Source organism: Mesoplodon bidens, assembly GCF_964165515.1.
Source record: "Mesoplodon bidens genome assembly, chromosome: 1".
NCBI lineage: Eukaryota > Metazoa > Chordata > Mammalia > Artiodactyla > Ziphiidae > Mesoplodon > Mesoplodon bidens.
The window spans coordinates 27,582,627-28,126,615 of record NC_138176.1 but is presented as its reverse complement, the minus strand read 5'-3'; the positions used below and the strand labels follow the sequence as shown (position 1 = coordinate 28,126,615).

Here is a 543,989-nt window from a genome sequence, read left to right as displayed (position 1 = left end):
ACTTAGTTCTAGCCCCTGCCCTCAAGAAGCACACACTTGGGTGGCCTTCCCCCTCTGGTAGCCCTCCTCTACTTCGGCTGATGCCTCGTTTCCACAGGCCACGTACCAGGGCCCCACGAACTGCATCCCTAGAAGTAGGCCGGGGTCTCACACGGGGTGTAAACCACAGTCCTAGCAATGAGCTGGCATTTTAGGCGTTTGGGGAGGTTGCAGTCCTCTAGATCCTGAATCCATAACTCCCCAGTCATGTATCAGCAAGTGTTAAAGCTATTAGTCACCACGCAAGGGCAAGTGGATTCTCCAAGGTCATCCAGGAGCCCTTTCCCACACCACCGATTGCATTCACAAGGCCACCAATTTGAAGCTAGAGCTTAGAAGAATCTACTGAAGTCTAGACATGCTGTCCTGCACAGGCCCCTCTAGTCACACGTGGCTTTGGGGCATTGGAAATGTGACTAGTCCAAATCGAGGTGTGCTGTGTGAAAAACCCACCAGATTTTGAAGACTTATAAAAGAAAAAGAATGTGAACTATCTTATTAATAGTTTTATATTAATTCCATATTGAAGTGATAAGATTTTTGATACACTGGCCTAAATATACTTTAATGTAACTGCTAGAAAGGTTAAAATTATACATGTGACTTGAATTTGTGGCCCACATTATTTTTTCTACTGGACAGCATTGGGGGAGGCAGTAAGATTGGGAAGTGAGGGAGGAATATGCCTATCCCTGTCTGTATCCTGTACCCCAAATCCTAACAGGATTTGAGGGGTTTATTTTGTATTTACATCTTAAGATCCATTTTCAGAAGCAAGAATGAATGAGAAATCGACTCTTGAAATTATTCAACACCCAGCATAGGCAAGGAGAGACAGGAGAGCAACGACATTGCATTATGTCACTGCAGAAGCATCATGTAACAAGGTCAGACCGGAATCTGGCTTTGCCCTAGAATTACTTTTTGATCTTAGCAAAACAACAACAAAAAACCCCACCTATCTTGGCCTTTTAGTGTTCTCAGTCTGTAGTGGAGATAATGCCTCTGCCTTACTTTCGAGGGATAAATGAGATGATCCCTGTAAAATGCTTTGAACTCCTCTAAGAAAATTCTCAATAATAGTTACAGGTCAAATCCTTTTACAAAAAATACCCTACAAAAGGAAGAAAAAAAAAAAAAAGGTACAACAAAGGCTTTGTGTAGAAAAAGATTTCCAAACCCCAGCCAGTGGTTTACTTATTAAAAGCAATATTTGACACATTTCAGTACAACTAAAGAATTTAGACCATCTCTTAGAAATCATTATAAAGAAATCTACTGATTTCATACTGTTAGAAGGCTGTTGAGGTAGGAATGCTGAGTATTGAGGTAATATCATCAACTCAACACTTATTGATTTTGCTACAGTTGTGCACTGTGAGCCACTCTGAAAGGGAGAGATGACTATAGCGTATGGTTCCTACATTTTGTGTTCATATTTGTATTAAACACGTTTGTAATTTCTTACTGTCTATTTTTTAACCGTTCCTTTACACAGAGTAAAACTAAGTAGTTCATCCACACTGTACCTAGTTTTTAGTGGAAGACTTGAAAGCACAGAAAATTATTTAATTAACCCAACATAAATCAAGTCAGTATTAAAATCCACAATCACACAAATGCAACTTATTCTTTACCCCCATGTTGCCCTCATTGTTGGAGAAATTAAACCATCATTTAAAATGATAAAATCACCATCTTCCACACTGTTTAAGCTAGAATTTATGGTTTGCTGATTTACAAAATAAGCCAAGGTACTCACTAGGCAGAAAGGCAAAGCCAAAATGGAAAATTGGCATATATTCTATTATTTGGTAGTGATGTGTATCCCTAAATTCCTGAGCTTAAAAAAAAAAAAAACCCTACAGTTTAGTCTCAGCTCAGAGAAGCAGCTAGAATTTTTCATCAACCCTCCCTCCCCCACAAAACAAAACAAATCCAATGTGGGGTTTAAACCAAACTTGGAAAAAACTACATCACAAAAAGCACTTTTAAAATTCTTTTTGGAGACAGGTTATTTTAAAAAATCAGCTGGATGGGAATTCCATGGCGGTCCAGTGGTTAGGACTCCATGCTTTCACTGCCAAGGGCTGGGTTTGATCCCTGGTTGGGGAACTAAGATCCCACAAGCCTCATGGAATAGCCAAAAAAAAAAAAAGGATAAAAAATCAGCTGGGGCTGAAAAGATGGTTGGTAACAAAAGTAAATGCATATCTTCATGGGGAACCTGAATAATGTTTTATTATCAAAGAAAATAGATAATGTTAATAGCCAGAAAAGAAAATAGAAAGAGTACACTGGACTTCAAAACATCTTCCAGAAAAGTCATCAACTCCCTTGAAGTTCAAATCCAGGAACCAATCATAGTGAAATAATATGGGGGGGGTGAAATTTACCTTGTTTTTATAAGGCATTTTATTTTAAATTTTTTAAATTTGCATACTAATAAGTAAACTGAAAACATTGGACTACTTTTAACTTAGAATGCCAAAAACATGGAATTCATAATATTTTAAAACATAAGACTCAATATGAATTTTTTTCTTTTTTTCATTGAAGTATAGTTGATTTACAATATTAGTTTTAGACGTACAGCGTAGTGATTCAATATTTTTATATAATATATTTCACTTAAAGTTATTATAGAACTTCCCTGGTGGCACAGTGGTTAAGAATCCGCCTGCCAGTGCAGGGAACACAGGTTCGAGCCCTGGTCCGGGAAGATTCCACATGCCGCAGAGCAACTAAGCCCACATGCCACAACTACTGAAGCCCATGACCCTGGAGCCCGGGCTCCCCAACGAGAGAAGCCACCGCGGTGAGAAGCCTGCACACCGCAACCAAGAGTAGCTCCCACTCGCCGCAACTAGAGAAAGCTTGCGTGCAGCAAGGAGGACCCAACACAGCCAAAAATAAATAAAATTAAATTTAAAAAAAACTTCCAAAAAATAGTTATTATAAAATATTGCCTATATTCCCTATGCTGTATGATATATGAGACAATATGAATTTCACACTGGGAATTTAGAAATACTAATATTAGTTTACTTTTAGAGAGAATTTTTAAGTACAGATATAAAGTTCTTTGTGTATGTCCATGTAACTGACATGCATAGTAGTGATTATTGTTATAGGTAATGTATCATATGTGTTTAAGACTGTGGAAAGGCTAGAATTGTGTGTTCCGTCCATTCTTATAAACATAGGTGACAATCTCAGACAGGAGCCTGTTCCCACATCCAGTACTCCTGCACCCACATGCCCCTTAGGTAAGTCCTCAGGGCCCCAGCCTTTAACTTTAAAGGCAGATTTAGTAGGGGAATTATTCTGAGGTGAATGAGAGAGAGTGAGATGATTTTATGAATGACAATTTTCAATGTCATACGTTGGCTCAGACACTTACCATTATTCCTTTATAATAATAATAGCTTATATTTATTGATCACTTACTATATTTCAGGAACTATCATAAGAGCCTTCCATGTATTGTCTCACATATTCATATCAACAACCACATAAGGAAGATACTATTAACCCATTACTATTAACCCAGAAGATGAAACTGAGGCCTATGGTCACGTTTCCTAAATGACAGAGCAGGTATCAAATCTAAACAGTCTAACCCCAAAGCTTGTACTCTGAACTGTGCCTTCACCATACACAGCAGAAAATGGAATAGGAATAAGGCATTGAATTCAAGGTCCTCTAGGATCCCTTACAACTAATATAGACACACCTAGTAATATACTTTACTTCTGACCATCAGGCAGGTCTGATATCTAAATAAAGGCTGCTTCTAAACAATTAAAGTAGATCCTGCATGTCTCAGTTACTTTTTAAGGGTTAACCATGTAGAACCTACAGCCTCTTATGCTTTTCATAATCTTTTTGCAAAACTTTAAAAGGATTTGTAGGAACTAATATATCTTGCAAAAGAATATATAACTAAAGTTTAGTAATTCCTTCATTTTGCTTCAGCTTCAATTTCGTATGTTAAATTTAAGTAACAATGTGTGTATGGTATGTATTATGAGCCTTTTTTGTAAATTTGTCCCTACCTATATATATTCAAAGTGAGACTTCGTAGAATGATGTTAATAATGGTTATTTTTAGGTAATGGAATTTTGGGATTTTACTTTGTACTTTTCTGTATTGCTTGATTTTTTTTTAATAAGCATGTATCACCTTTACAAAATCAATAAATTCTCTCAAAAAGAAGAATAGAGTTGTCATGCATCCAAACACACCATGCAACAAGAAAGTTGGAGATTTGAAGCCTAGATCATTGCCAGAGTTTTTAACTAGCCACCTAAGTTTCTTCAAACTTTATTTATTCCATTAAAATGTGTATCATGCAATAGTGAAATAATGAACAAAGTAGAGTATTAGAAAGAAGAAATAAGAGGCCTAACAATGAATACAAAAACATTTGAGGCTCTCATAAATAGAAGGATCAAGTCTAAAGTGTTGTTTTCAGAAATTACCAGGTTGGTAGTTTATATTCTGAAATCCTGTTAGAAACACAACCAAGATCTGCTCTGTTTTTCTATGAATCCACTATCTTTGTCCTATTCAAAGATAAAATATTTTAATTTCATATGAAACAATTTAAAGTATTGTTTAAAAATTGTTACTTTATGCAGAAAAGACTAGAAGGAAATATGTCCAGATGCTAGAAATGGATGCTGATGAGAGGTGGAGTTATGGGAAGTTCTTTCTGCTGTTGGTTTACACTTTTCTGCATTTTCTAAATGTTCTGCAATGAGCATATATTACATAGATAATCAGTTTTTCTTTCTTTTTTTTTGAATTTATTTTTTTATACAGCAGGTTTTTATTAGTTATCTATTTTATACATATTAATGCATATATGTCAATCCCAATCTCCCAATTCATCCCACCACTACCCGCTTTCCCCCCTTGATGTCCATACGTTTGTTCTCTACATCTGTGTCTCTATTTCTGCCTTGCAAACAGGTTTGTCTGTACCATTTATAGACAATCAGGGTTTTTTTAGGTTCTTTTTTTAAAAAAATATTTATTTATTTATTTGCTTATTTATTTATTTATTTATTTAGCCGCACCGGGTCTTAGTTGTGGCACGCAGGATCTTCATTGCCGCATGCAGGATCTTCACTACAGTGTTGCAGGAACTTTAATTGCAGCATGCGGGAGCTTTAGTTGCAGCATGCGGACTCTTAGTTGCAACATGCGGGATCTAGTTCCCTGTCCAGGGATCGAACCTGGACCCCTCGCATTGGGAGCATGGAGTCTTAACCATTGGACCGCTAGGGAAGTCCCCATAATCAGTTTTTTCTTTAAAGAAAAAACCTAAGAGGTGTTTACACATAAATGTAAGAAATAATTAATTCAATATAATTTAATTAAGCTAATTAATTTTAATATTTTTAAAAGTTCATTTTACAAATCTCTCACACAGAAGAATTCCAAATAATTTGTTATACTTCACCTTCAAGGAGGTGGAGCATAACTACCCCCCCCAAAACACACACACACACACACACACACACGCACATTCCTAAGAGGACTGCATGTGGTGACTTCCTTCCAAAGAATACAATATGGAAAGAGGAGGAAAGAGTAACTTTACAGTGGAGAAGGCTGACAAACACTATTTCAGCCAGGCAATCAACACCTGTTCAACATCAACAGTGGTAAGTCACATTGATAGTAGGTACCCTTGATATACTGTGATGAAAATGGTACTTTACCTCTGTGGTCATCCTCCCCAAAAACCATAATCCCAGTCTAATGAGAAAAACATCAGACAAATCCAAATTGAAGGATGGTCTACAAAATTACCTGACCAGTCAGTCCTCCTCAAAAATGTCAAGATCATCAAAAACAAGGAAAGTCTGAGAAATTGTCACAGCCAAGAGGAACCAAAAGGGATATGACAAATAAATGTAATGTGGTATCCTAGAGCAGAAAAGAGAAAGGACACTAGGTAAAAACGAAGGAAACCTGGTTAGTCCATTAATCATTACAAACGCACAATACTGATGTAAAATGTTGATAATGGTAGTGTATAAGAACTCTCTGTTTGGGCTTCACAGTTTTTCTGTAAATCTAAATATATTATACAAAATAAAGGTTTTTTAAAAAGTTTATTTTAGCCTTCTGTGACTTTTTACAAAAAATCTTTGCAAAACCTGTAATGCACATGAAGGCAGTGTGTTTACCAAGTTACAGAGATTTGCAATATTATGAAACCCTATCCTGTCATCCCAAATGCAAAGGAAAAAAGTAAAAATAATGTCCCATAAATCATCTCCAACAAAAATTAAACTGCTACTTAAGATTTCTAGTTATCCAAATTTACAGCTATACTAGAAAGATTCATTTTCCAAAGGGTAAGATGTCATTCTAAGATACTGTCCTGACTTTACAACTGTGAGAAACAGACATTTCCAAGCACCAATTTATGTATATGTTATACACACATGTACACAAAATTTAAGGACCACATGGCAAGTAAGGTAAGGGGGTGGGCAAGACAGAAATATAAAATGTAACAGTAGGGATAAAAAAGCAGATTTCTCGATTTGCCAGTTAAGTAATGTTATCATTAGTATGAGATAGCCTTCTTATGTCAATAGGTGGTGTTCAAAGAGATTTTGAACAAAATGTAGAGCACGCCATCAGCATTAGGATCTAAGATAATTCATGGGATATCAGAATTTGTGAGTTTTCTGATCTCTGTCAGGACACTGAGTCATTTGGCAACAGATGATGGAAGATATAAAATTTGAAAATGAAGGGAACTACAAAATCTTGTGAAATTTTCATGATTATCTGGGGATTTCTTTGAATACATACATAAAATAAAGTTAACCACTGAGATAAAATATATACAAATATGAGTTCTTTTTCAAGAAAATAATGATAAGTTCTAGGGAAAAAAAATTCTCTTAAGCATCTTCAGTTCTTCTGGAAGAAAGTACCATGTCAAATATGAAATTCTTATTTCTGCTCTATAATTATTACTATTAAAGAATGCCTAACTTCAGGTAAATTTTTTCATTTGAGACATTCATTCCACTGACTGAAACCACAGTGTATAATTTATTTATCTTGTCCTAGGTTTGGGGTCCTGTTAAAAATGTGAAAAACACAAAAGACAACTTTTCTGGAATATCATTCAATTACATTATTTTGAACTGATAGTGGGTTGTGTTCAGTTGTTAAATATAAACAAAAGTTTGGATGTGAATGGAATAAAGATAGGTCTTATTTAATTGGGGGATTTTTACTTTAGTTTTAAAAAACGTGTGTATATATATATATATATATATATATATATATATATATATACACACACACACACACACACACTAAGTAAAGAGAATTATGACCTTTAGACCCATATTTAACTGTTATCCTTTGAGAACCTATGTCACTGCTTCTAAAGAATTATACACTCTATATAATGTGCTTTTCCCCCTTTCTTATGGCAGCTGTTTCAAACCCAAATGGAAAGGTGGATGAGAAAAATGCCCTACATTTAAAACCTACCATGAAGAGAAAAGCAGGAAGAAGTCCAAGCTAGCCCCTGGGGATCTTCCCAGGTTCAGCAGATTGACCTGAAAAAGGAGTACAGCTTGAGCTCTTCTTCCTTAGCAGCACAACCACCGGTCAGAGGTTTCCAAACACATGGAGTTTAGCGAGACCACCTGCTCCTAACACAGGAAAACGGCCACTGGACCACCAACTCTGTTGCCTCAAGTCAACACCAGCTCCCCTTCACAACAGATGACAGGCTTTCCACTAGCAGCATCTCCCGGTAAAAGAGTGAGCAAAGAGAAATTAAACTTCACGTCTGTGATAGAAGCTCATGAATTAGGAGTGAAATGGACAGATGAAAAACCCGAAACTGAAGTCAGTCTGAAAGTAGAACCAAGCAGTAATTGCACAGATATCAGCCTTGCTGAGACAGAGCGAGGAGCTCAAATCCCCACTTGGCCACGGCATGGGCCTCCAGGTGCTATGGAGTAAGAAGTAGAAAGGAACTTCTGCCCAGGTGCTCATGCCTTCCTCAAGCATGACCAATCTCAGTGGGTGTGTGGTACAACCCAGGAGGCGTAATCTATAATCTCTCAATGCAAATCAAAACTATAATGAGGTACCACCTCACACCAGTCAGAATGGCCATCATTAAAAAGCTTACAACTAGGGAATTCCCTGGCGGTCCAGTGGTTAGGACTCCACGCTTTCACTGCCAAGGGCCTGGGTTCAATCCCTGGTCAGGGAACTAAAATCCCACCAGCCATGGTACGGCCAAAAGAAAAATGTCTACAAATAATAAATGCTGGAAAGGGTGTGGAGAAAAGGGAACCCTCTACATTGTTGGTGGGAATGTAAAAAATTGGTGCAGCCATTATGGAAAACAGTATGGAGCTTCCTTAAAAAACTAAAAACAGAGTTGCCATATGATCCAGCAATCCCACTCCTGGACATCTATCTGGAGAAAACTCTTAATTTGAAAAGATACATGCACCCAAATGTTCATAGCGGCACTATTTAGACATGAAAGCAACCTAAATGTCCTCTGACAGATGAAAGGATGAAGAAGATGTGGGGTGTGTGTATGTGTGTGTGTGTGTGTGTGTATACACACACACACACACACATACATACACAGTGGAATACTACTTAGCCATCAAAAAGAATGAAAGAATGCTATTTGTAACAACATGGATGGACCTAGAGATTATCATACTAAGTGAAGTAAGTCAGACAAAAATATCATATGATATCACTTATATGTAGAATCTAAAAAAATGATACAAATGAACTTACTTACAAAACAGAAACAGACTCACAGACATAGAAGACAAACTTATGGTTACCAAAGGGGAAAGAGGGAGGGAGGGATAAATTAGGAGTTTGGGATTAGCAGATACAAACTACTATATACAAAAAAGGTAAACAACAAGGTCCTACTGTATAGCATGGGGAACTATATTCAATATCCATAATGGATATGGATTATTCAATAAACCATAATGGAGAAGAATATGAATATATATATATATATATGAATCACTTTGCTGTATACCAGAAACTAACACAACACTGTAAATCAACTATACTTCAATTTTTAAAAATCTATTTCTCAAGATCTCCACCACTCAGACCATGCAACAGAAGGAGAGGAATCACTATGATCGGGCCCCACAGCTTGCCTAGCTCTCCCAAGAGTTGATGTCAACCGAAGTTCAAGTTTCCCTGATTTGAGTCCTTAGTCATGTATGAGATAGCCTGTTGAATTGGTGTTCAGTTAAAGGTGTATAAAGCAATATTTAATATTTTGTAGATTAAGAGAATTAAAATGAATATCAGCTATTAGAAGGAAATTCTCAATTCAGTATCCTATGTTAACCCACATAGGGAAATCAATGAACAATGGAATTTTAAATGTTGAAGTGGATGGGATCCATGATGAGATGAAGAAGAAGTAACTAAAAGTCTTGGCATCACACAACTTCCATAATGTCAGATTTTTGAAAACTATAAACCCATATTCCTTTGGGTAATTTTTTTAAGTTTTAAAGATTTTAGAAAATAAAAATTTTTAATTTTTTCAAGAGCCTTCCATGTTACAATTAAAATCCATGTTACTTATTCAGCAGTACCCATGATAGAGTCCTAGAAACAACCTGAGAAGAAACAAGAATAGAATAGACAGAGAATAGAAATGTTTGGAACAAATGTATTCCAAACTGTTTAAATACATCATGGGATATCCATAGAATAGAATAGTAAGCAGCTGTGAAAAAGAATGAGGGAGATCAGATCAGATGCATTGTTACAGAAGGATCTCTAATATACATTAAGTGAAAAAAGCAAAACGCAGAGTGTGGATAATATATTGCCATGGGGGGGGGTCAGTGGGAAACTATATTTGCCTGCTTTGACTTTTTGTGTGCCAAATCTCTCTGGAGAAATACACAAAACCTAGTACCAGTGTTTGCTTCTAAGGAGGAGAAATGGGTGGATAAGGGACAGGGTTTTTTTTTTTTTTTTACTATACACTATTTTATACCTTTTGAAGTTTAAACTATTAACTATTTGTATTACCTATTGAATAATAAGCATTATCTCTAAAAAAAGGTAAAAGAGTATTTTCAAGCATATTTTGGGAATAGTGAAAGAAATTGCCACTACCTTGCAGTGGCACTACAATGAAGAAGGGGGTGGGGGGAATAAGCAATATGTTAACTAGGATGTCAGAAGGTAGATCAAAATTAACATGCAGATTGTGAAAATATGACAATTACTGACAGAAGGAAAAAGAATAAAGTCCTCATTGCATTTAAGTAAGCAGGGATATGTTAGGAAAAAAAGACTAAACAGAGATAAAATGCTGGAAATTAAAAAATTATAAAAGTCATTTGTGAAACAAACTTCAGAATGTTGTAATCATAGTAAAATGTATAAAGAGATTTTCAAATGAACCCCATTAGATCCAGAAATCAGTAAAAACAATTTCTCTTTCTTAAAATGCTTACACAAACACACCCCTAACACACACATTAAGACACACACTGTAAGCAGCCTACGAGACCATTAAGACAATTCTAGACTTTTATAGCTATTCTTTTTTAGGGGTCATTCTTTGCATTTTTACTGCCCTAAATTTACCTCTTCAAGTCACAGCAATGAAGAATTGAGCTTTCTTTCTTTTTTAGTTTTATTTCCAACCGAATCTTTTGTACATTTCTGGAATTTAAGCCACCTATGTTACCGCTACTTATCTATAACACCATTGCTTTGAGGGATTAAAGCAGGTTTCTTGTAATACACTTAGATCAAGAGTTATCTGAGTTGAGAAGAATATCCTGTTTGTGTTAAGGATGGGGAATCTTTATTTTTTTATTTTTTATTTATTTATTTTGATCTTGAGTTGTTTTGATTTCCCCTGAGAGCAGTAATCTTCAGCAAGTGATATTTTTAAAAAGCCCACACACCACAAAACATTCCAAGTGATTTTAACTCCTGAATGAGGTTGGGCTACCTGAGTGATTCTCTCTCTTCTCTTCTTTGGCAGAAAGGATTAGAAACCTCCACAGAACTTGCTCTCTATTAAAGTGGAGTGCTGTGCATTCATTGGCAAGAGGTGAATTGTTTTCAGATTACATGCGAAAGAGTGTGTGTGTTTCTTTCCCACATCAAAGACTTGGATGGAAGCAGTTCTGAGTATTGCCAGGGATGCAAGAATTGGTGCTAAAGTGATTAACAAAATTGCTTTCTTGCAAAAGAAGCACAAAACATTACCTAGGGATTAGAGGAGGAGAGGGCAAGATTAAAGGTGATGTTGAATTTTGGGTGGAATATCTTATCCATCTTTTTCAAATCATGCTTCAAGGATTCTGTGGCCCCTCCTTAAGGAAACTTGAACAAATCAAAGTCTCTCTTTCTCAAGTTTTGTACACGGGGCGCTGACAAGGTAAAATTAAAACTACTAACATGTGGGAACAGATGTATATGTATGACTGATTCACTTTGTTATAAAGCAGAAACTAATTAAAAAAAAAAAAAAGAGAAATCTAGAAACAATAAATGCTGGAGAGGGTGTGGAGAAAAGGGAACACTCTTGCACTGCTGGTGGGAATGTGAATTGGTACAGCCGCTATGGAGAACAGTATGGAGGTTCCTTAAAAAACTACAAATAGAACTACCATATGACCCAGCAATCCCACTACTAGGCATATACCCTGAGGAAATCATAATTCAAAGAGAGACATGTACCAAAATGTTCATTGCAGCTCTATTCACAATAGCCCGGAGATAGAAACAACCTAAGTGTCCATCATCCGATGAATGGATAAAGAAGATGTGGCACATATATACAATGGAATATTGCTCAGCCATAAAAAGAAACGAAACTGAGCTATTTGTAATGAGGTGGATAGACCTAGAGTCTGTCATACAGAGTGAAGTTAGTCAGAAAGAGAAAGACAAATACCGTATGCTAACACATATATACGGAATTTAAAAAAAAAATGTCATGAAGAACCTAGGGGCAAAACGGGAATGAAGACGCAGACCTACTTGAGAATGGACTTGAGGATATGGGGAGGGGGAAGGGTGGGCTGTGACAAGGCGAAAGAGAGGCATGGACGTGTATACACTACCAAACGTCAGGTAGATAGATAGTGGGAAGCAGCCGCAGAGCACAGGGAGATCAGCTCGGTGCTTTGTGACCGCCTGGAGGGGTGGGATGGGGAGGGTGGGAGGGAGGGAGATGCATGAGGGAAGGGATGTGGGAACAGATGTATATGTATGACTGATTCACTTTGTTATAAAGCAGAAACTAATTAAAAAAATGAATAAATAAACTTAAAAAAAAAAAAAAAAAAAAAAAACTACTAACATAAGCGGCACTTACTTGTGACTTCCGTATCTTTATCTCACACCACAAATATGTTTTGAATGTATTTTATTCAGCACACACCAGCAACTCCATTGATCATAGATTATTTCATTTGTAATTGGTTTGTGTGTCCACCTGTTGGACTTAAATGCTAGAGTTCTATAGAATTTCTGAAGTTGTTCGGTTTTAGTGAATCTTGACTTGATTAGTATACATTCCTTTTTAAACATAGCTTTCACAGTCGAAACCTTCACCTAACCAAAATGTAAAAAAAAAAAAAAAAAAAAAGCCATAGAACCTATATTCTACATAGTGAAGGGAAGATCATACAGCAAACCTCACAATTCCTAGTTTAGGACATTATTTTAAGGGGTCTCTCTGAAATGCCCTATGACATTCTTTGTCACTTAGCATTTTTTTCATCTCTTTCAGAAACTGAATGTAGGCCTCCCTTCTTCCAAGAAGTCCTCCTGACTTTAGAGTCCCAATCAGAGTCAGACAGAAACATATAGGTACATGTAACTGTTCTGGTATGAATAAAGGTTTTCTTCCTTTAAAACATTAAGTCCAAAAAAGGAATGAAGCAATTATATGGACAGTTAGAAAAAACATGAAGTTGAGTGTAATAAGCAAAATAAATTCAGAGCAGTATATACAGTATGATACCATTTATGAAAAAAATCTAACACAAAAAACAATATCATAATTCTTTAGGGACCATATACATGCATGTAAAAGTAAAAAATTGGAACAGAATTATATACCTCAAACTCATGGTAGTGGCTGCCTCTGGGAAGGAAGGTAGGAGGTTTGGGGGCCATGATGAAAGGGAATTTTAGCTACATCTGTAATGTTTATTTCTTTTAAAATTTCTCTTTAAAAAATTAAGATGATTCACTTACACGCAGTTAAGGCATGTGAAGTGTCACTGAAATTCTGGTCTAAAAGACATGCATTGCATGTAGGGTTTTTTTGGTCTGATACAATGTCTCACTTTCTTTATAACAATAAAACCTGTTTCAAATTGATTAAATAATTCAGGATGGTTGTGGCCTCTTCCTCTCCCACAATACCATCCTCATAAACTAGTGTACTGTGGAGGTGGAATTTATCTTTGTGTGTGTTCTGTAAAGAGTAAGAACACACCGCTGATTCTCGGTAAAAAGAATCAATAGATGAATAAATAAATAAGCGTTGTTTGCTTGCTGCCCTGCATGCAATAGTTTGTGGACATTTTCGTTTTGAAGTTGTTTCTTGAGGTTGCCTGTGTGACTTCTTCGCTTTCAGGAACTTGTTGAGAACAATCATTTTTTATCTGTCTTTCCTTTGGGGTCCTGTAAGGTCACTGGACATAAGATAGCTGTGAAATTTGACATTGTTCCAATTTAAATGCTTTACTCCAGCAAGTGCAAGACTGTGGATGCTTCGGTGTGGATTGCCACGGCCAGGCTGTTCCTGAGACTCGCCAGCCCTCCAGGCTTCAAAGCCTGCCATCCTTGATCTCACTAAAGAATGTTTTTGAATTCTATGTCCATCTAGTGGTTGCCTGCAAAGATCTACTTGGCTTTTTCTTTCTTCCTTTTCTTTCACACTTGATCAGTGAGATTCTGTTTGTGATGGGGGTTTTGCCCCCCTTGGTCTTTAATTCTTTCACAGGTGGTTTCAAAGTGTCTATCCTTAGCCCCTGCTTTCTATAAACAAGCAGGAATTCATGAACCGCAGTTACTGATGGCTGTCCTCACGGAGCAATTCTCCTCTTACTTTGAAAACAGGCTGTTTTGTGGACAGTAAAGTACAGTTCTTTTTCGTAGATGAGATTAGAGGCTTGAGGGGAGGCTAGAGGGAGGGGAGTTTTTTCCTTTCTCTTTTTTTATTTTATTTTTTAACTGGAGAGCCTTTGTGATGTAACTCGTTTTAGCAAATTCAAGAACTTTACTTATTTTATACACAGTTGCACCTTTGGTTAAAGATGACATGGCACTAAGTAGAAGATGCTGGGAATTGCTGATTTGCTCATTAATTCCAACATCTCCAGCATCCCAGGTGTAAGGTTAGGAGTTGAAGGTCAGGTGGTGACAGAGCTAATGTGGTTGCGTATCCAAGGGATCATATTATATCAATTCTACCTAAGAATTTTGATGTGCCATGGGGGTTGACATTTTCTGTCATTAAATATTCTTCAACAATATCATTTTAATGGCTGCATAGCATTCCACTGAATAAGATGTACCATAATTTACTCAACCAGTTCCCTATTGTTGGAAACAGGTGTTTCCAATGTTTTGGCATTATAAAGAGCACTCCATATTCACATTGTTGAATTTGCTGATAAATTCCTAACAGTGATACTGCTGGGTCATAGGGCATATACATTTGTTAAAGCTTTGAAGATCAGCATCCATTTTAAAATTCAGTTAAAAAGGAGGGATTGAAGGACAGAAAGAATTGCTACTGCAGCTACACACTTAAGACCACAAGCAAACTACTACTTAATCAGTGGAGAAATTCCCTCACACAATGTAAGGAGTGCACATTGTCTGTTAGCCCTCCAGCAATTCGTCTTTCACCATTGACCTACACTGAAACCTTCAGCTTAGGAAAAGAATGTAGAAGCCTCTTACAGGAAGGCTTGATTCAGTGGTACTCAGGGTCCTATAATAGTCTTTGTGTGAGCACTTTCCTCACTGTAGTTCACTACTGGATCCAAGACCAAGCTAAGTCTTTTTCACTTTGCTCATTACTGAAATATGATGCTATCTGTGGGGTGGAAACTGCAGTATTTAAGAGTACTCAGGAATAACACAATCGAGAAAATAAGTTCAAGAGGAGGAATCATTCAGGAATAAATGACAAGGGGATAGCTTTCTCCGTTCTGAACTGCCTAATTATTAGTTGGTACAGCCTATGCCTCCACAGAGCCTTGAACTTGGAAATCCTGGACAATCTTTAGTTATGTTGCTCGCTTGCTCACAGACCTTTGCCACCCTAGGCTTCGTTGTCAGTACAAACCCCTTCACCTCGCCTCAGTATTCTGGTTTACCCTGACCTCTTTCCAGCCTTAGTGCCCCAGCATGAAACCTTCCGTTCCATCCAAACTGAAACTATTTGCTGTATTCCAAACAAGCAGTGTATACTGTGGAAGGACTTTTGGATTTGGTCCAGATAATCTGGACTTGAGCCCTGGCTCTGCCATTGCTTTATTAGGTGACCTTGGGCAAAACAATCTTACTGAGGCTCAGTTTCATCATCTGTAAAATAGGGATGACAAAGCCTAATTCACTGTGTTATTATGTATACGTTAAACTAGAAAACAGCACGTAAAAGAAGTTGCAATGCAGAGCGTGCGGGGAGTGTTTGATAGGTGACATGAATATCTTGTTTATCCTGGCCTCTGAGCATGTGCTCCCACCTGTTCTCTTTCTGGAAAAGTTCTCTTGAATCCGAATCCCACCCACCCATCAAAGCAAATTCATGTTTCAAGCTCTCCCATGAAAATTCTTAGCACTCCTTGGCTAGACTATTCATTCGGCAGGCCAATCCTTCTAAATGGACTCTCTCCTGGGACAATTTTCAGGAGGTCCTGATAACAATTTTGCCCCAACACTAATCATAATTAACGTATAGTACTTTACTGCTTACAACAAGCTATAAGGTCAACGAAATGGATATTATTGTTATTATCATCCCTATTTCTCAGAGACTCAGAGAGGTCAAGTGATTTGTCAAAGGGCACAAAGCTAGTGTATGGGGCTTCCCTGGTGGCGCAGTGGTTGAGAGTCCGCCTGCCGATGCAGGGGACACGGGTTCGTGCCCCGGTCCGGGAAGATCCCACATGCCGTGGAGCGGCTGGGCCCGTGAGCCATGGCCACTGAGCCTGCGCGTCCGGAGCCTGTGCTCTGCAACGGGAGAGGCCACAGCAGTGAGAGGCCCGCATACCACAAAAAAAAAAAAAAAAAAAAAGCTAGTGTATGGCAGAACTGAAAACTGAACTCAACTCGACTGATTGCAAAGCTCATGCACTTGACCTCACACAATGAAACCTACCTCCTTATTTAACTGTTAATGGACATTTGTCCCTCTGTGAAGTAATATTATTATTGAATCTTAGGTCCTTGCCTATGAAGAAAATGGTGGTGTTCTTGGGTATAGTAACCACCTAAAGAAACTTATTTAATGTTTTCAGAGGCGTGAAAGACATGCACATGATATGCCAGTTCTTGGGGATATGTTCCAGGTCAAAACTTTGTGTAAATTATTTCCCTGGGACTCAGAACGAAAGCTGGGCCTTTGGTGGGAAGACATCCTTTCCCTTATACACCAAGTAATCACAACTCAGAGCAGCCCTCTTAGAAATGGTTCACCCTTGGGACTTCCCTGGTGGTTCAGAGGTTAAGAATCTGCCTTTCAATGCAGGGAACGTGGGTTCGATCCCCGGTAGAAATAAGATCCCACATGTCATGGGGCAACTAAGCCCACGCCGCCACTACTGAGCCCACACGCCTCAATTAGAGAGCCCTTGCAACGCAATGAAAGATGGCGCGAGCCACAACAAAGATCCCATGTGCCTCAACTGAGACCCGATGCAACCAAGTAAATTAATTAATTAATTATTTTTTAAAAAAGAAGTGGTTCTCCCACTGCACTTGCTACCTCTTAGTTGCCCTTCTGCACCACCCCTCAAGGCTCGAGGGCTTCCGCTCAAGGGAACCATAGGTGATCCTGCTTAGAAGAGATTCTAAGGGTCATCCTATCACTACATGGTCCTCCAGCACACCAACATATCTCCTTAGCTACACATTTCATTCTGTGACAGCTCAGCAGACATTCTGCAGATTTAGGGAAGGTGTGAGTCCACAGACACCAAAGCAGAGCCATGTCTTCAGCTACCTCAGTCACTGAGTGAGCTACTGCCTTCTGTCCAGAGTGTCGGTCTTACCTGTTGTCAGTAAAAATCCCTGAAAGCCACATGAATCTTGATTTAACTGTTACCCTCGATTATGTTAATAACAGTTGCTTAAACTCATCTCTACCCTGCCCCCACCTTGGACACGTGGGCATTAAAGTTAAATTTGCTGAGTTGCTTCCAGATTTGTTCAATATACATGTATTGAGAACTACTTCCCAGGTACCTTGCTAGGCACTGGGGGATAAAAAGGTTGGGGATAGAATCTTCTTATTAAAAAAAATTTTTTTTATTGAAGTATAGTTGATTTACAATGTTATGTTAGTTTCTGGTGTACAGCAAAATGATTCAGTTTTATATATATATATATATATATATATATATATATATATATATTCTTTTTCATTATAGGTTATTACAAGATATTGAATATACTTCCCTGTGCTGTACAGGAGGACTTCGTTGTTTATCTACTTTATGTATAGTCATTTGTATCTGCTAATCCCAAATTCCTAATTTTTCCCTCCCTAGAATCTTCTCATTTTTCTCAACCCAGTTTCCACTGAAAGCCCCGCTTTGTCACAACCAACAAGCATCAGATCAGCAATGAACCCCAAGTCACACAGAGACTGTTCATGTTTGCAATCTCGGTGTTTTCTGAAACCAACATTAGCATAAATGTTAACACAGCAATGACTTAATTATACTCTAATTACTCTGAGCCAAAAACGGGAGTTTGATCTCAAGTCACATACTATTTTGGTAGATTGTTACATATAACGCCAGGCATAATATGCCTTCATTTTTACCCACGTCGTCTGGTGAAGCCCTCTCTCCCTTTTCATGATGTTGCTACCTCTAATTTTCCCACACCCACCATTCTGTCTCAAACACTAAGACCTCAAAAATCTCTCCTCCAAAGATCTTAACCTCAAGACTTAAACGTTTTCCCTTATTTCTCAACAGTACCCACCTCTCCCTAGAAGTTCTTTGGCATAACATCAACTCAGTCAAATGAAATAAACAAATATTTACAAAGTGAGGAAGGAGGGAAAGATGGGGAGGGGGACAGCTGTGATTACTGACCCATCCTGCCCCAGCTTTCCCTCACTAAGAGTGTCTTTGGTTACAAGCTCAAAACGGCAGTTAAGATAAAAGTCTAGTTTCTTATGCTTTCCTAGAGACCAGCAATGAACAATTGGGATTTGAAAATTTTTTTAAATACCATTTACAATAGCACCAAAAAATATAAATACTTAGGTATAAAATCTAACAAAACATGTACAGGATCTATATGTAGAAAACTACAGAGCACTGATGAAAGAAATAAAAGAAGATCTAAATAAATGGAGAGAGATTCCATCTTAGAAAGTCAGTATACAAAAACCAATTGCTTTCCTATATACCGGGAATGAACAATTGGAATCTGAAATTTTAAAAAAGATACCATTTAAAAGTCTTGTATCTTAGAGTCATTCAGTTCAGGTGATTAGCACATTAGCTTGGTGGCTTAGCAATTTCAACTTGACTATGTCCTGTCGTCAGAAATCCTGGGATTACTGAGACCTTTCATGTAGTGGCCCAGATCACATCTTAAATTTTGAGTCAAAGCTGTCTTTTGAGGGATCCTAACCATCCCTGGATTCCTCTGAGGTACTATTTGTCAAGCCTTTTTTTTTTCCTCCAAACCTCTTTCATTTAGGCAGCCACATCTTCCCTACAGGCTCCCATTCCTCATTTTCAAACTTCCCTGCCTCTCTTGCCTCCAACTGGTTACTGAACTTTGGTCTGACACTTCCAAAGGCACCTCCAACCTCCAGCAAGTCATCCTGCCCTGTGTACTGTTTCCCAGGTAAAGTCTGGCTTCTCTATTCCTCACTCTTCTCCACCTCCGTCTCCTCCCGTGCTTTTCCCCAGGGTACAGGTCAGTCCTTCAAGAGTGTACTTACCATGTTTAAATCGTTTTCTCGGAAACAAATATTTGCATATGCAAACCCCACATTGGCCATATGGTTTTTCCTACTTCCCAGCCAGAGGAACTCTCAATTTCATATATATTTTGGGAAATGAAGTTTTCCCCAGATGGTCTCTCCAAAGCACCAAAGCAAGGTCAGGGTTTAGGCATTCCTTCAAAGGTTCTGGGCAGAGGTTAGAATTACTCATGTTTTCTTGGTCCCATCAGCAGTTATTTCATCAGTGCACCTGATAATGGGATACAACCTGGCTCTTTCTGAGCTAAAAACACACCAGAGTTTAAGGGAGATGTTGAACCATAAACTGGTATCTTCAGGGAAGGGAGAAAACCTGTCCAGTTGCTCAAATAATTTTAAACCAAATCCCCTAAGAATACTTCCACAGGGAGAGAAAAAGAGTTTGAATATTAGAAAGATGATGAACCAGGTGTGCTGAAAAGGTTTCTTAGTCATTCTTAGCCCTAGAAGGGGATGGGGGGGTGGCCCACATCTCTACTGGGAAACATATTTCCCCCTTTTAAATCAGGAAAGAAAAAAACAACAACATAGCCCCAAATAGAGAATGTTTTCTTTTGTAACTGGAAGCAAACATCACTGATGGCTTTAACAGCTGCCTGCCAACATGGCCTGAGAAGCAGGCAAGCTCAAACATTTTTTGAGATCAACACATGTACAGACATACAGTATATTAGGTCAAGTTATAAATCCAGGAATAAAAGAACAAATAAACAAGTTTCAGCTTTCTCTAGGCTTTGAGTCCAATACCAGCTAAATTAGACTCTGAAGCAGAGAAATCTAGCTTCCAAGAAGGCAGGTCTCCCAGGAGTTCAAGTCAAACCTCCCTCTGGTAGGAAAAGAAGGTGCTGTTGTAGATTAACTGGCTGATGGCTGACCAGGTCCAGGCTGATGGCCCTGCCTAGCAGGGGCTTCCCTGTGTCTTAGCCTAGCAGACCCTGAGGATGTCTGCCATTGACTTGATCTTTGACCCCAGTAAATCATTTAATATGCCATGCGCCTTTGTCCATATGTTCATGTTTGGTGTAATTTGGATGAGAATTCCAGCAAGTCTGGGTGTGCCACCCATTAGGGCTAAATCTTTCCCTTTGGAGCTTCTAGGAAGAGCCTTCTGGACAGCTGCATTGCAGAGAACCAGGGTGTCTGGACAAACCAAATTGAAATGCCTACAGATGGTGAGACCAGCCTTGCCTTAACTGCGACTGAAAAGCAAAAGAACAAATTTGTTCTTTGGTTACCAAAACTGAGACAAGACTTTTGTGATAGTTTTGCCTTAGGGCAAGAAACCCACTAGAGAGTCATAGGTGGGAAATACTTGATTATTCTCCCAATCCCACCACTATACTAGTAAAATGACCTTGAGCAATTCACTTAGGCCAAGGTTGTTCACACATTAATTGGTCATGAAATAAATGAAATAGATTAGAACTAAATATTTTTTAATGAAGCCAAGTTGAATAGAATAGAAAATATCAGTCCTTAGTTCACAATAAGTTAACCCCTATTGTATGTGTGTGTGGATGCATGTTTCCTGGGGTCATGATGAATAATACATTTCTTACTGTGGGCAACAAACATAACAGCTTCTTAGTGGCTTAGACTGTAGACAGTGGCTTAGACTGTAGGCTTTTGATTTCCTCTTCTATCGAGTGAAAATCATTCATTTTATACATATACGTATATATACATAGATATTCATACACACACACACATATACATGTATAATGAGCACCACAGTTTGTCAGGCACAGTGGTATGTGACATATACAGGTACGACAAGGCCTTGTCCTCATGGAGCCTCAGCTAGTGGGGGAGCCAGTCATAAAGTAATTACCTAATTATTTAACTACCATTGTGTGAAGAGAGTGTGTAACACCAGGTTCCTAACCTGGGCTGCAGGATCAGGGCCAGCCTTCTTAGGAAGTGACAAAGAAGGAGGCAGAGAGTGATGCAGGCAAATAATGGGGGTGGAGGAAGCATTCCAGGCAGAAGGACCAGCAAGTGTGAGAAGACCCTGAAGAAGAAGGAACAGTGTCAGTTCTACCTCAGAGATTTCTATGAAGACCACAGGAGATGACCGTGGAAACACTTTGTAAACGATGGAGTGTTGTTCAAATGTGACAGATTATTATTAAAACAATGAATATAAACATGCCTTAAAGATGAGTTTCGTTTCAGCAGGTGGCCCCGGGGCTAGGGTCACCCTGAGCTGGGATGCTGGCACTGTGAGGCTAAGCAGACTCCTGGGCCCACACTGCCACAAGCTGGCCAGAAACTGGATTCCCATGGCAGGTACCACGGGGCTGGTGTGGGCCACCAACTGGGGCTGATTCTGGACTGGGTGCCCTACTTCAACGGCAAGTTTAAGAAGAAAAATTAATGAAAACGAACCCCCTCAGACCCCTCCTCTGGTATCTAGTGGTGCTGCCTCCTTCCACCTGAGTCTGGAGCAGCCCAAGCTCCTGGGGTGGACCGACCTCAAGGAAGTCCACAGCGCAACGGAGACTTTCTAGAGTTTTGGTGTGTGGATGCACATAGCATTAAACCTTGGTCTGAAACCTGCCCACCTGGACGAGCTCATGCTGGGGCTTGGTTACCTTGACTGAAGGCCCAGGGGCTCAGCTGACCCGGGGATCCTTTCAACTCCAAATCTAGGAGTTTTCCCAATGGCTGGCAGAAAATGTTTGATTATTTAAGATGTTCAGTGGATAATACCTGCACAATGTTTTTATCTATCACTGCCTTAACAAGTTACCCCATGACTTAGTGACTTAAAACAACAAACATTCATTATGTCACAGTAAAAAAAAAAAAAAAAAAAAAAAAGAGCTTAGTTACCTTTATTAATCTGTTCAGTGACTAGTTGAATACTGCTCAGTGTCAGATATTGTTCTAGATTTTGGGGTTACAGTAGTAAATAAGACAGGACTGTGGGCTTCCCTAGTGGCACAGTGGTTGAGAGTTCACCTGCCGATGTAGGGGACACAGGTTTGTGCCCTGGTCTGGGAGGATCCCACATGCCGTGGAGCGGCTGGGCCTGTGAGCCATGGTCGCTGAGCCTGCACGTCCGGAGCCTGTGCTCCGCAACAGGAGAGGCCACAACAGTGAGAGGCCTGTGTACCGCAAAAAAAAAAAAAAAAAAAAAAAAAAATCCACCTGCCAATGCAGGGGACCTGGGTTCGAGCCCTGGTCTGGGAAGATCCCACATGCCATGGAGCAACTAAGCCTGTGCGCCACAACTACTGAGCCTGATCTCTGGAGCCTGCGAGCCACAACTACTGAGCCTGCGTGCCACAATTACTGAAGCCCACGCGCCTAGAGCCCATGCTCCACAACAAGAGAAGCCTCCACAGTGAGAAGTCCGCACAATGCAATGAAGAGTGGCCCCTGCTCACTGCAGCTAGAGAAAGCCTGTGTGCAACAACGAAGACCCAATGCAGCCAAAAATAAAATTTATTAAAAAAAAAAAAAGATAGGACGGCTGCCCTGGAAAGGTTCCCTTTCAGAGAGACAGACACTAAACGCAACAGTAATTTCAGAGAGCGGTAAAGTGGGGCAGAGGAGTAGAGAACAATGGAGGTAGACAAGAAGGCAGGGCTCTCGGAGGGGGTGATGACCAGCTCTGAATAAAATGAGATCTGCCAGGGCTTCCCTGGTGGCGCAGTGGTTGAGAGTCCACCTGCCGATGCAGAGGACGCGGGTTCGTGCCCTGGTCCAGGAAGATCCCACGTGCCGCGGAGCAGCTAGGCCCGTGAGCCATGGCCGCTGAGCCTGCGCATCCAGAGCCTGTGCTCCGCAACGGGAGAGGCCACAGCAGTGAGAGGCCTGCGTACCACACAAAAAAAAAAATAATAAATTAGATCTGCCACTTTCTGATGATGTGACCTTGGATACCACCTAACATTTCAGGACTCAGTTTCCTCACCTGTTAAATAAGGATACTTGTACCCATCTCTTGGGACTTCCCTGAGGATTATCTTGCCTGAGACAAGGAACTCCAGGCCTCCAGTACAAAGCTGAGCTGGCATTAAGAGACACTTCATTGCTAGATAATTGAGTGTCTACTGATCTGGTGCTCAAGATATTAGGAATATGTTTAAAAAGATATAGAATGACAAGGAGGAGAAAGTAGGTCTTCTATTTTCAGACCAGGCTGGACAAGTCCCTCAGATGGTGTCATTAGTGATCTTCCACTCTGTGCCAGTTGGGTCCTCTGGGAAGCAGATGCTGAGACAGTGAGGTGTGCGAGCAGTGTGGGGTGGGGGACCATGGTGTCTGCGAAAGGGAGAAGAGGGAAGAGCGGCCCTGGGCAGGAAAAGGCTCTAGAGGAAAGATTGCTGGTTAGAGGAGTCTTACACTGCACAGAAGAGGCCAGGCCTCGCACCCCTGCTATGCTCAGCCATTAGCCAGCGCTGTGAAGAACATGGTTTCAGCTCCAAAGAGCAGCCACATGGTAAGTTCCTCCTTGAAGGGAGATCTGGGTGGTGCACCTCCATAACTGCCACAAACTCCCAGTCTCACACCGAAGACTTTTTGCTGTCAAAGGAACAGTGCTTCCTTGGGAGAGGAAAATGAGGTTTATCCTGACTTGGGGAAGGCTACACAAAGGAAAAGCACTCCAAGGGTCAGAGAACCCTAGGCCTGATTTTATGATACTCTGCGTCCATTAGGATGCCTTTGACCACAAGTTACAGAAAACTCAACTCAAAATGACTTGAACAATAAAGAACATTTATGGGACTTCCCTGGTGGTCCAGTGGTTAAGAATCCACCTTCCAGGGCTTCCCCGGTGGCGCAGTGGTTGAGAGTCTGCCTGCTGATGCAGGGGACATGGGTTCGTGCCCTGGTCTGGGAGGATCCCGCATGCCACGGAGCGGCTGGGTCCGTTAGCCATGGCCACTGGGCCTGCCCGTCCGGAGCCTGTGCTCCACAACGGGAGAGGCCACAACAGTGAGAGTCCCGCGTACCACAAAAAAAAAAAAAAAAGAATCCACCTTCCAATGCAGGGGATGCGCGTTTGATCCCTGGTCGGGGAACTAAGATCCCACATGCTGAGGTGCAACTAAGCCCACGCACCACAACTACAAAGCCTGTGAGCCGCAGCTAGGGAGAAGACTGGGCGCTGCAATGAAAGATCCCACATGACCCAACTAAGACCTGACACAGCCATAAATAAATAAATAAATATTGGCTTGGTTCAAGATGGTGGAGTAGAAGGACGTGTGCTCACTCCCTCCTGCGAGAGCACCGGCATCACAACGAACTGCTGAACAGTCATTGACAAGAAGACACTGGAACTCACCAGAAAAGATACCCCACATCCAAAGACAAAGGAGAAGCTGCAATGAGACAGTAGGAGGGGCACAATCACAATAAAATCAAATCCCATAACTGCTGGCTGGGTGACTCACAAACTGGAGAACACTTATACCACAGAAGTCCACCCACTGGAGTGAAGGTTCTGAGCCCCACACCAGGCTTCCCAACCTGGGGGTCCGGCAATGGGAGGAGGAATTCCTAGAGAATCAGACTTTGAAGGCTAGCGGGATTTGATTGCAGGACTTTGACAGGACTGGGGGAAACAGACTCCACTCTTGGAGAGCACACACAAAGTAGTGTGGTCATCGGAACCCAAGGGAAGGAGCAGTGACCCCATAGAAGACTGAACCACAACTACCTGCTAGTGTTGGAGGGTCTCCTGCAGAGGTGGGGGGTGGCTGTGGCTTACCGAGGGGACAAGGACACTGGCAGCAAAAGTTCTGGGAAGTACTCCTTGGCATGAGCCCTTCCAGAGTCCGCAATTAGTCCCATGAAAGAGCTGAGTAGGCTCCAGTGCTGGGTCGCCTCAGGCTAAACAACCAACAGGGAGGGAACCCAGCCCTACCCATCAGCAAACTGAGCGGATTAAAGTTTTCCTGAGCTCTGCCCACCAGAGCAACACCCAGCTCTACCCACCACCAGTCCCTCCCATCAGGAAGATTGCACAAGCCTCTTAGATAGCCTCATCCACCAGAGGGCAGGCAGCAGAAGCAAGAAGAACAATTCTGCAGCCTGTGGAATGAAAACCACATTCACAGAAAGATAGACAAAATGAAAAGGCAGAGGACTATGTACCAGACGAAGGAACAACATAAAACCCCAGAAAACAACTAAGTGAAGTGAAGATAGGCAACCTTCCAGAAAAAGAATTCAGAATAATGATAGTGAAGATGATCCAGGACCTCAGAAAAAGAATGGAGGCAAAGATGGAGAAGATGCAAGAAATGTTTAACAAAGACCTAGAAGAATTAAAGAGGAAACACCGAGAAGAATTAAAGAACAAACAAACAGAGATGATGAACAATACAATAACTGAAATGAAAAATACACTAGAAGGAATCAAGAGCAGAATAACTGAGGCAGAAGAATGGATAAGTGACCTGGAAGATACAATGGTGGAATTCACTGCTGCGGAACAGAATAAAGAAAAAAAAATGAAAGGAAATGAAGACAGCCTAAGACACATCTGGGACAACATTAAATGCAACAACATTTGCATTATAGGGGTCCCAGAAGGAGAAGAGAGAGAGAAAGGACCCCAGAAAATATCTGAAGAGATTATAGTCAAAAACTTCCCCAACATGGGAAAGGAAATAGCCACCCAAGTCCAGGAAGCACATAGAGTCCCAGGCAGGATATACCCAAGGAGAAACACACTGAGACACATAGTAATCAAACTGACAAAAATTAAAGACAAAGAAAAATTACTGAAAGCAACAAGGGAAAAATGACAAGTAACATACAAGAGAACTCCCATAAGTTTAACAGCTGATTTCTCAGCAGAAACTCTACATATATTAAATATATTTATAGATAAATATATTTATCATGAAAGGGAAGAATCTGCAACTAAGATTACTCTACCTGGCAAGGATCTCATTCAGATTCAATGGAGAAATCAAAAGCTTTACAGACAAGCAAAATCTAAGAGAATTCAGCACCACCAAACCAGTTCTACAACAAATGCTAAAGGAACTCCTCTAAGTGGGAAACACGAGAAGAAAAGGACCTACAAAAACAAACCCATAACAATTAACATTAAAATGGTAATAGGAACATATATATCGATAATTACCTCAAACGTGAATGGATTAAATGCTTCAACCAAAACACAGAGGCTCGCCGAACAGATACAAAAACAAGACCAATATATAGGCTGTCTACAAGAGACCCACTTCAGACCTAGGGACACACACAGACTGAAAGTGAGGGGATGGAAAAAGATATTCCATGCAAATGGAAATCAAAAGAAAGCTGGAGTAGCGATACTCATATCAGATAAAATAGACTTTGAAATAAAAAATCTTACAAGAGACAAGGAAAGGACTTCCCTGGTGGCACAGTGGTTGAGAGTCCACCTGCCCATGCTGGGGACACGGGTTCGTGCCCCAGTCCGGGAAGATCCCACATGCCGCGGAGCAGCTGGACCTGTGAGCCATGGCCCCTGAGCCTGTGCATCCAGAGCCTGTGCTCCGCAACGGGAGAGGCCACAACGGTGAGAGGCCCACATACCGCGCAAAAAAAAAAAAAAAAAAGAGACAAGGAAGGACACTACATAATGATCAAGGGATCAATCCAATAAGAAGATATAACAATTATAAATATATGTGCACCCAACATAGGAGCACCTCAATATATAAGGCAACTGCTAACAGGTAGAAAAGAGGAAATCAACAGTAACACAATAATAGTGGGGGACTTTAACACCTCACTTACACCAATGGACAGATCATCCAGACAGAAAATTAATAAGGAAACACAAGCTTTAAATGACACAAGAGACCAGATAGATTTAATTGATATTTATAGGACATTTCATCCAAAAACAGCAGATTACACTTTCTTCTCAAGTGCACATGGAACATTCTCCAGGATAGATCACATCTTGGGTCACAAATCAAGCCTTGGTAAATTTAAGAATACTGAAATCATATCAAGCATCTTTTCTGACCACAATGCTATGAGATTCGAAATCAATTACAGGGAATAAAAAGCATAAAAAACACAAACACATGGAGGCTAAACAATATGTTACTAAATAACCAAAACATCACTGAAAAAAATAAAAGAGAAAATCAAAAAATACCTAGAGACAAATGACAACAAAAACACGATGATCCAAAACCTATGGGATACAGCAAAAGCAGTTCTAAGAGGGAAATTTATAGCAATACAATTCTACCTCAAGAAACAAGAAAAATCTCAAACAATCTAACCTTACACCTAAAGGAACTAGAGAAAGAAGAACAAACAAAACCCAAAGTTAGTAGAAGGAGAGAAGTCATAAAGATCAGAGCAGAAATAAATGAAACAGAAACAAAGAAAATGATAGCAAAGATCAATAAAACTAAAAGCTGGTTCTTTGAGAAGATAAACAAAATTGATAAACCATTAGCCAGACCCATCAAGAAAAAAAAGGGAGAGGACTCAAATCAATAAAATTAGAATGAAAAAGGAGAAGTTTCAACGCACACCGCAAAAATACAAAGCATCCTAAGAGACTGCTACAAGCAACTCTATGCCAATAAAATGGACAACCTGGAAGAAATGGACAATTTTTTGAAAGGTATAACCTTCCAAGACTGAACCAGGAAGAAACAGAAAATATGAACAGAACAATCACAAGTAATGAAATTGAAACTGTGATTAAAAATCTTCCAACAAACAAAAGTCCAGGACCAGATGGCTTCACAGGTGAATTCTATCAAACATTTAGAGAAGAGCTAACACCCATCCTTCTCAAACTCTTCCAAAAAGCTGCAGAAGAAGGAACACTCCCAAACTCATTCTACGAAGCCACCATCACTCTGATACCAAAACCGGACAGAGAAACTACAAAAAAAGAAAATTACAGACCAATATCACTGATGAATATAGATGCAAAAATCCTCAACAAAAACTAGCAAAGAGAATCCAACAGCACATTAAAAGGATCATACACCATGATCTAGTGGGATTTATCCCAGGGATGCAAGGATTCTTCAGTATATGCAAATCAATCAATGCGATACACCATATTAACTAATTGAAGAATAAAAACTATATGATCTTCTCAATAGATGCAGAAAAAGCTTTTGACAAAATTCAACACCCATTTATGATAAAAACACTCCAGAAGCGGGGCATAGAGGGAATCTAACTCAACATAATAAAGGTCGTATATGACAAACCACAGCAAACATCATTCTCAATGGTGAAAAACTGAAAGCATTTCTTCTAAGATCAGGAAGAAGACAAGGATGTCTACTCTCGCCACTATTATTCAACATAGCTTTAGAAGTCCTAGCTACGGCAATCAGAGAACAAAAAGAAATAAAAGGAATACAAATTGGAAAAGAAGAAGTAAAACTGTCACTGTTTGCTGATGACATGATACTATAATAGAGAATCCTAAAGATGCCCCCAGAAAACTACTAGAGCTAATCACTGAATTTGGTAAAGTTGCAGGATACAAAATTAATGCACAGAAATCTCTTGCATTCCTATACATTAACAATGAAAGATCAGAAAGAGAAATTAAGGAAACAATCCCATTCACCATTGCCAGAAAAAGAATAAAATACCTAGGAATAAACCTACCTAAGGAGGAACAAGAACTGTACTCAGAAAACTATAAGACACTGATGAAGGAAATCAAAGATGACACAAACAGATGGAGAGATATACCATGTTCTTGGATTGGAAGAGTCAATATTGTGAAAATGACTATACTACCCAAAGCAATCTACAAATTCAATGCAATCCCTATCAAATTACCAGAGGCATTTTTTTACAGAACTAGCACAAAATACCTTAAAATTTCTATGGAGACACAAAACATCCTAAATAGCCAAAGCAGTCTGGAGGGAAAAAAATGGAGCTGGAGGAAGCAGACTCCCTGACTTCAGACTATACTACAAAGCCACAGTAATCAAGACCATATGGTAATGGCACAAAAACAGAAATATAGATCAGTGGAACAGGATAGAAAGCCCAGAGATAAACCCATGCACCTATGGCCAACTAATCTATGACAAAAGAGGCAAGGATATACAATGGAGAAAAGACAGTCTCTTCAATAAGTGGTGCTGGGAAAACTGGACAGCTACATGTAAAAGAATGAAATTAGAACAATCCCTAACACCATATACAAAAATAAACTCAAAATGGATTAAAGACCTAAATGTAATACTGGACACTATAAAACAGAGGAAAACATAGGACAAACACTCTTTGACATAAATCACAGCAAGATCTTTTTTGATCCACCTCCTAGAGTAATTGAAAAAACAAAAATAAACAAATGGGACCTAATGAAACTTCAAAGCTTTTGCACAGCAAAGGAAACTACAAACAAGACAAAAAGACAACCCTCAGAATGGGAGAAAATATTTGCAAATGAATCAACGGACAAAGGATTAATCTCCAAAATATATATACAGCTCATGCAGCTCAATATTAAAAAAACAAACAACCCAGTCAAAAGATGGGCAGAAGACCTAAATAGACATTTCTCCAAAGAAGACATACAGATGGCAAAGAAGCACATGAAAAGCTGCTCAACGTCACTGATTATTAGAGGAATGCAAATCAAAACTACAATGAGGTATCACCTCACACCATTTAGAATCGGCATCATCAGAAAATCTACAAACAATAAATGCTGGAGAGGGTGTGGAGAAAAGGGAACCCTCTTGCACTGTTGGTGGGAATGTAAATTGATACAGCCACTATGGAGAACAGTATGGAGGTTCCTTAAACAACTAAAAATAGAATTACCATATGACCCAGCAATCCCACTACTGGGCATATACCCAGAGAATACCATAATTCAAAAAGACACATGCATCCAATGTTCATTGCAGCACTATTTACAATAGCCAGGTCATAGAAGCAACCTAAATGCCCATTGACAGATGAATGGATAAAGAAGATGTGGTACATATATACAATGGAATATTACTCAGCCATAAAAAGGAATGAAATTGTGTCATTTGTAGAGACGTGGATGGATCTAGAGACTGTCATACAGAGTGAAGTAAGTCAGAAAGAGAAAAACAAATATCGTATATTAATACATATATGTGGAACCTAGAAAAATGGTACAGATGAACCGGTTTGCAGGGCAGAAATAGAGACACAGATGTAGAGAACAAATGTATGGACACCAAGGGGGGAAAGTGGAGGGAGGGTGGTGGTGGTGGTGGGATGAATTGGGAGATTGGGATTGACATGTATACACTAATATGTATAAAATAGATAACTAATAAGAACCTGCTGTATAAAAAATAAATAAAATACAATTCAAAAAATAAATACATAAATATTTTTTAAAAGATCATTTATAATCTCATACAGTAAGTCTGGAAGAAGGAGGGCCCCAGGGTTGTTTAATTTAGAATTCAATGATGTCATCATCACATCGTCATTTTGGATGAAGCATTTTTCAATTCTGACATCCTCAGCATGTCACGACTGTCTCCATTAGCACCCTTCATGATTCCAAGATTGCTGCTGCAGTTCTAGGCATCTCAGGTGGACAAGATAAGATCTAGCAGAAGACAGGCCCTATCTTCCCATGTGTCTTTTTTTACCAGGGAATTCTTCTCAGAAGCCCCCCCCCACCCAGTGGACCTATCCTCATATCCCATTGGCCAGAATCTCATCTTATACCCACCTGTACTCAAATCACCAGTAAGACCAATGGGATTGCCATGACCTGCACACCTGGTGGGTCTGCAGACCTGGGATAATGAAGTTAAGAAAGTTCTTTTATTTTTAATACATGACTTTATATACATATATATGTATACACTCACTTATATACACATATATACATCAACTATGTTGAAATACAATCCTCACGCTAATATATAACTTTTTTAACTGAAAAAAATATTGATCCTTAACTTTTTAAAAATTGTGATTGAGAGCTGAGGGCCAGACTCCAGGGAGGAGATGCACCAGCCCCAAGTGACAGGCGGAGCCCCGATGACATTGGAACAGCCCTGGGGCTAAGTGGAGGTGAGAAACAGACTCAGGGAGATTTGGGCTGTGCCTGGGTTCCACAGCCAGCAAGTGACTGAGGCATCACTTCATCCAGTTCTTCTGACTTTAAACCCTTCTGCTCTCTCAAGTGTCGGGTGCCTGCCACAGGTCATTCATAAGGATGTTAATCATTTAGAAGGATGGGAGCTTTCCCTACCTGGAGAATGCTTTTTCCTGAACTCATTGAAAGTCTTTTTTTTTTTTTGTGCGGTACGCGGGCCTCTCACTGGTGTGGCCTCTCCCATTGCGGAGCACAGGCTCCGGACGCGCAGGCTCAGCGGCCATGGCTCATGGGCCCAGCCGCTTCGCAGCAATGTGGGATCTTCCCGGACCGGGGCACGAACCCGGTGTCCCCCGCATTGGCAGGCGGACTCTCAACCACTGTGCCACCAAGGAAGCCCTGAAAGTCTCTTTGATTTGCCCAAGAAGCAAGAAAATAAATTCTACACTAAGTGGGAAAATATTCTGCTTGAATAACATATTTATAAGCTCTGGGTGCTGTATCAAATTCCCCACATTGTGGAGAAGCCTGCTGCCTGCTCCCAGTGGCAGAGTATGTGGTTGCCTATATAGTGTGTTTTAAAGTTTGCTAGAAAAAGCTTCCTGCCTCTAAGTATGTTGCCTTGGACTCTGCCATTACAGAATGTAACTTAGTGTTAAATAATTTTGTCCTCTATGTTCTTGTGATAGGGGTGAGAACCTCTTTTAAAATCAGAATACTCCTAAGGTGATTTTCAGCTAGAACTGTGTTTGACTTGGTAACAGAGTCTGGATTGAGTTTACCAGGTGTAGCAGATGCTGCTAGTACCTCACCCATGTCTGTCTATAGGCTTCTCACTGCTACTGAAAATATCCCCAGTCTTTGTCCCAGGGCTTTTTCAGGCTGTGGAAGTATGTTTGGCCTGTGCATACGGCAAGCCAGTGTGCTGGAGAATTAATGGCCGGCAAAAGTAGCCTTCCCCCAAGGATGGATGGGATTTCATGGGTGCATACTCTGACCCCCTCTCCCCTTGGTGGGATAATTCTGGTTATGTGTGCTACATGGTCTCTGGAACTTCCTCAATGGGACTAATCTCCAGTTTCCCACTGTGGTAACTGAAGAGATGACACACCATTTTTGCCTTCCTTCCCTTCCCTGTGTCACTTCCCATCTCCCTACTGGTGTTTCCTGGGATTATTTCCCAAATAAACGACAGCTGAATTCTTGTCTGAGGGCTGCTTCTGCGGAAACCCAAACCTAGACACCAAGAAACAGTAGGAAGGCACAGTTCACAAAGCATGAAGGATCCAGGCTGCTTCTTCCGTCTCCACCATCTTGAGTCTGTGGTTTTCAATGTCATGGTGGCAAGAGAGCTGCTGCCTCTCCAGGCATTAGGTCCAGGTTTCAGGCAGGAAATAGGAGAAGACACCGAAAGCCAAGACAGAGACCAAGACCTCCTCCATCAGAGGTTTTGCCAAGACACAGACCAAGACCTCCTCCATCAGAGGTTTTGCCAAGACAGAGACCAAGACCTCCTCCATCAGAGGTTTTGCCATTTTAAACAGGAAAGTTTACCTTCTCCAGAAAGTTCTGCCTGCACTTTTTGTCCGAATTGTGTCACCCCAGCTCCCACTGTTAGGGGAAACACTGACTGAAACCGCCTGCCCTGGCCAGGCAAGATAGTAGCCACTTCCATGAGTTATCTTAGAACAGGAGGTCCTGGTTAGGAACGCGGAACTAACAAGCTACCACCAACCAGAAGAACTTGGGAGAGGTCGAAAGGAGAGAGGAAATGCCAGTCCATATGTCCTACCAACCTCCCAGAGTCCTTCTTGCTGGAATCCATCTTGGCTGAGTGATGCACTTGCCACCAGGAAGGACCCTGAGTCAGAATGATCGGCCAGAGACAACCCAGGAACTAATCCCATTACCGTAAACCGGAGACTGCAAGCCACGTAGCAGAGCAGTTCTCCTGGGTTCCCTTACCCTGCTGCTCTCCCCCTAGGCACCCTTTCCCAATAAAGTCTCTTGCTTTGTTAGCAAAAAAAAAAAAAAAAAAAAAAAAAAATGTGATTGAATACACATAACGTAAAATTTAGTATCTTAACCATTTTCAAATGTATAGTTCAATGGCCTTAAGTCCATTCACATTGATGTGGTACCAACACCACCATCTATCCACAGAACTCTCTTCATTTTACAAAACTGAAACTCTGTACCTATTTTTTAGAGGAGACAGCACAGCTCCTCACTCTCCACAGCACCCACTGCTGGGCTCCACCACAACTGAGGGCAGCCAAGGGACTAGCCAAGGGCCCTTTTCACCACAGCCTTTCTTAATGGGCCTCCAGCCTTCTCGGCTGGGCTCAGCTCTGGCGTGGGGGGCTGGGGGCACTCATGCTGTTACCACTGTTGGGCCACCCATGCTAGATACTCACCCTGGGGCTGTCACTCTCAGCTCCAAGCTGCTCGCCCTGGTTTGCCCTCCTGGCTCCCTCCCTACGTGCCTATTAATCAATAACTGCCCCCCAGCCCCTAGCAACCATCATTCAACTTTCTATCTCTATGTATCTGACTACTCTAGATACTTCATATAAGTGGAATCATACAATATTTATCCCTTTGTATCTGGTTTATTTCACTTAACATGTCTTCAGTTTCATGCATATTGTAGCATGTATCAGAGTTTCTTTCCATTTATTTTTATTTTATTTATTTATTTTTTAAATTTATTTATTTATTTATTTTTGGCTCCGTTGGGTCTTCGTTGCGGTGCGCAGGCTTCTCATTGCGGTGGCTTCTCTTGTTGCAGAGCACTGGCTCTAGGCACACAGGCTTCGTTAGTTGTGGCACAGGGGCTCAGTAGTTGTGGCTCGCGGGCTCTAGAGTGCAGGCTCAGTAGTTGTGGTGCATGGGATTAGTTGCTCCATGGCGTGTGGGATCTTCCTGAACCAGGGCTCAAACCCATGTCCCCTGCATTGGCAGAAGGATTCTTAACCACTGCGCAAACCAGGGAAGTCCCTTTATAACAACTTTAAATGGAGTATAATCTACAAAAATACTGAATCACTATGCTGTACACCTGAAACTAATATAATATTGTAAATCAACTACACTTCAATTTTTTTTAAGTAAAAGGATTTCCTTAACTCCATCATCCCAGGCCTATAGAAATAAGTATTCTCTTCTTTGGCCTCCTGAAGCACTTATTTCAACTTGCAAGTATGGCCCACATTGTACTGTAGAGTACAGTACAGTACTGTAGCAGATTTCACACATGACTATCCGCCTACCATCTCCCCAGCTCCAAGCCTCCTTCCCCCAGAGAAATAGTAAACTGTGAGCTATTTAAGAGACAGTATCTAAATGTATGCACAGTGCGGTGCTCAAGAATGTAGGCTCAGGGCCTCCCTGGTGGCGCAGTGGTTGAGAGTCCGCCTGCCGATGCAGGGGATACGGGTTCGTGCCCCGGTCTGGGAGGATCCCATGTGCCGCGGAGCGGCTGGGCCCGTGAGCCATGGCCGCTGAGCCTGCGCGTCCGGAGCCTGTGCCCCGCAACGGGAGAGGCCACAACAGTGAGAGGCCCGCGTACCGCAAAAAAAAAAAAAAAAAAAAAAAAAAAAAAAGAATGTAGGCTCAGAGTTCAGACAGACCTGACGAGGAAGCCGCTTACTAATTATATGACCTTAGGTTCTTTACTTAACCTTTCTAAGCTTCTGTTTATCTGTAAAATAGGGATAATAATACAACCCGCACCTCACAAGGTTGTTGTAAGGATTGAGACAATGCCTGCAAAGTATTTAGGATAGTGCTTGGCACAAAGTAAGAACTCAATAAAAGTTTGCAGATATTTTATACTGGAAAAAATAAAACCAACATCAACACCCCCCCACCCCCAACTGGAAGAAAAATTATATGGTGTTTTTTCTAGGGCAGGGATGGGCAGGCTTCAGCTACTTTGGTTCTTCTTCATTCAAAATACCCTACTGGCAGCACTGCCCTGAGCCACAGTCTCTTGTGGAAGGAAGGGATTGACCAGTAAGCGGGTGACCCGAGAGGGTTCCAGAATCACCAAGTTACTTTCCCCTCCCCAGCTCTGAGGGTTCTGTGCTGCTTCTGCTCAGGACTTGCCAGTCCTCCACCTCTTCCCTTCTTTTTTCCCATCCCTCCCTCCCACTTCAAACCCTGGGAAAAAAATAAAGAAAAGCACACCAACCAAGGAGCCTTTTCACTTCATTGTGTTTTCCAGCTAGACCTGAACAGACATCGATCAATTCAGCCCGCTCTCACCCTCCCTCTTCTCTTCTCTCATGTCCTCTTTGTTTTTTTTTTTTTTCCTCTCAGACTGTGTCTTCAGGCTTAGGAAAAAGCAGTTACCTCCCAGCAGCATGAGGATACAAGAAGCTTCAGTTGCCAGTAGCAAACACAACGTGATTGCAACATGTCCCCCTGGCCCTTGGCGCTTAGAAAGGCCAAGAAGCAATGGAACCCATTTGGATTCTCTGAGAAACTCCTCAGCTTGACCACCTCTGTCCCAACCCAGGCTCAGCTGCAACGAGTCACACAGAAAACCTCAATCTCCCACTTCTCTAGCAAAGAACCTTCTGAAGTCCACCCCCATCCCCAGACAAGAGGTTTTCATTCCAAGTTTGAGGAAATCTGGCCAGTTGGACCTGGAATCAACGAAGATGAAGACGGAATACACCTTTTCCATTTCAAAGCAGCCTAGTGGGATTTTGTTTTTTTCCAACAGGGTGACTCCAAACTGGCAGGACTTTCAAAGCAACAATTTCCATGTCCCCAGCCCTCACTAAAGAAAAATTTCCTGGTTAGCTTGGCATGTGTGGAGGTTTTGGTGTGCAAGTGAGAAACATTTAACAAATAGTTAAACCTGAGCTATGAATCAAATTAGTCTAAACAAGATTCTCCCCCATCCCCATGCTGTACGAGTTACCCTACTTAATTCCTACCCTAGATATATATTCAAAAATAACTACTATTTATCAAGTACCCAGTAAGTACCAGGAACTGAACTAAGTGTTTTACTTACTTATATTGACTTATTTTATCTTTACAACTATGCAAGACAGAAATTTGATTTATTGTTTCCTCTGTGAAGAACAGACAGGTTAAGTAATTTCCCCAAACTCAATGCAGTTCATAAGTGGCAGAACTAGAGTTCAAATCTCATCTCCATCACAATAACATGGATGAATCTCAAAATCATCAATGCAGAGTGAAAGAAGCCGGGGGCGGGGACAGGGGAGAGTATTTACTGTATGATTCCATGCCTATAAAATTACAGAATATACAAACTAATCTATAGTGATAGAAAGCACATCAGTGATTGTCTGGGATGGGGTGGAGGGAAGGGGCACAAAGAATTACGAATCCTTTGTAATCTTTGAATTACAAAGGGGCACAAAGAAACTTTTGGGGATGATGGAAACGTTTGTAATCTTGATTGTGGTGATATTTTCACAGGTGTACACTTATATCAAAACTGATCAAATTGTGCACTTCAAATATGTGCAGGTTAGTGTACTTCAATCAAGTTAGAAAAAAGTACCCCCCAAAATCCCATTGCTTAAATTGTTTCCACAAATATATTTACTCTTTGATATAATTGATATTATAGGGCCTAGCCTGACTCCGGTTCAGATTTTCATGCTGTTGTCTCTGGGTCCTGCTGGGGTGAGAGTACCGAGCTATTACTGGCTCTTTTCACAAGAAACTCCAGTTGCCAGGATTGTGATTCTAAAAACCTTTTGCTCCACTCACAGTTAGACATAATATAATGTCAGTGTGATTCTAGTGATGATCTAAAGCAGCAGTTCTCAACCTTTTTGGTCTCAGGACCCTTTGACATTCTTGAAAAGTGTTGAAGATCCCAAAGAACTTTTGCTTATGTGGGTTATATCTACCAATATTTACCATATTAGAAATTGAAATCGAGAACTTCTATAGATAGTTAATTCATGCTTTAAATAATAAACTCATTACGTATAACATAAATGACATATATTTATTAAATAACTATATTTTCCCAAAAAATGAGTGAAAGGAGTAGAATTGTTTTGCATTTTTGTAAATCTATTTAATTTCTGGCTTCGTAGAAGACATAATTCTCATATTTGTTTTTTTATTTAATCTGTTGCAATATCACATAATTCTGGAAAATTCCACCATATACTGGTGAGGGAATAAGAGTGAAATAGGCAAATAAAATCTTAGTATTATTATGAAAATAATTTTGACCTTGTGGACCCCTGAAAGAACCTGGAGGACCCACGGGTCCCCAGAGCATGCTTTGAGAATTGCCAATCTAAAGTGTTCAAAACCATAAAGTACTTATTCCAGTTCTTATGTTCCCACCTCCATTATTTTACCTCTCCTCCCCAAGACCCTGTGAAATCCTGAGAGACAGAGGAAGAATCTGGGGCGCAGAGAAGCATCAAATGGAAGGTTGTACTAGTAACTCTCCTTCAAAGTCCTTTCCACCCCTGTGAGTCTGAGGCATGGGCTATTTTTCTTTTAAACAAAATCAAGAGAGCCAAAAGCTCAGCAGGGACTAGAAGCACAGGATGCAGGGACTAAAGCGCAACAATGAAAACATCACAGAGTTTCCTTATGAGCCCCTCACAGAAAGAGAAACAGCTGCCTCCTCTCTGATTTACCCCATAGAAGGTGTCAGAAGAAGAACCTGGAGTCCTGAAGACATTTCAGACAGATCTCTGCTCTTACCTGTTCCCTAAACAAGGGCCTGCGGGGGCTAAACCAGCTCTGGTCCAAACCCTTAATCCAGATCAAAACTTTGCCCCCTGCCAGGGGGCAGCGGACAGGCCATGAGCTTAGGAGTCAATCAATGGGAGTGTGAACATTGTTTCTCCTTCTTACTAGCCACGTAATCTTGAGTACAACTTTGAACTTGGGTTCAACTTTTCTGAACCTCAGCTTCTTCATCTGTAAAAGGGGAATATCTATCATATCTCTCTGAAGGGATTATTGTGCAGATTCAATGAGATAACAATATATGTAAGAGTTCCAACAGAGCACCTGGCACGTGACAGAGGCTTACTCTTAGTGACTGTTGCATTTTTGCAGAAAAGCAAAGGGCAAGATGGAAATATCACAGCTTCCAGCACCAGATAAGCCTAGGTTCGAATCCTAACACTGGCTTTGGGCAAATCATTTCACCCACCTTGTAGAGTTTTTGTGAGGACTGATTGAAACAGTGTCTATAAATTGCCTGGCATCTAGCCCATGCCCTATAGAAGGTCATTATTATTATTATTGAACACTTGCAGCTGTGGCTACAGGGTCATTGATTTCCAGGGGGAACCCCTCATCCTCAGGAGGAGCTCCTTTGTGGTCCAGCCCTTCGCATCCCTGGAAACAGGTGAGGATGGCTGGCTCTCAGTCAGTCCTGATAGGACTTTTCCAAAAGAGTTAACCCAGTCTTCACTTGACACTTCCCGTCTCCTAAATATCCACCAACTGGGGATGTTGCGCAGAGGCCACAAAATAATAGGAGAGTTAATGTCTCCCAAGACAGAGGGAGCATAGTCACTGCATGTAAAAACCAGCTGGTACAGAAGAGAAGCTGTACATGAGCTCAGGATTCAAACTCAGATTCAAATCCTGGCTCTACCACGTATTTGCTAACAGCAAGGTCTACGGCAAATGACTTAGCCTTTGTAAAGCCAGTGTCTCATGTGTTATTGGGAATAATGATAATACCGGTACTAAACATAAAGAGCATTTAAAATAGCGTACATAGAAAATATTGATAAATTTCACCTATTATTATCACTACCTTCTATTGTTGTTACAGTGGTGTTCCAGTATTTTTTTTTTTTTTTTTTTTTTTTTTTTGCGGTACGCGGGCCTCTCACTGCTGTGGCCTCTCCCGCTGCAGAGCACAGGCTCCGGACGCGCAGGCCCAGCGGCCATGGCTCACGGGCCCAGCCGCTCCGCGGCACGTGGGATCCTCCCAGATCGGGGCACGAACCCGCGTCCCCTGCATCGGCAGGCGGACTCTCAACCACTGCGCCACCAGGGAAGCCCTCCAGTATTTTTTAAACGACACAATATGTAGCTCATATTCCCACCTAGACCGTAAGATCACGGAGGGGCAGCACGGTTTTGGAAGAAATTTCCTGTTTTCATTTTATGTACTTTCAGAAGTTTCTTTAGCAAGTACTAACGACTAAGATGACATGGAAAACTTAGCAACGAGGAGGAGGAGAAATTCTAAAGCTCAAGCTGAGCCCAGCCCCATCAGAAAGTACTAGTCCCAAGCCTCAAAGGACTAGACCATGTGACTGTGGTGCGCTTGCACACTAGGATAGTGGAACTAGGAAATCCCGCCTGAGAGAACCAATCAATCAGAAGGCACTCGGGTGAGACCGTTTTTTCTGCTGCTGAGACCACTCTGAGCCCTGAGGAGCTGCATGCCCTGCTTAAAGTCACACAGGGCCCCTGGTGCCTGCACAGTAAGGCTCTTCCTTGAGGAGGGGCCCGGAAAAGAGTTGAGAAAGTGGGAGGAGAAGCGGGGGAGTAGCAGTAGCAGAGCTGTAGAAAGGTTGGGAGGAGAGCAAAGATGGGGAGGCGGTGTCAGGGCCAGCCCCAGAAGTAGAATGCCTGTGGGGTGAGTGTGGGGCAAGATGAGAGGGTGTGAAGAAAAGATTGCACGGGTGACTGGTGGTTCTGGAACCTGTGCAGAAGGGTCTCCTACTCTCTTCTCCAGTGTGGGCTTGAAAAGGATAAGGCATGATTATTGAGAGCTCACTGAATGCTACTTTATATACCTTTAATCCTATGAGGGAGGTTGAGTAATTTGCTCATAATTCCACAGTTATTAATTGACGCAGCCAAATTTCAACCTCAGATCTGACTCCTAGATCCCCCTGACTCCTAGATCTTCTGCGAGATGAGCCGAAGGGCCTTCCCAGCTCCACATCTGTACAAGGGATGCACTGAGAGAAAAGACAAGGGAAGAGGAAAAGGATGGCAGTAGGGGGAGATGAGGGAAGAAGAGAGTAATCAAGATACGGAAAAGAAGGGAAGAGTTTGAGAACAGGAGGGAGATAGGAAAAGCGAAGAAGAGACTGGAAAAGGATAAAGAGTGAGGAGGAAGGGGAAGCGTCAAGGGGGAGCAATAGGAAAGGAGGAATCAGGAGAGGAGAAAAGATGGAACCATGGTGGAACAGGGGGTTAAGCCAGAGGAAGAGGAAGAGGGATTGGGGGTGGGGTCTTAGAGGAGTCAGAATCACCTGGAGTATAAGCCTCGGAGCTGAAGGAACAAGGGTTGGAGTTTAGTAGGGGTTTGTGGTTTGTTTTTTTCTTGCTGCGAAAGTATGGAGTGTGGAGCTGTCAACAGGCTAGTCAGCTCAGCCAGAGTGTCTGATGGAGGGAAGTTGGAACCGAGGTCAGACGCCTTATGGCCTGTACTGTGGTGTCTCTTAGCTGAGGCTGGGTTGCCATGTTCAGCTTACTGGTGTAACAAATGTGTGTATGCACATAGCACCCTCTTCTAGAGTCACCAGCAGTTTGAGCTGAAGTTCTTCTTCTTATTTTTTTTAATATTTATTTCTTTATTTATTTATTTTGGCTGCGCCGGGTCTTAGTTGCAGCACACAGGATCTTTGTTTCGGCATGAGGGATCTTTAGTTGCAGCATGCGAACTCTTAGTTATGACATGCATGCAGTATCTAGTTCCCTGACCAGGGATCGAACCCAGGCCCCCTGCATTGGAAGCGTGGATTCCTACCCACTGGACCACCAGGGAAGTCCCTGAGCTGAAGTTCTCTTCCCTTTGCGGGAAACCAAGCTGTGGTTTTTCAGTTTAATTAAAAAAAAAGTATTTTGTTACTAATGTAATGATTTCACAATGTGTTTATTTTCATTTTTTCTCTAAAGATCTGGACAGATCCTGTGTTTGATCGTAAACACTGTAGACTAGGAAGGGCAGATTTTTCTTTTCCTTCTCGGGTTTTTGCTGAGGCCCTGGGCTTCAGTCTGTAAAAGCAAAGTTATTGGAAGAAGAGGGCATACCAGAAAGGAAAGAGCAATGGAATATAATTCAGCAACAAAAAGGAATGAAAGAATTGTTACATGTTATGAGATGGATGAACCTTGCACACATTATGCTAAGTGAAAAAGCCAGGGACAAAAGACCATATACTGTATGATTCCATTTCTATGAAATGTCAAGCATAGGCAAATTCATAGAGACAAAAAATAGATTAGTGGTTGCCTAGAGGTAGGGGAGGATGTGGGGAATGAGGGAGACTGCTAAAAGTTTTGGAATTTCTTTCTGGGGTGATGAAAATGTTCTAAAATTGATTGTGGTGATGGTGCACAACTCCATTTAATTTTAATATATTAAAAACATTGAACTGTACACTTTAAATGGATGGATTGTATGGAATGTGAATTATATCTGAATAAAGCTGTTACCAAAAAGAAAAAGAAAGGAAAGGAAAAGAAAAAGGAGAGAGCAAGGAAGTAGAGGTGGAAAGTATTCTATATCTATTGTAGGGGGCATAGAATGGATCAGTCTAGCTAGCATTTAAGGAAGCAGTTAGGAATAAAGCTGAGGCCCAGTAACAAAGGGCCTAGAACTTCATGTCAAAGAGTTTGCACTTGGTCTTATAGCCCTGAGCTGTCCAATATGGTAGCTACTAGCCATATATGGCTACTGAGCACTTAAAATGCAGCTGTTGCAAATGGAGGTGTGCTGTAGGTATAAGATGCACACCAGATTTTGAAGACTTAGTATGAATGAAAGAATGTAAAGCCTCATTAATAATTTTAAATTGATTACATGTTGAAATAATATTTTTGAAATATTGGGTTAAATAAAATACATTATTAATCTTACTTTTTAGAATCATGTTTATTTTACTTTTTAACATGGCTACTAGAAAATACATATGTGGCTCACATTACATTTCTATCAGACAGCGCTGTTATAGATAGTGGGAAGCCACTGAGTGTTCTTGAGTCAGAACAAGGGTTGGCAAATGTTTTCTGTAAGGGGCCAGATGGTAAATATTTTAGGACTTGAGAGCCGTACAGTCTCTGTCACAACTACTCAGTGCTGCCATTGAAGTATAAAAGCAGCTATAGACAATGCGTAAGCAAATAAGCGTAGTTGCATCCCAATACAACTTTATTTATGGATGCTGAAATTTGAATCTCATATAATTTTCACAGGTCATGAAATATTATTCTTATTTGGATTTTTTTCCCCAGTCATTTAAAAATGTAAAAGCCATTCTTAGCCTGTGGGCCATACAAAAACAGGCAGTGAAAGGGATTTGGCCCATGGACGATAGTTTACCCACCTCCGAGTTAGAGTTAAGCTGAAGTCTCTGAAAATCTCTTGCACCCACTGACACCATTGGTGCTCTCCCCACACACAAGCACACAGTGCTTGGAAAATTCCTTCTCCTTTGCAAGCAGCATGGATTCACATAACATTTGATCTGGAAGGGACGGTAGGGATCATGTCCTCCTACTTTCTCATATTACTTTTGAGGAAACTGAGTCTCAAAGAGGTAAACTCACGTAAACAAGGTCACATTGCAGTGAAGAGGTTCCAAATAATGGGAGCTATTGCAAGACTATTAGGCAGCAGCTGGCAAAAAAAAGAAGGGTCTAAGGTCAGACTGAGTACCTAGGTCCCATTCAGGGACTCTGCATTCTAGCTCATCCATCTATCCACTCATCAATTCTTTCATTCATCACTTATTTCTTGAGACAGTCTGGGTGCCAGGCCCTATGTGAGGCTCTGGGGAACCAGACACAAATTAATTTGGTCACTAGCCTTGAGGAACTCATAGTATAGAAAAAAGATATTTTAAGACATATATCCTGGAAGGATAAGGGTGAGGACCTCTGAGGAGTTATGGCCCAAGCAATGATCAGAAGGCCAAGCAGGACCTAGCTAAGTGAAGGAGAAGGTGGGAAGAGTGTCCTAGGAAAAAGGAACAGCATATGCAAAGGCGTGGAGATGACGGTGCTCAAAGTATTCAGGGAACTGTAAGTAGATCACAGGCGTGGAGCATTAAGTAGGAGATGAAAGTGGGAGGGGTGAGCCTGGAGGTCAGTAGGACCCAGAACATGGAGATCCTCTGTATGAAGTTAAGAAACTTCGTCTTGATCACATTAGGTGGTGAGGAAACGCAGAGAAGTTTTAAACAGTGAAGTAACACAGTCAGACTGAGCTTTAGAAAAATCACATTGGCAGTTTGCCAGGCAGAGAGGAGAGAAAAAGATTCCATGTGGAGGGAATGGCCTGTGCAGGGACTGGAAGAATGCAAGGACCAGTAACATGAGTGATCTGGTGTGACTCAAGCATGCAGTGCATGACAAGGAGTGAGAAGAGATAAGCCTAGGAAAGAAATTGTACAGATGGTGGAAGGTCTTCAGATTCAGGCTGGGGAGTTTGGATCTGATTCTTCAGGTACCAGGAAGAGGTAAGTCTGTCATGGGAATAAGTGGGAAGGTAGAACATGGACTTAAGGTCAAGTTTTCCTAGCCCTGCCATTTATTAGTTAAGCCTCAGAGGTATAGCAGAGATAATAAAGCGATGAGCATTAGGCAAAATAACGTATAAAAAGTACGCATCACTTTTTAAGAGCCTGACACACAATAAGCACTCAAAATATTAACTCTAAAACCTATATGGGACAGGTCACATCAAAGGGCTCTCAGCTCCTATGTGAAGGAGGCTCTGGAGTGCGATACCCCTGACCTCCTATTTTTTTAACTCTGGCTAACTTTCCATTTTTTATGTGGAAAAATCATTGTGGGACCACAACTACACATTTTAGGAGAGTTCTTTTTAAGAAGCTCAGAGGAATTCATACACCTGCCTCTGGCATTATGCATAGATTTCTCTAAAGCAGAGCACAGAAAGCCAGCAGCTGAACTTGAGAGTGCTGGGCAGTCTCTCCAGGACCTGGTGTCAAACTTTGGGTTTGTATAGTCCTCCCAACCCCGAGTTTCTGCGAATTTCATATTCATTTTAACATGGCCTATATGTGCAGAATAGTTTATATATCAAACATGAGAAAGGAAAAATATTTTATGTATATATTTATAAATGCATACAAAAGCTCATCAGATCCCAGTAACTGGTCTTCTCCAGGATAGGTAATTGTGTGCATAGAAACAGAGGTTGGGGGACTTCCCTGGTGGCGCAGTGGTGAAGAATCCGCCTGCCAATGCAGGGGACACGGGCTCGAGCCCTGATCCAGGAAGATCCCACATGCCACGGAGCAACTAAGCCCGTGAGCCACAACTACTGAAGCCCGCATGCCTAGAGCCTGTGCTCCGCAACTAGAGAAGCCACCGCAATGAGAAGCCCACACACGGCAACGAAGAGTAGCCCCTGCTCGCCGCAACTAGAGAAAGCCCTTGGGCAGCAACAAAGACACAACACAGCCAAAAATAAATAAATAATAATAATAACAAAATTAAGTGGATATTATGATAACGCCCATCCTCTAACAGTGTTCCTATGATGATTTAAATGCAATAATGTTTGTTTAGGAAAAAAGAAAAGAAAGGAAAAGAAACAGAGGTTGGGGGGACACTTACTTCCTACTCTTTTGAACTTTTTTTTTTTTTTTTTTTTGCGGTATGTGGGCCTCTCACTGTTGTGGCCTCTCCCGTTGCGGAGCACAGGCTCCGGATGCGCAGGCTCAACGGCCATGGCTCACGGGCCCAACCGCTCCGCGGCATGTGGGATCTTCCAGACCGGGGCACGTACCCGTGTCCCCTGCATCAGCAGGCGGACTCTCAACCACTGCGCCACCAGGGAAGCCCTCTTTGGAACTTTTTGAAGAACCATGGATGTGTATTAGCTATTTAAACAAATTAAATTTTAAAACTATAAAAGCACTTCTGCTTGCCTAGGACAGAGGTATACCAGATGCACTGCTTGCCTATGACAGAGGTATACCAGATGCACTGTTTGCTTAACCTCCAGTTTTACCTTCCAGTGCCTTGTTTAGTCCGAAGTCAGAGCAGTGAATGAGAAGGTGACAGTCTTGGTTTCTATCCCTCACTGCAGGGCTTAGAACATTTCTGTGACCCAGGCCTCCCAGCTGGGGAATGGGGAGAGTGGCACTCGCCACATTTCCCACAGGGGTAGCATTGAGAACTGGCTATCTACTGGTAAAGGATTTCAGGATCTGGGAATGAAAGAGAATAGATTAACACAAAATACTCTTGCTTTTTAATCCCACATAGTTCTAGGGAAATCTAATATAAAGGCTTCAGATCCATTTACACTTGCTGCCCTAAAGACGAATGTTAGTAACATTGACAGTTGTCATTTTCTTTGTAAACCTACTTGGTGACTGGGAGCTACAGGAATCTTGCTATATGAGCCTGCTCTCTTTGAACAACAAAGTCTCAGTCTGACCTACCTGAAACAGACAGGAAACCTGCCCACCTGAATTACAGGTCTCAGCTGAGAAGCAAGGTTTGGTATCCACACAGTCTACCTGAATAGCATTTGCCTAACTGGGTCTAGTGACTGTGGCTTATCTTTCAATGAGGTTCTCCCTTCCTACCCTCTGTAGTGCCCTCATCCAGGGTGGGATGCACAGAAGGCATTTAACAAAGGATGGCTGAACTAATGGCTGGCTGGCTGCTTGGCTGACTTGGGAGTGCCCTCACTTTACAGACAGGGAAACAGAGGCACAGAGAAAGGCACTGCCTTGAATCAGTTCCATTATGTAAGGAATCACTGGTTGAGGCAGGAGTCCCAGTTCATCTCTTCTCTTCTACTCATCTGAACAGCTCATCTCTTCTACTCTCTGAACAGAGAATGCTTGGGAAACTCCTACATTTCCATCTTCAAAGTCAAGGAAATAAGAGAAGCAGTTGTAAAACAAGACCTGAATCTAGACAATCCAAGTAAATGACTAAGCCCCCATCCTTCCCCAGATCTGTTTCCCCATCCGTAAAATAAAATAATGGTATAGGTAGGGTGATTGCTCAGGTGTTCCCTCTACTCTGTACACAGAGCCCTATGTACACCAACCACCTGGGACTATCTCTTCCTCCAAGTAGTATTCTTTAATTCCTTGAGTTTCTCAAGAGTTTCAAGGGGGCGCTGTGAATCTCGTTACCGGGCAGCCAGCAGGCTCTCCCTTCCTCGGAGCTGCCCAGCTGCTCCATCTCCCTGCTGGTAACCAAGCCCTTGTCTGCCTTTCGAGCCACCCAGCCCTTTCTTATTGTTGCTGTCTGTTTCCATTTGCTCCTTTTATTCTCCAGGTTTTCCTTGACTCTGATGTTTTTCCCCCTGCTGCACAACAAGCCCTTCTGATCTCTGTGAAAGGCAAACCCGTGTCATTCTTCCAAATCATCATTGTATGACATGTTTTTATATCAGCCGGACAAAGGAGCTATTTGATCAGGGGGTATGGTGTGTGATTGTAAGAAATTCAGCTAGTCGGTGGCAACCATTGTTCCCCAAGCGGCTCCCTGACCCCATTCTGTTCCAGGAAAAACTCCCTGAGAGTGGCCTCTATTCATGGAGTCACACCAGTCCCCAGCCGCGCTCCAGGAGCGCGCTCAGTTCCTAGCGCTGTCACCGATAGCTGCCCGGGCCACCCTTTAACTCTTTCATCAGCATTAGGTTTCCAACCCCACAGCTGTTATCACGGCCGTGAGCTCAGGGGGTTAGAGATATAGGCATGCTCTCTGCTCTCCCTCTTATCTGGGAGAAATTCAACCTTCCTTTGAAATGGTCATTTGGAAATTACCCGTCTGCTGCTTTCAGCACAGCAGGCCTGGCTAGCACGCCTGGCCCTCCTCGGTTTTCCCCCAAGGACAGCCTCCCCAGGTCTGCCAACTCACAGGCCCTGCTGCTCCGCTCTGGGCCTCCTGGTTTGGAGTCTGGTGGTATCCCATGACTGTTTCTGATTGCCTGAGGTGGGGCCCCCGAGTCTTTGGCAGATTGTTAATTAGCCCCCTAAGGATGAGGAAATACTTCCACACACTAACAAGTATTACTTGCTTGGTCTTCCCTTCCCTCCAATACATGTGGGGACCCTATATGTGTAAGGCTTTGTATTGGGTAGTGTAGGAGAGACAGAACTATATAAAAATTGGCGCTGAGAACTCAACGCATCAGGGAAAACGAGACAAGTAGACATGTATCTGCAGAAACATCCATAATATTTTCTCATAATTAACGCTGTGCCATTAAAACAGTGTGAGATATACCCAAACTCTCCTGACCTAACTGCTTGGCACACAAGCTACTCAACTTGTTGGAGTGCTCAAAACCACATACAGTTGGGAGCTATGTACCTTTCAAAAGATCCACACACTTAGCTCCCTAAGTGTGTGGATCTTAGCATTACACATCTGCAGAACAGCACAGAGAACACTGGAAGATTCTGTGAAGCATCTTAAAACCTAATAGCTTTGGGATTTTCCTTATTATCACTATACAGAGACTAGACATGGAGGAACTCACACAAAGCCAGTGGCTGAGCAAACACTCAAACCTAGAGCCTGTGGTTCATTTCTCCCCTGGTTCATTTTTTTCATTCAATAAGTTCTGCTTTTCTCCAAGAAGCTGGCAATAGATCAGACTGTTGCCAGTTCTCTCTAACTTCTATCAGGGTGTCAAGGAGCTCAAAGCCAATAAATGTGCCAACTCAAGAGTCTAGAATCCTAGTTATAAAGCAGAAACTAACACACCATTGTAAAGCAATTATACTCCAATAAAGATGTTAAAAAATTAATTAATTAATTTAAAAGAAAAAGAGTCTAGAATCCTAAATGAGGCTCCTCCTTGGCCATATCCCCCATCAGTGTTTCTGTGCCTTGAGCCAATAGAATGGCCTTTCCAGTAAGAGAATCTTAGTCTGGCTCCTCCATCTCAATTCCCTTTTGGCCCCAGGGCAACACCCACAGTGCAATAGCTACAGTATTAACGGCTATCCATAGTGACCAAATAATTTGTTTTCCAAAGTACTAATTCAGGTTACAACATAGATGAACCTTGGAAACATTATGCTAAGTGAAAGAAGCCTGACCCAAAAGGCCACACATTACATGAATCCAAATATATGAAATGTCAAGAATAGGTAAATCTCTAGGGATAGAAAGTAGATTAGCAGTTTCCAGGGGGCTGGGAGGAGGGAGGGAATGGAGAGTGACCGCTGATGGGTACAAGGTTTCTTTTTAGGGTGATGAAGATGCTCTGGAATTAGATAGTGGTGATAACTGCACAACTTTGCCAATATACTAAAAACCATGGAATTAAATAGTGGTGATAATTGCACAACTTTGTCCATTTACTAAAAACCATGGAATTAGATAGTGGTGATAATTGCACAACTTTGTCAATATACAAAAAAAACACAGAATTGTATGCTTTAAAGGGGTAAATTTTGTGGCATGTGAATTATACCTCGACAAAAAAGAAAAAAGAAAACTTGGGGGGAGGGTAATGCCACCTAAAAAAGAGAGTTTGTCATCCAAACCAGGATCAAGACACTCTGAGGTATTAATAATTACTCTAGGGAAAATATGAATAAGCCAGGATGTATGGTCAGTTCATCTAGAGACAATGAACTTGATCCCTGTGTGCCACCTCCCTTTACACCTTCCCCAAGGGGCCTAAGAATGGCCTAGAGTCGATTCAGTCCAGGATTCCCTGGCCACCATGGCCCCAAGGACTATGTGAATTCATGTTCTCATTCTTCTTAGCTTTTCTGCTCCTGAATCCCCCAAGCCATTTGAGATTCTGTTTCTTCTTCTTCTTCCATTTATTTATTTATTTATTTATTTATGACTGCGTTGGGTCTTCGTTTTGTGTGAGGGCTTTCTCTGGTTGTGGTGAGTGGGGGCTACTCTTCGTTGTGGTGCGCGGGCTTCTCATTGCAGTGACTTCTCTTGTTGCGGAGCACGGACGGGCTCTAGGCACACGGGCTTCAGTAGTTGTAGCACATGGGCTCAGTAGTTGTGGCTTGTGGGCTCTAGAGCACAGGCTCGGTAGTTGTGGTGCACGGGCTTAGTTGCTCCGTGGTATGTGGGATCTTCCCAGCTCGAACCTGTGTCCCTGCCAATCCCCTGCATTGGCAGGCGATTCTTAACCACTACGCCACCCGGGAAGCCCTCTGTTTCTTCTTGAATGTCCCTCCTCTTTTGTAATAAGCTTTAAAGGTTTTCTCTACTGTGACATTGGACCTCTTCCTACTCACCCAAGATTCATCCACTCATCAATTCATTCAGTTATCAGACAGTTAGATGGTACCCCCTGTGCCAGGCAGTCAGTATAGGGGCCAAGGAACATAGATTAAAAAGTCAAGTTTCCTTCCTTCCAGGAGTTCACTTTCTACTGAGAAGGTTGACATTAAAGTGAAAAGAAGTAGAACCACTTTTGAGATAGAAGAGTGTATTGGGTAGAGGGAGGCCCAAAGGAGCAGTGAGTTAACTCTTCCCAAAGCTGGGGGTGTCTAGATGCCCCCCACTTGATTCCCCAGAGGGACTAGGAATGGGCCTACTTGTGGTATCGCACACGAGGAAAGCAGCTTTTTCTGCTCTTGGTTTCCTCTCCCGTTTCCCCACTCCCTCATGGTGCCTGGTCCTTGGTGGGCCCTCAGCCCCTGCAGCACACTGGGACACTACCTTCTGCAGCTCTGGAGCCTCTTTCCTGGGAGTGACCTAAACTCCAACTCAGACTCCCATTCTCTGGATGTCATCTGGATCTTTCCTTCCTAAGTGTACTGTGTTCTTGCCCACTTTTCTGCCCACTCACAAAGGCTTATAAGGTTAAGCCTCTTGACCAGGGTCACACAGCTGGTTAGTAACAAAAGCCAGGCTAGAACCCAGGTTTAGTCCTCGAAGTGAAGTCCTTCTGAGCTTCCAATGAGGGGTTTTATTTTCCTAACAAAGTGCCTGTAACCTGAAGAGGGAAACCCCAGTCAATCTTAAGTCAGTTTTTTGTTTTGTTTTGTTTTCTATGTTTTTGCTTTAGCCGTCAACCTAGGCCATTCCAGGGGTGGTCATAAGTAAGTGATTAGCGACCACTCACCCCTCAGGGGGGCATGTCAAGGTCTCAGCACAAACATCAAGCTGGAACTTCTGACTACTCACAGCCTGTCTGTGTAATCCCCGTCCCTGTGCCATGCAGCTCAGAACCCACATGCCAATGGTGCTTCTAACTAGGCAGAAGGAGCAATGGGATTTGTTCCCACTTAATACAGAAGGTTCACACTTGGAGGAGTCTAAGGCAGAAAATCTAGGAAGTTAAGAGCTTGGGTTTTAAACGCCAACAGATATGGGTTTAAAGTGAAAGAAGGGGGCTTCCCTGGTGGCGCAGTGGTTGAGAGTCCGCCTGCCGATGCAGGGGACACGGGTTCGTGCCCCGGTCCGGGAAGATCCCACATGCCACGGAGCGGCTGGGCCCATGAGCCACGGCCACTTAACCTGCGCATCCAGAGCCTGTGCTCCGCGACGGAAGAGGGCACAACAGTGAGAGGCCCGCGTACCACAAAAAATAAATAAATAAATAAAAATAAAAGACCTGTATCACTAGACTCTCCCACAGAAGTACAAAGAGATAAGTTTAGAAAGTTGTAGCCAGACTTGAATTTTATCCTGTGGGCAAGTGGAAACAGGGGAGATTTTTGAGCACGCAGGTGACTTGAAACAATCTTTGGCTTTGTTTAGAAATTTTTGTTTTGGCTGCTTTGTAGTAGGAAGACTGCAGAATGAGCCCTAACGTTTTGGGGGCTGGGGAGCGGGTCCTGGCCTGCCTCTGCTCTGGCACCCGAGAGGGAGAAGTGGGTTTCCTCCCCACTTTTTGCATGTGCTTCCAGTTCACCCCAATGTCACACAGGTTCTGAGGGACTTTCAAAGACTCCAGAATCAGAATTTTATCTTTAACAAAACAGGGCTGAGGTGAATTCCTCTCAAAATTCTTATTGTCAGTAGTATTCAAAACTGGTATTGATCTTGGAATCCAGACTCCTGAATTTTTTTTTAATCCACACTTTTTAAATTTAATTAATTTATTTATTTTTGGCTGCATTGGGTCTTCGTTGCAGTGTGCAGGCTTCTCATTGCAGTGGCTTCTCTCGTTGCAGAGTACCGGCTCTAGGCGTGCGGGCTTCAGTAGTTGTGGCATGTGGCCTCAATAGTTGTGGCTCGAGGGCTCAGTAGTTGTGGCTCATGGGCTTTGTTGCTCCATGGCGTGTGGGATCTTCCTGGACCAGGGCTCGAACCCACTTCCCCTACATTGGCAGGTGGATTCTTAACCACTGCACCACCAGGGAAGCCCCAGACTCCTGAATTTTACCTCTGACTCCTGGTTAATCAGCTGTATGACCTTGGGCAAGTAAGTTTCTATTCCTTAATGCCTCTTCCTTTCAGCCAGGGGGGGAACTCTTCCCTCCCAGAAGTTCCCTAGCACCATGTTGGTGCCTGTCTTAGGTAACTTTTTCCATTACATTCTGCTCTGCATTGTTAGTCATTGGCGTGCTTTGCAGATTGGAAAGACTAGAGTCAACAGATCTGGCTTCAAATCCTGGGTCAGCCACTGACCAGCTGTGTGGCTTGGAGACATTATTTAACCTTGCTCAAGTCTAATTTCCCCCTCTGTAAATTTGGAATATTGATACCTAGCACATTGAGTCATTAGAAGGTCCATAGAAAGAATAATTGAAATAAAGTATGTAAACACTGCCTGAAACATTAGGCACTCACTAAAGAATATTTATGTGAACACACTACACACACACACACACACACACACGAGTGCACTGTGGTCCTGGTACCTAAGCACTTTGCTTAAAACATTTATGAATATGGACTCAATAACAATGTTGATATTGCATTTATGCCTTGATTTTCTTATTTTTAAAAGATAATACTATCTGACTCATCCTCACAGAACAGTTGGAATAAAATTGAAAAGCACACTCATTTTTAATTGCCTGTTTGATATCTGACCATCATTTGTATATGCAGTTTCTCCTACTAGGCTGTAAACTCCCCAGAAACAGGAACAAAATAATTGCTTTCCCTGTGGATGAGAGGTGGAGTGGAGCCTAGGGCTCGGTGCCTGGCAGTGGAAAGAATCTTTTTTAAGCCCCACATTTCACATGGAGCCTGTCCCCATGTTGGGAGGTGCCCCCCTCACTACCCATTCTCAGTTGTCACCTTTGCTGACCACACAGGCTCAACATAGGCATCACAAAAGTTGACTTCAAGTTTGTCCTTGAACATGATATCCTTAGTTTCTTAGTCCAAGCCCCAGTCACTAATGGCAGCCAGCAGCCTGACCTCCAGATGCCCAGATGTTGGGGAAGCGAGCAGGGACCAGCGGGGTCTGTCTACCCACGGGGCAGAACCAGTGCTTGGTGCTGACCCCAAAGGATAGTCATCTTGGAAGTCTGATCTAGAGAGGCCGCAGGTGAAGGGCAAGGCCACAGCCTCTGACTAAGCTCCTAGCCTTCAACACAGCAAAATGACTCCTCAGAGCCCAAAGCTGCCTGCCACTCGGCAGTACCACACGACGACAGCCCAGCCCCCGGGACCCAGCCCAACCACCTTACCTTTTCCCCTTTCCCAGCTCGGATCAACTTCAAGGCTCCTCTGAAACGGAAACATTCTGCTGGGTTGGGATTCGCTGTCCACCTTCAGAGCCACACCAGAGCAGCCTAGTAGCTTAGCTAAGAGCCAAGTGTCTCAGCCACTTGGAGGGCCAGGAGCTGTTCTGGAGGTGGGAGAAAAGATTCCCTGTTGGCTCCCAGAATACTCAAAGTCCTTGGCCCTCTGAGGTTCCTTCTAACCTACGTTTAAACCCTTAGAGGCAGGCAGGGAGGGGGGTGAGCTTGGGATAATCCACTCGGCCCACTGAGGGCTTCTTCTTCAGGGCTCTGGGCTCCTGGGCAGAAGGGGGAGGAATCCTTCTAACAACAAGACTAGCATTTATTGAGCACTTCCTCTGTGCCCAGCACTGCTCCGAGTACTTTGTCTGTGTTACCGTTTTGGGCCTCCACCTCTAAGTAGGCATTATCATGAATCCTATTTTACAAATGAGGAGACTGAGCCCCAGAGCAGTGAAATCACTTTCACAAGGTCACCAGGATCCAAACTGGAGAAAGGACCACTCACAGCATTTGCGTGGTCACACGATGGCTTGAGGGGGAAAAAGAGTTTATTTGGACGTTAACTGGGGTTCTTGGGCTCTAATAAGGGATTTGAAGACTTCAGAGCCTGGAGAAGCAGAAGATGCTTTAGCACTTCAGAGTCCAAAAGCGCTGGGGAGATCTTAGGTTAACCGCTAACTAGCTCTATCACTTGGGGCAAATTGCTTAACTCCTGTTAGCCTTAGTTTCCCCAACGGTAAAATGGCACTGGTCATACTGACCTTACTGGGCTATTGTGAGGATGAGAAATAACACATGCAGCTCCCTGGCACCTGATGCGTGCTCAGTAAATGGTAACTGAGGCTCTTACTCTTCCCTCCCCTCCCTTGGATGTCCTGGCAGGCCTGCCACTGACCAACCCAGCGGCCCCTGGAGTAAGTGGAAGCAGCTGGGAGGGGGGCGGGGAGGAGGGGAGGGGGCCGCTTAAGGAACTGCAGACCAGCCCTGAGGGCCTCACAGGGGATATTGGCCCTAGCCACAGGTGCACCAATTACTCTCCCCTGGAAAGCCTGGGGGTGCAGTTCCCCCTCGTTTTCCCATTCGGCTCTGCTGACCTCTGGGTCTGCAGCAGGCGGTGGCAGCTTCCCTGCACCAGTCCGCTGGCTGGTCGTTGGTCTTCAGGTTTCACAGCCTCCCTGAGGCTCCCGGTGCTTTGCAAGTTTTCCCTCCCTTTCCCGGCGGCCGCTTCCCAGTTAGCCTGGGAGCCTCTCCGTGGCAGCTCAGGTTTCATTCCTGGGAGCTTTGTTCCAAATGGAAGTTTCTGGTTGGGATAATCCCTGGGTGTGAGTGGTCAGTGCAGGAAGAGATGGGAGCCTCTCTGAGAGGCTGTGGGAACAGGCCCGCTTGTCCAGGTGCTGAGGAGGGAGAGAGCTCGGTACCTTCCCAGCGGGGCCGAGGGGGTGGCCTGAGCCCACCCAGCCCTTCCTCTCTGGAGGCTCCTTGCCACCATCTTGCCCTGGAGGCGCAGAGGGCCCTGCCGGGCTCAGGCCCCCATCTCCCTCACCACCTGCCCGAGTGGGGATGTCGGGCACAAAGGGTGAACCTGAGGGGGTCCCGACCCCTGAGCCGCCCACAGCAGGTATCGTTTACATCTGTTCTATGAAATACCCCCCTATATATACAGATTTTCCTCAGAAAATAAGGTTCTGCCGCTAAAAATTTTTTGAAAATAATCTAGGTCAAACCTTTCACCTCCTAGATGACGACACTAAGGTTCAGAAAAGACAAATTACTCTGAGGATTCCACAGCTGCTCATCCTCAGCTCCTATCTTCTCTGTGAGGGCTTCTACGATTCAGCCAGTGGAGCACCTGGTGCTAACCCACTGTTGTCCACGCCCCGTGGTGCGGCAACCACAGGTTTACACGTCTGCGAACCCCTATACCTGGGGGTGGCCTGAAGGAGGGGCCGTGCCTTGTCCTCTTGAGCTCCAGCGACTCAATACTCTGTGCACGGGACTGAGCTGGGGCTGAGAGGAGTCAAGCTGAGCTCCATCTGGAGGATCTCCCACCCGACGGCCTCAGAGCCAGCATGGCCTCAACCCCAAGCCATCTGCCCTCCTCCCCGGACCCCTTTCCTCGCCCAACTCCTGCTCTTCCTCTGTCTCGGCCTTTCCCATACCTCGTCAGAGTTGACTGTCTAACGGCGCTGGAAGGGAAGCTTCGGGAGTCAGGGGTCCGTCTCACGTGCTCACCGTTGCGTCCCAACACTTGCTTTAATGCCTGGCGTAGAGGAAGAGGAAGTGCCCAGTGGGTTGGTCATGTATCCGTGTGAGGCCCTGGGGAAGGGAAGAGGCCGGAGCACAGATAAGAAGTCTTGAGTGCTGATGCTCTGTGTTCTCCGTGTGCCTCTCTCCTTGAATTCTTCCCAACTCCAGACATCTTGAACTTCATTCTCCCCCCAGCTCGCTGCTTTGGGGGTTGGGAGAGGGAGGCAAGGCTGGGTCCGAGGAGCAGGGCGGGAAGGACCTGCACAAGGGCCTCAGGGGTGAGCAGGAAGCCTTGCAGAACAACAGCGTCTCTGCGCCCTCGCTTCTCCCAGGTCTCCGGGGCCCAGGCCTTTGGCGGGCACACCTGCTCCGGTGAGTGGAGGGAGAGCGAGGTCAGATTTATGTGCTTGAAGGGCGTGCCCTTTATCTCACTCAGCTTCCTGGCTACCTCGGGCCCAGGAACACAGCCCCCTGGAGATTCGCCCGCCCTCCGGGCTCGTCATGGTGCTGCTTGGATATCATCATGGTGCACACCTGGGCTCCCAGAGCCTTAGCTCAACTGGCCCGACCCCTCCCCCAGAGCCCGTCCCCACGGCAGACACCATGTATGAGGAGCCCTTGTTAGGACACCCTGCAAGACCCCTTACACACTCCTTGTGACAACTCTATAGGGTGGAGCATGTTCCCCATTTTGCAGGTAAGGAAATGGAGGCCTGGAAAGGTTCACACAGTCAGGAAGTAAGTAGCAGGGCCAGGATTTAACTTACTTCCATCTGATTCCAAAGCCACAGCTGATTTCTGGCTGCTCCCAGCGCCATTCCTCTGAATTCCTTCTCTGACTTTCCTGAGGCCTCGGGGGTGGGGTTGAGGGGTGCCTCATTAGTGTCAGTGGTCAGTGCACGCTCCAAGGATGTGGGGGGAGCGAGAGGCGGCTCCCTTCCCTTCCTCTCCCTTCCCTTCCCTCTGTCTGCTTTTTTTTTTTTTTTTTTTTTGCGGTACGCGGGCCTCTCACTGTTGTGGCCTCTCCCGTTGCGGAGCACAGGCTCCGGACGCGCAGGCTCAGCGGCCGTGGCTCACGGGCCCAGCCGCTCCGCGGCATGTGGGATCCTCCCGGACCGGGGCACGAACCCGTGTCCCCTGCATCGGCAGGCGGACTCTCAACCGCTGCGCCACCAGGGAAGCCCCCTCTGTCTGCTTTTGATGAAACTGCCCCCACCTGGAGGCCTGCTTCCGGCGCAAGCTCCTGGAGAGGGTCCTCCACCCACACAGGACCCTCCCCTCCCTCACACACCTGTGCACACTTCCGTTCTTACCGGGCTCCCCGAGGCAAAAATAACCATTCCAGACACTGCACGCTTAGGCCCTGACTCTCCTCACTCAGCACCAACCTTTAGCCTTTCGGTCACGGCTCACCTTGTCTCCAGCTTTTATCCAGAGCCCCAGCTCCCTGTCATGCCTGGCTTAGGAGTGGCCCCAGGAGCCACCTCTCCCTCCCCGGACGGCTAGCGCCTCCTCTCAGGAAGCCCCTCTTCTACTCTACCCAGGACCCTCCACCCCGCCAGGGAGGACTGAGCCTGGCTTAATGGAAGTCACTGGAACTTGAACCCAAGGCACAGAAGTCAGCCCCAGCCCTCAGAAGCCTAAGACCCAACAATACTGACCCGGCTCCCCTATCAGAACTGCGATCAGGCAGACCCTACATGGTGTATTACCCACGATGAATGTTTTATGAGTTTGCTCTTCATTACTGAGGGCTGCAGGAGGCAGGGAGGGGGAGGTGATACAAAAAAGCCCAGGGAGAGACTGGGCAGGGAGACAAGGTGGGAGGGCATGAAATGGCCCAGTGTAGGTTGTGATGGGACAGGGGGATTTCTCTATGAAGAAAGATTTAGCAAGAGTTGGTCACGTTTGTCCAATTGACATGATTTAAATGTCGGTGGCTGGAAACAAGGAGGAGCCCAAGAAGGTAGAGGTTTGAGCCTGCGTGTTTGGGAGCTGTGTGCCTGTGGGCAGACAGAGGGACAGCTGGAATTTGGTGTTGGCCCTGGCTACTCCCACCGTTGAAAGTCACTGGCTGGTTCTCCAGGCAGTTGGCTTGGGTATCAGGGCCCAGTGCCCCAGCTCCTCGGGGGCTCACCGTTCTGCTGCTCCCAGGCTCAAGGCCCAGGCGTTTTCTGGTCCTCTGAGCTCAAGGTAGGAGGAGGCTGCAAACAGTGCTGAGTTCTGTGCAGGCTTCTTCCTACTCCCTCAAAGCAGTGTCCAGGCCAAACCCTTGTTTGAGCACCTTCGGCCAGGCCCAAGCTAGAGCCCATCTGATCCTTCATGACTGGGGGTCTGGCCTTAATCTCCAAGTGCCAAAGCTTGGGACCTCGCTTGGCATAGGTTCATGCCCTGACTCTCCTCCCCCCATGTCCTCCCCGACCATACGCAGCCAAGGAAGGGAGGGAAAAGGAACGCAGATCCCCAGACCGATCCAGTGGCCGCAACTTGTTTCACTAACATCTGCCATCTGCATTGTTTCATCTAGCATCTGCCAGCCAGGAGGAGGGGAGAATACATGAGGGTGAGCCCTAGGGCCTGCGCAGATGGACAGTTAGTCCTTCAGGGTCAGCAAGAGACCCAGATGGGGAAGGGGGGCAATCAGAGGGACCCTACTGGCACAACCTCCTGCAGTAACGTGGGACTTGGGGATCCCTCGGAGTTCTTGCCAGCTCCCCATCTGTCTTGCTACCACTTACTCCTCCTCTCTCCAGCTCCTAATTCCCCTTCACTCTCTCCTGTTAAATCCTCTGGTTGCTATGGAAACCCAGCGGTGGGGAAGGAAGCAGAATTTTGGGAGTTTCTGAGACGTCCATCCCAACAGGCTCTCTTAGATGCTCCTTTGTCCAGTTTAGGAGACACTTATTTCGGCTTGAGAAAAAGGAGGTGAGCTTGTGCCAGATAGGCTTGGACCCTCTTTTAGTAAGACTGTGATGTCCAGATGGGCTTAGAGCATCACCCATCCCAGGACCATCCTCAAGTCTCCCTGACCTTCAGGCATTTCCTAAATCCTGACCCAAGTCCCGGAGGCAGAGAACCCCCAATGCACCTTCTCCATTCAACAGCCTCCACATCTACTCTCATTTTATTAGTTGATTACCAATGTTTACTGAACACCTACGATGTGCCAGGCACTCTTCTAGTCACTGGATATTCATCATAAGCCAAGTCAAAGTCCCTGCTCTCTTGGGAGGAATAGGCCAACCAAAAATGAGTAGATAAATAAAAAACAAGATAATGTCAGATGTTAATAAGTGTAATAAAGAAAAGAGAGCAGAGGATGACAGCAGAGACCTACAACGTGAGCAGTCAGCCCTCCAGCAACCTAAAGGAAAAGCATTGCAAGCAGAGAGAACAGCAGTGCAAAGGCTCTGAAGCATATAGGAGCCCGGCTTGTTTGAGAAGCTGGAAGGAGGTGTGGCCGGGGTGCAGCGGACGGAAGGGAGAGAGGTTAAGCCATACAGTTAGATAGGCAGACAGGGCCCAGAGCATGGAGGAGACCTTGCAGGCCATGGAAAGGAGTCTGAATTTAATTCTAGATATGGCAGAAGTAACATGACCAGATTTATGTTTTGGAAATTCTGGCTACTGAGTACAGAAAGGATTGTAGAGGGATATGAGAGGAAGAGCAGTTAGGGGGCTGTTGCCATAAGCCAGACAAGAGGTGACGATGACTTGGAGCAGGGAGGTGGCAGTAGATAAACAGAAGAGTAGATGGACTAGATTTGAGTAGTGTTCCAGAGGTAAAGGCGGCAGGATGAGAGGCAGGGGGAGGCTGAAAGAAGAGTCAAGGAGACCCCCAGGTGAAACCAACAACCCTCTTGTTTGCTGGCTGCTTCCTCTTGGCCCTGAGATTGGCCAGGGATAGGAGGGAAGGGAGACAGTTGATGACAGTAAAACTCTACCCAAAGCCCACTTAAAGCTTTGGGCTCAGAAAGTGGTGTATTTTTCCTATATCATCAGGACACACATCCTCTTGGTTTTCCTCCTACCTACCTCATAGGCCACAATATTTGCTGCTTCCCCCCCTTCACCCTGACCTCTAAATGTTTGGAGGATACCAAGGCTCAGGCTTGGCTCTCTCCTCTTCTTTGGCTACGCTCACTCCCTAGGAAATCCATTCCATCCCCTGGCTTTAAAAGTTGTGAGTTGAATACTCCCAAATTTACATCTTCACATGAGACCTCTCCCTTGAATTCCAGACTCACATACAACTGCCTACTCAACATCTCCACTTGAATATTTATTTAGTCAGCTCAGACTTAACATGTCCAAAATAAAACTCCTACTCTTCCCCTCAAAATCTGCCCCTTCTAGAAATCTTCTCCATCTCAATAAAGGGCCTCTCCATCCTTTCAGTCGCTCAGGCTAGAAACTTTGGAAACCCCTAGACTCTTCTTTTTCTCTCACAAACCACATCCAAACCATCAGCACATCCCTACTTGCAAAAAGTGTCCCAAATTCCAATCGCTTCTCACCACCTCCAATGCCCTATCATCCCTCGCCAAGATTACTGCAAAAACTTCATAACTAGTCTCCCTTACCCCGCTACTGTCTATTCTCAACACAGCAGCCAAAGCAATCTTGTTATTAACAAAACTTAATACAGATCATGTCACTCTAGTGCTCAAAACCCCACAATGCTTTGCTGTCTCATTCAGGCTCAAGACTAAAGTCTTTTCAATTGGCTCTACATGATCTGCCCTCATCACCACTACTTATATGTCTCACCTGAGCTTCCATCATTCTCCCCACCCCACTACGCTCATACTACACACACTACACCTGTATCCTGCCTTCACTCTGCTCTAACCACACTGGCCTCCCTCCTCTTCCCCTGATGCTATAAGCTTGTACTCGCTGGTCCCTCTACCTGGATGACTCCTCGCCCAGATAGGTGCATGCCTTACTGCCATCAGGTGTCTGCTCCAGCATTAAGTTTTCAGTGAGGCCTTCTATGACCACCTTACTTAAAATTGCTACCACCTTACCCCACCTTCCACACTCATTCCCCCTATTTTTCTCTGTAGTGGTTGCCAGGGTCTGATAAACTATACACTCTTTGTTCTAACCCCGCCCACAGCCTCCTGCTACAACTTGAGCTCCATCATGACAGAGTTTTTGTCACTTATTTCCTGCTTTGTCCCCTCTACCCAGAACAGAGCCTGGCACATAATAGGCACTCAATAAATAGTGACTGAATAAATGAATTAGAGAAAGACCTGCAGTCCTCAAGAGGCAGCCTGGGTCCGCGAGTTAAGACCTGATCTTTCATACCAGCTTTCATGCTGGCTGTGTGACTTCTGGGCCTCGGGTTGTCTATCTGTAGATGGTGGAGAACTCCTGGGGTCCTTTGCTACAGCAGCTTTCTAGGAAGATGCTTGGCCATAGCCTCACCTGTTGCCATTCAGCTGAGGGTAGCAGGTAGGGATGGACAGGACCTGGTGGAGTGAGAGGAGAGACCTCTAGTGCATCCTTTCTAGTCAAGGCTTGGGTGGAGTCATCACTGGCTTTGAAATGAAAAGCGAGGTTCTGGCTTGGATTTGGCTGGGCTCTGGCAGCCCTGGGAGAGGGAGGAATGGGTGAAGAGGTCCAGGCCCCCCTGCTGAGTGGGGACTAGTAGAGGCCTGGCCACTAGGCCTGGGATCCTCCCCATGGAGAGTTGTCCCTGTGAGGGCCTCGTGGGGACCACTACTGTAAGAAGAGAAGGAGAGGGGACGTGGGGAATCAGGGTGAAGTCAGAACTGGGGAGAAGGGAGGACTGGAGAGGGCCTTCTGCGTGGGTCACCTGGGCCTGCACACAGATCCTCAGATCCACCAGAAGGCCAGGTCTCCACGCACACCTCAGCCGGCCCCCAGGGTCCTCACAGCCAGCACCCACTCCTAGACAGAGTGGCAGGCCTTTTGGCTGAGGAAAGCCCAGTCCTCCTCCCTTTTCTCGGCCTTGCAACAGCTCCCTGCTTGTTTTCCCCGAAATAAATGGGCTGAGCATATTGGGCCGGCAATAACCCCTTGAAATCAGTTGTTATCACAGTTAACAACCAGTTTGGCTTCAGTTCAGGCTGTTAACTATCAAACCACTAAGTGCCGGTAATGATTGATTCTTGGCCAGTTGCAGCTTGAGTGGGCTGTAAAACCCCATTAGCGAGGGCTCTGTGGAGGCAGCAACGCAAAGATAAACAAGGTGGTGGGTGCTCCGGCCCAGCGCAGCCCCACTGCTCTGGGCTCAGCTCCCCAGGGTCCCTGGCTGGGGGTCCTGCTGGGAGTCAACCCCTTCCCAAAGCCTCAGGTCACCTCAAGGACAAGATCACCACCCTCCTGTCCACCTCTACTCCCGCATCAGTCATCTCTCCCTTCTCCATGAGGCAGGTCCGGCTCTCTGGACAACCCACCTCTTCTCTGTCGTCGCAGCCGTGGCACAGTTCCACCCCACCACCCTGGAGTACTCAGGCACCCCCAGCCTGTGGGCTTCAGGGTAGCTTTGGCTTAGCCAGTGACCACCCTGGCCCAGCCTGGCCCCACTTTGTGGCCAGGATCACAGGCAGGGAGAGTCGGACATTCCATCCACCCCCCAGACTCCCTCCTACCCTGTGGTTTCCCCCAGGAATTGCTCTCAAACAAATGAAATGTGGGTAATTACTGGGCTGGGGGCTGGACAGGCGGCCGTGCAGATGAAAGCGTTTCCTGGACGGTCTCTTCATTTGCATGGCATCAGAAGCTGCTCAGAAGGTGTGACTTTTCCCACAGTGAGACCCCAGCTCCTTGCACAATAAAGCCAGGCTGCTCACCCAGAATTAATTAAAGGGGGAGGGGAGGGGATGGAGCAGAAGAGGAGGCACTAAGAGCTGGGGGAGCTGGAAGAGAGATGCCTAGAGCCCCCTCCCCACATCCTCCGTATCTATGCACCAGGAGAAACCTGCTCTGTCCAGAGCCCTGAACCCCCATAGCGGGCCAGAAGAGGCCCCATGGTACCTCAACCTCTCCAAGGCTTCCCACTGAGCCCTGGGATTCCTGATCCATCTGGATGGCCTGAGCCTGGGATTTGTGGCTGCAACTCTGGGAGGCCCACGTGGTTAGGAAGCCTTGGGTTGCCCTCCACCCAAAGGACCAGAGGCCCAGAGGGAAGAGGTTTCTGGATTCGTCCAGTAACTGTGCTATGGGACCAGCCCAAAGAAGGCAGTGGAAGCAACCAGAATGAGAGCTCAGGTATGATGACTGGGCCAGCTCCGACCTCAGGAGACCTGCTGCCTCTGGGCTTGGGCTCTCTTCCGGGTGGTGTGATGCCAATCTCACCAGTCCACCTCCAAGAACCCACCCCTCCACCCACCACAGGCCAGTCCTCTTGCCCACGCCACGAATGACCTGCTCTACCATTGTCATAGCATGACCTGGTCTTCCTTCATCCATAGCAGTCCTTCCTCACAGGCTAGTCCTTCTGACTTACCACCTGCTGCATCTCCCCCTGGCCAGAGTTTGAGTTCTGCTCTAGGCCTGTGAGCTTCCCTTCCCGGCCAATGCCAGTTCCTCTCCCTCTAGGCCTGGTCTCTCCAAGGTTGGCAGCCTCTCCCTGGACCACAGTCCCCTGGGCTCTGTTGCAGCGCCTGAGCGCAGCACCTTCTGCTCATAGCTTTCTAACCAGATATCCCAAAGTTAACACTTGTTTCATGTCACAACTGTCAACACCAGCCTTGGCAGCCCCCCTCCAACATACCTCCCCCTTGGACCCCGGCAGCTGCTCTTTTCTTTCATTTTCTGGAGCCTGGTACTCAGAAAGAACTAGCTCTGGCATCTCTGATCTGTCTCCCACACAGACCGAGGCATACACAGAAAGGCACTTTTTAAAGGACCCACTGAATCCATGATTACAACTCCGGTCCTAGCAAAGTCATCATTTCTGGCCCAGAGGTGGCCTGGGGAAGTGTTAGCAATGACTCCTATTAAAAGCCCATGTCTGAGAGGTCCCAGGACCAGCTAAGAGCCTCTTCTTGCTCCTTTCCCTGCTTCTGTCCTCCCAAGAAAACCCCTCCAGCGACGATAGGGACGGCCAACAGGTGTGGATCCTTAGGTAGAAGGGATGCTGCAGTCAAAGCTGCTGCCTGATTTGCTGCATCTCTCAGCCGCCTGCCAGCTGGGGCAGCACGGGGGGAGGGGGCTGACCCCAGGAGGACTCACTCTCCAACACACATTTTTAATACGCCAGTTAAATAAATATTTCAGTCATTTAATAGCAACTAATACCCAACCACCCTCCACTGACACCCGCCCTTGAAAGATCTGAAGTTCAGGCTTTTTCCTCCCTGCCCCTACCTGGGGGTGCAGTGGAGCCCCTGGCGGCCTAGCAGTCTTGCCCTGCAGCTGCTAGGGTCTCAGGAGCGCCTCTGCGGGACTAGAAAAAGCCCCCCACCCCCAGGAAACCCCCGCCGGAATCCCAGTCTAGGCCACTCACTGGCCTTCCTGAGAGTTAAGAAGTCAGACGCCACAGCCAAGTGGAATACAAAAATAGAGCCTCTCTTTTGTTTAAAAAAACAACAAAAAACCCAACGGCAAACAATTATCAACAACTAGGGCCCAGGGCTCCCCCAGCTCCTCCCCAGCCTTCAGTAGCGCAGACCTCATCCTGCACCAGAGGAAACCTCCGGCGCTGGGAGCGGCGGGGAGGGGCCGGGCAGGGCCTATCGGGGCTCGGGGGCCCAAGTCCTCTGGCTGCCGCGCAGACTGCGCGTGAAGGGCGGGTAGTTGAGGAACTCGAAGCGCAGGCTCTGCTCTGTGGTGTGATGGCCGCGGGGCAGTCGCTTCATGAAGTGGACCTCGCGCTGGTGCTGCCGAGTCTTGGAGCCCTTGCGGGGCCGACCCTTGCGCGTGAAGGCCATGTACCAGCCCTCGTACTTGGCGTTCTGCAGGGCCGTGTAGTTGTTCTCCAGCACGATCTCCGTGAACACACAATCCTTGCCTTTGCCGTTGCTCTGCAGGTAGGGGGGGCCAGACACGGTGTCACCGGGCTCTGTCCAGAACCCGCCCCCATCAGAGGCAGAGGGGAGGCGGCCCCAGACAGCAGGTGGGTACCCCAGCAGATGGCAGGGTGGGCAGCCCCACCCCCTGCCCGGGCACCCGCTCTCTAATCCCTGACAACTCGCAGCCCACCCGGCAACTTCCTGTCCTCCTGGGTAGCAGTGACACATGGCTGTCTACCAAGGGGCTGGGCCCCAACACAGAGAGGCAGAGAGGGGGCCCAGCCCCTGCCTACCCTGGCCTCCTGCCCACCAGTCTGGCCCAAGCTGCTAGCACCCGTTTCCCCACCTGCCCCCCTCAGCCCCTCAGGATGCCGGCCTGCAGCCCCAGGGCTGCCACCCTATGGGGGAAGGAAGGCCGGTGAGGAGATGCTGAGCCCCAAGCCCCAGAAGCCCAGGAAGCGGGGAGCTCGAGGCTGTAGAGGAGCCGTGACTAATGGGGCCATTTCAGAGCTCCGCCGAGGGGCTGGGCCTGCGGCTTACTGAACATTCCAAATGCTGGTACCATGTAATTGGACATAATAGCAAAGCAATTTGGCGATTTGTTAAAAAGATATATGGAATTTACCAACCCCCCCCCGCCCCTTTCCTAGCCTGTCTTCTTCCTCCTTTGCTTTTATAGCTTTTCATCTCTCAGCTTCCTCCTCCCTCACCTCCCCCACCATCCAATCACTAGGTAACCCCAAGGTGGCCCTCTTTCTCTGCCCACCTCGTTGGGATCCTGGAGGAGCTCAGCCAGCCCAGCCTGCTCCCCAGGCCCCAGCCGCCCCCTCCCTTCCTTCTAAGACCTCACCTTGGCAATCAGCTTCCCCTTCTTGTTCATGCAGATGTAGAGGCCTGTCTCAGCTCCTCGGACTCGAACCCGGCTCCCAAAGGTGTCCGTCTCCACAATGAGCTTTGCTGTCAGGGAATGGGGTGGGGGGAGAGTGGTTATTAGCAGCTCCCTGACCCCCAGTGCTCCATGTCCCCATCCCAGCTGGCCCATCCCAGAAGCAACTGCTCCAAGAGCCAGGTACCCACGCCGTGGGCTCCAGCCACTAACAGGCTGTGCAACCCTGGGAAAGTCAAGTCTCCTTTCTGGGCTTCAGACCGACCCCTTACCTGGGTTTACAGAAGGGGGGTGGATGAGATCATGGCATATGAACTGGTTTCTGCAGAGGGGTCTTGGAGCCATCAAACTGAAAAGACCCTCTTTTAAAACCAGACTGAAAACTTTTATGTCGAGGCTTCAAGTGAATTTTAATTTGACTAGAATTCCGCTTCTAATCAAAGATCTCTGAGGATTCTTCCAACTCAGAATATTATATGCACATGCCTCACAGATCATTACAAACATCCGGGGTGCAGTGGTGACCTCCACTCCTGAGGCCCAACATAAAAGCACTGTCTCTTGTTTCTGGTGCCTCGGGTTCTAACCCACAGCCTTGGCCACACCACCCTGCCCCTGCTCTGCTGAGAAGCTGATGGGGATGAGACAGCTCTCCCTCCACCCACAGCCCATGGCCGCGGCTGCCTTCCCAGAACCTCAGACACCAGCTGGGAAGATGCTGTCCCTTCCCCACGCTTCCCAGTCACCCCAGTCCCCAGCCCCAGTGTTCAGAAATCAACAACTCAATCATCTTTGCTCTCACCCTCCAGCAGCGCTGGGCTTCTCAGCCCAGTGACCAAACACTTTCTGTAGGTGAGGAGGAGAGAAGATCAGGTGCGCTTGCCTCTCACTGAGAGCCAGGAGACAGGGAGCGGGTTCTGTGCCTTCTTCCCACTGCCCTCTCCCCTTAGACAGCCAGCTTGCCACAGAAGCCCCGGTCCCTGTCCAGTCTCTGCACAACTCCTCCCTCTGAGGCTGTCACCAGGAAGGGAGTGGGGGCCGACCTAGCTGTTCGGGATGGGACGGAAGGGGCTGGGTCTCCTGCCCTCCCTACTGCAGCATTTTCCCTCCTTGAGAAAGAGGTCTGGGTACCCCCAGGTCTGCCTCCCAGCCTGTACTGACAAGGTGGCACCTCCTCTGCCCCTGAAACTAATGGGAGGTGACGGGCACAGGTCAGCAAGGCAGCCCTCACTGCCCAGCCTGTGACTACCTGCCCCCCTTCACAGAAGCACAGAGCTGGGACCCCAGTCTGGCTCCAAGTCAGCCAGGGAGATGCAGCTGTCACCTCCCCTCCCACCCACCTCCTCTTGGACCCAGCCAGTCTGCTCACCCCGCTCCTGGTCCGCCTTCCAGGGCAAGGAGCAACTACTGTTAAGGGCCAGGAAGGACACCGACTGGAGGAGAGGGGAGGGGATTCCATTCTGAGGATTCTGGCCAAACAGGGCAGATAGGGGTGGAGCCCACTGTCCCTTCCTGGGGCCCATAAGGAAGCAACTGGGACTTCTCTGCTGTTCTCTCTCCCCCAGACTCTTCCTGTCCTGGCTATACACCCTAAGCCTTTGCTCTTGGGCCCTCCAGCTCCTGCTCACCAGGCAGGGACCAGGGAAACTGGGAAGCCTCCTATAATTGTAAGGAGAGAAGTGGGCATCAGACCTCTGATGTCTGAAGAGGAATTCCCCCAGGAGCAGCTTAGCCTCTTCTTCCCTCCCCAAAACCCAAGGATGCTGGACCATTTGTTCCAATGGGAGCAAACCCAGGAGGAGCCAGGCATTCATTCCCTTTCCTTGGAAGCCGAGAAGGGCAGCAAGTAGCCAGTTTGGAGGGACAAAGGGACGGTAGGCTGGCCCTGCCAGCCCAGCGGGGGAGCTCGGCCACCGGGCAGGCCACCCCCAGCCCCACCCCACCGCAGAAAGCCCCCACTCTCCTTCCTGGATGGATCTGGGGAGCTGGGGCCGAAGTTTACGGCAGCTTTCCCGACTGGGCTTTTGGAAAGCTTAACATTTTCAAACCTATTCTTCCACCCCAGTGACAGATTTATCCCAGGAAAATTATGTCTCCTTCTCCAGCTTTGAAGGGAAGTCAGCTACGTCGATGCAGAAAAAATGCAGCGAGACATACTCGATCCCCCAAACTGGCTCGAGAAGAGGAGAAAGTATTCAGGAAATGTTAAAAAAGGTGAAAGTAAGAAGAGTTTTAATCGCTCTGCCAGACGCGGGGGTCTCTCCAGAGATTCATAGAGAACAATCTTGAACCTCTTTTTTAACATTTACAGACTTGCAACTCCTTTCAAACTCCACATCTGAAAAAAAGCCTCGTTCTTTTTCTGTTTTATATCATTCTTCATTTTTCTTCTTAGCTCTTAAAACGCCTCACCTTTTTATTACATTTTAATAGAGTCTTCCCCTCTCCTTTCATGCTTGTTTAACTTGGTCATTATTTAAAGGTTTTTAAACTCACAATAATCGCTCTCTAAAAACAACACCAGCAGCCCAGAGGGCTTGCTTTTCTCTTGGTACATCCAGGACTCTGGAAATTGGCCTTGTTTCAAGGAAGGAATATTGAATGCTTTAGAAATCAATCAGTCCTCAGCCTCTCCACCTCGCAGTAGCTCCCTGTACTCACCACCCCACCGGCAGCCAGGAGCCCCACTCTGACTGACCGCCTGGGTTCCTGGACAAGTGCAGAGGGGAGGGCCCTTTTCCTAGCCTAGTCCCCATGTGTAACTGACCCTCCTGATCAAAGTATTTAAAGGTTCACAGCAACACCCCCCCAAGCTGGGAGAGCTGAAGGGATTTCTCTCCCTTCTCTTTCCCACTCTCCTTTTGTGGGCCCTGGCGACATATCCTCTTTCAAGAGCTTCCCTTAAACCTGGGCCCCCTCCCCCTGAACCCTCTGCCTCCACCTGCAGTGGGGAGGGGTATGAAAGGGGGAGGTGGAAAAGGAGATTCCTGGATTCATTCATCTGCTGGGCAGGGAAGGGGCACCTGTGGGCCGAGTACTCCCCGAGGTCCCTTCCCCAACCCTCTCTTCTCCAGCTGACCCCCAAGATGCGTTTTCGCCTTAACTCCTTCCCTTCTGAGCTGGGGAGAGTGCAGGCCTCTGGCCAGCGCAGATGTGACTGGTAGGTCCAGTCATAGCAGGGCAGCCTGGGGAAGAGGGGCCCGTTCCACAGGCTACCTTTACCCCACTGCAGCGCAGCTCGCCTTACCAAAGGGGTCCCCGTCTTCTGCCATGGCGTTGATGCGCTTGTTGGCCAGGACCTGCACGTGCTTCCCGCTGGTGCGGCTGTAGAGTTGGTAGGTCCGGATGAGACGGCGGCTGAGCTGATCCGTCACCAGGCTCTGCTCCCTCACATGCTGTGTAAAATTAGGTGAGGACTGAACAGTTACCTTTAGGAAATTGAAAAATACACAACACGCCATTATAATGCTACTCTGCCCAGGGGCCCAAGTGGCCCCCATCACCCGGCACCTCCCTCCACTGCCCCAGGCAGCCGGCTGGGGTCCCCCCAACATACCAGCTCAGGCCACCCGCCCCCCACCCCCACCCAGGAAAGTCGGACAGACCCAGCCTAGCATGGATGAGCCCGGGATGGAGAAGCATCTGGACCCACCTGTTGGGAAACACCCTGGGACTCCCGGCCAGCTCGGAACAGGGAAGCGAGCTCCCTGCCCAGCGCAGGCCCCCCGCCCGGGCCTTCCTAGAAGAGCAGGGCGCTTTTAAGTCGGGAGGCAGCGCTGCCCGACCCCTGACATTTATAAAGACAAATACACGGAGCAAATGTTGAGACCGCAGAGGACCTAGGCACCTGATCCTTCGGCCAGTCCCGCCGCAAGCCTCCCCAGAGAGCCGCGGAGAGGGTCCCTGAGACAGTCACCGTACCTCTGACAACGAACGCCCCCGAGCCCCGAATGCCTCCATCCTCGGCGGCCCGATGTGGCTGCCCGCAGAGTTCCCCATCCACCCCCACCTGGCTGGGAGGCGTGGGAGACAGAGCTGGACTCCGAGACCTCGGGTTCTAGCCTCGCCACTCGCTGGCTGTGTGACCTTAGGCAGGCGCTACCTCTCTGTTCCTTAGTTCCCTCCTCGGGGTAGTTAGGGGTTGCATTTCTAAGGTGCCTTCCAGCCCGCCGCGCGGCCGCAGGGTCGGTCCTCTTGCCCCTGCCCGACCTTGCCCCCCGGCGTCCCCCGCCGGCTCCGGCCCCCGCCTCCGCGCAGCGCGCCTTACCTGGGCTTGGAGGCAGAGAACCAGCAAGTGCAACAGCCTGTAGGAGACAAAAGCGGGCGGGGAGAGAGGGGCGCAGGGTGAGCGGCGGGCGGGCGGGCGCGCGGCCGGGGGCGCGGGGCGGCGGTACTCACAGGCAGCTCAGCGCCGAGCGGGGGCTGCCCATGGCGCGCGGCCGGGGAGCACGCACAGCCCCGGCGGGATCACGCCGGTGCGCGGGAGGCCGCAGACAGACGAGCCGAGGGCGGCGGCGGCGGAGGAAGGCTCGAGGGCGGGAGCCCGGGCGATCCCGACGCGGCTCCGCAGGTCCCAGGGAATGTCGAGCTCGCCGCGCCGCGCCGAGTGCCTCTGCGCCGCAGCCGGAGCCGGTGGCCGCTGGCTGCTGAGGAGCCGGAGCGGGAGGGAGGGTAACGGGCCGGCAGGGGGGGGTGGGTAAGTGGGAAGGGAGGGGGAGGGTGGGGGCGGGGGGCGCCGCACCGGGCGTGAGGGGGGAGCGCGGGGCGGGCGGCCGGAGCCCGCAGCCCCCGGCTGGGAGCGGGGGCCGGGACCCAGCCCGGGGCGGGGGCGGGGCGGACCGGGGCGGGGCGGCCGGCGGGTATGGGATTGGGGGTCTGGGCGAGGGGAGGGGTCTGGGGACCGTCTGGACGGGCGGGGGCGGCCGGTGTGGGCGCCTCCCCCCAACCCCGGCCTGTCCCCTGACGCGCTCTTGGGGTCCAGGCGGTCGGGGATGGGGGGGCGCCTCGGGCCTCCCGCCCCGTGGAGTCCCGAGACCCTCGGCTGGAGCTTCCTGGACCGCCGGTGAGCCCGAGTGGGAAGGTGCCCGGTCTCCACTTACGCCTCAGGCTATACGGTGGTTCTCTGAGCCGCCTACTGTGTGCTTCGCTTGGGCCCGCCGCCTGCAAGTGGCCGCTAACACTGGAGTGAACTGCTGTGCGCTCGTCTCTGGCAGTGCATTGCTTGCGTCGGGGACCCGACACCCACTCCCATCTCTCGGCTGAGTACCCCGCCTTGCCGGTCTCTCCTGTCTCGCTCAGTCTCCAAGAAGGCCCTGAGATGGAGAAACATCTTCTCCTCCCCTTCCTGCCCCCATTATCACCATCACCCCTGCCCCTGTACCCACCCCCGCCCCCATACACACTAGCCTGAAGCTTGAGAGGAACCACAGCCAACTATATGGGAGAGCCCAGAGGTCCCTGGTAAGACCCAGAGTCACTGCCACCACCCTCACCACCACCCCCACCCCCGCAAAACAGCAGGCAGAGGGCGCAAAAAAAACTGCTTCCGCTGCTTTTCCTGGGGAAGGGGAAGGGACTTAGATCCAGGTTGCCCAGGCTTTTTCTCTCAGAGTCCCAATATTTGTGCATTGAACAGGTATTTACACACCTACTGTGTACTAGACATGGACTGCTGGCTTTGTGTCAACTGTGGGGGAGGGGGAGTATCAAGAAGGTAAGGAGTCGTCTAAGCCTTTCCCAGCCGCTCATTGCTTCCCTCCAGGGGCTTTGGGAAACCCTGAGCCATGGTGCTTCTTTGAGAGCAGCCTGGGTGGGCAGAGGTGCCCTGGGACAGATACTTCTGAGAAGCAGGTGGAGTCCCTGATGCTTTGCCCAGCTGCTGGCCTCGCCCAAGACCTCCCCTGCCCTACTGCCCGGGCCATGTCCTTGGGGATTGGGCTGGAGGGGTTGGGGTGGTCCCAGGAAGCCGTTAGTCCAGAGGCAGTAGGCAGCACAGCGAAGTTCTGCCTACCTCCCCTTTCTCTGTGGCCTACCTTTCCCACTCCCAGCCATAACGCTAACACTGAGTGAGGTCTAGATGGGAAAACAGAGTCAGAAGACTTGTCCCAAGATCTCATCCCTCCCCAGAGAAGTAGACTTCCTGAGCCCACCTGTTACCCGCCTCCGGGAGTCTGTTCCCGCAACTGGCTCTTGCCCACACAGACTGCCAGGCAAGGACCATGTCTTACTAGCTCAGAAGTTGCAGATCATGGCAGAGAGCTGGGCAGGGGTTGTTCTGCAATTAGTATTCGATGAATGAATAATGGGGAAACTGGCTGAGCATTTAGACCTCAGGGCATGTGGGTCCTCTGCGGGGAGGCTTGCCTTCACCACCCTCCCAACAGATAACAATCATAAGCACCACCATTTACTGAGCACTTGTATTTGCTAAGCGCTGGGTTTGCACCATCTTCTCTCAACCCCACTGGGAGGTGGGCCCACTGGGGGAAGACAGGTGAGGTGGGCTCCAGTGCCCACAGCCCAGACCAGCACATTTCCTTCATTTGAGCGCCTCTGTCTTAGAGGTTGCCAGCCACTTGTTGGGTGTCTAACTCCCCAGCTGCACCACTTCAAGCAGGCAAGATGTTCACCGTCTTAACCTCATGCCCTGCACATAGTAGGCCCTTGAAAATGTTTCTTTGTATGAACTAGACAATGAGTGGAGAGATGGGGAGCAAAGCATGAGAAGGGCCTCCTCCTCGCCAGGAACCCAGCCCTCTGAAGACAGTCTGATGGAACAGCAGCGAGCAGGACCCAGACAGGGGTCAGGGCATCCAGCCCATCCTTAGTGCGCACAGTCCTGGAGTCACAACCTGAGTCACTCTGGGCGCCTGTCCTTCCCCAGACAGTCCAACCTGTCTCCACCAACCCTGGTTTGGAGCCCCAGAAGGTTTTGAAGGAGCTGGGCTGAACCTCAATGATCTTAATCCACCCTCCTCCCTCTCCCCCAGAGGTGAGCAATCCAGGGCCTAGAAGTGTGGAGGTCAGGGTTTGAGTCCTACACCTTAACCTCCACCAAGGGGCCTGTACAGACCAGAATTCCTTTATATTTGGAGAATTTCCCCCAACTGGACCTTCGTCGATTTCGGGGGATTCTTCTCATCTCCCCAAAAGTCCCTGTCTCTAGAAGGAGGGGGGCGGCAATAGGGACACCTCCGCATCAGGCGGCGGGTACTGCCAGGGCACACCCCCGTGAGTGACAGATGCAAATATTCCATCGGGGCCCCAGCAGGCCGCTCTCTCCTCCCTTGCTCTCTTACTCGCCTCCCGGCCAGCTCGCTCCTTCCTTTATCTTATCAAAGCCCCGTAATTACAATTGCTATTTTGTTTCCTCGAATCTGCAATCAGAGCTCCCTGGCCCTGATGAGGGAGTGCCTGTCAACCTGATCGCTGAGTGACAGCCGGCCACCTTTCCCGGCCGCCTCCACACTCCGCAAACACAAATACACACACACACACACAAACACACACACACAGTGTCCATCGCCTCCTGCAAACACAAACACACACCTCTCGCCAACACAAATAGCCCCTCTAAACACACACCTTCAGCTTCTTTCCAAGTGCATCGGTCGCCCCCCCAGCACAACCCCGGGCCCCTCAAATCCACACCAACCGGCCGGGGCCGCCCGGACCGCCGCTCGCTCAAACACGCGTCTCCCGCGCCCGGCGTTCAAAGCGCCGCAGACCCTCCGCCGACCGTTCAAATGTAAATCGCGGAGACAGTGTTAAGCACTTTAGGCCCCGGTCTGGGAGTCGTCCCACTTCACCCCCCAAATACAGTCCCGCCCCTCCTCCAAGAGTCTGCAAACCCCGGCGTAAGCCTTCATCCCTCAGCTCTCAGGGGCCAAAGTGAATTGGCAACTCTCCTACTGTGCGCTGAGAGGGCAGAAAGGGGGATCGAGGAGAGGCGGGGTCGGGGAAGGAGAAAAAACAATTCCCAGCTCTGTCCGCCGGGCGCCCCGTCGGGCCGGGATACTCCTGGACGAAGCAGATGTGGATTGGGCCCCCACCGCGGACAGGAGAGCGCTCGGCGCCGGCCGGGGCCGCGGGAAAGACCCACCAAGAAACCAGCAAAGGCGTACAATGAGCGATCAGCCGCGTCGCGGGGGGTAAATATTTGGGCGGGGCCACGCACAGGGGGTAGATATGTCTGCTGGAGAGGCTTCCCGCGAGGGATGACTCTTCGCTGCACTCAGCCAGGTTACTGCGCCTTCAACCATGCACGTGCCAAGGACTTGTGGAGGCTATAGACGAGAGGAGGAAGGGAAGGGTTCTAACAGGAGCCCTTCCAATGCGTGAATGAACGAACGAACGAATGAAGTCTGCCTTAGTCGCCCAGACCACTGGCGGGGCACGTAGGACCCTGCACCGCGGCGTACCCCTAAGAGCCCCTAGAGAGGCGGCGCGGGAAACCGCACGGCCACAGGCGGTTTCAACCTCGCCCACCAGAGGGCGCCAGCTCCACCTTCCCCTCTACCTCCTGACCCCGTGCCGCGGGTAGGTGAATGGTTCCGTTCTGGCTGCCCCCTCCACCCCGGTTCCTGGTGGAAGCACTTCAAGAAAGTCCTGGAGAAGAGAAAGGGGCCTGCGACCCTGATCACCGCAACACAGAGAGGGATCATCTTCCCTTATCCTCAACTTGAGGAAAAAACCAGGTTAAAAATCGGACCTGTTTGGTCCTCACCACAGGGAGAAGGGAAACTCCTCCAGGGCTGTGTTGAGGGAGTGCTTTTCAGTGTTGTGGGAAACACTCTCCAAAGTTTACCACACCTGCCCCAATACCAGCCTCTTCGGGTTGTCTAGGGACCCCTCCCACTTGTTCACTCCTTTGCCCAGGGGCCGGTGTGGGAGGGAGTGGAGGGAGTGGGCCGGGTCCCACCAGGCACTGTTCTCTGTCCCTCCTCAGCATGTCTGGCCCCAGGCTGTCTCATGAGGTAACCCTTTGTTTGTTTGTTTATGGGGTACGGAGACCGCCCCTCCCACCCCCCAATCGACACAGCTGCTGAACTGCTGACCTCAGACTTGGTCATATACACACTCATGCTCACACCAGGTACATCCCTTTCTCTTCCTGGCACAGCAGCAGCCAAGCCCTAGAACCACCTTATTTCAGGCACCAGAGACCACCTCCCCACCCCCCCACAGACCAGGCAGAGGGCTGGGGGGCAGGAACCCCTTAGCCCAGGAGGCTGAATCCCAGGGGCTCCTCTCTACCCCCATATGCCAGGCCACCCAGATTCTGGTTTCCCTGTCACCCAATCTGGCCAGCCCCCTCCATCTGGCCCCTGGAATCAGGTTTCTAAGGGCCCAGGCTGGCTCAGAAATGGCCTGCATGCCTGCAAGGAGGAGCAAAGATTGGCCTCTACCCTACCCCTCACAGGCCCTCTCAGGGCTTGAGCCCCCTCATGGGGCTAGGGATGCACATTCCTCGTGCTGCTTAAGCCCCCTTATCTGTCCCCCTGCCCATCAGCCTGAGTGCTGACAGAGGCCCAGACCCCTTGTTTTGATGCTGATAACCTCCTGGGACGGCCCTCCCCCACCTTTAAGGACTGGGAACGAGCCTGGTGTTGGGAGGTCCTCTTCTAGGAAGGCATTTGGGGCCCAGGCCTGGGCTAGTCCCAGGGCCCTGGGAAGAGCAGGATCCCACATTTCCTCACCCTCCCCCAGGCCCAGGGCCACCCTTTGTGCTGCCACAGTGCCACCTGGTGGTCCCTAGGGGAATGCCACCCCAGCAGGGAAAGAAGCCACACAAATGAGTTGCAGAAAAAACTCCACACCACTTTATTTCAACCTTTATCCAAAAATGTAAAAAATGTTAAAAATGTGTAGTCCTGAGCTTCAGATGCTGACCTCCAACCTCATAGGCAAGTGGGGAGAGAGGGTCAGGATGGAACTTCAGAGTTCCTCCCACTCCTGAAGAAAAGGGAAGCTCTGGATGTGATACAGGATTAGAACACCAGGGCACTATGGAGAATGGGACCCCCTCTCTCCTAGCACCAAACCAAACCCCACCCACGCCACCCCACCACTACCCATCCTCTTCAATGGAAAAGACACAAAATTCTTGAAACTTGTACAGGAACCTGGTGCATGGTGCATGTGGCAGGCAGCTAGCTGACCTGAAGAGAGCAAACAAGGGGTCAGCATCTAGGTCCATATCTGCTCCTCCTGTCCCCTCCCAGGCCCTGCTGGGCATGCCTCCCACCCAACTCACCAGGGAGGGTTAGAACCTGCCCCCCTGCTTCTTGGCAGGCAGGATGGGGCACAACTCAGCTTCCTCCTCCTCACTGCCCTCTTCTTCGCTCTCCTCCTCAGAAACATCATTGCTTATAGTAACTGGTAGAGACAACACAAGCAGTAAAGGGAGGAAGAGGAGTTAAAGCCACACCCCCTTCATACTACAGGTCATTTATTCATGCCCTGTGGCTCTAGGCTTGTAGGGACCCTGACCTCCCAGAACTTATGGTCTAGGTGGGAAAAACCTCAGATACTAAACTAGGTAACAAAGAGCCAAAGGAGTCCACATCACTGGAGCTGAAAAAGCTGAGACAGGTTCCATGAAGAACGGCTTGAGTAGGACAGTTAAGTGGAGGGCACAGCATACTGGGTCTGTATGGGAACCGCACTGAGAGATAAGGCTGGGGTTGGGTAGGAGTCCTGATGGAGAGTCTACTAGAGGCAAAGGAGAAGACTCTCACCAATCTGGTGCCGCCCAGTGATCCGCACAGGGCCAGAACCTGACTTCAGGCGGAAGGTTACAGGTGGTTGGAGCTGGAAGTCATCCAAACTGAGCTGGGAGGAAGACAAGGATGAAGGCCTGGCCCACCCCATCTTGTGAGAAATCCTGAAGTCCTCAATTCCTATCTCCCAATCCCCCAAGGTATGGCCAGGGAACTCACCATGGGTTGGCAGGACAACTTGAGGTTGGCCACAGGGACTGCGATCTCCTGGTGGTCATGATTCCGGGCCACGACTTCTATCACATTACACTCATCTGTGGCCCCCTCGGTGAGGCAGAGCTGGGAAGGGTACACAGGGCCTCGGAGTCTCCCCAGTGAGGGGGGAGACCACAAACGGAGGCATGCACCCTACAACTTGCCCAGCCTCAGGGGTCCCTGGATCACCTGGCCAGGGCACCCCCATGTGGGCGTTAAGCAGAGGAGGTGACTCCCAGTAAAGCGGGGGAGGGGAAGAGACACGCGGGTAGAGGCCCGCTCAGGTCAACCTATTCCCCGCCACCCCCCTTACCCGCCCCTTACCATGGTCAAAGCCAGCACGTGCTCCGCATCATCCTCCTCCTCTACCTTGAAGGTGAAAGAGCGGGTGTGGCCTGAGAGCTCACAGCCTGGAAGAGAGTACAGGGTGGGTGTGCGGGGGCGTTTCTCCGAATCCCGTTCACGTGCAGCCATGGACTGACCGGCCATTCACACGCCCGCTCCTCAGGAAAACCTGGAGCGCTCAGCCCGGACCCAGCCCAGCACGACTGGGGCACGGGCCTGGCTACCCTCTTCCGCTCCAACTGCCGCGTGAGAGGCCCCCTCCGCCCCCACCCACGTCCTGCACCCATCTGCCTTCCTGTTCCTCAGCCCTGCCTCTGCCCCCGCACCACCCTCAGCTCCTCCTTTCCTCAATACCGAAGAAAAAACTGTCCATAGTGACCGGGGCAGGGACTCGCAGACCACCGACCGCCCCGGCCCGGGCTCGGCTCTCCTGACTCAAAAAGGCCAAGGCGGCTGCAGCGCCGGCGGCCATGCTGCAAGGGCCGTCTGCGGCTCCGCCCCCGACACGTACAAAGCCGGTGACTCGCGGGGGTTCCGGCCCCGCCTATTAAAGGAGACGCTCGCGAGGCGCCCCCGGTCCGGGGCTCCAACAGCCCAGTCTCGTTCAGGAGCCTCAGACCTGTTGCGTCTGTGAGACCGCAGAGAGCAAGTAACATCACAGAAGCATCAACTTCGGACTAATGTCCTTGCTCACTTCAAGACTTTCTGAGGGCGGTTCCTGCCTCCATTTTCTCTAGTTCTGCACTCTGTCTAGTGTCCCCCTCTCCCAATCCAGGGTAAGCTTCCGTTAAAGAAGTTATCTGAGAATGGAAACCTTTCCAATTCCCCCAGCAAAGGCGAGATACAGTGCAGTTTTTTTCCTATAAAAGCGAATACGCTCAGATTTGCCTTCCCTTCAAGGGAACCGAGGAGCCTGAAAGAAGACTTTCAGCTCTGGGTACTTTGTATCCCAACCACTCCATCCTCTCCTGGATATACTCCCTGCTCTAACAACCCTTCAGCTCACTATCCAGATGGTGGCGTATCTTCACTGAACTTCAGATGCTGGCTGGATGCTGGTGCTTGCTAGCACAGGACGTTAGCTCAAGCGTGGGACTAATTGCTTATCCTGACAGAGGCTGGCTAGTCCAGGAACATCTTTCTTAGACTACCGCCTCATAATTTGGGTTACGCCCCCAACTTTCACCTTCTGACCAAATTATCAGGCAACTGTGTTCCTTATTCTATTAGGTGGCAGGAACTCATTCAAACTAGCTGCCCTCATTTACCCCCAGGTTATAATTGTGGCAAGAGGGTGGCTTAGCCAAAGCCAGTCTACTTTTTTTTTGTTTTGCCTTGAGGAAAATATGGAAGGCAATCTTTTAGTGGAGATGGAAGTGGGAGAGAACTGCCTTTAAGATCCAGTCCCTAACTTGGAACAGCTGTGGAAAGGAGGAACACCTGCTCGGGAATGCAAGGGCAGGAGAAAAGGTAGGAGGCAGAAACAGGAAGGAGGTTTACACAGTACACGACCACACATATTCACTTCAAGTTTTATTTTGCCTCTTGTATGGTCTTCAGATGGTTTTACAGTTCATTTTCTACAGAAACTGAGCTGTGATCTAAACAATCAATGGAATACCACCCAACCGTAATAAATAGTCGTAACAACAGAAGATACATAGCACTGAACAATCCTAGCGGCGTGGACATGTTTCATAGTTAGCTCTGTGACCAGAACACCAGCCAAACTTATTAAAAGCCAAGATAAAGCTGCAGCAAACTTGCTAAAAATCCTGATTCCACAGGATGACGACCATGGAATGAATATTCCCTCCAGATAAAATGCTAGAACTGTCCACTAGTGTACAAAATGTAAAGAGAAGACCAAATGACATTAAGCCGTTTTAAACAGTATCTTGTAGAGAACTTCCCTTCATCTCAGCCCTTGAAAACGCAAACTTGGTTCCCGTTGTCCAGCATACCTTATGTATCCTGCTATCAGTTGCAGGTTTCTAACCCTGAATGTGAAGAGGCCTCCTTCGTTCATCTCACCCATTCACACTCACAGGCTTTGGTTGAAAGTCACTAGGTACAATGCTTTAAAAGACTCTTTTCAAAGCCCACACTGATGGAAATCTATGAAAGAAAATATGTTTTAAATTTCCTTCTTCTTGACCCTCCCTGCTCTCAGCTCAAAGTTAAATTGCTGACACAAAACTGCAGGGAAGCAAGATAACAAAATACTGTTACCAATCTATGGAGAAGCCAGCCAGCCTTGATTAAAAAAAAATGAATCCTGAAGAGATTACTTGCTAGCCTCATGCTCAGAACCCTTAAACACACCAAATCTAAATTAAAATACTTGAAAGCTTTCAGAACCTGTGGTTAAAGAGAAAAGGGTAACCGTAAGTCATTGGTTAAAGTGTGCTCACTCTTTTAAATTTGATACAAACATGCAAGAACTAAAGACTGATTTAATAAAACCAGCAGTAACAGGTCTTGAAATTAAACGACAACTGACCTGTGCGCAAATGGGATCAATCAGTCCCTGAACCCTACTTGCCAGAAGTCAAAACTAACATTTCACATGCTGACCTGAATTGAGGATAATTTCCACAAGTGACTGCACTTTGCAACAGACTGAGTCCTATGAAGTTAGGCGCTGGTACCCAAAGTGGTCACGGCCTAGCCCTAGGTGGGAGGCACTTCGAAAATAAAACTTCTAAAAAAACAAAGACAAAAGTAAAGAAAATACACTTTCCACTGATTTACATATTCAAAGTGCCATCTTGAATCACACCCTTTCATTTTCAAAAGGAAAATTACAAAAACAGTAAACACAAAGGATAGTCAGGTTACAGCTAATTTAGTTTATATACAAAATAATTTACAAGTTTGTCACTTTTAGGCTTTTGCCACAACAACTGCACATTTGTCCCTACAAAGCACAATATGCCTGAACCGATAATGGTCACAAGAGACAACTGGCCAAGGCTTTACAAAAAGCAGAAAAACCGCCCAAACTGAAATCATTTATTCAGCTTAAACTATGCCATAACCATCCCACTTGGACTCTCCACCCTGAAGCCTCTGAAACCAAATCTTTCTCATCTTTGCCATGTCCCCAAAGAATGAGGTACACTGCATTTAATAAGCCGAGGAGGATGACAAATGATTTTGATTACTCTTAGGCGAGAAATGCAACCACACTGGATGCAGAAAACAGTGCTGACTACATTTATTGAAGACCCCCTCCCTACAAGCCCACATAAGAGGTCTCAGCACCTAACACAAGACCCAATAAGGAGGCCCACATCTCTTTCATACAGGATTTACAGCAATACTATCTTTATCCAACCAGCGAGTAGTCTCTAAGCATGATGAGTGAGTTTTACATAGTCCTCTTTGTTTCCGATCTGAATTAGCCGCTCTGTTGCCGCTCCAGAGGCTGAGCTGTATGAAGACCCCAACCACCACCCACCAGGTGAAGTGAAGAGACTTCCCAACAGTTCATAGTGCCAACAAACATCACAGGCTCCGACCAAGTATAACCACATCCTTTGGAAATCCTTCCATTTTTGCAATTTCAAAACAGCCTAACTTGCTGTAAAATTCCAAAATTCTTTTATCATCAGGTCTCACTTCACAGAAAGCCCCTCGAGAGCCTAGGGGAAAAAAAAAATCAAAATATAAATGTCACTTAATTCGTAGAATTATGAATATGAATTGTAATTAATCTCTAATATATTTCAAAAAGATCATAGTACTGGCTTATCTGTACCAGCCCCTAAATTTCATACACTTTTTTTTTTTTTTTTTTTAAGAAGATGTTGTGGGTAGGAGTTTATTGATTTATTTATTTATTTTTGCTGTGTTGGGTCTTCGTTTCTGTGCGAGGGCTTTCTCTAGTTGTGGCAAGCGGGGGCCACTCTTCATCGCGGTGCGCAGGCCTCTCACTATCGCGGCCTCTCTTTTTGCGGAGCGCAGGCTCCAGACGCGCAGGCTCAGTACTTGTGGCTCACGGGCCTAGTTGCTCTGCGGCATGTGGGATCTTCCCAGACCAGGGCTCGAACCCGTGTCCCCTGCATTAGCAGGCAGATTCTCAACCACTGCGCCACCAGGGAAGCCCTTTCATACACTTTTTAAAATTTATATCAAGTCAATATTTATATTCATCAATACTGCAGTGGTAACTACCTTAAAGTGATGGATATGTTAACTAGCTTTAATATGGTGATTATTTCACAATGTATTTCAAGTCATCAAATTGTACACCTTAAATATATACAATTCTTAATTGTCAAATATACTTCAAAAAATATATATTTTTTTGCATGGTGAGTAACACTCTTCCCCAGAAAGAAAATCTTTTGGCAAAAAGGTTATAAGAAACCTGAAGGTAAAGAATACCTCTGTTGAATGTTATAATATATTTATGTAAAGTATCTTTAAGGGACCCACAGAGCCTTTTCCAGCCTATGTCGCAAGCCAATACAACCAGAATGTGTTTTATATGTTAAAGACATACCTCATACACCTGCATGATTCAGTTCCAAGCACAACACTGAGAATTATAATTTCATCGAACAGAGCTGTTTAAATTATCCTACAAAGGGGACACCACTGAATCAAATGATATAAAGATGCAAAAAAGTGCATCCTCTCACACATCAAGAACCCTCTAATTAGTGCTCAACAAGCTGCCCATTTTTGTATTGCCAAAGGCTAAAAAGTTGTTTTTGTTTTGTGTTGTTTTTGTTTTTACAGCTTTAAAAGGTTGTTTAAAAAAAGAACATGCAGGGCTTCCCTGGTGGCGCAGTGGTTGAGAGTCCACCTGCCGATGCAGGGGACACGGGTTCGTGCCCCGGTCTGGTAAGATCCCACATGCCGCGGAGCGGCTAGGCCTGTGAGCCGTGGCCGCTGAGCCTGTGCTCCGCAACGCGAGAGGCCACAACAGTGAGAGGCCCGTGTACCGGAAAAAAAAAAAGAACATGCAACGGAACACTGTTATGTTGCCTTTTTAAAGCCCAGAATACTCAATATCTGGCCCTTTACAGAAAAAGTTTTCATACCATTAAGGTACAGCAAAGTATTTTTGAAGGTTTAAGTAACAAACTCAAAAAACATCAGCGACTCTGCATTCCTAAATGAAGTCTTCCCGAGGTTCGTTTAATTTTCAACTATCATTTATAAGTCTCCTAGCAAAATAAACGTACACTTCTCATTTAATTGGGGCTCAAAATAAGCATTCATAGTGTAAAAGAGCAGTATTTTTCAATGATTAATACACATCCAATTCTTGTAGCACTAATAATTCAAAAGCAAAACCATAAACGGTGGAGAAGGGAATGTAAATTCACTTCTTTCCTTTTATCCTAAAATAGAGTCCTGTCCCGACATAGCCCAAATACCAGCAACTCTACGAATATGTACTCACCATTAGCCTTCAGTGAAGACAGGAGGCAAGCCATCATGCTTTTGGCTACACTTGGATCAGTTACTTTTTTGTGAATATCCATCTTTATCAGAGAAGGGAAGTTGGCAAGGAAAGTTTCTGGCAACACCTCCTGCTCTTCATGGAAACTCAACATAATTTTCTGTAAAATTTAGCAAGAATCTCTTGACTTTCAGTAGCTACTCATTATGAATCCATATATCCCAACTACAGAACTCAGTAACAGAAAAAGGAAAGCAATATTCAGTAACTCTTCTGGTAATTATAAAATTACCACATGCAGAATTAATTAGCTTATAATTCTAGCTGAAGCGTTTTTATTTTTTTCAAAGTTTGTCTAAATGTAATGTGGTATACTTATACTGGATTGGATCCTGGCACAGATAAAGGACATTAGTGGAAAAACTGGTAAGTAAGGTGAGCAGTTTATAGCAATGTACCGAAGTTGGTTTCTCATACTAGGACAAATGTAGAAAATGGGTGAAGGGTATACTGGAGCTCTGTATTATCTTTGTAACTTCTGTACATCTAAAATTATTCAAAATAAAAAATAAATAATTCAAAATAAAACAATTTTTTAAAAGTTTGTATTGCACAAAAATGTGAATGTATTTAACAGTACTGAACTGTACACTAAAAAATATGGTTAAAACAGTAAATTTTATGCTATGTATGCTTTACCACAATTTTTACAGAAAAGTTTGTAAGAGACACACTGGTTTTTCTTCATAGGTTCCTACGCTGAGAACTGTCAGATATGGAAAAGCAACACCTCAACAGCTCAATCACCAGCATGCTGCAGTCATGTCGATGAAATCCCAAGTCAGGGAGCCTACTCCAACCCAGCCTCCTACTACATAGAGACAATGTCACAAATACGAGTCCAAGTACATTCCCTACAAGTATTTATTGAAAATAAAAATTATCCTCAAGAAGAAACTATTTTTGAAGTTCATTCCTATTAGTTTTTAATTACCATGAGAAATGCATTATTGAGAAAGTAAGTCAGCTTCATTAGCACGCAAATGAGAGATTTTTAATTACCTGAACTTGCCCTAAGTACCCAAAGAAGAGACCATAACATCCTTAAGTTTGGTGCTTCAAAACAGAAAGGGAGGGAGAAAGAAGGTTCTTTAATTGTCTACGTTGTGCTTTTACTTGAGAAAGTATTACAACAATGCTTCCAAATCAAAAACTGTAGGGAACAGTGGAAAATACCATGCTAATAAGAATAAGCCCTAAGAATTCTGCTCTGTGAGAAATTCAGTAAGCACTGGGATTTTAAGATGTATCTGCTTGCTTTTTTAATAAGTATTTTATTTTCTAAAAAATTACCATTGTATAATTCTAAATCTGTGTATTACCTCAGCCTCAGAGAGTTCTTTGTCACCATTTGGTTTGGTATACTTCTCCTGCATGAAGGGAATCCAGGAAATTTTACATTTTTTAATGAAGGGGGTCACATCCACAGTGCCCAGGGCATAACCACATATGCCATCTTCATCTTCTAGGACAAAACAGTAATCCAGGCTGAGGGAAAGCAGCCCTCCTACTAACCTGCTCACAAGAAAAGAGACCAGAGTGAGTTAAGTTACTAACACAAAACGTTAGAATTCAGTGATGTAAGGCCCAATACACTCGAATGACAATGCGTGTAAACTGCATTTGATGTAAATACAAACTGGAAATATACACATATTAATGCTCAGATTTTATTACAACTGAAGTAGGACTTCTAAAAAACTCTATTTCCAGTCAGCACCTCCCCTCAACCTGATAAACCTGGCTATGAAATGTCTACTCCCAAATCCAACAAATCCGAATACTTCATCACATACTTGTCTCCAATAAGGTCAGGCTGACTTTGAAAAGGTAAACCAACTCCATCGTCATACATTTCTCTGCAAATCTTGTACACGGAAGCCTGAAAATATAATCTAGTTAAGCAACACATCAAGAAAAATGGCAACAGCATTTAACAACAATATGACTCATAAGTCAGAATGGACTTCTAGAAGAGGGAGTAACAAAACGTTTGGCTTGTCATAAATATCACCTCTGCTTTGTTAAATAGAAATTTATTGAGTCATATTTGTAAAGCCAGTAGAAAACAGCATGGTTATAGTAAACAGTGAGAACTGCTTTGCAGGAGATAGTTTTAGACAGTAAGTAGTGGATTCAAAATCCAGCAAACTATGAGGCTGAGTCTCTCTCAGTTTTCTATACATCCCAAATGTTTAAAACATGTTATTGTCTTTAAGCAGGCATGCTTTTTATTTCTATAGCTGATTATCAAGCAGCCTGTAAGCACTTCACAACTGAAAACTGCAGAAAATATATAGGAGAACATCAGCTGAGAACAACAGATCATTCAGACATCGTTCAGTAATTCCAACTCTGAATACATTTCATGTTTTTTTTTTAAAAGAACTGACATGAGATGTTGAGTCTAAACTCCTTCAGCTCTTCTTTAAACATCCCATGTTCAATGTTTTAGTTAAACTTTCTCCATCTAAAGTTTTAAGACATAAAACTGATACTTTTAACCAGGGAGTTCAAAGGAAAGGATTAAGTGTTCACCATAACCATACACCAAGTTGACAGGTAGATGATTACCTCATCTTTAGGAAAGTATGGTCTGATAGTATAAACTTTGGAGGTTGGAGTCAGTGGGGGTGGTTGAAAAAAGAGGTCATTTGCCCCATCAATTGGCAGCAAACGCTGTGGGAAGAAAAAAAAGGGAGATGATTAGTGCTGGGAAGATATTTACTTTTAATGAGTGTGCACTGCAGATTACCAACTTAACATTAACTGGCTACTGCAGGCAGACCTAAAGAAGAGGGGTGTGCTATGCTTTACTAATAAAAACACCTCTTTGCTGAGGGAGGGGAGTGCTTCTGAATAGAAGTTACCCAAACTGAGTTACATAGATTTAGTGGCATACTACTGGGGATTTAAATATACAGTAAAAAAAAAAATTCTATTCCGATTATGACAAATCTATTTTTTAAACCAATCTTATATCGACCATCTCTCACTAAAAGATGGCAGAACAGACTGTCAGGAGGAGAGGTTTGGTCTGAAGAGGGTTATCTGTCCAGGAGACGCTTTATCCCCAAAGCAATGCGCTTCAGTTTGCTGTGCGCAGCAGAGCACCTGTTGGGGGGAGAAAAGCAGAGCGCCTGAAAGTCCATGAACAAACTCCAGCACCAAGTAAACTGCGCATTTTGTTCCAAGTTTCATTCCTGGACTGTTCTTTCAAGTACAAGTATTACTTATAAAATAATTGGGAAAATACCCAAAAGCCCTTTCACCATTCATTTGCATAATCACTCGTCCTTTTTGCTCATGGAGTTTCCATTGGCAGACAAGCATGCGCGCATTGTGCATTGCGGGCGCAGATTAAAATGCTGTGCGACCTGCAAAGAAACAATGTGAAGTGTATACCTAGAGCCGCTGCGCTTCGCAGGCGCGGGGGGGAATTGGCAGCATCTCCTTCAGAAATTACTGTGAAAGAGGAGGAAAATTTGATTTAAAATCCAGCTATGTAACTAATTGAATTTGGGACTAGAAAGCCTTCGGCAGACCAATCCTTCCAGCCATCTGATGCGCAACATAAGGTTTCTCATAAGACAAAGAAAACGTCAATTCAGTTGTGAATTCATATTGATACCTGGAACTCTCCTGCTAGACCACCTCTAAAGGCCCAGGGTTCTTGGTCTCCAATTAAGAACTGTGCTGAAGAATGACTACGACACCCTGTTGAGATCAGATCCAAGCGGAGAACGTTACGAGAAAGGGGATTTCCTGGGGTCTCAAACGTCCAACAAACTAACAAACACTTTGTGGAAATAGCTCTCTAACAATAATAATCCAGGGTTTCAGGACAAGGCTGTGATAATAATTTTTTTTAATTTGTAATGGAATTTCAACACTGATGTTCCTTCCTCTGATCAATGAATAATCACTGTTCTAGTGAAAGAGTTCTACCCTTTCTTAAATTATTGGAAGGAAAAAGTGTCAAGTTTGTCTGGGCCACGCTTATATATTCCCTACGTACAGCTGTAAAAATCAAGGCAGCTGCTTGCTCTGTAGCAAAATTACAGTAACTTTAAAGTGAAATGAAGTGAGATTGATGAGACATTTTATTATCACAGCCCATGAAGGAATTAAACTTGTCTGAAGTCACATTTTACATTTTGAGGAAGGGTACAGGGAAGGGAAAAAGGGGGGAAAAGGGGTTAATCTTGTCAGAAAACTAAGGTCAGCAGAATAAGTAAAAGAAATTATTCAGTAAGTTGACAATGAAATGCAATGAGTACTTTTTTTTTTTTTTTCTGACAAGGGCAATCCAAATTCAGACTTGGCTAGTAACAATATCAGTCTGACAGATTCTGAGAACTAAGGAGAGCCAACTGATGCTCCTAATTTGTCCACAGCTAAAACATACTTTTCTTGAAAGTATGACAGTATCTGGCTCCTCTGATCAACCACTATAATCTTTGCAGCGCACTTAGCTCACACATGGAGTGGCAGGCTTTGAGGCCCAAAAGTCAGCATTTAAGGTCACCACTTAACCAACTCCACAGGCAATAAAGGAAGCTAATAATAAGAGATAATTAAAAGCAAATTATAATTGCCTTCCATAGGCAATAAAGGCATAAGGTAATTAAAAGATAATTTGGAGGCCAAATCAAAATCACCTGCCTAGTCTTCTGACAAGATAAAGCAGCGCAATATAGTTCTTTTCCAATTGAAGACAGCATTCTACCTCCTGTTCAAGTTAACAGTCTCATCAGTACAATACATAGTGTGCTAGTCAGACAGTCCCAAAGCAAACCAATTTTTTTGTTGACAATTCAGGCCCATTAAGAGATTATATCCAGGGTTGTCATTTTTCAGGGGTAGGGGTACTTAAAAATATATATATATAATGTAGTATTTGTAAAATAAATATGAAATAGGGTCAAAATTTAGGTTATGAAGAGAACCTGCCCCATTCCATAGCTCAGTGTAAACTTACACTGCAGGAAAAAACTACACGTCTAAAACTTTAAGATGAGCCAATTTCCCCTACCCCCCACTTTGAGACTACAACATAACTAGCACTTCCAACTATTACAATAAAAAGCTGCATGTACGAAGAGCTGTATAAATGAAAACATGGTTAATGCCTCAGTCGCTGCGCAAACGTGACTTCAGTTCATGCCTACTGCCCTTAAATCTACCTGAGCTACCTCACAGAACCTTTTAAGTTAAACTAATTAATCATGACGCGCTGTGAACATCTGCCGCTGTCCATCCAATAGTAGTAGAACTTGTGCTGAGGATTCTCCCATCTGTACACAATGGGGAAGAAGATAATAGAAGTCGTTAGTAATCAAAAGTACTGCATAGCCACATTCTTTAAAGGACTGAATGCCAGCTGGACTGGAGACTAGAGGAAAACAAAGGGTACTAATCAGTAACTCCCTGAAATTACTACAGAACCATGAAAATACTCTCTTTGTCGTGAGCTGTTGTAAAGCTATGTGGATGCCTAGATGATTATTTAAAGCTTCTAAGATGCTCTGACCTTGAGATCGTACAACAGCTATATACAATCTGGGAAAGCTGCCCCCATAACTGCACAGTACAGAGGTAAAGCCTGAGAGGAAAAAGCAGCAATACTGTATATAATCAAGAATTTTTAGTAATTCTTGAATTAAAAGCTGAGTATCAAATGTTTTAAGCAGCACTTTCTCAAATTTAATAATCCGGATTGCAAGTTGGAAACTTAAGAACTTCAATCCCTATAAGGGTTAATTATATCCTCGTGGCCAAAAGCCTGGAAGGCAAATGCCATCATCCAACAATCAAAAGAGGTTTTTCCTAAGCCTAAAGGCAGACGTGTATCATAGAAAAGAGGTATCTTGGAGCCTTTTAACAAGAGGAGGTCAAAATTCTCTTTTACCTGTTGTGCTACATATACAGGAACCCAAAATTCTCCATTTTCTTTTTCCCCAATTTATTTATTTTTTATTTTTGGCCGTGCCTCATGGCTTGCGGGTAGTGCCCGGACTAGAGATCAAGCCCATGCCCCCTACAATGGAAGTGTGGAATCCTAACCACTGGACAGCCAGGGAATTCCCTCTACTTTCAAATTAACAATGAGAGACTATTTTTAGCTGCTAATTAGTTGTATCACAGGAACATTTTTTTTTATATTTAAGAGTCCAAAAGTATATATGCAGAAAGTGAGAAATCTCTTTGCTACTACTCCTGAGTTACTCTAAGCTCACAGTGTTTCACACTTCTATTTCACAGCCAAGAGTATGTAACCCATCATAGTATTTGTGACTACTATGAAAACTATGACATGTCAGTTAGCCTTGCTGCCTGCTATGTGCTATGCATAAGTCCATTAGATATTCCTTATAGCTGGACTGAAAACCTGGAAATGAAATGAGATCCCTGGAGAAACTTGGCCATGCTGGTGCTTTTTACCAAGTTTGAGAATTTAAAAAAAAAAAAAAAAAAAAAAAAATTCACTGTTTTCAAAAGAGAAGTCCATTTAATGAAGCAGAGTTTTCAGAGGATTGCAATTTTTATCCCCTGCTAAAACCAATTACTTGGTAGAGGCATAAAGAAAAAGCTCTGTGAAATAATACCAAGTAGCACCAGAATAGCCTACCACTAAAGCTCGCATGCGCACAGGGGTGGGAGGATGGCTTCCTCTTTCCAGGCCCCCTTAGGTCATTTCAGCAATTCTTCTATTAAACACAGCATTAATGTCATCAAGACACAGCAAGCAGCAGAGAGCTTACAGAGTCACAATTCATAGTGTCTCATCTCCAAATCAGATAAAAGTGGTATACACGGTTCCATCCAGGAAGCATTCAGTCAGAACAAGTTAAAGTCAGTACTTTCTGACACATTTTCAAGATATTTATGCTGAATTAGCCCAAGGGAGAAAAATCATCGTGCTCAGTATACTTAGTGAGGCTTGCACCTCAAGTCTGTAACAATGGGTACACCTCTGAAATCTAGGCAAAGAATTTAAACACAGTTGGAAGTTCGTCAATTCCCTGTATGTTTTTCTCCCTGTGGGATAATGTCTTTTTCTTTTTAAGGGACAATATATCTGAGGAGAAGAGATTACTCCTGGTATACCTACCTAACCACTGTACAAAAGACTTCACCATAGACATTATACTCTTGATATCCCAAACATAGGAGTACATGTCATAAAGGATTGTCCTGTTGGCACAATTGGAGAGCCGAGTGAACATGCCCATCACTAGTCCGCACATCTCCTCAAACTTGGCTGCCCGCGACCGCCATTCTTCAATCTATTGAGGATCAATAAAAACACTCAAAAAATGGAAAGTTTAACAATCTAAAACACAGTTTATAAACTAAGCTGTTTATGTTATCAGGTACCTGCAAATTTATACTAAAAATTAAAGAATCAATGAGCTTAAACTTTTAAAGACAAACAGTAAAAGTTTGTCTCCCCAAACTGACAAATATTCCTAAAATAATCAATTTTGACTTTCCTTCATTCTTAACTACTATAAGGTCAAACTAAGGAACTGTATATATCAGATTCAGAAGAGTCCGTACCTACTTTACAGAACACATTCTACGATGTGGTCAGTTCTCATTTAAGACCTCCCCTGTATCAACAGCATGGGGACCCATCCAGGCTAGAGAAACAGGTAAATTAAGCATACTCACTTTTTCAGAGTCTTTTCCTTTACAATTGACACTGACAACACTGCTGTTTGCTCGAAGCCACTGGAACTCCCGTAACATCTGCGCTCCTTTGGGTCCATGCTCATAAGGAAGGTAAAATAGGTCAGCAAGTAACTGCAAATCCTCCAGAGTCACTGGTTCTGCAGTGTACAAAGGCTTCTCATTTGGACCAGGCACAAACTGCTCCTTGTTTGTCTGTTCATCAGTCTGCATCGGGGCAATATCACTAATGCAATCTTCCTGCATAGACATCTCTGGGGATTTTGATTCAGCTATGCTCTCTTTATCAGTGTCCATTGGTTTCAATTCCTCCGCCATTTTAGCTTCAACAATTTCAGTTAGTATTTGATTGTCATTCTTATGGTCTGTTTCTTCCTGTTTTTCCACTACCATGTCCATGGGTTCCTCATCTGACTGTTTCTTTTCCTCTTCCTTGGTCAAAGCTGTAGGCTCACCACTCAAGGCTGCTCCCTGGCTCATAATGGGCTCCTGGTAAACGGTTGTAACTACAGTTGTGGCATTTAAAGAGGGTGCTGCAACTAGAGGAGTCCCATCTACTACATTTGCTTTAGCCCCACTGTGTGCAACTTGCCTACCTATAAAAACAAATTGACAGAAAGATAATCAGAATTAGAAACAGAACAAATTAGATCTAGATAAATGTTTTCTTCTTATCTCTAACTAAGAGCCTCAATTTGAGATTCCAAATAATTTGAGCCCCAAGAAAAGCACAATTTCTCTAAACCACTGGGAGGTGGGGAAAGGAAGAGAGGAGGGGAAACACAGATCATAAACATGGCAACACCTATTACTTTTTTTTTTTTTTTTTTTTTGGCGGTACGCGGGCCTCTCACTGTTGTGGCCTCTCCCGTTGCGGAGCACAGGCTCCGGACGTGCAGGCTCAGCGGCCATGGCTCACGGGCCTAGCAGCTACACGGCATGTGGGATCTTCCCGGACCGGGGCACGAACCCGTGTCCCCTGCATCGGCAGGCAGACTCTCAACCACTGCGCCACCAGGGAAGCCCTTTCTTCTCTTTTGAAGCTCTGTATTTAAAAACTACTTCAAAAAAAGATATCTTAAAAACAAATTAGCAGGCTTCCCTAGTGGCGCAGTGGTTGAGAATCTGCCTGCCAATGCAGGGGACATGGGTTCGATCTCTGGTCCAGGAAGATCCCACATGCTGCAGAGCAGCTAAAGCCCATGCGCCGCAACTACTGAGCCTGTGCTCTAGAGCCCGTGAGCCACAACTACTGAGCCTGCGTGCCACAACTACTGAAGCCCACGCAACTAGAGCCCGTGCTCCGCAACAAGAGAAGCCACCACAATGAGAAGCCCGCGCACTGCAACGAAGAGTAGCCTCCGCTCACCACAACTAGAGGAAGCCGGCACGCAGCAACAAAGACCCAACACAGCCAAAAATAAATAAATAAAATAAATATATATATGTATATATATAAAAATTAGCATTCCGTCAAAATAAAAGCTATTTAAGACCAAAAGTAAAATTTAAAAAACCTTATCCTCTAGATTCCTAAATTTCATTTTGCTTGGCAGGCCTATAAGAAGACACATCACAAATGTTCTTTACTTTATGTCTCAAACAATGTGATCCAACCCCCTTACAAAGGAAGGCCAAACTCACTGCTGTACTGATGAGGTACGCCAAACTCCTGCAACCATTCTGTTAAAGCTAACTTTAGAGCCATCTGTGGACTATAGAGTACATCAGTTTCTATATCTTCATCACTGCCTTCATTTTCTAACTTTATCTGGATCGACACAGTACTGTCTTCACTATCAGCTGCAAAAAAAAGAGAAAGAGCACAAAAACAGTTTTCATTACAAAACACTAATTGTTACAGTAAAACCAGAAAAGCAAAGAACTGGAACAAGAACAAACCTTAAGCATAATATGCAAACACAACCAAGACCCTTCACTGAACCACTTCACCTAGAATAGTCATCTAAATGCATTGCTAAATGTAAAATTCTAATTGAAATAATAAACATTTACTTTAGAATCACTGGACAAGTCAGTCATAAATGTCCACTTATTATCAATTATTGGGAATACAAGGTTAAAGGCACTATACTTCCCATAAAGAAAAGATTCCCTACCCTTCAGGGGCTTATAACTTAAAAAGGCAAATAATTATGAAAAAATAATGGGCAAATTAATAAATGCATTGAGGGGAGAAGAGAAAATTGATGGAGAGCCCACATATGAGCACAGATAATAAGCATATAATGAAGAACCAGGGTAGTGGTAGAAAGAATTAAGTCTGAACTCTCTTTGGCTTGGTATTCAAATCCCACTATTCTTAGCTTTCCTTCTTACCTCCCTGCACACAGGCCAGCCTGGCTAATGTCCACCAGTCGTTAATGTGCTTCATGCTCTGCCTTAAAAGAGGTAGATACTAACAGCCATGTATACAGAGAGGATTGAGATTATATCCCTAACTCTGTGTTTTTTACTGGGGAGAGGAGGGTGACAATGACTGAGCCTTGAAGGGAAGCATTAATTCAATAAACAGAACTGGAAGTAGGGGTACAGAATTGAGAAACAGAACACAACTTTCAACTACATACCACTAAGCACCATAATGTGACATTTCAATACCCCCCAATGGGCCAAAATTCAGGTAACTTGAAATTTTCAGTGTCTAGTATTTTCATCTCTAGCCCACCAACCCTTTAATGCCCAGCAGACTTTACGCATACTTCGACCCAGTGTAAGTAACTCCTCTTCTATGAAATCATTTACCAGCACTTTTGCTTAGCAGAAGTAATCACTGCCTCCTGTGTTCTCCCTAGCACTCTGTAGATAATTATCTCAGCATTTATCATTCTATAGTACAGTTGCCTATCTGCTTTATCTAACACCAGACTAAATTCTTTCAAAGCAGGGACTATTTTATTCTTTGCATCCTTAGTGTCTGATAAATAGGTGTTTAAATGTTAGTGAATAAACAACTAGTCAGCATTCTCCTACTTGGAACTCAATTAGGAATTTTTCATAAATAATAAACATTTACTTTAGAATCACTGGACAAGTCAGTCATAAATGTCCACTTATTATCAATTATTGGGAATGCAAGGTTAAAGGCACTATACTTCCCATAAAGAAAAGATTCCCTACCCCAATGTCTAAAATGAGAATATGTTTCATAAATGTAAGCTGAAATTATATATTAAGTAACTCAGAGGAGAATATTTAGCCATCTAAAATACACCATTTAATAAAATCACCTGAAACACAAATTCAATCAGAATTATTCAAGGGATAACAGGAACACTAAAAGACTACCTTGTCTAGTTACTCAGACTTCAAAGGCTGAGTCACATTTTAAAAACAGAGAACTGAGGCCAAGAAGTTATTAAGTAACTTGCGCAAAGGCAGTCCAAGCAGCCCTTTTTCTATCATATACATCTCATTCACAGGACTAAACACCACCTTAAAAAAATCCTCTTAAACCTTGATGACAAAAGAATGCATACTTGCCAATGGTTCTACTTAATCCCAACTCTCCTCCCAAAGTCAAGAATTAAGTCATCTACTTACTCATCACTACATCTTTCCTCACTCCATTCATGTTTGATTTGTACCAGGTGGCAAGGGTGTGGATAGCAACATAGTTGGCTTCAAATTCACAATTTGGATTAGTCAAGACTCCTTTTAACCGTGGGATCAGTTCTGTAGATCTTCCTTTGTATGGGCCCAGAAATAGTCTCTTCTGATCATAATCATTAGCATGAATGTTATCCCAGATTACTGGAGCTCTCTTAATAATCTTAGAAACCTCTTCAATGGACTCTACTGGAATTTCTTTAGAAACAACTTTGGGACCTAGAAATAACGATCACCATTTATTAAAAGACCCTCATACAAGAGAGTGGCATGGACATATATACACTACCAAACGTAAAACAGATCGCTAGTGGGAAGCAGCCGCATAGCACAGGGGAGATCACCTTGGTGCTTTGTGACCACCTAGAGGGGTGAGTAGGGAGGGTGGGAAGGAGGGAGATGCGAGAGGGAAGAGATATGGGGATATATGTATACATATAGCTGATTCACTTTGTTATAAAGCAGAAACTAACACACCATTGTAAAGCAATTATAATAAAAATGTTTCAATAAATAAATTAAATAAATAAATAAATCCTCAGAGGAAATTTTTAAACAGAAACAACAAAGACTCTCATACATGGTTCTTCAAAATACACTGCATATAATTTTTTATTTTCCTTGTTATATTTCCTAACAATTTTTCTTTTTAAAACAACACAGCAGTATGTCCTTTTACTCAGCTTTATTCCCCTTGCCCTACATTTCCTCAGATCAGATTCCCAGAAATAGAACTAGTGGTTAAAAGGCAGGAATATTTAAGGTTTGGGTAACTTTCCTCAAAGTGACACATCAATAAGAAAGAAATTTCCATGATAACCATTTTTTACCATTATAATATATCCTCAATTAGACAAAGTCTAATTAACCTAAACCCTGGGAGGATTTCTGCCCTTAATTCTTAGAATGAAAGCTAATACAGCTCATTGATTACTGTCAATCTAGCATTACAGCTTTCATTTTATAAAATACAACATTCTCCTAGTGCTGGGATCAATACCTGTTAGCCCAGATCCCTACAGATCTACTGTTTATCAGTAACTGATATTCAGACTCACTGAAAAATCCTCAAAGATTTTTTTTTTAACATCTGTATTGGAGTATAATTGCTTTACAATGGTGTGTTAGTTTCTGCTTTATAAAACCTCAAAGATGTTTTTTTTTTTTTTTTTTTTTTTTATTTATTTATTTATTTTTTTGCGATACACGGGCCTCTCACTGTTGCGGCCTCCCCCGTGGCGGAGCACAGGCTCCGGACGCGCAGGCCCAGCGGCCATGGCTCACGGGCCCAGCCGCTCCGCGGCATGTGGGATCCTCCCAGACCGGGGCACGAACCCGCGTCCCCCGCATCGGCAGGCGGACTCCCAACCACTGCGCCACCAGGGAAGCCCCCTCAAAGATGTTTTTAATACTAAGTGAAGAATGTGTACTTTATAAAAGAAAGAGAATTAATAACAAAATATTCTGGTTAAGGCTCAGTTTTTTTTTTGTTTTTTTTTTGCGCTACACGGGCCTCTCACTGTTGTGGCCTCTCCTCGTGCGGAGCACTGGCTTCGGACGTGCAGGCCCAGCGGCCATGGCTCACGGGCCCAGCCGCTCCGCGGCATGTGGGATCTTCCCGGACTGGGGCATGAACCCATGTCCCCTGCATCGGCAGGTGGACTCTCAACCACTGCGCCACCAGGGAAGCCCAAGGCTCAGCTTTTTAAAAGTATCCAATTTGGGGCTTCCCTGGTGGCGCAGTGGTTCAGAATCCACCTGCCAAAGCAAGGGACACGGGTTTCCAGGAAGATCCCACATGCCGCGGAGCAACTAAGCCCATGCGCCACAACTACTGAGCCTGCGCTCTAGAGCCCGCGAGCCTAGAGCCTGTGCTCCGCAACAAGAGAAACCACCGTGATGAGAAGCCTGCACGATGCAACGAAGTGCAGCTCCCCCTTGCCGCAATTAGAGAAAGCCCGCATGCAGCAACCAAGACCCAACGCAGCCAAAAATAAAAATAAACTTTAAAAATAAATAAAAGTATCCAATTAACCAGAACAACCAACTCCCAAGTCCTAGTTAATTAAAAGTTTTACTGTCTAAATCTTTTTAAGACTTACCTGTCCACAGCACCTCAATTCCAGGTAGGAGCTTTTCACCCACAGTCCTTAAATAAGGAGACTGAGACACATTTGGATAACAGAAAGTGCCACAATATTCTGAATGTAGGGGGAAAAATTAATCAGTAAAACAGTCAGGAGTGAAATGGTCATAAGTTTTTGAATAGGGATAAAAATGTCTACCAATTCTAAATTATTTTCATCCAAATGATAAAAGGCCTCCATGTTATGTCCCGAAAGAAGTAAACTCAAGTGGGTAGTTCATTTATGACTCAACTTAAAAAAAAAAAAAAAAAAGAATCAAATCATAAAATCTGATATTCTTCCTCCAGTATTAGGACAGATCAATCCTTATGGTCCTATGGTCACCAGAAATACAAGTTTACTAAAGAAATAATTAGAATTTTTAGCATTTTCTACATAATTCTGAATTGCCTACATTTCTCAGTTACGATCAGAGGCCAAATAGACTGGATTCATAATATCATAATAGAAAGAATGCAGTATTAGGCCCCTGGTTATTAGTACTCAACTACAATTGATCGTAATTTGCAGTGAATTAAGTAATTACCAAGTATGATCTTATTAAACACTGAGTATTCACATAGTATCAGACCACTGAGATAAGGTTCATGGCTCACAATACTCTAAGATAGACATATACACAGTTAAATAAATTCAGTCTAAAATTTCTTAGAACTTTTTAAACTCTTCCTGAACAAGAAGTCAAGCCTAGGGAATTTTTCTTATAGGCTGAATTTTGAGAGGCAAAAAAAGAGAAAAAACATTTTCAATGGAAGGAACCAGGGAGAGATGAGAGGGGGAAAAAAAGGAAAAGGGGGAAAAAATTATTAAGCTTTCTATGCTGACTACTGGAAGTTAAGAGCCCAGATGGGAGTGGGAGGAATGAAAAGGGATACAGATATTCAAGGGCAGAAAAAAGGAACAAGTAGGAGGATATGAAAAGTGACTAAGTTAAAAGCAATGTAAATTTGCTTTTTTCTAGCTTTCATTTTTATAATACTATCCCCTCCTCTAATCCTGAACATGTAATGTTCATATACTTCCAGTACCAAAAAAATGCATAAAATCTTTTGCCTATTCAGTTGTCATTTATTAATCCCTAAAATCTCTCCAATTTAAGATGTGCAGAAATATCTTCTAGAAAAAGAATTCCTACCTTTATATACCAAAGGGAGAGGGGACAACACAATAAAGCCCATACATGGTCTTTTGAAAGTTATATATTTCAAGAAGACTAGTTAAATATAAAGCTATTATATACAATACCTGTGGGACAGAAGAGGAAAGTTTCTGGCTCTCCTAGGTACTGATAAATTTCATTTGTGATGGAGACCTGGGCATGAGCAAAAGAACTGAATACCTCTTTGTCAGCTGCACACATATTATGGTCAATATCATCAAAAAGCAAGGCAAATGACCTGCATCCAAACTGAGAAACCTAGGAAAAGAAAAAAAAAAAAACAAGATGCTTTACCAGCTCATCTTACAGAGTAAAAAACAAAGGATTTCAAATATTAAAGTATATACTTAATAGTTATACTTAAAAGTCAAATATTTTCCTTAGTAGAATGTTCAATGCCAAGCCATTGCCTTTATATTTTCTATGTTAAACAGCTAGACAGTTTGGGGACCCATTTTTTCATTTGGGTTTGAATGCAATATGCCAATATGTCTAACAAAGCTTCTATAACGCAGCTTATCCTTCTACCTCCTTCACTGCCAACTACAGAAAACCAAACAGAAAAAAAAAAAACCCAACCGTGAACAATAAATAAACTCTAAGACATGACAAACCCAAGTCACCTGTTCCAGTCAAGATATACTGATGCTAATTAATTTCTTTGCACATAAATCTAAGCCATCAATCAGAAAGACCAACATAGTAGAATATGATCAAATAGGTAAATAACCTTTTAAAAGCTTATTCACAGAAATTTAACTACTTTAACTTTTTTTTTTTTTTTTTGGCCGTACCATACGGCTTGTGGGATCTTAGTTCCCGGAAAAGAGACTGAATCTGGCCCCAGCAGTGAAAGCACCAAGTCCTAACCCCTGGACCGCTAGGAACCTCCCAAACTACTTTAAATTTTTTACCAGCCATTTTAATGCCACCAATAATATAATTTTTATTTTTTAAAGGCCACACTGCACGGCAAGCGGGATTTCTTAGTTCCCTGACCAGGGATCGAACCTGCACCCCCGCGCATTGGATGCGTGGAGTCTTCACCACTGGACCACCAGGGAAATCCAATATAAACTTTTGCTTAAAGAAACATATATAGGGGACATCCCTAGCGGTCCAGTGGTGAAGACTCCGCGCTTCCAATGCAGGGGGTGCAGGTTTAATCCCTGGTAGGGAACTAAGATCCCGCATACCACAAGGCCAAAAAAAAAAAAAAAAAAAAAAAAAAGAAAGAAACATATATATATTTTAAAAAACAGCACACTTACTTTACCAAAAAACATGTGCAGCTTTTATGTTAAGCAGAATTTAGACTCCAATCAGGTTCACCAACAGCTTACACGTTTACCTAGTTTTTCTTCTCATTTTGGAAAACTAGCCAATCATGTCCGAACTAAATTTATATCTCTTGTCCATATAACTGAGTGAACCTATTTCTATAACCTCACTCAGAAATTCAGTCAGGCACCCAACAGAGTTTCTGGAAATGTGACTCTGGACCACTCAGAATTTCCTGGAATCTGAGGTAAGTCTCCACCTCAAGTCTATATTAAGAATCTCTGGGAATGGAGCCTATAAGAACCCCCCCCCTTTTTTTTTTTTTTTTGCGGTATGCGGGCCTCTCACTGTTTTGGCCTCTCCCGTTGTGGAGCACAGGCTCCGGACGCGCAGGCTCAGCGGCCATGGCTCACGGGCCCAGCCGCTCCGCGGCATGTGGGATCCTCCCGGACCAGGGCACGAACCCGTGTCCCCTGCATCGGCAGGCGGACTCTCAAGCACTGCGCCACCAGGGAAGCCCTATCTGTTTTAAGGCAGTGCTTATGCAAACTGAAGTTTGAGAAGCAATGGTACCTCCAGTAAAGCTCTTTTGACTCACTTTAGAAAATATTCCTCTTATCAAAAGAGTTAAAGTAAAAAAATTTGTACAGAAACAAAGAAGTACTACGAATTTGGTTTCCTTTTTACATCATAAAAGCAACTCAGAAAACTTTTAGGGAAAAATAATGAAAAAGTAAGGAAATTACCTGGTCCAGTTTGCGTTTCAATGTAGATACTTCCTTGGGGTTAGAAAAGGTAATATCCAATCCAGGTGAGATAGCGTAGATGAACTCTATCTCATATTCCCGTGCAGCAGAGATGAGAGTCATAAGTTGCTCTAAAGAATAGAGTCCATGATTTAAGAAAGCACCACAAAAACTAAAAGAGCCTTCACCTTTAAACTGAAGGTTATTTTCTCCAATTTTCAATGAGTCAAGAAAAAAAAAAAAGTCCCTTAAATTCTACAAAATTGTCAGGTCCAATGTGACAATACATAATGGCACAAACCTGATGTGATTTAACGTCACCCTGAACTCAATAAAAGCACTGCCATTTCTCAAAAATACTGAATTAAGCATCAATTCTCTTACTGAATACAAAACATTTTTATTTCCTATAATATTTGAGAGGTATGCTTTCATTTTTGCTGTCTCTGTACAACTGGAATTCCTAAATAAATACATCTACATATAGCAACTTTATAATTTGGAAAAAAAGAAAAATGTGTTCTTAAGAACCAGGGTTAAGTGATGGCCTTAACAATCTTGACATCTTTGTAACTACAAGAAAAATATTCATCACAGTTTTAAGTCTCTAAAATGGGAAAGACAATTTTCCTAAGTAAACTGACATTCCATAATGTCATAATTCCATAATTCCTAAGTAAACTGACTATTCCATACCACAGGATATATCTTTAAATAACTTTCAGTGGTATCTCAAGATAGTCATTTGACTATATTTTGATATTAAATTTCATTACCAGCATCACCAGAAAATAATCACGTTGAAGACACTTAAGTTATATAGAGTAGTAAACAACAACACTAGATCGAGTTTTAATTGCTTTTCATATTTTAAGAAAACTTTCTGCCTTCAGTGCCTTGACTGGGCTCTGTAACCAAATATCTTGTTAGCTACCATTTAATTCCAGGTATGAAAATGTTCCCCCATTCACTCAAGTCCCCAAAGAAAAGCACCACTTGTCTAATTTACTTCTCTTAATTATGAACTTTATGTAACTAACTCGACATAAGAACACATGTAACAAGGATAGTTCAGGATGGTTTTTCACTTCAGTATAGGCCCAGACTAGGGTGAGGCCCTTCATTTTAAATAAAGACAGGACCAGTAACAGAAATCAAGTGGTCAAGACCAAGCCATACTTGAGCCTGAAGCAAAAGGATCAGTAGTACTAACCCTATCTTTATTTAAATTTTGGTATTTTGTTTGTGGATTTTTTGCATTAGTTCTGGTTTTAAAAATGGATAATAAAGTATTATTCATCTTGATTATTGATTTTTGGAGTCCTTTAAAATTTGCACTGCCGGCAGGCCCCTCACTTGCCTTGCCCTAGGCCTAGCCCTGCTTCAGCACCTCTTTGTCTAATGGCCCACTGTTTAGTCCACTGGCAGAAGTTAAAAAGTACAATTTATGACCACAGAACAGGTGAAGTAAGACTGGTATACCTGAAAATCACACCATGGCTACACACTGTTAGAGCTACTCTTTCAATATGCACTAACACACAGAGTTACCATATAAAAGAAAACTACCTACAAAGTGAAAGTGGAATACTTAATTCTTGTACAACTACATTTAAAATATAGTTGTTTTCTTCATGTACTCAGAATTTATGGATTAAAAAGAAAAAGATTACCAGCTTCCTCCACTGAATACATCTCTCGCCAAAACATCCTATGTTTGTAGTCATCTTTTGGAGCATACAAATATGTATTTAATTCCCATTTCTGGAGCCTTAAGAGAAGAAAAAATTACACGTATATAAACAGGCAACATGTATAACCTGTAAATCTCACTTTATTTCCTTTTCTTGGAGCAGCTCCGTCTCTTAAAAAGCTAATATTCTGGGGCAGTAGCTTTTAACCTTTTTGTAATCCAGTGGAGTTGTAAAAAATTAAATATTATAAGGAATGTCAACATATTATAAACAGTCTTAAATAAAAATACAACAGCTCTGAGTAAGACAGATGAGCCCAAAACCTATCCAGCTTTCCCAGGAAAGTTTGAGAACCACTGGCTTAGGTGAAGAAGAGGAAAAAGACCAAGGTAAAGTAACTTCTACAACTGAGAAATCATCAAAGGGCACCTGGCCTATTCAGTGTATTTCCTCGAACAAAAGGAAATGTTAAAAAAAAAAAAAAAAAAAAAAAGGAAATGTTAATCGTTTAAGACTCTCCTTCACGTAATAAAAAAATTACCTTCTAAAGAGTTCTTTTCTCTGCTCCATAACCCATGGTCTTCCATAAAATCCTAGATACAAAGTAAGAATGAAATTATAAGAATGTGATAAACTATCTACTGAGAAAAGCAGGTTACAATACATACAACACCACTTTGTAAAAAATATGTACAATAGACAAAGATCTGAAGGATGTTTAGTAAAACATTAAGGTGTTTCAGGGCGATATTTTAAAGTGATTTTAATTCCCTTTTTGCTTAGGTAAATTTTCTGGTTTTTCTACCATGAACACATTATTTATACGATAAAGTCATCTAAAAATAGCTAAACATCATCTCTTTTCACTGCCAAAAAAGACCAAATATATTTAAATCTAACTTTAAAAAAAATTATCTCAATCTTACAGTGGGGAAAGGGGAAGCAAAGTAACCACAAACTGCTAATAATAACAATTACTACCTAGAAGGAGAGTTAAACCCACTTTTAGAGGGGGAAGGGGCGAAAACAAGTAAGGTAGGGAAAAAACCAGGGACAGAATTAGAAAAGAATCTGATTGATCTAATTTTATGATGGCTTTTTTTTTTTTTTGGTTCCCAAAATTATAAAAGGGACCCAAAAAATGCCTTAAACTACACTCAACAAATTCAACATTGGAACTGGCCCAAACAGGAAACTCTCAAGCAATCTCAATTCCAGAGCAAATGTATAAACAACTGAAAATTCAAGAACGTGACTCACTCCAGAGTATCCTAGATGGGGGCAAAGCAATAGTAATGCACACTGCAAGAAACAGAACTGCAGAATGATGACTTAAGTAGTGGTATAAGTACCAAACTGGTATTTAGAGCTGCGGCTTGTGCTAATCACACCTTACAGCTTGCCTAACCTTTATTTCCAACCTGTCTCAGTCTAATCATCTGCAAGAGGTAAGGACAACCTCCCAGGAATATCATAAAAATGGTTCAAATTGTGTTTTGAACACATAATGTTCCTTACGCGCGCGCACACACACACACACACACACACACAGTTTAAGAAACTAACTCAAAAACCAAACTTTCTGAACAGTAGTAAGCTCCACTCTAGATAGAATAGTTACTCTGCACCACAAAGACAATGACAGGCCAAAGAAAAATTCGTTACATACTAATATATGAAACTGTGGCACTTTCAATCTGGACAATTCAATGGTTACTCTCTTACAGGTGATTTAAAGTATTAGGTGAATTTCACAAGTCTTTATAGCTTTCCTACAACACTCTGCATTATCATTTTTCTCTTAAAGTAGTAGGCATTAAACTTCCCTTTAGAGCTGCTTCAACACGAAAAAAAAATTTTTTTTTCAAGTGACTAACACTTTAATCTTCAGAAATCCTAACTTTGCTCTTTGAGAGTAAGGTTCATGGTTTTAGTTAATTGGCACCGCAAAGAGGAAGTAGTGCTGTTACACATGAGTTAAAATCAACAAAGGTCTGTCCACAGACCGTGCAACACTATTCACTTCATTAAACTGAACCTAAGATGAACTGGGGACTTTGGTGATTATGATGTGTCAGTGCAGTTCATACTTGGTTTTGAAAAAAGTCTTTAAAAAAAAAAACAACACTCAGGGTAGACGTTTTTAGCAAAACTTTTGTTTCACTTTTATATATGTATACATATTATATATGTGTGTGCGTTTGTTGGACTGTGATGTAAAATGTACTTTTTAGATCAAAAAAGTTTGCAGGCCACTGTAGTTAAATTATACTGGCAAATAAAAGCAAATTAACCTCAAAAATAAATAATAAATAAATAAATAAAATCAACAAAGGTTTGTGAGGGAAAGAAAAGCAAAACAAACACCAAAAAAATATCAGGTGCTCAGTCACCAAGAAAACATACTAGAGAATTGAAAGGAGAAAAGACAACAGATAAGACAATTTTAAGTAAACTAGTTCCGTTTTAATACTATTCTGAAAAACAAACCAACTGATCTAAACCACAACTAACTTTTCTCCATAATTACTGAAGGTGTAATAGACAGGCAAGTTTCCTTAGATTCACTTTAGTCTAGCTCTAAAATTTCTAATCCCCCAGCACTCCTTTCCCACCCTCCACCCCAAGATCTTACATAACAAAGTACAGATTCTAGCCCTATATATACATCAATGGATAAATCAAACAAAGCAATCATGTTTTCATAAACACTGACTCCAGTCAAATACACAGGCAGTTTTCCATTCTGTTTTCCCGAAAATTCTGCAAGACAGTTAACTTTGCTGAGCCGTTTCATTCCTTATGGTAGCTGCCAATTAGTATGTTCTCTCCTACAATCAAACTTTATCTAATGTAGTATAACCACCACCCATCTTTCAAATGAATACTCCGTGAGTACCAAAGCTCTCAGCCAAGAGGACAATGCTTCTTTCCTTTTCCACATCTTTCTGTTTTTTTCATAAAGACCAGTATTTTTTAGTGTTACTCCTATGCACACCACATATAGGGGAGAACTAATAAAGTATACAGCTAAGAAACCCTGGGTCACCCAAAATACTTCAGAGAGTTCAAATACATGCTGTACTCCAGGAAAGAGCAATAATGAAACTGATTCATGCTTCTCTTAGAATGCACAGCCCAACATTTGTTCATTACATTCATAAACTGTGATACAATCTTCTGGTCATTTTCCCCAACCACCAAAAAAGTCCATCATTCCTTTTAAATGGAAATGGGAAGGAAGTGAAAAGGGAATTTTTACACCTCTTCTGCAGTCACTAAAATTCCGTATCTCAAATACTATTAAAATCAAAGCTTCATCCCTCAGAGGCAAGGCACAGTAGTTGGCAAAGGGCAATTTTCTAGGCTGCAAATCAATCTTCAAAGGATGGGGGGTTCTGGACTGGCCAGCAAAAAAACAAACAAAAACACAAGAACAAACAAAAAAACACAAGAACAAACAAAAATTCTAAGCAGAAAGGAATTTGTAAAACTGTAAGACGACAGTGCTTCTCTTCACTCCAGCAATACAACTAGCACACCTGTACGGGTAGTCTTTTTTCAAAGAGTGGGGACAACAAAACTAAACACATCTCTCCATTTGAACACAAAACACCCTAGGGAATAACATCCCAAGGTACAAAGACGTAAAACTCAGAGCCTAAGACTAGGCTCCTTACACCGCCTCCATTGGAGCATGCCTGGCTCCAAGCCCGAGGCGGGTGGGGTCAGGCTTGTTAATAGCCGGGAGGGAATTCGACGCCGTTTCAGAACGCGAGAAAAGACCTGCCCATCCTCTCGCCTCTTCCCTCATTTCAGCAGGGTCAAATTTCAGACCCAAGGGAATAACCCCCTTTTAGAGCCCCCTCCCCCCCGCAAAAAAAGAAAGAACGTATTACTATGGGGTGGAAAGGGAGGGAGGACGCTCTTGCCCAGCCCGCGCCACAGCGCTCACCTTCCACCACGCCACAGAGGAACCTCCGAGCCCCTCCTGCCGCCCCGGCCACCGCTGCTCCCCCGGCCCCGGTTGGGTTGTCTTCTCCAGGGGCTGGAGCTGCCTGCGGCTCCAACGATGCGCCCGCGGAGGCGGCAGGGTTGGAGTTGAGCTCGCTCTCCCGCTCCTCCAGCGCCGCCTGGCTCTCCTTCTGCACCATCCTCCTGCCCCCGGCCGCCGCCACCTCTGCAGGTCTTCCTTGGCCTCCGTCCGTTGGGCCGCCGGCCCGGAGAGCCCCAGAAACGGCCTCGGCTCTAAGCGCGCGCCCCTCCGCTCTTTCCCCTCCCCCTCTGCCCTTCCCCCTCCCTCGCCGCAGGGACCCTAATGCCCGGATGAGAAGGGCGGCGGCACCAGCGCGAGCCCTTTGTCAGCCGCAGCCTGAGCCTTAGCTGGGGAGCCGGAAGCCTAAGCAGAGAGCGAGGCTGCGACCTCTCGTTCCCTGGAGGCAGATGGCCAAGGCTCCTTTTCTCGTTCTCAGTTAGCTTCTGCTGCCCTTCCGATAATCCTCGTTCTCCCGCTGCCTCCTCCCGAAGCCCCTGGATCTCCTCTGCTGCTGCCCCTACCTCCCGCTTCCTGTTTATCCGCACTGCGCCTGCGCCGGAGACCGGCTCAGACCGGTCCCCTCAACCCGACTCCCCCTCCTTCTTTTGGGCCAGCCTATTGAGCTTCATTCGGTAGGGGGAAGTAGAACAGACAAGACGCGAAAAGCGGAAGGTAATGAAGGCAGTGGAATGTACCATTTGTATGCTCGCCACCCTCCAGAACGAGCCAGACTCCCTGGAACGGACCATTACCCCACCCGAAGAAGGGGAGAATGGGAGGAGGCTGGGTTGGGGCAATAAGGATGTGGATAGGGCGGGGGTGGGTGAAAAAGAGAGGTGTTTACTCTCTCAATGCGCAGGCGCGGAAATCAAGCCTCTAGTTCTTAAAGAGACAGGAAGAAACTGACCTACTTTCTACTGAGATTCTTCTGACAGGTTGGTTCATTACATCAGCCGGATCCAGGCTCGGTTTTATGAAGACAACACTCCAAGAAGCTCAGCTCATTCCTCTGCCTTGAAACATTTTCCCCTACCTCCAGCTTAGCGCTAACCCCTTTTAAAAATTGAATCATTCCTACATTCCTTCATTCAGCAGACACCTATGGAGCTTGACCCGTGCTGGCCTCTTGGACCACTATGAGCTCACGGCATGGTGGTGCAGACTAGCGAGTACACACATAATACCCACACGGTGTACCCAAGTGTTGTGGGAGTTCAGAGGAGGGACCGACTTCATCTTCCTTTGGGGAGAGGCAGCGGCCATGGCTTCACTTTCGAGCTGGGTCATAAAGGTTAAATAGCAGTTAGCCAGGTTGAGTAGGGGGGAAGAGAAGAGAGCACTCTAGGCAAGTAGAGTACAAATGTAGGAAGGGGCGAAAAGGCCTGGCCTGTTTGGGAATGGGGAGTGTGAAGTGTGTGTAAAGGAGAAGTGGGACCCCTTGGGCTTCAGCATAAACATCATTTCCTGTGGAAGCCTTCCCTGAGCCCTAGATGGGCTTGGGTCCCCTTGCTATGTGTTCTCAGGGCTCCCTTTGGTTCTGTCATAATGCACTTGTTGGCTGAGAGATCTGTGGCTACATGTGAGGTATAAATGTGAAATAAGCATCTCAGTCTCATTCTGATTGTTAAGACTTAGCATTGTCCATCTTACACTTGAATCTCATATTAGACTCCTCCAGCGCTACCCCAACTTGTAGCTCCATGGACTCTTATAGTCCCTCTTCTTTTTAGTCATGGAGTGTTAAGATGGGGGTTAGGAGCAAGTATTTTCTTAGGGGACCCCCTGTGATGACAGTTGGGGGCCATAGCAGCTTCACTGGATATTGTGGTCCTTTGGGGGATTTGGGAGCTGTCATTCCAGCTGACCACAGCCCTCAGTCTCATGACACTTTCTTCTCTGCTTCACACTTTACACTGTGGCAACTTCAGTCATCAGCCACAATTTCATCTACTCTCCATAGCCAACACTCTGGGGTCTATGACCCAGGCAAGATGCACCTTCCGTATCTGTACTTCTCAAACTTGAAGGGCAATTCTTGCCACACACTTTCTCTCTGTACCACACCTCTACTCGCCCAACACGTACAGCAGGAATCAGAGCCTAGTAGGCCTACGATAAACATTTGAGATATGAACAAGATAGGGTCCTGCTCTCACAGAGCTTACATTCTGCTTGTGGAAACAGTAACAAATTCAGTACACACACAGGAACTCAGTTTGTGATAAGTGCTATGAAGGGAGGAAATCTAGTGATATGATGAAGAGTAACCACAGCAAGGAAGAGTCTTCTTCAGATGGAAGAATAAGTAATAATCTAGTTAAGCAATGATAGTGGCTTAGACTAGGAACAGCAATGGAGAGAGATGGTGCACCTTTGATGGCGGAATTAGTGATTTTTTTTTTCCGGCCCCACCACGCGGCTTCTGGGATCTTAGTTCCCCAACCAGGGATCCAGGGATTGAACCTGGCCCTGGGCAGTGAAAGCACCGTGTCCTAACCACTGGACACCACCCCCCCAGGGAATTCCCCAGGATTGGTGATGAACTAAAGGGGAGTAGAGGGAAAGTGAGTGAGAGGAAGAAAGGAAGACTCTTACATTTTGACCTGAGCAACTAGGTAGATGGTTTATTGAGATGGCGAGGACTGGGAAGGCATGAATCAAAGCTCCATTTTGAACATGTTAAGTATGACCATTACAGATCCACATGGATATGTCAAATAGGCAATTGGATATATGGGTCTTGGAGCTCAGAGGAGAATTCTGGGGATAAAAACTTAGGAGTCGCCTGCATACAGATAGTGTTTAAAGCCATGGGATTGGATGTGATATGGAAAAGAGGCTCAGGTCTCAGCTGTGGGGCCCAATGTTTAATATTCCAGTTGAGAAGGATGAGTCATCAAGGGAGGGCTGAGAAGGGATGGCCAGAAAGGTAAAAGGAAAACCAGGAGAGTATGAAATACTGGAAGGCAATAAAGAAGAGTGTTTTGAGATGGGGCAGCTAACAACATTCAGAATCCAACCAGTGGCCAGAAAAAAATGATCAGAATGCCAACCTCCTGTTTTTTTCTGATTTCCTAGAAATTCTGGGGTACTTCTCATTTCCTAGAAATTCTCAGCTTCAGACTTCAATTTCCCTTAAGCTTGGATCTACCCTAAAATATAGAGACTGTCTCCATACCTAACCCAGTTATATACATACACTCACCATGTCCATTTATCCAAATCTTACAGTTATTCATACAATTACAGAATGCCTATTATGTGCCAGGCCCCAGGATAGGATGGGGAGGGGGGAAAAAAAACCTAGTCTGGGCACTCAAGGAGCCCTCAGGTGCTTACAATATATCGAAAAAGACAATCACTCAAATAAATATACTTAAATATAGAGTTACAAACTGAGAAGTACCATGAAGGAAAAGTATAGGGCAACATGAGAGCCTGTCACAGTGTCACCTTTTCTGGATTATGCATGACATGCACAGCATCCATCTTTCACACACAAATTTTTATTGTGCCCCAAGGCCACCCTGAACAGAGACTTGAGGGATTGGGTCCAGTAGTATCAATCAAGTATCAATCCTTGTATAAACTCACCAGGTGACCTTGAGCAAGTCCTCTCCACTCTTTGGGCCTTTTTCCTCTTCTGTACAATGGAAGGCTGAGAGGTTGACTAGATCACAGGTTCTTAACTTAGGGCCCATGGATGGGCTTCAGGGACGCAAAAATATATGGAAAAGTGTGTTTTTTTTTTCTTCTTCTAGACAGTGGGCCCACAACTTTAATTAGATCCTTCAGAGGGGTTGTGACCCAAAGAAACCCAAGGACCTAAGGAGCAGACAGTTGTGTGATAATGTGAGCAGTGAAACCAGATGACAAAATGATGGACTCTGGAAGTAAGTTTTGCTTCTTGGACACCCATACCCTTCCCTTGACCTTGTCAACGTGTACAGTGTTGGGAGAGAAGGCCTGATCCCCCTCCTATGGATAGTGAAGCTTAATCATCACATAATGGTGCCCTAGAGAAAGGATGGGAGCAACTTACCATTGGCAGCCCCTCTCCAGGGGCAGAACAAAGAAAGGTTCCCACCCCGCACAGGAAGTTTCTATTACCCCTTGTGTCACCTGCTCCACGGTGACCTGCCCTGGGTCCACTTCATCTGCTCCCCCATCATTCTTGGCTGCAGTATAGACACAAATGTACCTCCGTACTAGAGGCAAGGTTGGGATGTTTATACAAAGGAACTTTCATTAGAAACTAAAGGGAATTCCCCTCTCAAAAGAAAGCACTTTGAAATTAACTAAGATGTCTGTAAATTAGAAATTCTGGATTGACTTGTAAGAATGTTTAGCCAAAAGACAGCTTGCTTGGCATAGTCTTCAGTACATCAATCACCTTTCTCTTCCTTGTCTCCTCTAAGGATGTGGGAGGGAGATTCGGGGGCCTCTCTGAGGTCCAGTAGGTTTCCAACCCTTCCAGAACCTGTGTCTTGATCTCCTGCCAAGGGTTGGCCATACTATAGGAAAGGAAGCATTTTCTCTGGAATCCAAAAGGCTGTATGAATTATGGGTTGTGAGTTATGTGCGGGGTAGGAGAGACAAAAAGGCAGACAGAGCCGGTGCATAGCCATTGTGTTTTATTGGATCTGGTGTACTTCTTATTTTACAAAAATTACAGAGGAACCAAAAATGCAAAGCAGTCAACAGTGTTCTGATAGGAAAGGGGGCTCCCTGGGGACCCTCCCCCTCAGATCACAGCTGACTGGGAGAGTGAGCTAAATGGGACAAGCAGATATATTAAGGGGTGGCGGCACGGCAGGGGTGCTGACAGTGGGGTGGGACCTGGGTCCTATGGTCCCTGCCTTCAAGGTGTGCTCAGGGGCATCTCTGGGTAGATTGAATAGAGCAAGAGGAGATTCTGGGTGGGCAATTAGGAGGCTATGTTGGGGCAGGAATAGAGCCTGGGTATATCACAGAGTCTAATAAATGCCCCCACACTGGGTTCAAATCTATGCCTGCCTCCTTCCTTCCTTTTTCTTCTAAGGCATCCACTGTGTGGTCCCTGACTTACTCTATGCCTCCAAGTCTAGAGGAAATGGCAGATGAAAACTTAAGTTGCAGCCATCAGAGAGGGTAGGCTGAAACTTTGGCAGGTATCAGCCAAGACAGCTCCCACCTATCTTCCCTCTGCTGCCACCACCACTACACAAACAGGAAGGGAGGAGAGGAGGGAATTCCAGGGATGAGCCAAACACCAGGATCCCAGACTCTCCTGGGATACTTGGAAATTTTCTGGGGTATTTCCAAGGAAACAAGGTCTTCTGAAGAGGCTGGAAATTCATATTCTGACAGCTTGGAATGGCAGACCTGTAGAGCTCAAAGCTATAGCCTGGCATGCTCTCACTGATAATCCCCAGGCCCTTCTGTTCTCTACCCCAGCTACCTCCTAGGACCTAAGCACTGGCTCAGGCCTAAGATTACTCCCTCTACATTCTTGTCCACCTCCTACAGGGCTCTCAAAGGCCCTGGTCTGAAAGGCCAGTCAGTGACAAGGACAGAACAGCCTTTCTGATAAGGGAGTCTTAGGGGAAATGGTTATGAGATCAGGGATGGGGGAAGCACCATAGCAGGAGACATTTTGTCTAGCGTTGTGGTTTCTCAAGTGGGGGTGGAAGGGGGAGGACCACTCAATTCCTATAGCAGGGGCACCCTCAGCACTGAGTTTCAGGCAGGAAGGGGGAGCTGTTGGGAGTTGGGAACACCCCACAGATACACTCTGCCCACTCTATAGCCCCCTCAGCTCCAGCAATCTGGACCACTGAATCCCCAGGCTCTTGGATTCCTATAGCCCCCAGGGTAGAGCTAGGATGAGGACAGACCTGGGAAGAGAAGGGTGAGGTCCGCCTGGACTAGGGCTACAGCAAGGTCCCCCCAGAACAACTGACCCCCTCTCCTGGAGAGCTAGATGACATTGTCAAAGAGCTGCATGGACCTCATGATGTTCTCGTCCTGTAGCCATGGTGGGAGAGAGGCAGATTGGAGAGAAAGAAAAAGAGCTTATCAGAGACAGGGAGAAGGACACTGACTCAGAAATGGGGACATTCAGAGACAGAGAGAGGCAGTGAGGAAGGAGACACCCAGAGAGGTGGGGAAGGGACAGGCCTCCCCAAGTTATGAAGGAAAAAGATTCAGAGGTGGCGGTGAGTTAGGGAAATAGTACTCTGCCCAAAGGAGCCTTCTCTTACATCATTGAATCAGGCCCTGAGTCCAGACCAGGGAAATGTAGAGGGCAGGGCCCTGTACCTTTTGACAAGATTCAATGAATTCCTCAATAGTCACCACGCCATCTTTGTTCCTGTCCATCTTCTGCAGAAAGGTAGTCAGGCAGGGAAAACAGGAGGGATGACAGGAGAGAGGCAGGCAGAACTCAGGTAAGTTCCCTTCTGGGACCTCACCTCCTTCCCTTCACTCTAAAACCCAGCCTACCCAGTCCCAGGCACCTGGAAGAAGCTCTCCACGTGTTCCCTTGGGGCCTCCTCCCGGAGTGCAGGATATGTATACTTGCCCATCATGTCATAGATGGACTTCATGATATCAAGCATTTCCTGTTAGGCCGAGAGAGAAGAGGATTCCTCCTCAGAGCCTCCAGCCTCCAAACTAGAAGGCCTAGAGCCTAGGGCAGACCCCACCCCTTGCTGGTGATGTATATGTGGGTCACATTTCCCTCCTATGGGCCCTTTACACCTCCCCACACACATACAACCCCTCCAGCTGTTCAGTTGCCTTGTACCTCCTTGGTGATGCAGCCATCCTTGTTGAGGTCATACAGGTTGAAGGCCCAGTTCAGCCTGTCATCTGTGGTTCCCCGAAGAATCACTGACAAACCAGCCACAAAGTCCTAGGAAGGAGGCAGGGGAAAATGGGTCTTCTGATACCTTTCACCCAACCCTCTCTCTGGGTTTGGCCTGGCCCTGAAGCCCCAGGAAACATGCTTCCCTGGCCCACAGTCTCCAGCTCACCTCAAAACTGACTGAGCCATCATGGTTGGTGTCAAAGGCATTGAAGAGAAAAGTGGCATATGTGCTGGAGTCTGCAGGATAAGTGTGGATGAGTACGCTTGGCTTCCAGACAGGAGAGGACTTCCTACCTCCCTACCTCTATGGGGCTCCTCAAACCCCATTCACTTGGCATTTCCAGCCCTCTCCCCAAGTCAGCCTAGAGATGGACAGCTGCTTCCTCTCAGGACTTGTCCCCTCACCTCCTTGAGGAAAGAACTGGGAGTAAATCTGCTTGAAGTTCTCTTCATTGACAATTCCGCTGGGACATTCCTAGGGGTAGCGTAGGGAAGGAAACCAGACTGAAGGAAGAGACAAAACCCCCTTCCACTCACCGCGCCTCCCCCACCATGTTCCCACCCAACCCTCCCTGTCCAGAGACTCCCAGAGAGAGGGGAAATCTTTGTGTCTCCAGGGGGCTCACCATGTAGCTCTTCTCCCGGAGGGAAGACTTCTCCCAAGAGCACAAATAAAAAGCACAGAACTGACAGACCAATCTACAGGCTCCACCCCTTCTCAAACCAGCAGGAACCCCTATCCAGAAGTTCGGTCTGTGGTGGAAGGGGAGCTGTCCCTTCTCCTCCCCTCCCCTGTCACTCCTCAAAGCCTCCAGGCCAACCTTTCAGAAAAGTCCTGGATAGGCCCTGCCCCTCCCCAGTTTGGTTCAGCTTTGCACTCACGTTTTTGAAACCCCGGTACAGGACCTGCAGCTCCTTGCGCGTGAACTTGGTTTGCTCCTGCAGCTGCTCCAGACCCTCGGGCCGGTGACACACGGTGGACAGTTCAAACTCATCCTCCACGCTGTCTGCGGGGTGGGGGCGGTTGGGGGGGGACAGCCGCGCCTCAGGCCTGTCCCCCACGACCCCTCTTCAAAATCACTGAACCATCCATCCCCCCATATCCGACGCCGGAGACCAGCCTGCCAGTTCCCTGGACCCAGAGCCAAGGACATCAAGGCAAGGAAAGAAGATGCTGGTCGGCTTCGAGGTATATCAGCGGGCCCAGGCCAAGGCCAGGCCTGGCCCCAGAGCCCGGGGTCTGAGTCAGCGCTGGCCTCTGGGCCCTTGATCCCTGGTTGGAGGGAAAGGCCCCCAGCCCCGTCTTCGTCCCAGGAGGCCAGGAGTAGGAAAATTGGGTTGGAGAGGGGGCTTCTGAGGGTTCGAGCTCTGGGCCTCCCCTTACCAACTCAGATCCGCCCAGTCTCACCCTTGCCCCGCCCAGATCCTTCCCTCCAGCCAAGCCCCGCCCATCCCAGCCATGCCCGAGCCATGCCCCGCCCAGCTCCAGCCAAGCCCCCTCCACACCCCACTCCTGCCACAGCCCTAGTGTGCCTTAGAGAAGGCCACCACCCCTGGCCCCGTATCAGCCCCGCCCCTGTTCCCAACATCCAGTCCCCAGGCAGTTGCCCCCACCCCAGGCTCCCGAAGTCCCCCGCCCCCGCCCCCACCAGGAGAGTAAGTCACCTGGGTCCAGCGGGCGGGGTCTGTGGGGGCGGAAGGAGGCTGGGGCGGCTAATGCTGAAGGGAGCGAACTGTCACCGAGAAAGCGGAGGACCCGGCCAGCTGCACACACCTCGCCCCTCACACTCACAGCAAATCTCACAGACCTGCGTGTTACAGTGCACACACCCCAGCCCCCCACGCGCACAGAGGCACACGTAACGAATGAGCACAGACACACACGAATCGGACCCCGCGCACATCCCCCTGCCCTTTTTCCGAATCGACCCCCATTGTGGGACCCAGCAGAATCAAACACAACGACCTTCTCAAATAATGAGTACAAACCGGGCCTTTATAGCTTGCAAAGATGCAGTATGTATAATCCTGTGAGGTGGACAAAGCCCAAATGAGGAAACTGAAGCCTACAGACAAAGCGAGGTCACTCAACTGGGGACCAGGCTGGTACTAGGAAACTCAAGTATCCTGGCATCTGGAGGAAGGCGGGCTCCATCATTACACTTGCATCCATCTAGTCAAGGCACTGGTGACCTACATCTCAAGGCCCAAAACATGCCCTGGAGCGGGGAGGGCGGCCAGACACTAACCCCAGCTAAGCCACGCACAGACCCTCACAGCCGCCTGGTCCTACCCCTGCCACACTGGCCACACTCACACAGGCTCAGAGTGGCCTCAGCCTGTCACATTGACCACGCCCAAACACCCAGATCCTGCCCATTTCGCACACCCAGATGGCCCACACACTCAGGCCCCGCCTCCAAACTGACCACGCCCACACATTCCGCTCTGCGCTGCGTAGCTACGCCCCCTCACACTCCTGGTCAGTCAGTGCCTAGCCCACCTCCGCCACATTGGTCACGCCCCCACACACGCAGGCCGGCTCCCCTCACACCGGTCACACCCCGACACATACTGGCCCCACCCCCGGAAGCACAGGAGAGGCACTTGCTTTCACTGACTGAGGGCAGGGCTTGGGGCCCGCAGCAAGGCAGCAGCTTGAGGAACCGCTGCTTCAGCGCTTTTTTAGTGGGCCCTGGAGGGTGGCCTGGGAAGAGAGAAGACCCCAGGAAGGTACATTAACCCCACTGTCCCTCTGTTCCCTGTACCCTCCCCACCATCACAGATCAACCCCGGCTGGGGGCGGGTGTTGGGGGAAAATGGGGGGTGGGTAATGGTGAGAGTAGCTGGGGCCAGTTAGAGGAGTCCAGTGGGTTTCACAGGCATGGAAAGTCCACCAAGGTGGCTCGGCACCTTGTATAAAGGGACACAGCTGGGAACAGCGAGGTGGCCGGGGGGGAAGTAACATTGGCCTCAGTCTCTGTTGGCCCAGTGTCCTTGGCTCCAGTGCTACAGCTGGACCTCTGAGGGTGATGTCCAACCCGGGGGCTGCCTGCCTCTCTCACACACACACAGTGACAGGTGTGTATACATAGTATGATAAATCAGAGTGATGGATACCACACAAGGACCGCTTGATACCTAGTACCTCATTCATACCCAGTGGCCTCCCAACACATGCACACACACACACAGACATACACACTTTGACCTAGTACTTCTTAATACAAACATATACAAATGTGACTGACCTGGCAAAAACATGACAGACATACATTAGGAACCATACAGGCCATCTTACACACAGCATGATCAAACCACACAAGAACAGTGACCCTGGGACATCACATCACAGTGTGGTCACCATGACATATCAAGGTCACCACACACATGCCCATATCATATTGTGACCTAGGTGGCCATGGCACGCAGATACCTAAGACTGCACCTCACCCACAGAACCTGCATTTGCCCTGGGTACACCCCCACCTTTCTTGCCTGTAACCCCTCATTCCAAGGCACCTAGAATCTTCCTGCCAGCAGAACAGAGTTCTCAGAGAACTCATCCACCCTTAAAGTGTGTCCCTTCCCAGTCTTTTCCAGTATGGCTTACTCTTTGAAGGTGAAATTATAGCAAGCTTTGAGGCAATGACAGACCTTGGAGATGAGTATTTTGTTGTAATGTGGGACTACCCAGAGCCCACTGATCACAGTTCCCCTCACTTCCTCTTATTTACACATGTGTCCTACGGCTCTAATTGTATCCCAGGGAGACCCTCCAAGTTCCTGTTTTGTGTCTGTCTCCTGGCTGCACCCACCTCCAGACTCCAGGGCCAGAGCTCACTGGACCTGGCATACTGACTGAAGCTGGCCTCAGTCCATTCCTGGAGGGGCCCAGTTTCCTTTAGTTGTAGATTGGCACCTCAGCTCCCTTGCAGGCCCTGCCTCCCAAGCCGGCTCCACCCTCAGGAAGATGCTGTGCTCCCAGAAGGGAACTGCTTGACGTCAGCGCCTCCTCTCCCTCCCATTTGTCCTCTCTCCCCAGGAGCTATGGAGAGGTGGGGGGGAGGCAGTGAGCTGGGTGAGGGATCGATGGCGGCCTGGCCTCTGGCCCAGGGCTCCATTAGCCTGGACTTTGGTTTCCCGAAGCCGATTGTGCCTGGGGCCTCTGGTGGTGTAGTAGCCTCTGGACTGGGGGATGGCTACCCCCACCTCTCCCAACCTCCCCCTCTTCACACATCCCCCCATCTGGTCCCCTGCCTGCTCCAAGGACTCAGTCTCCTCTAGGCTCCTCTGAAGGTGGGAAGAGAAAGGGGGTGCCTTCAGCAGACAGGATGCCTCCCCCCTTCCCACCAATAGTCTAAAGGGGATGGAAAGTTAGAGCCCGACTGACTTCATCTTTTCAGGACTGGATGAATCCCAGTTCATCTAGGACCAATCCCTGCGACCCACCCGACCCCACCCCAATAAATCAGCAGAGGATGGAGGGTAGACTAGGAGTTTTCTGCTCTTATGGAATCCTAGAGCAGGCAATTCACGGACCTTCTTCCCTAGCTCCTTTCACATTTTTTCAGTTCTCCCAGGTGTCTACCCTGCAGTCCTCTTATCATGGTTCTTGCCTGTTTTCCTGTAGCCATGCTATGGAGCTGCACAGGTCTCGGCATGAAGAAGAGGGAGAGGCTAAAACTCCCTGGGGAGGCAGAACATGTTCCCCTCTCTACCTCCAGTATCACTCTCCCCACCTGACTTTTGGGTTGGGTGGAGAATTGCCTTCCCACTTCCCACTCTAGACTCTGGAGCCCATTCTGCCCTTAGATCCTGAGAGGACCTGGGAGAGGCAAGGCGGCTTGGGAGGCAGGGTCCCTGATCTGATCCACCCCTCACTCTCCTACCAGATTTGTCTATGAATGTCTCATTCACAGTGATCCCATTCCTGTCCCTCCAGAACCCACCCCATCCCTAGCCTTGGGTATGGAGCTGGTATATCATCAGGGAACTCTGGGAATAGCCACACACACAATCAGATGCCCAAAGAGGCTCAGCCACACACTCTGTGCCCCTCAGGCACAGTCACATCTGCCATCTCATAAAGCGACACACTCTGTCACTCAGACACATTAAATCACACCCCTGTCACATACACAGGCTCAAGTAGTCATACGTTTTGTCCTTTCTCACACACGTGAACACACAGCCACACCCCCTGTATCTCTCACACACTGAGTCCACACACACCCTGTAACCCACGCCTGCAAGGATGGAGGTGTGGTGAGTCACACACATCTTCAGAGCCGTTGTGGGTCCCTGGCCCCAAAAGGGACTCCCCAGAAGTCTGGTGTTATCTCAGGACCCCTGGAACCTCCTTCCTCTATTCCTGTCTCCAGACTTTTTCTCTTTTCCCCCAGTTTCCCCTTATCCTCAATCCCAGTCCCCCTATGCTGTACCCCCTCATCACCTCCCTGGCTCCTGGTCCTCTCTCTCTTCACCTCCCTCAGACACCCAATCCCCCAGATTCCCTCCTCGCCTCCCCCAGATCCACTCCTTGAGTCCCCCTCTTTGCCTCTCCCAGATGTCCTGTTCCCCCAACTCCTCTCCTCCCCTCCCCCAGATGTCCCATCCCATCACTAACCTGCTTACCCCTGCAGCCCTCACCCCAGTCATAAAGTCAGAGTAATCTTCTCCCCAGCCCTGCGGGCCACAGTCCTTGTAGCCAGCAGGCCAGACATGCCCAGACACCTGGGTTACCTTCCAAGGAGACAGGCTCAAAGAGGCCAAACTGCTCCAGGACCTTGACAAACAGGGCGAGGACCACAAGCACAGCGACCATCTCCAGGCCTTCCAGGTTCATGGTGGGCCGGGGGCATGGCCCCGCAGGCTGAGGCTGGCCCTCCCTACTCACACTTCCTCCCCCTCAGGCTCCCCAGCCTGAGTAGGACTGCCCGCAGTCTCCCTCCCCCTCTCGCTCCCCGGATCTCCTCCCTCTCCCCCTCCCCCCGCCTCCCCACAGGCCTCCCAGCCACAGCCTCCAAGCCACAGCCTCTTCCTCTTCACGGGGCCACTCCTGCCTATGGATTGGTATCTCCTCTGGAGCTTTTGGTGTGAAGGCTATGGGCCAGGCCAGGCCAGAGTAGGGGGGCAGTGCCCTGCCTCTGCCCCTGAGACAGCTTCCCTCAGACACCCTGTGGCTACTCTGTGCCAAAGAGAGGGGGCAGAGGGAAGACCTGTGCTTAGAGAGAAGGCAGGGAAGGGCAGGGTGTGTGTGTGCGTGTGTGTGAAACTAGGAGCTGCACATGCATACGTAATAGATGTGTGGGTCAGAATATGTTATGGGTGTCTGAGTGTCTTCTTGTGTGTATATTCCTGTATGTGTATGGAAAGTATGTATACCTCCTCTTACGTGTGTCTGTGTGTGTTTACACATGATTGTGCACCTGTCTTAGGGGTGTGTGTGGTGTATATGGGTATGTAACCATACCCATATGTGTGTGTGAGAGTGTACTGGAGTATTTCTGAGTGTTGTATGGGGTGTGAGGTATCTGTATTTTAGCAGGGTTGTGGCATGTGGGTCTGAAGATTGGTAGTATGGATGTGTCATATAATTAGGAGTATGGGTCTATGGTGGTTGTGTAATTGTATCTGCATGAAAGTGTATGAGAATATAAGGGAGGAGAAGGTGGTGACCTCTCCAGTCAGGAGGACACCACCACCATCATCGATAGCGGTTGCCATGGAGACTGAGAGGCGGGAAGCACTCTCTTCCCACAGGCCACAGGGAAACTGAGGCCCAAGGGAGAGAGGATTAGGTCCAGTAGCCTGGGCAGGAAAATAGCCCCTTAGCCCTGTCATGACCCTCTGGGGAGGGGACTTACTGCAGCTGCCTTTGGGACCCAGAGAATCAAGCTCCTTGGGAGAGGAGGGATGTGCTCTTCCTTTCCTCCTGGCAGGGGCCTCACCCAGGAGCTGCCAAAACCCTCCCTGTTCTTTGGGAATCTTTACTGAGCTGATGGAGAAACCCAGAGTAGGAGGGAAATCGGAACCTTCCAAGGGAGCCACACAGCCCCACTGTATTCCTGGAGCCCCTCCCCCATCTTCCGGTCTCCCTCAAGGTGGTGGTGATGGCAGCGGTGGTGTCTGTAGTGGGGCGGGGAGAGGCTTGCAGAACCAGGGAGCCAGAAGATAGTCTCTGGGTTACTGCCACAGCTGGCTAGGGATTGAGCACTCAGTATGTGCTAGATAATGGGCTATGTGCTTACAGACATTATCACACTGAATTTTCACAATAAACCTATGAAGGAGGTACTGTTATCCCCATATTATGGGTGGGAAAACTAGACAAAAGTAGCTTAAGAAAATCTCCAAGATCAATAAGTGTCAGAGCTCAATTTTAACCCAGCCTGACTCAGCCTGTGCTCTAAACCACCACGCTACACTGGCTCCTTTCATAGACAGCTTGCCCACACAGGAGGCCCAGTTTAGGGGGATTAACCCAAGGGACCCTTGCCACCTCGTCCAGCTCTGGGATGTGTTTCAGCCTCAGTTGTAGGGTGGGGGTGGGGATGGGGGCTAGTCCCTACTGCTTCATTTGAGGTCCACGGATCTGCAGTTCTACATGGCCACCACTGGGGGGTCAGGCATCCATCTCACACCGTATCTTACCCCTTCCCGCTCCACCAACCCTTCCAACATCCTTGGGAAGGAGGGTATGCCTCTGGCAGGCTTGGTCCTCTGCTTGTCCCCCCTCTCTCCCCCAGGAAGAAGTCAACTCAGGGACTGTCTTTGGCTTCTCACAGCTTTGGAGGTTACAGGTTTACAGATGAAATGAGCAAGCATCTCCCTCTCACTGTCCAAAATCCATACCTGGCATTTAATACCCTTCCCCCACCCTCATCGGCAGATCCCTTTTTTTGAGCCAGTTTCGCCTCCTCACTGTCCCCCAATCACACCAAACTCAGTGCTGTCTCTGTGGCTTTGCTCCTGCTATTCCCTCTGCCTGGAATGAACTCCCTTTTGCTCTCCTATCCTACAGTTCTTACCTGTCCTTTAGAGACAGCTTAAATTCCCTTCCCTTCAGAGCCTCCAGCCCTCAGCAGGCCCCAGATACCTGAAATTCTACGATAGCCCATTGGGCCCTCAAAACTCAGCACCTAAGTCTGTAATGTTATCAGTGGGAACAGTAAAAGGAGGCAGCGTAGCATGGTAGGTAACAGTGTGGGCCAGGGTGCCAGACTCCCTGGGTTCAAATCCCAGCTCTGCCCCTTGGAATTAACTGGGAAAGTTCTTAATCGCTGTGTGCCTCGGTTTCCACCTCAAATGGTTGCTGGGCCCTCCTAAATGAACTAATACACGGAAAGCTGTTAGAATAATTCCTAGCACAGAGTAATTGCTTATAATTGTTTACTGCCACTATTAATAGTATTATATTGCCCCTTACATATCTTAGCAATTTAAAGCATTTCCACAAACACTGTTATTTCCATGTCTTCTCATGACAACCCCATGAGGTAGGCAGAGTGAATAGTATTGTGCCCATTTCACAGATGAGGTAAATGAGGCCCAGAAAGGTAAAGGAACTTGCTCAAGGTCACCTAGCTAAGAGGAGATGTTGCAAATTTGAACTCAGGTCTTTCTGGATCAGTCCTGTTCCCTCAATTAGATTCCAAGCTCCTAGAGGGCAAAGATGTTAAAAAATTGGACCTATACAAATTTTTTGGGTTTTTTTTTTTTTTTTTTTTTTTTGCGGTACGTGGGCCTCTCACTGTTGTGGCCTCTCCCGTTGCGGAGCACAGGCTCCAGACGCGCAGTCTCAGTGGCCATGGCTCACGGGCCTAGCCGCTCTGTGGCATGTGGGATCTTCCCGGACCGGGGCACGAACCCGTGTCCCCTGCATCGGCAGGCAGACTCTCAACCACTGCGCCACCAGGGAAGCCCAGACCTATACAAATTGAATGCCAGGCTCTGAGCTGGTGCCTGTGGAACAAAGGTGAACCAAACTGGGTTCTGGCTCTCCTGGGCAGGGAGAGACAGCCCACTGACAGAACTATAACGTATCTACTCATTCAAAAAATATTTGTTGTGTGCCTACTACGTGGTAGGAACTGTTCAAAGCAGGCCATGAAATGAGCTCTAGTCTTCTAACTGGAAGCCCAGGAAAAACCTGCAGAGGGTATTTTTTGAGCTGGTTCTTAAATGTCTTAAATGGCTAAAATGTCAACAGTCTACCTTAACAAAAGGACCAACATTTACTGAGCATGTTTTGTGTCCTTGACACTTTACACATGTTATCTCATTTAGTCCCCATAATAGACCTGAGGGGTAGGGTCTATTATTCCTGCGTTTACAGCTGAAATGGTCAGATTGAGTAGCTGTATACCCATTTTGCAGATGAAGGAACTGAAGCTCAGAGAAGTGATTGTCCCAAGATAACACAGATGATAAAGGATAGATAGAGACTTGAACCAGAACCAGTGATCTGCCAGCTCCCTCAGGCTGTCTCTCCAACGTGTGTGGAGGTGTCAAGGAATCCTGAGTGACTGCAGCTTAGTTCGTATCGGGGGAGCTATGAGTGATAAGCCCAGAAAGGGGCAGATTCCATGGAGCCTCGAATGCCAAGCCAGGCTATTTGATTGGAAAGAGGCAGAACAGCAGCATCTCCTTGCTCTCTGCTGCTGATTCACAGGTGGACAGATTGACAGCCGTTTAGCCGGTTGCCCTGTCTGCAGACCCTCCTCTTCCTTCTCTCACCCTCACCCTCAACCTTCAGAGACCTTGACCCAGCCTCACAGGACTCAAGGTCCTAAATCAACCAGGCCTCTGGTGAGAGGACCTGATAGGAGTGAAAGAGCAAGTTGTTTTTCAGGCTCTCTCTCCCCCCCCACTCAGAGACCTCTCAAGTCTCTGGGCTCTGTGAGAAGGTTGCCCAGGTCTGTCCTCCCCAGGCATCCCTGTGCCACTTTGCTCTTCACCCAGAGGAGTGAAGTCTTAAGGAAAACACTTCAGGCAGAGTGAGGGCTGAAGGGAAAACTATCTTGAAGCATTAGGTGAGCCCTCCCTTAGATCCCTCAAATCTCACCACGGAGATACACCTATCATTTAGCTATTTACCTCCCGAAGTTCAAACCCAGAGAAATACTGCCTAATGAAGGGGGCCCATAGTATGTAACTGTCCCACTTTCCCGTCTGCCCTTGCTCCCCTAGTGAAGAACCCAACCAGTAAAGACCCTTCTGTGAGCCCTCCAGCCCCACTCCATCCCCAGCCAGGCCAGAAGACAGAGCAGCCCCCAGCTGCATCAGGTAATTAATGACCTCCCTAGGCCTTGGGGCTATTTTAGGGCCTGGAAGTCACGCCTGCTATGATTGAGAGCGGGCCCCGCCTGGCTCCAGCCATCTGTCACTTGAGACAGGCCCAAGCAGGGGGCTTGGAGGACACATGCTTCCCAAGAGACATCCAAGCATGGCTTTGGCTCAGCCCCATCTCCTCTCCTTCTGGGAGCACATTGTAAGGAGAGGCCTGCTTATACTCCAGGGGCTCAAGGGGATACTGTGCAGAGAGCCAGAGAACTACAGATCCCAGAATGCCAGCAGGCTAGGATGTTTTGGTCTCCCCAGGTCAGGTGGGGTGGAGATGCTGGGTTCTGTGGGCCCTGCCCAGGCAGATCTAAGGAAACCCAAGTGGAGGTGTGCATAATCTCAGCAGTGCCATGATATGATACCCACAATCCATGTCATAAATTGCACAAATCCCACACCAAGGTACAACCTTATGAAGTCTATACAGCTAACTTAGTGTGACTCAGGAACCCCCACCCGAACTCTAAAGCATAGAACTCCAGGTACATGCAGCCTTAGTGTCACAGAATTCCAGGGATACATAACCCTAGGGGTGGACAGCCCCAGTGATCACAACCCCATTGAGGCACAAACCCCCTTAATACAGACTCCCAGAGATAGACAAAACGGTGACATACAATCCTTATGCCACACAAGTCTATCCATCCATCATGCATAAACTCACTGGCTGAATTCATGTTGGTCCACTCCCACCTCAGGATTTTTTCCTTCTGCACACTGCCCCTAGTCATCTTAAGATCCCATTAAACTAAGCAATTCGGTAAAGAGCTTTGCCTTTTCCCTGCTCTGCTGCAAGCTTCCTCCCTTCATCCCTGTGAGGGGCCTTGCCCCTTACATCCACCTGCTTGAGGCCCCCACCTCTGCTCTCAGTAAGGAGCCCTGCCCCCTCTTCCACCATTGTGAGGGACCATGATGCCCCTTCTCCTTTCCTCTTTGAAGACCCCTATGTCCTTCATCTTCTCTTTAAGGGACCCTATCCCAAGCTCCACTTCTTGGAGTGGAGTCTTGCCCTTTAAATTCTTTTCTTTGAAGGATCCTGCCCCTTCCATCTCTGTGAGGGGCCCTTTCTCTCCCCACCTCTGTAAGGCTCCTATCCCACTTCGCTTACTTTTTGAGGGGTCCAGCCCTTTCCTCCCTTCCTCATACCTGGCGACAGCGACCCAGTCACCAGCTGGTAGAGGGATCGCGCTGCCTGCCCCAACGGGCTCCGGCACCTGCGGGGGCATCTGTTCATGGTCCTGCGGTGAGCACAGAGGTCAAGCTCCGCCCCCAAGGCCCGGGGCGTTCTGATCTCCGCCCCCAACGGAGTGGGCCCTGCGTGGGCGGCGCGGGAGGGCCGGACCCGTAGGACCAGGATCTCAGGCAATAGAGCCTCGTTCCGCTTCCCGTCTTCTCCCGGCCACACGAGGGGAACTCACCCTGGACCCAGCGCCTGAAGCACCCGCCCCCCAAATTCCCAGACTCGGGTGGGGCGGGGCCGGGGGGGAGGGGCGGCAGGACTCTCCCTCACAGCCTTCTCTGGGAATATTTTCTGAATTTCCGGTGGGGAAGGGGGCACCCACGGTTTTTGAAAAAGGAGCTGGAGAGGGAATGAACATATCTTTCATTGCCCCTCTTCATCCCCTCACTCTCTGCCTGTCACACCCCTCCTCTTCCCATTTTGACACAGAGATGCGAAGGGGTTAGAGGACCTAGTTGTCATGGCAACTCCCCACACTTCCATACTTCCTGGACCAATGGGCGCGAGAGTAGGAGGGAAGAGGAGGAACTGACCAGTGTATTGGAGTGACAAAGGGGCGGCAGGGACGTGCCCTACTGGTCTCTGTCGTCTGGCTCTGAATATCTTTTTCTTGTAACTGTCTTGTGTCCCTGTGTCCTGGTCCGGCGGGTTCACACTCTCCCCTCATATGCCGATTGTCTGCCAGATGCATCGAGGAGAAGACCCCCTACCCACAGTCCTGGCCCTGGACTCATCCCTATCTGGTTATACCCAAAGTGAACCCTTCCAGGACCCAATAACGCCTTTAAACTTCTGACAGAGCCTATGAGGATCCCACTCTTCCGGCTGGGATCCCGTATTTTTGGCTGAAAATCCTACATTTACGAGGCGAGAGTCACCCCTGAACTCCATGGAACCTTGCCACTTGATTTAGCAACATCCTCATCTGGAATCAGCTCCGCAAGCATGGCTCCTCTAAAACCACACGGGGGCGCGCCAGTCCAGGAACAATATTTATGGCCGGAGGGACGCAACTCCGGAGATCCCAGGCCGGGACCCGAGCTCAGGACTTGGCCAGCCAGGTCCCAACTCTCTCCTCATCTTCTCCAGTCCTTTCCTTGCTTCTGGCTTGGACAGGGCCGCAGCGGATCGCTGCCTTTTCCCACCTCGCCGCACTGCCAATAGGTCCTGCCGGGCCCGGAGGTGCTAGATGCGGGGCGGGGCGGAGTGGGGCTCAGATTGTTTTCTCCTAAAAGTCTCCCCCAGATTTGTTTTGAGCCTGGGGTGGGAGTGGGTAAGGAAAGAGGCTGGGGCAACCCAGAATGACCTGAGGTATGACTTTAGCGCCCCCTCCCTGTCAGCCTGATAGGCCGGGATGACTGAAGCCAAGAATACCCCCAGGTCCGATTCCAGGAATCCCGCCTGCACAAGGAAGGAACATTGGGAATTTGGCTGGCCCTGCTGCACTTCCGCCTTGCAAGCGCTTCAGCACCGCGGACAACGACTCCCCATCCGGCTTCAGCTCAGGCACCCACCGCCTTAACACCGGCTTCCCAACCCCATTTATCTCCCGCTGTAAGGTAAGCCCTCCTTCGAAAGGAGAGCTCCTGGTAGTCTTATTTCTACTTCCCAAGTCGCGTGTGGAGCTATCTACAGCGAGGATGCTGATGACGTGGAACAAGATTCTTGACGCTTGTCAACATTTGAACTATTTCCCTTGGGGGGCAGGCAGGTGGGAAGTAGTATTTCCCATTTTACAGATGAAAAAAATGAGGCCCAGAGAGCAAAAGTCATACAGAGCTGGTATTCACACTTCTATTCCTGCACCTTCCCGTACAAGGGCTTCCCCACTCCCACCCAATCTCTGATTCAAATAGCCAAGTGGGGAGCAGATGATTCCACTAAAGGGGAGGATCAGTTAAAGCAGGAAGAAAACACTGATTAATGTGGTGCTAATGAGGGCGCTGGGGGCCTTACTACTCTCAAGGATCCTGAGTTGGTGAGAACACAGTCTAAAGCAGAGCTAGTCACCTGGACCTTTGGAATCCATCCAGGCCTGAGGCACATCTAGGGCACATCTGGGGCCTGCCTGAGTGGAAGGGCTCCCCCTTCTGGGAGTCTGGGCATAGGGACGAGAACCTCCCCAGGGTGTGTTAGTCGGGGAGACACTTTTTCAAGGCGTTACAACCTAGTCCTCTCCTCATCCCCAAGTCTTAACCTCACTCTCCTCAAGACAGACAAGGATCATGGCCTCCCTTCACCTCCCCAGTTTGTTTCAGACACAGGGGAGACAGTCTCCCTACTCCCATTCTCTGTTGGAGTTCTTGGGCAGGCTGCACAATGAGAGACAGAAACACACGTATATGGAAATGTACACAAGGTGACACAGTCACCCACACAAACACGTGGATCTGCCTACCAAACCCAGGAATATGCACAGGCACAGATGTACTGGTCTCACATACCTCCCCAGTGTGGGAGAGAGAGGATGCCTGAGCAGCAAAGTGGTTTGGGGGGATACTTAGAAGGGGAGGCCACATGGCACCTCCCAGGCCTAGAGCTTCTATCTCTGGGTCTGGAGGGGAGGCTAGAGGGTTTGTTTTCCTCTGGGTTTGGGTGAAGTTCTGGGAGGGCTGTTGGGGGTTGAAGGAGCTTCAGTTGTAAGAATGATCTCTAAATACTTTGTGTGTGGGGGGGTGCTGATCCGATCCAGCATTAACTAAAGCCGCCCCACAGGAGCTGGTGACACTCCCGGAAGCCAGGTTGGGTAGATGGATACCAGAGTCCTTCCTTGGGTCGACCCGGGCTCTTTGTGGAAAACGTGGGGATGCAGTGGTGTGCACTAAAGACCCCCTTCTGCCCCAGGAAGCCAGAGAGGCAGCAAGGGTAAGACATACCATAGACACTCACAGAGCCCCACTGCAGACATCACCACATGAAAGTACACAATCAGTATCAAACACCAATATAACCCGCAGTCTCACAATTAAAACACAACACAACCCACTTTAACACATGCTTGTCCCAGGAGGTTCACAGTCATAAAGTCTTACAAAGAGACATACCACCATAAAGTGAAGACCTGACGCATACTGGTAGTCACATGCCTCTTCATACAGAAAATCACACACTCAAAGCACAGAGTTGCACACAGAACAGAGATACTTGGTTAAAACAACTTCATTAGTACAATCAGGGTCCTACACAACCTCACTGAAACATCTGACAAGGCATACAATTGCACAATCACACGCAGTCACACTCACCCTGGCTGTCACCAAGCCCAGGGCACATGGCAACCAGCTGTGGGAGGCGCACACACATATATACACACAGACACAAAGAATGACAGGCGCTCTCGCACGTAACACCTCCCACTATAGACACCCTCCTAGCCTTGTGTCATGCATGCCTACACCTGCTGCCTCTCCCCACCTGCCCACGTGCTCTGCCCCCAACCCTTCCACCCCCACCCCCCCCGCGGGACCCAAGGCTTTGAACCTCAGTGTCCTGCTGCCCAGAACAGCCGGGAGGCTACCTGGGAATGGGTCAGAGTGTGGGTAAGGGCCTGGCAGGGGTTAGAGGGGCTTAAGGGTCTGGGGGGGGTGGAATCTACCCTCCTTCCCCCGACCCCCAAGCCACTGACTCACCCGTGAGCTGGTCATAGGATCCGTCCAGGTCTCGGGAATCGGACAAACTCTCCTTACGGCCCTGGCCCCGCATGGCCCCCGGCGCCCCCCTCCCGTCCCAACGTGGGCCGTGGGAGGGGGCGCCGGGTGGCTGGGACAGAGAACTCACACGGCGCCCCCTGGCGGCGTAGTGCGCTGCCGGGGGCTGTGGACTGGAGAGTCAGCGCTTGGGCTAAGAGCCTGGGGACCGCCGCGGTCTAGGGCCCACCTGGGGATCCTGGGGCAGGAGCGGGAGGCTTGGGCAGTAGGTGAGCGCAGAGCCGGAGGCAGAGTGGAGCGGAGAAGAGCCCGGAGCTGGAGCCGAGCCGCCTCTCCTCCCGCCCCCTCCCCGCGGCTGTCACCGCCACCTCCCCCCTTTGGCGCTGCCGGGATTGGCTCCCCCTACCCCCGCCCCCTCCTCTTTGCAGTTCGGGGGAGGCACCCGGTGAAAGGGTGAGCTGAGAAGTGCGGGGAGGGAGACGAGCTCTCTGGCAACACTACCCCCTAAACCTGAAGCCCCGGGTCTTGCGGGTGGAGGAGGGAACAGGGCCAGAAAGGCTCCACTAGGAGGAATCCCCGCCCCCGATTCTCAGCACTCCTTCCCCTACCCTCAGCACTGGCCCGGGTATGTATGAGTCCCCTGTTCAGTCTCCCTGTCAGCCCCTATTTTCTCAGTTGTTCTCCACCCATGTATGAGTCTCTTTGGCCCCCACCAGTGCCCACCCTGCTTGAAGGGGGTTAGGGATGCAAAGGTCAACTCAGCCTCTAACGCAGGCTTGTCTCAGGCCAGTGGACTACAATTTTGTCTTCTCTTGGAAGGACCCCTACCCTCACCCACTCCAGGACCCTGTCTGTGGGCCCTATTCACTCTCAAGGTGCCTTCTTCCCTGATCTAATGACCCCCGCTGGCCAACTGGGAAGAAAAAGGAAAGAAAGAGTGAGCCAGGTCAGTTTCTCAAGACTTTCTTGTTCTTTTGTTCCTTTTTTTTTTTCTTTCAACTTTTCTGCCCTGCTCTCTTCTGTCACCTGCCCTGTCCTAGATTCCTTCTGTTTTCCAGAAGATTTGGGAAATGATGGAGGGGTTTGGGGTTGCAGGCAAGAGTGGGAGAGAAGTGCCCTTGTTATGAGGCCCCCTTCCCTTAGACTAGCTCTTTTTTCTGAAGCTAGCGGCTAGCACAAAGCTCGGCTACCTCCAGCTCCCAGAAATGGCTACTGAACAACTGAGCCTACTAGTCTGATCTCCCCCACGATCCTTCCTGGGCTCCTAGCCCATAAGCCCCCCAACCACCATGAGGATTAGGGGCGGGGGCAATGTCTGATGTGTTTTGATGGTATGGTGGCAGTGTCCCAGGTAATCCTGCCTGCCCAATGACTCCTCTGGAGGAGTGACCTGCTGAGACGGAAAGCTTCAGCTAAATTGACCCCAGCACATTTAATCTCTTCAGCTGGATTAATTTACAAGCACTTGATTCAATTAACCCAGCAGGAATTGTGGTGAGAGTTCAAGCATGAGAAGTGGACAAGCAGCCGAAGGAAGGATTATGTTTGGGAGCAATGCCCTACTCCTGGCTTTTCCCTGACTCTGGAGGGTCCTCCACAGACCTGGTATAGACATTGGGGCATGGACAGGGCATAGAGGGCTCCTTTTGGGGTTAAATTCTAAGAAAGGATGGGATTCCTATTTGGAGTTCTTAGAATAGGTGTATGTAAATGGGCCAAGAGATGGGATTTTAAAATGGAGGGCAAGGAGTGCTTTGCTTATTGCCTCATGCCCTGGACCTGCCCTTATTCACTTCACATGAAAGGCTGGCAGGAATCTAGAAGCAGCCCAAATAGGCTGGCTGGCCTCCTTAACACCACATTTTGAGGTAAAGGGATTTTCTTCTTCCTTCCTTCCACCCAAAAGGCAAGGGAGGCTACAACTTCTGAACTGAACTGGCTTCCACTAGGACCAGGAGACTGAGAAACAGAGCGTATAAGGGGTTCCCTAACCAGATGAGACCAGCACCTGGGAGATTACCTTAACTCTGTCATTGAGAAAGGGGTTCTGGGTAACAGAGATTAAGGGGAAACAGAAAAGACACTAAAAAGACTGTCCCACACAAATCAATTTTTAATAACTTCAACTTGCCACCCGCTTCCAGCTCCTGCTCCTCTGGGGTTTATCACTGTGGAAAACACTAAATGCCCCAGGCTGGACTATCCATCTAGTGATCAGAGATGACCCTGCCCTTGATACCTTAAGAATCTACAACTATACATGGCAGCACGATGGTGGATTCTCTGGAATTTGCTCAATGTTGGAGTCGGAACTCTGGTTCCCAGGGAGAGCGAGTACCCCAAAAAGATTTGAAGCCAAGTGGAATAGCAGCCGGGGAGGTCCCAGACCTGCTCTCATGGCTGGATTCTGGTACTTACTCCCAGATTCTTCCTGTGCTGCTTGCCCCCTACCATCCTGAGGGCTTTAGAAAGTGCTTTAGAAAGGGAGGATCTCAGAGCAGCAGCTACTTCAAAGGCAGCTGTGGGGCAAGAAAGCCTACAGTAGTAGTCCCAAGGAGGCTGTCCAGAGAAGGGACCATAGGCCAACTTCCCAAAGGTCGGCCTCTCCATGATGCTCACCTGGCCTGTTTCAGAGCCTGGCCCCAGCAAGTTCTCTCCCTTCCAGGCACCAGACCACAGCAGGAACAGATTCCTCCCCAGAGGAAATTCTCACGCAGGCTGGATGTAAACAACAGCCGGGTGAGGGGGTGGAACACGTGGAGGGGAGCTCAGCAGACACAAGAAAGGCTCCCAGAGGAGGGGGTAGCTAAGGAGGTGGGGAAACTGCTGGAAAGGGAACCAGCAAAGTAGGCACCTGAGGGCTCCAGAAAACCTGTCCATGTTTATTTCACACACACACCCTAAAGACAATTTAAACCAGATTGAAAATGAAAAGCTAAGGTGGTGACCCTGTAGTGCTTACGAGTCAATGGGCTGGAAGGCAGGGCAACGCAAACAGGTACTCCTGTTGCCAAGAATCAAATCCACAAAGTGGTGGTCAGACAGCAGAGGAGTCAGCTCTGGATTCAGAAAATAGAAAAAACGTATCCCATTCCTACCCCACCCTAAGCCTGAGCTAAGCGTCAAGTGCCGGTGGGGGCAGGGGACACAGATTTCTGGGCACAAAGGAAGCAGAACTGGCTCCCCCTACATCTGAGAGTTAGTCTGTTTTCAGAAGCCTAGGAGAACCACTGACCCCCCCAGGTGTTGGCATCACCCTAAGGCTTACCCAACAGCTCCTGAAAATTAGTCAGTAGCCACAACTTGTAATCTCAATTGGAAATATGAGGGGTTGTTCAGAGAGCCCACCCTGGAAGTCCCCACATTTCTGAAGGTGTCTCCCTGTGCCCACCCATCCTCTCCCCAAATAAGATTATCTTTGGCTTGCCCATCCTGGCCCCTGCTGTCCGAGCTCCACTGAAGTGCGGCCTTCACCGAGAGACCTCGGTATCTGTGTTTTTCTCCAGCTTTGGGAACAGGCCCTCTCCCCTCGCCCCCGCCTCCAGCCCAGGAAGCCTCATGGGTAAGGGCAGTCAGTGGCTGCCCAGGTATGCATGGCAGCCTCAGGAGATAGTGGAGAATTCCTTGAGCAGGACTTCCTGGCTGAGTGTGTGGAAGGCCAGGTTCCTCCGGACGTTGGTGCTAATGGATCGAACCTGGGAAAAGGTGAGGGAAGGTGGGGGGGCACAGGCAGAGAGAAAACAGGAGAGAGTCCGTTACAAACAGCAGAGGGCAGTGCCTGAAGCACAAGGCCAAGATGCAGTGCTAGAAGTTTCTCTCTTAGGAAATGAACCCTTAACATCTATCATCCCTGCAGGTAAATGAGCAAACAATTCCGTGATAGTCGGAAGAAAACAGAAGTTGAGAGACAGGAATCCTAGTGGATGTGAGAAGAGCATCTGAGCACCTGATGAGGTAGAAACAAGCACAGACAGGGAAGGAGGGCTGAGGTCAGGCCTTTGTCCTTGCCTCAGCCAGGCAGAAGGGGGCCTGATCTGGTCAGTGGTCTAATGGAGGAGGAGAAACTGAGGCCAGAGGACTCATGCTCTGGAGCTACCTCGCTTTGGATGTGTTTCGAGTCTCCTCAATCTCCTTCTGTATTTATCTACTTTTCTGGGTTGGAAAGAACATTTAGACATGCAGCCCTTGTCTGTCATTGGATGGCAGGAGTATGATCCAAGGAGGCCAATAGCCAGGATCAGGTCATACAGCCAGTGAGTCCCAGCTGTGAAAGTAGGACCCAGGTTTCTCAGCTCCTAGTCCAGCACTCTCCATTGCACAAAGATGCCTCCCCACTTGAGAGGAAAGTCTAGCTGTATCCTTGCTATGTCCCCACTGCTTATGCTTTCTACCCACAGACCAAGAACCTTGCAGGAAGTCCTGCCTGTGTCAGCAGGAGAAAAGACCTGTGGGAAAGGGGTCAGAAGGCCAAACTCCCTGCTCTGAGTGGGTTCTAAGAGGAATCCAGCAGACTCTGGAAGGAAATTCATTCATGGGAAATAGAAGTGAACATCGAATGAGAGACAAAGCAGGGGAGGAAGGAGAAAAAGAATGTGTATCTGTCTTAGGCGCCAAAGCCCAGGGAGCTTTTCTTCAATTTCTGCTTTGCTATGGGAAACTTAATGAAGTCATCAGGCAGGAAGCAGAGGAAAGGGCAGCATGGCAAACAGCAGGCAGCTCAAGCTCATTAGCTCCAAACCTAACCAGACCCTCTTTGCTTCCCTGTGCCAGAGGTACAGATACGAGGAGAAATGAGTAAGGCACAGGCTAGTGCCCAAAAGCCTCGAGAGCTGCTTGAACTCTCTCCTCCACAATCCTCTTCATCTCCCAATAACTTGCTGACCACCCCATAGAAATACTGTACTCTGCTATCTTCTTATTACACTAGTGGCTTCCCTGTTCCCAACTAACTCAGCCCAGAGTATATCTGCCTCATCTTGGGGAAACCCAATAATCCCAGGAATGCCATGTCAGGGTCAGAGTTGGGCTGGGTTTAGCACAAGACAGGTGACCTAAAATCTAGCACCTTCATCATGGACTGGGCATGGGTAAGTAAAAGCTGGGCCGATGCAAGTTCTGCCCCAGCAGTGGGAGGTCTGAGGACATGGGAAGTCGGTACACAGGCCTGTGTGCCCTGGTCTCAGCCCCCAGCCAGGATGATCATGCACAACCAGGCAGGTGGAGTGGCAGGAATACAGGGAGGCTGGGCTTTTCCTGAGAGCATCTTCTGAGCACGGGACAGGACAGGGACCACCAACAGGGTAAGTCCAGTTCCGTGGAAATGCTGACCGGGAGACGGAGTAGGGGGCAGAGCAGATGTTCACTGGCTGCAGGCGGCCAAGGGAGGGGCTGCAGGAAGCTGAGTGACTGGAAGGTGGGAATGGGGGCAGCGAGTGAAGACTGGAGAACTAGACTGGAAGGGCACTCAGACCAGGACCCAGCTAGGAACTTAGGAAGAAGTGATTACATAAGGAGGAGAAGAATCAATTACTCTCACTAGTTACTCTGAGGACAGGATAAGGAGTAATGAGCCAGAGCTGCCCCTGGGAACACACGTCAAACTCCAGGCCCAGCTGGAGCTGTGCAAGGGCTGTCACCATGGCTGCAGAGGAGAGGTGGGCACCGCTGCCTCAGGCTTCTCCCCCTTCCCAGCCTGGCACCAGCACTCTGGGGAGTATCTTCATCTCTCACTGCCTGGTCCTTCCTGGACTGCTTTGGGAGATAAGTTGCAAACCCAATCCAAGCAGGCCCCTCCAATCTTATTTCATCAGCCTTTGCCCACCTGCACAGTAGAACCCAGTGGCTGGGAAAGGGCCCTTAAGAGACACAGGCAGAGATGGAGGCGGGACACACTCACCAGCTCTTTGAAGAAGGCGGCTTCCTTGTGCTGCTCGGAGTAGCGCTCATACTGGTCCAGGCCATCTTGCAGCTTCAGTGTGAGCGTGTCATAATTGGCTCGCACTACCTCTAGCACCTGGGGAAGTCAAGGGCCAGGTGGGGCTTAGTCCACACGAACCCTAGGTCATTTGGCCCCCACGCCCCTCCTGCTGCCCTACTGCGTTGGATTTAGTCTGAGACAACACCCCCAAGAGACCTTGCTCACTACTTATTACCCTGAAAAAAGCCTGGCCATGGGGAGTGATTCCTCAGGTTTCTGGGGCCATGTTTTGTTTTGTTTTTTTTAATTTTTATTGAAATATAGTTGATTTACAATGGTGTGTGTTTCAGGTGTACAGCAAAGTGATTCAGTTATACATATATATAAAAATATATAGGGAATTCCCTGGCGGTCCAGTGTTTAGAACTCCACGCTTTCACTGCCGAGGGCATGGGTTCAAGCCCTGCTTGGGGAATTAAGATCCCACAAGCTGTGTGGCGTGGCCAAAATACATATATACACACATACATACATATTCTTTTCTTTACATTCTCTTTCATTATAGGATATTACAAGATATTGAGTATATAGTTCCCTATGCTGTACGGTAGGTGGGACCACTTTGTAATCTATTGAATCATCTCCTGCCTTTCCTGACTAGTCCAGCCTGGTCACCAGGGCTGTTTACTGCGGGTATTGGTAAATTTAGAAGCATGAGAAGAGGTGACAGAAGAGTGAGTGTCGGAGCCCCTCAGTATCCCTGATACCAAAGATGCGTTCCCAGCCATATCCTGCAGCCTTCTCTGGCCAGGCTGTCAGTTGCTGAGTAAGACTTTGCCAATGTCTCCTTCCTTTTCCTTTTCTGGGAACCACATTTCTTCAGTCCTGGGATGTTCCTCAGCACCATCTGCCACTTGTTTTCATCTCCCAATGCCAACTCAGTCTTCTTATCCATTGCCTGGATGGAACTTTTCAGGCATCCTAGCCTTGGAGTGTAGGAGACGCTTTCTAAGCTAAGCTAGAGCTTATCTCATCCTCTTTTGTTCTGATGAGGGCTCCCTCCCCTACTATGCCTCTGCTTTCTATGGGGGTGGATTCAGACCTCCACTAACTCCAGGAACCTTGGATCTCTGTGGTTCCAGAAGGAAAGGACTACCAAAGCCAGTCCTGATATGACTTCGGCTTATCAGACCATAAATCAAAGACAAGGACAATCAGTTACATCACGAATATTTAGAGGTGAACTAGCCCAGCCCCCTGCTGCCCACTGTAATGAAAACTATTTTGTATATATCACGTCTATTATTAGCAAGACCAGACTAGTATTTAGAGAGTGTAGTACTATCTTGCCAGCTTGAAGATAATTATATTTGGGTTATACAATGATTAGTTACATCAGAAGATGTAGATCTTCTACATTAAGTTAGAAGAAGTGAGCTGGGTAGAAAGGAGAGACCAGGAGAGTGAATAAATTTTCACTGTGGCAATCTGTGTGATAGCTATTTTTCAATTTGATCTGACCTGGGAGGGAAGTGTATGATGTCATGGAGAGCTCCCAGCTCAGTTGGGAGTCTTGGGAGGAAGGAGTGTGATGAGGGAGGCTTAGCTCCAACAGAACGTAGGGGTGAAGGGAATAAGCTGGAGTCAGGACTGAGCAGAGGGACTGAGAATGGATTCCTGAGGGGTACAAAGGTGCCTCTGGGCCGTTCCCTTGACCAGTTCAGTCTTGTGCCAGGGCAGAGTTCACCTAGTGGCAAACACTTCTGCCTGCCAAGAATTCCTGAGGAGAAAGTAGGGATGGAGAACACAGGCTTGTGTTCCTGAGTTTGGGAGGGACAGCTAGGTCAAAGGTCTGGTCCAGATTCAGGCTCTTTCCCTCCAGACACCCCACTCCTCAAGGTCACTTTGCTAAACTATGTCTTACAGACTCTAGTATAGGCTGGCTCCTTTGCTTCTAATTCCATTTGTCAGCTCTGTCGGCAAGATGACCAGTACCCAGCAACGCCAGTCACCCACGACGTAGTCTGGCCCCCTCATGCACGGGGGCTGTGCTAGTGGCTGAAATATCTACGGCCAAGGTCTTGGCTCAGAAGTAAATGGCTCAAGCCCAGAAAAAGGCAAAATTCCAGAAAAAGGCAAGATGGAACCAGCTCCCAGGAATCAGGCAGAATAAAATACTACATGCTTTTCCAATCCCTGAACTCTGGGCAGCTTCAGCAATGGCTATGACCCAGCAACCTGGGCTCAGCCTTTCCTCAGGGGTGTCAGGTGCCAAAAGACAAATACCATGCTAAAGCTAACTCCTGAGAAGAAGGAACAGCACATCGAGAGATGCAAGGAGAGCCTCAGGCAAGGCCACCCTGATCACCTGGGCTTTCTCTCTTCTTGCCAGGGCAGAGGGGAAGGTATAAGGTATTGCTCAGAACGGGGCGTTTCTCTTTCCCAATAAAGTTGGCTTTTCCTGGAGGAGCGTAGTTAGTTCAGCTGCTTGCAGGGAGGTGACAGCCGAGAAGGCCCCTGGGCTCTCAGCCCCTGGAAGGAAACCAGAGGCCCGGAGGGACTCCGTGCGTGATCTCAGCTCTCCCCTCGTCCAGACATTGCCCAGAGTCACGTTCTCCTTCCCTGGCCCTTTCTCGTGTTCACCCAGCCCCTGCCATTTCCTGCCCATATACCACTTCTCTTAAATTTCCAAGAGAAGAAAACATTCTAAGCTCAGGTCTGGGCCCCAGCCCATTCGGAACTTCAGAGCACTAGGGGTACATTCCTTGTCTGGGATCTTCCTTTCTGTAGCTTAAGACTTTAGGGCTATGTCCCATTTGGGCCTCCCTCGCACTCAACACTGGCCTGGGACATGGCAAGGGTAGTAGTTAGGCAGAGGGTAATATCCCAGAACCCTTGTACCTAAAGGCCTCAGGCTTTACCATAATTTGCCGCCTCAATTTCTGACTTCCTGGCAACTTCAAAGGCCCTTCTTAGGCAGACATCCCTCCCTAATCAATCAGGTAACAGCCTACACCCTAGCACAGCCCACCTTCTTTCACCAGTTGTTGGGCTTGTGGGCTTCCTAGAATATTTCATTTGCTCTGAAAGGACCTCATCTGGCCTCTCACTCTTCCTCTACTTTCCCAAAGCAGCTCCTCCCCAGAACTGGTTATGTGTTTACTGTGTTCAATGTGTTTCTTTTCTCCCAGAAGCAATAAAGGTCTCTCCCTAACCTTGCAATCCCACCAGTCTAAGAACAGCCCTTCAGTGGCATTCTCACAATTAAGTGGCAGTCACGTGCTGGACAGCTTGTAAGAGGAATTCTGATGATAGAGAAGCAAAAAGCCAATTCTCCTTCCTCCATAATCCATATTTATTCTTCCAAATTCAGGATTAGTTAAAGCTAAACAAGAAGCATTGCAGGGACTTCCCTGGTGGCAGTGGTTAAGAATCTACCCGCCAATGCAGGGGACACGGGGTCGATAACCTGATCCGGGAAGATCCCACATGCCGCAGAGCAACTAAGCCCGTGTGCCACAACTACTGAGCCTGTGCTCTAGAGCCCAAAAGCCACAACTACTGAGCCTGTGTGCCACAACTACTGAAGCCCATGCACCCTAGAACCTGTGTTCCTCAACAAGAGAAGCCACCGCAATGAGAAGCCTGTGCACTGCAGCAAAGAGTAGCCCCCGCTCACCACAACTAGAGAAAGCCCACGCGCAGCAATGAAGACCCAATGCAGCCAAAAAAAAAAAAAAAAAAAAGCAATGCAAAGATGTTCTCCAATTAAAGACATTGGTGGGTCACAGTCTGGGTCTAGTAGTGCCTAGGCCCTGAAAAAGAATCTCAACCAACAGCTATTAATTTTCAAAATAACGTAGTTAAGAGAATGGCTCTAGAGCCAGCCTGCCTGGACTCACCCTAGCTCTACCACATACTAGCAGCAGGGTGGAGCTGGGTGAGCCCGTTTCCTCATCTGTAAAATGGGGATAATAATAACGTTCATCATATAGAAGATTAAATAGGGTAATATATATAAAGCGCCAAGTATACTGCTTGACACACAAGCAGTACATAATAACCATAGCTGTTATTATTATTATTATTTTAATTTTACACTGGGTTGAGAATCATTTCATAAGTTTATTTTATTTTTTAATTAATTTATTTTCTGTTTATTTTTGGCTGTGTTGGGTCTTTGTTGCTGCATGCAGGCTTTCTCTAGCTGCGGCGAGAGGGGGTTACTCTTTGTCGTGATGCACGGGCTTTTCATTGCAGTGGCTTCTCTTGTTGTGGAGCACGGGCTCTAGGCACGTGAGCTTCAGCAGTTGTGGCGCACAGGCTCAGGAGTTGTGGCTCGTGGGCTCTAGAGCACAGGCTCAGGAGTTGTGGCGCATGGGCTTAGTTGCTTCGCAGCATGTGTGATCTTCCCGGACCAGGGCTCAAACCCGTGTCCCCTGCATTGGCAGGCGGATTCTTAACCACTGCGCCATCAGGGAAGCCCTGTTATTATTATTATTCTTTCATTTTAAAATGACTCCATGAATAACTGCTTTTTAGGACCTGAAATTCCAACCCCTGCCATAAATGAGCAACCTTTCCCTTCTCCCACTTTCTGGAAGAGATCTGTCTTCTACAGGCTTCCCAATGAGGGATTTCTGGTGGAGGAAAGAACACCCTGCTTTAGGGTTTGTGCTTTAGCAGGTACAGGCAGGCTGAGTGGCAGGCTCTCTCCTGAAGAAACAAACATGCTATTACTACTGATTTCCTCACTGAAATTGCATCATAGCTAGATTCTCAGCACCCTGAAGGAAGGCACCCAGTTTTACATTACAGATTTTCCACAAAGCCTAACACAGTCCTAAGGAACAGTAAACATTCAACATGCTTATGGACTAATTTAGTAACACTCAGGCCCAACCAAAAAGGAAAGGAATCTCTCATCAAGGTTGCACAATAGGGGAGTTCCCTGGTGGTCTAGTGGTTAGGATTCGGCTTTCATTGCTGTGGCCTGGGTTCAGTCCCTGGTCAGGGAACTGAGATCCCGCAAGCTGCGCACGGCCCGGTTGGGGGGGGAAAGTCTCATGATAAGATTAGAATTAGACAGTACACCCAGCCAGTGCACTGTTCTCAGCACTCTTATAGGCTTCTAAAGCCCAAGTCCTGCCTTTAAGGAGCTAACAAGCAAATGGGGAATCAAGATAAACCACGATGTAAGGGCATACCCACATATATAAGCACATAAACAGTTGGGCCAGTAGAACTAAGTGTGGTTTGCAGTCAGCTGCATAACTGACCAGTGAATGGGCAGCGTGGTTGAAACAGTATCACATCTTTTAAGACAGGGAAAATTAAGGAATCCAAAGTCTCTTCTCTTTTGCCTACCACCTAATCCTACTCAGCTAATTCAGATTGCAAAATTCTCTCCAGGTGGACATAGCCTAAAAGAGTCATGATGACCAAGAAGACAGTTGACTATCAGGACAAAATATCAGCCATCCAAGAGCTTCAGTTTCAATTCTTGCTCTTTTAAGAGAGTTGAGGGTTGAATCTTTGTAAATGATCAATGTAAGGCTGGGACTCTGGCCCAAGAATAGAAGGAAAAAATGGGGAAAGGGAAGAGAGATGTTTTAGTGGATTATCTTTAAAAATATATTAAAATGCTCACTATAACATATTGTTTCCAAAATCCACTCAAGACTCTCCTCTAGGACTTCCCTGGTGGCGCAGCAGTTAAAAATCCACCTGCCAATGAAGGGGACATGGGTTGGAGCCCTGGTCTGGGAAGATGCCACATGCCACGGAGCAGCTAAGCCTGTGCAGCACAACTACTGGGCCTGCACTCTAGAGCCGGCAAGCCACAACTACTGAGCCTGTGTGCCTAGAGCCCATGCTCCACAACAAAGAGAAGCCACCGTAATGAGAAGCCCACACACTGCAACGAAGAGTAGCCCTGGCTCACCACAAATAGAGAAAGCCCGTGCACAGCAACAAAGACCCAACACAGCCAAAAGTAAATAAATTTATTAAAAAAAACCCTCTCCTCCAGTAACTGAAAAAAGAGGAAGGAAAGAAGAAAGAGAATGAAGTAAAATGGACAATGCATATTAATAGTTAATTCAAGGGAAGTTTCTCTGAAAAGTGTATGAATTTTAAAAAATTTAGTTGGGTAACTCAGGGTATACTGTAATATTTTAAAGTAGTTCAGGACTTCCAATTCCATTCATGATGGAGTAACTGAAAACTAGGGAAGAAATACCTCTTTTCATATATTGTATAAAAGGCAGTTCAGGACAGGAATCCTGAGAGAAAGAAAATATAAGGTGAGCATGAAAATCTTGCTGGGCTAAGGAGACACACTAGAGTTTGGAGAGGCAGAGGTGGCTGGCACTTGTGAGGCAGGTTACCAGAAAGAAAAGAGTTAGGCAAAGAACAGAGCTTCAGAAATTTATGTAGGGTTCCCACTGAATCTGCTGCTGAATAAGAATCGCACGTATAAGGTAAAATTCAACCAGTTCGAACAAAAAAATGACTAAGGATCTGTAAGCTGAACAATTCCCAGAGCTCACACAGGACTGCAAGGTGTATGAATTTTGACCAAGCAGAATGAAAAGTACCTGTTGAGTATGTATGGCATTCAAAAGAGGCATCAGAACAGTCACACCTTAATTATAGAACTAAACTAGGCCTAGAGTTAAAGGCCACTATAAACCTACCTTAACAAAGATAAAAAGAAATTTCATGGATGAAGGTGGTCAAAAGGTACAAACGTCCAATTATAAGATAAATTAGTACTGGGGATGTAATGTACTACATGCTGTATGGTATGGTTAACACTGCTGTATGGTATATTTGGAAATTATTGACAGAGTAAATCCCAAGAGTTTTCATCACAAGGAACACCCCATTCCCTGCCACCTTTGTACCTATAGGAGATGACTAATGTTACTAAAGTTACTGTGGTAAATTTAAACAGTACTATATGTCAATTATGTCTCAAGGAACACCCCATTCCCCACCACCTTTGTACCTATAGGAGATGACTAATATTAACTAAAGTTACTGTGGTAAATTTAAACAGTACTGTATGTCAATTATATCTCAATAACACTGGAAAAAAAGATCACCACATGAAAAAAAGGAGTTTCAAGAGAACACTGGCACTCCACAAATAATTTGCTTACCTGCCTCAATAAAGTCCAACATTATTTAATAAAGATAACAAAATCCAGCACTTAACTATATAACATTCACAATGCCCAGTATCCAATAAAAAATTATCAGGCACGTCTGGGCTTCCCTGGTGGCTCAGTGGTTAAGAATCTGCCAGCCAATGAAGGGGATATGGGTTTGAGCCCTGGTCCGGGAAGATCCCACAGGCTCCGGAGCAACTAGGCCCGTGTGCCACAACTACTGAACCTGCGCTTTAGACCCCGTGTGCCACAACTACTGAAGCCCACGTGTCTAGAGCCCGTGCTCCACAACAAGAGAAGCCACCGCAGTGAGAAGCCCGTGCACCACAATGAAGAGTAGCCCCCGCTTGCCGCAACCAGAGAAAGCCCACGCACAGCAACGAAGACCCAATGCAGCCAAAAAAAAAAAAAAAAAAAAAATCAGACATGTCAAGAAGCAGGAAAATGTAACTCATAACCAAGAGAAACATCAACGAGTAGAAACAGACCCAGAAATGAAAGAGATGATGGAATTAGCAAGGACATTTAAAAAGCTATTATAATTATGTTCAAGTGTTTAAAGACAACCATGAACATAATAAGGAACAAAGTGGAAGGTATAAGGCACATCACAATAAAACTGCTGAAAATCAATGTTGAAGACAGAATATTAAAAGCAACGAGAAGGGGGATAAACACATTATGTACAGAGGAGCAAAGATAAAAATTCACAATTCTTGTCAATAACTATACAAGCCAGAAAACAATGGAATGATACGGTGCCAAAAGAAAAAAAATTGTGAGCCCAGAATTCTATATCCAGCAAAAAAATCTTTGTGAAATGAGGGTGAAATAAAGACCTTATCAAACAAATAATCTAAGAGAATGTGTTGCCAACAGTCCTACAACTAGAAGAGATGCTTAAAGAAGATCTTCTGGTAGAAGGACAATTATATTATCTGGATCTATAAATAGGAATAAAAAATACTGGAAATGGTAAATACACAGATAAGTGTAAGAAATTTTTACATAAATTTGAAAACTAGCAAAAAAGATAATTGACTCTTTAAAGCAAAAAATAACAATCTAATGTGAAATTCATAAGAAACCTAGAAGAAAAATGTCTGACAACAGTAGTACAAAGAACAAGAGGGGGACAAATGGAAACACACTATTTCAAGGTTATTATACATTACATGAAGTCCTGTAACATATTTTGAAGGTACACTGTGGTAAGTTAAAGATGCGTATTGTAAAACCTAGAGCAATGACTAAAATAGTAAAATTAAGAGGTATAGGGCTTCCCTGGTGGCGCAGTGGTTGAGAATCTGCCTGCTGACACAGGGGACACGGGTTCGTGCCCTGGTCCGGGAAGATCCCACATGCCACGGAGCGGCTGGGCCCGTGAGCCATGGCCACTGAGCCTGCGCATCCGGAGCCTGTGCTCCGCAATGGGAGAGGCCACAACAGTGACAGGGCTGCGTACCGAAAAAATAAATAAATAAATAAAAATTAAAAAAATTAAGAGGTATAGCTAAGAAGTCAATATTGGACATAAAATGGAATCATAAAAAATACTCAGTTAGGGCTTCCCTGGTGGCGCAGTGGTTGAGAATCTGCCTGCCGATGCAGGAGACACGGGTTCGAGCCCTGGTCTGGGAAGATCCCACATGCTGCGGAGCAACTAGGCCCGTGAGCCACAATTACTGAGCCTGCGCATCTGGAGCCTGTGCTCTGCAACAAGAGAGGCCACGATAGTGAGAGGCCCGCGCACCGTGATGAAGAGTGGCCCCCACTTGCCACAACTAGAGAAAGCCCTTGCACAGAAACGAAGACCCAACAGAGCCATAAATAAATAAAATTAAAAAAAAAAAAAAAAAACTCAGTTAGAAACCATTTCCACTAAGATCAGGAACAAGACAAGGTTGTCCACTCTCACCACTATTATTCAACATAGTTTTGGAAGTTCTAGCCACAGCAATCAGAGAAGAAAAAGAAATAAAAGAAATCCAAATCAGAAAAGAAAAAGTAAAGCTGTCACTGTTTTCAGATGACATGATACTATACACAGAGAACCCTAAAGATGTTATCAGAAAACTACTAGAGCTAATCAATGAACTTGTAAAGCAGCAGGATACAAAATTAATGCACAGAAATATCTTGCATTCCTGTACACTAATGATGAAAAATCTGAAAGAGAAATTAAGGAAACACTCCCATTTACCACTGCAACAAAAAGAATAAAATACCTAGCAATAAACCTACCTAAGGAGACAAAAGACCTGTATGCAGAAAACTGTAAGACACTGATGAAAGAAATTAAAGATGATACAAATAGATGGAGAGATATACCATGTTCTTGGATTGGAAGAATCAACATTGTGAAAATGACTATACTACCCAAAGCAATCTACAGATCCAATGCAATCCCTAACAACCACTGGGATTTTTCACAGAACTAGAACAAAAAGTTTCCAAATTTGTATGCAAACACAAAAGACCCCAAAGAGCCAAAGCAATCTTAAGAAAGAAAAACAGAGATGGAGGAATAAGGCTCCCAGACTTCAGACTATACTACAAAGCTACAGTAATCAAGACAGTATGGTACTGGCACAAAAACAGAAATATAGATCAATGGAACAGGATAGAAAACCCAGAGATAACCCCACGCACATATGGTCACCTTATTTTTGATAAAGGAGGCAAGAATATACAATGGAGAAAAGACAGCTTCTTCAATAAGTGGTGCTGAGAAAACTGGACAGCTACATGTAGAAGAATGAAATTAGACCACTCCCTAACACCATACACACAAATAAACTCAAAATGGATTAAAGACCTAAATCTAAGGGCAGACACTATAAAACTCTTAGAGGAAAACATAGGCAGACACTCTATGACATAAATCACAGCAATATCCTTTTTGGCCCACCTCCTAGAGAAATGGAAATAAAAACAAAAATAAACAAATGGAACCTAATGAAACTTTGAAACTTTTGCACAGCAAAGGAAACCATAAACAAGACGAAAAGACAACCTTCAGAATGGGAGAAAATATTTGCAAATGAAGCAACTGACAAAGGATTAATCTCCAAAATTTATAAGCAGCACATGCAGCTCAATACCAAAAAAACAAACAACCCAATCCAAAAATGGGCAGAGGACCTAAACAGACATTTCTCCAAAGAAGATATACAGATTGCCAACAAACACATGAAAGGGTGCTCAACATCATTAATCATTAGAGAAACGCAAATCAAAACTACAATGAGGTATCACCTCACACCAGTCAGAATGGCCATCATCAAAAAACCTACAAACAGGGCTTTCCTGGTGGCGCAGTGGTTGAGGGTCCGCCTGCCGATGCAGGGGACATGGGTTCGTGCCCCGGTCCAGGAGGATCCCACATGCTGCGGAGCGGCTGGGCCCATGGGCCATGGCCGCTGGGCCTGCGCGTCCTGAACCTGTGCTCCGCAACAGGAGAGGCCACAACAGTGAGAGGCCCGCGTACTGAAAAAATAATAATAATAATTCTATTTCTATATATTAGCAAAAAAATTGGAAATCAAGGCTTAAAAAACCATTTAGGAAAGATATCCCATGCTCTAGGATTAGAAGAATTAACACTCTTAAAATGGCCTTACTACCCAAAGCAATCTACAGGTTTAATGCAACCCCTATCAAATCACCCATGACATTTTTCACAGAACTAGAACAAATAATCTTAAAATTTATATGGAACCATAAAAGACCCAGAATTGCCAAAGCAATCCTGAGAAAAAAGAACAAAGCAGGAGGCACAACCCTCCCAGACTTCAGACAATACTGCAAAGCTACAGTAATCAAAACAGCCTAATATTGGCACAAAAACAGACATATGGATCAATGGAACAGAAGAGAAAGCCCAGAAATAAACCCACACACATATGGTCAATTAATCTTCGACAAAGAAGGGAAGAATATACAATGGAGAAAAGACAGTCTCTTCAGCAAGTGGTGTTGGGAAAACTGGACAGCCACATTTAAATCGATGAGTTTAGAACACACCCTCACACCATACACAAAGATAAACTCAAAATGGCTCAAAGTTTTAAATATAAGACATGACACCATAAAACTCCTAGAAGAGAACACAGGCAAAACATTCTCTGACATAAATCATATCAATGTTTTCTTAAGTCAGTCTCCCAAGGCAATAGAAATAAAAGCAAAAATAAACAAATGGGACCTAATCAAACTTATAAGCTTGTGCACAGCAAAGGAAACCATAAACAAAACAAAATGATAATCTACAGGCTGGGAGAAAATATCTGCAAGCAATGTGACCAAGGGCTTAATATCCAACATATACAAACAGCTCATACAACTCAATAACAAAAATACAAACAACTCAATCAAAAAATGGGCAGAAGACCTAAATAGACATTTCTTCAAGGAAGACATACAGATGGCCAATAGGCACATGAAGAGATGCTCAACATAGCTAATTACTAGAGAAATGAAAATCAAAACTACAATGAGATACCACCTCACACCCATCAGAACGGCCATCATTAAAAAGTTTACAGGGAGTTCCCTGCAAGTCCAGTGGTTAGGACTTGGTGCTCTCACTGCCAGGGGCCTGGGTTCGATCCCTGGTCTGCGAACTAAGCTCCTGCAAGAAAAAATTAAAAGTTTACAAGTAACAAGTGCTGGACAGGGTGTGGAGAAAAGGGAACCCTCTTACACTGGTGGGAATGTAAACTGGTGCAGACACCATGGAGAGCAATATGGAGGTTCCTCAGAAAACTAAAAATAGAGTTACCATATGATCCAGCAATTCCACTCCTGGGCATATAGCTGGACAAAACTATAATTCGAAAAGATACATGCATCACAATGTTCACAGCAGCACTATTTACAGTAGTCAAGACATGGAAACAACCTAAATGTCCACTGACAGATGAGTAGATAAAGAAGATGTGGTACATATATATAATGGAATATTATCCAGCCATTAAAAAGAATGAAATAATGCCATTTGCAGCTACATGGATGGACCTAGAGATCATCATACTAAGCGAAGTAAATCAGAAAGAAAAAGACAAATACCATATGATATCACTTATATATGGAATCTAAAATATGACACAAATGAACTTATCTACAACACAGAAACAGACTCAAAGACATAGAGAACAGATTTGTGGTTGCTGGGGGCAGACGGTTGGATTGGGAGTTTGGGATTAGCAGATGCAAACTATTATATATAGAATGGATAAACAACAAGATCCTGTTGTATAGCACAGGGAACTATATTCAGTATCCTGTAATAAACCATAATGGAAAATAATAAAAAATACCATTTAGATAACATAAAAAATGAAATATTTATGGATAGATTGAACAAAACAGATGCAAAACAGTATGCTAAAAACTACAAAATATTGGTGAGAAAATTTTAAATATCTAAATAAATAGGTATATTATGATCACGGATTTGAATATAATATTGTTAAAGTGTCAATTCTCCCCCAAGTTGATCTATAGCGTTAATTCAATTCCAATAAAAATCTTAGCAGGCTTGGGACTTCCCTGATGGTCCAATGGTAAAGAATCCACCTTCCAATGCAGGGGATGCAGGTTCCATCCCTGGTCAGGGAACTAAGATCCCACATGCCATGGGGCAACTAAGCCCGCACGCCACAACTACTGAGCTCGCGAGCCTCAGCTAGAGAGCCCACGTGCTGCAAACTACAGAGCCCACATGCCCTGGAGCCTGTGAGCCACAACTAGAGAAGAGAAAACCCGCATGCCACAACTAGAGAGAAGCCCACACACCGCAGCGAAGAAGCCCACATGCTGAAATGAAAGATCCCGCATGCCGCAACTAAGACCCGTCGCAGCCAAAAATAAATAATAAATATTAAATTTAAAAAATCTTAGCAGCCTTTTTTTTGTGTAGAAATGGACAAGCTAATTTTACACTTTGTATAGAAATGCAAAAGACCTCAAATATTCAAAACAACTTTTAAAAAGAGCAAAATCAGAGGACTTATATTACCTGATTTCAAGATTTACTATAGACCTAAAGTAAGACAGTGTAGGGCATAAATTTAGACATATATTAGACCAATGGAACAGAACTAATACTTCAGAAATAGACCCACATATATATGGTGAATTGATTTTTTACAAATGTGCCAAGGTATTTCAATAGGGGAAAGAATAGTCTTTTCAACAAATGACAATGGAACAACAGGATATTGCAGGGCAGGGGGTGGGGGGGTGGGGGGGGAATGGATGAACATTTACCATTACCAAACATTTTACAAAAAATTAACTTGACATGGAGCATAGAACTAAATGTAAAAGACAGAACTATAAAACGTACGGAAGAAAATACAGGTGAAAAATTTCACAACTAGGAGTGAGCAAAGATTTACTAAATAAAACACAATAGCAAAAAGTGTTAAAAAATTAATAAATTCATCTTTATGGTATTAAATTAAAGTTGGTCTTCATTAAAATGTCTGGACTTTGAAAACACCATTAATAACTTGCAAACACAAGCAACTGACTAGGAGAAAATATTTGCAATACATATATATGACAAATGACTTGCATCCAGAATATATCGATACAAAAACTCATAAGTATTATAATACTCAAATTTTAAAAACAGGCAAATGATCAGCTGCTCAACATCACACAAAATAAATTAACAGTAATTTTAAAAACTATTATGCAGTATTACTAGAGCACGGCCTACCCACTAGAATGGCTAAAATTAAAAACACTCACAATTCCAAGTGTGACAAAGATATGGAGTAGCTAGAACTCTTATTCATTGTTGGTGGGAATTAAAAGTGGTACAACCACTTTTGAAAACAGTTTGGCAGTTTCTTTTTCTTTCTTTTTAAAAAAATCTTTATTGAGAGATAATTTACATACCATAAAATTCAATCATTTTAAGTGTACAATTCAATAGTTTTAGTATATTCACATAGGGGGCAATTATCACCATGATCTAAGTTTAGAACATTTTCATCAACTTCATAACCATTAGCATCATTTCCCAACTTACTCCCCAACCCCAGCTTTAGGTAACCACCAATCTATTTTCTATCTCTATAGATTTGTTTATTCTGGACATTTTAAATAAATGGAATCACACAACATGTAGTCTTTAGTGACTGGCTTCCTTCGTTTTGCATATGTTTTCAAGAATCATCCATGTTGTAGCAGGTGTCAGTACTTCATTCCTTTTTATGGCTGAATAATATTCCATTGTATGTATGGATGTATCACATTTTGTTTACCCATTCAGTTGCTGGTTGCTTTGGTTGTTTTAGTTGTTTCTAGTTTTTGGTTATCATGAATAATGCTATTATGAATATTATTTGTATACAAGTCTTTGGGTGGACATATATTTTCATTCCTCTTCGGTAAACAGCTAGAAGTGTCACAATATGGATGAATCTCAGACACAACAGAGTTTACGTGAAATTCTATAAAAGACAAATCTAGGGACTTCCCTGGTGGTCCACTGGGTAGGACTCCGTGCTTCCAGTGCAAGGCACCCGGGTTTGATCCCTGGTCGAGGAACTAGATCCTGCATGCATGCCACAACTAAGAAACCCCCATGCTGCAACTAAGAAGTCTGCATGCTGCAATGAAGATCCCACGTGCTGCAACTAAGACCCAGTGCAGCCAAAATAAACAATAAATAAATTTTAAAAAGAAAAGACAAATCTAATCTATAGTGATAGAAATTACATCAGTGGTTGCCTAGGGCTCAGATATGCAGATAAGACTAACTGTAAAGGAGAACTTTTATGAGTGATGGAAGTAAAAGGTTCTATATCTTGTGATGCTGATGATTACACAAATATGTTTTATTATATGTTAATTACATCTCAATAAAGTTAAGTAAAAAGTTAAGTCCAGTAAATCATGACTAGGCAAAAAAAAAAAAAAAAAAAGTAGGGCCATGGCAGTAAACTTTGTCTTTTTTTGGTCTTACCATTCCATTTTTGGTTGGGGCGAGAATGATTCAGACTGAAATATCAGTATCTGTAAGCCAGGAGTTCCTAGTATTTCCACAAGGCCAAAGATTCCCCTCATTGTGCTACTCCTCCCTACCTCTCCATCCCTGGCAATCCTCCCTGACAAATTAAAGGGACTACAGGTAGCAATCAACAGTGTTTGAAATCATTTTCAGCTGGGCAGTAGCCACATGAGGTTTTTTTAAGTGGGTGTACTGTAGATGGATCTTTTGACAAACTCAATCATTTGCCAAGCTCAGGAACTTATAGAGTCCTACCTTTACCAAGGACATTTAATGAAAGTTCCACTTTTGCCTTTTTTATGAAACTGAAGCAGGGGTGAAAGATATGAGACGATCATGGCTCTCCTTGTGGAAACTCACTCCAAATAAGGGTTATCAGCCAACCACTTACGGATTTATAATGAGGTATTTTTTCACTAGGGTACCTACAAACCTAAACCTTCTTAGGTTTATAAAAGGCTGGGGGATGCTGCTACAAGCACGCCAAATACATCAGCTGAGTGAGGTCTACAGGAGGGCACAGAAGCAAAGGTCTAAGCAAGAAATTAGTGATCCTGATTCTTATACTGTGAGGTCCTCAAGGGCATGTATGATTTTTGCATTTTATATCCCCTGGCTTGGCACAGAGCAGAAACCTCTGTCCTTCTGCACAGAAAAGAAATAATCTGGGGGATGTGAAGCTGGGGCACCCATTCCTTGCTGCACGAACCAAGGACACCCAGAAGCAGAGAATTCTTAGACAAAAGCAGGTTCTGAGAACTTCCTTGGGAGGCAAGAATTGATTCTTTTTCAGAACACTTTAGCTCAAAGTGGCTGAAAAAAAGAAAACAAGCCAACAGTACAGGAGCTAGAACAAATAGTAACCTGATAACAAACTCATAGGCCTCAACTGAGTGAGCATCCTTCCCCTCCACTAGGGGCTTACAGTGACTTTCTATCCAAGATAACATGAATATCTCTCCAGGGCACAATCATCCAATATAATTGTTTGGAAACAAGGATATAAAAGGTGGACACAAATCTCTTATGATAAAAAAGATGATGCCTTTTAAAAGATAACTATTTCCTCTATACAGCCAACTTGTATATAATATGCAGAAGATTTTTTCCCCTTTCTATTTTCGTCTCATATACTTCAGGACCAAACTCAATTTCAGAACCAATTTTTTAAATTAATTAACTAATTAATTAATTAGGCTGCGTTGGGTCTTTGCTGCGTGCAGGCTTTCTCTAATTGCGGCGAGCAGGGGCTACTCTTCGTTGCAGTGCACAGGCTCCTCATTGCAGTGGCTTCTCTTGTTGTGGAGCACGGGCTCAAGGCGTGCGGGCTTCGGTAGTTGTGGCACATGGGCTCAGTAGTCGTGGTTCGTGGGCTCTAGAGCACAGGCTCAGTAGTTGTAGCGCACAGGCTTAGTTGCTCCACAGCATGTGGGATCTTCCTGGACCAGGGCTCGAACCCGTGTCTACTGCATTGGCAGGTGGATTCTTAATGACTGCGCCACCAGGGAAGTCCCTTCAGAACCAATTTAAGTTGGCCAGTTCTCCAGTCCATCCATGTCTTTCAAGCCTGCTACCAAACAAAGGGCTCTTGACTGCCCTGAAATTTATTGATCTGACAGGTTGGCTCTGCCTTTCAGAAAGGCTGACCAGATTATGAAACTCACAGTGGGTGATTCGTGAAAGGCCATCAGTTTGTTAAAGGAGTGGTGACAATGACTTTCTTTAATTTGCCTGGGTAGTTGCCCCACCTCCCTGACTTGATTTGGTTGAAGCCCTAGAAACCCCCTTGTTTCCAGGGGTGAAGCTTGTGAAGCTTTTCTTTGCACTAATTACAGATCCAACATGCCCAGGTCCTTACCCTGCACAAGCAAGGTATGCAATCACACCAAGAGGCAGCCAAGATAATAGCGGTGGGGGAACATGATAGACATGTTTACCAAATATTGCATCAGGCCTTCTCCCTCTCTATGGCTTACTGCAGGCTGGACACTCCACCCAGCTGAAACCAAGAGGTAGATCTCTGTTCTCCCTACTTGAGCTTTCTTTTCTTGGAAATATACCACATCTCAGGGAGGGAAAAAGAAAACACCATCTCTCCGACAATCTGATATGGGGTCTCTGCCTCACTGCCAGGCCTCACTTTTCTATCCCTCCTTAACAGACAAAATTCTTTAACAGAAATCCCATTTGTGGGCTCTCCACAGTTTCCCTTCTAGCTGGGTGGGTCATTTTTAAGACTGTAACTTCTTTCTGAGCAGGGTCACTGTGAAAGGTCAAAGTGTTGTTATGGTACTTAGCAAAAACATTTCCAATTAACACAGCTTATAACAGAGATAACAGTTTGCATAGTGACAGTTCTGGCCTCCAGTGTTACTATCACAGTGGCAAACCATACTCTTCCAAGCACACCTTATAGAGTTTTGAGCTACCTCCTGGGAGAGAGGTTGCAATGGAAATAAAACAAAAGTACACGAAGATCTATTTGGAAGGAAGGAGGTGGCTAAAAAACAAACTAAAGGGACTTCCCTGGTGGTTCAGTGGTAAAGAATCCGCCTTCCAATGCAGGTGACGTGGGTTCAATCCCTGGTCAGGGAACTAAGATCACATATGCCACAGGGCAACTAAGCCTGCGTGCCACAACTACTGAGCCTACATGCCTCAACTTGAGAGAGAAAACCCACATGCCACAACTAGAGAGAAGTCCGCACACCGCAAGGAAAGATCCCGCGTGCCGCAACTAAGACCCAACACGGCCAAATAAATAAATAAACTGAAGAGTGAAGTCCTACCTGTATATCTAGTAACTGGGATAAAGGGTCTTTCTTACCTTAAACCAAGAAAGCAAGGGCTGCTGTCTCCTGTAACCTCTTGAAAAGCTGACAACTACTGGAGTTCCTACGAGCTCCAAAGCTACTCCTCTCATGCACTGCCAATGAAGTTTCACCGACAATGAAGCCTGACTGAGGAAGACCAGAAAGTTTATGTGATGGGCATTTCAAAATTCATACTTAATTGAAGAAAATGCTGACAGTGGCAGACATGAATAATAAGCTGGGCTCTTCACCAGTGACCTCTGCATTCATCTAGCTTGGCTGAGGAACATTAATTTTGAATCTTCATTTTCCCTTTATTTTTTTAAACAAAATGGAACTACCACTTTAAAAATAATTAAAATTCAGTGTGCTACTTTTTTGGTTTTGACCCACATAAATATATTATCTTTAAAAGAAATAAGTACATAAGAACTTTAAAAAAATTCGTCATCTTCCTTTGGTGTGTGGAAAAGCTTTATTTCTCATAGTGACTTTTCTGACATGCTTGTATGGAATAAAGAGACTTTTCCCTCATTTATAAAGTTATCATACTGTGCCAGGAGCCTCTACTTAGGCATTTCTGCCTAACTGGCAGGCAAACTCTCCAGGCCCCTGTTCAGTACTTTCTTTCCTTAACCGAATGGGCCGCGTTCCCAAACCAGGACCTTTCCCCACCCCTTAGGAATGAGCCCTGTTATCCCCATTCTCTCTGTTTCTCCCTGCACCTTCCTATCCTGACTTGCCTCTTCCTTCAGGATACTTGACAAACTCCAGTTGTCTCACGTGCTTCGGCCAATGAAAAGCTCAGACTTTGGTGTCAGACTGACCTACGTTCACACTATGGCTTTACCACTAACAGCTGTGTGATCTTGAACAAATTACTTAAGTCTCTTTAGCATCATCATCTATAAAATGAGGATAACTGTACCTACCTCAAACAATTGATTAAAGAATTAATTACATAGCCTAAGTAAAAGTGCCTAGCTCAGAAACTCCTAGTTGTTCCTTTCCTTTTATCTATTTGTGTCCTTCTTAAAATCCAAGATACTTTCTTCCCTATTCAGAGGAGCTAAAATCCAGCTTTCTCCCCTGTCTCTGGTAGTGCAGCTTACCTCTTGGTCCAAGTAAGAGAGTGGACATCCTAGCAGCACATAATCAGCTGACCTTCTTAAGTGGACCTTCTCAAGATGCCCTATGTAACATAAAGTTGATTTCCAAGGTTTATTAGCAGCTTGTAGGAAAATCCCTCTGCCTCTGACTTTGTGTCTTTCTGCTTTGGTGAATCCAGTGAACAAATAACTCATATCAAACTTTTTCCTGCCAAATAGGTCAACTGAAATGTCAGAATCTAAACAAAGACACCAAGAGAGGAAGGGCCAGACAGCCAATGCTTGTGTCACATGCTCGTACTCAGAGTTCCCACAGAAACCATCACTCAGGGTTAGAGAGAGGCAGTGCAAAACTACAGGCTGTTGTACAAAAACACAATGCCAAGTACAGGAAACTGAGTTATGGCTATCGTGAGAGTCTTAAATCTCAGCTCACCAGCATATGTCTCTGCCAAGGCCGCCTTGCATGGTAGCCAAGGCCCTGTTTTAAGATGAGAAAACATAACAGGGGCTCTCAGAATGGGCTGCTCAGAGGACTCGATTGCCCTGGGAGGCAATATAGGTGGCTCCATGGGGAAAGTGACCCACACTCACCTCCTGCTCAAAAAGCCCCGCCTCACAGCTTTACAGCCCCCTTCTCTCAGTCTTCCTCAACAACCAGTGGTATGCTGGAGCTGACTTACACATGCTTGGCCTGTGAGAGATGATTGTTAAATTTTCAAGCACTGTGAGAGCCACTTGGCTTCACACCATGTAGCCATGGTGGGAGCATTCACCCTCAGCACTACAAATCAGCCCCCTCCAACCACTCACCTCCCTACCAGTTGTTAAACATTTACTAGCACCCCAAGGGCCAAGAACTCTAAAGTTGAAGTACCAGGCTCCATTTTCCTCATATGCCTTGAAGCTTTTAGGATATCTCCCCAAGATCTTTCTGTGCTTCCTCCTAGATGTTCACAAGTAACGGATGCCACCCAGACACACTAACAATGTTTGCCCCAAAAACTAGGGCTCTCCTCTTATTAGCATTATCTCACTGTTCTCTGGGAAAATAAAGTTAGGTTTCGTTAGGATCTTTAAACACCTAGCAGTTATTTATAGTGGCTATTATCTTAGGATCAGGAGAAAAGCAAAAAGGGTTAGAAAGATGACTAATAGATGAAAAGAAATACACAGCTTCCAATGCAACTTTCACTCAATCAGATGTGAAGCATTTTTTGTTTCCCTAATTGACTTTAACCTACTCCTACAGATGAACGATTCTCTGTTTCATCATAATACTTTCAAAGATACCTCTTATAACATACGACATTATACAGGGCCTCCTCTGAAACCAAAATCCAAAGCCTTAGTGAGAGTGGAGACTTGAAGAAATAACGGGAGGCATCTGGTGACACTGTCCTATAGTCCTGTGGCACATGGGGGTGCCAGCAGACCACCTTTGTGATCTTCCCGGAAAATTCCTAAATTTGTATGAAAAATTTTTAGCAAGCCCCTGGGGCACTTGGTTTAAAGGAATACCAGCATCAAGATAGGTTTGCTCACGCTTAGAAACAGAAAGTAGAATGGTAGTTGCCAGGGGCAAGGTGGAGGGCAGGGAAAGGGGAGTTGTTCAATACACAGAGTTTCAGGGGTTTTTTTTGTTTTTTGTCTTGGCTGTGTTGGGTCTTCGTTGCTGCACGCAGGCTTTCCCTAGTTGCGGTGAGCGGGGGCTACTCTTTGTTGCAGTGCGTGGGCTTCTCATTGTGGTGGCTTCTCTTGTTGCGGAGCACAGGCTCTAGGCCTGCAGGCTTCAGTAGTTGTGGCATGTGGGCTCAGTAGTTGTGGCTCGCGAGCTCTAGAACGTAGGCTCAGTAGTTCTGGTGCATGGGCTTAGTTGCTCCGTGGCATGTGGAATCTTCCCAGTCCAGGGCTCGAACCCATGATAAGTTGCACAACAATGTATATATTAACACTACTGTAGTGTACACTTAAGAATGGTTAAGGGCTTCCCTGGTGGCGCAGTGGTTGAGAGGCCGCCTGCCGATGCAGGGGACACGGGTTCGTGCCCCGGACCGGGAAGATCCCACATGCTGCGGAGCGGCTCGGCCCGTGAGCCATGGCCGCTGAGCCTGCGCGTCCGGAGCCTGTGCTCCGCAACGGGAGAGGCCACAACAGTGAGAGGCCTGCGTACCACAAAAAAAAAAAAAAAAAAAAAAAAATTTGTTACGTGTTTTTTACCAGGAAAAAAAAAAGAGAGAGATAGGTTTGCTCCGTAGGTCTAATCACACGCCTAGTAGCAGTGAGGCTGGCTCATACTAGGCCTTTGAGATGAACACTTGTGAACTGAATCAAAGGCAGTACAATTAGGACAGGGATGAGGGTCAGTGCACTAGGGTTTACGGAAGATGTGCTAACAATTTAAATGACTGAATCGTATTTCTAAGGCATCCAGCCCCTGGGTGCCCTGGGACCCCAGGACAAGGCATAGACGCTCTGGGACTCTTCTCCACTCTTTCTGTCCTTTTCAGGTCCTGGCTTTGAGTACATTTCACAATCTGTGCCTCTCCATTTATCCAATTCCTATCCTTCCTCTTTCAAGGCCCAACTCACTTCTTCTCTCTTCCACGTGGCCTTTCCTGACCATCACAACCTGCAGAGATCTTTCTCCAACAGGAACCCACAGATCCTATTGCTAGTACTGGTCGGCTATTGATAATAAATTGCCTTAAGCCATCTTTTCCACTTACTCCATCCTTTGAGAACAAAGGCCCTTTATCATACCTCTGTATCCCTCAAATGCCTGGCTCAATCTAAAGCACAAAGCACTAAATGCTAAAATACTGATAGCTGAATGAAGGCTGAAGAAAGTAAAAGTGGGCCATTTACTTGTTTTCCAATGGGATATTTCAATGGCACAAAATTGGTCTTGAGTGTGACTGAAAGCTTAAGGAATCAGGTGCTCAGGGAAGGCTTTGACTTGAATCCTAAATTGCCACTAGGTACTCTAGATATTCAGGGCTCTAGAGAATCTTCTGTAAAGTTCTGCTATGAATCCCTCTTTTGCCTATAAGGAAGTTAGAGCTGATATAAATCAATGTCATAGCATTTGCAAACCAAAACAAATAGTGAATAGTCTAAAAGGTGCTTAAGATCCTCAGTGGGCATTTTCAAAGGTCTGATGGCTTTCGGGGCAAGGAAAGTATGAGGTACTATTCAGGACACCTAAGCCAGTGATTCTTTAAAAAAAAATTGTGTGTTGAAGGGGTCAAAGGCTGACTGAGACTTTTAAGAAAGATGGACCCTCTTCAAGAAAAAAAAAAAGACATATGCATAATTTTACACAATTTCAGTGTGCAGTAATTTTCTAAAGCCTATTCTTGGACTTTGGGCTAAAAACCTGTGAGCTAGTATTCCAAAAAATTTCATGACAGATCTCTTGAGTGTAGACCCAATTCTAGTAGGATGCAGCCAGTAATAAAAAAGTATTTTTCCTAATTTGAAAAGCAGGAATAAAGGACAGGGAGTATATAAGAGTTTAGGGTAGGACAGGATAGGGAGGAGAACCCACTGAAGAGCTCTTCTATTTTAACATACTTATGTGCAGGGAGCACTGCATCATCAAGACAGTATATCCTCAAAGCATCCAAACCCAAGATTTAGTCTGGGGTCTAGAGTTTCTCTTAAATACCTTCCTTCCACATTTATTTAGTAGAAACAAAAGGGTCATTGGGATTTATCTATGAAAATGCCACAGGTTGTGTGACTCAGCTATCCTCGGGAGAGAATAAAAATCAGGGTGCGTGTCACTGGTAGGGATAGGGGCATACCAAATGATTCTACCAGCTAGGGACAGATGCTTACCAACAAGCCGTACTGAGAAGAGAAAGGAGCTAAATCTCAGCTGAGGGTGGGCAAGGGGCCTGAAGGTCAATTTTTATAAGATGTACTAAAGACAAGGAAACCTAGTAGGGAATAAACTGGGAGTAGTTTCACAGTTCTTGGAAAAGCAAGTTGTACCTTCTCCATAAACTTTATTCATAAAGATACGTGAAATACAAAAAGCGGTCAAAGTGTCCTTACCGAACACCATATACAAAAATTAATTCAAAATAGGTCAAAGACCTAAATGTCAGAGCTAAAACTATACAACTCTTAGAAGAAAACATAGGGGAAAAGTTTCATGACACTGGATTTAGCAATGATGACACCAGAAGTACAGGCAACCAAAGAACAGACAAACAGGACTTCATCAAAATTGAAAACTTGTTCATCAAGGGACATTGTCAACATAGTAAAAAGGCAACCCACAGAATGGGAGAAAATATTTGCAAATCACATGTGTCTGATGAAGGATAAATATCTAGAATATATAAAGAATTCCAAAAACTCAACAACAAAAATCCAAACAACCCAATTAAAAAATGGGCAAGGGGCTTGAAGAGACATTTCTCCAAAGAAGATAAATGAATGGCCAATAAACACATAAAAAGATGCTCAACATTAATAATGATTAGGGAAATAAAAATCAGAACCATAATGAGATACTACTTCACCCCCATTAGGATGGCTATTATCGAAAAAATCAGAAAACAACCTGTGTTGACAAGGATGTGGAAAAATTGGAATGTAAAATGGTGCAGCCACTGTGGGAAACACTATGATGGCTTCTCAAAGAATTAAACATAGAATTAACTACCATTTGATCCAGCAGTCCCACCTCTGGGTATATAAACAAAAGAACTGAAAGCAGGGACTCAAAACACCAACATTCATAGCAGCATTCTTCACAATAGCCAAAAGGTGGAAACAATCCAAATGTCCATCGATGGTTAGAAGGATAAACAAAATGTGCTATACACATACAATGGAATATTATTCAGCTTTGAAAGGAATGAAATTCTGATACATGCTACAACATGGACGAAACTTGAAGACATTTTGCTAAGAGAAATAAACCATATACAAAAGGACAAATATTGTATGATTCCACTATCTGTGAGACCCCTAGGATAGTCAGATATATAGAGACAAATAGTAGAATAGTGGTTACCAGGGGCTGGGGGTACAGGAAATGAGGAGTCATTGTTTAATGGGTTTAGGGTTTCAGCATGAACTGATGAAAAAGTTCTGGAGATGGATAGTAGTGGTGGTTGTACAACAATGTGAATGCACTTAATGCCACTGAAATGTACACTTAAAAATTATTCAAATGGTAAATTTTATGCAGATTTTACCACACACACACAAAAGGAGTCAAAATGAGCAAGCTTCACAATCAACTCCAGACAAATATGACACCTGTGTATACAAAATAAAAATGCACGGTTTATTACACTAGAAAATGAATGACCATTCAGTCATGCTGAGGGTATTAACTGATTAAAAAGCTTTGCCCTCCATGAAGCCAATGAGAAGTAATAAAAAATGTCATCTATCTTCTGGACATCTGAAAAGAAACCCCAGTGTGAGAGATTGGGCTTTGTTTATTAAGCAACAATGGATTTACAAACATCATCTTGAAATGCCTCAAACACACACTAGAATGTGTCTCGGGGTTGCCAGAACTAAACTTCTTGCCAGAAGAAAATGGCAGCCTAGGTAGGCAGATCTAGCAAAGAGCCCTCTCTTGTCTGCTATCTTACTAAATGCTATAAATCCCAGTTAATGCCTATCCATGGTCTTTAGGTTTTACTTTAGGAGTACTTTAGGGCTTCCCTGGTGGCGCAGTGGTTGAGAGTCTGCCTGCCGATGCAGGGGACACGGGTTCGTGCCCCGGTCCGGGAAGATCTCACATGCCACGGAGCGGCTGGGCCCGTGAGCCATGTCTCTGAGCCTGCATGTCCGGAGCCTGTGCTCCACAATGGGAGAGGCCACAACAGTGAGAGGCCCGCGTACCGCAAAAAAAAAAAAAAAAAAAAAAAAAAGAAGGAGTACTTTAGAATCTACTTGGGGATTAAGTTCCCGATTTTTTCTTTCTACTTAGTTTGCTGCTAACAACTGCAGGCCCTATTTTTCTTTTTCTTTCTTACTTTTTTTTTTTTTTTTTGGCCAAGTGGCATGTGGGATCTTAGTTCTTCCACCAGGGATTGAACTCAAGCCCCCTGAATTGGAAGTGCGGAGTCTTAACCACTGCACCACCAGGCTCTATTGCATCCCAAAGCCAGTTCTTTGAGAAGCTGTGAATACACTTCACATTAGTGACATTAGCATTAATGTTCATAACTGAGGGGAGAGAAGTGCTCCAACACATGTTGGAGATTAACAAGGAGTCAAAATACTTTTAATCTGATATGCTGAGAATAAAACCAAGTGCACCCTCATGCTGTCATTTATTGCCCTTCAGAGTCAGTTAGGGAAGAGAAGCAACAACTATTTTGAGGACAGTTTTGAAAAGGGTCCCAGAATAGTTGTCACCCCTCCCCCACTACCCAAGTGAAAAGAGTTGTTAAGAGAGGTAATGAATATACAAAAACTCCATAAGAGCAAGGACTACACTTAGATTATTCACCACTGATCCCTACTACCCAGGACCACACTTTGTATACAGCAGGCATGCAATTATTTACTGACTAAGAAAATAAATCTTTGAGAGCACTATCCCTTCCTCATTCTCAAATAGGGCTGTGTACTCTCCCAACTCTATAGAAGTCGCCTCATCTCTGGCTTGTGGACTCTTACTGAGAGTCACTTTCATCACTTCATTTAACTTTGAAAGAAGTTGGAGAAGGGTGAGGACACGTGCTTGCTAATCATCCTTTTCCAGATTGCCTCATGCGCCAGAATGGATTTTTATTATTGGTCTGTGGCTGCTACTGCTGTAGGAAGATTTCAGCCTGACCTTCCCAAGCTGCTGGGGGATGAATACTGCACGTGGCTGACTGGGAAAATGTGTCTTCCTTTTTTTTTTTTTTTTTTTTAAAGCTTTTAGACTAACCAGAGCTCACTGTGGTAAGAAAGTCACCCATTCTTTCACTATACAAAACTCAAGATGTTGAATTCTTTTGCATAAAAATGATATAATAAAACTAATCTGAACTGGTCCAACAGGGAAAAGGTAGGATCTTGAAGCACCTCACAGAGAGCAGTGGCATCAAAGTCCTATACAGGACTTAGGACTGCTCCATAGGCAGAAGAGGAAAAAAGAAAATGAAAGCCATTTATCAAAGCGGTTTAAATAAGAGGATGGATTCTCACAGCTGGCCTCACAAAAGAGAACAAATATGTCAAGGGGAATAACTGATAGACTAATTGAGTCCTATCCATCTGGCTGAGGAAAGAGCCACTGGTGGGAATACTGAGAAGCTGTCTGTTAGGCAAAAGGCTTGCTTGGTGCCTCATTTGGTGAGCGGAACAGCTTTTAGGAACACTGAACACACAATCACACAACAGCTAGCTGGCTGGCCCTGCCAGCAAGAGGCTCAGTGGCAAAAAAAGGGAGTGCAGAGCATAGGTGTTTTTTTTCTCAATTGGCTTGGAGCCTATATCTGGACTCTCACCTCATGAATACCGAGGCCCTCCAACTTGGGAGTAGGTGGGAAGGAAGGAAGATTGTGTGAATACATGTCTCATTTTGTATTTTTAAAAACAGGACTCAAGAGTCTCATTCTGAAACATCAAGTTCAATACCATGCCACGCTAAAGCCCCATCTGTAATTTTATATAATGCAGAGCCGAGTACAGGCATTTTGGGAGAAGAGGAAATCAGGCCAGACTCAAGGAAAACAAACACACAACACTATCTGCATCTCCAACTTGGTCCATACCACAGAAAAACCTGCTCCAAAATAACTGCTCAAGGCAAATTAGAACTCAATTACTAAGGAAAATCTGCCCCAAGGAGGGCTCATGTTTTAAGGAGCCAAACAGCATCAAATTAAGCTGAACTCAGGGTTTTTCTAATTGGCAGTTTCAACCATTGCTAAGTTTTCATTTCTTATTTTCAAAAGTCAAAATGACTCTCTGCCTAAAATTAAAAGAAGAAATGCCATATCACCCACTCTAAAATAACAATTCAAAATTTCACCTACATATCTTCTACATAATTAAGCAAACCCTTCATATGCCACAAAAACAGAAGCCATCATTCTATTTAAAGTACTATCAACAAATCCCTTACTAATTCCTCTTAGCAGCCTAGCTCTTGCCACTCCCATTAGAAGCTCAGTCATAGAATCCCTCTGCCATCAGAGAGGGCTTGATGCTAGCCATGAACTAGGGTCACTATGAGGAAAGTAGTGGCTTACCTGCTCCTCCGACAGTTGGGATATGTGATTCACAGCAGCGTAGGATTCAATTTTGGGGTTAAAGTGGTTGATGATGGCTCTGAAACAAAGAATTAACATTAATATAGCACCAGATGGAATAAGAGGATAAATGAGTTAAAAACAAGTATCAACTACCTTCTGGTTTAAAGTATGAGAGCATGGGAGTAATTGTCAGAGAGTAACTGTCCTCTTAGGAACATGAGGTCACACGGGGTGAACTGATTACTTTAAAATGGGAAGGGTTTAATAATTTATTAGACAGAGAACAGAATCAAGCATCTCTGCTCTGCAAATGAACTAGGGAAAAACCTCACAACCAAACAAAAAACAAAACCAAGCATCCTTTAGACAAGAAACAGGACCCGGGGGGCTGTCCACTAGGGGGCCCTGGTGTTTCAGTCAGAAAGAAAAGTAGTAGTTTGCTCTGGGTCTGCTCTTACTTGGGAGAACAGGGCATTCAGTAACACATAGGCTAAATACAGTCTCCGAAGAAGCTAAGCTTTATCAAAGTCTACGACCAATCATCATATTTGTTAGTTAATATTTCAAACCAAAATTTTATTTCCAGCCATTCAAACCAAAATCTGAGCGTTGTTTTCAAACACTCCCTTCTCCACCACTCTGTCACATTCAAGGTCACCAAGTCTTATCAAATCTACCTTTTAAAAACCTCTGAAATCTGAAATAAATTTTCCTGAAACAAATGTCTTAGTATAGGTCTTTGTCATTTCTTGTCTGGTACAGCAGAAAAAGCACAGGTTTTAGACCAGAGGTTAGCATGGGTCCATAGTGATATAAAAGTGATTAAAGAAATGTGGAGAACAGACAAATATTTCTAACAGAACAATTTCAAATAACATGTGTAGATACTCTCCTCCTTAGGAGGTGGAGTTTAATTCCCATTCCCACTGAAAATAGGCTAGACTTATTTCCAAAGAAGAGTAGCGAAAGGGAAAAATAGTATCTTGACAGTAAAGAATCCTAGCGAATACTACCTTAACCAAGCGATGAAGGTGAATATCACCAGTGATGTCATGTGGCTGTCATGTAACGCCTGGTATGATCTGATGAGAAGGGCACTTCGCCTCTGTTTTTTACTTTCAAAAATCCATAATCTCAGAATCTAATCGTGAGAAAAACACCAGACAAACCCACACTGGGGTACACTCTACAGAATACCTAGCCAGTACTCCTCGAGACTGTTAAGGTCATGAAAAACAAAACTTGAGAAACTGTCACAGACCAGAGACCACTGGGGAGACATGACAACTAAATGCAGTGTGATAACTGAATTGGATCCTGGAACAGAAAGAGGACATTAATGGATAAACTGGTGAAACCCACATAAAATATGAAGTTTAGTTAATAGCAATAGATCAATGCCCATTTCTTAGTGTTGATAAATGTTCCATGGTAATGTAAGATGGGGGAAACTAGGCTGAGGGGCATACAGAAACTCTATGCGTTATCTTTGCACTTTTTCTGTAATTCTAAAATTATTCCAAAATAAACAGTTTATTAAAATGTGTATGTCTGGACAGCATAATAGAAATCAATATGTTCTTTTAATATAACTTACTGATAGTAAAGGATTATAAAACCATTTAATATATATATTATATATTATATATATAAGTATAAGCCAGAAACTTCAAAAAAAACCCCACTATGGTTTGGAATCCTAGTTTGACCACTTGTTTTCCTGAACGATTTTGGGAAGCTGTATGTCTCACCAGAGGAAAAAAACGGGAATAATAATATCTACTTTAGCAGTTAGCACAGTATCTAGGAAGGGTACATTGTAGGCATACAATAAATGTTTGTTGAAAGAGTGAACTAAACCTTAAGAGGATTCTTGTAATATTTATATAACAAAGCAATGTCAAATATCTAGCACAACGCCTGGCACAAGCTGGTGCTCAATAAATATTCAATGAATGAACAAATCAAATAGGACAGACGTGGGTCAGAAGCAAGAGGCAAGTTTTGGTAACTTATTTTTCTAGAGGCTAGGACGAAGGGTAGAGATGTTATCTGCAAGTTAAGGTTGTGGGGCTTGGTCTAAATCCCAAATATCCATTGTGACCAAGTGGGGTGTCAAATATTTTTCTCATTCAGAAGGCAACGTTTGGGGGTATTGGCAAGGATGACAACAGTCCAGGAGCAGAAAAGAAAACCAGGAGGCTAAACCCAATGAGAAGATGGGAGGGCAGGTTTAGGGAACTGAGAAACCCACCAAACCTAGCAGCAGTACTAACTTAGTTAACCCCGTGTAGAGTCTGGGTCATAGGGTCCAGCATGCAAAAGTGATGGGATTGAGGAAAGGAAATACAATAGACAAATCAATCTACAATTAGATCTCAGTTATTTTGGAAAACAGAATCTGCATTCTGTAAATACATCTATTTCATGCTTTTGTAGGTTTTTTTTTTTAAGTTTCCTTTAAATTTCTTAGTAAAAAAAATTTTTTGAAAAAAATCCTGACTTGGACTTCCCTGGTGGTGCAGTGGTTAAGAATCTGCCTCCCAATGCAGGGGACACAGGTTCGATCCCTGGTCTGGGAAGATCCCACATGCTGCAGAGCAACTAAGCCCGTATGCCACAACTACCGAGCCTGCGTGCCAAAACTACTAAAGACCACGTGCCTAGAGCCCGTGCTCTGCAACAAGAGAAGCCATTGCAATGAGAAGCCCGTGCACCGCAGCAAAGAGTAGCCCCCGCTCACCACAACCAGAGAAAGCCCGCACCCAGCAACGAAGACCCAAGCAGCCAAATACATAAATAAATAAATTAAATTAAATTATATATATAAAAAAATCTTGACTTGACTGAACTAGGGTTTTTTTGTTTTGTTTTGGTTTGCCTAGGTTTGGAAAACAGAGAACTCCAAAAAACCCTAATGTCTGTCTGGGCGGGATGGTAGCAGCCACTGGGGCCCAGCTAGCAATCCAGAGAAGCTGGTGAAATTTGGACAATTAAATAATCCCTGGGAATGGAACAGATGGGGATGCTGTAATTCTATTCCCTTTCTATCTGAGGAATTTTCTTGCCAAGAAATAAAGCAAGGAAGCAAGAAAAGAGAGAGAAAGGAAAAAGAAAAAGAGGGAAGAAAGAAAGAGGGGGGCAGGCGCTCAGAGCAAGAAAAGGAGGAGAGAGGAAATGGGGGAGAGAAAGAAAAAAATTGGAAGGTACTATCTTCAAAAAGTACACTTATTGGGACTCCCCTGGTGGTGCAGTGGTTAAGAATCTGCCTGCCAATGCAGGGGACATGGGTTCGAGCCCTGGTCTGGGAAGATCCCACCTGCCGCGGAGCAACTAAGCCCGTGCACCACAACTACTGAGCCTGCACTCTAGAGCCTGCGTGCCACAACTACTGAGCCTGCGTGCCACAACTACTGAAGCGCGCACACCCTAGAGCCCGTGCTCCACAACAAGAGAAGCCACCGCAGTGAGAAGCCCATGCACCGCAATGAAGAGGCCCTGCTCACCGCAACTAGAGAATGCCCGCGTGCAGCAACGAGGACCCAACACAGCCAAAAATAAATAAAGTTAAAAAAAGACTCTTAAAAAAAAAATAAAAGTACACTTATTTCCTTCCCTTCTCACCATTATACCTGCCAAGTGTCAGTTGGGTCTGTGGATGCCCTGTGCTTGATATTGCAGGGCATATATGCTAATATTGTTTGGGCAAACTTATCCTGAGGGTATGACAGATTTGCCAGTCTGAGAATTTATATTTGGAATGAAGATAAAATCATCTTCCAACCCGCCCTGTGACATTCTCGTCCCAGAGCTTCAGATCTCAGCAAGTGATGGAAGGTCTCCCACCAGGCAAGTTAAGGGACTGTTTAGAAACCTGAGAGAGGTGGAACACTGTACATCCAGTTAGTAATTTCTAATTCAGTACCCACAAAGGATACAGAGTATACATCCCTGCTTTACTTTTCTTGCTGTTTATTTGGGATTGTTATCTGTAAAATCTGAGTACTAATCTGATCTTCTGAAGATAGCAGGTACAGGGCACTAGGCCTAAGAGGTAAGAAAAATAGATTGACACTGGCTGTTCTCCCTCCATGCTCTTTAGCAGGGTATTTCAGAGAGGGTTTGGAAGCTTCCTATTAAAGTTCTCAGGACTTCATACTGTTGAAATGGAAATATGTTCTGAGACAGCAAAGAGATGACAAAACACCAAAACCAGGCTAAGTCAGCCCACACTGAGTGACACATACCTTTGCAGTGACTGAAATACTTAGTTTCTCCTTCACCAGGAAGTTTGGAGGCTACCAGCGTTCACCTGGGTTGTGATTTCACATTTCCCCACCTGGCCACGGTCCCAGAATTAAACTTATGCCTGACTAGCTCTCAGTAGGAGAAAGATGAAATACCAGATTTATGGATGAAGGAGGAATCTCTCTTTTTTCATTAGGCTTTCCTTCCCACTGATATCACCTTAAAAAAGATTTACTAGCATCTCTTCTGAACATCTGGGAGAAGGGGGAGGGGTCTACTAAGAGATTCTAAAGTAGCTCTCTCATTTTCACTGATCAACACCTGACAGGTAGCAACTGTCCAGTGCTAAGGTCTAAAACTTGAGGTTCCAGAGAAGAAATAGCAATTTTTTTCTATCAGAAGATGAATGAAGAGGGGTGGGATAGGGAGGGTGGGAGGAGATGTAAGAGGGAAGGGATATGGGGATATATGTATACCTATAGCTGATTCACTTTGTTATACAGCAGAAACTAACACACCATTGTAAAGCAATTATACTCCAATAAAGATGTTAAAAACAAAAAAATAAATAAAAAGAAGATGAATGATCAAAGTATGAGTTCAAGTCCCTCCCTACCCATTCCATCCAAAAAGGGCAGGTTCAGAGAAGGTGAATACTGCACGAAGGACACAAGTTCCTTGCCCCTGACTAGCCTGGTAGAAAACGAAGGTCAGTAAGGAAAGAAGGTAACTGAAGAGACCAGGGAGAAGAGTCTTGCAGGAGCAGGAAGCTAGGACAGGCTTAATCAGGGCATCTTCACTAGGTCTGTACTGAATTGTTACGGACAATATCTGCCCCCACCCCACCAATTCATACACTGAAGCACTAACCTCTGACATAATTATATTTGGAGAGAGAGTCTTCATGGAAGTAACTAAGGTTAAATGAGGTCATAAGGGTGGGGCACTGAACCAACAGAATTAGTGTCCTTAAAAGAAGGGATTAAAAAAAAAGATAAAAATAAATAAAAATAAAAATAATAAAAATTAAAAAAAAAGAAGGGATAACAGAGAACTTGCTTGATCTCTCTCCACCATGTGAGGACACAGCCAGAAGGCAGCTGTCTGCAAGCCAGGAAGAGAGTCCTCACCAGAAACTGACCCTGCTGGATCTTGATCTGGGACTTCTAGCCTCCAGAACTGTGAGAAAATAAATTTATATTTTTTAAGCTGCCTAGTCTGTGGTATTTTGTTATGGCAGCTGAGAAGACAAATACGTGGATATTCTACTCTCCGCAGAGACCCTGGCATTTGGGCAAAGCAGACCCCAAGCCAGAGTCAGTCTTAGCAAAGTAGTAAAGTGGATAAAGTCAGCTTCTCATGCTGCTGGTGACTTCCTCTCTTTATATCCTTTACATTTCAGGTAATTGTATCCTTCTCTTCCAGATGAGGATCATTTTGAGGGTCCTATGCCACAAAGTTCCAATCACAAATGCCACAAATATAGCCACATGGGTTATCAGCAGCAGGGTTTGTAGCACCATACATGGCAAAGAAAGAGACGTGCATTTTCCCTTTATTTTCTTCTTCTTTTTTTTTTTTTTTTTGGCCACACTGCAAAACTTGTGGGATCTTAGTTCCCCAACCAGGGATCAAACCTGGGCCCTCGGCAGTGAGAGCAGAGTCCTAACCACTGGACCACCAGAGAATTCCCTGTTTGCATTTTGAGATTGGTTTTTATCTAATATCAGCCCTTCAGGTATTTAAACAAAACCTAGCTTTGCCAAAGGAAAGCTTTCATGCTAAGAAGTATTTTGGAAAAGGGGACTTGAAAGGAGAGGAGGAGTAGGGAAGAAGAGGAACGTGTGAGTGGGCAATGAATGAGAAAACAGCCATTATGAATAGATTAAGGCTTCTCTTTGACAAAGGTGGCAAAACAATTAAGTGGGAAGAGTCTTTTCAAGAAATGATGCTGGGACAACTGAAAATCTACATGCAAAAGAATGATGCTGAACCACTACCACATACCTTACACAAAAATTAACTCAAAATGGGACTTCCCTGGTTGGTCCCATGGTTAAGACTCTGTGCTTCAAATGCAGGGTGCATGGGTTCGATCCCTGGTTGGGGAACTAGGATCCCACATGCCATGTGGTGTGGCGAAAAAAAAACCCAACAACTCAAAATGGAACACAGATTTAATGTAAGATCTAAAAACTATAAAATTTTTAGAAGAACACATGAGAGTAAATCTTCATGAACTTGGATTAGGCAATGATTTCTTAGGATACCAAAAGCACAAGCTGACAAAAGAAAAAGTAGGTCAAGTTTAAAAACTTTTGTGCTGCAAATGATACCATCAAGAAAGTGAAAAGAGGGACTTCCCTGGTAGTTCAGTGGTTAAGAATCTGCCTGCCAATGCAGGGGACACGGGTTCGAGCCCTGGTCCAGGAAGATCCCACATGCCGCGGAGCAACTAAGCCCGTGCACCACAACTACTGAGCCTGCGCTCTAGAGCCCTCGAGCCACAACTACCGAAGCCCGCGAGCTGCAACTACTGAAGCCTGTGCGCCTAAAGCCCATGCTCCACAACAAGAGAAGCCACCGCAATGAGAAGCCCACGCACTGCAATGAAGAGTAGTCCCCGCTCGCAGCAACTAGAGAAAGCCCACACGCAGCAACAAAGACCTAACGCAGCCAAAAATAAATAAAGAAATAAATTTTTTAAAAAAAGTGAAGACAACCCACAGAATGGGAGAAAATATTTGCAAATCATGTATCTGATGAGAAACCCAGTGAGATACCACTTCACATCCACTAAGATAGCAATAACCAAAAGACAGTTAACAACTGTTGGTAAGGACAGGAAGAAATTAGAATTCTCATACACTGCTGGTAGGATTGTAAAATGGTACAGCTACTTTGGAAAGTGGTTTGGCAGTTCCTCAAATGTTAATACACAGAGTTACCCTATGACCCAGAAATTCTACTCCTACGTACTTGTCCAAAAGAATGAACCCATTATGTTTACACAAAAACTTGTACACAAATGTTCATAGCAGCATTATTCATAATGGCCAAAAAACAACCCAAATGTCCATTACCTGAAGAATGGGTAAATAAAATGTGGTAGAGCTACAGCAGAATATTATTCACCCATAAAAAGGAATGAAGTACTGATAAATGCTACAGTATGAATGAACCTTGAAAATATTACGTTATGTAAAAGAAGCCAGACACAAAAGGCCACACATTGTACCATTCCATTTATAGGAAAAGTTCAGAATAGGCAAATTTGTAGAGATAGAAAATAAATTAGGGACTTCCTTGGTGGTCCAGTGGTAAAGAATCCACCTTCCAATGCAGGGGATGTAGGTTCAATCCCTGGTCAGGGAACTAAGATCCCACATGCCGCGGGGCAACTACTGAGCTCATGCGCCTCAACTAGAGAGGCTGTGTGCCGCAAACTACAGAGCCCATGTGCTCTGGAACCCACGAGCCACAACTAGAGAGCCCACGTTCCCTGGAGCCTGTGCGCCACAGTTAGAGAAGAGAAAACCCACACGCCACAACTAGAGAGAAGCTCACGTGCCGCAAGGAAGAGCCTGCATGCCTCAACGAAGATCTTGCACACGGCAACTAAGACCCGATGCAGGCTTCCCTGGTGGCGCAGTGGTTGAGGGTCCGCCTGCCGATGCAGGGGACACGGGTTCGTGCCCGGTCCGGGAGGATCCCACATGCCGCGGAGCGGCTGGGCCTGTGGGCCATGGCCGCTGAGCCTGTGTGTCTGGAGCCTGTGCTCCACAACCAGAGAGGCCACAACAATGAAAGGCCCACATACTGAAAAAAAAAAAAAAGACCCGATGCAGCCAAAAAAAAAAGAAAAAAAATGTTGGGGGTACACTGGTGGGGGAGAAATAAGGTTCTCCTATTCTCAACACTGTTGACCACTTCTTTTTTTTTTTTTTTTTGAGAAATGGCTGGAGCTGCCCACATTACCCAGAGAGAGCCATCCATCCAAGACTAGGAAGAGGATTTAAAGAAATAAGGCCCAAGGAAAGGGAAAGGAGTCTGGAGGTAGAACTGAGTGGGGAATGGGAATATAATTTCTTAACAAACCTCCAGCTTTCCTCAAACTGGAACTAAATGCTCCATGAAAGCAGGAACCAAATTTATTTTGCTCACCAATATATTCCCAAGCCTTTAGTAAAACTGAATAAATGAAAGTCTAAGAAGGTTTTTGTCCAGTCTTACCACAAGTAAGGAGGTCCATGATCACCAGCTATTCTCCAAAAGTATGAAAATAACAATAAAAATGTTTTATCCCCATCCCAGAAGAAAAGGTGTCGCAGACATGAACAGCTGTCCCCCAGTGAAGGAAGAAAAGTTGTCACTGAAGACAGTAAAGCTTTCTCTTCCTTTCAAGTCATACCAGGAGGCTTAGGGAAAAGCTTTCTGGCATTTCTTATAAAAGTAATCCAATATCTTCTAAAAGTAAGCCTGAAGTTTTGTTTGTTTATTTGGGGGTAGGGGGTGGAAGAGGAGTCGGGGAGTATGTTATACTCTGGTACTGGGTCTCCTAATGCTATTGAACTGGAAAGTCCCAAAAAGGAAAAGGAATAAGAAACAGACAATGTCACAGAAAGGGAAATTGCTAAAGTCAGCCACAGTAAGGGATGGCTTTGCACCCAAAGCACCTTTAAGGGCAAGAATCTGGGCCACCCTCCAATGCAACTGTCAACTTCTGACTGCTGAAGACAGGGGTCACTTATATAAACTGAAGCAAAATGAAGTGGACAGATGGAACAGCAAGGCTGAGCTACAAACTGGCTGAGGATTTATTGGTCCATTTTTAACTTATTCTCTCTGACTCATGACTCTGCAAAGCAGCTTTCTTTCCCCCAGCGCTGGGTGAATGCTGGGTGAGACATAGTTAATGCCCAACTTACCCAGGAAATACATGGAAATGTTACTAGGCAATGTAGCTTAAGAGAAAATGTGGATTCTTCCTCATATCCAATGTGAATCTAAAGTAAATCCTCCTAAGATGCAAATTCTCACAATCCCAGCTATCTCCCACAGACAGAAGCCTTTAAGGGTCTTTTATAAAACAACAAATAAATAATAGTTTCATCCAGAAGCTCAGAACATGGTGATTGTTTCCTTACTGAGACATTTGAAGAAAACCGACCATCTCTAAAAGCTGCTATGTAAATCCTTCAGGCATAAAGGAGAAAAACAGGCAAGGGTTGTTTACAGGTAAAGTTTCTATAAGCTCTGATTCCAAGGAAGGAGGAAACAACTGGTATACTCAACATGGTACATACTAGGAAGATTCCTAAAGTTTCACCCTAAAATTATTCCTATAAGGCTACCAGATTTACATTAAAGAGTCTGATTATGGGTGAATATATGAAGCCTGATAAAAATACATTTGGATTTCAAGCCCAGCCTCATAAGAGCTATAGTCCTGTATTCTCAAATACTTGCTTAAACATGTACACCTGGATGTCATGTTTTTGCTTACATGGTTTTCTTCACATGGAATGCTATTTTTCTTTATCACTAAAAAGCCAAAGCCTTATTTTTCCTTTTGGAAAGCCCAGTTAAAGCACCATTGTTTCCCTGAACAACATGATGTATATAATGTAAAAGGCAAGGCCTTAGAGGCATTAGACCAGAGTTAAAATCCTGATTCCCCCATTTCTAGGCTGCACGAGCTTGGGCAAGACATCAACCTCTCTGAGTACCAGAGAGGTATTCTTCATCTGGTTGGGTTTCCTTTCCAAAGCTTTCCTTTGTGTTTTCCTATATAACCATAACTTGCCCTAAAGGAAACTTTCCCCCCTCAAGCATCTTCCCTTTTCCTAGACCCAAAAGAGCAGTCTAGTGATCTACACTACAGAGCATATTCCCAGATATCTGGAATTAAAGACAAGAAAACCAGGGGAATTCCCTGGTGGTCCAATAGTTAGGACTCCACGCTTCCACTGCAGGACTGCAGGGGATACGGGTTCGAACCCTACTCAGGGAACTAAGATCCCACGTGCAATGCGGCACGGCCCCCCCAAAAAAGACAAGAAAACCATCATGTTCATAACTGCTTCAACTTGGGAAACCTTCAAACATACAGGTTACAAGACTGGCCTCTGAGAAAGGGTGAAGGTATGACTGAGTGGTATGTGGCAGTGATTAAAATGGTCCACCTGAGGTTGAGTTATTTAACTTTTATTTAATGTTTCATAAACGCTTTTCTCTTATAATTTTATTTATTTATTTTTGGCTGCACGTGGGCTTTCTCTAGTTGCGGCAAGCTGCGGCTACTCTTCGTTGCGGTGCGCGGGCTTCTCATTGCGGTGGCTTCTCTTGTTGCGGAGCACAGGCTCTAGGCGCGAGGGCTTCAGGAGTTGTGGCTCGTGGGCTCTAGAGCGCAGGCTCAGTCGTGGTGCACGGGCTTAGTTGCTCCGCGGTATGTGGGATCTTCCTGGACCAGGGCTCTAACCCGTGTCCCCTGCACTGGCAGGCGGATTCTTAACCACTGGCCACCAGGGAAGTCCACGTTATTTAACTTTAAACTAACAATTCTTTTCACCTTCAGAATTGCCTCATATATTCCCATTTCATGCAGTAATAAGCTTCCCTCTTCATGAAGTCAATGAATCTTCAGCCCATACAATTCAACAGCAACCAAAAAAGCAATTTCCCTTTATGCCTTTTAACAGCAGTGTATTACAAGCCTCAGAGACTCTGCTGATTAACATTAAACAAAATGAAACCTCAAATAAGAATACCTTTTAACCTTTTCACTTTGACACTATCTAGTCAAAACTTCAGCAAGTGACCTGTTAGGGTTTTCCTCCAACTTATCCCTTATGTACTAGGTTTTAACCCTTTCAGGCCAATTATCCCCTTCCTTATACTGCTGTTCCTGTGGCCATTCTTTTCAGGACCAGAGACACAAAAATGGACCCTTACTATAGAAGGCATTTTGACAACCATCAGGAAGGATGAGCTACTGGCCAATGCCTCTAGTTGTTTGCTTTATTCAATGATCCAAGTCTGTAAATTGGCCAAGATAACTTGATTTATTTGTACACATAAATTTATTGATTGAAGGAAATGGAATAGAGAATGCCTCATACTACACCATAGTAACCCTCAGGTTTTAAATTAGAGAATGATTTAAGTCAGTATTCCTCTTGATTTCTAGGTGAGAAACACATGTGTCACACTAGGTAACTTACAACTACTGGACAACATTTTTCCAGTATCTGCATTGGACAAATGAAAGTTCACAATTCATTAACTGGAAGGAAAGAGGAAAGAGTTAATGTGTATGAAACGTACATGGCCTGAGGGGCAGTGGCCTCATTTTCTGAAGCTGTGCATGGCTACACATTTTGGCAGTTTGAGCTTTCTACCTTGATGCATGATTTTGCCCAAAGTAGGTTTCCGCCTCATCACCTGCTAGAAATTAAGCAATTGGTTATAGCTACTTTGCTTGAAAACTGAGCTAATTTCTAGTTACTGTGGCCCCAAACCATAGATTTAAGCCAAGTAAGATGCCATGGGCTTTACACTTTGGCTAAATTATCTCTTCCAGCACTGCCATGAGACAGAAACAGAATTCCTTCCTGCTTTAGATACTGGCCTGACATTGTTTCACTGTTTCCATAATCACAATGAATGTAAATGGAGAAAAATGAACCACAGGAGATAAAGGAACCACAGAAGTCAAATGGACCATCTACATTTCCATAAAAGACATCACTTAATCCATGCCCCTTAGAAATGCCTGCTTTTTATCAAAGCTTTCTCTCAATAAATGAACAGAGGCCACAAAACTTTCCTAGGACAAAACACCTACAAGATTAGCCTACGTCTACTCAGATTTCATTACTCTGTGCTACAGATTCCCTTAGTCTGTCTCTAGTGGTAGGCCAGCAGTTGCTGGCAGAGTTCCTGGGGCTATAGCATGCAAACCTTTGATAGCCTCTGCAATTAGTAGTTTAGCCCTGGATTTCCTGTCTCCAGAAGCAAGGCCCCTCTACACTCTCAGAAGCTAGTGAATATAAAGGAACAAAATGGGCCATGTAAAAATGTCTAATAGATTTTCTGCCCTACTCGGGATACAGGAAAATCCTAATACATACCTGGGAGGACTTCTGAGGCAGTGGAGATAGCTCAAAACCCCAAGAAGTGATCTACTTTTAATTAATGGTGAACATTTCAATCCCTTGAATGTGACCTGAGAACTTTAAAGAAAAAAAACTGACGTGCGCCAAAAACTGGAAGTATTTTAATTATACCTCATTCCCATTTGTGCAATTAATCAATTTATTATAAGGCATTTATAACTTTTGAGCATGGGGGGGGCAGGATGGCAAAAAAAAGTAGTAACTAACTTAGGCTTCTTTTCCTATCACTTCAAAAATAGAAGAAAATTAATTTAATGGATCACATGCTAGACTGGGGAGAGAGGGAAATATTCTGTGGATCCCATACTGGTTAGAGAAAAAGATACACATGGATTCCAAACTAAATGAGAAGAGCTGTGCATATACATCAGTGGTGGAGAGGGAAGAATGGGGATCTCACGTGGATAGAAACGGAAGAAGGCTGTCAAGATTTCTGACTTGGTCCAGTGTGGGCCATACAGACACCAGGCTAGAAAGGAGTGGTTCTGATGTTCACGTAAAGGAGTGAGAGGATACTGGCCATATGGATCACATACTGGTTTTCAAGTACTCCAAGTAAAGAATGAAATTAAAGACATGAAAAGGGGTTTATGCTCCATCCCAGGGGGATCTTTTAGAACTCCTCAGAAAAGGCAGTCAGCGACTCTGCCACAGTAGTTAAGCAGGCGAACATTTACCATAGAGCCCACGTCAGTTAAGTGAACAGAGATGAATCTTATTACAGTGCACTGTCAGCTCTGAGCCTGCAGGTGCTAACCACTGAGATGCAGCGTTACTCGGCCCTGACTGCTCGCCCTCCCACTGTGACGGAGAGCTTTGCCTTTCTTGTCAGCTCTGAAAAAGCAGGCTGCTTCCACCTGCTCTATCCGTGCTCTGTTGCCTTCAGAGAAGCCCTAGCACAAGTGATTCACCGTAAGAAGACTGGATGTAAATAGTAGGGGCAGGTGGTAGGGCTGGTTAGAGAAAGGAGCCTTGAGAGGTAGAAAGGATGGGTGTCGGAGAAAAAGCAGGGGAGCTGGGTAGTAAAGTAAGGAGAATAGGATAGTTTAGTAAATCAAGAAGTAAATGAAGAATAAATAAGCTGTTCAATGTTCTGAACCATTCTGCTTAGGTGAAGTTGATGGTATCTCTCACTGGAAAGGGGAAAAGTTAAAACTTCGTTGCAATATACTTTCTCCACAGGAAAAGAAATATTACTGAGGAATATTGTTTTTTCAATATTAATAGCAGTCTCAATATCAGCATTATTATTAATGAGTTAGGTCTAAAACTATTTTTCTCAACAACCTAATCACTATGTATTATTGAACAAAATCCACTGTTTGCTAAAGGAAATGGGTATTTATCAATCATCCTAAGATTTACAAATGATACCCAATGTACCTTTGGCCCTATTTTTTTCTGCAAAGAATTATAAGAGTCAAAATAAAAGCCTCAAACTGACTAAATGGCAGCCTACTAAGTCAGAGACCCAGAGAGCATCTATTCAACAGAAACCCTTACAAGAGGAAGGGTGTAAGAGTCCCTGCAGGGACAAATTAAAAAAACACATACGGGGACAAATTTAAAAATCATACAACACATTAAAAATACTCATCAGGGCTTCCCTGGTAGCGCAGTGGTTGAGAGTCCGCCTGCCGATGCAGGGGACATGGGTTCGTGCCCCGGTCTGGGAAGATCCCACATGCCGCGGAGTGGTTGGGCCCGTGAGCCATGGCCGCTGAGCCTGCGCGTCCGGAGCCTGTGCTCCACAACGGGAGAGGCCACAACAGTGAGAGGCCCACATACCGCACACACACACACACAAAAATACTCATCAGAGGCCATGTGGTTATCACTCAGAGGAGTAATTAAGAGTAGACAGGCAAGTAGGTAAGGCCCGTGTGTTTAGAAACCAATGAATCTCTAACTCATTATAGAGAGGAGATCCCAGAGACATTGCTGCGAGACAGACATGACCAACCTATTGAGGAAATGACATGGAATGGGTTTGTGACCGAAATTGATGGAGGTCTCACAGCACATGCAGGCCCTCAGGTATTTGAGCTTCTCTCTAGGCCTAGAGCAAGTGCAAACAAAGAGCTGTGGTAAAAATGATTTACAGCCTTACTTTCTACCATACCTCTTTGTTTGCAACAGAGCCTGCAGTTTCCTTACATTCAAAGGCAGTGGGAGGTGGGAAAAGGAGAGGAGACTAGATGACTGCTACTCAGAACCAAGCAGCGCTGCCCAGGAGAGGACTTAATGGGAGGATAAATTTGAGGCCTGATTCTTTGACAGCACCTCCAATAACAGCTAGTAAACCAGGGGGTAAGAGCCAGCTCCACACATTCATCATAATAGTGCAACAAGATGAAGGTCTTTGGGGGAGAGTCTATGAAATCCGGAGTAAGAAGATGAAGCCCATGTGGAGGGTGAGGCGGTCGGCTCTGGCAGACTGCCTCTACGGGAGGCTGCGTTTAATTGTTTTATGCTCAAGAAGAAGTTATTAGCTGCTTTCTCTCCAATATACCAGAAATAATGGTAAGCTTTTCTCCTCCTGAAAAGGTGAGATTTCGTTTTAAAGTGATTACAGGACTTTGTTTATCCTGTATGCACCATGTTAGAAAGAGAGAAATTCTATATCTGCTCCCCCTCCATTACTCTGCAAATTGACTGCTCTCTTACATAGTGAAGGAACACTGTCCCTAGAAGAAAGTCCTATGGTATCTGAAGCTCAGGGTTTGCTAGCACAGCCCATGACTCGACAGTTTGGTTTGTCTGACAAACACCTGAATACCTACTAGGCAATGGGGGAGGTGAATGAAATTTGATCCCAGGTAGCAAGGAATTTACAGATTAGTGGAAGAGACACATACCACAGACAGACAATCTCATTATGATGTTGTAAGGGCTAGATTGACAAAGAGTAGACCAAAGGTACCATGAGCACACAGAGGAGGGGCATTAGCCCAACCTGGGAACTTGGGAAAGGCATTCTAAAGGAGATGGTGCTTGAGCAGAGTATTGAAATATGAGTTAATTTAATCAGGCAAGGAAAGATAAGAATGTCTTGACACATTTTCTTACAGGGATGGAGACTAGTACCCGATTTTTACTAAGTCAGGCTAAAGAAACCTTACTAGATAAGTTAAATTAAGGTTAATGCAACTAAAAAAAAATTCGCCATCCAAGTTTTCCCAGTAAACCAAAGAGAAAAGTTATAGCTTCCTTTCCTAGGATCTTGTTTTGAATCTCTTCCAGCTAAGGGGTAGCAGGAAACCTTAGTGAAAGCCATGAGACCTTTGCCTGTGGGGGTCCTGTTTGCATCTTTTTGCTCAGTGCTGACTCAAAGATGCTCATGGCAAGTTCTGTACCTCCTCTCCCCTAAACTAAATGTAAACACGAAGCAACTAGCAAAGTTGAAGTCAGGCCTTTCAGTCTCATATGGGAGTGGATGAGGCCTTGCAGTCTTATATGGGAGTGGATGGATCTCAGCTGTGCTGTGCCCACCCTCTACAGTGTGCCAGTCTCCAGCTGGTGATGCAGCTGCTTCACTTAAAGCCAGACTAAAGCCTCTAGACTCTGATCTCCACCAAACCACACTGAAGAGACTAAATGGCTCTGCTTTGCAGCTGCCTGTTAATTGTAACTGTTTCCTTGGTTCCCTTTTGGCTTATAAGACAATATACATTTGGGAAGGTCCTCAGTAGGAAGCACACAAGAGAACCTTTAACCTCACAAAGGGCCTGAAAAAAAACACCTTACTGCCAAGAGCAGTAAGGCATCCAAACAGCTATAACATTAGCATGTGAAACACATTCAGAATCACAGACTCCTTCAGCAGGGCCTCTAGCTTACATAAATGACAGCAGCCCTCACTCCGCCAATAAGGGGTTTTTTTTAAGGAATCCTTAAAATCATCCTTAAAATTCAGTGAATCTGCAAGATAAAAATAACATTAATTGCCCTGACTTGTTACTTAAAAAAAAGGAAGAAAGACAATATATAATCCTATCAGTAATGCACTTTAAAGTGGCTTTAGTTGTCTCAAAGCCCCATTTCAGCTAATTGAAACCTTTTGGCTGTCCTCTTGTTACCCTGGAGGGAATCAGAAGTTAGTAAATTCTACTGTGTTGGGATAAATAACTCACCTCATCATTGAGAAAGGTGGACTCTGCTAACATTTCCAAAGTATACTTCCTGGCTATACTAGGTTAACCCAGAAGCTGCCAAGACTGTTGTCTATTAAGATCTGAAGCAGACTTTTATAATGGGGCTCCACAGACACATTTGGGAAGTACTATGGGTGGGGGGGCTTCCTACAAGGACTTCTTAGGCACCTCAATATCCACTTCCCTAGCTTTTTAGGACCTCAGGTCAGCTGATGATTCTAGAAGACAATGGTAGCAATATAAAGCCTTGGAACCATTCATTCCAGTCATCTATTCATGCACCCAACAAACATGTATTGTACCATACTGCACTGTGCTAGGGGCAGAGATTCCAGAAGTAAAACAAACAAACAGTCTCTGTCCTTAGAAGCTCACCATCTAGTGACGGACAGACATGTAAACAACTATACCTCAATGTGATAAGTGCTCTAAGAGAGAAACGTACAAAGTCCTATGGCAATGTACAAAGTCCTATGGCATTCGGCCTCAAAGAATCCAGTAAGCTTTAAAGAAAGGTGACATCTGAGCTAGATTTTGAAGCATTAAATAAGATTTTGCTAGGTGAAAAGAACAGGAAGACATTCTAGATAAACAGCATGTGCAAGGCACAGAGGTTTGAAATTTGATACTCTGTGGCCATGTCTAATTCAGCCAGATCTTAGGATAGATGGAAGAGTGGTAGTAAATAAGGCTAGAAAGATGTCATTTGAAGAAATCTGGACATTATTCTATCCCTATCAATGATGGGGAATCACACAAGGTTTAAAATCTGATGATTTTTCTAATGAAATATTTTAGACATAGAAAAGAATGCAGAAAAGAATATACTGAATGTTTGTTTACCCAATATCCAACTTAAGAAAGTGTTACAAATACCTTTCAAACTCTCTATGTACCTCTCTGGATTGCATATCTGTCTCTTCCCAGAAGAAACACTCTCCTGATTTTGGCACTTATCATCCCTATACACAGCTTTATTCTTTTACTAAATATGAGTATGTCTCTAAATGGTTTTTGTTTTTAATATGTGCGTATTACCTTATATTCTGCAACTTTTTTGTTCAATATTATATTTGTGAGATTACTATTGATTTGTGTAGTTCTAATCCATTTTCAGTGTTATATAAGATTCCAGTGTGTAAATATATCACAATCCATTCTGTTGCCTGAAATGTAGGTGGTTTCCAATTTTCTTGGTATTAAAAACAATAAAAAACAATACTTAACACGTGTTCTTTTTTTTTTTTTTTGGCCGCACTGTGCAGCACGTGGGATCTTAGTTCCCCAACCAGGAATCGAATCCGCGCTCCCTGCACTGGAAGTGCCGAGTGTTAACCACTGGACCTCTAGAGAAGTCCCAACACGTGTTCTTATTTATATATCCTTGTGATCAGTTGGGAAACTTTCTCAAAGATATATACCAAGGAATGAAATTACTGTATTGTAAAGTTTGGGCAACTTGGACTTTACTAGATATTGCCAAACTGCCCTCAAACATGGTACCAACATACTCCCATCAGCAGTGTTTATGACCTGCACTTCTGAAATTCAACTCCAGTGACTGAATAAATGTGAGAGGTTATGAGGCCTTGAATTGAAATGGTAGTTGTAGAAATGGAGACTTTACTTGAGAAATATTGGGTTGGCCAAAAAGTTCGTTCAGGTTTTTGTACCATCGTACAAAAACCCGAACTAACTTTTTGGCCAAACCAATATTTAGGAGCTAAAGCTTAAAGAACCTACTGACTGATTGGGTAAAGGAGAGAGATGACTCTAAAACAACCTTGAGATTTCTGCTTTAGGCAACTGAACAGACGATGATACCACTGAGATGGTAAACACAGGGGGATATGGTTCTTAAATTGGTATATTCAATAAGGCATTTGAATATTGTTTGGAATGTCAAGTTTGAAGTACTTGTGGGACCTCTAGGTAGGGTATGAAGTTCAAGAGGCAAGACCATGCTTGTAGTAAAAACTGTAAAACTTGTTCACCTAGGTAGCTACAAAGAATCAGATATTCAGGCTCAAAACAGTTAAGAAAATAAATAAAGAGAACAGCACATTCTACTAGTTAACACTAGTTTCTCATTCCAGGAAAAAAAAAAAAGTCAGTTATATGCCCCACGATACAAGGTAGGTACCCTCCCCTTAAACTAACTCTATATCTGACTTTCCACCTGTTTAGACTAAAACCTTTGGCCTAAGGTAGAACAAGCAGGGATGAAAAATGACAGCTTCACAACACTAGACCTCAAAGAGCTACTACCAAGCTGTGCTTTAAATGTTATTACCAGAGGGGAGACGACCTGACATCCTGTTTGACAATGGAAACAAGCCTTAGCTCCTTTGAGTGTATCCTACTCAGGTACCCTTAAACATTTCTATAATTTGCTGTGTTTTTGAACTCCTTGCTCTTCCAGATATATGGAAAGGTGCTTTTTAAGCAAGAAGGAAGCATTTATTGAGAAACTATGATGAACACTTCTTCATTCTCTACCTAATTTCAACAAAGTGTGAATAGAAGCTCAGGAAATGGGGTAATAGTTGTGATCCAGCAGTCTCATCCTAGTGGGATATAGGAACAGTTGGGAATCTAAGGTGCCACCGGTGTCAGGCCTGTTTTTCAGTGGTAAATGACCTTAGAAAAAATGCAGGGTTGGGCTTCCCTGGTGGCGCAGTGGTTGAGAGTCCGCCTGCCGATGCAGGAGACGTGGGTTTGTGCCCCGGTCTGGGAAGATCCCACATGCCGCGGAGTGGCTAGGCCCGTGAGCCATGGCCGCTGGGCCTGCGCGTCCGGAGCCTGTGCTCCGTAACGGGAGAGGCCACAACAGTGAGAGGCCCGCGTACCGCAAAAAAAAAAAAAAAAGCAGGGTTAAGAACCCAGAATTATATTCTAATAAAACAATGTGTTGGTCTCTTTATTTTTAGAAAGAAAGGAGAGATATCTAGTGCCTACAGAAACCAGGCTAGAACACCACACTTCAAACCCTAAGGTGAGTAAGGAGTCAACTTACTCCTGCCCTATAGTGTGAGGATGGGTGTTAATCAACCTATCATGTCTAATTTTCTAGACCTCTTCTGTTGCCGCTAGCCATATGTGGCTACTGACCACTTGAAACATAGTTAGTGCAACCGAGGAACTGAATTTTTTTTTTTTTTTTTTTTTTTTTTTGCTGTACGCGGGCCTCTCACTGCTGTGGCCTCTCCCATTGCGGAGCACAGGCTCCGGACACGCAGGCTCAGCGGCCATGGCTCACGGGCCCAGCCCCTCCGCAGCATGCGGGATCCTCCCAGACTAGGGCACGAACCCGTGTCCCCTGCATAGGCAGGCAGACTCTCAACCACTGCACCACCAGGGAAGCCCTGAATTTTTATTTTAATTAATTTAAACTAAATAAACTAAAGCAGTGTAAAATATTATTCCATTAGATACAACGTTGTTTTAGAAGGACTTCATTTCATTTTCATCACTGTATGGCATAAGGTATTGCTGCTCTATTACAGTGTACGTCGGGCATGTGTGTCATTTCTAGTACTACCCATAAACACATCACCAATCTAGCTGATACCAATGTATTAATTCAGTTCAAATGACTTTCTATGTACGGATTTAACAATGTAGTTTATTTTTTAAATATTTTATGCAGACAGCATGAGTCACAGCAGGGTTTCTTAACCTCAGCACTACTGACATTTTGGGTTAGATAATCTGTTGTGGGAGGCTCTCCTGGGTTTAGCAGCATCCCTAGTCTCTATTTACTAGATGCTGTAGCACTCCCTCACCCCCCACAAGTCGTGATGACCAAAACATACCAAATGTCCCCTGGGGGGCAAAATCGCATCACGTGAGAACTACTGAGTTACAGTGATACCTACACACATCAGAATTGGTAATTAGAGTAGAATACTGATCAGCTTTTAATGATAGTCAAATTACGTTTCTAGTTTTAAAATGTAAATATAAACAGATTTTTAAGTTCAAAATGAAGGCATACCACGGACGCATTATTGAGCAGAGATGCAAATAACAGTACTACTTCAGAACAGCAAAGAAAGACTGGAAGAAGGTATATTGTAAGTTTCATAATGAATGGCAACTGCACTTTGCTTCAGCAAGGCGAAACAAAAAGGCTTTTTGTTGTGTAAACAACTTTTCAAGATAATAAAGTAAATACTACTAACAAATGTCAGCAAATATAAAGTAAATACGAAGTTTATTCCTAACATTAAAACATTAAAAATGAATCAACAAAACAGGTTGTCTGAAATCAGAATTAAATGTCCAAAAAAATTTCAATGATTTTTAACAGGATCTGAGCCTGCATCTGGCTACTATACCATATACTATACCAGCCTGGCTACTTACTATACCTTTTTTTTTTTTTAATGGTTATCAGGGTATTTTTTTTTAATATTTATTTATTTGGCTGCGCCGGGTGTTAGTTGCGGCATGCATGTGGGATCTAGGCCCTCTGCTTGGAAGCACAGAATCTTAACCACTGGACCACCAGGGAAGTCCCTACTATACCATTTTTTTGATGGAGATATGGTAAAAGAAATTATTATTTCAGTTATGGAAAGTTTATCAGACAATTATGAGGAAAAAAACCCTACCTTATAAAAAGTGAAAGATCTTCAATTAAACCACTAAACAATTGCCTATAGAATATGACATTTCTAACGATATCAAAAATCAATCGATTCAGGGCTTCCCTGGTGGCGCAGTGGTTAAGAATCTGCCTGCCAATGCAAGGGACAGGGGTTCGAGCCCTGGCCGGGGAAGATCCCACATGCTGCAGAGCAACTAAGCCTGTGTGCCACAACTACTGAGCCTGAGCTCTAGAACCTGCAAGCCACAACTACTGGGCCCACATGCCACAACTACTGAAGCCTGTGCACCTAGAGCCCGTGCTCTGCAACAAGAGAAGCCACTGCAATGAGAAGCCCGTACACCACAACGAAGAACAGCCCCCCGCTCACCACAGCTAGCGAAAGCCTGAGCACAGCAACGAACACCCAACACAGCCAAAAATAAATACATAAATTAATTAATTAATTTTAAAAATCAATTGATTCAAAAATATTTTAAATTACTTTTCTCTAGATTTTAGATGACACTACGCAATTAATAAATACTTTGGGTACATTTTGTCTCAAGTAACTTCCAAATATGTAAAAAATTTTGTCAATTCGCAGCCCAAATCTCTGAATTTGTGGCATAAATATTTTTTAATCTTCTATATCTGTCAATAAGGAATTTGACAAGAATTTTTTAAAAATTCCAGCACACAAATGGTGCTCGCGCTATGTTAGGTTGAAATTCCAGATTTATTGGCATTTTATTTATTTTTATTTTTTTGGCCCTGCCGCGCAGCTGGATCTTAGTTCCCTGAGCAGGGATTGAACCCGGGCCCTCGGCAGTGAAAGCGTGGAGTCCTAACCACTGGACCTCCAGGGAATTCCTTATAGGAATTTTAAAACAAGACTAAAGTTTTCCCCTCCTGCTTCATCCTTCATGGTACATGTTAAAAATATTTGTCCATAGTTTTCTGAAGCAGACTCTGTATCATGGATACAGTTGTTAAAATAATTTAGTACATACCTGCTAAAGCTATGAACATTGCAGGTTTATGGAACAGTTAAGAGAATTAGAAGACAATGAATTTAATGATCCTGAGTTCTCTGCCAATGCTCACTGGTTGAGTTGTGGCGAGGTTTACAAAAGACTTACTATACTGTTAATTTCAACTCAAGATGTTCTTGAAACAAAAGGAATGCCTGTCAAATATTCAATAATAAAAAACATTTTTAAATTAAAGAGTTAAATTTGAAGCTCCAAGGTAAGGAAAAGCTTATTTTGTGACCTATCTGGCCAGGTATTTATGCTGACATTGAAACTTTTCATAATATCAATGATAACTAACACATTTTTCTAGTATGAATCAAAATATGGAAAATTTTAATTGTAATTGACAGCACTAGCTAACTGCAAAAACTACAAGAATTTTTGAAAACATTTTTTCGATATGGATAAAGTTTGAGTTACCTTAACAATTTACACTGTACCTTTTTGAATTTGGTGTTAAGACAAGAGTTTAGTGAATTACCTTAACCTGGACAGATGTAGCTTTGAAGTCAAATGAATTCTAAAAATGATGAACCAGTTTTATCAATGAGAATGCAAATATTAAAGAGGAATGACATTTAGGTATGCAGTTCAGTTACTGGAAAATTTTTTTTTTTTTTTTTTTTTTGGTATGCGGGCCTCTCACTGCTGTGGCCTCTCCCGTTGCGGAGCACAGGCTCCGGACGCGCAGGCTCAGCGGCCATGGCTCACGGGCCCAGCCACTCCGCAGCATGTGGAATCTTCCCGGACCAGGGCACGAACCCGTGTCCCCTGCATCAGCAGGCAGACTCTCAACCACTGTGCCACCAGGGAAGCCCTGGAAAACTTTTAAGTATGTTTGGAACAACTTGGGTATATAACTCTACTTTTTCAATTGTAAATTTTATGAAATCTAAATATAGATCAAATATTTCCAATGAAAATATATCATCTGAATTGAGTTGTGCTGTAAGTATAAAATAGCCACCTGACTTCAAAGATTTTATAAAATATATTAAGAATATAAAATATCTCAATAATTTTTATATTGATTACATGTTAGAATGATAATATTTTGGGTACATGTGGGTAAATAACATATTATTAAAATTAATTTCACCTGTTTGAAAATAAAGTTGTATGTGGCTGATAATATACTTATATTGGACCATGCTGTCTAGAACTTGTTGGCTGATAATATACTTATATTGGACCATGCTGTCTAGAACTTGTTGCAAATGTTTCCCCTCTTACTGGTCCACCTGCTCTTCCCATGGTCTACACTTCAACATAAGAAACAGTACAATGATGGGGCCCTAGTAAGTTAAAAACACTAAAGGTTGAAATACTCTAAAACGTATCTAGTCTTTGGTGAATAAATGCTGTATCTCACTGACTGTTACTGACACTAGCAGGAAGAATTAAAAGTGGTATAGGGGCTTCCCTGGTGGCGCAGTGGTTGAGAGTCCGCCTGCCGATGCAGGGGACACGGGTTCGTGCCCCGGTCTGGGAAGATCCCACATGCCGCGGAGCGGCTGGGCCCGTGAGCCATGGCTGCTGAGCCTGCGCGTCCGGAGCCTGTGCTCCGCAACGGGAGAGGCCACAACAGTGAGAGGCCCACGTACCGCACAAAAAAAAAAAGAAAAAAGAAAAGTGGGATAGATGATCTTATTTGCAAAGCAGAAATAGAGACAGAGATGTAGAGAACAAATGTATGGATACCAAGGTGGGGTGGGAGGAATTTGGAGACTGGGATTGACATATATACACTATTGATACTATGTATAAAATAGACAACTAATGAGAACATACTGTATAGCACCGGGAACTCTACTTACTGCACTGTGGTGACCTAAATGGGAAGGAAATCCAAAAAAGAGGGGATATATGTATATCTGTAGCTGATTCATTTTACTGTACAGTAGAAACTAACACAACATTGTAAAGCAACTACACTCCAATAAAAATTAATTTTAAAAAATAAAATAAAAAAGAGAACTGAACTTCACCTCTGGAATTTACTACCAAGGGAAAACAACCTTGCTAAACTCACTTATTCTAGTAACTTTTTGTAGAATCCATCAGGTTTTCTACTTAGACAGTCATGTTGTCTACAAGTAAAGACAGTTTGTCTCCTTTTTCAATCTAGACACATTCCATTTCTTTTTCTTGCCTGAATGCACTGTCTAGAATCGCCAGCACAATGCTGAATAGAGGTGGGGCAGACATCCCCACTTTGTTCCTGATCTTAGAGCAAAAGCATTCCATCTTTCACTGTTAAGTACGACAGTTAAAGGTTTTTATAGATGCCCTTTATCGGGTACAGGAAGCTCTTCTATTCGTATTATGCTGAGATTTTTAAATCAATAGATGTCAAATTTTGCATTTCCCAAATGACTGATAAACAAACAAAAACCCCAAAACAAAACATACTTCCACATGTACACATTATCTCTGGAAGGATATCCAAGATATGGTGCAGGGAGGGGATAGTTCTTGATCTAGGAGAAAGCCCTTGCTTAAAAGGTCAGACAGAAAGAAGAACATCAGTCTTGACTAAAGTCAAAGGCAATCAGACGCTAGTGGGCAAATGTCCTCAACAGACATGTCCAGTTTAGTACTTAAAGTGTCTTCCTCTCTCCTGGAGTGACTTCCATGACTGCACAGGAGGGAGGGAACACTTCAGAAACTCTCCAGAAGCAAATAATGAGTGATAAGCAGTAGTCCGTCCTCTCCTGGAACTTTTCAAAGGAGCTATAGTGGGAGCACAGCTATCTTGGTCACCTTCTATCTTGGGTACAACATGATTGTACCCTGGCCTTCAGATGTCCTTCCAAAGTCTTAACTGCAATCACATTCTATCCTATGAAGTCCTGCCATATGGTACTGCTGATGCAGGTCAGGAGCTAATAAGGGCACAGGAAATACAAAATAAGTAATTATTGACTAATTAAGAGTTAGCCAAGATGGATCTGCATTTCCCAGTTGGATGAAATGCTGTGCTATGTACAGTCAGTAAACTGCACATTAGATCCCTTTTGGGTGGAAGGGGCATAAAAACAGGATCAAGGGACTTCCCTTGTGGTGCAGTGGTTAGGAATTCGCCTGCCAATGCAAGGGACAGAGGTTCAATCCCTGGTCTGGGAAGATCCCACGTGCCACAGCACAACTAAGCCCATGCGCCGCAAATACTGAGCTTGTGCTCTAGGGCCCACGAGCCACAACTACTGAGCCCACGTGCCACAACTACTGAAGCCCGCGCACCTAGAGCTTGTGCTCCACAACAAGAGAAGCCTGTGCACCACAACGAAGAGTAGCCCCCACTCGCCGCAACTAGAGAAAGCCCGTGCGCAGCAACGAAGACCCAACGCAGCCAAAAATAAATAAATAAATAAATTATATATATATATATATATGTATAGGATTAAGATATGATACGCTGCTGACACAAACCTTTATCTCACAGCGTTTCACTATCCCCTATTTATCCAGTCAAAAATTTTAAATGTCATCTTATAATTTCTTTCCCTGCTAAAACTTGTCATTTTTTTTACAAAGTTAATTACATCTTTTAAATTACTACTTGCTAAACCCTGCAAGTATAGGTGAACATGCTAAGTCAGAATAAGAAAACAATAGGCCACTTGATATGTATATATGAGAAAACCCCATTTCTGATTAAATTAGTTTTAGTTCAACACTGAACAGAATGATTAGAGTTCTGCTCCAATAGCAGCCTTCATCTAGTATATCTGCATTATTTATCACACTAGGAGAAGGGACAGATTTTATTACTAGGGATACAAATCAATGTGAGGTTTTAACAGATGGGGTCTTGGTTGGGGGCACAGCAGCCCCTTCAGGTCCAGTGCTAAAAACCATTCAGCTATAAACACTGGAAGACTCAGAGATATTTGCTTGGCAAATCACTCATGGAATCAGCATCTTGCTAAATGTAATCTGCCTGGTCTGGGCCAGAATGAGGGCCACACATCTGCTCAGGGTAGTCAGCAGTTAGCACATTAAGCTGCAGCCACAGAGCTATATTAAGTATTATTGCTGCAAGTAGTGTAATAATACTACCACCATATAATTTTCCCCCACTGGGCTATTTTTAGAGACACCGAATAGATATTGAAGAGTTTGGCATTCAGGGAAGTGCTTCAAGTTGGACATGAGAAACAAGCACTATACACACAGTTCAGATCACTGGAGACATGGGGGAGGGGGAGGAAAAAGGCACAGCCGCTTTCAGCAGTGATTTGGCATTAGTGGTTTACCTATCCCTGGGTCCCTGACATTCTGCAAACCTGCCTCACAAATCCATAGTGTGATGAAGCTTTCTGTTCCAGTCCAAATGTGGAGAGGTAAAGAAGTTGTCTCTGAGGTTAGCTCTGGGACAGAAATACCCTGGGCTCTATTCTGGGTCTTATAACAACTCAGTCATGGAAGAGCCCAGACAGAATAAATAAACAAAGCTTTAAAACAAAAACTAAATCCACAGAACTCAAAATAATGGGATTCAATCCATAAATTGGGGAAATGATTCGCTCATCTTTGTCTGATGGCTATCAACAAGGTCCAAAAGCTCCTTAAATGTGATTTTCTTCTTAAAATAACCCTTTTAGGGAAATCGACAGTAACACATTCATAGTAGGGGACTTTAACACCCCACTTTCACCAATGGGCAGATCATCCAAAATGAAAATAAATAAGGAAACACAAGCTTTAAATGATACATTAGACAAGATGGACCTAATTGGTATTTATAGGACATTCCATTCCATCCAAAAACAACAGAATACACATTTTTCTGAAGTGCTCACAGAACATTCTCCAGGATAGATCATATCTTGGGACACAAATCAAGCCTTGGTAAATTTAAGAAAATTGAAATTGTATCAAGTATATTTTCCGACCACAACGCTATGAGACTAGATATCAATTACAGGAAAAGATCTGTAAAAAATACAAACACATGGAGGCTAAACAATACACTACTTAATAATGAAGTGATCACTGAAGAAATCAAAGAGGAAATAAAAAAATACCTAGAAACAAATGACAATGGAGACGCGACCACCCAAAACCTATGGGATGAAGCAAAAGCAGTTCTAAGAGGGAAGTTTATAGAAATACTATCCCACCTTAAGAAACAGGAGGGCTTCCCTGGTGGCGCAGTGGTTGAGAGTCTGCCTGCCGGTGCAGGGGACACGGGTTCGTGCCCCGGTCTGGGAAGATCCCACATGCCGCGGAGTGGCTGGGCCCGTGAGCCATGGCCGCTGGGCCTGCACGTCCGGAGCCTGTGCTCCGCAACGGGAGAGGCTGCAACAGTTAGAGGCCTGCGTACTGAAAAAAAAAAAAAAAAAAAAAAAAAGAAACAGGAAACATCTCGAGTAAACAACCTGACCTTGCACCTAAAGCAATTAGAGAAAGAAGAACAAAAAACCCCCAAAGTTAGCAGAAGGAAGGAAATCATAAAAATCAGATCAGAAATAAATGAAAAAGAAATGAACGAAATGATAGCAAAGGTCAATAAAACTAAAAGCTGGTTCTTTGAGAAGATAAACAAAATTGATAAACCATTAGCCAGACTCATCAAGAAAAAAAGGGAGAAGACTCAAATCAAGAGAATTAGAAATGAAAAAGGAGAAGTAACAACTGACACTGCAGAAATACAAAAGATCATGAGAGATTACTACAAGCAACTTTATGCCAATAAAATGGACAACCTGGAAGAAATGGACAAATTCTTAGAAATGCACAACCTGCCAAGACTGAATCAGGAAGAGATAGAAAATGTGAACAGATCAATCACAAGCACTGAAAATGAAACTGTGATTTAAAATCTTCCAACAAACAAAAGCCCAGGACCAGATGGCTTCACAGGCGAATTCTATCAAACATTTAGAGAAGAGCTAACATCTATCCTTCTCAAACTCTTCTCAAATATAGCAGAGGGAGGAACACTCCCAAACTCATTCTATGAGGCCACCATCACCTTGATACCAAAACCAGACAAGGATGTCACAAAGAAAGAAAACTACAAGCCAATATCACTGATGAACATAGATGCAAAAATCCTCAACAAAATACTAGCAAACAGAATCCAACAGCACATTAAAAGGATCATACACCATGATCAAGTGGGGTTTATTCCAGGAATGCAAGGATTCTTCAATATACGCAAATCAATCAATGTGATACACCATATTAACAAATTGAAGGAGAAAAACCATATGATCATCTCAATAGATGCAGAGAGGGCTTTCGACAAAATTCAACACCAATTTATGATAAAAACCCTGCAGAAAGTAGGCATAGAGGGAACTTTCCTCAACATAATAAAGGCCATATATGACAAACCCACAGCCAACATCGTCCTCAATGGTGAAGAACTGAAACCATTTCCACTAAGATCAGGAACAAGACAAGGTTGCCCACTCTCACCACTCTTATTCAGCATAGTTTTGGAAGTTTTAGCCACAGCAATCAGAGAAGAAAAGGAAATAAAAGGAATCCAAATTGGAAAAGAAGAAGTAAAGCTGTCACTGTTTGCAGATGACATGATACTATACATAGAGAATCCTAAAGATGCTACCAGAAAACTACTAGAGCTAATCAATGAATTTGGTAAAGTAGCAGGATACAAAATTAATGCACAGAAATCTCTGGCATTCCTGTACACTAATGATGAAAAATCTGAAAGTGAAATCAAGAAAACACTCCCATTTACCACTGCAACAAAAAGAATAAAATATCTAGGAATAAACCTAACTAAGGAGACAAAAGACCTGTATGCAGAAAATTATAAGATACTGATGAAAGAAATTAAAGATGATACAAATAGATGGAGAGATATACCATGTTCCTGGATTGGAAAAATCAACATCGTGAAAATGACTCTACTACCCAAAGCAATCTACAGATTCAATGCAATCCCTATCAAACTACCACTGGCATTTTTCACAGAACTAGAACAAAAAGTTTCCAAATTTGTATGGAAACACAAAAGACCCCGAATAGCCAAAGCAATCTTGAGAACGAAAAACGGAGCTGGAGGAATCAGGCTCCCTGACTTCAGACTATACTACAAAGCTACAGTAATCAAGACAGTATGGTACTGGCACAAAAACAGAAAGATAGATCAATGGAACAGGATAGAAAGCCCAGAGATAAACCCACGCATATATGGTCATCTTATCTTTGATAAAGGAGGCAGGAATGTACAGTGGAGAAGGGACAGCCTCTTCAATAAGTGGTGCTGGGAAAACTGGACAGGGACATGTAAAAGTATGAGATTAGATGACTCCCTAACACCATACACAAAAATAAGCTCAAAATGGATTAAAGACCTAAATGTAAGGCCAGAAACTATCAAACTCTTAGAGGAAAACACAGGCAGAACACTCTATGACATAAATCACAGCAAGATCCTTTTGGACCCACCTCCTAGAGAAATGGAAATAAAAACAAAAATAAACAAATGGGACCTAATGAAACTTCAAATCTTTTGCACAGCAAAGGAAACCATAAACATGACCGAAAGACAACCCTCAGAAGGGGACAAAATACTTGCAAATGAAGCAACTGACAAAGGATTAATCTCCAAAATTTATAAGCAGCTCATGCAGCTCAATAACAAAAAAACAAACAACCCAATCCAAAAATGGGCAGAAGACCTAAATAGACATTTCTCCAAAGAAGATATACAGACTGCCAACAAACACATGAAAGAATGCTCAACATCATTAATCATTAGAGAAATGCAAATCAAAACTACAATGAGATATCATCTCACACCAGTCAGAATGGCCATCATCAAAAAATCTAGAAACAATAAATGCTGGAGAGGGTGTGGAGAAAAGGGAACACTCTTGCACTGCTGGTGGGAATGTGAATTGGTACAGCCACTATGGAGAACAGTATGGAGGTTCCTTAAAAAACTAAAAATAGAACTACCATATGACCCAGCAATCCCACTACTGGGCATATACCCTGAGAAAACCATAATTCAAAAAGAGTCATGTACCAAAATGTTCATTGCAGCTCTATTTACAATAGCCAGGACATGGAAACAACCTAAGTGTCCATCATCGGATGAATGGATAAAGAAGATGTGGCACATATATACAATGGAATATTACTCAGCCATAAAAAGAAACGAAATTGAGCTATTTGTAATGAGGTGGATGGACCTAGAGTCTGTCATACAGAGTGAAGTAAGTCAGAAAGAGAAAGACAAATACCATATGCTAACACACATATATGGAATTTGAGAAAAAAAAATGTCATGAAGAACCTAGGGGTAACACAGGAATAAAGACACAGACCTACTTGAGAATGGACTTGAGGATACGGGGAGGGGGAAGGGTAAGCTGCGACAATGCGAGAGAGAGGCATGGACATATATACATTACCAAACGTAAGGTAGCTAGCTAGTGGGAAGCAGCCGCATAGCACAGGTAGATTAGCTCGGTGCTTTGTGACCGACTGGAGGGGTGGGATAGGGAGGGTGGGAGGGAGGGAGATGCAAGAGGGAAGGGATATGGGAACAAATGTATATGTATAACTGATTCACTTTGTTATAAAGCAGAAACTAATACACCATTGTGAAGCAATTATACTCCAATAAAGTTGTAAAAAAAGAACAATAAATTCAAACATATATAGTGAATAAAAACAACAGAGTTCAAAAAAAATAATAATAACCCTTTTACCAGTATACAGGTTTATATAATGCTGACACCTAAAGAAATCCACTGCAACTCACCCTTCCATCTCTGATTCCACTCAAAAACAAACAAAAAAACAAAAAACACCTTGGAATTTGGATGCAACATGAAGAAAATCCAAATGCTAGCTCCTGTTACTCAAATCAGTTTCAAAAAGTTGCCACATATAAACTACGGTAGTGATAGTCAAAAGTTTAATGTCTTACCCTTCCCTGTGAAGATCTAATTTTTAAATTAAGGTAAAATTTGCATACAGTAAAATTTACCCTTTTAGTGTACAGTCTGTAAGTTTTGAAAAATGCATACAGTCATGTAATCAACATCACAATCAAGATACAGAACAGTTTCATCACCCAGAAATTTCCCCCATACCCCTCCTCCCAACCCCAGCCCCCGGCTGATCTAAATTCTGTCCCTATAATTTTTCCATTTCCAGACTATCATATACATCAAACCATACACTATATATACTTTTGAGTCCAGATTTTTTCATACTGTGTAATGCAGGTGAATTCACCATGTTGCTGCATGTATCAGTGATTCATTCCTTTTTATTGCTGAGTAGCGTTTCATTATACGGGTGTACCAAAGTTTGTTTATTCACTCATCAGTTGAGGGTCATTTGGGTTGTTTCCAGTTTTGAGAGAATGTATGGATAATGCCACTATAAACATTTATTCAAGCCAGGTTTCCATTTCACTTGGGTAAATTACTAGGAGTGGACTACTTTGAAAATATCTGCCTGATTCTATTTATGCTATTTCTATACAGCAGATATGCATTTTTCCAATGGAATAGCTGTGATTCTAGTTCTGTGATGCTTCTCTTCCTGGTCCATCTACATCATTTCTCTGCCCTCCTGCACATAGGAAACATCTCCAAATCAGCATCACTTACAAACTTCATTATCATTCTGTTTACTTTCAGCCCTAGATTATTAATAAAAATGTTAAATATTCCTGACTTTCTCATCAGCACCCTGCAGCATCCTAGGAAACAACGCTCCTTCCTAAGCCACAAACACACACAATTTAACTTTATATTTGTTTAATAATACATGTTGCATCAGTAGTCTCTCCTCTATATTCTTTTTTTTTTTTTTTTTGCGGTACGCTGGCCTCTCACTGTTGTGGCCTCTCCCATTGCGGAGCACAGGCTCTGGACGTGCAGGCTCAGCGGCCATGGCTCATGGGCCCAGCCGCTCCGCGGCATGTGAGATCTTCCCGGATCGGGTCACGAACCCGTGTCCCCTGCATCGGCAGGCAGACTCTCAACCACTGCGCCACCAGGGAAGCCCTCCTCTATATTCTTAATCAGTTTTCAGTCGAGCCAAGAATCTTCAGCATATCACCTTTAATAACTACAGAAAAACCAAACAGAGCTTTTCCCAACTTATTCCTAGTGTACTCTCTGCAAATCACGGATACAGACAAGGACCAAAAGAGAGCACTCTCAGAAAATTTGAGGTGTTACTCCCTAACACCAGCCTAAAAGCAACTCTGGGCATTGTTCCTCCTAAAACAGTGTCCTGTCCTAAAAGCTGTCTTTCAAATAAATGTTGTATTAATTAAACTAGAAGAGAAAAAAAAGTCAGCATAATTAACATACGAAGCAACAGTATGGCCTAATTAATCACCATGAAGAGCAACTGAACAAAATACTATGCATTTTTATGGAGCAATTTAATCTGGCAAGTAATTAATCACAGAAACACTAAGCAAAACAAATGGATTTCCTTTTAAGGAAGTCACATTTATCATCTGCAATGTATCCCAAACTCTAATTTGTTATCCCAACTCAAAATTTTCCAGTAGACAGTGAATTGTCAGGTTTAGTAGAACACTGATTTCTTGTAAAAACAAACACACAAAAAAACCCAAAAAAGAACACTGAGCTTTTCAAATCAAGTTATAGTCCCTGAGCACCCAAAGAGCTGAGGGTAATGGGGCAGAGGTACATGGCAATAGGCATGGAGATCTTAACCTCAAGAGTTTTCAATTGAGGTCAGTTTAGTCAAAACCATAGATAATTGCTAAATGACTCATGAAAAGAAAATGCTTAGCATTACAAGTGACAATTATAGGTCACAGATATTACCAAAGCCCCAAAGGAAGGACCTTCAATAGCTGACAACAGAAGGAAACTGCTTTTGATCTTCAGAAGGGGGGGGCATATTAATGCAGTGAAATTTAAGTCAAAGAAATCTCCTTTACTCCTTCTCTCCTCTTGTTTTTTTTTTTTAAAAAACAATCAGGGCCTTATTTCTTTTTTTAAAAAAATTATTTATTTAATTAACTTATTTTTGGCTGCGTTGGGTCTTCTTTGGTGCACATGGGTTTTTCTCTAGTTGCAGCTACCGGGGGCTACTCTTCACGCGGTGCGTGGGCTTCCCATTGCAGTGTTTTCTCTTGTTGCGGAGCATGGGCTCTAGGCGCACGGGGTTCAGTAGTTGTGGCTCGCAGGCTCTAGAGTGCAGGCTCAGTAGCTGTGGTGCACGGGCTTAGTTGCTCCGTGGCATGTTGGGATCTTTCCGGACCAGGGCTCAAACCCATGTCCCCTGCACTGGCCAGCAGATTCTTAACTACTGCGCCACCAGGGAAGTCCCCATTTTTCTAAAATAGGAAATTAGTTCAGATTAAATGGGCAAAAGGAACAGATTTCAATTCATCGCTATCTGAATTCCATCTAGTAAATTACTGCATAAGAAAGATGAGATACAGTCAAAACCCTGGTAAGAAATCTTCCGCCCCCTTCTACTCAGAATGAGCTCCAACTACAGATGGCTACTCCTGCTGCCTTTTCAGAGGTGTCACCAAGATGAATGCAGGAGAGGAGAGACCAATGAGAACCAACTGTCTCTAGAGCTTCCTTGAGATTGAGAATTTTCATCATATGAAAATAGTGTCAAATAAGAGAGAAACTAATGTCCTTTGGTGTATAGGGTAGTGAAAATGCATTAGTGCACCCTGTGTTTGACATCCCACTCACATGTTACTGATTTTACAAGAAATTATATAGAAACCAATTAGAACAAAAAACTTCATTAAACCTCTTAGAACAGGAGCCTGCTTTGCTAGAGCATGCACAATATCTAGGCTCCAGGGAAACATGTGTAATCAAGGTAAAATTAATCAAAACCTACATAAAAAGAACAGCAAGAGACAGTTTAAGAAGAAAATCTTTCCTCCGTGTTAAAAACTCCTAAAGTCTGATCACTGAGTACATAATTCTGCTTATTATTGTCTTCTACTATAAATACTGTATTTATAATTAGGCTGGTATCACAGTAAAATTCAGACACAATTCATTTAACAATTAATCTACTGCAGCTAAAAATTCTTATCATGTCATTAATTGCCTGCTTAAAACGCTGCCTCAGTTTCAGTTTTAGATTATCACACACCTTCTTTAAGAACCCAGGGGAAATGCAACACACGGGCAAAGCTTGTTTAGGGGAGAAATAGCAGGCAGCAGTGAGTTGCACACTTTCTCTCCCTATGGACCCCAGGCTCAGAAGAGCCTTTACTGTGACCACCAAGCTTACTAATTAAAAGAGAAAACGGTAAAGAGCATCTTCTTTCTCAGTAAAGCTCTCTCACCCACCCTCACTCCAAACTGCCTTTTAAATCTTCTTTACCTGTATGTTCTCTTTAATTTCTCAATATAAGAAGTAATGCTTGCTATAATCTTTTTCCTCCCTCCCTCCTTTCCTCCCCCCACCCTTTTTTTAAAATTTCAATAGGTAAACCCCTCTGCTGGGGGAGTAGGAGGATAGAGGAAGATTTGAACCACTCCATGAAGGTTGTTGTCCCTGACTTGTCTATAAAAGGATTTATTTTTCTAGTCTGGCCCTGGCTGATCATTCCCCACCCACAGCTTTTTCTTCACAAATTTATTCTTTACAAAGAGCTTTGCGGTTGATTCGTAAGAAAAATTTTCAGTCTTCAAGGCCATTTTACGTAACAGCAGCAAGCCAAAACCCAGAAAGAGGAGAGATTATTCCCAAATCACCCCCAAATCAGTAGCAGAGTTGGGATTATATCAAAGCATCTGGACAAAAATTTGGAAAGAGTATTTATCAAATATGCCGATGATACAAAGCTACAAAGGAAAACCAATACATAGAATGACATAGTCAGGACTCAACTAGATTGATGGGTTGTAATGAATAAGATACATTTAATAAGGATAAAGAGTTTCATTTAGGTTAGTTTAAAAGAAAAAATCAACTAGAGATGTTCAGGAGATTCACCAAAACAGTAATAGTAGCTATCTCTGAATGGTGAGATTTTACTTTACTTTGTTCTTTGCTCTTTTCTGCATTGTTTTAAAATTTTCTACAATAAGCAAGTAGCATTAAAACAAACTAACCAGCACCACAAAGCAAAACAGCACTACCAACCAAACAATTACAGGATGGAGGAGAGTTAGTTTGACTGCAGGTCACCTTAAGCAGATTTGAAAGTTTTAGTGGGACCTAAGCTTGTTATGAACCAACAATGAAATTCAGCTGCTGAAAAATTAATGCAACTGGAGACTGCAAATGAAATAGGTTCATATCCTGGGTGCTAAGAGTCTCTCTACAATCTAAGCTACTAAGATCACATCTGAATCCAGTTCTAGGTGTCATCTGATCCAATAAACATTTACTGAATGCTTATTTGGTACAAGGCACACGCTAACACCACACTTTAGGAGGTAAATTGAGAAGATAAAATATATCCAAAGACAATCACAGTACCCCAGAGGTTTAGAAACCATGTCATATGAAGAAAAATTGAGGGATGTTTTGCCTACAGAAGGGCAGTAGTATACATGTTAGCCCTCTGAAGAAGTCAACATAGAAGACAGAGTAAAGGGCCTTCCCTCGTGGCTCAGTGGTTAAGAATAAGCCTGCCAATGCAGGGGACATGGGTTTGATCCCTGGTCCGCAAAGATCCCATATGCCACAGAGTAACTAAGCCCATGCACCACAACTACTGAGCCTGCACGCCATAACTACTGAGCCTGCGCTCTAGAGACCGCGAGCCACAACTACTGAGCCCACATGCCACAACTACTGAAGCCTGCGTGCCTAGAGCCCATGCTCCGCAACAAGAGAAGCCCACGCAGTGAGAAGCCTGCGCACCGCAACAAAGAGTTCCGGCTTGCTGCAACTAGAGAAAGCCCGCACGCAACAACGAAGACCCAGCACAGCCAAAAATAAATTAATTAATTTAAAAAAAGAGTAAATTTTTTGGTGTTGCATCTGAAGGTAGAAATATTAATAGGTTCAGGTTATAAAAGGGAAGATTCGATGTGAGGAAGAGATTCTCATCATTTAAAAAACCGAATAGGGACTTCCCTGGTGGTCCAGTGGGTAAGACTCCACGCTCACAGTGCAGGGGGCCCGGGTTAGATCCCTGGTCAGGGAACTAGATCCCACATGCATGCCGCAACTAAGAGTTCGCATGCTGCAACTAAGGGTCCACATGCTGCAACTAAAGATCCTGCATGCCGCAACAAAACATGCTGCAACAAAGACCCCACGTGCCGCAACTAAGACCCAGGCAGCCAAAATTAATTAATTAATTAATTACTTTTAAAACTGAATAGTCTATAGCCTAAAGTATTAAGCACTATTTCACTAAGTCTTCAAGCAAAGGCTGGATATCACCCCAACAAATGAGATTTATGCTTTGGGAAGGAGACTGGGGTAGATGGCCTCTTAAATTCTTTCAGCTTTTAAGGTTCTGTGACCCAGCACTGCTAACCTGCAAGATCAAAGTCAAATAGAAAAGAGAAAGGTATGTGACCTTAGCCATTCTGGTATAATCTGAGAATTTAGAATGATTAAGCTCCTATGGCCAAGAACACTTCTCTTTTTGTTCACAATAATCCAAAGTAACCTAAAGTTTCACCTGCTGTACAGATGCCTGTTTGGGTTTGCTGATAGGATAATATATTGCTACCCAATAGTAAGGGCTTCTTCATCCCATCAGCAGATTAACAGTCTACAGTTCAACATGGTTAGAGTACCTGAGTTATATGAACAGAGTTCCACTCTGACTTTTGGAAAAGGTAAATGAAGAAGGAAAAATAAGGAATAAGATGAACTACCCACAGTTTTAAAAGACTACTTTTTAAAGTATGTTAGATATGGGATGTAAAAGGGAAAGGAATTAGGGACCTAAACTATGCCTACTGATCCCATTTGTGGCTAGGCTTTATATAAGTTACAATTAGAAGCCAGCATTTTGTGAAGAACTAAGCCATGATTAAATATCTACATTTCCTATCAAGAATTCCTTTTTGAAAACAAGAGCAACAACCTTTTCTCAGGTGAAAACAAAATGTTTGTTTTTTTTTTTCTTTCCTTGGAATCAATAATAATTAGGGAGCAGCCCATCCCTAAAGGACCAGGGTCAGTTGTGCCGGCAAAAGCAGGCCATCTCCAGAGAGCCAGAGGATGGAGAGAGCTGTCTGGGAAAGGGCAAAAGCCCAGGAGTGATAGGCTTTGGACTGCTGTAGACTCTAGCCCCTTCCCACCCTTATGACCCCATTTTATAATGAGTCAGTTGGAAACACCTTTCTTCCTGACCTGCTAAAATAGAGCAGCAATTCTAGGTCACCTTGACTGCCCCTCTGGTTCTCAACTCCTAGTATTTAGAAAGAGTTATAAAAATAAGGAAGCAGTGACAGAAAGAGAAGAATAAAGAAATGCTCCTAAAACCACAGGCTTTTAAAGAAAGAAGCCCAAATCTATCTCACACAAACACACCACACTTCCTCTCATTCATTCTCTTTCTCTCTCTCAATGTGTTTCTTCTCAGGTTTTTGATGCCTATTTACAGAAACTGGAAATAGCATACGGTAAGTCCTGCTGATTAAAAGACTAGCAGAATGAAAAATATACATCAGATGGCTCATCTCAGATACCCATAAAAAAGTTAATGCTAGGTTTAAAATCTAAGCTAATTTACCACACCATTTTACCTATAAAATTATAGGTAGGAAATCCAATGAATAACCAATGGGACAGGTACAAACCAAAGGCCTTTGCTATGTAAATACATATTTACGAAACAGAGAATGTTGTGAGACTGTGTACCTAAAGAAAGAGGAGAGAATTTGCTCTCCTGCCACATGGGGGCCATTCACTCACACACCTGGGACCGAGGGCTAGAACATTCTAGAGCAAACTGCCAATCATACATTTCTCCTCCAGCGTTCTTAGCAATTTTATCTGCAACTGTCTGCTGAGAAGAAAGCCCTTCCAATTTACCTCAAGACCCTGTACTCTCAATGACCTTAGTCACCAGAAAGCAGCTACTCCATTATCACTGGCTCAGTCACAAAGGCAGTCCCTCAAAGCCACCTCCAAAAGGCTCAAGTAAGTACTTGGCATAATTCATTAAGAAAGAGAAAAATATCAGTGTAATTAACAAGCAAAAAAGACTGTCTAAGCATTTGCCAAAACAACGTTCAAAATAAGGTCATCAGATCTTATTTGCAAAGCAGAAATAGAGACACAGACGTAGAGAACAAATGTATGGATACCAAGGGGGAAAAGGGTGGGGAGGGAGGAACTGGGAGACAGGGATTGACACATATACATTATTGATACTATATATAAAATAGACAGCTGATGGGAACATACTGTATAGCACAGGGAACTCTACCTAATGCACTGTGGTAACCTAAATGGGAGGGAAATCCAAAAGGGAGGGGAGGGGGCTTCCCTGGTGGCGCAGTGGTTGAGAGTCCGCCTGCCGATGCAGGGGACACGGGTTCGTGCCCTGGTCCAGGAAGATCCCACATGCCGCGGAGCGGCTGGGCCCGTGAGCCATGGCTGCTGAGCCTGTGCGTCCGGAGCCTGTGCTCCGCAATGGGAGAGGCCACAACAGTGAGAGGCCCGCATACCGCAAAAAAAAAAAAAAAAAAAGGGAGGGGATATCTGTATGTGCATGGCTGATTCATTTTGTTGTTCAGTGGAGGCTAACACAACACTGTAAAGCAACCATACTCCAATAAAAATTAATTTAAAAATAAAATAGGGGCTTCCCTGGTGGCGCAGTGGTTGAGAGTCCGCCTGACGATGCAGGGGACGCGGGTTCGTGCCCCGGTCCGGGAAGATCCCACATGCCGCAGAGCGGCTGGGCCCATGAGCCATGGCCGCTGAGCCTGCGCGTGCGGAGCCTGTGCTCTGCAACGGGAGAGGCCACAGCAGTGAGAGGCCCGCGTACCGCAAAAATAAATAAATAAATAAATAAATAAAATAAAATAAAATAAAATAAACAGAGTTGGCATTAAAAAACAAAAACAAACAAACAAAAACAAAATAAGGTCATCAGATACATATAAGATCTCTCCCAACTAACTCACAATTATGAGGTTCCTCAAGCTGGCTGTCACATTCCTATGAAACACTAGCCTTTACAAAGGGTGAGGCCCCACACCTAGAAGGCCTTAACTGATACTCTCAGAGTGTGCACCTGGAACCCATCGAGGAGCTCCTTCTATTTCATATTCCAGTAGCTGGATCCAGGACAGAGGGCTGGGCTCAAAGTTGACTCCTTTTCTCCTAGGAGTCATACTCCATAGACAGTCCCTTATCTGAGCCAATAAAAACAGGCCATGATCAGCAGCTCCTACCTTGCTGGGAGAAAATTAGATGTAAAAGATATGGCACAGGACAAGAATTTCTTCCACAAACCAACACTGACTTCAGACATAAAAGAATGCACCTAAGAACTCTTTTGTGTACTCCACATCAAAGTACTGTGTCCTCTCAGAAATTATATACCTCCAAAACAACTGTTCACCAACTAGTCCTATTACTTTTGTACCTGTACTCTTAGATATAAAGCTCAACATGTAGGCAGTAAGAGCCAATAAGCTCTGATTGCTCACATTTTGAGTATAGAAAAAGAAATAGCTGTGGGCTATTAGTTCACCAAACAATACAGCAGGTTCTAGAATGCTGTGTCTAATATCTACATGTGAGAAAATCTCTCACAAAGGAAATGTATGTATCTAAACTCTAAATACAGACTTTTCCCCCACTATCACCTAGTCCTAGCTCCAGATATGAAAAAGCAGACAAAATTAGGGTCCTGTTTCTAATGCATCCTTTCTCAGGAAATATGTGAAATTCTTCCTTTCAGTGTGTTATTTTGGCAAATAAAGTTTACTGAAGTGAGTGTTGCATGTATACGTTAAGAGCTACATAAGAGTAATGTTTCTATATCTCACAAATTTATATTATAAATTTGAACAGCTTCTAATTCTGATAAGATGTATATTGGTAAGCCCTAGAGCAACCACTAAAGAAATAGTGAAAAGAATCATTAAAGAAATCAAAGTGCTATATTAGAAATGTCCACTTCATGCAAAAGAATGCAGTAAAGAAGGTACAGAGGAACAAAAAAGCCCTGAGACACACAGAAATCTAGAGAAATGGCAGACATAAGTTCAATTATATCAATAACAACATTAAATATGAATGTAATAAACAATCCGATCAAAAGGTAGAGATTATCAGACTGAATAAAGTGACAAGATCCAATGATATGCCATCTACTAGAGAACCATTTTAAATTCAAAGATACAAATAGATTGAAAGTAAAAAAAATGAAAAAATAAAGATTTGTCATGAAAGAAATAAAAGCAGAGACAATTCAACAATAAAAATTGGAGACTTCAATACCCATTCTTTAATAATGGATAGAACAACTAGGCAGAAGATTAACATGGAAGTAGGAGACTTGAACAACACTATAAATCAATTAGATCTAGCATAGAACAGTACCCTCAACCACAGCAGAATATATGTTTTCCTCAAGTACATATGAAACATTCTCCAGGATATATCATATGCTACACCATAAAACAAACCTTAATAAATTTAAAATGACAGAAATTATACAACGTATGTTCTCCGACCAAATTTCTTTCTATTGTTGATTTCTAATTTCATTCTATTGTGGTCAGAGAATATACCTTGTATTATTTCTTTTTTTTTTTTTTTTTTGCGGTACGCGGGCCTCTCACTGCTGCGGCCTCTCCCGCTGCGGAGCACAGGCTCCGGACGCGCAGGCCCAGCGGCCATGGCCCACAGGCCCAGCCGCCCTGCGGCATGTGGGATCCTCCCGGACCGGGGCACGAACCCGCGTCCCCCGCATCGGCAGGCGGACTCCCAACCACTGCGCCACCAGGGAAGTCCACCTTGTATTATTTCTATCATTTAAAACTTATTGAGGTTTGTTTTATGGGAGAGCAAACTAAGCCTAATGCAAGCAGAAGGAAGAAAATTTTAAAAAACAAGAGTGGAAATAATGAAATAGAAAAAAGAAAAACAAAAAAGAAAAATCAATGAAACCAAAAGGTGATTCTTTGAAAAGATCAACAAAATTGACAAATTTTTAGCTAGACTAACAAAGAAAAGAGTAAATTCATATTACTAGAATTAGATATAAAGGAGAGAACATTACTACTGACCCTACAGAATAAAAAAAGTAACATTATGAACAACTGTATGCCAATAAACTAGACAACTTAGACAAAATGGACAAATTCCTAGGAAGACACAAATTAACAAAACTGACTCAAGAAGAAACAGACAATCTGAACAGATCTATAAGAAACAAAGAGAATGAACTACAATCTCAAAAAAACTACCTGTGAAAAAAAGCCCAGGCCCTGGTGGCTTCACTGATTAACTGTACCAAAGATTTAAAGAAGAATTAATACTGATCTTTCACAAAGTCTTCCAAAAAACAAAAGAGAAGGGACCACTTCCCCAACTCATTCTATGAGGCCAGCATTACCCTGATATCAAAACCAAAGACATCACCCGATAACTGGCAGTTGAGTGAGTGGGTGCATAGGGATCGCTGGGCAGCGGGGACTCGTTGCCAGACCTGATCCTCCTGGTGTGCATTTCTCCACTCCGGGCCACAGACCACGGATCACGGACCAGGGACCCAGCAACACTTTTTTCTGAACATCCCTGGATGAGATAAGACTGCTGGGGAGGGGACAGATTCCTCCCTCCCCAGTGCACCTCCTGGCCCACGTGGGGACGGTTCAGGACACCGGAATTAGCTTCCAAGGTTCCAAGGTTCACCGCAGGCTGGCCTCAGCCAGAGCGAGCATGCTGAGAAATTTTCACCATCATCTTCGGTTAATATCACAACCTTTGTGCATGGATGAATGAAGTTTCCTTCCCCCGCCCCCCCCAAAAAAACCCCAAAGACATCACAAGATAACTACAGAGAAATATCTCTTATGAATATGAACACAAAAATTCTTCAGCAAAATATTAGCAATCTGAATCTAGCAACATATAAAAAGAATTATAAACCATAACTAAGTGAGATTTATCCTAGGAATGCAAGATTGGTTGGTTTAACACCTGAAAATCAATTAATGTAATATAACCATATCAACAGAATAAGCGAAAACCACATGATCGTGTCAATAGATGCAGAAAAGGTAGTTGACAAAAACCAACACCCTTTAATGTTAAAAAAAAAAAGCAAGAAACCAGAAATAGAAGGAAACTTCCTTAGCCTAATAAAGAGCATCTACCAAAAAAACAAACCACAGCTAACTGTTTTTAATAAAGTATTAGAAAGAAAAAGTTAAAACACCTATAATCTCTCTAACCAGAGATAACAACACATTGGTTAGTTTCCTTTCATATTCTCTTTTTTTTTTTTTTTTCCATTTTCATGGCTTTTGGGATCTTAGTTCCCCGACCAGGGATTGAACCGGTGCCCCCTGCAGTGGAAGCTCAGAGTCTTAACCAATGGACCACCAGGGAAATCCCCTCATATTCATTTTGAGGACATTCTCTTTCACTACAGTGATAACAAGATGGCAGACTGCTCACCTGAAAATAATAAAGCCAAAGTTTCATGATCAAACATCTCAAAGGGCTAGAAGTGATGGAAAACATAAACTCTCCATTCAAACTATTTTCCCATCAATGATGCCAAGACGCAGACTAACAGCCTAACTTTCAGTGTTCCCCTAATGTCAGCCTGTAATCATATCATTTTGATCTCTGGTCCCTTTTAAGTCCACATGAGGTGGGGCCAAGGGAACTGAGCAAAGTTGAATATGTTAGGTACTCGCTTGTCTAGAATGAGGTCCTGTGCAGATCATCAGAACCAAGGCTGATAAGACCCCCAGCTATGCACATTCAGGATGGCAATTTTTTTTAAAAGATAATAATAATGAACATTTACATAGCACTGACTATGTGCCAGGCACTATTCTAAGTGCTTTTCATATATTGTCACTTAATCATCTCAACAATGACACAGGTTCCATTATTATCCTCACTTTACAGATGAGGAAGCTCAAGCAAAAAGTAGTTAAATAACTTATTCAAAGTAAGCAGTAGAGCTCAGACTTAAACTCAGACAACCTAACTCTAGAATCCCTGCTCTTAAACAAGCAGAAGAATAAGCAAACCTAAATACCAAAAGGAATGAAGACATGCAGAAAAAAACGTGGAGTCTCCATTTCTATACCTTATCAGTTAAGTTCCAAATTCAGTCTGATTCAAATTAAGAAATCAGAGTCGTGGTTATCTCAAAAAGAACAAAGTGGGTGCTGGGAAAACTGGACATCCATATGCAAAAAAAATGAAGTTGGACTCTTAACATACACCATGTAAAAAACTTCACTCAAAATGGATCAAAGACCTATGTAAAAGCTAAAACTATAAAACTCTTCAAGAAACATAGGGGAAAAGCTTCATGACTTGCATTGGCAATGATTTCTTGGATATGACAACAAAAGCACAGACAGCAAAAGAAAAAATAGGTAAGCTGGACTTCATCAAAATTAAAAACTTTTGTGCATCAAAGGACACTATCAATAGAATGAAAAGGCAACCCATGGAAAGGGAGAAAATATTTGCAAACCATATATCTGATAAGAGATTGATATCCAGAATACATAAAGAATTTCTAAAACTCAACAACAACACAACCCAATTTAAAAATCCTCAAAGGACTTGAATAGACACTTCTCCAAGGAAGATACCAAATGGCCAATAAGCACATGAAAAGATACTCAAAACCACTTGTTATCAGGGGAATGAAAATCAAAAATCACAATGAGATATACTTCACACCCACAGGGACGGTTATGATTGAGAAGAAATAGAAAATAACAAATGCTGGCGAGGCTATGGAGAAATTCGAACCTTTGTGTATCACTGATGGGAATGTAAAATGGTGTGGCTGCTGTGGAAAAAGGTATAATGATTCCTCAAAATACGAAAAATAGAATTACTGTATGATCCAGCAACCCTACTTCTGAGTATATACCCTAAAGAAGTGAAAGCAGGTTCTCAAATATTTCTACACCCATGTTCACAGCAGCATTATTCATAGTAGTCAAAAGGTGGAGGATGCAAGTGTCCATCAATGGATAAATGGATAAAGAAAATGTAGTACATATATATGATGGAAGACTGAATTTGGTCTTTAAAAAAAGGAAGGAAGTTCTGATAGATGCCATGACATGGAAGAACCTTGCGCATGTTAGGCCAAGTAAAAAAGCCAGTCACAAAAGGACAAATAGTGTATAATTCCTCTCATATGAAGTTCCTAGAGTAGACAGAGAAAGTAGAATGGTGATTTCCAGGGGTTGGGAAGAGAAGGGAATGAGGAATTATTGTTTAATGAGTACAGAGTTTCAGTTGGGGAAGATAAAGAAGTTCTGGAGATGGCTGGTGGTGATGATGGTGGCTGCACAACAATGTGAATGTACTTAATGCCACAGAACTGTAGACTTTAAAAATGGTTAAAATGGTAAATTTTATGTTACATATATTTTCCCACAATATTTTTTTAAAAAGCAAAATGGAGAGAGACCCCAAGGGAATTTCAGGTTGAGGTAAGGAGGGGTTTTATATGCTAAAGTCACAGCAGCCCCAACAAAAAAAATCTTAATATTTCATTATAAATATCTGAATCTCCTAAACCAAGACTTCTTTACTGCACTGCAGTTCACCAAGCTTAGATACAACCTAATGCAAAACCTCACTTTGCAGCATAAACCAAGTTAGGGTGAGAGATGATTAACCACATGGGATTCAGTGTTTGATTTTTCATTTCTAGCTGTAGTCTTAAGAGATTAGGGAACAGCAACTATTAGAATAATATGTAATGTTCCCAGGCATTGGGGAAATGATATTATAGCAGCCTCATTTTGGTGCTTTGTTTTAATCTGCATAATGCTTTTCATTCTCTGTAATGGGAGATCTGCAGGGTCTGATTAACAGAAGAAAGGTCATTACTGATAAACTCTGACCCCGGGGATAATCTGAGCCTGCCTGCCACTTTAGAGCAGAAAACTGAACTAGAAGATTATGTTCATGTACTCCTTGCTACTCAAGAGCCATCTGCCCAATGCCTCTGCTTCTATCATTAGTCACTTTAGTCCATATTTACTTTTCACTAGACTAAGTTGCATCTTTCAGCTGAAATGCTTGGCATCAAACTGCTCCCCCTCTCAACTCGTCAGTATCCATTCTGATAAGAGAGCTGTGACTAAGAGGCAAATTTTGTAGCCCAAACAGGTGCATGGGCAAAGGGATTTGGGGAGATTTTGCCTGGCTGAGACCTTCTATTCCCTTCCCAACTCTAACTCTGTGGCCATCAACAGTGGCCTTGAATACTGCCTGAGGGTGTTCCGTACCCCCCACCCCATGACAGTCAGAATTCTATACACAGCCCACTCCAAAGGGTGTTATTCTCAATGAACCCCCGTATCCAGAGGGTGCTGAGAGATTTTCTTGTCCTTAGAGTCCCCAGCAGAGTGTACATTTGAAGCATTCCTTTTTTTTTTTTTTTTTGAAGGAGTATTTTTTAGGATGAAGGAAAATAGCTACATAAGCACTTAAGCAGGAGGGAGGAGCACACCTCAGCATCGGAACAAAAAGACCAGTGGAGCAAACAGGGGGACAAGAGGCAATCTCACTAGGGAACAATTAAGAGACTTACAAAGAAATGCACTAAATTCTCATTCCAAACCCCAGGCTTGTCACTAACCCCAGCAGTATCTAAAAAGTCATTCTCAAAGACAAACTAAACTTTAGCTTAATGCATTCCAAATAAAAGGAAAAATTAATATGTTAACCATAGAGTAATATCATAGATCAAACTTTATCCACCTTAAGAAAATTACAGATCAGGAGAAAAACCTATTTGCAGTCATTCAGCCACTGTTTCTGTGAGCAACAAGAGAACAGGATTGTGATCTTGGTGCTAATAAAATGCTCATTAAGTGAAAAGCAATAAGATGCTAACGTGAAGAGATTCATTAAGGGCTTCAAATTACTTACCTTGAAAGTTCTTTGGTTAGATGAAGGTCAGATTTTAGTCTAACATTTTTCTTTTTCTCTTTTGACTAATTAGGTTAATAGTCAGCAGACATCTTCCCTAAAGTACAGGACCTCACTAGGGTAGCCTGCTAAGTGGTGACAGGAAATATTTAGCATAGAAGTCTCCAAGCAAAACTTCTAAATGTTTTCCTTCCAGCCCTGCACATAGCCCCTCAGGGTATTTTTCCTTTGGGGATCAGTAGATATGTGAAGGCAGCTGAAGTAACAATTAAACCAAGTGGAATTTTAAAGGGGGAGCAATACTATTTTATTTTTCTTGTGGCAAAGCAATGGAACAACGCTCTGATGGGGAGGAACAAACATAGGGCCCTGTATGTTAATGACATCAGGTGTTCCAATAAAAATAGCAGTTTCTAAGCAGCTGCATTTTAAGAATCTCTGAAGGATCAAACAGGAAGAGAGAGACAAATTGTTTAAACACAAATAACTTTGACAGTTAAAGAACTAGCATGACTAAGCCACGAAAGACAAGTAAAAAGCAAACAGACTGACACTTGAGCAAATTTAGGCCTCCAAGCAAGTAGAAGTACTTTTAATTTTCACTGTCACAATCTAAACTCCAAAAAAAAGAAAGATCTGCAGCCTTTCTGCTGCTTTTCACTGTTGGTGAGATACTGTTAGGGTTGCCATTGCATGCACTGCGTTCCAGAAGATCCCAAAGACATAACTTGTAGCTGTCATCAACTGGCAAACCAGTCTCGGAGGCCCTCCCAGCTGTTAGGTATCTGAAAATTTCACATGCAACCCAATCCCTTGCCGTGATTATCAAAGAACATACATACCACAGGAGAGGTGGCTAAGAGTTTGTTCACTCTGCCTTAGAAATCCTTTCCAGGGGGTTTCCCTGGTGGTCCAGTGGTTAAGATTCTGCACTTCCACTGAAGGGGTTTGATCCCTGGTTGGGGAAGTTCCGCATGCTGTGAAGTGCAGGCAAATTTAAAAGGAAGGAAGGAAGGATGGGAGGGAGGGAGGGAGTTAGGAAGGAAGGGAGAAAGAGAGAGAGAGAAAGAAAGAAGGAAGGAAGGAAGAAAAAGAAAGAAAAGAAAAGAAAAGAAAATCCTTTCCAGGTGTAGGATCAACAAAAGAAAGAAAGAAATCCTTTCCAGGTGTGGGATCAATACAACCTTTACAAACAACATAAGTAAATGTTGCATACCATCACCACTTTACTACTAAGCCTTTATACACTCTGTCGTTGATAATCAATTTGGTGGCCAGAAGTTAAATATCCCATAGTATCCCTGGGAGACCCACAGGTCCAATTTTCAGAAGTTAAATATCCCATAGTATCCCTGGGAGACCCACAGGTCCAATTTTCAGAAGTTAAATATCCCATAGTATCCCTGGGAGACCCACAGGTCCAATTTTCCGACAGTCTCTTGTTTTCTAAACCACCCAAAGTTAACAGTGTCATGGATGTACAACACAAGACTCTTAAGAAGCAAAGCTAAGGAGCATAAGGCAGCACTCATTACCATTGGCTCAGTGGAATGCTGACTTCTTAGTCATACCACTTATTTGCCCTCAGCTAAGAGAATACTAACTCGGAGAAAAGAACACTCCTTGGAGCACCCTTATTCAAAGCAACACAGCCTACCTACAAAGAAAAGCAAAACATCTTTTACAGGTAACATCTTAACATTTACAGAAGGGATAAATGAAGACATACTTAGGAAACATTCTAAGGAAGGCTCAGAATGCTAAACCAGAAAAATGGTATGGCAATTCCTCAAAATATTAAACGTAAGATTACCATACAATCTATCAATTCCACTTCTGCGTATATTCGCAGAAGAAGTGAAAGCAGGAACTGAACAGATATTTGTTCACCCATGTACAAATAACCAAAACCACAACAACCAAAAGGTGGAAGCAATCCACTTGGGGTTTCATCAGTGATGTATGGATAAACAAAATGTGGCATATACACAAAATGGAATATCAGGGCTTCCCTGGTGGTGCAGTGGTTAAGAATCCGCCTGCCAATACAGGAGACACAGGTTCGAGCCCTGGTCCGGGAAGATCCCACATGCCGCAGAGCAAATAAGCCCGTGAGCCACAACTACTGAGCCTGCGCTCTAGAGCCCACAAGCCACAACTATTGAGCCCGTGTGCCACAACTACTGAAGCCAGCATGCCTAGAGCCTGTGCTCCGCAACAAGAGAAGCCACCACAGTGAGAAGCCCGTGCACTGCAACAGAGTAGCCCCCACTCGCCGCAACTAGAGAAAGCCCATGCACAGCAACAAAGACCCAATGAAGCCATAAATGAATGAATGAATGAATGAATGAATAAATAAACAGGAATATTACTCAGCCTAAAAAGGAAGGAAATTCTGACACATGCTACAACAGGGATGAACCGTACAGACATTACACTAAATGAAATGACCAGTATTTTATAGTTTACTAAATACTTTAACATACGTTACATTATATGTAATTCTCACAACCACTTCCCTGTAAAACAATTGATATCATCATGACCTCCATTTTATAGATAGTGGAAAGAGGTCCAGAGATGCTGAATAACTTGCTCGAGATCACGTATTAAGTGGTAGAGACAAAAATTAAAAACCCAGTTTCTCTAACTCAAATTTCCATGCCCATGCCCCTTTCAATACATCATACTGAGTTTTCTGTTTACCTCCATAGTATCCTTTGATGTAACACTATAGAAGGAGGTGTTACTATATAAAAGAAAGAGCCCTGGACTTGTGAATTAGAAGACCTATGATTAATTCTCAGCTTTGCCACACAACAATTGTGGGATTTCTGCAATTCAAATATCCTTAAGGCTCAGTTTCCTCATTGGTAAAAAGTATATTTTTTTAAAGTTTATAATGCATGCTATAGAGTTTGACGACTGAAGAAGACAGCGGTTTAAGAAAGAGCAGCAACAAGTTTAGCACTTATTAAGTGAAAATAAATGTTAAAAAGGAAAAAAGTAAACTTTTGCAGGCTCAGCATCACCAGTATTTCCCCCTGATCTGGCTTTAGGGTGATAAGTGATATTCTAACACATCTTTCCAGTAATATCTTGAAAAAACTGACTGGATCTTTGATACTTTTTACATATACTCCAAGTCTAATTCATTAGCAACAGTGAGGATGATATAATTACTCTCTGCAGCAAGTTCATCAAAGAAGTTTGAGGAATGAAAATGGAGGTATAGGTAGGCCTGATAGAGACCTACAAAGAGAAGGAAGAGGTCATGGTTATCTGCTCAAAGCTCAGGCCAGTCGTTTCTGGGCTATTCAGAAAAAGGACAGGCCAATAGCTTAAATCAGCTGTTTGATGGCCCTTGGGAAGAATGACAGCAGCCAAGCCAGAAGCCACTGAAACGAAAAGCAACAAAGTAGGAGATAAAGCAAGCATACAGGATTGTGATCAAGGAAACAGGCCCCAGGTGAAAAGGAACTGCCTGGAAAGCCTAAATAAGTACATGAATAAATAAACACAACATAAATTATACCCATATGCACTTCATACTGTAGCCCAGAATCTGGCGTTTCTTTCAAACACTCACATTTGTCATACTGCCCTTGGGTCACAAAGGGATATTTGGGAGAAAGCAGTTTGTAATTCCTGAAACCTACAGAAAATCACATTTGTCATAAGGCCTTACTACAGTATCTGGCTTATTTGCTCGATGCAGTTATGTATTTAGTTGTGAGATTTATAAAACCGTGTTTACTACAAAATGTCTTGGGTCAGGTAAGGCAGATCAACCTTCAATACCTTCAATACAATCTTGTTAGCACATCTCACCCCCATGCTCCCTCATCCCAGCCCTCCCAACACACACATTTCACACTTTTTCTTTTGTTCCCAGATTTGCCAAACACTAGTACATCACTGCAGGGACAGGACATTTTACCTTAAAAAAAAAAAAAGGGCAAGAAAAGAAAGATATAGAAACAAACACAATCCCAGCTCTGTCACAAGTTAGAATCTATACCAAGTTGTAAATGTGCATTACTATTACTGGAAATGTCTGGCAAGGCTTACATCTGGAGCTAAATCAAGTTTCCCCATCTGTTGGGTTTGCCTCTTCTACTCAATGTTAATTTTTCAATTGTTTGCAAGAGCAATATAATAACTGTTGAGAAAATGAAAAATGATAGGCACAAAGGGAGCAAGGCATGTAAGAAAAGTCAGCCTTAGGTTTCATAATACTGAAGGCAAATTCTCTCCATTTACAAACAGCTCACTCCTGTGAGTGTGTGCTACTTCCTCAAAACCCTAAACCAACTCCATGTCTGACTCAATTTTATCCAATACATACAGCACTCTATAATTGCCTTGCTGTTTCATAAGAAACCTAAAATGACTTAGCCCCATGAGCTCCATTTGGCTCTGTTTACCACAAATAGAAATAGCCATGTAAAGCAAAACGTCAAAGTTCCAGATACCCATGAGTCATTCATTCAACTCTTGGAGAATGACAGAAAAAATTGCCACAGAACAGCTTTCAGATGACCTATACACAGAAAACACTTTGGCAACAAAGATGCTGAAAAGGGCTTGCAACCATATCTTGGTAAGAAAATTCAGAGAAGAGCAAACACTGTGAGCTATTTCAATATGACAAAATGAAAGTCACATGCATTCCTGCTTTTCTTGATCAAATATGACAATTTCTTCCACTCCTACAGACATCAGGGCTTAAAATAGTGGTGCTGTTCAACACACTCCACTTAGAAAGGTACAATAAACCTCAGGATGAGACAAGGAACTCTGAAAGAGATAAATCCTCATTCCTCACCTGATATTAACCAACGCGTGGGTCACCTTGCTAGCTGCTTCTTTCCACTGGCCTGCATTGGTAGAAAGCCTCAGGACTGTAAAAAAGGAAAGAACAAAGATGTGTCAGACCCCTGGTATAAAACACAAATATGAGGAATGAAGACACATCGCAGAATATCACTATTAGAATAACCAAACGGAGCCTGGGCCAATCTTCTATTTAAGACATCTTCATCTAGGGAAAAAACGTTAAGGGCTTATTCTCAACTATCTTTACCGCAAACTTTTTCCTCTTTTTCTCACTTTCTATCAAAATATTCTACCCCTCCTCTGCCCTGGGTTCCCCTCTCTCAACTCCCTGCTAGTTTTTGCATTCATTTAAAATCTACACTGGGGTGGTGATGGGTCACCTGATTGCCACATTTATCATTTCCCTAATGGCTGGGGCTGATTTAGTGGAACTGGCCAGCTGAGTAAGTGCCCCCTCCTGCTCCACATACAGTATGTCTTTCTCCTGAAGGTCTAAACTGGGTCAAACAGGACAAATAACCTTGCAAGACAGAAGATGGTCATATTTCAATCAAGGAGTAACCTGTTTTAGCTCCTCTGACTTAACTGCGTGACCTGCAACATGAATCAACAGGAATATTCTTCCCTTCTCTGACCAAAGTCTCTTTTCCACCCTTACTCACAGGAGAAGGAATGATGGAAATACAGATCATCATATCCTCTATCAGCTATGAGCTTCATGGTCACACATTACAGTACCTACACTATTTTAGAAAAGACACAAACCAGCACAAGTGCTCCTTGAAAGAGCAAGCATATGGTGGGCACTCCAAGCATATGTTTTTAACGAGTGAATAACTAATATGAGCTAAACATGTAGCGAGTTTACTATGTGCCAGAAATTGGACAAAGGTTATATGCAATACAGCATACATATGAGACTCAGAGGAGACAAATAATTAATTGATCAAGTTCATTCACAGAGTTGTAGGTAATGGAGCTAGAATTTAAACCTAGAGAGAATGGTTCTACAGCCTGTACTTACATAGTGAATGGTTAAGAGTGTGGACTCTGAAGCCAACTGTCGGAGTCCCAGTCCAGCCCCTATCACTTACTAGAGAATAATACCAATACTTACATGAAAGGATAATCATGAAAATCAAATAAGTTACATATAAAGCCTTAGATCAGTGCATGGCACATAGTAAATGTTATATAAGTATTAGCTATTATGAATTTAAATAGACTGGTCTCCCAAACAAATAAAAGAATGTACCTGAGACTTTCTCAAAGGTTGGAAGTCACAGCCTAAGTAACATTAAGGAATGTGTAATCAATCTGCATAGGAACTTTACACCTGAGTACCATCACTACCTACTCCTGACCAGTATCCCTCTAGCAAGAGGAGTAGTAGCAGCAGCTCTACTAGAGGGAGGGCCTATAACTGTAATAGGGAAAGAAAGTTCATCTGGCTGCTCTGCATCTATTCTAGCAATACTTCATTTTTATAAATTCATGCAATTTTATGAAAGAGAAGATGGAAGCCTTAATAAAACATTATCAGAGAGCTGCTTTTCTAATTTACAAGATTTAGTGAAGGGGAACTTGGTATAGTTTCAAGTTAGAACTCCACAGTCTGAACTCAGGTTTCACCTAGTGTTTGTGCAAATTTATTCACGTAATGAACAAAATTGTTTCAAGCAGGTCAGATGTATTTTTTTCAACTCAATTGCAAAAACTGTTTAGATACATCTGTTTTTCACTAGACTCTCCACTAAATCATAAATTCTCTGATGGTGAGGACCTAACACTTATGGCATTGAGCTGAATTTTACTCTCCTTACCTCAGAGAGGTATTTAACTCTGTCCATGTATTATTTCTGTTAATATCCTGTCACTTCTGTTCTTAGTGAACAAGCACCCAGATAACCTCATCACTGCATTTCCCTTGGAAATGCCATAGGCTTTTACATTCTTTTCTAAGTTACCAAATTTAAACACAAAATTATCTCAAAATGCCCTAAATGCCTCAAGCTAAGGTTATCATTTATGTAGTAAATTATGGTACACAAAAATAGCATACTATGTGGCCATTAAAGAAAGAGAGTTAAGTAATAGCAAAAACTGGAAACCATAATTTCCATGAAAAGAAGGAATGGTTAAATAAACTACATCCATAATATGCAAAAAAAAGAGAGAGAGAAAGAGACCTAAGAAAACTACAAAAAAAATAGGAAAATGTTCTGACGGTTTAAAAAAACACAAAATAGGAAAACATAATTACAACTATGTAAAACTATGCATACAAGTAGACTAATATACAACTATGAAAACAGTGGTCATACTAGAAAGGAGAGATTGTAAAAATTTTTTTTACCTTGCTTTTTCTTTTCTAATTATCTTTTTTTTTTAATGAAAAAAACAGCTCAAAATATGGTATCATTTATGGTTCAGGGCAGCTTGTGTTGAGGTCCCTCCTATTCAGTGGATATCACTGCAATAAATTAACGCCATAGGAATATTAAATGTGTGCCTTTATCAAAAAAGTCTCAGTGAGCCTTCCTCTTCTAGCCATGATGGAGTATCAAGATATAATTAACCTCCCTACCTCAAACAATAGATAACTGAACAAAATATATGAAACAAGAGTTTTCAGTCACTGGACAACAGGTATATAGAACTGTGATCCCTGAAGAAGGAAAACAAACAAGGTGAACCCTATGATTACCCCAGCTTACTATGTGACAAAGTTTCTAGCCTACAGGGCAGGGAGGAGGAACTTGAACAGAATCCAGAAGTCTGCCAAGCCAAAGACATAGAGATGGGCAACTGGACAGGCCAAAGCACCTAGAATTTGTGGGGTAGAGTACTGTAGAGGAGGGATTTTGACAGGGAACTATGGAAGTTTGTAGAAGGGTCCTCTTACGTCTTTTGCTGAGCACCAATCTTCACACAGGGAAAAAGGAAACTACTCAAAGCTGGCGGTGAAGAACCACTGGAAAAAAGAAGAAATTGTGGCGCTCATGGAAGGCTCCACAAATAAAATAATTTGCGTTTCTACCAGCAGGAGTGGAAAAACCTACTAATACATGGGTTATCAGGTAGAATCTGCAGATGGGTACTGCATTAGTAATGGGGCCGAATTAGCCCATAATAAAAGTTGCTCTCAACCTGCCCTAACAACCCTTAAAAGTAAACCCTAAAAGGACGAAACTGATTCCACACAACGTAACTGCATTCCAGAACAAAGTCCAACATTATATAAAAAAACATAAGAAAATCAAGCACTTACAACATTAATATTACAATGTTATAAATCCAATTTAAAAATTACCAGCATTCAGAGAAGCAGAAAAAAATATGACCCATAAGCAGGAGGAAAATCAGTCAATAGAAACAGATCTAGACATGAAGAGAGATGATGGAGTTAGCAGAAAAGGACATTAAAACAGCTATTGTAAATATGCTCCATATGCTCAGGAAGATTGAGGAAAATATAAACATGATGAGGAAAGAAATGAACATATTAAAGAAAGAAGTCTAAGTAGAACTTCTAGGGAAGAAAATGCCTTATGAAACAAAAAATACACTAGGATGAAATGAATTGAGATTAATGAGATTAACAGCACATTAGAAAAAATACAGAAGAAAAGATCAGTGAATTTGAAGACTGAGGAATAGAAACTATCTAAAATGAAAGACAGGGACTTCCCTGGTGGCACAGTGGTTAAGAATACACCTGCTGGGCTTCCCTGGTGGCGCAGTGGTTGACAGTCCGCCTGCTGATGCAGGGGATATGGGTTTGTGCCCCGGTCTGGGAAGATCCCACATGCCGCGGAGCAGCGGGGCCCGTGAGCCATGGCCGCTGGGCCTGCACGTCCGGAGCCCGTGCTCCGCAACAGGAGAGGCCACAACAGTGAGAGGACACAGGTTCAAGCCCTGGTCCAGGAAGATCCCACATGCTGCAGAGCAACTAAGCCCGTGAGCCACAACTACTGAGCCCGTGTGCCACAACTACTGAAGCCCATGCACCTAGAGCCCGTGTTCTGCAACAAGAGAAGACACTGCAATGAGAAGCCCGCGCACCACAACAAAGAGTAGCCCCCGCTCACTGCAACTAGAGAAAGCCCGTGCGAAGACCCAACAAAGACCCAGTGCAGCCAAAAATAAATAGTATAAATAAATAAAATAAAATGAAAGAGAGAGAAAAGACCAAAAAAAAAAAAATGGAAAGAAAGGAAAAAATACCCACAGAGCTTTAGTGACTTATGGGACACTGTCAAGAGGTCTAACATATATATAATTAAAGTTCCAAAACAAGAAAAGAGGAGAGGGGACAGAAAAATATTTGAAGAAATTAACAGCCAAAACTTTTCCACATTTGATGAAAACTAGAAATCCACAGATCCAAGAAGCTCACGAGACTCCAGGAAAAATAAAGAAAACCACGTTAAGGCACATGATAAACTACTGAAAATCAGCAATAAAGAGAAAATGTTAAAAGCATGCAGAGAAAAAATATATATACAGAGAAATGAAGCTAAGAATGACAGTAGACTTCTCATCAGGAGTTATGCAAGCCAGAAAACAACAAAATGACATTTTTTTAAGTATTGAAAGAAAAATTCTATATTCAGCAAAAATGTCTTTAAAAACTGAAAGTGAGACTACACTTCCAGTGTGGCAGAGTAAGCCTACTTCAGCCTCTCTCTCCTGCTGATTACAGTTAAAAATCCTGTATAAAATATAAAAAGTATTACCTGAGGGCTCTGAAAATTAAACAAAAGCAGACAGATTATAGAGGGGAGTCAAAACTTGGAGAAACACCCACAAAAGTGGGTTTTCAGGGTTTCTTTTTTCCTATTTTTCTCTTGCAGGTTTGCCTCAAGATTCAGACAGTCACAGAGAGATGCATGATAGAGGAGTTGGGTGGATGGCTAAAACTTCAATAGAAAGCTCATCTTTCTGTAGACAGAAACCAGGAAAAGGGGCTTCTGCTACCCAGAGAACATAGAGGGAATCCTGGACAGACCAGGAGAAAGTTTTCCTCTAAGTCCGCATATGAAAGTTAGGCTCAGGGGAGCTGACCAAGCATGGAACAAATACAAAGTAGCAAAGCAAACCCTTTAAAAACTAAACTGCTATTTGAACTACAGTCCAGTCTCCTGAGTGGTGAGTATGTGGACCAGATCCAAAGTAGCATAGAAAGGGCTTTGAAAACTGAACTGATATTGGAACCACTACTTACAGAAAGTGAGAAAGAACCTGTGGTCTAACTGGATTGATTGCCTACTAATACCCAAAAAAAACCCAAAACCCTCCAGATTATAACTGAACCCTGAGTCTACACAACGTAAGAAAAATGTCCAGGATGTAATCCAAAATTACTCAACTTATAAGGAACCAGGACATACAAAGAACCAGGATATACAATAAAACAAGAAAATGTAACAAATTCTCAAGAGAAAAGACAAACAGATGCCTGATGTGACACAGATGTTAAAATTATCAAAGAGTTTTAGAGCAACTATTACAAATATGCTCCATTAGAAAAAGGCAAACATTCCTGAATGAATGGTAAGGTAGAACTGCTCAGGAGAGAAACTGAAACTATAAAAAGGAACCAATTAAAACATTTAGAAGTAAAACATATATTATGTAAAATAAAAAATTCTCTAGATGGACTTAATAGCAGAATGGATTGACACAGAAATCAGTAAACCTAAAGACAGAACAATAAGAAATTATTAAACATGAAGAACAGGAAAAAATGGGGGGAAAAACAGGGCCTCAGAGACCTGTGTAACAGTATCAGAAAGTCTCACATTTGTGTTATTGTAGTCCAAGAAGAAAGGGAGACAGAAATTAAGGGCAGAAAACAATTTGCAAAAGAGAATGGCTGGGGCTTCCCTGGTGGCATAGTGGTTAAGAATCCGCCTGCCAATGCAGGGGACACGAGTTCAAGCCCTGGTCCGGGAAGATCCCACATGCCACAGAGCAACTAAGCCCACGCGCCGCAACTACTGAACCTGCACTCTAGAGCCAGTGAGCCATAACTACTGAACCCGCGTGCCACAACTACTGAAGCCTGCGCGCCTAGAGCCCATGCTCTGCAACAAGAGAAGCCACCACCATGAGAAGCCCGTGCACTGCAACGAAGAGTAGCCCCCACTTGCTGCAACTAGAGAAAGCCTGCACACAGCAACAAAGACCCAATGCAGCCAAAAATAAATAAATAAATAATTTTAAAAAAGAATGGCTGAAAACTCCCAAATTTGGTGAGATTCAAGATCCTCAGCAAACCCCAAACAGGATAAACACAAAGAAAAACCAGGCCAAAACATATCATAATCAAACTTCTGAAAGCCAAAGATAAGGAAAAGTAATTTAAAAGAAGCGGGAGAAAAACAACATATTACAAACAAGGAAACATGATTCAAATGAACACAGATTTATTATCAGAAACCATACGGGCCAAAAAAAGGGGAATAACATCTTCAAAGTACTTAAAGGTAAGAACTATAACTCAATATCCTATATCCAGCAAAAATACCCTTCCGGAATGAAAGAAAACAAACAACAACAAAAAATCTTGTCACCAGAAGCCCAAAAAAATGCTACAGAAAATTCTTAAAGACTGTTGAGAAATGATATCAGAAAGGAATTTGGATCTTCAGGAATAAAAAGAGCAAAAGAAATGGAAAACATATAGGCAAATATAAAAAATATATTTTTCCCTCTGAAGTTCTTTAGGATTTGGATGATTGTCACAAGTGAAAATTATAGCATTGTCTGGTGGGGTTTTCAATGTAGATGTAATACATATGACAACTACAATATCAAAGTAAGTGTGGGGGGCTGGTGATTAAAGAACCCTATATAGTAGCAAAGCTTGTATATTTTACTGAAGTGGTACAACACTAACTCTAAAGTTGGCTGCATTTAGTGACTTGCTTCCAAAGAACAGAGCACGGAACAGGAGGGAAAAAGCAATCCTGCAGAGGAGAAACTTTGCAAACACTTCCTTAACCAAGTGATCAAGATTAACATCACCAGTGATTAAGTCATGTTAATAACATATACCCTTGATGTGATGAAAAGGCCACTCTGACACTGTGGCATTCTTCCCCCAAACGCATAACCTTAGTCCAACCATGAGTAAGTCATCAGACAAACCCAAATTGAAGAAGGTTCTCCTCAAAACTGTCAAGGCCATGAAAATGAGCAAACACTAAGAAACTGTCAGATAAAAAGAGACTAAGGAGACATCACGAGTAAATGTAGCAATGGATGAGATCCTGGAATACAAAAGGAACATTAGAGGAATTAGCAGAATCCAAATAAAGTCTAGAGTTTAGTATATATTTTTTTATTGTGGTAAAAAACACCAAACATCAAATTTACCACCTTAACTTATTTCTAATTGTACAGTTCAATGATGTAAAGTATATGTACACTGTTGTGAAACAGATCTCCAGAACCTTTTTGTCTCGTAGAACTGAAGCTCTGTACCTATTAAACAACTCCCTTTGCACCCTCTCCACCACGCCCGGTAACCACCATTCTGTATCCATGAATTTGACTACCTTGGATACTTCATATAGGTGGAAACCTTTTGTGACTGGCTTATTTCACTTAGCATAGTATACTCAACATTCATCCACATTGTAGCATGTAACAGGATTTCCTTCTTTTTAAAGGCTGCATAGCAACCCATTATATGTATATATCATATTTTATTTATCCATTCATCTGTTGATGGACATTTGGGTTGCTCCCATTTTTTGACAGTTGTGAATAGTGCTGCTATAAACACGGGTATGCAAATTTTTTTTTAATGGGCAAAAAATCTGAACAAGTCCTTCACCAAAGATATATGGATGGCAAATAAGAATAGGAAAAGATGCTCAACACCATTATTCATCAGGAAAATGCAAATTAAAACCATAATGAGATATCGCTACACACCTGTAAGAAGCCAAAAAAAAAAAAATGCCGGCTAGGATATGGAGTGACTACAACTCTTGCATACTGTTGTAAGTAATGTAAAATAGTACATCCACTTTGGAAAACAGTTTGGCGGTTTCTTATAAAGTTCAACATATACTTATATAATACCCAAAAATCCCATTCATAGGTATGTAATCAAGTGAAATGCAAACTTGTGTTCACATAAAACTGTGTACAAAAATGTTTACAGGGGCTTTATTTACAATCGCTAAAAACTGGAAACCTCCCAAATGTCCTTCCACTGATAAACGAATAAACTAAGGGGGCATATTCCCACAATGGAATATTATTCCATAATAAAAAGGAATGAACTACTGATACATGCAGCAACACGGATAACTTCAAACAAATTACTATGTATAAGAAGCCAGGGCTTCCCTGGTGGCGCAGTGGTTAAGAATCCGCCTGCGAATGCAGTGGACATGGATCCGAGCCGTGGTCTGGGAAGATCCCACGTGCCGCGGAGCAACTAAGCCCGTGCACCGCAACTACCGAAGCCAGTGCACCACAACTACTGAAGCCTGCGCACCCTAGAGCCTGTGCTCCACAACAAGAGAAGCCACAGCAATGAGAAGCCCACGTACAAAGAGTAGCCCCTGCTCACCACAACTAGAGAAAGCCCGCGCGCAGCAACAAAGACCCAAAGCAAACAAAAATAAAATAAATAAATAATGAATTAATTAAAAAAAAAAAAGAAGCCAGACTCAAAAGACTGTATGATTTTCTCCATATCTTTTTTTAGAAAAGGCAAAACCATGCGGACATGGAACAGATCAGTGGTTGCTAGGGATTGGGGTGGGTGGAAGAGTTGACCGCACAGGAGCACAAGAGAAGTTTTGAGATAGTGAAACCCTTCTATATCTTGATTTTCTGTGATAATTACACTTCCATATGCATTTGCTGAAACTCAGAATTGTACATTTAGGGTGAATTTTACCATATATGTAAATTATACCTCAAAAAACTTGACTTAAAACAAATGTTTTTTTCCACCAGAAGTTTCCTCATACTTTATACAAAATGGAGAGCACTGAAACATGCCACCTCCTCCTATTTGTTGTGTTTCATTTAGTGAAATTTTCACTTTCCTATTTGTACTTTCTTGGTTACCATTTTAACTCTGTTAGCAGATTTGAGCATTCCCAGATGTCCTCTCTTATCTTATTGCTGTGGCTACAAGTGTTTATCTCATTTGTGTATATGGCACAGCTGAGCAGGTAAGTCAGACGTCTATAAAATATCTCCTCCACTCCAACTATCTTTCCTTTCCTCACTGAAAGACATCTTTATTCATCTATTAATGGGTGCTAAAGCCTCTGGGGTAACTCTTCACCCTTGGAAAATCCTACATTCTTGAAAACAAGGACTTTGGTAAAACCGGGTACATGCAAACCACACCAGGGTACTCTGAGCACCTTTTGCCAATGGGAAGTTTGCCACAGGGTTCTCATGGAAGACTTCCTAGCTCCTAAAAAAAAGAGATGTGTGTCTTGATGTGACAAAGGGAACTTAATATTCTGAGGGGAGCTGACCTGATGCTAAAGCTATTACACTGAGAATAAGAGAGCAGGGAAATAGAAAAAATTCTGACCTCCTAGGCAATCCTTCTTTTCAACAGTTTGCTTCTACTCTTTCTCCAGGTATTTGTTCCAAATCCCCTCTACCTTTCTCATGATACAGAAGTCCCAAGCAAAATATGAAGTTTTCACGAAGAGACCCAATGAAAGGGATAAAGTAAATTAATCAACAGTGACAGAAACCAGGTCAGTGGTTGTCCAGGGATGGGGGGGTGAGGGATAGAGGTGGTAAAAGGGACATAAAGGGACACAAGGAAATTTTAGGGAGAGGATGGATATGTACATTATCTTGATTGTAATGACAGCTTCATGTGCATATACATATATATATGCTAAAACATTAAAAATTGTATACTTTAAAAGAATGCAGTTTGGGACTTCCCTGGCAGTCCAGTGGTTAAGACTCTGCGCTTCCACTGCAGGGGGCGTGGGTTCCATCCCTGGTTAGGGAACTAAGATCCCGTAGGCTGCATAGCACAGCCAAAAAATAAATAAAATTTTTTTTAAAAAACAGTGCAGTTTATTATATATCAATTACATCCCAATAAAGCTAATAAGTTGGAGGTTTTTTTTTTTTTTTTTTTTTTTTTTTTTTTTTTTTTGCGGTATGCAGGCCTCTCACTGTTGTGGCCTCTCCCGTTGTGGAGCACAGGCTCCGGACGCACAGGCTCAGCGGCCATGGCTCAGAGGCCTAGCCGCTCCGCGGCATGTGGGATCTTCCCAGACCGGGGCACGAACCCGTGTCCCCTGCATCGGCAGGCGGACTCTGAACCACTGCGCCACCAGGGAAGCCCAAGTTGGAGGTTTTTAATAGACAGCTTTATTGAGTGGCTTTCTGTTTCTGGGCACTATAAAGACCTTTCAAACCTAGGTAGGTTTGAGTAGCCTCTTCACTCAAACTTACAGGGATACATGACCTCTTTCAGAAGTAAGTTATACTCATTACAGCTACAGAGTAAATTTTCAGTGAGCCAATTACCAAAAGGTTTGCAAGAAAGATTTTTATCTAATGCCCACTTCCTCTTGTGAGTTATGCTAAAAATACCTAGGTACATTAAAACTCCTTAAAACCCTGTACCTCCTCAAATCACACAATGTTCCCTTGGGATCCAAGCTCTTTTGTTTGCTGCTGTCAACCCCCACCCACTCTCACTCTGATCTCACTGGTATTCACTAAATCCACAAGCCTCTCTATGCTCTCTCTTTCACAAACATCAAGAAAGGGCTACAGGGATGTTAACCAGCTTTCCACTGAGATGAATTCTGAGTTCCTGAAGGCAAAGGAGTCCACATATACTTTCTCATTGCCTGAGAAAAGGAGACTACACAGTTCTGTGCCAAGCAAGGGCACCAAGCAACTAGAGGAGAATCTTTTGTAGTCTTTTCCTCTCATATACCAAAAATCACAGCTGATGGGGAGAGAGGAATAAAAAGAAGACAGCTTACCCATGGAGTACAGGTTGTCAAAGCTCTGGTGCATGCGGATAATCTCATAGTAGAGTTCATCATAACTACTGGGGGTGGGCAGGAATGTATCGCCATATGTGATAAACATATTAAATAGGTTCACAATCTAAAAAAGAAGCAAAAGCCCATAAGCAGGTATCATACTATGAAGACCAGAAGGATATTATCAGTAGTGTGCTATAGCCAGCTCTTATCATCTTGCAAGAGTAAACTGTTAAATTTTCAGAAATTTTGTGAGCTGGTTATTACAGTCATTATTAAAAATTAACTTATATAAACTTGCAATTCAATAAATTATATTAAAATAAAGTAATAAGTACTCAAAACTCACCACTTTCTAATTATTTTCTACTCTTTAGTATTATCAATGCTCTTGAAATTAATTTACACCTCTTATATCTGTGTGGTGGGAACATCATATAATGATGTGTTACCATTATCTCATGAAAGAGCCCCAGGTTCTCCAAAGACATAGGTGAAAGTGGGGAGCACCAGTGTAGAGATTCTGATCCAAAGGGAAAATAAAGGCCTGGTTTTCCCAATGGCTTAATCCCTAAAATACCAGCTCCTGTCTCAAACCAGCCCATTTCTGCCTTAGGGTACAGCTTCATAAAAATAAATATATTTTTTTGCTACTCACCATAAGGGCTAAGGTAAAAATGTTGTGTTTGGCCAAAAGTACGGTCTCATTTGACATAAGGAACTTCAGCAAATTTATCAAGGCTTAAAAAGGAAAAAAAGAAAAAAAAAGAAGGAAAGGCATCAATAAGGTAATCAAAGCATAATCAATAAAGTTTTTAAATGAAAGCAATGAAAGTAAACTAGCTCTACAGAAATCCAAAGAGGGCTAAAATGAGTACATCACAGCTACTAATGACTTTTTAAAAGCAGGCAAAGTAGGTGTATTTGAAGAAAGCACTGACCTTCCCAAGCACATGTCTGCTTATCTGCCCACAGGTTTTTAAAAATCTACTTATTGCCACTTCGTAAACAGCAATTGAGCTCAGAAATTTGACTATAAAATGGACATTTTGGTGTTCCAAATTTACTCCTGCATGGTGATTTCCACATCAAATTTGCTCAGTTTATTGAGTGTCCCCTTCTCACCCTAGGATGCTAGCATCCCAAGTCACCAAGTTTTAGTTATGTAACTGTTTCAAACATCACTGCTAAGAAGGAAATGTTTTAATTCTAACTGGTCAACAGATGTGCCAGATATACTGTAGAACCTACTGCTTCAGCTCTGGATAAGAAAGGAGCTCATGGACCAGAGGGCACACAGCAGAAGCAAGAAGAACTACAATCCTGCAGCCTGTGGAACAAAACCACATTCACAGAAAGACAGTCAAGATGAAAAGGCAGAGAGCTATGTACCAGATGAAGGAACAAGATAAACCCCAGAAAAACAACTAAATGAAGTGGAGATAGGAAACCTTCCAGAAAAAGAATTCAGAATAATGATAGTGAAGATGATCCAGGACCTCAGAAAGAGAATGGAGGCAAAGACAGAGAAGATGCAAGAAATGTTTAACAAAGACCTAGAAGCATTAAAGAACAAACAAACGGAGATGAACAATACAATAACTGAAATGAAAACTACACTAGAAGGAATCAATAGCAGAATAACTGAGGCAGAAGAACGGATAAGTGACCTGGAAGACAGAATGGTGGAAGTCACTGCCGCAGAACAGAATAAAGAAAAAAGAATGAAAAGAATGAAAAGAAATGAAGACAGCCTAAGAGACCTCTGGGACAATATTAAATGCAACAACATTTGCACTATAGGGGTCCCAGAGGAGAAGAGAGAGAGAAAGGACCCGAGAAAATACCTGAAGAGATTAGAGTCGAAAACTTCCCTAACATGGGAAAGGAAAGAGCCACCCAAGTCCAGGAAGCGCAGAGAGTTCCAGGCGGGATCAACCCAAGTAGAAACACACCGAGACACATAGTAATCAAATTGACAAAAATTAAAGACAAAGAAAAATTACTGAAAGCAACAAGGGAAAAACGACCAATGTCATACAAGGGAACTCCCATAAGGTTAACAGCTGATTTCTCAGCAGAAACTCTACAAGCCAGAAGGGAGTGGCATGGTATATTTAAAGTGATGAAAGGGAAGAACCTACAACCAAGACTACTCTACCTGGCAAGGATCTCATTCAGATTTGATGGAGAAATCAAAAGTTTTACAGACAAGCAAAAGCTAAGATTTCAGCACCACCAAACCAGCTCTACAACAAATGCTAAAGGAACTTCTCTAAGTGGGAAACACAAGAGAAGAAAAGGACCTACAAAAACAAACCCATAACAATTAAGAAAATGGCCATAGGAACATACATATTGATAATTGCCTTAAACGTGAATGGATTAAATGCTCCAACCAAAACACAGAGGCTTGCTGAATGGATACAAAAACAAGACCCATATATAAGCTGTCTACAAGAGACCCACTTCAGACCTAGGGACACACACAGACTGAAAGTGAGGGGATGGAAAAAGATATTCCATGCAAATGGAAATTAAAAGAAAGCTGTAGTAGCAATACTCATATCAAATAAAATAGACTTTAAAATAAAGAATGTTACAAGAGACAAGGAAAGGACTTCCCTGGTGACGCAGTGGTTGAGAGTCCGCCTGCCCATGCAGGGGACACGGGTTCGTGCCCCAGTCCGGGAAGATCCCACATGATGCGGAGCGGCTGGACCCGTAAGCCATGGCCGCTGAGCCTGCGCATCCAGAGCCAGTGCTCTGTAACGGGAGAGGCCACAACAGTGAGAGACCCGCGTACCACAAAAAAAAAAGAGAGAGAGACAAGGAAGGACACTACATAATGATCAAGGGATCAATCCAATAAGAAGATATAACAATTATAAATATATGTGCACCCAACATAGGAGCACCTCAATACATAAGGCAACTGCTAACAGCTATAAAAGAGGAAATCGACAGTAACACCATAATAGTGGGAGACTTTAACACCTCATTTACACCAATGGACAGATCATCCAGACAGAAAATTAATAAGGAAACACAAGCTGTAAATGACACAAGAGACCAGATAGATTTAATTGATATTTATAGAACATTTCATCCAAAAACAGCAGATTACACTTTCTTCTCAAGTGCACATGGAACATTCTCCAGGATAGATCACATCTTGGGTCACAAATCAAGCCTCAGTAAATTTAAGAATATTGAAATCATATCAAGCATCTTTTCTGACCACAACGCTAGATTAGAGGTCAATTACAGGGGAAAAAAGCATAAAAAACACAAACACCTGGAGGCTAAACAATACGTTACTAAATAACCAAGAGATCACTGAAAAAATCAAAGAGAAAATCAAAAAATACCTAGAGACAAATGACAACAAAAACACGATGATCCAAAACCTATGGGATGCAGCAAAAGCAGTTCTAAGAGGGAAATTTATAGCAATACAATTCTACCTCAAGAAATAAGAAAAATCTCAAATAAACAATCTAACCTTACACCTAAAGGGACTAGAGAAAGAAGAACAAACAAAACCCAAAGTTAGCAGAAGGAAAGAAATCATAAAGATCAGAGAAGAAATAAAAGAAATAGAAACAAAGAAAACAATAACAAAGATCAATAAAACTAAAAGCTGGTTCTTTGAGAAGATAAACAAAACTGATAAACCATTAGCCAGACTCATCAAGAAAAAGAGGGAGAGAACGCAAATCAACACAATTAGAAATGAAAAAGGAGAAGTTACAACAGACACTGCAGAAATACAAAGCATCCTAAGCGACTACTACAAGCAACTCTGTGCGAATAAAAAGGACAACCTGGAAGAAATGGACAAATTTATAGAAAGGTATAACCTTCCAAGACTGAACCAGGAAGAAACAGAAAATATGAACAGACCAATCACAAGTAATGAAATTGAAACTGTGATTTAAAATCTTCCAACAATCAAAAGTCCAGGACCAGATGGCTTCACAGGTGAATTCTATCAAACATTTAGAGAAGAGCTAACACCCATCCTCCTCAAACTCTTTCAAAAAACTGCAGAGGAAGGAACACTCCCAAACTCATTCTATGAGGCCACCATCACCCTGATACCAAAATCAGACCAAGATACTACAAAAAAAGAAAATTACAGACCAATATCACTGAAGAATATAGATACAAAAATCCTCAGCAAAATACTAGCAAACCGAATCCAACAACACATTAAAAGGATCATATACCATGATCAAGTGGGATTTATCCCAGGGATGCAAGGATTCTTCAATATATGCAAATCAATCAATGTGATACACCATATTAACAAACTGAAGAAGAAAAACCATATGATCATCTCAGTAGATGCAGAAAAAGCTTTTAACAAAATTCAACACCGATTTATGATAAAAACTCTCCAGAAGGTGGGCATAGAGGGAACCTACCTCAACATAATAAAGGCCATATATGACAAACCCATAGCAAACATCATTCTCAATGGTGAAAAACTGAAAACATTTCCTCTAAGATCAGGAACAAGACAAGGGTGCCCACTCTCACCACTAATATTCAACATAGTTTGGGAAGACCTAGACACTGCAATCAGAGAAGAAAAAGAAATAAAAGGAATACAAATTGGAAAAGAAGAAGTAAAACTGTCACTGTTTGCAGATGACATGATACTATACATAGAGAATCCTAAAGAGGCCACCAGAAAACTACTAGAGCTAATCACTGAATTTGGTAAAGTTGCAGGATACAAAATTAATGCACAGAAATCTCTTGCATTCCTATACACTAATGATGAAGAATCTGAAACAGAAATTAAGGAAACACTCCCGTTTACCACTGCAACAAAAAGAATAAAATACCTAGGAATTAAAAAAAAAAAAAAAAAGAAAGGAGCTCATGAAGGAAAACAAAGCCCTTAACTATACTAAGTATTCAAACAAAAGTGCAGCTGGCTCTGTCCTCTCTTGACTGTGACAACATTTACTGAAAAGGTCCCCTTTTTGCCTTGTAATCTTTAATGAGGGGAGAGAGTGCTAAAACCCACGCAATCTCAGTCATGAGACTGACTGACTGCCAAGTCCCTAGGTTAAAGTGCAGCTTTAAAGACAGTTTTGCAAATAAATATTAAGCATAAAATAATTTACCAGTTGCCTTATACTCTCTCAACTAAGACTATAAAATAAATTCTGCTTCTCTGCCCATCATGACTACTGCCCCTGTACCTATTTCCCCTGTTTGATGGGGAACTATAAAGAAGGGGTTCAGCAGCTGCAAGTATTTGATGTTCCTTTTGTCTTCTCCCCCTCAACCCTTCCTACTTCCACAGACACACAAAAAAGGCTTGACCTCTCCTTTTCTAAGACCATATCTGCTTCTTTGCCAGCAAAGAAATCCATTCTCCCATGCTGTATAAGCTTTGTGTGAAGTTTACTACTCTTAGAAAAGAGATGTGAGCTTTGATTTGAAACAGCAGGGAATGATGAGTAGAAGTAAGTCTCTCCAGACACTTGCTGCCTGCCACACAACACCCCTCACTCTCAATCCTCTAAAAGCACAGGTACAGTAAAGAAACAGCAGGCAAAAGTACAAGAGTTTGTCTACATTCTGTTTCTAAAGCCTGGACCTTCCCTTCAAATACAAAAAAAAAAAAAGAAGCCTTGCTAGGGATGAAGGAGATAGGCATCCTCATTTATGAACTCTTCACCCTGACTCAAGTTCTCTGAGGTTTCATAATGGAAAGGCAAATGATAGGCAGCTGGCCCTTTTGATGTTGTCTGTTAACAAGTGATCTATTGGACTAGACCCAAAAAAAGCTCCATGGGAGCCCATTCTGGATCACACAACCTGCTTAGCTCCTACTAGGAGCCCAGAAAATGAAGGGGACTAGCTAAAATCCACATAAAGATGACTAACCCAAGGGAATTCCCTGGTGGTCCAGTGGTTAGGACTCAGCGCTTTCACTGCCATGGCCTGGGTTCACTCTCTGGTCAGGGAACTAAGATCATGCAAGTCGCGCAGCACGGCAGTTGGGGTGGGGGGGCACTAATCCAGCCCAAACCTCTCACCTTAATGAGTAGGGGCTGCCCAGTCCACCCCCTAACCCCAGAGCTTAGAAAAGCCCTATTAATGGATAAATCACCTGACAATAAGACTCCTTAAACTCACTGGAGACAAGAGAAAAGGATGGGTAACACACGTGGCACTCTGCAAAACATAATGGCTAGATAGGGACAAAGCTGCTTTTGCACATGTCCAATCAAGGAGGGCTTTTGTCCCAGGCACACACAGCACAAAGATGCAGCCTCAGCAGTGGTTATGCGGTAATTAAGGGGTAGGAAACCTGGAGAAAAGGAAGTGAGAGCAATGATTTATTGCTCCTCTGCTAGACTACAGCTAGTCTTGATCTCTGGGATTCAGAGTCAGGGATGACAAAGTGATAAATATGAGGGGAGGAAGAGCAATTCTGGCACAGGCCAAGAGGTGGCCTGTGTCCCAACTGCCGCAGACGTCAGCAGAGCCAAACAGTATTGAGAAGGAGAGTCCGGCACTTCAATACTCTGAGAGTCAGTGTCAGGGGAAACCTGCATTCTGCCCCTGACAATTCAGGTCAGACCCCCTACCCTCTAAAAAAAGCCAGGGTTTTCTTACCTGGAAGTTATCATTCTCTAGAGGGAATTTAATAGGCAGCTAAAATGAACAAAGCAACCTTAAAATTGGCTCCCACAAGCCTCTTACATCAGGGACCACGATTCCTCTTCAAGAAGGAATGTCCCAAGGGGGCTTCCCTGGTGGCGCAGTGGTTGAGAGTCCACCTGCCAGTGCAGGGGACACGGGTTTGTGCCCCGGTCCGGGAGGATCCCACATGCCGCAGAGCGGCTGGGCCCGTGAGCCATGAGCCTGCACGTTTGGAGCCTGTGCTCCGCAATGGGAGAGGCCACAACAGTGAGAGGCCCGCGTCCCACAAAAAAAAAAAAAAAAGGAAGGAATGTCCCAAATATCTCATAAAATAATTCTTTTTTCCTTCAACATCTGACTTTGCACTCATTCTATCAACTGTTCAGTGTCCTTCACACATCACTACACACACATTGTCTTCTATCCTCTGACCCGAAGTGATGGGAGTTCAAAGTCTGTGAGGCCTTGACATAGCTGATTTTAGACTTTTAGAGCTAGAAAGGACCTTAGAGGTAATTTAATCCAACTCCCTCATTTTTTGGATTCGAAAACAACCCCCCACCACCACGCCAACTAGTTAGTGACTAAGCAGGGACTAGAACCTGGTCTCCTGGTTAGTGTTCTTTCTACCATTCCATTAAGATAAGATTAAACAAATAAAGGTGCTAGATGCAGTCAAATGTTAAAGGGAAGGAAGCTTATGTATAAATGGTGTGCTTGGACTTGCTGACTATACTGTTACCAACACTTCTCTAGACTCTGGTTTATAACTTTCTCCACCTACTGGCTGCTCCAAGGTTATTTTCATGTATCTGATCCCCTCCTTTTCTTGGTCTTCAACTACTTATTAGAGTAAAGATGTTTAACACCTCATTATTACCTTTCTTCTACTCACTCTCAACACTAAAAAATACCCAATAGCTTTTCTCAGCATAAACTGCCTCAGCAGGCCCTCTACATCGGCTCTTATCTCTCTCCTTTAAATCTCACCTTTCACACACCTCTATCTCCCTTTCTGTTTCTGCTTCCTCTCTAGTATCTTTAAAAAATAATAATAATAAATGTCAACTAAAACTGTTCCTATTTCCCTCACTCAGGGTTGCCTCCTTCAAAATTATGTACTGAACATGGAATATGATCAGATCTGGACTTCAAATGGAGCCAAGATCTCCCTTCTTTATGCAAAATCAGAACTGAAACAAAAAAAAAAACATGAGTATAAACAATTAATAGCCAGGCTTATTCATAAGCTATTATGGTATAGTGCTATGAACAGTGTTTAACTGCAGGCCAGAGAATAGCCTTGGGCCAGGGGCAGGTTCAAGGACAGCAGAGATCTGGTACTCAGGATCTCGGTGCCAACACACAAGTAGCACAGAGCTCATGTTGGCTGACTCCTGGCTCACCACTCTCCACACACACACATTTTTAGAAAACTGTCCTTGATCCACTTGTCCACTTGGTGCCATCTGGGCACATAACCAACCAAACTGTCACAGAAGTAACAGTACATAGAGGGAAGAGTTAAGATAACTACAAAAGATAAGGGGTTGGTTGTATAAACGTAGTATTGTTAATTAGTCATATGTCTGTAAGAGTTTGGTATCAAGTACAATACGTGTTGTAGTCATTGTGAAGATAAGAGGGGCAGGATAGACTTTTTTTTTCTTTTCAATTTAACCCTTTGGTTTACCATGTTTCTAATTTTTAAATAATAGTTTTAAAAGGAAGCAGGGGAGAAGAGACTAACACAAGCTCTTCCTCACCAAAGACATGATCCTTAGTCTGAGAGGTTTCCAAAGAAAAAGGGTCTATGTTATAGAAACCCATTACTGTGTAAACAGTTTTGCCCATTAGGTGAGCAGTGGCTACTCATCCACAAAACAGAATGGCACAGGGACTTCCCTGGTGGCTCAGTGGTTAAGAATCTGCCTGTCAATGCAGGGGACACGGATTCGAGCCCTGGTCCGGGAAGATCCCACATGCCGCGGAGCAACTAAGCCCGTGCGCCACAACTACTGAGCCTGCACTCTAGAGCCCTCGAGCCACAACTACTGAGCCCACGTGCCACAACTACTGAAGCCCACGTGCCTAGAGCCCGTGCTCAGCAACAAGAGAAGCCACCGCAATGAGCAGCCTCTGCACCACAACAAAGAGTAGTCCCTGTTCGCCACAACTAGAGAAAGCCCACACGCAGCAACAAAGACTCAATGCAGCCAAAAATTAATTAATTAATTAATTAATTAAAAAAAAAAACAGAATGGCACAGCTTACTGCAGAATCTTTTCAGATGAGGACAAGCTTGGTGGTTGAGACCTTCCAGGCCTTAACAGACAATTCTCATTGGCCCCCATCCTTCACAGCCCCAGGAGTAGGCTGTCCCAAAACACCAATGCCAGATAGATAAATCATATAGAGAAACTCATCACATCTTTCTGCTGAATGACAACAACTACAAGTCAATAACTGTGTCAGAAGCTCACACAAAGTACAGTGGTCCCTCGGCATCCACAGCGGGGATGGGGGGATGGGGAGCGGGGATGGGGGGATGGGGCGTGGAGATTGTTTCCAGGACCCTCCACAGATACCAAACTCCATAGATGCTCAAGTCCTTTATATAAAATGATGTAGTATTTGCAGTGTAACCTACACACATCTTCCTGGATAATTTAAATCATCTCTGTAGATTACTTATAATACCTAATATAATGTAAATGCTATGTAAATAGTTGCCAGCATGCAGCAAATTCAAGTTTTGCTTTTTGGAACTTTCTGGAATTTTTTTTTCAAATATTTTTGATCCATGGTTGGTTGAATCTGTGGATGCAGATATGGAGAAACAACTGTATCTCAAACCTTCCTCTTTTCTACTGTGCTCCACCTGATACCTTAAAAAGAGACACTTAACTACAGAAATCACCTCTCCCAAACTGTATTCTCATCTCTTTTCAAAGGGAGAAACACAAAAGTCATAAATGGCAAGGGAGGTAACATTTATTAGGTGTCTGCTAGATGCTAGGCCTCATGTAAAGCACTTAAAGTACATCATTCTCACTGAATCCTATTAATTATCCAATGAAGTAGGTATTAGTGGTCCCAATTAACAGATAACCAAACTGAAATTCAGAAAGATTAAATAAGTTACCCAAAGCCACATACTAGTTGAAGTTAAGTTACATTAAGGGCAACATACCAAGAAGAAGGTCCATGAACTCCCCCTGCTGAGGTCTATGAAACTGTACTGGTTCCTCCTAAACTTCATTTAAAAAAAACTCTTGTTGGGACTTCCCTGGTGGTCCAGTGGTAAGGAATCCACCTTACAATGCAGGGGACTCGGGTTCGGTCCCTGATCAGGGAACTATGATCCCACATGCCACAGGGGCAACTAAGCCTGCACACCACAACTACTGAGCTGGCGTGCCACAACTACAGAGCCCACTCGCCCTGGAGCCCTCGCGCCACAGCTAGAGAAGGAAAAACCTGCATGCCACAACTAGAGAAAAGCCCACGCGTTGCAACGAAAAGATCCCGCATGCCTCAACGAAGATCCCACGTGCCACAACTAAGACCTGACGCAGCCATAAATAATAAATAAATAAATAATAAATCTTTAAAAACAAACATTTGTAGAGTGTGCAGGAGCAAGCTATCTAGGGCCAATACCTATATTTGCCACCCAAAACCATAACTTTAGTCAAAACTCCACTTAATCAGCCCCTCACACATCCAAGTGACCAAAAGAAAAATCATGTAAGTTCAAGTCCATCTCTCTTGTAAGCGTCTCAGGATTTCACTCCACTGACCTAAGACACTTTAACCTGCACACTCTCAAAAACAAGAGGTTGAAAGCAAGGACTCAAGTATTCGTGCATCAGTATTCATAACAGCATTATTCACAATAGCCAAAAGGTGGAAGCAATACAAGAATCCATTGACACATGAATAGATAAACAAAATGTGGTATATACATACATTCGAATATTATTCAGCCTGAAAAAGGAAATTCTGACACATGCTACTACATGGATGAAACATGAAGATATTATGCTAAGTGAAAAATGTCAGTCACAAAAGGACAAATACTGTATAATTCGATTTATATGCAGAGCCTAGAGAAGTCAAATTCATAGAGACAGGAAGTAGATTGGTGGTTGCCAGGGGTGTGGAGAGGGGGGAACGCAGACTTATTGTTTGATGGATACAGTTTCAGTTTAAGAAAATTTTAAAAATTCTGGAGATGGAAGGTAGAGATGGTTGCACAGCAATGTGAATGTACTTAATGCCAATGAACTGTACACTTAAAATGGTAAATTTTATGTATGTTTTACCAATTAACAAACAAGAGGCCAATGTTTTTCTTTCCACAGACACTAGCATGAGCCCTGCAAACACTCCATCCCAACTTTCTGTAACCTCAGTGTAACTGATGAGCTGAAATCTACATCATGGTACACAATACTGAGTATAGGGCTAAACATACAAAGGTGTTTCCTTTTTGATGGGGAAAAGAAAAGGAGCCAAATATACTCAATCAACAGAGAGCCATGGATCTTGAGCAGGAATGCAAATTGAAAATGAACACTGGACAGCCTTCAAGACAATACTATGGCAGTCCTCAGAATAATAATCAGTTTATAATCAAAGCTAACAATGTACCGAAGTACAGTTGACCCTTGAACAACATGGGTTTGAACTGCATGGGTCCACTTATATTTGTATTTTTGAAAATAAATGCGTACTATGGTACTTCATGATCCGTGGTTGGTGAATCCACAGATGTGAGACCGTGGATACGGAGGGCAGACTGTAAAGTTACAGGTGGATTTTTGACAGGGTTGGAGGGAGTAGTGGGCAGTGTTAGCACCCCAAACCTTCAACTTGTTTAAGGGTCAACTATACTAACAATATTCTAGGAAATCCTTAGGGATCCTGGGTTTGCCTCCTAATCTTTTCTATTTCTACTAAATGAGGATCAAGAGACCTGGCTCCAAATACTCTTAATCTGCACTGAGTGAAAAACAGAGAAGTTGTATCAGTGAAACATTTCAAGTGTTACATTACACATTCAATAAGTTTAAGTTGTAGGGAAGTGGGTGCTCCATACACACTTGTTTCTTCATTGGAAAGTCTTTTCCACCAGGCACTTTGAAAATTTAGTTTCTGGGTTTGCTTTCAGGAACTACAAACTGGCTGCAACTGCTGCCTCTTTTTGTTCCCCTAATTAATTTATTTATTTATTTATTTATTTATTCATGGCTACATTGGGTCTTCGTTGTTGCGTCTTAGTTGTTGCACGCAGGCTTTCTCGACTTGCAGCGAGCAGGGTACCCCCCTCTCGACTGCTACTCTTTGTTGCGGTGCGTGGGCTTCTCATTGCAGTGGCTTCTCTTGTTGCAGAGCTTGGGCTCTAGGCGCACAGGCCTCAGAAGTTGTGGCACGCGGGCTCAGCAGTTGTGGCTCACGGGCTCTAGAGCACAGGCTCAATAGTTGTGGTGCATGGACTTAGTTGCTCTGCGGCGAGTGGGATCTTCCTGGACCTGGGCTCAAACCCGTGTCCCCTGCATTGGCAGGCAGATTCTCAACCACTGTGCCACCAGGGAAGTCCCCAGCTGCCTCTTTTGACCCTGTACTAGAGGCAAGTGTCAGGCTCCTACTTAGCTCTGGCCCTAGTTTCTTTCCTTGGAGAATCTTGTGCATCAAATACGGCAGGAGTGTACAGACGTTCTGACTTTTCTGTATGCAGACTCAAGTGGAATAAAGCAGAGTGCGCAGGTTCTGAGAAGCTGCGCCAGGAATGAGTACCTTGATGGTTCCCTAGTCCCAAAAGGACAAAAGCAGCCAGAGGCAAAAGCAGCCAATCTGTTTCTCAAATGAGAAGAGCTCAGTACCACCCACCTGAGAATCCTGCTGTCTTACACTGGGCCCTGTCACTCCACAAGGAACCTTGTTCACAGAACTGTTCCTAGCATTAATGTACCCCACACAATGAGGACTTTCCCAGACTTTTTCCTATCCTGCTTTGAATTCAAGGGGAGGAAAAGAAGGTAGCAAGTAGCAAGCAGCAAACCATGTTGCCGTGTAGGAGAGTGGAATGAATAATGGATATGGGAACTTCTCCAGAACTAAAACCTGTCCCGGACATTGAAGTAAACCAGGTGCAGAGAGGAACAAGCCAACCACAGGAAGATACAATTAAGTGGTAGCTCAGCGCCTGTCTCAGAGAAGCAGAGGGTAGGTTTAATTACAAAACCAAGTGAATGACATCTAAATAAGATTAAAAACAGGAAGGAAACACAGAGCCTCCAGCAGAGCACAAATAAATGTCTCCAAAGAATCAGGTCAGAGAGAGCTGTCTGTTTGAACAGCTTTTACATGCTATGAAGAGAAAGAGATAGAAAGCAAAGTCAGGACTCATCTAGGCCCTATTTTGTGGCCTCGCATGGAGCTAGGATGAGATGCCACAGATCCCAGGTCAAAACCCGATCATTAGGGGAAATGGATAATTTCACAGTGACTGACAGAAGAGAAATATTTAGCTCCCCACTTGCTTAGGAGAGAGGTGGAAGAACTCAAAGGACAGGCTAGAAATAGCACTAGTGTAACAAGTCAATGCCTCCAAAACCCCAGAGGCACTATAAACTCTAGCCAATTCTAGCAACTCTGGACAAAATCACCAATTACTCAGGGACATTGCCAGCAATCAGCAGGCTCATTGTCGGTCAGCCAAGTGGCACAGGAAGGACTCAGAAACCAACACTTACCAGCAGAATAATTTAAAAATACACTAGGTGGCTTCTCAGAATACAGGCAACTGTCTGGCTGCAAACCCAAGCACCTCACTGAAACAGAGACCAATGAATCAAACAAGAAAATGAAATGGCTTTGGCTCTATGCTATGAGCCTCTCCAGGTGAACAGAGCACAAAAGTCAGTATATCCAGTGGGAGGAGTCTGGGAAGGTGGCAAAGCATGAAACGCCAGGAATCTCTCTTCCCACCTAGGCAGTAACTGCACTGGCAGAATCTGTCTGATGTAACTGTTTTAGAACTCTGGACTCTGATGAAGGTTTGCAACATCCAGAGGAAAACCTGGATGGTAAATTTGGTTCATTTTGGTCAATTTCAACTCGTAGTACATTAGCAGCTACCTATCACCCAATCCCGGGCCTGTGGTAAGCAGCTGTGCACCTGTTTCTGAAGCAGCTTGCACACAGCTTGCAGGAGCTAGGGTGGGCAAAAAGGGACCTGTCTTCCAGATACTGGGGATCTGTGCTATGATCACTGATTGCTGCTTCTGATCACAGAGGTGCAGACAAAGAGGTGGGCAGCCATTTTTGTTGCACCTCCCCTCATTGTTGCAAGCCCTTCCCCCTCCTGATAAGTGACTTCCAGATTTAAGGGGCCAGTGCCCCTTTTTTCCCCACCTTCATTTTTTGCTTTTCCCCTTTCAGGAGCCAGACATTAAAAACTAGAATATTCGACATAAATGAACCCATCTAAGAAACAGAAACAGACTCACAGACCTAGAGAACAGATTTGTGGTTGCCAAGGTGGGGGGTGGGTGCGGGGGGAGTAAGGGAGAGAGTGATTGGGAGTTTGGGGTTAGCAGATGCAAACTGTGATATACAGAATAGATAAACAACAAGGTCCTACTGTATAGCACAGGGAACTATATTCGATATCCTGTGATAAACCATAATGGAAAAAAATATACATATGTATAACTGAATCACTTTGCTGTACAGCAGAAACTAACACAACATTGTAAATCAACTATACTTCAATTTTTTAAAAAAAAGGTAAATACTAGGATAATATAAACATTAACCAAGAAGGCATTCAGAAGTAAAAAAAAACTAGGACATTCAGAAACAACTGCATATTCAGGGAAAAATTAGAGAGTGACTGCATATGCCCAAGAAAAGGCTCAGAAGAGACCTAAGAAAACATTAAGTTTACACCTCAGGCTGATCCTCAGCACAGAGACAGCCTACAATCAAAAATAAAAACAACAGGGAATTCGCTGGTGGTCCAGTGGTTAGGACTCCGTGCTTTCACTGCCAAGGGCTTGGGTTCAATCCCTGGTCAGGGAACTAAGATCCCGCAAGCTGCGCAGTGCAGCAAAAAATAACTATAATAACAAAAAAATAGCTAAATCTGCAGGAAGGGGGAGAATCTGATTTCTTGAACCTTGAGGACATTATAAGTAAAACAAGCCAGTCACAAAAAGACAAATACTGTATGATTCCACTTACATGGAGTACTTAGAGTAGTTAAAATCATAAAGACAGAAGAGTTTCAGTTTTACAAGATGAAAAGATTTATGGGGAACGATGGTGGTGATGGCTGCATTACAGTGTGAATGTATTTAATACCAGTGAACACACACTTAAAAATGGTTAAGATGGTAAATTTTATGTTATGTGTATTTTAGCACAATAATAAGTCAGTACGTCAACAAGCTGCACTGTCTAAAGGCTCCACACCTCTCTAGATGAACTAGAACTAGAAAAAAGAACAAATCCTTTCTTTAAATGCAAGTTAGGTTCTGTCTTACCATTTTCCTTGCTGTTAAAGTGTATCTGCTAAAAGAGAAAATAAAATTCTCAACTATCTCCAATTCCCCCTTTACTTGGGGACACTGCAATCCCCAGAGATACCGCCCACCCTCTTTACCATGAAAATGAATTTTTATGTGAAAGTTCCCATATGGAACTTAGACTCAGAAAAGCAAGATCCCATACACCTCATTCCTGTGCAGCTGCCTCTAACTAAGCATGCTCAGAAGCTATTGGCTTCTTCTAGGGCCCTATACCACCTGCTTATTTTTTCCAACATTGCCCAATTGAAAGGTAGTCAAAAATCACCCTTGAAGAAATCTAGTAGTCAATGAGACCATGTCTCAGTGGAGCCATCTGATGTAGAACCAAGAACTTTACTTTCTTGGTTAAACCAAGAAAGTGGTTTTAGGGAAAACCACTAACAGACTTGTCCTGCTCACTTGAGATCCAGGGAACGATGATACCTTATAAAACCAAATGATACTTTCCTATACAACCAGTACAGACAGAGCAACAAAAGTACAACTATTCTTTCCTCTGCCTCTTTTAGTTGACAAGATGCTAATGGGCCTATGAGAGGTGACATTTCTCTGGATAGGAAGTGCCTTCATGTGCAGAGAAAAGAACAGAGATTTCTCACTCTTTTAAGGGGCTTTTAGGTGGGAATCTTTTTCTCCCTCTAACAAGCTAAACTCATTGGAAATTCTTATCTTTTGCTTTTGCCAAGTTTCTAAGAGAAAGATTCAAAATAGTATAAATTTTGGATTTAGCCAAATGTGATGATTTGAAGGAAAAAAATGGTTTCCTGGCATTCTTTTTCAATCCTGGGGCTTTGTACACTGCTATACAGAATCTTTCATAATAAAATTATGAAAAGAGAGAAATACCTTCTAATGACCCTATATTAGAACATTCTAATTTTGAGAGGAACTGATTATCCACAGAAGAAAGAAGCCTCCATGTTTTTGCACATGGAAGCTAGAGCAGTCTTAATTAGGCACACCAAGCCTAGAATACATCTTGTAACATATTCCCCTAAATCAGAGAAAATTTGGGGGAAATAAGAAGAACAATTTAAAAAGCAATTTTAAGAACAAAATAGCAATAACAGCTGCCGAAATTCCTCTTCCCATATAGTCTAGCTGTTTACTGCTATGTTCTTTCCCACCTGGATACCCTCTTCAAAACTAAAAGAAGCAATATTATAGAGTTATATAAGATATCACCATTGGAGGAAGCTGGGTGAAGGGTACAAGAACTCTCTGTACTATTTTTGCAACTTCATGTGAGTCTATAAGTATATCAAAATAAATAGTTTAAAAAAGTAACTAAACTAAAAGAAGCAGACAATTAAAAACTCAAAGGATAGTCTCCCCAAATCAGGAGGGGTTGGCAATCTGTCAAAGCTATACCTATACAAGAACTGCCAAAGAAATCTACAGCTCAGGTCAGTCTTTCTCTTGATAATTTTCAATCCTGTATAACAACTACAGTATAACAAGCTCCCAATGAAAGGCTCTCAATTCCCAGTCTCAAGGTGTACCTAACCATGAAGTCATAGGCTTCTGTCAGTGATGAGAGTGCCAGCTGGATCCAGAAAGCTGTGACACTCTCTGGGTTTTCTATTTTTCCCAGTAGGTATCTGAAAGGTAAGGCCATGTACAGTTTCTCTCTTTTTCACAAAGTTGCGAATGCTTGGATGCTATTTAGCACAGTGAAGCTGAACAGATTGTTTTGGGGGCTTTGGGGGCCCCTCTTTCTGCAGGGAGGCAAATGTTGCCTAGTGATCTGCTTCTGAGCTTAGGAGTCAGAAACTCTAAGTTCTAATCATGACTCTGTTTAGTATCTTGTTTCATGATCCTTAGCAAGTCACTTATCCTTCTATACATTCTCCAACAAATGGTGATAAAAATAATGACTTATCACCCAGGGATGCAGCAGAGGGAAAGGGTAAGGACTGTGATCCATAGATAAATGTCAAATATAAAACACCAATATAAACCTGCCTTTAAATCAACCCATGTTTTCAGACTGTGGAAAGTTACACTATTTAAATGCAGGCTGCCTCCCCAATGCCCCTTCTGCCTGCAGTGGAAGTAAAATAAGCTGACTCCATGAAGTTCCGTTCAAGTATTTCCCTCTCTAACAACTACATGCTTCCCTCTAAACATTCTGTTCATTACTTGGTTAATGGCTTAGAAACGATCTAAGTTTCCATTTTCACTTGGTTAAAAGCAATCCATGTATCTGTAGGTAAGGAAGAAAGAGACAAAGGAAAGAGAAATTACCACGGCTCCCTTTAACAACAACAACTCAAATAAAAAGGTGATGAAGTCAGCTCAAAAGAAACATGATGGAAGGGTAAGCTGGGATGAAGTGAGAGAGTAGCACTGACATATATACACGACCAAGTGTGAAACCGATAGCTAGTGGGAAGCAGCCGCATAGCACAGGGAGGTCAGCTCAGTGCTTTGTGACCACCTAGAGGGGTGGGATAGGGAGGGAGGGAGGGAGACGCAAGAGGGAGGGGATATGGGGATATATGTATACGTATAGCTGATTCACTTCGTTATACAGCAGAAACTAACACAACATTGTAAAGCAATTATACTCCAATAAAGATGTTAAAAAGAAAGAAAAAGAAACATGACAACAAATATCCTAATTTTTTTTTTGAGGTCCAAACACAACACTGTGCTGCTTTAAGAGAATGCTGATTCATCATTAATGGAAATTCTACATACCCATGCATCCATTCATTTATTCATTCAAATGTCTTCTGAGCCCCTATTACAAGCCAAGTAGTATGCTAGGAATAAAACAATGATTAAAACACAGGCCCTGGGCTTCCCCGGTGGCGCAGTGATTGAGAGTCCCCCTGCCAATGCAGGGGACACGGGTTCGTGCCCTGGTCCGGGAAGATCCCACATGCTGCGGAGCGGCTGGGTCCGTGAGCCATGGCCGCTGAGCCTGCACGTCCGGAGCCTGTGCTCCGCAACGGGAGAGGCCACAACAGTGAGAGGCCCGCATACAGCAAAAAAAAAAAAAAAAAACAAACACAGGCCCTGCCCTCCAGGAATTTTTTTTAAGAGTAAAGATAGATATTTAAGCAAATCATTGTACAGACATATGCAAACATAGCAAAACAATGTGATATGCTAAAATAGAAGCCCAAAGTCCTGTAAGAATGTATAGGAAACACACATAGTGTATTTGTTTCCTGTGTAGGAAACAAAACATAGTGACTAACAAGGTCTTTAGCCTCCAGAAGTTGAGAGGAAATACTAAGCTAAAGTTCCCAGGAGGAATGCAGCACAGTCAGTAAATAAAGAAAAACTATTTAACCCAGTATTAAGATGTTCTGTGAAAACAGAATTGGGAGGCCATGGAACCTAAAATTAAGACAGGAGATCATGGATGGGCTTCAGAAGAAGGTCCATGAACTCTCTGAAATTATATGCAAAATACGTATGTGCAAATGGACATTTTTCTGGATGCAAAGATCATATCTTTCATTATATTCTCCAAGGTAAAGAACTATTTCACTAGGACCTTACCCTAAAACTCAGTTTTCTGTCTCATCAGAGGAGAGTTTTAAGACCTAACCTTTTACTCAAAATAGGAGATCTGGGTAGCCTAGAGGTCAGAGAAGAGCTTTTGAACTTTCCATAACTTGGTGGAAAATAGTGACTGCTGAAAATAGGGCAATGAGAAAGGCAAGACTTCTTCCTCTCTATATCCAAGTTGAGGTTAGTCTAAATATATTTCTGCAGTACTCAGATACCATGGTGACAGGCATCATATAAATAGACAGTGGCAGCAGGGAGTAGGTCACGGATTATATCTATAAAACCAACATATCAGGCAGGATTAAACCCCCAACTAATACAGCTGGTTCCTCCTCATCCATAAAACCAAGCCTGAGAATTCCATATGGGAATTTGGAGGGAGACCTCTGGCTACCTCCCCAATAACAAAGAGCTACTGTAGTCAAACAGTATAAGAATAAAAATCACCACTCAAAGTGCAGTGAGACTAAACGCCCCCCATTCCAAATAACAAAAGGCATCTGCACCCCAGTCCACTGCTTCCTAGACACCCTAGGTCTCCCGTGTGTCTGACCTAACAACACATGCCCTACCAGTTTTATTTATAAGTATAATTCAACTAATGTTTGCAGCACATGTATGGGCAAGCATCTGTATGCATAAGCATATTTGCCATGATGAGTTTCACACACCTCCCTCAAATCCATAAGTCTAGAAGGCAAAGAAAGAGTGAAAACACGGGCAAGCCAACATATGAGGGGCAGTACCAGCCAAGGAGTGGGTGGGTCCACCACAGCCACATTTATATTCACTGACTGCAATATTATACATTACTATAGGCTCTGATGCATCAGATGTAGTCTAGTATTTTGCAGCTTTCCTTAACACCTGCTGCTCTGCATCTCACTGTATATACTCCATGTATGAACACAGGGAGCCAGGTTCCAGGAGGGCTCACCCAGTCTACGTAGGAAAAGGAGCTAACCTCACTTGGCAAAGAACTCTAGTACAAATGCCTATGCCTTAGGAAAAAGCAGCCCTCCAAGTCTCATCAATGACACTCATATACACCTCCTCTCAAAGTATCAAGGGCCTCAGAATGCCAATCAGTCAGTCTTGAGGTGGCAAATAATTTTTTTTAAGTCTTTACTGAATTGTTACAATGTTGCTTCTGTTGTTGTTGCTTTTTTTAATGTTTTAGTTTTTTTTTTTTTTTTAATGTTTGGTTTTTTGGCTCGGAGGCATGTAGGATCTTAGCTCCCCGACCAGGGATTGAACCCGCACCCCCTTCATTGGAAGGCGAAGTCGTAACCACTGGACTGCCAGGGAAGTCCCAAGATAGCAAATAATTATACATAGAGCTGAACACGACATAAAGTACTCAAAGAAATAAAGTCAACTGACCAACATAGGATAAAGAATGATCTCTCGCCTCATAGTTTTCTAGCTAGGTTAGTGAACGCTAAGATCCAGAAAAGATAAATATAAAAGACACTTCTTTATCTCTTTAAAAGATAACTGCCAGGCTTCCCTGGTGGCGCAGTGGTTGAGAGTCCACCTGCTGATGCAGGGGACACAGGTTCGTGCCCCGGTCCAGGAAGATCCCACATGCCGCGGAGCACCTAGGCCCGTGAGCCATGGCCGCTGAGCCTGCGCGTCTGGAGCCTGTAGTCCGCAACGGGAGAGGCCATAACAGTGAGAGGCCCGCGCACCGCAAAAAAAAAAAAAAGATACTTGCCTCTTTAAATAAAAATGACAGAAATGTATTTTGGGGTTCATAACATATGTAAAAGTAAAATGTATGACAACAATAGCACAAAGGACAGAATGCAAGGTGGAGGTAGGAGAATAATGGGAAGCCCTGGGCCCCAGGGAGACAGACCAGAGTGAACGGCAGAATGCAATGGAAAAGGCAATGACAGGACAATGAGGAAGAGGACAACAGATGAAGAGGCTAGGAGAAAAGCCAGAGAGATCCCAGGGGCCAGAGACAGGGTGGCTAGCATAGAAAGAAAAGAAAATAGAATAAAATAGAAAATAAAACCAGAAGAGGAACAAAGGCAGGCAGAAATAATAACTACTACCACCAACTCTTTAGTACTACAATGTATAACTTCATCCCAGTTATAGACATAAACCATGTGTACTTATTATAAGTCCTACAATTATACCAATATCCAGAGATTTGCATCATTTTTGTGTTTTCTCTTTAATCCTAAATTTTTAGAACCTAAAAATCATACAACTATCCATAGGCAACCAAATAGTCCTTAATATTAAAAAGCACTGTTCTGACCTAAGAAATTCTACTAACTGTAGTCATTTCAATCGCTTTTGATCTCTCTTTAGCTCTTCTGACATTCCCTCAATTTCAAACTCTCACATAATCGTACTCTTCTCCTAAAATATCAAAATGCCACTATTGCCACTTACTGTTATTCTCCTACTCCCCCTTCACCACCATAGGCAGTAACTGCAAAAAAACTTGCTAATCCATTAATTAAAGATCTCTACTTTCCATTATGAAGGACTAAATTTAGAAAGCCAAATTGGGTTGGGAGGAAACCATGTGTCACAACAAGTGAGATGAATTCCATGGGAGGGTGTGGGGTTACTGGCCCATTTCTCATAAAGCCTCTGACACTAACACACCCTTGTCTGCTCAGAATACAGAGAAGCCCTGCCAAGGGTGGGGCAACAATTTACCACTATAATCATCTGGAGAAGACTTTATTGTACCATCAGGTCACAAAAGCCACAGGACCTATCAGCAAGCAAATGCCTCAGGAAAAATGTCTCCTCTGCTTTTCTGAAACCTCCAATTTAGTTGCACAAAAGAAAGGGGTGGCAAGCCAGCATTAATTGTACCCTTAGAGAAGAGCCACTTCCCTCCTACAGGGGTGGAGTGACTTTACTGAGCTACCAAATGGATACAAAGACAAAAGTAAACACTAATTTGCTGTTTTTGTCTCTGGCACAGGAGGAGTGGTAAAATTGACACTGTCTGTAAACAGTAATAATGCCAGATATAACACAAAGAACAGGATTCCCCCCCATCTCTCCACCCCCTCCCCACCTCCTCTCCCTAAGACATTCCTCCTGAGATTACTCATCCTGAGGAAACACAGAGAAGCCTCCCTATAGTCCATATGCTGCTACCAAATGGAACCAAGGGAGAATCCAAGTTTGTACTGACTCCTCATTGGAAGAATCAATGGAACTCAAATATTTAATTTTTTCTACCAGCTGACAAAAAAATACAGGGAGGAGAAGGAACAAGAGAGAAAGTATGAAATAATGGTATGTGACACAGCCAGGTTTGGATTAGAACAAGGCTGAAATGACAAAAAGAAGAGTTGAAAATAGAAGCATCCTAAACAAACTAAAAAGTTTTTAAAAAAAATTCAGCTTGTGCCCAGGCCTAGGGGTTCATAAAAGATATAGGAAGGGGCTTCCCTGGAGGTGCAGTGGTTAGGAATCCACCTGCCAATGCAGGGGACACGGGTTTGAGCCCTGGTCTGGGAAGATCCCACATGCTTCGGAGCAACTAAGCCCGTGCGCCACAACTACTGAGCCTGCGCTCTAGGGCCCATGAGCCACAACTACTGAGCCCGTGTGCCACAACTACTGAAGCCCACGCGCCTAGAGCTTGTGATCTGCAACAAGAGAAGCCACTGCAATGAGAAGCCCACTCAACGCAACTAGGGAAAGCCCATGCGCAATGATGAAGACCCAATGCAGCCACAAATAAATAAATAAATTTGTTAAAAAAAAAAAAAAAAGATATAGGAAAAGAGGATGAATTCAAAAGAGAAAGTTACCTGACCAGAGCTCCCGCCAGGTATAATGCAGGCGTACTCTACACTTCTTCTGATAACAAAGTAGTTTATGTACTACCTGAATGCAGCGCCTGTAAGAGAAAAAGAGAAAGACTGGAATAAGCCTAAAAATATGGTGCAACTCACCACAGATACCCTTTAATGAGGCAGCTTTTGCTAAGGCCACAAAAGACACTGGATATGAATCTGTACACATGGGAAAGAAATGAACTTCTACCTGCAGCTTTCTGGTAGATAAATCCCCCCTCCCCGAAAAGGGAACCCTCTTGCACTGTTGGTGGGAATGTAAATTGATAGAGCCACTATGGAGAACAGTACGGAGGTTCCTTAAAAAACTAAAAATAGAACTACCATATGACCCAGCAATCCCACTACTGGGCATATACCCTGAGAAAACCATAATTCAAAAAGAGTCATGCACCACAATGTTCACTGCAGCTCTATTTACCATAGCCAGGCCATGGAAGCAACCTAAGTGTCCATCAACAGATGAATGGATAAAGAAGATGTGACACATATATACAATGGAATATTACTCAGCCAGAAAAAGAAACGAAATTGAGTTATTTGTAGTGAGGTGGATGGACCTAGAGTCTGTCATACAGAGTGAAGTAAGTCAGAAAGAGAAAAATACCGTATGCTAACACATGTATATGGAATCTAAAAAAAAAAAAAAAAAACTGGTTCTGATGAACCTAGGGGCAGGACAGGAATAAAGACACAGACGTAGAGAATGGACGTGAGGACCTGGGAAGGGGGAAGGGTAAGCTGGGACGATGTGAGAGAGTGGCATGGACATATACACACGACCAAATGTAAAACAGATAGCTAGTGGGAAGCAGCCGCATAGCACAGGGAGATCAGCTCGGTGCTTTGGGACCACCTAGAGGGGTGGGATAGGGAGGGTGGGAGGGAGACGTAAGAGGGAGGACATATGGGGGTATATGTATAGGTATAGCTGATTCACTTTGTTATAAAGCAGAAACTATACATCATTGTAAAGCAATTATACTCCAATAAAGATGTTAAAAAAAAAATCCCCTCTCCCCATCCCACACACCCTGCTTGCACTAATTCCCCCTATCACTAGGAGAAGGGAGCTATAACCACATATAGGTCAATATTCAATTAGGCACTACTGATACCATTCCCTTGAGTATCTTTCCTGAGAGGAAGGATGCAACAGTAGACCAAAAATAGACTACTCCATTCGAAATTGCAAACATAGGATGCAAAAACATAAAATTAAAGACCTGAAGTCTTTAGATCTATTTAAATTTATTTTTAATATAAATTAAATTTTAAATAAAATTTAAATTTTATTTACATTAAAAGTTAAATTAAAAATTCAGTTCTGGGGACTTCCCTGGTGGTCCAGTGGTCAAGACTCCACGCTTCCAATGCAGGTGGCCCGGGTTCAATCCCTGGTCAGGGAACTAGATCCCACATGCTGCAACTAAAAGATCCCACATGCCACAACTAAAGATCCCGCATGCTGCAACAAAGATCCCGCATGCTGCAACTAAGACCCAGCACAGCCAAATAAATAAATAAATAATTTTAAAAATATATTAAAATATATATATATATAAATATATATATACTGGCTGAATGACTCTAAACTGACTGCTTAGGGTGTTTCTTTTATGCATGTAGTGGTTTCCTATTTCAACACAAGACAGTTCCATTTTAACCTGAAATCTTCTTGTGGGGTCCACTGAAGTCTCTACCCACAGGTCTGAGAATCCCTGATTAGAGAGTCCAAGTTTTACATGTAAGAGTAACTTAAAGGAGAATTTACTCTCCCCAGAGACTATTTCCCCTAACTCCCAAATCCTGGGCCAGCAGTGGGAGTGGCGGCAAGAATCACAGAGTAGACATCCAGAAGAAGAAATTCATTTGTTGGGTTTTCCTACCTCTTACTGCTCCAGGCAAGACTTTTCTTTCTTTCTTTCTTTTATTTTTTTCCGGACACGCAGGCTCAGCGGCCACGGCTCACAGGCCCAGCCGCTCCACGGCATGTGGGATCTTCCCAGACCAGGGCACGAACCCATGTCCCCTGCATCGGCAGGCGGACTCTTAACCACTGCGCCACCAGGGAAGCCCCTCTTTCTTTTCATATAAGCACCTTCCCCCATTATTACTTTACCTACAGCATTCATACACAGATATGAAACTATTTCGTTTCTGACACAGATTCTGACTTGAGTATTAAGTCTTTCCATGCTCCATATTTCTTCATATTTCACCAGGAAGATTATACACTTATCTGAAATGGTAGAAATTCATTTTGCTTTCAATTTCTCATTGCGCTGTATGTTGCTGAAAAGCACTACATAATGAGAAGTGAGAGCAGCAACCTGGCCTGATGCCCAGCTCGGAGCAGATAAGTTCACCTAAAAAGGACTTGATGCTCCAAATGCCAAAAACTGGAAAGAAGGCTGGAAGTTGCGGGAGGGAGATGTGGAAATATGCCCATGGGTAGTAATGAAGAAAGTGAATTCAGCCTGAGGGTAGGAACTTCTGCCCAGCCTCTGTCAGCTTGTTATCTTCTCCATCTTCCCTAACCTCAGGACATTCAATCAGGAAGCAGGTGGAAAAAGAACTGAGAAAGCAAGGCAAAACAAAAAAAGGCAGAACTACTGGGGAGAGGGAGTTAAAATACTTAGTGTAGATCAGGTTCACTGGCCGGGATGTGAGGGTTTGGGTGGACAGTGACATAACTCTAAGTACTGAATATACAGTCTTATCATGTCATCCTCATCTTCTACTGTTACACCCATCGTCCACTTAAATCAGGTAACATTTTTTCTACTCTCTTATCCTTCCTCCATGTACCCTACACTCTAATCCTCCTGAATTACTTTCTATTCTCCAAACATGCCACACTTTCAAGTCTCCAAGCTTTTGAACATGCTGGTCCTCTGCTTGGGATGTCCCTCCCCCACTCCTCTGCATGGAAAACTCCTATTGTTTCTTTTTTTTTTTTTTTTTTTTCCTTCTTTTTGCGGTATGCGGGCCTCTCACTGTTGTGGCCTCTCCCGTTGCGGAGCACAGGCTCCGGACGCGCAGGCCCAGAGGCCATGGCTCACGGGCCCAGCCGCTCCGCGGCATATGGGATCCTCCCAGACCGGGGCACGAACCCGTATCCCCTGCATCGGCAGGCGGACTCTCAACCACTGCGCCACCAGGGAGGCCCCTCCTATTGTTTCTTCATGACTCAGGTCAAACACAGACCCCTCTGATGCCCCAGTGAGCATTACTTACCCTGTACAAATCTTTCCTTTGTCATTTATCATAGTAGTAGTTAAGAAAGAATACAGCCTCTGGGGTCAGACAGACTTGAGTTTGAATCTTGGTGATGCAACCTAACTAGGTAGGGAACTGTGGTAGCCGGCCTGCAAGATGGCCCCCAATGGTCCCTACCTCCTGGCATTCACAACCTTATGGAGTCTCTTCCCACACTGTGTTAGGCTTGGTCTGTATGACCAACAGAAATGGCATGTCATTTGAGATTAAGTTATAAAAGGCATTATGGCTTCCATCCTGGGCTCTCACTCTTCTCTTTCTCTCTTGGATTACTTGCTTTGAAGAAAGCCAGCTGCCATGTCAAGCAACCCTATGGAGAGACCCACATGGCAAGGAACTGAGATTTATCAACAACCATGTAAGTCAGCTTGGAAGCAATTCTCCAGCCCCAGTACAGCCCAGTAGAGCCCCAGTAAAGCTAACACATTGACTGCAGCCTCTGCCAAACCCTATGCCCAAACTACCCAGCTAAGCTGTTAGGATTTCTGAGCCACAAAAACTATGAGGTAGTAAATGTTTGTTTTAAACCCCTATGTTTTGAAGTAGTTTGTTACATAGCAATAGATAATACACCTGAGAAGGGGTGGGAACAGCTTAGGATTTACTGTAAGAAAGTTTGGGTTCAAGTCCAGGCAATGGTGCTTACTAACAGAATAACCCAACCTCCAGAGCCTCAGTTTCCTTGCTTGGAAAATGAGAAAACTAAGACTATAATAATATACTACAAAATAAAGAGCATATCCTAGAACCAGAACATTAGATAAACAAGCTAAAAATATAATCTGTAGCAAAACAAATCTGATCCCTGAGGTACTGATGTTCAGCGATCCCATCTAAAACAAGCAGAAAACTCATCTGGTAAGTGTTATTTTTTAAAAAAGCAGCTTTTCATGGTCTTTGAGTTGAAATAAAGGATCAGACTAACTTTTAAACACCCAAAAGATATGGAAAAATGCAAACCACAACCTACTTACCTAAAAGTAAAATTTGTATCATTATTTCATATCTAGGAAACCAAAAATATGTAGCCTACAAACAGTCTAAAAAGCTGGAGATCTACTCTAGTCAGAGTAAAATCTTTCATATCTCCCTAGATCCCAGGCCTAGCACTGGAATGAGGTATACTAAGCTTGCTGTGCACCAAACTTCTCTCTTACTCAAAAAAGTGGAGGTACTAATTCTGTTGTCAGACTGAATTCAGATGCATTTTAAGGAATAAAGATAATACATATATTTGAGATCACACTAACATGGCACAGCTAGCTGTTAGGGACTGACGATAAGAAGAATGCTGAAATAGCAAAGAAGAGAGAAAGCCTAAAGGCTTAAACTTTATTAAAATATGAAGATTTTCAGTCATCTCTAGTTATACTGCTTGTAAAGAATTGTGACAGACAATCAGATCTCCTCAGGAGGCAGGAATCTTCCAGCCTGGCCACTATATACATAATCTGCCTAGCTAGCAGAGTTCTGACTATGTTGCTAGTACAGTGTAGGCTAAGAATGAACCAAAAGATCTATCCCTCTGGCCTTTCCATATCTTTTAAATACTGGTGACTCCTTTGATGCCAAAGCCCAGGGATGACTAAGTGGTCTGCTAGTGTTCCATATCCTTGGATACAGGAGTCACCTATGATCACTGCTTCAACTCATCAGCCCTGTTCTTCATGCAGTGTGCCTAAAAGTGATAATGAAGATACGTAGTTTGTACTTTTCCCCCCTTCTGGAAAAATGTATAAAACAGGCCATAAAACACCCCCTGACACTTCTCCGCATATAAATGTGCTTTTCCTGAAGTGTACACAAAAATTTTGTGACTATTAAACTTCCCATCACTCCATTCTATAAAACAGATTTGCACACATTAAATGAACCACAGTACTTACACATAGAGATCCATAGGAAACTCCTTCATCATGTGTGTTACAATAAACTCTACCATCAGGTCTGAATGGGAAAAAGAGAAAAATTAGATCAATCAGAATGAAATTCATTGCTTGCCTTTGGGCTGGGAAAAAAACCTTCTCAGTGCACTTTATTTTATATAAGGCACTTTTTGCAACACTTTCACCACCTGCCACTTGTAAGGTAACAAGAAAATTAGTTCTCTCCTACTTCCAGAAGGATACTTTGACCTGCCAATAAACTCAGATACAAGGGAGATTTCATTGTACAGATATTTCATACCATGACACTAATGCAAAATGCCAGAGGGAAATCATATTCTGAGAACCAAGTGATGAGGCAAGCAGAGAAAAAAACTATGGATCACATCCGTGTAATCAGACTCAAACTCTAAAGCTATGTCAGTCTATCTCGTCTTCCTATCACACTCAGTTTGACAGGTATTGACTGAAATGGTCTGGGGAGCTTTGGGTCAATAGAGGCTTAATATTATATAGCCTTAATTACTGTTTCTAAAATCAAGTAGATTTAGGAAGTAGGGCTGAATACCCAGGTGAAATGGGATTAAGAGTTCAGATCATTTACCTGAGGAAAATGCAGAATTCTGGGCAGACTAAATTACCTACAATACAGCCCCCTAGCTGTCAGCTCTGTCAGCCTCCTCTCAGCTTAATTTACTCAGAGGAAGTTTTGTATGTCGGAACCTTGAACTTTAAGCCTCCTGGCCAGCTGAGACATCAATTTGGACCAAGAAAGGGAGGGAAGAATTTGAAATCTTGATCAGGTATAAGATAGTTTACAAATTTAAATCATGTATCAAGGTTAGACTTAGACATTTGTCTCCCTACAAAGATCTTTTTCTTTGAACAAAAGCACCCTTTAATTGAGCATTATATTCATTGGGATTGCTTTACCAAACTCAACAAGAAACATGGTTTCTTAGGCCAGGGAAGAAACCTAACTAGTAACTTCTTCTCTGAGGAGGAAGCGCACATCAACAAGGATCTATCCCTCAACTTAATCATGAAAACCTATCGCTGGCCCAGAAACATGCCAATTTTGATGATACTCACCCAGTACTGCACATACCAAAGGACGACAGGGAAGGTTCTTGTCTGCTGCCTTCTTCCTGTGTCTCATAGGCTTCACATAAAAAAGAAATGAAACTAGTAGACATCTGAACTAACATCCAATGGCTCACCATCATGTTTTTCATGCAAATAAAATCACTACTGGGGGCTTCCCTGGTGGTGCAGTGGTTAAGAATCCGCCTGCCAATGAAAGGGACACAGGTTCAAGCCCTGGTCCGGGAAGATCCCACATGCCACGGAGCAACTAAGCCCGTGCACCACAACTACTGAGCCTGCGCTCTAGAGCCCGTGAGCCACAACTACTGAGCCTGTGTGCCACAACTACTGAAGCCTGCGCGCCTAGAGCCCATGCTCCGCAACAAGAGAAGGCACCACAGTGAGGAGCCCACGCACCGTGACGAAGAGTAGCCCCTGCTCACCGCAACTAGAAAAAGCCCGTGCACGGCAACGAAGATCCAGCACAGCCAATAAATAAATAAAAAGAAATTTATTTTTAAAAAAAGAAAATGTGACTGTGTAAAGGCAGCAACAGTAGCAGTTAAAAAAAAAAGTTTTTTTTAAAGAAAGTTTTAATATAAACCTCAATGTGATATTTCTGAACATACCTCCAAGTTTTAGGAAATTCCCTGATCCTTCATACTCTTATCTCCCCCACCTCTCAGATGAATAAATCAAAGCAGAATCAAGCATCAACCAATCAAAGATCATACTACATTTTGAAAGCAAAAGGCTTAGGCCCATCTCCTTATTGTAATCTACATTACTGATACATTCTATCTTGTATATACTTGTATAAAAGTATATCTCTAGTCAAGATATACTTTTTGGGGTATTTTTGTTTGTTTGTTTTTAAATTTATTTATTTTTGGCTGCGTTGGGTCTTCGCTGCTGTGTGTGGGCTTCCTCTACTTGCCGCAAGCAGGGGTTACCCTTCGTTGCGGTGCGCATGCTTCTCATCGGGGTGGCTTCTCTTGTTGCGAAGCATGGGCTCTAGGTGCGCAGGCTTCATTAGTTGTGGCACACGAGCTCAGCAGTTGTGGCACACAGGCTTAGTTGCTCCGTGGCATGTGGGATCTTCCCGGACCAGGGATCGAACCCATGTCTCGTGCACTGGCAGGCGGATTCTTAACCACTGTGCCACCAGGGAAGTCCCTTTTTGTTTGTTTTTTGTTTGTTTGTTTGTTTTTGGCCACGTCGGGTGGCATGTGGGATCTTAGTTCCCCGACCAGGGATCAAACCCATGCCCCCTGAGGAGGAACTGCAGAGTCTTAACCACTGGACTGCCAGGGAAGTCCCCTGATACATTATAATATTACTGCCATGGGTATACGATTATGGATCTTTCCACCCTCTCTTGAGCAGGTAACACCTCCATGACACACACAAAAAACCCCAACAACTAGTATGGGCCTTCTGAACAGCAGTTAAGCAAGAGCCCTTTAGCATAAATTTCCACCCACACTTGTTCTAGTAGGATCCATTTTGTGTTGGCAGAAAAATTCCTCTAAGAAAAAACAAGAAGCAAAAGTCACACTTACCATTCTATGTAAGTTTACTCGAAAATTCATGTTGTCATCATGCAAAAATGCATTGGCATACTGATCCTAATAAAAATAGAAACATAGATAAAAAGTAAGGAATGAGGGCTTCCCTGGTGGCGCAGTGGTTGAGAGTCCGCCTGCCGATGCAGGGGACACGGGTTCGTGCCCCGGTCTGGGAAGATCCCACATGCTGCGGAGCAGCTGGGCCCGTGAGCCATGGCCGCTGAGCCTGTGCGTCCAGAGCCTGTGCTCCGCAATGGGAGAGGCCACAACAGTGAGAGGCCCGCGTAAAGCAAAAAAAAAAAAAAAAAAAAAAAAGTAAGGAATGAGTGCTATACTTAAGAAACTCAGTTTATAATCTATCTATAATCTATAATCTTAAAGTCCAAGGATTTGTAGGACTTAAAGAACTCCTTTCAAGGACCAGTTAGAGAGCTAATGGGATGAGCCTAGAGCCTTTATGTCAAGCCCCACTTAAGCCATGAGATTTCACTTGGGTGCAATTTCCCAGTGTGTCTCTAACGGGCCAAAAATCTCTAAGCAAATTACAAACAATAAAAATTAAGGCACAGGCACTTGAGGCAAATGCTGAGAGGAATGTGTTTTCCTATTCTCTCTTCCTTCCCATCTGCCCAAGGAGCCTGCTCTGTTTGTGACAGTTTGAAGGTTTTCATAGGGACTGCAGGATACATGTGCAGGCTCCACATGAGGATCTACGATTAAGAAGAAAGGTCTACACTCCGCCGGGAACGGGCTTGGCACAGCAAGAGAAAGCTGCTTACACAGGCAACGTGGCAGTAGGCAAGACCCCGTCTCTCCCTGGCTTTGCTGAAGACTGATGGAAAATCAAAAACCTCTCACCATGAATCAGTAATAAACATCCCTTGGCCTTTTCCCAACATCTCTTCTGAAGATCTGACGTGCCTACAGACTCCAATTCCCAGGAACTGTTACCATTTGTGAAAAACAATTCCTTTAAAGATTTTCTTAGAAATATTTTTGAAAAGCAATTACACGAGGCCCACTGCTAATAAGCAGCTCTTCTATAACCAGCTACCCCTAACCTGGTGAAAAGTAGGTCATCTTTTCGCCAAGAACATAAAAATGGAAAGACTGAGAGAGGTCTCTACTCCACATGGACCACACCTTAACTGTTTTTCTTAGGAGAGAAAAGATCAGAAGAAGGAGTAAGTGAAGGAGGAGTCTGAAACTACAAACTTAGCTCTAAATTGACTCAATTTCTGCCATACCTGTGTTGCCACCAAGATCTAGGGTGAGTTCAGGCCTAATTAATCCAACCAAAAGTGTCTCCTTACAAAGCCCAAGCATCTCTTCTTTTTTCCCCTCGGGTTCTTGTTCTTCATTAAACTGCAATCAACCCACTTTACTCAGTTTCCAATGCCCCTCTTCGGCTTTTGTCTCCACCTCTCCCCACAGAAACCTGAGCTCCTTTTTTCATTTTGCTAAATACAAAAGACCCAACATGAACAGTTTCAAAAGGGCAGGACTGTTTTCTCTGAAGAGGCATAAGTCTCTTCAGAGTTTCAAACTCTGAAGAACTAGAATCTTAAAAAAATAAAATAAAAAAAGAACTAGAATATTCCAGTTATAGCAGTTATCCTATCACAATTCATTATTAGGTCATGCAGTAAATACTGAGCCTCTACTATGTGCCAGACACTAAGAACACACTGGTGAAGAAGACAAAGTACCTCTTATTGCTTACATTCTAGTGGTGCTTACATTCTAGTGGAGGAGATAATACAAAGTGGGAAGATATTCTCTCCTAAACTTTAGGACTCTAAAAGTCAGGGGACAGGAACTTGGAAGAAGTGCAGAAAAAGACAGCACTTTGTTAAGAGATTAGCTAATACCAGAAGGTTGGTGAGACCTACCTCTGCAATACACGTAAGGATAATCAGACAGAGTTTGCCGCTGTGAAGCCGGTGCTCATCTGAAAAGAAAAAATAAACCCTTCTCTCTAAATCATCCAGACCATGTTTCTATAGAGAATAAAGATGTGTATCATCAAAAAGAACATTCACACTTTCTCTCCCCACAAAATTCATGAATGAAAATCAAGGTTCTACTAGAGTAATCCTTGCTTTTCTTCTAGGCAAAAGAATTCCCCCATAAGATTTTTTTCTTAAGTATTCTGGTAGTCTGATGGATAGCTAACCATCTTCCTGAGAACCATCCAATTATTGTAATGGTCACTAATACCATGGCCCAAGTCAGGGCTATGCCCTTTGTTTCCATATCAGCCCTTTGCTTCTGAATAATCAGACCTATTCCCTTTCCCACCCCTCCTCATCCACTAGCTAAAAGCACCACCACCTTTACCCATCTACCACAAAATCCAGAAAAGTTTTATAACTGTTCATAGCAAACTGGCTATGAATCAGAAAGAAATTAACTGGAGACTAGGGTCCAGCTCATGCTTCTCCTTGCACTGTGAACACTACTTATGACCAGAAAAGCTGATCATTTTTCTTCCTGCCAAAGCTATTCACTCTAGAATATTTATTTAGTACCTACTATGTGGCAGGCACTGTGCTAGGCAATAGAGACATAGCACTGAACTAAACAAAGGTCTGTGGTCTCCCAGAACTCACATTCTAGTTATTAAAAAAGAAGGCAACCTCAATAACAGGGCTCTAAGCCCAAACAAATGACCCAGAAAGAGCTACTCCATCACTGCCAATTACCAGAACCATCAAAACTTCTTTACTTTCCAGGATCTTTGTGGGTGAGGGGGTGAAATGGAGGTAAAAAGAGGTCATTGGGACTCCCTGGTGGTCCAGTGGTTAAGAATCCACCTTCCAATGCAGGGGACTGGGGTTTGATCCCTGGTCAGGGAACTAAGATCCCACATGCCGCAGGGCAACTAAGCCCATGAGTGGCAACTACTAAGCCCGTGCTCCACAACTAGAGAGAAGCCTGCATGCTGACGCAAATATCCCGCATGCCACAACTAAGACCTGACAAAGCCAGATAAATAAATAAATATTTTTAAAAAAGAAAAAAAGAAGGTCATACCAGCATATCCAAACCAGAAAAATGGCTTATGATGTTTCAAATTAGCTTTGACGGGACCCAGACTAAAGTCCATTCTGGAGAGATCTATTAACGGATTACAGTGCTGTAGAAGTTAGCTAACAGTACACACCCTGACATTAACCTGTTACTTCCTCAAAGATGGAATCTATCAACTAAAACCTGACAATAAGAAGGCATAATGAGGGTGTGGTCAAAGAAATACATTTGCTTCTCCTCGGTGCTAGGCAGTGCAAAAGAGTAATGACGATGATCCTGACATTCCCAGTAGCTTACAGCAGAGCCCCTAGGCCAGAAGAGAAATGCCTCTGCCTGCAAAATTAGATTCATGAGACTCTTCTACCTATTCCTGGCCAGAGTTTCTCTGGCACTATCCTCCCTTTCCCCTTAAGCTGATAAGCAACTCTGTAGAAAAGCCTGCAGCTATCTCTCCACTTAAAAAAAATTGTTCCTGAAAACAAAAATAAGGCATATTTCATTATAAACATTTTTTTACTTCAGAAAAGCACAAAAAAAAGAACAATAAAAACCAAGTTTAATCACACCACCGGGAATTCACTGGTGGCACAGTGGTTAAGAATCCACCTGCCAATGCAGGGGACATGGGTTCGAGCCCTGGTCCAGGAAGACCCAACATGCCGCGGAGCAACTAAGCCCGTGCACCACAACTACTGAAGCCTGCACACCTAGAGCCTGTGCTCCGCAACAAGAGAAGCCACCACAATGAGAAGCCTGTGCACACTGCAATGAAGAGCAGCCCCGCTTGCCACAACTAGAGAAAAGCCCATGTGTAGCAATGAAGACCCAACACAGTCAAAAATAAATAAATAAATTTATTTTTTAAAAAAAACAAACTCTGCAACAGTCTTCAATATCAGGGTTGAAACTGTTGGATAAATAAACTATTTATTAAAAATGAAAAAATAAAAATAAAATAAATAAAATAAAATGCTAGTGTAGTTTAAAAGCTATTGGTTATGGGCTTCCCTGGTGGCGCAGTGGTTAAGAATCTGCCTGCCACTGCAGGGGACATGGGTTCAAGCCCTGGTCAGGGAAGATCCCACATGCCTCGGAGCAACTAGGCCCATGTGCCACAACTATTGAGCCTGCGCTCTAGAGCCTGTGAGCCACAACTACTGAGCCCGTGTGCCACAACTACTGAAGCCCATGCACCTAGAGCCCGTGCTCCGCAACAAGACAAGCCACTGCAATCAGAAGCCCACGCACAGCAACAAAGAGTAGCCCCCACTCGCTGCAACTAGAGAAAGCTGGCGCACAGCAATGAAGACCCAATGCAGCCAAAAATAAATAAATAAATAAATAAATTTATATATTTAAAAGAAAAAAAACAACTATCGGTTATGGAAAACATTCTGGGGACAATTGGGAAAAACTAAATATGGACTATTACATGATATTAGAGAATTACTGTTGGGAATTCCCTGGTGGGCCAGTGGTTAGGACTCGGTGTTTTCACTGCAGTGGCCCAGGTTCAGTCCTTGGTCAGGGAACTAAGATCCCGCAAGACGTGTGGCACGGCCAAAAAAAAAAAAAGAACTATTGTTGATTTTCTTAGCCTTAATGATGGATACCTAGGAAAATGCCTTTCATTTTGAGATACATGCCAAAGTACTTCTGGTGTGAAGTACAATGACGTCTGCAACTTACTTTAAAATTATTCAGGCAAAATAAGAATAACAGAAATTTAAAGATAAACCAAATATGGCAAAATGTTAATGGGTATATGACTGATCACTGTATGACCCTTTCAGCTTCTCTGTTTACTGGAGTTGTTTCATTTAAAAAATTGGAGGAAAGGGCTTCCCTGGTGGCGCAGTGGTTGAGAGTCTGCCTGCCGATGCAGGGGACACGGGTTCGTGCCCCGGTCCGGGAAGATCCCACATGCCGCGGAGCGGCTAGGCCCGTGAGCCATGGCCGCTGAGCCTGTGTGTCCGGAGCCTGTGCTCCGTAACGGGAGAGGCCACAAGTGAGAGGCCCGCGTACGGCAAAAAAAAAAAAAAAAAAAAAAAAAAAAATTGGAGGAAAAATGCTACCTCACTGTCACCATGAAATAAAAGGCTCATTTCCAGAGAAACTTAAAACTGGGATATATTCCACTTATATGAGGTAGTCAAATCCAAAGAGACAGAAAGCAGAATGGTGGTTGCCAGGGGTTGGGAAAAGGGGAGAATGTGAGGAATAGGGAATAAGTTTTTAATGGGTACAGTTTTAGTTTCACAAGATGAAGCGCTCTAAAGATGGATGGTAGTAATGGTTGCATAACAATGGGATCGTACTTAGTGTCACTTAAAAATAGTTAAAATGGTAAATTTTACTACAATAAAAAGTATAATAGAGGGCTTCCCTGGTGGCGCAGTGGTTGGGGGTCCGCCTGCCGATGCAGGGGACACGGGTTCGTGCCCTGGTGTGGGAGGATCCCGCGTGCCGCGGAGCGGCTGGGCCCGTGAGCCAGGGCCCTGAGCCTGCGCGGTTGGAGCCTGTGCTCCGCAGTGGGAGGGGCCACAGCAGTGAGAGGCCCGTGTACCGCAAAAAAAAAAAAAAAAAAAAAAGTATAATAGAAATAAATAAATAAAAATTGTAAACATATAAATCTGGTATAAAGAAAAAACTAGGTTTAAAAAAAAAACCCTGAGATGTATATACTGGACAGAATTTGCTGGGCTTCCTCCCAATCCCTTCTTCTAGCCCAACTATTCCACTACCCTACCACCGATTAAAAGATCATAGAAAAATCATCAACAGAGGAAGAACAGGACACTAGACAGAGTAAACTCAAAATTTTCTAATACCTATTTCTCTCCCACTTCCATTCTGCATTTCAAGGATGAGTACTGACACACCTGTTTTAAGTGTTAAAGAACACAGTCCCTCTGAATTGCACCTCTTCCTACCGTACTCTGTACAACAGTCCTAATTCTCACTATGAGCTGATGTTTTCAGTTCTTGTCCTCAGAAGGGAATTCCCTGAAACATGCTAATCCCCTCACTTCCCACACACAAGAGTCTGCATCCACTTATCAAAATCTGCTAAGAAGACTTGCTAGTTTTTGTAGAGATCAATTTTTTTCCTGTTCTACTTTGGAGCACTCCCCCTCCAGCTCCAGGTTTCCCCAACACCATCTAATTGTCATCTGGCAATAACAAATCACTGTTTGCCAGTAATCAGGACCATCACCTTGCACAGGAGGTCCCAATGGTTCATCTTGTCCAAGCTTCAAAGTATTAATGCTGCCCCTTGCTCTAGCTAAGCAGCTACCTGCCACCTCCTGCTTCCTGAGCCCCCAAAGTAGCATGCCTTACCTTTGGTGTCCTGCATGACAATCGAGCTATACTTTAAGAAGGTTATCAGTAGATTACTGGTCTGTACATCTGCATCCAGTGGGAGTTCCACAGAACTTATAACTGGAATAAAACAGATGAAATGCATTTAGCCTATAACATATTCCATCTAACACTTCTACCTATACAGACAGCCAACTTGCCAGCAGGCAAGGAAATCACGAAATAATCTTTTTACACAACAGAGGAAAGACCGAGTGCTTATCATAAAACCTTTATCTAGTCTTCCTAGGCCTCTACAGCCCTTCTTACCCCCAAGATTAAGCCCAATGCCCTTCTCTCCTACCTAAGAATGCCAGTCTCCAGAACAGTGCTTTTCTCCCAACATCCTAAGAAAGGTATTTTGATTCCACTTTCTAGCCCCAAGTAATCCAAAAGGGTTCAAGGCCCTTCTTAAAAGCAATTTAATTTGTACCTAAGTGAAAGAGCTGTACTAAATATAAATGAGCCTTGCTTTGATGAGTCTACTGCTTAAAATAAATGACAATTCATTCCTAATATGGAGAAATATTGCTCAATTTTGAGAATAAGGCTTTAGGCTGGAAATACCCAAGATGGAAAGGAAAAAAAGTTAAGGCAGAACTACATTCAAATACTATTTTTTAATCCCTTCCCCACTTGAAAGGGAACCTGAAAAGGAATACCAGACTAAAGATAGGTGGACATTACTGATTGGGACAGAGTTTTATATAACCAGCTGCTTGATGTTTCCAAGAGAAACTACCCCTACTCACATTCTCTGTGTCACAGTCCCAGTGAACAGTAAGGGACCAGACTAAGGCTGACCCACAAAGGACAGCCCTAATATAGATTTCCCAAGTTTCTAATACTTTACACGAGACTCAGACATCTTGTTAAGTACTTTTACACTGTCGAAGACATAATATATAAGCAAAAGGAAGCTCACGATAGCCCAGACAAACTAGAGAATCTATAGCTTTCTGTTATATTTTCACCTACGAAGACTCAGCTGAGTTTGGGATATTATTCATAATATGTATTCATAACCATAATGAATCCCCCTGGAGTTATTTCGATCTATACAGAGAACATTTATTAACAATGGGAAACATTTGCATATTATGGATCCAAAATACATAGCAAGCACAGCAAAAAGCGTTATGAGAAATTAGCATGCCTAACCCTTGGCTGTTTTCCCACAGTTCAGACCCCAAGAACTAATAAAAGACAAATATATTTTTATGTTGAAAGACTAAAAGGTCTTAATTCATGTTATGGGTTAATGACCTGAGACTGTCATTTCAATCTACAGCCTATTCTGAAGCTCAGAGCCCATAATCATTCCTTTGTCCAATACAAAGAGGCATCTAACTGGTTAGTGGGACTTTTTTCCCCACTCAAACACAGCAATAACTAAAAAACTGCCTTATATAATATGTAGAAATATAGAAGTATATGTATTTTTAGTTTACCGGAAAGTCCTCTCATGCCAAGGCTGAGCTGTCAAATGTCAAGTCTGAACTGAGAACAAATGTTACAGCTAAACTGCTGGCTTTTAAAAAATAATGGCTCCAGTGACATACCTTTAAATATAACTAGGCTACTGAGCACCAGTTATATTAAAAACCAATTAAAAACCAAAACTTGAAAACAGGGTTATAATACTTAGATTCGTACAGAAAGGAAATGAGTTAGGAGAGAAGAAAAAGAACAAAACAGAAGAGATAGAATAAAATCCCTCACAAATTAAAATCTCCTTCCTAAGGAAGAGTTTATTCCTTGATCTTTGGCTTCATAATTCTTCCCAGCAGCCTTTGTCAAGGGAGACAGTCATTTGAAAGTGGGCTGACTCCAATCTTCCCATTAGAAAAAATAAAAGCTCACTGGTTGTAGGTAAGTAAGCACAAATCCTGCCATTGCATAATCAAGTGTGTGGGTGGAAGTGTTCCCAATGAACAGTTTGAAAGGCAGTTCTCTGAAGCATCCAAGCCCCAACATTACATGGAACTCAGATAAACAAACACACACACACACACACACACACACACACGCACGCACGCATGCACCTACATACACGCCTTTTGATATCCATGGTAACCAGGCAGGCTGCATCGTTAAAGAGAAAGATCAGTACTTCCGTTGGGATATTTGGTGACCTGAATAAGCAGAGACAAGTAGGCAATCCTGCTACATGTTCCTTCTCATTAAGATACAGGTGTGCCCCGCTTTTCGAAAGCTCATTTTTACATAAGCCACTTCACCTTTACGAAAAACCTACATTAGTATCTGTTCTCGCTAATGGAAAGAAATCCAAAGAGAATTTCCACTTTTAAGGAAAAAAGCGGGACTTCCCTGGTGGCGCAGGAGTTAAGAATCTGCCTGCCAATGCAGGGGACATGGGTTCGAGCCCTGGTCCGGAAAGATCCCACATGCCGCGGAGCAACTAAGCCCACGAGCCACACCTACTGAAGCCCACACGCCTAGAACCCGTGCTCCGCAACAAGAGAAGCCACCGCAATGAGAAGCCTGCACACCGCAACGAAGAGTAGCCCCCACTCCCTGCAACTACAGAAAGCCCGCGGGCAGCAGCGAAGACCCAACGCAGCCAAAAATAAATAAATAAATAAATTTATTTTTTTAAAAAAAGGAACAAAGAGAAAAGGCGAAGTGGGGAGGGGCAGAATAGGGTTAGAGAATTAAGAGGTACATACTACTATATAAACTAAATAAGCTACAAGGATATATCACAGGGATTACAGCCTATATTTCATATAACTATAAATGGAGTATAATCTTTAAAAATTGTGAACCACTATTTGTATACCTGAAACTTATGTAATATTGTAAATCAACTATACTACAATTTTTTTTTTTTTTTTTTTTTTGCAGTACGCAGGCCTCTCACTGTTGTGGCCTCTCCTGTTGCAGAGCACAGGCTCCGGACGCGCAGGCCCAGCGGCCATGGCTCACGGGCCCAGCCGCTCCGCGGCATGTGGGATCTTCCCAGACCAGGGCACGAACCCGTGTCCCCTGCATCAGCAGGCGGACTCTCAACCACTGCGCCACCAGGGAAGCCCCTACAATTTTTCAATTAATTAATTTAAAAAAAAAAAAAAAAAAGACAAGTGAGGGAATGCCCTGGCAGTCCAGCAGTGAGGACTCTGCGCTTTCACTGCAGAAGGCCCAGGTTCAATCTCTGGTCGGGGAACTGAGATCCCACAAGCCGTATGGCCCAAAAAAAAAAAAAAAAAGGCAAGTGATAACAAGTATTGGTGAGGATGTGGAAAAAAACGAACCCTTGTGCACTGTTGATTGGAATGTAAATCGGTGTAACCACAACTATGAAGGTTCCTCAAAAAATTAAAAACAGAACTACCATATGATCCAGCAATCCCACTTCTAGGTATATATACAAAAGAAATGAAAACAGGATATCAAAGAGATATTTTCACTCCCGTGTTCATTACAGCATTATGCACAGTAGCCAAGATATGGAAACAGCTTAAGTGTTCATCTACAGATAAATGGATAAAGAAGATATCATATATATATATACAAGGGAATATTATTCAGTCACAAGGAAGAAGGAAACTGCCATTTGCAGCAACATGGATGGACTAGAGAATATTACTCATAGTGAAATAAGTCAGACAGAGAAAGACAAATACTGTACTGCATCATTTACATGTGGAATCTAAAAAAAAATAGTCAAACTTATAGAAGCAGAGAGTAGAATAGTGGTTGCCAGGGGCTAGGGGTGGGGGAAATATAAAGCGGTTGGTAAAAGGGTACAAAATTTCTGTTGTAAGATTAATAAAATCTGGAGATCTAATGTAAAATATGGGGACTATGTTGATAACACCATGTTGTATTTGAAATCTGTTAAGAGAATAGAACTTAAATGTTCTCACCTCCTCCAAAAAATAAAAAGATAAATATGTGAGGTAATGAATGTGTTAATTAAATAGATGGGGGGAATTCTCTCACAATGTATATGCATATCAAATCACCTCAATAAAACTGAAAAAAAATTTAAAGAAAGTATACACGTTCCATTTTTTTTCCCTCACATTTAGACGATGAAAAGTAGAAAAAAAAATCCTACCACCTGCTAACAACTAGAAATGAATGTAACAAGAGACAGGAGTTGGGGGCAGTGGGGAGAAAGAAAGAAAAAAGGCAAAAAGTGAAAATCGTGTTCAGCATTTGTTTTGTAGCAAGTTGTAACAGAGGCAGCGAGCATCCCAGGCAGTTGAGAGTGGCACCACCAAATTCCTTCCCCAGGAGCTACACGCAGCATCTAAGTATCAAGCTGCCACAGCTTTAAACTGTGTCTGTGAGCATCTGTGCTTTATCTAGATTTCCTTTGTAAACCTGTTAGCAAGATGTGTCCTCAGGTAATTGCTTCTTTGCTTTACGCCTTTTCGGCTTACAGAAGGTTTCATATGAGAGCTCTACTTTCAGACAGCAGGGGAAACCTGTACTTTGGAATTTGACTTTCAATTCTAAACAGATCCAATTTGCTGCCATAGACTTGAATATCAGTGGCACCTCCCAGTCATGCTTTTGTACCAATAATGCTTGTATTATCTTGAAATGCTAATGCCACAGGTGTTATATAAACTTTGAAGGAGAAAAAACAGATCAAAGACGGTCATGTCACATACAGACAGGAGGGAGGCACAAAGAAAGGATCAAAGTTAGATTTCCTGTACTTCTTTACCCAAAATGAGGTCAACATTTGAGGCAAAACATCAAATATTAATGAAGATTATTTTTAGGTTAAGTTATTCCATCAAACACACTCAGCTGACAATAGAACCAATTCAGGCTGAGACAAAGTCTATCAGGCAAAATTCATTATTTCTTTTCTGTTACCCTTTTCTTAAGTGCCAGTGGTAAGTGGAGATTTTTTTGTTATTTTTTTAGGGAGGGAAGTCTTAAATACCCAGCAAACTCCCAATTATTATGCACTAGTCATTTTTTAACTGGGTGTACCTGGCAGACACATAACAGTGAGCAAATCCCAGGTTCACTTTCTCATCCATTTATTCAACAAATATTTACTAAGCAGTGACCATGCCGGGCACTGTGCTGGGCAATTAGTGGTAAACAAAACAGGCATGGTCCCAGCCCTGATCCATGTTGTGGTTTTTAGTCTCAACTCTCACTAACCTTAGGCAAACCTCTTATTTCTCTGGCCTCAATTCCCTCATTTGTCAAATGATAACAAGAGATAATATTACTATTTTACATTTATTTCAGTGAGATATTCATAAAACATCTCATCTGAGCCTCACAAGTACCCTGATAGTTTGGCAGGACAGACATCACTGACCTCTAAGGTCCCTTTTAAATCTAGCATTCTATGCTTCTACAACCATTCCCTGAGGAGGACAAACTAGAGTTATGTAGCTTCTTTACAGAAAAAAGCACTTGACTTTCTTTTCCAGACTTTTCTTTGGAGCTTCATGAATCCTGAAGGACAGTTCTTCAGATAATTTCTTAAGCAAAAGAACTAACAATTGTGCTTTTTGTTAAAAAAAAAAAAAAAAAACCCCAAAAGAACTCTGCTCACCCCTAAAGTTTCAAGATCATATTCGTCCACAAAACAAAGGAGATGGTGGACTTACCATCAGAGGAGGGCGGCGTGGTCCCCAGCGGTGTGGCTGGGGTTGCTGGAGCAGGGCCGACGGGGGTTGTCACCAAGCCCATTTCTGGATGACTCTGAACGAGAGCACAGATAAGGGTAAGAAAGAGAAAATCCAGTTCTGGGTATCCTCTGCTTATCCTTTCTGGTATTCCTGGCCTCATAATTAGACAGAAAGCTCACTGAGGAGGGACTGCTTCTACATTTAGTTCCTATGAGTACCTGATTACTGTTGATGCTTGCTAAACTCTAATGAGACGCTCTGCAGGCTAGTTTTCTTTAAGCAACTAAGTTCCCATTACGTAAGTTTTTCTGCAGAACCATATGAATAAAAAACTGGGATAGGGGCTTCCCTGGTGGCGCAGTGGTTGAGAGTCCGCCTGCCGATGCAGGGGATGCGGGTTCGTGCCCCGGTCTGGGAAGATGCCACAAGCCGCAGAGCGGCTAGGCCCGTGAGCCATGGCTGCTGAGCCTGCGTGTCCGGAGCCTGTGCTCCACAACGGGAGAGGCCACAACAGTGAGAGGCCAGCGTAAAAAAAAAAAAAAAAAAAAACTGGGATAAACAAATATACAGAATTATTCCACACACACACAAAAGGGCACTTTCTGTCCTATTTGAACCTATCTGAGAAGGGACTATTCTTATCAGATCAACCTAAAACACATCTACAGACTGTTCTAATGACCACATAGTTGACTAATAAATGCAGGTGAGCCAAGGAGATAACAGGTACTATAAAAAGAGCTATGCAGAGGGCAGCCTTCCCATTTCACAACAAACAAGAGCATGTGGGGCTGGGAGGCAGAGACATGGGCGAGACATCCACTGGGGACCAAAACAGATGACTCCTCTTTCCCTTACCTTCCTTAGCCATCCCTGCCAACATCAGCTCTTGAAAATTGGGCTGAGTGGTGGCTACTCCTTTCTCTTCCCCAACAACTTTACCAGATTTTACCCATCTCACTTCTTCCTTTAAAATCAGTTATAGAATTCAAAGAGCAGACAAGGAACACCCTGAGAATAGTGGGTAAAGTCTCATGTTATCAGTCATGAAAAATGATAAGTCCCTCTTAGCCAGACCCTCAAACCAGCACACTTGCTTTTTGACCTTATTTTTTTTTGTTATTGAAACTCAGTGGATCCCATACACATCTGCCCTTTGAGAAAAAAGCATAAGCAAACTTTCCTTTAAAAGAAACCTTCATACATATTCTAAACAGTCTGGCTTTAAAATAAAAACACTTTATCAATTTTTTAAGACAGCTTTCATGAGCATCACTCAAGTTTTCAACCTATTTAAGTTCTCTTCTGTACCAACTACCGAGGCTATCCCCTAGGCAAGTGATCCAGCACTCAGGATTCTATGACTTTCTGCTTTCAGTATTTGTAAACTTTTTTTTTTTTTTTTTTTTGGTTAACAGCTAACCTTACACTGCACAATATATTTTGTACTCTTCTTCTTTGGACATGGGTAAGATAATAAGATAAGTGACATGGCCTATTTTATCTCCGGTTGTAATTCCACAAAGGTTTAGAAAGCAGAAAGCCTGTTATATACATCCATATGGGCAGATAATACCAAGGGATTTCCGGTGAGCAAAATGAAGTAATCTCAACTCATTTGGTTAGCAAAATCAGTATACTGGTCAAGACCATTAACTTTGCATGTTATCAGATCCATTTCAGCACCAGATGGAAACATACATATTTGAGGAGAGCATGAAGCAAAGGCAACTGATGCAACTCTTTATAACTACCACTCACCAATGCAAAGTAGGGTTTACATGGCACAGCCAGATAGGCTTTTCAACGGAGTGAATCTGTATGAAATTCAGGGAGAAAAAGAATTGAAGCTTTTAACATAACCAACCTGGGCTAACACTGTGATAAAGTTGCGATTTAAATGAACAGCTTCGTAAAGTGCCAGAAGGATGGCCTCGTTGGTTCTAAAGAAAAAGAGAACAAATTGGAGAGTCTCTTATAATGAAGAAGTTAAAAGAGTATAACCCTCAAGATAAGATTTCACTCCAGCTCCTCATTATAAATCCCTTTGAGTTTCTAATACTCCCTTTATTTCCTTTTGGGGCTTATGTAAAGGGTATACAGTCAGAGCTTTAACTTTAATTCCTTAGAACTAGTTCTTATCTACTTCATTCACTATTTCCCCCCTCTCGCTTTTCCACCCCAATCCAGTTAAGTCTTTAACTGGCTCAGACACCAAGCCCTCTTTCATTTAATTCCAGAGACAGCTGGGAACAGTTTTTCAGCTTCTTGGGGCTCAATACATGTGACTGAAGCAGAGTTTTCTAAGGTTCCGTTATTGTTCAAAACTCAAGAAACAGTTGATAAATCACCAAAAAAGTCTGAATCTGTAAAAGATTAGCAGAGGTAATGTTTCACACTTTCATATCCAGTGAGAGAGCCCACACTAATGTTCAAGTCACCGCACAAGAACGTCAGCCACTTACTGCACTGAGATTTTCTCATGGGCATCTGCTATGAACATGCTGCCCACCTGTGGAAGAAAAGGGGAATTGCAGAGTTATAGCAGGGAAACGTGAGAGGCGCTCTGTGCCTACAAGCCTTTAATCAGTCAAAAAACAAGCTGCTTGGAACCCTGGCCCACCAGTCACACACAACGAAACCAGCTCACTATGAAGACCTTAAAATAATCATAAGTAATAAATGAAACAATGAGAGCTCCCTAACTTGTCTTTACTTAAAGGGACTTAAAAAAACAAAAAAACAATCCCCGTACTTTTGTTCAGCTCTCCTTTTTAATGCGTAAGTTTAGTAACCACTGACAACAAGTAAACGACAACCTAAACATCCTCATCACTTTGCATCTGTCCTTGAATTTGCTTATTTGAAGTCAGGAACTAACTCACAAAGAACAAGGAAAGCAGGCTGTTCATCCAACACAGAGCCATCTTTGGGGCAATATCTGGGTTTCAGACCAGAACTGTCTAAATGAAACCTACTGTCCATCTTTTACATCATAAAACCTTTTGTTTGTGTCCTAGCTAGGGCAGCTGAATAAGTAAATGGAGTAGATTGCCTCCAATATGTGTGATATCAGAGGCACTGAGATAGATGCCCATCCATCTAAGAATACCTTTTCCACCTACTTATTGATGCCCAAAACCATGCAGCTGGAGCTTCATTTATTTGGTAGAAAACTTTTTCTTCTTGGCTAGAAGGCAAAGGTCCCTGGGAGCAATATAATTATATCTAATTCATCTAATCAAACACCAATACAGCACTCACACTGCTCTGACATCTGAGGGATTATCCATTGTGCTTCAGAGTTAAAGAGTTTATCAAGTCCTTTTCTTGACAGTAGGCTCTGAGAATGAGGAAGGCATAGATATTGTGGGGGAAAAGTTGCCTTTTGGGGGACAAGATGGGGGGACTGCTGTTTCTTGCAATGAACTCAAAATGTCTTGCTCTAGGGCTGATTACTTGAATACTAATGCCCAAGAAGACAGACTTTCTGAATCTAAGTTCTAAGACTCCTAGATTTATCTCTTAAAAATCAGTCCCAGGGCCTCCCTGGTGGCGCAGTGGTTGAGAGTCCGCCTGCTGATGCAGGGGATACGGGTTCGTGCCCCGGTCTGGGAGGATCCCATATGCCGCGGAGCGGCTGGGCCCGTGAGCCATGGCCGCTGGGCCTGCGCATCCGGAGCCTGTGCTCCGCAACGGGAGAGGCCACAACAGTGAGAGGCCCGCATACCGCAAAAAGAAAAAAAAAAAAAAAAAAAAAAAATCAGTCCCAGATTATCTGGCCTAAAATGCCTATTGTGCTAAGGTTGAGATACCTTGCTCAGGAGTCTTGCAAACTGAACCAATAACTTTCCTAAACGATGGACCTCTCAGCCCAGACCTTAAGCCTTTAGATGAGTGGCTCAGCTCACTGCACCAATCCCTCGACTCCAGGACCAACTACAAGAGATGAAGGGGCCACTGCAGACAGCCAAGGATCACTCAGGGCTGGACCTGGATCTAAATCCTCCTATTCTGTGTTCCATAGCATCAGTCCTCAAACAAAGCCAACTCTTTAGGAAGCAAAAGTCTGGCTTAATATGAACATTTTTTTTTGTTTTGGTTTTGTTTTTGTAATCTTTAAAAAATTGATTAATTTGAAAAAAAAAAATTCTAACCCTGGTGGTCCAGTGATTAAGACTCCACGCTCCCAATGCAGGGGGCCCGGGTTCAATCCCTGGTCAGGAAACTAGAGCCTGCATGCCACAACTAAGACCCAGGGCAGCCAAATAAATAAATATTAGAAAAAATAAATAAATAAACTTCTGGGGCTTCCCCGGTGGCGCAGTGGTTGAGAGTCCGCCTGCTGATGCAGGGGACACGGGTTCGTGCCCCGGTCCGGGAAGATTCCACATGCTGCGGAGTGGCTGGGCCCGTGAGCCATGGCCGCTGAGCCTGCGCGTCCGGAGCCTGTGCTCCACAACGGGAGAGGCCACAACAGTGAGAGGCCCGCGTACCGCAAAAAATAAATAAATAAACGTCTGAGTCTAAATTTGTCTACCCCTGCAGATCTCATATATTTCTGAGCAGGAGAGAAAAAACAAGTAGGACTTACCATATTTGTTAAAGCAGAGAAAAAACCGCCCTGGTGTTCTTCTTCCTTGTCTTTATACTGCCTGAACAAAAATAACTAAATTCAACTTTAGTATTATTTATCACATGTCTTTGTCCTTGGCATACTAAGTGGTAATCAGAGCAGCTCATTTGCAGAATTCACTGACTCCAAAAAACAAAAGCGTTATGACAACCCAGCCACTGCAGTTTCTCCTGCAAGCTAAGAGGCACCCATCTGCTCTTGAGGTAGTGTGTACCAAAATGCCCAGCTACTTCGGGAGAGTCTTAGAAAGCAAGCTGAAAAAGTGTGAAACTGCTCTAACATATGGCTGATCCAGTTATTTCCCAAACAGACTATTACTTGAAAAGTGTGACAGTAAAATTAAGGCTGTAACAGTGAAAATCTTGTTTGTTTTTGAAGGAAAAGGAGGGAAATCTGTGAGCTAAACTATTTGCGGAGATGGGACAGATTTGAAATCCCAGTACCCAATTGTGTATAAGGCAAGTCTGGAAGGGAGTAAGAAAGATCCTGCCTGGTTCTTGCCAGGATTAGATACACTTCTGGTTTCCATTCACTGAATACCAAATCCTTCCCCATCCCCAGCAAGAGGGAAAGCAAGCATCAATGAAAAGAGCCCCCAGAACAGACAGGGACTCTAGGAAGCTGCAGTTGATTACTGATGAAAAAGAAGTATCTGTCAAACTAGAACTAATTCAGTGCTTTCTTTTCTTTTTTTTTTAAGCATACAAAAAGCAGTGTTTCACAACCTTTTTTACATAGAAAACGGTATTTATATGATACATTGGGCTAAATGGAAGAGCTTGCTTATGGCTGGAAAACTAGTTAAAATGCTCTGCAATAAAATACCAAAGGTTGCATAAGAATGTTTGAATGTAAGAGTTGCTTAAACAAAAGATGGACACTAACATGGTGGCTACTTCTCCCCAGTGTTAAAAACAACTGCTGCTAAAGCCATCAAGCCCAGCTAGAATAAATGCATCTGCCAGCAGTTGTACCTCTAAATACTCTTCTAGGATAGGTAAGAGACGTTCACCCAAGAACTCTTAACAAACCTGTTTCCTACTCAACCAATTCAAACGAAAATTAGACCCTTCCCTTCTGGAAAGGTGGACTTACCTGTTATACTCAGATAAAGCTTGAGCAATCACAAGCCCCATTCCCTAGAGAGAAAAAAGATAGCACAGGTGAAATAAGGGGCTGTTGGCGATACTATGACTAGACCACAGAAAACACTAATTACAGCGCCATGGTCCAAGCCCAAGAAGCTCTACCTGAAAGTAGGCAACAGGACAGGAATTCTGAGAGACATTGTCAAAGGATCAAAAGGAACTTCTTTGGAAAGATTTTTCTTATCTAATTATCTTACTTAAGGGTTCCAGATACAATTAAAATAGAGTAACAAGGGATGAAACAGACCAGCTCAGACCACTGACAATTTCACTGGGATCATTTTCACCTCTAAAGAAAAGAGTGAGTTAGAATCTTCAAACAAAAAGCTCTCGAATGTCTCTAAAACAACCCATAATAAAAGTGACAATGAGTCCCACGTTAAATGAAGGTGCAGGGACTTCCCTGGTGGCGCAGTGGTTAGGAATCCACCTGCCAATGCGGGCGACAAGCGTTCGAGCCCTGGTCCAAGAAGATCCCACATGTCGCGGAGCAACTAAGCCCATGCGCCACAACTACTGAGCCTGTGCTCTAGAGCCCGTGAGCCACAACCTCTGAAGCCCGCGCACCTAGAGCTCATGCTCCGCAACAAGAGAAGCCACCACAATGAGAAGCCTGCACACCGCAACGAAAAGTAGCCCCGGCTCGCCACAATTAGAGAAAGGCTGGGCGCAGCAACGAAAACCCAACACAACCAAAAGTAAAATTAATTAATTAATTAATTATTTTAAAAAAAGAAGAACCTGTTGTTGCTTCCCCAACATTGATTTAAAAAAAAAAAAAAAAAAGAATCTGTCTACCAATTCAGGGATACAGGTTCGAGCCCTGGTCCGGAAAGATCCCACATGCCACGGAGCAACTAAGCCCATGCGCCACAACTACTGAGCCTGTGCTCTAGAGCCCACGAGCCACAACTACTGAGCCTGCATGCCACAACTACTGAAGCCTGCACGCCTAGAGCCCGTGCTCCACAACAAGAGAAGCCACCACAATGAGAAGCCCACATACCACAACGAAGAGCAGCCCCTGCTCACGGCAGCTAGAGAAGGCCCGTGCACAGCAACGAAGACCCAATGCAGCCAACAATAAATAAATAAATAAATTTATTTTAAAAAACAAAGACAAGCTACTCTCAGGGCACAGGAAAAGAGGAATGTAATGGGAAGAAGCATCCAATAAATATTAAAGTAATTTATCAACTTTCCCCCTAGAAACTGCTAAGCGTATCACAAAGATCAATTAAGGCCACAAGGATGAATCATGTATGCTTTTTTTTCAGAAGAGAAATTAGAAGAATGAAGAGGGCAAGATGGAAAGAAAATAAAGCCAGACACCTGGTCATCTTCTTCCTCCCTATATTCAGAGATCAGATGTTATTTCCCAAACCTCCATGGATATATGTAGCAGATATATATCATCCTCCAGGTTTCAGCTTCACCAAGGCAGGCTATAAATATAATCTGGCTGGTTCTACAAGAAGAAATCTCACAACATTTAGTCATCTAAGCCTTCTTTTTTTTTTAATTTCAGCTTTATTGAGGTATAATTGACACACAAAACTGTAAGATATTTAAAGTGTACATTATGGTGATTTGACATACCATCTAAATCTTATTCTTGGAAATGTAACTTCTGTAGGATAATCAACCTCAGCACACTACAACATGAAATATAACTGACCATTTCATCATGATTAGCAAGCAAATATCCCCTCACACCTTCCTTCCATGATGAGAAAATAGAAAACAGTAAGACAGTAGCACTGATGCTCTAAAAAGGAATACCTATTCCCTCTTTATAGCCAGATGAAATTAACACAGTAGCTCTCTACTCTCTGTTCTAAATATCTACTAAAAGTAAGGCCACCAAAGGCAAGTAATTAAAACAATACACAAGGATCCAGATACTCACATTGAGCGTGGCTTCATCATCCACAATAGACAGCTTCACAATATAAGGATTCACAGACTGTTAAACAAGAGAAGAGACTCCAGGTGAGTGTGACCTAGTTAAGAACCCATTAGCTATTTAACAAAGTGTTCACAAAAATGCTTCCATAAGGTGCTCTCTCTAGAGTGATGCTCCTAATACCTATGCCCAACTGTCTTGCCAGGTGACTTCCTCCATTTCCAGTAAATCTCTCAGTGTGCATGGGCATTCACCAAGCATGCACAGATACACACACACACACACTTCTATTCTACCCACATTTTCCTCTAGACTGAATCAGCTCAGGCCTATGTCTGCCACTTCTCCCATCTTTCCCTCTTATTTGTTTCTAAGAAGTAAGTGAACGCTCCACAACACTCACTTTGTCCTATCCTGCCAATAATTTACTGAGTCCATAGGGACAGCTGTCTTTTGGGGAGCATAAAAGCTCCCTTGCCATAAGGCACAAATTTATAAGTTGCTAACTTACACTCTCATCCCAAAGGCTCCCTAACCATTCCACAAACTATATCCAAGGACTGATTCACCCACCCATAAAACAAAGCCACCTTGGGGGTGGGAAGTGGCAGCTGCTTAACAGCCAGAGAGGCCATTTATAGATCCAATACCCAAATAACACTGCAGGCGAACTGAAAAAAAAGATGTAATTACCCAAACTACAATCTGGTCAGGACACTAGGATTTAATGATTGTCCCATCACTTAAAATATTGGAAGATTTCTTGAGTTTTTCCAGATTCAATCTCAGCTGGGCAGCATATGGAAATAGATATATATTTAAACTCATTAAGCAACTGGGCCATCTCCTGCCAGTGGGATGAGAACCAATGACGTGCTCACCTTGAAAACAACCCCTGCGTAGTATGTGAGGAAAGACCTACTACAGATCAGGCACCAATTCTAACCCACGGGAAGCTAGAAACAATAGTTCTCAGATTGGCAGTTTTTACAGCAACCAAGAATACATTACTGAGAAGCCTGGAAACCCAACTGAAAGGTTAACCCCCCCCCCGCCCCACAGGCTTTATTAATCAAGTTTCTGAGGGCATCTTTCAAATGCCAACTTGGAATAGAGAAGGAGAAGCTTTGTTTTTTGAACAGCCCAAATATTTACAAGGTTTTCTACAATACAATTCAAGGAGGTAAAACTCACTCCATTTGTTACTTCATCTGACAGAGGAAGGCTCTCAATACTTCTTCCTATAACTAACAGTCAAATCCTGCTGACGCTAAAGACTTCAGACAACATCCAGAGCAAGTGGATCCTTGGAACTGAAAATCAGCAGTAGGCTGACCTTGAGATGCCATCAAATGAGAACAACAGTAGAAAGAACAGGCCACTGTCTCTTGGCATAATTTTTGAAAAGTCCCTAGTTACTCACCTTCCCAAAAGTAGACTGTCTAAGTAATAATAAGGACCACCTGATTACCAAGAACAGCCTATGCATTAGCAACAGTTGAGGAAAAAGGCAACGTGGCTAAAATCAAGGGTTTGAGTTCTAGATCCTCGACTTATTAATTGTGACAAGTTAGACACGTTAATAAACCTAAGCTCCATTTTCGCATCTGTAAAATGGGGAAAAATATTTTCTCCCTTGGGGTTGCTATGAGACTTAAATCAAGTAAAATCCTTAGCACAGTATCTGGCATATGATAAGGACTCAATTATTGGTAGCTATATTTTTTTCCTTTGACATTTTTATCACAGTCAAAGGAAGATCTGTAGGGAAAAAAGAGAGAGAGAAAGAAAAAGAGAAGGAACAACTTACAACCGGACATAATAAACAATTTTGTAATTTCTGGGAAACATCATGTTCAGGGCAGCAGTTGGGGGCTGAGTCACTTCATCTCAGAAGAGCTGGCCAACCCAGAAGGCCAAGATCTTAATGCTGTGAAAATTTCTAACCATCAGACACTGATTTTCCTTAACACTATATACCTGTTGTGGTCATGTTTTAAAACTCAAGGCAATCTACTTTTCATCAGCAAGACAGGATTACAGACTCAGCCAGCCTTCACAGAATCACTCTAATAGGGTCCAGCCTTTACTTGATCTAAACCATACTTAACAAATTTCATTGCTCTTCGCTAGACCTTTTTTTTTTTTGGCCTCCTCTATCTCTTGAGATGAAATTACTAAAATGGAATGCATTATTTGAAGTGAGGAAGAACTACTTCCATTCCCTAAGTCCAACACTTAATCTCCCTTCTCTGTGTTTAGCTGACACCAAGCCTCTCTGGTGCTCTCTGAACCTTTCTGGAAAGGTTACAACTTACCCCACTGGTCATGGGATCGATTGTGGTGGTAACTAGAATGTTGTTCTCCCTAGCACACCCTCTCGTATTTTGCATAAAACTTCACCAGCTTTTGGTTTTGCTATGTTCATCTGGAATTCCTCATGCTCCTATCAAAAACCTTCCTGCTCCATGGTCACCAGGTTTCCTTAATGGTTTCTGGTGATTGACTTATATCAAAAGCTGCAAAGCCAGATAAATTATGCCTACCAGCTTGCCCTCGCCTACTGTATTAATTCTTCTGGGGTTTCTGACAGACTAGAGATGCATACCCCACTCCAGAAATATGATTTTCTCCAGTTCCTTGGCCATGTCCAATTTTTCAGGCTGACATTTCAGAAAGTCTTACTGGGCTGAACCAGGGTTCAGTTCACATTTAGAGAAGCCAAGCCATTGCCTCAGAGTGGCCTGCATCCAGCAGAATGTTCCGAAAATATTCATTACTGATGATGGCTCTTTCCTTTCACACATAACTCGCTTTAACTACCTTCAGCATTTTTCCTCAGCTATTTTTCCTGCTGTTGTAATAAGGCCCCAGAGGCTATTACACATGACAGAGATCAAAATGGCTACCATGCCGGCCCTTCCAGATCACCAGCAAAACAGGTGTTGGTGATAAATTACTTATTTATTAGTAGCGCTGTACACCATTTGTCAGTTCCTCCAAGACAATGAAAGCGATCAACTCCTGGGATTTATAACACGTTAACATTGTTCCACATATCCCAGTCCCTCTTTAAGTATTCCTTTCTCACAGTCAGCCTTTCTTTCATATACCTATTTATAAGAATAAGCTCCATGTTTTATGTTACCCATCACTTTTGACCTGGCTAGTAATCATATCAAAAATCACTAAGTGAAGATCCAGAAGCTCAAAAATGAAAACATTCCCTCCAGCTGGCCCATTCCTCATAGTATTACTACTTATTAAATGAAGAAAGTCAAGTTGCCTCAATGCAGCTCCTGACTTCTGGGTTCAGTAAAGTACTCCTAGTGTCCAGGACCCAGTGCCAAGTGCTCCCTATTCCTACAAAGCACAGTGAGGTCCCTGGTCTTCCCTAAGTGGCCCCTTTCCTTTTCTGTGTATTCTACCTTTTGAGGGGAATCAAGTAGATGCACCAATCCAAGTATAAATCTCTGAGTTCACCTCTTTATCTCAAAACCTATAAATCTATCCCTGACTAATTCAGAGGCAAAAAGAACTCCAGAATTAATATGGACAAGGCTCTGTCTTCAACTCCCATGAACATCAGAAAGAGTTCCCAAACCAACAGTTGATATTTATACAAATGGATTGATTGCATTGCAGAAATCCAATATATAAGTCCAATCTTTCAAAATAGATGCATTAGGTCAGTGGTTCCCAATCCTGGCTGATCATCACGTTCAAAAGGAGATCTTAAAAAAAAAAGAAAGATAGCTAGGTCTCACCCCCTAAGAGATTCTGATTTGGTGTGTAAAGAGTAAGGCCCAGGGACTTCCCTGGCGGTCCAGTGGTTAAGACTCCGTGTTTCCACTGCAGGGGGCATGGGTTCGATCCCTGGTCTGGAAACTAAGATCCCACATGCCACACAGCACAGACAAATAAGTAAATAAATAAATAAAATAAAGAGTAAGGCCCAGAAATGTCTTCTTTTTAAAAAGTAACTACTGGGCTTCCCTGGTGGCGCGGTGGTTGGGAGTCCACCTGTCGATGCGGGGGACGCGGGTTCGTGCCCCGGTCCGGGAGGATCCCACATGCCGTGGAGCAGCTGGGCCCGTGAGCCATGGCCGCTGAGCCTGCGTGTCCGGAGCCTGTGCTCCACAACAGGAGAGGCCGCAGCAGTGAGAGGTCCACGTACCACAAAAAAAAAAAAAAAAAAAAAAAGTAACTACTGAGGGACTTCCTTGGTGGCGCAGCGGCTGGCTGCCGGCCTGCCTGCCAATGCAGGGGACACGAGTTCGATCCCTAGTCCAGGAAGATCCCACATGCCACAGAGCAACTAAGCCTACAAGCCACGACTACTGAAGCCCGCGAGCCACAACTACTGAAGCCTGCACACCTAGAGCTCATGCTCCGCAGCAAGAGAAGTCACCGCAACAAAGAATAGCCCCTGCACACTGCAACTAGAGAAGCCTGCACACCACAACGAAGACCCCGCGTGCCGCAACTAAGACCTGACACAGCCAAATAAATAAATAAATAAATAAATATTTTTAAAAAGATAACTAGGTGATTCTAATGATAAGCTGGGTTTGGGAACCATTATATTAAGAGAGATTTACTCACTTTATTAGAAGTTACACCACAGGATTCCTTTAAACAGCTATATCCTCTACCCCAGGCATCTAATATAGGACTTCTAGAATTGGTTTATCAAAATTAATCTATAAGCCATTTACCAAGAATATGTCTTCTACATTAACCAAAACCCTCTAGGAGTGGCCACATTTAGGAAGATTATAGAAAGGTAACAGCTCTCCATTAAGGGACCCACTTACCTCATATTTTCTGTAGTTCACCAGCAAAGCCAAGAGGACTACAGCATCATACCCATGTTCCCTACGACTTGGCGGGTGGGAGAGTATCTGGAACCAGAACCAGAAATGGTGAGAGTGCTTGAGGAGGTGGTTTACCCAAAAAAGAAAGAGGTGACAAGGGAACTGACCTACCTGTAAAATTGCTTCAAATATGCTGTTGATCATTACATACTCCAGGATAGTGTTCTGGCTGATGTTATCTGTCACCTGAATATAATAAAAGGCTATTTAAAGTCTATACTAAGACACTCTGATATCTCATGTATATCTCCTCACCTAGTATCTAAGAGAAACAGAAATGTTAAAACATTCTACTAGATACTTAGCAGATCTTAAAGCACCCCCAAAGCCACCTGAGCCTGAATAGACAAGACATTAGAAGGGTAAGAAAATAGCAAATTAAAACTTCCTAAATCTTTGAACTTCTCATTGTTTCTCTCATACCCTCACAAAAGCATTTGCTTAACAGTTTCTTGGGTTTCATTCCCCAGATGCACAGGAAGAACTTTATGATCCAGAAGTCTTCAAGCAGTGGCAGGGAAAGGAAACCACTTGAAGTAAATGAATAATACCCTACCCTCCTCCCACTAGAAGGTACGGGCCAGCTTCCAGCTATAAAATCAAAGTCAGAACAAATAAAAATATTCAGAATCACAAAAACTGATTCCAAATGAGACCTGATGAGAAGGGCAAAATCTGACAATCCAGAAGACAGCACTTCTCCAGGACTGGTACAGGTTAAAAATGTCAGCAGTTGCTCCAAAGAGCAACTTCTAGGAAGCAAAAGCCCATATAAACAACTTCCTTCTACACAAACACAACAGAGTGATGTAATGGCCCAGTAGATATTTTTTTTCTCTTTTCCTTTCTAACTCTGGGCTCAAGAATTCAAATTTGCCCCTGCTGTCAATTTACACCCTTGACAAAGAAACATATAGATAAGTCACTTACAGTCACTAAGCAGAGGAGAAGTTTCAGACATAAGCTCTTCAGACTTTCAGAACCTTCTGCACAAAGCAATGAATCCAAACTCTCCATCAAGTTCTGAGAAAGAGAACCATTAAGTATTAAACCATATCAAAGAACATCTCCACCATGTCTTTGTCAAACTCTGGGTTACGTTATGTAGGGTAATGTGAATAAAATAAAATGAAGCAACCATATCATTCCCTGAGGTCTAGGCCTTGCAAGACTAGACATAAAAAAGGAAGACTTCTAACTAAGTCTAGCTATTTCGGGAAAAATGCTTAGAACAACCGCACAGAAAAATAAAGAATTTACTATTCCAGCAAATGAATGTTTGCAGCCTATCACCCTCATATAAACCTTCAGAGTAGAATGAAATTTTTTAAAAGATTAATAACAGTTAAATAATATACAAATTAAAAACAATAAATAATAAACTAAATAAAACTAAATTCTATTAAATAAATTTTAAATAATAAACAAATGATTAAGTTAAAGGTTAATAATAATGGTTAAACAACCAGGTATGTTTCATTATTTGATAAAGAAAGCATATCACTTGATGCAGGCACACTGAACAAACAACAAAGAGATAACATCACTACTAGCTGTTCATTCAGCTAGCTGTTCACTACAGCTGGCCACATGCACTATCCAACAAAGCTAGCTCACATCCATCCTGGTCGATTCTACTAGACAATGTGATTAGAGTTTAACACTTGTACTAACAACCAACTGTTTTATCCAATGCAGTCAAAAGATGAAACCTTTAGATACTACAAGGAAGAAAAAAAGAAATATTTTACATTAAATAAAGGAGGAAAATGAACGGAGAATAAGGAGTTAGCAGGACTTCCCTGGTGGTTCAGTGATAAAGAATCCACCTTACAATGCAGGGGACGCTGGTTCGATCCCTGGTCAGGGAACTAATATCCCACGTGCCATGGGGCAACTAAGCCTGCACGCCACAACTACTGAGCTCTCGCACCTCAGTGAGAGAGCCTGCATGCCGCAAACTACAGAGCCCACGTGCTCTGGAGCCTGCGCACCACAATTAGAGAGAGAAAACCCGCAGGCCACAACTAGAGAGAAGCCTGTGCACCGCAATGAAAGATCCCACATGCTTCAATGAAGATCCCGTATGCTGCAAGTAAGACCCGCCGCAGCCAAAAATAAATAAAATAAATAAATAAATAAATAATAAATCTTTAAAAAAAAAGGATTTAGTGTGCTGGAAGGTCAAGTGAAGTTTCAAAATAAGCTACTTCAGTTCAACTCAACAAATATGTAGTAAGAGTCTACTATATGCTACATATTGTGCTTTCAAAGAAAATAAGAAAAAAATAAGACAATGACCCTTGCTCTCAAGGTGTTTTTAGTCTAATAGGAGAGAAAAACAAATGAACAGTTTTAATGGTTACTATGACAGTAATATATATGGAGGAAGGGAATTAGCTCAGAAGTTACCTATTCCAGGACTCCTCAGGGACAGGCTGTATTTTGAAAAATCAGTAGGAATTAATTAAAACTTGAGGAGGAAAGGAACTCTAGACAGGCATTAGCGTGATCAAAGACACATGAAGAATGAAATGGCCCTGGACATGCAGTTGGAATACAGGCAGTTTGTTATTACAGAAGTATAAAGAGTGAGGCACAGTGATGAGAGATGCAATTTGAGAAATAAATAGAAAGAAGATCACAAAAGTTTTATAAGGCTAATGAGGGAGTTTGGTCTTTATCCTTTTAGTGATAGGAAACTAATGAAGGGTTTTAACCAAGGAAGATTTGAGTGTTAAGTTACATCACTCTGCTGTCAGTGTGGATGACAGATTTAAACATGGTAAGGCTGGAGAGAGGGAGACAAAAGAAGACTAACCTATCAATTTTCTGAGGATGGTTGCCATGTCTTATTTGCCTCTGTATCCCCGATGCCTGGCACAGAGGAGCATAACAAATGTTTGTCAAAAGAATGAAGGCATCACTGCAACAGTTCAGGGATAATGGGGACTTTGGCAGTAGGGGAAAAAAAGAAAAAACAGATCTGAGAAGTATGAGCTGAGGTAAAATTAGCTGAACATGGTGATAGTCTGGATATGAAAGATGAAGGATAGGAAAGAGTCAAGGGTGACTCTCAGGTTTTTGGCTTGGGGAACCGGGAAGACAGGTATCCCCATTCTGACACAGAATGAATGAGGAAGAACAGAAGTAGAGAAAACAATGAGTTCCATTTTGGATATGCCAAACAAGAGGTACTTAGGTATGTGTAAGAGGGTATATTCAGCAAGTGCTTAAAGAGAACAGGTCTGAGACTCAGGAGGAATTAAGGCTAAAGATAGAGACTTAGTAATCAGCAGCAGTATATAGGCAGTAGTGAAAACTGTAAGATATCTGGGATTTTACCATATATACAGACAGAGAGAGACTGTAGAAGGCTAGAATTAAAAACTGACTCCAGGTACTAAATCTTTGTGTATTCCTAATTGCATATTCGTAACTTTTTTATTTTAATAAATTTATTTATTTTACTTATTTGTTTGTGGCTGTGTTGGGTCTTCGTTGCTGCACATGGGCTTTCTCTAGTTGCAGGGAGTGGGGGCTACTCTTCATTGCAGTGCACAGGCTTCTCATTGCAGTGGCTTCTTTTGTTGTGGAACACAAGCTCTAGGCATGCGGGCTTCAGTAGTTGTGGCTCACGGGCTCTAGAGTGCAGGCTCAGTAGTTGTGGTGCACAGGCTTAGTTGCTCCGCAGCATGTGGGATCTTCCTGGACCAGGGACCGAACCCGTGTCCCCTGCATTGGCAGGCAGATTCTTAACCACTGCGCCACCAGGGAAGTCCCACATATTTGTAACTTTTAAAAATAAACTAATCACTATAAGGATTCTTTGGCATACAGATTTCTTTATTTTAAATGTAGTGAATGAGAGAAGACAGGTTGTTCAAAGTTCATATTATGAACAACATTCATTCAAGATAGTGACAAATACTGCAAATCAATATCTGATAAGGGACTTGTATCCAAAATATATAAAGAACTCTTATAACTCAACAATAAAAAGACAAATAATTCAATCTACGAACGGTCAAAGGATTTGAATAGACATTTCATACACACACACACACACACACACACATACACACATTGCTGGGGTAAATGTAAAATGGTACTGCCACTTTGGAAAAGAGTTTGGAATTTCCTCAAAATGTTAAACATAGAATTACCATATGAGAGACTTCCCAGGTGGTGCAGTGGTTAAGAATCCGCCTGCCAATGCAGGGGAGACAGGTTCAAGCCCTACTCCAGGAAGATACCACATGCCGCAAAGCAACTAAGCCCGTGTGCCACAACTACTGAGCCAGTGCTCTGGAGCCTGCAAGCCACAATTACTGAAGCCCGTGCACCCTACAGCCCACGCGCTGCAACTACTGAGCCCATGAGCTGCAACTACTGAGCCCGTGTGCTGCAACTACTGAAGCCTGCATGCCTAGAGCCCAAGCTCCACAACAAGAGAAGCCACTGCAATGAGAAGTTCGCACACTGCAATGAAGAGTAGCCCCCGCTCGCCGCAACTAGAGAAAGCCAGCACACAGCAACAAAAACCCAATGCAGCCAAAAATAAATTAAAAAAAAAAATTCAATCATCTATGTCTGAGTCCAAATCTTCTAGTGCATCTAACTGTCTGCAGATGATCCATGAACAGCTGTCAGAAGCAGACATCCACAGGCACAACTACAGCTTATGTCTCACCTTCATGCACAGCTCCGCCTTGTCAAAGCCCATCAGCATGTTGATAATGTCAAACCCAGAGGTAGACTTATTTTTTTGATGGACTCCTCGAATGAGTGCACACAAGGTCTGCAGAGATGAGAGAAAGAATTCTTTCTAGAAAGGAAGTCTCAAAATGCAAAGGGCATTGGATCAGTAGCCTCATACTGCAACCTCAGAACCTTCTCCTTACACAGCTGACATTCAACTGCTCTATTCTCTGAGCTCCAAAACACAGTCTGGGTCTTAATATGTGCAAAATCCAGAAATGAAAAGAGGAACAGCAACTGAAATTGTTGCCATCCTCTTTTTTTATTCTTTTCTGGCCATCCACTTTTTAAAAATTACACTGCAGACAAAGACTGGAAGGTGATATTCAAAAATAAGAAACAGTTCTTGAGTTTGAATCATGGGATTTGTGGAGCTTTCCTTTATTTAAAATTAGTTTTAGAATTTACATAATAGTTTATCATTTTTAATAACTATAGAAGTCCCTGTATGATAACAACCAATCAATTCAAATCTTAAAAATTCATTACAATCCCCATCCACTACTTACTAGCTGTGTGAGCCTGGACAAATTAGTTAACTTTTCAGTGCCTCATTTTTCTCAGCTATAAAATGGGAATGATAATAGCATTAACCGCATAGGGATGTTGTGATGGCTACGTGAATTAATACTGTGAGACACTTAGAATAGTCCCTGGAACTTAGTTAAAATTCCTGGAATAGTGCCTCGAACTTAACTTTGTTACAGCTCAATAAATATCAGGTATTATAATAATGTACTATATTTTTATGGGTCACCAAGTGGCTTAATGTCAATTTATTTTCACTGGACTAAAATCAGTTTATAATTCATGCCCCGACAGTGAGCCACTGTAATTACAGGAAGTACAATTTCCAACTTTCATTTCAACTTTCAATTAATGAGTCACTACAACTGTGATGCTCGAAATGTAGAATTTACTGTCCAAGGGTTAACAAAGCTACAGGATAAACATGGTCCTTCTTTCTGGGGCATCAGCTCAAGAGCTAATTTCTACATTTTACAGATGAGAAAACTGGGGCTCACAAAGTGATCTGCCCAACTTGTAAGTTAGAAACTTAAACCCAATCTACCAAAAGTTCCAACAAAATCCTTTATGCTGTCATCAGTTCTTCATATTCTAAGCTTGTCAATCACTACCCTAAATACTCAGCCCAATCTAGGCTACACTGGAGCTACTAGACTATAAACTCTATAAATTTTGCCCATCATCCATTCAAAAAAATTTACTTCTAGAATGCTATTTGCCAGGCACTGTTCTACACACTAGGAACAAAGTATTGAATAATACTGTCTTTGCCCTCAAAAAGCCTATAATGTGTCCCACCAGCTCAGTGCTTAGCATGTAACAGTAATTCAAGAAATAACGAATGTAGTTCAAGAATAATGAATCTTCCTCATGATCATGCCACTTAGCATTAAGAATAGTGATTCTTGGGGCTTCCCTGGTGGCGCAGTGGTTGAGAGTCCACCTGCCAATGCAGGGGACACGGGTTCATGCCCCGGTCCAGGAAGATCCCATGTGCCGCGGAGTGGCTAGGCCCGTGAGCCATGGCCACAGAGCCTGCACGTCCAGAGCCTGTGCTCCACAACGTGAGAGGCCACAACAGTGAGAGGCCTGCGTACCGCAAAAAAAAAAAGAATAGTAATTCTTAACGTGTTTAGAGTTACAGACCTTTTCGAGAATCTGACAAAAGCCCTCTCTCCAAAAAAAAGTGCATGTACACATAACGTACATTTACACATAAAATATTACATATAACTTCAGGGAGTCAAGCACCTTCTGAAACCTCACGTTAAGAAAATACTGTTTATTTAATTAAGAAAGTCTTCTGATTTTTGCTGTAGACTAATCAACCTTGCCAGAGTTTCCTCTATCTCTCTTCCTGTCCTCAAGTAATAATAAAAATTCTGTCAAACAATCCGCCTTGGCATTAGATCACATTATACAAATGGACAAGATTACTACTATAGGCATCAATTTGTTTAACCAGGAAGATGGCTAAACAAACATGGCATAGATGTTTGATTACTTAAAGAAATAAAGAAAAAACAAAGAAAGCAAGCCTCATACTCAGGGTAGTTTTATGTTCCTCAAGTTCCAATAGATGTATTACAATTTCTTTCTCCTATTAAACAAGACTTCTCCAGTCTCCCAGCCTTGTACCTGCAATGCATTGACCACTCGAATTGGATGCTCCTCTCCCAGAGCCTGGATGCAGTGTTGAAATAAGCAATTAATATTGTCCTTGATCTTCATTAACTCCTCACCATCAAGAGATTCCAGCTTGCCTTCTAGGTACTCTAAATTCACCTAACGAGGAAACAATAAGGGCCTGAGTGCATTTTTACTGCAGCACCTAGAACACATGTGAAGGCAATCTCAGTTACCAGGAAAATCCACAGGTGTCACCAAGTCTTACCTTCATAAGAAAGAGCTCCTCCCAAAATCGAGGACTGCACTTACTAGGGTCCTCTGTCTGAAACCAGAAGATAAGTATATTCAATATCCCCAGCTAACACCAAAGCATTAAGAACACATTTGAAAGGGTCACTACACATAATCAACCTTACCTTTCACAATTAACTTTGAAAATGCTTGGTCATTCCAAACAGCTATAATGGGGAACAAGTTTTGGGGGGTTTTTCCCCAAATGGAAGACATTGTGCATGGATATATATTCCCTGCACCAAAAGTTAAATGGCTCAAAGAACCTCCCTCAAATCTTTCTCTTCTTAGCAAGAAAAGAACCTAGCCATCTGAATCAGTTAGTCATATTATGATATAGCCCCACTGTATTTGTATGGTACTCAGTTTTCAAAGTCCATTCACATACATGAAATACAATGGCCCAGTGAGCCAGGTAGGGTAGATATTATCATTATCCTCCTTTTAGGAAAGAGAGTCCACAAGACTTACACAAGTGCAGGAGCCAGAACCCAGATCATCTAAGTAATACTGCCATGATTTTTACAACATCCTGCTTCTACTTGCCCTTCCGTATGCATTTAGTCCTCTGTACAGAGCCTGTAATATTCTCTTTTCTTACTTCAAATTGGTCCATAATTAGCAAAATTATGGTGCTAAAATCCAAATTTTCTTAGCACTAATTTTCAAACAGAAATTCTAGGAAGTTAGAGGCTTCTGGTTAGTGAGTGAAATAAGAAAAAGAGAACCCTTATTTTACAGGAAAGCTAATGACATAAAACCAGTATGTCAATTACCTGCTATCACCTTACCTTAAATTGACCTTTTAAAATTACTACCAAGAACTAATGTCTTCATTAGATAAGAACTTCTCATCAAATAAGAAAATATTACCCTAGGAATCTCCTCTGGCTTTTTAATTGAGAATGACATAAAGAAGCAACAGGGCCTCCCTGGTGGCGCAGTGGTTGAGAGTCCGCCTGCCGATGCAGGGGATACGGGTTCGTGCCCCGGTCTGGGAGGATCCCATATGCCGCGGAGCGGCTGGGCCCGTGAGCCATGGCCTCTGGGCCTGCGCGTCCGGAGCCTGTGCTCCGCAACGGGAGAGGCCACAACAGTGAGAGGCCCGCATACCGCAAAAAAGAAAAAAAAAAAAGAAGCAACATTTCTGGCCTTCTAATAAGGTTCTCATTTAGTGAATTCTTTCTATCCCTTTCGCTCAAGTCCTGCTCCCCAAGAGGGACCACACATTGACCCTCACACTTCTGTAATATCATTTTGTTGTTTATATATGAAAGAGGGAATTCATGGAGCTGGCATTTCCCATGCTCAAAGCTCTCTCAAGCAGGAGTCATATGTATACCAAGCTTAGTACTTAACATAGAAAGAGCCCTAATAGGATCCTAATAACCACTCATTTTCTCTGTATAGCCACCTATACTGCCCTGGGCAATTCTGTATTAACTGTCTGCATCTCAAACTTTGTCTCTAAGGCTTGCCAAGAATTAGAGTTTTACTTGATCAAATTATTTATCCAAGGCCATGTGGCAAAGTTGAACAAGGATGGACTCTGGAGTCAGACACTAGGGTTCAAATCACAGCTCTTTCACTTTCTAGCTGTGACTGCCAGTTTTCTCATTATCATGCTGTTTTACATGGCACATGTAAAAACATAGCCTTGGGCCTCCCTGGTGGCGCAGTGGTTGAGAGTCCGCCTGCCGATGCAGGGGATACGGGTTCGTGCCCCGGTCTGGGGGGATCCCATGTGCCGCGGAGCGGCTGGGCCCGTGAGCCGTGGCCGCTGGGCCTGCGCGTCCGGAGCCTGTGCTCCGCAACGGGAGAGGCCACAACAGTGAGAGGCCCGCATACCGCAAAAAGAAAAAATAAATAAATAAAAAAAATAAAAATAAAAAATAAAAACATAGCCTTCTTGCAGCATTCTTGTCAGAATTAGAGCTAATGTATTTGGTGATGCATTCAGAACAATGTCAGGCACATAGTAGGAACTCAAGCATCTCCCTCAAATTTTTCTCTTCTTAGCGAGAAGTGAACCTAGCCATCTGAATCAATTAGTCATATTATGATGCATCCCCACTGTATTTGTATGTTGCTCAGTTTTCAAAGCCCATTCACATACATGAAATACAATGGCCCAGTGAGCCAGGTAGGGTAGATATTATCATTATCCTCCTTCTAGGAAAGAGAGTCCACAAGATTTACACAAGATATGGCTAACTCCTTTTACAAGTATTACATGTTTTAAATGTTTACATGTACTACTAATGACCAGGATTTCAGAAGTCAAGTACATCTGCAGGGTATCTAATCACTCTAACCTTCCCTGATAGGGTACATTTTACAACACAGGCTTGGACCATGGTCAATAAGCAGTTCTGAAGACCCAAAGAAATCCCCTAATCTAATTGCTAATAATTCCTCAGTCTTCTCATAGAATTGGAAGATGAGATAGTCTAACTAAGCAATTGTTTTGTCCACTAACAACTTGAGATGGAATATAATAGTGCATCTTTTTAAAATATCTGAATTAGATAGAATTCTAGGACCAAAAGGAAATTCAAGGGACATCTAGGATAGAAAGGTCCTTATGTCATATCATAAGGGGACTTCCCTGATGGTCCGGTGGTTAAGACTCCACGTTTCAACTGCAGGGGGCACAGGTTCAATCCTTGGCCAGGGAACTAAGATCCCACATGCCACGAGGCACAGCCAAAAAAAAAAAAAAAAAAATCATAAGGGAGAAAAGTCTTATAGATATCAGAAAAGAAGTTTCCTGAGCCTTCCTCCCTCCTTTCAATTGTTTTACCCAGCTCAAGGCTACAATCTATAAGAACAACATAATAATAACACATGATCATAATTTCTACCATGAGAGAGCTCACCCTCACCCTTGTTCTCTCTCTTTCTCCCTCTGAAGAACTAGAAGGTAGCAGGCAGAGGTGAGGTTATTTCTCATTTGGGAACAAGAAACTAAGGAGTCAACCTGTGCCCAATGTCAGGGCTCCAGGCCTTACCATGAAGATCTCATCATACATCAGCACCACTTTTTCCTTCAGTGGTTTTTTGTAGGCTGAAGATTTCCTGAGCAAACCCCCTCGTTTCTCTACCTGTGCCATGGTTAGAGAACCTGTGAAAAGAAAGCCACAGTTAGTGCTAGAAATGCTCTCTAAGATGTTGGAGAATCTACTGAAATACCTCTCAATGGGAAATTTTTTAGGAAGAAGAAATGATAAACAACCATGCTGTAGATTTTGTGCATCTGTCCAACGCCCCCTTCTCTAACCAGGTAATTTCAAGGTTTAAATCATTACTTGGCTTACAGCACAACACATTTTACATCCTTAAAACATGCCAGTGGACAAGACTTAAAGAAGATGCAAAACCAAGCAGGAAAGTGTAACTAGCTCCATCTGTAATAGGTCTGGCCATATATCTGACGTTGATGGAAGGAAGGCTGCAAAGCACACACTGCCCACAGACTGATGATGAAGTTAAATTTCAAGTATTGATTGAGCTTAGGACCATTAAGACAGGAAGTGTGCTGCAGACTGACGTGCTCCATTGATTTCCCCAAAGTAAGCAGGTCCTCCTCACTGCAAAGTACTTGCCCTTCACTGCCTCATAAATCACACTGCACTTGACCATCTTCAGAAATTCCTCTGGAAAGAGACCCAAGGCAGAAAACAGCAGTTAAAAGACCAAAAGTTAAATTTAATTTCAAAATAACCAAAAATAACAATATATTCCTTTCAAGTTTATATTTTTAATATTTATTTATTTGGCTCCTCTGGGTGTTAGTTGCAGCACACGGGATCTTCATTGAGGCATGCGGGATCTAGTTCCCTGACCAGGGATGGAACCCAGGCCCCTTACATTAGGAGCTCACAGTCTTAACCACTGGACCACCAGGGAAGTCCCTCAAATTTAATTATACATATATTTGTAACACTGTACTGCAGATCAAACTTCAGTGTATTTTTTTAAATCTATATAAAAGCAGTTCCATGAATCATGCTCAAATTTCCCCATCTTGCTTCAAGGAATTCTCAATTTTTTTCAAATGAGAACTTGAAATCCCACAGGTCTCCATGTGGATTTACACATATTCTCTCACTTCCCAGATTCTTACTATTGTTGACAAAATTCCTCTCTTTCTCTTAAATCCTAGGCTCTAGTTGTGAAACTTAATCTCACCCAGTAGCAAATATGGATGGTAGTGAGGAGACCGATTTCACTTCCAGACAAATCCAAAGCAGCAGAAAATTAATTCTGTTCAATGATGTCTGGAAAATATATACTACCTTTCAAATCAAAATCAAAATTTTGTTTAAGGAAGAGATGCATCCAATAGCATAAAAGACTGTATCTCAAACATCATCTATCTCTAATACATATAGCCAAAAAGGAGATTCACTTTTGAGCACTAAAAGCACAGAAAATTTCAACTGGATGTTAAGCATCCTTAGCACAGGGACTATATCTTACACTTTTTCCATAAGCACTTGGCTCATGGTAAATGCTCAGTGTATGCTTATCACTGACTGATTCTAAATGGCAGACACCTGAGCAGTCCTAGGTCTGACCTAAAATTTTAGTTAGACCTGTCTCTATCAAAGCCTCACTAAGCCCTCATATTCCTTTACGATCCAGAGAAAACTGAAGGAAAAAATAACAACAAAAAAAGAGAAGATTCTTTCAGGCAATTTATACTATATTGATCATGGCTTTGCCTTAAAGCATGAAATACAGCCTCCATTCAAAACATTCTTGTGTCTTTTAAATAGGTTGTCAAGAGGAAGATGTCCTTATTGGGGGAAAATAAATTGGAAATCAAGAGGATCCTATTAAAATAAATCAAAAGCAATGCAATTCTAAGCTTAGTGGATACAGACCTTTCATGTGCTCAGCTTCAACCAGTTGATTAACAAGAATAGTGGGAACCACAAGTCCCTGGATGTCAAAAGCACATGTTTACAAACATCTCCCTCTGAGGACTTATAATTAGGTTACTGCTAATCAATGTCCAGCCCAAATCTAATAAATTCACTTTCTCTATTTCAGAATCAATACTTTCTAATAAGCAAAAGGGAATAGGAGAGGAGGGAAAAACAATTTCAACCCAAAGTACCAAATTTCCTAAGAAATTAAATTGTTTTCATCACTCTCCTTCCATTTGGAACAGGGGGAAATTCAACCAAGGGCCTCAACACATTACTCTCTGTCATCATCACAGGCACCTGGAATTTACCACCCAAGCTGTCTTAAGTGTGACTAGAAACTGACAACATAAAGTCTCCTCCTTCTGCCAGCACTTCTACCCATTGAACACAGCAAAGAAGGGTGTTTCTAGGGTAACAGACTGGAAGAAGTGTAGAACTCTTACAAAAGTCTTTCTGGGGTCTCAGAAATTGAGCTAGTGCTTCCAAATTTGAAAGTAAAATATCTGACTGGTAAAGCAGTAAACTGGAATACATCAGTAATGTGAGTGTAATCTGTTTATATCCTCCCAGTGTTTCTTTCCTCTTTCACAATCCTCCCCTGCTGTAGAGAAAACAAGTACCAGCTGAGGAGCAGCAAGACATAACGGAACAAACAACCGGCAGAACTGAGACTAGAACACAGCTCTCCCAACCAACTAGATGACACTGAGTAAATCATTGTGCTTCTCAGTTTCCTTACAAGTAAAACTAGGGGACTGGACTAGACGTATCATCTAATGATTCTCTTAGCATCCCTGAAATACCACAAACACACAGGGAACACCTAAATATTATAAAGCACTAGTTTAGGCACTAAGGGGTTACAAAGAGGAAACTACAGACCGGATCCTCTAGGAGCTCACAATCTCTTAGCGGAGACAGGCACAGAATAACCCACAGCACAAGGCAAATCATGAGAAATAGAGTAAAAGTACAAAGAAAATGCTATGGGACTACAAGGAAGAGAAAGAAGCATTCTATGAGTACGCTATGACCTCTGTTGATCTAGGCTTTTAAATCCTTCTAGCAAAGAAGTAAACACAGCAAAGCCACAGCAATCCCACAGAAATGTCATCTTAGACATTAACATAGTTTCTCAGAAATAAGACATACAGGAGACAAAGTATAAAAAAGAATTAGGCAACTTTTCAATACTACTTTCACCTACCACCAAACTTAGGAATGGCTTCAAATCCCCCGAACTCAATGGCAAATCAATGAAGTCTTTCATTCCTAAACCTCAGGACTGCTGGTCCCATGACCTGCAGCACAACTTCTCTCTGAAAGACCAAAGTCATACAACTTCTTAAGAACTATATCTTAAAGCAATCCGGCCACACACTTCTTAAATGCACATCACTTCACATCCCTACAGGATAATATAATCAAATGTCAAAAACCTAAAGCCAAACACTTCCAATGTCTTACAAGCAAGGAATGCTAGTTACACTTAACTAATTATTCATTTATTTTACTGTCTTCTTGAGCACAATACATGCCAACTCTAGTATCAGAAAATTAATCTAATAGAAATTCACTCTGATTTCCAGAGTTACCAGTTAATCTATCAAAAGTCTTGGTATTGTATCTATATGAGATGATGGAGGTTAACTAAATCTGTTGAGGTAATCATTTCCCAAAATACATAAATCAAACCATTATGCTGTATACCTTAAATATATACAGTGATGTCTGTCAATTATTTCTCAATAAAACTGGAAAAAAATCTTTAAAAAAGTCTTTGGTTTTAGTCCCAATTCTTATACACTTGTTCTATAACCTTAAGTTTCCTTTCCCTTCCTGGCTTGAATTTGCCAATCTGTAAAAAGAAGTCATGCCAAAGATGTGCAGAAAAGGGAACCCTTGTACACTGCTGGTGGGAATGTAAATCGGTACAGCCACTACGGAAAACAGTATGGAGGTTCCCCAAATATTAAAAATAAAACTACCAGGGCTTCTCTGGTGGCACAGTGGTTAAGAATCCACCTGCCAATGCAAGGGACAGGCATTCGAGCCCTGGTCCGGGAAGATCCCACATGCCGCGGAGCAACTAAGCCCATGCACCACAACTACTGAGCCTGTGCTCTAGAGCCCACGAGCCACAACGACTGAGCCCACGTGCCACAACTACTGAAGCCCATGAGCCTAGAGCCCAAAAATAAATAAATAAAATAAATTTATTTAAAAAAAAATTATATGTGGAATCTAAAAAAAGTCAAACACATAGAAATAGAGTAGATTAGATTGGTGGTTGCCAGGGGATGGGGGATGGGGCAAATGGAGAGATGTTGGTCAAAGGGTACAAACTTCCAGTTATAAGACGAATAAGTTCTGGGGGTCTAACATACAACCCAGTGACTACAGTTAAAAATACTGTATTGTATATCTGAAAGTTGCTATGATTAAATCTTAAATGTTCTCACCACAAAAAAGGAAAAAAAGTGACTATGTGAGGGAATGGATGTGTTAACTAACGTCATCATGGTAACCATTTCACAATATATATGTATATAAAATCAACATATTGTATATCTTAAAATTATACAATGTTATATGTAAATTATATTTCAATAAATGGGGGGAGGGCATGGAACAGCTCTCTATAGGCCTTCAATGTAATGGTCTGGAGTTCTAGGTTCATACTTGTAATGCACTATTAGCAAGTATCACCCTCACTTCACTGTTCAGGGATGCTCCAAAACACTAGTGTAGGTAGATGCTGAGGTAAACATCCCAAAACATTTCAACCAGTATATAAGAAAAGAAAAAGGAGAAGAGAAAGAAAAGAAGAAGGGGAAAGAAAGAAAATTAATAAAAATAAATGTGCCCATCATCTAGGAAGAAAAAAACATGCACAGATCAGGTGTTCATTCAACAAATATTGACCACCTAAGCATTAGGGATACAGCAGGAACAAGCAGACAAGATCCCTGCTCTCAGAGTTTTCATTCTAGTAGAGGAAGAAAGACAACAAACAAGTTAAGTTGAGACAATGATAAGTATCTTGAAGACAAATTGTCTAGGGGGACTACAAGATTGCAGATTAAAGGCCTCTATGGGAAGTGATATGTGGACTGAGATCAGAATAACAGAAAGAAAACAGCCATGTGAAAATCTTGGGAAAAGTGTTCAGACAGAGGCAATGGCAAGTGCAAAGGCTCCAAGATTTGAACACACTTGGCATGTTCAAGAAACAGAAATGCCAGAGTGCCTATAGTACAAACATTCCCTTTTTGAAAGGTTTTTGTAAAACTTATTGAAGTGGGGCTTCCCTGGTGGCGCAGTGGTTAAGAATCCACCTGCCAAGGCAGGGTTCGAGCCCTGGTCCGGGAAGATCCCACATGCCGTAGAGCAACTAAGCCCTTGCGCCACAACTACTGAGACTGCGCTCTAGAGCCTGCAAGCCACAACTACTGAGCCTGCATGCCACAACTACTGAAGCCCGCATGCCTAGAGCCCATGCTCCACAACAAGAGAAGCCACCACAATGAAAAGCAGCCCCAGCTTGCCGCAACTAGAGAAAGCCTGTGCACAGCAACAAAGACCCAATGCAGGCAGGCAGGCAGGCAGGCAGGCAGGCAGGCAGGAAGGGAGGGAGGGAGTACAAACTAATGATTTCATTTATATGAAACTCAAAAAGGCAAAATTAGTCTACGGTGACAGACATCAGAATAGTGGTTACCCTGGGTGGGGAGATGAGTGGGAAGGAGCACAAGGAAGCCTTCTGAGGTGCCAGAAACGTGCTTTATCTTGACCTGAGTGGAAGTCACACAAATATGTACATGTGTAAAAGAATTATCAAGTCATACACTTCACATTATGTACACTATTCCTCAATCTAAAATAATGCATGTGCTCATATACATATATGAAAATTTAACAATACCCATGCAGAACACTAGAACAAAGGCTAATAGCGACCCACCTTGCACACATAGGACACTGATCTAAAATAACCACCAAAGAGTTGACACTTTTTTTTTTTTTTTTTTGCGGTACGCGGGCCTCTCACTGTTGTGGCCTCTCCCGTTGCAGAGCACAGGCTCCGGACGCGCAGGCTCAGTGGCCATGGCTCACGGGCCCCGCCACTCCGCGGCATGTGGGATCATCCTGGACCGGGGCACGAACCCGTGTCCCCTGCATCGGCAGGCGGACTCTCAACCACTGCGCCACCAGGGAAGCCCAACACTTATTTTGTACTTGCTACATACCGAGCGCTGTTCTAAGCACTTTATATACATTAATTCATTTCATCCTCACAACAAACCTATGATCCAGGAACTTTACAATAAGAAAACTAAAGCATGAAGTGGTTAAAAAACAAAAACTTAAAAATTTGCCAGGATAAGTGAAAGTAGGGACTCAAACCCAGACAGCCTGATGTTTGAGTTCAGCCTTTAACCACTGTACTATACTGAGCAGGAAGGAGCAGAAGTAGAGTAACCTACACATAAACAAAGCTGAGCATCTGCAGAGAAACTGAAGAGGTTCCACGTAAGTGAGGACAAGAAGTATATGCTCGCTGACCTTAATGAACAAACTCTGGAATGTCCAGATATCTGGAGTTTCATCACTAGTTTGCCCGTAGGTAGATGTGCCACGGTAGGAAGTAAAAGGTAACTGTCTGATAACATGCACATGTATATAAATATTGATAATGGTAAAGTGAAAAAGAGACAGACAAATTAATGAAATACTAGAAAACTTAGAAGGAAAAACTAGAGAGGAATCTGAGTTTCTATTCAAGTTGACAGATGTATTCAATATGGTAAACAGAAAAAATTTTTTAAAAAGGCTGAAATACACTGATATCCACTACAGGATTTAATTGATACTATTTTAACTGAGCTAAGTCAGTGCTCTGAGGATAATTCTCCACCAAAACGTCATTACGAATGGAAAGATATTGTAAAAAATGCTTTACCCCTGCAGAGCTGTGATCACATGCTTCAGAATCTCCTGGCATGCCTCCTGGAAATGTAGACTCCTAAGCCCCCCTCCCCACTACTGAAACAGATTTTTCAAGATAAGGATTAGAGGTCTACATTTTTAATAATCACTCCAGTCAGTGGTTCTCAACTGAGGCAATTTTGCCTCCCAGGGGACATTTGTCAATGCCTGGAGACATTTTTGGTTGTCACAACTGGGAGGGGAGGTACTACCAGCATCTACTGGGTAGAGGCCAGGGATGCTGCTAAACATCCTAAAGTATACAGGACAGTTACCACAACAAAGAATTATCTGGTCCAATAAGTCAATAATGCAGAGGTTGAAAAACTCTACCCCAAATAATTCTGATGCTCACTAAAGTCTGAGAAGTACTCATCTGAGCCTTAAATCAGGCCTTCAAAAGTAAGGAGCATCTGGACAGAAGATGATTTTGAGAGGATGAATAAAACTTCTGCCATCTCTAGAAAAGGCACTGGAGCAATCCTTACCTACTTCCAGCTCATTCTCCCCGTATTAACTCACCAACACATCCCCTTTCCTTAGGATCTTAGCCGCAGTTTGCCCATCTGTGAAGGATCACTACAAAACACACTGACTATAGTAATCCACAATGCCTAGTGAAGGAGATGAAAACCCTGTCTGCCCAGGAGATGTGGCTGAGTCAGATATTACCATTCCACTGTCTGACAATGAGCCATTCACCCAACACACAAGAGGGGGCAATATGTTTATAAAGCCAGAAATAGCCTCCTCCAGGACTCTCCTAAAAAAAGTTCCCTAGTTCCTCTAGATGCGAGGTGTTTTTTTAAAATCTTTAGGCAAAAGTTATCTGCTCCCTATGTTCTTCTGCAAGGCATCCCATACTCTCAAGGTAAACACTAGCACTATAATGCAAGGCATTTCTACCTCCAAATACCAGCCCTTCGTTTCTCAAACTAGCTCCTAACATGCCTCTTCCTTTCTGAAGGCCCCAAGGATTTAGCTCATTTGCTGCATTCACATACTGCTGTTCCACATGATTCCCTGCCATAGCTTCTCTCAGTAGCATGGGACACAGGTTCCCTCAATTGCACTCTATAGATTGGCTCTAAAATCAGCATATAATTCCTTTCCATTTTAATGGATTTTTACTGCTAGTCACTCCAAGTCTTTTATACCTCCAAAATTAAAGTAAAGTGAGGCCGGCATTCTTGAAGCCACCTCTCTAAATTCCCTTCACAGAGAGCTCCAGGACAGGCCACCACTCTTCTGTTCTTTTAGGGGTTTTTTTGAATTTTATTTTACTTATTTTTTTATACAGCAGGTTCTTATTAGTTATCCATTTTATACAAATTAGTGTATACATGTCAATCCCAATTGCCCAATTCATCCCACCACCACCCCCACAACCACCCCACCACTTTTCCCCCTTGGTGTCCATACGTTTGTTCTCTACATCTGTGTCTCTATTTCTGCCCTGCAAACTGGTTCATCTGCACCATTTTTCTAGGTTCCACATATATGTGTTAATATACAATATTTGTTTTTCTCCTTCTGACTTACTTCACTCTGTATGACAGTCTCTAGATCCATCCATGTCTCTACAAATGACAGAATTTCGTTCCTTTTCATGGCTGAGTAATATTCCATTGTATATATGTACCACATCTCTATCCATTCGTCTGTCAATGGGCATTTAGGTTGCTTCCATGACCTGGCTATTGTAAATAGTGCTGCAATAAATACTGCGTGCATGTGTCTTTTTGAATTACAACTTTCTCTGGGTATATGCCCAGTAGTGGGATTGCTGGGTCATATGGTAATTCTATTTTTAGTTTTTTAAGGAACCTCCATAATGTTCTCCATAGTGGCTGTATCAATTTACATTCCCACCAACAGGGCAAGAGGGTTCCCTTTTCTCCACACCCTCTCCAGCATTTGTTGTTTGTAGATTTTATGATGATGCCCATTCTAACTGGTGTGAGGTGATACCTCACTGTAGTTTTGATTTGCATTTCTCTAATAATTAGTGATGTTGAGCAGCTTTTCATGTGCTTCCTGGCCATCTGTATGTCTTCTTTGGAGAAATGTCTATTTAGGTTTTCTGACCATTTTTTGATTGGGTTGTTTGTTCTTTTAATATTGAGCTGCATGAGCTGTTCATATATTTTGGAGATTAATCCTTTGTCCGCTGATTCATTTGTAAATATTTTCTCCCATTCTGAGGGTTGTCTTCTTGTCTTGTTTGTAGTTTCCTTTGCTTTTCAAAAGCTTTTAAGGTTCATTAGGTCCCATTTGTTTATTTTTATTTCCCTGACTCTCGGAGGTGGATCAAAAAAGACCTTGCTGTGATTTATCTCAAAGAGTGTTCTTCCTATGTTTTCCTCTAAGAGTTTTATAGTGTACAGTCTTACATATAGGTCTCTAATCCATTTTGAGTTTATTTTTGTGTATGGTGTTAGGGAGTGTTCTAATTTCATTCTTTTACATGTAGCTGTCCAGTTTTCCCAGCACCACTTATTGAAGAGACTGTCTTTTCTCCACTGTATATCCTTGCCTCCTTTGTCATAGATTAGTTGAGCATAGGTGCGTGGGTTTATCTCTGGGCTTTCTATCCTGTTCCATTGATCTATATTTCTGTTTGGGTGCCAGGACCATACTGTCTTGATTACTGTAGCTTTGTAGTGTAGGCTGAAATCAGGGAGTCTGATTCCTCCAGCTCCACTTTTTTTGCTCAAGACTGCTTTGGCTATTCGGAGCCTTTTGTGTCTCCATACAAATTTTAAGATTTTTTTGTTCTAGTTCTGTAAAAAAATGCCACTGGTAATTTGGTAAGGATTGCACTGAATCTGCAGATTGCTTTGGGTAGTATAGTCATTTTCACAATATTGATTTCCCAGTCCAAGAACATGGTATATCTCTCCATCTGTTTCTATCATCTTTAATTTCTTTCATCGTTGTCTCATAGTTTTCTGCACATAGGTCTTTTGTCTCCTTAGGTAGGTTTATTCCTAGGTATTTTATTCTTTTTGTTGCAGTGGTAAATGGGAGTGTTTACTTAATTTCTCTTTCAGATTTTTCATCATTAGTGTATAGGAATGAAAGAGATTTCTGTGCATTAATTTTGTATCCTGCAACTTTACCAAATTCAGTGATTAGCTCTAGTAGTTTTCTGGTGGCCTCTTTAAGATTCTCTAGGTAGTATCATGTCATCTGCAAACAGTGACAGTTTTACTTATTCTTTTCCAATTTGTATTCCTTTTATTTCTTTTTCTTCTCTCATTGTCGTGGCTAGGACTTCCAAAACTATGTTGAATAATAGTGGCGAGAGTGGACATCCTTGTCTTGTTCCTGATCTTAGAGGAAATGCTTTCAGTTTTTCACCATTGAGAATGATGTTTGCTGTGGGTTTGTCGTATATGGCCTTTATTATGTTGAGTTATGCCCACTTTCTGGAGAGTTTTTATCATAAATGGGTGTTGAATTTTGTCAAAAGCTTTTTCTGCATCTATTGAGATGATCATATGGTTTTTCTTCTTTAATTTGTTAATATGGTGTATCACATTGATTGATTTGTGTATACTGAAAATCCCTGCATCCCTGGGATAAATCCCACTGGATCATGGTGTATGATCCTTTTAATGTGTTGTTGGATTCTGTTTGCTAGCATTTTGTTGAGGATTTCTGCATCTATGTTCATCAGTGACATTGGTCTATAATTTTCTTTTTTTGTAGTATCTTTGTCTGGTTTTGGTATCAGGGTGATGGTGGCCTCACAGAATGAGTTTGGGAGTGTTCCTTCCTCTGCAATTTTTTGGAAGAGTTTGAGAAGGATGGGTGTTAGCTCTTCTCTAAATGTCTGAAAGAATTCACCTGTGAAGCCATCTGCTCCTGAACTTTTGTTTGTTGGAAGATTTTAAATCACAGTTTCAATTTCATTACTTGTGATTGCTCTGTTCATATTTTGTTTCTTCTTGGTTCAGTCTTGGAAGGTTATACCTTTCTAAGAATTTGTCCATTTCTTCCAGGTTGTCCATTTTATTGGCACAGAGTTGCTTGTAGTAGTCTCTCAGGATGCTTTGTATTTCTGCAGTGTCTGTTGTAACTTCCCCTTTTTCATTTCTAAATTTATTGATTTGAGTCCTCTCCCTCTTTTTCACGATGGGTCTGGCTAAAGGTTTATCAATTTTGTTTATCTTCTCAAAGAACTAGCTTTTAGTTTTACTGATCTTTGCTATTGTTTTCTTTGTTTCTATTTATTTCTGCTCTGATCTTTATGATTTCTTCCACTAACTTTGGGTTTTGTTTGTTTTTCCTTCTCTAGGTCCTTTAGGTGTAAAGTTAAATTGTTTATTTTGAGATTTTTCTTGTTTCTTGAGGTAGGCTTCTATAGCTATAAACTTCCCTCTTAGAACTGCTTTTGCTGCATCCCATAGGTTTTGGATCATCGTGTTTTCAATGTAATTTGTCTCTAGGTATTTTTTGATTTTCTCTTTGATATCTTCAGGGATCTCTTGGTTACTTAGTAACGTATTGCTTAGCCTCCATATGTTTGTGTTTTTCACGTTTTTTTCCCTGTAATTGATTTCTAATCTCACAGTGTTGTGGTCAGAAAAGATGTTTGCTATGATTTCAATTTTCTTAAATTTATTGAGGCTTGATTTGTGACCCAAGATGTGACCTATCCTGGAGAATGTTCTGCATACAATTGCGAAGAAAGTGTAATCTTCTGGTTTTGGATGGAATGTCCTATAAATATCAATTAAATCTATCTGTTCTATTGTGTCATTTAAAGCTTGTGTTTCATTATTAATTTTCTGTTTGGATGATCTGTCCATTGGTGTAAGAGAGGTGTTAAAGTCCCCACTATTATTGTGTTACTGTCGATTTCCTCTTTTATAGCTGTTAGCAGTTGCCTTATGTATTGAGGTGCTCCTATGTTGGGTGCATATATATTTATAATTGTTATATCTTCCTCTTGGATTGATCCCTTGATCATTATGTAGTGTCCTTCCTTGTCTTGTGTAACATTCTTTATTTTAAAGTCTATTTTATCTGATATGAGTATTGCTAATCTAGCTTTCTTTTGATTTCCATTTGCATGGAATATCTTTTTCCATCCCCTCACTTTCAGTCTGTGTGTGTCCCTAGGCCTGAAGTGGGTCTCTTGTAGACAGCATATATATGGGTCTTGTTTTTGTATCCATTCAGTGAGCCTGTGTCTTTTGGTTGGAGCATTTAATCCATTCACGTTTAAGGTAATTATCAATATGTATGTTCCTATGACCATTTTCTTAATTGTTATGGGTTTGTTTTTGTAGGTCCTTTTCTTCTCTTGTGTTTCCCACTTAGAGAAGTTCCTTTAGCATTTGTTGTAGAGCTGGTTTGGTGGTGCTGAATTCTTAGCTTTTGCTTGTCTGTAAAGCTTTTGATTTCTCCATCAAATCTGAATGAGATCCTTGCTGGGTAATCTTGGTTGTAAGTTCTTCCCTTTCATAACTTTAAATATATCATGCCACTCCCTTCTGGCTTGTAGAGTTTCTGCTGAGAAATCAGCTGTTAACCTTATGGGAGTTCCCTTGTATGTTACCTGTTGTTTTTCCCTTGTTGCTTTCAACAATTTTTCTTTGTCTTTAATTTTTGTCAGTTTGATTACTATGTGTCTCGGTGTGTTTCTCCTTGGGTCTACCCTGCACTTCCTGAACTTGGATGGCTATTTCCTTTACCATGTTAGGGAAGTTTTCGACTATAATCTCTTCAAATATTTTCTCCAGTTCTTTCTCTCTCTCTTCTCCTTCTGGGACCCCTATAATGTGAATGCTGTTGTGTTTAATATTGTCCCAGAGGTCTCTTAGGCCATCTTCATTTCTTTTCATTCTTTTTCCTTTATTCTGTTCCATGGCAGTGAATTCCACCATTCTGTCTTCCAGGTCACTTATCTGTTCTTCTGCCTCAGTTATTCTGCTATTGATTCCTTCTAGTGTATTTTTCATTTCAGTTATTGTATTGTTCACCTCTGTTTGTTTGTTCTGTAAGTCTTCTAGGTGTTTCCTCTTTAATTCTTCTAGGTCTTTGTTAAACATTTCTTGCATCTTCTCGATCTCTGCCTCCATTCTTTTTCAGAGGTCCTGGATCATCTTCACTATCATTATTCTGAATTCTTTTTCAGGAAGCTTGCCTATCTCCACTTCATTTAGTTGTTTTTCTGGGGTTTTATCTTGTTCCTTCATCTGGTACAAAGTCCTCTGCCTTTTCATTTTGGCTATCTTTCTGTGAATGTGGTTTTCCTTCCACAGGCTCCATAACTGTCCACCCTTTTGTTCTATCATTTCTGTTTTTTTTTTAATTACTGGGGATGGAATTCACCACTCATTCCTCCAAATCTTTCAGAGCACAGCCTCCCACTCAAGGTGGTATATAATAATAAATAACACTACTGAGTAGTCACTATGTACTTGGCACTATTCTAAGTGATTTAAATATGCTGTACTTAATCCTTACAATAAACAAATGAAGTAGGTACTAATACCATAATTTTACAATGAGGATGTTACTTTGCCCAAAGTAACGGATTTTAAGTGGTACAGCCACTAAATCTTTCTGTCTGGTAGCCCTTCTCCCTATGAGAATATCTTGTTAGTGCAAAAAAAGCAGGTGCTAACTAGTAGAACATTCAAAATCCAGATTCAGTTAAAATTCTATAGAAACTCCAAACTGATATCCATAATATAAACATTCCCACTTGATCCAAGAAAAGTCAGTCAACTCAGGACATCATCTGACAAGCATCATCCCTTATTTTCTAGATGCTAGGATAGAACCAGCTTGATTCAGTAATAAGCACATGTGCCACTATGGGGCAGCATCTATATCTTGTGTGTGCTCTGAACAGCGCTCACCTCAGAGTATTTAGGCTACACTTGAAAGTGGAATTAACTCAGGGACTTTCCCAAGACTAAACAGCAAGTGGCAAAACCAGGACTTCTGCAATCTCTACTCTGGATATCAGCCATAGTCTGTACCTACTAGAAGTGAACTAGCTTCACAAAAGAGAATTCAGTCTGGTCCCATCAGAATCTACTGAGTCTGCCAACTTTCACAAACTAATAATATAGATGAAGAGGTTTAAATAAACATGACCATCTCAGGTTCCCTTTCAAATGATTTTATACAAGAAGGAATGCACTTGCACCTTCAGAAGGAGGAACCAACTTCAAATTGACAGGATTTCAGGAAACTCTAATTGAAAATCACATTTTTCTGACATCTCCCAGAATGAGAATTCATTGTAAGATCCTCTTCTCAATGAGCAGGAGCCTCTTATAAATAATACTGTCTATCTCCTGCTCAAGCCCTGAACTTCCTCAAGCAGCAACACATCACTCATATCTTCTTCATTTCCTTTCCTGTTGACCCATACAAGCCTCATGAATACCACCTAAGTATAAAATGAAAATTATAAGACAGACTCCCATAATCTTCTTAAAGAAAGCCCAAAAGGTAACTTCGACCTGGCCAAGTAAACTGATTTCCTGCTAGCTTAACTAACATTTATTGAGAGCTTATAATAACACAGGCATTGTATAACGGGAAAAGGGATGCAAAATTATTGAGGTATATGGTCCCTGCCTTGAGAAGCTCACTATTAAGTGGAAGAAGGGCATATTCTAATATTTCCTTATAAAGAAATAAAATAAACATTATTTTCCCAGGATTTTTTTCAAATATGTCCTCACTTACTCCAAGCTATTGCCAAGATATCAAGCTCACCAGGCCTCCTTACTTCCAGCTGCCTAGTAACATCTCCATGTGCATATCCCACGACAACTTGATTTCAGCATACCAGACTATCTCCCCTATACCTCTTTCTATAGCCACCCAAACCTTAAAAAAATCTGCTCTACTTTTACTAATCCATACCCTGGTCAATGAAATTCCCATTTACCCAATTTCTCAAATTAGAAAACTTAGCCCACTGTCTCTCCCCAAACAGTCACTAAATCCTATTGCAGCTATCTTAGAAATACTTCTAAAATCCATTCCCCTCCTCTTCATTCCCACGGCCACATTTTATTCAGACTCTCAGTCAGCTGCAACAACTCTAATTAGTCTCACTACCTCATTTCTCCTTACCTTAATCTGCACTTGTCACTCCCTAACATTAAAACGCTCCAATAGCTCCCTACTCTCTTTTCAGTCTCACCTCCTGGCAATTTCCCCACCACACATCCTGTTTTGGACAAATTTCTGACACTTAAACGTCATGTTTTTTTTTTTCCTCACACTTTCACCATGCCTTTGCTCATGCTGTTGTCTCCATCTGGAATGCCTTTCTTTACTTGTGCAAGCTCCTACCCATCTTCCAACACCCAACTCAAGTATCTCCTCCCTACAAACATTTCCCTGACTTTCCAGGCAATGGTAATATTCCTTCACACCATATAAATTCCTTTTAATGGATATGTAACACACAGCACTACAATTTTCATGTGAATATATCTCTCTGATATTCTTGAAGAAAAATATTCATATTTCTAACCCCAGTGCCAGTTACATAATAAGTGCTCAATAGGGACTTCCCCGGTGGTCCAGTGGGTAAGACTCTGTGCTCCCAATGCAGGGGGCCCGAGTTCGATCCCTGGTTGGGGAACTAACCCTGCATGTGTGCCGCAACTAAGAGTCCGCATGCCACAACTAAGAAGCCCGCATGCTGCAACTAAAAGATGCCACATGGGTTGAGAATCCGCCTGCCAATGCAGGGGACACCAGTTCAAGCCCTGGTCCAGGAAGATCCCACATGCTGTGGAGCAACTAAGCCCATGCACCACAACTACTGAAGCTGCGCTCTAGAGCCCATGAGCCACAACTACTGAACCCGTGTGCCACAACTACTGAACCCGTGTGCCACAACTACTGAAGCCCGTGTGCCCAGAGCCTGTGCTCCACAACAAGAGAAGCCAACCGTAATGAGAAGCCTGCGTGCTGCAACAAAGAGTAGCCCCCGCTTGCCGCAACTAGAGAAAAGGCTGCGCGCAGCAATGAAGACCCAATGCAGCCATAAATTAATTAATTAATTAAAAATAAAAATGAAAGATGCCACATGCCGCAACGAAGATCCCACATGCCGCAACTAAGACCCGGCGCAGCCAAAAATGCATTAAAAAGAAAACTTAGTAAGTGCTCAATAAATGTGTGTTTAATATACCGTGTGCCCTCATATATCCTGGATCAATTGGTTATTTGGTTATTTTCCCAAAATTTTATGGATTCTTGAACTTGGCTCTATGTAAAAGTCCAACTTTCATAACACTGCTTTGAATTTTCAAGAGGTTTTATTATTATTATTATTATTCAAATGTCGAACAAGTGTATGAATTATAATGCCTAAACATCCAATGAAAATACCTTAAAGGCTCCCCTATTCATTAAGGAAGGAATGAGAGTTCCCCCTTCACAATCCTAACTAGAAGGATCCACCTTTCTCTAGACTGATTGATCTGATATCTGGAAAAGCCCTCACATAGGAACTACTGTGCACACAAGACCAACTGAAGGTACACCCAAAATAATTCCAATTAACTTGTGCTAAATTAAGAGCAGGGACACAAACCCTATTTGCCCTGGTTTGCAAAGTCAAAGAGAGTATAGAATAGCAAAGAAACAGCTCTCATTGAACTCAAAGCTTTTTCTGGAGAGGAAGAATTGGGGAGGGTCGGATGATTCACATTTATTCGGGCCTGCCCAAGTTTCTACTTCCCCATGTCGAAAGGCAACACTTCTCAGTTTCTGATACTTCTTCCCGAGGGAACCAGTTTTTATCTCCTGTTTCTTCCCTACACTTGCCTGGAAACAGGTTCGTTTCCCAGGTTCACACCGAGTAACCAGAGAAAACACGGTAGCTTCAATGATTGTGTGTAAAGGGTGGGCTGAAGCCCGGGGATCAGAGACTGTAAAGAGGAGACGGGGACCTTCCGGGACGCCTGATGACTTCGGGCAGACAGGGCTTCCTCTAGCCCTTCTCCGAGGTCTTGCCCCACGCCCTCACCCCACAAACAGGCTGGGCAGAAGGCCACTCGGGTGGGAAACACCTGGGAGGAAAGCTTTTAAGGTAGCCTGAGTGGTCGGAGTCAGCCTCGTGATGGGTCAAAGGTCAGCGCCTCGGCTGCCAGGAGGGCCCAGCAGGGACCCGGAGCGAGAGGCGTGTGACCGGCACTGGAGGGTTAGGGGAACGGCAGCTGGAGTAGCGAGCCGCTTCTCGCTCCGCTCCGCCGCACGCAGCCTCTGCGCTCCTCAGCAGCTGCCCTCCCTCCCTCTCCCCCCATAACCCCTGTCGTGCCCTAGCGAGCGCAGGCCCCGCCTCCAGGGCCGCCTCAGGGCCAAGGCCTAGTATGGCAGTACCCGCAGAGGCTGGCCAGGTTCGGAGACCAGCCCGGGCCGGCGCCGCTTACCGAGCGCCTCTTACCCTGCCTCCTCCTCCACCACCCGCGCCGCTCCCGGACCGGCTCGCTCCCGACGCCACCGACGCCGCAGCTGCTCCGGGCTCACGGACGCGCTCCCGACCTCCCCAGACCCTTCCCCCGGCCCGCCGTGCCCCGCAGGATCCTAAAGCCTGCCGCGTGATACGTTCGCCCGCTCCGACTGCCTGAGGCTGGCTCGGACCACGATTCCCAGCAACCATCACAAAGACTACGATTCCCGAAATGCACCACGAGAAAGAAATTAGCAAAAGAAACATGTATCAAGCGTCTACTGGATGCAAGTTGAATTAGCAGTTTCTTTAAATATGGCAGACCCTGAAATCGGCAATTCCACTTCCAGGAGTAAATATATCCTCTAGAAACACTGGCAAAGTTTGGAAAGATATATGTTCCAAGCTCTTTATTGCAACTCTGTAAGTGAAAGATTGGAAACAAACTCATTCAATCAACATATATGTACTGTGTGCCTGCTATGTACAAAGCACCGTGTAAAGCTGTGTCAACTTGGCAAGTTACCTCTCTGAGTCTCAGTTTTCTCACACACAAAATGGAAGATTAAAAAAAGACATGCCGAAAATAAAATTTAAAAAAAAAGAATCTGGAAAAACCCAAGAAAAAACACATGCCGGGCAGTGTGTGCGTGTGTGTATGTGTCTCCTTATAATGACTTTATAAAGTTGGTACCTCACAGATAACAAAAAAAAAAAAAGGTTTTGAGTGATTAAACAGCTTGCTTAATGCTCTAGAGTTAGTAAGAGGTGAAGAAGAGTTTAAACCCAGATCTATCAGGAAAGAGGTCTTAATAGCCCAAAAGCCCAGGTAACTTTTAATTTTTCTTGTCTGTTTACACAGTGGCATAAAACATGATTAGTGGTAAAAAGTTGTACCCTAATAGGATATAAAAAAGAGTGAGAAGTGGTAATAGGCATCTTGAGGTGAACCCCAAGAACTATTGTTCCTGAACATGAGTTAGAAGCCTCCTGTACAGCTGAAAGAACCCTTTCCATACCTGACTTCCTTTTAGCACATCTTTGTTGAGCACCTACTGAATACCCAATTCTGGGAGTAGTAAAAAGAAAAACAATTACAATTCTGAGATTATATTGTAACAAAGTGATAGACAGATGATAGATAGAAAAATAGATATACAATTAAATGTTTTAAATATCAAACAGTGAATTATCGAAGGTAAGCTTAGAAAAGCTCAAGCTGTAAATGCCCTGAAAATTCAGAGAATGGAAAATTCCCTGTCAATCTTCAGAGGCTTTTTGGGAGAAGATGAAGATGAAGTCAAGTCTTAGAGGAGAGAAGAAAAGGAAAGGCGGAAGTGTGAAGGTGAAGAAACACAGTACACTGGCAGGAAGTGAATTAAATACAGATTCAGCAGAGGGCAAGTTTATAAGTCCACAGACTGAGTAGGTAAGAGCGTGACCTCTGTGATACTGTGGAAATGAATCCCAGGCTGGCTACCTACTAGCTGTATGACTTTAGACAATTACATGAGCTCTCTAAGCCTTAGTTTCCTATCTGGAAAATAGAGATAATAAAAGGCCTATGTTATATTGGTTTGGTTATCCAGCACTGAACCCTTCCCCTCCTTTTCTGGGGGCCTTTTCCTTTGGGTAGAGTCTTGATGGAAAACCAGGCCCTGGGCAACCAAGATAAGTGAGCTCATGTGACCTGGGCTTGGCCACTAGGTGCAACCTCCAAGGGCTTCAGCTCTTGATCAAGAGATGCAGAGATGAAAAGATGGTCAGAACTCATTCATAACAGGTGCCGTCCACAAATGCAGTGACCAACTCATGCAGCACCAGGGGCTGTGGTGTCCTGGCTGTATGGTTCCTTCAGAAAAACAGTTGTGCTTCCTATTTCCTGGTCTTCAGAGAGTTTGGGTTCCTGCACATTTTCCAAGCCTGTTCTTCCTGTCTCCTACAGATTCTGTGACCCACCCCACACCAATGTTCTTCTAGTATATTTCATTTTTTCTGTATTTCTGTAACTATTCTATAACTCTTAAACAAAAGGTTCCTAAGTGATATCACACACACAAACATGTGCCTACTCAAGCTTACTCATTCTTTCACCAAACATCTATTGAAGTCTTTCTTTGTGCCAGGCTCTACCCTAAAAGTGAGGATACAACATAAGGTACAACACGTTAAGTATAATTAACACTGCTGTAAATCCTAAGGGTTCTCATCAGAAGGAAACAATTTTTTTTCTATTTCTTTAATTTTGTATCAGTATGAGATGATGGATATTCACTAAATTAATTGTAATATGTAAGTCAAATCATTGTGCTGTACACCTTAAACTTATACAATGCTGTACATCAATCATGTCTCAATAAAACGGGAAGAAAAAATTAAAAATACAGTGGCGTATACATATATGCATGCTTTTGTAACCAACAGAAATATGCACGTGTGTATCCATCAGAAATATGACTAAAGGGACTTCCCTGGTGGCGCAGTGGTTAAGAATCCACCTGCCAATGCAGGGGACGTGGGTTCGAGCCCTGGTCTGGGAAGATCCCACATGCCATGGAGCAACTAAGCCCGTGCACCACAACTACTAAGCCTGCGCTCTAGAGCCCGCGAGCCACAACTACTGAAGCCCGTGCGCCTAGAGCCCGTGCTCCACAACAAGAGAAGTCACCACAATGAGAAGCCCGTGCACCACAATGAAGAGTAGCCCCTGCTCACCGCAACTAGAGAAGGCCCGTGCGCAGCAATGAAGACCCACTGCAGCCAAAAATAAATAAATAAACTTTAAAAAAAGAAAGAAATATGGCTAAAAATACTCAAAAAATATGTAGTGTTACACAATACTATAAATCAACAATACTTCAATTTTCTAAATGTAGTGGTTTTAAGTGAGGCTATAACAATGAAAGAAATCCCATGGCAACTAGGAACAGCTGGAGGAAGAGCAAATTTGGGGAGGAAGATGATGTTTAGAACATGTTGAGACTGAAATGTCTATGAGACATCCAGGCAGAAATATTTAGTAGACATTTGGATACCTTCATTGGAACTCAGCAGAGATCTCTGGGGTGTAGATAAATATTTTGGAGGCATTGTCCTAGTGGTAATGGTTCAAGCCATGAGAAGGGAAGAAATGGCCTAGGAAGAGGGCTAAAAAAATATTAATAATATGGGGAGGAAAAAAGATAAAAGGGCCCAATATGGCATTTAAAACCAGCATTTAAAGGATGGTGGAGAAAGAGGAACCAATGGCAATAAAAGTTCTGAAGACAGCGCTATCTAAAAAAGAGGAGAATTAGAGGAGAAAGATGCTGTGGAAACTACAGGAGAGACTTTCAATAAGGAAGTTGTCAAATGTCTCAAAAGAGAAAAGGAAATTAAAATGCCTTGAAGACCTCAGGAAAATCTACTGCGGGTAAGTATTGGTTTGAGAAATGAATGGAAGGAGAGAAAGTAGAGGCAACAAATGCTAGATCTTTGCCAGAAACTTGACTGTGAAATGAAAGGGAGAGAGAGTGATAGGAGTAAAGGTTGGGGGAGATGAGAACGAAAGAGCCACTTCCAAGACAGGGCAGACTGGGGAGTATTTCCATGCTGAGAGAAAGAGGACAGAATGAGTATGATGAAACAGAAATGGATGCCGTTCTCAGGGAAGTTGCGTGGAAAGGGAGGGAGGGGCAAGCTAATGAAGGAGGGACTGGAGGAGGAGAGAGGAATACCACAGCACCTGAGAAGGCAATCTGGGGTGGAAAGGACTCCTGCATATCAATTTGTAGGTGCTAAAGAGATTACACACAGACTCAGTGCCATTAAAGTATGTGTTAATTTTGTTTTTTAGCAAAATGTTAGTTTGGGTGAACTGTTGATACAGTGGTTTGGTGCATTGACCCTGGACCCAGATTGCTTGTGGTTGAAATCCCACCTGTATCTCTACTGCTTAATAGCTGTGTGATCTTGGTCAATTTACTTTATCTCTCTGTACTTCATTTTCCTTATCTTTAAAAGGCGGGGTGGGGTGGGGGAGTCACACAGTAAGGGCTATGGAAGTACTAGCTATTATTATTTTTTCCACTAGTTTGTCATCTCCATGAAGTTGAGGTTTTCTCTTTTGTTCAGGGTTGTCTACTCAGAGCCTGGCACTTAGTAGGTGCTCAATAAAAATTTCATGAATAAACTGTGATGAGAGAGCGAGGTGTGGAGGGAAGGGAAGCCTTGGTAGTTGGATGCTGGGCGGGCTGGAAGCCAGATACCTTATTCATACTCTGTGCCACTCCGCGGTTTCCTGGGGCCTGAAGCATCGGGCCTACATCCCGTCTCTGAGAGCTTCCCCAGGACTCGCGAGGTCGGAGCGCTGAGACGATTGTGTGCTCCGCGGCTCCACCCCCGCGAGGCTCCTGCGGCCCCGCCCCTGGTGGGCGGTGTTGTGCCGGCAGGGCATATACCGGCTCCAGTCGCGAGCTAGCCGTGAGGGGCGGGGCGGGGCGGGGCCGGGCCGACTCAGCCCGGCTTTGGCTCACCTCATCAACGAAGAGCGGAAGTCTCAACCCCAGTCTTGACCTCCCTTGGGAACCCGGCACCGAGAGCCGGGCCTCGCCCCACGGGGCGGCGGGCCTGGGCGTGCACCGACGCGGGCGGCACCATGAAGCGTGCGGGAACTCTGCGCCTGCTCTCGGACCTGAACAACTTCAGCGGCGCGGCCCGGCTCCGGGAGTTGTTGGCCGGGGACCCAGCCGTCCGAGTTCGCTGCAGCCCGGACGGCCGCCACCTGCTGCTGCTGCGACCTCCGGGGGCACCGGACCCGCAACTGCTGGTCGCGGTGCGTGGACCCGGCGCGGAACTGGAACGTGCCTGGCCGGCTGGCCAGCCCTCACCGCTAGACGCCTTCTTCCTACCGTGGCCGGCGCGACCGGCGCTAGTCCTAGTGTGGGAGAGTGGCCTAGCCGAGGTGTGGGGCACGGGGGTGGAGCCCGGCTGGCGGCTGCTGCAGAGCACCGAGCTGTGTCCTGGCGGTGGAGCCCGTGTGGTGGCCGTGGCGGCGCCCCGAGGCCGCCTGGTGTGGTGCGAGGAGCGTCAGGCTGGCGCTGAGGACCGCGAAGGGCCTCCCGCAGTGGCTTTCAGCCACTGTGTGTGCGTCCGGACCCTGGAGCCCAGCGGGGAGGCCGGCACCAACCTGGGCCGTACACACATCCTGCTGCACAATTGCCCCCCTTTCGGGCTGCTGACCTCCCGCAAGGACCTCTTTCTGGTGCCCACTGCCACCACCTGGCCTGGCGTGGGCCACATTCTGCTCATCTGGAGCCCAAGCAAGGGCAAGGTGGTGGTGGCTGCCCCATGTCTTGGCCTCTCCCACAGTAAAAGCCTGAATCCTGGAGGAGGGGACCCATGGGACTTCAGGACCCTGCTCCGAGGCCTTCCTGGGCTGCTGTCCCCCAGGCAGCCATTAACTGTACACACCTGGGCCCCAACTCCCCAGGGCCTGCTGTGGCTTGACTTCAGGGGCACTGTGAGCCTGGTGCAGCCCCACGGTGGTACCCGGGCTGTGGGCACCCTTCAGGAGGCACCTGCCAGCCTGGCAGGGTCTGCAGCACTGGGCACATTTCATGGCACTCTGGCCTGTGTGCTGGGCTCCACATTGGAACTGCTGGACATGGGCAGTGGGCAGCTGCTAGAAAGGAAGGTCCTAAGTACAGACCGAGTACATCTGCTGGAACCCCCCGCCCCTGGCATGGAAAATGAGGAAGAGCTGGAGACCCGAGGGGGTCTTCGTTTGCTTTCAGCCGTGGGTCTATTTCGAGTAGGCTGGGAAGCCCCACAAGGCCTTGCGCTGCCTTCAGCTGAAGATCTGGTGTTTGAGGAGGCCTGCGAGTACTACCAGCGGCGGAGCCTGCGGGGTGCCCGGCTCACCCCAGAGGAACTGAGACACAACAGCACATTCCGGGCACCTCAGGCCCTGGCTTCCATCCTCCAGGGCCACGTGTCCCCATCAACACTACTGACCACACTGAGGGCCGAGCTTCGGGATTACCGGGGCTTAGAGCAGCTTAAAGCCCAGCTGGTGGCTGGGGATGACGAGGAGGCTGGCTGGACTGAGCTGGCAGAGCACGAAGTGGCACGGCTGCTGAGGACTGAGTTGATGGGAGACCAGCTGGCCCAGCTCAACACCGTTTTCCAAGCCCTCCCTACAGCGGCCTGGGGTGCCATCCTCAGGGCCCTGCAGCTCCAGCCAGATGGGAATGGTAGGCTGAGGTCCCAAGCTCCTCCTGACGTGTGGAAGAAGGTACTGGGCGTTACAACAGGTGGAAAGGAACCACCCAGTGGGATACTGCCCCTCTTTGAACTCCTGTGCCGATGCCTCTGCCGGCTGGAGCCACGATGGCTGCCACCCTTTGTGGAGCTGGCACAGCAGCAGGGCGGGCCTGGCTGTGGGTCAGGGGGCCCAGGGCTGCCCCTCTATCGCCGAGCCCTGGAAGTACTAGGTGAGGAGGGGACTAGGCCTGAAGCACTGGAGCTAGACCTGCTCTTGGGCAGTGGGCGGCCCAAAGCTGTGCTCCAAGCTGTGGGGCAGCTGGTGCAAAAGGAAGAGTGGGAGCGGGCTCTAGAGGCTGGCTTGGCCCTCAGCCCCTCCAGCCCCCTGCTTCGAAGTGAGATCTTCAAACTGCTGTTGGCTGAATTTGCCCGGCACCGCCGGCTTGATGCTCACCTCCCCCTCCTTTGCCGCCTGTGCCCACCAGACCTAGCTCCAGCTGAGCTCCTGCTTCTGCTGCGGACACACCTCCCAGATGAGTTGGAGCCCCCCGCCCCATTCCCTGAGCCTGGGGCAGAGCCCCCTCTCACTGTGGGCTTGCTCAGAGCCCTGCTGGAGCAGACTGGGACTCAAGGACGACCCTCTGGCCCAGTTCTAAGCCGATATGAGGACATTCTATGGGACCCAGGCACTCCACCCCCTACCCCACCTCGGGGACCTATGACAGCCCTCCAGGCATCAGACCACCCAGGCCTGGAGACATGGGCACCATCTGGACAGGGCCTCTGTGTGACTGACACAGGCTGAAAATTTTTTCTAGGACACAGTGATCAGGGAAAGGTGCCTAGGAGTTGGAGGGGGCCAGAGTGGGACCTGTGTGTGCAATACTCACAATACTCTTCTCTCTTCTGGAGCAATTTATATATATATATATATATATATATATGTATGTATGTATAATAAATATGTTTGGTCTTTATCCTCAGGTTTCTCTCTTGGCATAAAGCTCCTAAAACACTTGGAATTTCCTGAGTGATAGAAATATCTTTGTTATAACGTATGGACACCAAGGGGGGGAATCTGGCGGGGGGGTAGGGGTGGGGGGGATGAATTGGGAGATTGGGATTGACACATAGACACTAATACGTATAAAATAGATAACTAATAACCTGCTGTATAAAATAAAATTATAAAAAAAAAGAAAAACTCTACATTGCTATTAGTAGTAATGGTGCTAACCACAGGAGATTCTGGATTTTAAATTTCAAAGTGATAGCTTTAGATTTTATGAGAGTAATAAACAGGAATAGATCCAATGGTTAATTGATGTGCCTTGATTTAGACAAACCTAATAGATTAAAATCCAAGCATACATCAAAGATAAATTAAGGTCAAATAACTTACACTGCAAATAAATTTACAGTAGAAGCCATTTAAACAGCAAATCCTCACTACATTTTAAATATGATCTGATTCCTATTTTGGGAACATATTTATTAGATAAATTAAAGTGTCCATTATCATAAAAATGAACACAGATGCAGGGGGAGAGAAAAAGCTAAAAAAAATTACCAGAAAATTTCAGATTTGAACTGGAGATTTAGTTAATATTATATCCAAATATTTTCTAAGTTTTGAATTGTTACTTCCCAAAGGTCAAAGTTTTCAACAGAAAAAAGTTGCCTACAAGAAATATTAAAATAAATTAAATAGGGAAACTCTTTGAGGTGGTGGGACTTATTCCAGCTCCCTATGCTTTGTGTTGGAAAAATAAATAAAATTTAACAGTCAGTGAGCTTGCTGTATAAAAATAAAATAAAATAAAATTCAAAAAAAAAAAAGAAATGTCTTTGTTATAACAAGCCCCTTTAGACCAAACCTGCATTCACACTAATGAGGTAACTTAAAGTGGGGACCCCTAGCATCAGGATGGGGCTGGTCACCAGAAAGACCCGAGTGATGAAAGGGTTGGAACTTTCAGCTCCATCCTCAACCTCCTGGGAGGGGAGTGGGGCTAGAGACTGAGCTCTACAAAAACTCCTGAACAGGGAAATTTGATGAGCTTCTGGCTTGGTGAACACATTAAGGTGCTGATGCACCCAGAGAGGGCATGGAAGCCCCATGCACACCCCTCACACCATGCCTTGCCCTGTGCATCTCTTCCATCTGACTGTTGTATCCTTTAATAAACTGGTAAACATAAGTATTTCCCTGGGTTCTGTTAGCCATTCTAGCAAATTATCAAGCCAATTTATAGCATGGGAACTCCCAGTTTATAGCCAGCTGATCAGAAGTCCCAGTGACTTGTGACTGGCATTTGAAGTGAGGGCAGTCTTGTGGGATCGAGCCCTTAACCTGTGGGATCTGTGCTAACTCCAGGTAGTTAGTATCAGAATTTAGTTGACTTGTAGGACACCCAATTGATGTCCACAGAGAATTGATGGTTGGTGTTGGAAAACACTCCAGAAATGCATACACGGTTGATGTGTTTTTCAATAGCTGAGGGCCTCATAGAGTTGGTTATAGAGGGAGTGGTTAAATCTGAATCTGTTGGCTAAAGTGACCACTTCCAATAATGAAAATAATTAACATTTATGAGCATTTAAAGTATGCCAGTCACTCTGTTAGTCTTTAAATAGTCCCTCTTTTAATGTTTCTAATAACCCCATCTGGAAAGTACTAATATTATCTCCATTTTACGGGTGAGAAAACAGAGATTTAGAAAGATTACTCGACCAAGGTCAGTCAGCTAGAAAGTAGTAGCTCTAAGATTTGAACCACTTCACTGTACAGCCCAATAGCTGCTACCGGCTTGGGCTTGAAGCACTTCTCATTCTTGGCTCAATGCTAGCTTCTCTAGCCTGTTGTGAGGAGGGGGATCTGCAGAGGTACACACTTCCTTTCCCCAAGACTCTTCTGTTCCCTGTGCTGGCCCTGAGCCCATGCTTGTCTCCCCCAGGATTTCTGGAGCAGCCACTTGTTAAGGGGAAGATTTACCACAGACAGGAGAGCTACCTGCAGAGCCCTCTGGCTTAGTAACAAGAGTCACTGGAGGAGGGCTGCTTGGAGGCTGACTCCCAAAACTAAGAAACAAGAGCGTCTCCAGAACATATTTCTGTTCATCTGAATTTAGTCAGCAGGACCACCTTTGAAGAGGCCTAGGCCCTCTGCCCACTTCTACCCAAGTGACCCCTCAGGCTGGTTCTGGGCTTAGGGTAGGACTCTTGATGCTGCTACTCAGCATCACCTTGGGGCCCCAGGTATCCCTTGTCCAAGGCTTGGGCCCAAGGTAAGGACTACCACTTAGCTTTGCCCTCAGCTAGGACCTGCAGCTTGGGTTCTGCTCAGCCTCATCCTGGACTTAAGGTGGCCGTTTAGGCTCATATGGGACTAGGGACAGTTCCTCGGTCTCGAGGAAGGGGGCAGCACCTCAGGCTTATACAGGGCTTGTGTTACTCCTCAGCCTTATGAAGGTCCTGAGGTAGCTTGTGTGTATAGCCAAGTCCTAGGATCGCTCCTCAGCCTCATGAAAGTCTAAGGATGGTAACTTGACCTTATCCAGAATTTGGATGGCTGTTGTCCTGGCCCTTAAGCCAGGTTGTCTACCAACATCAAGAGTCAAGCTACTGACCCTTAAGCTTCTGCTCCTCCCAGAGGCCCAGAACTAGGGACAGGTCATCCCTTGGCCTCTACCTCAGCCCTGGTTTGGATGGGGTTCATCCTCCTCTTTAGTCTGGAGGCTGGGCCCATTATGGCCCCTCTGTGGAGAGCTGGGGATGGACAAAAGCAGGAATCTGTTTCCTGTTCATGATCCTGCTGAATCATGGTTGTTGTTTTTTGGGTTTTCTTTTTTGGCCACTCCACGTGGCTTGTGGGATCTTAGTTCCCTGACCAGGGATCAAACCCACGCCCCCTGCATTGGAAGCGCAGAGTCCCAATCACTGGACAGCTAGGGAAGTTCCTCATTGTTGTTTCTTCTCAGCCTGAGATTGGCTTGGGCCTCTTTCTGTGCTTGGAGGGAAAGGAATTGTACTCAGTGGGTCTCTGGGGGCATGGGCAAAAGAAGGGGGCCAGGTTTTTCCTTGGAATTGTTTGGCTCAAGGAATTTCCTCAGAGCCACCCACAAGTAGGGGAGCCACCCAGCCTGGCAGCTCTGAGGAGAGCAGGTGAGCTTAGATGGGAACTTTCACCTGCTGTTACAGACTTGGTACTTGATTGCTCTTGTCCTTGCTCATGCTCCAGCTCCAGTGAGGAGGGTGAAGTGACCCCCAACCATGTCTCAGGACTTTGGAGAACAGCTCGGGGATATAGATATCATTGTGTGACTGGGTTCTGGTGGAATGTGTGAGAGGACCATCAGAGAGCTGGCCCAGTGTGGTCTTTCTGAGTCAGAGGGCTCCAAATAGGTGAGTGGAGATCCCAAGTCTGAGGTCTTTGGTTGGCAGAGAGTATTCTAGGATCAGAAAGTAGAGAGGGTCCCTAGACAGGATGTTGGGACCTGGGGATATGGGAGATCTAGGAGCTCTGAGTTCCTTGATCTTGGGTGCCTGGGTAAAGGGGGAAGTTCTGGGGCTGAAGGTTTTGAGCAGTGGACAAGATCCCAGGTCCAAAGTCCCTGGGCAGGAGTTGGTAGGAAGGCCTGAGGTCCTTGGGTAGGTTCATTTCCACAGGTATGCCTCATCTTTGGAGCATACTACTCTCAAGTTCACTTGGCAGTAGTCTCTAGAAAGCTTGAAAGTGAAGCTAAGCAACACAAGACCAGAATGCAGTCTGGGCAAAGGAGAGGAAGCAAATCCTGAGGCTCCTCTACCTGCCTATATGGCCATGGAGCCCAATCCTCCCTTTTTCATCTCCCTACTGCCACCCATATTCCCTTCCCTCACCAGGAGATTCACTGTTTAGACACAGACCACAGTTTCCATGCCACCCAATGACTGGAACAGAAGACTACAGCAACCCGGGACTTCCCTGATGGTGCAGTAGTTAAGAATCCTCCTGCCAATGCAGGGGACACGGGTTCGAGCCCTGGTCCAGGAAGATCCCACATGCCGCGGAGCAACTAAGCCCGCGAGCCATAACTACTGAGCCCGCGCGCCTAAAGCCTGTGCTCCGCAACGAGAGAAGCCACCGCAAAGAGAAACCCACACACCTCAAAGAAAAGTAGCCCCGGGCTTCCCTGGTGGCACAGTGGTTGAGAGTCCGCCTGCCGATGCAGGGGACACGGGTTCGTGCCCCGGTCCGGGAAGATCCCACATGCCGCGGAGCGGCTGGGCCCGTGAGCCGTGGCCGCTGAGCCTGCGCGTCCAGAGCCTGTGCTCCGCAACGGGAGAGGCCACAGCAGTGAGAGGCCCGCGTACCGCAAAAAAAAAAAAAAAAAAAAAGTCGCCCCCACTCCCCACAACTAGAGAAAGCCCGCGTACAGCAACGAAGACCCAACACAGACAAAAATAATTTAAAAAAAAAAAAAAAGACTACAGCAACCCAAGTCTTCTCCAACCCGCAAAGGCCAGAGATCAAAGCCCACCCCTTTCTCCTGTAGGAAATTGGTGGCCAGAGTGGGCTGTATCCAAACCACTCTGCTTTCCCCCCATACCCTGACCCAGCCATCAAGGGAACTTGTCCTAACGAAGTGTTCCACACTGTACAAATGTACCAGAACTTGGTTCACACTTCCCCTTGGTGGTCAGGGAAAGAGAGGAAGTTGGAGAGTGGGGAGGGGGCAGCTCTAGACCCCCAGCTCCAGAGGGAGCCCCCTCAGGCTGGAATGCCTGGCACCCTTACTGCCCTGGAAGAAAGGAAGAAAAATCCTCAGAGTGGCTCCCCAGGGCCCCACTCAATCTCTTCTTAGGCACAGGCGCCCCCTGGTGGTTACTGTCATCACCGCCAGCTCCACCATTACCCTTAAACAAGCACACACTTGCCCATTTCTTGACTAAGACTGAAGAAGCCTTTGAAGGTGGTAAATTAAGGTTCTCTGAGGGCAGGAGAGGAGGAGGTCAGGGTAGAACTCAGGGAGCAAATCAAGGGGAGGCAAAGTGACCCTGGTCTTGTACTAGGACAGTATCACCCAGAAGAAAGAGGGACCTGAGCTGCCAGGATGCTTCCTCTCCAGGGTTGGAACTCTGCCCTAGCTACCAGACTGATCTGGATAATTTGAGCCAACTGAGGAGGAAGTTGAGGGCACAGCAGAGATTTCTGGGGAGGCACAGTGAGGTCATATTTTACATGAATTTGAAATATAGGAATAAGATGCTGGGCTTTATTCAAAATCAATAGTCTCACTTTATGTACAAAATGTGAAATGAAGGTGAATCTTCCTAAATATAAAACTTTTTGAGAATCACAATTTCAAGGCTAATGGACTGTGTGAACTGTAAACTGCTCACACTATTACTGCATGCGTCCGCATTTCTGCCGGTAAACAAAAATTCAGGTGGGGAGGGAGGCTGAATCAGGCTGTGAGGTCAGGGCTGAGTGACCAGGGTCACTCACCAGTTGTAGGTAGAAGCCTTGGAGTGGTTTCTCCTCTAGTTCCCAGAGGGAGAGCCCGGGCCTGGCTCCAAAGGTCGTTACACAGGAGCAAGAACAAAGGTGAGGAAAGACAGAGGCAGAGAGATGAGTAAAAGGATGAGGTTGGACCAGGAGAAGAGAGAGGAGACAGACAGATGGGAACGGGAAGAGGGACCTGGGGGAGGCAGGGAAATGCTCTCACTCTGGAGAGCAGAGGACGCTCTCAGGTGTGATTGCTGGAGGTTGGAGGACAGAGAGGTCCCTTGGGGCCTCTCACCAGAATTATAGCCAGAACGTAGAGCCAGTGGGACAGCTCGTTTAGATTTGGTCTCCCAGAGCTTTCCATTATCTGAGAAATGAAGGAAAAAGGAAGGAGCTGTGAAGAGCTGAGGAAAGGGGAGTGGGGGGGTGGCCTGCACCAAGAATGAGGTCAGTCTACCTCATTTGGGCCTCGCTGAGCTAAAGGTTCTGGAGGGGCAGACTGTCCAGGTCTTTCATAGGTGTCAAGTCCTCAGGCTTTGGCAGCCACTCAGATTCCAAGGTGACATGCAGTCTTCTCAAGGTCTCTATTATTTTTGTTTTGTACCAGGGAGAAGTGGGCATTGTCCCACCCTAAGCCACCCCACACAGGCTCTAGGAGAAGCCTAGAGCCTCAGAACTGGGGGGCAGAGCCTCCCCAGCATAGAGCCTTCCCCAGCATAGAGCCCTTCCCACAGAGCCCTGATGCTGGACGTGGGAAGGCTACAGTGCGGGAAGGAAAGGGAAGGCTGATTGGAGGTATAGAGGCAGAGGGGACCCAAGCATAGCCAGGTCAGTGTCCTGGGCCAAGGCAGAGGGGACACTGACCTGGATATCACTGGAGAGTTATCCAGAGGGGAAACCAAGTGACTGCTCATCACTGACTAGATTGGTTCATTGTTCTCATAGCCCTTTGGGGATAGTGGAGGGTCAGTATGGGCAAGAGGTGATTCATGGGAAGCCTAGGAGAGGGAGGATGGACACATCAGTGACCCACTTCCTCCCTCCACCAACTGGTCAGGCCCTAGTGAGTTCCCCAGCGAGTAGGCCTCCCCTGTAAATGTTGGGGAAGAAAAGAACATAAGGTGGGCTTTATGGGGTATAAGGGAATGGCTGCTTCAAAAGAGAGGAATGGAATGGCTCCAGAGTAGAAAGTTTGGAAGTGGATGGCCAAGAGGGATCAAACCAGAGAAGAAGAGTCAGAAAAACAGAGTGGGGAACACTGGTTGGATTTCCAAAACCTTTGTAGTTTCTCCAATAAAAGATATAGTTTCTCCCTGTAGAAAGCAGCACCTTCCCAGCTGGTCCCAGATCTCACTACTGAGACCCTGAAGAGGTGTGTTTTTTGTTTTAATGACAAGCTTAACTGGACCTGGGAGTAGGCTCTTGATTCTGTGTCAATTTTGTTAGCCTTGTCCATCATCCCCTTAATTACATCAGTCAGACCCTTAACTCAAAGAGGGCTCCTTTGCTTGGCATGAGGGAAAGCCAGGAGGAGAATCTGTGGTTAACCCATTTCTTCCCCTATGAATAGTTTTTTGGAAGCAGAGTTCCAAGGGGTCATGTATGTGGGAACGGCTGAGAAGCCATCAAGAAAACAGAGGGAGCTCTTCTCCTCGGCACTGCCTTTGGAGGTGGCAGCCATCTCCTACTAGGTATCATGGCCACCCTCAGACCCCTCACAAAGCCCAAGATTATCAGAAAGAGGACCAAGAAGTTCATCTGGCACCGGTCAGACTGATATGTCAAAATTAAGCAGAACTGGCAGAAACCCAGAGGCATTGACAATACAGTGCACAGGAGATTCAAGGGCCAGATCTTGATGCCCAACATAGGTTATGGGGGCAACAAGAAAACAAGGCACATGCTGCCCAGCAGCTTTGGGAAGTTCCTGGTCCACAAGGTCAAGGAGCTTGAAGTGCTGCTGATGTGCAACAAATCTTACTATGATGAGATTGCTCACAACGTCTCCTCCAAGAACCACAAAGCCATTGTGGAAAGAGCAGCCCAGCTGGCCATCAGAGTCATCAATCCCAATGCCAGGCTGTGCAGTGAAGAAAATGAATAGACAGCTCATGCACACATTTTGTTTGTGTTAATAAGACCATAAAACTCAGCCAAAAAAAAAAAAAAAAAGAGGGAGCAGTTGTCAGTCCGTCAAGTCTGCCCTGCCTCTCCCACCTCTGTGCCCAGCTTCAACTCCCCATCACCATCCTGTCAAGCTCTGGTCATCTCTTTTCATTCCTCACATCTCTCACATCCATCTCTCAAAGTAATGGATTCTGAGCTTATGTGTATTGACCACTCAGTGGACAAACCCACTGGCTTATGTGTATTGACCACTCAGTGGACAAACCCACTGAGTCCATCAATACACTGAAATTCTTAAAAGGTTGAATTCAACAACTCTTCTGTATTATAAACTCTGTTGATATCCCAGTATCCTCCACCTGGGTATTCACATCTGGGTGGGGTGGTGGAAATGGAGTGGTAGTACAAAAGAAGGATCTGGAGCTGGGGGGTACCCACCCCATATGTGCCACAATGTCTGTGCCCTCTTATCCACTCTTTCTGGAATACCATGGAGAGACTGTGGGTCCCCTACTGGTGTTCCAACTTTCTCTAACCCCAAATCCATGCAACTAATTCTAGGAAAGGGGGGATTAGGAGTTGGCCCTACTGGGACTTCTTTGGTGACTCTCCTAAAATATCATTCCATAAAGGGGCTATTCCTGCATGAGGCTGAGGAAATACAGAGGTGAGAAAAACCAACTGGGAGGTGCTCAAATGTAGCCATACAGAGGTAAAGGGGAACATGAACGGTTGTCCTGGTTGGTGTCTTCAGGCCAGATCTAAGAGGAGAGGCTGGCTGCCCTTTCATTCCATGGACCAGGGTTGGCAGAAGTTTCCCAGGTTTCTGAAATTTTCAAACCTTCCTCAGATTTCAGGCCCCTTTCCACATAGTGACCAACTGTAAAAGCTTTGAAAGGAAAAGGTACCATGCAATTGTCTTTAGGGAGATCTTAACGGGGGGGCAAAGAGGTGTGAGGAGAGCTGGTGCCCCACTCAGCATCCAGTCTAGAGGCGTGAGGATTCCCAGAGATTGAATGGGTAGGAAGCAGCCTGAGGCTCTTGCAGTTTGTAGGAAAAAGAGAGGAGGCATGAGGTAGTACCAGCTGCAAGGCTTCTACAGCTCCCAGTTCAGGAAGAGAATCCCCAGAGTGGGAAAGAAAAGAACCCAGCTGAATGGCTAGGTCCTGGCAAGTAAGGAAGAAACAGGGCTCAGGGAGCTAGCTTGGTTTGGCAAAAAGACCCTTATGGGAGCTTAACCCTGATGCCTTCTCCAGCATATTAAGACCACCCTTGGGAACAGTCCTACTTTCTTGATGATCATATAGGGGTTCATTTTCAAAAAGTATTTAACACTGATATCAGCACATTAACATCTGGGAGCTGGAGAAAGAAAAAGGGGGAGGGCAAGGACTAAGGTCATGTGCCTGGCTTGCCTCACTGGCCTCGTGGAGGCGGAAACTTCCCCTCGGTCCCTTTCCAAATCCTCACACGATAGACACAACACCCTCCCATTGTTCTATAGAGAACAGTGGTCTGGATTCTGCCAATGCTGACCCTTCCCTGCCACCAACATTTGTGTGCCTGTCTCAATTTAAAGGCTCTTGGGGACTAGGCTGGGAATCAAATTCTCCATCATAAAGGGGCTTCTTTGGGAGTTCACTGGCGGTCCAGTGGTTAGGACTCTGTGCTTTCACTGCTGAGGGTGCAGGTTCGATCCCTGGTCAGTGGCCAAAAAAAAAAAAAGAGGGGCTTCTTTAAGTAGGGACAGATTTCTCCTCTCAGAGTCAACGACTCCCCAAGAGTGGGCTTAGGTTTCCTCCATCCAATTGGAGGCACATGTAGTGGGTTGAATCATGGCCCCCAAATGATATGTCCACCCAGAACCTCAGAATATGACCTGATTTTGAATCAGCATCCTTGAAGAGTTAATTAAGGTAAGGATCTCAAAAAGAGGTCATCCTGGATTAGGGTGGGTCCTAAATCCAAGAATGAGTATCCTTATAAGACAGAAAAGGAGACAACACAGAGACACAGAAGGAGAAGGTCATGTGAAGACAGAGCAGAGATTGGAGTGATGGGTCTACAAGCCAAGGAATGCCAAGGATTGCTGCCAGCGCCCAGAAGCTAGGAAAGAGGCATGGGATGGATTCTCCTCAGAGCCTCCAGAACAAACCAGGCTTGTGGGCACCTTAGTTTTGAACTTCTGACCTCCAGAACTGTGAGAGAATAAATTTCTGCTGTTTAAAGCCATCAAGTTTGTGATAATTTGTTACTGCAGCCCTAGAAAGCTAATACACACCCCAAAATGAGGTTGGGTCTCCCTCATCAGGTCTCCCTAAGGACGGGGTATATATCTTGGGTGGAGGCTATCTTTCCTGGGTCAAACTCAGGATAGCAGTAAAGAGCTGAAGGTCTCGGGAGGGCCCCTCACCAAGCTAAGGCTGAGGTTGAGCCTTAGGCCATGAACTTACACTTGCTGGTAGAGCTCCCTGCACTTGCCCAGGGTGCTATAAGGCTGCTGCCAGGGTCTGGAGCTCTGACCCCTCTTCCTAGAGAGTTGAGAGGCAAGGTCCCCATTGCTTGGCAGTACCTTCTTCAGCGCTGCTTTGGTTGCTAGGAGAGGAGCCAAGAACAACAAACAGGACCCAGGCTCTGGTGTTGATAGTGGGAAGAGGACCTGGCTTTGACCTCAGCCTGGGGAGAAACTGCTCTGCCAGGCCACGCTGGGGCTACAATCCTGGAGACTCCTTGGATAACTTCGACCCCTCCCCAACACACACACACACACACACACACACTGCAAGAGCATTTCACACCTCAAATTACCTCCCTGGACTTCCCTGGTGGCGCAGTGGTTAAGAATACACCTGCCAATGCAGGGGACACAGGTTCGATCCCTGGTCCGGGAAGATCCCACATGCCGCGGAGCAACTAAGCCGTTGCACCACAACTACTGAGCCTGTGCTCTAGAGCCTGAGAGCCAGAACTACTGAGCCCATACGCCGCAACTACTGAAGCCCGCGTGCCTAGAGCCCGTTCTCCGCAACAAGAGAAGCCACCTCAGTGAGAGGCCCACGCACCACAAGGAAGAGTAGCCCTTGCTCGCCGCAACTAGAGAAAGCCCGCGTGCAGCCAAAACTTAAAGAAAAAAAAGTAACTCCCTGTCACCTACTTCATCTGATCCTCCTACCCTCTGAAGCCCACAGAGCAGCAGTTATGATGCCCATATTACAGAGAAAACTAAGCTGCAAACAGGCAAGCTGGATCCTTGGCTAGCAGGTGAGAGAGGTGGGACTAGAAAGGAGACAGGCCTACAGGCTTTAGGCCAGCACCCTTCCCCTTCCCGTGTGGACCTGGGGAACCCCTCTCAGCTCAAGGATAGGACTCCCAGGCATGAGTGGACTACCCCAGCAGCGGGAGTTTAACTTAGTACTTAGGAAAGACAGGCATATGAACAAAGGACCAAGAGCACTGAAACTTATAAAGCAAAGGAGGTACATGTAAAAATAAAACATCCTTCTATTTTAATTAGCCCCAACTCTTCAAGAGGGCCTGCCTGCCCATCGATCTGGGGCATTCCTCCCAAGTGTTAGAAGGGTACCTGGAGACACACTGGATAAGAACTCACAAGGATTTAATCCTGCCTTTACCACCTATTGTCTGTGTAACCTTGAATAACTTTCTTAACCTCTTTGAGCCTCAATTTCCTCAGCCATAAAAGAGGAAAAGGAATAAATAGTATCTACATCATAGAACAGTTTTGAGGATTAACAGAGAGAATGACTGTGGAAGAACTTACTTGTATATTCTATACATGTCATTTGGAGGGCACTAGTAGTTAGGAACCTTAGGAATTTCTTAAGATCAGTTTCTCTAACTCTGTTTTCCACAGGAGGAAACTGAGGATCAGAGGATAAATGACGGAGAAAGGGTCACAAAGTAAGTACAACAGAATTATATCATACAAAGAGATTAGATTTTAAAGTAAACACATAGGTCAAGAATTGAATCATATAGTCAAAACATGATAACTCCTTAAATCATCCATAAAATAAGGTAGAGCTGACCTCTCAATAAGTCCAGCTCAGCCAGTTGGGAACCAATTGTTGTTTCAGTGGTTGAGCACCAGATTTGGCAGCTGGCTTGCTTTTAGGGTCCATGTTGCATGAAAAATGCTTGCATCATTGAACTCACACTTAGTGTAAGTGAGATGCCGTCTCCCTTCTCACCCTGCCAGTTGTTTAAAATGGAGTCGCTCTTTGCTGAGTGCAGACGGCTGTACCGGGTCCTAAGTTAAACGTGTCTATGGTGAGGCTCCATAGAGGTGGAAGCAAGATTCAAACCTAATAGTTGTGCCTTCCTCCCAAGCATTTGTTCATCCGGCTAGGAGGTCTTGACTGCTGTTACTGTGGGCCTGCTTCTACCTGAGCCTGGGCTGGGCTGCCCGCCCACAGAGCCCCCCCCAACCCATCCCTCTCACTCTCAATCTGCTCAGAAAAGGATTCCAGCATGGGCTTTTGATGCTGTGATATTGTGATTTATAATAAGAAATATGTAGTTAGTCTTCATCTCCATTTCTGGCACAGAGCTCCTAAAACCCTTGGAGCTTCATAACTGATAAATGTGTCTTGAGAAACATGTCTTGATATTCATAACAAATAAACCCGTTCAACTACACCAGAGTTTATGTTAATGAAGTGACTTTTGGAAAGTACCTAAGGTTGGGGCTGGTTGCCAGGGGAACCAACCTAGTGATCAGAGGGTTGGAACTTTCAGTTCTACCACCTGACCTCCAGGGAAGGGAGAGGGACTGAAGGTTGAATCCATCACCAATAGTCAATGATTTATTCAATCATGTCTATGTAATGAGGTCTCCATAAAAACCCCAAAGGACTGGATTCAGAGAGCTTCCAGGTTGGTGAACCAGAATGAATCCACAGGGCAGAAGGTGGTGTACTCCAAACTCCCCAGGGAGAGAAGTTCCTGCGTTCAGGACCCTCCCGGACCTCTACCTATGTATCTCTTCACCTGGCTGTTCATTCATATCCTTTAAATACCCTTTGTAATAAACTGGTAATCTAGTAAGTAAACTGGTTTCCTAAGTTCCCTGAGCTGCTCTAGCAAATTAATCAAACCAGAGAGGGGTGGCATGGGAACGACCAATTAATTAGCCAGTCGGTCAGAAGCACAGGTAACAACCTGGACTTATGATTGGCATCTGAAGTAGGGGGCAGTCTTGTGGGACCAAACCCTTAACCCATAGGATCTGATGCTATTCTCCAGGTAGATAGTGTCAGAATTGAGTTGAATTGTAGGACACCCAGCTGGTACTGGAGAATTGCTTGGTGGTGTTGAAAAAAACATAACGGAGATACCCACGGAGGGCAATCCACATGTTGATCCCCAGCAAGGGCCTGAAATCCTGGGAAGACGGGATGATAATGAGCCACCAGAGTTCCCAGTCCCTCCTAGTCCCACTGCAGGCTGCTTCCACCTCACCCAGCAGGTTGGACTGGATTTTTCTGATTGTCTCCTATCCATAGATAGTGTTTACATCCATGTCCTGGGAGGTAGAGGGAGCAGGGTCAGGACACTAGGAGTAAGTTAAAATTTGAGGGGAAGGGGGTTTCCTGCCCAGAAATCCTAGGGAGAAGGGACAGAGAAATGAGATTGGGTGGACTGATGTCTCACATCTGTGACTGTGAGGCCTGGAATCTGACACTCCCATGGGTGTGGCTCAGGCTCTCTGGGAGGCTGGGATTCTGGAGTGGGGGTAGGATCTGAGTCTGGGACCCGGAGAGAAATTCCCAGGGGTGGAGGGAGGGTTAAGTCCCCTCTGTGCCTGAAGGATGAACTTAAGGAAAGAGTGAAGGTTGTACATGTTATTTCCAACGGAGTGGCTGCTGTAGGAAATGGCCTCATACAGCTGCTTATTGCTTATGAAGCTGCAGATGTTCCAGCTCCTGGGGAGATAAGGCAGGAGGGAGACTGGGAAAGAACTCAAGAATAGGTCAGAATGTGTAGAAAGGTTGAGAGTCAGTAGAGGACAGGTGGGGGTGTAGAAATTAGGAGAAGATGGATGGAGGTGAGGGGTCAGGGAGGAGAGAGAAAAATGGAAGAGGGGTCAGAAGCAGATGAGAGGGTACAGGCAGGGGTTGGGTTTGGGGAGTTCTGGGTAATGAAAGGGGATGGTTCTTGGAGGGATAGGGCCCAGAAAGTCAGAGTGGGGAGCAAGTTGCATAAGGTGGGGAGGGGTTACAGGTTAGGATAGGGTCTTCCTGAGGAGACCAGAGGTGGCTCCTGGCCTGAGTGACTAGCTTTCAGACATGAGGGGGTGGGCACTGGGTAGGGGAAGGGCAACAAACAAGAGGAGCGTGGTCACACCCAGCGGGAAGCAGGCAGATAGGTGGTGCTGGGAACTGGAGTGATAAAATGAATAGCCCCTGCAGAACTCACACAGGCAGCCTTACAGGCTGAAGCCAGACAGAAAGAGCACCAGACCGAAGATGAAGGGAAGCATCAGGTACAGTTATGCAGCCAGCCTCATATTTCAAGACCTGGGAGGGGGCCTGGAGGGAATGTGGTCTTAGGCTTCAGCCAGACATCCAGGAAACTACTCACATGTCTTACCTCCCACGTGTGCAGGGCAGGGAGGGGTGGTGGCAGGGTGGCCTCTGGAGGACAAACTTGCACATGGAGCTCGCCTTATCTTCCTGAAGATGTCCCACTGGCTGTCCTTGTTTTTTAGAGACCAAGAGACCTTGCTCTCACAAGTCTAGGTCTAAGTGGGAGTAGAGGCAGAGTGGTGAGACAGAAGGGACCCAATTAGCCAGCACCTCCTGGACAAAGGGAGACAGCCTCTCGCATGTCCCTCCTTATACTATCCAGAAAGCATCATGATATACTGATATGGGACAGGAGGGCTCCAGTGGGGTACTCCAGAGCCTCTCTGCTTTGCTGCTAGACTGGCCTACTTAATTTGCAGTTTCCTAGCTCTTAACCCTCCCGTTCCTCCAAACCGGTCCTCCCAATCCTCCAAACCAGTCCTCCCACACATCCTACTTCACAGTCCCGGCCACTCCCACCCTGGTGGGCTTTGAAGCATCTCCTGGGGTGACCTCCTGGCAGTGAGCAGGCTGGGAAAGGGGAGACGGAAGGACTGTTTCTGGTCTAACGGGTGGCTGGGGAGTGAGACGTCTTAGGCGCCCCCCCGCCACCGCCAACCTCCCAGGGCCTCTTCGCATATCACAACAGCTACTCTTTACTGAAAGCTTACTCTGTGCCAGGCATTCTCTAAACTCTCTGTATCATTTCATCCTCCTAACAGTCCTCTAAGACAGGTGCTATTATTATCCCCATTTTAGAGATGAGGAAACAAGCTCAAGGAGATTAAATAACTTGTTCAGTGTTACCCACCTATAAGTGGTTGGGCCAGGATTCAAAAAAGGGGTGTCTCTAGCAAGAGCCCGTGCTCTGGACCACTGTGTGGTGATTACTTCAGGGGTCCCTATTTTAGTTCATGGCACCAGTGTCCTCCCAGTTCCTCCAAACCTTAACATTGCCTTCCATCCTTCCCACCTACTCACTCCCCATATTCAATAAACTGCCAAATTGTATCTATACTCCTGCTTCTCTCCCCAGTCCCACCACAAACACCCTAATTCATCAGGTCTTTATTACCTCCCACCAGGATTTTGTCTCTCTTATGGTTAGTACTGGTTGTTATAAAGGTAGTGTGAGTACATTAAAGGAAGTTTGAAAAATGGCAAAGAGAAGAAAAATCCACCCAGAATCCAATCATCTTATTCCCACCATTGTACTTTCTTCCCATGTATTGATACTTTTTCCCCAGGCATAGACCTTTCACATAATTGCAGACATTTTGTATGATAACTTATCATCCTACTTTTTCAGTTAACATTGATCGTAAGTGTATTTTTCACATTCTTTTAACCTCTTGGTAAATATCATTTTGATGGCTGTATAGCATTCCATTCTTAGAATGTCCCATAGTCAACCAAGCCATTCTCCTATCCATCACTTTCAGGAGTTTCCAAATTTTCTATATTATAAGTAATGCTATGATTCTCAGAAATGAAATTAGTGGGTCAAATATTGTGCACATTAATACAAGTTGCTTTTCTGAGAGATTAGTTTACTTAAAGTGTATGAGATTCTAGTCTCTTCACATCCTTTTCAGCATTGAGTAGGATCATTGAAAGTCTTTGCCTCTTTAGTATGATTTTATTTACATAATTCAAAAACCAGGCAAAATCAATCATGGTGTTAAAAATTAGGACTGTGCTTACCCTTGCAGGGGAAAAATGATTGGGAAGGGTCATGAGGAAGACTTCAGGGTGCCGGTAATGTTCTACTTCTTGATCTCAGTGCTGGTTCAGTTTGTGTGTTCAGTTGGAGAAAAGCTGTCAAGTTGTATTTTTATGATATGTGTACTTTTCTGTATGTTACACTTCAAAGCATAGTTTACCAAGCGCACCAAAAGCATAAGCAACAAAAGAAAAAATAGATAATTTGGACTTCATCAAAGTTTAAAACTTTTGTGCTTCAAAAGACACTCTCAGGGCTTCCCTGGTGGCGCAGTGGTTGAGAGTCCACCTGCCGATGCAGGGGACGTGGGTTCGTGCCCTGGTCCGGGAGGATCCCACATGCCGCGGAGCGGCTGGACCTGTGAGGCTCTGCCCGTGAGCCATGGTCGTTGAGCCTGCGCGTCCGGAGCCTGTGCTCCGCAACGGGACAGGCCACAACAGTGAGAGGCCCGCGTATCGCAAAAAAAAAAAAAAAAAAAAGACACTCTCATAAAAGCAAAAAGACAACCCACAGAATGGGAGAAAACATTTGCAAACCATACATCTGATAAAAGACTTGCATCTACAATGTATAAATAACTCTTAAAACACAAAAATATGAAAAAGAAAATATATATAATTGAATCACTTTGCTGTACACTTGAAGCACAACATTGTATATTAACTATACCTCAAAAAAAAACAATAAAAAGACAATTAAAAAATGGGCAAAGGATCTAAAGAGACATTTTTCCAAAGAAGGTATACAAATGGCTAATAAAAGATGCTCAGTGGGGACTTCCCTGGTGGCACAGTGGTTAAGAATCCATCTGCCAATGTAGGGGACATGGGTTCAAGCTCTGGTCCAGGAAGATCCCACATGCCGTGGAGCAGCTAAGTCCGTGTGCCACAACTACTGAGCCTGCGCTCTAGAGCCTGTGAGCCACAACTACTGAGCCTGCATGCCTAGAGCCCATGCTCCACAACAAGAGAAGCCACCACAATGAGAAGCCCGTGCGCCGCAACGAAGAGTAGCTCCTGATCGCCGCAACTAGAGAAAGCCCTCGCACAGCAATGAAGACCCAATGCAGCCAAAAATAAAAATTAATTAATTAAAAGAAAAAAGATGCTCAATGTCATTAGTCATCAGGGAAATGTAGATCAAAACCATGATGAGATACTACTTTGCACACTCCAAGATGGCTATGATAAAAAAAACCCAGATGATAACAAGTGTTGGGGAGGATATAGAGAAATTAGAACTTTCATATATTGCTCATGGGACTGTAAAGTGGTGCAGTCACTTTGGAAAACAGTCTGGCAGTTGCTCAAAAGGTTAAACACAGAGTTACCATATGACCCAGCAATTCCACTTGTAAGATTTTAAATACCATAGAAGAAATCAGAAAGGAAAGAGTGAATAATAAAAAAAGAAAAAAAATGAAAAGTGATCAAGTTTACTACATATAGACTAAATTTATAACTTTGGTATATGTGTGTGTAAATAAAAAGGTAGATCCTGACTCCCTACCCCCTACACCCGCCAAAAAAAAAAGCAGGTGTGCTGGGAAATACATTTGCGCAAATATGATGAATTACAATCTTTTTGTACAATTAAGGTATATACCCAAGAGAAATCAAAATATGTATCTAATCAAATATGTGTACCCAAATGTTCATAGCAGCATTATTCATAGCAGACAGAAAGTAGAAACAACCCAAATGTCCCTCAACTGATGAATGGCTAAATAAGATGTAGTATATTCATACAATGGAAAATTATACTTGGCAATAAAAAGAAATGAAATACTGATACATGGGGCGACACGGATGAAACTTGAAAATAGGCTGCTAAGTGATAGAAGCTAGGCACAAAAGACCATATATTGTATGAATCCATTTATATGACATGTCTAGAATAGGCAAATTAATAAAGATATAAAGTAGTGGTGCAGTGGTTAAAACTCTGCACTCCCAATGCAGTGAGCGGGGGTTTGATCCCCGGTCAGGGAACTAGATCCCACATGCATGCCGCAACTAAGAGTTCGCACGCCACAACTAAGAAGCCTGCAAGCCTCAACTAAGACCCGGCACAAACAAACAAATAAATAAACATTAAAAAATAAAAAGACATAAAGTAGATTAGTAGTTGCCTGGGGCTGGGATAGTGGGGGAAAATGCTGCATGACTGCTGTTGGGTATGGGTTTTCTTTTCGAAGTGATGAAAATGTTTTAAAATAGGTTTTGGAGATGTTTGCACAACACTTAAGAATATACTAAAAGCCATTGAACTGTACACTTTAAATGGGTGAATTGTATGGTGTGTAAATTATATCTCAATAAAGCTGTTACATATTTTTTAAATTTACTAAAAGAAATCATTGTTTAATAGACAAAAAAGAGCTATATTATTATTTTTAAATTTATTTTATTTTATTTTTGGCTGCATTGGGTCTTTGTTGCTGTGCGGGCTTTCTCTAGTTGCGGTGAGCGGGGGCTACTCTTTGTTGAGGTGCTTAGGCTTCTCATTGTGGTGGCTGCTCTTGTTACGGAGCACAGGCTCTAGATGCACAGGCTTCAGTAGTTGTGGCTCGTGGGTTCTAGAGTGCAGGCTCAGTAGTTGTGGCACATGGGCTTGTGGTATCTTCCCGGACCAGGGCTCAAACCTGTATCCCCTGCATTGGCAGGCGGATTCTTAACCACTGTGCCACCAGGGAAGCCCAAGAGCCATATTATTTAAATATACATTCAATTACTATATTTTTATGTGTTTTAGTCTTAGTGCTTCCTCCTCTGAAATTGTCCTTTACCCTTTTACCTAGTGAGGAGACTCTTTATTAAACTTATTTTGCATTAGTTAATTGTACAGAAAGATTGTAACTCATCATATTTGTTGCAAATATATTTCCCAGCACGCCTGCTTTTTTTTTTTTTGGCCGGTGTAAAGGGTAGAGTCAGGATCTACTTTTTCATTTACACACACATATACCAAAGTTATAAATTCAGTCTATATGTAGCAAAATTGATCACTCTTTTTGTTTTTTTTTTTTCTTTTTTTATTTTATACTCTTTTCCTTTCTGATTTCTTCTATGGTATTTAAAATCTTACAAGTTTATCCGTTCCATACATACTTCTAGAAAGGTGATGAACAGTATTTCATTTTATTTTCATCTAATTTTATTTGCTTACATTTAATTCTTTAATCCTATACAATTTATTTTATGATAAGATAGGATCTTTTTGTTTCGGTTTTTTAAGTTGCTAGTAGCATGGGCTTCTTGGCCCTGTACTTGGTCCCCCTTCTCTAGTTCTATACACCATGCTAAACCAATCTTACTTTTAAAAAAAGGATCTAACTAGGTCACTTCTCTGTTCAAAAACAGTTGGTGGGGCTTCCCTGGTGGCGCAGTGGTTCAGGGTCCGCCTGCCGATGCAGGGGACACGGGTTCGTGCCCCGGTCCGGGAGGATCCCACATGCCGCGGAGCAGCTGGGCCCATGAGCCATGGCTGCTGAGCTTGCGCGTCCGGAGCCTGTGCTCCGCAACGAGAGAGGCCACAACAGTGAGAGGCCCGCGTACCGCAAAAAAAAAAAAAAAAAAAAAAAAAAAAGAAACAGTTGGTGGCTTCCCACTCCCTATAAAATTAAGTCTAAACTTATCAGCTTGGGAATTCCCTGGCCGTCTAGTGGTTACGACTCCAAGCTTTCACTGCAGAGGGCCTGGGTTTGATCCCTGGTCTGGGAACTAAGATCCCACAAGCCGCACAGTGCGGCCCCCAAAAATAAAATAAACAAACTTCTCAGCTTGTCATTCAAAACTCTCTACAATCTAGAAAGATTATGGAGGGCAGTTTTGCTGATTCCTTCTCTCCTATCCAGCAAAGTACCCACCATTCCTTCCCTTGACTATCCCATTTCAGTACCTTTCCTAAAGCTATCCCTCTACTTAGGATGTCTGTCGATCCTTGACAAAATTACCTGTCACAGGTCTACCTCCATTCCACAATCACAACCAATTTCACCTTCAGCAAGAAGTGTTCCCAGATCACTTTGGTCAAAATGAATTTCTCTCCCTGTAAGTCTAAATCACTTTGCAGGTTTCTAATCCTGCTCGCTGATGTGTGCTTTTACTCAACGTGTGGCTATGTCTGACTTTCCCGTTTGGGGAGTTTCAGGAGGGCAGGGACCAGGTCTTAACCATGACCATCTTAGACCCTGCAGTGACAGTCCATTACATTTGGATGAAATTCAAAATCCTTGCTATCTTTGTGATCTTAGGCAAGTTGCTTGGCCTCTGTGGCACTTAGTTTCCTCATATTAATGGGAGATAATAACAGTACCCACAACACAGAGCTGTGCTCAGCTTTCGATGAGATAATAATTGATATAAAGCATTTCTCACAATACCTGGTGCAGAATGAATGTTAACTGCTATTGTCATCATCGTTATTGACACCATGGCATTGTCCCATCTGGCCTCAGCCTCTCTCTTGCCACCACTTTCCCTTGCTCACCAGGCCCAGAACCCACTGGTGTTCTATTCTTCCAACCCACTAAGCACTTCCCAGCATCAGGACCTGTTTCCTCCCCATGAAATCCCCCTCTGGTCGAGTCCTCCTAATCCTTCAAGTCTCAGCTGATACATCACTCCCTTAGAGAGGCCTTCTTTAACACACCAGTTTAAATTAGGTCTCTCTCTGGGACTTCCCTGGCAGTCCAGTGGTTAAGACTCTGCGCTTCCATTGCAGGGGGCATGGGTTTGATCCCTGGTTGGGGAACCAAGATCCCCGCATGCTGTGTGGCACAGCCAAAAAAAAAAAACGGTCTCTATTATATATCTAACCTGCACTATTCAGTTATATATAAATTGTAATTGCATATATATGTAACTGTTTGTTTAATATCTATTTCCCCACCCAACTCTGTAAGTCATGTTTTCTTATCTACTGTTCCATCTCCAGTTCCTGGCATGTTGTAGATGCTCACTAAATGTAGCTTGACTGGCTGAATGAATGAATAGACAGAGTACTTTATATAGCAGGTACTCAATAAATGTTTGGACTTTTTTTTTTTGGCTGCGTGGCTTGTGGGATCTTAATTTCCCCGATCAGGGATAGAACCTGGACCCTTCACAGCTAAAGTGCCGAGTCCTAACCATTGGACTGCCAGGGAATTCCCAATAAATGTTTGAACTTTAATTCAAGTTAACCCTAGATCCTCTGCCATAGTAAACGCACTCAGACCTGGGCTTCAGAGGTGGGAACATGAGTTTGCAGAAATCACACCGAAATATAAAACCAAGAAAAATTCTGCACACATAAGATAGGAGAAAGGAATAAAAATGTTCATAGGAAAAAAAAATGTTCATAGGAAGGCTCTTCATGAGAGCAGAAACCATGATAGAAACAACCCAGATGTCCAGTGACAGGAGAATGAAGAACTGTGGTATAGTCACATAGTGGAATACTACACAGCCCTCAAAATGCATGAACTGCAGCAATATGAATCTTAGTAATATTAAGTAAAAATAATAAGCAGCCGAAAACTACATACAGCAGTATTCCTCTATGGTAAGGTTAAAAAAACTAAAAAAAAAAAAATTGGAAATACATAAAGCTAAAGCTAAGATAAACTTATAAAAAGGAAAAAAGAATGGTGGATACCTCGGGAGGAGGATGCATTTCAGTTATTGCCAAGGTCCTAGCTTTCATGTGCTAAGTTCTTATGACAGTACTATAATTAAATAAATGTGTCCTGTGCATAGGGCAATGAAAAGTGTGCCATGAAACAAGGGTATGATTAATCTAATTCTGTGCACCTGACATCCATTAAAGGCAAGGGAGAGAAATTATGCCTACTTCCTCCAGGTAGCCTTATTTGTTTGGGGGAGAGGGGGAAAAGTTTCTTCCTTCCCAACCCTCTCTGGGACTTTTCTCTAGGGACTGTCTCTAGGTTCTCCTCCTGGAGAGGTGAGCTGGTGGCACAGAGGTGGGGCAGCAGGGAGAGGAGTAATCCAGGGTTTCGCTACTTCAGGAAAAGGGTCCTGGAATTGGTGGAGTAGGAACCTAGAGGTGGGTCAGCTTCCATTACCATTCAGCTCCCCCCATTCCCTAGGCTAAGAACTACAGGGTGTGTAGTCTGTCATTCATTTCCTGTTCTTCATTGAAGACCTCTGGATGGAGTGGAAAGAAGCCTAAGAGGTGGGTCCTGAGAGAATGGGACTGTGACCACATGGCAGAGTGTTGTAGGCATTCTGGGTACTGGAGAGCTGGGTCCAGTGGAGGCCAAAACCACCATCTTCAAAATTCAGTTTGGGGACTTCCCTGGTGATGCAGTGGTTAAGAATCCGCCTGCCAATGCAGGGGACACGGGTTCGAGCCCTGGTCCAGGAAGATCCCACATGCCACGGAGCAACTAAGCCCGTGCGCTACAACTACTGAGCCTGCACTCTAGAGCCCACGAGCCACAACTACTGAAGCAGGTGCGCCAAGAGCCCATGCTCCGCAACGAGAAGCCACCACAATGAGAAGCCCGCGCACCACAACCGAGTAGCCCCCGCTCACCGAAACTAGAGGAAGCCTGCACACAGCAACGAAGACCCAATGCAGCCAAAAATAATTTTAAAAAAATTCCATTTGGAACTAGGGGGCCGCTGACTCACAACTTTTTACACATTCCTTCTTTTCAGCCTGGCCCAGAACACACCTGGGCCATCCTAAGCACCCCCTGCCCCTCATCTCCCAGTCTTCCCTGCCCTTTCTTTCTTCATCCTAACTATAGCTCCTAATCCTGTACTCTCACCTCTACTTCTACCAATCCCCAAAATGAGACCCTACTTTGTGAAAAAAGGGATTAGGGGGAAGCTCTGGGAGGGCAGCTTCAAACTTTCCACCTTAGGGGAAGGGGCTTAAGGTCAGACTGAACTGGGCTGGGCTGGCTGGGCTGGCCTCTTACCTTTAGGAAAGGGGTTAGAGGTCAGGCTGGACTGGGCTACTGGTATAAAAGGGGCTGGAGATTGTGCTAGACTAGACTAGCAGTCCTAAGAAAGGGGCTGGAGACCAGGCTGGATTGGACTGGGTTAGGAAACATGGGGAAGGAGCTGGGTTCAGGCTGAGCTGGGGGCCTGGGGTTCAAGGCCTGGACCTCTGCAGTGGGGCCCGGCTGGCATACAGTTGGGCTGAAACAAGTTTTTCAGCATCATGCTGTGCCTGGGACTGGGCTCTCCCCTGCACCCGGAAACAGGACATGAAGGCTTTGAAGGGCTTACTTCCCCCACCCCAGCAATTCCTCCTGAACAAGGGCCTTCCCCAGAGGGGCCACTGGGTCAAACAGGGAGGAGCCAGATCTGGGGTTTCAGAGGAAGTCACTGGCCACCAGGTTTCCTGAGTTCAAAAAGTGGGTTCCCCGTCTCTCTGGCCCATTCCTTTCCCCCAAGCAGGGCAGAGTCCAGGCCTAGCAATCTACCTCTCCCCTGGACCCCCACCTCCCTTTCAGAAACATACACACACACACAATGTGAACCTGCAAATGCTGAAACCCAGTCACATGCCCGCCCTGGCAGCCCCATAACCCAACACAATCGTACTGCCAAGCCATGCATTCAACAACACATCCTCATTTATGTACTTTTCGCTGCCAACTCACACCCAGTGGTCATGCCTCCTCTGCCTTGTTCAGCACCGCATCCCTAGCACACAGAATTGGGGCTGGCACCTGGAGAGGGCTCAATGAATATTAGCTGAATGAATCCACCAAGACATACATCAGAAACAAATACATATACAAGCCCACATGCCTATTAATACATGTATACGTCCCTTATATACACATACCCAAGCCCTCTCTGAGGTCAGAAGTCACTACATACACAAGCTCACACTCAGGCAGAAAGATCAGATGCACACCTAGCGCCAGACACAAACACACTGCAGATAGGTGTTACCTAGGACTTCCAGGGCGCATTAATGGTCACAGCTGGCTGGTAAATGTCCTTCAGTCAGATCAGGCCTGCAGAGGGGTGGGATATGTGTGTGTGTACAAATGCAGGCCTTGGAGTTCTGAGGTCCTGGAGCAACGAGGAGCTGGGCTGGCAGCAGGGCAGGGCCGAGGTAACTGCATGGACTGGAAAGGGTGTGGGGTGGGCCATGCAGTCCTTTCCTCTGGTTTCTTCCTGCCAGCTTGGGAGGTGGGGGCAGAGGTGCAGGTCTATGAGGCCTTACTTGAGATCCAGAGACCTTAGTGAGGGAACAGTCTGAGGCCTCAGATTCCCCTGGGATGAAAATGAGGGAGACTTGGAATTCCCTGACACTTTCACTGCCGTGGGCCGGGTTCAATCCCTGGTCAGGGAACTAAGATCCTGGAACTAAGATCCTGAAAGATGCACGGCACAACCAAAAAAAAAAATAAAAAAAAAATGAGGGAGACAGGGTAGGGGTTTTTGCAGGTGCTAATACCCCTCCCCAACCCACTGTAGTATCTCCCTATCTTGCCAATCTTCTGTAATAGTGGGGAAGGAGAGGAATCAGGGAGAATAACTACCTGGAAAGGAGTCTGAAAAGTGCCCTATTCCTCCTACCATCTCTCTGTGGAGCTTCAGGCTGTCCCCTAGCAATAGTGCTTAAGCATCCTCCTCTCTCTGTGCCTCAGCCCAAAGTCAGCAAGGAGACAACCCCACTACTCTCCCGCTTCCGAACCCAGGGACCTAACACCAGAGGAGACTAGTTCAGATCTCAGCTGGGCTGGTAAGCTAGAGGCCAGGTAGGGGTAGGAATCTGACAAAAACAGGACTGAGCCTCCCAAGAATTCTAACCACCCAAAGCTCCTCCAATCCAAGCCCCCTCCTGGGCAAGGACCCCTTCCTCCACCCCTCCCCCAACAGCCTAATCCAGGTCTGTCTCTCCCAGGAACCCAGCCTGCAGAGGACCACCACCTGTCTGGCAGCCCCATGACAGTTAGGGGCGAGGAACAATAGTCCTGGGAGGGGCTGGGAAGTCAACTTTTGAGGAATACAGGGCAGCCTGGGACACATCAAGACCATCACCAGAAGAGTGAGGGGAAATGTGAGATGGGAGTGAGGGGGAATTCACAAGCCCAATTCATGCCTGTTCCCCAATGACTGGTGTTAGGGACTGCAGGAAGGAGGGGAAAAAGACTGCCTTGGACTGAGTCATTATAGGCATCAATGACCAACCAAGACACTCTCAAACCAAAAAGCCTCTTTATTGATGGGTACCATACATGACTCAAATGGCCCAAAAAAAAAAAAAAAAAAAAAAAAAAAGGCATTACAGCGGGCGGGGTGGGACATCCACCTTCCCTACCCCTTCCCTCAGCTCCTGACACAATATCCTTCCAAAAGTGGCAGCTGGAGTAGAGGAAACAGGATGTGAGGGACCCCAGAATCCAGAAGGAAGACTGGGGAGAGAGGTGGTGCTAACACTTCTGGAACTGGCCACAGAAGGCAGAGAAGCCACAGAGCTGCGTCCAGACACATGGGACCCTGCTCTCGGCCTCACCCTGGGCCTGGAGCCTCCACATGTCCAATTGTGAAACAGAGCTGAGGATCCTGGCTGCCCCCCCCGTCCTTCTATGAAGAAGGGGAGAGAGGAGATACTGGGAGATGAAGAGCCTTTACTTCGGCTGGAGGACAAAAGCCTATTGCTCCCTGGTGGGCTCAGAGCTGGGACACCCTCAGTGGCTTCTACCCCTCCTTGAAGGGCAGGGGAGGACTAGATATGCAGTCTGAGGGGTTGGGGAAAGAGAGTACTGGAGAGTGGATGAACCCCTCCTCCACCCATGCCTGCCCAACTGAGACAAAAAACAAAACACACAGTGACAAACAAGGCTGCTCCCTTCCCTCCACACTCCCTAAGGGAGGGAGCCTCCCCCTCCCCCCATCCAAGACAGCTGCTCTAGTGGAGGACTTGTAAAGAATATACACACCGTGGAGGGAGGGGGTTGGGGGCTGGGATAGAAGGAGTCACAAGCACTAGGAAGGCAGGCCAGAGTCCTAGAGGATGGGGAGACAGAGACAACAGCAGGGGGCTGTCACAGAAGTGAGGCCATAAATGGCGCCCTACCCTCATGGCATGCCTTCCGCAACTCCAGTCACCCCAGAGGAAAAGGGAAGAGAGATGGCAAAGTGTCTCCTTGGTCTGAAGCTCTCAAACTGTATAAAATGGTAATGCATACCGCCCTACCTCCACATGGGCCCTAAGCTCTCCATCTGCCAGGCATAGGGAGGTAGCTGGACCTTTAATAAGGGGAAATAGGGAACATGAGTGATTTTTTTTTTAAACTTACATTTTTAATAATATTATTTTTTAAAAAACTTGGAGCTGGGATAGGTGGCAGAAGGGAGGAGCCCAGAGCTTTACCCCTCTACTACCGGCCACCTAAGGGGAGGGTTTGGAGGAGGGGCATTCAACCAAGCCCCATAACTTTTAAGTCCCTAAGGGCTGTGGGCATAGACAACCCCAGGCTTGAAGAGGGTAGAGTCAGGAGAATGGGGGAACCCAGAACCTGGGGTGAGGATGGAGGCAAATGCCCTGGGAGGTGGTCAGGACATTTCTCAGAGGCCCAGGGTCCACATAGGCATCCACATGAGTACCCCCTTCCCGCAAAAGGCTCTGTAGAGGCCAGCCCAAGCCCAGGGCCACTGGGGGGCAAATCTTGGCACCTGCCCCCAGTGAGTCCAGTTCCTCCCTGAAGCGGGTGGATGAGGCTGTCCATTTTAGATGCTCAGTCTCTTCATTCTGTCTTCTGCGCCCTGGGGCTTCGAGGGGTGGGGCAGACAGGCAGAGCGCTGGGTGGCGGAGGCCGTGGCAAGGCCTTTACTGGGAGGCCTGTGACGTGGGGTTCTCCGATTTGCTCTCTTGGCTGGACGGAGGCTTGCTGTTCCAGGGGCTATTGGCGCCCAGGGCAGGGGAGTTGTTAAAGCTGTCCTCGTCGTCAATGCCGTTGGCCGCGTCAAACTGGGTGTTCTCCAGCCGGGTGATGAGCCTCTCGTCCTCGTCCCCGAACTCCCCGCCCATCAGGGTGGGCTCCCCCACCACCATCACATCCTGAGAGTGGCGGAGGTCCCCAAACATAATCGGGGCAGGGGCTCGCCCAGCCCAGGGCAGCAGATACCCCCAGAGCCCCAACACCCACCTGGGAAACTCAACCCCACCCCCACCCCCCACTTATACCCCAATTTAAAACCCCAACTCCTCTGATACCCTCCGCCCCTGGAATACTTCCCACTGAAGGGCTGCAAAGCATCACAGCCTTTAAGCTATATCCACTGGATTCTGGGAGAAGTCAAGTCTACTCCTCTAGCTCCCTAGTCCATCTCTCCAAAATTTTAGGGGCTCCTGAACTTCTGTCCAATGTAAGAGAGAGGGAGCAGATCAAAAACACCGGAGGGGAAATGTATGTGTGTGTATGTATTCTAGATTTGCACACATTCAAGTCTGTGTGTCCCTCTGTCAGCGTGTGTGTCTCTCTGGTGGTCTGTGTGTCCCTAAGCTGTCCTTTATGTCCACACGTTCCCATGGCTGTCTCCGTCCCTTGATGTCGTACGTTGCTATATCTGAGTCTGTGTGATCACAATCTTGCACGTGATGACAAGGACTGTCATCGGGGACAAGAGTCAGCCCACGATGGCAAAGTACACTGGGAAAAACTGTCTTTGTTTCTATGTCTGCTAGTGAGCTCAGGATGGGACAGGGTCAAGGATCAAGGGTCAGGGGCCAGCAGTGGGGCAGCCCAGAAGAGAGAAGAAAGCCGAGATGCTTACAGGTACCTGGCTGGAGAGGGCGAAGGTGCTGGCTGGGCTTTTCTTCTTGCTGTTGCTGTTGTTGGTGTTGCCGCCCCCCGAGCTCATGGTGCTGCCCCCTGACATCTTCCTTTTCCGCCGCTTGCTGGGCTGCTGCCGTGCAGGCTCCGCTGTGCCAGGGAAAGGAGACTCAGGTGGGGTAGCGCCCTGGGACCCTTATTCCCCATTCTGGCTCCTAAGGAGCCTGAGCCTACCCTGATCCCAATCTCGCAGACCCAGGAAAGAGGAAAGGGCTTTGTGAGGAGACAGCGATACAGCCTTGGGGAAGCAGCATCAGATACTGGTAAGAGCAGGTGCAGGTGCAAGGCACTCACCAGGGGGTGCTACCATGCGCTGCCACTTCTGGAAGAGGCAGGTCTTGAGACAGTCACGGGGGCTGAGGCTGTAGGTCTTGTGGCGGGACATGAGCTCCTGCATGGGCTCGAGTATCACACAGAGCTGGGGGGAGACCAGTTAGTGGCTTGTCAGGGGACAGACGTGGAGTGGAGACCAAATGGGATGGGGCAGAAATTGGGTGACCAGAGACTCACTCGGAGGTAGTTGAGAGTGGAATTGGACAGCCCACACCGGGTGATGTTTTTGGAGAGCTGATCCAACATCTGGGGGTCCTGGGCCTAGAGGAGGAGAAAAGTAAGAATACTAACACCTGGGTTGCATCTGCTCACCTGCCCTATCATCTTAGCCTCGTGACACCCGAGAGAAGAGGGGCTACTATATAAAAACCCATTTTTCAGATGGATAAACTTCAACCCTCTGTCTAGGGCCACTGGTAGGTAATGGCAGACCTCGTTCCACCCTTCCCGCTGCCTGCCCTCAGCCTTGTGGCTTAGGTCCTGTGCACAACTCACATGCATGGCAAGGATGCTGCGGGGGATGAGCTCTCGGTGCTGCCGGATGCTGAAGTGCCACGTCTTTATCCGCATCATGTCATCAAACATGAACTCCAGGTACAACCGGCCCTCCACACAAACCTGGAAACAAGCTTGTCACAAGTCTGCCCACCTCCCCACATACCCAAAAGTATACCGGTTCCCGTTTCCTCATGATTCTCCCACTGCATACACTCCTGCCACCTGAACAGAAATCTGGGTGCATAACTGACATGGACCATCTCCTCATATACCCGCCACACCAGCGTGCGCACGCACGCACACGCACACACACACACACACACACAGTAGAAATGCTTAATAGATTCTTGTCCTCTCCTCTTGTAGCTAGTGATGCACTCGTCGGCCATAAGCTCCATGAGGACAGGCTCTTGTTCACTGGTGTCTCCCTGTGGCCCAGAAAACTGTCATGTACAAACTCAATACATGTCTGCTGAATACTGCAGCATGCCTGCGATCCCTGTGTATCTTGCCACTTCCCATTATGCCTCCCTGGGGAAAAGCCAAGTACATTTTTGGGAGCCAGAAGGGGAATCCAACCCAGGTACTTCAGTGCTCCACATCCAGCTGGGTGCTGACCTGGGTGAACATAGGTTTGCCATGTTGGGTCACCATGCTGCCCTGGTCACAGTCAAGGGAAACAAAGTTGCTGTGGAATGCCTCCTTGGGGTGCTTAAGTACATAGTAGAGCTCCGTAGCACCACCCTCAAAGATGCTGCGGAAGTAGCGTGGGATCAGGGTCCGGCCAATGGCTGCAGAGACGGGACAAACTCTTCAGAACAGAAGGATCTCAAAAGTGGTCAGGCAGATACCACCCCTGCCCAGACAGATCCGCTGGGACAAATACCCAAGCCCAGATCTTAGAAGGACACAGGAGATGTACGCTCTTACAGCAGCACTGGCAGGACCCCCAGAGGTCACTCACTGTATCTCTTTGGTCCATCCTCCAGGCAGAAAGTGATGGTTAACATGGCATCATCCTCAAAGAACTCAGTTGTGAAAGCATCCCACCAGAGATTGTCACACTCCTAAGAAGCACAGGGAGGCGTGTGTGTGTCAGAAGACATGCCACAGGGGTGCCCAGATGGCCCTCTCCCTCCAAGCTCCTTTCCCCTGGCTATACCTCTGTCCAGTTTTGAAGCCGTTTGTTAAGCTCGAATATCCTGTAGTCAGTTTGGTTGCCATATGGTGTGTGCCTCCTGGGGGAAGTGAAGAAGGGAGATCAGTAGGAGCAGAGCCTCCCCCCACCACCCCCGCCTTCACCCCTGTAATGGAAAGCACCAACCTCCCCACTGGGCTCCACTTACCCAATCCCAGGCTCCAGGTAGGTAGGCGGGTACATGGGAGTTGGGCTGTGTAAGGGAAGAGGCTATGAGAATGGGGGTGGAAGACAGGAATTACTGGGGGGTGTCACTCCCTCCCCTTTTCAGGCAGGATGCCATCTGGGGAAGGAACAGGAAGTGGACAAGAAACTCACCCCACATCCCGATCTAGCATGGTGCCGGGATGGAAGGGGGGGAAGGCGTTGCCGTTCGGGGGCTCCTTGGGTGAGTACAGCTTGAATGACTTTGAGGAACAACCTAGAAGGGAAAGAAAGAAGGGTCTCCTGAGTCCCTCTTGGCAGTGCTCCTGGAAGTCTGCTAGACTGTATGCACAGGGACTGGTCTTCTGGAGCCCCCGAGGGCACTAGGGGAGGGAGACTACCCTAGGGAGCGCCTATCCCAGCTTCTAAATCTGGCTCCAATCTTGTTTTATTAAGAAACTAGAAGTTCTCAGCCCTAATACCCAAGACCCCATTTCTTCATGTGGCTGAGCCCTGGATGACAGAATTGAACCTGGGAAGAAATGTCAATACCATAGGATAAATAAATATCTAAACATTAGAATCTAAAATTTTGATAAACTCCCTTTTCATCTACATTATTTTGTTTAATCATTATCACAACCTTGTGAGGTAGCAGGGACGAGTGTAACAATTCCCATTTTATAACTGAAGCAACTACAAGTTCAAAGGGACTTACCGAGATCGTACAGCTACTAACTGGCAGAGTTAGGACTTGAGCCTACTCTTCCAATTCCCATATCCTATAGTATTTCTACCCCTCTATTGCCCTCTGGAGACCAGGTTGGGGGAGGGTAAAGGGGGATTTTGCCAACTCCCTGCTCCTTCTCCACCCCCAGGGTCTCAGGAGGGCAGGGGATAGAAAGATAAAGGGGGGGGGGAGTGCCTGCTGGGTACCGCCCACCAGATAACCAGTTGGGCCTTCTGCCTCTCCCACCAACGGCCACTCCCTTATCAGCCCAGCCCCCCCCACACACACACCCACCATGGGTCTAGTATTGTCTCCAAACCAGAAACCCAAAGCCTCAACCCCGTTTCTCTCCTTGGACTTGCAGTGGGGGAGGGAGGTAGACGGGCCTCCAATGGATCCCACTCTAGTTACAAATAGAAAGTAAGAAGCCCCAGGGAATGAGCCTAGGTTTCAGGGGCTCAGTCTAGGAGGCAAGTGGTAACTAGACAGGGTCTCTGCTTGTGTGTATCTGGGCATGTGCTCATGTGTCCCCTCTCCACCTCACCAGAAGCACACACAGTTCTACTCCTGCTCTACTATTACCTGACTGGAAGAAATGCTACATTCATAGCTAGGTAAGAGCCAGGTACCCCCGCAATGCCACTTTTCCCCTCCCCACCAGACAGGAGAACATGAAGCAGAGTCCTCGTCACAGCTGCTTCCTCATGTCCCCCAAACTTGATTGCATTTGGAAGGGTGGCTGTATCGGCTGTATCTGAGCCCCATCTCCAATTTAGATACAAAATCTATTTTGTTCCTTGGGAGGAAGAGACAAAGGAAGACCCTGTACCAACATGTACCATTTAATTCTCTCCCCTGGGTCCCCTCCTCACAATATGGGCCAAAGGAGGGTCCCAGAGAGGCCTACCCTCCACCGTCCCCGAAGACTCAGTGCCAAGACTCAGAGCCTGTGTGTACCTGCACACGCGTGTGCCTCATCCTGCCTAGCAGGCTTGCACCCTCAGCTCGCCCCAACATGTCTACCAAGGGCTGGAACCCAGCAGCCCCAGGCAGGATCAGGGTGCCTGCAACAGGACCTTGCCCCACGCATGAGCTCTCACAGGCCACATCCACATGCTCCCAGCACGACATTCACAGCCTTCACATGCCAGTCAGGACTGAATGAGGAGCATGTGTCCTCAGGAAAGAGACAGTCCCACCCAACCCCAAGTCCCCCCCACTCCACAGACAGGTGGACAAGGCCATGTAGGAAGTCAAAGCTCACACTAGCAACCAGAAGCCAGGCCTGGGCAATGCACCCAGTAGTCTAGATTATTAGACCTGGCCCTCATCCCCTACCTAGGCCCTCCTTTCCCCAAAAGCATTACTGCCCCTGCCCCTCAGTTTCAGGGCCACTTGAAATGTATCAGCTCAAGACCCTAAAGAGAAGGGAGGCAAGACACCAGGGTTCCTCTCTAACTCTGAAAAAAGTTTCAGAGCTTCAATTTCTCACTCGAGAAATGACAGGCATTGCCTGGGGCTAGGTAACAGTACTGAGGAGCTAAAGCCCAAAGCTTTGGGGCCTCTATTTACATGACCAATGAATGGACACAAATAAACTCAGCATCTCTCCAGAGCCATAGCAACTCCCAGTAGCCCCAGCACAAGGGCTGGGGAGTGAGAAGAGAAGGGGAGGGAACATCACCCCAGACCATCTGTCCCTGCTGCTGCCTGTCCCCAGCAGCAGGGGTAGAGGGAGCAACGTGGGGGTGGGGGTGAGGGGATGGATGTGTCATCCAGTCTTGGAGTCAGGCAGAGTCCCGTCTCCCACCTCTAGCAACCTGGGAGCCCTTAGGAAGGGGGAGGAGAGAGGAAGAGCCCAGAACTAGTAAAGTTTTCTCAGAATGGAAGCTGCATCCTGTGGCCTAGGGGGGCACCTCCAGCCGGGCATTTCCATGGTAACCAGCCCGACCCGAGGGCAGGCCCCCTCCCTTTGGGGGTTGACCAGAGGTCAGCAGGCCCGAGAGCCCTCTCCTCTATGAGCTGGGTCACCTCTCTCACAGCCAGCATACCAGGCCCGGGCCAGATGGAGGACCTTCCACCCACCCCCAACAGGCTTGCAGGGTGCCCAGACTTACTTACCTGGGAGAACTGAGGGGGCCAGGAGAGGTGCGGGGAGCGGTTGCGAGCCCACAGGGGCCCTGGCAGGGGTGAGGCCTGAGGGGGGGCCAACTTCAGCCGCTCATGTCCCGAGTGGGACAGGCAGGCCTGGCTGGGAGTTCCACTCCGCGGGCTGCACAAAGACTCGCACGCACGGCCTCGGCCCGCCCCACGGCGGCCACAGCCCCGGGGGAAAGTTACAATGGCCACTGGGCTGGGGACCCGGGGCCAGGGGGCCGGCCTGGGGGGCGGGGGGCCGCGGGGAGTCCGGAGCCTTCTTTGTTTGCAAGGTTTCCCTCAACAATGGCTGCTCCGCTCTTTCCTCTCCTCCTCCTCCTCCTCCTCCTCCTCCTCTGCTCTCCCCGCCGCCGCCTCTGCCTCTGCCTCCAAGCAGCCCGCCCGCCCTCCCCAGGCCGGCAGGCCCCTCCGCCGGGGCACCAGCAGAGGCAGGGCCCGGCACTCACACTCACTCACACTCGCACACGCACAGACACACGCAGCGCCCGCTGGCTCCCTTCCTTTTCTCCCTTTCTCTCCCTCCCTCCCCGCTGGCTCTCTCAGAGCCTCTCTCAGAATGAGGCCCCAGGGCGGGCGGAGGGTGGAGCTGCCCCCACCGGCCCCGCCCCCTCCCTGCGAGGAAAGAGGAAGAGGGAGAGAGGGGAGGGAGGGAGCTTGAGAGAGGGAGGCAGGCAGGGAGGACTGCTGAGAAAAACAAAAGAGAGACAGAGACTGGGAGAGACAGGGGACAGGCTGGAGACAGGGAGACAGAAGAGACTGGGTCTGGAGAGACCGGGATGGAGGGGAGGGCTGTGGGAGCCAGGAACTGGAATGCCGCTCCCAAGCCCCAAGCGGGGTGCTCACGCGTGAGCTGGGGAGCCCAAGCCACAGGCAGGGATGGAGGAGGGCACTCTTCCTCTCTGGAGACTCCCAGTATCTTCTAACGGCCTCCCAAACATCCCCCAAATCTCTCTTCCTCTCCCTAGTGATCTCTCGGGTTGAAGGCTGGCCTGGGCAGCCACCCTTGGCTGGTGAAATCCCAGAGCAGCTGGGGGGAGGCTCCGGGGGTTATTTTTGACAGAGACACACTCAGACTTCAGCCTGTAAACACTGATTGGAAGGAGGGGGACACTCCAGGTTCCCTGCTCCCAACCCAGCTTAGTTCTAAATGCTGACTGCCTTTGCAGGAAGCCCCCTTCCCCCCACCCACCCATCATCACCACCACCACCGCCACCGGAGGCACGTGGGTGCAAGGGAAAGGGGCTCTGTTAGAGCTCAGGAAGGCAAACTTGCCCATCTGAGGGTCCCCAGAAGGGGTCTAGTCTGCTGCTGAATCCTCCCCCAAATCCTAGGAAAAAACGGTACATGGTTACCAGGGTAGGAACCTGTTCTCCAATGCAAGGGGGGAAGCCCAAGAGAGGGGGTTTTTCTAAAACTTGGATAGTGGTCCAGGCCCTACAACCTGGACAGAAACACACACATACACACACACACTCACACTCACACACACTCACGTGGGAAGTGGGGGGCAGTAAGGACTTCCTCCTTCTTTGCAATTTGAGTCTCAGCTTTCTATTCCCGCCCCCCCCAACCAGGTTCACACACAGCCCCACAACAGGATGGCATACACACCAGCTGACTGTGCAATAATAATACTATTGCATCTGGCTCTGTGAACATCCTCCACACACAATTAACACAGCTCACTCTCACACAAATCTGTACCTGATAACACACTTCAACCTGTGATATACCTCAAACCCCAAATAAACCCAAACCGAGGACACACACACATACACAGTGGGACCCGTGATGCACATGCCCCAAGCCCCAAGACACACCCCCAAACTGCATTATACCTCCTGAACCTTTGACAGACTGCTACACACATACCCTGACCATTTGTTACCCAGGGACTAACCCCACCCCCTCTGAAATCTGCACACCATTCTCCATCATGGCCTGGCCATATGATACACCCTGGCTTTCATAAACCTATCGAAATCTACACTATTCAGCCAGAATGCCTATCATCATACTGCCTACCACCAGGACTTGAGATACTTGTTCCGAATCCCAAATTTACAGCCCAACTCTGGGATAACTACATTCCTCCCCCACTGACAGGACAATTCCTGTCATTTGTTTTGTGCCTTTAAACTTTCCAAAGCACATTCACAGGCAGTACCTTGAGAGATCCTAATAGCATCCAGGGCCTATTATCCTAACTTGCACAGATTACAGTGAGACAGGAGGGCCTGAGGCTGGAACCCTGATTCTAACCCCACTCACACAAGCCTAGCCCTGGGGCACTGCAGCCATTCCTACTGCCTGCCCCCTCCAAGGAATGGTCACTCCAGGCCCCAAATGACTATCTACTCGGGGAGGGGAGATGGTTGTGTGCTCTGGCTTCAGCATCCAGTTCAGAACTCAGAACCCCCACCCAGTCTGTCTCCTCAAATTTCAGGGAGAAGGGCCCCTAAATACCAAGATGTATCCAGACCCTGGCATATCATTCAAAACGGGCCCTCTCCTAGTTCCCCTTCTCCAGCAAGTCTGCTCCTCTCTCAGTTCAGACTTAATTCTCTCACTTGCACAGGGGCAGATGAGGTCCAACTAAAGAGAGCAACTCAGAGTTAGAAGGCTCTAAAATTGGTGGGAGGTGGGGTGGGGAGAAAGCAGGGAGCAGCAAAGACTGACAAAGGTGATGAGGGAGGGAAGAGCAAGAGCACCCTTCCTGGAGGTGGGAATTCTGAAGGGGAGCAGCCCGCCCCAGCCCACAGGCTAAGGTACCAGCACTGCCCCCTGCCCGGGCCCCTGGGGCTCCCTGACCCAGGCCTCCAGTGTGCCTGCCCCCCTTCCTTTGTCTGTGCCCGGCCTCCCGTTGGCCTGGCGCTCTGCCATCCTCCTCTCCTGGCTCCCAGCCGCCACCACTGCTGCCTCCTCCCCTCCCCCTACTCCTCCCTACCTTAACCCTTCTGAGCCACATGCTGCCCCAGACAGGCCCTGGCCCCCTCAGCAACCTGCCCTGCCCAGGATGATGTCCCTTAGCAAAGGTTCTCCCTGCTCCTGACCAAAGCCCCAGAAGCTACTACACACCCCAGGAGCACTATGGGGGCTAGATGTGTGCATGTGTGTGTATCTTGTAGTGTTTCCTTCTGCATGTGCATGTGTGTGGGTCTGCGTGTGCTCTGGCTTCCCTCAGTCACATGTGTGGGGCATGTGCTGTCTCTGCCGGGCTGGGGGAGGAGGAGCCGGGAGACAGCAGAGCACAAAGGAGAGACTCAGGCAGGCAGGCAGGCAGGCAGGCAGGCAGGCAGCCTGCCAGGGCGCCTGGGCCCCCACCCCAGGGCTGCTCAGGTTGCGGGGGGTGGTCTTTAGGCCTGGACTGGACATGCTGCCACGGGGTCCCTGTGTTCAGCCATGTGCTCACACACACCCATGCAAGCCTGGTGCCCTCCCTTACCCCAAATCCTACCATTTCTCACCCCCAGGCCACTCTCATGCCCCTCCTCAAGTGGTTCTCCTTGAAGACTAACCTCCATCCATCCTCTGTGGCATCAATCCATAAGACTTCCTCACATTCAGGAAAAAGATTCCCCACTCTCGGCCATCTTAGGCCCCCTCTCCCCCAACCAGATCACCAGACACACAAAAGGAACATACCTTTTAGGGCACTGCCTTAAGTTGTCCCCCCTCACACATACAGGTCCTCTTCTGTACCCATGCTGCTCCCAGAAAGACTGAGAGGGAAACTTTCTCCCTTCTCCTCCAGGACCAGGCACCCTACCTCAACTTCAAGATCAACCTCCCATCTACCTCCAGCCTGACAACCCTTCCATATTCACCTCCTGCTCACTATTTGTAGGCACTAATAATCATATTTAAGACTCAGCCCTTTAGCTATGCTTATGTACGGTGATGGAGGATCAAGGCCATGGGATGGACTCAGAGAATGGATGGATCTGAACAGGGTACTCAGCATGAGGCAATTGTAAAGAAAATACACAAACACACACACCAAGCTGGTAGGAGGAGGAATGATGGGGCCAGGCAGGATTCCAGCTTGGCAGGCTCTTCCCTCTCCTCCTCTCCCCGACCCTCTGCAGCAGGAGCCAGGGGTTCCCACACCTGGATATTCCAGGATTCTTAAGCTCTACTAGCCCTCCCTCTGGGCCCCATGCCCCTTAAACGTCAGCCTCAGCAGGCACTTTAAGTGTGTGCCCAGCCCAGCAGAGCTCTGGCCTGGGTCACATGATTTTCAAGGAAGCTTCCACACTGGCAGCTTCCCTTGGGATGTGTGTTGGGGGGAGGGGGTTTCCAGTTGTGGGGTACGGGCCTCCCAGAGAAGAGGGCATTTGGAGGGGCAAAGGATCCAAACCAGGCTAGATTCAGGAATACCTGACTTTCCAAAGAAAGCTAACTCCTGCCTGGCACAGGAGGGAGTCCTGCAGATAATTCAAGAACCCAGAGTCCTGGGGATGGATATAAACCGTGTTCTGAGGCCCTCTGAAGACCACCTCTCCAGTCACACGGCCCCTCTCCTTCTTCCTGGCAGCAGGAAAGAACTCAGACCCAGGTCTTCCTCCTCCCTAGGAAAGAACTCAGACCCAGGCTGTCACTGGCAAGAGCTGATGTGTTTTGGGGGAGGCAGGGATCTGAACCTAAGTCCTCTCATTGGGGTCAAGCATCGCTCCCCTCAATTCAACTCTCACAAGTCACTCTTATTTCCTAGCTTGCCTGGGGCTGCCACATTCCCCCTCCCACTAGGGCGAAGATGCCAGACCCAAGGGCCCAATTATCTGCCCCCGACACCCCAGGAGGACCTCGTGTCCCTCAGGAGGGCCAACCTTCCCTGGCAACAGGCAGGATAATTTGGAGGGGGGCAAGATGGCCCCCAATCAATCCCTCCCCCACAAACAGGGTCCTCAGAAACAGCCTGGAGGGAGGTGTCACAGAATAGGTAAGAGGGAATAGGCAGCAGGGAAGGGGGGGCAACCCAAACCAGCCAATCACAACTGTACGATGACCTGAAGGGGGGGGGGGTCAAAAGTCCAGACTCACTTCTGATTGGCTAACACCCTGGAATTCTGGGAATTTCAGCCCCCCCAAAACCCCTCCCTAAGTAGCCTCCCCCACCAAAACACACACACAAGCTAACCCCAGCGCCCCTTACCCGTGCCTCTGGGCTGCTGCGCATTTACACAGTTGGGCAAAACCTTCCCCCGACTGAGGCCCCACACACCTCTCAAGCCTCCGACCACAGCCATGCCATCGACGCCCCCCACACAAGTTCTCACCAAACAAGGGGTGAAGGATCGGCAGGGAGGGTTCGGGGAGGGGCCGGGCGGCCGCGCGCCCCACTCACCAGGACAGGCACAGCCCACTGACATCTTCACATCGCCCGCCGCTGGGGGCCCAGCCAAGTCACGGTGCCCGCCCCGCGCGGGGACAGGCCGGGCATGAGCCGCCGCCGCCGCCCGCGGCCCCCGCTGTCCTCGCCGCCGGCCCGGCCCGGCCTCGGCCCGGTGTGGGCGGCCCCTGGCTGCAGTGAGGGGCCTGTCAGGCGTGGAGCAGACAGGAAGGAAGCCAGGCAGGAAGGCGAGCTGTCTCTGCGTGTGTGCTTGCGGTGTGCGTCCCCGGAGTGTGTGTCTGTGTGTGCGCGTGTGCGTGTGCGTGTCTGTGCGCTCCCGCCGCCCTCCCCGCCGCTGCCGCTCGCCCCCTCTAGCTCTCGCGCTTCCTCTCGCTCTCGCTGTCCCTCCCGTAGGCGCCCGCTCACCAGCCCCAGTCGGGCTGGGCCGGGCTTTATTAATATGCTAATTGCCTGCTAGTGGGCGGGGAGAGCAGTGTCAAAGTGACCCGGGCGAGGGCGCAGCGGGCGGCGACTTGCGTGCGCCGCGCGGTGGCGGGCGGCGAGGGGCAGGCAGCGCTCCGGGTTCGGCGTGCTTGTGACGCAGCTTTTAAAAAAGGAGACCGAGGCAGAGACCCGGGAGAGGGCGGGCGAGGGGAAGGGAGGGGAAGCGAAGCCTCACGCTGGGTGTCCGTCCTCCGGGCGCCGCTGGGTTGGGAGCTTAGAGGAGCCGAAGCGGGAGCCGGGACTGGGGGAGGCGGGGCCAGGGTGGGCTTTGAGATGTAGCTCTCTCTCCACCCCCGGCCGCGCTCTGGGAGGGAAACGCGACTGCCGACCCCCTGCTCATGCTCTCTTCTGAAACCCCATTCTTAATCTGGAGGCCCCTGGTTATGCGCTCCCACCCCAACGTGGGTGGGGAAAGCAGCACTATCTTAATTCTAGTAGCAACCCTTGAATTCACCTCCTCCCTAAATTAATTACCCCTCCCTTGCCTGCTAAACCAGTTGGGACTGGACCTAAAAGGGTTAATTAGGTGAGGTCCCGGCCCTCCCTCGCCTAATTGCCTGGGATCTGCGTTTTGCTGGGAGAAGGGCGGGCAGCGAAATGACCGCCAGGTTGGTCTGGGGAGGGGGAATCCGTAGGCTGTCCTTTACCCTTGCAGACTCTGACTCATCAGTCAAGATGCTCTCCTCCCTTCCCCCTTTCTCCATCCAGTTTCAGCCTCCCTCCCCCGCCCCCCCAATCGCCTGGAAGCTGCTTTCCTTTGAGGGCCTCCGAGACTGGGAAGAACAGGAAGCAAACCCCTCCAGTGCCCCCTACCCGCAGGGGCTGGGGCCTTAGTTGGAGGGGGTGGGGTGGAAGGGAGGATGATGTGGATGGTCAACGTAAGGAACACTCCTTCCCCAGGGAGGAGCTTCCCAACCTTCAGGCGCTCCTCAAGGATTCCCTAAACCAGCCGGGGTGGGGGGCAACATCCCCATCTCCATCCCTCCCCAAAAGCCCAACCTTAGCTTCCTCATAAACAGGAAATACCTATTAGCTGGGAGGAGGGAGGGGAGGGGAGTGGTCTGGAAGAGAGAGTTGGCCCCCTCCCTTCTGGGGGGTCCGCAGCTGCTAGCTTCTCTTCTTTAAGCTTCGGGGTGGGCTCCAGGAGTAGATGCTGCGGACCTGGCCCGGTGTCCCCTTCCTAGGGCGTCTGGCCCAGATTGGGTGGAGGGTCCTCCTTCCCTTTGTTACTTAGGTGGGGATTGATTGTGAAGGTTCCCTCACCCCTGCCCAGTCTGCACAGCTGGCTTGACTGGCTGGGGGAGGGTTACAGATGTGGAAGCTTAAGTGTTTATGAGACCCCTCAGCTTTTGCTGAGGGAGCAAGAAACGAAGGGCAGATGCAGAGTCTGGGAGTTGAAAAGAGGGCCTGCCCAGGGATGGGCATCCCCTCCCTTGTGCTTAGGAGAGGGTGGGGGAAGGGAACTGTAAGCACAGCCTCTCACTAACTCCAGCATTCCATCCACATTGCGGATTCCCCCACCCCTAGCTTTCCCTACCTCCACCCCCTGGGGGGCAAGGGGGGGCGAGATAGAAGCCTGCAGAGGGATGTGACTGAAGCCATCCACACTTACAGTTATTTCCTTGGCAGCATCCCCTGCCTGTGTCCACCTCCTCCCCACATTCCCCAGGGCAGAGGTCAGCACTACAGGGAGTAAAGGGAACCTAAAGCAAAGGAAATTTAGCCTGGAATTTTGGATACCTCAGTTTGAATTCCAGCTTTGCCCCTCACTAGCAAATTACCTGGGACAACTGACTTCCCCATTCTGAACTCTAGCTTTACCCTCTGTAATTGGTACCTGCAGCTTGATGAGAATCAAATGAGACAATGTATGCCCAGTCGCCTAGCCCAATGCCAGCCATGTAGTCAGTACTCAATATACTTTAGCTCCTTTCTGCTTTCTTTGAGGTTATCGGTTATTTCAAAAGTTTCAGGAGTGGGCTGAATTGGCTGGACCCCTTTCACTCTCTACTGTGTATGAATTTGCCTTGCCCCAATCCTGTAACCACTCACCCCTAAGGCCACTCATTCCAAATAACTAGCTTGGCCAGATTCCATGGTGATCACCAATCACTTGAGTGGACAAAGGGGCTTATAACCCACCCTATAGGGGACTTTGCCTCTCTCAATCTAAGGTTCCCTTCTCCTAGATTACACATGTGGAAGGTGGAAGGCTGGGAAGAAGAAAAACAGCATTTGTTGAGTATACACTATGTGCCAGGTACTGCGCGAGGTGTTTCACACCTGAGATCTCATTTACTTTTCATAATGACCTTTGGAAGAAGGTGCTGTTACCTCCATTAAACAAGCAAGAAAACAGATTCAGGAAGGTTAATAAATTCAAACTTTCTGTAAAACATTCTTCTCTGTCTTCTTTGCCTACTAACTAGTTAATGCCTTTTAAACCTCAGTTACACCTTCACCTCCTCTGGGAAGGTACTCCTCTCACTCCCACCCCAGCTGATCTATTGGTCCTGTTTCCTTTAAGGAAATATCTCAGTACTGTTGAATGGGTGATTAAGTTAAGTGGATTCACCTCCCTGAGGAACCATGCTTAGGGACATTAACTTGCCCAAGGTCACACAGCTAGCAAGTACTTGACCCAGTGCTCTTTTCTGCCTTACTTCTAGTTTGGACTAGGCCTGAGGAAGAAGAGGAAACCATCATTGGAGCAGCTCTGGAAACTGTGCTGCAGGCAAAAATGGGAGAAGTCACAGATGCCTGGCAGATAGCCCTGGGGTGTGGTAGGGAGGCAATGAGTCTATGTGGAAGGTCTTTAATGACAAGGTCCTGGAGGGCGGCAGGCTTAGCTGATGTGGATGGATGGATTTGAGCACCCACTATTTTCTTTTTTTTTTGCTGTGTTGGGTCTTCGTTGCTGTGCGCAGAGTTTCTCCAGTTGTGGCGAGCGGGGGCTACTCTTCGTTGAGGTGAGCAGGCTTCTCATGGCGGTGGCTTCTCTAGCTGTGGAGCACGGGCTCCAGCAGTGTGGGTTTCAGTAGTTGCAGCATGCAGGCTTAGTAGCTGTGGCTCGCAGGCTCTAGAGCGCAGGCTCAGTAGCTGTGGCGCATGGGCTTAGTTGCTCCGCAGCATGTGGGATCTTCCCAGGCCAGGGCTCGAACCCGTGTCCCCTGCATTGGCAGGCGGATTCTTAACCACTGCGCCACCAGGGAAGTCCAGTATTTTCTTTTTTTGAGGTGAAATCACATGACATAAATTAACCATTTTAAAGTGAATAATTCAGGGACTTCCCTGGGGGTCCAGTGGTTAAGACTCTGCACTTCCACTGCAGGGGGCGTGGGTTCAATCCCCGGCCAGGGAACTAAGGTCCTGCATGCCATGTGACGTGGCAAAAAAAAAAAAAAGAATAATTCAGTGGCATTCCAGTATTTTTAAATACAGTCATTAGTGCAAGATGGACTCTAGACATGGGGATGAAGCAAAATGGGAAGTGAGAAGAGGTGAGGTGGTAAGGAAAGGAGAAGGGAAGAGGAGCCCCACAGAGAAGCAGACAGCAGAAGCAATGGGCTAGACTGCTTTAGGACAGGTGGGTTCCCTGCTTCTTCCAGCTTCTAGAACCTGTCCCATCCAACTTCTTCTCCTGACCTTGACCTTGGCCTTCTTTATTTTCTCCCACATTTCTCTTACCCCTGAAACTCCGTCAAATACTCATTGGCATTGCTCTTTCTTTCAAGGACGAATCTTCTTTTTCCATCAAGATGGCAAATATGTCTTATTGATGGCTCTGTCCCCAGCACCTAAGAAGGTGCCTAGAACCTGATATGTGTCCTATAACATTTACTACATGATTATAAGAATTCTGATAGGATTTATCTTTCCCTGCTCCAACACGTGACTCCTTCCCTTCTTGTCCATTTACCATCACCATCACCATTTACCATTACCATCCCTCTCTCTGCCAAATCAGTTTGGCAGATTTGGCCAAATAAATATGTAGAAGGCCCCATCCTCGTGTGGAGGAAACATTATGTCTGGAGGAAAGGGATCTAGGAATTTGCATTTTTTTTTTTTTTGCGGTACGTGGGCCTCCCACTGCCGTGGCCTCTCCCACCACGGAGCACAGGCTCCGGACGCACAGGCTCAGAGGCCATGGCCCACGGGCCCCGCTGCTCCGCGGCACGTGGGATCCTCCCGGACCGGGGCACAAACCCGTGTCCCCTGCATCGGCAGGCGGACTCCCAACCACTGCGCCATCAGGGAAGCCCAGGAATCTGCATTTTAAAGAGGTGCCTCAGTTGGTCCTTACACATGCCAATATTGGGGAATAGTTCCTTCTAAAAGGGTCCATGCCCCTTCAGAGCATTGCCACCAAATGGGATGAAACCTATTCATTCATTCCATAAGCAACTGCTTAGTACAGTGGAGGATACACTACTAAGAACAGAGGAACCAAAGAAAACATAGTCTCCTCTATTCACTGTGTGCCCCTGGGCATATTGTTTAACCCTCCCTTAGCCTCAATTTCTTCCTCAGTAGAATGTGGACAACAACCCCTACTTTTCTAATTCTTCCAGGGATATTGCAAGGAGACAGCAAGCTGAAGACTGTAAACCATTCCTCAAATGTGGGTTGTTTGGGGCTAAAAATAAAGCACTAAAAGGAATATTGCCTGAAAGTTTGCATCTCCGTGAAAGAATAACTGTAAACCAGGTATATTAATTATCTATTACTATGCAACAAGATACCCTCAAATTCAGCATCTTAGACAACAAACTTTTGTTATCTCCCTTGGTTTCTTTTTTTCTTTTTTTTTAAATCTTTTTTCCCTCCGTTTCTGAGGGTCAGGAATCCAGGAGTGGATAAGCTGTTGGTTCTGGCTCAGAGTCTCTCACAAGGTTGCAGTCAAACTGTTGTCCAGGTCTTCAGTCATCTTGACGTTTGACTGGGGCTAGAGAATATGCTTCCATGTTCACTCTAGTGCTTACTGGCAGGCCTTAGTTCTTCAACGGCTGGTGGACAGAGGCTTCAATTTTTTGCCACATGGGACTCTCCATGGGGCTGCTCACAACACGGCATGCTGCTGTCATTAGAGTAAGAGATGGGAGAGCGAGAGAAACAAAAACACCTGGGCTGAAGCCTCAGTCGTTTTACCATCTAACCTTGGAAGTGACATATCATCACTTCTGCCTTATCTTACTAGTTACACAGACCAACCCTGGTACAAATGGGGAGAGAACTACATAAGAGTGTGAATAACAGGAGGCAGAGGTTACTGGGAGCCATCCTGGGGGTTTTCAATGACAACAGGTCTCGTCCTTAGTGTTGCAGGTCTGGAGGTTTAATTTAGGAGGTTAATCAGAATTCATCAGATTCAGGAGACTGATTCACACAAATTAAATACACATGAAACATTATCTTGGTACTACTCTGCCTCTTTTCTAGAACTCCTTAGTTAAACTAGTCTTCCTTTTGAAAACAAAAAAAGTGTTGTTGGACTTCCCTGGTGGCACGGTGGTTAAGAATCCACCTGCCAATGCAGGGGACACAGGTTTGAGCCCTGGTCCGGGAAGATCCCACATGCCACGGAGCAACTAAGCCCGTGAGCCACAACTACTGAGCCAGCTCACCTAGAGCCTGTGCTCTACAACAAGAGAAGCCACCGCAGTGAGAAGCCTGCACACCACAACAAAGAGTAGCCCCCGCTCACCACAGCTAGAGAAAGCCAGCAACGAAGACCCAACGCCGCCAAAAAATAAATAATAAATAAATAAAATAAATTTATTTAAAAAAATGTGTTGTCACCTGAGAGCCCATGCACTGGCTGTTCTTCTTACCATAGAATGCTCTTTGAATGGCTAGGTCTTCCTTGTGATTCAGGTCTTACTTCAAATATCTCCTCCTCCTTACCTGATCCCACTATATGAAATAAAATTGTCCCCTCTTACCTTTTACAGTCTCCATCCCATTTATTTTCTTTTTTTTCCCCATGCAGGATTTTAGTTCCCCAACCAGGGATTGAACCCGTGCCCCCTGAATTGGGAGCACAGTCTTAACCACTGGACCGCCAGGGAAGTCCCATCCCATTTCTTTTTTTAAAATTAATTAATTCATTTATTTTTGGCTGCGTTGGGTCTTCGTTGCTGCATGTGGCTTTCTCTAGCTGCGGCGCGCAGACTTATTGCGGTGGCTTCTTGTTGCACAGCACAGGTTCTAGGCGCGCAGCCTTCCATAGTTGCAGCACACAGGCTCAGTAGTTGTGACATGCGGGCTCAGTGATTGTGGCATGCGAGCAGGCGGATTCTTAACCACTGTGCCACCAGGGAAGTCCCCCATTTATTTTCTGATAGCCATTCTGGTGCTCTGAAATTATTTTGACTCTTTGTTTACTTGGAGATTGTCTCCCCACTAGAACGTGAGCTCTGTTAGGGAGGGTTTTTTTGTTTTTGTGTGTTTGTTGGTCTGTTTTGCCATTGCTGTATCTCCAGTGCCTAAAACATTGCCTGGCGCATAGTAGGCACTCAATAAATAAACCAGAATGTTGATTTGTTAATTCACACTGAGAAATATATGTCATGTGAACTGGGCATTTTGTCTCACTTGATCATCTCACTCTCCCCATAGAAAATGATATGGGAAATCAGTTATTATAATAAGATGAGTCTTTGGTGAATGTGGAGTCAGGCAAAGATGTGATTGACACCCAACATTTGGTGGCCTGTGTCTCTGAGGTTTTCCTTCCTAGCCCTTAGGAATGCACCAGCCAAGGGGACTAGTAGCCACAGCACTCCTGTCTAGGTGGCAGTGGAGACCTAGAGATATATTCTTATCTTTTTTAGTAGATTCCATGCAGACACCACATGTAGGTGAATATTGTTTTGTCATATGCTGAATAAAGAAAAAAGGGCACAGCTTTCTGCTTTAACATTACTCTTCTTCCCAGAGCCTAATCCTTATAATAATGACCATAATTGGTGTCCAAATCACCAGCATTTACAGAGCATCTCTTAGAGAATGTTTCTTCAACAGAGGAAGAATTGTGCCACCCTGTATTGGTTCTTACTGATTTCTCACTGGCAAATTATTTCTAAGTTTATTGGAAATAAACTTTATTGTTGCCCTCTCTATTTTATAGGGAAAATTGTGAACAGATTCACTTCACCCAAAAGGTTAGTAAGGGACTTCCCTGGTGGTCCAGAGGTTAACACCCTGTGCTTCCACTGCAAGGGGCATGGGTTTGATCCTTGGTCAGGGAACTAAGATCCCACATGCCTCGGGGCAAGTAAGCCAGGGTGCCACAACTACTGAGCTCGCGGGCCTCAACTAGAGAGCCTGTGTGCCGCAAACTAGAGAGCCCACGCACTCTGGAAGCTGCACGCCACAACTACAGAGCCCATGCGTGCTGCACCACAACTAGAGATAAGCCCTCACACCATAACGAAGGGCCAGGGTGCCTCAATGAAAGATCGCGCATGCCTCAACAAAGATCCCACGTGCTGCAACTAAGACCCAACACAGCCCAAAAAATTAAATAAATAAATAAATAAATAATAACTTTTTTTTAAAATTAAAAAAAAAAGAAACTAACTAAAAGGAAGTTGTATTAGTCTTCCCAGGCTTCCATAACAGGATACCACAGACTAAGTGGCTTAAAGAACAGAAATTTATTTTCTCACAGCTCTGGAGTTTGGAAGATTAAGATCAAGGAGCTGGCAGGGCTGGTTTCTAGTGAGACCTCTTTCCTTGGCTTGCAGGTGTCTCTTCCTCTTCTGCAGCCAGTCCTAGTGGATTAGACCCCCTGCCTTTATTATGTCATTTACCCTTAATTACCTTTTTTTTTTTTTTTTTGCGGTACACAGGCCTCTCACTGCCGTGGCCTCTCCCGTTTTGGAGCATGGGCTCCGGACACGCAGGCTCAGTGGCCATGGCCCACGGGCCCAGCCGCTCCGTGGCACGTGGGATATTCCCAGACCGGGGCATAAACCCGTGTCCCCTGCATCGGCAGGCGGACCCTCAACCACTGCGCCACCAGGGAAGCCCCCTTAATTACCTTTTTAAAGGCTCTATCTCCAAATATAGTCATATTGGGTGTGGAACCCTTCAACATATGAATTTTGCCCATGGTGAGGGGGGGATGACACACACAATTCAGTCCATAACAAGAGGTCCTCTCCTCTCGTGAATTTTTTGTGGGAATGTGTATTATGTTTTATTTTTTTAATACTTTGTGCCCCATGGCATGTAAAATCTTAGTTCCCTGACCAGGGATTGAACCTGTGTCCCTTGCAGTGGAAGCGCAGAGTTCCAACCACTGGACCACCAGGGAATTCCCTGGGAATGTGTATTAATACAACCTTCCTGAAGGGCAATTTGGCATTGTCCACCGGAATTTCAAATGTACATACATATATACCCTTTAACTCAGCAATCTCCTTTCAAGGAAACTATTCCATAGAAAGAGTGTACAAAAACGCAAAGATTAAAAAAAAAAAAGGGAATTCCTTGGGAGTCCAGTGCTTAGGACTCAGCGTTTCCACTGCAGGGGGTGTGGGTTCCATTCCTGGTCAGGGAACTAAGATCCCACGGCAAAAAAAAGGAAAGATACATGTACAAGAATGTTCACTGTAACTTAATTTGTAATAGTGAAAAACTAGAAATCACAAATATAATTTAAATAATGATAATGATATTAAATTATATATTCAAATAATGATATATTCTTTTAATGGAACTGGTACTCACCAAGATCTCAGTATATATTGGTTAATGAATGGACAAACATATTGTTACATGAAAAAAAAGCAAGTTATAGAACCATACGCGTGGAATGGTCCCATTTTTGAACAAAGGTCAATATGTGTCCCTATACATTTTTTTTAAGGTTAAAAAAACCACTTTTGGGCATTCCCTGGTGGTCCAGTGGTTAGGACTCCACGCTCTCACTGCCGAGGGCCTGGGTTCAATCCCTGGTCAGGGAACTAAAATCGCACAAGTCACGCGGAGCGGCCAAAAGAAAAACAAAATAAAACAAAACCTTTTTATTTAGAGGGGCTGAAATGATTGTACGCTAATTAGAACAGCTAGGTTGTATAACAAATAACTTGAAAATTCCCTATTGATATTCTCCAAGAGTTAGATTCCATTACACGTGACTTGTTCTTTCATTGGGCCTGGAAAAAATATACACAATTGCTCCCGTTGCGGAGCATAGGCTCCGGACGCGCAAGCTCAGAGGCCATAGCTCACGGGCCTAGCTGCTCTGCGGCATGTGGGATCTTCCCGGACCGGGGCACGAACCCGTGTCCCCTGCATCGGCAGGCAGACTCTCAACCGCTGCGCCACCAGGGAAGCCCTACACAACTGATTTTTGACGAATAATTTATTCCTCCCTTTCCCATGTTTAGAAATCCTTATGATCCCTCAGTTCCTTCTGGAACAAACTTTCCTCTTCTTCTCCGGCCAGCCCCAGTGGGTTCACCTATACAGGCTCTGGGACTAGGACAGGAAGTAATGTTTGAATGTTTCTTCACTGGGACCTATACGTTTTTATATACATAGAAAAAGTGTGGCTGAATACACACCAAAGGTGACAAGGGTTAAATCTGGGGACTGGAATTTGTAGGCCAAGTATATTTCTTTTTTTTTTTTTTTTTTTTTTTTTTTTTTTTTTTGCGGTAGGCGGGCCTCTCACTGTTGTGGCCTCTCCCCTTGCAGAGCACAGGCTCCGGATGCGCAGGCTCAGCAGCCATGGCTCACGGGCCTAGCCGCTCTGCGGCATGTGGGATCTTCCCAGACCGGGGCACGAACCCGTGTCCCCTGCATCGTCAGGCGGACTCTCAACCACTGCGCCACCAGGGAAGCCCCCAAGTATATTTCTTACTTAAATAGTTTTGTACTCTTTGAAGTGATTTTTAAACTTTTGTAATACAAAACTTTTTTTAAAAATAAAAAAACAGGGACTTCCCTGGTGGCACAGTGGTTAAGACTCTGCACTCCCAATTCAGGGGGCCTGGGTTCCATCCCTGCTTAGGGAACTAGATCCCACATGCATGCCGCAACCAAGAGTTCGCATGCCACAACTAAGAAGCCCGTGTGCCACAACTAAGGAGCCCACAAGCTGCAACTAAGGAGCCTGCCTGCTGCAACAAAGACCCGGCACAAGCACATAAACAAATAAATATTTTTAAAAAAGAAAACAATATGAAGTAGCTTCTAAAAGGCAAATGAGTAAATAATAGACATAGTGATGGACTGTAGAAATACAGAGAGGGATCAAGGTTGGCTGGGATGACCAAAAAGTCTTTCCAGGATAAAATAGGGCATCAAAGATGTTTTGAGGCTAAAGTTTTCCACAAGGCAGGAAAACACCTGTTGTATTTGGAAGATAGCAAGATAATCTGCAGTAGCAGGAAGTAAATTTGGTAATGAGACACCAACGTGGGTTTCTGAGTAGCTCAGAGAGACACCGATAATGCTGTGTTCTAAGATTAAACTCACGGTAGTGCTGCAGTGTAGCGGGTGAGGCTTAGCTCCTGGAGTGCGGGTGCCCACGAGGGGGTGCTGTTTCAAAACACAGGCCCACTTGGACTAAGGAGAAAGGAACGTGCAGCAGGTAAAACGTCAGACAAAGAGGGAGTTCTGACAGTTGGACAAATTGGGAAAATAAAAAGATACGCAAAAGGTAATTATCCCCTTATTACCTCGCGCTCCCCAACTAGGTCCCCCCGCGCAACACAAAATTATGCATTACAGTATGCCTATACCACGTGCCACTCAGGCTCTGCTGAATGCGACTACTACTCCCAGGCTCCCTCGTGAGGCCAGTGCCCTCTTCCTGGGTCAAATGGGTATCGGCGCTCAGTCTTCTGGGATCCGTAGTCTTGCAGTGTCTCTCGGGAGTTGTAGTTCCCTTCCCACAATCGGTTGGGCGAGGCGGCGCCGGCGTTCAGAGCTGCGCCGGGTGTTCAGGGGCCAAGATGGCGGCGCGCCGGGGACTGAGAGACGGAGTCGCGCCGCCTCTGAGTGGGGGCTCCGGCCCCGACCCTGGCGGTGGAGTGCGCAGCAGCGGTTGGGGGAGTCGGAGCCAAGCGCCGTATGGCAGTGTGGGCGCTGTGAGTGGCGGAGAGCAGGTGAGACTGGCGGGCGGCCCGCGGCTGGCAGCAAAGCGGCGTGTGCCGGGTGGTGACACGTGGACGCCACAGGAAAGGGAAGAAGCGTTCGGGAGTCGATGCCGGGTGGCTGCGGAAGACGGATTGGACCGAGCGGACCTGGGTCGTTTGCTGGGGGGATGCGGGCAAAGGCGGGTCCTTATGGCCATTCCTCCGAACGCCGGAGGGGCAGAGCAGGGTGTCGGAAACCTGGTCCCTGTGTGGGGGGGGACTCGGACTTAGAGTAATAGAGTAAGACCTCCCTCTAAGGATGCCGAGTGGGGACTGCCTGTAGCCCAGCGCCGCAGTGCCTTTTCGGAGCCACGTGGGGTGGGGGGAGCGATTTTCCCGGGATAATTTGTCTGCTTCCCCTCCCCCTCTAGGCGGCCCCGGCACCCACGTGGGTTGGGCGGGGGGGTGGAGGCCCTCGGGTCCACGTGGGGGCGGGGAGGGGATGTCCACGTGGCTCCCGCTCCAGGCTGCCGGGCATCTCGTATCGGCGTTGGAGCCGCACTGCCGGGAACTGGGTGTGTCTCAGCCGGTCCCGCCATCTCCGATCGGGGCTGGGGGCCCCAGGCTGGGAAGGAAGGAAGGTAGGGGCTGCTAGAATCAACTTTGCCCAGAGCCTTGGAGGAGTTTTTTTCTTTTTTCTTTGGTCCGCATCGCCTCTCGACAACGGATGGTAAAGGACTTTACAGGTGTGCGGGTAGTCTGTTCCCTGCGGATGGCGGAGTGTGTTGGGGAGGGTAGGGGGCTGAGGTTGAAGGGCTGTGGAGTGGCGGCCTCTGTCCGACCGGCTTGGGGTGGGTTGTGAGGCATGGGCACTGGCGTTTTTGTTGCCTGCAGTCCTGCCTCGTTCGTGATTCAAGGGGCATGGGAGGTGTCAACATTTACATGGCACAGGCTTAAGTCAGGAAAGGGAATCCTCTCCTTCCCTCACTTTTCCTCAAGCATCTTTTTTGAGGAGGCAGCTAAGGCCTGCTCCTGTGAATTGATACAGACAAATTTGAGATGGTCTGTGTTTAAGCTTCTCTGGAATTTGTGCTGGGGATGGCAAAAGTTGGAGGTGATCTGAGAACTACTCAACACTAGTTGAACGTTTACTAAATGGTGGGGGGGGACATTCTTTGTCATACTCTTTTTTTCCTGGTCTTCAGTTCTCCATACTTGAAAGCGTTATCGTCCCACTCCTCACCAGGGCTTCTTAAAAGTTCCCACCCAGAGTGGAGGTCGGCAAGACTTAGTCTGAACTGTTATCTCTCTTAAGCAATTAAGCTGAGTCCTTGAAAGCTTTTTTTTTTTTTCTTTTTTGGTTTCTAGGTGGGAGTTGGGCTGCAGGCTGCCAGGTAATATCAGTTCTAGCAGACCAATCCAGGCCCTGGGGGTGGGGGTGGGGAGTGGCTTCTGGGGCTCTAACTTGGGAGCTGCCCACCTGCTCTTCCCTTATTTTCTCAGAGGCCACATCTTGTGGGGCTGGTGCTGCCCACCCTTTGGGGGAGAGGCAGGAAGTATCCATGATCCAGCTGCAGTCCAAGTTAGGTAGTCATTTGGGGTTGGAGAGGGTCTTATGGAGAGATTGTTCACCACAGACACACACACACAAAGATGAGTATGTGGAAGCTAGTCAATCAGCCAGCAACTTACTGAAATTCTGTTATGTTTAGACATAGGGGGATTCTGTGGTAAACCACACATGGTCCCTGTCCTCCAGGATCTTATGTTTTAGATAGACAATAAATAATGATGAGGGGGACAGAAGAAAGTGCAGCATATTATATAATCAGCAGTAGTAATCTACCTTGCAGGGTCTGGGAAGAGACATTTTAAGGTGAGATTGTGGGGGGCGGAGGGGAGGGGGAGCTTTCCTCAGAGGGAACAGTATGTGAAGGCCTTGAGGTGGGAGAGAACATGGCTTATTGGAGAAACCCCTATGGCTGGTGTATACAGAGACAGAGTGGTGAGAGAGAGAAGACATGCTGGAGGAGTCTGGTGGGGAATACCAGGACCACTGTAAGCCATTTAAGGACTTTAAACCTAGTGCTAAGAGCAGGAAGATGCCCTTGGAGGGGATTAGAGAGTGTCTCAAGAGGTGATCAAATGTGTATTTTCACGTTTGTAGCTGGTTTTGAACCCTGCAGGGACAAGCCGGATATGGGAAAGCCAGTTGGGAAGTTGTTAAAGTTAAGAGATGCTGGTGGCTGGCACACTCTTAGCCTGGGCTTATCCTCTCCATGATCTTGGTACTCTGGGAGCTGTGCTGTTTGGGGTTTGAGGGTAGGGATGGGTGAGGTCAGGTAAAGAGGGGCTTCTCTGACTGGGGCTCCAGTACCTGCCTGATGGAAGTGGTGATGAGTGGTTCATAAAGCTGGACATTGTCTTGAGATTCTGGCCTAGTAGCTGGGTCAGGTAGGTGGCAGGGCAAGAGATGCAGCCTCTTTGCTCACCTGGGAGTGTTTGCTGAGCGAGGTGCTATTCAGCTGCTAGTTGTAATTACAGGATTGTGAAGGCTTGGGAGGAATTAGTGCCTAAAACCTGCCACCTTTTATTTCATCTCTGGGCCTGGTCTCCTAAAGTGTCTCTATCCATCCTTTTCTCTCGTTGGGCATTGTTACTCTTCAGCTTGATTAGGAGGGTGGGGGGGTGCAGTCACACCTGTTGCTTTTTTTTTTCTTTTGGAAGAGGTACAGAGTTTCCCTTTGCTGCCAAAGGAGAGGTAAGACTGGCTTGTCCGTGTTTGTTCCTGTTCTCTGGCCTTTGCATCATCTATAATTTCGTATAGTGGAGATACCCCTGCCAGCGCTTCCAGCCACTTCTGGTCCTGCCCACGCCCACACTCTTGACAGGCCTGGGCGGATGACTCCCTACCTGACAAGGCTGAAGATGTTGTTAGTTCTCAGGGAAGAGGTGGGGTGTGGCGGGGCTTTTCCATCCACAGAATCAAGCTTTCTCTTCTTTTGCTCTAACCTGGTTGGGGTAGGGAAGAGACTTTTCCCTTGGGACTACCTTTGAGAGGTTGGGTGGCACACTGTAGAGCCTTCAAAATAGAAGTTCAAAATAAGTGTGACTCTCAGCTGTGTATACTGTGATGCACTGTGCCAGGCATGGTGGGTGACCAGGAAGTATAAGCACAGTTTAAACCCTTCCAAGAGCCAAAAAAAATACAAGCTAATAGAATACAAAGGGTTATTTGCCCCAAAGGAACTTGGAATATTGTTTTAGTAATGATGCAAGGAATGTCATGGGGTAGGGAAGGGGGTAGGATGTGATTGCCAGAAAGGTGAGCGGTGTAGGAACACGTATGAATTCGGGGTGTGAGGAGAGATGCATTGGGGAAGCCTGAGGTGTCTTCTTGAAGAAGGTGGGATTTGAGCTAAGCAGAGAAGAGAGGCCTAAGTGGGATTTGAGGGAGGTAAGGTGGTTGTAATTGGAATTGCCTGCTTGCTGACCTCCTCTCCTTTGGTGTGCCCCTCAGAATGTCTGTCTTCATCACTGCCAGCAGATAACTCTTCTGAACAATCTTGGTCTTTTTGATGTTTTTATTCCCCAGTTTATCGATCTCTTGTGGTTCCAAGTGTTTCTGGATGGAGTCTAAACTTTTTTTTTCCCCAGAAGGTTCTTGAACACTGCCATCTGGTTGTGGCTGTGGCTCATAGTTTGTACTTCTCTCTGCCCAGCAAGTCCAGAGTGTGTTGGGGCTCCTGCTGAGTCTGAGGCCATTGGTGGAGGGCGCGGTACCTGGTTTACAGAGTATAAATCAGCTGCCCCCGAGGGCCCATGCCCTGCCGCCTTCACTGTGCCTTTCTGACCTTATCCCCTTTTGCCCCAGGTGCTGCTGCATGAGGAGGGGGATGATTCTGGCTTTGTCAGTCTATCTCGGCTGGGCCCCTGTTTGAGGGACAAGGACTTAGAGATGGAGGAGCTGATACTGCAGGATGGGACACTGCTGGGGACCATGCACAGCTATATGGATGCCTCCCTCATCTCCCTCATTGAAGATTTTGGTGGCCTTGGAGAGGTGAGCTGGGGCTGAGCTTGGAGGTCTTCAGGCAGGAGCTTTGGCTCAGTGGCTCTGTTCTCCTAGCACCTTGGTTCCTAGATACTCAACCTGAGTCCTTGAAGTGTGTTTTTGTTTCTCAGTGAGAGTTGGGCTGCATCCCATGTAAGAGGATGCCCTGGCAGACTTGGATTATCATCCAAGGCCTTTCACCCTGCCTGGGCCCCTGACTTACATGTTCAGAGGGTTCTGATCTTTGTTTTGAGTCCAAGTCCAGCTTACCCAAGGGTTGTCTGCTGAGCATCCCACATCTTACCTGAGGGTGTAGGGAGTATGAAACATAAGTTCAAGACTCAATTTTGACAGGTCTCTGTTGACACTAGAGAGATGGTGGATGGTAGTAAATGAGATTGGAACCCATGCCTCCTGGTACTAACATCTCTCTCTGGCAAATTGAGCTGAACTGAGCCTGGGAGAGGGATTCTCTTGGCATCCAGTCCTTCTCAGTGGCCTGGTAGGTCATAGGGATGGTGGTGGGACCTTCCTGTTGTCTTTCCTGAGCAGAGCAGGTTATCTCTGGAGGACCAGAATGAAGTGTCACTGCTCACAGCTCTAACAGAGATCTTGGACAATGCAGATTCCGAGAACCTGTCTCCATTTGACAGCATTCCTGACTCAGAACTGCTTGTGTCACCTCGGGAGGGCTCCTCTGTAAGTGTGGGATGAGGGGAAGGGGGTGTGTGGTTGGTGCAAAGGTTAGAACCACATCCACGAGCCTACTCATAAAGTTCTGAAGCACAAACACATTTCAGGTCTTTTTCTCCCTTTTAGCTGCACAGGCTGCTCAGCCTCTCTCGGACACCCCCAGAACGTGACCTCATCACCCCGACTGACCCATTGGGGCCCAGCACAGGCAGTAGTAGAGTGAATGGGGTAAGCCTGACCTAGGGAGCCTCATGGACTCCCAGGGGGGAGGAGTATATGGGGACAGGTCTGGAAAAAGATATTCCTGGAGAAAACTCCTGTCTTATCTTCTCTCCTGTAGGTTGAGATGTCTCTCACAGATCCTCCTTGGGACTTCTCTCCACCCTCTTTCTTGGAGACCTCCTCCCCCAAGCTTCCTAGCTGGAGACCCCCAAGGTCAAGACCCCGATGGGGCCAGTCCCCACCTCCCCAGCAGCGTAGTGATGGGGAAGAAGAGGAGGAGGTGGCCGGCTTCAGCAGCGAGATGCTTGCTGGGGAGCTCAACAACTCTGTGAGCAGCATCGCAGACTTCCCCATGCACCTGGCCTGTCCCGAGGAGGAAGATAAAACAGCAGTAGCAGCAGAGATGGCAGTGCAGGCAGCTGGCGATGAGAGCATCTCCTCCCTGAGTGAGCTGGTGCGGGCCATGCACCCATACTGCCTGCCTAACCTCACCCACCTGACGGCACTTGAGGATGAGCTTCAAGAGCAGCCAGATGATTTGACGCTGCCTGAGGATTGTGTGGTGCTGGAGATTGTGGGCCAGGCGGCCACAGCTGGCAACGACCTGGAGATCCCAGTTGTGGTGCGACAGATCCCTCCTGGACCCCAGCCTGTCCTCCTGGATGACTCGCTAGAGGCCAGTCCGGCCTTGCAGCTGCTCATGCCTACACTAGAGGCAGAGATAGAGGCTGCTGTGCCCAGGGAAGCCCTCTGCCCTGAGAAAGAGGGGTTGTCACTGGACTCAAAGGAAAAGCTGGAGTCAGCCTGCTTGCTGGAGCCCAGGGAGGTCATGGAGCCAATAGCACCCAAGGGGCCTCAGAACCCACCAGCCAACGCAATGCTAAGCTCCCAGAGAGCTCGAAAGGGCAGGAAGAAGAAGAGCAAGGAGCAGCCAGCTGCCTGTGCAGAAGGCTATGCCAGGAGGCTGAGGTCAGCCTCTCGTGGGCAGTCTACAGCAGTTACAGAGCTGACCTCTCAGGGAGGCAGCTTGCCTCAGGAGGACCTTCAAAGAGAGGTTGTGCCTCCCCGTGGTAGAGGGAAGCCCAGGGCTTGGGCTCGGGCCTGGGCAGCTGCCTTGGAGAAGCCTGGCTCTGGGAACTTGGAGAGTAGTGCTGGACAAGCTAGTCCTGCTAAAGAAGGTCCTCTAGACCTCTACCCCAGCCTGGTTGACCCCATCCAAGCCAACCCTATTTCAACCCATCTCTCACTGGTTGACTCTGCTGAAGCTGACCCCATGCCACTTGACTCTGTTGAAGCTGATCCCACTGCGGTTGACCCTGATCCCACTGCAGTTGACCCTGATCCCACTGTGGCTGACCCTGTACCTGTTGACCCTAAACTGGTTGACCGTGCTTTAGTGAACTCAGAGCTGGTTGACCCTCTCCCAGCTGACCCAGTGCTGATTGACCCAGTTCTGGCTGACTCAGCAGCAGTTGACCGTGCAGTGGTTGTTTCCATCTCAGATGACTTGCCTCCAGTTGACCCTGTCCTAGCCAGGACAGTACAAGTTGACTCTCTTCCCAATGACCTGGCTCCAGTTGACCCTGTACTAGTTAAGTCTAGGCCAACTGATCCCAGACGTGGTGCAGTGTCATCAGCCCAGGGGAGTCCAGCCCCCCAGCTCCTCCTGGAGTCAGAGTCCTCTGACCCCCCAAAGGCCATCAATCCTGAAGTCAAGGAGGTCATGGGTCCTCTGAAGGGGGAAAGTGGTACTAGTGCCACAACCCAGGAAGCCAGGCCTCGGCCTCTTAGCCTATCTGAGTACCGGCGACGAAGGCAGCAGCGCCAAGCAGAGGCAGAAGAGAGGAACCCCCAGCCCCCAGCTGGGAAGTGGCCCAGCCTCCCGGAAACTCCCACAGGGCTGGCAGACATCCCTTGTCTTGTCCCACCAGCCCCAGCCAAGAAGACAACTCTGCAGAGAAGCCCTGAGGCTCCTTCTGAGGCTTGCTTTGCTCCTGTGGGTCCCAGCCCTGCCTCTCCTAGTCCTGAGCCACCTGCAAGCAAACCTATGGCCTCAACTCCCACTGAGCAGGTGCCATCCCAAGAGATGCTACTGCCAGCAAGACCTCCACCTCCTGCTGTGCAGTCCAAGCCCCCCACAATGCCCACTGCCCTGCCTTTTCCCACAGGTGGGCTGGGCATGACCCCCATGCTGCCCCTTCCCACAAATGGGCAAAGTGTCCCCAGTCTGCCCCCACCACCCTTGCAGCCTCCTAGTGTTCCGATGCCTGTGGGGCCAGTGCCACCTGATCCCTTTACTCACTATGCCCCTGTGCCACCCTGGCCTTGTTATCCCCCCTTGTCCCCTTCTGGCTATCCGTGCTTGCCCCCTCCACCGACGGTGCCCCTAGTGTCTGGTACTCCAGGTGCCTATGCTGTGCCCTCCACTTGCAATGTGCCTTGGGTACCTCCTGCCCCAGTCCCACCTTATAGCTCCAGCTGTACCTATGGGCCCTTGGGATGGGGCCCAGGGCTGCAACACCCTCCATTCTGGCCTGCTGTTCCCCCACCTCCTTTGCCTCTAACCTCTGTTGGAAGAGCTGTTCCCTCACCCAAGGTGGAGCCCAGTGGCATCCCACCTGGCCCTCCTGATAGTGTACTGACTGTGCCGATGGCTCCTCCCCTCAGTCTTGGGGCAGCTGGCCAGGGAGCTCCACAGATAGAGCCCACCAAGGTGGAGGTCAAGCCAGTCCCTGCATCTCCCCATCTGAAACACAAGGTGTCCTCCCCGGTGCACAGCCCTCGGATCAAGGCTCCACCGTGTCTCCCTGCTGAGAGTGTGGCTGTTGAGGAGCCTGCATCAGAGAGGCTAAAGCCTGAGCCCCAGGAAGCTAGGCCCAGGGAGAAGGCACCCTCTCCTGTTGCCAAGGCAGTTCCCACATCTGCACCAAGGCAGAGCACTACCACCAAGCTGCCTGCTGTCCACCCCGCCCGTCTAAGGACACTGTCCTTTCTGCCTACGCCACGTACCCAGGGTCCTGAGGATGTGGTACAGGCTTTCATCAGTGAGATTGGTGAGTGCCACACAGTTTTGGTGTGAAGAATGGCATGGGGGTTGTGTGAGGAGTGTCCTCCATAAAACAGGATAAACTACCTTGATGGGGCTGGCCTTTGTTGGATTTCTTTGGAGAGTTCTTGAGAGATAGAAGTCTGGGTTGGTTTGATTCTTTCTGCTTTGTGTTGCTGCCTTGGTTTACTTAGTACAGTGGGCATGGGGAGCCTAGGGGAAGAAGTGAGGTGATTTGAGACTTCTGGGACCTGTGTACTCAGTTGATAGGGGCTGTGTTGTATGCTTCCACAGGAATTGAGGCATCGGACCTGTCCAGTCTGTTGGAGCAATTTGAGAAATCAGAAGGTGAGGAAACCTGGGTAGCTTTGCTCCAACCCTTTTTTGTTGATGTTTCCTTTGGTCCTAGCCCTGTAGTTGCTTAAACTAGGGGGAGGGAGAAGGGGAGTCTCAGCCACGAGAGCAGCCCCCTAATTGGAATGGGAAGACAAGATTTACCTGTGACACAATCTAAGCCAGGGAGAGTGCTGGGTACAGCATGGCAAGAACTATAAAGAGTAGATGGATGGGGAGATTCAAGTGGGTTGGGTTATTTGGGGAGGTAGCTCTCCAGGTGAGCCTTGGAAGACAGGAATTCAGAGACTGGTGAGTAAAGGCAGAGATATAGGAAAGATTGCATGTGGTATATTTGAAAGGCAATGGATAGCTCAGCTTCTCAGTACAAGAAATGGATCTAGGTGCTGAGGGAGATATTATGTCCTGTTCTCAGATGCGCTTATGGTCTGACTGGGGAGAAGAATTTGCAGAAATGACTGCTGAATTAGTAACAGGTATCTGTAGTACAAGGCAAAATAGATAATATAAGTGTAGATCAAGAGTAGGTTATAAGACTAGGAAGTTAGTTAGGTGGGTTATGTAGAGCCTGGAATGCTAGGCTTAGAAGTTTGGACTCCCCAGATTCAGTGGGGAGTGTGCTTGTTTCTGAGCAGAGGAGACATGATTAAAAATACACCTGGATACCCACTGGAGGAGAATGGATCTCTCTGGGGAGACCCAAATGGAGTATGTAGGCAAAATGGATTTTCCTCCTTTGGGTCTCAAAGCCAGCCCTTCTGCACCTCCTCAGTATGGAACATCTGGTTGGGCTTTTAACTAGTATGGTTTCTTTGCAGCCAAAAAGGAGTGCCCTCCCCCGGCTCCTGCTGACAGCCTGGCTGTAGGAAACTCAGGGTAAGTATGGGGACATGAGTGAGTTACCCTAGAGCTGTTGGTCAGCAGCTGGCCGGTACGCCAGGACTGTCAACTAGATGCCTCTGTTACAGGGACATTTAGTCCGCTCTAGTCTTTCCCTGTTCCCCACCCCTGGCTCAGCCCATCACTACAGGGTACTGTCTTGAGTGGTGAAGTAGGAGGATATATATGTACCATTCTCTGGCTGATTCCAGTCTGGGGTTCCAAATGGTGATGCCTTTTATCTTCTGGCAAGTCGTGCTTTTGGGATTTCTTTCCTTTATTTAACAGGCGTTAAGGTTGCTCAACACTGGTAATGGTGTAAGAAAAAATGGGGGAGGATATTCATGGCTAGGGCTCCCCTGACTCCTTGGAGGGCACAGGCATCCTGGACCTCCTTGTTCTCCATTCTTCCAGCACCAAGAGGCCTTTTTTTTTTTCCCCATGTTCACGATACCCCATCCTGTTTTGCCAAGCATTTTTTCCTCCACGTTGATTTTGGGTTGGTTTGAGCTGGGCACGAGAGGCTCCTGGCTTGGAGGAGGTGGGGGGTATTCAAGGTCATCCAGGAATTGGGCAGAGCTGAGTTGAGACCCAACCTACATAAAGTTCAGTCACTAAGACCCCTTTTGTGCTGAAGGAGAATGATTGGGGCAGTTTGTGCCCCCCATTCCTCTCTGCACGCACCCCTCTCCCATTGCTTTGTGAGCAAAGCAGATGTACAAGATGTTGAGGAGGCAATGAACCAGGCTTTCCCTTTTCCCCCCCGCCAGCAGCGTTGACACTCCCCAGGAGAAGAGGCCCCTAGACCGGTTACAAGCCCCAGAACTGGCCAACGTGGCAGGTGGGTTCAGGGTGGGGAACTCTGCCTTTGATTAGTTTATGCAGCAAATGTTTTTAGAGCCTGCTCTGCACCAAGTGTGTGTAGGTGTTGGGGATACAGAGATCTGATCCTCGTCCTTGATGTTCTCACAGTCCAGCGGGCAGATGTCAGATGTGTAAACAAATGAGCATGTTGAGTATCAGATGTTGTGTGTTAAAGAAGCCTGTGTGGCTTATAGTGGGGTCTGAAGAGGGACAGTCAGGGCAGGGTTATATAGAAGGTAATCCTCCAAGCGGAGGCTTGAGAAAATCACTGATACCAATCAGGTGGATTTATGGGCATTCTAGGTAGATGGAATGGCTTGAGTGAGCTGGAGAAGCAAAGCCAGCCCGGTATGTTTTGGGAAATTGTGAGTGGTTCATTTTGGCTGGAGTGTAGTGGTTGATCAGGGTGCTGGGCAGAGCTAAAGGAAGAGAGAAAGCTGGAGTGGAAAGCAGGTCAGGTTATGGGAACTTTGAATGCCATGTTAAACTGGTTGGACTTTATACTGTACATTGAAGAAGCAATTGAAAAAACTTTACCAGTTTGGTTTTTGGGTGCTCCCACCAGCAGGAATGTAGAAGACAGGTGGACAGGTGTGATGCCCGAGGTAGGAGGTTATTAGGAGACGATTACATGAGTTCAGGCAAGATGCAGCCCAGAAGTCAGGCAGTTCTGAGGGCGGGGGTGAGTCTAAGAATGAAGAGGTAGGACAGACAGGACCTGGCCACCAGCTAGGTTTGGGCAGTGAGAGGTTGAACAGTTCAGGAGGACTGTAGCTGGTTGGGTTTCTACTGCTGGTCTCCAAGATGGGGAACTCAGGGGAAGGAGCAGTTGTACCAGTGGGAGAAGTTGGGCTGTTGATCATTGTTAGTGTACTCTGTGAGATGCAGTGGGGATCTCTGGAGCCTATGTTCACAGGGTTCAGAAGTGTAGAATCGGATCTCATCCTGCTGTCTCCATCCTCCCTCCCCTCACAGGGCTCACCCCTCCAGCTACCCCTCCCCATCAGTTATGGAAGCCCCTGGCTGCCGTCTCACTGCTGGCCAAAGCCAAATCTCCTAAGTCCACCGCCCAGGAGAGAACCCTGAAGCCTGAAGGAGTTACAGAGGCCAAACATCCAGCTGCAGCCTGCCTCCAAGAAGGGGTCCATGGCCCTAGTCCAGTCCATGTGGGCTCTGGGGACCATGACTATTGTGTCCGGAGCAGGACGCCCCCCAAAAAGACGCCTGCCCTAGTCATTCCAGAGGTGGGCTCCCGATGGAATGTCAAACGCCATCAGGATATCACCATCAAACCTGTCTTGTCCCTGGGCCCAGCCACCCCACTGCCCCCATGCACAGCTGCCTCCCAGAAGCCACTTGATCACAGGACTAGCAATGATCAGGCAGATCCTCCAGCCCCTTGCCTTGCCCCATCCACCTTGCTGTCCCCTGAGGCCTCACCCTGCCGGAATGACATGAACACTAGGACTCTCCCTGATCCCTCAGCCAAGCAGCAGTCAATGCGCTGTTATCGAAAAGCCTGCAGGTCAGCCAGCCCCCCAAGCCGGGGCTGGCAAGGCCGCCGTGGCCGCAGCAGCCGTTCTGTCAGCTCTGGGTCCAACCGGACCAGCGAAGCATCTTCCTCCTCATCCTCATCGTCGTCTTCCTCATCCCGGTCCCGGTCCCGGTCCCTCTCCCCGCCACACAAGAGGTGGCGAAGGTGAGCTCTGATGGCCTGTTAGGTTCTCTCCACTTTGGAAGTTCTCTCCTCTGGTTTACTCTGAAAGCTTTAGCACATCGAATTTGATACTTTCAGGCAGTAAGGCTTCTGTTTCTGTCTTTGGCTTTTGTCTTCTCCCCCTTTACTGGATTTGAAGGAGGCAAGCTGTGAGAAGATAGCTTCTATCCCCTGTTGGAGATTGGGATATCTCTGAGGTCTCCTCCTTCCTGGAGACCTGCCTTGGGGAGACAATTAGGGTTTGATCTTAACCACGTTGATTCCTTTGCATACTGTATCAGTCCTCATTTCTGCTGTTTTCCTGGTAGTATGTGGGATGGTGGGCTAGTGGGTTGTTAATGGCAAACAGTCCTTCCTTTAATCATCTGTTGAGGAAACAGTCTGGAACAGTTCCTTTGAGTGTCACTGTGGCCTCGGCTATTTTCTGGCAGTACCTTTTTCTCAGTAATAGACCCAAATTTTTCCACTGCATCAATGAAGAATTCTTGGTTTTTGATGCTGAAGCTTATCTTCAGAAATGTCCCCTACTGCAGGTCTAGCGTATCCCCTAAATGCCACCATGTTCATAGTACTCCTGTGAGACATATGAGGGGAGCAGGATCCCAGAGACCCAGGCCTGCCCCCCTCCCCACCCGCAGCTAATTGTAAGACCTAGGGCCCAGCCCTTTATCTCCGAGTCTCCATTATTTTTATTCTTTCTGATTTGTTAAATATTTTTCTATTATTAATTTCATAATTGAAAATAAATATGATCTGTGCCCAAATACTCTAGAACATCTAAAGTTCATGAGGTTCTCGGTTTGGTCATCTGTGAAGAGTTCTTCTAGATCTCCTCTGCTCTGCTTTGCCTTTGGTCCTGAGCTTCCTGACAGGGAGGCAGGGCTGGGGCCCAGGTGAGGTAAGTGGAATACACCTGCACTGCTCCCAGCATTCCTTTGTGCCCCTTTGTTCTCCAGGTCCAGTTGCAGTTCCTCTGGACGTTCCCGAAGATGCTCTTCCTCTTCCTCCTCCTCATCTTCCTCCTCATCTTCCTCATCCTCATCATCTAGTTCCCGAAGTCGGTCCCGCTCTCCATCTCCTCGCCGGAGAAGTGACAGGAGGCGGCGGTGAGCATGTTTTCAGGGAGTTGGTGCATCTGGGGCGCAGGTGCCTAAGAGTTCTGAGACTTGAGCTGCCTAATGTCTGGGGCACTGATGGCACCTTCTTCTCTTGTCAGGTACAGTTCTTATCGTTCACACGACCATTACCAAAGGCAGAGAGTTCTGCAGAAGGAGCGTGCAATAGTGAGTAGAGGAACAGGTCCTGGGAGGAGAGGGCTTGTCCCTGAGCCGTGACATGAGCTCAGAGAGCCTCTGCAGCTCTGGCCTTGGCTCATGGTGTGTCAATTTTCCTTGACCTAACATAGGAAGAGAGAAGAGTGGTCTTCATTGGGAAGATACCTGGTCGCATGACTAGGTCAGAGCTGAAACAGAGGTTCTCTGTTTTCGGAGAGATTGAGGAGTGCACCATCCACTTCCGTGTCCAAGGGTGAGGTTGGGCCCTAAGGTCAGGATGTCCTGTCTCATTATCTATCTTGATGCCTCTTTGTCTTTCCCCCTTGCTCTGGTGTGCTAGGCAATATAGGCACCTTCATTTCTACAGTTAGAGGGCTGGCAATTTGGGGAATGAGAAGAACCACCCCAGTCCATTACTGTACCCTGGTGAGCTGTCTCTTCTCCATGGCATGTGCCCAAATAGCCATGTCAGCCTCTGTCTCACCCTCCCCACCAGTGACAACTATGGCTTCGTCACTTACCGCTATGCCGAGGAGGCATTTGCAGCCATCGAGAGTGGCCACAAGCTGAGGCAAGCAGATGAACAGCCCTTTGATCTCTGCTTTGGGGGCCGCAGGCAGTTCTGCAAGAGAAGCTATTCTGATCTTGGTGAGTGGAGGGAGGCCCTGAGCCTTTGGTATCATCTCCTCCCTCAAAAGGTCCCCAGCCTTTTGAGAGGGGCGCTAGCTAGGCAGACTTGTCTTCCTCTGACACGTGAAGAGCCTAAGGGGTGGGATGAGAGGAGAAATGGGTGCTCACCTGTCTTTTGACTTAATATCCAGGTGATTTTAGCCCCATCCATTATAGACATGAGAGGTAGCTAGCCATTTGAGGACGCTGTGGTCGGGACGTATACTCAGAGACCTTGATGTTTGTCTCTCTCTACCTTTATAGACTCCAACCGGGAAGACTTTGACCCTGCTCCTGTAAAGAGCAAATTTGATTCTCTTGACTTTGACACATTGTTGAAACAGGCCCAGAAGAACCTCAGGAGGTAACCCTGGGCCCTTCTCCCCCACCCCCTTTTCTTTGGAGGTGCCCAACCTCCTCCATTCCCTCCCCCAGTCTAGGGGAGACAGCTGCTAGTGAGGAGATGACTGTTTTATAAAGAAATGGAAAAAAGTGAAATAAAAATGTGTTAAATCAGATTTTTTTAAAGTGGTATTTGTTTTTTATAATAGGCGTTGAAACACATTAACTTGCATTCCTATGTAAGATGGATGGGGTTGAGGCGTTCCCCCAGTGTGTGGAAAATCGAAGTCACTATGCAGACTAATAAACATGAACTAGAGGGAACTGCCAAGTGCTGTTGTGCTTCTTTCTATGGTAGTAGTGCCAGACAAGTCACTTTTCCTCTCTGAACACAACAGGGACATGCTTACCTCCATTTAATTCCTAGGACCCCTCTTTGGTCAGGTGTAGAATCCTGTTGTACTTGAAACTGCTCCTCAGGAGTGTTGTCAGTGAAATCAGTCATCTAGGAGTGCCTCCCAAACTTGAAAAAGGGCAGTTGAATCATCTGGAGATCTTTTAAAAATGCAGATTCTGACTTCTGGGATGGGGCCTGAGATTCTGCATTTCCAACAAAGGTGGTGCTACTGGTCCAGGAAGGAATTTTAATATCAAGGACCCAGAGGATGCTCACACTTGTTGCAAATAATGGTTTTTGAAACCGAGGCTTGTGTGTATGTGGACCGTAATAGCTTGAGCACAATGCTTGGCATTCAGCAGGTTCTCAGATGTTTAAAGAATGCATGCAGGTGGATAGACCTTTGGGGAAGAGGGAGATGTAGGAATTATACCAAGGACAGGGGACTGCCTGAGAAAGGCAAAGGAGAGGTGTGTCCCTTGAGAAAGTGGATTCTTACCTCCCTGAGGGGCATGGATGGGAAATAGTCAAGGGGTAGTGCATGGGATTGCTGTTTGCTAATATGAACTGACATAAGATAGAACTTGGAATTAACTTGGCAGGCCTGGGCATTGATTGATAAATTTGAGTACTCGTGACAAAAGGAGAGGCAGTTGAGGGGGTTTCTAGTTCTTCCACAGGGAGGGTTCATAGTGTGGGCTGTGCCCCAGGAGGTAGAAGGGTTATTTTCAGGGTTATAGGTTTGAAGAGACGGCTGCTGTCACTCAGGTTTGGTGCACAACCCCTTTTTCCCTTTATGGAGCTGACCTAAGGCTGTGTTATGTAAGAGGAAAGGGTTGTCTCATGGGCAAGTCATGATTGAGGTAGGGGCAGTTTAGAAGGTCAGCGCCTCACCACTACCACAGATAATCTGAAGCGTCCTCTGTAATGGAGGTTGGGGTGGTATCTTGAGAAAGGGCCTCCCAGGGTGTTGGAGGCAGTGAAGATGAAGAGTGGGAGTCCACGGGCAGCGCGAATAGGGTAGGTTGGGAGATCATGTGACCAAGTTTAGAAGAATTCAAGGTCAGCTCGGGCCCGCCGGCCCACTCATTACTCTGGCATCCAGATGCCAGGGGCGCGGGTAACCGCAGCACTGAGAAGAGGTGGTTCCATCAAAAAGGGCGCGGGAAGTCCGAAGTTTTCCCGCCGCGGCTGAGGGCGTGACCCCTGACGTCAGGGTTCTTCCTTCACAAAGCCGACCGGCGGGCTCCGCCCTTACCAAGATGGCGAAACTCGCGGCACCGGAAAGCGTTAGTAGATTTCGCCTTTACCCTGCCTCGGGGGTGTGGGCGGGGCTACTCTGCGGAGTGTGCCCGCCCCTTCCGCCGTGCGCTGCGCGGCGCGATGGCGTCACGCGGGTCCGCCCCTACCCCTCCTCTTCCGGGTTCCTGAGTCGCGTGCGTCGGCAACGGTAGTGACGCGTATTACCGAGAGGATGGCTGACGCCGGCTTGCGCCGCGTGGTTCCCAGCGACCTGTATCCCCTCGTGCTCGGCTTTCTGCGCGATAACCAGCTCTCGGATGTGGCCAACAAGTTCGCCAAGGCAACAGGCGCTGTGAGTCCCGGGCATGATTCATGGGCTGGGGTGGGATGACCACAGGGGCTCCGGGCCCTGACATGCTTAGGTTTGCAGGTAGGGAGGTCTGTGGGGTCCGCCAGCCCAGTGTCTGCCAGGCCTTTGTGCCGAGCTCTCGGCGGTGGCCGGAAAGCCTGGAGTCTCAGCGTCTCTTCCACGATGTCTCACTACATGGCGCTGAGCTTTGTTGCTTTTTTTCTGGTGAGTGGGGCGGCGGTGGCAGCGTGGGAACCTCGTGGCCTAGGTCACGTGGCTGGCGGAGTGCGGCGAGGCGGCAGCGTCGTGCCCCACTGGAGGCATTGGAGGCTCCTAGTTCTTTGGGCTTTATGTTGGCTGATGCCGAGCGTGACTTGACCTCAATCGAATTTACCCGGGACTCAAAAGATAAGTAAAATTGCTTTAGAAATAATGAAGGCTGGGATTTTTGTTATTAAAGAAGAAAATGAACGAGTAAAGGCAGGGTTCTGCTTTTCGTTTTACTGAAGCAGGATTGAGCATCATAGTTCTCTCTACAAAGCAGGCATAGCTGTTGGCTTGAATCTTTGATTTCTGGCATCAGACAAGTCTAGGTTTGGGAACAGCCTCTGCCACTTTTTTTTTTTTTTTTTTTTTTTTAAATTTATTTATTTTATTTTTTTATTTTTGGCTGAATTGGGTCTTTGTTGCTGTGCACGGGCTTTCTCTAGTTGTGGCTTCTCTTGTTGCGGAGCACGGGCTCTAGGCACACGGGCTTCAGTAATTGTGGCTCACAGGCTCTAGAGCGCAGGCTCAGTAGCTGTGGTGCACGGACTTAGTTGCTCCGTGGCATGTGGGATCTTCCCAGACCAGGTCTCAAACCCGTGTCCACTGCATTGGCAGGCGGATTCTTAATCACTGTGCCACCAGGGAAGCCCCCTCTGCCACTTTTGAAATGTATGATCCAGGCAGCTTGCTTAACGTCCCTGAATCTGTTTCTACTTCTATGGGGATGTCATCATCCACTTTTTGGATTTTTGTGAGTAACATCATATGTACATATACAGAGTGGCAATACCGGTGCCTGGTGCTCAGGAAGCATCAGTGAGTGAAAGCTGTTATCTTAGTTATCGTACCTTAGGATGTTCTAAAAACAAGTAAAAGGAAGATGACCAGGAATGTGAAAGGTTTGGAATCTACATCTCAAGGAAAGCAGACATGACTGCATGAGAAAACACCTTGAGGGTAGAGTGGAGTGGTATGGTAGTCCTTAGCGGTCTTAGTCTTTGACTAAGAAGATAGGCTTGTTCTTTGTGGTAGAATCAGGCTACGCAAGTTGAGAGTCAGATCGGCCTCAGAAAGGGCTACCTTAAGCTGGGACAGCCTGCCATGTGATCTGATACAGCTGCTTTCATATTGGAACTGTTTTGACTGTTAGGGAGGCTGCAGAGAGTGGGCTGGATGGAATTGGGCCTTTCAGAATCAGAATTTTTTTTTTTTTTTTTTTGCGGTGCGCGGGCCTCTCACTGCTGTGGCCTCTCCCATTGCGGAGCACAGGCTCCAGACGCGCAGGCCCAGCAACCATGGCTCACGGGTCCAGCCGCTCCGCGGCACGTGGGATCCCCCCAGACCGGGGCACGAACCCGCGCCCCCTGCATCGGCAGGCGGACTCTCAACCACTGCGCCACCAGGGAAGCCCAGAAATCTTTTTTATGTGACAAAAACTAATCTCTGTGGAGGGTTTACTAAGGGCAAGATGCTATTTCCAGATGCTAAGCCCCTTATATGCATTATTTCTTATCTTCTCAACAAGTTAATAAGATGTGTAGTGTCGTCAATCTTATAGAGAAGGAAACAGTCTCAGAAAGATTAAATGATTTATTTTTCTTTAATTTTTCTTTCTTTATTTTTTGCTGCATTGGGTCTTTGTTGCGGTGCGTGGGCTTCTCATTGCGGTGGCTTCTCTTGTGGAGCACGGGCTCTAGGTGCGCGGGCTTCAGTAGTTGTGGTATGCAGGCTCAGCAGTTGTGGCTCGAGGGCTCTAGAGCACAGGTTCAGTAGTTGTGGCACACGGGTTTAGTTGCTCCGCGGCATGTAGAACCTTCCTGGACCAGGGCTCGAACCCGCGCCCCCTGCATCGGCAGGCGGACTCTCAACCACTGCGCCACCAGGGAAGCCCAGAAATCTTTTTTATGTGACAAAAACTAATCTCTGTGGAGGGTTTACTAAGGGCAAGATGCTATTTCCAGATGCTAAGCCCCTTATATGCATTATTTCTTATCTTCTCAACAAGTTAATAAGATGTGTAGTGTCGTCAATCTTATAGAGAAGGAAACAGTCTCAGAAAGATTAAATGATTTATTTTTCTTTAATTTTTCTTTATTTATTTTTTGCTGCATTGGGTCTTTGTTGCGGTGCGTGGGCTTCTCATTGCGGTGGCTTCTCTTGTGGAGCACGGGCTCTAGGTGCGCGGGCTTCAGTAGTTGTGGTATGCAGGCTCAGCAGTTGTGGCTCGAGGGCTCTAGAGCACAGGTTCAGTAGTTGTGGCACACGGGTTTAGTTGCTCCGCGGCATGTAGAACCTTCCTGGACCAGGGCTCGAACCCGTGTCCCCTGCATTGGCAGGCGGATTCCCAACCACTGCGCCACCAGAGAAGTCCCAGATTAAGTGATTTGCTCAGGGTCACACATTAGTAATTGGCAGAGGTGAGTTTCACATCTACTCATCTAACTTTGAGCCTGTATTTTTGTATATACTCTAATGCCTTGCCATTTTTTTTGGACACCAACTCATAATCTATAATCAGTGTAATAGTTGAATGCAATTATGTACTGAATATGTAACATAGATTTTTACTAATCTTCTCTTGGAGGATGGTTTCCAGTGATTGAGAATTATAAACCACGTTGCCACAAACATCCTCCTGTGTAGATGTTTGGTTCATGGGTAAGGATAAATTCTTAGTACACTGCTAGAGTAAAGGGAATGTACGTTTTTAAAAGGCTTTGATAAATAGGATTGACAGGTGGGGGAATAGATAGATGGTGCTAGAGACTACAGGGATAGCCCAAGTTTTTGATACCAAAAACTGGGAAATACATAAATAGAATATTTTTCTCCTAATTTATGCAAGTAGGAGAAGTCTTAGAGAGATGTAACATTTATATCAAATTAAAACTTTCGTACCCTGCTCTCTCTCTTTTCTCTTACAGACCCAGCAGGATGCCAACGCCTCTTCCCTCTTGGACATCTATAGTTTCTGGCTCAAGTAAGTCTTCTCTGTGCTAGTGTGGCTGTTTTCTCCCCCCAAGTAGGCTGGACTGTGTTCTTTGGTTTGGGAAGGTCCTGATTCCCCAGGAGTTAGCCTAATCTACCTCAGCAGGTCCACCAAGGCCCCAAAGCGGAAGTTACAGGCAAATGGACCAGTGACTAAGAAGGCTAAGAAGAAGACTTCATCCAGTGACAGCAGTGAGGACAGCAGCGAGGAGGAAAAAGCCCAAGGACCTCCCGCTAAGAAAGCTGGTAAGACCCAGCAGGGAGTTGTGGTTCCAGGAAAAGGATTTGGAGCCTGTCTGTGCTCCAAATGGCTGGTTCTTACTGGGACCTGTACTTTTGTTCAGCTGTACCTGCCAAGCGGGCCAGTCTGCTTCAGCATCCTGGAAAGGCTGCAGTCAAGAAATCAGAGAGCAGCAGCAGCAGTGAAGAATCCAGTGATGATGAGGAGGAGGACAAAAAGAAAAAGCCTGTCCAGGTTTGCAACTTTGAGAAGGAAAGGGATTGCTAAGGGATTGGAAAAGAAAAAACTAAAATCTTGGCTTTTAGCTTGATGGTATTAGGTATACAACAGGTGATTACATGGTTTTTCAAGGAGGTTGTAGAAGTATGAGGTTTGGGAAGGATTATGTGAGGTTGAAGTTGAGCCCTGAATCTAGAGGAAATTCAACCCGTTCTGCTTCCCTGGCAGTATTGGGTTTCTCTGGGATACTGTCAGGGACTCCAAGAGTAAGAGAATATGTTTTATGGACAGGTACAGGGAACTCTGGACAGGGAATGGCAGGGACAAGGCCTAAAAAAGGGGGCACCTAGGAAGCTTTCTACCTTAGGATGTCCTTTGGGTGCCCTGAAACTCTTGCTGATTCTCCTGGTTGTGTGTTTTCTCACAGAAGGGAGTTAAGCCCCAAGCCAAGACAGTCAAAGCTCCTCCTAAGAAGGCCAAGAGCTCTGATTCTGATTCTGACTCAAGCTCAGAGGATGAGGTGCCAAAGAACCAGAAGCCAAAGACAACACCCATGGCAGCTAAAGCTCAGGCTAAAGCCCTAGCCAAACCAGGTATTGTTTATGTTCCTAGGAGGCTGGACTGGGGACCAGGTTGCCCTGGGGACTGATGTGAAAATTCCTTAATTCAGCACAGGAGTGAAATGGCACTGGTTGTTGAACTAGAGGTATTGACTGGTGTCGTTTTTTTTTAAAAAAGAAACATTTTCCTAGTAAGTAAAAAGTTTTATAGTTAGGGACTACTAACTACAGAAATAGTCTGCAGTGAGGGAAAACATGTTTTAAAAACTTCAGAGGGCATATTCAAATACTTTGCATCATTTTTTTGGAAGACAGGTTTATTCCTGAAATTGGGCAAGAAATTCATCCTTTGATGTAGTAAACCACAGCATTCTCCTTCATGCTTCCTCCAAAGGCAAGAGAATTGACAGACTCCTAAGTTCCACGCTAATAGGAAGGTTTTTATGGCCTTTTAATGTCTTGATACTCCTTTTTATTATTGTTCATTAGTTCATGTCTTTTATTAACCAGTATACGATTACTTGTCTTTTGGTTTCTTGAAACAATAGATCAGACAACATTTGCCACAACAGTGTCTGTCAAAGTGGCTGGCTTTGGAAACTCCAGCACCACATTCATCTGAAGGGCACTCCTGACGCAGGCGACTGATTTTGCCATTTTCATCCACCTTACAGTATTTCAAGACAGATAGCTTAGCCTTCTTTCTCTTATGCTTGTTCTTCTTGGGAGCGGTGTAAGACTTCTTCCTTTTCTTAGCACCACCACGAAGTCTCCACACAGATGAAGAATGGACTCCTTTTTTTTTTTTTTTTTAATTTATTTAGTTTATTTTTGGCTGAGTTGGGTCTCCATTGCTGCGTACGGGCTTTCTCTAGTTGCGGCGAGTGGGGGCTACTCTTCGTTGTGTGCGGGCTTCTCATGGCAGTGGCTTCTCTTGTTGCGGAGCACGGACTCTAGGTGAGCGGGCACATAGTTGTGGCACACGGGGTTAGTTGCTCTGCAGCATGTGGGATCTTCCCGGACCAGAGCTCGAACCCGTGTCCCCTGCATTGGCAGGTGGATTCTTAATCAATGCGCCACCAGGGAAGCCCGTGGACTCCTTTTGAATGTTGTAATCAGACAAAGTATGGCCATCCTCCAGTTGCTTGCCAGCAAAGATCAGTCTTTGCTGGTCAGGAGGGATTCCTTCTTTATCCTGGATCTTGGCCTTTACATTTTCTATTGTATCTGAAGGTGCAACCTTGAGAGTGACGGTCTTCATGAAAATCTGCATCTTGGCGGCGGCGCCACTGCAGATGGCAGATCCGAAAGCTGTCTTTATACTCGCTTACGTTATTTCTTTTTTCTTAGGTACACCAGCTCGTCCAGCACCTAAAGTAGTCAATGGCAAAGCAGCTGGTAGTAATAGCAGCAGCAGCAGTAGCAGCAGCAGCAGTGATGATGACTCAGAGGAGGAGAAGGCAGCAGCCGTATCTAAGAAGGTATGGGCCTTAATTTCTAGCAGGAAAGAAGGGACTGGGGATGGAGGTGATTGGGGGCGTCTCCATTGCATGGCAGGATTGGTTGGGTCAGTATTTTCCTGTGGTAATTGATTTTCTCTCTGTGATGCAGACTGTACCTAAAAAGCAAGTTGTGGCCAAGGCCCCAGTGAAAGCAGCTGCCACTCCTGCCCAAAAGAGTTCTAGCAGTGAGGACTCCTCCAGTGAGGAGGAGGAGGAGGAAGAGCAGAAGAAAAAACCCATGAAGAAAAAACCAGGTGACTGGACACGGGGAGTCAAGCTGCACGACTGTGACCAGGGCCCAATGGCAGGAGGACCTCTGCAGTCACCACGTGGACCTTGGCATGTGTCAGCCAGCTTCTCCCAGAGAAGGGAGAAAGCCACGTTGCCTTTTATAACCTAGACTCAGAAATGGCATGCCATCATCTCTGCCGTAGTCTATTTGTTAGAAATGAGTCACTAATCCTAGCCCACCCTCAAGGGATAGGGAATTAAGCTCCATTTATAGAAGGAAGCAGTATCAAAGAATGTGTGTACATATTTTAAAACCACCACACTGTCCCTTTTAAACAGGTCCCTATAGTTCAGTTCCCCCGCCTTCTGTTCCCCCACCCAAGAAGTCCCTGGGAATTCAGGCTCCCAAGAAAGCTGCAGAGAAGCAGCAGCCTGTGGAGAGCAGTGAGGACAGCAGTGATGAGTCTGGTGAGTCATCACCTGTGGTGAGTGGGTCTGGGGAGTGTATGAGGAGTAGGGAGGGAAATGCTGCTGTCCCTTGTGCTTTTTTTTTTTTTTTTTTTGGCTGTGCCGCACGCCTTTTGGGATCTCAGTTCCCTCGCCAGGGATTGAACCCAGGCCACAGCACTGAAAGCCTGGAATCCTGACCACTAGGCCACCAGGGAACTCCCTGCATCCTTCTTTTCGTTGCCCCTGGTTGGACTGGGACTCTGGACCCAGCCTAATGCCATAGGTTCTCTCCAGATTCAAGTTCTGAGGAAGAAAAGAGACCCCCAGCTAAGGCAGTCATCTCCAAAGCAACTACTAAACCAGCTCCAGCAAAGAAGGCAGCAGAGAGCTCTTCAGACAGCTCAGGTAAGGCATAGGAGGCCCTCAGGGCAGTGGGAGCTCCAAGGGCTCCCCTCAGTCTGATTTGGGGAGAAATTCACTCCATTCTCTCTGTCTAGACTCCGACAGTTCTGAGGATGAAGCTCCTGCTAAGCCAGCCAGTACCACCAAGAATTCCTCAGGTAAGCCAGCTGCCACTCCCAAGCAGTCTGCGGTTAAGCCAGCTACGACTCCCAAGCAGCCTGCAGCCAGTGGCCAGAAGCCTCTGACCAGAAAGGCTGATAGCACCTCCAGCGAGGAGGAAAGCAGTTCTAGTGAGGAGGAGAAGACGAAGAAGAATGTAGCCACCCCTAAGTCCAAGGTGATGGCCAAAGCAGCTCCATCTTTGCCTGCCAAGCGGGCCTCTCAGGGTGGTGGGGACAGCAGCTCTGATTCAGACAGCTCCAGCAGCGAGGAAGACGAGGAAGAGAAGACGCCTAAACCCCCAGCCAAAAAGAAGCCACAGAAGGCAGGGGGAACTGTAGCCCCTTCCAAACCAGCCTGTGTGAAGAAAGCAAAGGCCGAGAGCAGCAGCACTTCTTCCTCTGAGGACTCCAGTGAGCAGGAGGAAGAGGAGAAGCCCAAGGGCAAGGGCACTCCAAGACCACAAGCCGCCAAGGCCAATGGCACCTCTGCACTGACTGCCCAGAATGGAAAAGCAGACAAGGACAGCAACGAGGAGGAGGAGGGCAAGAAAAAGACAGCAGTGGCAGTTGCTAAGCCAGGTCTGTATCCAAAGAACTTGCCTCCTGGGTTTGTCCCCCAAATCAGGATGTGCTCTACTCTTGGGGGTGGGATAGGGAGCCGAGGCCCATGACTGGCTTCCAGTTAGTTGGGGGCCCTCAGTGTGGGACCCTGGGACGACGGACAGGAAACTGATCTCCTGAGTCTGGCTTTTTGTTTTGTAGGTTCAGGAAAGAAGTGGAAGCAGAGTGAGGTTGCTAAGGAGGCAGAGACTCCTCCAGCCAAGAAGATAAAGCCCCAGACCCCCAACACATTTCCTAAAAGGAATAAAGTAAGTTGTCTTATTTTCCTCTCAAGAGCCAGCGTTTAGAGTAGAAAGAAAAATTGCAAAGCACCTTGACAGCTCTTTGCCTGGCCTGGCATACGTGCTGTGGGTGTAGCTCAGTAGGGCCTTCCTGTTATGTGACCACTCCATCCTGAATTTCCTACTTCATTCTTCTCCAGGGAGAACGAAGGGGATCCTCCCCATTCCGAAGGATCAGGGAGGAGGAAATTCAGGTGGATGCTCGAGTGGCAGACAATTCCTTTGACGCCAAGGTGAGGAGAGAGAGGGTCTTCACCATTCTTGAGGGGGTGGGGTGAGAGAGGGGGTAGCTTTTGGTTCTGGTTGGTGGGAGGTTCTCTGGGTTCGGGTTGCCTGGAGCAGGGAGAAGAAACTGACAGGGCCCTGGCCTTGTCCTTCTGTGTGCTAACCACCTGTCTCTACTTACCAGCGGGGTGCAACCGGAGACTGGGGGGAGCGAGCCAATCAAGTTCTGAAGTTCACCAAAGGCAAATCCTTCCGGCACGAGAAAACCAAGAAGAAGCGGGGCAGTTACCGGGGAGGCTCCATCTCTGTCCAAGTCAATTCTGTTAAGTTTGACAGCGAGTGACCGTGGACCATCTGTAGCACAGCAGGGGTGATGATCTGAGACCACTCACTTTCCCCAGTGGACCTGGGAACCCTCAGCTCTATCGGGGGAGGGTCTCGGTGAGGAGAGCAGTTTAGATTACGTCTGAAGGCTTTGCGTTGTAACATCCTCTAAGGTCCTTTTCGGTGTTTGTGGTTTTGTACAGATTTGTTTTTGAGTGTTGGGTAGCAAGGACAAGGTAAGGGGAGTGTTCTTTTTTAAGAAAAATTGTTTTAGTTGTCATTCTCCCTGTTTGTGGAAGTTCTCATACTGAGAAATTTGTATATTTTACATTAAATCATTTCTTACTGATTTTTGTTGTGGTTTTCAGAGGTGGGTTCACAGATTAAAATCTCAGCTATCTTCCTAGATGTGGTAAAGGTCACATGTATGAATTTTTATAATTGGAGAATTCTGTCTATGGGAGTGCTTGTGTCCACATTTCATCCTTCCTACCCGTCAGGGCCCTGGTGAGGGGTGGTTAAGAATGGTTAATGTATGTATCTGTTAAGCATGAACTATGTGCCTCATTTGTGGGGTCTAGGACTGAAGTGTTCAACCAGCATGGACCTACCTACTTGGGGGGATAAAATTTACTGTTTTGTTTCAGGCAAAATTCTGGTGTGGTGTGAATGCCGTGGGGTCAGTCTGAATATTTCATTTGCTGTAATTTTATTATTACATAATGTTTGCAATATGTGCTTTTTAATTTGAAAGCATAAACCTTTTTATTGTTCAAAGACAATTTTTGATTGGCTTGACCTTTAAGAGTGTCGATTACTAAGTTGAGGGCTACATCTTATTTTTTTACATTTTAGAGAACAAAATAGCGTTAATTTAATCTGAAAAGCACATATCACTTGGTATTTCTGTCTTGGTAGCAGTGGTGACACAAAATTAGTTTCTTGGTTTCATTAACTCCTGCATGGTTGGGAATCACTGATCAAGAAAGTGAAAGAAGAAAACCTATAATTAAAAACCTTAATCCTCAGTAGGAATTAAGTTACATTATTCAAGTGAATTTATAGGTAACCTGTAAATGGAGGATGAGAAGAATCGTTACAAAGCATGTTATCTGGTAATACTTGAGTTAGAGTGGTGTTGCGAGAGCATCCTAACAGGATTATTGTGTCTTGTAGTTGGTGCACGGGAGCAACTGCTGTGCCCCCTTCAGAACCTTGACTCTCAGAAACGGTGGAGGTAACGGTAAAAAACAGTGAGCAGAGAGATGACCCTTAGGCCAAGCAGGCTGATGATAAAGCTGTAGGAGATGACTGTTGGCAGTGCTCAGCCAGAGTAAGACGGGGAGGAACGTCAACGAGTTCTCCAAGTTCTCTGGGGCTGGTCTGTCCCTGTGTTGGGAAAGTGTGCCCTAGCGTTATGGATGAGGTGTAACTGAAGGTTAGCTTCCCCTTGTTTGGGTTCCACAGATAACCTGGTTTTCTGTGTCACTACCTCTAGGAAGAAAATGTGCTCTTCACGCTGACATACATATTCAGTCTGCATGGTAAAAGTTCTACATCTTACTAAAAAGTAATAAGCTGGCTGGTTTATAATGTATCTTGGGAGTTTTATTAATGTGAGTCCAAAGCTCTCCCACCTCCACTCAAAACAGAACAACTTGGGTGCCAGTTGGAGGGCTGGGGCCCAGACCTGTGGGTTCACTGTGGAGCCTTCTTGACTATTCCTTATCTCATGGTACCTTGTCTCATGGTGCCTTGTCCAGGCAATAGACCAGCCTGTGCGTAGTCTAAATTGGGGATTGGCAAAATGGCCCATGGACCAGATCCAGTCCATGGATTGTTTTTGTGTTGCTCAGGAGCTAAGAATGCTTTTACATTTTTTTAAAGGCTTTAAAAAAAAAATGACAGACTTTATGTGACCACAAAGGATATAATGTTTACTATCTGGCCTTTTACAGTTTGCAAAACCCTGGCCTAAATCAGTGACTTCACAACACTGGCTGAAAATTAGAATTACCTGGGGATCTTTTAAAAACACTGATACCCAGGGACCCATCTGCTGATCGGTTGAGTCAGATCCTGGTGCTCTCTGGTGGATTCTGGGAGTTAAGATTTTTTAAAGCTCCTAAAGATTCCAAAGAGCAACCAGAGCTGAAAACCACTAATCTAAGAGTATTTGAAAAGAAATTAGTTGGTAATTTTTCTTTCCTCCCCTTATGTTTTCATTTTCAAATGTACTTGTTAAATCTAATAGTATAAAGTAAAAATTAAATTTCCATTTTATCCCCATTTTCTGGGACTTGATTCTTTTGTCTCTTTCCAGAGAGTTTCTCTGTGTGTACTACTACATGCATCCTCTCTCCTTTCTCCTCACACATATGGAGTAGCTTGCTGTATGCAGTGTTTCATAACTTTGGAGCTCATATTTTTTTAATGACCCCATTTCATGGAAGTAGCATAAATTATTTTAAGTAGTACCTTATTGGTAGCTGTTCAGGTTGTTTTAGTGTTTTGTTATTATAAATAGTGCCATAGTGGATATTTTATATGTGAGACACTGAGTATTTGTGTGGGCATTTTGATAGGAAATAGTCTAAGTGATTGTTGGGTCAGAGGATGTGTACATATAATGTTTGTTCATCATTGCTCTCCAAAACCATTGTACCAACTTGTAGTTCCAACAATACTTTATGACACAGTACCTCTTTGCTTGCCCTCTTGCCAACAGTTAACCAAGTTGATCTTTGCCACTTGGATAAATGAAAATGCTCAGTTTTTTAAAATTGTGGTAAAAAATATAACATTAAAGTTGCCATCTTAACCACTTTTAAGTGTATAGTTCATTAGTGTTAGTACTGACATTGTTGTGCAACAGATTGCTATGATTTTGACTACTTTAGATATTTCATATGAGTGGAATCAGACCTCATTTGTCCTTTTGTGACTGGCTTATTTCACTTAGCATAATGTCCTCAAGGTTTACTCATGTTGTAACATGTGGCAGGATCTCCTTTTTCAAGGCTGCATGATATTCCATTGTATGTATATACCACATTTAATTTATCCATTTCATTGTTTAGTTTCAGGGACCTGAATTCCTACCTATGCTTATGGGTTCTGGCAGTGTTGCTGAAATCCACACGTTAAGTGAATCACACACATGATGGCTCATGCCCATCTCTGGTGTACCTCATATGGACACAAAGCAGGAGACTTTCCAGTATCCTTTTGTGGCTTTATGTTTCACAAGTTATATCCTCACTACCACCCAACCCTGTTAGGTGGATATTAACTAGATCATGGTGTCTCAGCCTTAGTATTTGGGGGCTCTGAAATACTAAGAGTGTTTGAATGCCTACTGTGTACCAGCCATAGAACTCCCTGAGAGCTCAGTGTCTAATAGGGGAAGTCAGAGATGGGAACAGTTCTGTACACCATGCTGAGTCCTGTCACCAAGGGCCAGAGTAGCACCCCCAAGGGGACAGCAACAAAAGACTGACCTTGGCCCAGGATTCTGAGGAGAGTAGCAGTTGCCAGGTATGAAGAAGGCACATACCATGCAAGGAAGAGGAAATGTTTCCAGTGGGAGAAGAGAGCCTTTAGGATGGATCAGGTGGAGGGTGTGTGGTAAGTAGGGGCAGGATAATACTGTCTGAGGATTCAATAGCAATGGCCTTTTGTACCCAAGTGAGGAGTTAATACTTTATTTTGTTCTCCTGAGTGTGTTAGGGGATTGCTAGTCCAATGCAGTGCTCCTGGCACTAAATACAGCTGCAGGGAAAGCAAAGCCCCTACTGACAACTGAGTTCTCATCCCCTGCCTCATGCCAAGCTGGTTTAAGCTGTCTGCAATTACTGAAGAGGCCAGTAGGTGGGGCCCTTGCACACTGCAGGGAGCTGGACTCTAGTTGAAGCTTGGCATTGTCTTACCCCGCTTAACTTTAAACGAATTCGGAGCACCTGCTATGAGCCTTTGGCTACAGAGATGAATAAGACATAGGCCCTCATTTGAGGACCCTTGGTTCTGGAGAGTGGAGAGGAGAGTCTGTCATCTATGAGAGGTCATCTGTTACCTGAAAACCAGCAACAGGCAACGTGGCTCATAGAGGAACCCTGATGTTCATGTGGAACTCCCAACTTTCCCCTCAGGTCCAACAGGGCACTGGAGCTCCCATAAGGGGGGCCAGCCACAGGTCCCACTGCTTATGGAAACTGCAGACCTGTGTCCTGCCTATGCCTGGGAGCTCAGAGGCCCTGGTGCTCTCTCGACTCTCTCCCCTCCTCTCCCAGCAGGATTGAGGAGAACATATGCCAGGCTTCCATCTTCGAAGTGTGTTGGAGGGTAGGTAGGGTACAGAGTATTTCAGTAAATCAGCCTATCAGACACAGAAGTTCATCCATTCAGCAAATATGAGTGTTTACTATATGCCAGGCACATAATTTGTGAGAGATGTTGCAGACACAATCATGAATGAACAAAAAACCAGACCCAGTCCCAGCAACCAAAGTTTACCCAGTCTAATGAGGGGCAAAGATATTAATCCACACAAATAAATGTATAAATATAAACTTCAGTACAATGAGGGCAAGGTACAAAGAGCTATGAGCACGTGTGACAGGGGAAAGTAGCCCACATAGTGGTGAGACTTCCTCACGGACTGGGTAGCCATGTAATTTATCATCTAAACAGGGATGCTTTTTTTTTTAAGATTTTTTTTTTTTGATGTGGACCATTTTTAAAGTCTTTACTGAGTTTGTTACAATATTGCTTCTGTTTTATGTTTTGGTTTTATGGCCTGGAGGCATGTGGGATCCTAGCTCCCTGATCAGGGATCGAACCTGCACCCCCTGCATTGGAAGGCGAAGTCTTAACCACTGGACAGCCAGGAAGTCCCTAAACTGGGATGTTTTTGAGAATGAAGGGAGAGAGATTGATAATTAGGCTGAGAGGAACAGGTGTGGATTGAGACTTTCCCAGGCAAGTCAGGACATAGGGTCACTGTGGTAATAGATGCCTTCACTGAGGAAGTGATGTTTCAGCCCAGACTTGAAGGTGAGAGTTAATTAGGTGAAGGTGTTGATGTTACTGACTTGGGTCCTTGGACTCTTTAATCAATAGAAGTTGATAAGAGGCCATACGAGGTATTCAGGCAAGGCTTTATTGGGACTCATGCTGTAGCACAAGGGAAGGAAAACAAGTAACAGGTTCCCTTGCTCGCTCTCCGAGGAGAGTGGGCTTGTTCCTTAAGCTGTGTGAGGGTGGGGGCGGATGGGTGGGTTAGGCTGAAGGGGTGGCTTAGGTGGTCTGCCCACCCGCTTGGCAGTGCTGGGATCATGCACAGTACCCTGCTTTTGCTCCCGGCTCCTCAGAAGTGGCAGTTGGTTTGTCATCTTTTAGTGTCTTATTGTTCATAGTCCCTTATAGTTTCTTGGTATTCTGTGGCTTGTCTAGGTGCAAGCACTCCAGTAAAGGGTCCCAGGTCCCAGCCTATCTCAGTGGTGCAAGATGAGCAGGGCTGTGTGTTTTTTTCAGTGAGAAGGCACAGCATGTGCAAAGGCCTTTTGGTGAGAGGGAACATGATGGAGACCCCAGAATGAAAGAAGGCCTATGCAGCTGAAAGGCAGAGGAAGGAGGAGAGCAATATAAGATGAGGCTTGAGAGGGAGGCAGGGACCGGGGCATGTAGAGCCTTGTAAGGCATGTTTAAGGTTTTATTCTGAAGGCAATGGGAAGCTGTTGAAGAGTGTGTGCGTGTCTTAGTCATCTGGGGCTGCCATAGCAAAATACCGTAGCCTGGGTGCCTTAAACAACAGAAATGTGTTTCTCATAGTTCTTGAGACTGGGAAGTCCAAGATCAAGATGCAGGCCTGTTTGGTTTCTGGTGAGAACTCTCTTCCTGGCTTGCAGAAGGCTTCTTGCTGTGTCCTCACATGGCAGGGAGAGACAGAGCCAGCTCTCTGATCCCTTTTTTACTAGGACACTAATCCCATCACGGGGCTGTACCCTCCTTACCTCATCTAAACCTAATTACCTCCCAAAGGCCCTGCTTACTGTTACCATCACGTTGGGAGTTAGGGCTTCAACATATAAATTCTGGGGGGCAGAGGAACACAAACATTCAGTACGTAACAGTGAGTGTATGTGTGGGTATCATTTTTTTTTATTAGGGAAAATTTCAAATATATAAAAGAATTACCAATACAGACAGTAATCAACTAACATTAAATATTCCGTCAGTATCACTGAATATGTTAAAGGCTGGTGACAGTCAGATTTGCATGCTGAAAAGCCAAATGTGGTTAGCATGAGAATAGACGGAAGGGATTTGTAGCGAATATTTGGAGACCAGTTAGGCTACTACAGTAGGCCAGGAGAGAGATCATTTTGGTGACCTGAATTAAAGTGGTGCCAAGATAGAGAAGATGGAGAGAGGTGGATAGATTTGAGAAATATTTAGGAAAAAAACTAGAACTTCGTTGGTGGGGTGGAGGTAGGGGAGCAGTGAGGAAGAGTAAGGCATTAAGAGTGACTCTCATACAAATAATAAATGCTGGAGAGGGTGTGGAGAAAATGGAACCCTCATACACTATTGGTGGGAATGAAAATCGGTACAGCCACTATAGAAAACAGTAGGGAGGTTCCTTAAAAAATTAAAAATAGAGTTACCATGTGATCCAGCAATCCCATTCCTGGGCATATATGCAGAGAAAATTCTAATTAAAAAACAGGACTTCCTTGGGGGTGCAGTGTTTAAGACACTGCACTTCCATTGCAGGGGACGCGGGTTCGATCCCTGGTCGGGGAACTAAGATCCCACAAGCCATGTGCATGTGGCAAAAAAAAAGATACAATGTACCCCAGTGTTCATAGCACTATTTACAATAGCCAAGACATGGAAGCAACCTAAGTGTCCATCAATAGATGAATGGATGAAGAAGATGTGGTGTATATATACAGTGGAATACTACTCAGCCATAAAAAAGGATGAAATAATGCTATTTTCAGCAATGTGGGTGGACCTAGAGATGATCATACTAAGCGAAGTAAGAAAGAAAGACAAATACCATATGATATCACTTATATGTGGAATCTAAAACACAACACAAACATATCTATGAAACAGAAACAGACTCACAGACATAGAGAACAGACTTGTGGTTGCCAAGGGGGAGAGGGGGTAGGGGAGGGAAGGATTGGGAGCTTGGGATTAGCAGATGCAAACTAGTATATACAAGATGGATAAACAACTTTGTACTGTATAGCACAGGGAACTATATTCATTCAATAGCCTGTGATAAACCAGAATGAAAAGTATATATAGTATAACTGAGTCACTTTGCTGTACAGCATAAATTAAACCCAGCATTGTAAATCAACTATTCTTCAATTTTAAAAAATGTTGGAACTATAAAAGTACTGGCTAAGATGTCAAGATGCTTAAGAAGATCAAATTGGTGATTAGGTCTCTATTGCCAAGAGATTGACACTTCTTAGCACTTGATGATTTTACTCACTCAAGGATAAGAAATAGATGACCTTTTCTTTTTTGTGTGTTTAAAAACTATAGTCAAATGCTGTACCAGAACATAAAAAAACACTCTTCCAGTTATTCATTTGTTTTTCGTCTCCCAAACTGAAATATTCAACCTTAGAATTTAGGATATGCTCATCAACATACTAAGGAACTCAAAGTAGTCTTTCCTTTTTTTTTTTTTTTTTTTAATAAATTTATTTATTTATTTATTTATCTTTGGCTGTGTTGGGTCTTCGTTGCTGTGCACTGGCTTTCTCTAGTTTCAGCGAGTGGAGGCTACTCTTCATTGCGGTGTGCGGACTTCTCATTGTAGTGGCTTCTCTTGTTGTGGAGCATGGGCTCTAGGCACGCAGGCTTCAGTAGTTGTGGCTCGCGGGCTCTGGAGCATAGGCTCAGTAGTTGTGGCGCATGGGCTTAGTTGCTCCGCAGCCTGTGGGATCTTCCCGGACCAGGGCTCAAACCCCTGTCTCCTGCATTGGCAGGCGGATTCTTAACCACTGCACCACCAGGGAAGTCCCAAGGTAGTCTTTCATCGTTGATAAATTAGTCTATAATTTCTCAGTCTAATTTAACCAGAGAGAATCATCTGACAGCCACTCAACACTTGCTGTCTTTCCAGATGCCTTATTCTTGTGAGTTAGAATTTTTGTGATTAGGAAGAAATAAAGTGCTTAAAAAAAAACCCTAACTTAAACTGGAGCTCAAATTCTGTTTTCAAGCTAGATCTCAACTTGACGAACGAGTACAAAGCACATAATTCCTCACTAACATGATGCAATTAATAATATTCTTAAATTTTAAACTGTGTCTTGGGAGTTCCCTGGTGGCCTAGTGGTTAGAATTCTGGGTTTTCACTGCCATGGCCCAGGTTCAATCCCTGGTTGGGGAAATGAGATCCCGCAAGCCGTGCAAAGCATCTTATTTTTACTACTGTAAACTGTGACATATATTTTAAGTGAAATTAAAATGTATTAGTTAATATTTAAGAAATGCAAAAGGTATAAACAATAATTTATTGAAAAATTGCATACCCATCTCTCAGCCTAATAAGCAGAATGTTGCCAGCACAGTTAAATTCCCTTTCTGTATGTATGTTAAGGCTGAATGTTAAGCCAGTATTAACATTAATAAGTACCAATTGTTAAAATATTGAAATATATTAATACTGGTTGGGAAATAGTTGCTGGCCTGTACCCTCTGAATATCTCCTCTCATTTCCAAATCCTTGACCTCTTCCTAAGACACACACACCACCTCCCTTGAACTGTTCTATAATCCAACAAATAAAGGGTTAATGCCTGGCACAGAGGGGCCTTTTATATATATATATATATATCCCTAAGGAATATATAGTCTTGTTTTTAAACTTTATGTAAATTGTACCACACTGTATTCTCCTATGACTTGCTTATTTCTCTGATGTGTCCTAGTTCACTGTATACTTCCATTTCTTTACTAATTCACTTATTAACAGGCATTCAAGTTGTGATGCTGCTGTGAACAGTCTTGTATCTATTGGTGTACATGTGCAAGAGTTCCCTGAATTTACACCTAGAAGGGAAAGTGCTGGTCATAGGGTAAGTGCATCTTCTTCCATATAATGCCAATTTTCCAAAGGTATTTACTAATTTACATTCCCACCAGCAGCTCAAGAGAGTTCCCTTTGTTCCATAGTCTCCCCAGCACTAGGTAGGTCACGTCAAATCAAAATTTTCTCCAGTCTTCTGGGTGTGGAGTGATATCTTATTGTGGTTTTAATTTGAATTTCCCTGACTACTAATGAGGTTGAACACCTTTTCATATACTTAGTGACTGTTTGGAGTTCCTTTTCTGAAGGTGTCTACTTAAGTCTTTCATCCATTTTTCTGTTGGGTTTTCTGTTTTTCTCTTATTGATTTTTGGGAGTTTTTTTATATATTTTGGATACAGTTCCTTTGTTGGTTTTATGCTGTATAGATATTTTCTCCAGTTCTGTGTCTTGCCTTACTTTCTTTATTGTATCTTTTCTTTTGATGATTACTTTTTATTTAGTCACATATGCCAGATATCTTGCATTTGTCTCTCCATATACACTATCCACATTTCTCCACTGGCTCTTTGCCTAGGGAGGTTGACCTCTAGGAGTTGCATCATTGGGCTCTCTGCTCTTTGGCTCCTGATTGGGTTTTGGCCAATGGGGTCCCCCTGCAGGAAATCAGAAGAAAGTGGAGAATGAGAGTAGGTATTTATTTTTCCTAGCCCCAAACTGCCGTGTTCTCAAATGAAAAATCACTGCTGGGCTTCCCTGGTGGCGCAGTGGTTGAGAGTCCGCCTGCCGATGCAGGGGACACGGGTTCGTGCCCCGGTCCGGGAAGATCCCACATGCCGCGGAGCGGCTGGGCCCGTGAGCCATGGCCGCTGAGCCTGCGTGTCCGGAGCCTGTGCTCCGCAACAGGAGAGGCCACAGCGGTGAGAGTCCTGCGTACCGCAAAAAAAAAAAAAAAAAAGTCGTAAATTCTCACTATGAAATCACAACAGAATCTGATATATTCAGAGAATCTGTGAGGGGGAGAGAGCCTCAGAAATCATGTTGCGTATCCCCTCACTGGACAGATGAGGTCACTGAGGCCCAGGAAGGTCAAGTGTGGGACTCTGGGGTCTAACCGCAGGGGGAGAAGGCAGGCCTCCTGAAACTAGCTCAGGGTGCCCTTCACTTCCTTCCTCTTTTAAAGACTCTCAAAGGTAAAACGTGAAATACACCACACGATAAAGCACACATGCTGATGCAAGTCAGCGATTTGGTCTGGCAGTGGCGTTCCTTTGGCCATCGGGCAGGCATGTAACCCACCTCGGGGCGGGAATTCTTCACACGAGATTGTTCAGCGTTCTGATGGAAGCCGTGTGCAGGTTACACACGACTTCTCGGATTCGGGAAGGCTCTTCTTGGCTTTTAGCCGGTGGTGGGCGGTCGGCTGCACAGCGGAATCTCGGATTCGAAGCGGAGCTCGGGTGTGTTCTGGCTTCGAGCAGCACAGCGACACCTATAGGCAGTAGGATTTATGGCGCACGTAGGATCCACCTTTCTTCAACTCGTCTTTCCCAGAAGGGGAAAGCCTTTTGGGTTAATCGTTTCTTCAACAGAATGGTAAACGGTCCACCAGTCTGAAGTCCACTTTCAGGCGTCCCTACTATATTGCATAAGCCATAACCATTGGGAGGAAAGGCGTCAACAGGCGCGGTTCCTCGGAAAGCCGTCCGCTCCGGTGTTCGTCACAGGAAACTCACCCTGCCAAAAGTTGGTATAGTGTTGGCTTTTCGGCTGCAGTTTGTTGCCTCAGGGGAAAAGTCTATTTTTCAGGCCTCGTCGACAGCTGTATTCTCACTCAGCTTCCATGCGCAACCGCTTCCCCATCCACGTGCAGTAGGAGACGTGATGATCTGGCCCGTGTAGAACAGTAGGGTCGGCCCCTTCTGGGTGTCTCCAGTTAGCGCCTTTAACAGGTAACTAGGGAGCAGGTGCAACTGCCTGTTGGCTATCAGACTTCACTTGCTCACTCAACATTTCTTCAAAGACAAAGGAGTCACCGAACTTCTCAGCCTCTGTCAGATAGCCAGAGCTGAGTTCACAAATTCTCAAATTCAGCATTACTGACTTCATAGCCATCCATGTAAAAGACATCAATAGCAACTCTCCTCGCAAGTGCTTCCCCATCCTACTTTATCTGAGGATCATTGGTGCCCACTGTAAATACTCCGGCAGGGATGGGGATCACCTTGGTGCGTAGGAACGGCGGCTCTCCGGGGACCGAGCCCCGGGCATTCGCCTCGCGGTGCGCGGCCGCCGAGCTGCCATGGGCCCCGGGCTGCTGGGGAGTGCCAGAACCCCAGGAGCCTGCGAGGGAAGCCGCGCCCACAGCCTCTCCCTGGCCTCTTCGTCCCCCTCCCCCACGCGCCGCCCGGCCCAAGAGCAGCGGCAGGAGGACGACCTAGATAGTTTTAAATATTGTTTTTCTTTCACGTTATTTTACAAACGTGGTTTCACGTTTCTCCTGTTCTGGTAGCTGCAAGCTGTTTTGTAATCTTAGTATGTAATATAGTATTTAATAATTTAAGCATTCATTAGTGGATTGTTTGCAGCTCTTTTAAGTCCCAGTGACGTAAGTATTTTAATACACATAGATATTTTTTTCTTTTGTTCTATTTCACTGGGTTTTAAATTCCTAGGTGAGAGACTGCATCAAAGCAAACTAGTTGGCTCTTGGTAAGTGTGACCTAAGTGTGTCTCTAGAAGGATTATGGCAGTTTACCTGGCCACTAGCCAGGTGTGAATGTATCTGTTACCCAAAGCTTGGACCAGCGCTGGGTATTTAATTTTTACTTGGTTTAATGGCTGTTAATTGGAACCATACTATGCTTACAGTCTTTAATTTGCATTTCCCTAATTACTAAGGAATTGAGCATTTTTTAAAATACACATGTTTATTGTTTGTTTTTCCTCTTAGGTGCCTACTCAGTTCAAAGCAACAGACATATTTTGAGTGCCCACTCTGTGCCAAGAGCTGTGTGCATCCCTCGGAGGGGGAGTGACCTAACAAAAATGACCCTTTGAGATAGGGTGTGGGAGCCAGGATAGTATAGGAAATACATGGTTAACTGTACTCCCTCGGTAGAAGCACAATCTTGGAAGGCTGTTTGGGCAAAGTCCTGTGGGTGGAAGACAAAGAAGAGAAGGGTTGACCCTGTCTGAAAGAGATTAGGCTTTTGCAGGATAAGTGACTTCAGAGCTAGGGCGGGACAATAAGATTTGTCCAGGTGAGAAAATGATGTGTGGGGAGAGGGAACAATATGGAGAGAGGTAAAGGAGCTGAAAAGTCTGAAAATATGGTGCTGTGTTATGGGGTTGCGACTCTTCCATTATAGCTAAAATGTGGAACGCTGGGGCTGAAGAATGGTGGGACATTGGCTAGAAAGGAAGTCAGGGCTAACCTCAGGAATCTGACTTTGTCCTGAAGATTTTTTTGTTCTTAAAGAAGAATGACATGATCAAATGTATGTTTTAGAAAGACCTTTCTGTTAGCTAATGAGAGGTAGACATATTCCTTGCATTTATGGAGCTCAAGGACTAGTAGGGGAAACAAGTATTAATCAAGAAATCATAATTATAAACTCTCATTGAATGAAAGAAATGCCATGCTATGAGAGCAATTTATATATAACAGGGGTAGCAGACCAAGTCCAAATGTCAGGGAAGGTTTCCCCTAGGAAATAATTTCTGGAGGTTTTTCTTCTTCTTCCCTTCTTACACACACCCCTCCCTCAAGCCTCACCATTAAACTTCACAGGGAAAGGCAATGTAAAATATCTTTATTTGAGAGAAACCCAGGACTGTGTATACATACTCATATGCATTTGTAAACCTCCCCAAATGATTCACCCTGACATTTCCATGTGTCTAGTCCATAATATCCTTTCATTGATATTATATGACCTGTATACTGACCCCAGCCTTGTGAGGTAGGCAGGCAAATATGACTATCTACATTTTATTGAATCTGTGTCTCAGAGAAGTTAGGTAATTTGCCTAAAATCGCATGACTAATGGTAGAGCTGATATTTGAATCCAGGTCTTGTAACACCTAGGTGGAATTATTTTTTTTAAGCTGTTTTGTTTTGTTTTTCTTTTTTCAATTAGTAAAGATCCCAACAGGTGGCCACACCTATGTTTTTAATTTTTTTTATTTAATTTAATTTTTTTGACTGTACTGTGCAGCATGCAGGATCTTCGTTCCCCAGCCAGGGATCAAACCTGTGCCCCTTGCATTACGAGCACAGAGTCTTAACCACTGGATCGCCAGGGAAGTCCCTAGCTGGTATTATTCTTGCAATGTTCATTCTTTAATTTGTTCATTGATCCATCAAACGTGTGCTGATCACCTTCTGAGTGTCAGGCTATGTGTGAAGCAATCGAGAGCCAGTAAGTTTTTAAGCAGGAAAGCAGCTTGATCCAATTTACGTTTGAGAACCCTCTTTTGGCTGAGAGGACAGAAAGTGGTGGTTTTCAAAGTATGGTCCGAGACCACATACTGGGTCAGAGGCTCTGGGGTTGGGGCTCAGGAATGCTATGATCAGCCAGGTTTGGGTATTCTTTTTTGATTCTAATGCAATAGAAAGCGCCATATTAGAGAAGGCGGTGGTGCAACCAGTTATCGTGACTAAGGTAGTGGCTGTAGTAACCAGGTGAGAAATGATGAGGAACAGAGACAAAGGGATGCACTTGAGAGTCATTTAGATAGCATGGGCAGGACTTCTCACTCCACCCTCAGCTCAGACAGTAGCTGAGAAGTGGAGCTGGAATTCCTACCTGGGTCCTCTGGCTACAGAGCCTGTGGGCTTTACTGCACATAGCCATTTATAGCCGCTTTGTGGTTTTAAATATTTTATATTTAATTATCTTAGCATTTGTTTTGCAAATCTCCATCTTATCTCAAACTGCCTTCAAGCCTTGTATTTCTCCCTCACTCTCATAAAGACTAGGAGAGAAATAAGTAAGGCCTTAAAAGTTTTAAAATATTTATTTGCTTGGGGCTGGATATACAGGCAAGGAAAAAGTAGATTTGATTAGATAAGCACAGACTAGGGGAGAACACAGGACACTGGGAGATTCACTGCATCTCCTCTTCTATAAATCCCAGGAGGTCTCCAGGAAACCTGAAGACAATAATCCCAGAAGCCCAGAGGGTGACCCCATTCCCTCCCCAGGGTTATTACTGGGTGTCAGGCTGGAGCAGTTCAGGAATTCAGGAAACTGTAAAGAAACCACAACAGCCTCAACAAACATCAACTACCTCCACAATAAAACTCATTATAATTCATCTCTATCCCACCCACAACTACAGACCTGAGCAAGGCAGGTGGGACTATGGGAGGGGCTCTTTGCTGCTCCTTCTCCAGCCTGACCCAGCCTCATCCCAGGCCTGGCTTTCCCAGCGTCTCGGGGAGGTGGGAAACTGACACCCCTATGTCTGGCACCAGAGAGTGAGGACACCTCCATTCTCTGCTCACTGCCAGGTAGGTCAGGATTAAAGCAAACTGAGGCCAAAGTTATAGTCGGCAGTGCCAGGTGAAGCCTGGCAACTAGCAAGGCCACAATGGCTAAGCCAAGCAGGTGGGAGTGGAAGTGTTGGGGGAGAAAAAGATGGGGAGGTGGGCGTGGCGAAGGCCAACTGTAGTGCGAGGCTTCTGGGGAAGTCTCATCCATTGAATGACCAATCAGAGAGCGGGCTGCGGCCCAGGGGTGGGACAGGGGCGTATCTTGGTCGGGATTGGATAATGGCCGGGCTCAGGGAGGGGGCCGCGAGCCTCCGAGGCCTGCCTTTTGGCAATTCCGCGTTATATACCGCAGTGGCGGCGGTGGTGGAAGCCGGCTGGACTGCAGCGCACGTGCCTGGATCTGACGCTCTTCAGCTTGCCGCGTAGTTCCTTGGGTTCTGGGTCTGGTCAGTCCTGCCCCAAGGTTCGCTCCATCCTCGGTCCCCTAACTCTTGTCCAGCTCCCTAAGCTCCCGACCTCAGCATCTGCAGAACGAAATGGTCACAGCCATGAATATCTCAGATGAAGTTGAGCAGATGTTCCAGCCCTACAACTTCGAGCTGTTCCAGGACATAAGGCCCGTTTTGGAGGAGTACTGGTGAGACCTGGAGAAGGGGAAGAGCCGCGTCAGGGGCCCAACTCTGATGACTGCTATTTGGGGGGATTGGCGGAAGAGGGGGAGGGCGATACACAGAATATCCACAGTGATTTTGCTAAAGAGCGAAGGTATCGGGCTCCCCAGTACTGGCTTTACGTACCCGTTGTCCAAGGTGCAGGTAGTGTGGCACCTCAAAGAAGTTAGGTCTGGAAGAAAGGAAGGCAGAAATAAGAGGATGGGGTGAGGAATGTGGGAGGAGATAGAAACCAAGAGGAAAGAGTGTAGTGAGAACTGGTCTCTGAAGAATGGAGCTGATCTGAACTCCTACTCGCACCCACCTTATAGATGACTCTCCATCCTTTGTGGCCGCATGTGTGCGCATGCGTGCATAGTGCTGGTACCCGGGGACAGCCTGCCCCTTCACAGTTATCATCTTGTTCCTCAAATGCTCCATCATACCTGCTGTGGAGAAGGAGACAAAATCTAGATACTCTTACAAAATTTCCTCAGGCTTTGCCCAAGAGCTCCCCAGAGGTGTTTGTGGGTTGACTTTGTGCTCCAGCCAATTTGCCATGACCCAACCAGGCAGAAGCTGTTGCCACATTCTTCTTACACCACAGTCCTGGGTTGCTTCTAGGCATGAGTCAGCAGCTGTCACCCACTCCCAACCCCATTGAGAGAGCAGTAATCACAGAAAACTTGGACATAGCCCCTGCCCTGTGCTAGGTACTTTATATATATTAACACTGTCAGGAGAGGAGTGGTATTCCCCTCTTACAAAATAAGGGGAATACTAATGCTCAGAAAACTAAGTAGTTTTTCCAATGTCACACAGCTAGTAAATGGCAGAAGTAGGACTCCAACCCAGAGCACTCACCTAGAGATATGAGTGGGCATTCCTCTAACCAGCATCTACCCATAAGCCCATCCCCTCTCCCTTCTGCCTGCCAGGGCAACCTCATTCACCATAGCTCTGATCTACCTGCTGCTCGTCTTTGTGGGGCAGAACTACATGAAGGCACGGAAGGGTTTCAACCCGCAGGGACCTCTCATCCTTTGGTCATTCTGCCTTGCAATCTTCAGGTAAGACCCCCCCCAACCCATCTTATAGACCCTAGACCCACATTCTATCCCTAAAAACTTTCTAGAAACCTCAATTGTATCAACTCCCCAAGTTGCCCCCTAACTCTCTCCCTATCCCATTCTCTCAGCTCTAACTTCTCTCCTCAGGTTCCACCCTCCTCCCATATTCCCGTTTTCCTTCTCCAGTCCCCAAACTGGCCGTCTCTGCTCCTCTCACAAGTCCTCTTGTGCTCATGGAGTCTTGGTACTTCCAGCAGTTTCCCCAGCCTCTAATACTCTCTGCATCTAATACCCTCTCCCAAGACCTTCCAATAACTTCCCCAGCCCCCGCAAACTCCTTCGATCACCCCCCATCCTGCCACCCATGTCCTCCCATCCCATGAGCCCTATTCCCTAACTCAACTTTCAGTCCCAATCTCCAGCACTCCCTCGTCCTTCCCTAGCCTTCATGTCTTCTAGATAACTGGTTGGCTCTACCAGGTTGGCCACAGGATCTCAGAAGCTGTGACCCATCCCCTATGGAGGGTGGGGAGGTGGTGGAAGTTGACCAGGTGAAGCGTAGATTGATGCCTGGGAATGACCCTTATACCCTTTTCCTCTGTCCCATTTCAGTATCCTTGGGGCAGTGAGGACATGGAGCTATATGGGGACCGTGCTACTTAGGGGGAGCCTAAAGAAAACTGTATGCTTCTTCATCTTCACCGATAATCCCATAATCAAATTCTGATCCTGCCTCTTTGTTCTCAGCAAGATCGTTGAACTTGGTGAGTGGCAAGGCTTTGTCTCTCTGGTGTCCGGTCAACTGCACCCCTCCTCAGGGCCCCCCCTTACCCATCACATGGAAAGTCCCTTCCCCACCCCTGGGTCCTAACAACACCTCTCACCCAAACCCCTCCTTAGATTCTCTGCCACAAAGACCCCTCTCCCTGCCCTGATAATTCCCCATGTGCCCCCACGTCCTGTGCGGAGGGTGGTCCCAACACTGGGTGGTATGCCAGCTATGACTCCCCATCTCCCAGGAGACACGGCCTTCATCATCCTGTGTAAGCAGCCACTCATCTTTGTGCACTGGTACCACCACAGCACAGAGCTAGTGTACAAGAGCTTTGGATACAAGAACAAGGTGGCTGCAGGCGGCTGGTTCATGACCATGAACTACGGTGTACATGCCATTATGTACACCTACTATACTCTGAAGGCTGCCAAAGTAAAGCCCCCCAGGTGGTTTCCCATGCTCATCACCAGCCTACAAATCCTGCAGGTGTTTATGGGAGCTACTGTCGGTATCCTGACTTACATCTGGAGACAGGAACAGGGATGCCATACCACAAAGGAACACCTCTTCTTGTCCTTCATCTTGTATACAACCTATTTCCTCCTCTTTGTCCAGTTCTTCCACCAAAACTATGTAATTACCAAGGTCAAGGCCAAGACCAAGAGCCAGTGAAGGGTTGCAGAAAAGAAGGAGCCCCGAGCTCTCTCCTCCCCAGGGCATTGAGGGGCTGGGCTTAGGTTTGGGAAAATAATTAAGATGCCTTTTCTGCGTGGTTTCCCCACGGGATGTGTACCCCAAGGTGGCAGGAGGTTATGACAGTCAAGAAGTGTCACCCCTGGGGTGGGGGTGTGATCTAGTACTTTGCTGTTTCTGTTTTTAATGTGAAGGCCAAACAGTCCCTGGGATGGAGTGGGACTGAGGAGGCTCCCCAGAGCTGAGTGATCTATATTTCCAGAAATCTTTCTTCTTCTTGCTCTATTTTTTAAATTAAAGATTTCAACAAGGTTTTGGAGGTTTGGGGAATTGGAGGAATAAGGGGACTGCTGTGATGGAGGAGGGCTGCTGGCAGTGGGTGAGAAGCTTAAGAGGGTGTGGTGTGTGGAAGGATGAGAGTCACACACAGACACTCAATAAGAATACTAGGCCTGGTAGGCACTTAATAAATGTCTGTTACAGACCAGAAGTTTATTGCTGTTAGAGGCCCAAGCCCCTCATAGGAACAGTGAGAAACAGGTGCAGAAAGGTGGAGTAACTTTTTCTAAAGTCATAGGCTTCCTAAGCTGCAGAATTGACATCTTTAAGTAAGCATTCGAGATCAGACCTTCCAGTTATCCTCCATGAGACCACGAGGTGGCGCTGCAGTACCAGCTTTGTCCAAGCCATACACACCTACACACGCACGCACGCACGCACGCACGCATGCGTGCGCCGCTCAGCTCCAGGAATCCCCAGGCTTCCCCATCTTGGTGATGGTGGCCTGGGGAGGACTGAAGCCCTAGAAGCCTGGACCCCTATCTCTTTCCTGTACACCCAGCTCTCCTTTAGACATGGGGAAGGATAAGGGGAGAAGGCTCAACCGCAACTCTGAATCATCAGGCCTTTGACAGTCCGCGCACGTTTATTTCATTTATCTTTGAAAACCGGGGAAAGGGAGTCTGGAGAAGGCGGGGTGGACCAAGGGTGAGTTGGCACCCCGGGGAACTGGTCCCTGTTCCTGGCCTCAGTTCCAGGGGCGCGGACTAAGGGCCCAGTCCACCCCTCAGGCCTGGGAGGGGGAAGGCTCTCTCCTGAGCCGGCCGCCTCCCCAAGCCCGACTGCCCCAGCACCCCTCTCAGACCCCGGGGCGGGGGCAAGCCAGGCAAGAAGACCCCAGTCCGTAGAGGCCGTAAATTATCGCTCCCGCCCTCAGGGATGATCGACGGGCGGGGCCATTCACACAGGCCGTTCCACTGCGTACTGGCACGGACTGAGGTTGGCGGCCGGGGGCGGCCCGGGCACGGCAGGGTAGCTGAAAGTGGCGTGCTGTTTGGCCTTGAGCCTCAGGCTGGCCAGACTCGAGTTACACGGGTCCCGATATACGTAGGGGGAGGAGGCGGCTGCTGCGGCGGCTGCTGCGGCCGAGGCGTAAGGGCAGGATACTGCCCCGGAGGACACTGCGGCCGGAGCCAGCCCGGGGGGCCCCCCACCTAGGCCCTGCAGGGCCCCAGGCCCTGGCACAGTGCCCGGGGCAGTCGCGGCCGAGGGGACCATGGAGGCGGCGATGGAGCTGGGTGGCGAGAAGACGGGCTGTGACGCCAGAGGCCCCACGTTGACCGAGTTGAAGGCGAACGGGAAGGTCTTGGCGGCGAGCGGCGGGCCCAGCGCCTTGGGTGGCCAATTGCCGTACGAGTAACTGGGGTACACCTCCTCGTAGGGCGGCACCAGCCCCCCGAGCGGCGCCGCGAAGCCGCCCTTGCACAGCTCCGCCTGCTGGCTGCGCTCGCGCTTTCGCCACTTGGCGCGCCGGTTCTTGAACCACACCTGTGGGCGTGGGAGAAAGGCTGTCAGGGCCCGGCCCCCGCAAGCGGCTGGTGGGTGGGTCGCCCAGGCAGGGGACCAAGCGGGGGCCGGGGCCGGGCGGAGCATAAGCGAGAGGAGGTGGTGGAGCATAACCACCCCAGAAACGGGAATGGGGTGGTGGAGCAGCCGGTCGGGGTGAGGGAAGAGCTCACGGAGTCAGCGGGCTGAGAAAGAAGCAGTCTGCCACAGAACTGAGTCGGGGGCGACAGGGCTGCGGGGGTGGGCAGCAGGATCGGGTCTAGGAGAAGTGGAGAACCAGAGACAGTGCCAGGGGAGAGGGAGCGCGCCGTCTGGAGTGAAGGGGTGCAGGAAGAGCAGAGATTGGAGGCTGGTGGAAAGAAGGCCGTGCGGGCAGGGGCCGGGGCCGGGGGACGTCGGGTGTTGGGTCCGAGGATGGGGCAGGCAGGGCAGAACTACAGGATGATGGTTCCGAAGCTACTTGCTGAGCGGCCCGCGAGAGGGAGGCCCGGGATGGAGTGAGCGTGGCGGCTCTGGGGGTGGGGGGCGGCGTACCCGCACGCGGGCCTCGGTGAGGTTGGTCCACACGGCGATCTCTTCCCGCGTACTCATGTCGGGGTAGCGGTTCCTCTGGAAGGTCGCCTCCAGCTCCTGCAGCTGCTGGCTGGTGAAGTGCGTGCGCTGCCGCCTCTGCTTCTTCTTCAGCGAGCTGTCTTCGGGGGAGCCGCCGGGCAGCGAAACCGAGGCCTTCTCCGAGTCTGGGGGCCGGGGTGGGGTCGGTCACAGCGCGTTCTTGCCTTGCGGATTCCCGGGCTCGGGGGCTTCCTCGGCGGGGCCCCTCACTCCCACCTGGGCTTGCACTCCCGGGTCCCACCCTCGTTAGGGATGGAGCTGTTATTTCCCCCACCCCCAGAAGGGGGCGCGCTCACCGCTGTGCTCTTGGCCCTTGCAGCCGTGTTCCGGGATTGGGGGGTGGGGGGTGCCCGCATCTGACAGCGAGAGGGCGGGGCTCCGGGCCTCTGCCTCGCTGAGCAGGCCGAACTCCATGGGGGGAGGACTCTGGAGGGAAGCGAAGACACAGACCTGGTTAATGGGAAGAAAATCTCCGGGTTATCCGGTTCCCAGTAGTTTTTCCCCACTAGTTCTCTGCCCCCTTTCTCTGCCACCGACATAAAGCTACCCCTGTGTAGGGTGCCCTAGGATAGAATGGGGAAACAGCAGCCTAAGCCGGGGAGAGGTGTATACTCAAAGAGATTTTATATACAGTTATACACACTAGACTTTGATTTCTTCAGTGTTGGGCACCTAGAACCCTGCCTGGTGCACTGTTGGTGTTCAACAGATATTTATTGAATTAATGAAAACCACACTGTTGCACACCGCATACCATACACACCACATACTCAGAAATTAAATTCCCTCTCACACGAGTGCCTAACATCCCCTTAAACTCAAACATGCCTCTCAGCCAGTCACACCTGAGACGCAGTCTGAACCTGTGTTATTCACTCTCCAGTGGAACAGATTTGATTTTGAACCAGGCCTGATATGTCTCCCATAAGGAGAATCACTGCTATCATTTATGAGTACTTACTATGTGTCTTCACCTCATTATCTCTCCCCTCACAAGAAGGAATCAATATTAGGTATGATCACCCTTTTTCAGGTGAGGAAACTGAGACTTGAAGTAATGATTAAGGTTAAAGAGCTTGTAAGCCGTGGAGCTGGGATCTGAACCAGGTCTGGGAGATTCCTAAACTGTGCTTTTCTTTGTTTGCTTTTTCAGACTGTGTTCTTTGGGGCCCTCCTCACAAACCCCCTCAGGGACTGGAACTTAGGGTTAACCTCAGGGATAGAGATCTAGCCTGATCTTACTTGGGTCTACTTCAACTAGGGCAGCCCTGCTTTTGTCTGTTTTGTTTATGCTTTCTGGAGAGATTCATTTGAAGAAAGTCTTCCAGGATCAAAAACAAGTTTGAAAATCACTCTCTTCTTCTATACGTGCCCAGACACACACTGCACCCTACCAGTCACCATTGTCATGCATGGCTTCTTGCTGGCCCACCCCAGGCTGTGGATGTGGGCTTCTTAAAACCCCCTTCCTACCCTTACTCCCTATGCCAAACCTTACCTGACATTGCCCAGGAGCCTGCCTGTGTCCCCCTCCAAGTGTCCCCTGCAGGGTCCCCTTTCCTTCTGGCTCTCCCAGGCCCCCTCTGGTGGGGGGAAGGGAAAAGGGCACTAGTGGGGCTCAAGACTCCAGATGCCTCTTGGTCAGAGGAGAACCAAAGGAGGCTGGGGACAGAGAAACAGGGATGAAAAGCTGGGTAGGAGGGGTCCATCTGCCTCCCCATTAACAGGGACTTAATGCAGGCTGTGCAAGGTGGCATTAATGTGGAGGATTAGCCTAGATTGAGACGTGTGTCACTTGGCTGCTCTGAATTTATTAGGAGCCTTTCTCAGGGAGGCGCAGATGGGCAGCGGCCTGTATTTGCACATGGTAATGCCCCCTTCAACCAGCTCAGAGATGACAGCTGTCCCCCCACCTCTCCACCTCTCAAGCTAGATTGGGGTGGGGATGGGTCAGAGGTCAAGGCAGGAGGTTGAGAAACAGTCCCTGTTCTTTCCACAGGCAGAGAGGACTAGACCTTGGACCCTCTCCTAGGGTTGGAGAAGCAGGGCTGAATGGAACCCCGGGAAGGAAGAAGAGAAGTCAGGCCAGGGGTGGGGCTGCTCTGCTTCCCTCCCCTTCCAGATCTGAGGACTGGAGCGAGAGGCTTAGGGCTGGCCCAATGATGCTCCAATAGAAGGGAGAGGCCATTGGGAGGGACCTGGAGCAGCCTTGACTAGTAGCTCTTCCCAAGTAGCTGGGGAGGCTTAGAACTGAGAGCTGGGAAAAGGGGTGCTCTGAAGTCTCTTCATACCTAAGATGCCCTCAAAATTGCAAACCATGCCCCTGACCTCTCCAGATGCCCACAGGAGCAAGGCAGACCTGGGAAAAGAGGGACAGTTGGGTTTCCCTGTAGGGAAAGCTGAGTCCCACCATTGCCGTTCATCCTTCCAGTCTGCTTTGCCTCCAGACTTCCCATTTTCCAAACTCCCGTTCCCCCAGCATTCCATACCTGTGTCTTGGTTTCACCCTTTATTTCAGCAGAGGGAGGCAGGGTGAGGAGAGATAAGGGCCAGAATAAAAGACGAGGCTGAGAAAGCAGAGTTCAGGCTGTGTGTTCTCAGAGACAGACAGACACACATGCAGACACACATGGGCCCCCACTCAGACAAAATAAGCACTAGGACTTGGAGCTAGAGGCCTACAAACACACACTCTCCCACACGCGCTCCCACATTCAGGCAGACAGACACACCGTCACACAGTCTCCTCTCTCTGTGACAGGGACAGCTGCCTCGGCTGTTTTGGAGCTAGCCATTATCCTCCCCCTTCCCCTTCCTGGCCCCTTTGAACCTCAGCTCTCAGTCCCAGGAACTAAGGACTCTGTGGGGGAGGAGGAAGCCAAAGGAGCCACGGGAGGGAGTGGTCTACACTCAGTGGCTGCTGGAGAGAGCCTGTTTGGCTGAGTGGGGAGAAGGTATGAGGATGCTGGAAAAAGAGGATGGGGTAGCGGTGGGGGGCAGAAACTGACGAGGCCCCTCCTGGGAAAGTAATCTGGTATACCCCAAAGAAACTAGGATTGGAGTCAAAAGATCTGGGTTCACGTCCTGGCTTCCCAACTTACTAGCTGTGTGTCCTTGGCAAATTACCTATCTAGGCATATTTTTTCATCTGTAAAAGTGAGATTATAACCCCTTCCCTATCTACCTTCAGTATTGTTACAAGGTTACAATAAAACATAACATTTAAAAATGGGTAGGGGGCTTCCCTGGTGGCACAGTGGCTAAGAATCCACCTGACAATGCAGGGGACACAGATTCGAGCCCTGATCTGGGAAGATCCCATGTGCCGGGGAGCAACTAAGCCCATGCTCCACAACTACTGAGGCCACGTGCCACAACTACTGAAGCCTGTGCGCCTCGAGCCCATGCTCCACAACAGGACAAGCCACCGCAATGAGAAGCCCGCGCACCGCAACGAAGACCCAACACAGCCATAAATAAATAAAATTATTTTTAAAAATGGGTAGGGGTCAAACTCTATCCAAGTTGCTGTTGTTCGTGTTGTTGTTTTCCCCCTCATTCATTGAAATGATGTTTGTTTGGCACCTTCTGTGAGCTGGGCGTTGAGTAAGGCACTCAGGATAGAGTGGTAAATTAGATCTCATTCTTGTCTCTGCCATTGCTTGAGTGGTTCACCTCCCTAGATCCTGTGTCTCCCAGTGAAAAGTTGCTCTGAATAAAGGGAAGCATGCTGCATTTTAGAGAGGGATGCAAGTGTGTGTTGTGAGCACTCTGTTCTAAACATAAAGGAGGGTCCAGTCAATAAGGAAACAGCCAAATGGGCAGAGTAGCCCAAGCTGGGAGCCATTTTGGGCACCAGTGACTGGTGGTAGAGGAAAGAATAAAGGCTTCAGGCTCTTGGCTGGGTTAGTCATAGCAGAAAGAGGGGGTGTGGCTGAGAAGGGCCCTGCCTGTGGAGCTGAAAAAGCAGGAACACTAATACCAGGCAGGCAACAGAGAGAGCGGGTGGGGGCAGAGGCCTCTAGCAGACTCGTGTCCGGTGGGCTAGTCAGGCAGAGGCTGGGGGTGCCAAGCTGTTGTCTGAGCTGGAGACAGGCTGGCTGAGGATTAAGCTCCCCCAAACTGCTGGAGGTTGGGAAGCTGGGGAGTTGGGACTGTGGCCAGGGACTTCGCCTCACTCAGTGGACAGGGACAGGCAGTAGGTCTGGAAGCCACAGGTTTGGTTGATGCTGGTAGGAAATACCAGGAAGGGCCAAAGAGAGTCAAGAGCTAACAGTGGTGCTGAGTCCAGCTCTTGGGGGGGCCTCCTGCCCCACCCCAGCCTTTCCGACACACCCTGCAGGGGGTGCATGGCCCAGGCCCCACTGGTGTCAGGGTGGCAATCCCAGCCCTAGGGAGAATAGAGGGCCTGCAGGTGACCTCTGACTCTGAAGTACAGCATGGAATTACAGGAAGCTGTCATGGACTGCAGCAAGAACAAAATATCCAAGATAATTAAGGAGGAGATCAGAGACTGTCACAGACCAGCGAGGCCATAGTGGGGAGGCCATGGTTTCCAAGGGACACAACTCATGACAAGAAGGCAACTGCCATGTGCACCCACTTTTGTGCTGAAGCCAAAGGCGTAGACCAGGTTCACAGCCAAAGAGCCCCCAAGTAGTTGCAATAATAATACCCAAGGCAGGAGGCACACCCTGGAACTGAAATGGGAGAAAACCTTTTCTTGCATGGGCTGAATGAAAAAGAAGATAAGAGGGGATGGAGTTGTGATGCTGTGGCTCAGCTCAGCAAGCAGCAAGTTGGCAAACAGGTGTAAGCCAGGGCCCTAAACTAGGACGGAGCCATCCTATAAACCTAAAACTAAAGTGAGGCCCTTAAGTGCACACAGCCTCATGCTCATTAGGGATGCTGAGCACCCACACTGTCTGGTTGGCTGAGCTGCAGTGAGCAAATGAGGGCAAATGAAGACAGCTGTAGACAAGGCTCACAGCCCCAAGAGGAAAACCTAAGACTCAGGTAGAGGCAACAATGATTTGATGCACTTAATTTATCAAGGGGCAAATCAGGGATCAGAGAAATGGGCCTCCACACCCTTTCCCCCCTTCTCTTCTTCTTTCCTTCAACAAGCATTAGGTGCTAAGACAGATACCCAAGAATGGTAAGGCACAGACCCTAACTTCTAGGAGCCTACAGTCTAGGGGGGCAAACAGAGCACAGGATGGAATGGTGGTCTGCATGGGCCTGATTCTCAGATCGTGGAAGATCAGAAAGACGGTAGCGCATGTAAGGTGGTATCAAGTTTTGGGGCTCAGAGAATGTAGCACCTGGCTGATCTGGAAATTAGGGAGGCAGGGAAGGGGGCAGAGGCTTCTAAATAACAGAGCAGTAGGTTCAGAGGGTAGCAGGGAGCCTAGCTTGGCCAGGGTCTCAGTGTGGGCAATGGGAGATCATCAGAGAAGAATGGTCAGACTGAGAGGGTGTCCAATGAGAGGCAAGAGGGGGGGGTCCAGGCTTGATACAGTGTAGGCTAGAGCAACTCCAGCTTTTCCACCAAAACAACCCTAAGACTAAGTAAGAGAGAAGATAGTACAGGACACTAGGGGCACAACCTGAAACAGCGGCCGCCAGTATGAAATTTCTTTGAGATCTTCAGCTTTATATTAAAAATCAAAGCAAATTTTGCATTCCATTCCATACTTATGTTTGTTTTAATATAAAAAATAATGTTTTCTCTCCAAATCTCCAAGAGACATCTTCAAGTGACATCACCACACCAGGAAGATGGGGTTGGCTTAGCCTGCAGAGTCATGCCACTCCCACTCCTATACTGCCCTCTCCCACCTCACCCCCCACTGAGAAGCATTGCTCCCAGCAGTGGGAGTCACTGGAGGCTTGTAGGCGAGGGAGTGACATCAAAGCAGTGTCTTTGGGATCTTTATTTGGCTGTGGTGAGCAGAATGGATTGGGCAAGGGAGAGATAAGAAAGGGGAAACTATGAGAGGTGAAAAGAAGGCCCCAGGGAAGCAAGAGGAGTGGAGAGAGCTCTGAAAGCAGCTTTCTCACCCCACTGCCTTTTCTTTTCTTTCCCTATCACTCTTATCATGGGTCCCTGTCAGTGACTAGGGACTAGACACTCTAGATAGTCCCAAAGCTCAGGACCTAGTGGACCCTTCAGATTAGCTGCCATCTCCCTCCCTCACACTCTAGGAAGCATCATTTAGAGTAAATGGAGAAGAAAAGATTTGGGTGGTGTCTTTCTCTTGTGCTCATCCCCAACTCAGCTCCAGCTTGCCTCCTCTGCCCTCCCTTCCTGGACCTGGGTTCTGGGTCCATATTCACATCCTTGAGCAGGAGGCAGGCAGGGATCAGATCAGGATATTTGGTCTGGTAGAGGAGCTAAGCATTTGGGGAGCTCCCTAGAACTCTTCTTGGGGAGGGATAGTGGCTGGCATCTGAAGCCTAGGATAGGGTGTCTCATCTGTCATTGAGAATCTTCCCGTGACTGGATCACGGATGCTAGCAGGCTGATCTGAGGCTTGAGACACCACCCTTCCAAACGAAGATTCTGTGCTTACAGGGGACCTACAGTTTGGGCATAATAATAGCAATAATGTTTCTTATTTCTGTGGTGCTTCTCCATTTGCAAAGGGCTTTCAAATATATGATTTCATTTAACTCTTAAAACCACTTTGAATGGCAGGAGTGACCATCCCTATTTCACCTCTAAGAAGACGAATTTGTCCACGGTTACACAGATTGAAGAGATTCTAATCCAGTTCTCCTAAGACCAGGGACTGAGCTCTTTCCACTCCTCGCCCCCTTCACTCCAGCAACCATTTGTAGCTCTGACATGCATTGATCCTTCCAAGCCCTTAAGGATTCCTTTTCTACTTCCTGCCTCTACCACCTCTCTGGAAAAGAGCTCTGGAAGTTTGCTGCCCACAGTGTGCCAAGGAACATTTTTCTATTCATCATGCGCTTGCATCATTCCAGTTCTAAGAGGCCCCCTCGTCTCTGGTTTCAGGATTTGGGGAGCAAACAAATCTGCTTATCTAGGCCTTTCCTTATTTTGTGAATTTCCATCCTATCTCCCTTTCCAGAGGCCTAAACCTTCAAGTTTGCTCTCTCCAGCAGCCCCTGGCTCCCCCTTCTGCCACCATTCTCTGACCCTTCTCTAGGTCCATGACATTCTCCCTAAGAGCCAGTGACCAGGCATGCACTCAGCTAAATGGCTTTATGCAGGGGCAGGAGGTCTGCCTTGTGTTTCTAGTCATCTTTCTTATAATGCCATTGCTTTTTGGCCTTTTTGGCAAAAGTAGAACTTAGGGCTATGGTTTTCAGGTAATGCCTTCCCTATTCCTCTCCTGACTCAGCCTTTAATTTCACCCATAATTTCAGTGGTTTTCAAAGGTAATGGGAGCACAAGCCCCTTGAAAAGGGTATCAGAATGTGATGGGGGTAACTGGGATATGACTCTATATTTATCAAAAAGGGGAGAGGGACAGAAGAGTTTGGAAAACAATGTTCTAGCTGATGATAAGTGAATTTAAAAGTAAGGAGTGGAGGTGGGAGTGTGGGGAGGACGTATTATATGTCATTCATGGTTGGAGGGTGAGAAAGGTTGAAACCCACTTGTTTAGATTACTCATTGCTAAACATATTACCCTGCACTTGTCCCCATGAAACTTAGTCGCCAAATGGGCTGTTTTGCTTACTTACATAGACTGGGAGAGTTCTCTCTACTCTGTTCCCTTCAGCTTAACTGGGCTCTGGTTAAAGAGTTGGAGTCAGGATGGGCGGTCATTGTACGGGTCCAAAGAAATCAGGGCCCTCTCCCAGCTGTAGGAAAAGCGAACAGGGTAGTTGGGTAGGGCTGAGACATCCTTCCCAACCAGAGATGGAGGGCAATAAAGTCCCATGTTGGATCCCAGTGTCTGGATTCTGTGTCTCCTTCCTACCTCCTCTCAGCCACCAGAGTGGTGTGGGGATTGGTGGGACTGAGGAAGCAAAAAGGGAAACAAGACCACAGGGTTTGCTTTGCTAAAGGGCTGCAGTTTTCTCTTTGGGCCTGGGCTCCTGCCCACTGTGGGAAAGGAGACTTTAGCCTGCTGACACCCAGGCAGAGTCGGGGGGGGGTACCTGGTCAGCTGTATTGGAATTAGGGGTTGACTCTGAGTTTGTGAGGGAACTGAAGCTGTCAGGGGCTTGTGCTAGGCTCTTCTTTGCCCTCCCATTACCCTTTGTGGTTCATTCCTTCCTTTCCTGGTCTTGGTTCCCACTAGCAGTCCCACCATTGGCTCTCTCTCCACAAATTTGGATTCTGGAAGTCCGGGGTGATGCTCAGATCGCATCTAGTCTGGGTTAGAGAGGGAATGTCTCCCGGGCCACTCCAACCCAAGGCCAGGCTTCAGCCTTTACTCTCACTCCCTGCTCCATGTCCCGCAGCCCCTAGGAGCAGAGACAAGTTTGAAAAGTGTGAGCTGCGATTCTAGGCAACCCACCACAGCAAACACCACCGTACACGCAGCAGCTGGGCAGGCGCTGCGGGGTAAATGGACATGCCACTCGGCCAGGGACATTCTGTCCACCACTGCCCGACACAGCGCCTGCTCCGGAGAGACCAACCTCGCTGCGCCGGACATTCTGTCAGCCCTGAGCCCCGCGCGCCGCGGACATTCCGTCCAATTCCGTGGCTGCCCCAGGTCGGGACCCATCGGGGTCCTGACACCCCAAGCAGACACACCAGACCCGCCGCCTGGTCACTCGGACTACCCAACCTCGGCCTTGCAGCCCACACAGCGGCCATCTGACCCGGTCGCTGTCGTGTTCTCACAACACGGTTCCTATCCCAACTGCAAAGCAGCTGGGAAGAGAAGCTTGTGCGACTAAGGCACCCCTGCTCCCGGTCCCTGGAGTCTGAGACCCAGCCGAGGGGTGTTGGGCAGTGCCAACTGCCGCCTTGCTGGGCGCCCGCCGCCAGCTGCCCCCACTGGCCAGGGCCTCGCCAACCCCTTTGGCTCCCTGGCTGTCGGCCCCGCGCCCCCGGATTCCAGGGCGCTTTCTGGTAATGGTTTCCCGACTCTACTCCCTGCTTCGCGGAGCCCCTGTCCTGACCTCATGTCTCCGACTTCTCTTCGGATCCCTCGAGTCTTCCCCTTCTCTGTCCCCCGAGTCCTGGCGCTAAGTTTCCCTTTTTCTAAGTCCTGGCCCCAGGTCTGCAGTCCGCCCTCCCTGTCTCGACCCGTTCCCCAGGCACCGTTCTCCAGTTCAGCAGCCCTAGGTCCCGTTTTAGGGATCCCGAAGTCCGGCCATGGCCCTTCGGCCCCGTGAGCCCCTGTCCCCCGCATGGTCAAGCACTCACAGTGAGTCCCGCAGCAGGCAGACTCCCGGCAGCGGCGGCGGCGGCCGCAGTCTGGAGGGCAAGCAGGGGCCAGAGGCCGGGCACCCGGCCGGGGTGGGGGCCGCCCCCCTGCGCCCGGGCCGCCGCTCCGCTCCGGCGCTCCCGGACTCGCTGGGAGAGAGTAAGCCTCGCCGCGGACTGCCACCCCCCGCTGGCGCCCATTCACTTTATGGCAGCCCAGGGCGCCCCCAGCCCGCCGCTGCGAGCCTCACGCGTCGGGCCCCGCCCCCTTCCAGCTGCGCTACCGGGGCTCCACCCTTTCCAGCTGTGAATTTTCTGGCCCCGCCTTCAGGGGGGTGGTCCGGCCGGCGCGCCGCCAGGAACCCCGCCCCCTAGCCAATCGGAGGCGCTCCTCAGCAACTGGACCACGCCCCTCCCCACGTGGCTGATACGGCTCTGCTGAAGAGCATTTTGGCAGAACCGAGCGGGCGAGCGTAGAGTGGACCGGGTATCCCCGCGGAGCCGGGGCCGGTTGGCGGCGAGGTGGGACCAGGCCGCCACCCCGAGCGAATTGGAACGGTGCTGGGGGATAGGACCAGGTGGGAGGGCGCACGGGCCGGGAGAGGCCGTGGGGTTTCAGCGCTCAGACTTCGTTGCCGCTCAAGTTTCGGCGCTTTTCTCCACTTGTCGCTGTCTGTCTCTCTGCCCTTTTGTCTCTGCTCCAATCCTCCCACGTCTCGCCTTTCTTTCCTCTTTTATTTTCTCCGCCACCACTCTGCTCCTGCTGTTTGTCTCACTCCTCCATCCCCTGCCACTTCGAAAGACTAATTTCGCTTTCTGATCCTCTTTTTCCTTTTTTCCTTGCATTTTTCTCTCTTCCTTTTCTCGGCTGCGCCCTCCACCCCCCCATCCCCACCCCCACCCCAGCCCTTTTTTCCTCTCCTCCAAGGAAGGTGGCTTCGTGGAGAAAGCGGAGTTTGGAGTGCGACAAACGAAAACAGCATTCTAACCCTGCCACCAGCTGCAACATCACTGAGTGACCTTGGACAAGTAACTTAACTATGACTCCCTTACTCCCCCTTCCCCCGCAAAATTAAAAGAGGTTCTAGCTGGTTCTCAGGGCTGGGCTGGGCACTCCTCAGAGGCCTGGGCAAGTTCCCTGTCAGTCTTCACTCTTGTCTCACACAAGCTACGTTCTCCCAGCCTTACCAGGGCTACCTGCTCCTTGGTGATACCAAGTTCAGTTCTGTGGGCAAGGTGTGGCCTTGGTGCTTGCAGGTTAGGGAGTTGCAAGGGATAGGACAGATGTCCCAAGCAACATGTGGAGTCAGGCTGGGTTTCTAGGGTCTCCCTGAGGGCCCTAAGCCCTATTATATAATATACTCCTAAAGTGAATCTGACCAGTCATGTCTCTGCTTAAAACCCTTCAGTGGCTCCTGTTTGCCCTCAGGATAAAGGCTAAGCTCCCTTGCGTGGCACAGCAGACTTTCAGGACCTGACCCTGTCTTAATCTCCAGTCTCCTAGTGGTTTTCTGCACACCTCTGACAGTAATATATTTCTAACCAGTCTTCATTTTGTCAACTCCTACTCATCCCCCTAAGCTCCACTCAGGCCTCATTCTCTCTGGGAAGCCTTTCCTGAATTCCCACGTTAGCCAGATGTGTAGTCTCTTGCTCCCCCAGCCCTGCTGTGTGTGCCTCTATTACCCCACCCATGATATGGAAGAGATCAGCTTATGTGTTGTCCCCTATGATGCTAAGATTTGGGAGGGCAAGGACCATGTTTTCCTCATCTTTCTATTCCTAGGCATGATGTAGACACTCAGTACTAAAATCTGAGAGGGAGATGTTTTGTCTGCTAAGATGATGGAGGTTAGAAGGGGCTGGGACATTGTCGTCTCTCTCCTCCTTATCTCTAACACACAATTCCATTCATACTTTTAGGTTGATTGACTTCTGGAGGTATGTAGGAGTGAAGATAGGGTAGTAGGGAGTTTTGTCCCACTTAGAAGATTTTTCAGTTGGTTATGCAGGACCTCTCAATCTGAGATAAGCCCAGGAGACCAAATCCCAGTTTTCAAGTGAAGGTGGAAAATGGCTCAGAGGTGGGCTGGAAAGACGTGCTATGGTGGTTGTATCCTTTGCCCCTGACTCTCGTTGGGTGAAAAAGGCAAGATCCTCAGCTGGACCCCAGAGATCAGGAGCCCAACATGTAGGTACAGGAAGCTGTTAAGGAGTTCTTCAATTCTGATGTCAGGCCTGATGGTTTCTTGGTATTAGAGGATTCTAGCACAAGGATGGTCTTTGGATGTCTGGTTTTGAGACCACAGTCCTATGGGGTTAGGAATGGAGCTTCCCTGGACTTGAGTCATCCATAAATGGGAGGGAATGGGGAGAGAGTTGGTATCTTTTTTCATTGTCTCCTAGCAGTCTTTTCAGGTCTGCAGGGACACTGGGATTTATTCCAGCAGATGGGCTGGGAATTCCACCATTCAGTCTGCAAGGAGAAAACTCATCCTTCTGTCCTCTTTCTACACACTCTCACTTCTAGGTAATTCTAAATATCCTAGCAACCTCTATCATCTCTTGCCAGGGGAGAGGCAGCTGGGGGCAGAAGAGTGAAGACTGCGGTGGGCGTCTTGCCCTCAGGCCTCTCAGCATTTCTAAGGCTTCAGGAAAGGCTTCAGTTTCCTGTCACTGGTGATGTGGACTAACCTGTGTGATTAGTTTTTTTCTAGGTAGGTAAAGAGTGTCCAAGGCTTAGGATGAGGGTCAGAGCTGGGAGTCACAGTCTGATAAACTAAAGCATAAGAGGTATCGATGGGCAGTGAAAAAGAGAGCTGGACTGGGGGTGAGGACACCTAGGTTTGTTTCTCTGCTCTGTCATTAACTAGCTATACAAACGTGGGGGCCATCTTTCCATTCTGGGATTCAATTTCCTGCTCTGTAAAATGAAAGGACCTGGATTAGATATCCAAGCTTCCTGTCACCTCCCATTGTCTCTATTTCAGGATGATAGGAATGGGGCACAAGACATAGAAACAAAGTTGGGATGGGACAGACTCATTTATGAGAAGCCAAACAGGGCAAGCAAACGCGAAGGTGGGGGAAGGGAGGTTGGAATAGATTGCTCCCTCCATCCTGGAAGGAGCTCAGAACTGCCGAGAAAGGAAATGATCCCTCAAGGGTCACGGTATTGGCCCAGGTGACTTTAATAGGGAGTGGCGGCGGGCTTGCGCGTAGGGGTAGTAGGGTCGTCCACTCAGGCTCTCAAAAAGGACTCCGCCCCCTTTCCAGCAAGTTGTAGCTTTCTTCCCCATAATGCCCAGCAGCCACTGCCAAGTCGTGCACTGCAACCGAACTCTACCTAACTCCACCTCTCCAACTGCCCAGCGCACTTTCTTCTTTTTTATTGGCTCCTCAGTACTGTCACTCAGAGAGTCCTCATATCCGTTGGTTATTCCCTGCCTACCCTTTTCTTTCTCTTGTAATCTCGCCTCTTTAGGCACTACCCGCCTCCCGAAGCCAATTTCCTTTCTTCGATTGGATTGCTGGAATGCCACTTTTCACGATGCAAACCTATGATTGGCTGTGCGCGGCAGGGCTCGCGCAGTGACCAGGCAGCGGGCTAGACTGAGGCTAGTTACCACGTCAGTGAGCTGACAGGGAAGGTACCCGGCTCCACCGCCCGTTCCGGCCGACTCTTCCTGACCGACTCTGCGGGCCTTGACTTCGGCCTCAACTCCCAGAAACGGGCTCCTTCCCTGCTCCCATCTGCCACCAGAGCCGGGAGAGCCGCTCGGAGACGCCTTCGGGGCCCGGGCTGGACATGAGCAGCGGCTGCCGTTCCTGGGACTAGGCCCCGCCATTTTGGATCCGCTGACAGGTCAGCGAAGTCTCTTCTTAGAGTTCCAGTGTTGTGAAGGCCGCCCTGACATCGCGAGAGGGAATAAGAGAAGGAGGGCCCTTAAACTGAATGAGCCGGGGTGGGTTAAGGATGCAGGGGCAGGAACGAGACGAGGGAGAGATTGCTGTGGGAGGGAACTGGGAGAGGTGTAGGGGGCAAAGGTCAGGCCCCTGCCGCCGGAGGGACGATTTCAACTCTGGCTTTTCAACCCTTGCGGGTACCGGAATCCTCCCTGTGTTTCCAGGCTTAACCTAGCTGTCAGTTCCTCTCTTCTGGAGCTTTTTGCATCCTAAAGACTCCAGTCCTCAGAAGCTGAAAGCAAATCTGAAGAGTATTGTATCTACTTTTCAGGGTTGATTTTTAGACCTTAGATATGAGAGTCTCTCCAGATTTTGTGCAGCGCCCACTTCTGTGTGACTGCCTCATTAATTCAGCTGAACTGCTTCATTAATGATGATGAACTAATGCAACCTAGACCAGGTAGTGAGAAAAGGTGTGGAAGGACTGAGGCCAGCCTCCTGGGGACCTGGGCTAAGAGAAGGCTTTCCTTTTATGGGACTGCTCACCTGCCAGTCTGGGACTGTATGTAAACACTGGACTTATCTTCTGAGCCTGTTTTTTCTTTTACACAATCTTTTATATTGTGTAATATTCTCTTCTGGTGTATGTTCTTGGTTGGCATTTCCTCCCCAGGTCTTCACTTGGCCTAAGGAGATGAAGTTCAGTCACAAGGAAGCCACTCTGTTATGACATATTTGGACGAGAGCAGAGAGGGATTTGAATACCTGTGAAGTTAGTACTTTGGCCTGTTATTTTTAGTGGGTAAGAAGAGTCATGAGAGGTGTTCAGTCAAATAAAAAGTGGTAGGGTCAGGGCTGCAGAGTGAATGATGGAACATAACCCCAAAGAGTATAGTTTATGGCACTGTGATGATCTTTGATAAACTGCTGTATTGTAAAGCTATAAAAGTCCCTCAAGGGTAAAGAATGCCTTTAAAAATGAGGAGGAGTGTAGGTACAGTGCCTTTTAATACACGACATAGAAATTTGTATGCCTTTAAATTAGGTACACAAGGCACTCCTCTGAGCCCTGTGGAGGACGCAAATGGAAAGGTCCATTTGGGGATTACTCTGCTCAGTTTATGCGTTTCTTAAAAGCAGTAGCAATGTATGTGCACCAGTCTAGCTAGAGCATGTCAACCTAAATGCTTTTCAGCATGTAGTGGACACTCAATAAGTGTTACCTGTGCCTATTTATTTTATTTTTGGCTGCACTGGGTCTTTGTTGTGCGTGGGCTTTTCTCTAACTGTGGCGAGCGGGGGCTACTCTTTGTTGCGGTGCGCGGGCTTCTCATTGCGGTGGCTTCTCTTGCTGTGGAGCACAGGCTCTAGGCTCACAGGCTTCAGTAGTTGCGGCACGTGGGCTCAGTAGTTGTGGCTTGTGGGCTGTAGAGTGCAGCCTCAGTAGTTGTGGCGCACGGACTTAGTTGCTCCGCAGCATGTGGGATCTTCCTGGGCCAGAGCTTGAACCCATGTCCCCTGCATTGGCAGGCAGACTCTTAACCACTGCACCACCAGGGAAGCCCCCTTAGGATTAATTTTAGTATGTGATCCTGACTTGTGGCCTGATTCTAGCCCTGGCAGTCAGGACCTTTGCATGGTGAGGTAGTAATAAGGAGGATCAAAACCTCATTGTGTTAGAAGGGAAAACTGTCTAGGTTCTAGAGTGCCTAAACTCTGCTCTCCTGAAATTGTGTGTGTGTGTGTGTGTGTGTGTGTGTGTGTGTGCGCGCGCGTGCGCGCGCACACGTTGGTAGGGGGGATAGCATTGTTTATATATATATATTTTTAAATTGGGGTATAGTTGCTCTACAGTGTTGTGTTAGTTTCTGCTGTACAAGGAGGTGAATCAGCTATATGTATACATATATCCCCTCCCTCTTGGGCCTCCCTCCCACCCCCCCATCCCACTCATCTAGGTCAAGACAGAGCACCCAGCTGAGCTCCCTGCGCTGTACAGCAGGTTCCCACTAGCTATCTCTTTTACACATGGTAGTGCATATATGTCAATCCCAATCTCCCAATTCATCCCACCCCCCTTCCCCCACCCCGAGTCCACACATTCATTCTCTACATCTGTGTCTCTGTTCCTGCCTTGCAAATAGGTTCATCTGTACCATTTTTCTAGATTCCACATATATGTGTTAATATACGATATTTGTTTTTCTCTTTCTGACTTACTTCACTCTGTATGATAGTCTCTAGGTCCATCCACGTCTCTGCAAATGACCCAATTTTGTTGCTTTTTATGGCTGAGTAATATTCCATTGTATATATGTACCACATCTTCTTTATCCATTCATCTGTTTATGGACATTTATGTTGCTGTATTGATACTTACTGATTTAAAATAAGTGGGGTGGGACTTCCCTGGTGGTGCAGTGGTTGAGAATCCGCCTGCCAGTGCAGGAGACACAGGTTTGATCCCTAGTCCAGGAAGATCCCACATGCTGTGGAGCGGCTAAGCCCATGGGCCACAACTGCTGAGCCTGCACTGTAGAGCACGCAAGCCATAGTTGCTGAGCCCACGCACCACAGCTACTGAAGCCTGCACAGTCTAGGGCCTGCGTGCCGCAACTGCTGAGCCTGAGTGCTGTAACTAATGAAACCCGCGTGCCTAGAGCCTGTGCTCTTTAACAAGAGAGGCCACACGACGAGAGGCCTGTGCACCGCAATGAAGAACAGCCTCTGCTCGCTGCAACTAGAGAGAGCCCGTGCGCAGCATCGAAGACCCAACACAACCATAAATAAATAAATAAATAAGAAAGTAAGTAAATAAATAAAATAAGTGAGGTGGAAATGGTATAGGAAACTGTTTGCATTTTAACTTGCTGATCTATATTGTAGAATTTCCAAAAAAGTAATTTAGAATGGCTAATGAAATGACATAGTCACCTCAGGAAGTATCCAGGTTTGATGGGTCTACCTTTCTCATCTGGGTTGATATGCCCTGTTGAGCCCTGTTGAGTTGATAATGCTTTGCATAATAGGCAGTCTAGTCTTTGGGTAAATAGTGTGACCAGTTCAGCATCTTTTCAGTTGGGCCTGGAGTTTAAGTGAGGCAACAAGATTTTACCTTTTCTTACTTTAAAAAGTAATTTTCTGGATAGGAATAGTTCTTTACTCCCAGCCCCCATCCTAGATCAGAAAATTTGTTTTTCCTTCAAGACCTGTATTTGAGCTTCTTTTTTTTTTTTTTTAGCTTCTTTTTAAAGGTGGCGGTAGACAGTATGTTCTAACCTTGACATTGATGCTCATTGGCGCAGTCGGAACTCAGGTTGTAGGCACATCTCCTCATGGGTAGCTGGGCACCAATCCCAGTTGAACTCGAAGTTCTCAGAGTTACACTACTAGTTCACTTCCCCATGTTCCAGAAGGCAGAATGATTGCTACTTTTAGATAATAACTTCATTGATAGGGTACTTAGACTGGCTAGTGTGAGCAGCTGGAGAGGAAAAAGACGCAGCTCCTGCTTTTGAGGAGACCCATTGTATTTATACAGTACTCACTGGAAGGATCAGCCTAGTCTATTTACACCACTTCTCTTGATTGATCACAGTCTGTCCCTGTGGTTCAAGGTGACTAATTAGAGTGATTCTGCTGTTGGGGTAATTGTGGAGTTGAGTTGAAGGGAGAAAGAGAGGTTCATTTTATCTCTGGCTGCAAGAGCTTTGTAAATGTAATTGGCAGGTGTTTAGCTTTTATTGTTCCTCTTTTTCTGTATTTCAGTATGTTCCACAGCAGTTGTTTAATTAAATGAAAATGTAATAGGGCACTGTGGTGATTTGGAGCCCCAGTTGCAGTGGATGTGATCATGGAAGTAATGATTTGTTGCCATCATGTAAATAAAGCAGGGATTACAAGCTCAAATGCCTGAGTATCAGGCAGGTAATGTAAATGAGGGAAGTGAGCCAGGAGGGAATGTATTAGGATGTAGTAGTGACTGTAGTGTACTGGAATGTGGGCACAGTATGACCATTCTTCCTATTTTTCAAGAGAAACTGGGAATTCAGATCGTTGTGTTTTAAACTGTTGGCAACTAGTTAAATTATTTAAAAACCTTTTACAGGAGGAAAAATGTATGTCTGTGGACTAGATTCTGCCTGATGACAGTGGAGGATGACCCCTGATATACAAAACGGGCAGGTCTTATGAGACGTAATCACTGCAATTCTCTACGTATAATCATACAGACTCACTTTTTTTTTTCCTTTTTATTTATTTATTTATTTATTTTTGGCTTTGTTGGGTCTTCGTTGCTGCATGCGGGCTTTCTCTAGCTGCGGTGAGTAGGGGGCTACTCTTTGTTGCAGTGTGTAGGCTTCTCATTGCGGAGCATGGGCTCTAGGCACACGGACTTCAGTAGTTGTGGCATGCGGGCCTAGTAGTTGTGGCTTGCGGACTCTAGAGCACAGGCTCAGTAGTTCTGGTGCACGGGCTTAGTTGCTCCGTGCCACGTGGGATCTTCCTGGACCAGGGCTCGAACTTGTGTCCCCTGCATTGGCAGGTGGATTCTTAACCACTGCACCACCAGGGAAGCCCACAGGTGGATTCTTAACCACTGCGCCACCAGGGAAGTCCTCCAGACTCACTTTTTTTTTTTAGAGAACGATATGGGGGCGTTCTTTTTATTTATTTATTTATTTATTTATTTATTTATTTATTTATTTATTTAGCTGTGTTGGGTCTTAGTTGCAGCACGTAGGCTCTTTCGTTGCGGCACGCGGGCTCTTCATTGTGTGCAGGCTTCTCTCTAATTTTGGCATGTAGGCTGCAGAGTGTGCAGGCTCAGTAGTTGCAGTGCACAGGCTCTCTCATTGTGGCGCAGGGGCTCTCCAGTTGTGGCACGCAGGCTCTAGAGCACATGGACTTAGTTGCCCTGCAGCATGTGGGATCTTAGTTCCCCGACCAGGAATCGAACCCATGTTCCCTGAATTGAAAGGCGGATTCTTAACTACTGGGCCATGAGGGAAGTCCCCAGGCTCACTTTAAAAAAAAAAAAAGATTTATTTATTTATTTATGGCTGCGTTGGGTCTTCGTTGCTGCCCCCAGGCTTTCTCTAGTTGCAGCGAACGGGGGCTGCTCTTCTTTGCAGTGCACGGGCTTCTCATTGCGGTGGCCTCTCTTGTTGCAGAGCATGGGCTCTAGGCATGCAGGCTTCAATAGTTGGGGTGTGTGGGCTCAGTAGTTGTAGCTCGTGGGCTCTAGAGCATAGGCTAAGTAGTTGTGGCACACGGGCTTAGTTGCTCTGCGGCATGTGGAATCTTTCCGGACCAGGGCTTGAACCCGTGTCCCCTGCATTGGCAGGCGGATTCTTAACCACTGCACCATCAGGGAAGCCCACCAGGCTCACTTTTTAATCTTTGTTCTACTCTGCCAACTTTCACCATTAGTTGTCATGTTGGGTGCCCTGAGTGGTTAAAAGATGAGTGGGGGAAAGATGTCTTGTTTCATTTTTCATCTCCAAGCTGGCAGAAACGGCATCTTTGGACAACTTTGAGCTTATCTCAGTAGCTCACCTTGCATATAATTCTTGGGATAACCTCAGAATCTCCATAGAGGGAGTAGGGAGAGTGGCAGAGCTGAGGTACCTGGTCACCTGATTATCAGGTTGGGAGAATTTTCCAGTTGTATCCTGTCAGGGCACCAGCTTTTTTCTTGGTTTGATTTTCTCTTACCTTCACCCTTTGAGTAAATTTCTTGAGTCCAGCAAGTTGTTTACTAGTTTAGTAATTTTGGGTCACTCTCAACAAAACACAGGAACTATGGCGCGTTCCTTGGCTAGCTCTGGAAACCTTAAAAACTCTGCGTCTTTGGTGCTTCTCTGGGATGTTTGAGAGATAGAGTGAAAATAAACCTCAGAAGGGCCAGCTGATGGTTGTTCAGCTCCCTGGTTCCTTCTGCCCTCTCAGAAAGCCCATCAGGGTTTTCGTGGTTTACATAGCTCTGTATTAGACATCAAAGCACCATGAAAAAGAAAAAAAACCTGAGTCTTTGCCTTTGGAGAATCTAATTTCTAATTGAATAAGGACAACTTTTAAGCAATGAAGAAAAAATAACTTAATGGTCTACTAATGACCTATTTAGAACCAAAGAAAATAAGACACGTATATACATATGTGAAGAATGGACAATTACATAAAGAATTGTATATTTCACAGAAGAAATGTGAACATGCAAATAGCATATGAGGAGACTTCAGGAAGATACATGTGAAAACAGAAGCATTATGATTTGACTGGTGGATAAATAAATGTGGGTTCTTTTTGTCCATAGAGTGGCTAATATGGAAGATTTGTAACTTCTAGTACAGAAACAAACATGGGATACAGAAAGAAGGTTTGCCTGCCTGGCTTAGAGTCCTTGTCTTCTATGAAGTAATTGTTCTCACAAGAGGTGGATGTGAGCTGCACCAATACTGAAGAGTCAGTCTTGATATTCTTTAAGTTATTCATTTGTTCATTCAGTATTTATCATTTTTCTTACTATATGTTAGGCATTGGGGATAAAAAGGTGATAAATTATGGTCTCTTTCTGAGATGCTCATAGACTCATGGGAGAGACAGATTAAATAAATAATTATAAGTGAGTATAAGATATGTTTAAATAAAGGTATGTACTGTGCCATGGGGTGACAAAAAAGGAGTACTAATACTCTCTGGGGGAGTGGGTTAGCCAGGGAAGACTTAACAGAGCAGGCATTATCATAATAACAGCCAACCTTTTTTTGGGTTTTAATATTCCTAATAGCATGCCAGGCCTTACAACAAATGGGTGAGGAGGTACTGTCTCCATTATGCAATGCAGAACTGTAAACTGGGAATCAGAGAGGCTAAGAAACTTGGCTAAGATCATATAGGTAATAACAGTCAGGAATACCACTGTGGTATTCTGATTCTCTCATTGACTTTTGGATGGAATGAGTAGGGGTTTGGGTTTATACAGCATATAAGGGACATCAGTGTCCCCAACCCAGCTTAAAAACAGAACATTCCGGGCTTCCCTGGTGGCGCAGTGGTTGGACCTGCCAATGCAGAGGACGCGGGTTCGCGCCCCGGTCCGGGAAGATCCCACATGCCGCGGAGCGGCTGGGCTCGTGAGCCATGGCTGCTGAGCCTGCGCGTCCGGAGCCTGTGCTCCGCAACGGGAGAGGCCACGGCAGTGAGAGGCCCGCGTACCGAAAGAAAAAACCCCCAAAAACCCAGAACATTACCAAAACAGGGGCAGCGGTTATGCCCTTCCCTATTAGTCACATCTCCCCTCCCCTTAGCCAACTGTTGTAAATTTTTTGTGCATTTCCCTGGGGTATAGTCTTAGCAGTGGAATTGCTGAGGTATAGCATATGAAGTGCTTCAACTTTGCAAGATAATGCCAAATTGTTATCCAAATGAGTTGTATCAATTTACAGACTCAACAGCCACTTGGTCTGTATTTTTACCAACTTTTGGTATTGTCAAATTAAAATTTTGTGCTATTCTGGAGGTAAAATGGTTTCTCATTATAATCTTATTTTGTAATTTTATTGACTATTAATGAAGCTCATAATCTTTTCGTATATATATTTACTGTTTGTATTTTCCTTATTCTGTGAAATGCCTGTTCATGTCTGTTGCCAGTTTTGGGGAGGGTTTATATGTCTATCCTTATAGTTTTGTAGCAGTTATATTATGGAATCTGCTGCTTTTTTAAAAAATTTTTATTGGATTATAGTTGCTTTACAATATTGTGTTAGTTTCTACTGTACAGCAAAGTGAATTAACTATACGTATACACATATCCCCTCTTTTTTTGGATTTCCTTCCCATTTAGGTCACCACAGAGCATTGATAGAGTTCTCTGTACTATACAGTAGGTTCTCAGAAGTTATCTATTTGATACATAGTATCAACAGTGTACATATGGCAATCCCAATCTTCCAGCTCATCCCTGCCCCCCAACCCCCAGCCCCTTTCCCCCTTGGTATCCATACGTTTTTTTCTCTATGTCTGTGTCTCTATTTCTGCTTTGTAAATAAGATCGTCTATACCATTTTTTTCAGATTCCACATATATGCGTTAATATACGATATTTGTTTTTCTCTTTCTGACTTACTTCACTCTGTATGACAGTCTCTAGGTCCATCCATGTCTCTACAAATGACCCAATTTCATTCCTTTTTATGGCTGAGTAATATTCCATTGTATATATGTACCACATCTTCTTTATCCATTCTTCTTTGCTTCTTTATTATATGTGTTACATATATTTTCTCCCAGTTTGTGATTTATCTTTTCCTCTTTTTTATGGTGTCTTTTGAATAAATGTCTTTAATTTTAACATGGTTTAATTTACCAATTTTTTTAATGGGTTCTGCTCTTTGTTTCCTATTTAGGTACGTCTCCCCTATGCTGAGATTATAAAAATACTCTCATATATTTTTTTGGCCATGCCACGTGGCTTGTGGGATCTCAGTTCCCCAACCAGGGATTAAACCCGAACCACGGCAGTGAAAGCGCTAAATCCTAACCACTAGACCACCAGGGAACACCCTCTTATATTCTAAAAGTTTTTAGGTTTTGCTTTTTTACATTTAAGTCTTTAACTCATTCTAAAGAGAATTTTTGGTATTCTGTGAAGGATCCAATTTATTGTTTCTGTTTCTCCTGCTTTTGTTTAGATCTAGAGGGAGTTGCCAGTTGTGGGATGCCACAAAGCACCATTGTAATCCTATAGGCCCAGCTTTAAACAGATCGTGCTTTCAAAGAATATATGTTGCTCATAGTCTCTGAGCAGATAAGCCACTAGCTTATTTGGCTGGGGGATATTCATTGGTGTGTATTTGGTCGTTCCTACTCATATTATTTCTGATAAAAGGTAAACTTTAAGTTCTTCTCTACTCTACTCATGAGGTCTCTGCTGGCCTTTGTGACCTTATGGCAAGGGGCTCTAGGCCATTGGCTACCAGACAGCAAGTGGTTCATCGGAGCTTCCCATTTGAGCATCAAGGGCAAATTCCCTTGGGAGATTCTTGGGTGAGGAGACATGCTCAGAGGCTTGGAGGGAGATTAGGCAACTCTGCATAGTCCTTGAAAATAATTCCTCTTTATTCCTGAGATGTTTCTTTTTTACTAAGAAACTTAAGACAATGATTTTTTTGCTTAGATCTTTGCTATCTTAGAAAATTGTTAGCTTTTGATGCCTGATGAATTTTGATTGAGTGTTAGGTTGATTATTTCAGTTGGTATCCCAGTTCAAAATTTATTTCCTCCAGAAAGCCTTCCAGATAGCATGTAGATCCTATTAGGTCTCAGTTAAGTCCTGTTGACACTTTTGTTTGCAATTTGTAGTGTAGTGTTGTTGTTATTCACTTGTTGCTGTGTTGTTCTCAGTATAGGTGTTTTCTCTCATTCTCTTAGTTCTTTTTTTTTTTTTTTTTTTTTTTTGCGGTATGCAGGCCTCTCACTGTTGTGGCCTCTCCCGCTGCGGAGCACGGGCTCCGGACGCGCAGGCTCAGCGGCCATGGCCCACGGGCCCAGCCGCTCCGCGGCATGTGGGATCCTCCCAGACCAGGGAACAAACCCGTGTCCCCTGCATCGGCAGGCGGACTCTCAACCACTGCGCCACCAGGGAAGCCCTCATTCTCTTAGTTCTTTAAAAGAGAAATTAAACGGACTTCCCCGGTGGTCCAGTGGTTAAGACTCTGCACTTCCACTGCAGGGGGCGCGGGTTCGATTCCTGATTGGGAAACTAAGATCCCACATGCCATGCAGCGTGGCCAAAAAAAAAAAAGAGAAATTAAATATTCTTATTTTATAATGGCCCCCTCCAGGCCCCCCAAGATATTTTTTACAATGATAGGTAGTCTGTATATGTACTATATATGTTGAAAGCCCTCCATGATATGCTCACCCTGCAAATTGCTTTTCTAGCTTTACATGCTATTATTCTCCTAGGAATAATGTTCCAACAAGTCTGGAATAATCATGACCCCCTAAATACATACTGCATTTTCCTACCAATAAGCCTTTACTCTTGCCATTCTCTCCTTGTGTTTTTGACTGTTTGAATCTTGTCTTTCATTTGCCTTTCCTGGGCCCTCTGCCAGAAATAATTTTCTTTGCTTCACTACTGTGTCACTGTGTATCACTTATGTATTGGAGATATGTATGGGTTTGTGTGTAGATGTATGTGTTTAGTCTACTAGATTATAAATTTCTTACGGGTGGGTAGGGACAATTCTGTATGACTCTGTCTAGCATTTTGCTTAGCATGTGCTAAGTAATATCTGGTTGACTGAAATAAATGTTTGTTAGTTAATTAACTTTGATTGCTGCTCTTAATCATTTATACATGGAATAATACAACTACTTTTCAGTAGCGCCTACTCATTAAAAAAAATCCGTTAATTAAAATTTAAAAATAGGTAATATATGTATGTGACACAGAATTCAAAAAGTACAAAAGAATATGCAGAGAAAAATAAGTCTTCCTCTCACCACTGTTTCCCAGTTCCTTTCTCTGGAGGCAACCTCTCTTAGGAGTTTCTTTCTTTTTTTAAAAATAATTAATTAATTAATTAATTAATTTTTGGCTGCGTTGGGTCTTCATTGCTGCACGGGCTTTCTCTAGTTACAGCGAGCGGGGGCTACTCTTCCTTGCGGTATGCGGGCTTCTCATTGCAGTGGCTTCTCTTGCTGCGGAACACAGGCTCTAGGCGTGTGGGCTTCAGTAGTTGTGGCACGCAGCTCAGTAGTTGTGGTGCACGGGCTTAGTTGCTCCGTGGCATGTGGGATCTTCCCAGACCAGGGCTCGAACACGCCCTGCAATGTGTCCCCTGCAATGGTAGGCGGACTCCCAACCTCTGCGCCACCAGGGAAGTCCCTTAACATCTTTATTGGAGTATAATTGCTTTACAACGGTGTGTTAGTTTCTGCTTTATAACAAAGTGAATCAGCTATACATATACATATATCCCATATCTCCTCCCTCTTGCGTCTCTCTCCCACTCTCCCTATCCCACCCCTCTAGGAGGTCACAAAGCACCGAACTGATCTCCTTGTGCTATGTGGCTGCTTCCCACTAGCTACCTATTTTACATTTGGTAGTATATATAAGTCCATGCCACTCTCTCACTTTGTCCCAGCTTACCCTTCCCCCTCCCCGTGTTGTTAGGAGTTTCTTAAAAAAACCTTCCAGGAACTTCCCTGGTGGTCCAGTGGTTAAGAATCTGCCTTCCAATGCAGGGGACATGTGTTTGATCCCTGGTTGGGGAACTAGGATCCCACACGCCACAGGGCAGCTAAGTCTGTGTGCCTTAACTACTGAGCCTGCACGCCTCAACTAGAGAGCCTGTGTGCCGCGAACTACAGAGCCCACGTGCTCTAGAGCCTGCGTGTCACAACTAGAGCGAAGCCTGCACGCCACAACAAAAGATCATGCGTGCTGCAACGAAGATCTCGCGTGCTGCAACTAAGACCCGACGCAGCCAAGATAAATATATAAAAATAAATAAATAAAATAAAATGTAACGTGTTAAAAAAAAATCCAGAGATCTAGAGCATATTCATCTTGCCTAAATAATTTAAGGAAGGAGAGATACTAGAGATTTTATCTTTTCTTTTCTGATACTTTTTTTTTTTTTTTTTTTTGCGGTACGCGGGCCTCTCACTGTTGTGGCCTCTCCCGTTGCGGAGCACAGGCTCCGGACGTGCAGGCTCAGCGGCCATGGCTCATGGGCCTAGCCACTCCGCGGCATGTGGGATCTTCCCGGACCGGGGCACGAGCCCATGTCCCCTGCATTGGCAGGCGGACTCTCAACCACTGCGCCACCAGGGAAGCCCCTGATACTTTATTTTCGAATTTGTTTATCTTTCTTCTACTTCTTGGTTCTCCTCCTCTTTGTGGTATGTTCTCATCATTGAATCTTATCTATTCATTGAAGAGAACATTGTTGTGTGTCTAGAGCATTTAGTCTTCTGAGAGTAACCTAGTTGTTTCTTTAAATTGTCTTTAAAATAAGTGTTGTCTTTTGTTGGGTTCCCTTGTGGATTGGGAGAGGTGTTATGGGCCTGGACAAAATTTGTACCAGTTCTTTTTTCCTTTAGCATAGTGGTTTTCATTCTTCTCACTTTCTTGTGTAAAAAATATGCAAATAGAGCTACTTGCAGGGTGCTTTTTTTCCCTCCATATCTCTGGCTCAGTTTTCTTTTAGATCCTGCTGAACTCTATAAATGCCTCAAGGGCAGAAATTGTATCTCATTTCTTTCATAATTATTAATTTTTAATAATATTGATGGTACAGTAATATGTTCTCCTTGTAAAAAATTAAAACATAGATAAGGCTAAGTATCCTCTGATTACATCCTGATTTCATAGTACCTTCTCTAGAGATAACTATGGTTGTTGAGTTTGGGGTACATCTGCCCAGACCTTTTATTCTGTGTTTTTGTATCGCTCTATATGCCTGTACAAAATACATTAAGTATACTTAACAACATAGATGACTCACAAACATAATGTTTCAAGGGAAAAGGGCAAATTGCAGAAGAATACATACAAAATGATATTAATTATACAAAATATAAAAATATGCAGAATGATACATATTGTCTAGAGATACATATCAATGAAGTAAAAGTATAAAGCAACATGAAAGTTTAATAAACATCAGATTAAGAGTAGTGGGACCAGGGCTTCTCTGGTGGCGCAGTGGTTAAGAATCCGCCTGCCAATGCAGGGGACACAGGTTCAGGCCCTGGTCTGGGAAGATCCCACATGCTGCAGAGCAACTAAGCCTGTGTGCCACAACTATTGAGCCTGCGCTCTAGAGCCCGCGAGCCACAACTGCTGAGCCCGACTGCCACAACTACTGAAGCTCGCGTGCCTAGAGCCTGTGCTCTGCAACAAGAGAAGCCACCCAGTGAGAAGCCTGCACACCACAACGAAGAGTCGGCCCCACTCGCCGCAACTAGAGAAAAGCCCGTGTGCAGTGACAAAGACCCAACGCAGCCAAAAAAATAAATAAGTAAACAAATTTATAAAAAAAAAAAAGAGGGACTTCCCTGGTGGCACAGTGGATAAGACTCCGCACTCCCAATGCAGGGGCCCTGGGTTCGATTCCTGGTCAGGGAAGCAGATCCCACATGCATGCCACAACTAAGAGTTCACATGCCACAACTGAGGAGCCCGCCTGCCACAACTAAGGAGCCTGCCTGCCACAACTAAGACCTGGCACAACCAAATAAATAATTAAAAAAAAAAAAAAAAAAAAAAAAAAAAAAAGAATAGTGGGACCTATAGATGAAAGAGGGATGTAATTAGGGAGGACACACAGAGACTTCAGTTGTACTGTTCTTAATCTGGATACTGGTTGTTATATTCTCTTTATATCTTACTGTATGTTAAATACTGTATATTTTTGAAAACAAAAATCTAGTATTTTATGTAAGGTGGGTTGGTTGGTTGGTTTTTACTAGTTGGCAACATACAGTCATGCATTACAATTTTTTTTTTCATTCCACAGTATGCCTGAAGCTCTTTCCATGTCTTATTTGCTTTGTATCCTTAGCACTCTGAAAGATGCCTTATGCATAGTAGGTGCTTATTAAGTAAATATTTTTGGAATTCCTTTCCTTACTCTGTTAGCCTTACTGTTTTAATTTTCCTTGAGCCTGATATAAATGTTTGTCTAACTGTATGTCTCCCCTACCCTGCTTTCTATCCCTTTCATTTTTAAAAATTTTGTCTTTTCTCAGGAGGATTTCTAAACAATGGGAAGTGATTAGGTTGATTTTACATGCTCCTAGGGTTTTCTCTATGCCAAGAAGAGTCTACTTTTCAGTCTGCTTATTAGCGATTTCCTGCTATAAGCAAGTGAACTTGACTTTTCAGAACTTTTCAAAGGTTGCATCACTGCCACTGTCCAATTTTCTGGAGCTGACTTGGCAGAATGGATGCAGTCTATAAATTGACATTGTAACTGTGGTTCCAAACCAGGGCTATTTTTCTAATAGCCTTCATTCTTTTCTTTTAACTTAAACCTTCATTATTTATTGAGTTGATAAAAAAGGAAGAACAAAAGGAAGATCTGAAATATTTCTTTAACAAACTAGCAACATGGATGTATCTGCATATCTATATGATTCGTAGGAGAGATTTGGGGGACAATTGACTTTGAAGAATTTAACATGCTTGTTAGAGATTGTTGAGGTGCCTTTGAAAAGTTTCTGGTGTGATGCTTTTTGAGTTGTATCTTGAACTTGCAGAGACCTCTAGAAGAGCCAGGTAGTTGGATTCATCACATAAGAAGGGCTTCATCCCATCTTAGTATTATAGGTGGGAAATCTTGGTACTGAAAAGTTAAATCGTAGTTCTGACCTTATCAGGTACTGATTTAAGCATGGGTATGCTCTTGGGTAACCAAATATTAACTGACTTTTCTCTTCACTGTTTCAGTAGGTTTGCCAGGATGGTGGATAAAAATATTTACATCATTCAAGGGGAAATTAGCATTGTGGTTGGGGCCATCAAACGAAATGCGCGATGGAGCACCCATACTCCACTGGTAAGTGGGCAGTGGGTAGAGAACCTGGTCACTGAGTTGCTGTAGGGGATCCGGTGCGTGGTTAAAACAGTAATCAACTTCCTGGTAATAATGATAATAGTAGGAATTCAGCATTTTTCAGAAGGGTTTTGAGGACCCTTTTGTTTTATTCCAACTAGAGTCAAATTTATAAGCTGCGTTTTTTTTCTCTGGAAGCCAAAAGATGATACCATTTTTCTTCTAGCTGTTTTCATAAACAACTTAAGCTAACACTTGAGATCTCTTTAATATGCCTAAAAATGTCAGAAAGATTCCTTATCTTCTAATTCCCAAGAACTATAATTAGCTATCAAATTCATTTCAGTTAGTTTAGTTATTGACACATGGAGTATGGCTTGGTAATGGTACTCCTTGGGAATTCAGCAACTTTTCTTATATAGAGCAGACCAATATCTTGCCAGTCAGATGAGTAAGGTTACCTGTTGTAAAGCTGACTTTCTTTATTGCATTTGTATGTTCAAGGATATTTTTTGTACAGTCGTGTAAGACAGTTTTTGGTACAATTGTAAAATCAAGTTTAGACATTTCCAACTTGGTGAATATGTATATGTGTGTTTAGAAATTTCTTATGTTCATTTATAAAAGTGGATTGTAGGGCTTCCCTGGTGGCGCAGTGGTTGAGAGTCCACCTGCCGATGCAGGGGACACGGGTTCGTGCCCCGGTCTGGGAAGATCCCACATGCCGCAGAGCGGCTGGGCCCGTGAGCCATGGCCGCTGAGCCTGCGCGTCCGGAGCCTGTGCTCCGCAACGGGAGAGGCCACAACAGTGAGAGGCCCGCATACAGCACAAAAAAAAAAAAAAAAAAAAAGTGGATTGTATTAGAAGTACGAGTGGAGTCAGGAACGTCTTAGAAATGAATATGTGTGATTATAATGACTATGAAGAAAGAGAAAAGATAGAATAATACATACATCTTAGTCTGTATGTCTCGGTCTGTTTGGGATGCTCCAACCAAAACCACATACCAAAGACTGGGTAGCTTATAAACAACAGATTTTTTTTTTTTCTTTAAACAACAGATATTTATTTCTGGGGGCTGGAAGTTCAAGATCAGGGTGTCAGCATGCTCGGGTGGGGGACTTCTTCTGGGTCTCAGACTTCTCGTCGTATCCTCACATGGTAGAAGGGCAAGGGAGCGCTCTTGGGCCTCTTGTATAAAGGGCATTAATTCCATTCATGAGGAATCTGCCCTCATGACCTAATCAACCACCTTAGGATTTCAACATAGAAGTTCTTTTTTTGTGTGTGTGGCTGCGCCATGTGGTATGTGGGATCTTAGTTCCCCAACCAGGGATCAAACCTGCACCCCCTGAAGTGGAAGCACAGAGTCTTAACCACTGGGAAGTCGCCAGGGAGTTCCCAATGTAGCAGTTTTGAGGGGACACAAACATTCAGACCGTAGCACATATAAAGGACCTAGCAATCTATGGTAGCTTGAGTGCTATGGTCACGGTGTAGATTAAGTTTAGTATTTCAGGATGTACTGTTTTAGGTAAGCCCAGAGTACTTCTATGAGATAAGAGATTAGGGAACTGGAAAAATGAACTATAGCTAACTTTCTTTTCTTCAGAAGGAAAACTGAATTTTCTGGTTGGCTTCAGAGAAAGAGCTCTTGATCTGTCCTTTATTTCCTCTTTCCTCTTAGCCTGATAATGAATTTTTTTTTTAATTTATGTGTTACAGGATGAAGAACGGGATCCTCTGCTGCATAGTTTCAGTTATCTAAAGGAGGTTTTAAACAATGTAACAGGTAAGTGTGTTTGATTTATTGCAGAGGTGGACAGACTTTTTGCGTAAAAGACTATATAATAAATATTTTAGGCTTTGCAGGCTGTAGCAACTGTGCAGCTACTCAACTCTGCCATTGTAGCTCAAATGCAGACTCAGATAATACTTAAATGAATGAGGGATAAATAAAATTTTCTTTTAAAAAACAGGCTGCAGGCCAGGTTTGGCCCATGGGTGTAGTTTGCTCTGGTTTACTTTATTGCTGATCCTTCCTAGAGTTCCTAGTAGAGTGTCCCATTTTAGTGGGGAATCAGCGTTCATACAATTATAAACTTCCTTCGTTGCTTGAGTTATAAATAAGTTATTTTTGGCTATTTTTGGGGTTTGTTTTGTTTTGCTTTAACTACTTTCTCTAACTTATGTATTCCATAAGATAGGAAGTTGGTGGCACAAGTGAAGTTTTTAATACTTGCAGCAAAACCCTTTTATTACAGAAAATCATTGTTGGTTTTAGGGCCTTAGCTCTCTGTCATGCAGATCTTTTAGTCTTCTCTTGTTCCCAGAATCTTTTGTGTCACACACTCTGCCCCTGTTTTCCTAATCATAATTATGTTACATAATATTCATGTGTTTAGAATTTTCAAAGCCACTTTCACATTTATTACTGTATTGAACTTTTTTTCACTTATTTATTCATTTATTTTTTGTATGGGGAACTTCATTTTTTCTTCTAGTTTCATTGAGATGTAATTGACATACAGCACTCTGTAAGTTTAAGGTGTACATATGCTTTGACTTACATACATTATGAAATGATTACCACAGTAAGTTTAGTGAACATCTATCATCTCATATAGATTCAAAATTAAAGAAATAGAAAAAAAAATTTTTTTTCCTTGTGATGTAAAACTCTTAGGATTTACTCTCTTAACAACTTTCGTATATAACATACAGCTGTGTTAATTATATTTATAATGTTGTACATTACATTCCTAGTACTTACTTATCTTGTAACTGGAAGTTTGTACTTTTTGGCTACTTTCATCCAGTTCCTCCTTCCCCCACCCCCTGCCTCTGGTAATCACAAACCTGATCTCTTTTTCTGTGAGTTGTTTGTTTTTGAAATAGAATTGACCTATAATACTATATTAGTTCCTGTTATACAACATTGTGATTTGATATTTCTGTACATTTCAAAATGATCACCATGGTAAGTCTAGTTACCATACCTTATTGAACTTTTACACAACCCTGTTGGGGAGGCATGTTAGATATTGTCTCCTTTTTATGAATGAAGTTGAAGCCCAGAGATATTTTAAGTGATTTAGCTGAGGTCACACTGATTCTAAGAAGCAGAGTCAAAACTCCATCAGAGTTTCCATCAGAATTCAGGCCCTTGATGCCTGGTTTAGTGCCTTGTTCTGCATTGCTTCTGTTCTTACAGTTAGAGGAGAAAGGTACACAGGAAGTGCCTTATATTATGTATAAAAACATGTCAAGGGAGGAGGCAAGTCTCAACACTTCAGGTTTTTCAAGGGGGTATCCGTAGACCTAAAGGGAAAGCCTCCGAGCCGTGTTCCTCTGTTGACTATAAAGGGCTTTTGCAGTGTATAACCCTGGAATGGTTTTAGCTAGTAACATATCTAAGACCACAAATGAAATAGTTTTTAAAGCTTTTGAAAATTAAATAAATAATAGATGAACAAATAAATTTTTCCTTTCATGAGAAATGTATCAATAGGAGAATATCTGGAGAAAAATTCCTTTTTACTTTCCTAAACATGGGCAGAAGTTATCTAAGGATTCTCTACATGTTTCTTTAAAGGAGCAAATTCTACTCAGTTAAAAAGTGTTGGCGGGCTTTCCTGGTGGCGCAGTGGTTGAGAGTCCGCCTGCCGATGCAGGGGACACGGGTTCGTGGCCCGGTCCGGGAGGATCCCACGTGCCACGGAGCGGCTGGGCCCGTGAGCCATGGCAGCTGAGCCTGCGCGTCCAGAGCCTGTGCTCCGCAACGGGAGAGGCCACAACGGTGAGAGGCCCGCGTACCGCAAAAAAAAAAAAAGTGTTGGCAGTATTAGCCAAGAACGATCAAGTAGTATAGAGGTGGTTGTTGTTAGCTGGTTAGCAGGGCTAATGCAACTAGGTGGCATGTTCCCATTTTATGGCCTGTACTGTAAGTGATTTGGCTGCTTTAGAAAGTTGGTGGCTTGCACAGAATTTTTCTTTTAATTGAAGTATGGTTGATTTACAATGTTGTGTTAATTTCTGCTGTACAGCAAAGTGACTCGGTTATACATGTATACATTCTTTTTTATATTCTTTTCCATTATGGTTTATCCCAGGATACTGAATATAGTTCCCTGTGCTATACTATACAGTAAGACCTTGTTCATCCATTCTATATGTAATAGTTTGCATCTACTAACTCCCAACTCCCACTCCATCTCTCCCCTCCCCCCACACCCTGAAACCACAGGTCTGTTCTGTGAGTCTGTTTCTGCTTCTTAGGTAGGTTAATTTGTGTCATATTTTAGACTCCACATACAAGTGATACCATATGGTATTTGTCTTTCTCTTTCTGACTTACTTCACTTAGTATGATAATCTCTAGTTGCATCCATGCTGCTGCCAGATTTTTTCAACTTTTCAGATAAAGCGTACACATCCCAATTAAAAAGAAAACGTAGTGAGTAGATATTTACAACTCTTTTTGGTGGGTCAGAGTTCAGAGTATTGTCTTTCTAAGAGAGTTAGGGGATTAAACAAGTTAATACATTTGGAAACTTTTGGCAAGCATTTTATAGACAGCTAGGAATTGTTGCTATAAGTGGCTGGGGACACCTTAAAATGGCTGAGGTCAGACTGGAGTAGTCTTGTAGGCTTTTTGGGCAAGCTGCAGACCTTGAGGAGCTGAGGTGGTGCTGCTATCCTGACAGAGCCACATTTCCTACTTGCCATCCAATCCATATCCCACACTTGTTTTCTCCATTCTGACACATCCCAGGACTTCAGTTCAGAGACTGTATCTGTGGTGAATAGTGCAGTCCAGGATTTGAAGTCTAGACCATCTAAGAGCTACCAAAGTTGAGTCTGTTGCCTAATTTTCATACATCTTTGGGTTAAGAATCCAGATTATCTTCTGCTTGAAACTATTAAAACCAGAATGCGCTGAGGAGCCAGTTCTATCAGTGGTACTAGGAACATAGCCGGGTGTTGCCAGGCTTTCCCTCAGAGCAAGGAAGAAGGTTGTAGTATTTTCCAGGGGCCAACAGCTGTGGCAGGTGTTGAAATGGTGCCTGCCAAGGTTGCCCCATTGTTCTTGGGTTTTAGCATATTACCTGCCTGAGAAAATAACAGAGTGGACCCAAAATAGAGCATTTCATGGTCTTCTGATTGGTTCTGACCCCCCACATAGTGCTGGCTTCCAGGAACAGGTTTATGGGTCAACTGCCCCTGTGGTCCTGGACTCTTCAATCCATGACCAATTTCTTGTTTCTTTTACCAAAACAAACAGATTTTTCTGATTGGCAGTGTCAGGAGGACCACTTTCTTGGAAGCCTGTTAACGGTTGGAGGCTGGGAAAGGGTTTTGAACTTGGAGAGAGAGACTGAAGGGACTGCCTGTGCTTTGTGACTGGGAATGTACCACTTAGTTTGGAGGAAGTATGGCAGGAATTCTAAGACTCTATTCAGTTTAACTCATGAAAATGACTTGGGCTTGGTCTCTTTTTACAGAGGCTTTCTCTTTGCAGTTTTCTAGGTTATTTGCTGGCTGGGTTGGTTAAGAATATTACTAATGGAAATAGGTGGTTCATTGGACATTGTCAGTCAACCTAAATGATTTTGTCTCTTTTCTTGTAAGCAGTCAGAGAATCTTTTACGGACATAAGCGCTACCTACTCCTCCAGGAACATTATCTGAGCATTGTGAAGGAAATAAGTCCACTGTCTCTAGTAAGTTTAGCAAGTCCATATCAGTTATTCTCACAGATATGTCTCTGGACTACATTTGCAGTCAGTATTTGCCTAAAATGCATGACAACTGGATGCTCTGTAACACCTAGAGTAATAGAATATTCTAATACCAAATCTAAAGAGAGGGTTGCACTTGGAAGGTATGGAGTGCCTAAGAGCAAAGTTTGCTTACTGGTACTTTGGATAAAGCCATATAGCTCACCACCAGTGAGACTTGACTGCTGCCCCTCATTTGGTCTTTCAATTCTCTTACGAATCCTTTAGGAGGCTATTCTGAAGGAGTTAAAGCAGATGTGTGGTTGCCAGGAGCTGGGAGTGGGCATGGGGAGTAACTGCTAATGGTTATAGGGTTTCCTTTTGGGGTGATGAAAATGTTCTGGAATTAGATAATAATGATGGTTGTACAGCTTTGTGAATATACTAAAAACCATTGAAGTGTATACTTTAGAAGGGAGAATTCTATGGCATATGAATTATATCTTAATTTTTAAAAATAGCAAACGTACACTGGAAAAGTAATGGGATTTGCCAGTTCTTTCTCAAGGCTCAGAGCCATGAAGGGAAGCCTCTGACTATAGTTGCTGCTGTGCTTTGAACCCATTGCCCAGCAAAGGCAGCATAAGGCTCTGTTCAGCCTCCTAGCCCAGTTTGTCCTTTTATGTCTCTCTCATTAACTCAAGAAGCACATGGCTGTTATATTTAAATTTATTCAAGCTGTAATCTTTGACATTTGAGTTAGCTTTTAGTACAGTTTTGCATTTATAGTAATATATATTATGTATTTTCTCTATCCCCAAAGAATCCATTTTAATCTTTTCCGGATGCAAATTTCAGGCTCTCTTGTCCCATCTCCCCTCTCTTGCTCTCTTTCCCCTCCCCCAACGGAGTGTGTTTGATCAGGTGTGGCAGGAATATCCACTGTCAAGCTGCGCCCTTTATATTAGTCAATATTATCCTTCTCCCCCCTTCCCTGTCTGTCTGCCCCTTTGGGCTTTCCCAGTTGATTTATAATTTTGGAATTCTCATCGGAGTCTGTAATACAGTTTGTTCATTATTTAACCAAAACCTGTTTAATGAGCAGAGAGAGGCAATGTAAATGTTAGGCATGTTGCAGTGATGTACCTTTGTGCTTCTCAAAGCGGGTGGGTAGTTAACTCTGTGCTGCCTGCAGGGCTGGGTTGTCCTGGCCTTAGGGGCAGAAGGACAAATGCCTCTCCCTTGCATCTGCCCAAGCCCTACCATGGGCTTAGATTCCAAAGACACATTTCCTTTTATCCTTTTAGAGATATTGTTGGGGCTCTTGCTTATTGGAGTTATCTCCAATCTCACAGTTAGACTGGGTGGTAAGATCTGTGGCATGGGATAGGGGGTTGAAAGGGCAAGTGAAATATTAGGATACTTGATACTGCTCTTGGTTTTAGGTCTGTGGAGAGTAGACAGTTTATTTTTATTTTTTTAGCCACGCAGCACGGGATGTGAGATCTTAGTTCCCCAACCAGGGATCACACCCGTGCCCCCTGCCATGGAAGCACGGAGTCTTAAACATTGGACCGCCAGGGAAGTCGCCCCAGAGTAGACAGTTTAGAAGAATACTTCTAGCCAGCATTGTCTCTGGTCTTTGATCTCTTTGTTCCCAGATTAGGCAAGTCCTTGCAAGCCTTAGTACCCTTCATTCAGTATAACTTCATGGACAGGGCTCTAGTCAGTTGTGATTTGTGGTGTTTGGCTGTGGTCATTTGCCTCAAGATTGAAGCTGCCTTTGTCCTTGGTCTTCAAACTTAGATCATTACAAGGAGATTCTTTTCCAGAAAATTTTTGATTTAAAGCACAGAGAGAAGAACAGTCTAAAAGTATCACAAACAGAATCTTCTCTTAAGGAATCACCTGTTAATGACTTTAAAGCCTTCAAGGCCAGAGCTTGAGGAAGACCTCTTAGTGTTGTGTGTCAGGGGTGGTGGTGGTGGGGAGGGTAGTGAGTTTGCCTTTGGAGATATAACCCCTGGCTGGCCTTTTTAATTCTGAGGACCTATGGGGTTTGGGGGTATTTAGCATAAGACTAATATGGTCTTGAGGCTCAGTATAAGCACCTGTATTAACTATGGAACTGTTGTAGCTGCTTGGACCTTTTCTTTCTGACATTCACCAAGTTTTGGATTTCTTCTGGGTCTAGCTTGTTGAATTGCTTCTGACCAATATTTATTGAATATCTGCTATGTGCTAGACATTTTGCTTAGGCACTTAGGCACTGGATCTATAATGGTAAACAAACTTCCTGCCCTCGTAACCACTGGTTTTTAAGACTAGTGGCTCTAGCTGACCATTCCTTTGTAGCCTCTACTCTTTGCCATATGGTTCCCTATCAGGTATGGAATAGGTGAGAGTGAATGAGAAAAATCTATTGCCATCTTTTCTTACTCCCACTCTTTCCCTTGCTAACACATAAGCCAAAGAAATGAACAAAAATTTAGCTCATATATTTGCTTATTTGGCTTTCTCATGTAAAGCTGTTCTGGCCAGAGTTTAGGTATTCCCAAAGACATTGGTGGGTTTGCATATTGTAACTCTGAGGGATAAGATATTTGAGGGATAGGATATTTCTTTACTGTACTTACCTGGACAGCAAGGCATGGTGTGCTTGAGTTTAAGAGGGAGAAGCAGGTGCCTGGAGAGAGTGGATGTATCAGGAGTTTATTTAAATATAGTTTATCCTGGACAAACACACCTGTAGGGTACTGTCTGTCTCAAGCTTTGTGAATTCAGAATCTGAGCTAGGAGGTTTGAATCCATGTAACCTCCAGAGGTTTACAGAGAACATTTAAACAGAGCCTGAAAGCCAACCTGGGAGGAACTATGACTTAACACCTGTTTGGCTTAGGCCTCATAGAAATAGCCTTCTAAGTTGAAGCAAAACTCTTCCAGTGCCTCATACCTCAAGTTAATCTGTTTCAGTTGGAACATGGGAAAGTGTAGTGAAGAGATTTTAGTAGTCACTGTCAGGAAAAAGATTGAGTAAGGGTAATATTTGAAAAAAAAAATTGCTGTTAGAGCTACCATCTCCCTAGAGTAAGCAATATATCATCATTAATCATCATGAGAAGCCATGAGAAGAAGGTTGAATGAGTCACTAACTTTTTTTTGATTTTGGCCGTGCTGTGGCTTGTGGGATCTTAGTTCCCCAACCAGGGATCGAACCTGGGCCCCTGGCAGTGGAAGCTCAGAGTCCTAACTGCTGGACCACCAGGAAATTCCCCGAGTCATTAGCTTTGACCCACTTGGAAATGAGCTGGTGAATTGTTCAAGGCCTAAGTGGAGGCTGAAAGAACCAAGTATGATAAACTTTGGCAGACAAATTTATGTAATGGGCTAAGTATTAGAAGAGGCAAGGTTGGGCACACTTATATAAGTATCTCTTTCCTGTGTGCCTTTTTTTTTTTTTTTGGCCACGCTATGCAACACGTGGGATCTTAGTTCCCTGACCAGGGATCGAACCTGTGTCCCCGCAGTGTAAGTGTGGAGTCTTAACCACTGGACTGCCAGGGAAGTCCCTCCTGTGCCCTTTTTGTGTTTCTTGTTGTATAATAAAATAAATGACTATATTAGTTTGGAGATTGTTGAGTAGCACATTAGAGTGTGACTTGAATTTGAGTCAGGCTGACTTTGGCAATTTGGAATCTTGGTAGCTTGAGTAGCCTCAGTCTTGAGGGCATTTGAGCACAGTTAGGGAAAATAAAGGTACTGTGATTCTTTTTCCCCTAGGGAATATTCATATCAATAAGATGGCTTCCAGAGGCCTGTATTTTGATGACTTAACTTTGTCATTTCTTTTTACTGGGGCTTTCCCCAGATGATCTGAACCTTCTTCATTTGACACTTCTAAACCAAGAAGTTCTTCTAAACATTTATTTGTCCTCAGGATTATAAAATGAAGACTTTCTTGAGAAGAAGCACTTCTGTGTATCCTGGCTTCTTATTGGTCCAGCTCTCCCTTTTTCTCTCCCTAGTGCTCAATCACGCTTAGCCATTAGAACTAGTCTCCTGGCACATTTTCCACTACTTGTATCTGAAAGGAAGTTGTGAAAAAAAGGGCTTTTTCTGGCTGTGCTGCGCAGCTTGTGGGATCTTAGTTCCCCTATTAGGGATTGAACCTGCACCCTTGGCAGTGAAAGCGTAGAGTCCTAACCAGTGGACCGTCAGGGAAGTCCCTAAAAGGGCATTCTTAATAGCTCAGCTCTCAAAATCAAAAGCAAAGAACGTAATTTCTAGTAGAGTTTGGAGGACAGGGTAACAGTGAGGTGTGTGGTGGGTGTCTTTGTTGCCGGTATTGCTCTCATTGACATTGTCCTCTTTAGCACAGCCACCTCTCGAGGCCTGAAATTTCTCTCTGGGTATGTGCTCAACTTGCCATGACAGCAGTCAGATGAGTTAAAAGAGGGAAAGCCAGCTGCTGCTTTGTTTTTAACAAGGAGGCAGGCAGAGTCCCTTTCTTCTTTTCCACCCACTCAAACTCAGGGCAAGTGCCAAGAGGGTTTCAGAAGAAGCCAGGTGTTTGAAATTCAGTGTGCAGTTTTGATTAGGAGAGATAGTATAGAGTTATTTTTCTCAGCTTTACCTTCTCTAACCACCTCTCTATGCTCATAGATGCTGAGTTGGTCACCCCAGTTTCTAAAATGATATTGGATATGTTTATGGAAAGGGTGAGTGCATTTGTCTTTGTTTCTTTACTTTGGTCTTTGGAAGTCTGAAGGACTTAGATGGACAAGCACTCCTGGCTGCCTGTTGGCTGGCTTCTCAGTGCATGCCTCTTCTGTAACACCAGCCTTCTGTTACCACTGTTACCACTGTAGTTTGAGTTGTGAAGGGCTGCCACATGTGCACATATAACAACTGACCTTTCCTTGTTCCACGCTTGTTGAGCAATTACTTGCCCGTTTGTAGAACTCACATTATTGCTTTGGGTTTCTGGCCCAGTGTGAAGTGGGGCCGTCCAGGAAGTGGACTGATAGACTGTACATCAGAAGGCAATAAATTGGCATTTGATTTGGTGGAAAGACAGGGCCAGATGTAGTGTGGGAGCAAGGGTTTTTCTGCAGTCAGCCATGTAGCTTGCTTCCAGGTGTCCTGGAAAGCAGCTTGGGAACTGGTGGCTAAGGGTAGTTGGGGACATTAATTGGTGAGGAAGAGGATCAAAAGGACTTTAATGTTATCTGTGATGGGCCCTGAATTAGGAAAAATCATCTAAAAGTAGAGGGACAAAATGAAATTTTCCTGACACTAGTAGGAATTTTTCAACTGATTATTCTTCCTTTTCAAGTAAAGCGAGTTATTAATTGGCAGAAAAACATAAAACTTGGGAGACTCTTGACAAAGGGTTGAAGAATAAGAAAGCCTCATTCCATGTGAGCTTTTTCATGAAGGTTCATTCTTCTCTTTGGGCCACAGGTTTAAGAAAACTGCCTCCATACTGGTAATAAAGTGAGAGCTAAGATAATACTATTTTAAAAATATTTATCTATCTATTTATTTATTTATTTTGGCTGCTCCTGGTCTTAGTTGCAGCATGCGGACTCTTAGTTGTGGCATGAGGTCTTCTTAGTTGTGACATGTGAACTCTTAGTTGTGGCATGCATGCAGGATCTAGTTCCCCAACCAGGGATTGAATGCCGGCCCCCTGCACTGGGAGCATGGCGTCTTACCCTCTGGACCACCAAGGAAGTCCCAGAGAGCTAAGATAATATGATGACTACCCTACTGTGGGCTAAAGTGGTATCTTCAGACTACAGGTTGCATTCTATTAATGAATTGTAATATCATTTTAAAGGGTTGCACAGCATTTTTTCCTCAAATTTTAGTATGAAAAATTTCAAACACAGCAAAATTGTAATAATACAACAGTGACCACCTACATCCCACACTTGAGTAAAATTTTTTTTTTTTTTTTTTTTGCGGTACGCAGGCCTCTCACTGTTGTGGCCTCTCCTGTTGCGGAGCACAGGCTCCGGACGCGCAGGCTCAGCGGCCATGGCTCACGGGCCTAGCCGCTCCGTGGCATGTGGGATCCTCCCGGACGGGGGCATGAACCCGTGTCCCCTGCATCGGCAGGCGGACTCTCAACCACTGCGCCACCAGGGAAGCCCTTGAGTCAAAATTATTAATATTTAGCCATAATTTGCTTTATCAATATATATGTGTGTATATTTTTCATACACCATTAGAAAATAAGTTGCAGATGTGTTGGTATTTCAGCATGCATCCTAAATAAGGACATTCTCCTACATAATCATAGTACCATTGTACACCTAAGAAACTTAACAGTAATTTACCAATATTAGCTAATATCCAGTCCATGTATTAAAATTTCCTTTTTGTTCCCAAACTGCCTTTTATAGCTATAGCTGGTTTTACAAACCAAAATCCAAGCAGAATTCTCATTTCATTAGGTAGTTATACCTCTTTAGACTTTAAAAATCTAATACAGTTTTCTCCACCCTATTGTTTTTTTTCTTGGCATTGACTTTTTGAAGAGACCAGGCCATTTATCTTTAGAATGTTCTATATTCTGGGTTTGTCTGTGTCCTTGTGGTGTCATTTAACTTGTGACTCTATCTCATATATTTCTATTCTAGAAGTTAGGATTAAAAGCTTAATTTGATTCAGGTTAAACATTTTTGGCAAGAGTATTTCATAGATGATACTGTGTACTTCATATTCTATTGCCACAGGAAGCACATACTGTCAAGCTGTCCCACTGTTGGTGGTGTTAAATTTGATTACTTGCTTCTGGTGGTGACTGCCATATCTCCTCACTGTAAAATAAATTTATTTTTCTCTTTGCAATTGGTAGATAATCTGTGAAGTAGTAATTTGGCACCTTGTGAATATCCTGTCTCTAATATCTTTTTACCTAATGATCACCCACTGGTGAATTTTTGCCAGAATCACTTATTTCACTGGGGGGAGAGGGTTTGCAGAATGATGATTTTCTAGTTCTGTCATTCTTTCTACATTATTAGCTGGCAGTGTCTAGAATAGCTTTCCTTCACAAACTGGAGGATGAACCACAGTTTCTCCTGAAAAGGCAAGGAAAATGCTTAATTCTTTCCCTTAAACTGCCAATTTTCAGGTAAGGAGTTTGTGTAATAATGACCACTGACGGTGGCAAGTAAGTTTTCTCCCTTTTGGGGGGCTTGTGAATTTTTATTTATTCAGTGTTTACAGTTAATTTCATTTATGATTATTTTGGTGCTCAAGTAATTCCAAATTTGATCAGTGAGAGCCCCTTCAAACTAGTTCCTTTGATATGACCCCTTTGAGCACTTCCTTGCTTTCTGGTACAAGCTGTGGGCATTAAAAGGAATAGAATAGAAGGTATCAGTGTGTCACACATAGTAAGGCTAAATATTGTTTGGGGAAACTTTTGTTTTCAGTTAGAGACCTGTATGGTCTGGGTTACAGTGCAAACTGTATTTCTTTCTGTAGGTCATGGTAAAAAAAAAAACTTTGAAAGCCCTGGTAAAGAGAGCCCTATCTTATCTATCTGTTCATTCCTTTATTTACTTAAAGATCTCTTTTCTCCCCCCCAGCTTTATTGAGATACAGTTGACATATAACATTATGTAAGTTTAAGATGTACAGCGTGATGATTTGAATCACGTATATTTTGCAAAATGATTACCACAATAATGTTAGTTAACACATCCATCACCTCACATAATTACAGTTTGTGTGTGTGTGTGTGTGTGTGTGTGTGTTAAGAACATTTAAGATCTATTCTCTTAGCAACTTTCAAGTATATAATACATTATTTTTAACTATAGTCACCATGCTATATATTAGATCCTCAGAACTTATTCATCTTATAACTAGAAGTTTATACCCTTTGACCAACATCTCCCCATTCCCTACAACACCCAGCCCCTTGGCAACCACAATTCTACTTTCTGTTTATATGAATTTGTTTTTTTTAGATTTCACATGTAAATGAGATTATACATTATCTTCCTCTGTCTGATGTATTCAATTAGCATAATGTCCTCAAGATTTATCTGTGTTGTTACGAATGACAGGATTTCCTTTTTTTTGTTTATGGCTGAAGCAGTTCTATTTATATTGTCGTTTCTCTCTGGATGAATCAGCTTTTGCAAGGCAGAGGTTAATTTGAGACCATTTGAATCATAACAGTCCTGGAGAATGTTATGATTTCCCCCAAGGAAATAATGATTGTGGATGTAATCGTGACTAACTAGTCACTTTGCACCTTGTACCTTATCTGTTTTATGTGATGTTAAGCTGATTGTTCAGGAAAGGGGGATAGCACATCGTGTTAGACATGGCCTGGCCTGGCCATCCTTTTAGTTCTTTTTTTTTTTTTTTTTTAAACCTTTTAGTTCTTTTGGTGGGTCAAGGAGGGAGTAATTTGTGCTGGAAAGACTCCAGAACAGCATCTTTTCCAGGAACTTTGCTCTTGGCAGAAATTCATTTATCTACTAAGTCAACAAGTATTTCTCAAGCACATAATGTGTGCCAGACACTGAATTAGGTATTAAGAACCTAGTTTTCAAGGAGACCAACACAGTTCCTGTCCTCATAAAGTATATGGTCTAGTGGGCTGTTGATTTGAGAAGCTCTGGAATTTGAGTGGACAGCTGGGCCCTGGTTTGAAGTCTTCCCAGCTTCCACATGTGACCTCAGGAAATTGTTGTATGCCCTGGTGTGCTGAAAGAGGTTCTAGGGTGGTCAGAAGAACAGCACTTGTGTTTGTCTGCATTATCTCTCCCACCCCCACTCTCTCCCCTAGCCTTGGCTACTTGGCAGTAACTATGTGCATGGCAGCTTCATTAGTTGCTTTAGGGCTTTGAAGGTCTTAGGGCTCGATTAGTCCATTTATATTCATCTTTGATTAATCAGTCTGTGCATCTCAGAGCTGAACTGACTAAAATTGTACCACAGGATAAGATATCAATGGCTGGAGACTTCCCTGGTGGCACAGTGGTTAAGAATCTGCCTGCCAATGCAGGGGACATGGGTTCGAGCCCTGGTCTGGGAAGATCCCACATGCTGCGGAGCAACTAAGCCCATGCGCCACAACTACTGAGCCTGCGCTCTAGAGCCCATGAGCCACAACTACTGAGCCTGAGTGCCGCAACTGCTGAGCCCCCGCATGCCATAACTACTGAAGCCCAAGTGCCTAGAGCCCGTGCTCCGCAACAAGAGAACCACCGCAATGAGAAGCCCGCGCACTGCAAAAAAGAGTAACCCCAGCTCACCGCAACTAGAGAAAACCCGCATGTAGCAATGAACCCAACACAGCCAAAAATAAATAATAAACAAATAAAATTATTTTTTAAAAAAGATATCAATGGCTGATTGTCTTTTCTAATAAAAATCAGCTTCTAGGGCTTCCCTGGTGGCTCAATGGTTGAGAGTCCGCCTGCCGATGCAGGGGACACGGGTTCGTGCCCCGGTCCGGGAAGATCCCACATGCCACAGAGCGGCTAGGCCTGTGAGCCATGGACGCTGAGCCTGCGCGTCCGGAACCTGTGCTCCGCAATGGGAGAGGCCACAACAATGAGAGGCCCGCGTACCGCAAAAAACAAACAAACAAACAAAACACATCAGCTTCTAATAAAATTCAGCTCTCAGGCTTGGGGCTTCTAACACAATTGGTAGGATTCTACAGTCTAGGGGCACAAAACGAAGATATTAATAGCTATTTAGCTAAGGTGCTGAAAGAATGAGGGGAATTCCCTGGCGGTCCAGTGGTTAAGACTCTGTGCTTTCACTGCTGAGGGCCCAGGTCGGGGAACCAAGATCCCTCAAGCTGCGGGGCATGGCCAAAAAAATAAAATAAAATAAAAATTCATAACTTAATCGGGCCAACACTGTAAAAAAATAAAGAATGAGGGGCTTCCCTGGTGGCACAGTGGTGAAGAATCCGCCTGCCAATGCAAGGGGACACAGGTTTGAGCCCTGGTCCAGGAAGATCCCACATGCCTCAGAGCAACTAAGCCCATGCGCCACAACTACTGAGCCCGCGAGCCTAGAGCCCATTCTCTGCAACAAGAGAAGCCACCACAATGAGAAGCCCGCCCACCACAACGAAGAGTAGCCCCCACTCACTGCAACTAGAGAAAGCCTGGGCGCAGCAATGAAGACCCAGCACAGCCAAAAATAAATAAATAAATAAAGAATGAGGAAAGTCCTTTTCTATAGCTCGAATCGGACAATCCCATTTCAAAAATAACATGAGCATTTTTTAGTAGCAACCCATTGTCTTTAGCCCAGCGGCCTCATATGAGGAAAAAAGTATCAAAACCCATGTGATTTTGGATAGGATTTGGCTTCAAATTAATAGAACATACCATCATATATTTATCTTGTGAATCCCAGAGAAAAGCACCCTTATTTAGAAGTAACCCTTAAGAAACTTGGGTCCTTAGAGAGAATGCCCTTTAGAAATGTCCTTTTTCCTTAGGAAAAAAAAATGTATTCCTAGGATTTTCAAGGGTGGAAAGTGATAGTAAGGCAGTGAAGCAATTAAACAGTGGTTAAGAGCTTCTCTGGTGGCACAGTGGTTAAGAATCCTCCTGCCAATGCAAGGGGACACGGGTTCAAGCCCTGGTCCAGGAAGATCCCACATGCCGCGGAGCAACTAAGCACATGCGCCACAACTACTGAGCCTGCACACCTAGAGCCCATGCTCCACAACAAGAGAAGCCACTGCAGTGAGAAGCCCGCACACCACAACGAAGAGTAGCCCCCGCTCGCCACAACTAGCGAAAGCCTGCGCACAGTTACGAAGACCCAATGCAACCAAACCCCCCCCCCCCAAAAACAGTGGTTAAGATCTTTCTAAAAGAGCAAGTTGGAGGGACTTCCGTGATGGCGCAGTGGTTAAGAATCTGCCTGCCAGTGCAGGGAACACAGGTTTGAGACGTGGTCCGGGAAGATCCCACATGCTGCGGAGCACCTAAGCCTGTGAGCCACAACTACTGAGCCCTCATGCCGCACCTGCTGAAGCCTGCGTGCTCTAGAACCCGTGCTCCGCAGCAAGAGAAGCCACCGCAATGAGAAGCCCGCACACCACAATGAAGAGTAGCCCCCGCTCTCTGCAGCTAGAGAAAGCCCATGTGCAGCAACAAAGACCCAACACAGCCAAAAAAGAAAAAAGAAGGTTGGAGTGGCTGTTGGAGTATAAATGTATTCCACAAAAAGACCCGTGCCCTATCATTTGCTTGATAGCTTATTATGTTTTTTTAAAATTTTATTTTATTTATTTATTTTTGGCTGCATTAGGTCTTCGTTGCTCTGCGCGGGCTTTCTCTAGCTGCGGTGAGTGGAGGCTACTCTTCGTTGCAGTGCATGGGCTTGTCACTGCGGTGGCTTCTCTTGTTGTGGAGAACGGGCTCTAGGCTCCCGGGCTGAGTAGTTGTGGCTCGTGGGTTCTAGAGCGCAGGCTCAGTAGTTGTGGCACACGAGCTTAGTTGCTCTGCGGCATGTGGGATATTCCCGGACCAGGGCTCGAACCCGTGTCCCCTGCTTCGGCAGGCGGATTCTTAACCACTGTGCCACCACGGAAACCCGCTTATTATGTTTAAAGTGCAGTTCTTTCTCCTTTGCCTTTTTTCTGGGATGAGTGTACATCCAAGGTACATCGTTAATACCTACTATAGCCAAATACTTTTTGTGACCAGAGCCCAGTGACTCTGGCAGAGGATCCTGGTTCCCTCTGGCCCAGGAAGAGAAGTTTTCTTTTGGTTCAGCCCACCTGGAAAGAAGCATTGTGGGGAAAGTAGTCAAGGGAAGTGGATTTCTGTTGCCAGAATCCAAATATGGCTCATTAATCCTCCCAAGTGAGCCCAAGATTAGCATCTTAATCAGTCTCATTTCAGAGGTTTTAAAGACTTATTCTGTTCTCTAGGTTCTTTATAAAGAAGGAAATGAGCAGTGGCTGCATTTGGTAGAAGTCTTTGGTATTTAGAGAATGGGAGCTGTTACCAGGATGCTAAGTGGTCCTAGGTAGGCTACAGTCTCAAGAGTCAGCAAAACTGGATTGTGTGCATGCAGTGACAGAAGGCAGAGAGCGGGAAATACTTATGTTGGTAATAGTTTTCTTCTGAAAGCTCCAAAGGGAAGGAAAAAGTTGGCTTGCTCCCCTACCATAGATGGTTTTATTGTTATCTAGAATGTGAGTCCAGCCCCATTTCCTCCTTACCTAATTGGTGTCAGGACACTTAATCAGGTCAACTGATGGTGAATTCTTTTGAATTTTTATTTTGAAATAATTTCAAACTTACAGAAATGTTGCAAAGATAATACAGAGGTCTCCTATATACCCTTCTGCTACTTGTTTTATTATTCTCTTTCTGTACACACACACATACATATGTATATAAACTTTATTCTAAACCATTTGAGAGTAGATTATATATATCACGACCTTTTATCCCATAATACTTCAGTGTATATTTCCTAAGAACAAGGATATTCTCTTACGTAATCTTTAGTACAGTTATCAAATTCAAGAAATTTAGCATTGATACAGTACTATTCATATTCCAATTCTGTCAGTTGTCCCAATAATAAACTTTTTAGTTTTTTCCCTTCAGTCAAGGATCACATATTGCATTTAGTTGTCATGTTTCTTTAGTCTCCTTTAATCTGAAACAGTTCTTCAGCCTGCCTTGGTCTTTTATGACATTGAAATTTTTTATGAATACCAGCCAGTTTTTTTCTTTCTTTCTTTTCCTTTCTTTCTTTCTTTCTCTCCTTCTTTCTCTCTCTCTCCCTCCCTCCCTCCCTCTCTTTCTCTCTTTCTCTTTCTTTCTTTTTCTTTCTTTCGAGAATGTTCCTCATTTGGGTTAGTCTGGTGTTTTCGTCATGATGATTCAGGTTATATGTATCTGGCATGAATCTGTACATCACTACTGATAATAGTGTCCTTTTCAGGATATCATATGTGGAGGTGCCCCTCATTGGTGATATTAATTTTGATCACTTCATCAAGGTGTTACTTTGTTTCTCCACTGGATAGATACTATTATCCCCTTGGAACTCATAAGGAGTCTGTGGGGAGACACATTAAGACCTTGTTTTGCTCCTCATTAAACTTTTCCCCCCACGATTTATCATACATTGATGATTTTTGCCTGAACCATTTTCAGATTGCAGTGACAGAAAATTTTGAGTGGTTGCTTAAAATACCTGTTCTTAAAGGACTTGTTCTTAGGTATGGAAAGAAAATGTGAATTTTCTTCTTAGCTTGCTTGTGTTTGTTTCTTTCTAAGAAATACAGTCACATGTCCTGAAGGTCTGTATTTCTTTATGGCTTCGGTGATGCTGTTTTTTAAAAATATCCAGTAACTTGAGGAATTCCCTGGCAGTCCAGTGGTTAGGACTCTGCGCTGTCATGGCCAAGGGCCCGGGTTAGATTCCTGGTCAGGGAACTAAAATCCCATAAGCTGTGTGGCACAGCCAAAAAAAAAAAAAAAAAAAAATCCAGTAACTTAAAAGAGTTTTTTTTGTTTTGTTTTTTTTTTTGCGGTACGCGGGCCTCTCACTGTTGTGGCCTCTCCCGTTGTGGAACACAGGCTCCGGACGTGCAGGCCCAGCGGCCATGGCTCACAGGCCCAGCTGCTCCGCGGCATGTGGGATCTTCCCGGACCGGGGCATGAACCCGCGTCCCCTGCATCGGCAGGTGGACTCTCAACCACTGCACCACCAGGGAAGCCCAAAAGAGTTTTGAAAATTGGGAAAAGGTTTATCTCAATGAGGCTTGATTGAGGGTTTGGTGATTTCCTAGAATATGGCAACATAATCCAGTGGAATTTGTTCTCCACTCAACCAACAGCATAAATGTTTCTCCTCTAAGCCAGACTGGAAACAGCCATGTGAAGCTGATTCCCTTCTCTTTGTTTCTTTCCCCCTTCTTTTAATAAGTGGGATAGCAATATGAATGCATCATATTTCAACTTTTCTCAAATCTGTTTTAAAAGCCTGTTTGGGCTCATTAAGAACTTCTACTTCAGCTTTTTAAAATGAATAAAGTTTTGAAATGCCCATCAGGAGCTTTAAGAGAGAAAAATGGTTTGAGAAAAGTACTCCCCATGCTTATTTACTATCACCCTTTTCTCTCCTTCCCTCTTTTTTCTCTACATTTTTCCTTTTGCTTCTACTTTCCTTTTATTCCTTTGAAGGATCTGATCAATATGCGTGAATGAGCTTCCCTAAGTAAAGAAAAGGCAGAGAGAGGTATTGCTCTTGAGTCTCAGGTCCTTTGCTGTTATTACGGTGAAGAGTAGGCTGATGATATGACATTACTACTGAAAGCCTTACTAGCTATCAGTTATGTTTTGTGGAGGAAACCTTGCCCATGATAAATTTAAAAAGAGAGAGAAAAGTAGGGAAAGAAAATAAATGGAACTAGAGAGGCAGAAAGTAAGGAAGAATGAACAGAAAGGAGGAGAAGAAAAGGACTTGGAGGGAAGGACCAAGAATACAGAGCTGCTAAATAGGAAAATGGGAATTAGCTCTAACATTTACCTTTACCCAGTCTACTGTTTGGGCTTTCCCCTTTCAGTAGAGTGGGTTGCAAGGTAGGATGAGGTTGGGTTGAATGAAATGGTCCCATCTTTGACTCCTTGGATCCATCCACTCAGAACTGAAGGGCTTACCCTGTAATAGGGTGACTTGATAGCCTGATCCTAGTAGGTTGGGGTGGAAGAGTCTATTAAGTGATGCCTTTTGGAGAGCTAGCATTAACAGTTATTTTTAACCTTCCATTTCAATCCCTTCATTCTTTAGGCTCCTCCACTGGCTACTGTGAGAGCAGTCAAAATTAGCAACTATACAAAATGAAGTACATCTTGTCTCCCCAGTCACTTCCAAAATAAACAGGGAGTAATACTGTCCGTATTTTGTCTCACTTTACTCTGAAGGCTACCAATAGAGGAAGCATGGATTAGTGTGTAGTGATTTCTAGGCTCTGCCCTCTGGACAGATTCCCCTCTGAGTGTTGTGGCTGAGTGACAGGACCATGTGGCAGGAGTGCAGCTGGAAGTATATCATCGGCAGATTTGGGTTGGGTAAATATAGCAGGAGCAGGATGTCAGTGTGGGAGATGGATTGTTCTGGGAAAGGAAGTGTTGTCTTTCGTCTGAGAAACAATTTCCTGCACTTCTGGGACTCTTGCTTTCTTCTTCTTCTTTTTTTTTTTTTCAGGGCAGAACAGGAGTTGGCAGGAGTTGGGTACACTTGCTGTATTCTATCTCTGGGTGTCTGTCTGTTCCTATATTTGAAGTTGGGAATAGAAATCAGATCTGTTTGAGCAGTTAGGAAATGGACCCAATAAACAGCCATACCCTTGCCTTACAGTTCACTTTTTGTAGTCTTAAATTAAAGCACATACCTGGATAGAGCCTCTTTTTAAAAAGTAACCGTTTTTTTTAGTAAAACAGACAAGTTGAAAGACAAATATAATTATACAACGAAAATCAACTCTATTGAAAGTCAGACATGAGGCACCAGCTGGCAGGAAACAGCTGGGATGTTTCTGGGGGCTAGACTCTTCCACACCGGAACTTAACTCTTTAAGCTATCTCCGTTATCTGAGCTGCTTAAGATGGCTGCCCACCTACCAACAATCTCTATGAAAGACTAAATCTACTAAATTATGTGATATTTTACAATTGACTAGAACTTTACAGTTTGTAAAGTGATTTTGCATATTTTTAAACTTTTTTTTTTTTTGGCTGAGTTGGGTCTTCATTGCTGCGTGCGGGCTTTCTCTAGTTGCAGTGAGTGGGAGCTACTCTTCTTTGTGGTGCACAGGCTTCTCATTGTGGTGGTTTCTCTTATTGCGGAGCATGGGCTCTAGGTGCGCGGGCTTCAGTAGTTGCAGCACACGGGCTCAGTAGTTGTGGCATGTGGGCTCTAGGGCGCGAGGGCTCAGTAGTTGTGGCTCACAGGCTCTAGAGCGCAGGCTCAGTACTTGTGACTTGCGGGCTCTAGAGCGCAGGGTCAGTAGTTGTGGCGCATGGGCTTAGTTGACCCGCGGCATGTGGGATCTTCCCAGACCAGGGATTGAACCTGTGTCCCCTGCATTGGCAGGCGGATTCTTAACCACTGCGCCACCAGGGAAGTACCTAAAACTTTTTAAAAAGCCTTTTTATTTTAGAATAGATTTAGATCTATGGAAAAGTTGTAAAGAAGTTCCCATATACCCTACACCAAATTTCCCCTGTTATTAACCTCTAACATTAGTATGGTACATTTGTCACAATTAATGAACCAATACTAGTATATTATATTAACTGAAGTCCGTACTTCATTCAGATTTCCTTGGTTTTAACCTAATGGTCTTTTTCTGTTCCAGGATCTCATCCAGGATGCCACATTACATTTAGTTGTCATGTCTCCTTAGGCTCCTCTTGACTGTGATAGTCTGCATATATTTTTTTTCATTTACATCTCATAACAACCCACAAAATAGACTGAGCCTTTATTAGTATCCTCCTTTTACAGGTAAAATTCAGGCTCCAGAGAGATTAAGTAACATGTTCAAGGTTACACAATTAGTAAAAGCTTCTATTAAAATGTGATTATGGGGCTTCCCTGGTGGCGCAGTGGTTGGGAGTCCACCTGCTGATGCAGGGGGCGCTGGTTCGTGCCCCGGTCCGGGAGGATCCCGTGTGCCGTGGGGTGGCTGGGCCCGCGTGCCGTGGAGGCTGGGCCTGCGCGTCCGGAGCCTGTGCTCCGCTACGGGAGAGGCCACAGCAGTGAGAGGCCCGCGTACCGCAAAAAAAAAAAAAAAAAAAAAATGTGATTATGATTTGGAAAAAGACAATGACCTAACTATTTATTTGCTTTTTATGTGGATGAGGGCAGAACTATAGCTAACTTTCAGGTGGGCCATTTGTAAAAGAGGATCAAGAGACAGAGGTGAATAAGTATTACTTGTTTCTGGACCTTTCTGTCTTACCTGGATGCAAATTAACATTATTATTTTAATCACAACTCCATGGGAAATGCCCTTTTTCTTTGTGATTCTGCTCTATCAAAGGAGCTGATTCCAGAGAATCCTGGACTGCCTGATGAGTCGACCTTGTTCTCTAGCAGCAGGCTTGCTGCTCTCTGGTCCCTGTTGTTAGACATCCAGGTTCAATAAGAAGGTTCACTGAAAAGCATGGCAGACACGCTAACAGAACCAGGCTGTTTCTGGTAGTGTGTGGAAGTAACTTTCTGGGAATAAAGCACATGAATTTTTTAGTTCCAGGGTCTAATTGAGCAGGCTGAAGTTCTGGCTTGGGGTTAGGAGAGTCACCAAACTGTAGTGCTGAGAGGTGGTAGAAAAATTTAAAATTTACCAAGACATGGCAGTTACTGGCTCTGAATGCTTTACTCAGCGGGATAAGGTTGGAGGGGCAGGGAGAGGAGGTAAAGTGTAGTACGTTACTGATGACACTAGATACTATTAAAAGATCATATCACGGTGATAGAAACTAGGGGGATACAAACCACTAGCTCTTAAGGGAGGGAATAGCACCCCTTGCCTAGGGAAGTAGTCATAGGATTGTACCTGTGTATTAAAGGGCAATTGTTTGTTTTACCACATTTTCTTTATTAAAAAAATTTTTTTTACATCTTTATTGGATTATAATTGCTTTACAGTGTTGTGTTAGTTTCCACTGTACAACAGAGTGAATCAGCTATATGTATACATCTGTCCCCTCCCTCTTGAGCCTCCCTCCCACCCTCCTCATCTCACCCCTCTAGGTTGTCACAAAGCACCGAGCTGATCTCCCTGTGCTATACAGCAGCTTCCCACTAGCTATTTTACACGTGGTAGCGTATATCTGTCAGTGCTCCTGTCTCAATTCGTCCTAGCCTCCCCTTACCCGCTGTGTCCACAAGTCCATTCTCTACATCTGCGTCTCTATTCCTGCCCTGCCACTAAGTTCATCAGTACCATTTTTCTAGATTCCATATATATGCATTAATATATGATATTTGTTTTTCTCTTTCTGACTTACTTCACTCTGTATGACAGACTCTAGGTCCATCCACCTCACTACAAATGACTCAGTTTCATTTCTTTTTATGGCCGAGTAATATTACATTATATATATGTACCACATCTTCTTTATCCTTTCGTCTGTCAGTGAACACTTAGGTTGCTTCCGTGTCCTGGCTATTGTAAATAGTGCTGCAGTGAACATTGGGGTACATGTATCTTTTTGAATTATGGTTTTCTCAGGGTATATGCCCAGTAGTGGGAGTGCTGGGTCATATGGTAGTTCTATTTTTAGTTTTTTAAGGAACCTCCATACTGTTCTCCGTAGTGGCTGTACCAATTTACATTCCCACCAACAGTGCAGGAGGGTTCCCTTTTCTCCACACTCTCTCCAGCATTTCTTGTTAGCTTTTTTTTTTTTTTTTTTTTTTTTTTTTTGCGGTACGCGGGCTTCTCACTGTTGTGGCCTCTCCCGTTGTGGAGCACAGGTTCCGGACGCGCAGGCTCAGCGGCCATGGCTCACGGGCCCAGCCACTCCGCGGCATGTGGGATCCTCCCGGACCGGGACACGAACCCGTGTCCCCTGCATCGGCAGGCGGACTCTCAACCACTGCGCCACCAGGGAAGCCCCTTGTTAGCTTTTTTGATGATGGCCATTCTGACTGGTGTGAGGTGATACCTCATTTTGTTTTTGATTTGCATTTCTCGAATGATAGTGGTGTTGAGCATCTTTTCATGTGTTTGTTGGCCACCTGTATGTCTTCTTTGGAGAAATGTCTCCCTAGGTCTTCTGCCCATTTTTGGATTGGGTTGTTTGTTTTTTTGGTATTGAGCTGCATGAGCTGCTTGTATATTTTGGAGATGAAGGTCAACTTTTAAAGTTCTCCAAATTAAGCTGATAGGGTAAGCAGTTTATTGATGCCATTAACAACCACTTTCATTTTTTTATTTTATTTTATTTTATTTTTTTATTTTTTTTTTTTGCGGTATGCGGGCCTCCCACTGTTGTGGCCTCTCCTGTTGCGGAGCGCAGGCTCCGGACGTGCAGGCTCAGCGGCAATGGCTCGCGGGCCTAGCCGCTCCGCGGCATGTGGGCTCTTCCCAGACCGGGGCACGAACCCGTGTCCCCTGCATCGGCAGGCGGACTCTCAACGACTGCGCCACCAGGGAAGCCCTATTTTATTTTTTTAAATTTTATTTATTTATTTATTTATTGGCTGCGCTGGGTCTTTGTTGCTGCGCACGGGCTTTCTCCAGTTGCGGCGAGCTGGGGCCACTCTGCGTTGCGGTGTGTAGGCTTCTCATTGCAGTGGCTTCTCTTGTTGCGGAGCACGGGTTCTAGGCGCGCGGGCTTCAGCAGTTGTGGCGCGCAGGCTCAGTAGTTGTGGCACACAGGCTTAGTTGCTCCGCAGCATGTGGGATCTTTCCGGACCAGGGCTCCAACCTGTGTCCCCTGCATTGGCAGGCGGATTCTTAACCACTGCGCCACCAGGGAAGCCCAACAACCACTTTTATTAAAGCAGTTTTTGTTGTTGTTTTGGGCCACACCGCACAGTTTGTGGGATCTTAGTTCCCCAACCAGGGATTGAACCTGGGCCTTGGCAGTAAGAGCGCTGAGTTCTAACCGCTGTACCACCAGGGAATTCCAAAAGCAGTTGTTTTTTGTTTGTTTTTTTTAATTAATGAGAAATGGGATATTTCTCAGTTTGTGCTTTTATGATGTATAGCTGTGAGCCTAGAGGCTGGTTTAGCACCCCTTTGTAGTGACTATTGCTCTTTGGTTATTAGCTCCGATTTTTTTTCTCCAAAAGGAAGCTATGAAAATAGCAATGAATAAAACAATGAGGAAGAACTTCAGGAAGTTTGTGTATGTTGTGTGTCTTCATGGCATCATGGAGTAGGTTGGGGACAAAGTAGATGTTATAAACCACCAATTTTAGGAGTCTTTAAGGGCATGGGTGACTAAGGCCTTGTGCCAGGAGGGTGGGAGGTTATCGATGGGAGCAAAGATTACAACAGGTATTAAACATTACAGGATGGACCTCATACTCTGAAAATGCTTTTGCTTTACCAATTTGAATGAGAAAATGTGAAAGACAGAGTGACAATATGAAAAATGACTGTTCAAACTAGAAAATCTTGCTATTGGTGAAATTTAAACTGTCATTAGGTAGAGGAAAAGTCTTGTTCAGAATGCAAGACAGGAAACAATGAAGTACCTGTGTCTCCAGAGAACTCAGCATTGAACTGTGATGGAGGAAGGGGAAATTCTTTACTGTGGTCTTACATAGTGTGAAATCCTCATGAGGTCTCAGCACATGTAGAGTCTCTAAGGATTTGTGGCTGACTGAAGAAGCTTGGATTCAGTGAGCCTCCAGTGGGGAGTGCAAGACAGAGATGGCTCACCAACATTTCTGCTTCAGAACAATAAGTTTTGGTGAGTGGAAAGCCACCAGTTGTACTTTACTTTTGCAAGAATCCAAAATGATCCCTTTGTACTATGGCCTGAGCTGACTGCTTGTCTCTACAAAAGGTACAGAGGAGATACCACAGGCTCTAACTGGAACTTGCTTATGGTTCCCCAGAAGGGAAGCTCATATCCTGTTAAAATACTGTAGAAAAATTAAGTAGAACTAGTGATAAGAGAATCGTTACTTTTGGGACTTCCCTGGTAGCACCATGGTTAAGAATCTGCCTGCCAGTGCAGGGGACGTGGGTTCGATCCCTGGTCCGGGAAGATCCCACATGCGGTGGAGCAGCTAAAGCTGAATAGTGCTGTGAGGAATATGTGTGTACATGTATTTGAGTACCTGTTTTCATTCTTTTGAATTATATACCCAGGAGTGGAATTACTGGCTCATGCGGTAACTCTATGTTTAACTTTTTGAGGAAATGTCAAACTGTTTTTCACAGCAGCTGAATCATTTTACAGTCCCAGCAGCACTGTATGAGGGTTCCAGTTTCTCCACATCCTCACCAGCACCAGGTAAAACTCCTTCCAGTCCTTTTGGACCTCCTGGCATGCTTCCCTGAAGTCGCTGGAAGGCTCTTCTGGTCAAATAAAGTATTGAGGTTCTACCTTTTGTGCTAAAGAATTACTTTCTTCTAAAATCTGTAGGAGATAGTGATCACAGCTGATGTGGGTTGCCTAGACAGGGTTGAGATCTGACTTGCCAGAAAGAGAGTGTCAGTTACTCTGGGTCTTGACAGTAGATGGTAGTATTTCTGGTTTCATATGCCATCAGAATCCTGCACCAGGCAATGGACTGGGTCTTGCTGACTATACAGGAGGCTCAGTTTGCTTGCAGATTGCCAGCTTACTTTCCTGCTTGCTGAATAACCTTCTGGAGACAGAGTTAGCTCTAATTCCGTCTAATGAGTGACTGGTTCTTTTTAAGGTGCTACATAAATTGATTTCAGTTGTTATTCCATTACTACTTATATGGACATTAATACTCTAATGTTCCCATTTCTTTTCTATCTGGCAAGATGGTTTCTCATCTTGATGTCTTCTGCATGAAATTATTGGGTTCCTAAATGCCTTTTTCTTACCTTTTTTAAGCCATCAATTTCTACTTCTTATGTCTATATATTTTGTGATTTGTATAATAATAGTCACTATGGTTAATGTTTTAGTGTGTCTTATCTAAATTTTTCTGTTGTGGAAGTTACTTTCTTCTTTTGAAAGGAGAAAATTGATGCTGGGAACTAGGAAGCTTGACCTTCTAGTTCTCTTGCTTTTCTCTTTAAGTCCAGCTTTCCTTTTTTTTTTTTTTTTTTTAGCACTGCTTTCTCCAGTTTATATGTTGGGTGGTAGATTTTTCTAACTTTCAGAAAAATTATTTTTTCTAGTGTAATGTGTTTGCTGTGTTTTAAATCTCAATAAATCAGAATACATTTCAGTGTTTATTGCTTCCATTGGTTGCTTTTTTTTTTTTTTAAATGAGTTTGGACCACTTTTCAAAGCAAACAGAAAATTGTAGTCTCTAACCTCCCTCCTTCCCCTCCCCCACCTGCCACTCTGGTGTGAGGTTTACAAATGCATCCTAACCATTTGATCAAAGTCATGCTTTGAATAAGGCTGTATAGTCAGGTATGGTTGAATGACAGGTATGTCTGGATTTGGTCTTGAGAGATTTGGGGATGGTTCTTTTCCCTCCCTCTTCCAATAATGTACTGTGGTCTGTAATAGGTTGAGTTGTAACATTCATTAAACCACTCCTCACATTCCCTGTTTTCAAAGCTTATCAGGATGACTTTGATTTAGTTATTTGGAACCAAAAAGGCATTTGTGGAGCCTGATCTGGAGTTGTGGAGCAGTAATATATCTGAGATCAGACTTAGGTCCCAGTGGTATTATTCCTCGGGATTTACTTGCCTGGAAGTACACACAGGAGCCAAACGGTATGTATGGAAAGCTTTGCTGGAATGCAAATTGGACACATTTTGTTGGGACCTGTAGGGGATTTTCACTGCTTTATAATTTTTCAAAGGTTTGTTATACATCAGACAGTCACTGCCTCTTCTTTAAATCTTTAAATCCCCCCTCTTTTTCCTGTTGTAAAGGTCAGATTTTTTTTGACAACTGTGTGCAGGAACAAGATTTGCTAAATCCCTTCATTTTTATTCATACAAATATCGGCATTCAGTGAGCATCAGTTATCCCAGCATTTAGAGGTAAGGAAAACTCAGGGAGAATCTTACGAATCTCAACTTAGTACCAGGCATATATCTCTGGGGATAAGTTTGCTGCCTCAATTTTAACCGTGACTCCTCTGTATGGGATGACACCCTCACAGTGGCTTGTACGTGAAACGTACCCTTCATTAACTCCATGTCTATGGCTGTAGGATAGATAATATGACTAGTGGGAGGAAACTGTTGGACTCTTCTGATGGGGCCTCTTTGTGACAATCCTTAGATTAGTGTTGGAAAAGAAGGACAATTCATTCTCTCCAATGGAGTCCCATTTTTAGCCTTATTTAGCTTTTAATGGTATCTTGGGCAGCACACCACTTTTAATTTGACGATGATTCTTTTTCTCACTCAGTAGATGGAATCATGATATTATTACCATATGGTACAGTTCCCCATCAAACTTGTTTAGTTTGATGTTATGTTATCATGTTATCTATTGCTATGTAGCAAATTACCCTGAAACTTAAGCAGCTTAAATTTTTTTAATTTCACAATAGTTTCTGAGGGTCAGGACTCTGGGAGCCGCTTAGCTAGTGGTTCTGGCTTAGCATCTCTCAAGATGATCAGCCAGAGCTGCAGTCATTTGAAGGTTTGGCTGGACTGGAGGATCCATATCGAAGCTTACTCATGTGGTTATTGGTAAGGTGCCCCAGTTTCTTGCAGGCTGTTGTCCAGAGGCCTCAGTTTCTCACAATGTGGCCCTTTCCATAGGATGGCTAGCAATGGCAGCTGGCTTACCCCTAAGCAAATGATCCGAGAGAGAGCAGAAACCACACTAATGTTCCTTACCTAGTCTCAGAACTTCTGTCATATAATATTGATCACCCAGACCAACCCTGACATGATCTGGGGGAGGATTGCACAAAAGTATGTAATCATTGTCATGGGGGGTCATCTTGGAGGCTAGCTACACAATAATTTAATTGGAAAATTTGAGAAGTTTACTTGGACTTAAATACTAATTTTTTCCCCCTGAAAAACTGTGTTCTTCCTACTCAGCCCTCTCTTTCTGTCTTTTCTCAAACTCTCCTGTCTCTAAATTATCCAGGGTGTATATGGCAAATATATATGTGAAATATATGTGCTTCACCATGTGAATCTTTCTCTCCCATTACCATCTCAGCCTTAAGCATTAATAAAAACCCTCTCTTTTTCTAAAGCAAACCAGTAAGCATGATCCATCCCTCTCCTGCTGCTTCCTTCCTCTCTTCCCTCTGTCTTCTCTCTTTCTTTCTTTTTTTTTTTTTTTTTTTTTGCGGTACGCGGGCCTCTCACTGTTGCGGCCTCTCCCGTTGCGGAGCACAGGCTCCGGATGCGCAGGCTCAGCGGCCATGGCTCACGGGCCCAGCCGCTCCGCAGCATGTGGGATCTTCCCAGACCGGGGCACGAACCCGCGTCCCCTGCATCGGCAGGCGGACTCTCAACCACTGCGCCACCAGGGAAGCCCTTTTTTTTTTTTTTTTTTTTTTTTTTGGTGGTACGCGGGCCTCTCACTGTTGTGGCCTCTCCCATTGCGGAGCACAGACTCCGGACGTGCAGGCCCAGCGGCCATGGCTCACGGGCCCAGCCGCTCCGTGGCATGTGGTATCTTCCCGGACTGGGGCACGAACCCGTGTCCCCTGCATCGGCAGACGGACTCTCAACCACTGTGCCACCAGGGAAGCCCTGTCTTCTCTCTTTCTTTTAAGGGAAACATCTGTGGCAACTGGTCCAAGGAACTCTCTCCTCATGAGAGCCCCTCAGTTGGATTCAGGTAATCCTTTGTGCTTCCTCAACTCATTTACCGCTGATCCTATAAAATTTGTTGCAAATAGACTGGAGTGACCAGAGTTATGGGACCACTATGGATCTTCTAGACTGAGATACATAATGATGTGAGCTCTTCTTAGATTCTATCCAGAACTCTGAAATGGAGATAAAGGCCTTGCACATGGGAGATATTTAAAAACTAAATTACTTGTCTGTTACTTGATGGGTTCATCTGGTCCTTCGTATAGTAGTCAGAAAAGAGCCTGGGGCTTCCCTGGTGGCGCAGTGGTTGAGAGTCCGCCTGCCGATGCAGGGGACACGGGTTCGTGCCCCGGTCTGGGAAGATCCCACATGCCGCAGAGCGGCTAGGCCCGTGAGCCATGGCTGCTGAGCCTGCGCATCCGGAGCCTGTGCTCTGCAAGGGGAGAGGCCACAACAGTGAGAGGCCCGCCTACCGCAAAAAAAAAAAAAAAAAAAGAAAAGAGCCTGAAGAGTGATTTGCTATTCTTTTTTTTTTTATTTTATTTATTTATTTATTTTTTTTGCGGTACACGGGCCTCTCACTGTTGTGGCCTCTCCCGTTGCGGAGCACAGGCACTGGACGCGCAGGTTCAGCGGCCATGGCTCACGGGCCCAGACGCTCCACGGCATGTGGGATCTTCCCGGACCGGGACACGAACCCGTGTCCCATGCATTGGCAGGCGGACTCTCAACCACTGCGCCACCAGGGAAGCCTAGTGATTTTTCTATTCTTCACCTTTCTGGGACAAGCAGATCTATAGTCACAGTGATGAAGAATGCACAGGCTGGGCTTCCCCGGTGGCGCAGTGGTTGAGAGTCCGCCTGCCGATGCAGGGGACACGGGTTCGTGCCCCGGTCCAGGAGGATCCCGCATGCCGCGGAGCGGCTGGGCTCGTGGGCCATGGCCGCTGAGCCTGCGCGTCCAGTGCCTGTGCTCCGCAACGGGAGAGGCCACAACAGTGAGAGGCCCGCGTACCACAAAAAAAAAAAAAAAAAAAAAAAAAAAAGAATGCACAGGCTGATCTTGAAGCTAACCAGGGATACTGTCCTGCCTATTTGATGACCATGCAAGCCATGCTGTTACATTGACATTTTTCCCCAACCTTGGTAGAGTTTCCTCCACCAAACACTATACCTGATAACAGATAACCTCTGTTGTGAAATTGAACTTGTTCAGCTCTTGGCGGAGTGGGTGTGTGTGTAAAATGGAGAATTAGCTTACTTTCTCAAAAATCCCAGAGCATCTTTGGCTTCCTAGGAACAGCCTGAAGCTGTGAATGAATCTGGCCTAGTATTCCTGTTGCTGTTGACTGGCCTAGTAGAAAATTCATACCTGGGAAAATGTACTGGATGCTTTTTTTGACTTAGGGTATATAGAAGCAGAGAGGATCCAAAATTGTGTTTTAACTCTATGGAAGATCATAAACAAAAGTAACAAAGCAGGCAAACAAGAACAAAAAACCTTTTCACCTTAAAATCACTCTATACCTAACTCTCTGACCTTCTCTAATCCTTATCATTATATACACATACTTCAAATTGTTTAATCAATATGCCATATTATTTTTGTTCCTTTTATTTATTTAGCATAATTTAATACAGAAGTTTCCATGCATTTACCTGTGTATCATTTTTAATGTTACTGTAAAAATACATTGAATTAGAATGTCATAGGTTAACTATTCTTTAAAAATTTTTAATTTGTTGTATGTAGTGCAACTTTAATCATCTTTGTACTGATAAAATTGTTTTCCTTTCCAATTATCTTCGTGAAATAGTAGTCCCATTAGTAGAATGACTGAATTTTATGGCTGTGCTATCCTATTTTGAGTTTTCTAACTTCTTTTTATTTTTGCTAATTTAGTTGACAGATGATACCTTTATAATTTGTTTCACATTTCTTTAATTATTAGCATTTTCTCAAGTGTTTTACTGTTAGAGGTTTTTCCTATGTGAATTATCTGTTCTTAAGTCTTGGCCACTTATTTGACAGAAATTGTTTAGTATCCATTCGGATTTGTATCACCTCCTTTTATATCTGGATAATGCTTTTTTATCTTTTCATATTTATTTCCAGTGTCTTTTTTCCCCCAATTATTGTGGGCTGTTTGAAACCTAGGTTAGTAGTGGTATTTTTGATCCTTACAGAGAGGTTATTGGGCATCAGCTAATTTATTTGCATTTGAAGTGTAGAAATGAGAGGTCCTGTGAGAGCCTTTGACTCAGAGTGTGCATGGGAGCCTCCCTGTGTGGAGAGCAGGCAATCCAAGGAGTAAGGAGGGGAGGTGAGGACAAGGCTGACAACAGACCTATAAATAACCTAAGGTTTAGCTTTGTGCTTTGAAATAGGAATTAGGTCACTTTTATTGTCTTCCCCAAGTTATTTACTGTTTGGCCATGAAGAGGAGGCATTAGGATTTTTGAAGAAAATGTTACTGTTTTCACCTCTTAGAAAAATAAGAAGTGCTGATACTGTTCAGCTCTGCCTTGTTTTCTTGTTTCTCTTAGAGTGAGATGACTAAGTGCAAAGTGTGGGTTTGGGGATTTATTTGACTAGACATGATATCCAGCTTCCTAAGAAAGTGGAATTCTAAACAGTGAAAGGCCCTGTATCTCTTTGCCATGGCACCATGCCGAGGACAGATTGACCATGTGAAAGGGGAGCTGGTAACCCAGCATGTGTCAGTCTCCACACCATTGAACAAGGTCTTTTTTTACCTCTATTATAGACTGCTGTGCCCAATCATTCTCACTGGTCTCTACAGAGAATTAAAGGCCCAGACTCTTAGAACCTTTTCTGAGGTCTAGTTCCTAACGTTCTCTCTGGGCCCTCATTTTTTTCTCTAAATTGAGAAAAGTGGACCGAACAATCTCTGATGTCTGTAAAGTACTCAGCTTCTTTAGGTCCATTGTCCTCTCATACAAGGTTGAAAATACTTTCAGAGAGATGCTATTCTATATGAATGTCATTACCCTTTATTTGTAATGAAAATTTTGATGTTGGAATATTACAGAGTGTAATTTTAAAAAGAAAGTACACATAATCTTTGCTTCCATGTATTTTGAGGTAGTCTCACTTTACAATTTCCCTTTGCCTTTCCATTGTCCAGTTGGGTTGCTTTGCAGGTGAACTGCTTCAGATTGTTATATAATTCCATAACAGCCATTTAGTTCCAAATGAATGATGCTAAGATTTTTGTATCTCTTAAAATTTTCAATAATTCTTGAAAATGAATATTGCATGAGTGTCCTATTTTGATTTAAAACTTTACTCATATTAAATACCTTACATTTTATATATTAATATATATGAAGATAAATAAATATATCTCAATTAAGACTCACAACAATCCTGTGAGGTAGGCATGAGGATGTGGAATAGTAATCCCCAATACCAACTCTTCTCCATCATGTGCTACTCCCAGGAGGCAACTCCTTCCATCTCTTTTAGCAGATTCTTATGGAGTATACGTCAACATTTCTAAGTAACAAGCTTAGGGACTTCCCTGGTGGTCCAGTGGTTAAGACTCTGCGCTCCCCATGCAGGGGGCCTGGATTTGATCTCTGGTCAGGGAACTAGATCCCGCATGCTGCAACTAAGACCCGGCGCAGCCAAATAAATAAATAAATATTACAAAAAAACCAAAAAAACAAGCTTATATTGCTACTTCTTGGTTTTTTCAGTTTTAAGCATGAAGTTCCGCTTGTTTGTTTTATGTCTCTGCTAATGTTTACAAGAATCAAGGTATCTTAGAATGGGAAGAGACTTCAGATCTTCCAGAGACCCAAACTCAAAAAACTTCAAGGGCCTAGCAGGTAACTTAAATGAGTATGAGAATAGAGAGCATTGTGGACTGTAGCAAACTGAAAGGTTACCCCATCTAAAGAAGTTCAGTTCTGTTTTTACTGCACGTAACAAACAGTTATGATATATGGGTCTTACTTGGGTCCTGATTCATACAAACAAACGTAACAGAAGTTTATGAGGATTATAGAAATTGAATAGTTGCAAATTGAATACTAACACTTTGATACTAAAGCAATATTGCTTTTTTACATTTCTTTTTTTTTTTTTGCGGTACGCGGGCCTCTCACCGCTGTGGCCTCTCCTGTTGCGGAGCACAGGCTCTGGACGCGTAGGCTCAGCGGCCATGGCTCACAGGCCCAGCCGCTCCGCGGCATGTGGGATCCTCCCAGACCAGGGCACGATCCCGTGTCCCCTGCATCGGCAGGCAGACTCTCAACCACTGCGCCACCAGGGAAGCCCCAATATTGCTTTTTTAGATGTGATGATAATGATATTATGGTTATGATCAAGATGAATGAAACTATATGATGTACAGGATTTGCTTCAAGATAATAGGGGAGGGGGAAGGGATAATGAAAAAAGATTAGCCGTGAGGTGCTAATTTTTGAGGCTGGATTTGGAGTACATGGGAGTTCATTACACTAGTCTGTTTACTTGTACATAATTTTGAAATTTTTCATAATAAATGTTAAAGAAATTTTATGGTTCAGAACCTGGTCCGCAGAGGAGTAATAGAATAGGGAGGAAAGGAATCCAGAATAGACTAGAAAAAAGGCAGTTCTTTTAACTATACTGTCACAGGACCCTTAACAGTATATTCAGTCAAATAACTATTTGTTATTATAAATGTTCATTTGTCTAGTCTATTCTTTTTTCTTTTAAAAAAAATTTATCCATTTTTGGCTGCATTGGGTCGTCGTTGCTGCGTGCGGGCTTTCTCTAGTGGCGAGCGGGGGCTACTCTTCGTTGCAGTGTGCAGGCTTCTCACTGCGGTGGCTTCTCGTTGCGGAGCACGGGCTCTCGGCGCGCGGGCTTCAGTAGTTGTGGCACGCGGGCTCAGTAGTTGTGGCTCTCGGGCTCTAGAGCACAGGCTCAGTAATTGTAGCACGCGGGCTTAGTTGCTCCATGGCATGTGGGATCTTCCTAGACCAGGGCTCGAACCCATGTCCCCTGCATTGGCAGGTGGATTCTTAACCACTTTGCCACCAGGGAAGCCCCTAGTCTGTTCTTTTAAATATTTATTTGTATTCTTAAGTAGTAGATGATAACATGTCATTTCAAAATATGGTTTCAGTTATGCTTATTAAATTCATTCATTGCTATAAAAAATAAAACTTGTAGCACACACCAAACAAAACATATTTATGGACCAGCCCAAATTTTTTACCTGGCCTTCAGTTTGTGATTCCTCATTTTGCTCCAGCCTTCTCATTTTACAGAAGAAGAAACTAAAGCACAGAGCGGTTGTGATTTGACCAAGGTCACACAGCTTATTAGTGGGGAAAGCTAGAACTTGGGTCTCCTGATTCTATATTCATTGTTTCTTATGAGAAAATTGCCCCATTGACTTATATAAGAAAAAAGGGTTATGGTTTTGCCTGGCAGTTTTCTTCTGTGTGTGTTTTGTTTTGTTTTTAACCTTAACTATTTGTTTTTAGAACACTGGCTAGAGATTTGACTTCTCTCTTTTCGTAAGGTGTTAGGGATAAGAGAAGAGATTCAGCCTGAAAGTCTGGTGGAAATCCAGGCCTAGTGATGGTTCTGTTTCTTAGAATGATAAGAAATTGTAGAGCTTAGGCAAGTTATAAGCATAAAACTTTGGCTGAGGCGGGACTGGAAAAATGAACCTCTTGGTTCTGTTTGATCCTCAAGTGAGATTTTGTTCCCACTAAAAACTACTTCTGTGTGTACTTAAAAAATTTTTTTTAACTATTTTAACTATTTTCTCCAAGTCCAAAGCACTAAGCCAGCAGAATAGATGTACGGATTTGCCAAGTGTGGGAAATGTGATGCTAAGTAACTGTGACAGAGCCTTGGTAAGACGCTTTGCTATGGAGCTGTTACTAGGTTTTTGCTCCTAGGACAAATTGGGAAATAAGGATTTGGAGAGTTTTATTTTATATATGTTTTATTTTCATGCTTAATTTAAAAGCCTAATAAACCTGGACTGACTTTCAAAGAGTTATTGCTACACTGGCAAAGAATCACATAGTAAACATCAGTTGAGGGAAGATTTATAGAAAGCACCAGAAGAAAGTAGAATGACTCTTGTAGATAGATTCTAGTAGTCTTTCCACCATTATAGGTTATTCACCTCTTTTTTACTGTCCTTTCCTATGCCTATTTATTTATATATTTTCCCACCAAGACCAAACAGAGGCAAGATGGAAGGAAATGATCTTACAAAATTCCTTTGGGCAGAGAATTTGACTCTTTCAGACTTTAGTTAAATAACCCTTTTGAAGCATACCCTGTTCTCCTAAAGAACCCCAAAATTTTATTAAATAGTCACTCACCAAGTGTCACAGAACTCAGGCCCTTATGTATTTTTCTTCCTCTCAGGTGTCAAAAATTATTAGGACAAGTACTTATCACTTTGAAATTGATGCAGATACCTGGAATGAGAGAGCTGGAACCAGTAGTTCTTAGAATACGTACTATACGTTGACTAGTAAAGACTTTGCCCTTACCAATGCCTAGGGAATTTTCTAGACTCGAAGACAGATAGATTCCACACCTGAGACTTGATTTGGATTTAAAAAAAAATTAAATAGAAAGTTAAAGCTAGGGCTTCCCTGGTGGTGCAGTGGTTGAGAGTCCGCCTGCCGATGCAGGGGACACGGGTTCGTGCCCAGGTCTGGGAAGATCCCACATGCTGTGGAGCGGCTGGGCCCGTGAGCCATGACTGCTGAGCCTCTGCGTCTGGAGCCTGTGCTCCACAATGGGAGAGGCCACAACAGTGAGAGGCCCGTGTACCACAAAAAAAAAAGAAAAAGCTATTGGCTAAAATTAAATTGAATTTATCTCTGTATTTTATTTATAGATCCAGCCACACAATTTAACATCATATTATATAATAGCATCTATTCTATTTTTAGGAAAGTGTTTGCCTCTTTAGCTTGAATGTGTGTTCATTGTAGTCAGGGGCCATGCCTTCTACATCTTTCAGAGCTTAACAAATACTGACTTTTGTATTTAGTAGGTATTTGTTTGGCATAGCTTTATTGGCTCTGTTCAATACAGGTGGCAGTAATATTACTGTGTGTCATATATCATCTCATTTAGTTCTTCCAAGAATATTTCAACATAATATTATCCTCATTTTATAGAAGAGGAAACTGAGGTTCTAAAAAGTGAAGAACTTGTAGAAGTTCACATACTTAGTAAGAGGTAGAACTGGGATTTTAAACCTAGGCCTGTTTCCCTGATGATAGCTCCTGCTCTTTCCTCCATATCATGCTCCCTTAAGAGCTTCAGAATCATTGCTAGAAGTCTTGACAAACTATTCTCAGCTTCCATTTTGGTAAATATGATTCGCATTTATTCTCTTGTTCCAGAAGAACCCTTCATGTTTAGATCAGGATCATGGCATGCTCTTCTGAGAGTCTAAGCTAATAGGGGGCAGTATAGCATAATGGTTAACGGTATGGGTTCTAGAACTACACAGACCTGGGTTTGAATATTGGCCTCACATTGGTGACCTTCAGCAGGTTACTTAACTTTCCTGAGCTGCCTTATCTATAAAAATGAGGCAGTATGGACTACTACTCAGCAATTAGAAGAATTAAACTGTTGATACACACAAGAACTTGGATGGATCTCAAAGCTGTTATTCTGAGTAAACGATTCCAGTTATATGATATTCTGGAAAAGGCAAAACTATGGAGACAAGGAACAGATTATGATTGTCAAGTTTAGAGGTGGGGAGATGGTGCAACTATAAAGAAAGGTGGTAGAGGGAATATTTGAGGTGGTGAAACTGTTCTGTGTCCTCATTGTGGTGGTGATTACATGACTCTGTTTATATGTTAAAGACACATAGGGCAGTACACCAAAAAAACTATTTACTGTATGTTAATTTTAGACAATAAATGTAAAACATGGGGATAGTTATGAAACTCTTCTCGTAAGGTCATTGTGAAAATTAAAAATAAGATAATGTAACTAAAGTGTTTATCACAGTACCTGGTATGTAGTACACAATGACTAAATGGTTGTTTTATCATTAAAATATGATATTAAATATAGTGACATTCATTGAAAGGAAGGTGGAATAAACTTTCACATCATTTACATGGGTACAGTCAGTGAATAAACAATGAGAAAAAGGAGCAACGGTGAGTCAGATGGATTATGTATTTTCATGTGACTTTGCAAGGGACTTGAGATCTTCTGGAAGGTAGGGGAAGATAAGGCAGAGCATTTCTGGAGTATCTTGCATCTGGCTTCTTTTCTGGCTGCATGAACAGTTCCCTTGATATTATTCTTCAACAAAATGGCTTTGGTGGGCTTCCCTGGTGGCACAGTGGTTGAGAGTCCGCCTGCCGATGCAGGGGACACGGGTTCGTGCCCTGGTCCGGGAAGATCCCACGTGCCGCGGAGCAACTAAGCCTGTGTGCCACAACTACTGAGCCTGCGCTCTAGAGCCCGTGAGCCACAACTACTGAAGCCTGCGTGCTTAGAGCCAGTGCTTCACAAGAGAAGCCACCACAATGAGAAGCCCGCGCACCACAACGAAGAATAGCCCCCACTCGCCACAACTAGAGAAAGCCCACGTGCGGCAATGAAGAACCAATGCAGCCAAAAATAAATAAATAAAATTATTTTTTAAAAAAATCAATTGACCATACAAATCTATGGAGATAGTAAAATGATCAGGAATTGCCAGGAGTTAGGGAGGAGGAAGGGATGAGTAAATACGTGGTGCACAGACGATTTTTAGGGCAGTGAAACTACTCTAGTTACTATAATGGTGGATATATGTCATTATACATTTGTCATAACTCATAGAAGGTACAACACCAAGAGTGAACCCTAATGTAAAACGTGGACTTTGGTTGATAATGATGTGTCATTGCAGTTTCATCAGTTGTAACAAATGCACCACTCTGGTGGGGGATGTTGATTGTGGGGGAGGCTCTGAATGAGCGGGGCAGGGGATATATGGGAACTCTCAACTTCCTTCTCAGTTTTGCTACAAACCTAAAACTGCTCTTAAAAATAAAGTCTCATTTTTTAAAAAATCAATTGACCATAAATGACCCTGGTATAAAATGACTGATATCTGTACAGATTTCTCCTAGAAAAGCCTTACATAGCTTCCCTGAGGTCTTAGATAATCTTGATGACTGTATTACTTCAAAATAACGCAGGGTGTTTCCATATGGACGTTGCTGTACTTGAGTGAGAACGGACACCATTGTTGTGGTGTCGCTAAGCCTCCTCCTGTCATATATTCAGGCAACTCACACTGTGCAGCCGCAGGGTTCCCCAGGCTAAGGTGTGACATTAAAATTGTAGAGGACCCTAATGATCATTTAATCCAAGCCTCTACCAAGTACTCGGAATTCTGTCAGTAATGTAATATTGTTGTTTATGATAATTTTAATAGGCAGGTTAAGTACCCTTTCAGGACCTAGTTTTTTCAAAAATTTTCTTAGCTATTCTTATCTGAATGCTTTATATACATTATTTCATTTAATTCTCAAACTGAGCCTATGAGCAAGGTTTTTATTTATTTATTTATATTTTAAATTTTATTTATTTATTTATTTTTGGCTGCGTTGGTCTTCGTTGATGCGCACAGCCTTTCTCTAGTTGTGGCGAGCGGGGGCTACTCTTCTTTGTGGTGTGAGGGCTTCTCATTGCAGTGGCTTCTCGTTGTGGAGCACGGGCTCTAGGTGCGTGGGCTGAGTAGTTGTGGCTCACAGGCTCTAGAGCACAGGCTCAGTAGTTGTGGCGCATGGGCTTACTTGCTCCGTGGCATGTGGGATCTTCCCAGACCAGGGCTTGAACCTGTGTCCCCTGCATTGGCAGGCGGATTCTTAACCACTGCACCACTAGGGAAGTCCGAGGTAAGGTTTTTAAAATCTCCATTTTACAGATGTGGAAACTGAGGCTTAGAGAAGCTTGCCATGGTTGCACTGGAGCTGAAATTTGAATCTAGGTCTTTTTGATTCCAAAGCTACTGACTTCAGAGGGTATATAATGAGGTTTCCATCTTCACATAAAATTGAGTTCTAATAGGAATAATAACTATAAAAATGTATTCAAACAGAAAAATGGTACATGAGACTTAAGTTTAAGCCAATATATACTTAGGGGGAAATCTAAACTATATTTAAGATTCATTGACCTTTTGTAGTCTGTATTCTGACCCAGAAAGGGAATGTAGACTGCTTTCTGAATACACTGGCTTCTTATTTGCTCCATAGCCAAAGTGGTCCTTACAATGGTGGGCCTCATCCTGCAGGATTTTAAAAACAAAATTATAGCATGCTAACACCTTGAATACCATTTGTGGTTCTAGTTGCAGCATCTAAGAAATATATATATATATATATATATATATATATATATATATATATATATGAAAAAGTATTCAGAGAAGAGTAAAATATAATGAAGAAAGGACTTCCAGATCTTGGAATATTAGAATTCAGGAACATAATCTTCAAATTAGAATTAGGTATAAGAGAAAGTTCTACCTTGTGTGGTTGTTAGTAAATTTATAAAGTTTTATACAAGAAGTTGATTCAAGAAGGATTGAGATCAAGCATTCTGATCTGGGGTCTAGGAACGGGATTCAGGAGATTAACAGAACTCCTGAAATTATATGCAGACTTGTGTGTGTGTGTGCATGCACACACACACACACACTTTTCTGGGGAGAAGATTGATATCTCATCAGAATCTCAAAGTGAGCTATTACATTCTAAATCTCCATGAACTTGGGCAAGTAACTTTAACTTTCTGTGCTTCATCTTCTTTCACCTGTAAGATGATGGAACTGTCCTGTGATCACTAGTTTCCTTCCAACTCTGGTGTTAAGACTTCCTTTTCTCTATGAGTTTGCATTCTTGGTTCCACATGCCTAAGGAAGTGTTAGCTTTTAAACTTGGTCACCTTGGTGAAATAATATTAAGAGGTACCACTCTACTTCTAATTCTAGCCAATATTTGTCTCCTAGCTGTAGAAGTCGAAGTCCTTTCAACTGTTTCTCTCCTAAAGAGTCATTTCACTATATATATATATTTTTTTGCAGTATGCAGGCCTCTCACTGCTGTGGCCTCTCCCGTTGCGGAGCACAGGCTCCGGACGCGCAGGCTCAGCGGCCATGGCTCATGGGCCCAGCCCTCCGTGGCATGTGGGATCCTCCCGGACCCAGGCACGAACCTGTGTCCCCTGCATCGGCAGGCGGACTCTCAACCACTGCGCCACCAGGGAAGCCCCTCACTATATTTCTATTGAATGTCTTCTGTATGCCAGATACTTTTGGGTGCTTTGTGGAATACAAAAATAACCACATTTTATGAGTTTCACATACTGTTCTGGACAGGTTAAGAGCATTCTTGCCAGAAGGATGGCGGTAGGACAATCCAGGGTTTGGGGAAGAGCAAGGAATCCAGTGGGAGAGAAGGATGATAGGTAGGTTGGATTCATGTTATGGAGGGCCTTAACTGCCAACTGAGGAAAGCCACTAGGTATAGTGAAAAGAGACCTAACTGGAAATCTGAATACTTGAGATATAGACTGGGCTTTGTCATAATTGTGTGTGATCTTGGGTAAGTGACTTAATCTCTCTTGACTTCACTTTCTTTACACATACACACACACAATGGGATAGGAAATGGGCTGGATGAGTGCTTTTCTTATAGTTCTAAAATTCTATGATTCTCCTTAATTCAGTTAGAAGTAGGAAATCACTGAAGGTTTCTGAGCACAGGAGTTTTTTCATCAGCAGAATTACTGCTGTTTTGTTGCTTGGATACTCCTATTTATTAATGCTGCTTCTTCACCCTTATGTGATTGCTCTAGAGGGACTGTCACTTTAGATAATTCTTCATGTAATCAGGTTGACCATCATTATCATTATTAGGTTATATTATCAAGAACATGGGAATTGGGGCTTCCTGGTGGCACAGTGGTTAAGAATCTGCCTGCCAATGCAAGGGACATGGGTTCGAGCCCTGCCCTGGGAAGATCCCACATGCCACGGAGCAGCTAAGCCTGTGCGCCACAACTACTGAGCCTGTGCTCAAAAGCCTGCAAGCCACAACTACTGAGCCCACGTGCCACAACTACTGAAGCCCGCACGCCTAGAGCCTGTGCTCCACAACAAGAGAAGCCACCTCAATGGGAAGCCCGCGCACTGCAACTAGAGAAAGCTGGTGCACAGCAATGACAACCCAACACAGCCAAAAATAAAAACAAACAAACAAACAAACAAAAAAAGAACATGGGAACTACTAGGTGTCTGTTCTTGAATCAGATCTGAAGCTAGCCTTGTTTCCTCATGTTGTCAGTTACTGACCTGAGAGTTGGATCATGTGTCCAGAGTGTGGGCAAAAGGTAAGTGCTGACATTTTGATGGCCACATCATATGTCAGGGATCTGTGAGAGGGCCTGTAATGACCATGGCAAGCCAGCCAACAATCTCCTTGCCATGGACAAATGGGAGAAGTTACTAAGTTTAGCTGACATTAAGCTGTAAATTATTTGAAAGGTAGAAAAGGATTCTATTCAGAGGCTATCTAGAATTTCCATTTACTAATCAGGTCTGTGTCTGTAGGGGCTTCCATCCCAGGAAAAGTATTGCTTTCTTGTTCCTCTTTCCCCACACTTTGTCCCTTTTATATTGGGAAGATAATTTGCAGCTCTTATTGGGACCTGACACTTAGTGCTTCCTGCTATTCTTAGATTCCAAGGGCCTCAGGATGATAAAATCAGAGGTTGGAACTGCTGGTTAAAAATTAGAATATGAGCTTAGTTGGAGTTGAGCTTTATCCAGAGAACAATAGAGACATGTATGAAATAACAGTAAACTGATTTTTGAGAGGAATATTTCTAACAATATTTACAAATCACCAAACCTGGAAAATAAAAAAGTCTCTATAAGAACTTGTGTAAATCAGTAAGAAAAAGGCAGATTTTGCAACAGAAAAATGGGCTAAAGACTTGAACAGACACCTCACCAAAGAGGATATCTCAGTAGTCAGTAAACAAAAATAGGTGTTCATTAGTCATTAGAGAAATTCAAAGGCACTATGGAATACTACTACACATAGAGCAGAACGACTAAAATGAATTGGTACGCCAATATTCTGTGAGCCAGCAATTTCTTTTTATTTTATTTTATTTTTTATTTTTTTTGGTGGTACGCGGGCCTCCCACCGCTGTGGCCTCTCCCGTTGCGGAGCACAGGCTCCGGACCCGCAGGCTCAGCGGCCATGGCTCACGGGCCCAGCCGCTCCGCGGCACGTGGGATCCCAGACTGGGGCACGAACCCGCGTCCCCTGCATCGGCAGGCGGACTCCCAACCACTGCGCCACCAGGGAAGCCCCAGCAATTTCTTACCTAGAGATGTACCCAATAGAAATTCATACATATGTTCACCAAAAGATGTATACAGGAATGTTTATAGCAGCGCTATTCATAGAAGGCAAAAAAAGGGGGAGGGCTTCCCTGGTGGCACAGTGGTTGAGAGTCTGCTTGCCGATGCAGGGGACACGGGTTCGTGCCCTGGTCCCGGAAGATCCCACATGCCACAGAGCGGCTGGGCCTGTGAGCCATGGCCACTGAGCCTGCGCATCCAGAGCCTGTGCTCTGCAACGGGAGAGGCCACAACAGTGAGAGGCCCGCATACCGCAAAAAAAAAAAGGGGGGGGCAAACTACCCAAATGTCCGTAATAAATAAAATGGATAAGTAAAATGTGGCATAGTCTCACAATGAAATATTATACGACAAGGAGAATTAGTGAACTACAACATATAGCAACATAGATTAATTTTTCCTTGAGCAAAAGAAGCCAAACACAAAGGAGTTCATACTACACAATACCACAAGCTTTGCATTGATTGTGCAGAGCAAATCAGTGGTATTAGACCTCAAGATAATGGTTACCTTTGGAGTTGTAACTGGAAGAAGTCATGATAGTGACTTCTGCATCCTGGTAATGTTCATGTCTTGATCTGGGTGCTGGTTATTTGGGTGATTAAATTTGTGAAAATTCATTGAGCTTAATGATGTTATGTGCTTTAATTTAAAAGTTTCCTAAAAGGGGAGGGAGGGCTTAAGTTTGTAGATGCTGAGCAGTCAGCCAGACTCACTCACTACCTAAATAACTTGCTGTTACAAATTACTTAGAGCAGGATTCAAACTTTTGTCTCAGAAAAGTTATTATGATTTGTCTTGGATCTTTAAAGTCATTTTAAAATAGTTGAGATAGTAAACGTTAAATTTATGGATGCAAGGGTATATACTCTTTTGGTCATCAATATTAATAAGATGGCCTCTGGGGAAATGAGTGTAATATAACTAAAAGGAAATGGCAAGAAGAGGTCTACTCTTTCCCCTTATATAATACTGAATTTTCCCCCTGTCAGTCAGTCTCCAGAAGTTGTAAGTGTGAAGCTTACTCTTTCTCTCTGGGCAGCTCAGTTTGTGAAATTTCTTACTTTTGCCTCAGTATCTTAATTTGTAAGTAAGATATTGCTTATCTACCTTCCATGGCTGATAAGCATATCTTGTCTACTACATCTATTCAGATTAGGCTCCTTTTTTGTTTTTGTTTTTTTGAGAACTTTTGGTCTTTCTAGTTATGATTTTTATGTGTTCTTGTTTGTGGATCTGGAACTTGATTCATTATTAGTTGTGGAATGAAAGGCAAGACATATTTTGTTCTCCTGAATTTTCTCCCTATTCTAGATCTGCTGTCATCAGGCTTTAATCAGAAGCTAATTTAGTGCTGAGTTAGTCCTAGAAATTGCCTTCAATTCTAGTTTCAATTTATTCTGAGTTTCTGGATTATCAAAAAATCTCATTTTATGATTCTTGGCTTACATTTGTATAACTTAAGAAAATTATTTCTTTTCTTAATTTAATTATTAAAATTACCTGTATTTTAAATATATATAGGCTTCATCTCTTCTTTTGGGCTTAAAGAGCTGTGTTGGATATTGTGGAATTGGAAATAGGCCATATGGATAGTTGTGGGATTTAGGTGGATTTATAATGAATGTGGTGAATTGGAAAGGTGGTAGGGTGCACTTGTTTCTCATTCAGGGGTAGTCTATTCTGATTGTTTGATGTCAGTAAAAGGTGTCAGTAGCTCAGAAACGCAGAAGCATCTTGACAGAGTTGAAAAAGTTGTGCTTTGTGTTCTATTGACCAAGAGGAGGTTATATTTTTGAACTAGCTTCCTGAGATGAAATTGAACTTGTATATCTGCCCTGCTTATTCTTCTTAGCCCTGATTTTGGCTTTTCACATCTTTCCTATTAAATAAGATATGTTATATTAGCATTAAATATTTCAGAGTCTGCTATGCCTGTATTGGTTGAGATTCTATTAATCTGTGTTAGATTTCTGGTCTCTGTTAGGTACCTCATTTCTATTACTGGCATCGCCTAGAATAGAGGCATGTGTACATGCTTGTATTCTGATGATTATAAGCACTAAGGTTTTTTTTCTGGGACTGTTAGAAAATTTTGCAGCAGCATTAACCTAGGAGAGATTTTGGGATTTGCAGGTAACTATGAGGGGTTGGTCAGTTTGTGGCTTCTACACCAAGAGTGGTCTTTATCAGCCCTAAGCCACAGGGGTTTGAGCAGGGTTGAGGAAGGGGTTGATTTTCTCTTTATTAGAGGTGACATGAGCAGTGGGGCAGCGGCAAAGAGGCCATGTTGCTCTTGCTAAATATACATCCCTGACAGTTGGATAATAGGTTCCAGGAAGTTCAGTGGAAAATTAAAACAAAGCAACATTTATAGCTGATTGAACTTGAAAAGCCATTTTGGTGTTGAATGGCAAATATGTAGACTTCAGCATTCCTGGAGCCTGATGCATCCCACTGGATGGCCCTGTTCCTGTGTACATGATGGCCTGGGGACTCAGCATTGTGCAGGGTGCTCTCCTTTAGAGAGTGCTTTGAGGAAAGAAAGTTTCCTGGTGCTTACAGAAGTCCCCTTCCCACAGACTTATGTAACATAGGTTCCTTATGTCTGGGGAGCATCTTTCCTCTGATGATTTGAGGACTTATTTGTTAGAAGGACAGGAATGTCTGGCAAGAGACAGAGGAGCTCTTAAGTGCTATAAATACTCCTGGTCACCCTGTATTGGGGCTGAAGCTCTAAGCAGATTGCTGTGGTGTATACACGTGATCTTAGCATGGTACCACTTCTGATTAATGTCCGTAGTTGTCTTAAGGCCACTTACTTGAGCCTTAATTTGGGCTGACTCAGCTATGAAGAAAGGGTTTTGGACTCCATGTGTGGGGTGGTTAATTTTCTTAGAACCAGGAGAGGGGCTGCAAGGGATAGGAAGGTGAAGAAATGGTACAGGGAATATAAGTGGAGAGAGAGAATTGAGCCTTTTGCAACTATCAAGAAAAGTTGCTGCACATACCCATCTTTTTCTCCAGGATGATCTCATGCTGGTCTTCCTTTGTGTCTATCTTGTGGAGAACAAAACTTGGATGTCTGATGAAAGCTTATGAACTTTGGTTTGGTAAGAGTGATGAGAAAGCCCCTGTCATTTTACTCCATCAGTCCATTGGGAACTTTATGCTAACCAGCCTGGCTGTCAGGAAAACATGAATTGTGGATATGGGCATAATTTTCTTTTGTTCTCACTCAAGTGAACTAGTTGCCTTTGCTGGCTGTAGAACCAGCCATTCCTGTGCCCTGTGCATTTCCCCAAAGTTGAACTACTCTGGTAGAACTGAGAATTTATAGGTTCCCTAGCTTATCAGGGCATTTTCCCAACAAATGAGAGTTCTCTTCCCTTTCATCTTAACTGGAAAACAGAGACCTAGCCTTAACAATTCCCTCAGGTCCTCCTTTACTGAATGAAGAGCTTGAGTGGGCCCCGTTTTAGACATATCTCCTATAAGAATGGTGGAATGTTTACAAACTTAGAAAATGTTAAATCTCTCACTGCCCCCACTCTGCTGTGGGGTTGAGGCATAATGCACTTAATGGATCTTTTCCCTTCCCAACTGCAACCATGTCAGCTCTGTGCTTATGTTGCTTAGCAAAACATTTATAAACTTTGGATAACCTGGCATCAGGCCCTCGGTTCACTTTTATTTTAATGCTTTTGAAGTTCAGCTTTTAGTTCAGTAACCTTTGTTGGTGCCTAACTATTCTAGTTAGCAGTCTCATCCATTACAGTGGAATCTTGGCAGCTGATCCATTGTTGTCTATGCAGTTTAAAGGGTCTTTAGTTGGAGTAAACCCATGCTTTTGGTGTTCCCAAACTGTGAAACTGTGATGCTGCAAGGTAGAAACAGCTGTTTCAGTTTGTCTTCTCCAGCAGAAACAACTCTGCTCATGAAATTCACCTCCAGGTGTTTTCCTTAAGTGCCTGTAGAATCACTGAGGAAGAAACAAGTTTCCAGTGAATTGGATTTAATTGTGGCCTGTTGCTTTCTCTGTCTGCATCTCACAGTGGCACCATTAGTTTGCTTTCTGAGCTACTTAAAGCAAAGATGTGCCTTGTCCTGTAGAAATCCAAGGTTTGCCTAGGCTCATCTTCGTGGTCTCCTAGTGGTGAAATTAGGGCCAAGGCACAAGAAAATGCTGGTTCTTATGGTGTTTTGTGGATATAGTCCCTCCTAGTGAGTGCTTACTTTGGCAGGGCCAAGAAAGTAGTTCTGAATGTGCACTCCAGAGTCCCCTGCAAGGGTAGCAGTACTGTGGGGGCTAATGAAGAGGAATTGTGCTGCTGGGCAAAGGAAAAATTTCATGACTTGAAAGCAGGCTCTTTGTATTGCGGAGGCCAGGCAGGTTATGTTCCCAACTTCAGGGAAGTGACACTACAACAAGAAGCTTCATGTTCTTCTGAGTACACACAAGTCCAAACTGCAGTTAGTACTCTTCTTTTCCTGAAATAAGGAAGTGATTTACGAGGTGTGGGCCCTTATGTGAACGAAAACAAAACCGGCTGCTGTGTGGGCCTGTAAAATTCTTGTGCCGTCTCGGTGGTGTAAGTTACAGGAGGAGAAGATGGAGTGGGCTGGCTGGCCCTCCCTTGCTGGGGCTCAGCTGCCCCAAATACTTGTGATATTGTGGGTTATTTATGAGCTCTTCTGGGCTGGGATTCACTACCCCACACCCTGGTAGGTGAAGATTTGCAGGCAGAATGTAGAAGCCCTCATTAATCTTCCTGGTCTTGCTGAGGATTTCTTGCCGGCCGGAGCTCCTGTTGGTCAACGGACTGGCCTTCCCACTGAACTGCAGTGGCTCAGATTAATATTAATCCCTTTAATGCTGCAGTTCATGATATAGTCATTAGGTGACTTGGAACTAATCCTGTCCACCTAACTGCTGTGATTTATTAAATACACATGGAGATCGGAGTCTGAATACAGCCAGGCAGAATCAGCAGCGAATAAATACCTCTGTGTATCTGTATTAATGCTGGTTGATTGGGACACAATTGCAGGCTGGGCTGGGGAGAAACAGAAGCAAAAGGAGGCTGAGCTCTCTAATCAACAGCACTTGCCCACCCCTAACCTTCAATTTAAGAGACAGAAACTCTAAAGATATAGGCCCAAACTAAGGAGGAAGAAGTCCCTTAAACATATCAGTTATTTTATTGACTTTCCTCCTATACTTTTTCTTCCTTTAAGTTTTAAGAGTAATTATTCAGATAAAACTTCCTCTATGACTTAACTTGCTTAGATTCTTTGAGTTCTTAATTATTAGACACCCTAGGCAGGGCACTGGGTGCACTGACGTATCTTCTCTCCTGGCTTCAGGGCTTACATTTTTCTTCTTGAAAGGGGCAAGGAGGTGGAGCAGCCACACCTGCCAGATAACAGTTCTCTTCTTTTATATCCTTGCCCAAGTTAGCAGAAGCATAATTTCTTCTGTAAATAATTGACATTTATCATTTTCCTTTCTCAAACCTCCTTTTCTTCCCCCCTTTGCTCTTTTAGCAGAGATGGCATTAATATGAAAAACATCTACCTAGCTGGCTTCGTTTAATCAGGCAAGTCTGACATTTGTGAAACCTCTCATTAACATTTTCCCCAAAGAGCACAAAATGGCTTCTCTCCCATCTCCCCTCCCAGTACAGCCACCTCAAAGTTTAAGCTGCTTTCCACCTCCATTGGCAGGCTGTTCTCAGAGATGTTACTTCTCTAAACTCTCACTTTTGGCCAACGGCCACTGGTCACGTACGGGGGGACCTTCTGTTCCAGGTGCTCCCTATTCCTTGTAAACATTACTTTTCACCAGTTTTTCCTGGAAATGACAAGAAATCTTGGATAGGAAAATTGGGATATGGAGTCCATTAGTACTTCCCCATGACGTTTTTCAACTAAATCAAAAACATTGGTTGAGCACTACATTCATGAACCCTCTCTGCCTTCCAGGAGCTTACAGACTACCATTAGCTATTCCATAACCTGGAATATGCTATACTAAAGCAACAGCAATCTAGAAGTACCAAGAAGGAAGAGATTAATTCTGATAGCAAGAAATTAAGGATAGTTACTTTTGCTGAAATCAAGAAAGTAAGTAGTGAGAGAGCCAGGCCTAAACTCTTGGGAAGATCTTGGTTTTGTTACTGCCATCAAAGTGGAGACCTGTATACCCTGAGTCAATGGATAAGAACTAACCCAGAATATGAATCTTGACACTTATGGTGGCAATAATGCTTCCTACTTTTATTGCAAGTTGGGCAGTGGTAATCCTCTTTATTGTTTTTACTCAGTTTTCTTTGCCATTCCCTTTATCTGCTTTATTTCAAAGTGACATACCAATTCATATCCAGATGAGGACAGTAGTCTCTTGTCAGTTACCTCTATGTTTAGATCACACTCATTTTTTTAATGATAAATTTATTTATTTATTTTGGCTGCATTGGGTTTTCATTGCTGGGCACGGGCTTTCTCTAGTTGTGGCGAGCAGGGGCCACTTTTTGTTGCGGTGTGCAGGCTTCTCATTGCGGTGGCTTCTCTTGTTGTGGAGCATGGGCTCTAGGCGCGCAGGCTTCAGTAGTTGTGGCACGCAGGCTCAGTAGTTGTAGCTTGCGGGCTTTAGAGTGCAGGGTCAGTAGTTTTGACACATGGGCTTAGTTGCTCCACAGCATGTGGGATCTTCCCAGACCAGGACTCGAACCCATGTCCCCTGCATTGGCAGGCGGATTCTTAACCACTGCGCCACCAGGGAAGTCCCTAGATCATACTCTTGAGAGGCTCTACCTCTTTGTTTTTTGACTGAGTATAGTTTAGGTGAGGACACAGACTGCTTATATTTCTTGATAATTTCAGTTGTCCTCTTCCCCTTCCCCTTTCTTCATACTCTGTCTCATCCAGTATTAGTGACTATTCAACAAGCATTAGGAACAGAACCACCATTTAGGTCCTATGTGAGCTACAGATTTAAAACTGTGCCTCAGTTAACAAGTAGGAACACTTGCCATGCCTGATAATTAGAAGTCAGAGTCATTAATTTCAGAGCTGTATAGTCATTTTCGGTTTCTTTCCTTTTAGATAGATAGATAGACAGAAAAGCTAATAAGTTAAGACCTAGAACATTTGAAGTTTGGATATGATCATACAGCTAGTGTAGTCTATAGTCTGTAGTCTATAGTCTATAAGTCTATAGGTTATTAATTTTTGTATCTCCAAAGTCTAACATAGGGCCAGGCCTGTGGGAGATGCAAACTAGTATTTATTGAAGGAGAGGGTGAGGGACTTGGATCCAGAAAGACTAGTATTGTTTCAATGATCTTATAAGTGCCAAGTTTTTATGATTATTTTTAATTTTCTAAAAACAGAATATTATAGTAAAAAATAATTTTTAGGGGCTTCCCTGGTGGCGCAGTGGTTGAGAGTCCGCCTGCCGATGCAGGGGACACGGGTTCGTGCCCCAGTCCGGGAAGATCCCACATGCCGCGGAGCGGCTGGGCCTGTGAGCCATGGCCGCTGAGCCTGCGCGCCTGGAGCCTGTGCTCCGCAACGGGAGAGGCCACAACAGTGAGAGGCCCGCGTACTGCATGTTAGGATACATGAACAACAAAATATTCATATTAAGTTTTGGGTAAGTGTCATTTTCACTAAAACTTAGCGATAGTATTTCCTTGGACTCCTATGATTTAGGCTGCCTAGTTCTCCCTTTTTTTGAGCTAGCTTTAAATTAAAAAAAAATAATATTCAATAATTATGTAATAATATACTATTCCATGTAGAAAACATTGGAAAATACAGGGGAGTGTAAGATGGAAATAAAAACCACCCATAGCCCAATCACCTAGAAATAACTATTTTTTTTTATGCACACACACATGCAATAAAACCCTTTAGCAAAATTCGAATCATATTCTATATATTTCTGCCTTTTCCTTTTTTCTGTTATCCTATATTATGGGCATTTTCCCACATTATTACGCATTCTTCAAAAATAAGATCTAATGATATTCACTGTATGAATGTTTAAGAATTTTTATTTAAAGTTCGCTATCATTGGGGAACTTCCCTGGTGGCGCAGTGGTTAAGAATCCGCCTGCCAGTGCAGGGGACATGGGTTCGAACCCTGGTCCAGGAAGATCCCACATGCTGCGGAGCAACTAAGCCTGCGGGCCACAGCTACTGAAGCCTGTGCGCCTAGAGCCCATGCTCCGTGATTAGAGGAAGCCACCGCAATGAGAAGCCTGTGCACCACAATGAAGAGTAGCACCCACTCGCCAAAACTAGAGAAGGCCTGCACGCAGCAATGAGACCCAACGCAGCCAAAAATAAATAAATTTATTTTTAAAAAAATGAAGTTCCCTGTCATTGGTTATTTAGACTATTTTCAGTTTTCAGTATTATAAGCAGTGTAGTATAAATTTCTTTGTACAAAATTCTTGGCCTATCACTCTTATTTCCTTATAATAGATTTCCTTTATTATTTTTATTTCTATTTACATAACACATAGTTTTAGAAAGTCAAGTAGTGGGAGTTCCCAGGTGGCATAGTGGTTAGGATTTCAGACTTTCACTGCCATGGCCTAGGTTCAGTTCCTGGTCGGGGAACTGAGATTCCACAAGCCGCCTGGCACAGCCAAAAAAGAAAAAAAAAAAAAATCAGTGCTGCAAGGCATATAACTCCCCCACACCAACAACTTTTAGCTGTTTGTTCAGGTATCTACTTTTATATTTCTAAATAATATGCTGATACTATCTTTTTTAAAAAAATAGATTTGTAACATTTGAACCAATATCTGTTGACTTCCTACTCCTAGATGTAGAGATAACACTTTTGCAGTACTACTTGATACACAATTTCCTTTCCTCCATTCTCCCAATATAGTTGTCTCCAATTGGTTAAATCAATATTCAGTCTTTACCTTATTAAGATATTATTATTCACTACCAAGTCAAGTATTTCTCCCTTTTTGAAAAATATGCTTAGTTTTCTATGTTAGTATTGCTATTTCTTCTCAAGCTCTACAGTATAGTTTTTAAAACTCTTTGAATACTGTTTTCCCACATGATCAAACACACTCTTAGCTCTTCTACTCCATTTTTATCTCTTCCTAGAGAATCTTCCTCAGTGCCTGCTAGCCTCTTCTTCCACTCTGCATTGGTTGCTCTCTAGGCATTAGGCACAACTGTCATCCTGGAACTTCTCTTCACTTTTCTCTGGACTCCTTTTTCCTGGATCCCATGTCCATTTCTTTTTTGGTTTTGGTTTTTCTCGTTTTGGTTTAAAAATTCTCCAAAGTCTCTTAAAAAAAGACACCTGGGATATAAACTTTTTTTAGACTGTATATCTGAAACTATTTATATTCTGTGCTGACACTTGAGTGAAGGTCTGACAGGATATAGAATTCTAGTTTGGAAATTATTTTCTTTCAGAATATGGTGGCTTTGGTCCTTTTTTTTCTATTTTTGGTTTTTTTTTTTTAATTGAAGTGTAGTTGCTTTACAATGTTGTGTTAGTTTCTGCTGTACAACAAAGTGAGTCAGCTATATGTATATATATATCCCCTCCCTCTTGGACCTCCCTCCCACCGCACCCCCCCCATCCCACCCATCCAGGTCATCACAGAGCACCGAGCTGAGCTGCCTGTGCTATACAGCAGGTTCCAACTAGGTATCAATTTTACGCATAGTAGTGTGTATATGAAATCCTAATATCCCAATTCGTCCCACCCCCCCCCTTTCCCCCACTCTGTGTCCACACATCTGTTCTCTATGTCTGCATCTCTATTCCTGCCCTGCAAATAGGTTCATCTGTAGCATTTTTCTAGATTCCACGAATATGCGCTAATATATGATATTTTTTTCTTTCTGACTTACTTCACTCTGTATGACAGACTCTAGGTCCATCCACATCTCTACAAATGACCCAATTTCATTCCTTTTTATGGCTGAGTAATATTCCATCGTATATATGTACCACATCTTTATCCATTCATCTGTCGATGGACATTTAGGTTGCTTCCATGTCCTGGCTATTGTAAATAGTGCTGCAGTGAATATTGGGGTACATGTGTTTTTTTTTTTTTTTTTTTTTTTTTCTGGTACATGGGCCTCTCACTGTTGGGGCCTCTCCTGTTGCAGAGCACAGGCTCCGGACGCGCAGGCTCAGCGGCCATGGCTCACGGGCCCAGCCGCTCCGCGGCATGTGGGATCTTCCTGGACTGGGGCACGGACCCGTGTCCCCTGCATTGGCCGGCGGACTCCCAACCACTGCGCCACCAGGGAAGCCCTACATGTGTTTTTTTGAATTATGGTTTTCTCAGGGTATATGCCCAGTAGTGGGAGTGCTGGGTCATATGGTAGTTCTATTTTTAGTTTTTTAAGGAACCTCCATACTGTTCTCCATAGTGGCTGTACCAATTTACATTCCCACCAACAGTGCAGGAGGGTTCCCTTTTCTCCACACTCTCTCCAGCATTTCTTGTTAGCTTTTTTGATGATGGCCATTCTGACTGGTGTGAGGTGATACCTCATTTTGTTTTTGATTTGCATTTCTCGAATGATAGTGGTGTTGAGCATCTTTTCATGTGTTTGTTGGCCACCTGTATGTCTTCTTTGGAGAAATGTGTATTTAGATCTTCCACCCATTTTTTTTTTTTTTTTTTTTTTTTTTTTTTTTTTTTTCTTTTTGTGGTATGCGGGCCTCTCACTGTTGTGGCCTCTCCCGTTGCGGAGCACAGGCTCCGGACGCGCAGGCCCAGCGGCCACGGCTCACGGGCCCAGCCGCTCCGCGGCATATGGGATCCTCCCAGACCGGGGCACGAACCCGTATCCCCTGCATCGGCAGGCGGACTCTCAACCACTGCGCCACCAGGGAGGCCCTTTCCACCCATTTTTTGATTGTTTTGTTTGTTTGTTTTTTGATATTGAGCTGCCAGAGCTGTTTGTATATTTTGGAAGTTAATTCTTTGTCAGTTGCTTCGTTTGCAAATATTTTCTCCCATTCTCAGGGTTGTCTTTTCATCTTGTTCATGGTTTCCTTTGCTGTGCAAAAGCGCTTTTAAGTTTCATTAAGTCCCATTTGGGTTTTTTTGTTTTTATTTTCATTACTCTAGGGGGTGAGTCAAAAAAGATCTTGCTGTGATTGATGTCAGAGTGTTCTTCCTGTGTTTTCCTCTAAGGGTTTTGTAGTGTTCAGTCTTACATTTAGGTCTTTAACCCATCTTGAGTTTATTTTTCTGTATGGTGTTAGGGAGTGTTCTAATTTCACTCTTTTACATGTAGCTGTCCAGTTTTCCCAGCACTAGTTATTGAAGAGACTGTCTTTTCTCCATTGTGTATTCTTGCCTCCTTTGTCACAGATTAGGTGACCGTAGGTCCGTGGGTTTATCTCTGGGCTTTCTATCCTGTACCATTGATCTATATTTCTGTTCTTGTGCCAGTACCATACTGTCTTCATTACTGTAGCTTTGTAGTATAGCCTGAAGTCAGGGAGCCTGATTCCTCCAGCTCCGTTTTTCTTTCTCAAGATTGATTGCCTATTAGTGGTCTTTTGTGCTTCCAAACAAATTGTAAATTTTTTTGTTCTAATTCTGTGAAAAATGCCATTGGTAATTTGATAGGGATTACATTGATAGGGATAACATTGCTTTGGGTAGTAGAGTCATTTTCACAATATTGATTCTTCCAATCCAAGAACATGGTATATCTCTCCATCTGTTTGTGTCATCTTTGATTTCTTTCATCAGTGTCTTGTAGTTTTTGGAGTACAGGTCTTTTACCTCCTTAGGTAGGTTTATTCCTAGGTATTTTATTCTTTTTGTTGCAATGGTGAATGGGATTGTTTCCTTAATTTCTCTTTCTGATCTTTCATTTTTGGAATATAGGAATGCAAGAGATTTCTGTGCATTAATTTTGTGTACTGCAACTTTACCAAATTCATTGATTAGCTCTAGTAGTTTTCTGGTGGAATCTTTTGGGTTTTCTATGTATAGTATCATGTCATCTACAAACAGTGACAGTTGTACTTCTTCTTTTCCAATTTGTATTCCTTTTATTTCTTCTTCTTCTCTGATTGCTGTGGTTAGGACTTCCAAAACTATGTTGAATAATAGTTCAACATAGAAAGAGAGGCATCCTTGTCTTATTCCTGATCTTAGAGGAAATGCGTTCAGTTTTTCACCATTGAGAATGATGTTTGGTGTGGTTTGTCATATATGGCCTTTATTATGTTGAGGTAGGTTCCCTCTATGCCCATATTCTGGAGAGTTTTTATCATAAATGGGTGTTCAATTTTGTCAAAAGCTTTTTCTGCATCTATTGAGGTGATCATATGGTTTTTATTCTTCAATTTGTTAATATGGTATATCACATTAATTGATATGCATATATTGAAGAATCCTTGCATCCCTGGGATAAATCCCACTTGATCATGGTCTATGATCCTTTTAATGTGTTCTTGGATTTGGTTTCCTAGTATTTTGTTGAGGATTTTTGCATCTATGTTCATCAGTGATACTGGCCTGTAATTTTCTTTTTTCTCTTTTTTTGTGTGTGACATATTTGACTGCTTTTGGTATCAGGGTGATGGTGGCCTCATAGAATGTGTTTGGGAGTGTTGTTCCCTCTGCAATTTTTTGGAAGAGTTTGACAAGGATAGGTGTTAGCTCTTCTCTAAATGTTTAATGGAATTTGCCTGTGAAGCTTTCTGGTCCTGGACTTTTGTTTGTTGGAAGATTTTTAATTACAATTTCAATTTCATTACTTGTGATTGGTCTGTTTATATCTTCTATTTCTTCTTGGTTCAGTTTTGGAAGGTTGTACCTTTCTAAGAATTTGTCCATTTCTTCCAGGTTGTCCATTTTATTGGCATATAGTTGCTTGTAGTAGTGTCTTATGGTCCTTTGTATTTCTGCAGTGTCAGTTGTAATTTCTCCTTTTTTCATTTCTAGTTCTATTGATTTGAATCCTCTCCCTTTTTTTCTTGATGAGTCTGGCTAAAGTTTTATCAATTTTGTTTATCTTCTCAAAGAACCAACTTTTAGTTTATTGATCTTTGCTATTATTTTCTTTGTTTCTGTTTCATTTATTTCTGCTCTGATCTTTATGATTTCTTTCCTTCTTCTCATTTTGGGTTTGGCTTGTTCTTTCTCTAGTTCCTTTAGGTATAAGGTTAGATTGTTTACTTGAGATTTTTCTTGTTTCTTGAGGGGAGATTGAATTGCTTTAAACTTCCCTCTTAGAACTGCTTTTGCTGCATCTCATAGGTTTGCAGGAAAACCACCCTAGGGTGGTGTGTTTTCATTGTCATTTGTTTCTATGTATTTTTTGATTTCCTCTTTGATTTCTTCAATGATCTCTTGGTTATTTAGTAACTTATTGTTTAGCCTCCATGTCTTTGTGTTTTTTACATTTTTTTTCCTGTGTTGGTTTCTAATCTCATAGCATTGTGGTCGGAAAAGATGCTTGACACAATTTCAATTTTCTTATATTTACTGAGGCTTGATTTGTGATCCAAGATATGATCTGTCCTGGAGAATGTTCCGTGTGCACTTGAGAAGAAAGTGTGCTCTGCCACTTTCAGATGGAATGTCCTATAAATATCAGTTAACTCTATCTGCTCTACTGTGTCATTTAAAGCTTGTGTTCCCTTGTTTATTTTCTGGCTGGATGATCTGTCCATTGGTGTAAGTGGGGTGTTAAAGTCCCCCACTATTATTATGTTACTGTTGGTTTCTCCCCTTTTATGGCTGTTAGCATTTGCTTTATGTATTGAGTTGCTCCTATGTTGGGTGCATAAATATTTATAATTGTTATAATTTCTTCTTGGATTGATCCCTTGATCATTATGTAGTGTCTTTCCTTGTCTCTTGTAACATTCTTTATTTTAAAGTCTATTTTATCTGATATGAGTATTGCTGCTCCAGCTTTCTTTTGATTTTCATTTGCATGGAATATCTTTTTCTATCCCCTCACTTTCAGTCTGTATGTGTCCCTAAGTCTGAAGTGGGGCTCTCTCTTTTTTTAAAAAATTTATTTATTTCATTTATTTATTTTTGGCTGTGTTGGGTCCTCGTTGCTGTGTGCAGGCTTTCTCTTGTTGCATTGAGCGGGGGCTACTCTTCGTTGTGGTGCACAGGCTTCTCATTGCAGTGGCTTCTCTTGTCGCGGAGCACAGGCTCTAGGTGCATGGGCTTCAGTAGTTGCAGCATGTGGGCTCAGTAGTTGTGGCTCGTGGGCTCTAGAGCGCAGGGTCTGCAGTTGCGGCACAAGGGCTTAGTGGCTCCGCGGCATGTGGGATCTTCCTGGACAGGGCTCAAACCCATGTCCCCTGCACTGGCAGGCGGATTCTCAACCCACTGCACCAAGGGAAGCTGAAGTGGGTCTCTTGTAGACAGCATATATACGGGTCTTGTTTTCATATCCATTCAGCCAGTATATATCTTTTGGTTGGAGCTTTTAATCCATTTACATTCAAGGTAATTATCAATATGTATGTTCCTATTACCATTCTCTTAATTGTTTTGGGTTTGTTTTTGTGGTTCTTTTTCTTCTCTTGTGTTTCCCACCTAGATAAGTTCCTTTAGCATTTGTTGTTTGGTGGTGCTGAATTCTCTTCCCTTTTGCTTGTCTGTAAAGCTTTTTATTTCTCCATTGAATCTGAATGAGATCCTTGCTGAGTAGAGTAATCTTTGTTGTAGGTTTTTCCCTTTCATCACTTTAAATATATCCTGCCACTCCTTTCTGGCCTGCAGAGTTTTTGCTGAAAAATCAGCTGATAACCTTATGGGGATCCTCTTGTATGTTATTTGTTTCTTTTCCCTTGCTGCTTTTAATATTTTTTCTTTGAATTTAATTTTTGTTAGTTTGATTAATATGTGTCTCTGTGTGTTTCTCCTTGGTTTTATTCTATATGGGACTCTCTGTGCTTCCTGGACCTGGGTGGCTATTTCCTTTCCCATGTCAGGGACGTTTTTGACCATGATCTCTTCAAACATTTTCTCAGACCCTTTCTCTTTCTCTTCTTCTGGGACTCCTATAATTCAAATGTTAGTGCGTTTAATGTTGTCCCAGAGGTCTCTGAGACTGTTGTCATTTCTTTTCATTCTTTTTTCTTTATTCTGCTCCTCAGCAGTTATTTCCACCATTGTATCTTCCAGCTCACTTATTCGTTCTTCTGCCTCATTTATTCTGCTTTTGATTTCTTCTAGTGTATTTTTCATTTCAGTTATTGTGTTGTTCGTCACTGTTTGTTCTTTGGTTCTTCTAGGTCCTTGTTAAACATTTCTTGTATTTTCTTGCTCCATGCCTCCATTCTGTTTCCAAGATTTTGGATCATCTTTACTATTATTACTCTGAATTCTTTTTCAGGTAGGTTGCCTATTTCCTCTTCATTTATTTGGTCTTGTAAGGTATTTTTTTGTCATCTCATTGTTTTTGATGGGTGGGGCTGTGTTCCTATCTTGCTGGTTGTTTGGCCTGAGGCATCCAGCACTAGAGTTTGTAGGCAGTTGGTTGGAGGTGGGTCTTGGTGCCGAGATGAGCACCTTTGGGAGAGCTCACATCGATTAATATTCCCTGGGGGTAGGGCTTCCCCGCTGGCACAGCGGTTGAGAGTCCGCCTGCCGATGCAGGGGACACAGGTTCGTGCCCCGGTCAGGGAAGATCCCACATGCCGCGGAGCAACTAAGCCCATGAGCCATAACTACTGAGCGCGCGCATCCGGAGCCTGTGCTCCGCAACGGGAGAGGCCACAACAGTGAGAGGCCCGGGTACTGCAATATATATATAAATATATATATATATATATATATATATATATATATATATATATATATTCCCTGGGGCCTAAGGTTCTCTGTTAGTCCAGAGGTTTGGACTCAACACTCCCACCACAGGAGCTCAGGCCTGATCCCTGGCCTGGGAACCAAGACCCCACAAGCCACACAGCATGGCAAAAAAAAAAAAAGGCAACAAACAAAAAGAAGCAGAACAGTAACAAAGAATAAAAAATAAAATAAGATTAGAAAAATAAAAAATATGTTAGAAAAAATAAAAATGAAATAACAACAAAGCAAAAGAGAGCCACAACAGCAAAAAAAAAAAAAAAAAAGCCTGGAAACGGCCCTGGCCTGGGGTTTTGTGGGGAGCTTAGACTTACGGCCCAGAGGGGGCCCCAGAAGGCAGAGTTTCAGGCCTGGGGTCCGAGTGGGAAAGGAGAGATGCTGACCTCATTCCCCTCTGATTCCCTGATCCCCTGAAGGTCTCTCCCCGTCCCCGCTGATTGCCTCGCCATGAGTGGGCCCCTCTGAGCATGGGAGCTCCTCCTCTCCCCCGTTTGCCCCTCAGGGGCACCAGTCCCATCCTGCCTGCATGTTTCCTCCCCCACTCCTTCCCTCACAGCGTCCTACCCGGGTGTGTGGAATCCTCCCGTCCTCTTAGGTGTCCGAGGTCCCTCTCCAGCACCTAGTAGGTGCCCTGGTTGCAAGGAGTCATGAACTCCGTGTCCTTCTACTCCGCCATCTTGACTCCACCCCTGCTTTGCTTGTTTGTCTCCTCATTTCCAGTGTTGCTCTTTTTTTTTTTGCGCTACGCGGGCCTCTCACTGTTGTGGCCTCTCCCGTTGTGGAGCACAGGCTCCGGACACGCAGGCTCAGCGGCCATGGCTCACGGGCCCAGCCGCTCCACGGCATGTGGGATCTTCCCAGACCGGGGCACGAACCCGTGTCCCCTGCATCGGCAGGCGGACTCTCAACCACTGCGCCACCAGGGAAGCCCCCAGTGTTGCTCTTGAGTAGTCTGTTGCCATGTTGATTCTCAGTCCTTTGTGTTTGAATTGGAAGTTTTTTGCAAGCTCTTTGTTCCATTGTTCTAAAACACTTGATGTGGATGTCTTTCTATTCATTGTGCTAGGTTCTTAGTGAGGGTCCTTTTGATCTAGGAAAATTGTATCATTTAGGAGATGACCTTATATTAGTTCTTCAGTGATTTCCTCTTCTTCCATTTTTTTCTGTTCTTCCCTCCTTTTTTCTCACCCTCCACCTGGTGCTTCCATTTCAGAACTTGTTTCTCATTGGTGCTTCCCTCTAAAGGCACTTGGTATTCAGCCTTTTCAGCTCTACTTCCATTTCCTTTTCTTCTGCTAAGAATATGTTGATGAATCTTATAACTACTTACCTTTCCCTTCATATAAGTTCACTTTATTCTACCTATTATATGTTTCAGTTTTTATATTTAACTCTTGAACAGTCTTTAGCACCTGGCTTCATAATACTTATGTGAGCCCTAATGTTTTTCTGTTCCACTACACAGGAAACCCCATGAGGGCATTTCTATTATTTAGCCCAGTGACTGCCACACAGTTGGTGCTTATAAATATTTGTTCAGTGAATTAATTATTGTCTTCCTTTAATCAGATAGAATTTATTTTGTCAAGTGGAGTGAAACAGGAATTTAACTTTTACTCTCTGATAATTAACCATGTGTTACAGGACCATTTATTGAATATTCTTTTATCATATATCATGTACTACATATTGTCCTACCTATTCTTTTGCTAGTATTATACTTGTTTATATGTTATAGCTTTATAATTCATTTTAAAATGATACTGCATATTTTCTGGCATTAGTTGTTTTTAAAAATATTCTGGCTATCCTTATCTGGTTATTCTTTCACAGGAAGTGCAGGGTCACTTACTCAAGTTCTTTAAAAAATTCCCATTGGGATTTTGATTTAAAACTGTAAATTAATATGGGGAGGGACTTCCCTGGTGGTGCAGTGGTTAAGAATCCACCTGCCAATGCAGGGGACACGGGTTTGAGCCCTAGTCCAGGAAGATCCCACATGCCGCAGAGCAACTAAGCCCGTGCACCGTAACTGCTGAGCCTGCACTCTAGAGCCTGCGAGCCACAACTACTGAAGCCCACGAACCTAGAGCCCAAGCTCTGCAACAAGAGAAGACACCACAATGCGAAGCCCGCCCACCACAACGAAGAGTAGCCTCCACTCGCTGCAACTAGAGAAAGCCCACACAGCAATGAAGACCCAATGCAGCCCAAAATAAATAAATAAATAAATAAATTAATTAAAATAATAATAATAATATGGAGAGACTTGACATTTTTATAATATATTTGGCCTCCCTATCCAGGAATATGTTTTGTCTTCCACATTTATTCGAGACTTCTTTTGTGACTCTAGTAAAATTTGTAGGTTCTTCTTTCCCCCATTTATGTAAATTTCTTAAGTTTATTCTTATGTATTTTTTATTTTCAATTGCTAGTGGAATGAGATTTCCCCCCCGTATAAATTCCTTTTAACTAAAACTGGCTAGATTTTCCTTATTTCTGCAATACAGTTTATGTTATATACCCAGGACAAAAGAACTACTAGCTTCATTTTTTAACAAAAGCCAGCTAGCTGTTTCAGTTATCTGTTGCTCTATTACAGACCACTCCAAAATTTCATGGCTTAAAGCAACAACCATTTTATTATATCTCATAATTCCATGGGTTGACTAGGGCTCAGCTGGGCAGTTCTTCTAATGGTCTCACTTGGGGTCTCTCCTGAGGTTGCAGTCAGCTATGACTGTGGCTTGAATGTTTGGTGCCACGTGGCTTCTTTTGACATGATGCCTCAGTCTCCAGGGCTTTCCCTCATGACTTCTCTCTCTTGCAGAGTAGCTTAGACTTTGTACAATACATGGCAGTTCACATCACCAAAATGGAAGAAATAGAAGCTTCAAAGCCTTTTTAGTGCCTGGGCACAGAAGTCCCAGATTGTCACTTCCCCTGCATTGTATCTGTTAAAGCAGTCACAGACCAGATTCAAGGGGAACAGACATAAGCTCTACCTTTTGATTGGAGGAAGGGCATGTGAGGGTGGCATTGTATGGGACTATCTTTGGAGATTATCATAATGGCATTTGTTCACTTGTCCTTACCTTTCTTTTCTTCCTTCTTTTATACCAAGTAGCTACCCTAGGCTCTTACATTCCCACAAGTATCTTATATCCAGTCAAATTCCAATACCAAATAACTATACCCATTGTTATTTGGTACTGGAAGTAGGAATCTGGTTGAAGGGGGTAGCAGAGGGAAAAAAATTGTTTCCACCTTCCCATTTGCTCTCCTGGGAGAGGCATAACTCTCATGGACAGAAATTCAGTGTTCACTTGAGCATGAAATACCAGATAAGGGGACAGGTGTAAATTGGCCTTGTTCTCCTGAATTCTGCCTGCTCTCCAGGAAGAACAGCCTCCCCTTTCCTCCCCAGCAGAAGTCCAACCCCTTTCTTCATTATGGCCTATCATAAGAGCTCCCTCCTATGCTAGTCCAAGTAGAAGTGAGAAAGTGTTTTTCCTTTTCTTTTTTCACACAGTACTCCTTCCTACCCTGGGTTTACTAACCTCTGGCTTAAATATGCACCAAGCAAAGATATATAGTCTTCCTCCCTTCCTCCCCCTCAGCTTAGTCTGAAGGAAGGCAGCAGGTGATAGAATGAATAAAGAATGGGGTCGGGGTGAGGGGGAAGGAATCTTTTCTCACACAGTATGGATGTTGCTCAACAGAACGGGTGTGAAATTTAGTCAGAGCCACAGCATGTGTTTCAATTTTCCAGGGAATTTCCTCTTCCTAACTGTAGGTTTAACCCTTTCTTCTGCATAGTGCCAAGGGCTATGTGAGATGTGTGAAATGTGTTATTTACAAGAAGGAGAAAGTGATAGGGCCCCTTGGAGATGTAGGATCTCCAACTTACTTCCTGCCAAATGGTTGTGGAAAAAAGCATAACTTTTGGAGCTGAATAGACCTGGGTTCAAATCCCATCTCTACCATTGGGTTGTCTTGGCAGTTACCTGACCTATTTGAACCTCTATTTCTCATCTGTAAAATGGAGATTAAAAACTTGTCTTACAGGGTTCTTGTGAGGATTAAACAAGATGATGTATGCAAGGAGTCTAGTACAATGCATACCTTGCATATAAGAGGCACTTGATATATGTTCGTTTTCTTCTTCAATCTTCCCACTGGATTTTGAGGATACCTACTCTTCTTTTATCCTGTGCCACCTTGGGTTTGCCGTGTAAGCAGCGCCTCACATCCTAAGCTGTAAGCTGTTCTCTTTGAGTCTAACTCTGTGTGTTAGAGGGGAGAAATCATTTCACATGAAATGCAGAATCCCTCTGGGGGCGTCCTCATTAAAATAAAGGATGAGTCTCTATAACAATGCTGAGAAGGGTTACAAGGCTTGCCTTCCCCATCTGATCCTGGAGGTCATATGAACTTATAAGTGTATTAAAATCATACGGTGGCAGAGCTAAAGTGAAACATAGAGGTCATCCAGGCCCATTTTATTGAGAAGGATCTGTGGCTTAGAGGTCATGTCTTGTGTAAGGTGTCATGACAGAGTGGTGACATTTCTGGAACTAGAGCTCTGACTTGTCTATTACTATGGTTATAATGTAATGTTTTTTTAAGACTGTCTGAATGGTTTTTTTTTGTTCGTTTTTTGTTTTTTGGGTTTTTTTGGCTGCACCCTTGCAGCCTGCGGGATCTTAGTTCCCCAACCAGGGATTGAACCCGTGCCCCCTGCAGTGGAAGCATGGAGCCTTAACCACTGGACCACCAAGGAAGTCCCTGAATTTTAAGTACTGAGGGCCTAACTTTTGTTACATGTGAACTTTCTTCTAAATTGAACCCTGATTATACTTTTAGCAATGGGGAAGTAAACACTGTTGAAGACATTTCAGCGACACCCCTTTGGGGAACAACAGGGCTCCATTAAGCGTATATCAGTTACCACCTGAAAATCTCTTCTTTCCCAAAAGGTTGCCCAAGGGTTACTGAGGTGGCAGCTCAGCTGGCTGTTGAGCCTCTGCTCCCAGAATGGTGAGTTGGGAAGCAAATTTGTTTCTTCTCTTCTATATCTTCATTTTCCTAAATAATGCCAAGTAGGAGAGGCTGACCCCAGGCCCCCTCAGTTCTCTTTTTTTAAAAAATTGAGGTATAATTAACATACAGTGAAATACACAGACCTTAGGTGTTCAGTTGATAAATTTTGATGATTGTGTAAATTCAGTAACCACCTTAAAAAAAAAAGATATAGAACATTTTCATCATCCCAGAGAGTTTCCTCATGCCCCATTTAAGTTAACCCACACACACATACACAAAACCACTTTCTGTGTTCTATTACCATGCATTAGTTTTGGTTTTGGATTTCCTATAAATGGAATCACATAGGATATTCTCTTTTGTTCCTAGCTTCTTTTCACTTAGCATGTTTTTGGAATTCATCCATGTTGCATGTATCACTGGTTTTTTTGGTTTTGATTCATTCTGTTTTACTGAGTAATATTGAACTGTATGGTAAACCATAAGAGAATTTACTCATTTTCTTATTGAAGAACATTTGGAGTGTTTCCAGTTTTTGTCTGTTATGAATAGGCTGCTATAAACATAATACACGTCTATTTGTGAACGTATATTTTAGTTTCTCTTGGATAAATACTTGAGTGAAATTGCTGGATCATAGCATAGATGTGTGTTTAACTTTAAAAGAAACATTTCTTCAAAGTGGCTGTAACCCCCGCACCAGTCTATCTTTTCCTCCTCTGGGGGGCTAGGCTCTTTAAATTGGCGATTTGGCAGGAGAAGAGAACCCACATCATCAGGGTCCCTGCTGCCAGAGCACAGTGGCCTGAATCGGACACTTAAAAGGCTGAAACAGGTGTTTGAAACCCTACTCCAGCCTCCCTATTTGATGCCAGCCCCCTGAGAGGCTGGGGCTTGGCCAGCAGAATTCAGACCTAATATAATGGATGCTGGATTAGAGATTTTTCAGGACATGGCTATGTAATAATGTATGTACTGTGACTTGATACATTTTGATACATTTGAAGCAGGTAAATGAACATCGTCATGTAGGAGAGGGGCCTTTGGTGGCCCAAATGCTTCTTGAGCATGGGGTAATTAGTCTTTGTGGCAGATGAAAGTCCCTTCCCATCCTTGCTTTTTATCCCCATCTCTTCTCCTTGAAGCTGAATGCAGGAGAAATCAGCACTTCCCTTAGTAACATTAATATTGCCAAGGGCCTTTAGCCAGGTAGGATTTGGTATCCTGTGTGTCAAATATTATGGGAAATAAAGTATGCCCTGGTAAAATTCTTTCTCTATATTTTTAATGCCTCTATCTTACCTAGGTCTTAGGGAACTAATTCTCATGGGCCAAGGGTTAAAAGCAAGGAACGGAAGGTTAGGGTGTGGGTTCCCAAAGCCAAATGACTTAATGTACCAAAGCACTAGTTTCTCTACTGTGTTCAGTGGGCTTGAAATTGATGGAAGTGTGATCTGTCTCTGCACGGCTGCTTCAACTGAAGATTTCTTTCTTTCTTTTTAAATAAATCTATTTATTTATTTATGGCTGCATTGGGTATTCGTTGCTGTGTGCGGGCTTTCTCTAGTTGGGGCAAGCTGGGCCTACTCTTCGTTGCATTGCGTGGGCTTCTCATTGTGGTGGCTTCTCTTGTTGCAGAGCACGGGCTCTAGGTGTGCGGGCTTCAGTAGTTGTGGCACGTGGGCTCAGTAGTTGTGGCTCGCGGGATCTGGAGTGCAGGCTCAGTGTTGTGGCACATGGGCTTAGTTGATCCACAGCATGTGGCATCTCCCTGGACCAGGGGTTGAACCCGTGTCCCCTGCATTGGCAGGTGGATTCTTTTTTTTTAAATTTAATTAACTAATTTATTTATTTATTTATTTACTTTTGGCTGTGTTGGGTCTTCGTTGCTGCGCACGGGCTTTCTCAAGTTGAGGCGAGTGGGGACTACTCTTCATTGTGGTGCACGGGCTTCTCACTGCGGTGGCTTCTCTTGTTGCAGAACACAGGCTCTAGGCACATGGGCTTCAGTAGTTGTGGCACACAGGCTCAGTAGTTGTGGCTCGCGGCTTCTAGAGCGCAGGCTCAGTAGTTGTGGCGCACGGGCTGAGCTGCTCCGCGGCATGTGGGATCTTCCCGGACCAGGGCTCGAACCTGTGTCCCCTGCACTGGCAGGTGGATTCTTAACCACTGCGCCACCAGGGAAGCCCCTGGCAGGTGGATTCTTAACCATTGCGCCACCAGGGAAGTCCTCAACTCAAGATTTCAAAGAACAAGTTCCAATAACAAATTCTTTCTACTATTGTTTAGAAGGGCCCAGGGAGAGAAGAAATGGACTCCCCATGCCAGTCTAGCCTTTCCACAACCCTTGAGGGGAAAGGGCGTTTCTGAATTCAGGTCCACATTCATAGGTGGACATTCCCTTAAACATAATCTCAGTATCTTCAGACCTCAGTCTTAGAAGGCAGGGCCTACTATTGGGCTGCATGATGTGAATGCCATTCTTGGTGTGAACTAGGCTGAGATTTGTATATTAAGATTCAATACTTAAATTTTTTCATTATCATATAGTAAAATTGACTTTTTTTAGTATACAGTTCTGTGAATTTTAACACACACATAGATCCATGTAACCACTGTGGCAATTGGAATACAGAACAGTCTCACCACCCCAGAAAACTCCCTCTATTATCCCTTTGTGGTCACACCATCCCTCTACCCCTAACTCCCGTCAACCACTGATCTATTCTCTCACCATAGTTTTATCAAGAAGGTCATATAAATGGAATCATACAGTATGTAACCTTTTGAGACTGATTTGTTTCACTCAACATGATGCCTTTGAGATTCATCTAACTGCTGCCTAGATCAATAGTTTTTTCCCTTTCTATTGCCAAGTAGTATTCCATTGCATGTCTGTACCACAGTTTGCTTATCCATCCACTAGCTGAAGGACGTTTGGCTTCTCCATTTTGGGGCCATTATGAATAGAGCTGCTACAGACATTTGTGTACAGGTTTTTGTGTGAAGAACATTGGTTTTCATCTTTCTGGGATAAACACCCAGGAGTGGGATTTCTGGGTCAAAGAGTAAGTGTATGTTTAGCTTTTTAAGAAACTGCCAAACTGTTATCCAGAGTCCCATACCACATTACATTCCCAGAAATGAGAATTCTAGTTTCTCCACATCCTCTCCAGTGCTTGGTATTTTCAGTACTTTTATTTAAGCCATCCTAGTAGGTAGGTAGTGGTACCTCAAGTGGTTTAAATTTGCATTTCCCTAATGGCCAGTGACATCGAACACCATTTGGTGATGCATCTGTTCAAGTCTTTTGCCCATTTTTTAATGGAGTTGTTTGTTTTCCTACTGTTGAGTTTAGAAACTTAAAGAAGTGTATTCTGGATTCAAGTCCTTTCTTACAATCACAATTATAATTATACAATTTTTATGGCTTGTTTTTTCAGTAGCTTGTTTTTTCAGTCTCTTAACAGTATCTCTCTAGAGATAGACATCTCTCTAGTATGTCTCTAGAGCAGACATTTTATTATTTATTTGTTTATTTATTTATTTATTTTTTGTGGTACGCGGGCCTCCCACTGCTGTGGCCTCTCCCATTGCGGAGCACAGGCTCCGGACGCGCAGGCTCAGCGACCATGGCTCACCGGCCCAGCCGCTCCGCGGCACGTGGGATCCTCCCGGACCGGGGCACGAACCCGTGTCCCCTGCATCAGCAGGCGGACTCTCAACCACTGTGCCACCAGGGAAGCCCCGACATTTTTATTTTTGATGAAGTCCAGTGTACCAATTTTTTTCTTTTGTGCACTGTGCTTTTGGTGTCATATCTAAGTACTCTTTGCCTAATCCCAGGTCACAAAGATTTCTCCTATATTTTCTTCTAAAAGGTATGCAGATTTATGCTTTTCATTTACATCTATGATCTATTTTTAGTTAATTTTTATGTAACGTGAGGTTTAGATGAAAGTAGAGGGTTTTTTTGGCATATGGATGTTCACTTGTCCCAACAGCATTTGTTGAAATTAATGCCTTTTTTGATACCAAATTCTCCTTAGGACTGTATCTTCTTTAGGATTGAAGGAGTTACAGAGAATTCTCTTGAGTTCCTCCTCACTTTCCAGCAATCACCTTTGTTCCTATTCCTTGTTTCTTTCTGGGTCTTTCTGATTTGGGGTTTGTTTTTAATGCAATGTAATGGAACACTCATTATTTGTAAGTTGATTGAGCATAAAGTTTTTCATTATAAAATGGCCATCCATCACAAGGAGGCATGTGGGCTGTAAAAAACATTAACTGCGCATTCTGGGCTGGAATGCAACTTTACCAGAATAATACAGCTTTTGTATTGTGTGTGGTTGGGATAAAATGAGAGACAGAGAGAGACAGATATTGTTGGGGAAACAGGTGTTGGCTGAACCCGGGTTCTGTCCTATGTTTTCTAAAGTTGTTTCCCAACCCTTTCAGGATTGCTCCTCTAGATTCAGCTGTTTTGAAGGTTCTCTGGGCACCTTTAAGAGCAAATAACATATGACTTCTTAGAGTACTGCTGCTCCTATAAACTTTATTTGTTCATTCTCCAGCTTACAGTCATGTGTTTAGAGGCAGCAGTGGCAAGTGGTTAGAGTACTTGTCCTGGCCCTTACTGGTTATATTTTTGATGCCTTTGTTTCCTCATCAGTAAGATGGGAAACGTCTCTTATCATAAACTTCTTGAGCTTGTTAACACAAAGGGTGTCTGAGGCTGAATAAGATTCCTCAGACTTAATTGTCACTAAGAATTTGTGATATGCTGCTGTAAAAAAGCATTTCCAGCTTCTGGATAAATGTGAATAAATAGGATTCTGTACACTTAAGGAACAGGGAGAGTTGCTTACTAGTCCCATAATTGATATTCTTTAGGGATTCTCTTACTCGTCTCCAAAAGCTTTGGCTATTAACCCTTCAGTCTTTTCCATCATCTGTAGACTTTGTTAATGTCAATTCAGAAATTAGTTCTTTTTTATTTCCTTTTACTTCCCTTCAGGGCCCCTAAAGGAGACCTGACAGGGTGGTAATTGGTGATAAACCTATAATTGTCTTCTTGCTGCCATCGAACAGTGAAATATTTTACTAGACTATGAGGGGAATTTGGATTGAAAAAGTTGCTCCAAGTGTAATGACTGCATAAAGCTGGGGTGAATGTCCTGTTTTAAAAAGCATAGCAACAGGAGTTTTTAATTTCTCCTGGGCTTTCAAATTGCCTGCTTAAGTTTGATCTTGGTCTTTTTTTTTTTTAATTTATTTATTATTTATTTTTGGCTGCATTGGGCCTTTGTTGCTGTGCGGCTTTCTCTAGTTGCATCAAGCGGGGGCTACTCTTCATTGTGCAGCTCAGGCTGCAGGTGCACGGGCTTCAGTACTTGTGGCTTGTGGGCTCCAGAGCGCAGGCTCAGTAATTGTGGCACATGGGCCCAGTTGCTCTGTGGCATGTGGGATCCTCCTGGACCAGGGCTCGAACCCGTGTCCCCTGCATTGGCAGGCTGACTCCTAACCACTGCGCCACCAGGGAAGCCCCCTGGTCTTGGTCTTATACAATGAATGCAGAAAACGGCAAGGTAGAGTAAAGGACCACAGCAGCTCTGGTTTGCCTGTATGTTACAGCCTAATTGCTTTCCTTTCAATATGTGCCACTTTCCTCTAGAAGGAAGAGAACTGGTGTTTAGAGTTGATACGCATCAAACTTGTGCTGTCAGTAAGACAGATGGATCAGTCTATCCTCGGGCCTCTGCAATATGTTTGAGGTCCCTATGGGCCTCATTTAGCCCTGTCAGCCTTGTTAAAGGGGCCTCATTCTTCCCTCTTGGATTAGGAAGGAATGTGGACAAACCTGAAGCTTAATTTGTATGGCAGTACTAAAATCAGTAACTAACAGTGTTTAGTCATTGGCTAGGAAGAGGATCGGTGCAGAAGAAACTTTAATTCTAGGATAGTTAAGTCTTAAATTTTTATTTGCCATCCATGTCATGCAGTTAATATATCTAATAGTAAACCCATAGCAATAGCATAGTATAATATTTAAGAACATAATCCAGAACAGACCCAGATTTAAATTCTACCTCTTCCACTTACTGCATGACCTTGGGCAAGTCACTTACCTCATAGAGCCTTGGTGTTCTTACCTATAAAATGGGAACAGTAATACTATTTCTCAGGGTTACTGGAAGATAAAATAAATAACCTACATATGATAATTAGTTTAGTATGTAGCTGTTGCTGATGTCAGAGGCCAATTAAGGTTGTTGTCCTGAGCAATGGAATGGGATTCTTCTTGTAGGGTGGTAGATAGCAGCTCCTAGCAGCAAGCTAAACTGGCTGTTTAGCAGAAATGCCCATTTTTTTCTAGAGCCCGCGAGCCCAAGGTGGGAAGCTCATTTCTCTTCCAATCAGGATTATGTATCATATTGGAGAAAGTCATGCAGTAAACAAACTATTTTCCCACGTGTATGCTGCCTTTAAGTCCCTGTCTTATCTTCTGAAAGTGTAGGCTAAATCTGATACCAGGCAGACTAGGGTGGTCCTACTCAACAAGGAGGAGATTATAAAAGTGAGGATTTCAGGGCTTCCCTGGTGGCGCAGTGGTTGAGAGTCTGCCTGCTGATGCAGGGGACACGGGTTCGTCCCCTGGTCCAGGAAGATCCCACATGCCGAGGAGCGGCTAGGCCCGTGAGCCATGGCCGCTGAGCCTGCGCATCCGGAGCCTGTGCTCCGCAACGGGAGAGGCCACAACGGTGAGAGGCCCGCGTACCACAAAAAAAAAAAGCGAGAATTTCAGGAGCAGCCTGCTATGGGCTCTATAGGATATCAGAGATTTCAATCTGAAAAAAATACATCTTCTTTCTATCCTCTCTCTTAGGAGAGACGGACCTGCTATAGGGACAGAGGTAGCCCAGGTCCTGAAAAGGTGTTTGAGCCAGAGAACATATGTAAATGCCGAAAACCTTTTTCTTTCTGGTCATCTTGAACATTTGGGGGCCAGATATCTACGGAGGAGGAGAGGAGTTTTTATGTCATCTCTGGCTTAGGTTGGGACCTCATGAACATGACCTTCTACAAATTACTTATCTAAGACAGCTCAGGGAAGATATAAAATTATGATTTCTAATCCTTGGGATTTTCAGACTTTCAGTAAGACCCCAAGATGTGTAAGTTCAGGATTTGCTTATGTTTAATTAGAGTAAAAGTTAAGGTTTGGTTTTTTGATTCATAAGAACAGGTTGGGTTGGCCTTTGAGGGAGAAATCAGCCTGAAAAATGAATACTTCTCAAAGGGTTTTTAAAGGACCAAGTGTTAGAAAATAATTTGCCTTCTTGGTGTAAGGTGGTTTGTATCATTATCTCCTACTGCAGGCCCTAGGTGGACCCATGAACTCACCTTGTACCTGGGTGTGGTAGTGATTAAGTTATCACCATACTTTGTTTCTTAAAGGGTCATAATATCAAAGATAATCCCCCTCCTCATCCCCACTGCAGTCTAAAGGCACTTTGAGAAACTAAGCATTTGTTTGAGAATAGGAAACAGATCTGGGAAAACTATTGGGTGATAGCTGAAAAAAGAGGATCCACTGTCAGGAGCTTAGACAAACAAACTGGGCTTGCTTTTCCCCCAGGCTACCTTTGTAACAGACTGTCTGCATTCATGCTTATTTACTCCCAAACTGTACTTTGCGTTTAGAATAAATTTGGGGGATCTAAAGGGAGCCTTAAAGAATTTCATTAAACTGTGTACTACCACCACCATCTTCCCCAGGAAAACCCTGTGGATGAGGAAACTATGGCCCAAAGAACGGAAGTGTTTGCCCAAGGTCGCATAATTAGTGACAGACCAAGACTGGGCATAGTGCATTTCTTTTTTCATTTCTCCTGTTGTATAGGGCAGGGTTGCAAAGGCTTGTCTGGGTTTAACCCTTAAGCCTGGACTAGATAATTTTCTGAGAGCTGCCCTTTGGCAGCCATCTCTCAAGCCAGTTCATGAAATCAAGCCTAAATCCCCACCTGACCATTCAAGGCTGGAAATAAAGGTGTGGCAGATATTCCAGAGGCTTCTGGCTACACCAAAGTTTAGTTTGTCTCATCCTTTGGACCACTACTCCTGATGTCCTGTAGTGACCAAGAAGAGCACAGCTCTTTCCTACAGAACAGTATTTCAAAAATTCCATTTGCAGCTCATTCTCAATCTTACTTTGACTTTTACAAGAAGTATTCCTAGATATAGCATAGTCAGAGAAGTAGAATATGAGGACCTGGACTTCCCTGGTGGTCCAGTGGTTAAGGCTCCGAGCTTCCACTGCAGGGGATGCTGGTTCAATCCATGGTTGGGGAACTAAGATCCTGCATGCCCCATGACTCGGCCAAAAAAAGGGGGGGCGGGAATATGAGGACCTAACACTTTCTCCTAAAATGGAATGTGGAGGCATAGACATAAAAGCCCAAAACCAAAGAGCTTTTTATGCTCAAAAAATTCTGTACTGTGTCTCTGGATACAGAAATGTCAAGTGGGGTAAATGAACTAGACTTATATTTTTATCATGCTCTGATTTATTAGTCTGTTAATACATGATTTACCTTGTGAATGATGATATTCTGTCTCCAGGAACATGAGCCAATATTTGCAGGATGAAGAGCTAGGATGGGAGTAGGCTGGTGACCCTCTAGAAAGCAAGAAGGGACAAGTAGCCTCTGAGGGCAAAAGGGTCGAGACAAGCATTTCTGAAGCCAAATGGTGTGAAATAATATACCACAGGACTTTTTCCTTGTCAGCGTAATCCAATTGAGAATGCCCAACCGCCCCTGATAAGAGTCACTCAGGAGTAAAGAGCTTGCTACCAGGGAAAGCAGCTTATGTGTGCATTTTGGCTCAGGAATGTGCCAGTCCAATGTTGGCCAAATGAGAAAAGGCTGCTGCAGGCTGGAGAACACAAGCCTCCTGGGAGGATGGTGACTGCTCCCCTGTGTGCTGAGAAGAGATTGTTCCCTTTTGTCTAAGGGCAGTGCATGATGCCACATGTTGAGGCCTTTGACATAGATTGTCAGAGAAGGTGGCAGCTCTGATGTGAAAAAAGAAAACATGTCAGTATTCATCTCCTTTTGGACAGGTGACCTCATTATCTGAGAAGATAGGAGACTTGGGGGACATCTGCAGATTCTCAACCTGACTTTAGGCCAAAAGTCACTTTGAGACTTACCTGTTTTAATGTCACAATATAGGGAGTTGAGAGCCCTGTTCACTGATGTTGAGCAGAGTATGAGCAGAACACCACCAAGAAACCTCTGAAGAGCTTCACTTTGCTTTGTGTTGAAGTGACCTACAGCTTCTCCAGAAATCGTTTAATAAGTCTTGTGATTATTCTTATTGGGCACTGACTAGCCAGAAGTTGGACCTGGACTTGATTTTAGCAGCAGGTGGCCTAGTCCTAGAAGGATCCCAAGTGTTCTTTCTCCAGTGGGAGTTGAACTTCCCCTCCTTCTTGTACCCATTCCTTTTTTTTACTTCCCATCTTAGAACATGAATCAGTCACCTTCAGAGCACCCCTCTACCTGATCTGCACTCTCTGTTTACTGAACTGTTTGTGCCTTGAGGTTGAAAGCCTTCCAGGGCGGGAATTTTGGCTGCTTGGCAGGGGTGTCAGATGTCTCCTTGGTTGTGAAATTACTCAGCCTGCTCACTATGAGCAGCATCATGGCATCTTTTCCCTGAAGGACTCGGGCAGCTCTTCTTACTCTTCCAAAGAAGATCTAGACAGTTGAACCTCTGTCCCCAGGCAGGCTAAGCCAGGAGGTAGAACACCAGAAATTTTTCTTTTCTGGATTCGTAGGAAGCAGTAGAGTTGAATCTGCAGTTGAACCTAGAGGGCAAAACTCCAGTTCTGCCTAGACCAAATTCTCTTGGGAAAGTTAATTTTATATACCATCATCCTCTTTTTTTGGAGGGGTAGGGGAGTGAGGGTGAAAGTGAAGGTTCTTGGCGGGCTCATTAAAAAGTCCAGCCCTTGGGCTTCCCTGGTTGCGCAGCGTTTAAGAATCTGCCTGCCAGTGCAGGGGACACGTGTTCAAGCCCTGGTCCAGGAAGATCCCACATGCCATGGAACAGCTAAGCCCGTGTGCCACAACTACTGAGCCTGTGCTCTAGAGCCCGCGAGCCACAACTACGGCACCCATGTGCCACAACTACTGAAGCCCACGTGCCTAGAGCCCGTGCTCTGCCACAAGAGAAGCCACCGCAATGAGAAGCCCGCGCACCGCAACGAAGAGTAGCCCCCGCGCACTGCAACGAAGAGTAGCTCCTGCTTGCTGCAACTAGAGAAAAGCCCACCTGCAGCAACGAAGACCCAACGCAGCCAAAAATAAATAAATTAAATAAATGAATTTTTAAAAAGGAAAAAAAGTCCAGCCCTTCTAGTTTTCCATCACTAAGTTTCCATAAAGTATTGACTCACAGAATGGAAGTGCTGGAATGAATGTATTTTAACAGTCAGATTCCAACTATCTAATTTGACAGATAAGCTTGGGTATCATATGCCTGGTTATTAGTAGGAGTGAGACTAATGATTCCTTGTCCATTGACTGGATTGTATATTATGTGAGGGTCACATCCAGAGCATCCAGAGAGTTTTCTGTGGGACTTCGTCCAAGCCTCTGTATAGTATCACTCCTGTCCCCTCCAAGTCTCTCAATGCCATGTTGAACTCTTTCCTCTTAAGAAGCAGAAGGTTAGGGGCTTCCCTGGTGGCACAGTGGTTAAGAATCCGTCTGCCAATGCAGGGGACACGTGTTTGAGCCCTGGTCCGGGGAGATGCCACATGCTGTGGAGTAACTAAGCCCGTGTGCCACAACTAGTGAGCCTGCGCTCCAGAGCCTGCAAGCCACAACTACTGAGCCCACATGCCACAACTACTGAACCCTGCGCACCTAGAGCCAGTGCTCCGCAACAAGAGAAGCCACTGCAATAAGCCCGCGCACCACAACGAAGAGTATCCCCAGCTCACCGCAACTAGAGAAAACCCACGTGCAACAACGAAGACCCAACGCAGCCAAAAATAAATAAATTTATTTGAAAAAAAAAAAGAAAAAGAAATCTTCAGTTGAAGCAGCCCTGCAGAGACAGACCATACTTCCATCAATTTCAAGCCCACTGAACACAGCAGAGAAACTACTGCTTTGGTACATTAAGTCATTTGGCTTTGAGAGCCCACACCCTATGTGTGGGTTAAAATTTATAGGACTCAAAAAGAGTCAGTTTTACCAGATTAAATTTAAAAAACAAAAAGAGGCAGAATGCACTTGGCCCTGGAAGTGTCAAACGGTGGGTGTAAAATTGACCTAGTCTTTGACTATGAAGCAAGTATAGGTAAAGCAACTGGGTGAATGCTCAGAAAATCTGTTCCCTATCCCACCTCTCAGAGATTTGTCTTCCATCTAACACTTTCATATCTCAAATATACCAAACCTGACTATTTTTTAAATGACAGACCAAATCGTATGTAATACAGTTGTGTTCCTAAAGCAGCAAGACTAGATGACTTTAGTTTTTTCAATGTGCTTTTTAAAGGTATTTTATTTCAGCTTTCCCAAATACATCTATTCCTTATGTCTCAACCCTTTACTATCTTAAACACACACAAAGGTTTTTCTCTAGGTTTTTTCTGCAGATTGTACATCTCTAGGTGGGGGTAGTGGGGGATGAGAAGCAGGTTTTATACAGCTGATGTGATCACTGTACAGACAAGCTTGGAAAATGCTACCCAATCTGCCAATTAATTAAAGCATTAATCTGAGGAGCAGCGGGGCCAGGGAATGTTTACCCAAAGAGGAGGGTGGTAGGAATTGAGTGGGAAGCTCCCTGCATTTGCATGAAAATGAAGGTGCTTAGGAAACCCAGCTTCCTTTTGTCTCTAAAGGTGGGGCAGCCCTTATCCAGTCCCTGAATCTTTCTGGCCTATTTAGGAAGCCTTTTAGGGAGCTAGTGTCTGAGATATGAAAGCACAGCAGAAAAACAAAACTTAAACCCTGGGCATAGTGGGGTACAGAGCAAGTCCAGTATAAAGTAGCTTCTTAGACCTGGAATGAAACCTTCTAAATTTAGGAGTATGTGCTGATAATTAGGTAGAATAGATATAATGGTTTTACAAGTTTTAGAACCATATGTATAGACCGGGTTCAAATCCCAGCTCTGCTTCTTATTAGTTGTGTGATTTGGAGCCAATCATGTGTCTTATCTGAGCCTTATTTTTCTCATCTGTAAAATAAAGATTATGAATTGCCTCTTCATCTCAAGGCAGTTAGCCCTCTGCTTACTGTAGACAGAAAGGAGACTAGAGAGTGGTTAGGGCCTTTGCAAGATTATAAACTGTCTCCAACACAGCCTTTTGTTCTTTTTGAGCTTATTTTTCAGCAAGGGACTATAAACCTCAAGTTTCCCCCTCAACTTCCTGTAATGTGCTGCATTCTTTATCTCTAAGAGAAGTGACCTTACCTGTAACAACAAAAGACCTAAGACAGCAAGCAGCTCATCCTGGGATCTCTTTGACCACGTTGGCTGTACTCAAGATGAGGTTTACCTGTGCACCCCTAGGGAAGGTGGTGAAATGGACATGGATAATTGACCCAGCAATATTTGTTGATATTAAAGAATTACTGTTAATTTTTAAATTGTGGTTTAAAAATATGTATACATACATAAGTATATTAAAAGCATAAAATTTACCATCTTAACCATTTTATTGTTAATTTTTAAGCATAGTAATGATACTGTGGGTTTTTTAAGCTTTTTCATCTTTTAGAGGTACAAACTAAAAATTTTGCAGATAAAATGACATAGTGTTTGGGGTTTGATTCAAGATAATCCAGAGGGAGGAAGATTGTCCCAGCAACTAAGAACTTTAGCCTCATGGCACAGTTAAGAAGGGCCTTTTTCTAGGGTTTAGCTTTTTGTAAGATGGCCTCTTTATTCTCATTTCTTTTCTTGCAGAACTCTCAGAAATTGAGCCCAACGTGTTCCTTCGTCCATTTCTGGAAGTAATTCGCTCTGAAGATACCACTGGCCCTATCACTGGACTAGCACTCACCTCTGTCAACAAGTTCCTGTCCTATGCGCTCATAGGTAAGAGCTCAGACTTTGTTGGATGACCACAGCTCTTCATTTCTTGCCTCTCCTGGAGTGGTCAGGCTTTAGGCAATGAGCTGGTGATACTGGAAAGCTTTTCCCAGCTATCCCTTTCCTTGTAGAAGAGAAATAGGATTGTTTATTGGTTACTCATCACACTAATTGACTCAGGTTGTGCAGAGTGGGGAATGAGAGGTTTCCTTGGGACTCTGATTTCTTTGTGCTCTGGAGGCAGTTAAGGGTATAGTGCCCTTGGAGGTTTGATTTATTTTGGTTTATTTTTTAAGTTATTTTTCAAATATAATGCATGCTTATTTTAAGAAGATAAACAATAAAGAGGTGTCTAAAAGAAAAGTTAATGGTCTCTCTCTCTCAATGTTTCTCCTCCTTCTTTAGGTAAATAATATTAACAGGCAGGTTTGAATCTTCCTATACCTTTTTTTTTTTTTTTTTTTTTTTTTTTTTGCGGTACGCGGGCCTCTCACTGTTGTGGCCTCTCCCGTTGCGGAGCATAGGCTCCAGACGCGCAGGCTCAGCGACCATGGCTCACAGGCCCAGCCGCTCCGTGGCATGTGAGATCTTCCTGGACCGGGGCACGAACTCGTGTCCCCTGCATCGGCAGGCGGACTCTCAACCACTGCGCCACCAGGGAAGCCCTTCCTATACCTTTTTCTACATGTGTATAAATGTATATAAAGTTCCACCTCTTTTAAAAAAGAAATAAAAATAGGATTATGTGCTACGTATTTTCTCATTTAATAGTATTAACTTAGGTGTACATGATATAATTATCCATCTGATTTATTCTTTTCCCTCCAGTTTTTTTGAGGTATATAACATTGTATCAGTTTAAGGTATACAGTGTAAAGATTTGATATGTGCATATGTCGCAAGATGATAAACATAATAAGTTTAGTTAAATCCATTGCCTCACATAGAAACAAACTTTTCTGTGTGTGTGATAAGAACTTTTAAGATCTCTCTTAGCAACTTTCAAACATATAATTACAGTATTGTTAACTGTAGTCATCATGCTGTACACTACATCCCCAGAACTTATTAATCTTATACCTGGAAGTTTGTATATTCTTTTTTTACTGTGATAAAATATACATAATATAAAATTTGTCATTTTAATAATTTTAAAGTGTATAATTCAGTGACATTAATTACATTCACAGTGTTGTGCAACTATTACCACCATCTATTTCTCAAACTTTTTCATCACGCCAAAAAAGAAATTCTAATCATTAAGCAATAATACAGCATTTCCCCTGCCCCTCAGTCCCTGGCAAGATTTTTTTTTTCTTTTTGGTAGCTGTATAATTTCCATAGTATAGATATAATACAGTTCACTCAATCATTCTCTTATTGAGTAATATTTAATGTTTAGGTTGTTTCTTATTTTAAGCCATTATTATTTTTTAAATAAATAAATCTATTTATTTATTTATTTATTTTTGGCTGCGTTGGGTCTTCTTTGCTGTGTGTGGGCTTTTTCTAGTTGCGGCGAGTGGCGGTTACTCTTCGCTGCGGTGCGCAGGTTCCTCACTGCGGTGCGCAGGTTCCTCATTGCGGTGTGCGGGCTTCTCATTGCGGTGGCTTCTCTTGTTGCGGAGCACAGGTACTAGGTGCGCGGGCTTCAGTAGCTGTGGCTCGAAGGCTGTAGAGCGCAGGCTCAGTAGTTGTGGCGCACGGTCTTAGTTGCTCTGCGGCATGTGGGATCTTCCCGGACCAGGGCTCAAACCCGTGTCTCTTGCATTGACAGGCGGATTCTTAACCACTGTGCCACCAGGGAAGCCCCAGGCCATTAGTAATAATGCTGAAATAAGCATCCTTGTTCATATGTCTTTATTATTAATTTTCCTTTTGTATGACAGATTCCTGAACTTGAAATTTCTGGTTTAAAGGCCATGTGCAAATTATATTTTTATATGTACTACCAGTTTGCTTTCCCAAAAGATTAAAATCATTTGCACATCCAACAGTAGGTTTGAGAGTTTCCATTTCCCCACTCTGTCACCAGCCCTGAATATTATCGATATTCTTTATTTGTGCTAATTTGATGGGTGAAAACTGGTATTTTGTTGTTTTTATTTCCTTGAGGCTGAACATTTGAACTTATTCTCCTTTGCCTATTATTTTATTGAGTTGTTTTTGTTTTTCTTATCAATTTGTAGGAGTTCTTTGTATAGTGTATATTAACCTATTGTCTATCACAGTATTACAAATATTTTCTCCCAATCTAGTCCAGATATTTTATCCAGTCTATTGTTTATCTCTGAATTAGTTTATGGTGTCTTTTTTGGATTCCTTTATAGTTGGTTTTGTCACTTAGAATACCGAATTTTTTTCCCCTATTGTCTGCCCATGTGCAAGGGTGAGGAACATAGAACACAGGCAGCTGTCCTTGTTTCTAAGTAGGGAGACAGGAAAAGAGGAAGCTCAGGCTGTAGCTAGCAAGAAAGGAAAATGACCTTCAGTTCAAGGCAAGAAAACCCTTTATCTTTTCTAGAAAGTTGGATTTGCTTAGTTGAAGCATTCAGGATTGGGAGCACGTATCCTGGGTGCCAGCTAGGTTCTCTAGGTGCATGAGCTTCTCCAGGCACCCTAGTCCTAGCTTCATACTTCTCCTAAGCAAAAATCAGGCCCAGCTACTTACAGCCTTGCCCTGAGCACCACCTGCAGGTCATCTCTCTTCACGGCCTCCAGCAGCTGCCCTCTGTGCCGTTTCCCTCTGCTCTTTCGTCAGTGTTACTCTATCCCCCTTCTGGGGTTGGCAGACAAGCTGGTCATTGGAGACCTCAGGCCAGCTGGTCACTGGAGTTTCCTGTGGTGGGAAAAGAGAGTGCTGGAGGTGGTGATTGCAGTGGGCATGAGAATAGGAACGGGAAGGAGTGTATGAAAGCCAGAAGGCAAAAGAGATGAGATTGGCAGATTTCCCTGCAGTCTTCTCCAGGGTGGCCAGGAAAGGAGGAGATTCTAAAGAAGGGGTCCTGGGGAAGACAAGGTCTGTTAAGTGAGCCAACCTTCTGTTTAGGCTGCCCTTCTGGAAGGAACTGCCCTCCACCTCTCAGCCCTGTGACCCAAGGCGTCTAGGGTTATTTTAGATCCTACTCCAAAGACCAGCCTTTTGTTTGGCCCCACACAGCTGCCAGATCAGGATTTGTGCCTCTGATTGCCTGGCTTATGAGGCCCTGCCTGTGGTTCTAAGGACCTGTCACTTGTACCTACCTTTTTAGAAAATTAACTTTGCTACTTCATTCAAGCTCAGAGGATAAGAGCTAAAAAGATCAGTAGCACTTAAACCACTTTACCTAGAGAGACTACTGAAAGAGGAGAAGAAATAGACCCCCAGGAGTTGGGAGCAAGGCTGCCGTTCACTAGGAACTCTGAAACACTACACAGCACTGAGAAGGTCCTGGATTTCCTGAACAAGGAAGGGTCCTTCTGTGGACCCTGGAGGCCTGAATAAAGGACCCTGTCCAGCAGGGCTGTGAGAGAGGACTCAGGCAACAGCCCTTGAGAGTATAGGATTTTCCGTGTTGATTGGGAGAAACATGGAGAGTTGGTGTCATAGAAGGAGCTGGGTCACCTTCTATACTGTAGATCATCATGAAATTGGCTTCCTTCTGCATGACCTCTAAAGTAGCCGCTCATGATACTGAGTAGTGGCATGTAGTAAATAGGACAAAGAGAGTCTGACTAGGTGTCAGAGACTAACTAGGATGGAAGAGAAAAAAGAAAACAAATGAAAACCACTCACAATTGAAGAAAGTTTTCTGGCTTATTGTGGCAAGAGAAATGTTCTGGTTTCTCAGCCATCTGCTGAGCTTCAAACTCAGGAACTCCATTAATTTCAGGTATTCAGGTACCAAGAAAGAGAAAATGTAAGAATTTCTTCTAATTCCCACACTTAAAACTAGGAGTTTCTCCTAGCTTACACCATGCCACCTCTGGAGCATTTTTCTCTGTCGCTCACAAAGCTTTGTCACGTCCCTATCTTTTTTTTTTTTTTTTTTTTTTTTTTTGCGGTACGCGGGCCTCTCACTGTTGTGGCCTCTCCTGTTGCGGAGCACAGGCTCCGGACGCACAGGCTCAACGCCCGTGGCTCACAGGCCCAGCCGCTCCATGGCACGTGGGATACTCCGGGACCGGGGCATGAACCCGTGTCCCCTGCATCGGCAGGCGGACTCCCAACCACTGCGCCACCAGGGAAGCCCCATGTCCCTATCTTTTTTTCCTACTTTTGCTCCCCTTTCAAGAACAATCCAGGCAGTTCAGCAGGACCCTTGTAAGCCTTGATGGAGGTCACTTCTTTGGCTACTCCTTGTAGATATTTATTTATTATAAATTTATTTATTTTATTTTATTTGTTTATTTTTGGCTACATCGGGTCTTCATTGCTGCACGCAGGCTTTCCCTAGTTGCGGCGAGCGGAGGCTACTCTTTGTTGTGGTGCGTGGGCTTCTTATTGTGGTGGCTTCTCTTGTTGCGGAACACGGGCTCCAGGTGCATGGGCTTCAGTAGTTGTGGCATGCAGGCTCAGTAGTTGTGGCCCACGGGCTCTAGAGTGCAGGCTCAGTAGTTGTGGCACACGGGCTTAGTTGTTCCACGGCATGTGGGATCTTCCCGGACCAGGGATCAAACCTGTGTCCCCTGCATTGGCAGGCGGAGTCTTAAACACTGCGCCACCAGGGAAGTTCTCTTTGTGGATATTTAAGTCATGAATGGGAGCAGAGTTTCCTCCTTGGCAGCATTTGTGTTAGCTTGCAGCATGGTGCTGATTGTCAGAGCTAGCTTCTCCCCTCTGACAGCTGAAAGTCTCCCTCCCACCTGTTCCCCAGTTTGCCAGCCTCCAGTCCTGTTTAGTTTGTCCCTTAACTCTCCTTAATCTTTAGTTAAGCTAGTTACAGGATTCTTGTCCATGACATACTGTTTTAAATAAGAATGAAACCAAAGCAGGAAGAGTTCTCTGATTTGCTGTAATGGGCACCCAAATATGAGTATTGGCAGCAGTGACTGTCCGTTTCTTCCCCCTACTCCCCTACCTCAGTTGCACCTGAACACAACATTCCAAAAGCAATCAGAGAGAGATGTGTTGAAAGTGAACATCTGAAAAGAGAAAGGCTGCAACCTTGGCATTCAAAGCTCTGGCCCTACTCGGCCCTTGCTCTGGGCCAAAACCTCAAATTTCCAGGCCCTTCCTCTATGAAATGAGTAGCTTTACCCCAGTGACTTCCAAAGTGTGGTCCCCTGACCAGCAGCATTAACTTTACCTGGAATCTTGTTAGAAATGCAAATTCTCAGGCCCCACGCTAGACCTACTAAATCAAAAATTCTGGGAGTGGGACCAGCAATTTCTTTTTTTTTTTTCTTTCTACAAATTTATTATTTATTTTACTTATTCACTCTTGGCTGCGTTGGGTCTTCATTGCTGCATGCAGGCTTTTTCTAGTTGCAGTGAGCGGGGGCCATTCTTCATTGCGGTGTGCATGTTTCTCATTGAGGTGCATGTGCTTCTCATTGCAGTGGCTTCTCTTGTTGAGGAGCATGGGCTCTAGGCGCGTGGGCTTCAGTAGTTGTGGTACGTGGGCTCAGTAGTAGTGGCTCATGGGCTCTAGAGTGCGGGCTTCAGTAGTTGTGGCACACGGGCTTAGTTGCTCCATGGCATGTGGGATCTTCCCAGACCAGAGATTGAACCTGTGTCCCCTGCATTGGCAGGTGGACTCTTAACCACTGCGCCACCAGGGAAGTCCCAGCAATTTCTATTTTTAACAGGCCCTCCAAGTGATTCTGATATATGTTGAAGTTTGAGAACCACTTTTACACAGTGGAGTTTGTGCTGAGATGCTTATTAAAGCCAGTTATGGGCAAAAATTCTCAGGTAGCTCAGGAAGCCATGGGTTAGGGAATTGGGAGAGGAGAAAACCAAAAGTCTCTCAAAACAGTCTCTAGACAGGATGTCTTGACTTTTCTGTCTCTCCTCTACACATCTTTTCTTTTTTGTTGGAGCAGATCCCACCCATGAGGGCACGGCAGAGGGCATGGAGAACATGGCAGATGCTGTCACTCACGCCCGTTTTGTGGGCACAGATCCTGCCAGCGATGAGGTTGTCCTGATGAAAATCCTTCAGGTAAATGGAGGGGAAGAGCAATTAGGCTAATGGCCAGGACCTGGTGCCTTTGGCTCTACCTACCGGAGCCTGATGGCAGCTTGAAGCTATGTTTTGACTCCACTGGGGCTTAGAGAGCTACTTTGTTTCCAAACAAGCAGCTCCAGTACCCAAAGTAAAAGCTTTTTCTAAGGAAAATAATTAAAAGCTTTAAATGAATTGATATCAAATACCGGAACCCTTAATGGGCTTGTACCTCTGGCAGACTGTATCTGTGCCATCCATCCATTGGGCTTGTGGGCTAGGGCTGGAATGAGTGCTGAACTATGTTGGGGTCAAGCAGAGTAAAGACACAGTTCCTAAGACAAGCTCCTGGGAGACCCCCCACCAAACTGAAGCAAGGTCAGCTCTTGCTAACCTCTTTCTCACCCCTGAGTGCTTCCGTAGGAGACTTAGAGAAACAGGAGGCAGCTTCTCTCCCCTCGTGTACACCCTTCTTCCCCCAGCCTGCCGTGTTTATCATGGTCTCTCCTTTTTCTTCCTGGTAGGTACTGCGGACTCTGTTGCTGACCCCAGTAGGTGCCCACCTAACCAATGAATCTGTGTGTGAGATTATGCAGTCTTGCTTCCGGATCTGCTTTGAAATGAGGCTCAGTGGTAGGTGCTTGAATACTGGGCCCTTCACCATTCCTGGGGCCAGTATCTGTGAGTATGAATACAGGATGCTGTCTCTCAGTCCCAGAGAGATGGAAAACTCATGACTCCTCCACCACCTACCTTGTGGAGCCATAGGGATCTAGGAGTCTCTGTACTTGACAATTTGTTGTGCAGCTAGAATAGAGACCTTAGCTTTTTGTGCCAGGGCAGGAATTGGGCTGGATCCCAGAATGACTCAGCCCAGAACCAAATCTCCCTCCCTTGAGGTTTCTGGGATTGACACCAGCCTGCAACCCCTGAGAACACATCATTGCTCCCCCTTTTTATCCTGACTCAGTAGTGCCATCTAGTGGGCCAGTGATGTTCTGGCTGCCAGGCTGAGCTGGAGCTGGTTTTAATAAGTTTGGTATAATCCTTAGTAAACAAGGTTTGGAGGGGAGTCTGCTCTGAGAAGCCTCCTGATAATAGCACGGCAAGTAATGACACCTGTGTTATTTGTTTTTGCCTGTGCAGAGTTATTGAGAAAATCCGCAGAGCACACTCTCGTAGACATGGTGCAGCTGCTCTTCACAAGGTAAACCTGCTGCTGTTTGCTTCAGCCCGGCTGCCCAGGCCTCTTGAGCCTGCTTACTTCCACACAGCCACTTCAGGGACCTGGCCAACCCCACAGCCACATCAGAGGCCACTGAGATTATGGATGGGCGTGGTTCTCTAGGACCAGGGTTACCAAGCAAGGGAGAAAGAGGAGGGAGCTGGCTTGGCCTCAGGGGGAAGCAGAGGGTTATTTGATCTAGGCTGACAGAACTTCTGCTTCCCAAACTTGTGTCTGTTTCTGTGCAGGTAGCAGCTGGGAAAGGGAACCCAGAGAGGAAGCCAAACACAAGGGAGCCTGGAACAGGTTGCTGAGCTCCCAGAGCTCAGCCTGATTTCTGTAAGGAAGGACCAAGTCTAGGGTGACCAACAATCCTGGTTTGCCCGACTGTCCCAATTTTAGCAGTGAAAGTCCCTCATCCCCACAAACCAAAACAGTTGTTACCTCGTCAAGACCCTCAAATTAGGGCCTAGGAGACCTTTTCATACTATGCCTAACACCCTGTTTTCTGTACTTCCTTTCAGTAGACAACTTTGAGAAGATCTGAGGCGAGGGCTTTACAGCTTCCCCTAGGGGATATTGATAATGGAAGAGGTTATGCATGTGTTTGGGCAAGGGTTATATGAGAAATCAGTATACTGTGAACCTAAGATTGCTTTTAAAAATAGTCTATTAGGGACTTCCCTGGTGGTCCAGTGGTTAACGCTCTGTGCTGCCAGTGCAGGGGGCACGGGTAATAATCCTTATTATCTACAGACTAGATCTGCCTCTGGACCCTGCTGCAAATTGTTTCTTACTTCTCAGGTTCAAATTTACTAATTTCAAAACTTCCACCTGCCTTTTACTTCTCACCGTATGCCCAGTCTCCTGGGGTTTTGATAGACTGCCCTCTCCCCATATCATGGCTTTCAGCAATACTTGCTGAAAGGAGTACAAGCAGAAAGGAGTCAGTTTAAAGATGAAAAGAGCCTCCACACTCCAAGGGTACTTAGTCACCTTTCCCTCATGACTACCTTCTTTTTTAGAAAGTATCTGTGTCACAGGTCCCTCAATTTCTGTGGCTCTTCAGTGAAGTTCCAAAAAGGGTGAAATAAGCCTGCTTCTTTTCCTAGCTTTTCCTAAGAGATAGCTTGCTCTGGCCCAGAGCATCTTTGGGCTGTGGCTGGCATGGAGGGGAAGATTTGTTATTATCCTTAATTACAGTCCATGGGATTTTCTATCTTACAGGTTACCTCAGTTTAAAGAAGAACCCAAGAACTATATGGGGACCAACATGAAGAAGGTATGACCTGCTATCCCTCATCCAAACCTCGATCTCCCAAATTCTGTACTATAGAGATTTTCCTGGATACCCTTGCTTAGCAAAAACATACTTTCGCCTAGACAGGTTTGCTTGGAATCTAGAAATAGCTATCGCTCCTTTACCAAGAAATTTATTCTTTCCCAGGTACCTCTCCTTCCCCAACCTTTCCTTTCCAGCCTATATTTGTTGACCCACTATGTAAGCTAGTGAGCCAGTCCTTCATGGAAACTGGGTGAGGCCCATCAGGCTGGGCTGAAAATGTATGTTGATAAAGATGAAAATCCTGCCATCCCCTCAGGGCCCAGTCTTATCAGCAGATAGGAGGCCTAGAGAGGCTATACCTCAAAACCCATCGTAATACTGGATTAGACTGGGCTCATGCTTGGACTAGCCTCTGTTGACAAGATAAATCAAGTCTGACTCCAGATCAGAAGGTTCTCAAACTGCTAGGAGAAGAAGGGTGTTCAGAAGAATGGCCTCTTTCTATCTTGAACTGAAGCCCTGGACTTCACAGGTCTCTGATGAGGATTCTGCTTGCAGCCCTAAGAGGTTCTGCCCTTGGAGATGACCCTTGGCTGTTTGGTGCATGCACATAACCTTCCCCTTTCCCCTGCCATCCATCCCCATTCCTGCCCTGTGCCCTGTTGGTGTGTGTTTGAGTTTATTTCACTCTGCTTAAATCGTTCGTTTGCCTGTCTTTCACAGATTTCTCCATGTCTCCTCAACAAACTGGAGCTAAGTAGTGGGGAGCAGACCAAAGCCCTGAACCAGTTAGAGAGGGTACTACTCTTTAAGAACCTCAAGGTCTCTCTCCCTCTCCCTCTTCCTCTCCCTCTCCCTCTCCTTACCCCCTTTTATTTATTTATTTAAATGTGTATTTTTTATATGTAACATCTGGGTCCCATATCCACTGTGTAGAGCACAATTTACCCCTCCCTTGTAACATAGCACGGCTTTGGAAGAGCTGCATGTGTTTGTAACTTTGCAGTGCTGGGAATTTTCGTGGGGCATCTGGCTGCCTGAAGGCAGAAGGAACCCTTGAACTGATAATACGTTATGTAGTAAGCCTAGAAAGAGAGCCTGGGTCCTGCTGACGTCTTGTGGGGAGGCTTAATATCTACCATTTCTAGGGGGACTATGAGGAACTGTCAAACAAGACCCTTCCCTTTTCTGCCCTCTCCCTGTCTCAGAGCTGGCATTAGAAAGCTTAAGCACAGTCCTTGATTCTAGCTGGATGCCTGAACTTGGTTTTGAGGGAAAGGGTAGTCTGTCTAGTTGGGGCCATTTTTTTCTTGGTTACCATTAAAGGGGTCATTCTAAGGTTTAGGACTCTAGATGGATGAAAAGGACCCAGGTCCCAGGTTAGCCCAGGACACTGGCAATACTTTGGGATCTGCAAAGGTGACTTCTGTCCTTTAGAAGTAAGGGAACTTAGAACGGAGGTGCAAGCTAAAGATTACCCTAATCCCCATATCCCTGCTTTAGGAAGAAGAGGGAGAGAAGGAGGTATGGGCTATCTAAGCTCTCATAACAGTGTGCATGCTAGAGGTGTGGCTGTAGACATCCAGGTCATTGAAGATAAAAAGAACTGTGTGTGTTTTGTGTGTGTGTGTGCACTAGACAGTCCATAGGCCTGTGTTTTCTTTGCATGCCTTGTCTCAAGTTTCACTTGTGTGCTTGCCTAGTCTCAAGTTGCAGCTCTCTTCAGTGGCTACCCACCATTTTGCCATGATTATTAACCTAGGACCTGCCCTTTCTTTATAAAGCTTATATTGTCCTTTGGAAATAAAATGTTATACGGATAAGGTGATGTAGAGTTTCATGAACTGCTCACCCCTGCCCTGCCCACCTTAGGATCTTAGAACAGGGAGCACAGCTATACTTTTAAAGGACTGAGACATTTGTAAGAACTGGCAGCCTCTCAACTCCTATTCCATCCAGGAGGCAGAGAGCATTCACTGAAATGATCAGGTTAGAGCTACCTCTGCACAGGATAGAGAAGGAAACAGGAAGGACTGATCCTAGTGTGGGATGGAATCTCAGTGACTGGGCTTCTCCATGGAAGTAGGACTACCTGGAATTCCTGATATTGGGGAGCCACCTGGAGAGAAAAGATAGTTCACACAAGTCAATCCAGATGTGAGTGCTTTTTGGAGCTCAGTGACAGTTTCCAGTTTAAACCAGGAGGTTCCTCTTTTCCCTCATTGATCTTTTGGACTTCTGGCCTATCTGCATGTTTAACTGACTCTTACCCCCAGAACTTTCTTTTGGGCTTCAGTGGTTTCTGGAGGGAGCATCCTGGTTCCTGCTTAACCACAGTGCTCAGAGCACTTGAAGCTCTATTCTAGGCATATGACTGCCGGCATTTTGGAGATGCAGGGACAAAAAGTGTAAATCCAATGTGAGGCTGTTGCTATGTTACTAAGAGCTGGAGGTGGGGCTCAGCTGTTGGGCCTGTCTCCTTTATGGGTGGAGATATGAGTATGGAAGGAAGAATTATGTGGTTTCTAAGCAAAGGATCAAAGGTTGTCCAGATTCTGGAGGGCTTGGGGGAGGAAGGGGGGCTTATCCTTCAAATAGCAGAAGGAATTGAATAGGCCAAGGATAATATGGGTATTTTCAGCTTTTAGAAGGAGGCAGGGAGAAAAATTGTTTCTACTCTCTTTTAGAGTCATTCTAATGGTTCCTAGAAGAGAATTGCTGTTGCCCATTCCAGGAATGGTCTATCAATCTAGGACTAGTTTGATATAACTGTAGAAGGACTGGATGCAAACTGTAATTGAGAAGGCATCAGGATTAAGAAAATGAAATGGGCTTAAACAAAGTAGCTGTGAACTTAGGGTGGAGAAAATGCATGAAAACTTATACCCTAAAGTAGTCAATAGGTGATAAAGACTTTCCTTTGTGACTAAAAGGAAGCTATAGGAGTAAAGGTTTTCCTTTGTGACTAAAAGGAAGCTATAGGAGAGAGAGAAATGCAGCAAGAGGAAGGGAAATGGAATAGAGCAAGAGTCCAAGAAATCAGTAGCCTTACCATCTGAAAGCATGAAGTTGCTTCTAGAAAGACCAACAGTGAGAAGGACAGGAGGTCTCATTTATATACCAAAGTTGGGAGCAGCAGAGAGCAGAGCAGCAGCGTGACGTGATCTTTCATCCTTAACTCCACAAATCAACTGGGATGCCACTCCTTCCTTAATTCCAAGGAAGGACCTTTGACCAATTTGATGTAGACATTCCACAGTAAGGGATATGGTTAGGATCTAGGCCCAGTTCATGAAGTAATAGGAAAGCTAAGAGTTTGTCTGGGAAGGAGTAGACTCTCACAGTTGGATCAGAACTTGGAGTAGGAGGCTACTATGCAGGTAGTTGAGGAGGAAGGCCCAGGGATCCAGGGCCTGAAGATCTGCAGCTTTGGGCAAAGGACCCCCTGCCCTTACGCTTTCTGCAAGAGGGTCAGGCACCATCTACAGGACTGAGGATTGCCACCCAGTATTCAGGGAAGCAGAGTGATGTATGAGGGCTGGCCTTATCAATGACTAGCCTAAAACCAGAATGTCACCTTCCACTTGGAGGCTCTCAGGCTGACCTTTAAAGTGGCAAGAGTAGAAGGCAAGTTAGAGGAGTAGGAATGTGCTCTGATGGTCTAGATTCTAACTGTGGCACAGATGTGGGGTATAGACTATTTTCTAGGGACCAGTAGGACTAAAAGAAGAGATTTCTAGGGATACAATCTTAATTTGAATACCAGTGCTAATGAGGTGTGATATTTCCAGCTGAAAATGAGAGCGGGAGGCATGAGTGATTCATCTAAGTGGAAGAAACAGAAGAGATCTCCCCGGCCCCCACGCCATATGACCAAAGTCACACCAGGTTCAGAGCTGCTCACCCCCAGTGGAACCACCTTATCCTCTAACCTCACTGGTGAGTACCCTGAGCTGCTTCTTCTGATTAGAATAGAAGAAAAGTTCCTTCCTCTCTCAGGAATTTTGACATTGAAGACCAACTAATTGAGGGGCTGTGGTCTTTCTACTGAGAGCAAAAAGGGAAAACTCCAGGTCAGATCACACTGTGACCATTTAGCAATCCACAGTGACTTAAGGTTGTTCTCCTTCCAGTGGGACCCTGACTACTTTAGAGACCAAGCATATGCAGAAATTAATATGCAGTCTAGGAAAAACAAACAAACAAATGGTACCATGGAAGGTAAGTGTTTCCCACAGAGTCTCTTTTCTTCAAGCCTCACTCACTTTGCTTGGCAGGTGGCATGCCCTTCATAGATGTACCCACTCCCATCTCCTCTGCAAGTTCAGAAGCTGCCTCAGCAGTGGTCAGCCCCTCTACAGACAGTGGCCTGGAGTTCTCCTCCCAGACCACCTCCAAAGAGGACCTCACTGACCTGGAGCAACCTGGCTCTCCAGGGTACAGCACAGTTGCAGAGCCTGGCAGCAGCCAGCTAGGGGTTCCTGAGCAACCTGACCCCCAGGTACGACTTTGATTTCTAAAGACCCCTGTCTAGTCTTCTACTGTGGAATTGGCTTGATGCTGTGGCTCTTTATCCAGGCCTTGGCTCAAAAGAAGGTTGGGGCAGGGGGTTCTTCCCTGTTTCCTAGAATTAGCTGTGCTACCTAGAAAAACCACAGCATGACTCACTGTGAGAGGTAGCTCAAAGGATTTTTAAGCTGTACCTACATCAGTACTTGGCAAAGGTGAGGATGCTGGCCATGGCTTTTTCTGGAAGTTAATGATCTAAATCCAAGCTTCTGAGAGCCTCTGTTGCCTCTGGGGTTCTAGTCACTGTAGGTCACTGATGCCTCAGGTGATGTTTTCTGAGTCCTTCATACTCCTTCCCTGAACCATCTTGCATTGATTCACAGCCCACTGAGCTGGCCCTACACCTGCAGTCCATTAGAAACACTTGGAGGACAGATACTTAAGAGAAATAAGTTCCAATTGCTCTTGCCTCATCTCTTTTCCTATATCCTCCCCACTACTGGTCATAGCAGGAAGGGGCCCATGTGGAAAAGGCCCAGTCAGCATCCGTGGAATCCATCCCTGAAGTATTAGAGGAGTGCACATCTCCTGCTGACCACTCTGACTCTGCTTCTGTCCATGACATGGATTACGTCAACCCCCGGGGTGTGCGCTTTACACAGTCCTCTCAGAAAGAAGGTGAGTACTCTCAGGCAGGCTCTTCCCCCATCCTACCCACTAAGCTGTCTGAGCCTAAACTATCTTAGACCCAAGGTGTCTGCTGGTCCAAGTCCTACGCCATTTTCTAGTCAGGAAATGGAATCAAGCAAGAGGACTATTGGATGGAACCCTTCCCTAACTTACACAGAGAGGGAGTTTAGTGGACAATAGGAAGTGAGAGGGAAGAATAGAAAGCTTGGGACTTTTAACAGAAAGGTGGGATCATCAATTCTGATTCCCTTCAATAAGTGAGACTAGTCTCCTTACTGCCCCAGAAAAAAAACATTTTTTTCCTGAAGAGAATCACTTATCTGAAATTGCCTGTATAATGCAGAGCAGGCTAGGCCAAGTGATTGAGCCAGTTGTTTCTTAGCAGTCCCACTTCCCTCCTGGCCTTTCCCAGGCACAGCTTTGGTCCCCTATGGTCTTCCTTGCATCCGTGAGCTCTTCCGATTCCTCATCTCCCTCACCAACCCACACGACCGCCACAACTCAGAGGTTATGATCCACATGGGACTGCATTTGCTGACAGTGGCTCTTGAGTCAGCCCCTGTAGCCCAGTGCCAAACCCTCTTGGGCCTCATCAAGGATGAGATGTGCCGCCACTTACTCCAGGTAAGACTGAATTTCTAGAGGGACTCCGAACACCTGGCTTTTTTTCAGGGTCTTTCAAGGGCCAGGGGAACACAGGGAGGTTTGGCTGATGCATGTGAAGAGTATAGGACCCAGGAAAGAACCTACCTCCCCTACTGACCAGTAGTCATAGTCAAGAGGACTCCAGTAGTTTCCCGGGGACTCTGGCAACCAAAGGGAAACATAGGAATGGCTAGATACAGAGTTCCCTCAGAGCACATGACCTTAGTGACAACTTCCCACAGTTTGCTGTCCTGCTTTCTCTTGGTTGAGCCATAGTCAGGTTCAGAAACCTAATAGCGCACCCTACTGTTATCTCCAGCTACTCAGCGTAGAGCGACTGAACCTTTATGCTGCTTCCCTGCGGGTATGCTTCCTACTGTTTGAGAGCATGAGGGAGCACCTCAAGTTCCAATTAGAGGTGAGTTTCTTGAAGTTGGAAAAAAAAAAGGGAGATGTATGGCACCTTCATTCGGGTCAGCTTTGTCATGCTGCAGGAGTGGGATTTGGTGGCTTCTGAGGAGAGTGCTTTTAGCCTCCATAGTTTGGTTCATTGGCTCTCCTCTTTAGTGGAGAACTTAAAAGGTGCCCAGAGAAACCTGGCTGGCTATAAAATGGGAGAACCCGAATATGAGAACTGGCAGGTAACGTCACCATGAGTGGGTACAACTCTTCTGTCTGCAGTTCTTTTGCAACACAGACAGGCAAGTCAAGCTAGCTTCGCCACTAAATTGCAAAAGGGGACTCTGAATAGGACCAAATCAGGCTCACACAGAGAGCACAAAAAGGGCAATGGGCAACTTGTTTTGGATCAGGTACGAGGTAGAGAGCCAGGCCTCCCCCATCCTGAAGGACAAAGGGGGATGTATTTAGGGGATGGAATACCACCATTAAGTGTCTCTTAATGTATACCTTCTGGCTAGGCATCTGCTTCCTGTTTAATGTTTTTCCTGTCCAATTTGTCTCTTCCTATCTTGAATCCTTTCCCCACCCAAATGGCAATTACTGGATTACTGTCAGATGTACATCAAAAAGCTCATGGATATCATCACTGTGGAGAACCCCAAGATGCCTTATGAGATGAAGGAGATGGCTTTGGAGGCCACTGTGCAGCTCTGGCACATCCCCAGCTTTGTCACTGAGCTCTATATCAACTATGATTGTGACTACTACTGTTCCAACCTCTTTGAAGATCTCACCAGGCTGCTGTCCAAGGTGCTGAGCATTACTACTGACCTCTAGAAAGACGACTTTATTAAGGAGATCTCTCTGGTGGTAGTGAGGATGCTACATATAGGGAACGGCACACTTGAGAGCTGGGGAACAAGAAGAAGAAGGGTATCTTCTCAAGGCAATGTAGAAGTTACGGGCGGTTTTAGGATTTTTGGAAAAGTATTCTAACCCCAAGTCTCCTGTATCTGTTTACTTTCCAGAATGCCTTCCCTGTGTCTGGTCAGCTCTATACAACACACCTGCTGTCTCTTGATGCCCTGTTGACAGTGATTGACAGCACTGAGGCCCACTGCCAAGCCAAAGTCCTCAACAACCTTACCCAGCAAGAAAAGAAAGAGGCAGCCAGACCTGGCTGTGAGGCAGTAGGTGGCACTCGAGAAGCCAACAATAGTGAGAAGCATTTCTTTCTTTGAGGATCCCAGGGTTCTATGTTTATCCCTTCTCTACTCACTGAATCCTTTCTCCTACCCTTATGTCATTTCCTCCAAAGTACTCCTAATTCTGTGTTTCCGAGGTTTGGTGATGTGAATCATAGACCAGGCTGGCACATTAGCAGGACTCATGGACTTCTCCCTTTCTCCTCTTCCATGCTTTAGCTATTTTTACAAAATTGTTATTTCTTTATGGGGAGAAAAGAGAATATAGATTAAAGGATATAGGACTTCTGTGCCTAAAAGCTCCAGTCCCTACCTTTTCCTACCCCCAGTGCCTGCCTCCACTCTAATTAATCGTCTCTAACTTTTCCTTGAGATTGAGGTTGCAGAAGATCAGGGAAAGTGATTGGGTAATCTCTTTATTAAATTGTAGAATCTAATGCTTGGCTGACCTGGGACAGTGACTACTTACTTGGGCTTGGGTTTGTCCTGTCAGGGCTGGTGACCTATGTGGGAACATGCAGGTCTCCTTGGCCTGAAGCTCGATTCTCCTGCAGCTCTGCTTGGCTTCCTACACCATCAGTCTTCATTTACCTTCTTCTCTCTTACCAGCTGAGAGAGCAGCCAGCGATGGGAAGGCTATAGGCATGGCCCCAGACATCGCAGGCCTGCATGTGCCAGGTGGAGGGCGGCTGCCAGCAGAACATGGGAAACCAGGATGCAGTGATCTGGAGGAAGCTGGTGACTCTGGGGGTGGGTACTGGGTATCCATCATCCTAAGCCCCCTCAACTGGAAGGCCTGTTAGAGCACAGAGGGGAGGGGAGCAGAAATACCCTAGGGTAGTTCCTGAATGAACACTGGCTGCTCACCATGCCTTCAGACCCAGAGAGAGGAAAGAAAACATTTGGAGCCCTAGAAGATAGGACTTCTAAGGAAGTGGAAGACTGATGAGGACAAGAAATTTTCTGAGGCATCCTTTTTTTCACTAGAGAGTATATCAGCATCCTTCCAAAAGTCATTATCCTGGTAAAAGAGGTCTTACTGGTGTTTCCCTCTCTTCCTCCCATTCCTAGCTGACAAAAAGTTTACCCGGAAGCCACCTCGATTTTCCTGTCTCCTGCCAGATCCACGGGAGTTGATTGAAATTAAGAATAAAAAGAAGGTATATATAGATATCCCCAGAGCTCAGCCTCTACCCACTTCTGACTGGGTGTTCTCTGTAGGGTTTCTGTCTCAGAGAATGAGGGAGAGTCTAAGCTCACTGAACAGCTTCCCAAGGCTAGTTTTTGAGCTTTTTGGGGCTTCAGCAACCCCCCAATCTCCTTTGAAGCCCTTTCCTTACTCCTAAGCCATGTAATCGGCATCTATTGTGTGCTCCTGGGCAAATGCTGCCCTAGCTGAGAGTCAGGTGTTACTTGTGGTGACAAGAGCCCTGGGTGTTGGTATCGTGTGGGTCACCGAAGGTTATTGGTCATCTCAAGCTCTGGGGTGATGACTGGCAATAAAAGGGAATTGACATTTATTCTGGTGCTTTTCAGTAAAGTTCAAATAACTGTACTTTCTGGTTTTCTAACACAAAGAAGACCTTCTATTTAACCCTTTCTTCCTCGTAAGGCCAGCCTAAATGACTTTGGTTTATGTGTGCCCTTGATTGCAGGGCTGTGACTAGACAGTCAAAAAGTTATCATCGCAGTTAGTTCACCTCGTCTTTCAAACCCCAGGGCCTTAAGAGCTAGGAAGCCAAAGAAAGAAGGGGAATCCAAGCTAGTCTGTAAACAGATACCAGGAACGGCTCTAATACTGGAGAGAAAAGAAAACCTTCTTTAGTCTCTTTCTTCTATTTTTTTTCTCTGGTTCTCAGGTTGGAGGAGAGTGCTGTGCATCTTTAGCACTCCAGAAAAGGAGTAAAAAGGAGCTCTTCAGCCACTTCTAGTTAAACACGGAGATTGGGGAAAGCTAGGGGCCAATATGGTTCAGCCTTAGTTCTGGAGTGACTTAGAACCATGTCCTAGGAGCCCATTAGGTGACCAGCTGTGGACTGTGATGGAGACCTGCCCTTGTCTGGTTTAGGGGCAGAGCAGCTTTTGACACCTCCTGTATTTCTTCTCTAGCTGCTGATCACTGGCACAGAGCAGTTCAACCAGAAACCAAAGAAGGGGATCCAGTTTCTGCAAGAGAAAGGTCTCCTCACCATCCCAATGGACAACACAGAGGTAGCCCAGTGGCTGCGAGAGAACCCTCGTCTGGACAAGAAAATGATTGGAGAGTTTGTGAGTGACCGCAAAAACATTGACCTGTTGGAGAGCTTTGTGAGGTGAGGAAACTGCAAGAAATGTGGGACATAGTTGATGATCAGCCTGGGGGGACAGACAGTTCAAAACAGTACCAGTCAGTTCCTGATGGTGACCCAGGTCATACACTCTTCCTCTTCCCAAGATTTATATCTGTTGGATCTGAAAGAGCCTCCAGCAGGAAAGCTTTGGGCACCATTCCATTCTACATAGAGAACATTGGAAAGGGGTGGAGTAGGATTCCTGAGCACAGGGTAGGTTCTGGGTTCCAGGGATGAGGTTTCTGTGTAGGAGCACACTGATGTGAAGAGTACTAAGCTTAGGGGTTGTCAAATTCTGGTTCTGTGTTAGAGATGACCAGGAGATAGCTCCCCTTTGCCAGAGCTCTCAGCCTTTTCTGTTCCAATAGGAGAAGCTTAGTGGGACGGTAGCTAATAGAGCACCCAGCATTTGCGGCTTATACATCTTAAGACTTTCGTCCTTCTTTCTTTCCCTGTAGCACCTTCAGCTTTCAGGGTCTGCGGCTGGACGAAGCTCTCCGTCTCTACCTGGAAGCCTTCCGCTTGCCCGGGGAAGCACCGGTCATCCAGAGGTTGCTAGAGGCATTCACAGAACATTGGAGGGTGAGTTTGAGTGGCAGGGGCTGAGCCCAGCATCCCAAATTAATTTGACTAAGGGTGTCTATGGCTTCAACTGAAGGACCCAGTTGCTGTCTCCTAAGAAGGCTGAGAGCAATGTCAGTGAGCTTTCCCATAGAGGGGCCAGCTTCCATCAAGGAGTTGGCAAGAGATGGGCCTCTTTCTGGCTGGTACCATCCCTCTTTATCAGCACTGACCAGTGGGTTGGTAGTGAGGGTTTGATTGGCCAGAGAAGGGCATTGACGTAGGTGGGGTCTTTGATTTTTCAGAATTGTAATGGCTCCCCATTTGCCAATAGCGATGCCTGCTTTGCCCTGGCCTATGCTGTCATCATGCTTAATACTGACCAGCACAACCACAATGTTCGCAAGCAAAATGCACCCATGACCCTGGAGGTAAGATTGGATCCCAGCCATGGCAGAGCAGTTCCAGCACAGCTTTGGAGGTAGCAGGAAGGACATGGGTTTTCCAGTGGGCACAGTGGACAAGCTTCTGTCCAAGGGAGTCCGGGGGCGCTGGCCAATCCAGAAGAGGAACTGGGGTAGGGAAGTGGATTCTGTCATTTACTGTTTCCTAAAGTCCTATTTACCACAGACCCAGGAGTTCCCTGAGTGGGGCTTCAGCATTGACACGTGGGGGGTAAAGCTTATTGCCCTGTCTCTAGGAGTTTCGCAAAAACCTAAAAGGTGTGAATGGAGGCACGGACTTTGAGCAAGACATTCTGGAGGACATGTACCATGCCATCAAGTGAGTACGTGTAGAGAATGGTGTAGCATCTCTGTTAAGGAGAAGCACGCTACTTCCTTCTCCAGATTTTGGAGTCACATCGGACTGCAGTGACTCATACACCCTGGATTTAGCATCGTAATTTATCTGGGCAGCCCCTTCTCCCCCAACTGACTTATTCCTTAAGCCTGAACAGTACTGGAACTTTAGTACCCTGAGCCAGGATCCAAACTGCCCCTGCTAAGTGGAATGTCGTCGCCCCATTTTCCGAACACAGAGAAGCTAGGTTTTCTTGTCTAGCTTGCAAGATGCATTATGGGGCTAGTAGAGAACCCAAGATGGGTACTAGAGGGTGAGGTTTGGGACACTTAGGTTTTTACTGTAAATCAGAAAAGGTAGAATTGTTCATCCTCTCATACCCAGAAAGAATATGAGATCTTACTATAGAACTAAAGGCCCACTTAGAGATGGGGCTTGGAGATTATGGAGTGCTTCCTTTCTTTCTCCTTGGTGCCACTGGTGGGGAGGGAAGCAGACCACTGAGCTGCAGTTTTGATGACCTCTCATTGAAGGAAAGTGTCAGTAATGGGCAGAAAGCCCCTTGTCCTAGTTTGTAACCAGTCAGGTTCAGAGCAGTGCACCTACTCCTTTTGTTACCTCCTGACAGGAATGAGGAAATTGTGATGCCTGAGGAGCAGACAGGCCTGGTTCGGGAGAATTATGTGTGGAATGTGCTGCTTCATCGAGGTGCCACCCCAGAAGGCATATTCCTACGTGTGCCTGCTGGCAGCTACGATCTTGACCTCTTCACCATGACCTGGGGCCCCACTATTGCTGCTCTTTCTTATGTCTTTGACAAAAGCCTTGAGGAGACAATCATCCAAAAAGCCATCTCAGGCTTCAGGTAGCCAGAGTTTGACTTTGGTCTTGATCTCCTTCCCACCTCTCTGAGTTAACTTGGTTGCCTCCATGCCTCTCTGACTCCTACTCTTATTTTCCTTAGAATGGGTTCCTCCTGAGTTTTTCAGGGAGGCTGAAGCTTGGGAAAGCTCAGTCTTAAACAGACTCAAGAGTAAAAGGTTTCTTCCTGGGACTGATTAGGGAAGAATCCCAAGCAAGCCTCCTTGGGGACTTGGAAGGGCTGCCTGGCCTTTCAGTGACTGTATCTGGTATGTGACGTTACAGGAAGTGCGCCATGATCTCCGCCCACTATGGCCTCAGTGATGTGTTTGACAATCTCATCATCTCTCTATGCAAATTCACAGCTCTCAGCAGTGAGGTGAGCAGGGACAGGAACTGTGTACTTGGAGTTCCAAAGGAAGACCTCTCTTTTAGCCATAGACCTACCCTTATCTGTGGAGCTGGTTTCCATCAGCATATTCTCTCACTACCCCTGGACTACAGTAGAGCTTAGCCATTTCTGTCTGACACACCCTAGGATGAGAACAGCATTACCTTATATAATGGGGATGAGAGAAGAGATGCAATAGTGGAGAAGGCCTTAGCCAGGGTAGCCCTTCCCACCAGTATTATGGGGGATTGAAGCAGAACTAGCAGAAGGACCCTCAGGAACCATAGGTAGAGGCCTAAGAGAATCTCTTTTCAAGACATTTGCCAGGCCCTAAGCCTCATCTCATCTTCCTTTCCAGTCCATTGAGAACCTGCCCACTGTGTTTGGAAGCAACCCTAAAGCCCACATTGCAGCCAAGACAGTATTTCATTTGGCCCATCGTCATGGTGACATCCTGCGGGAGGGCTGGAAGAATATCATGGAGGCCATGCTGCAGCTCTTCCGAGCCCAACTGCTGCCCAAGGCTATGGTGGAGGTAATTCTTGGTAGGAGACTAATCAGTAATAACAAGGCAAGAGCTCCAAGATTACGTACTGTCTGCATATAGAACTGGTTGAGAGTAGCACTGGGCCTGATGCATGCTGAAACTTACCAGGAACGCCTCAAATGTAAGACCACAGATCTTTGGCCATGGGGATAGCTGTAAAGGAGGGCTGGTAGAAGTCGTTGCCAGTCATCAATTGGAGGGGCCCAGTCAATAGTGTAGGGCAGAGGGCAACAGGAAGAAAGCCAGAAAACTGCATGGCAGAGCAGGAAATGCAGAGGGCATGTCGAAAGAAATTATTCTTGACCTGATTTTCCAGGTAGAAGATTTTGTGGATCCCAATGGCAAGATCTCTCTACAACGGGAAGAGACACCATCAAACCGGTGAGGGGCCATCAGAGGCTGGAGACCTTGCAGAGGGAGGATTAGAACTCTGGAGCTCACTAGAGCTTGTACTCTCTTTCTACAGAGGAGAGTCGACAGTGCTGAGCTTCGTGAGCTGGCTGACACTAAGTGGTACTGAGCAGTCTAGCGTGCGAGGCCCATCCACTGAGAACCAAGAGGCCAAGAGAATGGCCTTGGACTGTATCAAGGTAACTGCCCCTGCCGACCCCTGGTGAACAAGCCTAGACCCTTCTCTACTAGGTAGACACTGTCCTGTGAACTGAAGAATAGGGTCATCTAGGGTTTGTGACCAGAGCTGACTCCTTCTGCCCTCTCTCCCTGGCTTCTTGGGAACATTCTCTTCCCTCTAGTCCTTATCAATAACCCCTCTCTTGTGCCCCCTCTAGCAATGTGACCCAGAAAAGATGATCACAGAAAGCAAATTCCTCCAGCTGGAGTCACTGCAGGAGCTCATGAAGGTACAGAGTGAAGAGGGAAGAGGGGTGAAAGGGCTGGCTGGGTCTGGGAGGGGAGACAGGGATAGTGCTGTATGCCTCAGTTTCTGTCAGGGGTGGGCCAGTGGCTGGCTTCTCCTCCATGCCTATTTTCTTGCTATTATTCTCCTCCAGGCTCTGGTCTCAGTGACACCAGATGAAGAGACCTATGATGAAGAGGATGCTGCTTTCTGCCTGGAGATGCTGCTGAGGATTGTGCTGGAGAACAGGTAGAAGGCAGTCTTTAGGCAGGCCTCATACTGGGCTTGTGCCAAAGGGATGGAAGCCTGGAGTAATCTTGCAGAGTGGGCTCTAGGGACAAGAAGCACATGAAGCTATAGGCAGTGGAGGAGAAGCTTGCTCATTATAGCTGCCTGCTTAGGGTATAATACCACTGAGCCCTGAAGGACCTAGCCTCAATCAGAAAAAGAGGCTGGGACTTCCCTGGTGGTGCAGTGGTTAAGAATCCGCCTGCCAATGCGGGGGACACGGGTTCGAGCCTTGGTCTGGGAAGATCCCACATGCCGCGGAGCAGCTAAGCCCGTGTGCCACAACTACTGAGCCTGAGCTCTAGAGCCCTCGAGCCACAACTACTGAGCCCGAGTGCCACAACTACTGAGCCCGCGTGCCACAACTACTGAAGCCCAAGTGCCTAGAGCCCATGCTCCGCAGCAAGAGAAGCCACAGCAATGAGAAGCTGCACACTGCAACGAAGAGTAGCCCCCGCTTGCCACAACTAGAATAAGCAGGCGTGCAGCAACGAAGACCCAACACAGCCAAAAATAAATAATAAATAAATAAATTTATAAAAAAAAAAAGAAAAAGAGACTTATTGCCCAGTGGCCTTTACAGCTGAGACTATCCTCATCCCTTATGTTTCTCAGGGACCGTGTGGGCTGTGTGTGGCAGACTGTTCGAGACCATCTATACCACCTATGTGTCCAGGCACAGGACTTCTGCTTCCTTGTGGAGCGGGCAGTGGTGGGGCTGCTGCGCCTAGCCATTCGGCTACTCCGGAGAGAAGAGATCAGTGGCCAGGTAAGCTGAGTGCAGCTGGGAGGGCAGGAAGGTATACAAGGGACTAAAGCCACAGTATCAGTTATGGATATGGCCTGAGACAGAGACTTCATTTAGTGCCCCATGGCATGAGCCCAGTAACCTACCACAGGGCTAGGGGAGTCTAACAGGGACATTGGGAGTGAATCTGGAATGGCCTCAGGCATGAAGCTAGTACTCAGCACCTCTGCTCAGTAGGGCTGGACGGCTGCTGCCTTGTGGCAGTCCCAGCCCCATACCTGATTTCCCCCGGCTCTCATGCTTAGGACCCTCCTGAGATCTCTTCACCCAATTTATAAAAGACAAACAGCATAGAAATGAGTTCAGGAAGGTCACAAGATATAAGATCAATACACAAAAATTAATCACATTTCTTTATACTAACAATGAACATATAGAAAACGAAACCATTTACAAGTTCTCCAAATGAAATCAAATACTTAGCTATACACCTAACAAAACATGTATAGGATCTGTATGCTGAAACTTACAAATGCTAATGAAAGATATTAAGAAAGACCCAAATAAATGAAGAGGCATACCATATGCATGGATTGGAAGACTCAACGTAGTGAAGACGTCATTCCTCCCTTAATTGATCTGTAAGTTTAATGCAACTCCTATGAAAATCCCAGCAAGGTTTTTTTGTAGACATAGAGAAGCTTATTCTAAGATGGAAAAGCACAGGCCCTAGAATAGCTGAATATTTTGAGAAAAAACGTGGGAGGAATCACTCCATCTGATATTAAGGCTTACTATACAGCTATAGTAATCAACACTGTGGTATTTTTGGAGGGACGGACACATGCATCAATGTAACAGGAGAAACCAGAAATAGACCCACACAAAGATGCCTAACTAATTTTTTGACAAAGGTGCAAAAACAATTCAGTGGAGGAAAGATAATCCTTTTAATTGCTGGAGCAATTGAAATCCATGGTCGGGGGGTGGGGGAGAAATGAACCTTGACCTAAGCCTCATACCTTATAGAAAAATTAACTCAAAATGAATCATAAAATTAAATGTAAAATGTAAAACTATGAAACCTTAGAAAGAAAAATAAGAGGATATCTTTGGGAGCTAGGCAAAAAGTTCTTAGACTTGACACCAAAAATACAATCCATAAAAGGAAAAACTGGTAGATTTCATCAATATTAAAAATTCTACTCTATGAGAGCCCAGTGTGAAAAGGAGGTAAAGACAAGGAGTGTATGTTTGCAAATCAAATATCTGAAAAAAGACTAATACCTAAAATATAAAAGAACTCAAAACATAACAGTAAAAAAAAAACAGACCAATTAGAAAATGGGTGAAAGATATAAAGAAGATATACAGATGGCAGATAAGCACATGAAGAAGCTTAAGTGATGTTCATCATCATTATCCAACAGGGAAATGCAAATTAAAACCACAGTGAGATACCACTACACACCTGTCAGAATGGCTAAAGTGAAAAACAGTGATAATACCAAATGCAGACAAGGATGTGGGTCACTTATAAATTTCTGGTAGGAATGTAAAATGATAGAGCAGTTTCTTATAAAACTAAACATCCACTTACAACACAGTCCAGCAGTTGCACTCTTGGGCACTTATCCCAGAGAAATGAAAGTTTACTTTTATAAAAACCTATACATGAATGTTCACAGGATCTTTATTTGTAGTAGCCAAAAACTAGAATCAGCCCAGATGGTTTTCAATGTAAAGTGTAGTACATACATACCATGGAATACTATTTAGCAACTAAAAGCAACAAACTGTTGATACATGCAGCAACTTGCATGACTGTCCAAGGAACTATGCTAAGTGAAGAAAGCCAATCCCAAATGGTTATATACTATATCATTCCATTTATATGACATTTTTGAATTGACGAGGTTTTAGAAGTTGTGGACAAATGGCCGGGGGCTAGGGATGGGGGCAAGAAAGAGGCAGGTGTGGTTATAAAAGGGCAACGCAAGGGATCCTGTTGTGTTGGAACTATTCAGCATCTTGGCTAGTGGTGGATACACAAACCTACACAAGTGCTTAAATTGTGTAGAACTTAATACACGTATGAGTACAAGTAAAACTGGGGAAATCTGAATAAGATTAGTGAATTGTATCAATGTCAGTATCCTGGTTATGATATTATGCTGTAGTTTTGCATAATGTTACTGGTCTTTTTTTCAGTTTTTTAAAAATTAAGTTTTTAAAATAGAGATAATTATAGATTCATATGCAGTCTATTTTATAATAAAGTATTGGATATCTCAGGTAATTTATTGAATACTGTACTGAAAGTGGCAAACAGAATGGTTGTCTGGGTAGGGAATGGTTCTAAGTGCATCAGTTGTTTACCCTCATAATGGCATGGCTGACTGGGAGCTGTGGCTCCCTGCCACTGCCCAGCATCACAAGAGAGTATTGTGCTGCATATCAGTAGCCCTGGAAAAAATCAAAACTCTCAGTATGGTTTCTACTGAATGTGTATCACTTTTATACCATTGTGAAGTCAAAAAAATCTAAGTTGAATTATCATAAGTTGGGGGCTGTCTGTACACTTTACCCACTTTACCCCAGTGGTAGCACTGTGCAAAACTATAGTGTAGTATCATAACCAAGATACTGACATTGATGCAATTCACTAATCTTATTCAGATTTCCCCAGTTTTACTTGTATGCATACACGTATTAAGTTCTACACAGTTTAAGCACTTGCATAGGTTTGTGTATCCACCACTAGCCAAGATGCTGAATAGTTCCAACACCACAGGATCCCTCGTGTTGCCCTTTTATAACCACACCTGCCTCTTTCTTGCCCCCATTCCTAGCCCCTGGCCATCTGTCCACAGAGTACCCTAAATTGGGTCTTAGCCAAAACTATCCTCACTAGCCTAGGGAGGCTGGTGGGGAAGGAGGCTAGACAAGACGCGTGTGCCCACTTTCAACTTCCTGCTCCCTCTCCTGCCCCAGGTACTGCTCTCCCTGCGCATTTTGCTACTAATGAAGCCCAGCGTGTTGTCCCGAGTCAGTCACCAGGTAGCCTATGGGCTCCATGAACTCCTTAAGACTAACGCAGCCAACATCCACTCAAGTGATGACTGGGCCACCCTCTTCACGTTGCTGGAGTGCATTGGCTCAGGTGTAAAGCCTCCAGCTGCCCTGCAGGCCACAGCCAGGGCCGATGCACCTGATGCTGGTAAGCACTTTCCCAGAGAGACCCACAATGGCAGATAAACAATTATGGCCCCAGTGGTTGAGACAGGAAAACAAAATGCAGGTTGTTGTGTTCAGCAGATTAAATACCCCTGGCTTCTGCCATCTGCTTCCAGAGCTTCCTGTGCCTAACAGGCCTCTCCCCATTACCCACAGATTAAACAGCATAAAGGCAAGTAGGCAATGGAGAAGGCTATGAAGCCAGGCTTCCTACTGTCCTGAGGACTGTTTTCTCAGAAACTCTGTCCTCACTGCCACCTCCCTCCCCAACAGCTGCTACTAGATGCCATCAGGAGCCCAAATTAGCCTGCTGCCCCATTTGGTCAAGAGAGAAGCTCTCCAGGCCATCCTTCAGCCCTCTGGTGACAGGGCTGAAACTAATCCAGACCAAGAGAAAAGAGAGGCCAGGCTTCAGCACCTTTCTTCTGAGAGCTGAAACTATGCCTCATCCCAACTTCCCCATCCCCACCCTGACTCTGCCCCTCTCCCTGCTGGCTCAGGGGCCCAATCAGATAGTGAACTCCCATCCTACCATCAAAATGATGTGAGCCTGGACCGAGGGTACACTTCTGACTCGGAGGTCTACACTGACCATGGCAGGCCTGGCAAGATTCACCGATCAGCCACAGATGCTGATGTGGTCAACAGCGGTTGGTTAGTGGTGAGTGAGCATACGGGCAGCGGGTGAGTCTTCCCCTCTTGGCCTGTGGGAAAGGTTCCTGGCCCTCTGAGAGGGCAGCTAGGGGAAGATCAGGGTCAAGCCTGGATTCTCAGCTCCTCTGTACTTTACAGGTCGGGAAGGATGACATCGATAACTCCAAGCCAGGGCCTGAGACCAGCTGGCCAGGTCCTTCACCCCTGGTCAATCAGTACAGCCTAACAGTGGGGCTGGACCTCGGGCCACATGACACCAAGTCCCTGCTCAAGTGTGTGGAGTCCCTGTCCTTCATCGTGCGTGACGCTGCCCACATCACACCTGACAACTTTGAGCTCTGTGTCAAGACTCTCCGCATCTTTGTGGAGGCCAGTCTGAATGGCGGTGGGTCACCTGATGAAGGGGCAGTTGGGGAGTAGCCCTATGAATTACGGGGGAAAGGGAGGAGCAGGCCATCTGTACCCATGGATATGGAAATGTGACCTGGGTCTGGCCCTGCTCAGGGTGCAAGTCCCAGGAGAAACGTGGCAAGAGTCACAAGTATGACAGCAAAGGGAACCGCTTCAAGAAGAAATCCAAGGAAGGCTCAATGCTTCGGCGGCCTCGAACCTCCAGCCAACATGCCACTCGGGGCGGGCATAGTGATGATGATGAGGACGAAGGTGTGCCTGCCAGCTACCATACGGTGTCTTTACAGGTCAGTCAGGACGTAAGTATGGCACCCTTTACTTCCTCTCCTCTCCCGGTACCTGACATTGGGAGTCTTGGTGGGGCCAGGGACAGCCAGGGCAGAAAGGAAGGGCCTGTGTTCCAGCCAGGGCCTCAGCCAGCGTCCCCACAGTGCCCCCCGTCCAGGACCGCCTGTAAGTCTTTGTTTGCTTCATTTTTAAATTATAGTTTGTTTTTGAAATAAGTAATTCAAATGCACATAGCACAGAGTTCAAAAGGTACAAAAGGGTAAGCAGATAAAAGTCCCATTCATTTCCTGTCCCCAGCTGCTAAGTTCCCCTTACCAGAGGCAACCACTGCCATCAGTTTCTTGTTTATCCTTACAGAGTTATTCTGTTGTCTATTCAGGACATATAAAATTTGTTTTATGAGCAGACTTTACATCACTAAATAAATGGAGAATTAATTGCTTTAAATAGAATAACCTTAGAAAAATTACAAAAACAAAAGTTGTTAAATCTGGCCAGACACTGTTGCCTGTCAAAGCCTCTGAGCCTGAGGTTTGCTGTTTTTAAAATGATTAACAAGATGAAGCTTTATCTGTCATCAGAAAGTGTGAAAAAGTACCTTTCTCACTGTGTAATTGTGTTATTAAATACTTAGTCCACACACCTCCTCAAGTCCCCGCTACTAGGAGTAATACCCATCTTTGGGAAACACTGGTCAGGACTAGGACAACCAGCTCATAAAGTTGAGGAGAAGGGAGTGGTGAAAGGGGTGGAGTATGGTGTGATCGGTACTAGGGACTCCCTTGAGGACTCAGTCAGGGACAGTGGGAGTGGGCTGGTGATGAGGGGATCCACCAGACCTAACTCCATTCATGTCCTGCCCCTCCTGCGACCCCAGTTGCTAGACCTGATGCACACCCTACACACAAGGGCAGCCTCTATCTACAGCTCATGGGCGGAGGAGCAGCGCCACCTGGACACAGGAGGCCGGAAGATCGAAGCGGATTCACGCACCCTCTGGGCCCACTGTTGGTGCCCTTTACTTCAGGGTAAACCTCAGGGGAGCAGGCAGGGCAGGAGCAGAGGTGGAGCTGGCGCTTGGGAAGTACCAGGATCAGGATGCCCAAAGGATCCTGAGCCTGTTCTCATTCTCAGGCATTGCCTGCCTGTGCTGTGATGCCCGGCGCCAGGTGCGGATGCAGGCACTGACCTATCTGCAGCGAGCACTACTGGTACATGATCTGCAAAAGTTAGATGCCCTGGAATGGGAGTCCTGTTTTAACAAGGTAGGACTTCCCTCTGGTCTTAAGGTAAAGTACAAATCCTAAAGACAAGGAGAGCCAAGCAGCTTGAAGAGCCCCTGATGTCAATCCTCAGCCTGTATCAGACCTTCCCTCCTGCTCTGTACCCATCCACCACAGCCCAGGGTCAAGTGGACAAGGCTTCCACCTGACCCTGCTAGGGAGATGTTGGCTTCTTACCCACCAGGTGCTGTTTCCTCTACTGACCAAGCTCTTGGAAAACATCAGCCCTGCAGATGTGGGCGGGATGGAGGAGACCCGGATGAGGGCTTCCACCCTGCTCTCTAAGGTACTGCTCACCACCCTACACCCACCCACTCTCCCCACACCTGCCTTTTCACAAGCAAGGAAGCCAAGGCTGCTGGGAGGACCTAGAGATGTAATGTAGGTGCTTAGGACCCCCAGCTATGGGGACTCAGCAGGACCCAGGGACCTGGGAGGATTTTGGAATTCAGAGGAGTCTCTGATCCAGGATTCCCACACAAGATAGGGCAGGCTTGCCTCCCACCCTTGGAGAGGGGTGCAGAAGGCTCCTACCCTACTCTTGGCTGAAAGGGCCTGGGGGGCCATAGGTCTTCCTGCAGCACCTGTCTCCACTGCTGTCGCTCTCTACCTTTGCGGCCCTCTGGCTGACCATCCTGGATTTCATGGACAAGTACATGCACGCAGGCTCCAGTGACTTACTGGTACGTTCTGCCTCAGCCCAACTCCAGCTGCCTACTTCCTCTCCCATCTTCTGGGAAGACTTGCTGTTTCCCCCTTGGTGGCTGCCTTCTCCTTACCATATCCCCCCATGCCCTCTTTCCCATTCTCATGGCCCCACTGCCACCTGCAGTCAGAGGCCATCCCTGAGTCTCTGAAGAACATGCTCCTGGTGATGGACACAGCAGAGATTTTCCACAGTGTGGATGCCCGAGGAGGCAGCCCCTCAGCCCTCTGGGAAATCACCTGGGAGCGCATTGACTGTTTCCTGCCCCGCCTACGAGATGAGCTCTTCAAGCAGACTGTCATCCAGGGTAGGGGGCTCCGACCAACTTCATCAAGAGAGTCTGGAGCTAATAATTAGTTCTCTGTGCCTGGGGTGGGTGGGAAGTCTAGTGGGTAGCCAGGACTCTACTTGAAAGAAAGCACCGAGAGCCGCCATCTGGATTCTCTGCCCTCCCCAGACCCTGTGCCCATGGAGCCTCATGCCCCGAAACCTCTGGCCTCAGCCCACCTGACTCCTGCTGCTAGTGACACCAGGACACCTGGCCATCCACCTCCCCCAGAGATGCCCTCTGAGCTGGGGACCTGTGGTGAGTCCCTCTGAGCGAGTTTGCTGGATGTCAAACAGGAAGTCAAGGAGGCCCGGGGTACTTTGAGATTGCTGCTGAGCATGGACTGTGAGCCAGGGGAAGGAAAGAACCAGAAGATCCTGTTCACCTGCTTTTCTTATTGGAAATGGCAGGGCCAGGTCAGCTATGATGAGCTAGCTGCCTGGGATTTTCAGGCTTCAGAGAAGGAGGCTGGATCAGGGACTTGGAATGAATATGCAGAGGTTGCCCTTCAGGAATTCTAATGAAGACCAGACCAAAATTAACCTACTGGAGGTACAGCAAAGGAGGTAAAGGGTAGATAGAAGGTAGCTGGACACTGGAATAAGTTTTGAGCAGAGACTCTCAACTGTGTAGACTGGGAGGAGGGAGTGGGAGGAGCGGAAGTTTGGTAAACTAGCTGCAGAATGTGAGCGAGTCCGACTGCAGCCACCTTGCTTTCCTTCTAGACTTTGAGAAGCCTGAGGGCCCCCGACCTGCCAACAGCAGCTCCTCTGGATCACCAGTGGCATCCAGCCCCAGCAGACTGAGCCCTACCCCGGATGGGCCTCCACCCCTGGCTCAGCCCCCACTGATCCTGCAGCCCTTGGCCTCCCCACTGCAGGTGGGCGTGCCCCCCATGACTCTGCCTATCATACTCAACCCCGCTCTCATCGAGGCCACCTCACCTGTGCCCCTCCTGGCCACACCCCGCCCCACAGACCCCCTGCCCACCTCTGAGGTCAACTAAGGCAGGCCCCTCAGCGATCAGGACCAGTGCTTCCTACCAGGCTGTCCCTGGCCCACCTCTCAGCTGTCCCAGGGGCCGCAAATTCTTCAGTCCCAGCCCAAGCTGCTATCACTGCTACTTGGATGGGGACCTGAAAAAGAACTTTTATAGCCCCTCCTGGGACCCACAGTCAGTCTGTGGGACCTTCCTCCTCTGCTCTCCATTCCTGGGAGTCCAACCTGAGAGCACACTCAGGTATCACCTGCAGCCTGGCAGCTCGGGGAGGCATCACTGTACTAACCCTGCAGTGCCCGCCCTTGTGCTCCTCCTGCCCGTGGTCAGGCATCGAGAGCCAAGCCAACCACTCTGCACTTTGTTTCCCTCTCCCAACCCCACTCCCATCAGCCCTGGGCAACCTCCTCTAGTTCTTCCTCTTCTATTAATTAGTTGGTCAGTTCGGAGAGTTGATTGGCACCATGGAGGGTGGGCAGGTGGGGCTGGACAGAGGGACTGCCCACAGGAGCATGTACATATGGAAAAAAAGGACAACAATGGATTTTTTATGATGTAATAAATGTCTTAGTACCAACATCATTGCCTTTCCCTCTGGTTTCCTTCTTGAGCTTGTGGGTACCATGTTTTGGGATACCCAGGCCATCACACGAACAGAAATGAGACCGAGCCTACCAACAGTCTGGCCACGTGGCCCCAGGTCACCAGCCAGCCAGACGCCAGGACGCAGTGAGGATTCCTTCACTGCTGCTGCCCCACCACCACCATCACAGCAGTGCCCCCTTAGCACCAGGGATGCGCTAGGGGGTTGGCAGTTGTCCTCTTCCCTAACTGCTCCATCAGAG

The 543,989-nt window shown here is 44.8% G+C and overlaps 13 protein-coding genes and 2 pseudogenes across 46 annotated transcripts; 6 read left to right on the top strand and 9 right to left on the bottom strand.

The window, feature by feature from the left end:
• Window positions 1-63,988: 63,988 nt before the first annotated feature.
• FGF8 (fibroblast growth factor 8) lies at window positions 63,989-69,583 on the bottom strand (the record flags this gene model as incomplete). 4 transcript variants are annotated; one of them, XM_081235912.1, is made up of 6 exons in its annotated part: window positions 63,989-64,279; window positions 65,118-65,224; window positions 68,401-68,581; window positions 68,806-68,892; window positions 69,421-69,457; window positions 69,552-69,583. In XM_081235912.1, the coding sequence occupies 6 exons, from the start codon at window positions 69,581-69,583 to the stop codon at window positions 63,989-63,991; spliced, it is 735 nt and encodes a 244-aa protein (XP_081092038.1). The 4 variants fall into 4 exon arrangements, with proteins under 4 accessions (XP_081092038.1, XP_081092039.1, XP_081092040.1 ...); XM_081235913.1 differs by having other exon boundaries at window positions 68,401-68,548; XM_081235914.1 differs by lacking the exon at window positions 68,806-68,892.
• A 5,376-nt stretch (window positions 69,584-74,959) lies between these two features.
• NPM3 (nucleophosmin/nucleoplasmin 3) lies at window positions 74,960-76,969 on the bottom strand. The gene is made up of 6 exons (XM_081235399.1): window positions 76,829-76,969; window positions 76,454-76,539; window positions 76,094-76,213; window positions 75,893-75,986; window positions 75,409-75,530; window positions 74,960-75,313 (listed from the first exon to the last, which is right to left on the bottom strand). Exons 1-5 carry the CDS (start codon window positions 76,944-76,946, stop codon window positions 75,418-75,420), a joined length of 531 nt encoding a protein of 176 aa, XP_081091525.1. The 5' UTR covers window positions 76,947-76,969; the 3' UTR covers window positions 74,960-75,313; window positions 75,409-75,417.
• Window positions 76,970-77,994: 1,025 nt separating this feature from the next.
• On the bottom strand, window positions 77,995-104,546 carry OGA (O-GlcNAcase). Its single transcript, XM_081228703.1, has 16 exons — window positions 104,261-104,546; window positions 100,847-100,898; window positions 100,285-100,382; window positions 98,612-98,742; window positions 96,671-96,842; window positions 95,381-95,479; window positions 93,213-93,497; window positions 91,293-91,451; window positions 89,631-90,244; window positions 89,068-89,242; window positions 85,585-85,670; window positions 84,528-84,632; window positions 83,750-83,835; window positions 83,276-83,468; window positions 81,894-82,053; window positions 77,995-80,121 (listed from the first exon to the last, which is right to left on the bottom strand). Exons 1-16 carry the CDS (start codon window positions 104,457-104,459, stop codon window positions 79,985-79,987), a joined length of 2,751 nt encoding a protein of 916 aa, XP_081084829.1. The 5' UTR covers window positions 104,460-104,546; the 3' UTR covers window positions 77,995-79,984.
• Window positions 104,547-108,991: 4,445 nt separating this feature from the next.
• KCNIP2 (potassium voltage-gated channel interacting protein 2) lies at window positions 108,992-126,941 on the bottom strand. 6 transcript variants are annotated; one of them, XM_081230293.1, is made up of 10 exons: window positions 126,408-126,941; window positions 113,788-113,898; window positions 112,857-112,910; window positions 112,074-112,198; window positions 111,597-111,666; window positions 111,358-111,428; window positions 111,129-111,236; window positions 110,839-110,943; window positions 110,642-110,704; window positions 108,992-109,424 (listed from the first exon to the last, which is right to left on the bottom strand). In XM_081230293.1, the coding sequence occupies exons 1-10, from the start codon at window positions 126,478-126,480 to the stop codon at window positions 109,269-109,271; spliced, it is 936 nt and encodes a 311-aa protein (XP_081086419.1). In that variant the 5' UTR covers window positions 126,481-126,941; the 3' UTR covers window positions 108,992-109,268. The 6 variants fall into 6 exon arrangements, with proteins under 6 accessions (XP_081086419.1, XP_081086417.1, XP_081086418.1 ...); XM_081230291.1 differs by having other exon boundaries at window positions 109,304-110,347; window positions 112,857-112,955; XM_081230292.1 differs by having other exon boundaries at window positions 109,304-110,704.
• A 1,574-nt stretch (window positions 126,942-128,515) lies between these two features.
• On the bottom strand, window positions 128,516-309,060 carry ARMH3 (armadillo like helical domain containing 3). 5 transcript variants are annotated; one of them, XM_081228629.1, is made up of 26 exons: window positions 308,977-309,060; window positions 287,101-287,213; window positions 284,064-284,120; window positions 283,808-283,954; window positions 281,574-281,681; window positions 277,811-277,903; window positions 276,992-277,066; window positions 276,821-276,907; window positions 272,007-272,063; window positions 270,045-270,088; window positions 268,908-268,968; window positions 266,779-266,825; window positions 266,181-266,256; window positions 264,293-264,386; window positions 258,660-258,761; window positions 254,177-254,235; window positions 252,279-252,344; window positions 250,723-250,792; window positions 249,631-249,691; window positions 244,418-244,506; window positions 222,476-222,558; window positions 221,815-221,941; window positions 210,792-210,867; window positions 159,694-159,772; window positions 132,322-132,438; window positions 128,516-130,120 (listed from the first exon to the last, which is right to left on the bottom strand). In XM_081228629.1, the coding sequence occupies exons 2-26, from the start codon at window positions 287,200-287,202 to the stop codon at window positions 130,028-130,030; spliced, it is 2,070 nt and encodes a 689-aa protein (XP_081084755.1). In that variant the 5' UTR covers window positions 287,203-287,213; window positions 308,977-309,060; the 3' UTR covers window positions 128,516-130,027. The 5 variants fall into 5 exon arrangements, with proteins under 5 accessions (XP_081084755.1, XP_081084752.1, XP_081084753.1 ...); XM_081228626.1 differs by lacking the exon at window positions 308,977-309,060 and adding an exon at window positions 308,710-308,793; XM_081228627.1 differs by lacking the exon at window positions 308,977-309,060 and adding an exon at window positions 304,443-304,597.
• A 38-nt stretch (window positions 309,061-309,098) lies between these two features.
• HPS6 (HPS6 biogenesis of lysosomal organelles complex 2 subunit 3) lies at window positions 309,099-311,771 on the top strand (the record flags this gene model as incomplete). The annotated part of the gene is made up of 1 exon (XM_081228615.1): window positions 309,099-311,771. One exon carries the CDS (start codon window positions 309,099-309,101, stop codon window positions 311,508-311,510), a length of 2,412 nt encoding a protein of 803 aa, XP_081084741.1. The 3' UTR covers window positions 311,511-311,771.
• A 7,081-nt stretch (window positions 311,772-318,852) lies between these two features.
• Window positions 318,853-319,464, top strand: LOC308615412 (large ribosomal subunit protein eL32-like; annotated as a pseudogene). Its single transcript has one exon. The product of its transcript is annotated as a large ribosomal subunit protein eL32-like (transcript).
• Window positions 319,465-337,893: 18,429 nt separating this feature from the next.
• On the bottom strand, window positions 337,894-350,011 carry LDB1 (LIM domain binding 1). Of its 3 annotated transcripts, none has more exons than XM_081247487.1 (11): window positions 349,856-350,011; window positions 341,795-341,897; window positions 341,625-341,669; window positions 341,441-341,516; window positions 341,243-341,345; window positions 340,897-341,069; window positions 340,276-340,398; window positions 339,958-340,041; window positions 339,742-339,865; window positions 339,389-339,537; window positions 337,894-338,672 (listed from the first exon to the last, which is right to left on the bottom strand). In XM_081247487.1, exons 1-11 carry the CDS (start codon window positions 349,878-349,880, stop codon window positions 338,442-338,444), a joined length of 1,236 nt encoding a protein of 411 aa, XP_081103613.1. In that variant the 5' UTR covers window positions 349,881-350,011; the 3' UTR covers window positions 337,894-338,441. The 3 variants fall into 3 exon arrangements, with proteins under 3 accessions (XP_081103613.1, XP_081103614.1, XP_081103615.1); XM_081247488.1 differs by having other exon boundaries at window positions 339,395-339,537; XM_081247489.1 differs by lacking the exon at window positions 349,856-350,011 and adding an exon at window positions 344,472-345,034.
• A 10,880-nt stretch (window positions 350,012-360,891) lies between these two features.
• PPRC1 (PPARG related coactivator 1) lies at window positions 360,892-375,861 on the top strand. 5 transcript variants are annotated; one of them, XM_081249831.1, is made up of 14 exons: window positions 360,895-361,470; window positions 365,315-365,503; window positions 366,047-366,193; window positions 366,314-366,415; window positions 366,528-369,462; window positions 369,750-369,803; window positions 370,628-370,685; window positions 371,462-371,529; window positions 372,528-373,251; window positions 374,226-374,375; window positions 374,486-374,552; window positions 374,675-374,796; window positions 375,040-375,191; window positions 375,477-375,861. In XM_081249831.1, the coding sequence occupies exons 1-14, from the start codon at window positions 361,129-361,131 to the stop codon at window positions 375,578-375,580; spliced, it is 5,214 nt and encodes a 1,737-aa protein (XP_081105957.1). In that variant the 5' UTR covers window positions 360,895-361,128; the 3' UTR covers window positions 375,581-375,861. The 5 variants fall into 5 exon arrangements, with proteins under 5 accessions (XP_081105955.1, XP_081105957.1, XP_081105956.1 ...); XM_081249830.1 differs by having other exon boundaries at window positions 371,459-371,529; XM_081249832.1 differs by lacking the exon at window positions 360,895-361,470 and adding an exon at window positions 361,990-362,170 and having other exon boundaries at window positions 371,459-371,529.
• A 1,517-nt stretch (window positions 375,862-377,378) lies between these two features.
• NOLC1 (nucleolar and coiled-body phosphoprotein 1) lies at window positions 377,379-388,839 on the top strand. Of its 2 annotated transcripts, none has more exons than XM_081245727.1 (13): window positions 377,379-377,545; window positions 380,734-380,789; window positions 380,904-381,043; window positions 381,142-381,272; window positions 381,685-381,850; window positions 383,168-383,298; window positions 383,429-383,573; window positions 383,890-384,018; window positions 384,295-384,405; window positions 384,498-385,142; window positions 385,326-385,432; window positions 385,606-385,698; window positions 385,875-388,839. In XM_081245727.1, exons 1-13 carry the CDS (start codon window positions 377,426-377,428, stop codon window positions 386,031-386,033), a joined length of 2,133 nt encoding a protein of 710 aa, XP_081101853.1. In that variant the 5' UTR covers window positions 377,379-377,425; the 3' UTR covers window positions 386,034-388,839. The 2 variants fall into 2 exon arrangements, with proteins under 2 accessions (XP_081101853.1, XP_081101852.1); XM_081245726.1 differs by having other exon boundaries at window positions 380,901-381,043.
• LOC308619982 (ubiquitin-ribosomal protein eS31 fusion protein-like) lies at window positions 381,863-383,161 on the bottom strand. The gene is made up of 2 exons (XM_081239312.1): window positions 382,824-383,161; window positions 381,863-382,622 (listed from the first exon to the last, which is right to left on the bottom strand). The coding sequence occupies exons 1-2, from the start codon at window positions 383,088-383,090 to the stop codon at window positions 382,335-382,337; spliced, it is 555 nt and encodes a 184-aa protein (XP_081095438.1). The 5' UTR covers window positions 383,091-383,161; the 3' UTR covers window positions 381,863-382,334.
• Window positions 388,840-396,391: 7,552 nt separating the features above from the next.
• LOC308624193 (formylglycine-generating enzyme-like) lies at window positions 396,392-399,929 on the bottom strand (annotated as a pseudogene). The gene is made up of 2 exons: window positions 399,888-399,929; window positions 396,392-397,512 (listed from the first exon to the last, which is right to left on the bottom strand). The product of its transcript is annotated as a formylglycine-generating enzyme-like (transcript).
• A 946-nt stretch (window positions 399,930-400,875) lies between these two features.
• On the top strand, window positions 400,876-404,069 carry ELOVL3 (ELOVL fatty acid elongase 3). Its single transcript, XM_081242552.1, has 4 exons — window positions 400,876-401,213; window positions 402,165-402,296; window positions 402,909-403,060; window positions 403,316-404,069. The coding sequence occupies exons 1-3, from the start codon at window positions 401,113-401,115 to the stop codon at window positions 403,021-403,023; spliced, it is 348 nt and encodes a 115-aa protein (XP_081098678.1). The 5' UTR covers window positions 400,876-401,112; the 3' UTR covers window positions 403,024-403,060; window positions 403,316-404,069.
• Window positions 404,070-405,003: 934 nt separating this feature from the next.
• PITX3 (paired like homeodomain 3) lies at window positions 405,004-406,647 on the bottom strand (the record flags this gene model as incomplete). The annotated part of the gene is made up of 3 exons (XM_081239815.1): window positions 406,518-406,647; window positions 406,144-406,346; window positions 405,004-405,591 (listed from the first exon to the last, which is right to left on the bottom strand). The coding sequence occupies exons 1-3, from the start codon at window positions 406,633-406,635 to the stop codon at window positions 405,004-405,006; spliced, it is 909 nt and encodes a 302-aa protein (XP_081095941.1). The 5' UTR covers window positions 406,636-406,647.
• A 12,530-nt stretch (window positions 406,648-419,177) lies between these two features.
• GBF1 (golgi brefeldin A resistant guanine nucleotide exchange factor 1) lies at window positions 419,178-543,723 on the top strand. 13 transcript variants are annotated; one of them, XM_081247396.1, is made up of 41 exons: window positions 419,178-419,447; window positions 433,962-434,070; window positions 435,794-435,860; window positions 511,622-511,753; window positions 517,775-517,893; window positions 518,421-518,529; window positions 519,043-519,103; window positions 520,349-520,403; window positions 521,130-521,204; window positions 524,198-524,345; window positions 524,684-524,907; window positions 525,428-525,593; window positions 526,018-526,229; window positions 526,570-526,668; window positions 527,268-527,462; window positions 527,681-527,870; window positions 528,467-528,607; window positions 528,929-529,017; window positions 529,967-530,169; window positions 530,646-530,769; window positions 531,054-531,179; window positions 531,449-531,531; window positions 532,178-532,414; window positions 532,696-532,789; window positions 533,160-533,336; window positions 533,665-533,729; window positions 533,815-533,938; window positions 534,137-534,208; window positions 534,359-534,453; window positions 535,108-535,261; window positions 538,235-538,460; window positions 538,978-539,138; window positions 539,270-539,516; window positions 539,636-539,841; window positions 540,708-540,858; window positions 540,965-541,095; window positions 541,298-541,399; window positions 541,683-541,796; window positions 541,946-542,126; window positions 542,277-542,405; window positions 542,873-543,723. In XM_081247396.1, exons 2-41 carry the CDS (start codon window positions 433,975-433,977, stop codon window positions 543,151-543,153), a joined length of 5,661 nt encoding a protein of 1,886 aa, XP_081103522.1. In that variant the 5' UTR covers window positions 419,178-419,447; window positions 433,962-433,974; the 3' UTR covers window positions 543,154-543,723. The 13 variants fall into 13 exon arrangements, with proteins under 13 accessions (XP_081103522.1, XP_081103521.1, XP_081103520.1 ...); XM_081247395.1 differs by having other exon boundaries at window positions 525,425-525,593; XM_081247394.1 differs by having other exon boundaries at window positions 521,130-521,228; window positions 539,636-539,829.
• The last annotated feature ends 266 nt before the right edge of the window (window positions 543,724-543,989 follow it).

Excerpts from the sequence above, each read along its gene's own strand:
- GBF1 (XM_081247386.1), top strand. The coding sequence starts at position 433,975 with ATGGTGGATAAAAATATTTACATCATTCAAGGGGAAATTAGCATTGTG. Across the intron at positions 511,754-517,774 it reads CCTGTCCTATGCGCTCATAG|ATCCCACCCATGAGGGCACG; the intron begins GTAAGAGCTCAG and ends TTGTTGGAGCAG. Across the intron at positions 517,894-518,420 it reads TCCTGATGAAAATCCTTCAG|GTACTGCGGACTCTGTTGCT; the intron begins GTAAATGGAGGG and ends TCTTCCTGGTAG.
- ARMH3 (XM_081228629.1), bottom strand. The coding sequence starts at position 287,202 with ATGGCACAGGTAGAGAAACGAGGGGGTTTGCTCAGGAAATCTTCAGCC. Across the intron at positions 221,942-222,475 it reads TTTTTACCTTAGCCCTTATG|ATTGTGAACCTATTTAATAT; the intron begins GTGAGTAGCAAA and ends CTTCTTTTTTAG. Across the intron at positions 130,121-132,321 it reads CCGCCTTCTTCAAAGAGCTG|GTTCGATCCATTAGCACCAA; the intron begins GTGAGTGTGTCC and ends ACCTTTTCCCAG.
- OGA (XM_081228703.1), bottom strand. The coding sequence starts at position 104,459 with ATGGTGCAGAAGGAGAGCCAGGCGGCGCTGGAGGAGCGGGAGAGCGAG. Across the intron at positions 89,243-89,630 it reads AAGGAAAAGACTCTGAAAAA|ATTGAAGAATGGCGGTCGCG; the intron begins GTGAGTATGCTT and ends GATCCTCAATAG. Across the intron at positions 83,836-84,527 it reads CATACTTTCCTAAAGATGAG|GCTTCCGTGTACAAGATTTG; the intron begins GTAATCATCTAC and ends TTATATTTTCAG.
- LDB1 (XM_081247487.1), bottom strand. The coding sequence starts at position 349,880 with ATGTCAGTGGGCTGTGCCTGTCCTG. Across the intron at positions 340,042-340,275 it reads GCAGCATCCTTGCCATGCAT|GCCCAGGACCCCCAGATGTT; the intron begins GTGAGTTGTGCA and ends CTCCTCCTCTAG. Across the intron at positions 338,673-339,388 it reads CCCTCTCCAGCCAGGTACCT|GATGTGATGGTGGTGGGGGA; the intron begins GTAAGCATCTCG and ends CGCCACTCTCAG.
- LOC308619982 (XM_081239312.1), bottom strand. The coding sequence starts at position 383,090 with ATGCAGATTTTCATGAAGACCGTCACTCTCAAGGTTGCACCTTCAGAT. Across the intron at positions 382,623-382,823 it reads CTGGTCCGGGAAGATCCCAC|AAAAAAAAAGGAGTCCATTC; the intron begins ATGCTGCAGAGC and ends AATTAAAAAAAA.
- ELOVL3 (XM_081242552.1), top strand. The coding sequence starts at position 401,113 with ATGGTCACAGCCATGAATATCTCAGATGAAGTTGAGCAGATGTTCCAG. Across the intron at positions 401,214-402,164 it reads CCCGTTTTGGAGGAGTACTG|GGCAACCTCATTCACCATAG; the intron begins GTGAGACCTGGA and ends TCTGCCTGCCAG. Across the intron at positions 402,297-402,908 it reads TTCTGCCTTGCAATCTTCAG|TATCCTTGGGGCAGTGAGGA; the intron begins GTAAGACCCCCC and ends GTCCCATTTCAG.
- NOLC1 (XM_081245726.1), top strand. The coding sequence starts at position 377,426 with ATGGCTGACGCCGGCTTGCGCCGCGTGGTTCCCAGCGACCTGTATCCC. Across the intron at positions 383,299-383,428 it reads CAGCAGCCGTATCTAAGAAG|ACTGTACCTAAAAAGCAAGT; the intron begins GTATGGGCCTTA and ends TCTGTGATGCAG. Across the intron at positions 384,019-384,294 it reads GGACAGCAGTGATGAGTCTG|ATTCAAGTTCTGAGGAAGAA; the intron begins GTGAGTCATCAC and ends GGTTCTCTCCAG.
- NPM3 (XM_081235399.1), bottom strand. The coding sequence starts at position 76,946 with ATGGCCGCCGGCGCTGCAGCCGCCTTGGCCTTTTTGAGTCAGGAGAGC. Across the intron at positions 76,540-76,828 it reads TATGGACAGTTTTTTCTTCG|GCTGTGAGCTCTCAGGCCAC; the intron begins GTATTGAGGAAA and ends ACTCTCTTCCAG. Across the intron at positions 75,987-76,093 it reads AGTTGTCCTGCCAACCCATG|CTCAGTTTGGATGACTTCCA; the intron begins GTGAGTTCCCTG and ends TCTTCCTCCCAG.
- PPRC1 (XM_081249829.1), top strand. The coding sequence starts at position 361,129 with ATGCGACTACTACTCCCAGGCTCCCTCGTGAGGCCAGTGCCCTCTTCC. Across the intron at positions 369,463-369,749 it reads GGCTTTCATCAGTGAGATTG|GAATTGAGGCATCGGACCTG; the intron begins GTGAGTGCCACA and ends ATGCTTCCACAG. Across the intron at positions 374,797-375,039 it reads ATCCACTTCCGTGTCCAAGG|TGACAACTATGGCTTCGTCA; the intron begins GTGAGGTTGGGC and ends CCTCCCCACCAG.
- KCNIP2 (XM_081230293.1), bottom strand. The coding sequence starts at position 126,480 with ATGCGGGGCCAGGGCCGTAAGGAGAGTTTGTCCGATTCCCGAGACCTG. Across the intron at positions 112,911-113,787 it reads TGAAAGCAAGTGCCTCTCCT|CATTAGCCGCCCCAGCCTCC; the intron begins GTGCTTCCGGGG and ends CGCTCCCTTCAG. Across the intron at positions 109,425-110,641 it reads TCATTGAATCTTGTCAAAAG|ACTTGGAGGCATAGAGTAAG; the intron begins GTACAGGGCCCT and ends CATTTCCTCTAG.